The 518,531-nt window shown below is 46.1% G+C and overlaps 10 protein-coding genes and 1 long non-coding RNA gene across 21 annotated transcripts; 4 read left to right on the forward strand and 7 right to left on the reverse strand.

The window, feature by feature from the left end:
* Window positions 1-55,469: 55,469 nt before the first annotated feature.
* Window positions 55,470-83,262, reverse strand: UACA (uveal autoantigen with coiled-coil domains and ankyrin repeats). Of its 2 annotated transcripts, none has more exons than XM_063142705.1 (19): window positions 82,850-83,262; window positions 79,441-79,574; window positions 77,195-77,283; window positions 76,636-76,700; window positions 75,917-75,974; window positions 74,609-74,679; window positions 74,405-74,511; window positions 73,443-73,624; window positions 72,898-72,938; window positions 71,327-71,416; window positions 70,488-70,595; window positions 69,557-69,589; window positions 68,830-68,928; window positions 68,413-68,449; window positions 64,982-65,034; window positions 61,492-64,224; window positions 59,207-59,299; window positions 58,764-58,829; window positions 55,470-58,458 (listed from the first exon to the last, which is right to left on the reverse strand). In XM_063142705.1, the coding sequence occupies exons 1-19, from the start codon at window positions 82,883-82,885 to the stop codon at window positions 58,387-58,389; spliced, it is 4,167 nt and encodes a 1,388-aa protein (XP_062998775.1). In that variant the 5' UTR covers window positions 82,886-83,262; the 3' UTR covers window positions 55,470-58,386. The 2 variants fall into 2 exon arrangements, with proteins under 2 accessions (XP_062998775.1, XP_062998774.1); XM_063142704.1 differs by having other exon boundaries at window positions 59,207-59,359.
* Window positions 83,263-117,097: 33,835 nt separating this feature from the next.
* MORF4L1 (mortality factor 4 like 1) lies at window positions 117,098-134,316 on the reverse strand. 4 transcript variants are annotated; one of them, XM_063142492.1, is made up of 14 exons: window positions 134,211-134,316; window positions 133,095-133,141; window positions 132,507-132,574; window positions 131,155-131,241; window positions 127,753-127,833; window positions 126,583-126,645; window positions 125,544-125,569; window positions 123,887-123,975; window positions 122,749-122,850; window positions 121,672-121,760; window positions 119,811-119,983; window positions 118,780-118,864; window positions 117,820-117,900; window positions 117,098-117,635 (listed from the first exon to the last, which is right to left on the reverse strand). In XM_063142492.1, exons 1-14 carry the CDS (start codon window positions 134,248-134,250, stop codon window positions 117,626-117,628), a joined length of 1,041 nt encoding a protein of 346 aa, XP_062998562.1. In that variant the 5' UTR covers window positions 134,251-134,316; the 3' UTR covers window positions 117,098-117,625. The 4 variants fall into 4 exon arrangements, with proteins under 4 accessions (XP_062998562.1, XP_062998563.1, XP_062998565.1 ...); XM_063142493.1 differs by having other exon boundaries at window positions 117,098-117,900; XM_063142495.1 differs by lacking the exon at window positions 133,095-133,141 and having other exon boundaries at window positions 134,211-134,272.
* Window positions 134,317-141,680: 7,364 nt separating this feature from the next.
* Window positions 141,681-199,079, forward strand: ADAMTS7 (ADAM metallopeptidase with thrombospondin type 1 motif 7). The gene is made up of 24 exons (XM_063142763.1): window positions 141,681-141,756; window positions 144,824-145,188; window positions 147,095-147,296; window positions 150,988-151,175; window positions 151,460-151,543; window positions 152,586-152,710; window positions 153,067-153,216; window positions 153,923-154,066; window positions 156,823-156,967; window positions 157,710-157,802; window positions 160,131-160,276; window positions 161,103-161,272; window positions 161,850-161,983; window positions 164,186-164,306; window positions 164,833-165,077; window positions 170,531-170,672; window positions 178,459-178,585; window positions 179,124-179,337; window positions 180,135-181,823; window positions 182,251-182,403; window positions 183,425-183,598; window positions 185,009-185,155; window positions 186,634-186,793; window positions 198,715-199,079. The coding sequence occupies exons 1-24, from the start codon at window positions 141,681-141,683 to the stop codon at window positions 198,876-198,878; spliced, it is 5,358 nt and encodes a 1,785-aa protein (XP_062998833.1). The 3' UTR covers window positions 198,879-199,079.
* Window positions 199,080-205,606: 6,527 nt separating this feature from the next.
* On the reverse strand, window positions 205,607-209,513 carry CIAO2A (cytosolic iron-sulfur assembly component 2A). Its single transcript, XM_063142418.1, has 5 exons — window positions 209,268-209,513; window positions 208,919-209,083; window positions 207,473-207,522; window positions 206,939-206,984; window positions 205,607-206,080 (listed from the first exon to the last, which is right to left on the reverse strand). Exons 1-5 carry the CDS (start codon window positions 209,416-209,418, stop codon window positions 205,983-205,985), a joined length of 510 nt encoding a protein of 169 aa, XP_062998488.1. The 5' UTR covers window positions 209,419-209,513; the 3' UTR covers window positions 205,607-205,982.
* A 1,553-nt stretch (window positions 209,514-211,066) lies between these two features.
* Window positions 211,067-252,552, forward strand: SPG11 (SPG11 vesicle trafficking associated, spatacsin). Its single transcript, XM_063142744.1, has 37 exons — window positions 211,067-211,155; window positions 215,840-215,977; window positions 217,487-217,908; window positions 218,112-218,257; window positions 218,693-218,825; window positions 219,156-219,311; window positions 220,539-220,717; window positions 222,173-222,349; window positions 223,311-223,382; window positions 223,741-223,868; window positions 224,254-224,417; window positions 225,245-225,443; window positions 225,566-225,769; window positions 226,290-226,396; window positions 227,284-227,429; window positions 230,148-230,300; window positions 231,371-231,437; window positions 232,598-232,763; window positions 233,863-234,068; window positions 234,888-234,996; window positions 236,835-236,994; window positions 237,563-237,826; window positions 238,007-238,207; window positions 238,640-238,747; window positions 240,216-240,378; window positions 241,266-241,480; window positions 241,705-242,473; window positions 242,949-243,091; window positions 243,268-243,466; window positions 244,084-244,221; window positions 244,785-244,918; window positions 245,550-245,657; window positions 246,122-246,290; window positions 249,856-249,944; window positions 251,267-251,422; window positions 251,732-251,883; window positions 252,127-252,552. The coding sequence occupies exons 2-37, from the start codon at window positions 215,943-215,945 to the stop codon at window positions 252,305-252,307; spliced, it is 6,318 nt and encodes a 2,105-aa protein (XP_062998814.1). The 5' UTR covers window positions 211,067-211,155; window positions 215,840-215,942; the 3' UTR covers window positions 252,308-252,552.
* Window positions 252,553-254,800: 2,248 nt separating this feature from the next.
* On the reverse strand, window positions 254,801-269,349 carry EIF3J (eukaryotic translation initiation factor 3 subunit J). Its single transcript, XM_063142257.1, has 8 exons — window positions 269,296-269,349; window positions 269,089-269,198; window positions 265,998-266,055; window positions 265,708-265,799; window positions 265,061-265,175; window positions 264,672-264,830; window positions 256,928-257,001; window positions 254,801-255,780 (listed from the first exon to the last, which is right to left on the reverse strand). Exons 1-8 carry the CDS (start codon window positions 269,318-269,320, stop codon window positions 255,649-255,651), a joined length of 765 nt encoding a protein of 254 aa, XP_062998327.1. The 5' UTR covers window positions 269,321-269,349; the 3' UTR covers window positions 254,801-255,648.
* Window positions 269,350-273,544: 4,195 nt separating this feature from the next.
* Window positions 273,545-330,013, reverse strand: CTDSPL2 (CTD small phosphatase like 2). The gene is made up of 13 exons (XM_063142760.1): window positions 329,852-330,013; window positions 304,768-304,976; window positions 301,625-301,763; window positions 297,482-297,631; window positions 297,057-297,266; window positions 295,436-295,514; window positions 286,818-286,929; window positions 286,579-286,665; window positions 281,408-281,470; window positions 281,233-281,312; window positions 279,453-279,579; window positions 278,421-278,516; window positions 273,545-276,665 (listed from the first exon to the last, which is right to left on the reverse strand). Exons 2-13 carry the CDS (start codon window positions 304,951-304,953, stop codon window positions 276,600-276,602), a joined length of 1,395 nt encoding a protein of 464 aa, XP_062998830.1. The 5' UTR covers window positions 304,954-304,976; window positions 329,852-330,013; the 3' UTR covers window positions 273,545-276,599.
* Window positions 330,014-330,568: 555 nt separating this feature from the next.
* LOC134409822 (uncharacterized) lies at window positions 330,569-335,240 on the forward strand. The gene is made up of 3 exons (XR_010026216.1): window positions 330,569-330,669; window positions 331,604-331,639; window positions 333,997-335,240. It is a non-coding gene; the product is annotated as an uncharacterized LOC134409822 (long non-coding RNA).
* A 3,906-nt stretch (window positions 335,241-339,146) lies between these two features.
* GOLM2 (golgi membrane protein 2) lies at window positions 339,147-363,975 on the reverse strand. Of its 6 annotated transcripts, XR_010026213.1 has the most exons (12): window positions 363,875-363,972; window positions 361,226-361,596; window positions 360,114-360,168; window positions 356,802-356,904; window positions 354,672-354,762; window positions 353,516-353,663; window positions 353,211-353,291; window positions 352,460-352,555; window positions 350,477-350,644; window positions 346,995-347,162; window positions 344,459-344,668; window positions 339,147-339,597 (listed from the first exon to the last, which is right to left on the reverse strand). XR_010026213.1 is itself a non-coding variant. In XM_063142710.1 (11 exons), exons 2-11 carry the CDS (start codon window positions 361,550-361,552, stop codon window positions 344,598-344,600), a joined length of 1,227 nt encoding a protein of 408 aa, XP_062998780.1. In that variant the 5' UTR covers window positions 361,553-361,596; window positions 363,875-363,974; the 3' UTR covers window positions 342,967-344,597. The 6 variants fall into 6 exon arrangements, 5 of the variants coding, with proteins under 5 accessions (XP_062998780.1, XP_062998778.1, XP_062998781.1 ...); XM_063142710.1 differs by lacking the exon at window positions 339,147-339,597 and having other exon boundaries at window positions 342,967-344,668; window positions 347,076-347,162; window positions 363,875-363,974; XM_063142708.1 differs by lacking the exon at window positions 339,147-339,597 and having other exon boundaries at window positions 342,967-344,668.
* Window positions 363,976-375,686: 11,711 nt separating this feature from the next.
* Window positions 375,687-496,085, forward strand: FRMD5 (FERM domain containing 5). 2 transcript variants are annotated; one of them, XM_063142758.1, is made up of 14 exons: window positions 375,687-375,788; window positions 455,319-455,423; window positions 458,350-458,392; window positions 459,079-459,157; window positions 464,001-464,098; window positions 464,626-464,749; window positions 470,035-470,122; window positions 473,671-473,759; window positions 481,481-481,544; window positions 482,842-482,933; window positions 485,432-485,506; window positions 486,091-486,159; window positions 486,381-486,487; window positions 494,239-496,085. In XM_063142758.1, exons 1-14 carry the CDS (start codon window positions 375,687-375,689, stop codon window positions 494,823-494,825), a joined length of 1,722 nt encoding a protein of 573 aa, XP_062998828.1. In that variant the 3' UTR covers window positions 494,826-496,085. The 2 variants fall into 2 exon arrangements, with proteins under 2 accessions (XP_062998828.1, XP_062998829.1); XM_063142759.1 differs by lacking the exon at window positions 486,091-486,159.
* A 1,776-nt stretch (window positions 496,086-497,861) lies between these two features.
* Window positions 497,862-513,994, reverse strand: WDR76 (WD repeat domain 76). The gene is made up of 13 exons (XM_063142286.1): window positions 513,928-513,994; window positions 512,257-512,628; window positions 512,060-512,155; window positions 510,841-510,896; window positions 509,288-509,414; window positions 508,351-508,452; window positions 508,200-508,243; window positions 507,948-508,101; window positions 503,934-504,089; window positions 502,926-503,140; window positions 500,069-500,221; window positions 499,523-499,576; window positions 497,862-498,633 (listed from the first exon to the last, which is right to left on the reverse strand). Exons 1-13 carry the CDS (start codon window positions 513,988-513,990, stop codon window positions 498,378-498,380), a joined length of 1,848 nt encoding a protein of 615 aa, XP_062998356.1. The 5' UTR covers window positions 513,991-513,994; the 3' UTR covers window positions 497,862-498,377.
* Between the last annotated feature and the right edge of the window lie 4,537 nt (window positions 513,995-518,531).

Here is a 518,531-nt window from a genome sequence, read left to right on the forward strand (position 1 = left end):
TTACCTGCTACTTGCTTCTTCTCTTGCTGCTTGCTTCTTCTTTTTCTTCTTCTTTTTCTTCTTCTTCTTTTTTTTTTGTCTTCTTCCTCCACCTCCTCCTCCTCCTCCTCCTCCTCCGGGTCTGCCCCAGTGCTGCCAGCGCAAAATGAGAGGCAATGGATGAGAGGCAATGGGCGGGGCTCTGTTTTTCCAGCTCTGTGGGGTACATCAGCTATGGCTGCTCCTGGAATAGGATAGCTTGGCCATGGGGTGTACAGGCATCAGTAAACATGAGACTGGATTACCGTGATGCACTCTGTAACACTGGTCCAGAAGTGCAGAATGCAGCTGCCCGGCTGCTGTCTGGTGCCACTCCGTATCAGCATGTTGTATCTCTGCTGAAGGTTCTGTGCTGACTGACTGCCAGGCCAGGTTTTAGGTTCTGGTACTAGTCTATAAAGTCCTGAACAACTCAGGTCCAGGATATTGGATGACGTGTCTTCTCCATCTTCATCCCCCCTCCTGATCACTGAGGTCTTCTGAAGAGACACTCCTGGTGGTAACGCATGGGATGGAGATCCACTCAGAAACCACCGTGAGTAGGGCTCTACTGTGTTGGCTCCCACCCTATGGAGTGCCCGTCCAATTAAAATGAGGCATACATCGGTGTGACTTTCATTTTGTCATTTGCTGAAAACTTTTCTTTTCAGACAAGCATTTCCTGATTAATGAATAAATTCCTGCCACTGTTATTGATATTCCTGTTTTTATTGTACTTTTCTTTGGGGGGGGGTATTTTCTAGTTTCATTTGTTGTACACTGCACAGGTGTCTTTTGATGTAGAGCACTTCATAAATTCTATAACAAACAACAAATAAATAAATAAATAAATAATAAAAAATACCTGGCCTGGGTCGCTATGGTGAAACATAGTCTCAAGATGCCTTTTATTTAGGTCACAAGTGTCTGAGAAAGTGCAAACTCTCTTTAGAGGAGGAGTAACTCCTCCTGCTGCTACTCCTCCTCCTGCTCCTTGAGTTTATCAGGGATTAGATGGAGGTTTGCTGGATTTGAGCAGGTGGGGGGGAAGGAGCCCTCCCCATTCAGGACATCTGCAGGGTTCTATATAACCAGTTCTGGGGTAATAACAACAACAACAACAACAACAACAACAATAATAATAATAATAGAGGAATCTGAGGCAATCAAGCTTACGAAGGTGAATTAATGTACCGGGGCTTTTGTACTTCAATCCAGCAATGAAAATCCTTTCTAAAAGTCTCATTTCCTTCGTTGTTATTCATGATTACAAAATAATAAGATTGCAGGAGAGAGAGAAAAATCCAATAGGCTGGATGTCAATATTGGGCAGCCGCGGCTCAGCAGGAGATTTAATTGCAAACGATGCACCGGTTAAATAGACTGCACTCTCATCTTGGCTTTTCTTAAATTTTAATTAGGATAAAATTTACTAATCTTTCAGGCATACAAAGGAAGGTTTGCCAAGAGAGGCCCACAATTGATCTGAGCAAGATGGCTTTCCTTAAAGAGCCTCTGGCTAAATGCGAAACCAAGACCAGCCCTCACCACCTTCTGCTGATCGCTCTTCTCCTCCTCCTCCTCCTCCTCCTCCTCCTCCTCCTTCTCCTCCTCCTCCTCCTCCTCCCCCCTTCCCTTTTTGGCACATTAAAAGTCCAGATGTTTTTTGTCGGAGAGCAAATTGACATGTTAATATTACATTGTGCAAACAGCAAGGGCAGGTCTGAGTAAACAGGCGAGGACACGTCCTTGGGTTTTATAGGTCACCATAACATTTATGGAATTTAGCAAATTTGCACCTCTCCTTAAGAGTTATGAGGAATTCCAAGAGGAGGTCTGAGTGACGGAATAGACCCCGAGGTCTGTACAAGCCTGAGCAGGAGGTTATGTCCCATCTCACTTCACCTTCCAGCCAGAATGCAAAAAGGGGAGGGGAGGCATACGCTGAGGCCAGGTGAAGACCAAAGGTATTGTTACACGCATGCAGCCCATTTCTGAGCAGTGAAAACTTTCAAAGATTCCGGTGTGTCTCCAGGATTCATAAGAACATGAGAAGAGCCCTGATGCTGGATCAGACCAAGGGTCCATCTAGTCCAGCACTCTGTTCATACAGTGGCCAACCAGCTGTTGGCTGCGAACCCACAAACAGGACATGGTGCAACAGCACCCTCCCACCCATGTTCCCCAGGAACTGGTGTATATAGGCTTACTGTCATTTACTTAAAAGGAAATCATCAGAAATTTATGGCATTTCAATGATATAAGGCTTATTTAAACCCTAACCAGATGAGGGTGGAAACTGCATTTCCCTACCATCGCTTTTCTGTCCCACAATAGAGAGAATCGCTCCCTCTTTTTTCACACGGGGAAGAAAGAGGAAACAGAAATTACCACGTGGCCCATTCAGAGGCTGTTCTTATTGTGCTGCTTTTCTTGCACACAGCAGGAAATGGCGGCAAGTTTCACTTCAATAAAAAACAACAGATTTTCCCAGTCGTATTTTGTTGTGGAAAATAGAGCAAAAGGCGCACCAGACGCATGGGAGGTGGACGGCGGCATCCTGAGATTCTTGTGATACAGAGCGGGATACAAATGCCTTAATAAATAAAAGGACCCGCAAACAGCTGTAAGTGGCCAGTAACGAGCGTGCTAAAACCCGCTTTTCTGATGAAGCTCATATGCAGGCTGCACTGGTGGCTGGTGCCCATGGGGGGTGGGGGTGGGGACAGTGAGTCAGTCACCAGAAGCATAGCGGAGGGGGTCACCAGGGGCGGAGCCAATGGCATCCAGTTTGCTGCCCATCATCTTTTTTCCCCATCAGACAATCATTATTATCATCGCTGTCATTATCTCACCATCATCCTACTCAGAGAACATCATCGCCCCGTTATCATACCACAGGAATGGGAAACTAGGGGCACGTGGGTGATACGATCATGACTGCCAAGCAGAAGAACCACAAAATGGGGAGGGAGGGAGGGGGTGGAACTGAGTCCAAGCACTGGAAAGAGGTTTTTGAAAAATAGGGAAACAACATCATCCAAACCAGCCCCTAACCACACACATTCTCAACCCCCGGCAGCCCAAGCCGCCGCCAGCAGGGTTTTTTTTTAAAAAGGGGGGAATTCCATGTGCAGCCCAAACCACAGATTACACACACACACACACACACACACACACACACACACATTAAAAAGGGGGGGGGATAACCTTGCTCAAGAAATCATGCCAGGGCTGGTTTTTTTAAAAAAGCAACCAAAACAGAAACAGAAGGAGATTAAAATAGCCTGGGGGGAAAGTCACCCAAACAAGAAGGAGCAAGCATCCTGGCCTTTAGGTCTGGATTGATGCAATGTGCTGGAGTGCCTGGGCCTACTGGCTCCTGCTTCTCGCTGTGCCCGCACACACACACTCTTAACATGCACAGAGAATTCATTTTTAAAACACGCACTCACGGACACTGTGTTTCCTGGACTGGAAAAAGGCAGACTTCGTTTTGCTCCTGACGGGGCGGTGCTGCCGCTGCCGCCACTGCCCTGGATCCCGTCTTCCCACAAAACGTGGCTGTATGTTCTCGATGGAAAGGAAATGGCCACCAATTTCCTGCTCCACTGAATGTGGCCACAAAGAAATATTTTTAAAATAATGGGATTGGCTGTGGGCAACCCTCTCTCAAATATTGTGATTGGTTGGAGGCATCATCTTCCTTGCCAATTTTTGGTCCTCTTCTCAGCCAGGACCTAATTTCTTGGATTGGGGGCGGGGGGGGGGGCGGGGAGAGGTGGAAACCATGTACAGCATCCAGGCAGATCGGCACAGGCAACTACCCTCACCTGCTCCATCTCCACCAGCTGCCCTGTAAAGGAGAAGAACGGAAGTAGTGCAAGGCAAGGTCCCTCTCTTTCTGGAGAGCTGTGCCCATTTGGGGAGAGACTGGAATCCCTGTTCTGGCCAGTCCAGCGCAGGAGACGTGCAGCAAAAGCTGGGTTCTTATCTCCATTCTGCAGAGTCTAGAGCTGGGTGTCTGATGTCAGTAGGGAACTGCAGGGCTGCGCCCACCCTGCCCTCCACTGTGGCCTGCCCTTCTGAGGCGAAGATGAAGGTTCGCTGCATTGGGGTTCCCACAAATTCCTTTCCCCACCATATCATCAGAATGTTGCGGTTTACTGTCCAGTCTTTGAGCTCCGCCACACCAGCGATTTATCGCACTCTCGCCATGCCTGGCATGGGTTTTTGCAGCGCAGGACTCCTCACATGATGTCGTCCTTGTCCTGCACTCATCTCCCCTCTTCCCTTCCCTTTTCTGCCTTATTTTGGAGTGGGGAAAGTCCGAGTTTTCCCCCTCCTTGAGCAATAAAGCTGCTCCTCTGTCCCGTGTATTGTTGTCCTTGCGCTATATCGGACCATCCTGTTTCTTGTTGGTGGCGTGTGTGTCGGAGGGCGGTCCCGCTGACAAAAGAGGAGGGCGGGGCAATTCTCCACGCAGCTGTTCAACCATGAAGGGGGAGGGAGAGAGGGTTCCCAAACACCCAATGGAGAAGGCGAGCAAGGCCACTGCTGCCCATGCCGGACACGGTCCCACTCAACGCCATGATTTTTACTCCTGAGTAGGCATGGCTAGGTTTCCTGACCAGAACAATGTCGGCTTGCCGTTGCCATGCTAACTTCTCCAAAAACGAATTGTAATACTTTCTTTTCACTTATATTGTTTAATCTGATCTTAGGGGAAAATATAGTTTTACCGTAATTGTGCAGTTTCAGGCTGCCATACTATTGTATTTGCACAGAAATAAAAAATTATATACAGATATAGATATATAGATATTTAACTGCAGGTGGTTGGAGAATGTAAGGGGCAGGACATGAGATTTCACAAGCACAGTAGCGATACAGGTAAAAGATACATGAGTTGAAATAGCGCAACAACGCACAGACGTGAAAGTGCCCAGAGGGGGAAACACGGACTCAAAGCGGGGGGGGGGGGAAGTAGGTGTGATGGAGCTCATTGAGAGCTGTTGCTTCAGGGCACCACGCTGATAGCTCAACTTTCTGAAAACTGAGACTCCAAGAGCTTTATCACACCGGCATTATACTGTGCAATCACTGCGAATTGCATGCAAGTGACTCAGAAGTTTTCTACCTTATAATCTGCTTTGATTGTGAAGTACTCCCTTGCATCCTGCTTTAATTGTGCAATAAAGCAAAAAGATTTGCCGAATTTAGCCCCTACTTTAGAGCGTATCTTCCGAGCCGCCGCTGGGACGCAGGAGCAGGATTTTAAACAAATGCTTACATCTGCATAAGCTTTAAAGATAAAGACACCAAAAGTGGCACAGTAATAGATATCAGGGAGAGCTTTAAGCATACTAAATTTGAATTGAATTGGGTCATCCGTTGATTTTTTATGATTTTTTACATTTCCTCCCTTAAACTCACTTCCTGGTATGCAAAGGATCGCTGTCGCCCGGTAGCAAAAACATCAACAACCGCGAAAGCTTAGCGCTACGGGGAGAATCCCAGGGAAGCAGGTACATGGGATGAAGCTCCAAGAGTTGGGAGGGAACTTTTGAGGTCATCTTGACAAACCCATCACGATATCAACCAGTGTGACTTTCTGCAGAAGGTCATGTTATTTCTTATCAGAACGCATTTCCTAGTCTCTGGAAAACTGAAAAGCCTGAACTGGAGAGCTCTGTGAATCAGCTGCCTTTGCCTCTCAGTGCAGTGGGTGCACTGTGGCGGCGGTGGTGGCTGCATTTCACCAGCAACGAAGCGTGCATTAATGTTACAAGCTCTCCCAGCAATTTACATGCAGAAATCATGTCCAAGTCCAGGGCACGTGACCGAAGTCAAACATGGCCTCCTGCTGCTGTCTTTGCTGGCAGGGTTCGTCACGTCAGTCTCATTAATGCAGGTGAACACCTGGGGGGCTCCCAGGCTTGTGGCATCGCTTGGCGAAAGGTCACCCAGTGGCGGCTCAGGGGGTGCAGGATGATCCCCCGATGTAAGGCAGGCCAAGGAGTGCAGAAGGAGCCCAGGGGATAAGGCTGAGCACGGCCCTCCTTTCCTGCTGGGCCAGGTAACCCCTCCCCTCTCCTACCCCCCATTAAGGGTTGCCCACCCTTGAAATGGAAGATCCTGGGCTGTGAATCCAGGGCGGAGCTGGGGAAAGGGGCAGAGAGCCTGGGAGTGCTTCGTGGGCCTGGGCTGTGGAACAGTACGAACGCTGCCTGCTGAAGAAGTTGCTGCCCAGGCCATTTCCCCCCTGGTCAGACCCCCACTCTGCTCACACACCCGTTGCGCCTCTTAATTCCGTTTCAGTCCCCTTTGAGGCTCCTCTCTGGTGGCAAATGAGGATAAGGATTTATCCTGGTTGTGCTTTTTATACTGTATTTTGTATTTGTGCTTTTAACCTGTTGGTTGTTTTATTATGGTTTTAATTTTTGTGAACCGCCCAGAGAGCTTCGGCTATTGGGCGGTATAAAAATGTAATAAATAAATAAATAAATAAATAAATAAATAAGACAAAGGGGGATAGTTAGGTCTGTACATTAGTCAAACAGATCTGGGGCAGGGGGAACTCTCTGGCAAATTCTGCTCTTTATGGCCCACATGGGGGAAATCACACATCTCTTCTCCCCCTGAAAGGTAAAGCGCATGAAGGGCTTTTCTTCCTCCAGCTCAGCTCAGCCTCTTGCTCCGCACCGAAGCCCAACAGGGGCTCTCCGGGCCAACCAGCTCCCCAACAGCCTGGCCGGGGTGGGGGGTGGAGGGTGGAGGGGTGGAGGGGGTTGTTGAACTTGGACGGAGGAAGGGCCTGTGACCGCCCCGAGAGCTTTGGTTATTCGGCGGTATGGAAATGAAATAAATAAATAAAAAATCCCCCTCAGCCATAAAGTGTGCATACTCAGCCAACCCTTCCTTCTTCACAGGGTTGTTGCGTGCGGCCCTGAGCTCCTTTGAGGAAAAGGAGGGAAAGAAAAAATGGGCCTAACTAAATTGGGGGACCTGCTGTGGCATTTTAGAAAAACGTTGCCGTTCATGCAAATTATGGATTTGATCGCACATGTGCACGCACCCCTCGTCCTGCCATCCCTGGTCCCCAGCTAATCGGTGACCTCTGAGTTCCATCCACAAGCCGAGATCCCAATTAGTGCAGCCGTTTCTGAGGTATGGACACCTGTCTGCAAGGAGGGGGCCGAGACCAATTTGACTATGCAAATAGCATCCTCCGCAGCCCCGAGGGGTGGGGGTTCTCTGCGCTCGATGTAAATAGGAGCCCCGGCTCGTTGCCAGTGATATAATTATTTTCTAGCTGATTTGAGCAGCTGAATAAATTTAGCATTACCATAAAAAATGAACAGCTATTTTAAAATTGGATGGTGGCTCGTAAAGTAGAAATGAGGCGCCAAGGAGACGGGGCATAATTAAGGCCTTGCAGATGGGAAGGCTGAGGCCGAGGTGCTGGGGGGGGGCACTTGCACGGGTATGTGGAAGGGGGGGGAAGGAAAGGGACAAAGGGCAGCAGGGCTACAGTGGGCTGCTGAGCCACGCTTGCCTGTGCCAGTGGGTCTAACGCCTCTCTGTCTCTGACTAGTTTGGGGGGGGGCGTGTATCTCAATGGTAGAAAGGCAGAAGGGCCACGTTCCGTCCCCATCGGCATGGCAGGAAAGGCTGCTGCCTGAAGCCCTGGAGAGCCATGGCTACCAGTCGGCAGCGTCGACACTGCTGGGCTGGATGGACCCAGGGCCGGACTCAGTAGGAGGCAGCTCCCGATGTCCAGGCAGTAGGGAGGCCACTTGTGAACTTCCCAAAGAGGGCACGGAATTGCATAAAGTTGCATATGCTAAAATGTGTCGGTAATGAATGTAATTGCAATTGAAGTCCTGAACCTCTGACCAGGTGCCTCGTGCGCCTCGTTCGGTCTGCTGTCCAGGTGCTGTTGGGTTGGCAACCTCAAGGCCCTCCAGCGTTAGGCTTATACCAGGCTTGGTCTGGGCAGCCCTTCAATCAGGGGACACTTTCAGATCACAGTCCTCTGGCAGCCCGTGAAATAGAGGGCTGCCCTGCATAAAAGAAGGCACGCGGCCACCCAAGCAATTAATCTGCAGCATCATGCGACTGAAAGTTGCTAAAAGAGCAACCGCCGGCTCTTGATGCCTCTATGTGCACGTGGGAGAAGACACTGCGTACGATCACCTCTTGCCTTGAACCTCCGGGAAAGGGGGCCGTTTGCAGTTCCTTCCCCCGCCTGAGAGTGATTCAAGATGGTGTGCCAGGAAAGCCCCCAGGCGCACCCTGCTTGCGCAAACAAGGCTTGTGGGTTCGAGGCAGCCATTGTGACAGCACAGAGAGGGCTCCGTGTACGCAATATTCCTCTACAGCCGCAGTCCTGGCTGCGGGGTCATATTATCAGCCTCGTGCTGGTGAGAGGAGTCCTACTGGGTGTCGTTGCGGGAGGGTAGAGAGGAAATCTTCCTCTTCCTCCTCCTCTTCCTTTGTGGACGATGTCGCCTTCTGGGTGTTTCCAGAGCAGAATAATTATTCACTCTGAAGGACAGGGAAGCTTTAAAAATACCATAGCCCTAAAGTAACACTGATCAAATCACACAACTTCAGGTTCCATTTGTAAGCTTTGTTCTAAGCAGAAATAGCTTCCTTGCAGGGCTGAGGCGGCGGTGGCGGGGGGGGGGGGGCATGGAGTCTCTGCTGCAGAGGGATTGCACAAGGAGAGAGGCCTCTTGGTTCCTGACTGCAAGTAGCAGCTCTGCCCAAACACTCCCATGAAAAGTGTTGCCACAATCCAGGTAGATGGGGGCAGAAGCTTCCCCCACAAAACCGGCACTGGTTCCAACCATGAGACCGGCTGGGACCTCCTGACCCATCACTTCAGTCCCTCCCCCCCAGTCCCCCCCCCCCTTTCAGAGTGTACCCACAGTGGTCATACGTCATCCCTGATGATGCACTGATACTGATGAGGTGATGAGGTGACATATCTTGATGAGGGCAGACATGTTACTTAAAAAGTACTCAATGTGGAGAGAGGTAATTAACCACAACCAGAACCCTACAACAGGATCTCTTGGTGAAACAAAGGGGGTCAGACCTCTGATACTCGTGGGCCAAGCTGAAAATTGGAGCCCGTCCCAGTCACCAGGTCCATGAGGGAAGAGGACAGGAAATTGCCATAGGCAGCCATTGCTGGTCACAGTCTCACCTGAGACTCTCTGGACTGGGCACGTTGTTCTTTCTCCAAAGCCGTTTCATTAAGGAGCCCCTCGGAATACATTTAAGGTCGCTGGAGGTTTCCTCCTTAACTAAACTGGAAGTTGGATCAACCGGCAAAGATATTGGACTAGACGGCCCAGGGGCGGGTTTCAGGGGGCCCTGGACAAGGAGTCCTGTGGGCGCACCACAAAGCCTGACTCTGGTGGGCCCGCCAGCAAGCTGATGGGGAGGTGAGCTGGGCAGCAACAGGCATAAGTGGAGGTGGGGACTGTCTTCACGGGGCGGAGTTGGTGCTGCCTCCCTCCTCAACCCCCGCTTTCCCTCCCCCGGGGCGGTGTCAGGTAATTCCAATGATGCCGAGGAGAGAGTGCGGGCTTTCTGGGCTGCCATCTGGGTCCTGGAGCTGCCCCACCCTCTTCCTGGTAGAAGCTGACCAATCACTGCTTGCCTTCCACCAGGCTCCGCCCCCCAGTTGGCCCTGAATTGGCCGCGGAGCGACATTACATGGCAGAAGCACCGTTTTGACGTGGCTCCCTTTGAAAAAGTTGGGGTAAATCCCTGACTTTTTCAAATCAGAGCATCGCAGGGACGCCCCGTGGTGGCTCCGGAGCTGCGTTTGCATCGTCAAACTGAAGGGGTGCAGATCCACAGCCACCACAGGGATTTCCTTGCACGTAGACAGCCCAGGGAGAGGCCGATGCAGTTGCCTGGTGCTTCTCCCAGCGCCAGGCCCTGAAGCAAGAAAAACGCCAGGCCCAGACTAGCCAGCCGGGCCCACCAGGGCGGTGCGCAGCAAGGAGGCTGTGCCGGCACAGTGTTCCTCTTCTTTTAATGGCTGGGCAATGAAAGGAGAACCTCTGACCTCAAACGTGCCAGTTGCCCACGGACTGGGGGGTGGGGGTGGGAGGCCAGGAAGGTCCCCAGTTCAGTCCTCTGCAGCCTCTCCAGGTAAGGCTGTAAGAATTCCTGCTCCGCTTCCGCTGTTCCTCTGGCTCCGCACAGACGTCCTGCCTGAGGCGGATCCTCGTGATTTGCATCTTGCCATCTGAGCCGCTTTTTAAAATTTCAGTTCATCTGGCTTCAGTTTAAAAAACAACACTGCATAATTTGGATGCTTAAGTCTAACTGCAGGCTATTTCCTTTAATTGATTTCTATTGTTTCATTCTATTCCTCAAAGATTTGTCAACATTAATTTTTATATGCCAAACACTTTGCAAACACCGGCCAACTTTTTAAAATTAATGAGTTGAGATGGAGATTGAATGCCTCTCCTCTCTCCGCCACAGCAGGGAACTGACAATGCCAGGATAATAAAAAATATGCTATCAGCATAACATTTGCAAAAGTGGAGTTATTAAAAAAGAAGAGCCCTTGCTGGCTGGCAGGGAGACGGGTGCTCGGGTGCTTGAGGGTGCGTTTCCCGGTGTTCGAGGAGAAGCGGCCTTGCTCTTGTGCCGTGGGGCAGGCAGCGCTTCCCACAAGCAGAAGGCGTCATCCTTTCATCTCGAGCCGGAGATGTCTTTGGTTGACCTGAACTTTTTGGAACCGTGTCAGCAGCAACTCATACATTCCTCATAAATTCCAGTCTGTGGAATTTGTTTTTAAAATACCACAGGCTCCTAATGGTCCCCCTTCCTTTAAGCCCCCGCTCAACGTGTCGGCCAGTGATAAAGCTACCAGGGCTCAAAGGGGCTGAGTGGATGCCAAGTCCGCCGTGAGGGCTCCGTCGCAAAGAGCGAGGGAGCGGAGCGAGGGTTTACGAGAGCCCCTCTGGAAATGTACCATTTCAGATGGGCTGCATTATACTGCAATTATAGGTTAAGTAACTCACTGGCGTGACGCCTGATGTAGGAAAACACACTGTGACAATCAGATAATACTGGGATTAAGCGAAGCAACAGCAACAGCTACTGAAAGGGGAAATCTTTGCAAGCAAGAGCGCCTGCCCAGCGAGCGTGACCTCATCCCAGCTGCATTGTCTAGGCAGGATGTCTGGCAGAGCAAAGGCCAAGAGGCACGAAGTGGAGGCCTCTGGCACAGCGGAGGAGAGAGCCTGAAACCACATGTGTGGGAACAGGAGACAAGCCCATTCAGATCAGACAAAAGATCCATCCAGACCTGTAACCTGTTTCCAACTGAGGGCAGCTCACTCACAAGCAGTGGATAAAAATGTGGGTCATCATCTGTTGTTCATCCCTACCGTGTGGTATTTGGAAATCCATTGCCTCTGAACATAGGGGCTGTCTATACGCTCTGGAAGCCCCGGGTTGGCTCAGAATCTGCGCTGCATCAGTTGTATGATGCAGCCACCGATTCGGAGCCACCCTGGGGGCAAAGAGCTGGAGATGCACAGCGGAAAAGTGGGGAACTTACCCGGACTTTTCCTGCCCGAGCGAGGTCAGCACGTCTCTTCCGCCACCTGTCCTTGCTCTGGTGCGGCTTCGGCGGCGTTCCCAAGCAGAAGGTAACCTTCCATTGGCCGCCGGAAGCTGGGAGAGGGGCTGGGCCCGTCGAGTCTAATGGCTGCCTGGGATTATTTGCTGCCACCCTGCACCAGTGGCGCCAACTCGGCGGTGTGAAGACAAGCCTCATGGATGCTCCATTTTGGTCTGATGGCTTTTGGTGTACTCCTTACCTGTTATCCTGCAACCAACAGGACATCACCCAGAATAATAATAATAATAATAATAATAATAATAATAATAATAATAATAATAATAATAATAACAATAATAATAATAATAATTTTATTTGTTACCCACCTCTCCCTCTGGATCGAGGTGGGGTACAACACAAATGCAAACACCATAAAATACATATAATTGGTTAAAACATATAAAACTAATACATTATTAAAAGCAGCACTTTATTAAAAGGCATCTTAAAAAGTGGGGCCATCTCAGAGGTGGTGCCCACTTTCTCTCCTGTGTGTGATTCAAGAGGCAGAAATTGTGGCAAGTTTCAGATGGCTTTTGAAAACGTACCTGCTTGCAACAGGCTTTCTGTGGTGACGCTGCCCCATTTTACTATTGTTTTGCCGTAACATTTTTTAATTATTTCTTATTTTTAGATTTTTTAAAAAATATTGTGTTACATATGCATTTTAGTTTAAACTGCTTAGATATTATTATATTGAGTAATAGTGTATAAGTATTGTAAATAAATATCCTTCGCAGTTTTCTCAAATCCCATTTAAAAAATCACCCGCCGCGGCTGTTGGCCCTCAACCGCACCTCTCGTAATGGTGAATGCCAAAAGTTAAATGTTACGTGGACTGAAAAAGGGTTTGTTTTTTTATTCCATCCTGTGCCAACCAGCTTCTCTGGGTGACCTCGTATTCCAGGAATTAAGGAATTCCATTATTCAGGTTGCACTTTCTTTCATCATGCCTCAGTCATCAAACGAGAGCCGTTATGGTTTTATATTGTACTTCATACTTTCTGTTTTGTGATCTGCCCAGATGCCAACCTGTCCAGCTGATTGTGCTGACAACAGACTGCAAGTGGAAGCCGTGAGAGGTAACAGTGCTGCTGGGTTGCAGCGGCCGCTGGCAGGGAAGAAGGCAGAAGAGAGGAGGGAGCCTGAGGAAAACGGCACCTTGGAAGACCCAGCTGGCCTGACACCCGGTGAATTCTTGGCCTTTAGTGAAAGGATGTCCAGGTCAGGCCAGTTCTGTGATCTGAGATGATGGCTTTCAAAGAAGTCTAGGAAACCCTGGAGAGCCTCAGAAGTCTATGGTTCATTCCTCAATGTCGCTCTGATTACTGGTGGACAAATGCCCCAGGAAGCCCGCTGGCCACTCACGGCCAATCTTCTTCCCTGACCCTGTTCACCTGGGGTGCATCTTAGTGTCCATTCTCATGGCATATTGGCAATAGTGAGGGCCTAAGGAGCCCAGGCACGGGCAGCTGAGTAAGTTCCCCCTGGAACAGTCCCCAGAAACTTCTACACTGCACAGGGTCCATGACGGGTTCTCTGAAGGCAGAACATGGCAAAACCCAGTTCAGCTCTGTGCTGGTCCCTCCTGCCATCAACTGGCTTCTCTCCCCAAATCCTGTTCAAGTGAGCTGGAACCTCTGGCTGCGACAACACTTCAGCATTGCCCTGGTTGACCAAGTGGGAACCAATCCTTAAAGGCTGGTGGTCAGATGGGCCATCATCATTCTGAAAGCAGAAGGTCCATAAAAGCAAACCAGTTTGCATTTAAAAAACAATCCACCTTTTAAAAATTGAACTCATCCTCTTTGCATCAACCTGGTTTCTGGTTTTCAGTCATAAAGATACAATAAAAAGGTTGGGTTCACACAACATGACAACCCACAGTCAAGGTTGAGTATGGACTGAGTGTGGTTTGTTATTGAACCATAGGTTGTCATGTTGTATGAACCCAGTTGCACTAACAAACCATGGCTTGTTTACCACAAAAAACCCACAAAGAGAACCCATAGTTTGTAAACTGTTAACAAGCCATGATTTGTAAGCGTGGCTGGCTTCACACAGCACAACAACCCACAGACCAATAACAAACCATGATTCAATAACAACCAACACTCAACCCATATTCAACCTTGAATATGGTTTGCCATGTTGTGTGAATCCAGTCATTGATTCCTGTGCAGATGGCACCCTCCCCTCACAACCCCAAGTACCTTCAGGCCTCAACTATATTTGGAATAGAGACGTTTGCCGTTGCACAGTCCTTAAGAACTGCTAGTTCTTGGTGATATAATTCACTTTAATCTTTAAGCATTTGACAGTATTTGCTTGAAAGAAGGAGCAACAAGTACATAATTATTGCACTAATTAAGCTGCCAAAACAGAATCCTGCCGCATGGAGCACCTTTGAAACAGCGAGCCCTCGATTCATTAGCATCTGCTGTAAGCTTATTAATCACCTAACAGGCAATTAGCAAGCTGTTACTGTTTGAGACTGGTATGTAAATAAATTCTTGGGTTAATTTCTTCCTCTGATAATAAAGAAAACATTATGAAAATTAGCTAAGCGACAACGTAAATGATCTTGACTGTTAATTATATGATGCTGTTACATGTACAGCAACCACACATTAAGATAGGCAATGGATTCATCTCTCAGTGCACCATTTTGAACATGAAATTGTTGACACAGGTAATGTGAAGCCTTTGCACACCAGAGCTGCAGATGTTTGCTTTCAGCTCGCCAAAGTCAAGCAGGGAATGAAAAATCAAATGTGAATGGATTCAGACAATACCATTTCCCCTCAGTGACAAGCTAAGCTTTAGCAGTTGATCATAACCTGATCAACAGTGCATAGAACATGCAAATATCAACGAACATTATAGGAAAAGGTCTTTCATCTAAGAGCGTCTCTACATGAGTCATTTATTGCAAGCTCATGACTGGTCACTCACGGAAGTTTGTGATTCCTTTGCACAATGTCATCAAGCTCCGGGATGTCTCCCACAGTTTCCCCCCTTTATCCCACTTTCAAAAAGATCTGAGTTAAGCTGTAATATCAGCAGTGTGAAATGCCACTAGATGGCGGGGTTTCATTGAGCATTGCTGAGAAGGGGAGTTTGCAATTCCAAATTATGTGTGCACCATCTAAAGGAGCCCATTGTAAACTTGGAAAGACTCTGGAAGAAGAGAGTCTGGTTAGGATGCGTTGTGTGTGTGTGCTTCATGTAGAGAAGCTTTGAATCTGTCCTGAATCTATCCTGTGATTAAAGCAGGGCTGTGTGGGTCCACATCAATTTCACAGAAGTGTAGAAAAGCCATGGAACATGGCCTTGGTAGCAGAATTGGATTTAAATGAATCTGTTTTTGTTTTTAGGCAACTTTCTAGGTCTTATGGCTGCAAAGATCAGCTGGAAAGTGTGTGAAGGATGAAGCCCGGTGAAATGTCAGACACCAGAGGGTGGGGCAGGGTGGCTGAACCAGATCTCCTGAAGTCAAGAGATGGGGCTTCCCCCAGTCCAGGCCACCCTCCATGACACACAGGCCCAGAAAAAACTGTGCAACTGAAGAGAAATGGGGCAACTTATTTTAACTTGTATAATTTATGCACAACACAGAAACTGAATTCAGCTTTTCTTGTCATTGAAGTTGGGCCACCTGGAAGGCACAGAGAGCAATGGGGGGGGGCGCTTGGGGGCTGACTGGAAACCACCCTGAACTCTGGTGGGAAGGTAGCAGACAGAGAGACAGACAAGGAAAGGAAAGGAACCTCTCGTGCAAGCACTTGAGTCATTGCCGACTCCTAGAGGGACGCCTGCTTTCGCTGACCTTTTCTTGGCAGACTTTGTAGTGGGGTGGTTTGCCATTGCCTTCCCCAGTCACAGTTCCCTTTCCCCCAGCTAGCTGGGTACTCATTTTACTGACCTCGGAAGAATGGAAGGCTGCGGCGACCTGAGCCGGCTGCCTGAGAACCAGCTTCCGCTGGGATCGAACTACACTTCCCAATGTCCCCTGGGGAGAGTGAATGACTATTAAAGGCCTTTATGCCTGAAGTGTAGATTTGCCTTTGTGAATGGCAATATCCCGACCTTGCGGGGCCAAAGAAGCTTTGCTGAGCCACCTCCCTACATCCACTGCCAACCCAACTAAGCATCTTTTGCACTACGTCTGTGCTTGCCAATCCTGGGCACCAGCATCACTGGTGCCAAAGCAGCCCAGCCCACAGGCTCTGACGTGGAGTGGAATCATGCCAGAAGTGTTCTCTAGTGTGCAGAAAGAGCATTGCACTGAAGTGTGCACTTGTCAGAGCGAAGGACTGCCTGCCAGCATGAACACTTGAAGAATCTTATTAATTACAATGCGTTTATCACCATCTCTGTGCCCCCTAATTATGAGCACTGAAGGCATATGCAATATTTCAACATGGAAGCCACCCAAGAAAAGATGAAGACCGAAGATGGGTGAATTCACTTCCAAGAAGACATAAAAGAAACCCATGCAGGAGCAAAAGGTCACCACCCATGTGGCTAGCCGAGTAAGAAATGCAAGATCTTACAAAAGGGGGAAGGGGGTGTGTGACCCTTCTTGACTATAAAGCTGAACAGGATCTAAGAAGGAGGGCTTCTTTTGATGAAGGGTTTGCCCCGGGGTGGATTCGGAGTTGCGGCAGGTCATCTACATGATGCAGCTGCCATTGCAAAGCCATCCAGGGGCAAACCCCAGAAATGCTGGGCACTTACCCTGACTTTTTTGGCTGCGGTGGCGTGTCACAGACGATAGCACCCCCCTGATTGGTCATCATCAGCTAGACAGGGAAGGGGGTGGACCTCTAGGAGCTCAGGAGAATCATGGAATCATAGAATAGCAGAGTTGGAAGGGACCTTCAAGGCCATCGAGTCCAACCCCCTGCTCAATGCAGGAGAGCCCCCCCCCCCCGCGTCCCTATAAACAAAAGAAATTAAAATGGAGGGGAGGAGAGGAATGGGGCCCATTCCTCCCCCGACCCCATTTTTTGTTTTGTTTTATCTGTATCTGCACAGCTTTGCAGATACAGATAAAAAGATAATCATAAAAAAGTGGGGGAAAGGAACAGGCAGCCAGAGAGAGGTCAGAGGGAGGAGAGGTGTTTGGGGTGCCCTGCGTCCCTCTCGTCATCCCCCTCTGTCTGCCTTGTTCCTCCCCCATCCCCCCCCCCCCGGTGCTCAGTGCAGCGGCAGCCACTCCGCACTTGCGTTCCTTCTCATGCAGATGCTGGGAAGGAGCACAAATGCGGAAGCTGGAGGACTCACTGCGCCAATGCGACACTGTCAAGACAGGAACACTGTCAAGACAAGTTACCCTCTTTTAGGCAGGATCTACACCAGCGTTTCAAAACAGTTTATAATGGTATTGACAACTGTTGGCCCATGACACACTCCATAAACAGTTTTCAAACCATTTTCAAAACATTTTATCCTGCTTGGCGTAGATCCAGCCAGAGTTCAGTTGTGGTGCACCGACTGCATCCCTCAAATCCCAAGTTCCAGATGCCTGTGTGTGTTTGTGTTTGTGTGTGTGTGTGTGTGTGTGTGTGTGTGTGTGTGTGTGTGAGGTCCCAACATTCCTTGACGTTCTGTAATCATTAGGACCACCCCTAACCATAGAATAATAGAATGGCAGAGTTGGAAGGGGCCTACAAGACCATCGAGTCCAACCCCCTGTTCAATGCAGGAATCCGCCCTAAAGCATCCCTGACAGATGCTTGTCCAGCTGCCTCTTGAAGGCCTCTAATGTGGGAGAGGCCAGAACCTCACCAGGCAACTGATTCCATTGTCGTACTGCTCTAACATTCAGGAAGTTTTTCCTGATGTCCAGCCAGAATCTGGCTTCCTTTAACTTGAGCCCGTTATTCCGTGTCCTGCACTCTGGGAGGATCAAGAAGAGATTTTTGTGAACCGCCCAGAGAGCTTCGGCTATTGGGCAGTATAGAAATGTAATTAATTAATAAGGCAAAATGTGCGGCTCAATCAGCCACTTGATTTGCCTCAGTCAGAAAGCTTTCAGACGTGGTTTTGATAGCCATTGTCTCAGAAATTCAGACCTTAGGGAAGCCTTAATGTAGAGTGTTGTCATGAGAACACCTTTTGGCCCAGTTCATATGTTATGGCTATCCATGTTTAAAGCAAATGAGTGGGAGCAAGTGAGCGTCCTGGCATCTGATCACTACCACTGAGCTGTTTCTCATGATGTCCAACACGTCGTCCAACAAGACATCCATCATGGCGTCCCCAGATTGTTGATCATGACGTCCAAACCCAGAATTGGAGGTTGTAGGAGAAAGAACAGTCCAGACTTGCAACCTATGGTTTGTTCTTGGATTACAAGTACTTTTCAACAACCTCAATTCTGGGTTTTGATTTCACGATAAACAACCTAGGAGGACAGAATGTCCCTGGGCCATTTAACTCAGCGGGAGCTGGTGGGCAGGAACTGGAACGATTGCTCGTTCTGGCTTTATTACCAACAAACCGGAGTTAACACACCATGAGTTATTTATGATATGTGAATCCAATCACTGGGTAAGAAGCTGCCTCCAAAATATATATTTGAAGTTTAGTTTTCACAAAGAAAACTTTTTAGCTTTTAATGTTTTTAATGTTCTTGTTTTTAGTGTTATAGGGGTTTGTCCACCACCTTGATGGTTTTTAGCCGATAAGGTGATATATAAATGTTAAGAATAAATAAAAGGTAAAATCAACTACTTAAGATGTAACTAAAGGAAAGGAGGTAACTACTAGAAAATTTCATTCACCTTTTTTTACAAGACCAGCATGGACATTGACTTGGATTTCTGGCAGGAGAGTTCAAAGGGGAAAATAAAGAATGGGTGAAAATTGTTCCAATATGTACGCAGGAACAGCAAGAGCTGGGAAACTGAACCTTTGACCCAATACAGGTTTTGCATCCAATGAAGCTATTTTTATAGTCAAGTGAGCTTTGTAGCCAAACTACAGCACAGACATATTCATATTTCCGTCACGTAATCTCAAGGGATACTCTCTGTGTTTTTCAAAATCACAACACAGATATAAACAAGAGGAAAGTTTCTTGAATCAGAGCCAATAGTTTCCCATTCAGAAATTTAACATTTCTGTGCACATAAGAGACTGATATGTGGCACCTAGACCACATAATTTCTGAGAGATGTGGGTCAGACCTCTGGTGGGAACAGCCCCCACCCCACCCCCACCGCCCAAATAGGTTTGAACATATGGGATCCTATTTCTCTAGACATCCTATTCACAGAATTTTTCTTACAACTCCCAAACTTTTTGAATAAATGAACTTGAAGGCTAAACTAGCTGTTTTTCGGGAGTGAGAAACATATGCAGGGCCAGCCCCATAAGGTGGTGAGGTCAGGGACTGGCTAGGACTCCCCCAGGCCCAGAAAGGGCCAGCCGCTGCTTCAGCAGCACCACCACCATTCTCACCCAAGAAGGTCAGAGGCAGCAGGAGATAAACTCTTGGCGTGCATCTCCACTCCTCTGCCTTTTTCAGGTTAAAGTGGGTCACCGAGGGAGGTTGCCCTCCGACCCACCAAATCCTGAACATCTGCTTGGTTCAAATTGGAACCGATCACCCAAATGAGAGGCTCTCCAACAGGATTTCAACCTGCAGTTAAGTGGCGCCCACCCACTCATGGCCGCGGTGGTGAGTCTCATTGTGGCGGGGAATCTCGCCTGCTGTCTGCTGACCAACGTTTTGATGAAAGAGCAGACATTCCCGCAAATGCAAATCTCTTGTGGTTACTCCATCCGCATCCCAGAAAAGCCTTGGTTCCCACCAGCAATTTCATGGCTTGGATACTCCTTTCCTCCAGCACACCCGACGTTTGCAAAAAGAGAAGCTCCCAAACAGATGTCCCTCAGCTCTCTTGCGAAGGGGGGAACTGAAGTGGCTATTTCCCTTCCTGGCGTTTCTTGCTCCCCAGGGCTGGCTTTGGTTATTTGCCTGCATTACTTTTCCCAGTCTTACGCAAGATAAGGCCGCCTTCTCCCCTTCAGCCTGCAGTAGAAATAGAGACCATATTCAGCACTTCACAGCCTGATATGGTTGTTCTCAAACCCTTCGGTCTGTCCATGCCCGTAACAGAGAACACTGTTTACGTGTTTGAATTATGAGAATATAAATTCAAATATTTACAAGTAGAATTGTTAGGAGAATTTGGGGGACCCTCCTCCTCATGTTGACAACACATCAGACAACACGCTAAGCCACAGTGGTTAATCATTTTAAGCTAAACATTATGGCTTAGTGTGTCGTGTGAACCATTGCTAATCATGGTGGCTACATAACCACAGTTTAAACATGCTCACTAGCCATTTGCTACAAAAGGGTTAGCAGCCTCACTATGGCTTAGCGTGTTGTCTGAACAGGCCTGTTTATTCCAGTTCCACACAAGGAGGAGAAGCCAGCTGTTCCTTTCTCCTGTTCCCCTCCCTTCATGTGCATGCACACACACATAGCCATGGCAGAGAAATCCCCAATGAATGAATCCACCCCATAGCTTCTGCAGTGGACTAGCTTTTACAAGAGTCACATGGATTCTGTGGACTTGCAGACTTTCTTTCTTTCTTTCTTTCTGGAAGTTTACACAAATTTAGCTGAAGAAAAATATACGCCAGCTGAAAATGTGCATTCCCCCCTCCCATTGACTAAAGCATGAAAATGCGTGTTTGGGGGGGGGGGATTTGTGCATTTCTGCAAGTGCAAATTTGTCTAAATTCAGGAAATTGGAAAAAAAATCCAGTTCTACCAATGATTGGATGATGAAACTAAAGCCACCTGCTAATGCACGAAATGCAGACAGAATGGATTTTACCAAATCTGTACATCCCGACGCACACATAACCAACATCACACATGCCCAAGGACCTTCCGCCCTGGAAGGCCTTTGCTTGCTTGTGAGGTACTCACTTCCCCTAGTTTGCTTTGGCTACTGAATGACTGCCAAGGCAACTCAACGTGCCATTTGTCAGGACTAGCAGTCTAGAGGCAAAGTAAGCACGGAGCAGGCCAACAGCTGAGCCAGTAGGCAGAACTGGAGATGGTCAGTCTTGGCCATAGGCATGCACAGCACATTTCATTAAGGCGTGCGCCCAGGGGTTTTTAATTTTAAGGTGAGCATTTATTGAATGTTCAATCATAAAGGACATTATTTTTATTCATTCATTTATCAAACACTGTAGACACGGATGCCCTTCTCTGCGTTTGGCTTGCCTGACAGGGCCGTTGCAGGTGAGGGGGGAGAATGAGGAGACACTCCTCAAGTCTCAATATTGGTGGGGCTTTGTGGTGACACTGGCTGGAGGAGGGGCTTACGAGGTGATATAGAATCATAGAATCATAGAATAGCAGAGTTGGAAGGGGCCCACAAGGCCATCGAGTCCAACCCCCTGCTCAATGCAGGAATCCACCCTAAAGCATCCACGACAGATGGTTGTCCAGCTGCCTCTTGAAGGCCTCTAGTGTGGGAGAGCCCACAACCTCCCTAAGTAACTGATTCCATTGTCGCACTGCTCTAACAGTCAGGAAGTTTTTCCTGATGTCCAGCTGGAATCCGGCTTCCTTTAACTTGAGCCCGTTATTCTGTGTCGGAATAACGTTATTAGCCTTCAGGGGTCCCTCCTTCCTCCTGGTCTCTTTGAAGCACAGCTTCTAGCTGAGAGGCTCCCAGCACAGCGATTCCTTTTCACTCCGGCTGCCAGGAGCAATGGTGCTCTCTTGCAGGCAGCGGGTTTTTGGAATGGCAGTGGAGCAGCCAGAGGGCAGCCAGAGGACTGTTCCTGCTGCATCTGGATTCCCCCTCTGGATCCCTACTCAATGCCCCCCTCAGTTTGGTGCTGATTACTTGAGACATTAGGTTGTGCCTGGGCACACTTGGCACACCCCTTGCACATGCCTATTGGACTTGATTCAATCAACAAATTGTCCACTCTGAGCGTCCCGGCCAGAGTTGGAAGCTTTAGAGGAGCAATGGAATCCCACTGACCTTTCATATCATCTGGCCCTCACTGAATATGTCCCATCAGTGCAGCCTTCTGGTCAGCCATTTTGGTGACACTTGTTTGATGTCCCCGCCCCCGGGGCAACTTTTGGGGCAGCTGCCACAGGACACAGTGAATAAGGTGCCTGGACCCCTACTGCCAGAGTTCCTGATGCAAGACCCCAGAGTCTCACACAGCTAAAGGATCAGACCACCATGGAGCACACCTGAGCAACACCATTCTGTCAACAGACGTCTGGCCCAAATTTCCCTCCTAAAGAAATCAGTGCCAGGGACCATCCACTTGCCACCTTTCAGGAGAGTTACATGGAAGCCCACAGCTGCTGTTGCTGCTGCTGCTGCTGCTGCTGCTGCTACTCAGTTGCCTCCTTCTCAGTAGCATAATGGATGCTGTTGCCATTGATTGCCTGTTAAAGACTTCACTGATGAGCCCCAAGGGAGTTTAGCCAAGCAAAATTGGATGCCTTGTTTTAAAAGCAGATTTGTTAACGACCTATTGACCAGGAGCAGAAGTAGCCCTCCATGGCCCCAGGGGCTGCAGCTGAGCAAAGGTCATCTCTGTTTCTCCAAATGAAGCTGTCTTGTGAAATGACCAGGAAATATAGGCAGAGCAAAAAGGGTTCCTGGTGTGAAAAGAACCTCTATTGATCATGGGCCGGGTGGCTGAGATGATTAAAACTGACCTTGTCCATAAACTCTTCTGCACATGCAAAGGTCATACCAAAGCAAAGAGCTCCCTGATGACAGGAGAGGCTTAGAGTGCAGCCAGAACAAGAGTGTAAATCTATCAATTAAACAATTTACACCAAAGATGCTGTGTTGGGACTTTTTTCTCCCTGTTTTCTTCCTCCCTGTTTTTACAAGAAGGAAACAGAGCTGTATTTCCCCCTAGCTGCAAACTGGGAGGCCACAACGAACAGAGCTAAGGAAAACTGTGGAGATATAGGGGCTGGTGCGCACACATGCCAGGGCGATCGAAGGCTGCTTTTGAAAGTTCTGAATTTGTTGATAGGAGAATGGAATCTGTTGGCACATGCGAGGCTTATGCTGATTTCAAAGATTCTTGCTTCCCTTTTGGGAAGAAGAGGGCTGGCAGTCAAGATCTGCAGACCACTGCCGGTTTCACTCGAACGGGCGCATCAGCTGCTCAGACCACGGAGGCGTCTTCCTCCACCCGGTGGCAGCAGCCTGCCAGTGCGGCTGTCCTGGAAGAAGGGAACAAGAGCGCCGCTTCCCAGGCTGACACGGAGGAGCCCCATAGGGAGGAGGAGCCCCATAGGGAGGAGGAGCCCCAGATCCCCATAGGGAGGGCCTCCAAAACACTGGGGGGGGGGGCGAGGCGGGGGACAGCCAGGCTACAGTGGAGATGAAACCCAGATGGTTTCTGATGTGACTGAAACGGAAATGTGCACGTTGCAAACGGCCCTCCTCAGGGCTTCGCTCAGGGCGCAGCACCCACAAAAGTGTTGAGAAAGCTGCTGGCACAGATGGATGAGCCAAGTTCATTTCACAATCAAACTATGGCATTCACTACCACAAAAATGGCAATTCTTCAGATGGTTTGTGGGTTAAAAAAAAACGATTAGAAAAATCGTGGAGAATATGGGGCTCCCAAGAACTATAAGATACGATAACTGAATGGAACCTCCATGTTCTCATGCTAAGTTGACTCTGTTGGAAAACTCCGATTTACAATTGGTAAGAAAAGATTTTTGTGCTGAACCTGGACAGGTAAACTGATTTTTACCTTGGATCAACTAATGGATGCTGTTGGTGGGTTTTTGTTATTTTTGATTTTGTGGGTCAAATAGCTGGTGGGCCCCTGTGTGAACAGAGGGCTGGACTAGATGGACCCTTGGTCGGATCCAGCATCAGGGCCCTTCTTTATGTTCTTATGTTCTTAAATGTGATTTGCTTGATTGGCTGCATGCCAACGTTTGCGAGTGTGGCATTTGTTAGAATCTAGATTTGGTGCTGCTGATTTTACAGCTTTAGAGTCTACTAGTGGAAGCACTTATTGAGGATGATCAGTTATATCGACCCACAATCCATGTTTATAAATACTTATTATTGGTGAATAAATGGGCTATATGGAGTCTTAAGCAGGAATGTAATAGGGAACTGGGTTATCCCATTTTGCCTAATCAATGGATTGCTGCTTTAGGATGCAAGGGGAGACATTAGAGGTGTACATCTCCCATAATACTTGAACCTGGGGCTCTCCCATGAAGCTGATTGTTGAAGATTCAGGACAGATAAAAGGAAGGACTTCTTCACACAGGGCATAGTTAAACTATGGAATTTGCTACCGCAAGATGTAGTGAAGGGCAACAATTTGGATGGCTTTAAAAGGGAGTTCCTGGAGGAGTAGGCTATCAATGGCTACTAGCCTTGATGGCTATGTGCTACCTCCAGTAACAGAGGCAGTAAGTCTGTATATACCAGTTGCTGGGGAACATGGGCAGGAGGGTGCTGTTGCATGCATGTCCTGCTTGTGGGTTCCTGGTCGACAGCTGGTTGGCCACTGTGTGAACAGAATGCTGGGCTAGATGGTCCGATCCAGCATCAGGGCACTTCTTACGTTCTTATGGCTCTTCTCAGGATCTGTGTATGACACGACCAAGGATCTCAGATTATGTCTTCTTCAGCAAAATGTTTGTCCCATGTCTATTGGGTGCCACATTGTCTCTTTAATAAAGGTTTGTCTAAGTGAGCTAATTGCTGGAAGTGTAACACAACTGATATTTCATTTAACTATATGTTTTGTCAATGCCCAATAGTTGCCTCTGTTTGAGAGGAGGTTATTATATGGAAAAACTTTGTTTTAGAGCAACTCTTTAATATTTACTAATGTATACGTCATTTTAAATTATTTACCTGCTTCCTGCAGGTCAGTGCAAATGGATTCTCTGTCCCATCTTGAGAGCTGAAAGACCGACAGGAAGGATAAATGCTCCCTCCTATAATGCAATGGATTGAAGATCTTATAATATGTTCAACGCTTGAATGGGTGGTGTACAAGCACCACTGTGAATGGATACTTATTTGATATTTAGTCTCCTTTTGTTGACGTTCATGTATAATTCTTTGAAAGTTGTATTCAGGTTTATCTATCTATCTACATACACATTTCATATGCATGTATTGAAATTGATATATTCAAATATGTAGCTACAATTTTTGTTCTCCTTTTCCCTTTTCTGTGTGCTTTTGCTACCATTTTCAACTAACCACAGTTGCTTATGTCATTCAAATGAAGAGCTGTGGTTAATGTTAACTATAGTTTAGTGAAATAAGCCAGATATACCACGGGTTGTAGTTGGCTTGTTTCCCTAAAATTCTAGTTTATCTGGGTATACCCAGATAAACCACAGTTTATCTGGGTATGGACATAACAAGTAACCACAGTTAGTTGAAAATGGAAGTAAAACTTTCTAATCTTCTCCTCACGCTCAGGCTAGAGGAGAGGAGAGGAGGGGGAACATAGGAGCCCTGTGGCCAAACCATAGTTTAGTGTTACAGGAGAACCAGGCCAATGAGTTGCTGTTCATAAAATTGTACATTATCATGCACTTCCTTTACCAAGGTCCCTTTGCTGACATTTTGGTAAGTACACATTTATGTTAACTGAGTTTTTTGTAAAAGGCATGATGACCTATCAAGCAAATCCTCTTTAATCAGGTGACAGCCTTAATTTTGGGAACTGGCAACGTGGCCGCATGCAACTAAGGCACCACAACCCATCAAAGTACTGGAAGGGATTCTCGGCTGAGTACAGCAAATGTACCAGGCCATCCCTGTACGTGCAAGCATGTAGACGCAGAGGTACACGAGCTGGCTTCCATTTCCTTATAAATAATTAACATAGCTAAGATTAAAATATTTGGAGCAACCCTTCCATTTATTCAGAACAACCCGCTTTTGCCTGAGGTGCAAATTGGGGTTTTCAAGCCTGCCTCATCTTGACCAGAAACGTTACAAAGAGCCTGCATTCTTTATCCCCTGTAATAACCTTCAACTAACCTTTAAGCAGGAGTGAATAATTTAAATCTTATTTTCATATCAATGGCAGAGTCAAGCCAAGCAATTATCTTTTATCCGTACATTCTGTAATAAGAGCAAAGGCATAATAAAGTTTTCCCAAGTGGGCAGAACACGTAGGGGTGGGTTAGAGAGAGAGAGGAGGAGGAGGAGGAGGAAGGAGGGAAGGAGGGAGGGAGGGGTAACGAAAGGCATTAGTGCAACCATGAATTATTCAACAATGAGCTGGAGAGCTGTCATTTCTTAAAAAGCACCATAGATTTCAATGCTCTGGAGCAGAGAGACACACATGCATCGGCTGTTTGCTCACATGCTTTCCCAGGAAGAGGCTAAAGATAAACATGACAAATTGACAGGCTGCGTGTTCAATGAGGGTGCAAGAGCAGCAGGTGCCCTTCGCTCGCTGCAGACGTGGCGCATGCTGGATGCATGGCTCTGTGGCATGGGATGCGATGGTGGTCGGACAGGAACCCCTGCATTTGTACCACAGTGAGCTAGAGGTCTGAACGGAAAGGAGGCTGCCCCAAAATAAAAGAGATGTGTGCTCAGGGAAGAACCTAAACTGGAAAAAGATGAGAGATGTGGAAGGCAGAGAACAGGAAGGGAAGCTGAGCCGTTCTATTCCCCACTGTGCCCATTAAAATTCTGCCAAGCAACATCTTTTCCCAGAATCCCACTGGATTATCCATGATCATTTTTATTAATTCATAAAACGATACATCCGTGATTGAGGCGGGTGATTACAGGAGCAGACAAACACCCAAGGCTGGAGAAAAATTGCACATCTTGTAGCAAGAGTCAAAACGCAGAGACAAAGCATGAAATATTCATCCTTCCTAGCCTTGAGCAGTGGGGGCACGGAGCAAGGCTGCAAGATCAAAGTAACACTCTTGCAAGATCTTACGAAGCGGAGCATATCGAGAACAGAGAAGAGAGAGAGGATTTGCTCACCTGGACATCATGCCTGTGAAGAAGGGGGCAAGAAGGACGTGACTAGCGGGGCTGCACCCACATCCAGGCGGCACATTCCCCAAATCAAGGCCCCTGAGAGATTCTACTCAGTTGGCCACACAAGAACAGAAGGTTATGCTCCAAGCATTTATACTGCGCTTGGCCGATCCAGACGCTTCACAATGTTGTACTGAGGAGGGCATTGAAGCATGCACAGACCTCCGTAGCTCACTAGGCCCAGGACCAGTCATCTGGGGTGCAAATGGAGCCCTGCAAGGCTGAAGGCTGCCAAAGCATTGCTTCGCATCGCCTAAGGTTAGTGGACAAACTGTGTTGTGCCCATCTGACCTTTGACCAGTGGTAAAGGAAGCCTATTCCCAGAATTCCCTGCTCCAGTACTTCCTTGGCCGAAAGCTGGGACAAGCACCGCTCCTGAGTGTTGTTGCTTCACACAACATCATTAACAAATCTACATTACAGGGTTGTTAAGCGGATGCATTTAGTGATGAAGCAGACCTTCTTATCTGGGGCTGCTAAGAGGAAGGAAAAGAAGAGGAAGGAAAATATGCATGACTCTGTTATACCCATGTTCGGTTGCATCCCAATATTGTTTGCATCAGGCGAGTGTCTACTGCAGGACAAGGACAGCTTAACTGCCTTGTTCATTTGATTGGTTGATTGATTGATTGATTGATACCCTGCCTTTCCACCAAGAAAATAGCCCTCAAGGTGGTCTTGTTATGCTCTCTGAGGAAAGTAAAATTGTTAGGCAAATCTCTATTGCAATTTGACAGATAAGTTTGCCAAAATGAAAGCAAGGAAGAAGCAGTAGGGCATGTGGTGTCTCCCCAAACCCAGGCAGTGTGGGACGATGCTCACTATTTAGATCCTTTCTCATCTGGTTTCTGGCCTGGTGTGGGGCTGGGAATAGCCTTGGTCACCCTGATGGCTGATTTACATTAGGGAATGGATACGGGAGCAGGTGGGGAGTGCAACCCTGTTGCTTCTTCTGGACTGCTCAGAGGCTCTTAGTACCATCGGCCATGGGCTCCTTCTGGACCATCTATTTGTATTGGGCTTGGGAGGTAGAGTGTTGCACTAGTTTCAGTGCTTCCTGGAGGATCCGTCTCAGAAGGTGGTGCTGTGGGACCTTTGCTCCACCCCATGGCCATTGCCTTATGGAGTCTTAAAAGGAACTATCATGCTTTCAGTGCTTTTTACAGAAAACCACTGACAAAAGTTATCTGGAGGTTTGACCTAAGGTGTCATCAATATGTGGATGACACTCCGCTATTCCTTTCATTTTCATATTTTCATCCCAGGGAGGCTGTGGAACTCTTGACTGTCTGGAGGCAGTTTGGGGATGGATAATAATGATGTCGCTGAAATTTCATTCAAACAAAATGGAGGTTATGGGGGTAGGAAGCTCACGACTCAAAATGGAGGTTTGGATGCAACTGGTCCTAGACTGGGTTGTACTCCCCCCTGAAGGACCAAGTACACAATTTGGAAGTTCTCTCGGCCTTGGCACTAACTGGGGAAGCTCAGGTCGTGGTGGGGGTGGTGGCCAGGAATGCATTCTACCAGCTTAGGTTGGTGTGCCTCCCCTGAAACCTTTCTGCTCTAAATTTTAATAATCTCAAATGATGTATATAGATATTATGATGATATGTAACTTCCTGAGATTATAAGATATCCCTTTTGCTTTCCATTAAAGTGGGTTTGCCTATCTAGTGAATCAGCATTCATGATTATTAATGAATCTATCATAATTAAATATAGTATACTAACTATATAATACATGTATTAGGTTAGTATGTGATACCGTTATCTACTGACACCATTTGGGCCATGCAGGACAAGGCCCCCCAAGACCATGTTTTGCCCTGGGGTCAGGTGACTGCTCTGCATCCACAGCATTCCTGATTCAGGTCTTGAAGTCCTTGAGCGTTATGGACTGGGCCTGTACTTCATTTCCACAGCAAAGGATCCTGGGATGCACTTATTGGAATGTTATGGTTATGTGCTATCTCCAGTATTTGAGGCAGTAAGCCTGTGTGCACCAGTTGCTGGGGAACATGGGTGGGAGAGTGCAGTTGCACCATGTCCTGCTTGTTGGTCCCTGGCCTACAGCTGGTTGGCCACTGTGTGAACAGGGTGCTGGACTAGGCGGACCCTGGGTCTGATCCAGCATCAGGGCTCTTCTCTGCAGCCATTTCAGTTGGCTATGAAGTTAAATGACCACGGAAGTAGCCCTGCCAACTTCACAGAGCCTGTTCCATGGCTTGCAGCCGCTGGGTAGATCTCCTGAAGGGGAGGCCCACGCGGACATGACACCCTTTCTCCACACCACCTGCTTTAGGAACAAGCTGGTTTGTATTGCTGTTTCCTTTTGGCATGAACATCTCCATTCACTGCACACACAGAGCTCCATCACACCAGCGATTTATCGCACACTCACCATGACTGGTATGTGGATTTGCAGTGCGGTACTCACATGACGTCATCCCTGTCCTGCACTTGATTTTTCCTTTGTTGGGGGCGTGTGCTAATGGAGTCTTGCTGGCAAAAGAGAAGGGCGGGGTGGTTCTCCTCCTTCAGCATGTAGTCATAGGGACTTGTTAGTTGGTTGAATGCACTTTTTAGTGCTCCACACACACCCATTGCACACAGAAACCTTTTATTATTATTATTATTATTTATTTATATAGCACCATCGATGTACATGGTGCTGTACAGATAACACAGTAAATAGCAAGACCCTGCCGCATAGGCTTACAATCTAATAAAGTTGTAGTAAACAATAAGGAGGGAAAGAGAATGCAAACAGGCACAGGGAAGTGTAAACAGGCACCGGGAAGGGTGAAGCTAACAGTATAGAGTCAGAACAAACTCAAAGTTTAAAAGCTATAGGGAAAAGAAAAGTTTTTAGCTGTGTTTTAAAAGCTGTGATTGAGTTGGTAGTTCTCAGGTGTTCTGGAAGAGCATTCCAGGCATGAGGGGCAGCAGAGGAAAATGGGCGAAGCCGAGCAAGGGAAGTAGAGACCCTTGGGCAGGCAAGAAGCATGGCATCAGAGGAGCGAAGAGCACGAGCGGGGCAATAGTGTGAGATGAGAGAGGAGAGATAGGCAGGAGCTAGACCGTGAAAAGCTTTGAAGGTCAACAGGAGAAGTTTATATTGGATTCTGGAGTGAATTGGGAGCCAATGAAGAGATTTCAGAAGCGGAGTGACATGGTCAGAGCGGCGGGCCAGGAAGATGATCTTAGCGGCAGAGTGGTGGACAGAGACCAGTGGACTGATGTGAGATGAGGGGAGGCCAGAGAGGAGGAGGTTGCAGTAGTCCAACCGAGAGATAACCAGTGCGTGAACGAGAGTCTTGGCAGAAGAGACAGACAAAAATGATCGAATCCTGGCAATATTATACAGGAAGAAACGACAAGATTTAGCTACTGCCTCGATATGAGGAATAAAGGAGAGCGAGGAATCAAATATAAAGCCAAGGCTACGTGTTTCCTTGACCGGAGTAAACCTTAAATAACAAACCTTAGTTAACAAAGCCAGAGCGGGGGACCGGGGGGGGGGGGGAGAACCCACACCTATCAGAGTACCACAACCAATGACCTGGAGAAGGGGCAGGGTGGAGTGGAAGAGCAAACAAGCGAAAACCCACATGGAAGGGACTGTGTGTGATGGAGCCCTTGACCTGCTTATGAAACTGTGGTAAAAAACTTGGCAGTAAACCGGGGGGGGGGGGGGGGAAGGTGAGATAGAACCCACAGAGGCTGAGGCAACCCCCCCCCAAAAAAGTAAAGCTTCCCCCCCCCTTTCTTATTCTAAATGTTGATCCAGACCCCACTCTTTGGGCACCTTCGTATTTCTGATGACACATTTGTTAAATGAATGTCTCTTTGGTGAGAGAAAGGCTGCAATTCATGGATCAATGATTACTTATCAGCTAGATAGATTGATAGACGCAACGGATTGGATACATGGAGAAGTGGGTGGATGGGTGAGCGGAAGAGATAACTATGCTGGCTGAATCACGTTTTGGGGATGCTGGCTTTGCACCAGCTGATCTGTGCATGATCAGTACTAGAATCTCTCAAATAAAAGGCATTTGAGGGTCACACATGACCCTCCTGTCCCAGTTTACCCTCTGCTTCCGTGTGCTGTGGGAATGGTACCATCGCAGCAGGGAGGGGTTGTCCAATTTCCAGTAGAAATCCCATTTTGTCTGAACCTCCATCTTCATCTTCTTTCAATGGGAAATGCAAAACTGGATGAAATGTTGCCATATCCTTCCAATTTACTAGGTTCTAATAACCAGTCAGTTGGTTTTCAGAAGCTAACAAGCCACCATGAAAAACACACACCAAGCTCTTGAATCAACTTCAGCAGAATGAGTGACTCCCGCTAAATGCCTTCATCTTCTCTTTCCACTTAAACCAGTGATTAAAAAGATTAAGCAAATAATTAGACAAATGAAGATTAATGAAACAAGGAAAGTAATCACATCTTTATGGTGGAAACAGATGATTCCAAGCAAAATGGGAACAAATTGTGTAAGACTAATAGGGTGTGCGTTGCATTTCTCTAAACAGCATTGGTTAATGTTCCCTTTTGGGGTTATCAAAATATTTTCTTAAACTAAGATCGGAGAGCCAAATCTAAACCACTACAAGTGCATATTCCTGCAGGTGTTCCACTGTTCCTATACCTAGCCAAATTCCTTTTGTGAAAAATAGTATATGTGCATATTGGTCCTAGAAATCCCCACTAGATTGTGTATTTTCATACTTTTCAGTTAGTCGAAAGCGATAAAAAAAATTGACACCCTCGACATATTAAAGCCAACTGGTCGACATTGCAAAAGTGAGATTTCAGCTTGCTTCATGGATATTTACTATATTACAGATTTAAAGTAGTTTCACAGTCATTGCTAGAGCTGTGCAATTGTCTCAGATGAGGCACAACTCTGAGGCAAATATCCCTGCTTTGGCGATCATAGAATCATAGAACAGTAGAGTTGGAAGGAGCCTATAAGGCCATCGAGCCCAACCTCCTGCTCAATGTAGGAGCTGACTAGTAATCCAAGACAAACCATTACCAAGGCAGACCATGCTGAAGCAGGTGTGTCCTCTCGAACAATGGGCTTGCAAAATGCCCAGTCTTAATGATCAGGCAGGTTCCTATGTGTGCAGGAGGTCCATGAAATAACCTGGTCTCAAACCATTTCAAATTTTAGAGGTCAAAACCAGCACTTTAAATTGAGCATAGAAACAAACAGACAGCCTATAGAACTGGTATAATGCTGGAATGTGTTTGGAGTCAGACTATAGTACCTCCAAGGGTTCCTTACCATTCAGTGCCGCTGAGAGACTGAAGATTTCTCCAAAAGCAGTCTTTTGGACAAGTTACCCCAAAGGTTATCTTGAATTGGTAACCTTTGTTATACAAGACCTGAGGGGGTGGGTGGAAATGAATCTGGGGGAAGGGCGTATCTAAGACAAAAGGAGAGATTGAAGATCTACTGGACAGCTGAGAGGAAGCAGGGTTTTGCTTTGAGTTATGTTGTTATAGGCCTTCATTCCCTGAGCAGGGTGTAAATAAACCTTTTTATAAAAGAAACACCAAAAGTCTCCAGTGCCTCCTTCCGGGAAACTGAAGTCTGAGTAAGTGCTGAGGCCCCTTATCATCATTACATATTGATGCAATGTGTTCTGAACACCTGACCTACACAAGCATTTTTGTGTTTCCCAATGAGGCTTTCCTTATGCCACAGCCCTGCCTGGTTCTAGAAATGTATGGGGACGCAGAAATCATTGTCTTCCACTCATAACCTTCCTATGTTTTGCCACCACTAATTCCATTTTTTTTCTTACCATGGACAATCTGTTGAGGAATCCTTGTACAAGGCCTTTGCATTAATAATGCTAGGACTTCCTGCCTGGAAACACTTTTTGCTGCAGTGAGTTGCTGACCGAGGGGAAAGTCGTCTATTTTCTGCGGAAGGAAGACGGCCCTAGAGATGACTGTGTCAAGTGAGCCCTACTTGTTGTACTCCAAGCTTCTGAGGAAGGCAGAGCCGGCAGATTACACACCGCAAAACCCAGAAGCTGGGATTGTTCTTGACTTGCACCTCACAGTGACTTTTTATTATTCAAAGTAAGCACTTCTGCATCCTTCACCCAAAGAAATTTGGATTTATATTCACGAGGATGTGTAGGAGAACATGGCAGCTGGTCCATGACATGAATCCAAAATCTTCTAGCTAAGAATAAAGTATTGTGTATGCATGGCCAAATGCTGGCTATTTTCTTCTTCTTCTTGCCTTTTTATTTTAGAGTTGTTTTTTCCCCTTGGAGCTCATTATGATATTGTGGATATTTTGCACTAAAAGGCATTTCCTTGAATGCTTTTGCCCTTTTTACTAATGTGGGCTAAGATGAGGTGAGGCTGATTAGCACGAAGGCAACAGCTAGTGGTGACGCTTCCAGTACATGTGACTGTTCTGATCCAACACGGCAGTTTTTATGTTCTAACAAGAGTATGCTTCTATGAGTCCAAATGCATGCGCATAGTCATGTGCACTGACACACCTCCGTGGGCTCAGCCTTGCTCAGGAGTTCTTCCAAGTGGATCAGAGCCTTGGTCATATGGAACCTGTAGAAGAACAGCTAGTTAGTCATGTCTAACAGCTGCCATTTCAACCCCCGGCCCCAACCCCACCCCCGGCCCCGCCGTCCACATTAGACCCATCCAATGTCAGCAGGATGCCCTGTAATGACAGCAGTTCAATGACCATGGATGCCCGCTATTTCTAAACCTAGGAATGGCCGTGTTAATAAGCCACTGACATGGTGGGCACCCTCGTATGGGGCAGCGTTACTTTCCAACCACGGGCTACGGACTGGTTTGCTATCCCCATAGCAGCAGCGAGTCAGAGGCTCTCACACCGCTCCTTGCCATGAGCCTGAAAATACATCCTGCATTAATTAATAAATAAAGCCACATCCGTGCCCTCAATTACCAGCGGAAGATATTTGCTAACCCAAAGCAATGACAGCAACGATTACTTATTAATAAAGCTGCAGCTACATCTAATTACATCCCCTTGGATCCTGCCTGCAATAAACCTGCGATTGCCTTGCAAAGTGGAGGAACCCGCCTGACCCGTCCCTCCCGCTTAACTCATTCATCAGTTCTCAATCTATTTTCAGCCCGCCCAGCCCCCGGCCCAAGTGCTGCTCACGATAGGGGTCAGGGGTCACCACGTGCCCTCCGTGGCTGGAAGCTATCTTTGGAAGTCTCATTAGCCTGTTAACCATACATTTATCTGACAAGATAAAAGAGCCTCGCTGACCAATGCTATCATTAAAGATTAATAGAAAGCATTATAAAAAACCCCACCCCACCACCTCACAGCTGAATCCAGCATTAATGTTCCAGGCCTGCGATAACCCTGACAGGATTGTTAATCAGGGAGCCCGGGAGATACTGAGGCCTTTGCTCAGGATTCTGTGGCTGCTGCAACTTCCTTTTATTCTCCTTTTCACAGCAAGCCTTTGGGGGCTTCCTCACACCACGGGAGCCGTGGGTCAAAAAGGCGGCCAGCTAATTGGTCCTGCAGTGTTTGAATAGTAACAAGTCAGACCAATTATAAATTGGCTGGGAGACGGAGGGGGTGCCGGGGCATGAGCCGGGGACCGTGCGGGGCGTTGTGACGGGCTGCAGCTGTTTACCAGCGCAGCTCCCCTGTCTGCACTGGCCTATTAATAAATTGTACAGATCAATGCCCATATTAATTTTAATTGAGGGCTACAAGAATCACCAGGGCTCCAGTGAGAGTTTCCCCTCATTTTGGATTCCATTTAAGTTTTTACATGAAAGACTCTGCAGCAACACCTACCCAGAGAGAAACCAACTTCCTTCACTTCTTTTTAGAAAGAGAAAAACACACATAGAGTTATTCTTTTTCTTCTGCTTTCTCTCCCCCCATGCCAACGTCTGTTTGATCACAAATCAATGACCTTTTCACAACTTTCGTTAGAGTGTGTAGGCTCCGCTCAAATTTTCCCACTCGAGGCAAAGAAACCCAATAGGTTTGCAAACGTGCCCTCTGTGGTAAATGTAATAGAAATTGGTGCTACTGGCCTAGACGGAGGCCGGGACGGAGCCGGGCTTCTTCTGGAGGGGCAATTTTGAGTCTTGGTCCTCTTTGACCAAGGGAATTATCCCAGGGAAGGGCAGGCTGAATCAGTCAAGGCTGCATCATATGAACAAAGGCCATATGAGCATTTATTTATTTGGGATATAAGCGGTATATAGATATAATGACAAACATTTGAAAATGTCTCAGTTCTGAAGTTTCCTCTGCAGTTCCATTTGCACTTCTCTCCCTTGAATCTTTCAGGCCTCATTGGGCAGCCAGATTTTGTAGCTCCTGGCTCCTAGAGACAAAACAGACATTATCCAGCAGCTAAGGACATAGCTAGACAGAGATAGCCTAGCTACAGTTATCCGTGCTCAAATAACCTCTCGTTTGGATTACTGCAATGCGTTATACGTGGGGCTGCCTTTGAAAACGGTCCAGAAACTTCAGCTGGTACAAAACAGGGCAGCATGGTAACTAACAGGGACTGGCCGACGAGACCAAATTACACCAGTCCTTTTACAACTTCATTGGCTGCCAGTCCAGGTCCGGGCCCAATTCAAAGTGCTGGTATTGACATTCAAAGCCCTAAACGGTTTGGGGCCAGGTTATTTGAAGGAACGCCTCCTCCCATATGTTCCTGCCCGGACCTTAAGATCATCTACAGGGGTCCTTCTCCGTGAGCCCCTGCCAAAGGAAGTGAGGCAGGTGGCTACTAGGAGGAGGGCCTTCTCCGCTGTGGCACCCCAGCTGTGGAATAGGCTCCCTAAGGAGGTCCGCCTGGCACCTACACTGTACACTCCTTTCATCGCCAGCTGAAGACCTTTTTATTCACTCAGTATTTTAACGCTTAATTTTAACTTAAATTTAAATTTTATTCTTCTAATTCTGTATTTTAATCTTACATCAATTTCTGCTGCGTGGTTTTATCCTGGTTGTGCTTTTTATACTATATTTTGTATTTTGTGTTTTTAGATTGTTGGTTGTTTTATTATGGTTTTAATTTTTGTGAACCACCCAGAGAGCTTCGGCTATTGGGTGGTATAAAAATGTAATAAATAAACAAACAAACAGGGCGATATCCAGGGGATCACCCCAGGATCACATAACGCGTTCACATAACGCACGGGGGATCCCGGGAGCAGGGAGGGATGATCCCTCCCTTGGCCTATGATATCGCCCTACACTTCTGTTGCAGTTTTTCCGTGGTCTCAGGATGATCCCAAGACCGCAGAACGTGTGGCTGGGCATCGTGGTTTGTCCCAGCTCCTCACAAGTAACCATCAAGGGTGGAGGAGGGGTAGCTGGGAATATATATTTTTTTTAAAAAAAGCACTCACGGTTTGCGCACGAGTACTCTTGCACTCCTTCTCCTTTAAAAAAACAAAACAAAATGGCGGGTGTGACGATTTCTTCCGCCTGAGACGTCGTGTACCACGTGTAGGCTGAGGGGGGATCTCGCGATCATAAAATCACAAGGTCATCCCCTTGTACCCCCCCCCTCATCTAGTCATGGCCTAAGTCTTCTGTTCATTTTTACTCAAGGGGACCAATCCAGATCTTTTTTTAAAAAAACCTTCTTCTCCCACCCACCCTGCCATGCAAGAGGCCCAGCCCTAGAGGAAAAATGAGAAGAAGACATAGCTGCTCAGAATGGATTTAAAGTGCTTTGGTCATGAGAAGTCTTGACGGAGGAGGCAGTCGAAGGTGCCGCCACAACCGGGAACGGTGGTGACGTCAGTCCTCTTCGCCGCCCTTCTGTTGCAGTTGTGGCCTGACCTGGCCCACAGTGGCCACGGGGAAATGGCCTCCATGCCCTGGAAGTGCGTTATCATCAGCTCCAGGCCTGAGCTGGTGTCCAAGAGGGTTGGGGCTGCTCCTCACTGGGGCAGATGGTATCAACCACTCCAGGCAAGGCTTGTTAGGGTGTCGCCGTCATCCAAACCCAGTCATGGAATTTTACAATCAGTCGAACATCATCCTGATCCCGTGTTTTCCCACCACTTGCTCCATCTTTTTTCTTAAGGAGGGAAAGAGAGAATGGCTGCAGAATGTCTTTTGTATAGTGGCACCTCCAGCTGGAAGCACCCCTATAGTTAAGCTTGGACTTATTTGGGATCAAAGGAGGTCTGGGGGAAATGTACATCTCAATGGAAGATCAGCAATACACTGGTGCGCACGAGAGGAAAGGTGTAAAGATGAATGAAGCATAAAAGTGCAAAGGTGTATGTTGATCAGGCTTTCACACGCTATGGAAATGAGGGTGGATAATTCGAGGGTAAACCAGGGCAAATGTGCAGGTGTGATGGAGCTCCATGCTTTAAATCAGGGTTTTATCTTGGTGACTAATCTATCCTGAAGATAGGTGGCAGATCTCCTCCTCCAGGATTCACAGGAGGCTGTTTTCTACCTAAGAGACTGTATACGGAACCTTTGTATGCTTGGGATCACACACACACACACACACACACACACACACACACACACACACACACACACACTTTAACAGCTGAAATGTTGGCAGACAAGTTCCTTTCTGTTATTCTAGTTTCTATGCACCACAACACGGGGTCATCTGTACTTGTTTTGAAAAGAAAGACATTGTTGGTGACTGTCAGGGTGCCGCAGCCATAGGAAGAAGGACAAGCAGGAGAAGGAGCAGATGAAACAGGAAGTCAGGGAAGGTGACTACACTAACAGGTAGGGAGGGAACACAGAGAACAAGGTAGGCATTGTGCACACAGAGCAGACCTCCTGCTGCTTGCTCATGAGGATTCCGGTTCCTGGGAGATGCTTCTTTCGATTGAGAAGGGAAACCATCCCTTTGAGACCCATCTCATCTCCAAGTCTGCTTGTCCAAGGGGAAATTTGCAAAGATTTAACACACCAGGAGCTCAACTGGTTTTAGGAGTGCAGGTGACAGCCAGAGATGTGATGTCAACAGGTACAGTGGCTGCATGAGGCAAATTAGAGAGGGGAGAGGGGGGAAATGAGGTGAGGGGGGCAACCAATGAGCATCAAAGAGCAGCCTGCCAGTGGTTGCTCAGCCCAGGGGACCTGGTTAGACCTGGCAGCCTCTGGCCATCGTCTGATGCTCAGGTGTGCCTTCCTGCCTGTGTAGCTCAGTAGCGTATGCACATCGAAGCCCAGCCTGACACCGCCCAGGTACAGGACCAGCTGTAGAAGATGTCCCAGCTGCCACCTCCACTGTCTCTATCTCCCTCACCACCGCAAGAGTGAATATAGCTACATTTTTGGGAAAGAGCTCCATCACACCAGCGTTTTATCACACTCTCATCATGCCTGGTTTGTGGTTTTGCAATGTGGTACTGACATGATGCCATCACTGTCCTGCACTCATCTCGCCTCTTCCCCTCCCTTTTCTGACTTATTTTGGAGCAGGGAAAGTCCAGTTTATTTCCTCCATGTGGGATTAAAGCGCCCTCCCACCCACCCCCTGTGTATTGCCGTCCTTGCCCTTTTTTCCTTTTGTTGGGCGAGTGTGCTTTGAACGTGTGCTTCCTGATGAAATAGGAGGGCGGGGCGGTTCTCCTCCTCCAGCACACTCCGTGTTGAACAAACTGAGCTGGCCAAATGGGCTTTTGCTGCTCCAGCCCCACCCTCCTTGGCTGCAGAAACTGCGCCCCGCCGATTAAACGTTGAATCAGTAAAATGCCAGGCAACAAAGCCAGAGCAGGGGGGAGGGGAGAGGCTCCCACGTCCATCACCTAACAAGAACCAATGAAGTGGAGGGGGAAGGAGGGGTGGGGCGGGCACAATAACAGGAGAGCAAACAAGGGCAAAAAGGGTCCCCGGGATAGCGATGATCGTGAAAGGGACCAGCACTTGCGGCGCCAAAGAAATGGAGGTAGAAATTGCAGGTGCAGACGGGTGGGGTGGGGGAGCAGGTGTGATGGAGCTCAACGCCTGAAGAAACCAAGGCAGCTGTATACATTCACTGACGATCCAACGTCCAGCCGCCTTGGTTTCAGCTCTTAATGTTCTTGCCCCCTTCTGTTAGCCCTCGCTTGAGGCATCATGACATCCACCCTCAGCCTTGACTCTGCAATTTTGCAGCCCCGGGTGGGTGTGGGGAGGCCGCTCTTTCTTGGCACCCTTCCCTCAGTCTTGCACGCCTGAGTCGCCATCGTCCCGGTCCTTGAGGCCAGGCCACCCCATACCGGCCCAAGTGGGCCGCCTACCCCCTGCTCCTCCCCCTCTGGATCCCATCGTAAGCCCAGCGCCCTTTTCCATGCCACGTTGGTTGCCGCCCTCCTTCGTCACCTGCCGCGCAGGGGTCAAGCTGCTGTGGGACCAGAGCAATCTTGCTTGGGAAGGACACGGAGCCGACCATGTGGCTGTCAGTGAAAGAGAAGGCAGCCACGTATCAAGATGGCAGAAGCACGTTGGGTGGACCACCAGTGGGAGAAAAGATTTTCATTGGTTTAGCTTGTTGTCATGGAAGGGAGAGAACAAAGCAGGGCAATTAGCCCAAAGGAGGCAGCGCTTAATGACGCTGGCTGTTGAACAGCATCAGCTTGAGCAGAAGTTAATTGCTTCCCTAAAACTGAAAAATATCAAACCACATAAATAAAATGGTTTCAATAATTCATAACAGAACATGCACTTGGAGGAATAAGAGCAGGAGAATTAATTTAATTTCCCAGACTAAATTGGCCAAGTGCTGTTGATTTATTCAAGGATCAAAAGAGAAGAAAAGGCCTGGAAATGAAGGCAGCTTTTTTTTAAGAAGCAAAAATTTGACATGGAGCTTCATTTTCATATGAATTATAGCCATATCCACGTAACGGTAACAATCACACCCTCCTCTTGCTTAAAAGGGCATTTCTGTGAAAAGACGGCTACATACAAGCTGTACAGACGAGGCTTAGCCCTGCCTTTTCCCTTCTACTGTGAAGTGATGAAATTCTCTGTGGCTTAAAAAAACCTGATATACCGAGCAACTGCATGCTGAAGATCTGCCAGCCAGGCACCTTTAGGGTGCGGCAGAGGTGTCATTCCGCCCGTGGAAAGAGAACTAGGCCATAGCAACAGCAGTTGCTATGCAAATGGTACATGCCGTGGGTAGGATGTGGGTGTGGCTAAGTCACTTTATTTATTTATTTATTTATTTATTTATTTATTTATAATATTTCTTGGCCGCCTTTCAGGGCAGAAGCCCTCAACAACAAAAACCCAACAATAAAACTAGCAGCAGCAGCAACGGCAACAATGACAATCATATCAATACAAGGCCAAAGTAAAATAATAGGTTTTCAAAGCATTCTTAATAGCCTGCAAGGATGGAGCATGGGGGACCATATGACCGGATTTGTCCGGGTTTTTGATGGCAAATCCAGGAGGGGGAGGGGGAGGGGAAATCCGGATTTTCCCCCCAAAGAGCAGCTCTAATGGGAATTAACAAAAATGCTTATAACTCCGTCATTTTTTAAGATAAAGACATGAAACTTGGCACAATGGTAGCTCTTAGGAAGGGCTTTAGTCATACCAAATTTGAAAGAGATCCGTTCATCCATTGATTTTTTAGGATTTTTTTTTTAAATTGAGGTTTTTTTAAAAAAAAAAAATTAAATCATCATTTTTAAAGATAAAGAGGCTTTAGGTCACCCCGGGGCTGCCATGTGCAACAAAGCCTGGTGCTCACCTTCTTCCTCTTTCAAAGTTTCACTGTTATTCATCACCATGCGGCTGAAGCAAAGATTTGCAGACACTGCCTAAAAACAGCATTTCTCAGACAGACAGGGCTTTCAGTGCTATTAACGCATCCATATTTAAAGCCACCATTTCTGCCACCCACACCTTAAAAAAATTTTTTTTAAATTAAATTTGTATCACAACTTCCCTCCAAAGAACTGAAGCTGGTATACATTACACACAGAGAGACACACTATCCTCTCAACACCGCTGTGAGGTAGGTTAGGCCAGGGGAGAGTGACGGTCATCCAAGGTCGTCTGGTGCATTTGCTGGCTAAAGAAGGACTTGAACTTAGTCCTAGCCTGTTAGGGATCTGGGAGGGGGAGTGATTTTTCTTACTGGGGGACCCCAAAATAAGCACTATGGATAGGTTACCCACCAGTCATGGTGAGTCTGTCCATCTGGGGAGTTGTTCTCGGGCTGTCTGGAAAAACAACCAAAAAGACCATTTAGATTTTCTTGTTCAAAGCCCAGAACTTAACAAAAACCTTACAAGAATCCTAAGAAGATGAGCAGTCGTCTTCTAACCATGCTGTCCTTCACGTGGGGAAGAGTTTTACTGAGAATTCCCTTTCAAAACAATGCAGCTAAATATCCAAGTAGACAAATGGAGTTTACTTGGGAAAAGGGAAAAACCAAGGAGAACAAGTGAAGGCAACCATCACCCCACCCACCCCCACCCCCACCCCCACCCCCCACAGGGCTCTCCTGCACCACGCAGGATATTCCACTATGGAAGTGGAATGAAAGCAGTATCTAAAAGGCAGGAGCCACACTTCTGCTTCATAGCGGTATTGAAGTGCACTGACAGCCCCTTGACACATATGCCGCTTTCATTCCGCTTTCATAGTTTTACATCCTGCTTGGTGTAGATGTGTCAATGGGCAGTTGTGTGGCTCCTGCCTTTTATATACTGCTTTCATACCGCTTTCATAGTGCAATATCCTTCTTGGTGTAGATGAGCCCTCAGAGTTCCAAATACAATCAATAAAAATCTGACTTAGCTACTAGTTACATGTGACCGACTACTACATCTAGAATTGTGGGTTTCAGTGCAGATGCAAGTGCATGGTGGTGGGTCCAGGCTGGGGTGGGGTGGCGGGCAGCTCAGCCTCCTGTTCAGGTGTTGTTAGGAAGATGCCAGGAAGCGAACAAACTCTGACTTTTCTGGAAATCTGTCCTCTTATTTATTTATCATTTTTAGGGTTGTGAATGTAACACAACAAACATTTGTGATCTTTCCAACACCATTTTGACCTCAACTCTCAGACAGTCCTTGGGAGGGCTTCTGAGTCTGAAGGAAAATTTGCTACTAGCATTTTGAGCATCAGTTGGCCCAGTAAAAGTGCCTTCTTGTGATCTGCAGTAATTCTAAAAACTCTGATCTTGCAGGAATATCCGTCCACAAAACCATCGCCTATTGGCCTGAGTTGGGCTTAATGATTAAGGGTTCTCTTAAGTGAGTGGTTCTTGGGTCCAGAACTTGGATAATTAACTTGTCCTGGATAGGGTTGCACTCTCCCTACAGGGACGCTACAAACATAGGACTCTTTGAGCTCCATCACACCTGCACGTTTGCCCTGGTTTACCCTCGGATTATCCGCCCTTGTTTCCATAGTGTGTGAAAGCCTGATTAACTTACAGCTTTGCAGTTTTACGTTTCATTCATCTTCACACCTCTCCTCTCGTGCACACCAGCATATCGCTGATCTTCTGTTGAGATACACATCCCGCCCCCCGCCCCCAGATCTCCTTTGTACCTCCCCCTACGGTTCATTGGTTAGTGGTAGTTGGACACCACGCCCACCCGCCCTACGTGGTTATTCCCTGTTGCCTAGGCTACGCCCGGTCCCCTCACCCTGCCTGGAGGTTTAGGAGCATGAACATACTAAAGTCAGAGGCAGGTTTACCTTTGAGTAAACACCATTGAACAGAGAGAGACTTACTTCTGAGTAAACAGAAGTAAGACCTCAGAAGTAAGCATGGGGTTGCAGAGCACTTCTTTCCAGTTTGCTGTTTTAAGACTTAAAAAAGAAAGCTTCTGAGTGACCACACTATTAAAAGTCGGTTCTATATGTGTTTACTCAGAAGTAAGTCTCTCTCTATTCAATGAGGTTTACTCAAAGGTAAACATGCATTAGTATGAGTGGGATGGAAATGCAGTTGAAATCAATGGGATTTACTTTTGAGTAAGGGAACCAGCAGATCTGTAGTTTATGAACTTGAAGATGCACAGTTTCACATGATCAAAGGAATGGAAGATTGATCCTTTGCATTAGTGAACTACCAGGAAAAGGGTTTAAGGTGGGACTTTAAAAAATCATAAAAAAATCAAGGGATAATTTTAAGAGCTATCACTGTGCCAATTTTGATCTCTTTATCTTTAAAAATGAGGGTGCTGCTGGCAAGGAGGGCGCATTTTCCACATTTCTTTTAAGGTGAAAATGCCCGCTGGAGAAAAGGCATGCCCCTCTCCGCCCCTTGAAAACACACCCACAGAACATCAGGTTGAAAACAATATATGAAAATACACATTGAGGGTAGTGTGTTGTCCTTTTGATTCACCAGAAGAACCAGACTTTCCCCACACCAAAAAACAGCACTAGGAGGGGGGGAGCGAGGTAAGGGCAGGACATGGACAAGGTCATCTGAGTCCTTTGCACACAACTCACATTGACAGCAGGATATAACGCTGGTGTGATGGTGCCCTTTGCGTTGAAAGTTCTGCATTGGTTGCCGATCAGCTACGGAGCTGTGTTCAAGGGGTTACTGCTGGTTTATCAAGCCCTAAACAGCTCAGGGCCTGGTTATCTGAGAGGCTGCCTTCTCCTGTATAGGCCGGCCCCCGTCTCTCCCTCCGGAGGGGAGGCCTTGCCTGCCAAACTGCAGCCTTGTGATGTTCCCTTGGTCATGTTGCAGGAGAGAGACTTCTCCATCATGACATGTGCCATGCGGAATCATCTCCCCGTTGAGTTCAGGTGGGTTCCAAGTGTGGAGCGTTTCTGCAGACAACTTAAGACACCTCTGTATGCCCGGGCCTTTTCCTTGCTGCTAGCATTGTGAGGTACCCTCGGTTTTGTAAATGAGATATTTTATTATTTTATTTATTAGTTTTGTCGTCTTTTATTGTGGGCTGAACACTTGAGGGCCCTGCCCACTTTTAGTGGCTGGCACAGATGGGGGATGTGTTTGCTGTGAAGAGAAGCTGGAGGACACAAGGGAAACAATGAGGGGCTGGAAGGGGGGTGTTTTTGCAGGGGGGGGGCAGGTTAGTCGTTTTTGGCTTTTGCGTTTTGTTTTTGCTTCAAACGTTTTGGATTTCCGAGGGCTCAAATGGAGCAGCAGTGCAGCTTCAATGCTGAAGTGGAGCCCAGCAGGGGTTCAAAGGCTGATCTGGAAGTTGTCAGGACAGAGGAAGATTCTGACTAAGGACTTTACAGGGGAAGAGGCAGCATGGAGCAGGTTTCTGGGGAGGGTTAGGGCTACCAAGTCTACGTAATAAACAGGACCCTTCCCAATGAGAATTTAAGTCCTCTGTTGTAGCTGCATTTTTCAGGAAATGACTCCTTCAGCATCCAATAAATCAAGAGCATAACCGGACCATTTGTGATCCAGCCATGAGGCCTGGGTTATGGGTCCTTGAAAGCTGTTAGTCCTGGTATTTAGGGATATACTGAAACTGCAGAGCATAATAAATTAATAGGAAGCATCATGAACTAAATTAATCTACTTGAATGTCTAAGGGCTTTTCTAAATGAAGCATTTATCCTTGTTACTCCCTAGTCATGGTTGTTTATAGGTTCGTTAGACTATATTGTGACCCTCCAGTTTCACTTCTGTGTCTAACCAGCACTTTCAGGGTGCTTTTTGAGCTTTTGTACACGAGGCTGTTAATCCGCTGTATCTGTTTTTGATTCTGTTGCAGAACTGAGATCCGAGCACTACACAAGGAGCATTTCCTTTCCTACTTTTCCACTACATAGCCTCTAGGTGGCACTGTGGTAGAACAGAATAGCACAAGTACACAAGAGGAAATTGTGCTTTCTTTCGATTTCACAATTAAATGCCACATTTCCCCTCCTCTAAAAAAACTCTCCAAAAGTGTTTGTTAGACATGGAGGTGAAACTGGAGGGCCACAATATTGTCTAAAGAAGTTGTAAATAACTGTAAGTAGGGAACAATGAGTGCACAATAAAGACCTCTTGTCAAAAAGCCCCGAACATTAATCACCTAAAAGCATCCTATACCTTCCACCCCACAGCCAACAAACAGCAGTAGTGCTGCTTAAAAGTTGTGATAAGAAAAATGTGGAACTGAATGTTTAGAACGTGCTGATTTTCACCAAATAAAAGAAAAATCACTCTTGGGAAATTAGTTTCTCCCTCCTCCAAAACATCCTGCCAGCTTTCTATTTAGGCTTGGTGTAACCAACCCACCACAGCAGTCAGTGGCAAACGGATGACCAAACACCAAGAAATCTTAGCTTTGAAAAACGGTCCAAGTGGCTGGAAGGGAAACCCTCTTTCACTTCCTCAGAAACCACCAGAGGCCTTTGGAGCCTGGGACGAGCCTAGATTTTTCTTGGGCTCTGCTCCGCCCCACGTTCTTTCCCCAAGCTGCATCTTGGACCAAAGGAGACCCAATTAAGCGGCACCAGATGCATCGGGCAGCCTCAGTCCAAGACTTGCTGCAGGCTGGCTACTGACCAGGCATCCCTGCACCACGACTGTCCGGGCAGGTCTGAGAATCGACCCAGAGGCCCATCATCCCAGGCCTCCTCACAGAACAGCAACTTAGCACTAGCGGTGGGTGAGAGGGAGCTGTGATCGTGAAATCAATGCTTAGGTTTGAAAGTGTCCTGTGTAGAGCTGGCCTGAGGGCTTGCAGGGCCATTTAGCAACTTGTTACAAGTGCACCAAACACAGCCTCTGGCTGCAGTTCAGAGCTGCAATCCCAGCACCAGCAGCACAGAGCCTGGGCGGCGTGTGTGTGTGTGTTGTGAACGGCTCCTTTTAGCAGCATTCCCTGGCTGCTCCCCTCCCTAAGCTGCTCCCACTAGTTTACTCCTTAATTTCCATGTGGTTCAGGGTTGTTGCAGTAATTAGATGAGGGTGTCTCTCAGCAAGTGCAGAGTGCTTGCCCCTCAATGGTTGAGTAGCAGCAGCCAGCCCACACAGTTCTAAGGTAGGGTGACCATATGGAAAGGAGGGCAGGGCTCCTGTTGCGACAAAGAGGGGATTTCACCAGGTGCTGCGTGCATACAAATGACACCTGCTGAAATTGCCTTTTCAATACCACCGTTAAAGATATCGGAGCCTGGTCCTCCTTTCCGTGTGAAGTTCAGGGGACAACGTTTCTTGGGTGGAGGCGGTGAGGTTTCTGAATCCCATCTCCTCACATGAAGAATCCAACATTCTACCACGTTTTCTGGGCTTGGCCCTTTGGCAAGTAGGCCTCCATGCACGGGCCGAACGCTTTCCCCTTACCACCAAATAGCCACAAGCAGTTGCCATCTGCCTGAGATGCCCCATTTCCTTAAAAAGGCAAGTAGCTAACCACAGAAGCGCTCTACCACCCCACCCACCCCCGTCCTGCTCACTGCTCCAAGCAACTGGAGGCTGGCAGAGGAGTCGCCCTCTTGGCCGCACCGCCTCCTAGGAGCGGTGGAGGGTTTCACATGGAGACAAACTTCTCCAAAGCTGCAATTTAAGTTGACAGCTTACATAGTATCCAAGTTACAGGCAAGCTTTGGCGGACTTCCCAGACTACAGAACCCACCCAATTCGTTGCCCAAAAAACGGTGGCGGGAAGGAAAGAAGAAGCAGGGAGGGGAGGGAAACCCACTGGAACATATATTTTCATTTTGTAGGGTAGGCTGGACCTTTGCATGTGCTTTCCTTTTTAGGAGGGGCGGTGGTGAAATCTACCCTGCTATTTAGGGTGTGTGCTGTGCCGGCAGTGATGGTAACCGAGCCAAGCACACCACTCTCAAATCGCAGGGGGAGGCCCAGCGGCCAGGAAAACGCCACGGAGGCCTGAGAAGCAGGGCTGCGTTGGCTCATCAGGAATGCAGGGAGGAGGTTTGCCAAGCAGCGGGTGAAACTCCCAGCGGGGCTCGGAAGCACTGACGGGCAAAGTACCCAGCGGCTCATCCAGCACAACCCGCTTCACACCTCCTGTCAAGACCATGAGGAGACTGGCAAGGCGGCACGGCGCCCGGGCGCGTCCAGAGGGCAACTGCATCATCACATGCTCCAAGCTGCAAAGCAAAAGCGCCTGTGGCGGCAATGCCAAACGCGGCCCCAGAGCACGGTAACTTTACTCTGCTTTGGATCCATTTCAATCTGGATTCCGTCCTCTGCATTCCACCGAAACAGCCCTTACTAAGATCACCAATGATCTCCTTACTGCCAAGTCTAAAGGCCATTATTCCGTTCTTATTCTCCTTGATCTAACTGCAGCCTTTGACACGGTTGATCATGATCTTCTCCTAGATTCCCTTCATGACCTTGGATTTTGTGGCTCTGTCTATAACTGGTTTGCCTCCTATCTAGCGGGTCGCTCTTTCAGCGTGTTGACTAATGGCAGCTCGTCTTCCTCCTTTCCCCTTTCAGTAGGGGTTCCGCAAGGCTCGGTGCTTGGCCCGTTGTTGTTTTCCTTATACATGTTGCCCTTGGGCAAGCTTATTCAATCTCATGGTCTCCAATATCATCTGTACGCCGATGATACACAACTATATCTGTCATCTCCGGAACTTTCTCCTGATGTTCACGATCGTATCTCGGCATGTCTTTCAGATATCTCAGCTTGGCTGCTTCATCGTCGCTTGAAGCTTAACATGGCAAAGACTGAATTGCTTGTTTTTCCTCCTAAACCTTCTCCTCATCTCTCATTCTCTCTTACTGTCAATGATGTTACGCTTACTCCGGTCAAGGAAGCTCGTAGCCTTGGCTTTATCTTCGACTCCTCGCTCTCCTTTATTCCTCATATTGAGGCAGTAGCTAAATCTTGTCGATTTTTCCTGTATAATATTGCCAGGATTCGATCATTTTTGTCTGTCTCTTCTGCCAAGACGCTTGTTCATGCACTGGTTATTTCACGGTTGGACTACTGCAACCTTCTTCTCTCTGGCCTTCCTTCTTCTCACATCAGCCCGTTGGTTTCTGTTCACCACTCTGCCGCAAAGATCATCTTCTTAGCACGCCGCTCCGACCATGTTACTCCGCTTCTGAAATCTCTTCATTGGCTTCCAATTCACTTCAGAATCCAATATAAACTTCTCCTGTTAACCTTCAAAGCTTTTCACGGTCTAGCTCCTTCCTATCTCTCCTCTCTCATCTCACACTATTGCCCCGCTCGTGCTCTTCGCTCCTCTGATGCCATGTTTCTCGCCTGCCCAAGGGCCTCTACTTCCCTTGCTCGGCTTCGTCCATTTTCGTCTGCTGCCCCTTATGCCTGGAACGCTCTTCCAGAACATTTGAGAACTACAAGTTCAACCACAGCTTTTAAAGCTCAACTAAAAACTTTTCTTTTTCCTAAAGCTTTTAAAACTTGATGTTGTGCAGACTTCTACTGTTACTTTCTACTGTTAGTTTTTCCCTACCCTGTGCCTGCTTACCCTTCCCTGTACCTGTTGGCATTCTCTTCCCCTCCTTATTGTTTTACTATGATTTTATTAGATTGTAAGCCTATGCGGCAGGGTCTTGCTATTTACTGTTTTACTCTGTACAGCACCATGTACATTGATGGTGCTATATAAATAAATAATAATAATAATAATAATAATATGAAATGGTGGCACCTGTTCCAATAGTTTGTGTAAGCAATTGGACATTGACCAACATTTTTTTTTTTAAAAAAAGTTTTTTGTATTTTTCAGGTCTGTAATGTTAGAGCAGAAGGCTTCAAACAGCAGATGGCCACCAGCGAAACCCTGAGAGTCACCTCCCCAAAGCCAGCCTTTTAAACTCAACGGAAGAGGGTGCAAAGGGATGCCCCATGATGAAAGCCCTGGGTGTGACTGGAGGGGCTGCTTCCCGCTGCCGGTCTTCAACAGCAGCTCCTGCAGGCAATTCCCAGAGTTTGGCTGTGGTGTGTTTTCCTTCAAGCTCATAGATCCAGCATGCTCAGTCAGCTGTTTTTGCCACCAGCCTGCCTGCCTGCCTGCTGCAGAGGGAAGCCGCTGCATCCACTGCCCTACAGCATTTGGCTGGGATGCGCCCTTGGGAAGGGAAGGCAGCCCCCTTAGCCAGGCACTGGAGGAGGGGGCCGCGGCCTTGGTGGAGAAGGGGCAGGGGTCATTAGGTGAGAAAAAGAAGTTACACCTCTGCAACTTGGCTCCCTGCTGGAAGAGAGGGGGGAGGGCTGCTTCTACACAGGTTTCAATGTGCGATTCATAACATCTCACAGGAGCTCCAAACATCTTCATCATCCACTTGCAATCCTCACGTTTCCCCTCTCCGTGCTAGCAACTGGCTGCTTTTCTTGGGACATGTTCAGAGCCATCTCGGCTTGCTCCTGGCAGGCTAGCCACGGGTACCCTCCTTTCCTTCAACTTTGGGATTTTCTGCATCTGCAGTTGCTTCTGCTACTTCTGCTAGGTACCAGCCAACGGCCCTGTTCAGAAGCCACCTTAAACCACGGTGGTTAAGGCTTTGTTACCAAAAAAAAAAAAAAAAGCCTTAACCACTGCGGTTTAAGGTGTCTTCTGAACCGGGCCCTTAGCAGCTCAGAGAAGTCACTGTGGCCCTGCAGATATTGTTGACCAATCCAAACTTCTTGCCAGTTTCAGCTAGTGGAAGTTTCTGCAAGAACAGCATTTCCTACAGAGCTCTGAGTAGGACTTCTTTGCCTTGAACTCAGCCAGCTCAGCAGGAACCCAGGACTGGGGTAGAGACCAGCTCCGGTGTCACATGCGCTTTCGCCAGTGCAGACGTTCCTACTGTTAACAAGTTGCCGTGGGCAGGCCAAGGGGGTGGCGGCTGGGGTGGCCGTCCCGCTTCCCTGCTGAAAATAGATGGTCTCTCCCTGGCAGAGTCTCCTGCAAATACGGAAGCTAAATTGCTCCAAATTTGAGCCCAGGAGTCCCACTCCTGAGCCACTGCCTACTTCTCCCCTTCCTCTTCCACTGAAGATGGGTTTAATTGGGTAGCTGCACACAAGCTTTCAAGGCTTTCTGTTCCCAGAATGGTGAGAGTTGTCCCCTGCCCCTTCCAAGACAGACAGACACACACGCACGGAAGCAGGCAGTTCTTGCATGCCCGGGTGTGATCACAGGCGTGCATGAGGAATACGCACAGTGTCCCAGCTCCTGCCCTTCTGGTTTTGAGTTTCCTCTTCTGAGAGTTCAGCTCGTCTGACTTCAGGGGTTGTTTTTATTTCATTCTCCTCCCGAGTGCCTGGCCTCAGCCCCATCACCTGGGCCTGGACTGGATCTTGCCAGCTGGCCCCACTTACACAGCTCTGGTGTGAGGGACTCCATCCGCGCTCACCCTGAAAGCATGCCTCAGAGCAGCGCAGCTGTGGCACAGCAGTGCATTGGGAGCACTGGGGCTGCCTGCTTAGCGCAGGAGGAAGAAGCTCCACCAGGCACAGGGCCCTTTGGCAGGCAACGGGCCTCATTCCTGTGCGAACATGACAAGGCGAGGACGGAGGCGAACGCCTCACCCACCGCTATCTGCAGCCATCTCTGGGAAGGTGCACGCACGCCGCTCCCCCGCCTCCGGAGCATGATTAAATCTTCCATGTGGGTGGCGGGCGGCTCATGAGCTCAGCAGCCCAGGGCTGCAGGGACCAGCCTTGCGGGAGGGGTGGGAACCCACCAAGTCAGCAGCAGAGAAGAGCAGCCAAAGGAAAGGAAGAAAGGAGGAGGAGGAGGAGGAGGAGGCGTGACAGGAACACACACAGGGGTTAGCCAGTTGCCTGAATCATTGGAGGCAGCAGCTAGCCAGGACTGCAGCACCCTGGGCTGGGCCCGAACACACCTCCCTTGCTGCGTGCGGCTGCTGAGCAAGGCTGGGAGGAGCCCTCACTGGGAGGAGCAATGTCCGTGCTAGAGAAGTGCTTTGGCACCTCTCAAGAAAGGCAAAGAGCACGTGTAGCCCAAGTGGGCAGGTGCTGTGCCCTGGTGACAAACACCTGGTCCCCTCTTTGTTTTGTGAACCACCCAGAGAGCTTCAGCTACTGGCTGGTTTCAAAATGCAATCCATCCTTCAATCAATCAATATATTTGTTTTAAGAAGCTTTCTCTGCGGAGCTAAGCAGAATCACAGAATTCAAATGAAAACCGGCGCGAAGGATGGAGGCAGCCAATAGGTGGGAAACCAGCCAATCATGTTGTCCTACTCTCAAAGCTCCGCCAACCTGTCAAAATGCAGTTTAACTTCCCCAATGACACATAACCATAATGCAGAGCAAACCTGGACATGAGCAAAAGTTGCGGTAAATCGCTGATGCCAATATGCACATTATAGCAGTTAAAATGCGATGTTACTGTGAATGGATGGCTGACTCGTGTGTCCTAAAATGAGAATATGTGCAACTACATTGAGGTAAACAAGCCGTATAGACAGGCCCCATCCCTTGATTTTTTAGGATTTTTTTCAATTTCCCCCTTTAAACCCTTTTCCCGGTAGTCCGCAAGTGCGAAGGATGCTAAACTATGTCTTTCCAAGTTTATAAAATAGAGATCTGCTGGTTCCCTTACTCAAGAGTAAATCCCATTGATTTCAACTGCATTTACATCCAATTCATACTAAAATCCCATGCACGCTTACCTTTGAGAAAACCCCATTTTAGTCCGTCTATCTCTGTTCTATGGGGTTTACTCAAAGGTAAGCATGCATGGGATTTTAGTATGAATTGGATGTAAATGCAGTTGAAATCAATGGGATTTACACAACACTGCCCAGTTCACGCTCCGAAGCCTCCAGGCAGGGTGAGGGGAACGGGCATAGCCTAGGCAACAGGGAATAAACATGAAAGTACGTAGGAAAGAGACAGAGTTTTCCCGAGGTGAGTTCAGTAACAAGAGAAGCTACTTCTTAGGAAAAAGCCATGCAAGACCAGGAGCGCCCCATGTCGATTACTAGGGAGGGTGAGGTGTCCAACTACCACCAACCAATGAACTGTGGGGGAGGCACAAAGGAGATCTCAGAGTGCACCTCAAGGGAACAACAGCAATACCCTGGTGCTCAGGAGAGGAGAGGTGTAAAGACGAATAAAACGTAAAAGTGCAAAGGTGTAAGTGCTCAGGCTTTCATACCCTATGGAAATGAAGGTGGATAATTTGAGGGCAAACCAGGGCAAACGTGCAGGTGTGATGGAGCTCAGAGTCATGCAGGCCTAAGCTTGATCTCAGAAATGCCAGCCAACCATCTCCACCTGTGCTGCAGCCGGCCCAAGAATAGCAGCGGCGGTAGCAGCAACTGACCAGATGTACAGACACAAGAGCAGTATGACAATGGAACCAGTTCCCTAGGGAGGTGGTGGGCTCTCCCACACTAGAGGCATTGAAGAGGCAGCTGGACAACCATCTGTCAAGTATGCTGTGGGGTGGATTCCTGCACTGAGCGGGGGGATGGACTCGATGGCCTTAGAGGCCCCTTCCAACTCTACTATTCTGTGAAAGCACAAGAGAGGGAGGGGACACCCGCAACATAGTTGTGGCAATGGGGAGTGCGCGCAGCAAAAACTGCAGCCTGGTGCTTCTTTTCCAGTTGCTTGACAAGTGCACACTTTTAAAGGAGGACAAATGTTCAATGAGTTTTGCCCAGAACTCCCCCCACCAAGTATCACCCCAAAGGTGCCAGCGATGTCCGTTTGGTTTGCAGAGAAACAAGCCAAGCCAAAGACCAGGGAAAGGCCTCTACCACTTCTAAGGCTCCTTCATCTTGCCCCACCCCCACCCCCCCGGCCCTCTGTCCAAATGGCTGTGCCTTGACTATCTGACAGAAGAAGAAATCCCACCAAAGCTCAGCAAGGCATGCTGTGGAGGCAGAGGAGGAGGAGAGGCTCTGAGTGCAGGGCGCTCCTAATGAGCATCCCTGAGTCTCTGCACAAGTTTTTGCAGAGTTGCCGATGTTTTGAAATGAGGAGAAAAGAGGCAAGAAGCTGTCTTTGGGGAGTGGGGAGCTCTTGCTCCAAGCAAGGTGCACATTTCGTGCGCCTTCTAAAGCTGAGTAAGCCTTGTTTATTCCAATTGAAGTTGACACCAAAGGGCCTCCAGGCCCATGCAGGCCCTTCCGTCTCCAGCTCCGATTAACAGCCTCTCTTTCATTTCTAACGGTCCGCTCTGGGATTCACTCAAACAGCAGTAATGGCTGAGAACGCTCCTTTGCCCACGCCGTCTGCACCACCAGAGTGAGCAGAAACAGCATCTTGCACCACGTCAAGTCTCCACTACCACGTTAGGGCAAGAGAGCTGGCTCAGACAAGACACTATTTTTTGGTGGTGGCTGTTTTGCATGCGTGTTTTTTTAGGGGTGTGCTCCGCTCTGTTTCGGATCCTCGAATCTGAAGTGGAATGGGCCGATCCGGACCTCCTAAACCCAGTTCCAGAGCAGACTGGGGGAGGTCTGGATCGACCCAAAGCAGTTTGGAATGGTCCAAATCGATTTGGACCATTCTGAAGTGTTGGAGCCAGGTAAGTGGGGAGGGGGAGGGGGCTTACCTGGCTCCCCCATCTGCCGCCGCCGCAGTCTGTGCCATGACAGCGGTGGAGCCAGGTAAGTGGGATGGGGGGCTTACCTGGCTCCGTCGTCCACCTCCACTGTGGTCCATGCGGCGGCTTCGACTGCATTGGCAGCAGTCGAAGCCGCCGCACGGATCGTGGCGGTGGCAGACGATGGAGCCAGGTAAATGGGGGAGGGGGGCTTACCTGGTTTCGCAGCGGGCAGCGGACAGCAGAGCCAGGTAAAGGGGGAGGGGACTTATTCAGATGCCATTTCCCCCCCTTCCCCACTTACCTGCCTCCGCTGGCCGCTGCAGAGGCAGGTAAGTGGGAAAGGGGGGGAAATGGCATCCGAATATCGCTCCGGACCTTCGGATCTCGCTCCGGATCTGGATCTGGAGTGGGTCGAGGGGGTCCAGATCAGGATCCAAAGCAGGTCGGGGGGGGCATGCACAGCCCTAATGTTTTTTCCTGGCCTTGGCCTCTGAATACCACCTAGCAAGAAAGAACTCAACTCTTTTCAAAAGCAAACTGTAGCTATCTTTCATTCTCAACTTTCTGTATGCCATTAGCGAAAAGATAAACACTGAGTTAGGGTGAAGGGGATGAATCAATTTTGAAAATCCAGACAACACGGTAAACGGAGCAAAACAGAAGAATCAAAATGCAACGGTCCAAACTGTAGGGAAGAGATGTGGCATCTCTGTTAGAGGAAATGAAGTCATTCAAAATTCCTAGTGGTACCTCAGACGAGCATTTTACCACACACTCACTAACGCCCACTTACGGACAATGACGTCCGCCTCCTGCTCCTTCCGTTTGTTTTTCCGTAGCAAAACAGAACCCTTTTAATATGACTTTTATAAAACAACAAAATATGCCGTGAGCTTGTGCGGTGTGCAGGAAAAGCAGCGCGATAAAAACAGCCTCTGAATGGACCACGTGATCTCTGTTTTCTTCCTCTTTCCCCGCCAGGAAGAACGAGGAAGTTCAGAGACGCAACATGACTGGAAGGCAACGCGGTCTCCCCCCAGGTGATGACGCTCCTGAATGTGCACGGGCACTGCTGTCTTCAAATTGGTGCAGCTGGACTTGGCCCAAGGAAGTCCAGGTTCATAGCAGGAGCTTTCACACACATTTTTGTTTAACAGTCAGCACTTCTTTTTGACCAAGCAAGCCAAGGCCCCCAGTGCAGAGCCTGAATTACTCAACGAGTCCACAGTGAAACTCCCATGATTCCTTTGCTCCTCCTTTGTATATCACAGATTATGTACAAAGCAAGAACCCTGAGTAAAGTATCTGTATTAATCATTGAGTAAGGGGAGCAGGGATATTGCATTATTAGAACCAGTCAATACTCAACACAAATGTGCAAGTTTTTGAATTCTCCAGAACTCTTCATATGGCTAGGTGGTACAAAAAGCAGGGAGGGGCTGGGAGAGGAGAAACAGAAAAGACAAAACTTAGGCCCTCCTCCGCATGGGGATATAGAGATCCAATGAGTGAGTCCCTCTTAGGCAAGGGTACATAACCTCAGGGCCAGGAACCAAATCCGACCATCTGGGGCCAGGGCAGATGGCCACAACCATGCCCTTTCATCTCCCCATCACTGATCACTCCGTGGTTTCCCAGCTTTTGTAGAAAGAAAATGTTTCAAGTGCTGTTAACCAGACAAGGGCAGAAACTGCCAGCAGGGGCCTGGTATTTGCCTACCAGGCCTGGCCGAGCCAGAGGCCTCATCCTGTCTTTGCACACCATTCCTTCTACATCTGAGCACAGGTGGTGCGGTATGGCTCACTTCGGCAGGCCCCAGCCTCAGGCCAGAAGTCTCCCAGTTCAAGCCCCAAAGGAAGTCCACTGTAAGGAGACTTTCGCCTGCTCTCTAAGCAGCCGCCACGGGAGACTGGGTTGAAACACTCCTGCTGAGAAGACACCCAGCAAAGGCATCTGCTTTCCCAGGTTCCATCTTTTGCAGATCTGACTTAGTTGGATTATTCTATTATTTGAATTATTTTTATGTTGCTTTTATAGATTTGGTGTTATTGGCTTATTCTTATGTATTGATGATTATTGTATGGTGTTCTAAATATTTTATTGGAAGCCCGCCCCCAAAGGGGCAGCAGGATATTTTATTGATCTTCATTCCACCCCGCCCCGCCCCAACCAGCACACAGTCTCCGTGGAGCATGAGAAACACTCAGCAGCAACACAGGAGATAAACATTTATTGATATGTAGTGTGGGAGGAAGCATCGAAGTACACAAAATGTCTCCCAGAGAAAAGGAAGTTACAATACTTTCAGCATTAGTATATCAAAACCAGTCGGTTACTAAGAGCACTTGGTGAATTGGTTTCCCACAAGGGGCAGATACAGATGGGACGCATTCGCGGAAGCCCACCCAGCTTCCCACCTCCACTCTGCCAATTAATGTGCAGGCACTTCTCAGGGGGTGGGTGGGGGTGGCACAGTATCCTTTGGGCTCTAAGTGGAGACCACTGGTTCCACTGCAGTGAGGACAGAGTCCCCCACCGGACACCACAATTACAGTCCAATTAATGTTGTTAGAGGCAAAAGCTGCACCCACTTGTCATTTGCAAATCTGGAAGTTAACACATTTGTGCTCAGTGCTGTAGCGGAGCCAGGGCTTGCAGGGGACGCAGCGCCTGCATTTCGGCTTTAGCAGGGATGCTGACACCATCTTCCACCCCCTTCGGAATCCCCCGTGTCCCTCTGAGCTTAGCAGCAACCCTCACAGTAGCTGGGAGGAAATGGATTTTCCCAGCAACAGGATATTGTTCCCAGCCGTAATTCAAAGGGTTTTGTGGTGGGCTAGGTCTGGAATGAGCAATTATGACCGGAGCTGAAAACTGCTAGAACTGGTTTGTTGATATGGATCAACACAGCTGTCTGCAATCTGGACTCTCCTTGGGTGGGGTGGAGGGCAGTATAGGGACGGTCACGACAGGTGCCTGCCCTTCAGCGTTTACCACTGCACTGCCGCTTGCGCTTAATTTACTTTCCTTCACATCCTGCTCACGATGTACCAAAGAGCAGGTATAGCAAGCTCTGCCTCCACAGGACACAGGTGTCAAATAAGAATGGGCCCACGGCTGTAACCACGGTGAATAAGGCTTTTTGGTTTAGGTGTCTTCTGAACACAGCCCAGCTTTCTGGCTTAACCACCGTGGTTAATGCCATGGTTTGAGGTGTCTTCTGAATGGGGCCAATGGATCAGGCTGGCATCTACGCATGCCCATTTTGGTATCAACATGTCAAAGGGACACAAGTGCCAGAATTGCCTCAGCGCTTAGCTGATGGATTATTCACAGACCAAACTCAACGCCATACACTAAAATGGGCAGACTGGCATTCTTAATATTCCCATTTAAGAATTTGTGTTGCCTTTTTTTTCCAGAAACCCAGGATTCCATGGTTTTGCACTTTGGGATTATTGCACTTTCACTTTTAAAATTCCCAGCAATGATCTATCAAGTCTTGCAGTGCTTATTCATACAAACACACGCACTAAGCATGGTTAATTGTCTCATTCTACCTCTCTCCCTGCATAAATAAAAGCTATTGTAGCGGATTATAGTACATCATTTACAAAATATAGTATTTAAAACTGAATAAAGAATTTTAAGAAGCTGCTGTTAGTCAAGTTAATTAAATCTAGCACATATGAAGGTTTATCAAGTGATATTTGAACTAATTGGGCCCATTTTTGGCATAGAAAAGAACATCTATGGGCCCAACTTCTACCCCCACTCGGCCCCACACAGCAGCAGTAGCAGCATCCTATCCAGGCCCATCAAAACGAACAGGCTTTTCACAAGTTAAATTGCAAAGAGATTTGTGCCTTAGGAAAAATGGCTGGGTGGTAGAGGCAGCCCCTCCGAGACAGGGGTGATGCCTATCAGTTAGCTGCAAGTCCAAAATGGAGGAGTGGTCAACAGTTTCAGAGAAACCACCACATAAGTCAGGTTCACGTGCTCCGGCATTGTCAAGCTGTAGCCACCAGCAGTCACCTTTCAGGAGATGCTGCCTCTTCCCTTGGCACAAGACTCGAGAAGGTCAGTCATTTTTCAAGGTCAGTAATTTGTAAGAGCAATGGTTTCTTCCATCCCACCGTCCAGCCTTCAACACATGGCTGGACCAAATGCACTATAAGAGGAGCACATGATATCATGACTTCCCAGGGCCTGTAAAAACCCCACTGTGTCAAAGGCATGTGTGCTATTTTCTTTGCGTCTGCAAATATTTTCTTTAGGTTTCCTTCTTTTCTGACACTGTTTCAACTACTGTGTTTTTTTTTAAGTTCAGTAAAAGTTGTTTCCTTCTTTTAATAAAACAAAAAAGAATTCTCTAAAATAAATGTTAGGCTGCTGCATTTCAAGACAAGGTAACAACGTTTCACTCACATCTATCCCAGTCCTGCTGTTTGTGAAACTACAAGTAAATCAGTAACAAAGAATTTGTGAAAAAATATCTCTTGTAAAAAACAAATTACTGTCTGATGGATTTTTCTCTCAGGAAAATAGCAATAAAAAGAAGGCACTACTCCTTAAAACGACTTTAAAAATGCAACTTGGCCAGCCAAGCTGCAATACACAGTTTTCCGCTGGCAGCCTTCCTAAGAAGTTGGTTGCCAGACAGTCAATCGGATGCAACCCTCAAAAATGCCACCATTAAAAAATCCATTTGGAAAAAGCAAGGGCAGAATACTTTGGCCACACTGACTTTGGATCAGTGCACATGCATATTTTCTATTGAGATGGATCTAGGTTGTCTTGAGCAGAGCAGAAGAAAAAAGACATTATCTTCCGTTTTAACGTTGTCAATCCGACATCCAGAACTTTGCTCTTGTCATCATTTTGACTACCAATAAATAAGAACCACAGACTTTTACCTTTCAAACCAGAAGTCTTGTAGACAAACAATAGCCCTTTTGCTTTGCTAAAAATAGGTCTGTGTAAATACAGTTTCTCCACATTCTGGACAGAAGCAGGAAGGGAGGAGTGTTTTCACAACGGCAGCCACAAAATCTAACATGTAAGAAGCCCTGAAAGGGTTAGTACACACTACTGCAGTCTCAGGACTCTGACAACAACAGCATTAAGCCCACTAGCACACGAGCCCCTGCCGCATCCGGATGATCTGGAGCAAGGCAGCTTGAACGTCTTCATCCATATGACCCTACGAAAGGAAGAGGAGATCTTCAAAATACCGCGCTACCAGCAACTTTAACAACTGACACCCCCCACCCCAATCCATTCTTGTTCAGAGGTAATACTGTCCCAAAACCTCACGGGATAGGACTGATTTTAAAAAGAGGAAGCGAGCTCACTCCAACAGTATTACATTGTTCAAAATAGTAACAGCTATTACAACGAAACGAGCTGTGCAGGCAAACGGAGAAGCCGCTTCTTTGAAAGTTGGTCGGGAGGAATACAGGAGTACGACTCAACAAGACAAGACCCACAGACAGCAGCAAGACCTACCTGAACAGCACTAAGAAGGTGCGTCCGATATATTGAGATGACCTCCTGGTGCTGCCTCTCAGCATCCTAGGACGAAGGAGCACTCTGGTCATTTCCCACAGTTAAATTTTCATCAGAGTTCAGTCTGCTTTATAAATGATGAGGAGGGACATGATGTTACACAGGGGGCTGATGCCCTATTCCTGGGCCAATGGGAATCCCTACAATTCCTAAGATGTCAGACTTTGCAACCACAAGGACTAGAAACTTCATCTTGAAAATGAAAGCAGAGCTTCATAGGAGCTGAATGCTGTTTCACATTCAGGGCCCTTTCTGCAGTTGCACAGAGCTGCAGCTCATACATGGCCCCCGGACAGTGCTATTTCCCCACCACTTCCAGGTACAGGGTCCCCAATTAATCACAAGCATCAGCTATTATCATATTGTTTCAGTTCACAACTTACAGCCAGCTGCTGCTGCAGGGTCTTCACCTGGTTCTGGAGCATTTCCATCTGCTGAATCTGCCTCTTTGCAGGAAGGCCACTGTTGTATGTAAGCTGAGAGAGACCGTTAAGGGCCTGTTTTAGCCGCTCCACATCATTAAGTAGCTCAGTTATCTTCAAGAAAGACATTGCCGGAGTTCAAAACATATGCCTTCCTCACTGATTCCTCAGCATTACCTATTGAGTTTGCTTTTTGGGAACTTGTTGCCATCAGAGTGGGAAATGGTCTAATGCTTTGCTTCCCACGTTCCTCTGCCCCAACGGCCTGTAGCACATATTATTTATTTATTTGTTTGTTTGTTTGTTTGTTTGTTTGTTTATTTATGCATGCATGCTACAGTGAGAATGCAACCCAAGCTCTGGAATTTTGATACCCTCCGCTGGGTGCTGCAGGCTATTTTTAGCTGGGGTGGTGAGGAGGATCACAATATGCTATGCCAGAAGTCTTCAAACATCAAGTTATCAGTATGCAGGAGAACAAGAATTTCCTCCATGCCAAAAAGAAACATAAGAGCTACCCCCATTAATATTGAAATCATGTTAAGGTCTAGTAAGTACCAAAAAAAAAGTACACTGCCACTTATTAAACACAGCGTGTTAATTCATTTGCCCCTGTACAGTGAAAATGGACTTTTGAAGAGCTTCAACATATCATTAGGACATAAGAAATGCCCTGATGCTGGATCAGACCGAGGGTCCATCTAGTCCAGCACTCAGTTCGCACAGTGGCCAACCAGCCATCGGCCAGGAATGAACAAGCAGGACATGGTGCAACAGCACCCTCCCGCCCATCTTCCCCAGCAACTGGTACACACAGGCTTACTGCCTCGAATACTGGAGATAGCACACAACCATCTGGGCTAGTAGCCATGGATAGCCTTCGCCTCCAGGAATACATCCAACCCCCTTTTGAAGCCATCCAGATTGGTGGCCATCACTACATCTTGTGGTAGTGAGTTCCGTAATGTAACTATGCACTGTGTGAAGAAGGACTTCCTTTTATTTGTCCTGGATCTCCCACCAATCAGTTTCATGGGATGACCCCGGGTTCTAGTATTTTAAGAGAGAGAGAGAGATGTCTCCCTATCCACATTCTCCACACCAGGCATAAGTTTGTCCACCTCTATCATGTCTCCCCTTAACCTCCTTTTTTCCAGACTAAACAATCCAGTTGATGTAACCTTCCCTCGTAGGGGAGATGCTCCAGCCCTTGGCTCGTCTGAGTTGCCCTTTTTTGCACTTTTTCCAGCTCTGTAATATCCTTTTTTAGGTGTGGTGACCAGAACTGTACACAGTATTCTAAGTCTGGTCGCACCATAGATTTGCACAAGGGCAGTACGATACTGGCCGTTTTATTCTCAATTCCTTTTCTTATAATGCCTAACATGGAGTCTGCCTTCTTTACAGCGGCCGCACACTGGGTGGACATTTTCATGGAGCTGCCCACCACAATCCCAAGATCTCCTTCTTGTTCGGTCACTGCCAGCTCAGATCCCATTAGGTTATACTTGAAGTTGAGGGGTTTTGCCCCAATGTGCATCACCTTACACTTGCTTACATTGAACCGCATCTGCCATTTGGACGCCCACTCTCCCAGCTTGGAGAGATCCCTTTGGAGCTCTTCACAATCCCTTTGTGTTTTAACAACCTTAAATAATTTGGTGTCGTCAGCAAACTTGGCCACTTCACTGCTCACTCCAATACTGATCCCTGTGGGACCCCGCTATTTACTTCCTTCCATTGGGAGAAGTGACCATTTATTCCTACTCTCTGCTTTCTGTTCTTTAACCCGTTACTGATCCATAAGAGGACCCCTCCTCTTATTCCACATCTACTAAGTTTATTCAGGAGTCTTTGGTGGGGGACTTTATCAAAAGCCTTTTGGAAAACCAAGTAAACAACGTCCTGGAAACCACAATTACTGCTCATTTTACATGCCAGATATGTGGGCATTCTTACATGTGAGAAAGGCCAATCTGATCCATTCCAAAGCTATTTAAAGGAGTATGACTCACCCCTTCAGGCAACCAAGTTGTATTTATTTCCAAGTCAACTTGTGTAGGATCAAGTGCTTGTCTGGATCCATTGTAGCATCTCTTCTAGGCTTTCTGCCCTCCAACCCATTTCACAGGGCGGCTCAAGGATCCCTCCTTCCCCAGGCTGATGCCCTCATTTAGCCAAGGACCCTCAAAGGTGTTGCTGCCTCATATTCAGCCAGCACAGTTCTCCCCTTTTATCGAGCTCACCTTGTTATCTTTCGCTTCCACCTGCTTTGCAGACTCCTGGATTCTTTTCTGCAGCTCCACAATCGTGCTCAGAGACTTGTCGCATCTCTCTTTCTGGTCCTTGATCTCCTGCTCAATGCTGAAGCTCCTTGGCTGGAGCAGCTCCTTCTCGTCTTTTGTAGGCAGCTCCTCCATTTTCACCTGCAAAGCCTCTTCGCGCATTGCCTCAAGCTTCTTATTCAATTCAGCCAGTTTCTCAGCCATGCTAATAACTTGGCCTTCTAGCTTGAGTTTCACCATCTTGTGCTCAGACATCTCAACCACTTCTCTACTTTCCAGTTCCCTTAAAGCTTGTCTTGTGCTCTGGATTTCGGACTGCAGGTTGGAGATTTCCTCACATTTTGTTTGACTTTCTCCCTCCTTCCTGCTCAAGGCAGATTTCACGGCTGCCGTTTCTCTTTCCAACCCTTCTTTGATTCGAGTGTGCTCTGCCAAAGACACAGAGGTGGCTTGGAGATGAGCTAACTCCTGCTGCAGTTCTTGCACTTTCTGGAGCTCTTGCTGACAACATGCCGTCTTGTTGTTCAGTTCTCCTTTCAGCTCCTCAATGGTGCGGCCGAATCGCTCCTTTAAGGCTTCTACCTGCTCCACCGGGACATACTGGCCCAGGAGGCGGCTCTGCACATGGAGTGCCTCGGACTGCTGCCTGGCACTCTCTTCCTGAAGCCTCTCCTTTTCACACTTTATCTCTGCAAACTTCTGCTGCAGCTCCCTCAGCTGCTTGTTCAGGTCATCTGTCTTCTTCACAAACATCCTCTCCATTTCATGTGACTTCTCTGCAAGGATGTAATTCTGCTGCAAATCAGTTTGGTTCGCCAGGATCCTAGCTCTCAACTTCTCGTTTTCCCGACTCCATGCCTTGCTTTCTTCCTCTTTTTCTTTGTGCTGCTCCCCCTGTCTCAGCAGCTGGCTCTTCAGCTCTTTCACAGTGGCCTCGAAATTACGCTCCTTCTCTTCAAAATGGGCAAGGGGGGCGTATTTTGACTTGATGCACTCCTGGATCATGTCAAGCTCCTTTTTCTGGGCTTCGATCTCAGCGTGCAGCTGGGCAACCTCATCTTGCTTGCTCTGATATTTTGCCAGCACCTCAGAGTTGCTTTCCTGGAGCTCACGAATGCTTTGATTCAGAGCTGCAACCTTATTGTCATGATCTTGTGTGCTCATATATTCCGCTTGTATTTGGCTCTGGAGGACTCGCAGCTTCCTTTTTAATACCCCATTCTCTTCATTTACTTTGACAAATTCCTGTTTGACACCTTCCATTTTCCCCTTCAAATCTGACAGCTCCTGGCCTGTTCTTTCCAACATGCTGTTCAACACAGTCTTGGTTTCCTCGTGAGCTTCAACTGGCACATACTGCTCTTTCATGACATCGTGAAGAGCTGCATTTTTGGATGCAAGTTCAAATGATTTGGCTTGCTCCTCCTTATATTTTTGGCCAAGCTCAGCCAGCTGTCTTGTCAGGTCAGCCACAGTGGTTTTTAATGCCCCTATTTCCTTCTTGTGCGTTTCTGGAGGGACATAAGCAGCTTGAAGCTGACCAACGGTATCTCTTAGGCAGACTTTCTCTGCCAGCAGCTTCTCTGCTTCTGCTTTGCACCTGTGATACTTTTCAGTGGCTTCCGTGAGCTTTCTATTCAGCTCCCTGACCGTGACGTCGCTCGCTTTCTTCATGTCTTCACTGACTTTAAAAGGCACATACTGGCTTTTCACCTCGCTCTTGAGCGCGTCCATTTGCTGCTTTAGCAGGCTGCTGTCCGCTTTAGCCCTTTCTACCTCCTTCTGCAAGGTCTGGTTCTTCTGCTTCAGTTCTGAGTGGGCTCTCTCGAGCTCTTTGGTTCTTTGCTCATACCTGCTTTTCACATGCCGATGTTCCTCTGGCCTCACATACTGGGCAAACTGAGCTCTCTGGTTCTCGAGTTCTGTTCTTAGCAACTGAGCCTCTGTGCACAATTTCTCATGCTTCCTCTCCATTTCTGCTAACTTCCGGGCCTTCTCATCAACTTCACTGGACAGCGAACTCTTCATCTTTTCAAACTTGTCAGCAAGCTTCGCTGTGGTTTCCTTCAGCTGGCCTTCTGCCTCCGAGGCCCTCCTCTCCCTTTTCTCACGTTCCATCTTCAACATCCCAAGTTCCTTCTGCAGCTTTTTGTTTTCCTCCACCAGCCTCGCTTCATCATTCCGGAACTCTTCCACTAGCATCTCATTCTGCTTCAGCTGGTTCCTCAACTTGCCCACTTCGGCAGAGGCACCCTCGTATTTGGTTTTCATGTCTTTCAACTGATCCTTCAGCTCCTCAGTCATCTTACTGCTGCCTACAACGGCTTCACTTGTCAGGTGATCCTTCAAGGCGAGGAAGTGCGTCTGCATCTGCTTCACCTTGCCTTCGGAGTCAAACATCCTCTTCTGTACGTCTTTTAAAGCATCTTCCAATTGCTTGATCTGCTGATCGGACTCCTGCTTAGTTCTCTCGCACTCGGACACCAGCGCTTTGCATTCAGCCGCTTTGTGGGACAGCTCCAGCTGAAGCTTGCTGATGTCCCCTCTTGCTGTCTCGTAGCAGCTCCTCATGTTGCTCAACTCACACTTAAGAGCTTCAGTCTCAGAGGCAGAAGACTGACTGGGACCCAAGAGCTCCAAAGGTCTCACCATGGATCGGCTCTGGAGGTTAGCTGGCACTGAGGCAGCGATGTGCTTTAAACAACAAACATATGAACTCATTAACTTTCAGAAAGTGGAAAAAAGTGCCTTTAAAGGCTCTTTATGTAAAAGGTAACAGCCTCCGTATCGCTCAGTGGTAGCGCACTGGCTTTACATGCGCACGGTTCCAGGTTCAGTCCCCATCATTCCCAGTTAAAAGGCGAGCACAACTCAGGTAGCAGCGCCGGGAAAGATGCCTGCCTTGGGGAACCACTGCTGATCGTTCTAAAGGGCAGGGGGCAGACGGACGACGGACCTCGCCAGGGAGTTCCCGAAGAGGCCTCTCCTCCACTAGCACTTTGAAAATGTAACGCACACCCGGTTAATTGGAATAGCTAAGCTGAATAACTGAGACCAGAAGTTCAATTTATTTTGCTAACTTGGATAATGCAATAACCCTGGTCATTTACACTCATTCCTGTGCACTTAAGTTTAATTTCTGATTATTGGAAGAGACTGCAGTTCATTCCATTAGCTCTACTGGATCCCAGGCCCAGGCCCACTCCCCCAATTTCTGCATGGTACGTTGATGATATTACAGAGAAGCCTGCATGGGAATTTTGAGATACAGAGAAACAGGGAGCCTGACATAGCATCATGGAGCCTCAAGAGGGCACTAAAAGACCAAAATCAGTGATATATTAACATGCTAAACATCACCCCCAAAATGTGCATATATTGCACCAGTAACAATGCTGTGGATGCCCAAATGGTATTTACAAACGCAAGAGTGAGCCAAAAACAGGATTACCTGTGGTTCTGCAGAGTACACTGAATCCTGCTTAAGCGGCACATCTTCATTCCCTTCAGAAATACAAACACATGCACTGTCTAATTTGATAAAGTAAAATAAAGATGTTTATGCAATATATATCCAGAGAAGTAACCAGGTAAGTTTGTTGCAACAAAAAAAAAGAGTCTTGTGGCACCTTAAAGACTAACCAATTTATTGTGACATAAACTTCCATAGAATAGAATCCATTTCATCAGGTGCATGACGTGTTATGCTGAGCTGACCTGTATATATACACAAGACTTTGAAGGCGGAAGAGGAGGGTTGGAGGGACTGAAATGCAAACAGACTGTGACAATTACGTTAAAGTCTAAATGCATATAAAATTCCCACAGTGAGCGCTCACAAAGTAGTGCTGATAACACAAACACCCTGGCATTGGTAAGGTAATTTAAAACTGCGGTGGGACAAAAACCTAACCTGTTGATTCAAGCCACAGGTGACAAAACTGAACTTCTTGAGCAAATACAATTCAGTGGTTTCACACTGGAGTCTCCCTTGGAAGTTCCTCAATTAAGGAACGGCTACTTTAAGGTAGTAGTAGAGTGTCCTGGAAGGTTAAAATCATCTCCCTCTGGTTTCTGACGTAAGAAAAAACAATATTAAAGTCTGTGTCCATTGATTCTCTTGTGTAGACACTAGCCTATTTCTCCCATGGAGAAACCAGATGCATCTTCAAAACAATGGCACTGCTATGGGTACTTGCATCATGCAACATTGTGCCAATATTTTCATGATTGACTTAGAATAATGCTTTCTCAGCCCCTGTCCCTAAAACCTCTCTCCTCTCCCTGAACAATGACATCTTTGTCATCTAGATCCACAGACAGGAGGCACTTGAAATGTTCCACTGGTACTTTCACAACAGTCAAACTGAGCCTAGACCAGTCCTTGTAGCAGGTTCACTTCTTGCAAACTATGTAACAGACATGCAAGCACCACATTATAACAGAACCCTGCTGATCGACACATATCAACATGGTTCTGGAATACACCACAAGATTCACTGTATACAGTCAAGCCTTATGATACAATCACATGTGTTCTAATTCACCCACCCAATGAAATGAAGAAGAAGAACAAGGCCAGACTGGTATCCAAGAATAACCTACTACAGGACAGACACAAAAGAGAAAGTGACAGAATAAAACTTATTGCTCTTGGCTAAAACCACTCCAATGTATCATCCATAATTTACAGCACATCCTAGACAATGACGCTTTCCTCTCACCGGTGGTGGGCCTGTACTTGCTTAAAGATAGCCAAAAAAACCCACCTCAATGAGCAGGAGGCCACATAACAGAGACATATACACAGGGACTAAATCCTGCAGCAACCCAGATGCCAACACTGCCGTCCTATTTACTCAGGCATCCGTATTACAGGACCTAATAGTGTCACAAGCACAATTTCAATGGTCTGTCACCTGCTCAACTTCCAAAGAGATACATGCTTTCATCTGTCAGCAATGCCCTTCTGCATTCTACACAGGACAAACTGGCCAGCCTCTACAAAAAAAGGAAAGGAAAGGAACCTCTCGTGCAAGCACTTGAGTCATTGCTGACACCTAGAGGGACGCCTGCTTTCGCTGACCTTTTCTTGGCAGACTTTGTAGTGGGGTGGTTTGCCATTGCCTTCCCCAGTCGCGGTTACCTTTCCCCCAGCTAGCTGGGAACTCATTTTACCAACCTCGGAAGGACGGAAGGCTGAGTCGACCTGAGCCGGCTGCCTGAGAACCAGCTTCCACAGGGATCGAACTCAGGCCATGGGGAGAGTTTCAGCTGCAGTAACTGCCGCTTACCACTCTGCGCCTACAAAAAAGCTGGATGCAAATCTCACCTCGCCACATCCTACAACGAGGCCAACTTACAATAACACTTCATGCAATGGAATCATAGAATAGCAGAGTTGGAAGAGGCCTACAAGGCCATCGAGTCCAACCCCCTGCTCAATGCAGGAATCCACCCTAAAGCATCCCTGACAGATGCTTGTCCAGCTGCCTCTTGAAAGCCTCTAGTGTGGGAGAGCCCACAACCTCCCTAGGTAACTGGTTCCATTGTTGCACTGCTCTAACAGTCAGGAAGTTTTTCCTGATGTCCAGATGGAATCTGGCTTCCTTTAACTTGAGCCCGTATTCCGTGTCCTGCACTCTGGGAGGATCGAGAAGAGATCCTGGCCCTCCTCTGTGTGACAACCTTTGAAGTATTTGAAGAGTGCTCTCATGTCTCCCCTCAACCTTCTCTTCTCCAGGCTAAACATGCCCAGTTCTTTCAGTCTCTCTTCATAGGGCTTTGTTTCCAGACCCCTGATCATCCTGGTTGCCCTCGTCTGAACACGCTCCAGCTTGTCTGCATCCTTCTTGAAGTGTGGTGCCCAGGACTGGATGCAATACTCAAGATGAGGCCTAACCAGGGCTGAATAGAGAGGAACCAGGACCTCACGTGATTTGGAAGCGATACTTCTATTAATGCAGCCCAAAATAGCATTGGCCTTTCTTGCAGCCATATCGCACTGTTGGTTCATATTCAGCTTGTGATTTACAACAATTCCAAGTCTATAAAAGCTGATGTTATAATAAATTCGTTAGTTTTAAAAAAGGACATTGTTTATTGTGAAAGATTAAAAATAAAATAATTAAATAAAATAAAGGTGCCACAAGACTTTGCTTAAGTAAAACATGCTGCTTTTTTAAAAGGAGGAGGAATTCAGACTGTACTATTACAAGCTGAGAGACAGCTGCAGCAAGACCCTGTAACCATTAGCTGAGCAGCAGGGAGGCCCACAGACTTTATGAACAGCATCCCTGCTTCAGATGAGCATGTTGGGGCATTTAGGGCAATGTGCACCGCGTGCTATTATTGGGAAGGAAATGGAGAGGCAAGGGGACTTTGGGGACTGGAGGACCACAGGTCAGCAGCCCTGGAAGAGGGAAGGAGGGCTGAATATTAAATGCTAATTTAAGCTAGCCAACCAAAATTTAAACCCCTAGTTTGTTGGAACACAGAGCATAAGATCACTATAGAGCATGAGCAGACATATCCAGCTGTATCACCTGATCCTCTCACATTCACTTGTATTGGTTGCTGAGTGTGAGAACACATACCCCATACTCATGCTATGATCATCCCATTGTTTATGAAGGTGAACCCAAATCTCCCATATCCAATCAAACTCTCTCTTCATTCGACTAGACTGCCTACAGAAAAGGACTGTAAATTATTTGGGGCGGGGGGGAAGGTTGTTAGGGACTAATTTCCCTCTCTGAGTGGATACACAAGGAATGTAATTGTAAGCGAAGCTACAATTCGCAAACAATGACAAAAGTGTGCATTGAGGATAACTTCATTGCATGACTCTCCTTCTAGGTATCAAGAAACAGTGATACTCACTGTTACCAAAACTGCTTCCAGATCCTCCATGGTCACCCTGAAATAAATAAAAAAAAAACATGAGTTCAGACAGATAAGATAATTGGGTAACTGTTCACAAATGCAGAGGTTTTTATAATGAAAGTTGCTACTTCAGAATCTGTTCACCGTCACTGTAGATAAAATACATGAAGAATGTTTCCTTCATTTCAAGGGCTGTAACCAGAGGGCTCGATCCATGGAGAGTGCCTCTTGCATAAGTCCTGTTTAAATGTGTAAGAGTGTTATTGCTTTCAACAGGACTTATGCAAGAGGCACTCTCCGTGGATCGAGCCCTCTGGTTACAGCCTTTCACCCAGCTGCAAGCCTCCCCATTCCCATTAACTCTGGGTAGGGCAGTGAGTAGTGGATACACCTCCTAGAATCAAAAGGACATACCTCATAGAATCTCAGCTTCAATTTCAGAGCTTCAACCATTCGCAAACTTTCTTCCTGCTGCTTTTCCTTTGCCATCAGAAGTCTCCTGAGATCATCCTTCTGAAAGTGAGAAGGAGAACATCATTGTGGGACATACTTGGTGAAATGTAAGCACCAAGGAATATTAACATGGAAATCCTATAGGACAGAAGCCAGGGACATGCCAGAGATGGCTTTGTCACTTTCCAGGGCAAACTACCTGCACAGATTTGATACACGCTGGGCCCAAATAAAAGCAGTCCCCAGAAAGGACCCAGCCTGCCACGTAGGGTTGGATTTTACTGCAGTGCTATTTGTCTCTTACTCTGACTTTATTTAAAATAAATTTTATTCGCAATTATAACAACAATGGAAACAAATAACAAAAAGAACACAACAAGAAAGTGTATCCATTTACAATAACTATTCACAACAACATTAATAAAAGAGGGGGGAAGATTCAACACTTGTTTTAAATATGCTAATATAAGCAGTCCATATATCTAAATAAGCATCCAGATGAAATTAGCGATTGTAGGATATATGTTCAAATGCAGCAAGAGCAGTAAGGTCTTATTCTGACTTTGCATGACTTTGCGTAAGTCAGAATAAGTTGTATGAAGCAGTTTCTTAGGAGGTAAAAGAATTTCTCCTTTAGGTTCAGATTTCTAACATAGGTTAGAATGGTAAGAACACACATTCCCTTTACCTCACTTTCAAGATCATCAGCAACCATTTGCTCCTGCAAGACAAGAACAGAAACACAGACATAAATCGTATTTACCTGATATATTTTGTACAGAATTCATGTGTATCAATGTCACTGCTAGAATTCATTTGGCAAAGGTTCTTAATGCTTCTTCTCGTTTCCACCTTCCACTCACACTGAAAAGCTACAAACCGTGATAGAGAGCGTCCTATCAATGTGTCATTTCTCTCCTTTATAAAGTCTTACGCTCATACAATTGGCAGGAGAGTAGAAGGATGGGTGAAGAATCCAGGCAACCATCTTGACCCACCCAGAAATACAGACCCACGTTCGGACTTCTACACTCTGAATTCCACAGTGTTCAAAAGTACAGAACTTTCCTTTAAAATATAAACCCAAATTGCATTTGACACTTTTTAAAAACTGCCTAAAATTGGCAGACTATTGCTGGGGCGTAGAGTTGGTCTTACTTTCACTTTAAATTTAAGTGATGCTAGATGAGAACAGAAAAAGGCACATCAAAAAAGGCAAGTTACTTGTGGCCTGAGACCCCAAAAAAGCCTTGGTGGCTGGGGATTCTTGGGCCAGAGGGTATTCCAGATTAGAAGGAATTTGATTGTATTTCTTCTAACGGAAGTTAACTTTCAGGTGGCTCAGAAATGGAAGAACAGCTCCCAAACTTTTCTCAGTCAAGGGGTCAGTATGCTAAAGTATGGGAGGTCCTTCCCATGGATAAATTCATCTCAAGGCAACATCTAACTGTTGGTATATTAACAATTTTCTGGAAAAGCCACTTTCCTTCCTAACGAAAGCTGACCCTACAGACTGGATCTATATTGGTTGCTGGGAATGCAAATACAAAGCAAATACAAAGCCCAGCGGTAGCACCGAGACTTCTAAACCATAGTAATTAGAACCTGCATTTTGTTACCTCGTTCAGCTGTAGCTGCAGTCCACTTATTCTGTCTAATAGGATTCGGTGTTCCTGCTGGATCTCCCTCAATCTGCCTTTTAAGTCTTCATTCTCCCTTCCTAATTCCTTTTTAAAAAAGAGAAGAAAAAGAGGAGAAGCATCTTAAAATCTAGATCACTTATTGCAGGCACTGAAGTAATTTAGAGATGTACCAAATCCAAATAAATCTTAATGCCCAGCACTCGTGGGCACCCTTCCAAAGAATGGCGCATGGCCCAGCAGTCGCTGCCTTTCCTTGTCTGCACACTGAGAGGCTATCAGCACTTATCTCAAGCCTGTCAGCAGCTGAAGCAACAGCTCTTATTGATGCTTAAATCCAAGCCTTTTCCCCACGCGTAGAGCTGTAAAAGCAAGAGGCTCTTCGTTGGCACCAGGCGATGTGCAGCCTGCCTTGGATATGCCAAGCACAAAACTGCGCAACCCCAATGCCACAGCCAACGCTGGTAAGGCAGGGAAGAGACCGCATTTCTCATACCCAGACTAAAGGGAAATGCTATCAAGATGGTCTCAGCATAGCCAATTACTGGCTGCCTTTCTATATCTTTTATTATTATTATTATTTTTACTTAAGAGACAAATCTAAACAACTAAAGCCTCTGAGCTAAAGGTACATGTAACGTCAGAGATGGGAAGGTTTACCTGTTTAGCTTTTGTACCACAGATACCTACGGGCCTTTGAAAAGATGTTTGTGAGGAAAGCTAGAATCTTCCAGAAATTCAACACTCCTTTCAGAGTGAAGCGTTCTAAAACCTGCTTAGTGGAGAACAACGCGCACAAAGCCTGAGACCCTTTTCACCTGTACATTCCATTGCTCCTTCTGATATGGCTTAAAGTTTGCTTCCTCCACGGCATTTAGTTGACTCCATTTTGGCAGCATGCTGGCCACCTGTTTCACAACATTAAAATACAGAACTGTCAAAGTAAGTTCACCCCAGCAAGCAACGATACTAGTAGCATTGATCATCCCATCAGAAAGTCAGGTTGCTTATCTGTAACTGAAGTTCTTCGAGTGGTTCATCTGTGCATTCACACCAATGGGCTCTGCGCCTGTGCGAAGCCTTGTTCGGGAAACTTCTATACCCTAGAGTTTGGGCGGGAACCCCTCCCCTTCCTGCATCCAATGTATGGGTTCCCGCCTAAGCCTCTCAATTTCTAGGAGACCGACATCGTGGCCTACCCAGTACCGAGAGATACATGGTACCGAAAATGGTGCCAACGTAAACATTAGAACATTACACATATAAGACACCATAGTAGGGATGGAGGGTGGGTGGGTCATGTGAATTTTAAGATGTTTTTAGAATGTTTTAGGATGTTTTTAACAATGTATATTATGGTTTAATTCAGTTTTATGTATTTTATCGCTTATTGTTGTTCAAAATGGAGAGGCGAGTAAGGAATTATTATTATTGTTGTTGTTGTTGTTATTATTAATGCACAGATGACCACTCGAAGAACTTCAGTTACAGGTAAGCAACCTGACTTTCTTCTTCATGGTCTCTGTGCATCACACTGATGGGCGATTAACTAGCTGACATACCTTGTCCCAAAGTAACGAGCTTAAACGATCTTCCCGGTGCTTTCTAGTTTGTCTCGTGAAAGACATGCAGTGATGGCAAGTTTCAACTATATGTCCTTCACCCAGGCATAAAACACACAGTGAGTGCCCGTCAGAGGGAGGGAACTTACTCCCACAATGGACACATTTACACAATGGTGCCTTAATGGCCATGCGCTAAGGCACAGCGATCAAAGATCGCAAAATAATAAGATATCCGAGAAAATAAAACTCAAAACCAACAGGAGAAATACAAGGAGATAGAAGAATTGATAGAATAAAACCTTAAATAATTAATTATTATTATTTTAAGACTCTAAGCACTGTAAACGAAGAGAGAAGTCACCAAGTTGAAGCTACCACAATGGCGGTCAACGAAGGACTGGGAGGTTTAGGCGGGAACCCGTACATTAGATGCAGGAAGGGGAGGGGCTTCCGCCAAAACTCTAGGCTATAGAAGTTTCCCGATCGAGGCTCCGGGCAGGCGCAGAGCCCATCAGTGTAATGCACAGAGACTACGAAGAAGAAACAGTAGCATTGCAAGAGATCCTCAATTAATCAGATTCATCTCAGGCAGCTGCAAGATCATGGAATCAAGCAGCAGCTCTTGCATTCCAGAACAGCCCAGGAGATGGTGAAGCTGACAGCAGATGCTGGCCAAGAGGGCTGGTTCTGCTCATTCAAGGAAGACCACCTTTCCTAGAGGGCAGAACCTCCCCTGCACATACCAACTGGGCAGGACCCATTTGGTGAGGAACTAGCAACCCTTCCCCAAGACTTAAATTTGACATTACAAATTTGACTCTTACCTTTAGTGCAGGCTGCCCTTTCTTCATAACTTCATAACTTGCTAAAGAAAAACAAAAAACAAGACACTTTTCCCACTGTTTAAGCATTCCATTCAAGTTAATGCAGAGTATTAGGCAAAATGTAAGATATTCTCATAAGCTGAGAAGACATTTACCAATCTTCATTGCTATGTATTAGCACTTTACATCCAATAATAAAATCAAGTAAGCCTGAGATTTTAAAAGGATTCCAGCAGGGAAGAGACCCTGAAGGAAAACCATCAACAAATCCCATAAACAAACCTCTGGCAATTTAAGAAAAGAAAAGAAAAAAGTAGCAGGAGCTCCTAGAGGGAAGGAGTTTCAATTTCTGATATCAAGGCAAGTTCCTCAATTGTGGGCAGTGAGCGAGTACTAGTCACTGCAATGGGAGATCCAAGAAGGAAGCCTCCACAAATAAACTCAAGAAGTTGGCAATCCCATGCCAAATACCAGAAGTCAGAAATACCCTTCCTCCTACTCTTATTAACTGCACCCTCAACAAATATAAGGAAAAGTTGGCGCACCTTTGTTGGACTCCTCAATGGCAGCCTTGATCAGAGACAAGATTTCAACACTGTCACCAATCCGCGCATAGTAAGAGCAGTCATGGCCAAGGGCATCAACCAAAGTTACATCTGCACCGTTTCTGAGCAAAACCTCTACAGCATCCTTGCAGCCATATTCACAGCCTAGCATCAGAGCAGTCCTGAATACGAAAGAAGAAACCGTAGGTGTGCATCAGGAATCTGAGGAGATGGCACATGTGAAACACAGATAAATACATGTGGAATCTCAGGAGATGGAACAAGCACTAACTATGGTGTGTTTGTTTTTCCATTCACTTGATTGGAGGAGGCAAGAAGTGGGGGCAAGGAGAACTCCCGATAGGCAAACCACTTCAATAGAAAAGTTAACATGACCCCAAAGAGTAGGAAAAGTCTGGAAGACCTTTCACCAGAGAGCTTTCCATCAACACGACTTCCTCACTTGCACAGGGGCCACGTAGCTGTGCCTCATCATCCTACAAGGAGGATTTACAAGCAATCTCTCACATCTTCAGACTTAAGATATTCTTACTATCTACTCATTGTAACAAGTTGCCTGTTGATGGAGACAGTGGTTCGGTGTCTTGGCTAGTTAATCAACTGTGGTTTGAACAAACCAACATTTGCTGAGTTTAGGCGCAACAACAAAACTGGGTTCTGCCTAACCAGGAGCAGGAGCTTTCAATCTCCCTTCATGAGCAAAGGGGGAGGAGTACGCAATCCCAAGGTTTGTGCTAGCTTGTGGATGTAGCAAGCAAACCATGACTCATTGTTAGATAGGTACTCTACAAAGTACTGAGCACAATGATGGGACTATATAAACAATAAATTGTTTTTTTAAAAATAGGTTTGCTTCTAACAGCTTCACTGTCTGAAAGGCTGGGGGTCTTCTCTGAGGAGCATACAGATACATCATCTGCCCATGTACATGAATGCCTTACCGGTTCTGTTTATCTCTCGCATTGACATCAGCACCCCTATCCAGCAGAAGCTGGCATATGGTTGGACGGCACATCTGAGTGGCCAGCACCAGTGGCGTCCTTCCATCCTAGAGGGAAGGAAAGGAAAACATTAAGGAAAGGGTACAAGGAACTTGACTTGACTATTCCAGGAGAAGATTCTGAAGGGGTCTGTGCAAGACTTACTGCATCTTTGGCATTCACCAAGGCTCCATGGTCACACAGCAATTGTATACTGGAGGAGCAATCTGACATCGCTTTGTGAAACAGAAGAACACCACATCATTAGTGAAGAAAGGGACACCAGCTGCTCTACTTTATACTGAGGTGGGTTTACCCTCCGTTGCTGCAAGGACACACACAGCCCAGTTTTTGTACCTTGTATATGCCCGAGCAATATGCCTGTTTCTAAGAATAAAGCAGCACAGGAGGTTGGTCCCATGAGAAGGAGGAAAGAATTGCCCAATATTCATTATCACCATTATTACTTATTACATTTCTATACCACCCCATAGCCGAAGCTCTCTGGGCGGTTGACAGTGTATCCCTTCTTTCAGGAGCGTGATTTCAAAACAAAACTACAGGATTGGATATATCTAGTGGGTGCAAATCGGGACAGGAGAATTATCCAGTCCTCAGGTTTCAGCTGATGGTATTGTGGCTTCAAAAAATGTGCCAGAAGCCCATCTCCCTTACCTTCATATCATGACATTTTATTTTTTGAGGCAAGCCTTTATTGAACTACGCTTTCAGACAATGGCCACTGCCTATTTAGATGGAAGGTGTGCCAAGCTGCCAATCACACAGTGTCTATGTATTTGAGGAATCTAACAAATATATTACATGTTGTTTTGTGAGTTGTATTCATCTCCAAGGAAGAAATTTATTGCTTCACTGGTACAACTTTATCTGATGTCTGGTAAAGTTTATTCAAGAAAATATTAGTTCTGTTATCTGAAAATGACCCCTATGTTATTAAACAGGTGGCCCTGTTTGTGACAGCAGCTAAGAAAATTAGAGTAAAGTTTTTAAATTCCATTTCTGTCAACTGTAAAGATGATGACCTACCTATTTTAACTTTTTGTAATAACCTATGGTTTACACAAATAAACATGACTTGACTATTAGGTTATTTGTAGGTTGTCAGACCAAAAGCCTCTAACCTGCTTCAATAAGGTATAGAAGCCATTAGTTTCAAGATATAAGAGTAGTATTTCTAACAAATGCTCAACCAGGACACAGCACTTTAAAAGAACTGAAACACAAACTAGCTGCTGTGCCAAATCTTCCATTCTGTGGTAGTCATCTGGGGCACAGAGGTAGTGCGAAAGAAAGGGAACCAACCCTCTTCCAGTTCCCCAAAGCTTCCCTAGCTGGTGTACTGGAAGAACCGCCCAGTCAGCTGTGGCAATGGAGCGGCTATACAAGGCCGGCTGAACACTGTCTTTCCCACGGCACTAAGGACAAATGCTGCAAAAGAGGAGTGTCCCTTACCTGCATCATGGAGTGCAGTACGACCTTGCAGATCCACATTTTCTGTAGGGCAGTTGTACTGTCAGAACAACCAGACACATTTCATCATCCCTGGTCCAACATTTAATGATTCCAACATTTAGCGTTAGGTTTCTAACACTTTTTAAATAAGACTCAATTCCAATATGTTAGTGATGTTCAGCTATGCAAATCAAAGAACCAGAACCTTATATGGCAACTGTGCTGCACTCTGACGTTGTACCTAACCTAATAATTCTAAAGGAAAAGTGCAGGAAGCCGCTTTATACAGTAGCAGACCATTGGTCCATCCAGCTCAATATAGTCTCTACTGACTGGCAACGGTTTGAAACAGGTGTCTACCAGGAGATGCTGGAGATTGAATCTGGAACTTTTTGGATGCAAAGCATGTCCTCTACCACTGAGCTACTTGGTCCTTCCCCATAAGCACTGGATTAATGCTTCACACAACCACAGGCACTACCTGTTTATATCTGCTCTATTAAACAAAGTTTCTCAGCCTTTGGCCTGTTCCTTTGAATTTTTTGAACTAACATTTTGAAGATAAGATTGTCTGATTCAAAACTTTAACGAATTTGACAGCTTCCTCAAATATATAGCTAATCAACTCTGCCAGTTCTTTCCCCACATGAAGAAAAAAACTTTCCTATGCATGCTTTTATCTTTTACATGCATAACTTCATTTGTCAAGCATTTAATACCTGCAGCAGTTTTTGCAGACAAAGCGCATGACCATATTTCGCAGCTAGGTGGAGAGCATTCCTTCCTAGAGAGGTGACAAAGAAACACTGAATGGAGTCATTGAAGACATGCTATCACATTCATTCTATATCAATATTTATAGTCATATTTTTATCGATATCTCATACAGTTACAATATGAATTGAGCATTGTCCACAAATGGTGTTAAAAGTAATTACTATATTTTAACCAGGTTCTACATCTTAATCCATACAGGATGGGAAGAAAGTTGATTCTTTTAAATCAATCTACCCTGAACTGTGAATCATTTCAAATCCTTCCATAACTGCTTGTTTCTCTATGGCTTTCAATTTGCTGCCAAAACCACACCACAACACCAAGGAATCTGATACTATTACAGGGACCGGAACACAGACACTAAAAAACCTCTTTGGTGCAAAAACACACAGAATTTTTGAAAAATACATAAAAACATCTGTCCTGCATTTTTGATAATCTCACTTTAAGGACAACCTTCCCACAAACGCAATCCTTTATATTTTAAACAAGGAACCATACCTGCTGCATCAGTAGCCAAAATGTCAACACCGTGTACAAGAATGACATTCAAACACTCAAGATTCCCTTTTGAGGCTATAACGTGAAATCTAAACAAAAAAATAAAATAAGTGAAATGACTGAGTCTTGGTCACACATGCAGTACAATGCTATGCATATGAAATGGAACTTACCCCCAGTGTAAGTGTGCATAGGATTTTAGCTAAGACCATTCAACAGGGGAATGTGAAAAGTGGTAAACTTTGGCAAAATAATATCAGGGTTCAAAAGAAAAAGGTTTAACAGGCTGTTCGACTATAGATTTCCATCTTCCAATCCACTGCTAAAGCAAATTTAAACTTTTCAGGGTTGTTGCAAATCCTTACAAGAATTCTGCAAAGCCCTTCAAAACAACCCTGTAAATTAGCCTATTGTTATCTCCATATTACAAGGAAAGGTAGAGAAATTGGCTTGCCGCCATGATGAGAAGCAACATCTTCAGGTTTTGGTTCCAGATAATGAGAATAGGTTCCTGAAAACTTTTTACAAATCATTTTAGCCTGCCTGCCTCCAAGTGTTGCTAAATACAAATAGACTCAACCCAGCCAGTCAGTCAGTCATCTCAAACCTTTCAATACAAATCTCGCAGAATAACCCTAGCATTTAAAGATATCACTGCTTACAATTTAAGTCTGAAAACAACTCTATGGAGTAACTTGAGACTGCTATTCAAAATGTCTTAGGTTTTGGTATGTAGAAGGTTCTGAAGTTACCACAAATATCTACCCTTTTATCCTGTATGAGTGCAGAAGTTCAGAGTAGAACAAAAAGAAATTTGTAAGAGGAACAGGCACACACAAGTAATATGAGCCACATGGGAACAACATGAGCCTTTTCTTCTCGTATACAGTTGGACTCGATGGCCTTATAGGCCCCTTCCAACTCTACTATTCTATGATTCTAAATCAATGAAACAACCCCCTCTCCCAGCCCCACCCCACCCACCCCTATAATCCATAGGGTGTCACTGTTGTTGTTGTTGTAGAAAGCTGGCAACGGTCACACTAATTCCTTGCTTTTGGATCAGCTAGATATTACTATGCAAACAAAAGATGTGATCTGCTCATGTCAACTCCACCCTACCACACAAGCTTAAGTCTACGAGCACAAAGCCTCTCTCAATATCCAACTTGTATGTTTTCCTGCAAGGACCATCTTCAGTAATTGCATGTGCTATATGTCTGGCAAGAGTGGACCTCACCTTGAAATCTCTTTTAAACACCAGGGTGTCATTTTTTTTGTCATGGTGCTTAGATGGACAGTGATAGGAAGCCTTGCATATAATGGCTTCAGATTTGGTGCAAATCTCAGGACATACATTCATACTTTCTTCTCTTGAATTTAGGAGAATTGTTAAATTATTCTCTCTGCTATTAGCCTTCTGTGGGTTACAGATAAGTGAATGCATTTCTCTCTGTGTCTGTTTCCAAAGTAAAGCAATACTGATCCTTTTTTCAGAACAATTTATACTATGCCTTTTCTTCAGCTTTTTTAATCCTTTGTATGAGAGCTGGAAGCCGTGAAAGAGAAAGGAAGCCCCTAGTCAAATTTCCCCCCAGCCTTTATTGACAGGATGGCCTGAGGTGCCATTATTCTCATCCCCGCAGTGCAGGTGAGTTCAGGGCTGGGAAACTGAGGCTAAATACCAGTGACATACCTTATGGGGGTGTCTTATAATTCTTAGCTGATGCATTACGGCATGTGCATTAAATGCTAAGTATTCTTCCATGGCTTAAATAGGTATTACAACACATACACTAGGTTACGTCTAATTAATTTTGTCAGCACATGCCATAAATATACTGGTCTATAAAAAGTCCTCTACCCAAGACTTTTCTATAGGTAGATGTTTTGCAAAGATCAATAAACTTGGTTATCCCAAAACACTCTATACGTGTACAAATGTGAAATGCTCTTACCCAGAATAGAATCCTCAGAACTCTCCATTTATTTGAAACATGTGTATGGCGCATTTCCAAGGCTCAAGGAGGCTTACAAGAAATAAACTGCAATGCTTAACACTTCATAAGATCCAACATAAATAACACCATCTGTCTGAAAAACTGAGACTAAGAGTGCAGACAAAAAAGATGCACTTCACAGGCAAGGCGGGGGTGGGGTGCGGGGCGAGAACCACAAGCTTGCGGGGGGGGGGAGTCATTCTGCAGGCCCAGAGCAGTTGATGTCAAGACCCTACTTCTACTTACGCAGATCTCCCTTCCACGTCTAGTTTGGTGGGGTTCAGTCCCTTTTTGGCAAGGACAGATGAGATCTTCTCCACATCACCCCTTTCAGCTGCTTTCATCAACCGATCATCGTATTTGTTCCAGTCTGCAGTCAACTGTGTGAAGATTACAGGACAAATGTGTTTAATGCATAGTGGTAGAAATCAATCAGAAATATTAAGAAAGCATTTATTTCCCACATCATGGTCACAACTCTGATAAAATTGGGGGAGTGGAAAAAAGTATTATTCATCTGCCATGTTGTTGGAAGGACAATAATAGGCTGGATCAGCCTTCCCCAACCTGGTGCAGAGAGGAGATCCCGCTGCACACACACCCCCAAATCTGTTCTGGAGGGTTCCCCAATCCTCCAGAGCAGACTTTGAAGATGTGAAAGGGGGGAGGGAATCACCTCCTCCGGGTTCAGTTGACAGCTGTTCCATCAGAGGAATTACTTCATTGGATTTCACCCCTGGTGCCCTCCAGATGTGGTGGAATGCAACTCCCATAGCTACACTGGCTTGGGAAGGCTGTGCTAGATGGACAAACAGCCTGATCTTGTATAAGGCAGCAGCTTCCCAACTTCCTATGACCATTCTAGTATTCTTTCCTGTAGAATTCAGCATCTACTCTCAAGATGAAGGTATCTTTTCGGTTTTCTGAGTATCCTGGTCTGGATTAACTGGTTGTTGCATTCATTTTGGATTTGCAGACAGGCCACATTCGTTCTTTCTTAGAACCCGCCTCAGCATTTCTTGTTTTTAGGAATGAAAAACTATTGCAAGCATGACTGGGATTTCAAGCAGTCTTTCCTCAAGATTCAAAAACATTCTCTCCCTCCTCCTCAGCCCCCACACACCCAGCTCTCCTTTCTATGACTTTAAAAGACTTGCAGCTTTTTAAACGAAAGGCTTTTCAAAGGATAATGGCCGCAGCACAGGAATTTGTTGTTTTTGAGATCCTTCCACTGTCCAGACTAGTTCCTGTGTAATTTTCTCAACATGGAGATTAATGTGTGCCTGAAGATCGGTCTATTTCCATGTATGAATGGTGGCATAAATGGCTTTGTGCTGAAAATGTACAGAAACAAAAGCTAACACACAACAACATCTTGACAGATATTCTTGGAACGCAAAAAAGAAAGGATTGATCTATGGTGCCAGTCATACAATATGAGGCGCCTGCTTCTTCTGGTAGATGGGTTCGGACAACATGCTGCAGCTCGTTGTGGATTATTTAGCCTGTGATGAGGCGGGCACCATATTAAATATGCAACCCCCACTCAGGGGTTGTTATGTTGTGTGAACCCGGTGAGTGTAAGTTGTACAGGGATTAAACAACCATTGCATAAACATAAAACAGACCATGGGTTATGCAAGGGTTATTTAACCCTCACTTAAGCTATGCTTACTGGGTTTGTATGACATGTCAACCCCCAAGCAAAGCTTGCATATTCAGAATGATAGCTGCATGGACCCCCACCAAATCATGGGGTTCCCCCCCGCCTCCCACTATACAGCAAGCAAATACATACAAAGCACACTACCACAATTTAGATATGTACTTCGCTGAATGGTAGGAAACCCCAGTGAAGAAAAAGTGGTTGCTATGTCTGGAGCAAATGCTAAATTAGTACATGAAGAACATTTTAGCAACTCTTCTTCTTGATGTGCTTGTTTACTACGTGGAGGGAGCTTTCAAACATGCACCGCCTCCTACAGTTCATCCTCATTCTGCTGCGTATAGAGACCAAGCTATAGTTTCCTCTGATTCCCTTGCAAGTGAGCATTTACTTCCAGTGTGAAAGGAAAGAATTACAAGATACATTTAAATCGCCACCTAACTGCAACCCGATTTAAAATGTGCACGCGCACACATTCCTATTTTATCAATAGCTTCAGAAAGGTATGCTGGGGAACATGGTGGCCCACCAGTCTTTCAGTATGACCAAACGCACCTTCACATTCAGAATTCAGACCACAGTAGGAAAATTTCATCACTCAGAGTCAGTACGCAAAACTTGCTCAAAAGGTGAGAGATGTCATATTTGAATATGCTTCACATCATTCTGGCATCTACAGGATTGTGATGGTATGAAATGACCCTGCTTTCATCTCTCAGCCCTGTTAGTCTTAAGCAATTGTTTCCAGCTCTCTTGTAGTAGCGGACATAGATTGGATATTGAACCCATTTTGGAACCATTAGCATTGAAACACCCAACCTTCTCAGGGACAAACCAGACACTGCAAGAGGAACACAAGCATGTGGCTGGGAACTCTTGTGGTTCCCTTATAACAATGCTAACAGCGTTGCTGGGACCCTATGTGAAGAGGAATTGGCAGCAGAAGGGCTACACTTAATCCTTCCCCAACCTGCAGATTCCCTCCTGCAAAATCAATTCCCAACAGAACCGGGCGTCCTGGAGGAGAAACAGCATCCTGGAGGACACTTGCAGGGGGGAAAGGCAGGCAGAGGAGAAACTAAATGTGCCGTCTTTCACACCTACTAGTTTCACCACAAAAATGGGGAACACACTCCTGCATTTCCTGTTACCTCAGGGTGGAGACCAGGTACCTGCAGCAGAAATAAAATTAACTTTGGGTGTAAAACAGTTTAAACAATCCTTTCAAGGTGGTGGAATTGTAACAAGACAGGGACATTTAAGAAGGAAGAAAGCAACTGGAGATACTAGTTCAGCCTCTTCCATTTCCATGTTCCTCCATTTTTACATGGCTGCCAAATGGTGAGCATTTCTATTTAGAATGAAAAGTGCGAAGTGCTGCTAGAGAATACAGAAGCAACACATCCTTTTTCCTGAAAAGACCCTCTATATTGCTGAAATTGAAATCAATGTTTTGACCTCCTCTTCTCTAAATGTCTTTGACATTTTGAACCCTCAGGAAATGAATATTGCCTTTAGATGACAATATAACAGCTTATAAATACCCCAAGGTATCAAATAAAAAAATAATGGTTTTGTCAAATGTTCCCATTTAACATCTATTTTACAGTTACACATTGCAATAAAATCTCCATTCTAAATTAAGTCCTGGAAGGCTGCAAACAGTGGATTTGCCACAGTTAAAACGTTCAAATTACAATGAAAATGCTTTCAAACATTAAAAGCTCAGTAAATTCTTTGGAATAGAAATCCACAAGCTTCAAAATTTTCTGCAACAAGTGTCCATCTTGTCCTTTCAACCACTATTTACTAGGCAAAATAGCTGTAAACGAACATAAGTTCTCAAAAAGTTATTAGTGAAAGCAACAGAATGTTGCAATTCATGCTGCATCAAGAAGGGCAGCGCAACTGGGCAAACGCTTGAAGTTACTCTGCCAACAGCTTGCCTGGGTTTGCTACTACATGCAGTATGTCGTACACGAAACCTACTGTGTTTTTTAGAGCACAGGAAAACCAGCAACTCATCCTAGACTTCCTGAGTCCTTGCTGCCAAGAACAAACAATGCACCCGACATTCAGCTACAAGGAGAGCAACAGCCAGCCAGAGTCCAAGGAGGCCGCCCTTGGTAACCTCTTATTTTGCTGCCCTCCTGCATTCATCTTGGCCATCCGTCTCTTAGCTTGGATCCCCAGTCATGTTTTCTCCATCTTCAGGGTCTTCCTCAGACTTCATAATCCTTGAAGACTGAACAGCTTCCAGAGACAGCCTCTGCCAAGCACGACTGTCACTTCCAGTGTGCCAACTGCTTCAGCTGCCCCTGCCTGGCATTCAAGAAGGAAACCCTACATCAACATGGCTTTGTTTTTGCTGCTTCTGTGCTGTGGCACCAACTACTCTCTCAGCGACTCAGACACAGTAAATATTGCCCAGCTCCAAAATATCTCGTAAACAATATGCAGACAGTCTCACACCAGTCCAGAGCTATTTTTTGATTTGCCCGGTACTTGATAGCTGAGCGATCGTAAGAAATAGCTAATAATACATTTGGTGCATACTCAACCGGTGAGTAATACGTTAACGGTTGCTGACGGCCAGCGAGGCAAGAATGCACATGCTGATCCTGCCACAAGCGGGCGACATGCTCCGACACAGAGGCTATCAGTGGCCTCCAAGGCATAAATATGCTGGGTCTAATTAGCTTTGAACTGACACTTTCCAAGGTGTGCTTCTAAGCACTGTGAAACAGGGCATTCGAAATACTGCCATTGTAGCCAGTATGCGGGACCCAACAGCTTACAGCTGGTGATGGTGATGGCTTTGTAATCATATGACTGCATCAAGCAAAGTTTCAACTACATAGCAAGAGGAATGTAAGAGTCTATTTTGACAAAAGCATCTCCAATGTTAATTTAGAGGACACGCGTGCCTTTGATTTTTTAAAAATAAAAATAAATCTCCTTTTACAAGCACAAACTCCATCCTGAAAGCAAGAAGGTTTCAACTTACATTTGCTGCCAGGCTGTCTCCTAGCAGGCTAGTTGAGAAGCCCCATGGAAGCTTGTCAAAACGTTAAATAGATAACATAATGATTAACAGTGCTATAGATGTGGGGTCCCTTCTCTTATCTTCAGTTTAAACATGGCATACTCTTAAAATGCCATCTTTAGCACATTCGGATGACACTGAATTTGACTCTTCCAGACCAAATGATCCAAATGCAGCCCACAAAATATTTCAGGAGCCTCTAGACCATTAAGACATCAGACACAGAGACTGAAAATACAATTTGCTAAGATAACCCTTCTTGTAAAGTTCCAAATAGGCCCTCTGAAGAGGTAGGAGAGTGGTCTCTCAGAGGTTATTTGTTCATTTAAGAGGCTAATTCCAGCTCCTACACACACGCACACACACCTCAAAAAGTGACCCTTGTTGAGTAACACTAAATATTTAAAAATAGAAGAACCCCCTTGCTCACCCCCAGCCACAAAATGCTTGCCTAAATAAGGGCTTGCACTGCTCCCATTCTGGCACTGTTGAGAGTTCAGAAGCTGGGAAGAGCCACTGATAAGGCGTTTTTGGTTGGCCTCACCACTTGGCTCAGAGGAATCACTCCACAGAGATTGCAGAGATAGTCAGGAGTGAGCTGGTCACAGATGGGTACCTCTCAAGCTTGCTACATCAGGCTTGTGCAGGCTAAGCTAACATTTGCTTTGACCTGGGTATTTGCTAGTGTCTGAATATTTGCATGATGTTCTCCTGAATGGGCAAGTATACTTTACTGAACTGCTAGCCTTGGATCTGTCAGTGCAAGTCTCTGCTGATCCATAAGCCCATTGGGTGATCTTGGCCAACTTGCTCTCCCAGCCACTGTTCCATACTTGTAAAACTGGAGTTGTGTGACACCCTTCACAGCATGGATTAAAGGATGAAGGAGGTGAGCACTGTAGGTCACTTTCCCACAATAAATCAAGCTTAGTGCATCCACTTCTCACAGCTCTCAAAAGCATCAGTTGCATTTCTTCTTGTGCTTCAAAGACATATCCCTGTACTAATATTAGGGTGACATTTCTCTTAGAAGCATACATTCCAGAAAGCCATTTGCAGCCCAACAGATTTCCCACAAGAAAACAACATTCCAATAAAAAAAGAAAAAGAAAAGAATTGAGATTAGGAGAATTTTATATGAAGTGGACCAGAATGACACCACCATAACTCAAGACTACTTCTCTTAAAGAAATACATTTTGAACTCCAAGAATACCCAAAATGAATTTGTTTGCCTGCGCTGCTGTAATATACCTTAATTCCTTCTGACTGGAGCATGGGTAAGTTGAATTTCCCATCCAACTTCAATGTGCTGGGAAGGAAAATCCACTCACCAGCAATTACTGGGTCGTACAGTCACCTGAAAACAAGTACTTACATACTCTACTGAAAGGTTTGAATGAGAGGCGAATTTCTGGATGTTTTTTTCTCTCTTAAATGTGGAATACAGCAGGCATGATAAAGAAGATATATTATAAGTAGAGTCGAGAGGAATGTACAATGCAGAACAAATTTATCCAGGAATGGGCAGTGATATGTATTGGAACAATAAATATGATGTTGAACTTTACACACTTCACCAGTTTGGTAATTTATGGACAATTAGACGCAGTCATTCTATATGCTTTTTAATGATGGTTTTCCTGTTCATACAACCGCTTTGATCATAAAGGTATATTTGATGAAATATATTTAGATTTCCTCCTAGGGTGAAGTTATTCAAAGTTTGTTTTCTATCTTTCTTTGATAATGATCTTTGTGTGATGCTTTTAATATGGTTCTCAAAATATTCATGTGTTTATTTTTCAATATGCTATGTAATTTACTATATTAATGTCTCTCTCTCTCTCTCTCTTCTTACTGATGCTTCAGTGATGTCTTACAAAGTTGAAAATCATTAGATTTAAAAAGGAAAGGAAAGATCTGTGGGAATGGCTGTGACTTTTTAAGCTCTTTCCGTGACCCTGTTCAGACAACAGGCTAAGCCATGGTGGTTAAGCATTTTGAACTAAACCATTATGGCTTAGCATGTCCTGTAGCCCTGTGATGCGAACAATTCCTAAACATGGTGGCTACATAACCACAGTTTTAACATGCTCATTAACCATTTGCAAAAGGTTTGGCGGCCCAACCCTTTTTAGCATGTTATCTGACAGGCCAAGCATCATCCAATCTTGCAGTAAGTCACCAGCTAATTGCCCCCAGAAACAAACTTTCAAATTGTATGCTCTTAGGGCATGGAGCCAAACAATAATAGCAGATATACAATGTTGTTGTTGTTGTGAACCACCCAAAGAGCTTTAGCTATTGGGCAATAAAGAAATGTAATAAATAAATAAATCGTGATTTATTTTATTTTTATACCATCTGCCCGGGATCAACCAAGGTCTTTTACAAAGAGTTCAAAATATAGACCAGGTTCAGGTGACACAATAACCCACAATGAGTTAAATAAGTCACAATAACTTATATAACCCTTCATGAGTTATCATGTCGTCTGAAGGGAATTTTTTAATTCACAGTGTTTTATTCGCTTAAAATAACTCACTCTCATAACCAACAATCTGTAGTCATTTAACCCATTGTGGTTATCGTGTCGTCTGTCAGGTACCATGAGTTATTTGGGTCGACTATGAAGTTGCACAGCAAGAGCGGTTCAGATCACTGCTGCTCTGCTCCTCACAGGCGTTCCCTGTGCAATAGAAACTGCTTACACGAGCTATTTCAGCAGTGTCTGTGGGGGGAAATGTGCAATTGGGAACACTTAAAAACCTGTATGCCAGCAATGGCTTTGGGGAGAAATGCACAATTGAGGGTTTTCAGGGTACCTCCCTGCGGGAGGCATCTGTGTGTGACAGATCTTGTCTAGTTCCCACTGGTTATGCGTGAAGCCTGAATTAAGCCCCTGTACTTTATCCCACATATAGATGTAAAATTTCTGGAAATTTCGAAGCCATGGAAAAAAACAGTTTTTTCCCCATTTTCTTTTCGGGGGGGAACAGAAATTTTCAGAAAGATTGAAAAAATGCAGTATTAGCACTTTTTATCGATTGAAAGTCACTTTGTTACTTTAGGAACATAAAATGTAATTATACACAAGTTGGTTTGGCATAAATTATCACATTTGGTATATTAAAAGTACAGTGTATTCAAGCAATTATTACAAATTAAATTTATTTTTTTTAACAAATGCAGCTACAAGCTTCTGAAACTGTAAGGTACCTCTTTGTTTTTGCCAGTTTATGAGGAGCAGGCAATTTTTTAAAAAAAAAAACAAAACAAACCAGAAGAAACCATCAACATTAGTAACAAAGAAAATTATTTATGTCTCCGCTATTCCCCCACAGCTTCAAGCAGACATAAAGCACCCATTGCCATAAAACGAACTGAGAAAAAAAGGGGGGGGCAAGATTCAATGAATATGCATGCAATTTAATCAGACTCATTTCTAAGCTACAGCCATCACTATCAGTTTCAGTCTCTGCTTCAGTGGCAGTGCTGCCCCCTAGAGGCAGAAATGCATCTTGCTCTTGCATTTGAGAGTTGTAGTCTGTTTGCAACCTAGGACTTACTTGTCCTTGGTGCACAGACATTGTAATAATCTGATACTGCACAGTTTTTAGAAATCATTTGGAGAAGTAAATATCTGAACACCTTGTCTTAAACATTTTATTCATCATGCTAAAATAAAACATCCCATAATCTGTTTTTTCTTCATTTTTTTTCAATTTTTCGGGAAAAAAACAAAAGAGGCTTCAGAAAAAAACGGGTGGGGGGAAACATTTTTTCCCCAATTTTTTCCTTGTTTTTTCTGGGCCTTCACATCTTTAGATAAAATTGTGCAAAAGGCAGGATACAAATAAATATAATAATAATAATAATAATAATAATAATAATACCAATCATTAAAACAATAAAAAGAATAAAGTATCATTAAAATATAAAAGGGGGCTGACAACGCTAGCAGTCAGAGATACACCTGGTCGTTCAAACAAGTCGTTCTTCAATTGATGGCAGAAGCATTCCACACTGGAAGCCCACCTAAACGCAATGGAGCGATCATTCCGCATAGTGGGTGCCACAATTGAGAAGGCCCTCCACCATGCCATAGTCAAATGAATCTCAGTACGGTCAGCAAGCCCTCCCTCTTGGACTGTAGAAACTAGGGCACCTTATACAAGAGAAGGTTGTCTTTCAGATAACCTGGTACTGAGCGGTTTAGGCCTTATAAAAGAACAATATCACCTTGAACATGACTCGGTAGCTAAATAGCAGCCAGAGCAGAGCTTTCAGCACGGGAGTCATATGTGCACAGGAAGAAGCTCCACTGAGCAATCTAGCTGCCACATCCTGCATGAACTGCAGCTCCTGAACCAATCTCAAGGGCAGCCCCACATAAACCACATCATAATAGTACAATCTTGAGGTTGCCACTGCATGGATTTCTGTGTTCAGCCTATCCCTGCCCAGGAATGGTCATAGCTGTGGTACCAACCTAAGCTGATAATGGGCGCTTGTTGCAGCCAAGACCACTTAGGCCTACACTAACAAAGGTGAATTCAAGAGCATCCCCATAATACATACCTGTCCCTATAGAGGGAGTGGACCTCACCCGGGACAACTAAATTACCCAATTAGCAGACTCAAGAGACCCACAGAGTCTCCATCTTACTAGGATACAATTTAATTTGGTTGGCCCTCATTCAGCCCACCTCTGCATCCATGCATTGGTCCAGGTTGTGCTCGGCCACACCTAACTCAGATGTAACAGAGAAATAGAGATCATCCACATATTGATAACATGCCCCAAATCCTATCATGACCTCACTCAATGGCTTCATATAGGTGTTAAAAAGCATTGGTGACAGGACTGTGCCCTGTGGCACTCCACACCCCCATTGCCAGGGGGTCAAGACAAAAATCCCCAATGCCACTCTCTGGAACTGACCCCACAGGCAGGAAAAGAACTACTGCAATACAGTGCCCCCTAATCTAAGCCCAAGAGAATACCATATCTGATGTCAAAATAGAGATCAAATACAAGCTACAGGGTCACACTACCCTGTCTGTCTCCTGATATAGGTCATCCATGAGGGTGACCAAGGCCTATTCTATCCCAAAACCAGACCTGAACCCAGACTGAAATGGGTTTGGATACTCCGTATCCTCCAAGAGCCTCTGCAGCTGTGTTGATACCCAAAGGGGGTATTCATAACTGGGCAATAGTTATCACAGACCTCTGGGTCTAGAGAGGGCTTTTTCAAGAGTGGTCACACAGTCACCTCTTGAGAGACGGCTGGCACCATTCCCTCAAGTAAAGAATTCACCCTTCCCTGGACCCATCCCATCAAGCCACCCAGCTAGACGTAATAAGCCACGATGGGCAAGGCCAGCCACACTGCTGCAAGTGTCCGGTCCACATCATCAGGATTCATCCCACAAAAATGGGTAAGCTGGTGCACTAGACACTTTAACAGGCCTGTCTCAACATCGGCACTCAGATCATTATGAAGAGAAGCTATTTTGTTTTTAAGGTACCTAGCAAATTTGTCACAGCAAGCCTCTGTAAGTGTCAACATACCACTTGAAAAAGTTCTGCTGGGTGGATACAATGGAGTCAGCAATGTACGCCTTCTCTGCTAACTTCACTGCCACCCAGTAAGCAGGATTATGTGCTCTCATGTGCTTGGTCATCCTCGCGGCACGTCCTATGTTGTTGTTGTTATTTCTTACCTGCCTCTCCCTTTCATCTGGCCTGTCTCATCACCCAAAGCTCTGCAGAAAACATGGAGCCATTCATACTCCACATATCAGAGAAGGCGTTCAGGAGCAATCATGTCAATGGCCCCACCATCCCATAGCAAGAGTAGGACATCAACAGGATCGTCAGTTCTAGCTACCAGAAACTTCCCCAGCTACCCAGGGTCAATGTTGCCAGCTAGGATCAAGTACGTCTAATTGCCTGTGAACATACTGAACACCAGTTGTCAGCACATATCAATCATGATTTACTGGTAACTACTGGAGATCAGAAATTTCGCACCTAGCATGCAGCTTGTTTTAATCTAGATTGTCCCTAGACCATGTCCTTCCATCATATAAGTCTGTGAGAAATGCTTAACTATAGGGAACCCCAACTCTCTAAGTAGTTGACCAGTTCCGGGCCGATTCAAAGTGCTGGTATTAACATTTAAAGCCCTAAACGGCTTGGGGCCAGGTTATCTGAAGGAACGCTTCCTCCCATATGTACCTGCCCGGACCCTAAGGTCATCCTCAGGGGTCCTTCTCCGCGAGCCCCTACCAAAGGAAGTGAGGCAGGTGGCTACCAGGAGGAGGGCCTTCTCTGCTGTGGCACCCCGGCTGTGGAATGAGCTCCCTAAGGAGGTTCGCTTGGCACCTACATTGTATGCTTTTAGACGCCAGGTGAAGACTTTTTTATTCTCCCAGCATTTTAACAGTCTATAAATAAATTTTAACTTGGTGTTTTAAATTTGTAATTTTGTATTGCTGCTGTTTTTATCTGGTTGAGCTTTTATATTGTATTTTATATTATGGTTTTATACTGTTGTTTTATACTTTGAATGTTTTTAATTTTTGTGAACCGCCCAGACAGCTCCGGCTATTGGGTGGTATAGAAATGTAATAAATAAATAAATAACCCCAAACCCTCTTCCATCACTACAGGTTTTTGAGTTCAAAGAAACAAAAGCCAAATATTTTGTCTGAAAACAACACAGCGAAGACTTCTAGCAAGAGTATATGTTATATATGAGTATATGATCAAAGTATATGTTATAGATAAATCTGACAAGACCCCAGGTTGTAATGTAAATAAGGACTTCAATCAACAAAAGACAAAATTAGAGGACGTTTCATCCCAGCTAGAATATAGCCTGAGTTGGGTATTTCCTACATAGTTAAGGCACTCGCCTTGTTCAGGCATTCAAGAAAACGTATTACAGCTGCCTCCTATGTCTCTGGGCAGGGCGCCCCCCACCACGCTCATTTCAGACCTTACCATGTTAAACCGGCAAGGACTAAAAGGGGGTCCCTGCATTCCAGCAAACGTGAGTAGAACTCTCTTTTAGACCTTGCTTTGCTAGTTCAACATTGCAATGTAGGAGGCAAGGCCAGTGGTTTTGCAACAGAACCCATTTGAAGCCTTCACATGTTCAAACAAAAGCCTGACCATCGGTAAACTGCGCATTCAAGATCTTTAACAGAGGACGTGACCGCTACAGCCTGAAAAATGTCAAAGAGAGAGTTCACTAGGCTTGTTCAAAAGACCTATCAGTACAATCTGTTCATGGTTATTCAGAAGTAAGTTCTACTGTGTTACACAGGGCTTATTCCTAGGTAGGTATGCATAGGTTTGCAGCATAAGACCACCTCACTGCTGTTAATGGGACTTTAATTTCTCTTCTAAGAGAAAGCGAGTTATACATCGTTTTCATGTACAAAATTCTAAATGTATGGAAAACCATGAAAACTGGGTGCCACTACATATACAATAAGCAATTCAGAACTACAAAGTTCATAATTCTTTTGAAAAGAACTATCCAGAAAATAAGAGCTGAAAGTTATCTTCCAAACATCACACCTGCTCTAAAGATGCACACATCACATTCACATTGTGGTTTATTAAGCCAGAATTCCTGGCTTATCATAATGTGATAATATGGACAAAACATCTAAAGTCAATCTTGGTGTTTAAAGAATCCGCTGTTCTTAATTTAAGTTTTTTTTAAATTAGATTTTATTTTATTGACAGAACTTACTTCAGTCAGCCAAAACTAGGCTGACATCAGTTTCCCAGAGGACCTTTTCTTCTGTCGCCCCCAGATTGTGGAATGGCCTGCCGGAGGAGATTCGTAAAATTAACTCTCTCTGTGATTTTAAGGCAGCTTTGAAGACTAGCCTTTTCCGGCAGGCCTACCCAGATCAATGTAAAATCAAGAATTTTTAAGATGTGTTGATTTTTGTACTAAACTTGTTCCCCGCCTCGATCCAAAGGGAGAGGCAGGTAATAAATAAATAAATAAATAAATATTATTATTATTATTTCAACTTACAGCACCTAAGAGTGAAGGTCGAAGGTGGTATTTGGGTTTACAAATCTTAATTTTAAATTTTGATTTCATCATCATTTCTACTGCTGTTTTTGGCCTTGTTTATTGTGCCACACAGTTTTAAATATTTTGAACATTGCTTTCGGAAGGTTTACCCTAAAACATGGCTTATAAATCCTTTAAAGAATTAATTGTATGTATTGTATCCAAGAACATGGATTACTCTTGCTGAATAAGATGAGACAGGATGTTCTTAAATTACCAAAGACAGCGGAAAGGGCATACAGCTGCCACACAACTCAGAGAACGAGAAGCACTGGATGTTACCAGCAATAAACACTATTAATAGGTTAGCCTTCTAAAAGGTTTGGAGCTTTCCAGTGGCTCGATTATCCCAGCAGCAAGTACCAAGGTGAGCACTAGATTTAATTCTGCAGAATTTAAGATTGGCCAAGTTATATTATACTAGAGTTGACCATAAGCTAACAATTTTCAGCATCTGCTCTCAGCCTGAGGGGGTGGGGAAACAATACTTATCTTACAATATTTATTCATTTCAGGAGAGAGCAACTAGAAGATGCTCTCTCCTGAAATGCCAAATGTGAGAAGGCAGTTACTACTCAATGTTAAACCATTAAAAAAAAGAACGACTATAGAAAAATCACCTCTCTCCCTCTAGGCTTCTTCAACCCTGCACACCTAATCAAGTGCAAAATTCTGTCTTGCAACTACTACCAGTTAAAGCAATAGGGCCCTTCCCTTTCAGTGAAGAACCAACATGGCAAGAGCAAACAATAATACTGACCCTGTTCAGACAACAGTGGTTAAGCATTCTTAGCTAAATATTATGGTTCAGCGTGTTGTATGAACCATTCGTAACCATAGCGGCTACATAACCACGGTCTAAAATCACTCACTAACCATTTGCTGCAAAAAGGGTTAGTGGCCTAACCATGGCTTAGTGTGTTGTCTGAACAGGCCCACTAAATGAAAAGTCAATCCAGTAGCAGGAACTACTTTTGCATAGCTCTGGTCCAGAGGGCTGGATGAGATGCAGAGAGAGAGAGAAAAGATGTCATTCTTTATTTGGATGATAGTCAACTTAATTTCTCCTTTTCATTGGATGCAGATTAGGCAGTGACTAATCCTGAACATGCTCTTAGACTCAATAGTGGGCTGGAAGAGGGCCAATAAACTGAAACTCAATCTAGACAAGATGGAGGTTTTGTTAGTCTACCCAGTTAAGTGACATTCAACCTGGAAGGCGCAGGCTTATAGTTTGGGGAATGCCCACTGATCCAGCTCTGTCATTTGAGCCCCAACTTGCCGCAGTGGCATGATGTGCCTTTTATCAGCATCAGCTAATATACTAGCTAGCACACTACTGGGACACAGATAGCCTGACTACAGTTATCCATGTTGGTAATCTCCCACCTGGATTACTGCAATGTGTTGCATGTGGGGCTACTTTTGAAGATGGTCTGGAAACTTCAGTTTAATTAGTGGCATACACCATTTCAAAAAAGTTTCTCATTGTCAGAAAACAGAAACTAGCTACACTGAAAAATGTCAGTGTTCATTTCAAGATCAGGAATTCACTGAAATTCCATAGAACAATTCCATACACTTTCAAGTGCATAATTCCCGATGATTTTGGTAGTAAGAGACTTGAACATTTGTAGTAAATGCCAACAAGCAACAGTACCCATTTATACACTTCCCAACTTGTCCCATGCAGAGTGCTTATCAATGGTATCTTCTCAAACCGGGGGGAGCTAACAAGCGGGGTACCACAGGGCTCAGTCCTGGGCCCCGTGTTCTTCAACATTTTTATTAATGACTTGGATGAAGAGGTGCAGGGAATGCTTATCAAATTTTCAGATGACACAAAATTGGGTGGGATAGCTAATACCCTGGGAGACAGAAACAAACTTCAAAGTGATCTTGATAGGCTGGAGTGCTGGGCTGAAAGCAACAGAATGAAATTTAATAGGCATAAATGCCAAGTTCTACAGCTAGGAAAAAGAAACCATTTGCACAGTTACAAGATGGGGGATACTTGGCACAGCAATACTACAAGCGAGAAGGATCTTGGAATTGTTGCAGTTCACAAGCCGAATATGAGCCAACAGTGTGATGTGGCTGGAAAAAAAGCAAATGCTATTTTGGGCTGCATTAATAGAAGTATAACTTCCAAATCACACAAGGTACTGGTTTCCCTCTATTCGGCCCTGGTTAGGCCCCATCTAGAGTATTGTGTCCAGTTCTGGGCACCGCATTTCAAGAAGGATCCAAACAAGCTGGAGGGAGTTCAGAGGAGGGCAACCAGGATGATCAGGGGTTTGGAAACAAAGCCCTACGAGGGGAGACTGAAAGAACTGGGCATATTTAGCCTTGAGAGGAGAAGACTGAGGGGAAACATAATAGCACTCTTCAAGTTTTTGAAAGATATCACACAGAGGAGGGCCAGGATCTCTTCTCAATCATCCAGAATGCAGGACATAGAATAATGGGCTCAAGTTACAGGAAGCCAGATGATTTTCCTGATGGACGTCAGGAAAAACTTCCTGACTGTAAGAGCAGTACAACAATGGAATCAATTGCCTAGGTTGGTCGTGGGCTCTCCCACACTAGAGCCCTTCAAGAGGCAGCTGGACAGCCATCTTTCAGGGATGCTTTAAGGGAAACTGCTTTTTGAATGACATTGAGCAGGGGGGTTGGACTAGATGGCCTTATAGGACCCTTCCAACTCTACTATTCTGTGATTCTATGGCTCGGTTGTAGAGTTCTTCGTGTCTCAAGAGTATGTTGGAATTGCACATTGCTGCACCATGTTTTTCTGCTAACTATTCATTTCAGTCATTTAAAGTCACATTTTCTGCCAATGCAGCATTCAATGATTACGCTAATGAATCATCCACGTCCTTTTTTCCAGCAATTTTTGTCCCAGGTGGCCCATATGAAATGAGTGGTATGTGTTTACATCCTTTTGCTTTCTTTTTTGCTGGCCCAGACTTGTAGTATTACAAGTATTAGGGCAATGTTACAGTTCTCTTGCCAGCCCACACATGCACAGGTTTCCAACTACATAACAACAACCCTTTCTTTATAAGAAGACATCTGCCTGATTGAGCAGATCAGTAGATGGCATCCCACCTTTACCACACTTTGGAAGCCAGGCAGAAACATATCAGCCCTCAAACCAAAAATAAACAGACTATCAGTCTTGATTTCCAGGGAAACAACCTACCACTGGTAACCTTGTTAAAGGGGGACACACACGTGAATTTTCTCCCAGGATTACATATCTGATTCTCTCATTTGTGCAGATACTGTTTCAATCAATCTTTATTTGCAGTCAACAGACCATTATTATAGCATGTAGACGTTAATAAAAAAACATGATGGTAAAAAGAAAGGATACAAAATCTGTAAAAATGCTAATCAGTAGATTTAAAGAAATGATCAAACATCCATGAGTAGTCTAATGAGAATAGCCAGATTCAGAAATTTGGCTGCTTGTTTATGGAAACCTATATACCAGACACTGATCACAAAAATAGAAAACCTTTTCGGGACAACTGCTCTGATGAAACCAGCAGGATCCAGCCACAGATTTATCCTTTCATAACACAGCCATGAGTCCATCAATTCTAACTTCTATTGCAGGGGTGGGCAATTTCACTCCCACTGCTACCAATTTTGCAGAACAAAGAGAGGTGAATTTTACTTTAAAATATTTATTTATTTATTTATTACATTTATATACCGCCCCATAGCCGAAGCTCTCTGGGCGGTTTACAAAAGTTAAAAACAATAAACATTAAAAATATACAAAATTTTAAACCATCAAAAACATAAAAACAACAGTATCCATTTAAAAACAACAGTTCTGGGGTTCATTAAAAAACAAACTTAGCGTTGTTAAATGCTGTTAAAATAAGGCACATGCAGAGTGCGCACCTTGTTTTAAAATCCCCTTTTTGCAACTGCACCACTAAATTTCAGCAGCAAAGTGCGGATCTTTTTGCTGCTGCGCCAAATTCAGTGGTGGAAGCCACAAAAAAGGTCAGAGGGGACACATCTTGGAGTAGGCTTGGAGATCCTTGGCCCAGGACTATTGGAACCCCTAGATCCCTCATAAGCCAGCCCCACTGGAAGGTGAACATACACATCTGGGAAACTGCTTTTTGATTGACATTTAGCCTACATTCACTCTAAACCATGATTTGGCAAAAGCAGGACAGCATTCCAGGTAGATTAAAACATCACAACAGAAGAGTGACCTGCCCTGTTGTGTGTGGGAGAGAAAGAACTCACAGCAGTCAGAGCCCTTCGGCCAGCCACAGCCTCTCAATGAGCTGGCCGCTTTCTCTGTTTATTGTCCGGCTCATAAAGCGTATTTTGCCAGTATCATAGCTTTAACATGGGGGAGGGGGGAATATGAATAAGGGCAATTATTCCTTACAAAAACTTTCTAAGCCAATAAGAACTGATGTCTTGTAGACGGAATAAATTCCAAGGAAACAACTGGGAACAATGACAAGAGTTTCACACACTCCTACTCTACCCACAGGAAAAGGGAGTTGGATGTTTATACAATTTTGTGCATTTGAAGTTATGTTTTCACAGAAAAAGGCTCCCCACCGCACCTCCATCCCACACACACACAGGGAGGAACAAGAAAAATGAGATCCAGCTGATATTTATATGTCATCACTAGTGTTTGTATGAGCATTCCCTCTCCGTTTATAAATTATAATGCAAAATGAAAACATCACTTCTAGAGGAAAACTAACAGAGCTTAGTAACCTATCCAACTTATAAGCCCCTTAAGAATGAGTTAACATGTATTACATTCAAGTGCAGAATCACAGCCCTACGGCTACAGCTATGTGGTATGTATATGAAGCTGCCTTATACGGAGGAAGAACTTTGGTCCATCTAATCCACTACTGTCATTCTTTGACTGCACAGCTCTCAAACAGATGTTGGTCTCTCCCAGGCTTGCTATCAAAGACCACTTTTAACCTGGGACCTTCCGCATGCAAAACAGATGCTCCACCACTGACAAGCCCCCTCCCACTGTGGTATAGCTTGACATTGTACAATGGAGCTGTGGAACAGCAGGTTTGAGATTAGTCCTCCACCCTGTAATTAATACAGACAAGTCTTAACTCATTTACCCACTAAAAGCATTTCATTCAAGGTACAGATTTTTTTCTGCCCAAATAGTTGCATAAGCATCCACTCCCTGCAGAAAAAAAACAGCAGACCAGTAAAGCATGCTTCTCAAAATGTCTAAAAATTCATAGAACAGCAGACATTTGAATGCATTTCAACAATATAAAACCTATAATCCGAAGCATTCCGAAAAACATGGCCCAGCAATGTGCAATTCCAACATACTCAAGACTTGGTCTCAAGACACCAAGAACTCTACAACCTAGCCATAGAATCACAGAATAGTAGAGTTGGAAGGGTCCTATAAGGCTATCCAGTCCAACCCCCTGCTCAATGCAGGAATTTACCTTAAAGCATCCCTGAAAGTTGGCTGTCCAGCTGCCTCTTGAAGGGCTCTAGTGTGGGAGAGCCCATGCCCTCCCTAAGTAATTGATTCCATTGTTGTACTGCTCTTACAGTCAGGAAGTTTTTCCTGATGTCCATCTGGAATCTGGCTTCTGTAACTCGAGCTCATTATTCTGTGTCCTGCACTCTGGGATGATTGAAAAGAGATCTTGGCCCTCCTCTGTGTGATATCTTTCAAGAACTTGAAGAGTGCTATCAGGTCTCCCTTCAGTCTTCTCTTCTCAAGATGAAACATACCCAGTTTCAGTCTCTCCTCATAGGGCTTTGTTTCCAGACTCCTGATCATCCATAACCATTTCACTTTTCTGAAGCCTCCTCAGTTCTTTCAAGCACACTAAAGACCCAACGTTTTTAGCCCTTCAGTTTTCAAAATTGTGTTGGTGCATTTTTAGATCTTTGCATTGCTGCTGGTTTTTCTCTTGATTACTACTTTGGTTTTATTCTGTTGTAATCTTATGTTTTTTATATTATGTTTTACAATGTTATTTATTTTATGTTTTAAACCTTTGTCTTTTAAATTATTCAGAGAGCTTTGGCTAATGGGCAGTGTAGATATGCCAGACTTTTCACTGGCGCCCCGAAGACATCACTTTTTAAAAAATATGCAATTAACAGCAACTCGTGTTCTATGTAAAATCAAAAGTAGCTGTAGTTGGGGTATGGCAGAATCACCACATTAGACAATATAGGTAAAATGTAGAATACATAGTTCAATGGATGCTTAGAAGGGAGAATAAAAGAATCAATATAACAATGCAAATGCTAGTGCAAGTCCCTTCTTGGAAGACATCTAATGCTAGCAGAGATAATGCAAGCATCTGTATGTATGGATTTTTAAAACTATTCCTAGCTCATCAAAAAGGCTTATATCACAGCAACAGAAATGGTTTTGCCAAGGCATTGATTTAATAAAAATTATCATATGTAACAGAAAATGCAAGAACAGCTAGGGATACCTGATAACTTCACATTTCTGGTACTCAAAGTTAGCAATTCTCTCAGCAAGAACACCTTAATTATTCCTGTTTCCAAGATCATAGGAACCCATTTATGTTGTACACCCATCTGCTAATCAAGTGCAGAACATGCTGGAGATGAAGATGCAACCCAAGAAAATTGTGCTGTTAGTATCATGTGTTTAGTGTCAACTTTGCTTTCAAGAAAAGGACCCCGTCATTCAGTCATGTTAAGGGTCAGCCATCTGCACTGGACTATTTGCTGAATGCAAGGTTACAACAAAGCAAAAAAGACATCCATTTATTGTGCTGAGAACCACGTGCCCTAATTCAACCTCAAAGGCCAAAGTGCACTGAAGAAAGAGCCACATTTTAACAGAACTATGATCAACATTATTGTAAACATTTTTATTTATACTCTGCTTCATTTTATTGCTCAGAGCAGCTTACAGCAATTAACATTTATATAGGAAGAGGGGAGAAATCAGAGTACACGTACAACATTCTAGTCAAAGTACTTGCTTGTTATTAATGAGAAGTTATGGGAGCACAAACATGAATTCACACCATCTGGAATGCCAGCAAATGTGAAGACAGCTCTTAAATGGGAAAGAACCTAGATAAAATAAAGTGAAAGAACCTAAGTAAAAGAGGAATCTTTGTTTCAAAAGGTTTGAGTAGTAACAGCTCTAGACTGTTCTTGCATTTCTTACAATTAGAGAGTGTTATGGCCAAATACACAGGGCCTCAGCTTGCCTCAGCTTTTCTAAATAGTAACACAAGCTGGCTGTCAGCATATTCTAGGTCTGATAAAAGTAAGGCAGTGCTGACAACATGCAATAGCAAAAGTCTGATGAATGAGATGGAAAGTTAACTAGCAAGGGTTCCTTCTCTTTTGCTGCTGCTCACAACCTCATATAAAAATACCTTCAAAATTCATTTTCTCCACAAGATAGAATTTTACAGGGCAAAATCCAGCTGTGGCTGGAAATCTGTTTGGTAAGAAAGGTCCTCGCTTTTGGACCAAAGTCCAGCAACTGCCAGAAAGCCTAACTTTATGGGGAAGCCAGATATTTCTGATTGTGATGAAGTCACATTTCTCTTAACGGTTGGCAGAAACTCCAGGAGGATACCATCCTCCTCTGAACATGGTCTAAGAAGATACTTTCTACGCTCCCAATTTCTCTCCTCATTCCACATCATTTGTCTTGTCTTGAATGCATGCAGATTTCCAGTGTCATCTCAAAGGCAGAAGCTCTGAATTCTGCCCGCTTAAATCAGAATTAATCATTAACCCTCACCAAAGCAAGTTTCAACCATATCTATTTTATATGCAAATTATCATCTCCCCCACCCACCCACCCTCCTATAGGGGATCCTCCTTTGGTTTACAACATCTACATGGGTGTTGTAAACCAACCTGACCTCCTTGTTCAAAGGTAGACTGAAAGATATAGTTGTTTGAGCCATGAGATTATGAAATAAGCAAACTGCTTTACTAGTGCAATGAGAGCAGACAATTCTTACAAGTTTCCTCATCATTTCACCTCTCACTAGAGACACTTTATCATGGATTTCCCCCACCCTCCCTTGATGGCCACAACCACAGCATAATCTCCCCATCCTCAAAACATGTAGTCATGAAATAATTATTTCACAAACCTCTCAAAAATTCCTTCCCTTAATATTCCTCTTTTGTTTTTGTGTTTCAATGAAAATAGATTTTATTTGAAACAAATACTGAGACATCGGCTTATTTCATGGTACAGATTGAACTTTTTAAAATAAGCTTGAGAAGGGTTCAGGCAGGTCTTAGTACATGCCCTGCAAAATCTAAGAAACCTGTTGAAAGCATACAGACACACACACACATTAATGACTCAAGAACCAAACTAACATATTCAGTCTATGAAAGTAAACTCACGCTGTCACAAACTCAAGACACAGTTGCATTAAACTTGTGTTAGGTTTTTTTAAAGCAACACATCAGCCAGCAGGAACAGGGCATCTTCTAAAGACGCATTTGCTGACTCAGAATGGAATCAAAAGAACATAAGAGTTTGAGGAAGAAACACTGCTGTGGTCAATTCTAACATAATTATTCAGCTTTGAAAAAGCCACATCATTCACTTCAACAAGTTGTCAAAAATACATTCATCATCTTCCCCTGAAGGGCTTGGTTGAGGAAGCTGTAAGCTACATACCATGTGACTTTATTAAATTATTTTGATTTGACTATAATGCAGAAATAATTCATGGACATTCTGTCTTTGCCTTGATACAGGGGTTGATATGCTTTGCATCTCAATTTTAATTGTGTGCATGGTTGAATGAAAAAATAAATTCTACTTTTTGGACCTAGAGGGTAATATATTCAGCTCTTTTAATGCTTTCATAAGCCATAAGGTCCAGGAGATAGGTTGAATGCCTATTCTGGATAGCGTTGCAGTCCTTTTGAAGTAACAGGTACATAGTCTGGAGGTGCTCCCAGAACCATCTTCGTCACTTGAGGCCCAAGTGACCTTAGTGGCTAGGAGTGCCTTTTATCAGCTTTGGCTGGTACACCAGCTACAGAGGTAACTTGGTTACTGTGGTCCAAGCATTGGTAACTGTGGCGTTACACTTAGGAGGGGGGAGGAGGATATATAAGGGAATGACTGAGGTGATAAGGTGTTGTGTTTTTTAAAGTACTTGGGTCAGGGGGAGAATTAGAGGATCAGGGTAAAGAGGTTTGTCTTTTGAGTGTAGTGTGCAGATAGTCAGTTGGTGTATATTAAACAATCCTGATAATAAAGGAAGTTCAAGAGTGAAGGTGTGGGAGAAAGGAAAGCGTGTATGAGAAGAGAGAAAGGATTGGATGAGAGGTTTTAACAAGGGTCTGAAAAGTTTTATTATGAAACAAAGTTTGTGAACATTGAAATAAATTTTTATTCAGTTTGTTTTACTACCACAAAAATCCCACGTGTTTCCTTGGCATTTATCATCTGCAGTTATATACATATAACACCCGTTCTGACATTAATTCACCATCAGCACATACCCGATTTCTTCAATTCTAAGACACACTTTTTTTACCATATAAACATCTCTAAAAATGGGGTGCGTCTTAGAATCGCGGATGTGTCTTAGGTGTTTTTTTTTCTGTTGGTGGTACTGAAATTAGTGTGCGTCTTGCAATCGATGGTGTCTTACAATCGAAGAAATACGGTATTAACCCCTTTTTCCACATTGTTCGTGGAAAGGTGGTGTTTGTCCCTCACCTCAGGTTCATAAAGTAGTGGAGCTTAGCTTGAGCAGGGAGTGTCCGCTGACAGGTTTGTTGTAAAGAGCCTGTGTCATAGCAGTAACCACAAGATTTGATGCATAGAATCATAGAGTAGTAGAGTTGGAAGGGTCCTATAAGGCCATCAAGTCTAACCCCCCTGCTCAATGTAGGAATCCACTTTAAAGCATACCTGACAGATGGCTGTCCAGCTGCCTCTTGAATGCTTCTAGTGTGGGAGAGAGCCCACTACTTCTATGAACTCCATGAAGCTCATAGCTTCAGTGCACTCTATAAAGGGCGGGTCAAGAAGCTATAGCTGGTGCAGAACGCAATCACATATTTGTTGACTTGAAGGAACTGCACCGGCTGCTTATTTGCTACATGGACAAATTTAAGGCTTTGTTGCTAAACAACTTGGAACCAGAGTTCTTGAGAGACTGCTTGACCCCTATATTTTTGACTGGTCACTGGTCACACAAGCCATCTACAGAAGTGCCACATGCGCCTGAGGTTTGCCTTGCGACCACTTTTAGTGAAGTAGCACCAGTTTTATGAATCACTCACCATGGATATATGATGTGCCCAACGATAATGGGTTTTCAGCGTACATTTTAAAAACAATATTCATGCAAGCCTTCCCAGAGTTATGATTATATGCATCATTTACTGCTTTGGAATCTGTCTAGCTATGTAGCTGCATATAAATGCTGTACATAAATAAAAAAATATTAATCACTGTATTGGACTAACTTTATAGTTTACTATTTTATTGGGTTTGAACTGATGTTTACTTTATAAGCCACTTAGGTATTTTGGAATGTTAAGCCATTTATCAACATTGCAAATATAATAATTATTTGACTTTTACCTCACCCTTCCTCTCAAAAGGGTAACTAGCAGCGTACATTAACAAAAAATACAACCACAGCCGCAAGCTAATCAACAATGCTAGGGAAAGGAGCACCGAAAAGATTGGGGTGCATCCCCAAGTTATGGAACCTGGGAGAATAATTAGAGACTGCCTGGATGGGGCTCTCAGGCAATCCAAGCAAAATACCTTCATTTCAGACCCCAACTCAAGCATGCCCTTGTAGCAGAGGTCTTCTCCTAACTGCTAGGAAGTCACTGAAGTATCTCGCTTCTGGTAACAGAGTGCACACTTTCAACCAAGTTGTCCAATATCCCAATGCCCTGTCACAGCGATGACATAGTCACAGAATAGTAGAGTTGGAAGGGGCCTATAAGGCCATCGAGTCCAACTCCCTGCTCAATGCAGGAATCCACGGGCACAGCAGAACAGGCCCTGGCCTCATCCTGCTCCATCTCCCTCTGCGGTTAATGAGCCATAGTACCCATGTCAGTAGGTCCAGGCCTGTGGACCCATCCTGCTGTTTTTAGGGAACCCCAAGTACCCCCACTGCCAGACCCTCCAAGATGGCAAAGAGGCCTTGGTCATCTTAGGGCTGCCACCCTCAGCAAGTGTGAGTTCACGGGACGGATTCCCGAGCACGCCCGTTTTGGGCCGGGATGCGAGAACCGCTTCAGAACATTCTCAATGTTCTTCCCACACGCCGCCGCGGAGCCCCTTTCAGATCATCGCCGCCGCAAGAGAAGGACGGCGCCGTTCACGTTCTCTCCGACGAAGGAGCGAGCCCCGCGCGCCAGCCTCGGCCCACGGAGCTCCTCCCCACCCACGCACCGCAGGGCTGCTCCTGTTTTCGCGGGGCTGCCGGTGCCGAGGGGAGCTCAGCGCCTGGGCCGCGGCAGGGGCCCCCGGGGACGCGGGGTCCGGGCGTGTGCGTGCGTGCGTGTGTCTGGCTAGCAAGGGCTGGGAACCGGAGTGGAGGGAGGGGCAGGGGCCGCCGCAGTGACCGCCACCGCCGCCGCCCCCCCCCCCCACGCGGGACTCCGCTCCCCCCGTCAACGCCCCCCTCCCCTCCCCTCCCCGCGCGACACACCGGGCGGCCCCTCCCCCACTCCGTTTCCCTCAGGACGTGGCTGCGGCCCCTCCCCCTCACTCACCCCGCCGAGGCTGCCCCCGCCGCCGCCGCCGCCCCCCGCAGACACTTCGTGCTTCCTCAGGCGGGACTTGAGGCTCTTCATGCTGCCCTCCGGCTCCCCGACCGCACGAAGCGAAACTCGGAGCCGGCCCGTCCTTCGGTCCTTCGGTAGTCCGCCAGCCTGCCTGCCTGCTTGCCTGCCCTGCCCACCCAGCGACCAGAGACGCTCAGCCTCACCCGCCCCGCCGCGCCGCCTCCTGGCCAATCGGAAGCGCCCGAGTCCTCGCTGCAACCAGTAGAAACGGAGCTCCTCGCGGAGGGGGGAGGGACTTCCTCCTCCGCCTACTTTGGTTCTCCTTTGGAGCCCTTACCTGGGCGGCCGAGGCCGGGGCGGCCGAGCCACGCCCACTGGGCGGGCCAGGGGCGTGGCGAGTGGCTGCTGGGGCTTTAAAAGCGCGAGCCGGGCGCCGCGGCGAGTGTTCTGACTGAGGCGGCGCGCTGTGCAGACCCTCGCCGGCTCTGGGCGGCCAGGCAAGCAGGCAGCCGCCTCCCCTCAAGACCACGAGGGAAGCGCTTGCTGGGAGCCCGGCACGACTGCCTCTGGGCACCCCTCATGCGCCTGCCCCGCCAGGAGGGTTGCACTGAGGTAGACCAGCATCGCTGGGCAAGCCAGGCCTCCCGGTATGCCTGGCAGCTGCTCTTACCCGGATTGTAACCCTCTGTTCAGCCCTGGCGCTACCCATCCAAAGGCCTTGTGCCTCTGGTTTGCCTTTATTCCTTAATATGCCTTCCAGGAGACAGGAGGAGTGGCGGGAAGACACAGGAGAGTAACAAGGGGAAGGTGATGCCGTTGCCTGCCCTTCCCCACCTCCCACCATCCCTAGTAAAACTCTGTGAATGAGGCAACGTGTTGCACAATAAAAGCCTCCCCTGGAAGCCCCCCAGCAGCAGAGTCAGCGCAACAATAGCTGCAGAAGCGAAAGCAGAAAGACCGACAGGCACACCCACCCACGCACCCGCCGCATTCCTGGACACTTCACCGCCATCGGCCTACACGCCTGCCTCAGCCACGCGTGGAAGGCACCTATGGGGCAAAGCGCCATCCAAATGACCGCATGACCCCAGTCCCCACACAGAAGGCAAGCGAAAAGGCTCCCCTCTCTGCACCTAGTCCTGCACAAATCATTATGGCACTGTGGCTGAGAAACCATTGGAGCACCCGTACGCTTCCCAGGAGAAGGATCTGGGCCTGCTGCTGTGGGAAGAGTGCCTCCATCATATGTGAGAAAGCAGCCTTTCTCCATCAAAATCCATCATATGTGAGAAAGCAGCCTTTTGCAGGGGGCACACGTGAACACAGAACAATGGAAGCTAGAAGGGCAGCCTCAAAGCACGCAATGCCACAAGCTGCCTCGTAGCTCCTGGGGAAGGGCCATATGGCAAGGAACAGCGCCTGGGGATACAGGTCTCGCCTTGGAGAGGCCCATGGTTGCTTTGACCCTGTGGGAGGCTGGGCTTTGGAGGCCCTGACACAAACAATGACATGAGGTGGGGGAAAGAGCAGGGCTAGAGCCCAGCCATTGCACCAGACAACAACACCCTAATAGCAGATGCCAACAGCAATTAGAGGGACAGTAGTCAGCTGGAAAGTTAGAACAAGGGAGGGGCTGTGGCTCAACGGCAGAGCACCTGCTTGGCACGCAGAATGGCCAAGGTTCAATGCCTGGCATCTTCGGGCAGGGCTAGGAAAGAATCCTGCCTGCAGCCCTGGAGAGCCACTGCCACTCAGTCTCAATAATACTGGCATAAGTGGACCAAGGGCCTGACTCAGAGACATCAGGGACTGCCTTACACAAAGAGCCAACCGCGGGCATTTAGATGCAGAGGAGTGGGTGTCATTTGTTATCTGTTTAGGTGAATCAAAGTCAGGAATTAGTTGGTCACCCTTTGACTGCTTTCCTTTTGATAGATACTCATTAAACACAGTTCCATGGAAAGTTCTTGATACACAGATTTCATGAATAACAGCAGATTACACTATAATTCAAAGTCAGGAGTGTATTTATGTCCCCAAACACTCTCAACCCAAGTGGTTTGCCATCAAGCAAGTTGACTCTGAAGAAGGGTGCTGTGGTTATCTTGCTAAGGAACCTGGATGTGACTCGGGGTCTTATCGATGGCACAAGGTTCATCGTGCTTGTCCAGCATAAGAACGGCCTTCCTCAGGCTAAGGGCATGCAAGATCAGCTCTGCACCTTCCAACTCACCTCTCCCCTTCCAATTGAAGCATCACCAAGAACATTGGATTTAAGAAAGTTTTAAAAGATGTAACTTTTTCAATGTTTCAATAAATGCAGTTAGTTAAATTTGATTTTTCTCCATAAACTGTGTTTGTGGGTACAATCCTTGTATGGTTTATTCCATCTGTCCATGGTTCTCCAGGGTCTTTTCTGACCCTTCCAGTAGAGTAAAGCCAAGGACCTTCTGTCGGCAGAACAATCCTCTGAGCTATGGCTCCTCCTGGGCATGCAATAATTTCTGCTGAATTTCTCATTTTATGTGCTTTGATGCTTGCTTTTCACATCCAGAAAACCCTCACATTTTCCAAACTGCAGTAAAATTCTAGCTCCATCATGTGGGGGTTGCTTCCAGAAGAAAGGCCTGCTTAAAGGTACTGCAGAAAGAAGGTGCTCGTTTGACCGTCGGGCCCCTTCGCCCTGGGCTGCCTTCCCCAGACGCTGCCGCAACAGGGGGACACCGGCTGACAAAGGGGAGATCATCATCAGCATGTACCAATTCAGCACCACGCATGGAGCTGGAATCTAAAACATAAAGCCATTGCCAAGATGTAACAAGGGCCTGGGAGCAGCTCATTGGGCCTTGTCTGTCAAATTTACGCCTTAGATGCCTTGCCACTATCCGGTTATATTGTCACAATCCTCTGTACATAAGTTGGCAGATTCTCATGTGGCATGTGATGGCAAGAGCAGACGCAAGAGACAAGAGAAGGATCTGTGATGAGACCTTTTTGCTAGCAGCCGAACCATCAATGCAGCCCCCTGGTGTCATGTCACCTCTCAGTTACTGCCGCCCAACAGCTTCCAGAGTTCTTGGTGAGCCATGAGTAACTCCAGGCTGCTTGCAGTTCTGGGCCTCCCACTAGGCATTGTTCAAGACCGAGGGCCACTTCATTCCAGCATTTCCTGCGGGCTAAATAAACTGAGATAAAAAGGAACAGCCGGGCAAAGGCTGCAAACCATTCATTTGCACAAGAAATAGGCTGGAGCTAGCAAGGGAGGCGCCTAGACGAGGCACATAATGCATCATTAGCCTGGCCAGATAAACCAGTGGAGCCGGAGCAAAGAAAGCTCCCAAAATAGTTTAGCTTGCTGAGCAGGAGGAAAACAACTTCCCAGTCCCTTAAGAAGGAGGTGTGCTCCTGCTCTGGCTTTTACAGCAGACAATATTAGGATTAGTACCAAGATGTGGTTCCTCATCTACACAGGTGAGAACAGCTGCAGTTGTTGAGTACAAGATGTGGTGGGCGTGGCTTCATGCGCTCTCTGCAAGTTTCTGAATAGGGACGGATTAAGGAGCAGGCGACCCAGATGGCCGCCCAGGCTGCTACGTTCAGAGGTGTCTCTAATGAGCTATCTACTCGACAGCCGGAAGAAAAGTGGCAAGAGCAGTTCATCTTCACTTCCAAAGCAGGCAACGCTGACCTGTGCGATCAGCGTTGTGCTGATGTTTGCGGCTTTCTTAATTCAAGACTTGCAAAAGCAAACAAACCACGGACAATGAACGCTAACTGGCTCAACACACGTCACAGAGGGCGACTCGTGTCCTCTTGCTCGTTAAGCAGCAATCAAGAGCTGAAGCTTTATTCAAGACCCCCAACGGAGCGGAGGCAATCTGAAAATAATGTCTCTAATTTTATACCTGCCCTGATGCCTCCATGATAGGAATTCAGGCCATGCCTGTGGGAGACCTAAAATTATAGCAGGTTATAGACGTGATATTTATCATTTTAAAAGTAGCACCACACTGATGGCTGATATGCCCTGCGCCTCCCCCATGGGCTATTTGTAGTTTGGGGAACTGGGGTGGGGGTGGGGATCAGGAACATACCAGACAGCTCGCCAGTCTCCTGACTTGTTTGTTTTTCCTCGTCCAATATGCGCTTCCCTTACCAAGCGAATACAAATAAGGCAGTGCACCACGCACTGCACCCTAACCTGCTGGGTGACACACAGCCGCAACAATCCTTGGCATGCTCCTTTGGGGTCAAAATCTCCACATTGCCTGAAGTCTGCCTTTAAACTGGATGGAAACCCAGCGTGTGTCTCCGCTTAAGTTAGAAACTCAGTGGTATTTGGAAGAAAAGATTCCAAAGTCTAGAGGAAATGCTCTTACAGTGGACATTGAGAAGTCCCAGCTATGTTCTCCCTTCCCTCCTCCCAGAAGAATTAGGAGCAAATTGTCCCCTGATGAGCAATAGGAAGTTAGAAAGCTAAGGTTGAGTTACAGATGCCGATCCACCTTTTCAGGCACACTTCAGCCTCTGAACCATCCTCATGTTCAAATGTCAGTCCCAACCTGGAGTTAGCTGAAATGAAGTAACCAATTCCCTAGCAAAATGCATGGGTGCACACTGGTGTTCGGAAGAGGAACCATAGAGGAATGTTTTGGTCTTCATGGACTTCAGGGTCACACATCTTAAAGCCAAAGGATTTTAAAGAACAATTGGAATGAGAAACGTCAGAGCTGGAACCCAGCTAGATCACAGACACAGCTCATCCAAAAAATAAATAAACCTATACCTACATTACATGAGGTGTGGAGTTACATTCATAGATAAAGATTATACTTATTTTTCTTCTCCCAATGATAGTTTTTCCAAGAATTGACCTGTTTTTAATTTCCCCTAGGGTGCAATCCTATTGCAATGATTGTAAGCCTCCGAACTCAGAGGCTGACAGTCATCCCATGCAGGGTGGGAGAAATCGCAGGAGCCCTCTTTGCTCCCTTGCCCTCCCACCCAGCACTGTCACTAGATGGGGGAGGGAAGAAAGCTTGAGAGGCCTCAAGATAGCTTGCATCCTGTCCTCTCCCCTCCCCACCCACTGAAATGTCCCCTTTCCCCCCTTTCTGAGGTTGTGTGTGCCCAGCCTCGGAGAGGCAGCTGGTGTGTGTTTTTCCATGCTAGCTGGGAAGGGTTTTGTGGGAGCTCCAGTTCCCAGCTCCAAGGTCGGAGCGCTGTCTCCAGCCTTGGATCTTTGAATCTGTCGAGGGGCAGTAGGACTGTTCCCTAAAACAAGCAAAGCAAAAAATAAACACAGTCCCTATATCAGCCCTTTCCCACCAAGCTACCAGGTAGCAGGTGGTACTGTCGCTTCTTCCTGTGACCCTGCTGCTGCTCTTCTTGCTTGCTCTCCATACCCATTCTTGCTGCCTTTCCCCCCACCCAACACAAAATGTGCCCTGGTGGAGGGGAGACACCACTGGCACTGCAGCAGGTTGCAAACAGTTCTCCTGAGGAGCTGTTGGGTGCCCACGTGCCTCCTCCTCCTGGCCCTGGGCTGAGGGATGCCTTCGGCAGGGAAAGGATGCCGTCTGCTCCTGGGAGCCCCCTTGTGCCTTGTGCTCTCATGGTCCATCACGTACCTTCTGGGGGGATTCCACACGTCGTGCTGAGGGTGCTTCCATGAGCCCCCAGTGCGCCCCCAAAGCGATCGTGTAGCTTGCCTGTTCAAAGAGACAAGGAAGAGGCGTCCTTGCCGCCGCCGCCACCCACCTACCTCCTCGCCGGCCGGGTCGGAGAGCTCGGCTGAAGCCGAGCTCTCCGACCCGGCCGGCGAGGAGGTAGGTGGGTGGCAGCAGCAAGGACGCCTCTTTCTTGTCTCTTCCAGGCAAGCTACACGATCGCTTTGGGGGCACACTGGGGGCACATGGAAGCGCCCTCAGTACGTCATGTGGAATCCCCCCTGCTGTCACTGTGGATTAGTACCTTTCCTACATGACTAATGGGGGTTGCACAATGTCAAGGTGCTTTGGGAGTGTGCCTTAGGTGGCTTCACTCATTTTTTGTTTCTACTGTCCTGCTATTGACTTGGCTTATTTTTGGGTTATGCACAGCACTGGCCCCTGGTGGTTCCCAATGCAACATTTTGGCTTGAGCAACATGCCCAATTTAGTAATACAAAACTAAGCACAAATATTTTCTAAAATTCAAATTGTTTGTAATGTTTAAATTTTTATAAGACTCTTTTCAAAGTGCTAGATGTTCAACACTATTGAGAAAACCAAAGGCAAATAAGGTAAAGATTCAAATTTTAGTATTAAACAACACCCCCCCCCCCCACACACACACCTTCAAAACCCTTAAATTCAACTTACTTCGTAGTTAGGAATGCATAAGAATTTTGTTTGGCAAGTACATTTGAGTTCAGAGAATATTTTTCCAGTTGTTTCAGCTCTAGCCAAACCATTACTGTCTTTAAAAATATTGCAACCCTCTTGGTGCTCCCATGCTTAAACCTGAGCAATGCCCGTAGAGAAAGCTCAGATTTAAGGTGGCTTCATCCGGCAACAGACTGCTACTTCTAGTATGCACTGGGAAGTTTGTGATGTCCCAGATGTCCTTCAACCATGGTAGCATACCCCAAATATTACACCATGAGACACGTTAGAAACTGTATGCAGATTTTTTCTTTTCTTTTTTTTTAAAAGCACTTTTATTCATGAATTGTATCAAAGCACAGAAAGACAAATAAACTCCTTGTCATTTCAGTTTACTTTCACAGTTATAGTATAAATGGAAAGTAGTTCAAAAAATAAAATTGTGTTAGTGCATTCTGTTAGATCTTTGAACTGCTGCTGGGTTTTCTTTTGGTTCTTTCTTTGTTTTTATTTTGTTTTTAAAATATGGCTTTTATACTTTTTACTATGCTATTGCATTTTATGGTTTTAAGTTTGATTTGTGAACCACCCAGAGGGCTTTGGCTAGTGGACAGTATACAAATATAATAAACATAAACAAATCAACATGACAGCAAAGAGAAATTTGTGATCTTTTGAGTGGAAAAGAAAAGGCTAAGCTAAGGCCCAAGGGAACCAGTTGCAGTTCTCCGAGAACACACACACTAGGCCACTAAAGCCCTTTGCTTATCAACAAAGGCAATAAATGGATACCAAGTTACATTAAAAAATGTCTTCTTTCGCAAACTCTTTAGCCAACTGGCTTTGTAATATTAAAGTATTCACAGGACTGTATTGTACCAGTCATTGGCCGTGCATTTTAATACACTTTTCTAGTGCAACAGTACCTCTAGTACTCTGGCGATTATAAGCAGATGAGAGTCTCAAGCCTTTGTGCAACAAGTCTTCCTTAAAGTTATTCTAAATGTTTCAGAAACCTCAGCCATGACAATTGCAAATCTTGCCACTACCTGCACATCCACTACATGTGCTAAAAGGTTCCCTGTTCCAAACAACCCCTCCAGCACTGCAAACTGGGAGGTTTTGTGTATGTGACTGAACTTAATCAGGCTTATATGACATCTATGTGATATTTTCATAGCACTTCCCCAAGAAATGGATTTGAATGGCCGTTTCTGCCACATTACGTCCCACACCTGCAGAGGACCACTCTATCTCAAATCAGACCTTCACTAGATCTCCCCAATTTCAGGAGTCGTGGGTTATAGTCCCCAGAAGTTTTTCTTCTTCTTTGTACCCTGCAACATGATGGCCTCAAAGCTGGTAAGGGGCTCGGTTGCTTGCTCTTTTAACTATCAGGGTATTTATAAATGAATCACATCATGGATCTGAAACCAGTTTATGTGTAGGTTTTTAAATGGTTCCTGAAATTATCTTGACAGTGGATTCCCCACAATATAAAAAGCTAACCTAAAATAATCTCCCAAGCCAGCAGGCAGCAGATGCAGCACAAAAGGAAAGAGAGGGGAGGGCCCTGGCACTCGCTTCCTGTCCACCCTTGGTATCATTGCCCTCAGGAAATGATGACGTGCTGCAGAGGTCACTTCTGACACTCTGGTACTGACGGGAGAAACAGCCAGAGCCCAATATCCAGATCAGAAACGTATTCCCAGTTCCCGTGTGTATCCAGTGCTTGTCTTCACAATTCCTAGCCATAAACACCCATGGTTTAAACTGAAATGCATGCAATAAGCTCTTACACTGGGGGTGAGGAACCTATCGACCTAACAACGCTAGGTTTTTTGCTTTGGTGAATGCAGTAATTCATTAGTTCTTGCCATTTGATAAAAATAATGGAATGGAGAAATATCGGAACGGTTTGAAAATAAAATTTCAATTCTGAGAGCCAGAGTGGTGTAGTGGTAAAAGCGTTAGAGCTCCATCACCCCTGAACATTTACCCTTGTATTATCCCCTCCGTTTATTTAGCGTTTGAAAGCCTTACATTTCATTCATCTTCACACCTCACCTCGGAATCGCTGTTTCCCCCCACCCTGCAGATCTCATTGGTACCTCCCCTTACAATTTATTGGTTGTTCGCAGGGACACCTCGCCCTGGCATGCCTCCTCCCTTTCATCAACAACGCCACCCGCCCTCAGAACATCAGATTGTGTACGATGGGATAAAAATACATGTAGAGGGTCGAGCACATTGCTGGAAAAAACGTTCCTTCCCCGCACTTGGAAACCTTGCAAAGTTGGGGGGGAGAGCTGAGCTCAGGGCAGGACATGGACAGCGTCATCTGAGTTCTTTGTATGTAACGCACCATGACAGCAGGCTATAACGCTGGTGTGATGGAGCTCTTAGACTGGGACTAGATCCAGGTTCTAGTCCCCACTCAGTCATGAAACTCACTGGGTTGTTGTGAGGATAAAATGGAAGACCATGTAAGCCACCCTGGGTTCCTTGCAAAAGGAAAAAGGGTGGGATATAAATGTAATAAAAACATTAAAATCTGCTATCCTCCCCAAATATAAGAACATTTTGCTCATTGCTTGAGACCATGTTGAGAGGTTTTTTTTAAGTGATTCAAAGTTGAGCTTTTGCAGGAAAAGTTGTTTTTTTAAAAAAGAATTTGCACCCCTAGATATTTAATATAAATTGCCAACTAATTTTCCTATAATTATACTGGTGCTTATATATTTGGCACATGTCAAATAGAAGCAAAGGAAGTCTGATTTGTTGTAATTTATACCAAGACCTACTGCTTTCCCACAGCTCTATATTAATTACATTAGTATAGGGATCACCTTTTGGAGCCTGGATATGAAGAGGGCTATGTCATCTGAAAACTTGCTGATTAAATGGTTTTTCCTGTTGATGTTAACTCCATTAATGTCAGCAGTATTTTTAATTGTGTTCACTAGTGGCTCTAAAGGGAGCACAAACGCAAGTGAATGCCAGGGACGGACTGCTTCATCCCCCCCCGCCCCCGCCCCACGTAACAAAGACCTCGGCGTCTGTAGTTCTATTCAATTTTCTGCTAGTTCTGCATTTCATGCAAGTGGAATAGCTCAAGTACATCTTGGTGCATATAAACAAGATGGCTTAGCTTACTCTTGCCTCGGCCTCCTGTTGTTATGGGCCCTCATCCATATCTCTCCAGGTTGGATAATAAAACATAGCAAAATACAGAAGAGAAGGGCTTGGAAGTTAAGTTGAGACTCATTCTTAATACTTTGTTTAGGTGTGTGTGTGTGTGTGTTTAATTAAAGAACCAGGTGAAATGAAGTTAATTAAACAGAAAAAAAACTTGGTTTGGGCTTTCCCTGTGTTGAACAGATGCAAAATGAGAAATGCCACAAGATGCAAGAGATTTAAAATGCAAGTTGGGCTTTTGCAGGGAATCAGTCTTCAGCATATCTTGAACAGGAAAGGGAGGAGGTAAACATTGTGCCCAAGCTTCCCTTGATCAAGCCTGCAAAAAAGAGTTCCAACGCTTTTCTGGGTATTTGTTGTCTCACTAAGTGTGTCTCTAGGTGTGTGTACGTTGTAGAATTCGGGTGTGAATGAAACACACTTCAAACCCATTGCAAAGAAACTCTAAGTGTAGGAGTTAGCATAAGAACACCAGTTTCCCACTGGATTTTGCCCTTTAGTCTTCACAACAACTGGGGGAAAGTCCCTTTGTATCCCATTCCTCCCCTAAACAAGCTTGGTGCAGAGAGCACATGCCTGGGTTTCCCCCCATTTTATCAAATCAACCCTGTGAGGTAGGTTAGGCTGAGAGTGAGTGAGCGGGTGGCAGGGGAAAATCAACACAGAGGAACAGCACTGGGCACCTTCTCCTCCCACTTCCCTCCTGATTAAAATATCAGCTGAGGCACCAAGACACAGCAAGTAAAAGACAAAGGCTCACCCAGAAAGAGGCCATCTTTGCACTTTGGTGAATGTGGAGGAGGAGAGGGGGCCCGAGGTGCAGCCTTTGGGTGGCCAAGGCTGTGCCTTCCGTCCTCTGTGGCTTGGTCCCTTGGGTCATCAGCTTTGATCATTAGCCGATGGAACCAGGGTGATAGGTGGCCAAACTGCTGGTTCTTCTGTATGAAGACTGGGCAGATATTGAAGCTCCGACAAAATAGCAAGCCAACCCTGACATGCGCACACACACCACCAGTGAACAGGGAAGTGGGAGAGAAGAAGGCTGACCCATTTGATTTATTGTGATGGAGAACAGAATAGAAATGGACTGGGGAGAAAAGAGTTGCTATGGAGGGCAGGAAGCTCCAAGTCTGTCTGTAGGGAAAAGGAAGGAAACAGCTGAACAATGGAGCAGCCCTGAAAAAACACAACAGTTCCCAACTCGCTTACTCTCACTGTCGCAGAGAAGCAGCTAATCAGGAAGCAACAGACTGGGACACATCCCGGCGATGAAGTTTGGATCTGCCAGCGGGGGATGCAGGAGGTGGTGCACCTGATTCAGGCAATCTTTTACATCCTCCAGTTGCCAACAACCCTCCCTAGGCAAGGTGCTTGAGTGGTCACCAGTCAACTGCAGGAACTCTTGGATGAAACTGAATATGAACAAGCTGAATATGAGCCAACACTGTAATGTGGCTGTAAAAAAAGCAAATGCCATTTTGGGCTGCATTAATAGAAGTACAGCTTCCAAATCACGTGAGGTATTGCTTCCTCTCTATTCAGCCCTGGTTAGGCCTCATCTTGAGTATTGCATCCAGTTCTGGGCTCCACAATTCAAGAAGGATGCAGATAGGCTGGAGCGTGTTCAGAGGAGGGCAACAAGGACGATCAGGGGTCTGGAAACAAAGCCCTGTGAGGAAAGACTGAAAGAACTGGGCATGTTTAGCCTTGAGAAGAGAAGTCTGAGGGGAGACATGATAGCACTCTTCAAATACTTGAAAGGTTGTCACACAGAGGAGGGCCAGGATCTCTTCTTGATCCTCCCAGAGTGCAGGACACGGAATAACGGGCTCAAGTGACAGGAAGCCAGATTCAGACTGGACACCAGGAAAAGCTTCCTGACTGTTATCACAGTACAACAATGGAACCAATTCCCTAGGGAGGTCATGGGCTCTCCCACACTAGAAGAGTTGAATCATAGAATAGCAGAGTTGGAAGGGGCCTACAAGGCCATTGCGTCCAACCCCCTGCTCAATGCAGGAATCCACCCTAAAGCATCCCTGACAGATGCTTGTCCAGCTGCCTCTTGAAAGCCTCTAGTGTGGGAGAGCCCACAACCTCACCAGGCAACTGATTCCATTGTCATACTGCTCTAACAGTCAGGAAGTTTTTCCTGATGTCCAGCTGGAATCTGGCTTCCTTTAACTTGAGCCCGTTATTCCGTGTCCTGCACTCTGGGAGGATCGAGAAGAGATCCTGGCCCTCCTCTGTGTGACAACCTTTTAAGTATTTGAAGAGTGCTATCATGTCTCCCCTCAATGTTCTCTTCTCCAGGCTAAACATGCCCAGTTCTTTCAGTGTCTCTTCATAGGGCTTTGTTTCCAGACCCCTGATCATCCTGGTTGCCCATCAGGTGTGCTTTAAGGTAGATTCCTGCATTGAGCAGGGGGTTGGACTCGATGGCCTTAGAGGCCCCTTCCAACTCTACTATTCTATGACCTTCTAGAACCACCTCGAATCAGGCTGCAGGCCTGGCTTTGGAATGGAAACTGCCTTGATTGCCATGTGAGCAGGGGCATTGTGAGGACTGGTGCCAAATCTATTTTTGTTCCAGGGCCCCAAGTGCCCATTGGTGTCAATGGAAGGTTTAGGGATTGTTCGCACTCATTTTATTTGCTAATTTTACTTTGGTTTTATGCTGCTGCTGATTTTATGATTTTTGGTTTAATAATAACACCAACATTTCTTACCTGCCTCTCCATTTTGATTGAGGCGGGGAATAACAGTAAATATAAATTACATAAAACTGAATTAAGAACGTAATATACATTGTTAAAACATCCTAAAATTCCACTGGATAAGCCTGCTGGAAGAGATGAGTCTTGATAGCTTTCTTGAAAGCTAAGAGACTGTCAAGTTGACGAGTGTCTTCCACCAAGCCATTCCACACTTTATATTTGTTTTGTACATTTTTTATGGTTTCAATTTTTTTACTGTAAATGTTCCATACAAGCTTGGTTATGTTATTGGGTGGTAGATAATGTAAATAAATACATTCAACGAAGCACATCACTGGTAGCCTTGAGCAAAACCATGCCTGGCTGAATTTTCTTTTATTGAGACATTGCAACTGGCTCTGAATCCTCAGAAGGCTGGACAGGCCCACCCGAGGAAAAGGATTTTATACCAGCACTAAATCCTCCCGCAACCCTGAACTTTCTTTCCAAGCTCCAATTCCATTTGGTCTATTGCAGAGTGAACCTGGGGGTCTGGCATCTGAGAAACAGCAACAACTTTCAGACAGATCCAGGCGGCAAGCTGCAGCTATTTCAAGATGTGACGTATACTAACGAGTAGTGTTATTTTTGTTCTACTTTTACTCAGCAACCCATGATTGGCTTCTTCATAGGTTGCTTAGCATGGTGTGTGAACCCAGGTTGCTGGCTTGTTTAGGGGCTAAACAATCCAGCTATTAACCCAACAACAAACCATAGCATAAGTGGCAGCTGCCCAGCAGGCATCCCGTCTGCTCTGTTTAAATGATGGGTTGTTGTGACATGCGAACCAGCCCATTCCTCCCACTCATCACCCAGCTCCCTCCCCATGTCAGCATCCTCTTTTCCGTTTGTATGCAACTCTCGTGCATTATATGCATGGCAGAGATAATCGCCATCACCACCACCTTTTTACATTTTAAGATGAAGACTATTTTTCAGGCAGCAACACAGACGCAGACCTTAACAGCTGAAATAGAAAAGTTTATTTGGGGACCTGTAAACATCCCCTCCAAAGAACGAAGTTTCAGAAAACCTGTGAGAAACAATGGTCAATTTGTCCTATGTTAGAAGGTGCCATCAAACCAACAGAACAACTCCACAATTCTTCAACTATGCAGGCAAAGAACACGGACTGAGACACACGGACACACTTTACCCTCCCAACACCAAGAAATCATATGGACGCTCCCCCACCAACCCAAAGTTGCAAGTGAACATCTGTGTTTGGTCCTCCCTCCCTCTGTTGGCAGCAAGAGTTTGTTTTGGAGGAGAGGCATGACGACACTTGACCCGGCCCCCTTCAGCCAGGTATCACTTGGATTCAAGAGAAACGGACCTAGAAGCATGCAGGAGCTCAGGCTATGAAGTGTCGGTTACATTTCCAGCAACATTCCAACACCAATGGATTCAACGAAGCACTTCAGAAGACTCTCCTCTTTGAGAGATCTGTTTCAGAACTGAAGAAAAACCCTTGGGACTTGGGTGGTGTCAGTTCCATCTGAAGACACAAACACTATTCACTCAACACTCACGTCAGCTGTGCAGAGAGGAACATGTGCGAGAAAAGGATCGTGGACAAACGTGGAACTGGGCGGGACAGCTGCAGAGACCCAAGGCTGCCTTCCAGTAATGTACACACTCACATACCACCCCACACACCCCACTGTTAGCGAGAAGCTTACACAGCTTTCCGGTGATATTCTGGAGGTGCAACCTCATAATCGCTTGCACTGAACAACGCAGAAGAGTTCTTTGCTAGATACCTGCGAAGAAAGGAAAGTCAGAGAGGTGAATGCTGCCTGGTCCCAGAGGCAGGCTTAGTGTCCAATCTCCGAGGACAGTCACCCAGACTACCCTGATACTCATACAGTACAGACTCACACAATACGGTCTTGCTGTCAGCTCAGCTTCCCAAAGGAGTTGGAAACAGGCACCCAGCCAGCTCTCAGGATTGCATGCTGCCTTTCAGCCCCATAACCCCACCTCCCCCACCGCTCTGAAAAACTGGGACAGAAAGCCAAGGCATTGCTGAGATGCTCAAAGAGGTGGGGGTGGGGAAGGGCAGTTCGTCTGCTCAGGTGTGCAGGCAGGCAGCAGCCGCACCTCTGTCTCTGCTAGGGTCCCACTTCAGGCCTGTTCACATAGAAAGTCAGCATGTCAAGAAAGAAAGGTGCTAACGTAGCCTTCTTCTCAGCATGCTAAGCTTTCTATATGCAAGATTTCTTCCCTCCCCTTACAGGAGTATTCAAACATTTTCTCCTCCCCCATCTGAAGTGACAAGAATTATGATATTTGGGTAGCCTGGCCTTCAGCAACGGAACCCCAGGGAAGGAATTGATCTCCACTAGGAAGGCCACCACTAGAAAATCTGTGGGACTAAAAGGCCACTGATGAGGCCTCCTAGTCCAATCCCCACCTCTCGCAAGTCCAGGCCGCCCATTGCCAGCACGTGCCGTGCCTCGGTTCGCGTGCACACCGTGCCGAGAGAGCCTAGCATCAGGCCAGAGCCTGGGGTGGGGGGTGGGCTGCTCTGCCAGCCCTCACGCAAGGACTCTGCGCAAAGCACACAGCACACACATTCTCCCATCTATATAACACACCTCTCAACTTGGCAGAAGTCAAAGATGATCTGCTATACATACTTTAGGAAGTCGTGCAAGTAGTTCAACAGCAAGGCCAAACTCTTCTCATCAAGAGGCGTGTAAGCAAGCATTGCTCCAATCCGGACTGTTTGAACAGTATTTTTTTTAAAAAAAAAAAAGAGAGAGAGAAGACATTAAGGAAAGCATTCCATGATTTCCAGTTAAGTTTTAAAGGCATCCTAGGATGTTGGTCATGATCTGAACCCCGTGGGTCCCCCAGATGCCCCTCCCCGGCCTCATCCCCTGGAGGAGGCTCAACATCCTTAACCTAAAGACAGACGCTGCTGATCCCCCGCAGTGCTGTTGCTTCAGAAAGGGAGGCTGACGGGCTCTCCTGGGTTCGAGCCAAGAAGCAGGCGTTTCCAAGGAGGCCCATGTAGAGCTCAGGGGAACAGAAGGGCGGGTGGCAGGTGCTCTTGATCTCTGAGAGAGCAGGCCCTGCTTCGCCCCACTGAGTCATTAGGTTGGGGACCTCGTTGAGTTGGAGAAGGGGAGCCTCCCCCACCCACCCCTGCCAAAGGGCCGCATGCCAGTGGGGGGTGGCGGGCACCCTACACCTAACTCCATCCATTATCCATGCTTTCCTTTATTACCCACACTAATATCCCTCTGTCACACACATACACACACACACCCCATCCACCCCACACTCATTCTCACATTTCCATTCTCTCCTGTTTCCCTCCCCAGCTGCAATCTCCTACTCATCCCCCCTCCCTCCCTCTCACCCAACAAGGAGGCTTTGGAAAGTGTTCCCCTGGTCACCAAAGGGGCCTTTGCCCCACTAAGCTTAAGCTGCTGCGTGGGGAGGCAATTGGGGGTGGGGGTGGGTCAGTGTGTGGGATTAGCCCTCCCCTCCCCAGCTGCAACCCCCCTCCCCCCAAGCCTGGCAACTAAATTTAGGGCTGGGGGGAGGAGAGGCCCCACTGGTGCACACCGGCATTCCCAAACTCAAATGGGTGTGTTGGCAAAGGAAGGCGCTCTTTGTGAAAAGCGTTGTGTCGCCTTTTGCCCCCCTGCTACGTCCATACCGAATAACCGTAGGAGGTGGGGAGCGCCGTACACCTGAGACATTGGCGCATCAGGATGATCCGCTAGGATTTCTGCGTACTGCGGCCTCTCGAATTTATACAGCAGCTGAGTGCCCAGCATTACATTGAAGTACTCTTTGATGCCTGCCACAACTTCGTTAACAGCATATTCCCTGGTTCAGAGCAGAACAAAGAGGAAGGAACATTGTAAAAAGCAGCTGAAGTGCTGCACTGGAAAAGGGAGGGAGCCCAGCCCAGCCCGCCTCCCCAGCCTCTGGAAATTACACAGACACAGACGTACACCTCCCACTGACCTCATGCTGGCTGTGCACACAGTGTCTCTGCTCTGCTCCCAGGCTGGCCATTGCCAGTGGGCGCTTCCAGAGAGGGCCTCCGCTTTACCTGGCTGTCGCAGCACCGCTGCAAGCTACCAAAGGGCATCTATTGGCCTTCTAGCAGGGCATGGAAGTTGGCCATTTTGTTTTTGGCTAGTAGGTTAATTGATTTTTATGGGTAGTGGAAGTGTCTAGGAAAGACAGAGGTAGATCACATCTCTAGGGATTCCATCAGTTTGGAGTGTGCAGAAAAGATACGTCATATGGCTTCCCCTGACTTTTCTCCAACTTCACTACTCTTAAATACTCCAGTTGGTAAGTAGTACAAAAACAGCAAAACTCCTCCACGCTTTAATTAGGGAGGAAAAAGCTGATTGAATGGCTAATATAGAGACCTGGCTAGACAAATATGGTGGACCACAGAATCCTAGTAGAGTTGGAAGATGCCTAGGCCATTGAGTCCAACTCCCTGCTCAATGCAGGAATCCACCTTAAAGCATCCCTGAGAGATGGCTGTCCAGCTGCCTCTTGAAGGCCTCTAGTGTGGGAGAGCCCACAACCTCCCTAGGTAACTGATTCCACCGTCGCACTGCTCTAACAGTCAGGAAGTTTTTCCTGATGTCCAGCTGGAATCTGGCTTCCTGTAACTTGAGCCCGTTATTCCGTGTCTTGCACTCTGGGAGGATCGAGAAGAGATCCTGGCCCTCCTCTGGGTGACCACCTTTGAAGTATTTGAAGAGTGCTATCATGTCTCCCCTCAATCTTCTCTTCTCCAGACTAAACTTGCCCAGTTCTTTCAGTCTCCCTTCATAGGGCTTTGTTTCCAAACCCCTGATCATCCTCATTATCTTCCTCTGAACACGCTCCAGATTGTCTGATCAGTTATGGCTCAATTTGTTCCCACTGGATATTGTGCTCAGCAGCATCCTTCGTGTGGAAACAATATCACTGCAGCCTTTGTGAAGATTTGTTCTGGCACACTTACCCAGCAGACTGTGTCTAGCACTTCGTGTCTGGGTCTGGCCTTAGGATTCTACAGGAGTACAAGCCAGCCCACGTCAAGAGGGAAGCGGACTGTTACAACAGCCCTGGCAACTCACAAATCCAACTGGATTCCAGAACGCTCCATGAGATTATGGTGTTGCCTCTGTAGAACCCTCACAGATAAATGGAGTTGGTCATTAGCTGCTGAGTGAACTGACTGGCACTCTGTTCCCTGTTTTCATGCATGGTTTACCCAGCATCAAGTGGGAGGAGACTGAAGAGGGTTGGAGAATGGCAAAACGCTCATACAGAGTCTGATGAGGTTTATCTACAGGCGTATCAGGAGGAAGTGAAGATTATATATGTTTTCAGCTGCCCTGAATATCTGTTGGAAAAGCAGCATATACACGCCTTGCATAAATAAGCCCCAGTCCCATCATCTCAAATCACTGAAACTTGCATTCAGTTTGTTCCCACTGGCAGAAGACAAGCAACCCACTCTTCATGGCCCAAACGTCTGAATTCCTCCTCCTCCTCCTCACTTGTTATCAGTGTTTCCTCGTGATTTCTTGTAGCTTGCGTAGTCCTCCAAAATGGAGTCAACATTCTTCTTGGCAGGAAGATAGAAAAGCTACAAAGAAAGCCAGAAACATCAGCGCCAACACAGAGGCTGGGAAAAATGCAGCTCCAGCAGCCAAGGCGGATGGGATCTCCTCTTTTGTATTGGGACCCTCTTGCCTTTGATACCACACAACAGGAAGACTGGAATTACCAGGCTACAAGGGAAATCACCATGACCACATTTAGAAGCTCTGCGCTGTATGAACCACTAGGGGCAGAGGGTTAGAAAGGATGGATCCGCTGGCTTCCTGTAACTTGAGCCCGTTATTCCGTGTCTTGCACTCTGGGAGGATCGAGAAGAGATCCTGGCCCTCCTCTGTGTGACAACCTTTTAAGTATTTGAAGAGTGCTATCATGTCTCCCCTCAATCTTCTCTTCTCCAGACTAAACTTGCCCAGTTCTTTCAGTCTCCCTTCATAGGGCTTTGTTTCCAAACCCCTGATCATCCTCATTATCTTCCTCTGAACACGCTCCAGATTGTCTGATCAGTTATGGCTCAATCCTATGGGATCTGCCTTGGATACTCATAAGCCTGCGAGTATCTAGTACACCGAGGGAAGCACTGCAGAGGTGATCTTCACCTCCAGCTCTAGCTGAGGTGTCATGGAGGGGGAGGGAAGGGGGCTGGAGAGGCCCCAGGATACAGTGTAAGCCAGCCTCTCCAGTCACCTCCCCGGCCGCTCCCTTTGCCTCCTCTTCAATGTTGCTTCCGCAATCTCGGAGAGGCAGCCGACTAGTTTCTCTTTGTGCCAGTTGCGAGGGGGAGGGAGCTCAGATTCCTGGCTCCGAGGTCAGAGGGATGTCCCTGAACTCGGATCCAAAAATCTGAGATATGGCTCCCCAAACACTGTCTCAGGGCCCTAGGATTGCTCCCTTAATAAGACTAAGGCTCAAAACTTATTGTACTAGCAAAAATAAAATATATAGATACAGAAGTACAAATATTTCAAACATTACAAAATAATACAGATGAATTAGTAGCACAATTTCAAAGTTACCTGCTTTTGCCGGGTGATCAAGTCCCAGTCATCCACAAGCCAGGGTTTCAGCTCTTCTGGTATTTTTACCTTTACTTCAACCCTGTTCATAAATGTTTCTTCCTGAAGAATAAAAAAAATGCAAGTCCTATATTAGGATACTGGAGTTGAACAGAGTGCACTCTTGTGTAGAGAGCTCAAAAATAAGGCACACATGAAGCAGAAAACAGGTTCTGCACAAAATTCTAAGGTACACCTGTTGGGAAGATCCAAGGAGGAGGCAGTAAGCCTATATACACCACTTGCTGGGGAACATGGGTGGGAGGGTGCAACGTCACAAACCTTTTACACTCGACCTGTCGCATAAACTCTTCTCAGGCCAAGCACCACCATTTGAAAACCTGAGGGAGGGTTAAATAAAACCTTTCCCCTAGCTATGAGGGAAACAGGTTTAATATAGGATCTCTCTGAATATACTGTGGGTATCATCTGGTGTGGGTGTTTAATAACTGAAAGGCAAGTAAATAATGCCAAGCTAACATGTGGTATTTGGTAGCTAACAAAATAATAATAGGTTTATTGTTATTCGAAAGCTTTATATCAAAATATAATACTTTCAATCCTGCTTAATCAAAACTCTCCACACACCAACCACCTCACTCCACACCAATCCTAAGTCCCTAGAATCCAAACTCTTCTTACTCTACACATAAACAACTCTCTCTCCTCACACGCACACCAAACTCAACTCAACTCCCAACTCAACTACTTCCCAAACTCCCAAGAATCTCCTTATATACTCCTTCCCCCCAACTATTACATCATAAACCACACCCACTCAGTTCTAACATTCCATGCTTACCAGACATACTAATTCAGACATATCCAATATACTCAATTGTGGGGTAACACCACAGAGGCGTGCTGTTGCACCCATGTCCTGTTTGTGGGTTCCTGGTCAAGAGCTGGTTGGCCACCATGAGAACAGAGTGCTGGACCAGATGGACTCTTGGTCTGATCCAGCATCTGGGCTCTTCTGATGTTCTTAAGGATCTCAGAAGGACACTGGGAATCCTGTTTTTGCATATAATAACTGTGTACCAATAGCAATCTAACAAGGTAAACTACATCTAGAGTTTTTGAGAGCCCAAATACTTACACTTTCAACAGTAGGGTCTACTCGAGCCCTTTTCTTCCTGGGAGGCTGAGGGTTTTCATTGGTGCTGCTGCCTTCTCCAATTCCAGGAGCTAAATGTACATGCAAGAGAAATCACTGCTGTAGTTTTTAGTTGAGCATTCTACATAGATGGCACTTCCCTGTCACACAACACAACACAACACTCACTCTTACTTAAGAGGTCTATGGGGCATAGCCAAAAGTCAGAACCACACACACTGCCCTGCCATCATACAACCCCCTTTATTTTTGGGTATGTATGTGAGCAATGTTTGGATCCATTAATTGGATTTAACACTCTTTGGTCAGCTAAAAGTTGCACCCAATTAACTGGGCAACACATTCTTTAAAAAAAAAAAAACGGTTAATTCTTTCAATGTAAGTATTTCCAAGAACTGTCAAGAGAGACATCCCCCAACCACCTCCTCACTGCCACATACACCCACATATAGAGCAACACCTCTGTTAAGATTACACTTGTGCTAACACATTTAAGTATAGCTTTTTCTTTAAAACTATTGTTTTAGCTAGGGCAAACCACATTTAGTAGTCTACCTATGCAGATTTAATCTGTTAACTGATTAAATCTCAGCTAAGACTTCTAGGTCTGTCATCTCATTAGAGTAGTTTTAATCACTGAAAGAGATATTAAGAGATACCATTATCAGATTCTTCCAAGCTCCAGCAGGGTGTGCAGAGGAGGAGGAGGAGGGAGCAGCGCCCCTCTTGCTTAACGCACTATGGATTACAGCAGTCTCCCGATACTTAATTGTTAAGAGCTTATGTAATATGAAGAGCTTCAAATGAATTACTCATCCAAAAAACAAAGCAGCACATAAAAATTGGCTTCAGAATCATTATTAATTGCAACCAGCTACTGAATGATTTGCTGACTGCCTTCTATATACTAGTAGCAGGCAGCAAAGGCAGAAAATTGATAGGAATGAGTTTCTCAATATGGTACAAGAAGTTCTTGCCACAGAGAAGGACACGTTGAATAGTTCACTAATACTATTGTACATTTTATCTATACTTGTAGTACATATTTAATACGCTCCGCTCACTCCGCTTTTACCAAGCCAACGAGATCAATCCTCACTCGGATTTCCACAGGACGTTCTAAAGATCCAATAATTGCTGGATGTGAAAATCTCCAGGTTCTGTTTAAAATGCTTTTGTTTGAGATTGGGGTGGGCAACTTGTGTTGCTCCAGATGTTTTGGCCTACATCTCCCATCACCCTTAGCCAGCATAGCCAAGAGTGAGAGACCATGGGAGTCGTAGGCCAAAACATCTGGAAGGACACATGCTGCCCACCCATTTTAGGTCAAGGCATTTAACTGCATCAAATCACTTGTGAAAAGTGTTATGAAAGTTAAGAAACTTAGACCACAACGTTGTAATCCACTATTCTTCTTCACAAGTGCCTAGCATATTCAGGGATATTCCCAATGCAGTTAGTCTAAACACTCCATTTGAACCTAAATTCTAATTGCTTTAATTTGGGAGCTGCTATACTGGGAAACTTGGTAAACCACATGTATCTTTTCCCAAATGCTTCTTCCTAACCATGGAATGTTGGTTAAAACGTTCAAAACCTAAAACACATGAGAGACACAGACAAAAAGAGAAGTTCTTACTTTTCTGTTTGTTCTTTTTGGTCTTCCTGCCAAGGGAAAAGATACATATTATTGCCGATGCAAGGCAGTTTCTGCACTTGTACTTGTAAATTCCTGTTTTCCATGTCTTCCAGGCACAAACACTTGATCTGTAGGCATGTGACTAAGCCACTGCAGCGCAAAGTGCAAGACCTCACCAGTTTCTAAGCAGCTCAGGCCCAATATTTAAGGGAATGTCATTCAAGTGGGATAAAGCTTGATACACAAGTAATACTGAAGAAGCTGAACTCTGCATTTGCTGGAAGAAAATAAGATCTAAATGTCTTTAATTCTCTGCAGAGGTTGTACTCTTTCCCCATTAACTGCCACACCTGCAGCTGCAGAAACACAGCAGATATGGAAGTTACCAGCAACCTCATAAACCGTACGCAGAAGCAGCCTCTTTCCCCAATAATGGAAGCATGGCAGGCCAGCCTGCCGGTTGTCAAAAAGGGATGAGACACAATTCCAGCCAAGGTGAGAAGAACTTGAAGCATTCTTGGATACATGTTGGGCAAGCCACAACATTTAATCAGAATTTGTCCGAGCTTTCTTCTACGTGGCCTTGAAGATCAGGGGCTGAACTTGCCAATGTATGCCTGCTGAAGAAATGGCTTGCTACTTCCCACGACTTCAAAATGTTATATCCCCCACACCCCACCTCACACCAAACCCCATTTCCCAGCCTGCTGCAAGGCAACTTGATAATCCATATTCCCGTTCACAGATCAAGAGCTACTGGAGGAAGCATGACAGTTTAGAGAGGGGCAATCCTTGAATTACCTGGAATAAAAAACTTATCATCATGAAGAATACTTTAGAGGCAGTCTGATATGTTAAGCATCACAGAGGTGTGCTTATTCTACCAGCTAACTTCAGGGGTGATTTGCCATTAACCCTTTAGAAATACATCATATTGTAGAGAGAAAGAAACTTAAAGAGACTATGGAAAATTTGCACAAGCAAGGAAATCTGGATGTCAGGATGAAGATCCTGGTGTGACAATCCATCCTTAACTCACCGCGTCGATATTGTAGGGGTCTCCAAACTGCAAACTGTATGCGCTCCATCTCGTCTGAAAAATCTAGGCACAATGGGGTTGAGTTAAGGAGAGTGTCAGACCAAAACAAGGAACCTTTAAGAAAACGCAATTCAGCTTGAAAAACGGACACAAGCTTAGAGGAAGTTATAGTCCCATTCAACAAATCCCTGGAAGGTGGGTATCCTCTCTGGACTGGTATCTCTTCACACCCATGCTTTAATGTTATTTTGGTCAAAGAAGAGGCCCAGAGGACAGATCTGGACTCTGAATTAGTGTATTCTATCCATTCACCATGGAAGCAACCCCAAGTTGATTCCAAGCCAAAACAGATCAATGGTGTTCTTTTATCAGAAGCCAGTCAGAGCAGCAGCCCCCAAGAGGAAGCTATTCCAACAGACAGCTCGTTTCCTTTAAAGTAAACAAGAGCTGCACAACTTGCCACCTGCTCATTTAACAATGCTCTGCAGTAAGGAAGGAGCGTTGAGCTCCAAAACCTTCAGTTTTCTAGAAGTAACTGCTGTCTAATAGGGGATTTTGACCCTAAAATCCCACCTCTTAAAAAGCTGCATTTCAACTGGAGCTCTGTCTAAAACTAAGTCAATCCAGTACATCTAGTTTGAAAAAGAGTCCAGAATCTGTCTCTCTGTCCTTGGCTAACTTGGAGAACAGAATCTGTAAGGCCACTTGCAACTACAGAAGAGATCACAATGACGGCAGCCCTGCATAGCTCAAATCCCATGGAAATGGAAGGGAATCAAAGCAGCCAACCTTCCAATTTGTATTTCAGCCCAATAATCTAAGCTTCGTGATAAGATTAATATGGTTTGTGGTGTTGATGTGAAAACTTTCTACTTAAGGCCTATGTGTCATTATTCAGACCTCCACAAACTTATCTCTACAGAACTGCAATAGTGAACAGACTTTGTTTTTATTTATTTAGACTTGTGTTTTTAATGTGCCCGTCAGCATTCTGTTTATCGTTCTTTAAATGGCAAGGCTTTCAGAAGAGACAGAGGGGAAGTATGCTTTCCAGAGCAACATTTCATGTGCATAATCAGCGCCATTTTAAACTTTGGAGATATGCATGCTAGGATCTTCAAGGGCAAAGGTTTTGGAGGAAAGCCTTTTTAAAAAAAAAAGGTTTCTCACACTTCAACATTTTTCTGCTGGAGACCGGACGTCTTCTTGCCTGGAGCAGCGCCTCTCATCTTTCCTTCTGCATACTGTTCCCTTTAAAAAGAAAGTCAGCAAAAAGGTTCTAATATCTACACTCCTATAATCCTTCACCACTACACCCAGGAACCCTGGGAAGCAGTGAAGATACTCTAACAAACGGCACTCCTAAAACTATGGTTGCCCTACTTCATTTAGAGGACCCATTAGAGCTAAACGTTTATTATTTATAGCCTGCCTTGTGGAATACAAATCTACACACCCACTTTCTAAAATCCACCTTCATCAGGACTAACCAAAATGCCACAGCTTCCAAGTTCTCTAGAGCTCTTTCTGATTAATGCAATGGAGTAGGCTCCGAGGTAGCCTTCACTGCCTCACAGTCTCCTCAACGCCTTTCCACAGGAGAGTTGAGGCTAGACAGACATGCGGCAGGCCACCTTCTTCACCTCCCTCCCTTGCTCTCCTGGGATCTGCTAGCCTCTTCTACCCAGCCCCAAAGAGGCTGAGGCAAGGCTACAGTATAGCACAGCTTCAGTTTCTAGTATTAAAGACGGGTAAGCCAAGATTCTCTGTGGATGAACAGAAGGCACCACTAAAGAACTTTGCTGCTCTTCATTGCTAATGCAAACAGTTAAATTTAGTATTTAGTATTTATTGCATTCCTATACTGCCCAATAGCCGAAGCTCTACAGGTGGTTCACAAAAAATTAAAACCCTCAAGTAATACTGCAAATACCAGTAAGGATCGAACAGAGAATGTGCCATCTTGATTTTTCCTCTTGCCCTCACTAACTCCACACTACAAAAGTTTTAGTTTTATTATTTCTATGTGCTTATTTTCACCCACATGGAATATGAAATAGGAGTCATAATATTGTCGCAGACATCCCAATACACTGTACTGAAAATACACAGAGGGTATTTCACAGGATTTCAATATTTAGATAAATATACTGGAGCTCCAAACGGCTCTCAAGCTTTAGCCAAAGCATTTGTATACGTTTCTAAGCAGTGTATAAATCAACACGGTTTATAAATACTGGTAAATACATAAATAAAATAATACCGAGAAAACTTTTTTTCAGTTCAAGTTTTCCCCATCAACAGAAAACCAAGGCATGGGCAGTTTGCAAAAACACTGGAAGAAGGTTCTGGCAAGGCAGAAAGGAGTCCATACTGAAAAAAAGCAAGGGCCATGGCCAGACCTGGCGATTATCCCTGTGCATCCACATGACGCACAGGGGATCCCTGGGGCCAGGATCCCTCCCTTTCCCCAGGATAGCTGGGACGGCTTTAATCCCCGCTTTTCCTGCGGTCTCGGGATTGTCCCGAGAACGTGGGATGTGTGGGCATGGTTTGTTCCCAGCAACTCATGAGTAAATGTGAGGAGCCGGGAACCAGGCATGGGGCACAGAGCTCTGTGCCCATCGGGGGGGGGGGGGGGGCGCAAGGTGTGTTTTTTAAATTACCTTTTCGAAGGAATGCTCCTGCGCTCGTCTTGAATTTTTTAAAAACAAAAACAAAATGGCGGCTGTAACGTCCTCCCGAGACATCACACATCACGTGTAGACTGAGGGGGAGGATCTTGCGATCATCATATTGCAAGGTCTTCCCCCTCCACCCCCTGGTGTAGACATGCCCAAGGAAAGCAGGGACAGGAAGGAACAAGCACATCCTTCAAAACAGTTTATTTAGAACCCAGTTCCCAACATCCAGTCAAATTCTAGCATGACCCAAAAAAGAATCCTGGATGGGATGTACAGGTAGACCTCAGCTTGGCTTTGAATGGCTACAATCACCAGGGATAGAATGGGAAGCATTATCCCCTTACTTACTTTCTGCCATATAAGGGGATAGTTACCATTTGCTCCTAGGGAGAAGTAAAGCTCTGCACTGGAAGAGCGCTGTGTCAATCAAGGAAGACACCTCCCTATCCCGCCCCCAAACGTTACATGGCCCAGGCCCTCACCAAGAGGAATCCATCACCGCTACGCCCATGACACCCAAGTCTCTCTTCTCCTTTCCTTGAAACTGTCCTAGTTCGAAATCATTGTCTGAGGCTGGTAGTGGACTGGATGAGGACAAACAAATTAAAGCTTAATCCGGACAGGACAGAAGTGTTCCTGGTCAATTGACAGGCAGATCAGGGAATACGGACTCAACCTGCGCTGGATGGAACTCCGCTCAGGTTCTCAGACTGGGTTCCAAGAGGATTCAGCCCTGAATCTGGATGCCCAGGGTTCAGGAGGGGCCAGGAGTGTGTTAGCATACCTGAGGCCAGTGCACCAACTGTGGCCATTTCTGGAGGGGATCTGATCTGTTCACAGTAACAAATGGCTTAGTTACATCCCGTTTGTACTATTTTAATGTGCTGTACATGGGGCTGCCTTTGAAATGTGCTTAGAAACAGTTGGTCCAAAATGCTGCAGCCATAGTCTGGACCGGGCCCAGTTACAAGGAGCGCTCCGCTCCATTTCTGGACACAATTCAAAGTTCTGGTTATGACTGATAAAGCCCTAAGCAACCTGGGATCACACTAATTACAAGACTGCATTCTTCCAGAAGAGCCTTCATGGGTTTAATATCTTGGGGGGGGGGGGGAGAGGAGAGGCCCTTTTTTCTGGCAGCACATCTGGTAGAAGCATGAAAGAAGGCCTTCTTGGTGGCTGCTCCCAGCCTCTGGAACTCCCTGCCAAGGGAGGCTAGGTCGGCTCCCCTTCTACTGTCCTTCGCCAAGCAGGCAAATGTTTTTATTCAGGCAGGCCTTTGCCACGTAAAGTGGTCTGTTGCTGAAGGTGGTTCTCTTAGGCTCTGTGCTGTCCTTTTTGTTTTACTAATGATTTTTTTATGTTATGTTTTATGTTATGCTTTAATTAACCTTGTTTTGAATCTGTATTTTATTCTTATTCACCTTGAGTTCCATTATCTGAGAGACAGCCAAGTTTAATAAATAAATCCTGCAAAAGGGGGGGGGCGTTTAATTTATTTATTTTATTTTTATTTATTACATTTCTATACCGCCCAATAGCCGGAGCTCTCTGGGCGGTTCACAAGGTGTCGTTTTTGAGGAAACAAGGCTCAAAAGATGTTTTTGAAGAAACAAGGCTCAACCTGTGAAAATGGGGCAGGGAGGCGGAAAGAAAAGAGAGGCACTGCCCTTGCCTAAAAACAAACATTTCCTTCAAGCCTCCGTGGTCCCTGACACCAGACAGGAAGTCCTGCCATAACTTTATAGCTCTACCAGCCTCCTGCCTGTATTCTCATCCTCCTTCACTGGAATACAGAGACACCCCAAAATGCTGCATGCAACATTTACACCACCAGCAGCCGAACTTCTAGTCTCTTCATTAATCACTCCACAATCAGAATACTTACTGATTGGCCTTTTGAAGTTCTTTCTGTTTCTGCAGATTGGTGTCGACGTATTTGAGGACCCTGCTTTCTGGAACCCATTCATCCCAGCTGGAAGAAAGGAGAACAGCTTTCAAAGCCTACATAACTGGGCATGGCCTCTTTGTTAAGTCAGTGGCTTCATAAAAAGCCAGTGGTCTTTGCTTTTGTGACTTACAGTCCTGCATGTCACAAAAACTAACATCCCAAATGGGGATTTAACCTCCACCTCCCAGGATCCCCAAAATGGGTATAGGGAAAGAATTCTGCAATGCCACCCCATCTCCCAGCCAAATAAAGACCGCAAAGATTTTCACGGCCTGGAAAAAGTGACAGCAGATTATCCAGAAAAACAGAAGACACAGCGGACACCCAGTAGCTGGAAGAACAGAGCTCTCATCTTCCTTCCATCTAAGGCCATAGCTAGACGGGCGATATCCCAGGGTGATCCCCAGGATCCTCCCTGTGTGTCCACATGACACACAGGGGATCCCAGCAGCAGGGAGGGATGATCCCTTCCCGTCCCTGAGATCTCACCCTACCCTTTGAGCCCACGTTTTCTGCGGTCTCGGACTGATCCTGAGACTGCGGAACGTGTGTGCGGGCATCACGGTTTGTCCTGACTCCTTGCAGTTACTCATAAGGAGCTGGGATCCATAGGGGGTGGGATGGGGGGAGCGGTTAAAAACCTACCTTTGAGCGCTCATGTGCATCTTCTGTTTGTTTTAAAAAACCAAAATGGCGGGTGTGGCGTCCTCTCCCTCCGAGGTCATCTCATGCCGTGTGTTAAACAGAGGGGGAGAGCTTGCGATAAAAATATCGCGAGTCCTCACCCCTCCGTCGAGCTAGACCCAGTAAGTCTAGCTGAGGCCTAAGACCTCAATTTTTTCACCTTAAGAGCCTGTCAGAATTTTGGCTTGACAGGTGACAGCAAAATTGCCAAAAAGGATAGAAGCGAGCATGAAAAGAACACTGGAGGAGGCTACATTCAGGATCAGCAGTAGCTGGGGCAGGTGATCCATGCCGTCATAATCCTGACAGCCAACGAAGGATATTTTCAGTGTCCGCTGTCTGTTTTCTTGAAAGCTGTCATAGCGGTAGTAATTAGTCTAATGCCTCTGTGATTGTGTGCATGTAACTGAATGCAATTACGGGATCCTTTTTACTGGAAGTGCCAAAAAGGCATGCAAATATGGTTGCATGTTGCAAGTCATGCATGCTGCACACACTGTATACCACCAGTTTTGTACTTAATCTTGTATATTAGATTATATCTCCAGAGATGTGAAGGACTTGTTTAAACCCTTTAGAGGGAGGTGGGAAATAAAAATACTCACTTTTTATTCCAACCACTGTAATGTATGAAGTATTTCACTTGTTTGTCCTTTATGGCAACCTTTACACACTAGAATAAAGAAGGAGATTCATTCAGTAACCACCCAAGTATACAAGCCATCTAATGCCACTTTGGACTGGATTAATAGTTAGGCAGCCTACAGGGCGTTGCCGCAGCCAAATAAGGTCCCTTGCACTCTGGGAGTTTCCCATCCTGCTCCTCTGGCATCCCTTGCAATGGGAACTTGGCGACTGCCCAAAGGGCACCACGTCCCCAATTACTTCCAACACTGGCTGCCTCGCTATCGTGAGGAATACAAGACCATCAATATTGCAGAAGACTCCAAAAGGAAGGCAGGATGGGGCAGACCAGAGAAAGGGAACATGGGTGCTTGTGGCTGCTGTGTTTGCACAGGCTTGCTTCTGTGCGAGAATGCTGGCAGAGGAAAGCATGGTATGTGAATCAGACACATGAGTTGGAGCCCCAGAACAGGTTTTAGCATCGCACGGGTTCCCCCCACCCCCCCTTAATCCAGCACTGCCATTGGTGGGTTAATGTCGTCTGCCAAAGCAAACTACAGCCAACATACCTTTGCTTCATAAAGAAGAGGTCCATGGAAACACAGCACCCGTTCACCTGTGAGAAAATGTCCATTTAGTAGAAAAAGCATGCCTATACGCGCGTATACACACACATACACTGTATCTTTTTATAAAACTTAAAGGAAGAGGTAAGGACCTGTAAATTTATCTGTTTATTCAAACTCTTAGGAAGAAGTTGGCCACATTATACACTCTGGAACCACTGTTTGCTCAAACCGAACCCAGCGCCTGGCTTCTCATCCTCTGCCCCAAATCACACCCATGTCCAACAACCGCTGGTGACTGTGCAAGGAGCCTGGTGGGCGGAAGGGCAGCGAGAGAGCGCGGTGCGGCCTGTTTTGCGATGCTGTTGCTGTTGTTGTTGTTGTGTTACAGCGGCATGGCGAGGCTGTCATCTGTGCTGGTGAAGCCCCGTCCACTTCTCCTCGGGAGCACAGGCCCGCGAGGGCCCGGGCATGCCCGCCTTCCGAGGCCGGAGCGCCCCAGTCGCCAGCCTTCGCGAGCTCGGGCATCGCTCCTCGGCGGCGTCAGGCTCCTTCGCGCGCGCAGCCACGGGCCCGATCCGGCCGCGCGCAGAGAGGCTGCGGCCGGCGGGCGGGCGGGGGTGCGGGCCGCGGGCAAGGCGCTGGCTGCCGGGGCCCAGGGAGGGGCCGCGGCCTTCAGGCCCTGCTGGGGCCCCTGGCCGGCCGCAGCCGCCCCGCCAGGCGCGACTTCCTCTCCCGCCGCCCCACAGGCCCGGCCCGGGCTACGGCACGTGCCAAGCGGCGGGACCGGGCGGCCCCGGGAGACGGCAGCCCTCAGCCCGAGGGCATCGGGCGGGGGCGTCAGGAGAGGCCGGGGCAGCCAGGGGGCCGGCGAGGGCCGCCCCTGCCCGCCCGCCCGCCTGCCTGCCTACCCCCGGCTCCGCCACTCGCGCGCCCGAGGCGAGGAGGCCCGGCGCCCCTCCGCTCCCCCTCCGCCGCCGCCGCCGCCGCCTTCCTGAGGACGGGGCAGGGCGCGTCTCCCTGAGGGGAAACGGGCTCCTGGGCATGTGCCGACGGCCGGAGGGGCCCCCGCCCCTGGAGGCGCCCTCCCGCTCTCGCCCGCGCGGCCCTCCTGCTCACCCTCTTGGAATTTGGGCTTGGGGTCTTGCTTGGGCGCCATTTATAAGCGACTCTGCCTCCCCCTCCCCGCGGGGGCCGCTCAGCTGCGTCGCCGCATTATGGCACCGGGAGGCCGCGCGGCGCAGGCGCCGAGGCCCCCCGCCGCGCCCTTCCCTCCGCGGGGCATGCCGGGCCTTGTAGTCCTGGGCGCTCCCGGGGTGCTCCCGCCGCCCTTCGCGCCAGCCCGTGGAAGGCGCCCTGCCGCGCGCCCGGCGTGGGCCTCGGACCCGCGGCCCTGGGCTCCAGAGCCGCGCGGCTCCGCTCGTCCCCAGCGCCAGGCCTCCGGGCGCCCCGGGGCAGGACGAGCCCCGCGGGGACGTCCCTCCTGGGCGAGCCCCGGGCAGAGTCCGCGGGGCCCCCGCCTGAGCCAGCCCTGGCAGCCCTCCCTCCTGCGGGCCTTCCCCTTAGGAGGAGGCGCCGCCGCCGCCAAGGCCTCCACGTCCCTACCCCAGGGGCGGAAGGCAGCCTTCGGGCGCGGGCTGGCCGGGGCCCTGCCGTGGGGGCCGTGGATGTGGCAGGGAGAGGGGGCCACGCAGTCAGAGAACGAAACGCGGGGACTGGCCTATCCGGTATACAGCGGGGTGTGGGTCTGGAAACTGGCCTAGCTGATATATGTAGGGTGACCCTATGAAAAGGAGGACAGGGCTCCTGTATTTTTAACAGTTGTATTGAAAAGAGAATTTCAACAGGTGTCATTTGTATATATGGAGAACCTGGTGAAATTCCCTCTTCATCACAACAGTTAAAGCTGCAGGTGCCCTGCCCTCTTTTAAATCTGGTCATTCTAGTATAGTTCCTGCATTTTAACTGTTGTGATAAACAGGGAATTTCACCAGGTTCTCCTTATATACAAATGACACCTGCTGAAATTCCCTTTTCTATGCAACTGTTAAAGATACAGGAGCCCTGTCCTCCTTTTCATAGGGTCACCCTAGATATATGCGGAAAAACAAAAGTGAAAACTGGGATACCCCAAAATGCTGTCTTTTACTAGTTTACTGATGTTTACTGCTCTGGAATCTCTTTCAGACATGGAGCGGTATACCCATTTTGTAAAGTAAAGAGAGCAGAAAACCCAAGTAAATACTTAGGAACAACTCTTGAAAGGAAACATCTCTCCAGTTGGTTCACTTAAAAGTAAGTCCCTCTTCCTTGGGTTCAACAGCACAACGGGTCAATTTGGCATGAATCAGGGCAGAATACAGAGCGAAGCAACCTCCTAACGGAGGAGTGACAACGTTCTCTATATACGCACCGCCATCAGGCCCATTCATTCGTTCATATACTACCATTCAATCACATTATCAGAGTAGTTTAAATGTGAAATAAAAATATGTAATACAATAAAATAATAAAACAGTAAAAGGAAAGAAGAAAGAAAGCTAAAATACAAAAATGCAGCAATAATGAACCAATTAAAATTCCAAGAATAAAAGCCTCAGTAAATAAAAAGACCACAAGGTGGAGGCCAAGTGGACCTCTCTGGAGAGGGCATGGGGGAAGAGGGGGGGGGGAGCCCTCTCCTCCCCACTTCGCTTCAGATGACGGGAGCACCCAGAGAACGCCCCACCCCCGTGCTTAAACTGTACAACCTTTTTCGGTCTAAACATGCATAGGATTGCATCCTAAGGGCTTTCAAGGTCAAGAACAGCCTGCAAACCAACTGGGAAGGAACCAAGTCTACCGATGTAGCACGGATGTAATACGTTTGTACCTGCCAGTCTCAGGAGTCCAGCAGCCACATTCTGCACTAACTGCAGTTCCTGAACTGTCTTCAGAAGGCAGCCCTCACCCCTCAACAGAGTTACAGTAACCTTTTCACGGCACAGTCCTATGCCTAGCCTGGGAATAATTTCCACTGTGTTCAATGGGACCTACTCCCAGGTAGGAAGGCAACCTGAGAAGCACGGGGGATGAATGTTCATTTGGGGGGGGGGGTGTCATCTTCACTGCATCCTGAGCCAGTTTTGAATGTTTTCCTCAGCTGGAAAAACTAGATATGCATATAATCTCTGCAAAAATATCTATAGTTGACATCAGAATTGATACAGCACAGTGAAGATTGCAAAGCCAATCACTTGTTCAGCTCTGCTCCTGCATATGGGACCCTTTTAAAATATAGTTCATCAACTAATACAAGGATTGAATGCAAAGTTAAAGTCTATAGTTGAGACGGGAGAGAAGGCCCATCCCCATCAGGAAGCCCCGGAATGTGATGGCCGGCCCTCTCTGAAGTCCTCCTCTCCTGGGGATGCTGCGCTTGCCTGGCCCCCTCCAGCCAGCTGGACACTGGCAGTTGATGAACTCGGCTGTTGCTGGGAAGGGTGGGGGGAGGGGAGCGAGCGTCAGGTGCTGCTGACCCCTGAGAAGATGGCAGTGGGCACCAGGTGGCCCAGCATAGCAAGCAAGGCAACAGGCCTTGCCCGGGGGCTACGCAACGGAGGGCAATTCCCTGGGCAGCGAGGGCGAAGGGCCTTTCGAGCGCTGCACCCAGGAGCATCCACGTGGGCCTGGCATCCCCGAGGGGGCAGATGGACTCGAGCCGTCCACAGGACCCACTGCCCTGCCATGGACACGTGGGCAGCAGCCGTGGATGCTGCCCCAGGCGCACCGGTGTTGTCCTGTGCAGGTGCTGAAACGCTGCCCGCCCCCCTTCGAAGTGTTGGGCAGCTCCTGCGCGGGCATTCAAGGCGACCCAAGAGGTGTCCTCCCGCCCGCCGGGGGGGCAGAGGCGGGGTGCAAGTACTGGGGGTTTATCTACACTTCTGCTTTTAAAGCGCTTTGAAAACGTTTTGAAACCTGTCTATGTGTCCTGGGCCCCAACAGTTGTCAAAACTGTTATAAAGCGCTTTAAAGCAGTAGTGTAGATCCCCCCCTGGTGTGTGTGTGTGTGGGGGGGGGGGGTCTATCGTTTCCTGGCGCGCGAAAGTGAACGCAGGCAGATGGAACTCGGGGAGGCGCGGAAGGGCCGCCTCGACTGCCCGGGAGGAAAGCGGCGAAGAGGCATCTGGCCCAGCTCAGCCCCGCGCCTCAGACGCGCCGCCCCGGAGCCCCGGCTCGGCTGATCCCCTCGAGTAGCGCCGCCCGCTGGCGCCCAGGGTCGGCGAGCACGAACAGGTACCGCACGGAGCTGTCCATGGTGCTGCCTCGGAGGATGCGGCCGGCGGGGCGGGGCGGGGCGGGGCGAGGCGCATCCTACCCCAGGGACGCCGAGACCAGCAGGGAACGGCGCGGCTGGCTGGCTGGCTGGCTGGCTGGCTGGCCGGCCGTCCGCCCGCGTCCTTGGCTTCCTCCCAGTCCCGGGCAGCAGCGCGCCGAGAGCCATGCGACCGCCAGGTGGAGACAAACCGCCCGGGAAGGCACCTGCGGCAGCAACTCGTCCAGCCCACCTTGGTGCGCCTATTTCCCTCTTTCTATTCGCGTTAGTAGGAGCAGAGGGTGCAGCCCCTCCCTTCTCCACCAGATGGCAGCCTCGTACCGAGATGGGGGTTAACCCCGGTTCCCGAGCAAGGGAAACCCTCTAAGAACGTCAGAACAGCCGTCCCAGGTCAGAACCAAGGGGAGATCCATAGGTAGCCCATGAAGGTGTCTTGCGTAAATGTACACATGAAAGGCTGGATAGAACACAAGCACACAAACCAATGGCAGCCACATGGCAGCCAGCCCCAACTCTTCTTTCGGATGTCTTGCCTACATGCTGTCTCCTCTTATCATAGAATCATAGAATAGCAGAGCTGGAAGGGGCCTACAAGGCCATCGAGTCCAACCCCCTGCTCAATGCAGGAATCCACCCTAAAGCATCCCTGACAGATGGTTGTCCAGCTGCCTCTTGAATGACTCTAGTGTGGGAGAGCCCACAACCTCCCTAGGTAACTGATTCCACCGTCGCACTGCTCTAACAGTCAGGAAGTTTTTCCTGATGTCCAGCTGGAATCTGGCTTCCTTTAACTTGAGCCTGTTATTCCGTCTCCTGCACTCTGGGAGGATCGAGAAGAGATCCTGGCCCTCCTCTGTGTGACAACCTTTGAAGTATTTGAAGAGTGCTATCATGTCTCCCCTCCATCTTCTCTTCTCCGGGCTAAACATGCCCAGTTCTTTCAGTCTCTCTTCATAGGGCTTTGTTTCTAGACCTCTGATCATCCTGGTTGCCCTCTTCTGAACACGCTCCAGCTTGTCTGCGTCCTTCTTGAATTGCGTCCTTTTCTCCCTGAGGTCCCAGCACTCCCAGTGGACTTTTCCTCCATTGCTCTTTCCCAGCACTCCCCCCGCCCCTCCTCCATCCCAGTCTGTCACGGGAGGAGGCCACCTCAGCTGCAGCTGCCCAACCATAGGTTCCACCACCCTCTGCCATCATGGCTCCAGGCTGGGTCATTTGTGGGTTAGGCTTTCTTTATTAATGATTGCAATTGTGGCCCCGTATTAACAATGAGCCAGACCAATTCAATTCTGCCATTACAACCAGAAATGGCGGGGGTTGAGGTTCTATGGCTTATACTCAGAAAAAGCCCAAGAAGGTTTATCTGGAACTTGGCAGTATTTGAGGATGGGCATTGCTGACTTTGAAGGAGAAACTATAAGAAATGGTTCATTTACAGGAGTTTGATGAATGACCAGTCGTTCGACAGCTATTTCTGTTTTCTTTCCATAAACTTTGCTGGAGATAAACTTTAATGAAATGGTTCCTCCCTTTATACAGCATCTTTTGGGAAATAGTTTGATGTGTCAGGTTAGGGTGCAGCTTATACTTGAAGTTGGGATTTATTTATTTATTTGCCCCAACGTGCATCACTTTACCCTTGCTTACATTGAACTGCATCTGCCGTTTGGATGCCCTCTCTCCCAGCTTGGAGAGATCCCTTTGGAGCTTCTCACAATCACATTTTGTTTTAACCACTCTAAATAGTTTGGTGTCATCAACAAACTTGGCTGCATGCCCTTCTAAAGGGTGAAGGTCAAAACAGACGTTAAAGATGTATCTAGTAGCTACTAGCTACGGATTTTTTTTTCATTGTTGCTCTAGAGAAAAGCAGAGCCACCTGTAAAGGAAACCACACTCAGCCAAACCGGCTGCCCACTGGATTTTGCACAGATCTTGGAATAAAGCACACAGCTCTCAAATTGAAAGGGTTAGGCCCAATCCTTTATTGAAATTGGAAGGGTAAGAGGCAAGCATCACATCAGATTAGCTACTAAAATTGATACAGAAATAACACCCTGAACCCCAATACCAGCAATACTAATACATTGTTACAGAATATACTTCCCCAGCCAGGTGTCCTTCAGCTCAGGTGCCAGGCCCCACGTTTGGTAGACTTTTTATGGTCACTCAACTATTCTACTCCCCCCTCCCTCCGGATGGGCCATTTTTTCCCTTCACAGATGCAAATTGCCCCAAGGCCACTTCTCTCGCCTTGACGGAGCCAGGAGATGGCCTCACGCCCACGGCCCGGTGGAGAGATAAGCGGTACTTCTGCAATTCTATAACAAGCAATAGACAATGAATAAAGATTCTTAAAAACAGCAATTCTTTGTAAACATAACCCCTTCCTTACACCACCTATCCAGATTAGAATCCTAACAATGTAGGTAGGCTCAGATGCTTCATAAGGCAATACAAGACCAGGACAACATGGGGCACCTTTGCTGGTCCCAGACACTCCATCCTCCTTGTGTGGATTTGGGCCTGAAAGACCTAGGAGGAATGTGGATACATGGAGGGTAAGTTCTAAGCAAGTGTAATTCATGACATCACACAATGTCTGACCACGGGGCAGGGCAGTTAAGGCATCAGACTCAGTTTCCAGTTTCCTGGATTCCTCTGCACAGAGAAGTTTCTAGGGAAGTCATCCAATCAATGGTTTTCCCTATGGCTGCAGCAGGGTGGCTGCTGCCTCACCTCCTCTGGTCCCTGACCAAAAATGAAGCATCCTTCTTCTGCTCACACTTTTATGAATGGTGAGTTCCCCCCTGAAGCAACGTGAAGCCCCCAAACAGCACATTGCTGCTTCTATGAATGAGGAACGCAGGCAAGTTAAGCAATGAGAAAGAAAGCCCTGAAACAGCGCAGCAAAATGAGCAGAACAGCAGCAGCGAATGATTGGACATGCGGGGCCATTGAGAATAACAGGCTGGTTTCCCTCCACACACAGCCCCCACCCCTGATATGCAAGGGAATAGTCAATTCTGCAAACTGCCGCCCACACATGCTATTTCAACAAATTAAATTTAAAATTAAGTTCCTTATCTTTTAGCTTCACCAGTTTGCTTTGTGTGAATTGGTTGTTGGTATTGATTACTGTCAAAATAAGATTATTAATTCTTTAGGACAGGAACCTATGAGAAGGAGTATTGCTTATTGAATAGAGCACATGAAGTTGATACAGAAGAACCTTTCATTTAAACGGATCTCAGGTAAGAAGGCTGAGGGCGGCGAGACCTGAGACTGCCAGTCTGACTGAGGGCTACGGAAGCAAGCGTTGGTTACTCTGAATTCCTTTCAGTGGGAACACCCCCCTCCCATGTGGTCATGTGGGGTTGGCCTACATCTGGTTGGCTTGGCTCACTTGGAAGTTGCTCTACCAGGCCCGCAACTGCTACTGAAATGTAGCTTCTGTGGCCATTCTGTAGCTTTACTAAATTAACTTCATCCAGTCATTTGTCATTGGTGAATTGGGTTCACTTGGAAGTTGCCATTCCGGGCTGTTTTTCTGGAATTCGGACTTTTGCCCGGTTGGGTATAAGAACATGGTTTCTGTGGACGTTTTCTGGCGTATTGCATCCCTGCTGTTCAGTTCTGTGTGGCTGGTGAGTTTGGTGGATTCGGCTCCTTCCGCAGAGGCGGGTCTGGGCTGTTCAGTTCTGTTCCGGATATGTTTGGGGCATGATGGGGTTGATAATAAGGTAATATTGCCGTGGTTTCCGTCCAGAGATATTGTTCCCAGGTGCCTCTAGCGCGCGCCACTATTCTCGCCGCCGCCTTTTTGGCCACGGGGCCATCCCAGCCCCTCCCGCTCCGGGTTTTAGACCGCCCGCCTTTGCCCGCCACGCGCTGGCGGCCGAGGCAGCGTCTGCCGGGCTTCTCCAGCAGGGGGCGCTCCGGCTGGGCTGGGCTGGCCGAGGGCGCAGCAGCTCGTCCCGGTGGCCCCGCCCGCCAGCCCGCCCGCCTGCCCGCCTGCCTCCCTCCGTCCCTCCCTGGGCGGGCCAGGCAGCCTCCCGCGAGGGCAGCGGCGCGGCTGGCTGGCTGGCTGGCTGGCTGTGGGCACGGAGGCGGAGCCGGGCGCGAGCCGCCGGCATGGAGGACCAGGTGGCCGCCGTCGCCGCTGCCCAGAGCCGGGCTGCCGCGCGGCGGGCGGCGGCGGAAACAGCAGCCCCCCCGGCGCCGGCCGTGCGCCCCCCGCGCGCGCCCTGAGGACGCCCCTCCTGCAGCCCGGGATGGCCCTGCTGCCGCTGCTGCTCCTGGCGGCCGCGGCCGCCCTCCTCGCCCGCGGGGGCTGCGCGGAGCCCCGAGGTGGGTCATGCGGGGCGGGGGGGGGGGGACGCGGCGGGCGGGCGGGCTCTGGGCTTGCGCCTGCGCCCGGACTGGCTCCCGAGGGCTTCGCAGCGCCAGCTGTGATCGAATGTGGCAAACTTGGAGGCGAGGGTGCGCCGAGCATGCACAGAGGCCCCTCGCTCCACCCCAGCGGGGCAGGGCACGGGGGCTCCCCTTGTAAAGAGGCTGGGGAGAGACGCGCAGGGCGAGGGGGCGCCCAGCTCCCAAGGGTTGTTTCTGAAACTCTGCTGGGTTCGGAAGTTTGGGGCTGTGACGGAGACAAAGGGACCGCTCTTTCCTGGAAGCCCTCCGTCCCTCCGTCCGTCTCTCCCTGGGCCTCCCTGGGCCCGGAGGGTCTGGTTGGGCAGCAGCTCCGTTGGAAACACCTGTGGCCAGATCATAGCCCTTCCTGCTTGGTGGGGGTGGGGGTCTGTCTGTCCCCCCTTCCTCTCATCCCACGTGCTGCTTGTCCTCTTCTATGCGGTAAGATTGCTTTGGGGCGCGCAGGGGATGAATGCAGGAAGAAACATACCCCTTTCTGAAGTCCAGACTTGCAGCACAGCAATGAGGGACTCCCGAAGGGCTGCTCCCCCCGCCCCCCATGCAACTGCCCCCAAAGCCCCTCAGTTTGCACCTCAATGGGCTGATACAATTCAAAGACTTGGCAAAACCTCCTCTTGGCCGCTGGGCGGGGTGGCGACGGGGACCGCCCGGGTCTCCCTCTGCCCTCCCAGGGTCCACCACTCTGAGGTTGAAAGCTCAGGGCACAGGGTCAAGTTTGGCTCATAAAAGGGTGCAGCGGGCGGCAGCAGCGGTGGTGGTGGAGGCTTGGTGGATGGGGTGGGCCCTTCAGGTTCCTCTAGCCAGGTGAGCGCCCTTCCCAGGCTGGGGCTGCATCTGTGGGCTAGGAAGAGGCTGGACCTGCCAGTCCTCCCAAAAACAGTTTGCACCGTGGTTGACATGCTGATACCAAAGGCACCTCCTTGAGCTTGTCGAGAGGAAGGAAGAGCAAAATCTAAACCTTAAGAACTCTAGTCTTTGAGGAGTTCCATCTGAAAATCTGCAGAGGCCACCAGTGAGGGAGGAAGCAGCAGCCAGGCCCCTCTCCACCATGCCTGGGTCCAGCTCCAGCTGAGAGCCCCCTCCCTCCTGCTACCAACTGTCTCTGCAGAGGCCATCAGTGAGGGAGGAAGCAGCAGCCAGGCACTTCTCCACCGTGCCTGGGTCCAGCTCCAGCTGAGAGCCCCCTCCCTCCTGCTACCAACTGTAACTGCAGAGGCCACCAGAGAGGGAGGAAGCAGCAGCCAGGCACCTCTCCACCATGCCTGGGTCCAGCTCCAGCTGAGAGCCCCCTCCCTCCTGCTACCAACTGTCTCTGCAGAGGCCATCAGTGAGGGAGGAAGCAGCAGCCAGGCACTTCTCCACCATGCCTGGGTCCAGCTCCAGCTGAGAGCCCCCTCCCTCCTGCTACCAACTGTCTCTGCAGAGGCCATCAGTGAGGGAGGAAGCAGCAGCCAGGCACTTCTCCACCATGCCTGGGTCCAGCTCCAGCTGAGAGCCTCCTCCCTCCTGCTACCAACTGTCTCTGCAGAGGCCACCAGTGAGGGAGGAAGCAGCAGCCAGGCACTTCTCCACCGTGCCTGGGTCCAGCTCCAGCTGAGAGCCCCCTCCCTCCTGCTACCAACTGTCTCTGCAGAGGCCACCAGTGAGGGAGGAAGCAGCAGCCAGGCACTTCTCCACCGTGCCTGGGTCCAGCTCCAGCTGAGAGCCCCCTCCCTCCTGCTGCCAACTGTCACTGCAGAGGCCACCAGTGAGGGAGGAAGCAGCAGCCAGGCCCCTCTCCACCGTGCCTGGGTCCAGCTCCAGCTGAGAGCCCCCTCCCTCCTGCTACCAACTGTCTCTGCAGAGGCCACCAGTGAGGGAGGAAGCAGCAGCCAGGCCCCTCTCCACCGTGCCTGGGTCCAGCTACAGCTGAGAGCCCCCTCCCTCCTGCTGCCAACTGTCACTGCAGAGGCCACCAGTGAGGGAGGAAGCAGCAGCCAGGCCCCTCTCCACCATGCCTGGGTCCAGCTCCAGCTGAGAGCCCCCTCCCTCCTGCTACCAACTGTCTCTGCAGAGGCCATCAGTGAGGGAGGAAGCAGCAGCCAGGCACCTCTCCACCGTGCCTGGGTCCAGCTCCAGCTGAGAGCCCCCTCCCTCCTGCTACCAACTGTCTCTGCAGAGGCCACCAGTGAGGGAGGAAGCAGCAGCCAGGCACCTCTCCACCGTGCCTGGGTCCAGCTCCAGCTGAGAGCCCCCTCTCTCCTGCTGTCACCTGTAACTGCTGAACTTTCCAACTAAGATTGTAGTGCCTGAGTTTGCTTTCCTTTTCCCCCTCCTCCTCCTCCCTCCCAATCCCCTTTCCTTTTGTGTCATGTCTTTTAGATTGTAAGCCTGTGGGCAGGGACTGTCAAGAAATACTTTTGTAAGCCGCCATGAGAGCCTTTTTTGGCTGAATGGCGGCATAAAAATCCTTAAATAAATAATAAAAAAAAAATAAAAAATGAGAGGGAGAGCAGGACCACACCCACCAGCCCAGCTGAAATAATTAATTTTCCTCCTCCACCCCGTTCCTTTTTCCTTGTGTGATATGTCTTTTTGGGTTGTGAACCTATGAGCAGAGACTGTCTTATTTTAATTGGGAATATATAAGCCACTCTGGGAGACTTTTCGGCTGAGGAGCGGCATAAAAATACTTCAAATAAAAATAAATAAAAAGATCAGAGCCCAGTAGCTGTCCCAGATGTTTGGTGATTTGGGGGCACAGGGAGGGATGTTGTCCTGACCTCAGTCTTCCGTCTTCACCTGAATTGCCCACCCTGTGCGCCAGATAACATTTATGATTCTAGGCCTGGAGATGTTTGTGCATTTGTCTCCTTGAGAAGTCGGGAGCAAATTGGGCACTTTTTATCTTAAAATACCAGCCACGTTTCCAGGGCCCTTCCTGGCTCTGGAGGGGCCGGGCGCTTTCTCTCGGCGTCTGATCCGTTCAACTTCTTTCCTGTAGACACAGGATCGGTTCCCATGCAAGACCCTGGCTATGACATTGTTCACCCAGTCAAGGTGGATGAGAGAGGCGCCTTCCTCTCCTACAACCTGTCCCACCGTTTGCTCTCCAAAAGGGCCCTTTTCGCCCAGAAGCGCTCACGTGCTTTCTACAGTCTCCGCCACAGAGGGCAGCAGCTGAGATTCAACCTGAGCCTGAACAGCCACCTCCTGGCTCCTGGTTTCGTTAGCGAGAGGCGCTATGGAGGAGGCCTCGCTCACGCCAAGATCCGGGCTTACAGCCAGAACTCATGTCACATGATTGGGTCAGTTCAGAACCAGGAGCAAGAAAGTGGATTGGCTGCTCTTAGCACATGTGATGGGCTGGTAAGTGTCTGTGGTTCCGCTGTCTCTGGCTTGGAGGCAAGCATGGTCCCTGGCCTTCATCCATTGCAGACCTGGAACCTTCCCCAGGGTCACGGTCAAGTGCCATTGACTGGCCTTCACTCAACATTCCTCCACTGTTATGTTTTTGCTCAACATCTGGTGCAGTGGTGATTCTGTAATTATATGTCTCTTGTACTTTTCAGGCTTAATTTTTAATAAACACATGTTTCGTTTTTAGAGATTGTGCTTAAAAAATAAACAAGAATATACTGCCCTGGAATTTTTGCAGAGGATTTAATATGAAACACACACACATGTGAATCCATTACCAGAGATGCTGGAGTACGCATTGTGCTCTCACCCTGCTTATTTCCTGAGGGAGGAAAAGAACCAGGGGGCCGCTCAGGTCTGATCAGAAGAGATTTCTTATAGTCGGCTGAGATCAATGAGAGTCAACAGACTTGTGGAAGTGCAGATTGTGGAGGAAAAAATCCTGCCTGCACAGCAGGGTGTGGATCCAAACCCAGTTTGCTGGTTCAGCAGATTTTTCAGTCCCCAGTCTGAGTACTACAGGGTGGGCAGTGGGGTGGAGGGGGACCAGAGTTCCATGTGGTTGCCAACTTTTTAACAACTCTGTTCTTGTTAGAGATGTAAAATTTCTGGAAATTTTGAAGCCATGGGAAAAAATGTTTTTTCCCCGTTTTTCTGGGGAAAAAACGGAAATTTTCGGAAAAATTGAAATAATGCAATATTAGCACTTTTTCCAGATTGAAAGTCACTTTGTTACTTTAGGAACATAAAATGTAATTACGTCCAAGTTGGTTTGGCATAAAATGATTACATTTGGTATATTAAAAGTAGTGTATTCAAACAATTATTACAAATTGAATTTACTTTTTTTTACTTTTTTTTGGTAACAAATGGAGCTACAAGCTCCTCAACTGTTAGGAACACCTGAACTGTAAGGAACCTCTTTGGTTCTGCCAGTTTATGAGGAGCAGGCAAAAAACAATTTTAAAAAACAACAACTGAAGAAACCACCAACATTAGTAACAAAGAAAATTATTTATGTCTCCGCTAGTTCTTCAGTGTCAAGACATAAAGCCCCCATTCCCATAAAAAGAACTGAGAAAAATGGGGGGGGGGACCAAGATTCAATGAATATGCATGAAATTTAATCAGACTAATTTTCTGACCTATAGCTATCAGTATTAAGTTTCAGTCTCTGCTTCAGTGGCAGTGCTGCCCCCTAGAGGCAGAAATGCATCTTTCTCTTGCATGTGAGAGTTGTAGTCTTAGTTTGCAACTAGGACTTGCTTGTCCTTGGTGCACAGACATTGTAATAATCTGATACTGTACAGTTTTTATAAATCATTTGGAGAAGTAAATATCTGAACACCTTGCCTTAAACATTGTATTCATCATGCTAAAATAAAACATCCCATTATCTGTTTTTTCTTCAATTTTTTTTCAAATTTTTGGGAAAAAACCAAAAGAGGCTTCAGAAAAAAACGGGAAAAATGGGGTTTTCTCAATTTCGGGGTTTTTTTCCGGGTCTTCACATCTCTACAGCAGCCTGACTCAGTAAAGTAAATCTCCTCCTGGCGCTGGTGGGGCAAACTTCACCTGCTAAATTTCTGCATTTGGGGCTGCTGTTACAGGCACAGGAGTAATGTTTACTTTTTAAAAAGTTGTCCAGACTGGTTTGGAATGAGATAAAGGGGTGGCCATTCTTCTGTGCTCTGTATGAGGGATGTAGCTTAGCCAGGGTGTTTCAGTCTTTTTGTTCTTTAACGTCTTCTGATTTGGACCAAATTGTTTGAAATCTATCATTGTATTACAATTTTTGCAAACTCTTAACCTGTGCAGATTGATGTATCTCGCTGATTGCTTTTTGCCCTCTCAGAAAGGGGTCTTCCGGCTGGCCAACGAAGACTTCTTTATTGAGCCGCTGGCTCCAAGCAACCTGGGCGGGGAGAAGAAAGCCCACTCCCACAGGGTCTACAGGCGCCACGTTCCAGAGTACGAGGCCGAAGAGTTTATTTCAGTAGTGAGCACAATGCAAGACAGGAAACAGGTGGCCATTGGCAAGATGTGTGGTGTCCAAGGTAACTTTTCCCTAGTTTTCAAATAACTTGCAGGCTGATGAGCTGTTATGCTGGAAAGCCTCGTGACTGATGAGCTTACGTTTGCCTCCCGGCGATTTAAAGCCACCACGTCTTGCCCTGCCCTCAACGCACAGAGTGAGGAACTCTTGACACCAGTAGTGTATCCCCCATGTATCCCCTCGTAAGCCACCTGGCATGATGTTCATTCAGCGGAAGGAAGTAATGTGCATGTTTTTAAAATGCAAGTAGCGGCTGGGGTAGGGGGAGCGTCGAGGCTGTGGGGCGAAGGGAGGATCACACTCTGGCATAGATAGGGGGAGCATCGGGGCCGTTTGCAGTCGTAGAAAAATCCAAAGGGAGGAAGGGCCGAATAGAGAGGAACCAGGACCTCACGTGATTTGTAAGCTATACTTCTATTAATGCAGCCCAAAATAGCATTGGCCTTTCTTGCAGCCATATCACACTGTTGGCTCACATTCAGCTTGCGATCTATAACAATTCCAAGATCCTTCTCGTTTGTAGTATTGCTGAGCCAAGTATCCCCCATCTTGTAACTGTGCCTTTGGTTTCTATTTCCTAAATGTAGAACTTGGCATCTATCCCTATTAAATTTCATCCTGTTGTTTTCAGCCCAGCACTCCAGCCTATCAAGATCACTTTGAAGTTTGTTTCTGTCTTCCAGGGTGTTAGCTATCCCACCCAATTTTGTGTCATCTGCAAATTTAATAAGTGTTCCCTGTACCTCCTCGTCCAAATCATTAATAAAAATGTTGAAGAGCACTGGGCCCAGGACTGAGCCCTGCGGTACCCCACTCGTTGCCTCTCCCCAGTTTGAGAAGGTTCCATTGATAAGTACTCTTTGAGTCCGATTCTGTAGCCAACTGTGAATCCACCTAATAGTTGTTCCATCTAGCCCACTTTTAGCTAGTTTGTTGATCAGAATGTCATGTGGTAATTTGTCAAAAGCTTTGCTGAAGTCAAGATATATGACATCCACAGCATTCCCACGGTCCACAAGGGAGGTTACCTTATCAAAAAATGAGATCAAATTTGTCTGACAGGACTTGTTCTTGACAAATCCATGTTGGCTTCTAGTGATCACCGCATTGATTTCAAGGTGTTTACAGACTGACTTCTTTATAATATGCTCTAAAATTTTCCCAGGGATGGATGTCAGACTGACTGGTCTGTAGTTCCCAGGTTCCTCCTTTTTGCCCTTTTTGAAGATAGGGACAACGTTAGCCCTCCTCCAGTCGTCCAGCACCTCACCCATCTTCCATGATTTTGCAAAGATAATAGACAAAGGTTCTGAGAGTTCTTCCGCTAGCTCCTTTATTACTCTAGGATGCAGTTCATCGGGCCCTGGAGATTTGAACTCATTCAAGGAAATTAGGTGTTCTTTGACCATTTGTTTATCAATCTCAAACTGTAATCCTGCCCCCTCAACTTCTGCTTCACTTTTTCCAGGGGGGTCATAGACCCGCTTTTGGGAGAAGACTGAGGCAAAGTAGGAATTGAGCACTTCAGCCTTTGCTTTGTCATCTGTTATCAATTTGCCATCCTCATTAAGCAGTTGAACCACCATTTCTTTCCTCTGTCTTTTACTACTCACATATCTGAAGAAAGCCTTTTTATTGCTTTTAGCATCCCTCGCTAATCTCAGCTCATTCTGAGCTTTAGCCTTCCTGACGCCATTTCGGCACTTCTGCGCCACTTGTCTGTACTCTTCTTTTGTAGCCTGGCCTTCCTTCCACTTCCTATATGTATCCCTTTTTGTTTTCAGGTCATCTCTAAGCTTTTTGTGGAGCCACATTGGTTTCCTCTGTTGTCTTCTATCTTTTCTCCTTGTTGGAATTGTTTGTAACTGTGCCTTTAAAATTTCCTTTTTTAAATACTCCCACCCATCCTGCACTCCTTTTCTCATTAGGCTCACTTGCCACGGGACCTTATTTATCATAGTTCTGAGTTTATTAAAATCAGCTTTCCTAAAATCTAGAGTACGTGTATGCCTACACTCAACTTTTGTCTCCTTCATAATCAAGAATTCAAGTATGACGTGGTCACTTTCCCCCAGAGTTCCCGTAACTGTCACTTTATCCACTAAGTCATCCCTATTGGTCAATATCAAGTCAAGGATTGCCGATCCTCTAGTTCCTTCCTCCACTTTCTGTAGGAGAAAGCTATCACCCACGCATGACAGGAATTTCTTGGAAGGGCTGCTTTTGGCAGTATTGGTCTCCCAACAGATATCAGGGTAATAGAAGTCCCCCATCACTACTACATCACACTTCCTTGAAACACTGGCAATTTGTTTCTCAAAAGTTTCGTCCTTGTCTTCTCCTTGATTGGGTGGTCGGTAGTAGACTCTGATTATCATGTCCTTGCCCCATTTATTTTAATCCAGATGCTCTCGATGGGGCTCCCAGTCTGATCTTCCTGTCTTTCTGTGCAGGGATAGGTATTTTTAACATATAGTGCAACTCCACCTCCCTCTTTGTTATCCTCCTGGTGCAGTGGAAAAGCTTTCTGGTTCTGACAGGCATTTGATCTCTTGACTTGCTATTTCTTAAAATCTGCTAAATTTGTACCCTTCTTGTATTTTATTTGAATTTGTACGTCTGCTGTTTTATTATTTTATTGCTGTTGTAAAATATTGTTTTGTATTATTCTTTTGTTTTGTAAGCCGCTTCAAGCATTTTTTAATGGAAAGGGTAGGTAGAAATAGAACTAGTTTTTAGGCCGTATACTTTGGGACCAGAGGGTAAAGGTCTTCTCTTCTGGAGTGGAAGGAAAAATTGCAACGCCTCCGTTGCTTGTGATGAACGCCTGAACATTTGGACCCAAATCAGAGCAGCATTTTCTGAATTTTTGAAGGGGCGTTGTTTCTTCTAAAGTTCTTTTTTCAGCTTATAATTGACTGTGGCTGTGGTTCAAAGGCTGTAAGAGAGAGGAGCCTGTGTACAAAATGGTCACAGCCATGGCATTCCCCACCCACCCACCCGTAGGGCAATTGCTTCTTCACGCCCTCCGGGTCCCAGTCATCTTCGTCTATGTTGTCTGGAGCGAACTGGGTGATGCCTCAGGTGGATTTTGATTGAATGTGAGCCTCTCACCCCGCCAGGCAGTGTTTGAAGCATAGAAATGACTTCCGGTCATGACGCTAACTCGAAATGGTTGCTGTTCCCTCATTGAAATCTACTTCCTCTCAAAGCCAGCGTAGCTTTTGGGAGAAAAGTGGCCCCTTGTAAAACGAGGTTTGGGCAGCTTTTTATCTGCACGCTGGGCTCTCACAGATCCAGTGGTGGCGGCAGCGGTAGTGGCAGTGGTGAGGTGTTTCCGGGTGGGATTCCCCTCCTGTAGTCTGTTTCCATACACGCGAGTCCATGCAAGGTGTAGGTAGCGTCTCTCCCCCTGGACCAAAGGGGAGCAGCTTCCAAATTCCAGCCCTGCAAGGGACGCTCACCACCACCTGCCAGGAGGGGTGGGGTGGGGGTGGCCTGGTCCTTGGATGCCGAGGTCAGGGGGAGAGAGGAGGGCCCCTGGTCCTGCAGTAGCGGGGGAAGAGGGCGTCCCAGGTCCCTGCCTAAGGCACATGCATGCTTGAGGGCTGCCCCTGGCTGCCCAGCACTGCCGCGTGGCTCCTGACATCGTACGGCCTTTCTCCTCCTCCTGCCTCCTCTCAAATGCCAAGAGAGCCTTGAGGACTCTGAGAAGCGCAGAGAAAAGTGGGAGGAGAAGCGGCGGCGGCGGCGGCGGATCAAGCAGCGCTCCGTCAGCAAGGAGAAATGGGTGGAGACTCTGGTGGTGGCTGACACCAAGATGGTGGCGTACCATGGCAGCGCTCACGTGGAGAAATACGTCCTGACTGTCATGAACATGGTGAGTGCCGGTTGGGGGTGGGTGGGGGGCGGAGGTGGGTGCTGCTGTGCTTGTCAGGGCTGGCGAAGGCTCCTTCCGACATGAAGCGCCAAAGGACAGGCTGGATTTTCCAGAACTGCTGAGGATCCGTTATCTGGTGTTGAGGAGCCAACAGCAAGAAACGTTGGATGGCCTTGGTCCTGTGAAGTGTGTGCTGTGGGGTTTACTTGCAGGACCAGGGGAGAGGGGGGTCCCTTTCTCATTAGCGTGATTCCTCTGCTGGTTCTGTTTATTCCATGATGCAGGTGGCCGGTTTATTCCATGACGCCAGCATTGGGAACCCTATCCACGTTTCTATTGTGCGTCTTATCTTTCTGGAAGATGAGGAGGTAAAGCGAGCGAGCGAGAGAAGTTTCCCAGGCCCCTTCCTGTCCATGCCAGCAGTGTGCAGGACACAGAGGTGCCATGATCTCTGTGGGGAGAACTCACTCTGTACATTCCGTTGGTTCTAAGCATTCAGATTTTTCTGTGTTCCACATGTATGTTCACCTTGTAGCAATTCCCCCGGTTTGTTAGGTTTTCTCCACTGACACAGTGGCTGTCTGCAAAAGCAAGTACCAATGCTGGAAAGCTCATCCCAGTGGGGGGTTTATTCTCCTTGTACAAGACTCTTTTGCATGCTGATACATTTTTTTTTCCTATACTGAAATTGTGATACTGACTTTATGGAATATTGTATGATATATATATTTTATCATACTCTTGCACACTGTGCTGGTACCTGCAAGGATCATGGAGAATCTTTTGAATGGATGGTGGTGACGATCATGATGACAAAGACTTTAATTTGTGTGTATGTGTGAGCAAGTTCCTCTGCAACTCTGGCAACAAGGGTGTCTTGGGGGAGGCCTCGGGTGCTGATGTGATGCATAGAGTTCTTGCGGAGGGGGGTCTTCAGTTGCAGGGCTGCCCCAACTGCACAAGCAACCCGAGAAGTTATGTGGCTTGACAGTAGACACCTCCATGACCCTTGGAGAGGATGCAGGGTTGCTTGCAGAATCTGAGCAAATGTTTAAAAAAACTGCCCAGTATCTGGCAATTTTAAGAACATGATAAATCTGAATCAGACCAAGGGTCCCTCTCGTCCAGCATTCTGTTCCCATGGTGGCCAACCAGCCGCTGATCAGGAACGCACAAGCAGGACAGGAGTGCAACCCGTCTTCCACCCATGATCCCTAGCAACTGGCAGGCTTTCCTCAGGCCGCTGGGTCGGCCACTGTGTGGTCAGAATGCTGGACTAGATGGACTCTTGGTCTGCTCCAGATCTAGGGCTCTCTTACTTTAATGGGAATGCAAAAAGGTCTCTTGCTAGAGTGCTAAGCAGAAATACATGTCTGGTAACTGAGTGGATCCTGACCTCCATTCCTGTAGGAAGATCTGAAAATTACCCACCATGCAGACAACACCTTGAGAAGTTTCTGCAAGTGGCAGAAAGCCATCAACGTCAAGGGGGACGCTCACCCGCTGCACCACGATGTTGCAATCCTGCTCACAAGGTATCTCTGCTCAGCCTTGGCGTTTGTGCCGGCAACTAAAGCCTCCCTGGAAGTGAGAAGCTCCTCAGACTCCATCTGGGAGTGGCGGTTGTGCCCATGCACCAGATTTGGCAGGGGTTCAGCTGCCCTGACTGCCTTCGGGGGCCCCCTGGGGTGACTTGGCTGGAGCGCTCTGGCCTTCTCTCGGGCTCCAGGGAGAAGTCCTGGGCTGGTTCCCCTTTGCAGCTGTGTCCTCGCCCTTTCCCAGGGCTCCTCAGCTGCCCTCTTGTGTTGCTTTAAGCCCCCGCCTGCAGCCCGCCAGGCCCGGTAACCACTTCTTCGTTTGTTATGTGTGTGTTTTCCTCCGCCCGGGAAAGGAAGGACCTCTGCACTGCCATGAACCGTCCGTGTGAGACGCTGGGCCTGTCTCATGTCTCGGGCATGTGCCAGCCGCACAGGAGCTGTAACATCAACGAGGACACCGGGCTACCCCTGGCTTTCACTGTGGCCCACGAACTTGGACACAGGTACGGTAGGAATGGACACCTCTCTCTTGGCCTTAGCCTCAGAAAGATACAGGCCCGGCGGAGGGCTTTCAGTTTGAGGACTCAGTGGGGCTGCAGCTGGCGTCTGCCTGCTTCCGTGAAGGGCTGCTCCCCAAACACTCCCAGGCTCAGCTGTTCCACTTTCCTCCTCTGTCCCAAACAAAGGCACAACAGTGGCTGAGTTCGGACGACACGCTAGTCAACCGGGGGGGGGGGGGGGGGGCAATTTAATAGGCGCAAAATGGGAAACAACCATTGATTAGCGTGCGCCCGAACTCAGCCTCAGTGTCAAACCTCCTTCCGCCTGCAGGGCACATTCAATTTCAGAGGAGCTCTCTGGGGGACATTGCGGTGGTGGGCGGGGCCAAGGCAAAGGGGCGGGGCCTCAGACACCCAGAATCCCGGCCCGTTCCATCCCCAGGCTCTTCCTGCTGGCAGCTAAGCCTTAGGAGCTACATTTCAACCATTCAGAATGGGAGAAAGCTGCACAATGGTCAGCTGTGGAGGGAAGGTGGGGGGCTGGACTTGGCCCTGAGGCCCAACCCTCCGCCCCCCTGTCTCAAGGGCTTGGGGAGGGTGTGTGAATGGGGCTTCTGCCCAGGCGCATGGCGTGCTTGTTTGAAGCTCTGCGGCAGCTGTGTCCAGGTGTGCGACTCACCTCCCCTTTCGGGGGGCTGTGCTCTTGCAGTTTTGGGATTCAGCATGACGGAAGCGGCAATGACTGTGAGCCAGTTGGGAAAAGACCTTTCATCATGTCTCCACAGCTCCTGTACGACACGTCGCCACTCACCTGGTCCCACTGCAGCCGGGAGTACATCACCCGCTTCCTCGAGTAAGTCCCCGGGGCTTCTCTGAGCCGCTGTGGCCGCAGCCGGGCCCCTCCCTCCCTCCCTCCCTCCCTCGCTCGCTCGCTCGCTCTGTGGGGAGTGGGGGCGGGAAGTGCGTGTTGCGGCCCGAGAGCTCTTTGCAGCTTCCCGGATGGATTCTGACGCTGCCTCTGTCCAGCTAGAGCTACGCTCTGTTGCTGTTTACGTTTTATTTCCCCCACTTCTAGGGTTTTAACTCTCTATCAGTGGATGTTGTTTATTTTTGAATTATTACTCATTTTGGACGACTGAAGAAAAGCTGGGGAACGTTTTCAAATAAATATTTTCCATTTAACTTTATTTAGATATTTTCCATTTAACTTTATTTAGATATCAACAGAATTGATTTTAGGCAGTTTATAATAATTAGAAATACACCAACATCAAAAAAACAACAACGCAGAACATTAGAAAAAGCAAGAGTTACAAATAAAATAACTGTATTTAATGTTTATCCAGTGTATAAGGCTCTGGAGAAATAAGGGGATGAGTTCTTCTCTGCTGACCAATAGGAGCTGAGAAGAGAAGTTTGGGTGGTCAGGATGCGACCATTGCAACTTAACTGGGTATTATCCAGCTATCTTACTGTTTTTCATGAATTCCGCTCTGGATGCACTCAGACAGCTACAAAGCTTTTGTTAATTTGTTAACAAACAAATTTCTCCTTTTTAATTTGTTTATGGGTGCGGAAGGTTTAAACCTCCCCTACCTGCTCTTGGTGGTCCCAGCCTGAATGCCCCCCCCCCCGGTGCATTTCCTTGCAAGTAAAAAAGAAAGAGAAGCAAAGCAGCACACGACCTATTTGCAACGGGTTGCACCTCTTTGCCTGCAGTCGGCCAGCAGGGATCGTGGCCGTCTCTCCCTGCTCAGGAGGAGCTGTGGGGGTGGTGAAGGGTTACGCAGCCTCACAAACTAGTCGGGAGGAAGGGCTGGGCTGAGAGGTGAGGCTTTCCCCATGACTGAGAGGGAAAGGGTTAAGCCTTGGTAAACATGCAGCTTTGCTCTGCACGGGCCATTGGGACTGGAGGAGTTGGCTCATTGCTGCCAGGCGCCTTCCCGCCCCCAGCCCAGTCCCAGTGGGGGCCTTGCCAGGACAATAGCGATGGCCCAGCTTGGAAAAACTGAGCCACCTTCTTTCTGGCATCTGTTTATTTTTAGCCCCATCTCACTGCCAACTCCGCTGCCTCCCACTTTGGCACTTCAGGGTCTCTTCTCTCCGCTCTGCTTGCCTGTGCCCCTTTCCCTTTGGCTCTTCCAGAGAGGTGAGGAAAGAACTGAAAGAACAGTTCCAAGGGCTGCCAGTGGAGTTTGCAGCGGAGCAAGGGACTGGCACCTTAGCACCCATCTCAGGCCTGTGATTCAAACATTCTGGGTCAGCTGCTCCACTCCATCGCATTCTGTCCTTGCATTACATGCAGGATCGGTGCTGCAGGTGCCGTCTGCACGCTCCCCTCCGCCATGGGGAAGAGGGAGAAGCCTTCCACCTCCACTTCTCTAGGGAGCCCACCTGGGGATCTGCCAAGAAAATGAGTTGCAGCTCTATCTAAGCTTCAGGGGCTGGTTGCAGAGGCGAAGAGCTGCTGGGGCTTAAGCCAGTCTGGAAGCCGTGCCCTTGAACCTGGAACCTGGCTTTTCACTGATGAGGAAAGGACACTCTACGCATGCCCAGAGGCACTTCCCTGCTCTTTCTCATTGCTGCAAGTGTCTTTGTGCAAACGCCCCTATTCATTTTGCCAAATTAAAGTCTGTGTAAAGAAGGCAGGAGGCGGGAAGGGGGCGTGGCCCAGCTGTGCTGACTGCGGAAGACAAATCAGCAGCAAGGAACCCCTTGAGCACTTCTTGACACAGTGCAGAGTTAAACGATGGGATTCACTGTTTGTTTATTTCTTTTAAACAACAGCCGAGTCACTGGGATCTCCTCTTTGGGCTTGGCTTCTGTCTCCTTTGCAGTGTTTAAAGTTCCCAGGTTTTTTCAGGGTTTGTAAACAGGCGATTCACCATTGTTCCTTTCCAGCTCCCTGCTGGCTGCTGGAAGTCTTTGACTTCCACTTCTCCTGGCTGCTTTCAAAGGCGGGGGCGGGGGCGGGAGGGGGGCTGCAGCTCAGCAGCTGCATTGCCTGCAGGAGGTCCCGGGCGGGATCCCCGGCATGACCGAGCGGCGTCAGGGCGGAAGAGCTGCTCCCGCGGCAGAGCAGGCAGGGCTGGGCCGGCCGGTCAGCGGCCTGCCTTAACGTCCGGCATCTGCCTCCGTGCGCCTGACCATCTGGCTCTTGGGGGCCGCTGCTGTGGCTGCGGTGCGTTTCCTCTTCCACTCAGCAGCTGGTCTTTGGTCAGGGCGGCTGCAAATGTTTTGATGATAAGCTCCCGGAATAAGCACACTCGGCTCCTGTCTTAGTCACATTTTCACACACCAGTTGAATGAGCCAGATGGCGCGCAGGAAAGGCTTGCAACGTCCTCCGTTGGCCTTCAGGGGAGGGGGAGGGGGGTTTCCTGAGTGCTCAGGCTTCTCCCCCTCCCCCCGCCTTGGGCCCTCAGCAGAGAAAGAACCCGCTGCTCTTCCCTCCGCCCCGAAGCTCTCTTGGGGCCACTGCAGATGGCCCAGATGCCTCCCGGCATCCCGGAGAAGCCAACCCCGCTTGTTGCGTGAGGGTGCTGTGCCCGGCATGGCCCCTTGCCCGCACGGCTGGCTCCATCTCGCACTGGGCGCTTTTCTCTTTGCAGCCGAGGCTGGGGGCTTTGCCTGGACGACCCGCCAGCCAAAGGTGTGATCGACTTCCCGTCCGTGCCACCAGGAGTCCTCTACGACGTCAGCCACCAGTGCCGGCTCCAGTATGGCGCCTACTCCACCTACTGTGAGGATATGGACGTAAGGACGGGCGGCCTGTCTGGTTCCGGGCAGGAGCAGCGCAGAATCATGCCCTAGATGGGCAGCGGGGGTGGGGTGGGGGGGAAGAGGCCAGCTCAGGCCAGCAACGGGCAAGTGGGGGGAGAGGGCTGGGCTGGGAGCCAGTGCCAAGGCTCTAGGGGAGGGGCGCAGCGCAGGTTCATTTAATGCGTCTTTTCTTTTACAATTAGAGCTGTGGGAGTTGAGGGATGAATTCTTTTCTTCCCGTTCCCAGTCCTGGTGAAAATTGCGTCCCCTTGAAGCTGCTAGTTCTCCTGGGAGGAAAGTTGCCATTGGCACGGGATAGTGGGTGGGTGCAACCATGAGAAAGCAATTTTAATCAGGACCACGGGAGGGGGAAGGGTTTTAACAGTCAACCTCCCCCCACTTTATTTTTGAAGTACGCTGCATTTAGTTTGGCCCTGATCCACCCAATCATGGGGTTACTTACGCAGCCCCCAAGCTGTGATTGTGTTCGCTGACATTCATTCGTTTCCAGAATTTATATTTTGCTCCTTTGCCAATAACGCTCTTGTAGCAGGTTACAAGAAAAATAATTGAAAACATCCATGTAATAAAACAACACAGTTAAAACCACTAAATAAAATTTACAGTTGCAAAGCAGCAGGAGACTACTATCGCCAAGAGCAGCAGACAAAGACATCGCTCCCACCGGGTTTAAGCCCGTCCTCTGCAAGCGCGCCTCTTTCCTTCTCCCCTACAGAGCGTCTGCAACACCCTCTGGTGCTCCGTGGGGAACACGTGTCACTCCAAGCTGGATGCAGCTGTCGATGGCACCAAGTGTGACGAGAACAAGGTGACGGCTTGCGTTCAGCCGCGGTGCCGTTGCGACGGCCGTGGGCCGTGCTGGGCAGACCTCGAGGGCTGCTTCGTGAGGCGTAAGCGCTGTGCCTGAAAACATACTGTTCAGAGCTGCCTTCAGAACACCCTTCCGCTGGGCCATGGGCAGTCCGGCGTCCTTCCAAGCTCTGCCGTGCAAGCAGGATGGATGCATTTGGAATCCAAATTCTATAGCGAGAGAAATTGTGCTCATAAGTTCCAATTTGTGTACTATGCCGTGACAAGTTTGCAAGGTACTTTGAAGATAAAGTCGTGCGCATCTGTCACAAGTTAGACTCTACAGTTAATGCAGTTCCATTAGAGGAGGTGTCCAGAGCATCATCTGGTCCAGTGTTATTGGGTGATTTTCAGTTGCTGAGGCCTGGAGATGTGGACAAGTTGGTTTGCCAACTCCAGGCAGCCCACCTGTAAGCTTGGCTCTTGCCCTTCTTGGCTTATAAAAAGCGACTGTCCAGGGAGGCTGGGTAAAAGAGGTGATAATTACACCACTGCTGATGAAAACCAAGACTGGACCCGGAAAACATAAACACCTGTAGGCTGGTGACTAACCTTTAGTTACTGGGCAACGCATTCAAGTGGATGGCTGCCAGTCGACTCCAGTCACTCTTGGATGTAGCTGATTTTCTAGATCTGTTTCAATTGGACTTCAGACCTGGGTTTGCAATGGGAGCTGCACTGATTGCCCTATCTGCTGAAAGCAGGATGATGGGGAGTCCGACCCTGAGATCCTCGTTGGATGTCTCAGTGGCTTTTGTTATCACCAGCCATAAGATCCTTCTGGATAGGCTGACCAGTCTGGGTGGTGGAGTTACGGTGGTTCTGCTCCTACCTGGATGGCTGATGAGAGGTGGCTCAAGTGTGCTCTGCCCTTGGTGGTTTTGTCTCTGTTTTGACCCCCGTGCTGTTGAACATCTACCTGACCTTCTGGGAGAGGTCATTTGGAGCTGCTGAATAGCACCTGGCTCTACCCGCCCATTTTATTAGATCAGGTGAGGTAGTGGGTGGTCTGAATCAGCCCCATGGCACAATAAAGGCCTGGCGGTAGAAGTGGCTTTGGTGGCTTGGAGTAACTTTTATCAGCTCAGGCTCACGTGCCAGCTGTGGCACCCTCTGGCCATGGAGAAGGCCTGGCTGCTGTCCTGCATTGCCCTGCTCACCTCCTGGTTGGACTACTGCAGTGCACTGAAAACAGTCCAGAAACTTCCCTTGTTCCAAACTGGGACTGAGCGATCTGATCTCGCTATGCCATCTGCACTGGCCTCCAGTGTGGTTCTGGGCCCAGTTCAAAGGGCTTGTTTTAACCTTTAAAGCCCTAAAGCTTTCTGGGCAGAGCGATCCCCAGCAGCGCCCTGGGCAGGGAGGGAGAGAGGGAGAGGGAGGGGGAGGCTGGGCTCCCTGCCAGGAGGCAGAGCCTGAATGCCAGCCGCTGGCAGGAGCCTCTGCCCAGGTGCAGCTGCCTTGCCCTTGAAGTCGTTCCCCGAAGCCCTTCCCTGGGCCCCCGTGACATGAGGCGAGGCAGGTGATGCGTAGAGCGGGCACCTTTCCCGTGCATTGCCGCCTTTTCAGTGCCAGGCGACGGCTTTGCTCTTTCCCCAAGACTTTCAATCGTAACACCTTTTACTGCTTTTAACATTCCTGGCACTAAGTGCTTGTTTCTCCTGTTGCTTTTTGCTTTGGCTTTATGCTGTTGTTGGCTAGTCTTCATGTTTGCATTCGGCTTTGTTACGGTTTTAAACGCTTACTGGAAACCACCCAGATGGGTGCATATAAATATTATAAATCAATGCATTACGAGTGAATTGTGACAGCCATTTCTCATTTTAAAGCAGAGAAGATGGCAGGTGGCTATATTTAGTCCATCGAAGAGAAGGAACCCCCTTAGGGTCAGTTGAAACGTGTAAGGAAGTGAGCAAGCTATTGCGTCCATGCCCAGCGCTCTCCCTCAGTGGGATGTTAAGCAAAGGGGGCGGATGGGGGAACAGGTGAGGCCCGAATACAGAGTGGCTGCGTGGCGGAGGTGAGGGCGGCTGCTTTGCTGGCAGAGGGTTCCAGGCTCTGGCACCTCCCAGGTGGTGCTGGGAAAGGCTCCCGCCCGAGCCCCTGGCTTCAGTGTGCTGCCAGCCCGTGTGCCGACCCCTCGCCGCTCCCGTAGCCGTTTTGCAGCCCTGTCCGTCCCCTTTGTTGTGCCTAGAGGTCAGCTGGGGCTGGGCGAGGCTGCTTGGTGTCGAGCCGCGGTTCCTCAGCCTGCCCCGGCTGAAGCGCTGCCTCCTTCTTCGCTCCCCAGTGGTGCTTCAATGGAGCGTGCGTGCCCGAGGGATACCGGCCAGAGGCCGTCGATGGCGGCTGGGCCGCCTGGAGCTCCTGGGCGGCTTGCTCTCGGACCTGCGGCGCTGGAGTGCAGAATGCGGAGCGGCAGTGCGACAGCCCCTCGTAAGTGACTGGCCGTGGTGCTTGCCGGGGCCGGGAGCTGCCTTATCGCTCGAGCTCCTGCCTCTGCAGGGTTGGGGGTTGGCTGCGTCCAAGACGCTGAGCAGGAAACCGGGCCGGGCCCTTCCCTGGCGTGGCCTGGGCTGCTGTGTAGCTCCCTTTCATTGCGGGAGGGCTTGTGGGGTTCAGAGGTGGCTCCCCAGGTGGAACGCAGGTGCACCTTTCCTGGCTGACGGCTGCTGCTGCTTCTACCCTCCTCAACCTAGTTAGCGTCAAGAGCTAACATCCCCAGGTTGGGATTAAGAGGGTCCATCTACAAACCAATGGCCATGGCATAGGAGGCTACACAGAAGCCAGAAGCCCAAAAGGGAAATTGCAGCGCCAGGCAGGCAGGGAGATCAGGGAGGCAAGGGAGGTCAACCTGGATCATGGCAGGCTTGCTCTTGGCACGTATGAAGCTAAGGGCCCACGAGCAGCAAAAGCCCTTCGGCACGCTACGGGTTCTTTTGCGTCCCCCACCTGCGGCGGGGAGCAGCCACCTGAGGACTCCTCTCTTCTGCTGCCTAGACCAGGCCTGACCGGGGCCACGTGGCGTCTGGATGCATCATTTCCACTCCCTTCCTCTCCATTGGGGCTAAACTAGATGTGTCGTGTGTTCAACTCCAGATGCCAGCCTCAGCGGGCTGTGCGAACGTTGGAGGGGTGCTTAGCTGTGGGGGCTGGCGAGCGTAGGGTTCTCTCTCTCTCTCTCTCTCTCTCTCTCTTCAAGCAGAAGGTTTTATTCCACCCTTAATGTGCCTGTGGGTTTATTTTTCCTTTCCAACCTCAGGCCAAAGTATGGCGGGAAATTTTGCCTGGGGGAACGGAAACGCTTCCGGGTCTGCAGCAGACAGCCCTGCCCCACGGACAAGCCATCTTTCCGGCACGTTCAGTGCAGCCACTTTGATGCCAGGCCCTACAAAGGGAAGCTTTATAAATGGAGCCCGGTCCCTAATAATAGTAAGTCTCTCTGCCTGGAGTCAGACAATCAAAAGAGATTTATTGCATTTATAATACTGTCCCTGCAGTTACATATTTCATCCCTGCTGCTGGTCAGCTGTCCCTTGGCCACATGCAGCTTGGGTGGCTTGAGTCATCTAGAACCCTTCGTTCTAGACCATGGCAGCTCCCTGCCCAGAGCATGGTATGCTCTGGATTGTGTAGGTTGACTTGGGGTGGTGGGTGAGTGGAAGGCACTCTGTGATTTGTCTGTGATATTCCAGCTTTCATCAGAGGTGTCCAGCGTTGATGCTTTCAGATTTTCTTTGGAGGGGATCCCTGCTTTGATTTGGGGGTGATTGATCACCACAATTGGGTCAGGAAGGCATTTTTCAGGACGTGGGTCAGATTGCCTTACGAACCTGGTGGGGATGGGGGGTTGGGTAGTTGCAGGAATATCCTGCAGGCCTCACTCCGGGAGCGCTGCAGCCTCGCAGCATCTCAAGCCGTGACAGGGGCCTTGGATGGGGGAGCTGCGACCTCAGCCGGATGCCAGTGACCCAGCAAGCCTCTTGCGTGCGCTCTCTGGCCTCTGCAGGCAACCCGTGCGAGCTGCACTGTCGCCCGGAGAACGAGTACTTTGCCGAAAAGCTCCGTGACGCTGCTGTCGATGGGACCCCGTGTTTCGAAGGAAACTCCAGGCGGGACGTGTGCATCAACGGAATCTGCAAGGTGGGTTTCTGGGGAGCGTGATGGGAGGGGGGAACATCTAAATACTGCTCAGCAGGGCTGGGAAAACCACGTGGGCTTCGGGTGGACGGAAGTTGCAGGAAGCCTTAGATGTGATGTGAGAAGTTGGCTGTTGTGGCGGCCTGTTCTGCGAGAGCCGTTCTGCGTAGCTGTGTCCACACATGCAGCGACAGAACGGGCAGCGCTGCTTCCGACGGCAGGGAGGTCTCCTTGTAAGGGAATATTCAGAAATGGGAGCTCTCCCCTGTCTGATAGAGTAGATTCCACTCGATGTGTTCTGGTGTACAGCACACACACACACACACACACACACACACACACACACACACACATCCAGTATACAAACTGAGGCGGTACCTTGATGCTGTGGGGGGAAGGAGAGTATATTTTTGGATGGTTTTGCCACAGCCGTTTGCTGGCCTTCTCTCCACCCCACTCCCCCAGCACTGCTGATAGAGACCACTTTTTTCTTGCAGAAGTGTAGCCCCCCCCCCCCGAAAGCCAGCATAGAACGATGCGGTCCTTGGGGCCAAAAACATTGTATGCCCCTCTATAGGCCATTAACTACTTCCCAACATAATCCCTTCTTTGTCTACTCAGGAGTCAGACCAATTTGTTTATTTATTGCATTTATATCCCACCTTTTACTCCAAGGAGCCCAAGGGAGATTACATTATCATAATCCTCTCCATTTCCCCTCGCTATAAGCCTCTGAGACAGGTTAGTCTGAGCATCCCATGAGCAAATGCTATTTTGGGATGCATTAATAGAAGTATTGCTTCCAAATCGCGTGAAGTACTAGTTCCTCTCTATTCAGCCCTGGTTAGCCTCATCTTGAGTATTGTGTCCAATTCTGGGCACCTCACTTCAATAAGGATGCAGACAAGCTGGAGCGTGTTCAGAGGAGGGCAACCAGGATGATCAGGGGTCTGGAAACAAAGCCCTATGAGGAGAGACTGGAAGAACTGGGCATGTTTAGCCTGGAGAAGAGGTCTGAGGGGAGACCTGATAGCACTCTTCAAAAACTTGAAAGGTTGTCACACAGAGGAGGGCCAGGATCTCTTCTCAATCCTCCCAGAGTGCAGGACACGGAATAACGGGCTCAAGTTACAGGAAGCCAGATTCCAGCTGGACATCAGGAAAAACTTCCTGACTGTAAGAGTGGAATGGAATCAGTTACAATGGAATCAGTTACCTAGGGAGGTTGTGGGCTCTCCCACACTAGAGGCCTTCAAGAGGCAGCTAGACAACCATCTGTCAGGTATGCTTTAAGGTGGATTCCTGCAATGAGCAGGGGGTTGGACTTGATGGCCCTTCCAACTCTACTATTCTATGATGTGGAGACTAGAACCCGGGTCTCCCTAGTCCCAGTCCAACCCTCTAAGCCAGGGTGGGAAGCTTGTGCTGACCAGATGTTTTGGACTACAACTCCCATGATCCTTCATCATTGGCTCTGCTGGCTAGGGCTGATGCGATTTGTAGATCAAAATATCTGGAGGGCCACAAGTTGCCCACCCCTGCTTTACCCCCACGGGCCAGGCAAGTATGCATAACATTGCAGTTTTACAATGTCTACTCAGAAATAAGTCCTGTTTAGTTCAATGGGACTTACTCCCAGGTAAGTGTGTGAAGGATTGCAGCCTTAGAGTGCAAGTTTAGCCAAGAAAAGCCCTACAACTCCCACCATTCCTCAGGCAGTATAGCTGGCTGGGGAAGGCTGGGAGTAGTGGTACAACTTGTTGCTCTCTAAACACCTGTAGGGGTTTTTAGTTCCTTGATTTGGGAGGCCCTTTTCCGCCCAGCGCTTGCTTGGTCTGTTTCCTGCCCTCCTCGAGGAGCGTTGCTTGGGTTGCGTCCGCTGGCACGGCCCGCTGCCTGCAGATGACGTGTCGGGTCTGTGGCAAAGGTAAGCACGAATGTGATGAGCAGCCTCACGTGGTTTTGAGCTGCGTTTGCTCCGAATGAAGGAGGTGAATTTGGAAAAGGGCAGATAACATTTGCTGAAATAGCATTAGCAGGCAAGGAATCCAGCCTGACGCTGAGGAAGAAGCGGAGTGCCGTGGGTTGCCTTGAAGTGTTGGTTCATCCTTTGTTCTGAAGGGAGCAAGGTTGTGGATCGACCCTCGAAGAAAGAAAGGGCCACGTGGAATAACCGGAGCTCTCGGGGCCTCCCCTCTCTTTCAGAACGTCGGCTGTGACTATGAAATCAACTCCTATGCTGTCGAGGACCGGTGCGGTGTGTGCCGTGGGGATGGATCAACCTGCCAGACAGTGAAGAAGACCTTTGAGGAGAGGGAGGGCCTGGGTGAGGTGGTTTGCCAGGTTTATTTCTGAGTCGGGGGCCTTTGCACCACGCGTCTCCCTCCTGAGCCACTTTGAGAAATGCCAAATTTGGGAGTTAAATGTGCCATGCCAAGAATAGAAATAGGAAAATGTGGATTGTCTGGAGGAATGGTGGTCGTTGCTTTGAAAAGGAATAGGTTTCAGCAGGAAGCTAGACCTCATGAAAGTTGCTCTATCCTGGTTTACACTGAATATTTTTTTCACTTAACGTGAAATGCAAATATTTGGCTTTTCCTTTGGCAAATTTCTTGATCTGTTCGCATGCTGCTTACAAATCACACCCACCCACCTTTTTCCCTCCACCAAAAAACCGAGTCATGCCAGGCTGTCCCAGTGGCCTTTTTCTTCGTAATGGGCAGCACAGGCATTCTGGGAAAGAGGGCCTTATTCTGGCAATATTCAGAAACAGAGGGCTTGATCCCACTCTGTGGAAAAGAGAACTTCGTCCTCTTACTTGCAACTGACAAGCAGTTCAATCCACTGAATAGGTTATGTTGACGTCGGGCTGATCCCAGCCGGAGCGCGAGAGATTCAGATTGAGGAGATGGCCGAGGCAGAGAACTTCCTGGCCTTGAGGAGTGAAGATCCAGAGAAATACTTCCTGAACGGCGGCTGGACCATCCAGTGGAATGGCGATTACAAGGTGGCCGGGACAACCTTCACCTACGAGAGGACAGGAAACTGGGAGAACCTTACCTCTCCGGGGCCCACAGAGGAGCCTGTGTGGATTCAGGTACTCGAAGGAGGGTTGGCCGTGCTTTGCTTGACAGTGGACAGTGGACAGAGCGCTGGAGTCCTGGGTGCAGGCCAAAGCGTGCGTCTGTGTTAGTTCCCTAGTTGTGAAATGGGCATCTGAGTGACCTGCCACGTGCAGGAAGGTCGAACTCAATTGAGGAACTTAGTGCTTATCGTTCTTTGCATTTATATCTTGCCTTTCTTCTTTGCCGGAACTCAGGGTGGCGTGCTCAGCGGGGGAGGGGTGGTCAAGCCCTTTGGGCCAAAGCTGCTAGGGTGGCGGGGGAGGCGCTCCGCAGGAGCCTCTTGAAGTGCCCCAGGTTGCACTCAGAGCTGGCTTGAGGCTGGACCTGCGCTGCCAGCCGGCTTGTGGTTTTCCTTCCTGAGGTTTTCCCTGGATGTGACCAGGATCCCAGGTTGCCACCATTTCCCCTGACCGAGGCCTTTTGAGAGCTGCACAGGAGACTGAACTCCGGCAAGGGCAAATCCCCTCATCGCTGCCCTTCTTGCAACTTCTCTCTCCAGCTGTAGCTGCCAGGCAAGACTGTGGCGACTCGACAAGGCCGCGAGCCCTGTTGCCGGGCCTTCCTGAATCAACCCTGGCCAGCTTCTCTTTGCCCCAAATGCTAACAGGGTGCTGGGCTGGCAGTTTGGCTTCTTTGGGGCTGACATTGACCTCCCCCAAAGCCCCATGGTTGGTACTGGAGCCGCCCTGAACTTGTCCCCCACCTGGCTTCCCCCGCCCCGCCCCCCCTTAGTCTCTTCGCACACCACCTTACCGCATAAAATCTGTAGAAAGGGAGCTGTAGAAAGGGAAACTTCCCAGCAAGACAACTCTTCCCCCCATGCTGAGGGCCGCGTGGGGGAACTCCGGGGTCAGCGTCCTCCCGGCCACACCTCCGCATCAAGGATGGAGTGAGGGCAGACGGCGGAAGGGCCGTGTTCGCCCTGCTCCATCCTGAAAGGCTAGGGTTAGCCCCCAACTTTTAAAATGCGGGGCTCCTCTGGAAAGCCCCACTATGGCTTTGAGGTGGCTGCTGCACCGTATAATCGATGCAGCACCACCACAGCACCACCTTGGACCTTCCAGAGTGTATAGACAGTCTCTTGCTTTGGCTTCTCCCTGGAGTCGTCCTCTCCGCCTGAGCCACGGGATGGTCAGCTTCCGTGGACACCCCTTTGCCTCTTGTATCTGCAGCGGTGGCGGCTTTGGTTCAGCAGAGTCCCACGCAGCCTGTCTCCCTCTCCAGGGTGGGGATGCAGAGTGAAGCCCCTGGAAGCAGCTGCTCTGGAATGCCTTCTCTGGCTTGTGGGGGTGGGATCGGCTTCGTCCTGCCCAGCTGAAGTGGATCTACTTTGCAGCATTCCTCAAAGAACTGGCTCCAGAGAGGCACCCTTGTTTCCGGAGGGGCCTTTCTGGGCTCTTGCTCTGAGAAGGGATTTGGGAGGGGGAAGAAGGAGCCCTCCTGAAGGATGTCCGGCGTGCAGGCCCCTCTGCTGGGATCTCTGCAGCATGCAAACCAGGACGTTTGCGGAGATGGCCTGACCCGAGCAGCTGGCTTTTTCCAATCTGGGCTTGCATTTTGCAGAAGGGCTTCCTTGGAACGTCATACTGTGCCCCTGCTCTTCCATCTGAGCGTTGGCAGGGGTCGTCTCCAGGGAAGCTTCCAGCGAAGTGAAGACGACCTCACTGCTTGACGAGGGTGTGAACTCGGGCTGCACACAGGTGCTAGTTCTACGGGGACTGAAAAACGGACAGCTGTCTCAAAGCATTCTTGTACCTGAAATGACGGTACCTGGAATTGCGATTCTGCCATTTTACTTGGGAGAAAGGCAGGGTACAAATCAAGTCACAAAAATAAATTAACCGTTGGCCTTCTTCAAAGTGGTGCAATTTGATCTGAGGAAATCTCATTTGCTGCCGTGCCTTGGCCATGTTCTGAGGCAGGATGCAACTCTGTGTGTGTGCGTGTGCGTGTGTGTGTGTGGCTGTTCTGTCGCAAGCAAGCAGGGATCCGCAGGGCCAGACGCGGTTGACGTGGCTGGCAGTCAGATTCCCGACGATGAAGGGAGGCCCTGGAATATGTGTCGCTCCCCATTGTGACAGGCTTCTCAGACTGAAGAGCTGACTTGGATAGGAGGGATTGATAAGGCCTGCTGTGTCCCTCTTGGCCCGTGAGGTCAGCTGACTGTATTCAGTCCAGAACTGCAGCCTAAAGCCTCCCCTGCCGGGCTTGCCCTGGGGCCGGAGGACGCAAGCGGTGAGGCGCCCTGGCTGGAGGCCCGGCCCCTGCCAGCCCCTTGCCTTCCTGGAGGCTGCTGCTAAGCCAGGCGTCTCCGTTTGGCAAAGCTCTTACAGTAAAATGAAATGCAATAGACCGATGTTCAGGAAAGGCCAATGCAAGCCCTCGGTGCCAGTGGGGCCTTTCGTCTGAAGGCAGAAGCATTCCTGGGAGAGCCCCTTGGAGCTAATGGATGCCAGGGTTCCTTATTCTGACAGGGAGGTGTTTGTGCTTCCCGCCCTTTTCCCTTCCAGCCCAGGAATGCTTTCCCAAATGGCCGGGGAGGCCTCCGCACCGTCTTCCAGCTGCTTGTGAGTTCTGCAACAAAGGGACTTGCTTTCAGAGACCCACCAGGCAGGCGAGCTTGCCTCTTCCCACACTGTTCCGCCCGCACACCACCCAGCAGCCTTCCCTCCCTCCCTCCCTCATTGAGACAGTCTTGATGTGTGCTGGGGGTGGGGGGCTTTCAGGACAGGCCTGCTTGCTCTATCTTTGCAGCAGCAGCAGGCTGCGCGTTTCCTGTCCTGCCAGAAAATCAAGCTCCCTCTTTCCCCATCGTTTCAATATCAAAGTGTCAGTGAGCGCTCTGAAGCAAATCAGAGTACAGATAGCGCAGTCGCTCACGCACTCACGCACAGTCTGCAACCAAATTCAGAGCTCACCCCCTTCTCCCCCTCAGGAAAACAGCAGGTCTGTCCATTCTGGCATTTGGTCACTCTCTGCGTTTCCCAAACAGCAACCCAAGGGTGGTACGCGGGTGCCAGGTTGTGGAACTTGGGCGCCCTCCTTCTTTCAGATCTGGGAGGCCCCTCCGGTACTCCCCACTTTCCACCAGATTCTGCTGAAGTTGCTGCTAGCGGCTGGAGTGTCGAAGTAGGGATGGGTGAAAAATTCATTTCAGTTCATTTCTGGCCAGAATTTATCCAATTCGCACCTCCCGTAAAACACGGACCAAAACACACTCTGTGTTCTGATGGCCGTATGTTTTTGAAGCTTGCAATGCAATTCACGCAACAAAAGGTGTGCTTGAAAAACATGCACATTTGAGAAATGCACATGAAAAAAGGTGCACCTATGAGAAATGAGCACAACCACGATGTGCACAAGTAATCTGTACATTTGGGGAAGTGTGCACGGATCCTCTCCCAAAGCTTGCAATCCAGTATGGACATGAGTCAAAATGAGCTTTGAGAAATATGTTTACATTTTCCTGATGCGCACATCGCTACATCAAAAACAGGATGGTTTTACCCAGACACACAACTAATTCATATCCCAAAACAGCTGCTTGTTGACTTGCAACTTTGCACGCGCTCTTGTGGGTTAGAAATGGGACTTTGAATGCCCACCCTGCTGCTGCTTCTGTCGCTGTTTCTGTTGCATTGCAAAAGGAGAGGTTTTGACAAGCAGATGAGTAGCTGAGTGTTAATACCTTTGTTTAGTTAGAAAGAAACATTAGAGAGAGTGTCAAGTTGCTTTCTCCTACTTTTAAAAGATTATCATTTTTCTGTGTCTGTGTCTTGGAACGATTTACACCAGATAATCTCTTGGCAAGCTCCCTGGGATTTGTAACTTAATTGAAAAACCTCTTTTTAAAAAAGTTTGGGATATTCATCAAGAAGGCTTTGGAGCAATGCTCTCTCCTTCATTTCACGAACAACAAGACTTTGGCAATAACGAAAGCTTGTTAAAACTACAAGACTTTTCAAGAGCTGTGCTCCAGTTGACTGATATTTGAGCCGATCTGGAGCAAGTCTGCATTACAGCATCAGCTGTCTACTGTACATTGTAATCATTTTGAAAATATAGTCTGGGACTGTTTAACTGCCATGGCTGCTCCCCACATACAGCCAAGGACTGTGAAGATGCTGAGAAATCCTTTGGCCCCCAAGAGTCACGTGAGCCAAGCAGCTATGAAACTGGTCTAGACTGTAGTGTGTAGACATATCTTCAGTAGCAGAACTTTTCCAGGATTCCCTCATCTGCACACACTGTTTGCCAGCACTGTCAGGTCTGTTTCATCAAATGCCATGAATCTGCTCCTCAACTACAGGCAGGTTCCAGGGCTCAGCTAATTCCCTGCACTGTGTCATAGTCAAATTGGTGCAATGTGACCCTCATTGCTGCATGGAGAGGGCCAGTGCACTGTGGCGTTACACCCCGCAAGTCAGTTCCCTAATGTATGTCTATAATTTGTAAGTCTATTGTGTTTAGAATGTTGACCTGAGTGGGGGGAGATTGAATATCTTAGGAGGGGGGAGGAGGAGGATATAAGGGGATGACTGAGGTGGTAAGGGTGGTGGTGGTGGTGGTTTTTAAAGTACTTTGGTTGGTGGGAGAATTAGAGGCTCAGGGTAAAGAGGGTTGTCTTTTGACTGTAGTGTGCAGATAGTCAGTTGGTGTATATTAAACAATCCTGATAATAAAGAAAGTTCAAGAGTGAAGGTGTGGGAGAAAGGAAAGCGTGTATGAGAAGAGAGAAAGGATTGGATGAGAGGTTTTAACAAGGGTCTGAAAAGTTTTATTATGAAACAAAGTTTGTGAACATTGAAATAAATTTTTATTCAGTTTGTTTTACTACCACAAAAATCCCATGTGTCTCCTTGGCATTTATCGTCTGCAGTTATATACATATAACACCCGTTCTGACATTAATTCACCATCAGCACATATAATTCACAGCGCATTATTTTATTCCTGAAATCATTCCTGTTTAACCCCTTTCTCCACATAGTTGGTAGAAAGGGGGTGTTTGTCCCTCACCTCAGGCTCATAAAGTGGTGGTGCTTAGCTTGCGCAGGGAGTGTCCGTGGACAGGCCTGTGGCCAAGAGCCTGTGTCGTGGCACAGGCACCCCCACTTTTCAGGTTCAGTGGATTTTTTGCTTCCTTTCAATAGATGCAGTGAACCGATTCTTCCTTTCGTTCTTCCTTTTTCTATAATATTCTTACAAGCTTGTGAAACCAGACAAGCAGTTACTTTCCAGACTTGCAGTCCACGTGCAGTTGGTGTCCAAGGATCTCTCCTTTTAGCAGCGCTTCTCTTGGTAGGAGATCATGTTTCCCCAGGTTTCAAACCACATCTGGTTAAACACTTTTCATATAGCGTGGCTGAGTTATATAATAAACTTTCTTCCTCTCAGTTATATAATAAATTTTCTTTCCCCTCAGCTCTTATTCCAGGAGAGGAATCCAGGAATCCGCTATCAATACACCATTCAAAGGGAATCCGATAATGAAAATGAGATCACTCCAGCCGAGTTCTTCTGGCAATACGGGTCCTGGACAAAATGCACAGTCACCTGTGGGACAGGTAACGATGCCTGCCTTCCTATTTGCGTGGGCCATTCCCTTTTCTCAGTTGTTGTGTTAGGAGAAGCAGGAATTGATCAAGAAGAGCAAACATTTTGATTGCGAAACTCCAGGCAGAAGGAGTGAGAGAAGGCCTGCTCCATTAGAATAATCGCCCATCAGGGCCGGCCTCTTAAGAGCCTGGGTGGAAGAGTCCCCAGTTCAGATCTCAGCTGAGTCATGAACTCACGGAGTGGCCTTCCAGGGAGCGTGTGTGTGAAGTCGGAAGAAGCACTACTGAATGCAGACCGTTTGCAAGTGTCACAAACCCAGCAGCAAATCCAGGTGGGGCCTCCCTCTCTCCTCTGCCCTGCGATTAAATGATGCTAATTATGGTAATAAATGAAGATTTGCTATCCCTTGATGATGGCCACAGTGCGCTACTAGATGTGTGGGGTGCAGGCATGGGCATTCTCCCTCTCTAGGCAGTGGCAAGAGCCTTTCCTTTGGGCTGGCTTCAGCGAGAGCTATTGCTGCTTGCCTGAAATGACTTGCGGTGCCAGCCAACTGGGTGCCGCCCAGTTCTACCCTGCACCTCGAAAGCAGGCAGGCAGCGGCGGTGGCTTTATCGGGCTGTGGATGCGGGTGATGCTAATCACATTTGGACTTTGAAGCATTTGCCAGTTTGAATGTTGCGGCCCTGCTGGCTGCCTTTGGATCCTGGCAGTGCGCCTGCCTCCAGGACGCTGATGCTTTGCAGTGCCGTGTATGCGCACGCATGTGTACACATGTACGTTGGTTTGCATGGCCATGTGCAGTCGCCTTTCTTGCTGCCCAGCTGGTCAATGTCGCTTTGAAACCATTCTTTGACGTGCAAAGGTTACTTGCGTTGTCTCGCCCTGGGAAAACTGCGGTAACTGCTAGATGTAATCTCTCAGAGATCAGGGAAAGTTTCTTATTCTGGAGCTGAGTTTATTTAAGAAAGAGATGAGGGACAAATGCACCCATCAAGTCCCTCTTTAGCCTGCTCTCTCCCCTCCCCCCGCTCCCCGCCCTGTTCCAAACTTTCAGCTGGGAAAAGGTAGATTCTCCTCTCCTTGTTGGAATGGGGGAGGGTGCGCAGTAGCATGTATTGCAGGCTGAGTAATCCCGATGGAGGGTGGCCCCAAGGGTGCTTCACGAGGATGCATTTCTCGTGCCATCACCCTGCCTTGCTCATGGAATTTTTCAGGGGTCCAGGTTTTTATTTTTTATTTTTTTATATTTATTACATTTTTATACCGCCCATTAGCCAAAGCTCTCTGGGTGGTTCACAAAAAAATGATGTCTTCTGCTCTTAACCCTCCCGGGTTTTCCCTCTGCTTCTTCCTTCCTTTTTCTTACCACTGAAAATCCATTAAGGAAGAAAAGACGGAAGCACTTCTAACTGGTAGTGCCTGGAGCCGGCCGTCTAGAAGGTGTCATGCTGCCATTCTGTGAATGAGGCAGGGTGACTGCATGCTAGAAGCACCCCGCCCCAAATAGGGTTTTTTGGTGTAGCGCACGGCTCTTCTTGTGTTCTCAAATCCACGTCTTTGTTTCCATCCCGAGAAATGGCAAATGGATCATGCTTCGCGTTCTGCAGGCACATTCTGCTTCCACGGATCCCTGCGAGGACCCAAGCATGAATCCAGCAGTTTGAAGGGAGACGTTACATTGAGCCTGAATAAACTGCAAATGCCGTGATCTTCCCAAGTCACTTCTCGCTGCTGTGCTTCAATGTTGCCTTCCTGCACAGAAAGCCTTCCTTGGGGAGATGTTTTCCCTCCCGCTGCCCTACAGCGGAGACATTCCGCTCTGTTCCGTTGCCGTTTACAGCTCCTCGGAGCCCAGGAGCCTGAGCTGCAGAGGCAGCAAGTGGATGTTTTGGAGGGTCGACGTTTAGTGGCCTGCTATGTGGGCACTCTCGTTTTAACTGCTGGCTATCCCCACTGCCCAGATGTCACTGTGCTTCTCTCTCCTTTCTTTTCTTCTTCCTGTTATTTTTTTATCCCAAGAGAAATGCCCCTTTTTCCTGAAACCTGGTTTTCCCTCCAGCACTCCGCCACAGTATCCCCACTCCAGGTTTCAAAAGGAGTCATCAAGCACCTTTGACGTGACCAAGAGAGCTCCAGATGGGTTCTGCTGTTGCCCTCAAATTGTACTTGGCCCCAATTTGACTGATTCCCACAGCTGGGATGGGGAGGAGGTTTTCCTCTGGGTCTGATCAGCTGCTATTTGGCCTTTCTGTGAAGCATCCAGCTTGGCTCGCTCACACGATTCACCTGAACCTGTCGCTCAGGCATCCACTTTTGCAATACACCAGCCTCTCACTTTGAACGTGGTGTGGCGTGGGTGGTGTGGATGGACCTGGGGTGGGAGCACGATTTCCCCCCTGCCCTCCAAGGAGCTCTCACAAGCACGTGAGATACCGGCAAGGTAGAAAGGGCCGTCCCTGGGCCCTGAAAGAGAACTGTCCAAAAGCAGCCGGGCCCTGACGGGTGTCCCCTACAGCATCACGGCCGGGCTGCTGGCGTTGAGAGCAGCCACTCAGACCCTTTGTGGCTTCCAGGTGTTCTGAATGGTTTTCTACGGCCTTTGAGAGGGCGTTTTCCCGCATGTGCTGGGTCTGGGAAAGCAGCAGGGACAGCAATGGCCTGGATGAGCAGAAAGTGTCGCCGTCCACTCCATGGCTGTGCCGTCGCTGGCCGAGGAAGGGAGCTCTGTGATGATTTCTTTGTTCACTGGGTTGGGAGAGAACGTTTGCCGGCCAGCAGCATTTTGGTTCCTTGCCAGAGAGGACAGCTGCCAGAAGTATATTTGATCCTGGCTCGGAGCCTGCCTGGTGGGAGTTGTCCAACATACATGCTGGCAGCTGCAGGACTCCCAGGAGACGGTGCGCATTGCCCCTTAGCGGCCCAGCCGCCGGCCACCAAGGGCCTTGCCTGGCTCTAAGGCCAGTGTGTGGAAGGAATGGGGAGGCAGCCGTCCTTTGCCAGGTCAGGCTCTAGAGCAAAGTGTTTAATGCTTCTTGGGGGGTTAGGAATGGCCCCGGGGCGGGCGGGTCTCTATTCAGTGACACAAGGCACCGCAGGAGCCAGGGGCAGGATGGCTGGTTGGCGGAACGTGGGCAGGGCATTGGCAGGCTCCCAAGGAGGGCCGGAGAGCCACACTCAGCTGCTGCTGACTGCTGGGCCATGGCGGACGGTCAGCAGCTCAATGCGTAACATCCCCACCTTCATTGGGTGCCACCTGCAGGGATCTTCACGGCACCTCTGAACGTGGCATGTTTTACCTTACCCTGAGTTGGCAGGAACCCACGAAAGTGTGCAGGCAGGCGCGACCCCCCTTTGCAGACTCCCTTGAGAATCAGCCCCACTGAGTTTAGCGGGACTTGTGTGCGATAAACCGGCATACAGATCAGACTAAATGTCCTGTATGGGAAGGCTGCTTTGGTCCCCCCAGAGGAAGGTTGGAAGGCGCTGCTCCCCTGCTAGGCACAGCAGCAGGAGGGGGTTGTTGGCTTTTCCAGCATGGGGAGGGTTACTGCTTTCATCCGTGTCAGCCTTTATATCCCATTTTCCTATACGGAGAGCAGTTAAGTAAGGCTGGCACCAGAACACAAGCTGGAAGACTTGCAGTGTGGCTCTGAGATGAAATAATCTTAACCACTTGCAAGGAGGAGAATCCCGGAACATTGTGAGTGAAGGGCGGGGGGCGGGGGGGGGGGCAGCTGCTGACAAACTGGAGTGACATCTGGTTGGAGGAAGACCAGCTGGGCTTGTGCTGCTGGGTCTCCAGAGAGGCCCCAGGTGGGCGGGCAGGACTTTTGCTTCCCCCTCATGCCCGGCCGCCCTTCTGCAGTTCCCATTTGGAATCCTTGCCTACAACTTGTCAGTTTTCGTTCCAGAACTGTGTGCCAGAACTGTCCGAAAGCTGCAGGTGATGCCAACTGTTTTATTCCAGGGAAGAATGCCAGAGAACAGGCGGAAGCCACCTCCACCTCCAGTGTTAGTTCCTCTGTTTCAGCACACACATACACACATACTGGGTCCCAGAATACCCTCCTCCCCCCACCCCAATGTTTGAAAAGGATCCATGCCAGAGAGAGGCCAAATGTTTCCTCTGCCAGGTCCAGTTCTCAGCCCGGTTCAAGGAGCTCCAATCCGTCGGCCGGCCGGCCAACTGGCCAGCCCTTGATTACCTGCTTCTGCTTCTTTTCCTACTAACGCTTCACATTACCTTGAACTTTGAAACAATAGTAGTTTTAAAAAGAGAAGCCCCCCCCACATGGGCTTGTGTGTCCCCCCCCATCCCCGTCCCCCCACTTGTTGCATCAGAGGAGCGAGCAGGCCCAGGAGCAGGCCCAGGAGCAGGCCCAGGAGGGCTGCGTTTCCCTTTCTTGCAATCTGGGTCTTGGCTTCAGGCCAGGAAAGGCTCGGAGTAAATGGTGTCAGACAAAACTGGTGAACGTCCAAAATAACCCAATGTGAAAAGAAACAAAGTCTCAAGATGTTGGGGAGGGTGGGGGTGGGGGTGGGGGTTGGTTCTATTCCTAGCAACAGCCCAAAACTAAAAATCTTTTTTAAACAACTAGAGACTCTTTTTTCGTCAGAGTAAACAAGGAAAATGACTTCCAGTTCACTGCCACCTCTCCCAGCTGCTGCTTTTAGCCTTTGCAGCCGTTCCGTGTTTTGATGCTGCTGCTGCTAATGTGAGGCAGCCGAGGCGGCTCCTCTGCGGCATTGTCCGAGGCATCGCTGGCCAACCGGCCCAAGAAGGAAGCAGGTCATCGGTTGCTGATCCTCCTTCCCCCCAGAAGCTTCCGCTCTAAAGCTCTCAAGGTTAGCAGGCGGTTAATCGTCCCGTTGTGTCCAAACAATAGTGCTAAAATAGCTTCAGAGGCCTGAAGACACCCATCCTGCCATCTGAGCAGGGCTGGGGCGGGCGCCTCTCTCCCTCCTGAAGCACAGAGGACGGACGGACGGACCCGCGTGGCGTCCCACACCCTGAGGCTGGAAGGAAGGAAGGAATCACAAAGCAAGAGCTTTGGACAACTCGGTCTCAACCCCCGCTCGAATGCACGTGGGCCATCCCGCTTCAGAGGTCCACGCGCATTGGGGATCTCCCCCACATGTGGCTGCCTTGTTCACTCCCAGTGGGGGCACAGATTTGGGGTTGCAAAGCGACGTGCAGGTGCTGGATCTGCTTCCTCTCTTGAAAAGAATCAAGAAGCGATTGTGGGCGGGGTGGTGGAGTCCGTGCACAAGTGGAGGTGCTAGATTTGGGCAAGAGCATCACTCAGTGTCCCAGAGCCGCTGCCTAAAAATCCCAAACCCAGAGAGGGCACCATTTTCCCACTGTCTCCCCACAGACTCTCCCACCCACCCCCACCCCACTAGAGACACAGAGGAGGGGCGCTGCCCTGCAGTGCCGGTGCAGCAGTGGCTGGAGGCTGCCCAAGCAGCGCCCTCGCCTGTCCCCCGCCGTTCTTGGCCAGGCTCAAGCCACTCCAGGTCCCTGTCCAGAAGACGTTGGTGCCACCCCTGCCACCCCATGAAGCTGGGAACAGGGGAGGGCTCCCAGGCGGTTTTAATGGACATAGGAAAGCAGGGGGTTTAGCCCTGCTCCTCGGGAGGACAGCTGCCGCCGCCTCTACCCCCTCCCGACTTGGATGTCTTCTGTTGAAATTTCCTGACAGGTGATCGGGGTGGGGGGGGCATCCCTGCCCAGGGATGCCAGTCAGTTGTCTTCCCTGTTCGCTTTCTGAAGGCGGCTCAAGGCTATTTTATTGCAGAGGAACCTCTCTGGGCGGATTGGGGTTTTTGCTAGACGTTACATGGTCATTCTTTGGCCTTGTTTTCTGATGCGGTTTTAATCGGGTTTTCTGTTTTTATAGTTCTTCTTTATTATGGTCTTATTGTTGATTTTTGTATTGCAAACAGACCAGGGAACCTGTGCAGTGTAGTGTCCAGAGGATCAGGTTATGACTGAGTTCAGTTCCCCCACTCAGCCATGAAGTTAATTAGTTGACTTGGAGCCACTCAACGACTAGCAGCTTAACCTACCTGCCAGGGTTGTTGTGAAGGTAAAACGTGCAGGGGACTGTGTTCAACCCGCGGACCTCTGCAGAGGAAGAGCAGGCTGGAAACGTAATGTACTGTTGGAATGGTGGATACTGCAGATCAATCCACTTGAGTTAGGAAGTTGGTTGGGTGGCTGTTCTCCTTCTCCCTCCCTCTTCTTCCACCCCATTCCAACCGCTTCACGCAGCCCTTTTGCTCCTGGCTGGCCTAGGAAACAGGCACGGCGCTGCCCCCTGCCCCGTGGGGCTGCCCATGTGGGCCTTTCCGCTGCTCTGAGCGCTCCCTGCTGTTGGCGCTCCTGAGGGGCTCGCCGTGTTTTGGAGCGTTGACTTGCCATCGGCTGCCAGGGGATCTGCTTCCAGGATCCTTTCCCTGCCCAGAGAGGGTCTCGTGCACAGACTGGGAGAGCAGCCCTCGGACTGGCTGAGTTGCTCCAGGCACAGTGGGGCTCATGCCGGGGGTGGGTCGGTGGGTGGGGAAAACGGCGGCCTGGCCCAGCCCAAAACTCGCTCCCTGGCAGTCCTGTTAATGCTCACCCAGCCTTGGGAGTCGGCGTCACAAATAAAGCACAGAAACAGATGAATAACTTGCTGCTTTTATTTTTCCAAACTTTTAAATCCAGGATTGCAACAGGGTTTGGGCCTGCAGTTGGGATGTCCTTAATTCTTTCATGGCTGGGGGAGCTCAGGGGTTAAGGGAACAAGGTGGCCCCGTCAGCCTCCGAAACGCAGCAACGAGGCCCTGGGGGGTTTCGAGGGCTCTAGCCGAGGGGATGGAATTTCCTCCTCCCACACAGCAGAAGTATGATGACGCACTGCAGCAGCAGCCCAGCTCCTTGAGACAATCTGAAACCGGCGCTGGGTGCGGGAGCTGCTTCACCAAGGGGAGAGGGCAGCAGACAAAGAGGTCTCTTGTTGGCTGTGTGGCGATCCGTGCGCTCTGTGCGCGTCTTGGCCTGCTGCAGTTTCAACCTGATGTGCGCTGACCCCAACAGGGCCCCCAATGGCTGCCTTCGGTGGTTGCTTAATTACAACATTCCAGGCCCCTCTTTCTCCTGCTGCCCCCTCTCCTGAACCGACTGGGCTGGGGGGGAGGGGGGCAGGCTGCTCCGAACAGCTGTTCGCGGGTGCAGTGCCCAGTCCTTCAGGAGGCGATGCTTTGGAAGGTGAAGTCTTCTGCAGGCCTTGATCTCTAGATTGCTCCGAACGGAGCCTTGCATGGGGCAGTCGGCTGTACCAACAGCCTGTTGGAGGGAGGGGTGAGTGCTAAGTCCTAGCAAGGGGTGGGGCCATAGCTCCGTGGTGGAGCACTCGCTTGCATGCAGCTTCACTCCACAGCATTCCCTGCTGGAGCTCAGAAAACTCCTGCGAGCCGTTGCCAGATGCAGGTGGACCCATAGCCTGAATGACTAACAGGCAGTTTCCCACGTTCCTTTGCTCCTTCTGGGTACCCAGGGTGTGTGTCCCACGTGGCCTTAGTCACCAGCTGCCACCACTCATGCATGAAGATACGTGGGTTTTCAAAGACAAGGAGCCCCTGTTGTCTCAGTGTATAAGGAGTTGGGCCCCCGTTGTTACTCCCGCTGTTACTCCCAACCACACAAGACCCATGTGCCACCTGCACCCTTGCTTCTTGGCAGCCCAGCGCGTGGCTGTGCCCATGGAGGGAGGGTGGTTGATGGTCCGCCCCGGCTTCTGTCCTCAGGGGTTCAGAGGCAGAGCGTGCGCTGCGTCGAGAAGGTGGCTGGCGCTGTGGAGGAGCTGTACTGCGAGGCGCTCAGCCGGCCTGACGACAAGCAGAGGAGCTGCAGCGAGGAGCCGTGTCCAGCCAGGTCAGCCCCTGACTCTCTGGGTGTTTGCTGTTGCCTGCCACCAGGCTGCCACGGGGGAGGCTGCCTTAGGAAAGGGCCCGCCCTGCTCACCAGGAGGAGAGCCAGCAGGGGCTCTTCGCGCGAGAAGCTTGGCAGGGGTTGTGGGGTCTCTGCTTCCTCGGAAGCCCTGCACGCAGCAGGCCCAGGCGCCATCTCCAGGGACATGAAGTGGGAGGGCAGGGGTCTAACTCGTGGGCCTTGGAGCAGTGCCATGGGCATTACAGGGGGGGCAGGACCTCAACCCTGGGGCCAAACCTGGTCCTCCACGTGGGGGGTGATGGCCACACCCCTTCCCGAGCCCCCTCCCCTTTCCCCAACCACTAACTGTTTGCCCTCAGCCCTGACCACCACGGCCTCCGAAATCTTCTCCAGAATGGAATTTGGCCCTTGGACTCCAAGGCCTCCCTCCCTCCCTCCCTCCCGCAAAGGGCCCTTTTGTGGCGTTCCGAGTGCCAAATCCCCGGCCCTTTGACCCTTTCCCTCCTGCTGTGCCCTTCAGGTGGTGGACTGGCGAGTGGCAGGCGTGCACGGCCACTTGTGGCGACACGGGGCTGATGAAGAGACCCGTCCTCTGCATTCAGAGCGTGGCCCTGGACGAGCAGCAGGCCCTGCCGCCCAGCCGGTGCCACCATCTCCCCAAGCTGGACGCCACCGCCCCCTGCAACCGAGAGCACCTCTGCCCGGCTCGGTGGGCCACGGGCAACTGGTCTGAGGTGAGAGAACCCACGGGTCAAAGTCCTGAGCACCTCCGGGCTTTAGGAGGCAAGAGGTCACCGCAGGTGGGGGCCCGGTAGTTTTCTGCTGCATAAACAGCAGCTGGCCTCCAGGCGTTGCGTTAGCCGTGGATGCTGGCGGGTGCTTCCAAATGGGAATGTCGTGGCGAACGAGGCCCACTGAAGGCCCAGGCGGGGGCGGAGGGGGAGCCGGAGGCGGAGGGGGGCTGCCCTGCATCTCTTGCCCTTGGGCCCCCCGGGGCCACAGCATTATCGCTGGACGCCTGCAGTCAGCCAAAACACACTGTTCACGTGACAGGCAGGGCTCTGCGTTCTCGGGTGGAACGAAGGCAGTGGAACTCTTGCCGCTGTGTGGGTTGCTTTGACACCAGATAAAGGTCAGAGAATCTCTCCTCTGCCGTCCCTCAGCAAATGTGCTTCTTGTGCGTGGTTTCTTCCAGTTAGCACATCCACACCATTCTCCTCCCTCAGCTAGGAATTTCTCTCCGCTAAAGGCATGGCTCAGTGGAAACGGCCAGCTAACTCCGTGTTTGCCCCTGCTCCCTCCCCCTCCCGCCCTCGTCCCCGTCTCTCTCAATTTGTCAGGCAGGCCAAGAATGATGTGAAACGTGAGAGTGATGGTGAGGGGTTAGAGCTGGGCTGGGCTGGGGGAGGGGGAGGGCCAAACAGCCTTGAACGGTGGTCTTCCCTGGTCTTCCCTTCGCCTGGACACACACAGCCATTCGGGGCTGTCTACCGACCTCCCGCTCACTCAGTCTTCTGCCTTGTCTTTCCAGTGTTCGGTGACGTGTGGGAGTGGGACGCAACAGCGCCCGGTTTACTGCCCCAATGATACCAAAGCCAGCTGTGATCCGGGGCAAAGGCCCGTGTCTGAAACGGCCTGTACGTTGCCGCCCTGCTGGAATAGGGCAGAGGCCGCCGTCCCTGACTGGTCTGGCAGCGGTTCTTCCAGCCGTGAGCTGTTTAATGAAATCAATTTCATTCCAGGCCATCACATCCCCAAGTTTAGTCCTTCCGTGCCCAAATCCAAAGACCTCAATGACATAACAGAGGAAGATTTTTCACCCGGTAACAACGAAAAGGGAAATGTGTTTGTGGATGACTTTTACTACGATTATAATTTCATCAACTTCCATGAAGATCTGTCATATGACCCAGTCGACAGGGGGGGAGAGGATTTGAAGCCAGATGTTGGGGTGACAACTGCGGACAACATGAAGAAGGATTCTGAAGGAACGCATCCCAGTTTTCTCCCAGCTATAAACCTAGAGGACAGAATGAAAAAAGAAAGCACAAAATCTCCAGCTAGTGGGCACAATAATGACGAGGAAACTAATAAGGGTCAAGAGAGTAACACTGTGGTTGATTTGTATGATTCTGGTGATACCACAGTTGCCATCCCAACCACCTCCACCATTGCAGTCAAAGAGAAGAACATCCCGCCATCACCTCTGGAAGATCATCTGTCCACCACCACAGCAGCAGCAACAGGCTCTTCTCCAGCTAGCAGCAGTCATCTTGCTAATACTCGAGAAAACCCTTTTACAAACAGACCTTTGGAGGAGAACATGGCGGTCACAACTCATTCCTCCAACTTTCCTTACTCACCCATTCTAACTCCAACGACACCTTCTCACCAGGACAGCCACGGTCAGGGAAGCAAGTCTGGTGCTCCTAGCAGGAGGATGCAAGACCCCCAAAGTTCAACCTTTCCTGATCACGGTGTTCACAAAGGCAATGGCTTGTGGGACATGGCAGAGGAAGGCAATGGGGAGCCCAGGCACGCAGGCCGGGCCTTTCCTAACGGTGAAGGTGACCCAGGGATTGCTCACAGAATTAAAGACATCCAGTTGAACACAGTCACAACAGCAGCTGCTAGAACAACCAGGCCAGCTGGCCCCCTTGCCCATCGGTCAACTCATTCTACTGGAGCCACTCCTGATCTTTCCACACAAAATGGCAGGGGCCCAGATTACACTGTGAGTTCACCCAATGTGGAAACTGACAAGAGTCATGCAGAAGATGCGCATAACCACCGGCACAGTCCCCGCAAGGGTGCCCTTCCACCGGTGGTCTCCTCCCCCTCCTCTGCCTATGACTTATCCTCCCTTGCATCTCACACTCCAGACCCGTGGGGGCTGCAGTTGTCCGTTGAGCCAACCTGGTTCGAGCAGGGCCCGGCCTTCCCCAACACTTCCCCTTCGATGCCGGCTGTACCAAGAGCTAGTGAGGGGATCACAAAGCTTGTCTCTTCCACTGGGGACCAAGGACCTTTCAGGGGCAGAAAAGAGAGCTTGCCCGGTGGAGTTCGCTGGACATTTGGCAATCGCAACGGAGGCCTCGGGCCCAGCCTCATAACTGCAAAGCACCAGGAAGTGGAGAAGAGCAAGGCGCCCTCCGTGATGCCTTCCGTGCTGCTGGCCGCTGTTGTCAATGCCAGCTGGGAAACTGGAAACTGGAGTGAGGCAAGTTCCGCGGGGAGCCAGGGCTGCCCCGACTGCAGTTCTCTGTCTGGCAGGCCTGCTACTGTGCAGCAGCAGAGCGGTGCTTTTACCCCTCAGGACGTGGGGCTCCTCCTGGTCTTGGCTCATCTGGAGCTCTTGGCTCTACGAGCACCTTAAGGGTCCAGAGGAGGTGGATTAATTTAGGGGGTGCAGATGTCTAATGGATCTGGTCTTGTCTCTGGGGGCTGGACCTGGTGTCCTTTGAGCCCCTGGCTGGCAGGGATTCTGAGAGGCAGTGTGAGAAGGCTGAGGAGCTTCAAGGGGTGGCAGGTGGGGGCAGAAGGCGGAGGCATCAGCTGGGGCCTTACATGCTTCCCACCGGGGCAGAGCTGGGCTCCACTCATGGAACTGAGCAGGGCGGGGGGTTCATGGTTCCTTTTTGTTCTAGTGCTCCACCACCTGTGGCCTTGGTGCCCTTTGGAGGACAGTGCGCTGCAGCACGGGAATGGCGGAAGACTGTAGCCCTGCCAGGAAGCCTGTTCCTGCTCGAAGGTGTTACCTGAGGCCATGCTCCACCTGGCACGTTGGAAACTGGAGTAAGGTAGGCCAACCTAAACCAAGTTGAAGCCCTTCGTGGAGGAGGCCTTTGGGCCTCATCTCTCCCAATGATTTCCTTCCCCTTCTCACGTTCCCATGCCAAGTTAGCCTGGCAGCCCATCTAGGTTTCCCCCCAGGGTTGAAGAGTAGCCAGAGCTTTCATTGCCCTCATATCTGATGAAACCTCCCCCCTTGCATTTCAAAAGCAGAAGTTGTGTTTCTTGGCTGCCTGGTTGAGGAGGAGATCGCTTTGAAAACTTACCATCCAAGGTTTGGGGCAGGTTCTGCTGATCAACCCCTGCAGTCTTCTTATGCAGAAAGCTGCACGGCTTGTTGGCGTTCCTTCCTGCCATTCAGTCACATCTTTCCACCCCCTCTCAGCCAATGCAGTCCTCGCCTCATGTCGGTTTCCGAACAGACATTTTGCACACAAAGGTCCCTGATTCATTCCCTGGCATTGGTAAGGGAGCAGCACTGGAAAAGTCATCCATGCCCTTGGAGATTGGTTTCCGGTCAGGACCAGCGCTGTACCAGGCTGGATGGCCTCTTTTGACGTGTGGGGCAAGGCAGCTGCTTCCACTGAAATTTGGACTACTGAGTCCAGGTCTGTGCACCACATTTTAAGGACGACATTGACACACTGGAGCATGTCCAGAGGAGGATGTCCAGGGTGGTGGTGGGTCTGGAAGGAGGAACTTCCTAATGATATGAGCTGCTTGACAGTGGAGCAGGCTGCCTCAGGAAGCGGTGGGCTCTCCTTGGCTGGAGCTGTTTAAGCAGAAGCTTAAGGATGCGGTAGCTGCATCCTCCCCTGAGCAGGGAGTTAGATGCCCTCCAGGGTCCTTCCCCACACTCTGATAGTGTCAGGGTCCCAAAATGTAGTGGAATTAACACCGCCAAGTCAGGTAGCAGCAGTAACAAAATGGCTCCTGTTGAAAGTGGCCAGGCTGCTTCCTAATCTCCATCCAACTGACAGAGCTGATCGCCCGGCTGTCACTTTGCTGCTTGCATTTTTTGTTACCCAGTGCTCCAAGACCTGTGGAGGCGGAGTGAAGTTCCGGGACCTGCACTGCATTGACACGCGGGACCAGCGTCCCCTTCGCCCCTTTCACTGCCAGGCTGTCCTGTACAAGCCACCGACGCAGATGCCGTGCCAAACCAAGTTGTGCCTCAGCTGGTACACATCTGCCTGGAGAGAGGTGAGCAGTTGGCCATGAGCCCCACCCAGAGCCCCCTAGTGCTGGGGTGGGGGTGGGGGAGGGGTCTGCCCTACTCGTCAGTCTTTCCCCACATCCCTGGGGGCGGGGGGGGGAATCACTTTTCTTGCTAGTTCTAACCCAAGCATGGGCAGGTTGCACCATGTGGCCTGGAGTTCTGCTTTCTGCAGCTTTCATTCACTTTTACTGTCATACTGAATGAAAAGCAACTCTGTACCTATTCCATACTGTACTGTTTACAGTGTTCTAAAATAGACCTTTAAAAGGGCCCTTTAATCTGGGCGTCCTGTGCCTAGTTTGCAGTCAAAACGGTGAATTAAGAAACCCTTGACAAGTCTTGTTCAACCTGAGCAGCTAAGGTCTGCTTGCAAGATCTTAGCGCTCCGTTATTTAGCAGCGAAGGTTACATAAAATTCTGCAACAGATCTGAGCTGTCGTATGGAGTTCTAGCCCTTCTCCAGTTTGCTGAGTCTGTCCCTGGGGACTGATGGGCCGGATGAGTTCCTGATTTCCCCCAGGGAGTTTCCCATTGGCTTGACTGGCACCCAGGCAGTTCAGTCCGGGGAATACAAGGATAACCTGAGCAGTGGACACGGAATGCAGGCCTGCTGGTGCTCTGCCATGGGGGTGTTTTATTTATTTTATTTCATTTATGAATAATTACAGTTCTGTGCCACCCATTAACCATAGGTCTCTTGGTGGTTTACAAAATAGTAAAATATAATATAGACCCCTAAATTTAAAACAGAATGAAATCAAAGTAATATGCAAGTTAAAAGCCAGCAACAGTGTGAAGTTCGTAACGAAGCATTGTGGACAACAGCTGCTGCCTGTTCTCTTTCTGTTTGGCTCTGATATTAGTAGCATTTAAGCACCAAGTTAAAATGCTTAATCTCCCGTGCATTTGATACAGGAGGATGCCATTTTACACTGGATTGTATGATGTTGTGGATTGAAAACTGATTCCAGAAATACCCAGCTCAGCTCACTGGCAGATGTGCCTTAATGGCCAAAAAACCTAGCCAGAGCACCACCAACCACATCAAGAGATGCAGGAGGGGAGGGGGGGGAAGCGGCCTGAAAATTGGGTTGTTTTTCCCACCCAAAGTGGGGAACTAGTAGGTTTGCAGATGTTACAGTCTGTGTGGCTAGTTTCTGGATTTGAGTGCAGAGATGTCCCAGGCAGAAGGCCGCTGCGCCCAACACGAATTGCTGGCTGCTGCAGCACTGACATGCCCAGCGTGAAGCCCACAGAGAACCGCTATGTAGTGACTCCACTGTAGGTTTGGCTGCTAGGCTCAGAGCTAGCACATGCCGCGCCTCAAGGGGGTTGGGATGGCTTCCTTCCAGATGATTCTGAGCTGCTTTAATGGCCTGCCTCTTCCTGGTTAGTGCTCTGAGCTGTGTGGAGGAGGAGAACAAGAGCGTCTGGTTACCTGCCCAGAATTTGGAAGATGCGATGAAGCCGTACAACCGAACAACATGAGGTCTTGCAACATCCACCCCTGCACCAAGTGGACAGTGGGGTCCTGGGGGCAGGTAAGCAAACCTGTTGGAGGCTGTGTCTTCACAGGTGATTTGCTGCAGAGTGGGAGCGTTTTGAGGTTGTCTGGGGCACATGGCATCGTGGACCATCCACGGTCATGCCAGAGCTCACCTTGGGAAGACCCACAGTTTTGCAGAGTACTTTTACTACATCTTTTCTTTACCTCGACTCCCATGCGGTTCAGCAGCTGTGTGTCGTATTCCTCCGCCTTACAGTCGGCATGATAAGCATTCCCTGGGGGTGTCCTTCACCTGGCCATGACCTTGGTGAGCTAGGTCAAGGGCTGATTCCCAGCTGTTTTTGGCCACCATTTTGCAGTGGGGTATGGCACTGTCAGAGCTATCTCTACCTCCCCGCCCCCTTGCCTGTTTTCTCACCACTGTCGCTTTGCCATTCATTACGTTGTTATCTACCTCTGTCTTCTACTCTTCCGATGACTGTTGTTGTTTCTAATGGCTTTGTGGCCACATTGTAAAGTGGTGATGATACTCCTCCAGTTTACTGGATCTCAGCTCAGCATTTCTAAACAACCGCTGAGGGCCACTGCTTCGATTTAGTGTTAAATCGCCATTGCGCACCATAGGAATCACGCTAGTTTGCAGTTCTCCCCTCAGACGTAGCCCCTCCCAGTATCGGAGCAGATTTCCCCAAAGAGCAATTTTGTTACATGATTACATCATCATTGCATCGTTACATCATTACTGTGCAACATAGGAATAGCGCAAAAATGCTGCATTGGGTTTAACGCGACGTCAAATACTGCTGCTGCTGGTTTGACTCGATCATTCAGGATCTCGCATTTCCCTTTTCCACCAAAGGATGTGAAGAAGATATATTGATGTGTGGATCTATCACCATATAGATAGTTCACTGTCTAGATATATCAATTTACAGATATATCGACATCTTGCTAATTACAGGGAAGGGTTCTTGGGATATCTTCAACTGTCGTTTAGAGGGGAAATGGGCTAGCAGAGTTCTTGGTGGGGATCTGGCTGCTCCAGTTTCCAGACAGACAGGCTTTCTGAGAACGCCTCATTCCTCTCACCACGCTTTCCGTTTCCGCAGAGCAGGGAACACAGTGGGGTGAGAGAACAAGGATCCCCGGATGATGTTCATGTAGGCAAACAGGACTCTGCCCAAGCCGACACTGCTGGAAAGAAAGCGGAGTAGAGTGCAGTGTGACTGCTGTCACCACCTGGCTTGGGAGGCAGAGCCCGCTTTTTTAGCTCCTTGGGACCCTGTTGGATCAGAGCCGAAATCAGAATAAAGCAGAGAAAAGGTGGAAGCGATTCTCATTACGTTGCTGTGAAGACAGCTCCTTGGTCTCCTGGTGGGAATTAATCCGGATTAGAGTTCCATCCTGGGATTGCCTTGATCGTTTGCCTTCAGAACTAAGGCTACAATTCCTTGATGCAGAACAGGGCAGGCTGTGACTTGGTAGTCTGAGATTTTCCTTCGTTTTTTGCAGTGCACGGCCACATGTGGTGGAGGCATCCAGAGGAGGCTAGTGAAGTGCATGAACACCAAGACTGGAGAGGCAGAAGAAGACAGCGGCCTGTGTGGCCATGAACAATGGCCAGAGCATATCCAGAAATGCAACCTCCAAGTCTGCAGCTACAATGAGTCAAGTAAGTGGGGCGGGTGTGTGTGTGTGTGTCATGGTGCATGGCTTGCTTTCCTGACGGCTCTGCCCAATAAGCACCTGGGGTGGTGGTGTGTGCCTCATTGGCTCTTGTGGCCTGCTCCATGTCCTAATGGTGAAGGGCCACCCTACCATTCAAAGAAGCCAAAGAGTCGCTTGGAATGGTGGCAGTTTGGGAGAGGCCAATGAGGCGTGCTTTCACTAAAGACCCCTTTTGCTGGATTCCTGTGCTTTTCATGATGTGAGTGCAGCTCCTGCAGAGGCCAAGGTGAAGCCTGCAGGCAGACGGTGTGGTCTTCTGCAAAGGTCCGCATTGCATGGCGTTTTCAAAGTCTGAACCAAATTTCCTGGTAGGCTTGTTTGTGGGAGGCAGAGTGGGAAGCTGTATGGGCTGCACTCCAACCCCGGGTTGGTCACAAGCAGGGGAGACTGGCTGTGAGTTCAGCTGTAAGAGCAGGTCAAAAGGCAGATCAGGGAATAGGGATTCAACCTGGGCTGAATGGGGCTACACCCCCCTTGAAGACTCAGGCTCTCAGTTTGGGTGTTCTCCTGAATTCAGCCCTGAACCTGGATTTCCAAGTCTCGGTGGTGGCCAGGGGTGTGTTTGCACAGCTAAGGTTAGTGCACCAATTCCTCCTATCCCTAGAGATGCCTGATCTATCCACTGTATGACATGCTTTAATTACATCCTGTTTAGACTATTGTAACATACTCTACATGGGGCTGCCTTTGAAGACTGTTCAGAAACTTCAGCTGGTCCAGAATACTGTGGACAGACTGTGAGTGGTGGTCAGTTACAGGGACCACAAACTCCTTTGTTGCAACAACTTCATTGGCCATAGGCCCAGAAAGATACCATGGTTGATGATATGGAAAGCCACCAACTTGTCCAGCAGAACTAACAGGGACAGACTCCCCCTGCCCAGTTCCCAGGAAAGATCATCCAGCAAAGCAGCCAAAACAGTCTCTGTCCCATAGCTAGGCCTGGAGCCAGATTTAAGTGGATCGTTCATCTCTCATTTGTTGAAAGTATATCTGTGTCAAAAGAGGGGTGGAAGGCTACATGTGTCAGTACCAGCCCCTTAACATACACACTTCTATGGAAAGAGAACAGCACAAGGTCAGTCACCTCCCAGTAAGACCTCTTGATGAAACTACATCCTCTCTAGGCGCTCCAGCTACACCTGTATGGTTCCGGTCCAGATGTTCCAACTATGCAAAGGCTACAGCTAATGTTGTGGAGGGCTCAATCCAGGCTGTGCTTTACGCTGACCTGAATGCTGAGTTCTGCACAGGGGATGGAACATCGGAAGCTGCACGATACCGAGTCGGCCCCTTGGTATTGCCGACACTGACTGGCAACAACGGATCTCCAGGGTTTCAAGCTGGAGTTTTTCCTGCCATACCTGGAGATGCCGCAGATTGAACCTGAGACCTCCTGTACGCAAAGCTATGGCCCTTCCCCAGTTAAGGAAAATGCATGTCTTCCGTTCAGGGCAACATGTGTTACTCATGGTAATAAAGAAGTGTTCTCTTTGTTTAAACACAGAGATAAAGTGGGCATTCATATCCTAGTGCTGATGAATGTACAATAGCCTTAATATCTAAGGCCATCATTTTCCCCATGTAAACATTGGATGAGCTGTTCTGGAGGGTGGCAGAATGCTAAACGCTCCGGGTCTAAAAATGGCCTACATTATTGGTCTATGGCCGGAAACGCCAATGGGAAACAAAACATTTCCTGCTGAAGCCTGAAGCCAAAAACAAGGCACACACACACACACCACCGCCCCGCAACGGCTTGCTTTGGAGATGAAGCCACATCACTGCCCAAACAGCAGGCCCAGCAAAGCGGCATCAAGCTCCCTTTCCCTTGCATGGGGCCCAGGCAGCCGGCTGGGGGCGGGGTGTGTGTGTGTGTCTGGCCTCGTGGGGGCCTGGAAAGTCTGTCTGCAAAACAGCCTCCCAGGGTAGAAACACAACCACAAATGTTGGTTCTTGGCAGTTCTTTCAAAAGTATATGGTAGCCACAAAACTTGTCTATGACCCCAAAAGCAGCCTAAAGTTTAAACGTTGTTTCTTTGTTTTATGCTTTAAAAACCAAACAAACCTGAAAGCAACTGAGCCTCTCTGCCTTAACACACTGGCTTTTAATGAAAGAAAACCACATTTCCCTAAAGTCAGTTCTCATGACTGTTCCAGATCTCGCTGCACATGAATTTACCCTTCTTTGGATGGCATGTTTAGGGACGCTCATCATTGCCATACTTAATGTAGTGTTTAAATGTGGGTTAAAAAGCCCACAGTTGTCTATTTCATTTCTGCAACGGCTTCATCTTTTATCCCCTTCTCCTGCCTTTTCGCCACCCTCTTTTTCAGGCTGCAATTCTATTCACATTTACCTCAAAGTAAGTCCTATTGTTCTCATTGGGGCTTCCTTCTGAGTAGACATACATAGGATTGTGCTGCAACTCTGATTTTAAGGTAGCAGAAGATACACACAGACACAACCCATATCTAGGAAAATAACAGCTTGCTGGCTACTGCATCATATTTACTTGAAATGTGGTGGTGGGGCTGGACACCCTAAAATAAGCAGGGGCGTTGTTTTAGGACTCCTGCGCTGTTGCAAACCTGCAGCTGGATGCAGAAAGACGTTGAAGAATCCTCTTCAGCTAGGAAAGGCCTGGGGGGGGGGGGGCTCAGCAATTCTCCCCCATCCTTTCCTTTCCTTTCCAATACCAGTCCTTCTGGTATGTGGTAGAGGAAGCAGCTCCAGCAGGATGGAGGAGAGAAGTCACACGGCATCACTCTCTCGCGCTCTCTTTTAGGTTTTCTCCTGCTGGTGTGGCCGCTGCTGCTCCTGCCTTGTGCTCCAACTATCCAGCTCCATGTGTGGCTGGGGCACAAGGCAAGAGCTGCTGGGCAGGCAAGAGCAAAGGGGCAGCAAGGGAGAGAATGGCTGGTTGAGTGAACGAGCGAGCGGGCTGGTGTCAGCGGCTCCAGCCCCTTCCTGCAAATAGAATTACTGGCCTTCTTGACAGCGGCTAGGTGGGAAGACAGTATAGGGATGTGTCCTGAGAGTTGCTGCAGGGCCTGAAGGGGTGTGGCTTGATTGCTTTCAGCAGCTGAGTGGGTGGGGAGTCTCAGTCTGATTCCTGACTCCAAGCTGAGCAGAAGCAGGGAAGAGGTGCTGCCCCAGCTGGACTAGAAGCTATAAAAGGAAGGCAGCTCCCACAGAGAGAGAGCGATCAGAGTGAGTGAACAGGGAGGGCAAACTGGAGTTTGTCAGGGGGAGGTCCCTAACAATTTTTTCATCCCGTAAGACATACTCATATAGTAAGGGACTTTGTTGTGTACCTCCAGAGAGGACAGGACAAAGCATAGGCAATTCCCATACAATCAGAAAGGAAGTAACAAAACGGAAATAGACAATATGGACGGAAAGGAGTCCCTAATGGTGGTGACCTGCAAAGTGTGTGCAATGTTTGTGTTCCTGCCTAAGAACAACATGGCGTACACCTGCAACAAGTGCAAGCTGGTGGCACTTTTGGAAGAAAAAGTGAGAGGACTTGAGCGGCAAGTGTCCACCCTCCAAGGAATAAGAGAAGGCGAAGAGTTCTTAGACAGAACGGTGGAACTGCAACAGCAACAAGAAGAGCAACAGCAAGCAGAAGTGGAGAATGCTGAGGTGAGGAAAGCCAATGAAGAGGAAACACCCTGGAAAGGGGTAACAGGAGCAAAAGAACTAGAAGACATTCTGTACCAGTGGAACCATTAGAGTTATGTAACCACTTTTAGCTACTGGAAGATGAGACTTGAGGACAGCCTGCAGAGGAAGAATTATAGAGGACACTATGCAACAGTGAACAGAAGGTCAATTGACTAAGAAGAAGAGAAGAGCAGTCATTGTGGGAGTCTCCCTGCTGCATGGGATTGAAACCCAAGTATGTCGTGAAGACCCATGGACTCACCAGGTGTGCTGTCTCCCTGGAGCACAGATTAGAGATGTGACTGAAGGGTTGCCAAAGCTCATAAAGCCCACGGGCACATACCCTTTTCTTCTCATCCATGTGAGAACAAATGATGTCGCCAAGCGGAACTACAAAGAAATCACAACAAATTTTGAAGCTCTGGGAAGGAAATTCAAGAACTTTGGGGCCCAGATAGTTTTCTCATCCATCCTCCCAGTTCTTGGAAGATGATTAGAAAGGGAAAGAAGAATTCTCTGGGTGAATGACTGGCTACGAAGGTGGTGCCGACATGAGAGTTTTGGATTCTGGGACTACGGGCTATGCTACTTGGAACATGGACTGCTGGCAAGGGCTGAGTTGCACCTCACAAGAGCTGGAAAGAATGTGTTAGGCCACAGCATGAAGAACTTGATCAGGAGGGCTTTAAACTGAATCTTACGGGTGCGAGAGATGTAAACTTCAAGGCAACAATGGATGAAGGCCCATGCACCACAGTACAGAGAACAGCTCCAATAGTGCCCCAAAATAGTGTCTACAACAATGTAGGAACAAAGCCACACGGTCTTCAATGTCTATATACTAATGCCCAGAGTATGGGAAACAGCTTAATAAGGATGGCAAATTGATAACAGATGACAAAGAAAAGGCTGAAGTCAGCAGTTATTAAGCAGTTTTTAAACATAGATGGCAGTGCCTGCACTGGGAGGGCATTTGGGTCAGAACTGTTGAACTTTGGGAGGCAGGTGTGAACTCCCCCCTCTGCTTTGGTTTCCTACTGAAAATCTCCCCCACCCCCCTTTCCAGGCTAGTGTTTCCCCCGACAGATATTGTACGTCTCGCACCACCCACCATCTCTTTCTCGGTTGCCCATGGAGCAGTGCAGTTTTAACTGGGGAAAATGGTGCAGAGGGTGGAGGCATGAAACCCTCTGCTCAGTGTCAGAGTCGCAATCCAATTTGTGTGTATGTGTGGGGGGCGGGGGGGGTGGGGCACAGCTTCAATATTTTATTTTTTAAAGAAAAACGTGGGAGATATGAATTGCAGATAGCCCGTGTCATATGTTGTCTGGCCCAGAGTGAGGCTTGGAAAAGTCCTCACCTTGAAAGAGTTTTGAATTATTTCAGGTTTTGAGAAATCCAGGAAGATTTCTGTCTTCAGCTAACCCTGCATCCTTGTGTTTCATGTTAGATTTAGCTTTGTCTTTGGAGGTGAAGCTTCTTTCCTCACGTTAGAAAAGAGGAAAGTATCTGTTTTTCTACACAAAAGATTAGCCTATTAATATACCCATTTCTTATTAGGGCCAGAAAGCTAATAAAAATGTAGTAACAGAGAATGTCAGGAGGGAATAGCAGGGGCAGGGAGAGGGGGGCTGTTCTAAGCGGCTGCAGCCGGCCGGCTTCCTCCAGCTCGAGGCCTCAAGAAAAGCCGAACTTTCTTGAGAGCAGTGAGAAATGAATTGGAATGCCATGAAACCAGTTTGTTCAAAGCACCAAAGCAGAACACTTTTATTTGCTCCCAAAACTCTCCCTGCTTTGCTCATCAGTGGTGCTCTCATTTTCTTAAGAACTTCCATCAGTGGAGTGTGTGTGAGTGCGCACACATGGGTGTTGTGTTTTTTTTAAAAAAAAGTAATGGGAAGAATCACCTCTCAAGGGAGGCCATGGATGACCGTACCACTTCTGAGCCCATCTCGGAATGAGCCTTAACATTAACTCTTACTGTACTGGAGGTCCACCAGTTAACAAAGAACCCCTGGTGCATTATACCTCTGGCAGGACGAGAGGCAGGAGCAAATGTAGAGGCAGATGCTACGTAATAGCCAAAGTGTAACATAAAAGCCATTCAAATATCACAGCCTTTGCAGCCCAGAGGGCATTTTTGGGTATTGTGTGAAGCATGCAGCCCTCACACACACACTAAAAAGTGTAGAACCTCTAGTAAGAAGGAGCTATAACTGTCCCTGTAACTGATCTGAAGATTGAACGAATCTCTTAGTGGGGTGTGTGTGTGTGTGTGTGTGTGTGTGTGTGTGTGTGTGTGTTCCTCTGAGAAAGACTCCCGGCTGCTGAGGTTGGCGGAGACTGGCCCGCCCTACAGAGCCCTAAATAGCACTGTGAAAGAGCCCCCTTGAAGGCCAGAGATAAGGAGCGCGGCTTGGTCTGAGGCACAAAAGCCTGTTGGGAATATTCCCGGCGGCATTCCTCTTCTCCCACTTCCTCTTTTGTGGCTTCTTTCATGGCATGATCAATGCGGGAGTTGATAACAGTCTGGGCACAAGGCAAGGGGGTGGGAACAGCAGCTCTCTCCCCCCACTCCTTCCCTCCACGAGCTCCTGGCTGGTTCTGCGGCTCCATTTCCGGGCTGCAGTAATCAAGAGCCAGTTCCAAGGTACAGTTCTTCCTCCCTGGAGGAATCCTCTTGGAAACATTTGAACGTAATGCAAAATCCACGTGGAGGGGTGGGTGGGTGGAAGTGCAGATGTCTTTGTGTTAATGCAAAGGCACGAATCCCCCCGCCCCCCAGCCTTGGCCCTCTCCTTCCGTTGACGCGCAGCTTCTGGAGACCAGGCGTGGGCTGTTCCTCTGGTGCTTTAGGGAGCGGGAGTCCGGTGGGGGCTTGCTGGGACCTGTGATGCCCACTGTGGGCTGGAAGAGGCTCCTGGCCATTGATGTTTGGCTCCTCTGCCCCTGCTGCCGTCACACTCCTTCGTCTCTACAGGCCCCAGGAAGAAGGGGCTGGCAGGAAGCAGCCCACGGTTCAAAAGTCTCTGGAGTTTGCCAAGACTCACTCCGTTGGAAGGGCCGTTGAGGCCATGCATCCAGCCCCCCTGCACGGTGCAGGAGTCCAGTTGAAAGCCCCCCTGGCAGGAGTCCCCTGGCAGGAGTCCCCCTGGCAGGAGTTTCAACAGGAGTCCAGTTGAAAGCCCCCCTGGCAGATGGCTGCCCAGTCTTTGCTCAAATACCTCCAGGGAAGAGGAAGAGGGGGCCCCTCCCCTCCAAGGCCGTTGGTCCCATTGTCTGACGGCTGTGACTGCTTCTCTTCTCAAGGCTAAACAGACCCAGTTCCTTCCATCTTTCCTCATAGGATGTAGCTTCTAGTCCTCTGATCATCTTTGCTGCCTTTCTCTGAACTCATTCCAATCTTTCGGAATCCTTCTTCAAGTGTGGTACCTGCTATTTGAGTTGAGGTCTGAGCACAGCAGAGTAGAGTGGAACTATTATTTCTCATGGTTTTGAAATTGTACTTCCATTGATGCAACCTAAAATTGCCTTTGCCTTTTTTGCAGCCAGGTATCCCCTGTCTTATACCTGCGCATTTAATTTTTCTTTCCTAAATGAAGCCTTTGCTCTTGTCTATGTTAAATTTGATTCTGTTGTTTTCTGCCCAGTCTTCTAACCCTTCAAGATCAGTTTGAATGTTGTTTCTGTCTTCTGTGGTATTGGCTATCTCACCCAATTTTGCGTCATGTGCAAATTTGATGAGCATTCCCCCCACCAAGACAATGACAAAAATGCTGAGCAGTACAGGGCTCAAGACTGTGCTCTGTGGCTCTCCGCACAGTATCTCCCTCGAGTTGGGTGAGGAGCCATTGGCGAGCCCTCTTGGAGTTCGGTTCTCCAGCCAGCTGCAGATGCCCGTAGTAGTAGTGTCATGCAGCCCACACTTAACTTCCAGAAGTGATGCAGGGACTGGAGGGCCCCCTCTGCTCTTGTAAACCATCCCTCTCTGTGGGAAAGGTTGATTAGATTCCATTCTGAAGCTCCACAGCAGGTGACAGACACGAATTGCAAACTGTTAAAACAAAGCACAAAGTCTTCCACTGCTTCCAGAAGGAGCTCAGGGCTGAAACACGTTCTTCTCTCCCGCTGACCAGCACTTGAATGTTTGAACCGACTCAGTGGAAATGCGACATGATGTGAGGTGATACGGAAGGTCTGTGTGTGGAGTTGGGCCATCCACACACATGCCAGCCACCACTTGATTCTGAAGTCAACCAGGGACAAACCTGGACTTGTGGACTGAACCTCTGCCTGGGTGGGGCTCCGACAAAAGGGCATTCTGGGATGGATGGGAAGCCAGCCCAAGTGCCTCTGGGTGGTCCAGCCCCGTATGCCCCTCGCCTGGCCTAGGAATGATAAACTCCGTTGCCGCTCTTTCATAATCACAGAGGTCAAAGGGCCAGAGCTAGGAGGTTGGTATTGAAAAGAATGAATCCTGGGATTTTCAGCGTACTGAACTCTGCACAGAAGTTAAAAACCACATATTCTGGCCTGCTACAGAAATGTCACCAACCTTGGCAATGCACAGGAGGGCCTGTGAGGAGCAGCCCCATGTGCAAACCAGCCCTTGGGGGACGGGCGGTTGTCGGCTGTTCCCTTCAGGAAATCTTCGCTTTCTGTCTGGTTTGCAATCCCAGCTTACCTGCTTCTGCTGAGTCTGGGCTGGGATGGCTACTGCTGGCTTGTTTGTTTCAAGCTAGAAAACAAACCTTTGTGCATTTGTTTTTCAAGGTTGACCCACAGGCTGTTTTGTGTTTTGTGTAAGCAGCTGCTGCTGCTGCTATATAGCCATAAGCATTTACTTGAATACTGGAGAAAAATAAACTTCCTGATGTGTTTTTTGCAACAACAAGGATAAGTTTAGCCCAGGATGGAGTTGTCAAGCCAAAGGTTTAGAGGTCCTAACCTCTGGCCTGTGGGAGATTTCTTGATGCTAATCTTAATGGAATGGAAAATCACCCCACTGTATGTACTCTTTCTCAGTGGCAAAATAAACCTTTCTGGGAAGCCATTACACTGAGTGTATCAGTCACATACAGAAGGTCACTGGTGCAGAAGGCAGAAAGAAGGAATGGGCCAGTGCAGCCTTCCACAACATGGTGCTCTCCAGATGTGTTGGACTACAATTTCCAGCACCCCCAGCCAGCATGGGGAATGCTGGGAGTTGTAGTCCAAAATATTTGGAGGATGCTAGGTTGGAGAAGCCTGATTTGATTTTTGATTTTTCTTGACCCCTTCCTACGTGCAGAGAACATAAGAAGAGGCCTGGTGGATCAGACCATCTAGTCCAGTGGCCAACCGGCAGCCCACAAGAAACCCACAGGCAGGGCATGTGTGCAACAGTACCATCCCACCCATGTTCCCCATCAACCTAGGCATACTGCCACTGATACTAGGGTTGGCACGTAGCCATCAGGACTAATAGCCAGAGAGAGTGGGGATGAGTTGCAACTGTCCAGGGAGTGCGTTCCAGAGTTTGGGAGCAACCCAGGAGAAAGCCCCTTCCCACATGCCTGAGAAGTGGGCCTCTGTAAGCGAGGGTGTCGTCAAAGAGACACCTGATCTTAGTAACTGAGCAGGTCTGCACCAAGATAGCCAGGCCCTCGGCCATTTAGGGTGTCAAAAGTTAAACCGACACCTTGAATGGAGCCTGGAACACAATTGGTACCCAGTGCAGAACTTTCAGTATTGGGTTGATATGATCCTAATACCATGCACCAGTGAGTTGGCTAGTTGCTTCATTTTGCACCAGTTGAAGTTTCCAGTCACTCTTCAAGGGTAGCCCCCCCTCCCCCATAGAGTGCATTGCAGTAACCTAGTCATGATGTAACCAAGACATGGGTAACGGTTGCCAGATCAACAGTATTGGTGTTGCTCCTTCCATTTTGATGCAGAGCCATTAATGAGTTGGGTACGGTGGTTCAACTAGCTGTGGATTCAGCTAACAGTACAAATGGTGGAGAAATCTGCTCATGCATTTTAACAAGAACAAATCCAATTCACTTTTCCCAAGCTAATGCACAAACTAGAATGCAATTATCCTTTGTTTTTCATTTCTCCAAATTTTGCAATGCAGTTCTCTGATTAAAATATGAATACAAATCTGTATGTTAGGGGAAATAGTATACGACAATGGGTAAAGTGCTTGCAAAAAATGTATACAGATTTTAGTGCGGACTTTAAAATAAACATTCACATACTGATGCAGAAATGGGAAGGGACAATCGTGTGCTTGGAACAAATGAGGCTGTTCTAGAAAGCGCACCAGACAGGCGGATCTGTCCCTCCCTAAGAGTATTTTTGTCCAGCCTGAGACGATGATTTCTCCTGGGTGGTCTAAGGATGCTAGAGTGCAGATATGTGAGGAATGGGAAGTTGTTGTGGTAGACCAGCATGTGGTGAGATTGCGAGATATTTCTAAGCTCCACGCCTCCACGGTCGGTCGCTGAGAGAGCAGCTTCTAATGAGCTCATGGTAGAAACGGAGCTCCTTGCCAAAGCATCCAGACTGTGTTTGCTCCCATGTGGAGGCTCTGCCTCCTGACTCCTGTTTTGCATCACTGTGCCTTTCCCAAGCAGGGCCCGAGAAAGCGGGAGGTTAATCCCGGGTCATTCCTCTTGGCACGTAAATGATTAGTGAACCCCAGAGTGGGCTGGGGGATGGGCTCGCCTGCTTTAGGGCCTGAGGTAATGGCCTGAAACACTCCTGTGCTTCAGGGGGCTTATGACCTTGTCAACTGGTGGTCTGGTTATATTTCCATTGCAGCCCCTTCACTTTGGAGGCCGGAGGTGGGGGGAGGGTCTTCGCAAAGTCAGAAGTGAAAGAGTTGCTCGAGCATGAAGGGCGACCCTTCTGTGGTTCCTTGGTCAAGAGGCTTGCTCAGTTTTCCCAAGCCACCGTGGCTGTTGGTTTGAAAGTTAATGTGGTGTTAGGAGTCCCAAGACCTCCTCTGTTGGGTGTAGAGAGTTACTTGGCCCTTCACGTAGAAAACAAAAACTGGACCAAGATTGTTTCCCAGGCTTTAGTGGTGGAGTGCCCAGTGGAGTCGATTTGGAGCTAGATCCAAATCCTTGCTGAAGGTCTCTTATTCCCATCTATAAAATTGAATCATTGTGACCCCCAAGTTAATCTGAGAGTGTGCCAGATAATGTCGGTACACTAAATGTATTTATTTATTTTATTTATTTATTTATTTATTTATTAAATTGCTGTCCCACCTTTCCACTCCGAAATAGTGCAAGGAAGCTAACAATAAAATACAAATTCATAATTAAAACATAAAAGCAAATAAATTTGAAACAAATAAATAATAAATAAATAAAACAGTACCCACCAGTTAAAACTAGTCAGCTAAAAATTCAAATGCCTGTCTGAATAAAAATGCCTTTGCCTGCTGGCGGACAGACAACAGCAATGGAGTTAGCTGGGTCGCCCTTGGCAGGGAGTCCAGAGACTGGGAGAAGCCACTGGGAAGCCCCTTCTCTCGCTCGCTCCCATTCCATCGACATGCATCCCAAAGACTGGTGGGTCAGAGAGAAGGGTCCCTCTCCAAGGACGAGTCCTGGCAATATCCGTGCAGTGGCACAGCATCTGTTTCACATCGGAAGAGGCAGGGGGCCAATTATTTGGAGCCATTTTTATTGGTTTTTCACCTGGGTGTGCAGGGTAGAAGAGAACAGAGGCGGGAGCAGGCTGTCCTTGTAGGATGGGGGGCAGTCTTGAAGACTCTGCCTTGACATGGGAGGGGGTCAAAGGAAATGCAGGCCAGTCCCAGTTTGCAGAGGGGCATTTTTGTGTGCCACCGGGTTCCCCAGCAGCAGCAGCAGCTGGACCATCATCTCTGGTCCATCTCTAGGAACATATGAGACCAGTTCTGCATGACACAAGGCTTGCAGGTTAATCCATACATGTGCCCTACTGGGGGAATTCCTATATCCATTGTTTGCAGCCTTGTAGGAACATCTGTGGCCCCCAAGAGTGGGCGTGGTGATGGGAATGTGCCGACAGCATGACCCTCCTCTGGACTGGGCCAGCAGAGGGGTTCAGAGAGGCATGTGGTGGTGCAGGGGAGGGAGAGGGGACTCTAGGGTGCAGAACGAGAAGAGAGAAGAAGCAGTTTCGAAGCGGCCGACAGCCATGTGTCCTTTCCCCAGGTTTCCTCTGTGAGCGTGACCGGCTCTCCTTCGGCTTCTGCCAGACGCTGAGGCTGCTGGGAAGATGCACTCTCCCCACAGTCAGCATCCAATGCTGCCGGACCTGCCACCAACATGGCCACAGCCACCGAGACCGTGGGAACGAGCGCGCCTCCCGGAAGTAAAAGCTGGTGTTCACAAGGACCCTTTGGGGAGGAAGAGCAGGAGGCCTCAAGGGGAATGTCTGCCTTGGCCAACCCAGGGCTCTCAGGTGAGACTCAGCCGTGGTGCCTGCACGATCGCTGCAGTCTACTTCCGTCTGGTGCTCTTCAAGACGCAGAAGTTTTACATTCACGCTGTTGAGCTATGTCTCCAAACTACACTCAAGGCTGCCGAAGGGCAGCCAGCAGCCCTCTACGGTGCCAGTTGCTCTACGCAAGGTCACCAAACTTATCCTACCAATAAACATTGGAGGGGGAAAGCTGTGTGACCACAGGAAAGCAGTAATTCTAAGTTTAAAGTCTCTGGTGCTATCATGTGGCTATCATTCCGGGTTCGCTGGGTGTTGGCGGGCCAGCACAAAACTCTTGACTAAGTGATTTTTTTTTAATTTACAAAAAACCAATTATTTTTATATTATAAAAATGAACATCAAGCATTCCAAAATGGTGCCGTTTGATCATTGGGTTGCATGATGATGATGATGATTTTCCTCCTTGTCGATGTGAGGAGTTCAAAGCAACTGAAATTAAATACCCCTCATTACAAGTTTCCTGAATTGGTTGCTAACTATAGTTCCTAGTGGACCAAAGCTGATTTTGACCAGAATTGGACTCCGTCTGTAACGCTTTACACATGAGCTCCTCTGATTTGTCTGTGATTTCTTTCTCGGGTTATACAGGTTGACGTCTATTAGGGCTTTTCAGTTGACAGCCATTATTGTTAAACTGAAAATGCCCAAGACAATCAGAATCAGCTTCTGTATTTAGTTGTGACCCAGGAACTGCTTCATATTGGGGCTGCATTTCCAGCATTTTTCGTTCATATCAATTTCCACATTGGCAAGAACACACGTGATGTAATAAAATGGTTCTTTGCTTTCTGACCTACATTGATAGTGGAGGAACGGCTCAAAGGTGCAAAGGTGATCTTAGGACTTTGCACTGCTTTTAGGTCTAACTTTTGTGTAATTAAACTTTATTACTAAATTTATTATTCGGGTTATGAACGGAACAGCTGAGTCTTAAAAGACGGAGGCCACAATCCTGTTGTAGAACTCAGTTAAATTTTACCGATCGTATTGCTTCGTGACTCCTCTGTCTCAAAGTTACATTTCTCCCAAATCATGTTAAATTCCTTTTACTGTACAGTGGGTAAAAGTACTGTTAAGCCAAGAGCAAGTAACACATTGGCCAAATGCCAACGCCGGATTAAGGTTGTCTCTGGCCAGGGCAGTATTGAAGTCAAGCGCGCATGCAACATTTACACATGCGCACCCTTCAGCCCTTATTTGCCAACCCTGAAATCCCCCCAGCAATTCATCTCAGATACAAGGGAATTGAAATAACACTTTTTCCAAGGAGATACAACAGAAAGATATCATGTAATTTTGTTTTATTTAACGGCTGTAGCTCTCAAGTGTGTTAAATTAAATTGCTATAACAAAGTAAGAGCTGTGGGCTTTCTTGTTGCCGTTCTCGTTCTGCTTTTACATATCTGTGGTTGGCTTATCTCAGCACAGCTACAATCCACAGAAAATGTGCGTAAGTGGGAGCCCAGCTGCCCCTGGCATTGCTACATCGCCTCTGAGCTCCATCTTCCTCCCCTGCATAGTTCAGCTGTTTCATGCAAGGCTTTCACAGCAGATCACTCTATGACCTGCCAAAAATGCCTCTCCAAGGCAGGCTTGCCTCTGCTTTGGATATTATCCAACTTTGCCTCTTGTGTGGATGTGATATTTACTCTGCACATGATCCCACCCCCATCCTGTCCTCTGAGTTTGAGCCGGAATCTGTTTGGAGCTGGAAGCCTCCTACCACTACTAGCACCACAACCAGCAAGAACGTGGAGAGTGGCACTTCCAGGGATTGACCCACAATGGTGGAGTTCCAGTCATGGAGTGAGTCCCCAAGGGCTGAGAATGAAGTCTTTGGAGACGTTTCTGAGCTGTCTGCTTGCTTCGGGGGGTGGGGTGGGCCACGGAATGAGTCCACCTCTTCAGTTAGTGCTGGGACCTGTGTATGTGTCATCCCGTGAGGGCTGCCTCCAGTGAGATGGCTCATAATTGGAATGGAAATATTCAAAGAACTGGGTATGTTAGCCTTGAGAAGAGAAAGATGAGGAGGGTTAGATAGCACTTTTCAAGTACCTAAAGCATTGTCACACAAAGGAGGCCAAAACATAGAATCATAGAATAGCAGAGTTGGAAGGGGCCTGCAAGGCCATTGAGTCCAACCCCCTGCTCAATGCAGGAATCTACCCTAAAGCATCCCTGACAGATGGTTGTCCAGCTGCCTCTTGAAGGCCTCTAGGGTGGGAGAGGCCACAACCTCACCAGGCAACTGATTCCATTGCCATACTGCTCTAACAGTCAGGAAGTTTTTCCTGATGTCCAGCCGGAATCTGGCTTCCTTTAACTTGAGCCCGTTATTCCGTGTCCTGCACTCTGGGAGGATTGAGAAGAGATCCTGGCCCTCCTCTGTGTGACAACCTTTCAAGTATTTGAAGAGTGCTCTCATGTCTCCCCTCCATCTTCTCTTCTCCAGGCTAAACATGCCCAGTTCTTTCAGTCTCTCTTCATAGGGCTTTGTTTCTAGACCCCTGATCATCCTGGTTGCCCTCTTCTGAACACGCTCCAGCTTCTCTGTCATCCAAGTGCGGATTTTGGCTGAATAACAAGGAAATTTCTTTAATGGTTAGAGCTGTCAGAGAATGGAACCAACTGTCTTGGGAGGCAATGGGCTCCCTATCACTGGAGTAGTCAAGCAGAGACTGGACAACCATCTGGCAGGGATGCTCTGAGAGGGATTCCTGCACTGGCGCTGAGGAGTGGGTCGAACGCCCTGGCCTAGAAAGCCCCTTCCAATTCTATGATGCTGCATTGCACTCGGCAGCCTGGGGAATGAACTAGGGCGTGGCAGTGTTGGGCCTCAGTGGAGGGCCCCCAGTGGAGGGCCCTCACCCCCACCCCCACCCCAGCCCTCCCTATGTATTCTATTTTTAATTTGACCAATAACAGATGTTCTTTGGGCAGATTACAAACAGAATAAAATACAATGCAGAAAACAAAGGGTGTAGGAATCAATCTTTTTTTAAAAAAACTACAACTAAAATCTAGCCATAAAATCTAAAAACTAAACTCTAAAATGGCTGTGAGAAAAGAAATCTTTGCCTAGTGCCCAAAAGATAACAATGTCGTTCCCAGGCGAACCCATTCCCTAAATCGGAAGGCCTCTGCCTCACTTGTAGCCTCCCGTCCTGCTTCCTTTGTCAGGGGCATTTTTAGAGTTGCCTCCGAAGATGACCGAAGGGTCTGAGTAGGTACATATGGGAGAACACTTTGCTTTAGAAATGGGGGTGCGGGGTGCAGCTGGTGTTCAAGCTATGCAATCTGTCTGCATTTAGTTCTGAGTATCAGCTGAATTTTATATTTTTTAAAAATGGTGTATCAAGCATTTGTTTCTTTATCTTAGCAACCATCGAGAGAGTCCTAGATACAACCTGAAACCATCACAGTACTTGATAGGGGCTGATTTTGACTGGCTTCTCCACAGGACCGTTTCTGCTCAGGAGAGGTGCTGCCTCTCCATGTAAAGAAAAGAAATGGAAAGACCCAGGATAAAACCAGCCAGTGTAGAGGCCCCTCCCTGAAAGAGGGAGCAGAAACAGCAGAACAGTTCTGGGAAGAAATGGTCATGTCAAGAAGCCCTAAAGAAGCACTGAATTCCACACTAAGTTGTTACTGGAGTTCCTGAAACTTCACCTTTAGTGAGGAGGTGGGAATTCTCTCACAAATCACCTAATACGATGATTCGCATAATAAAACTTTTATGTTTGGTGCCACCACTCAGGCTTAAGATTGCAAACCACTGCATCCAATATCACTATGCAATACCCTGAATGTCCCCATGCAGTAGACTCACCACTTCCATCCTATCTAGTCCAGCTGTAGTTGATAGGAGAGAGAACAGTGGTGCTTAAAGACATCCTGACAACTGAAGTAATACGTCCATTGTGCTAAAAGCGGATTGGGAGGGCTCTTCCCCCAGCCGTTGCCTTCATCCTCCATTGTGAACCTTAAAAGTTGTGTTTGTTTTTCAAATGCCCCCTTTTAAGGAATCGATATCAGCCACCCCCTCTTACCTATCCCAGTTAAAACTCCCATGAAAAGGCTGCCAATCCCAGATGAAACTTGTGACCCTCTGAAACCCAGAGCTACACTGGAGGAGAATGTCAAGAGCCGCCTAACCAGCTGGGGGGCATCTGAAACGCAGAGAAAGAATTGCCATCTGGGATGGCAGCAGCATGCACGTGGGACCGTTAGCATCTGCCCAATTGTGGCCATCGCAACGCAGCAGTTGGGAGTCATTCTGCAAAGAATCTTGAGCGCCATCTGGTGGCAGGGCTGAATCAATAGAATGACAGACCAGCAGCCAAAGGTTTGGTTTTACAATCCCAAAGTCACCTCGCTTCCTCACCTCCAACCAGCAGCATCCTGGGAAATATTTATTTACAACATTTTGAAGTTCATGAGATCCATCATGACAGTCCCCATAGCTGCCCACCCAAGGAGCGTGAGTCGAAAATTGCAGGCCACTGCATGGATCCATATCAGTAAACTGTTTCTAGCATTGCTGCTGGGAAAATCCATCCATTCATTCCATCCACCAAAACCTCTCTGACTGGTGCCACCTGTCGCGTTCGTGCCTGTTCCCTCTGGCATTCACACATGCTGGCAAGCTGACATGGAACACTCACATCAGTGAGACTTCTTTTATTGAGGAAATCACATGGTAGGCAAGCTTAATGGTTACAGTCTCCAAAACACACTTAAAGCTGAATGATAGTTAGAAAGCTTTAGGCTCCTTCTCTGAAACAATCCTTAAGGCAAACATTTGGAGGGTGTGTGTGAACGAGGTACACCAGTAACTGCTCTGAGCTTCTCCAGACGCTGCATACGCTGGCACCTCAAGGGAACATGGCCAATCTCCTAAAACAAAGTCCCAGGAAAGGTTGCTCTGAGCCACCAGCGCCAGGCAGAGAGATCCGTCATGCACTTGTCAGTCTCAGCCTGCCACTACTGAGCTGACCCTGGTTACCATGACTTCAGGAAAGGTTAAGGAGAACTTCTGACAGATGAGCTTGCAGAGACATCTGGCATTGTCAAACCATTTCCTAATAAATTTACCCACTAGGTACAAGGCCGGCCTTGTACCTCTACCTGACACCACCACCGAGGCTTAAGATGGACAACCACTGAATTTGTGTTCAGCCCCTATGCAGTAGACTCAGCAGTTCCTGTCTGTCTAGTCCAGATGTAATAGAAAGGAGAGAGAACAGTGGTGCTTAAATACATCTTGGCAACTGAAGTAGCACCTTGAGGGAAGGCGCTTGACAAGTGGGAAACAACAGCTGTGCATTCACTGTGCGAAGAGCTGATTAGGAGGGCTCTTAGGCTGGCCTCTCTCCCTCCAGATGTTGCATTTACCCATTTGCATGAGCCCCCCCTCCCACTCCTCCAGCTACTCTAAAAACTTCCAGACTGTTAGAGCAGTGTGACAATGGAATCAGTTACCTAGGGAGGTTGTGGCCTCTCCCACACTAGAGGCCTTCAAGAGGCAGCTGGACAACCACCTGTCAGGGATGCTTTAGGGTGGATTCCTGCATTGAGCAGGGGGTTGGACTCGATGGCCTTGTAGGACCCTTCCAACTCTGTTATTCCATAATTCTATGATTCTATACTGTGAGGATGACAGCTAAGCGCAGAAGGAAGTGGGTGGGCAGGGCAGGAGATGTTGCTAATCGAAAGCCACCCCCCCACCCACCCCAGTGCTAATTCTGTCCTCCATCCTATTTAACTCCTTGGCTTGTGATCCTCTGGGGGACAGAAGGCTGAGCGTTTGGAGAAACTGCTATAAACCACTCTGAGCCCAAAGAGCAGAGTGGCCGTGTCAATCTACTCCGCCATGCTCGCCCCGAGGAGGAGGAGGAGGAGGAGGAGGAGGCCGCCGCCTCAAGACCCCGCGGGCCCGGGATCCTCCTCCTCCTCCGCCGTCTTGGGGCGCAGTGCCGCCCCGGAAGCTAGGGCCGCTGCTCGCTCGCGACTACATCTCCCAGCATGCCTGGCGGGAAGAAGGCGGTGGCGGGAAGTGTAGTTCTGCCGTAGGCCGCCGGGGGCCCGGGATCCTCCGCCGCCGTCACAGGGCTCGCCTGAGGACCGGGCGCTGGAGGTGTTGCTGTTTCATTCTTTTACTCTGTACAGCACCATGTACATTGATGGTGCTATATAAATAATAATAATAATAATAATAATAATAATAATAATAAGAAGAAGAAGAAGAAGAAGAAGAAGAAGAAGAAGAAGCAGCAGCAGCAGCAGCAGCAGCAGCAGCAGCAGCAGCAGCAGCAGCGTCTCTATTTTCGTTTCATTTCATTCTCACCTCCCAGTACAGAATGCATGTAAACCTGCCCATTTGAGGTTAACGCTTCCTGTGTTTCCTGCATCGAACTCGCATGGCCACCCCTCTGGATATTCAAACAGAATACAATCATTAGAGGTTGCAGCTGAAACACCGTATTTGCCCCTCGTTTTCAGAAGTGCCAGCTTCAGTGAATTATTCCTTATCGACTTTGGTTTATCTTTGTTTCTTTTAACCTATACGGAAGTTTTAATGATAATTAAGGACAACTCCAGTTTCAAGAACTCTGTATTTTATTCATCTTCCACACAGAAACTATTCAAATACACTCTACCACTTCAAAGTGGGAAAAATAATTCAAAATCAGATTTTTAAAATTACAATACATATTCATGGGAGGGCAACAGACTGGTTCAGAATTATTTTATAAAATCAATTTTCAATGAAGATTACTTTTCACATTCCTTTACCGGTTGATCTATACATTGTTCACTCCCTCTGTACTTAAATGCATTTTTATAAAATGTTTATTTAAAAATACGCAGGCGATACAAAGGTCCTTCCAGTATTAAATCCAAGGCCTCCATATTTTTACAAAGACTTTAATACAAATGTGCCAGATAAGTCCCGGGTCAATGGCTGTCACGGCAGCTAGTCTGGTTCCAGAACACACTGTTCCACAATCTCCCGCAAGTTAGGATTCTCCATGGCAGCTGCTACTCTCTCTTTGTCATTGATTTGCTTGTTAACTGTAACACAGTGGGGAAACAACCAAGAAGCCTTTTACTAATGGCCCATAGTAATGCATCAGAATATCCCAAAACACACTTAAGCTTGGGGGTGGGGTTTTTTAGCTGTGGCACAAGCCCGATTGAGATGAAAAATGATTACGTGTTCCACTGTGGTTAGCTTATATGCAGCACCACTTCCTATTTGATATTAGATGTCAGATCTTCACAGCCAGCCTGTCATACAGACTATTTAAATCAGGCTTAACTGGAAAACTGCCTTCCAAGTTTGGCTTGGAGGCTCCTGATTTTCAGGACATTCCCCAGCTGCATCAACATAGCCCCTTAAACCATAAAAACATGGCCAATTCTGAATTGTGGCTATGATTTTTACCTATGTTCCTTTCAGGTCCTTTGAACTTACACTAAATTTTGTTTTGTTTCTGTAAACAAGATCTTCAAATATTCTCCTCCAACATATACTTTCAAGACCATTTGGGCTTTTAAAAAATGTGTTTCCAGCGGTCTGAGATTAGAGATTATTTTGTTCAAGAGTGCTTTTAAAACTTGCATGTATCTAAATGTTGCCTTTTCAACACAAAAATGGAGAAGTAAATCTATTTACACATGACAGGCGACGAGTAATTTGTTTGTAGGCTAGTAGCTGTTGTGGACGTATCTGCTGCCTGATTTAATTTCACGGACCCCTCAGGGTGCCACAAATGACGAAGGACAGATATATACGAGCAGGTGGGCTCCTAAAGATTGAAACAGCTCAGCTTTGTCCCTAGCGTTGCCCAGTCCAGTGAAAATCAACCTGCTGCATTAATTGCACAAGAGGCTACTTTATTCTCAAACACGATCTCAAGACATACTTACTGTCCTCCTCAGTGGAATGCGCGCCCTCCGATATGTAGATTTCCAGCTAGATGAGACAGAAAATATTTGCTTAGAGATATTTTGTCCCTGCAGCACAGAAATGTATCTGTACAGCATACACACTCACTGCTGTTTAGACACCTGACTCCATTAGTTAAGTCTCAGAAGTGCTCACAATGTGAAGGATCTCCCCATTTCACCCTTCTCTAGAAGAAACCCACACACAATACCTAGGATAAGGAAGATGGCCCCTGCGATCTGGCCAACTCAAGGAGTGCAAATAAAAACGGCCTCCAACAGTGCCAATCTGGGTTCGACCTCTTTCAAGATCTCATTTTGTATGAACAGCAGCACATACCAACATCCGCTTACGTCCTCATCCTCCAACGCCCCTGCTCTTGTTTTTTTAAGATGACTTTGGGGAGAGGTGGAATGTGGTTTTGTGACTTGTGAAAGCGCTCTTAAGCATAGGGTTCCAAAGTTCAAGATACAGTGCATTTTTAGACATAAAGACAAAGCGCATGAAGGACGTACCTTGTGCTTAAAAGGTAAACATCTCTGAAGTTTGATCCTCAAACACAGCCCTAGATTTTTAGGAAAAATATCTCAGTTTTCTTTCCCCACACAACCCCTCGACTACCGTTCTTCCAAAACAGATGACAAGTGGTCAGGCAGCAAAATGCCTTGCCCAACCATTTGTGCCTCAGTTTCGTAAACACACGAGGAAGGACTGACTTTGGTTCTCGAAGTATTTCACTGCTGGCTTCTACCACCCCACCACCCCGGTTCCGTTTTCTTTATGCAAAGCAATTTGTCGTTTCTGAATTACGCAAAAGGCTCAGAAAGGAAGCGAGCTTTCAATAACCGTTTCCAAGAATGGCTAGAGAGCCTCCTGGCAAAAGCGGCCACCATCCTCCCTCGCCCTTCACAGGGCCCTCTGCCCTCCGTCGCCAGCTGTCACATACACATATGGGTTACAGAGCAGTGACCGGAACTGATACATATGCACAAATGTCATGGCAAAGAAGTGAAGGGAAACTGCACACAATTCAAGGCAGTGCAGCCGCAGAGGAGGAAACGGTGCACATCGCATTGCACAACAGTAACTCAGAGAGGAAAATTGTGCAAATCTTGTGGCAGGCAGGCAAAACAGAGTCCAAAAGTTACACAAATTCTAGGGCAGAGCAGGAAGACAGGCAAGAATTGTGCAAATTTCCCAGTAGCAGTCATTCACACTTGTGCAGACACACACACCCCAAAAAACCCCCACAAGGTGCGATGGCGCCTGGGCCGCTCTCTGGTGCCTTTTCTTCGCTGCTTTTAGGAGCACGGGGCGGAGGGCACGGAGAAGGGGTGAGGGAGGATGGCGGTGGCACTAGTGAGGCTGTGAGGAGAGGCAGGGGTCTTCACCACTCTTGCCACCTGGCTCCGCCACCGTTCTGACGATGCACCACGAAGCTCCCCTGCTAGGTTTGGACTTCCGGATAAGCCACCTGGAGGGAGTTCTCAGGGGGGCTCGCTCCCTCGCGAAGGAGAAGCCCTCCTGTCCTGCAGCAACCATGCCAGATGCGCACGGAATGACAACCCGCCACGGCTGCCAGGGTGGGTTTGTCCTGCCCTGCAAACCAGGCCTGTGTCTAATGGACCCCCCCCCCCCCGGTCCTCCAGCTTCTCTTCCAGGCTGTGCCACTCTCTACGGCCCCACCCAAGGGGGTCCCGGGGGGAGGCAGCGCAGCCTTGGAACCCTTCTCCATCGGAAGGGCTGTAGGATTTCACCGGCCAAAGCCAACGGGTGATGAGAAGCGGGGGGTGCCCTGCAGCCCCCACCCCACCCCCAGGCAGAAATGCTCCCCCCCTCTCCCCCCAGCGACCCCCCCACCCCGCGTGTTGCTATTCATTCCCCCTGACTAGGGAGACGATCCTGGGCCCCGAGAGCGACGTGGAGACCCCCCCCCCGACCCCTCGCCCCCAGCTCATTACCGATGAGCGTGGCCAAAGAGCAGTGGGGCACCGTGGGCGTGAACCGGAGGGTCACCAGCCACTCGTCCTGGCCCGTTTCCTGCACCTCCACGCAGCTCTCCGTGACCACGTCCAGCTCCTCCAGCGTGTTGGGCTTCTCCGGGTCGCGGATCGTCCGGATGAGATCTAGGCACAAGCGAGCCCAGCACGCGCGTCCACTCCGGCAGCCAGGGGCGAGCGGGGCCCCCACCACCACCACGGGGCCGCTTCCCTCGCCGCGGACCCGGCGCCTGCCGCCCTCCCGCCCTCTCCCTCTCCCTCCGCCGGCCCCGCCGCGAAGGCCCGCTCCGCCCGCCCGCCCGCCACTGACCGTACACCTCCAGCGCCCGGTCCTGCGCCATGGCGGCGGCGGCGGCGCCCGCGTCCTCACGGCCCGGGCCGCCTCCGCTGCTGCTGCTGCTGCTGCCGCCTCCGCCTCCGGCGCGAGTGAGCGCCCGCCACAGCAGCCCCAGCGACAGCATCGCCCCGCCGCCGAGGCGCCTCCATCGGCCGCGCCGCTCCTCAGGCGAGCTCCGCGGCGGCAGTGGATCCCGGGCCCGCGGCGGCCTTCGGCAGAACTACACTTCCCGCCGCCGCTGCCGCCGCCTTCTTCCGGCCAGGCACGCTGGGAGCTGTAGTCGCGAGCGAGCAGCGGCCCTCGCTTCCGGGTCGGCGCTGCGGATCCCGGGCCCGCCGGGTCTTGAGGCGGCGGCGGCGGCGGCGGCCTCGTCCTCCTCCTCGGGGCGAGCATGGCGGCGCTCCTGCGGGTGCTCCTGTCGCCGCTCCACGGCCCGCAGCCCGGCACCCTCCGGGCCAAGCTGGGCGAGTGCGGCGGGGGCCCAGCAGCTTTGGGGGTCGCCGCGGGGGCGGAGCTGCGCCTGACGGGGCTGGCCTCGGCCGGGCTTCCCAGAGGGCAGGGCGGGCCCAGCGGCATCCCGCTGCCGGGCGCCTGGCAAGAGTAAGTCAGCCTCGGGCGCGTCGGTGCGCAACACGCGTCGGCGGTCGCTCGTCTGAACCCGCCACGGGCACTCGCAGAGGGAGGAGCCGTTCGGACAACCCCCCCCCTCGCTCCCTCGCTCGAAGGGGCGCCGTCCGGCCCTTGTGCCAGTGGCCCCGGTGGCGAGTGAGCCGCTGGCATTTGCTTGTTGCTTTAGAGAAATGCGGAGCGAGGTGTTTCGGACAACGTCCGAACCATGAACCGGATTTGGGCATTGGCTTCCCAGGCTTCTCGGCTCATGGCTTGCGTGTGAGTTGCCCCGTTCAAGCTCTCCCTTCCTCGGGCCTTGTGGCCGTTGAGGCGGGCAGGCGGGCGGGCAGGCGGAGAGCCCCCTCACTCATCGTTTGGCTGCCCTCGTTTTCATTGGGCTCGATCCAGGTTTTGTCATGTTTAGAGTAGACCCATGAATTGAACGGGATGGGTAAATCTCTTATGCTTTTGGAACGGTAGCCAAGCATATTCCTTCTCAGTACATTTAAGCAATCTCAGTGTACTACTTAGAGTGATGTTTTATTCACTTTTGTAAATAATTCCCTTAATAAAGAACTTGGTTTTGTTAATTTTGTGAGGCTGCCTGTAGTAGCGTAGTCAATTCCATGGCTTTGCCAGAGGAACTGGGCTACTGAGTTTCTGTGCCGCAGTTAAAGGTTTTATAGGTGAGGTGGCATTCCTTCACTATGGTGTGTCATCTAGAATTTTGTTACAGGGGATTCCATAAACCCACGCGTCAACTTGATGGAAAGTAACATAGTGCGATAATCTGCGTGGGTTTTGTTCACCACATGGGCCGAAACACAAAACTTCCCCACCTGTGTTCCCTTTTAGGTGTATTTTACTCTTGTAAGCTGCCTTATGAAAGCAGTGTTTCCCTGAAAGGCAATCTAAAATCCTTTTGAATAATCGTGACTGATGTATGTCCGGTTGTTTTTAATGGGTCTGCTTTACGTATGACTTAAGTATGGATCCAACCTGTTGTCTTTAAAAGCCACAGTATGTTTAGAGAACAGTTGGTGATAAGGATTGCATTGTTGTCATAGCTTCACATGGGAGAGCGTGGATGATGAGGATCCGACGGTGGAGAGTCTCAAACTACTTGCTCTCAGCAAGACCCACGGCCTTTTCATATATGAAGTCATTCTAGAGCTTGGAAAATGCAACGTGACGCTCTTACAGACCTGCAGTGAAGATAGACTGAAGAAACTAATTTTATCTAAAAATATTAGTGAGTATCCTTCTGCGGTGATTGGTAGAATAAATGTTTTACAGGTACTGCTTGTGTGTAGTCTTCTTTGTATGTAGTAATTTTTTTACTCTATCCTGGGGGACAGGATGAATTGTAACTAAGTGTAAGCAAGTATTATTCTAAAATGCTGGTGGGACTCTTTCAAACATTGAATGCGGTCAGATAGGACTGGCCCTGGCTTATGCCACTTGTAGGATAGGCGGTTAATTAGGACTGTGTCCTTGTCCCGCCCCCTTCTTTCTCTGCATACTTTGTTGCTCCATTTGAAAATATGCTAAGATTCCTTTTGTCCTAATTATGCAGGTTTATCTTCAGTCTCCTCTTTGAGGGTGCTGTCATTTAGAAATGGCAGGGCTTTGTTGTTGCTCAACGATTTTATTGTTGTGCACCTTACTTTTCCTGGAGGAGAACTGGAGGCAGAATTGCTGGAGGACTGCTTTCTTCTTGACCTGTCGCTGCAGGATTTGGAAAGGATAGTAGATGTTACCTTTTGTAGAGGCATTCTCTTCCTGTTAAGCGAGTCTGGATGGATATGTATCCTTTATGTCATGAGTTGGGAACGGGGCCTATGCATATGACCCAGCAATTTCTCCTACAGAGCCCCACCACATTCCATTGACTTGCTGCTATTTACTGTGCCCCAGAGCAGTGGGGCCCACTTGATGCCCTGCTGCTCCTGCAAGAAGTCCTGCATTTACCACAGTGTTCCTGGAAAAGCAGCTCTGCTCAGTGGCTCTGCCCATCTCCCCTTTCTGCTGTGCAGTGCTACATTCGGATGCTTTTTAAAAGTCAAGTGGGGGAGAGGAGATTGAAGACAGGAGGGAGGTTTGCTTTTCGTACAGATGCAAATTCCTTTTCTGGTGGTGGTGGTGGTGGGTTACTGTGCATTGGCATCTGCTGGTCTGAAAGCGGCAAAGGGCTTTTGCTTGTGTTGGAGGAGAGATGGGTGGAGGGCCTGGTTCAGTTTCAGAGAAGCTGATTCCTTGCAAGGTCCTTCTTGTTGCTGTTGCTTCTCTTCCTATGGAGAAAGAACTCCAAACAGAAGCCTGCTACCAACAAATTCCCTTCCATATGTCAAAATCCAGCAGACAGCACCCATTCCATTGTCTAGATTTTCCCCTTTCCCCCCTCCTGTCCCATTTGCTTCTGCCTCTTCTTGGGTGTGATATGAAACTGAGCAACTCCCCCTCCCATAATTTAATTCACTTTTTAAGAATGTCTTTTTTTAAAATGCTGCTGTAGTATTTCACAAACATTTCCCCTCTCTTTCACACTCTCACTCAGCTAAAGCGTCTCTTTCTCATCTTCATATTCTTTAAATATTTTGACAAGGGAGGTGGGCGTTGTTAATGCCAAGAAGTAAATCATGTTTATTCGAGAAAGCACCCAGTGAAACCACAGAAACGTGGAAAACCAAATGCCAGTCTGAATAAAATGGATGTCCCAGCAGTGAGCAGAGCCTCATATGTAAACAAAGCATCTTCCATCCCAGGTAGCTCTTTAGGAGCAGCTGTGGAAACTAAGTGTACCTTTTCATCCAGCTGCTCCTATCTAACGAATAGGTTCTTAAGCAGATAACTGGAAGTATGTGAAGGACAGGGAAGAATGTGGGTGGTCTAAATAGTGAGGCAGGAGATTGTGCATGCAGGTGTTAGTGTGGGGGAGAGAATCCAGAGGAACAGGCATCCAATAGAAGCAATCTGTCTCCAAAGAGCATGGGAAGACAAGTCGAATTTGGAGTGTTGTAAAAAGTACTTTTAAAGGCTGTGAACCTAAGCGTACTTCCTTAAGTGTAAATTCTATTGAAATCCTGTCTTGCTTCCAAGTAAATATGCTTAAGTTGGGTACCATCAGTATGCTGATGATACTCAGCTCTACTTCTCCTTGTTGTTGGAGTCAGCTGGGGCTGTGAAGGTGTTGGACCAGTGCCTGGAGGCTGTAATGGGCTGGATGAGGGCCAATAAACTGAAGCTGAATCCTGATAAGACTGAAGCTCTGTGGTTTGGTGGTTCCCGAGTCTGGGAATTGGGTAAGCGACCTGTTCTGGATGAGGTGGCATTCCCTCTGAAGGAACAGGTACATAGCTTGGGAGTACTCCTAGATCCATCATTGTCACTAGAGGCCCAGGTGGACTCTGTGGTACAGAGTACTTGGGGACAGCTTCGGCTGATCCGCCAGCTAAGGCCTTTCCTGGACAGGGACAACCTAGCCACAGTAGTGCATGCACTGGTAACTTCCCGCTTAGACTACTGCAATGCACTCTACGTGGGGCTGCCCTTGAAGACGACTCGGAAGTTGCAGCTAGTGCAAAATGCAGCAGCTAGACTGCTGGCAGGTACATCTTGCAGAGACCACATAACACTGGTTTTAAAGGAATTGCACTGGCTGCCTATATGCTTCCTGTCGGAATTCAAGGTATTGGTAATGACATTTAAAGCCCTAAACGGGTTGGGACCTCGATATTTGAGGGAGCGCCTCTCCTTATGTATGCCTGCCGAGACTTGAGATCTGTTGGAGAAGCCCTTCTCCGCATCCCACCAACACAACAGATATGCTATGATGGGACAAGGGAGAGGGCTTTCTCTGTTGTGGCACCCCGACTACGGAATCCCCTCCCCTTGGAGGCTCAATTGAAGTCAACACTGACGCCAAGTAAAAGCATGGCTTTTAACAAAGCCTTTAATGGTCAAATTCACTAAGATGGCACATTGGCAGGATCTACACTACTGCTTTAAAAGGCTTTATAACAGTTTTGACAACTGTTGGGGCCCAGGACACATGCCATATACAGTTGTCAAAACTCTTATAAAGCCTTTTAAAGCAGTAGTGTAGATCCGGCCATTGTTTTAATTGTTTTTACTGCTTTTAAATTATATATTGTTTTAACTTGGTTCATGTTTTAATTTGTTTTTAGCTGTGTATATTTATTGTTTTATACTGTATGCTTTTATCTGTATGCCGCCCTGAGATCTTAATGATATAGGGCGGGATACAAATGTTTTAAATAAATAAAGTTACAACCCTCACCACACTTGGCCATTTAGCATAGTATAAAGCTTGCTTCTAAGCAAACATGCATAGGATTGTGCTGTTAGGATGGCATGTTTTTCCTTGTTGTGTGTGCCTATTATGTAGCTGGGCCAGTTTACTTTCTTTGACATTGCTGCAAAGATATTTTTGATGCTACAGATGGTGCATATCTGGCCCATGTTAATGTCTCCCTCTATCAAGCAGAGGGGCAGGAAGAGAAGAACCTGGACATCCTGTCTCCCATGACACTGTTAAATGTTTCACATGATCTCAGTGTTGCTGTGATTGCCAACAGCTCCAATTGTGTTGCAGCTATTGATCTCCATGTATACTTCAAGTAGGTTGATTGAAATGTTTGAAAACAGGGGCAGGGAAACTTTGGTCCATCTGAGAAACTCTGGAGGCCTGGATTAGAACCCAGGGGCTCAGGTTCTGCACTTCTGGTTTAGGGCTTTAAAGGTTACAATCAATACCTTGAATTGAGCTAGGAAAGCAATTGGCAACCAGTGCAGGCCTTTCAGGACAGGTGCAATATGGTCCCAATACCAACTTTTGGACGCTCTTCAAGGGTAGCCCCACATAGAACCCATTTCAAAAATGCAGTGTAACCAAGACATGGATAACTTGCTGAGCCAGACAAACCTGGGAGAGATCACAGCTGGTATAGCAAGCGTAATTGTGCAAACATACTCCTGGCCACCGCTGCTTCCTGCAGATCCAGGGACGGCTTAAGATCAAGGAGCACTCGCAAACTACCATCTTCCTCTAGGGGAATCCCAACCCCTTCCAGAATAGGTTCAGTCCTAATTCTCAAGCCAGGCTTTCTCCTAATCGTCAACACTTCCCTCTTCTCTGGATTTAACTTCAACTTGAGTTATGCCATAGTCTGAATGCTATTTATTTTTCATACTATGGGCGCAAGGGCTGATAAAGTAGATCCAGCCAAGCTCACACACATCCTGGTCATAGTCACATTGGACTACTGCAATGCACTCTATATAGGGCTCCCCATGAAAAGTGTTCAAAATTGTGGTTGGTGTGAAATGCAGAGGGCTAGAATGGTATCTGGGGCTCACCTTACAGATGTAAAATTCTTATTTTTGTTCAATCTGCACTGGACACTAGTTTGTTCCTAGACTCAATTGAAGATGATGGTTCTCACTTATGAAAGCTATAAACAATTTGGTGGCAGGATGTTTGAAGGACTGACTCCTCCCACATGTACCTAACTTCTCACGGCATTCATCATCTGAGGCCTTCCTCCATGTCCCGTTGCTTTCAGAGGTATGATTGGCAGGGATGTGGGGCAAGGTCTTTTTGGTTGTGGTACGTAGGGTATGCTGCTCCCTCTCTAGAGATGTTTGGTTGGTTCCATCTCTTGTAGGCTTAGGGAAATTGTAAAATTTCTATTTTGCCAGCCATTTGTGGTTTGAATCTCTTTCTGCTGATTGAGTTATTTTTAATGAGTGTTTAATGTTCTCTGAGTTCTTTTCATTATATTTTATTATGTATTTATATTTGAATATTTTTATGGATGTAATTCACCTATGGCAACCTTTGAGGATTGAAAGGTGGGATAGAAATCTTATTTATAAATAAATAAATAAATAAATAAATATCACTTTGCCTACAGAGACTATCCTGACCACTTACTTTGCAAGAGGAACTTTGACAACCTTCCCATAGAACAATTGGAGGGGACAGATGAAGATGAACTCAAAAATTCAGATTACAGTATGAAATTTATGCAACATGCATTTCGGACAGAAAGGTACGTTTACAGATCTGCTGTTGTGCCTTGTCAGTGACAATGGAGGAGCTGGATGTGTTTGTTCAAGCCTGCTTGTAGATGGGGGATATTTTATCTGATTTGACCCAAGCTGTTACTTGTAATGTTGCAGGTAAAATAGCTTTAGAAGATTGGGGTGAAAGAGTATAAATGTCTGCGTGTGCTTAGCTTCCCAACGTAAGGACAGGATGACAGAGGCATAGATTCTGTGACTTAGCTTTATTCAAAGGTGAATCAGGTGACCCAGATCACTCTTCAGAACTCACGGCACTTAATCTTAGAAGTTACAAATCAGTTAAATTGAGAGCTAACAGCCCATGGCTTAAATTAAGGAGACAGCTAGAAGGAAGTCCATAGTCAGAGACTGAGTTCATGGCAAACATAAATCCATGGTCTGAGGAAACCAGAGTATATTTCACAACAGGTTTTAACAGTGCAGGGTTATGCAGATGAAGTTCTGGAATGGAGAACAAGTCCTGGGGAGAGTGTGGCTGAGTTCGGACAACACGCTAATCAATAGTTGGCTTCCATTTTGTTCTTATTACCACCCCCACCCCACCCCGTTGATTAGTGTGTTGTCTGAACTCAGCCTGTGTTTTGTTAGTCCAGGCAGAAGGCATAACAGGCAGCAAGAGACAGAGCAACTGGGTAGCCAGACAAGAGTTCCAAAGTCCTTGCATAGCATTAGTTGCCAGTTCAGAGTTTTCTGATTACAAGATTCTCTGGAAGCACGAACAGACCAGGCAGAAAAGGGAAACCATCTTTGATGAAGGAGGAGAATTCTAGGCAATGAAAGACATTGGGACCAGCAAGCCTCTCTCAGGTGTAGATCAGCTTATAAGTAGGTGTGTGGCTGCTAAGCTCATTAGTAATTACTGTGTTCTGACAACTGCATCAGACTCATAGACAGTACGTTAAAGCTGGGTGTCTCTTCTATGCCCACTTGGGTTGGTGCTGCCAGCTGAAATACACCCCAAAACAACTCGCCTCCTCTTGTGCTCAGTTCCCATGAAAGATTTCCTAGGTCATAATGCAGAAATAAGCTCAAGGCCAAAAATGCAGGTGTCCGAAAAGGTGTACTGACTCTTTTGGATTTTATCCCTCTTTTCGCCTGTAAATAGCTGAGAAGTTCAGCAGTGATACATGCTCCTGGCAGCCACCGTACTGAATTCTACAGTATGCTTCTTAAAATCGGAATCCAACTTGATTCAGAGGCAACAAGGCCCACTAGCCAGGGCAAAATCCTAACAATAAGTTTAGATTCGTGGCCTCTTTTCTTAACAGAGACACAAGTGTGTCTAGATACTTTCATTGAGGAAACTCCCAGGACTATTTTGATAACACGTTACTATTGATACTAGTTCAGTATGTGTATCTTTGTGTTAATGAATCCCTCTTAGGTCAAGTAATGCAATTTTTTACCTTTCATTTTGAGAGACAATCACAGCCTTGTTTATTGAAATGTTGGCATGGTTTTTCTCCTTTTCCCAGATCCTGGAAGGCACATTTGTCTTCTTTGTATGATACAACAAAAAGCAGTTTGGTAGCTGATATTTTTTCGCCGTGGTACCAGTGTCTTCTGCACCTAAAACACCATGAAGCTTCTGAGATCTCACTTCTTCAAGGTCCTCCGTATGTCCTTTCAAACTCAAGAGGGAACAATCATAAAAGCATGACTATAAGAGACAGACAATGGAAGAACATACATTTAGGAGACCAAAAAGATTGTGTCAGGCTTGAGTGTAAATCTGTGACAGCCTTTAGTGCATTATTCACCATCTCAAGTGAGAGTGAAGGACTGACCCTTGTTCTGTGGGATCTGGAGACTCAAGTCATCATGCGCTCTTGTGTGGGCAAGAACTCATTTTTTGTGGAATGTAGCAGAGAGGAGCAATTATGTCTCATCTTTTCAGGTGAGCATCTTTGCTTGTCATTAAAAAACACAGTCTGCCTTCTAGAAACCTTGCAAGGCTGAAGAATGCATTGTCTAGAAGTATTAGCATCAGTGAAAATGATTCAAGAAAGTTGTATCCAGCTTCATAAAGCACTATGTATGTTGACAATGTACGATGTGATATGATATATGAATAACCTCTTTCTTTCTGGTAACCCTTAGAGCCTGGTCTCTCCTTGTTTCTGTTTGGCATGACTCAACAGGAATTCTTGAATCGACTTATAATCCACGGAAGTGCTGGCTCCGTAGATTCCCTTTGCCGGCTCAATGAATGGGGAAGGTGCTCTATTCCTGTACATGCCTTGGAGGTAAAGAAACAAATCTGGGCTTTGAGATTCAGTGCATCCCACACCTCTGGAATTGGTAGTGGTGGGACCTTTAATTTACTAGAGACTCTTTCTTGACTGCCTGAAATGTTTCACTAGAGCTTACCTAACCTGCAGAGAATTGGCTGTCTTATGCCAGGTTCTAGAACTAGGGGCTGTTTATTTGCGTTCTTAAGTGGCTGCTGTTTTTTGCAGCATGTTCTTCTTGTCTCATTGTTTAACTGCCCCTAGAGATTGGTGGGTAGTTTCTATCCAATAGGAAATAACTTTTTCAGCCCTGCCTTCCTGGTTCTAAACACCGGCCCTAGCTGATCTAGAAATGCATTTCCATTCACAGAAAGAACAGAAGTTCACCAAGTGCAAACTTTATTTCTATTTGAAGGTGCATTTTTAACAGTAACTTTGTTTTTTATTTAGGCTGGTTTAGAAAACCGTCAGTTAGACACTGTGGATTTTTTTTTAAAGAACAAGGAGAATCTCTTCAGTGACTTCTCAACTTGCTCCTTGGAAGATAATTCTGCAAGAGAAATGTCCAATTTTTACTTGAAGAGTAAGTAAAACTATGTGAATCTTCATATGTACATTGCTCTATCAGACTTTTGCAAAACATAGCGAATGTGGAAGAAGTGTGATGTGGGTGTAATTCGCTTGGAGTTAACGCTGCCCAAACCACATTGTCCAAGAGCACAGAGACTGTTCCAGTGTAGTGTACTGAGGACAGAAACAAAAATATGCACTGTGTTTTCAAAGCACATAATGGGGTAAATTATATAAACTTGACACCTTATTGAAGATGGAGGCAATTTTTGTTTGTGTTCTGAAAATCTATTTTTTAAAGGAGTTTCCCCGTTTTTCTCTGCTTTTACATTTTCTCTTACAGGTGTGGAAGAGTTGAGGCCAGCCTTGGATTTGCTTTGCACGGCAATCCGAGAAAATGATTTGGAAGCACAGAGCAAGCATTTCTCTGAGCAGCTGTTGAACCTCACTTTGTCTTTCCTTAACAAACAGCTCCGTGATATTTTTATCCATCGAGAAGGTAGAGTTGGTTGTGTGTTTATTTCCTGAGTTAGCGTGCTCTATACGCGTCTTGTAATGAACAATGAAACCGTCCTGGTTTTTTAATTGATCTTTCATTTGCAAGCTGTGTGCTCCTTCATAGATTTAGGAGCGCGGTACTTTAAATGATCAGCGTGCAAGGCTCACCCCAACAAACAGCGTGATGCTAAAATCCTATGCAGACTTACTTGGAAGTAAGCCCTCTTGGATTCCATGCGATATGCTTTTGAGTAAACATGTAGGATCACATTCACTGTATGGGCTGTAAAGCTGTGATTCTCAAAACAGTTAAGCCAGTATTTCTGGTCTTCAGCCAACTGAATCACTTCATCATCAGGGGCAACTGCACCACTACTGAGGCATGATGATGATAATGGTTCTGCCTTTCTCCCAGTACTGGGACTTAAGGCAGTTTACAAGATTAAAACACGTACAATTAAAACATATAATTTTACAAAAGTTAAAATAGAATTAAAACCTGCAGTAAAATTAAAAACATGTTAAATTTTTAACAGATTAAAAAGAGAGGGGGGAATCCAATACATTAACAACTAACTAGAGTAGTTCCAAAAGCCTGCCGAAACAAAAAAGTGTTTTCCTGCCTCTGAAAGCGTAGCACAGAGGGAGCCAGCCTGGCCTCCCAGGGAAGGGAGTTCCAGAGCCTTGGAGCAGCCACCAAGAAGGCCCTCTCCCGCTTACCCATCAGGCGTGCCTGGGATGTTGGTGGGACTGAGAGAAAGGCCTCCCCAGAAGATCTTCAAGCACGGGCGGGCTCATATGGGAGAATGTGGTCTTTCAGATAACCTGGACCCTAGTCGTATAGTCCTGTCGAGGCTATGGGCTTTTGCACTTCCTATTGTATTGTGCTTCATTATTGGTCACCTTTCTCCAGGGGGCTCAGAATGGCATAAATGATTTCCCTCTCCCCATTTTATCTTCACAGTCTTGTGAGGTAGGCTAGGTTGAGCGATGGTGATTGCCTACGATTTTATGGGGATCTGAACCCTAGTCTCCACGGTCCAACTCTGCTCCTATGGCACACTGACTGCTCCCATTGCTGGTTGCAATGTCCTGTTAGTGGAAACAAAACGGAGGGGTGTCTTTGGACCTATTAATATGGGCAGAGCTGCTCTTAGTCTTGCCAGTCACACAAGGAGATGCTTTCAGCCATCTTTTCAGTTAAATGTCTTCCTGATATTGTTCACAGAACTGGATGAAAATTTGGACACATGTGTTGAGATTTTAACCAGCTACATCACTAAACTTAGGACATTTATGATAAAGTTCCCTTGCAAGCGTTCCAGTGTCGTAAGCGTACCTTGTGATCTCGAAGAAGACGTGCCCCAAATTGAACAAAGTCAGATGTGGGAAACGTTCGATATAGAGGTAACCAGACCATCAGTTTCAACTCCTGAGATTGTAGTTGAGCAAATAGCATCAACTTCTAAACAATGTCATTATACAATCACATACATGCGCCTTGAACTGGATCTACATTTAGGACACAATCCAGCCAAAGATAAGCATTTGTAAGTCCCATTGATTTCAGTATCTAAGCGCATACCTTAACTCTCCCATTTAAATCAACAGTGGACAGCAGAATGAAGTATCAACTTGCAACAGCTGTCAAAAAATAAAATTCCATGTTAGGGACTGCAATAAACTGATAGTATTGTAATGCCCATATGCAAATTTATGATGTGGACACATTTGGAACACTGTGTACAGTTTTGGTTTCCCCATCTCATAAAAGGATATTACAGTGCTGGAAAAGGTGAAGAAGGGGGCCGCCAGAATGATTGGTTGGAACACCTTCTTTACATGGAGAGGAAGTGGACAGAGAATTTTTCCTCTTGTCTCATAAAACTAGAAATTGGGATCATCCAGTTAAAACTGATGGGCAAGAAATTCAGGGCAGGCAAAAGAAAGCACTTCTTCCCGTAATGTCACTGCCACAGAATGCATTGATAGCCACTACCTTTAAAAGGGGGATTGTACACATTTAGGTAGAATAGGTATTTCCATGGCTCTTAAAGCAGAACCCTATGGACTGTGTCTTTGCCACTTGGAACCCCGAAATGTCCTGGTTTCCTTTGCCCTGCTGGGCTGAAGCCAGCAGGGTGGGAGGCGCAGTGAAGGCGATCTCTGCCTCCCCACCCTCCCATCTCCTGCAATTTCGCTAGACAGATTAAGAAGGCCGTCAAGCAAAGGCACTTTGGAAGAGGAAGAAAGGCCTTACAGCTTGGCATCTCCGGTCTCCTCCACTCCCTGCCCACCAGAACGCTCCCTTTCCTCTTTGTTCAAGATTGCCTTTCTGATCTTGGAGAAGCAGTAGGTGTGGTTATTTCCACGCCAGCTGCAAGGAGGAGGGGTTCTGGGGTTAGAGTGCTGCTTCTCCGCTCGATTTCCTGAGCCATCCTATGGTCTCTGGGATGCTCGCCAGAGGACTGTCGGATTGCTCTCTTAATTACGATGGCTGTATGAACCCTCCAAGTTCAGGGTCGGTATGCTGCTGAATGAATACTTGTTTCTGGGGAGAGGGTACTCACAGTGTGTGTTGGGGTGGGGGGTGATGCTTTCCTGCCTGGCTTGAGGGCTTCCCAGAGGCATCTGCTGGTCATTCAGTGTAAGGCGCAGGACACTGGACTAGATGGTTCTTTGAGGTCTGGTCCAGCACAATGCTTAGTTTTGACTGGATTGTGCCCTTGCTCTTTCAACAAGCGCCCTCTTTCCTCCACTGTTCCCACCCTGGCTTTCCCGACCCTCTGGGAAAGGTATTCAATCCACAGGGCATCAACAAAAGCTGCTACTTGAACTGCAAACCCATTGTTGCCCTTTCAGCAAACTATCGCCGAAGCCATTTTAAGCAACAAGCTGCCCGAGGCTCAGACCTTTTTCTGGCTGACTCGCAATCCTGTCCACAACCTCAAGGAGCTGAACCGGATAGGACAGGATCTGGTTTACAAAAGCCTTCTGAAGAATGACATCAAAGAAGCCTCCAAACTCCTAAGAAACATGGTGAGTAATGCAAACCAGAAGTGCAGCTCAGTCTGAATTTGTTGTTTCGGTCTGTTTATATATATGCTAAGTGGGAGATAGGTTTTGTTTCTTTGTATGCTTAACAAGTATATTTATTTGTTAAATAAATAAAGCACATTTATTTATTTGAGAAATCTTTACCCTGCCTTCCCCCTCCAAAAAAGGGGTCGCTCAAAGCAGCTTTCAGAACATAAAAACTGTACCTACGGAGGGGCTTTGGCATTACAGTCTCCCCACACCAATAGCCTGTTCAGGCAGGAAAACTGTGGGGCAGCTGCAGAGGGGGTCATACATCAACAGAATCCCTTTCCTGCTTGCACACCAAACATCAATCATCACTGGGTCTGCTTTAGAAAATTAACAACATAGAACAGACTGATTAGCAATTTCATTTTTCGTTTCTCTGTGTTCTGTTCAGAGAGATATTTCAGAGTGTGATCCAACAAATGTCAGCTTTTTAAAGTCCATTTGGGAACCCCCCTACTAAAACCTCTCCAGTCCTCTGGAAGCTATAGCCAAGTCCTGAAATCCTTTGCAGATATAATACGTTGGTGTTTGTAGGTAGAGCTATGGCAGAAAGCCTTCCTTTATACAGTAGAATCATAGAATAGTAAGAGTTGGAAGGGGCCTGTAAGGCCATCGAGTCCAATGCAGGAATCCACCCTAAAGCATCCCTGACAGATGCTTGTCCAGCTGCCTCTTGAAGGCCTCTAGTGTGGGAGAGCCCACAACCTCCCTAGGTAACTGGTTCCATTGTCGTACTGCTCTAACAGTCAGGAAGTTTTTCCTGATGTCCAGCCGGAATCTGGCTTCCTGTAACTTGAGCCCGTTATTCCGTGTCCTGCACTCTGGGAGGATCGAGAAGAGATCCTGGCCCTCCTCTGTGTGACAATCTTTTAAGTATTTGAAGAGTGCTAGAACTTCTTTTTGCCTTTGAAAGGGCTTCAATGTGATGGAGCAACTGCACAGAATATGTTTCTACATAACCGATCGGCATATCCGCGATTTCTTGGTGAGTAGTTCTTGTGATTGTTGGCTTTACAAGCCCTGCCTATGCATGCAAGGTGCGTTTCTTGGTGCCTTTTGCTGACACTACTTGCCATACCCAAGTTGTGTTTGTTTTCGCCCAAGTCCCAGAAATGACTGGGCGTTTGAGTAGTCTGTTTGGCATTAGTAGCTGAAGCAGAAATCCCATTGCAATAATACCATTGACTGCTGTTAGATATGGGATCCAGACTGGATGGATTGTTCCATCTTACTTTCAGTCCTTTGCCTTCATTCCTGATCATATTTGGGATTTGGTAACAAACTTCTCTGCATCTCCAATGGCTTGATAAGACACAATTTAAAGTTTTGATTTGATTCTGAAGGTGAACATGCTGCAAGCCGAAAACTACTTTTCTGAAACTGAGAAGGAAATTATAGACTTTGTGCATCAGGTGGAAAATGTTTATTCAGGAGCCTTCCAGGAGAATGGAAAAAATACAGCCCAGTCCAGGTAATACATCTTCAGCCACATTAAAAACAAAATGAAGAGTGATGGGCTGAGAACAGCTATGTGAAGTTTTGAGCACTCAGCCTTGCAATGAATCAAGTGTGGGTCCTTATTTTCTCTTGGCTTTCTCCAGCTGCAAGCTTTCATTCTGTGGAAGAGGTAAGATAATTTTCTGACCTATTGGTTATTGGCTATTCCAGCCTGACTGCAATTTTCTGCTCTTCATTGATTTTGAATGATCTGTCATGTGTTCCTGTGCGAGAGAGATTCTTGAACTTGGAAATGGTGTCCTATTAGGAATAGGCTGAGGAACGTGAAAATCTCACTCATTTGGGAAGAGTAAATAAGTGAAGTGGGCTTCATGGAGATATTCTGATCTCATTTTCAGCTCTTGGAGAAAAGAACAAGACCTTTCTACCCACATTGCTGCCTTGGATGCATTTCTGAATTGCAGAGAAGACAGCGTTCATAACCAGGAACACAGAGTTATGATAAACTGGGCTCAGTGGTGGGATCAGTTTACCCAAGAGATGATTCTGCTCCCTGAAGGTAGTAAGTATTTGATAGTCTGGTGTAAGCATGCTGTTGCCATGTTTTTTCTGTCTTTTGGGACTGCCCACAAGCCATGAGGCCTGGGCTAAAGGGGAAGAGTTTGCTTTTGCACTGTTTTAAAAGAGATCAGTTTTGGATAAGGAAAACAAAGTCTCCCACATGCTTGAGAAGAGAAACTTCCTTGTTACTTTCCCAGTAGGTGCTGACTTTTTATGAATCTTAGGAAACATACCTTGCCCTTCCAATGCATTTGCATCACTCAGAGTGGCTTGCAACAATTAAAACATCACAGGCATATAAAAATACGGCATCATGATAATCGAAACAGCAGATAAAAACATTCTAAAAATAAGGGTCTGCCACATAAAAATAACCTGCTCAGCCTGCATGCCAGAGCAGGAATATCTTAACCAGTCATCACCAGCCAATATGAGTGCGAGGCAAACCCATCTAAGAAGGCCCTTCTCTCCTCCTGACTAGTCATACCTCAGTCTTGGAAAGGACACAGAGAAGAGCTTCTCCAATAGAGCTTAGGGCATGAAATAATGTATGAAAATATATAGAAATAAAGCATTCCAGACTTAGGAAAGTATAGATTTCGATTCTGCTGTCCATATATCTAAGTGGTTTCCAAGAAAATTTAAAAAAACAATAAAATACATATATGGATTAAAATGTATAATAATTGCTAAAACAGTAATATAAAACTTTAGCAAAAGCATTAAAACCACTAGCACACATAATTACAGACACATATATACACATAATTACAAGTGTCTGCGCACTTTTTTGAAATGATTAAATGTATTAAATTGTTTAAAATGCAGACTTCAAGTCATGTAATTCAGAGGTTCTTTGGATGCATCTGTCATCTTGGCACGACTGGATGAATATCAGTTCATGGATGACGGAATCTCAGCCTCAGGATAGCAGCACAAACTGGCCGCAACTTGCTATAGGGGCCATTGATCAGAAATCATTGTGTAGCTGTTTCATGCGCAATGAAATACTGGACCACCTGGCTAGGTATGTGATGTGTCTATGCTGATGTGTTCCTAATACCTTTTATTAGTAGAAGTCTCTTTAGTAATGTAGAAAAGATACACTGCCTGCTTTGCATACAACTGTTGCTTTGTTTTTCTTGGCAGGAATGGGACTTTTGTACCAACAGAACTAGAAGACTTTGAATGCCTTCTCGAAAGATTGGCCCTCGTTGGAGGAGTGATGCAGAATCCACACCCTGTTCCAGAACGTATGCCTGCTGGCGGCTCAGATTTCCATGTCTGCTTTATCCTTTACTGTTTGGAACGTGGGCTTGATCATCTTCTCTACATCTATCTAGATTACTACAGGTAGGAAAACATGTCCAGAAGTTGTTTCTGTGCGGATGTGTAGAAGATAAAAATAGCAGCAACCCAGTGAAGTGAGATCCATGAAGAGTAATCCCAATGTCTGTCCTGCCAGTTTCTCTTCAGCAACTTGCACACTGGACTTAAAACTGTTGGAGTGGCTTTAAAAAAGCATTTCCAGACATAGTCCTTTTAACTGGACTTGGCATACTTTTTGCTTTCAGCCTTCTGCTCTGTATCCCCCACCCCTCCATAAAAGCAGTCTGTTCCCTAGGGAGAAACTGGCTTTAGTGTGGCCTCTGCAATTGGAGCCTTATCTAAGTCCATGACCTGAAGGAGAAGAGACAAGAGAGAAAACTGACCCAGTGCGATTCATGGAGACAGGTTGCGTAAGAACATACCAGCAGCCCCTCTCTCTCTCTCTCTCCTAGCACAGCACTCTGCAGGAATTTTTTTGGAAGGGGAGAGCATTTGTTTTTCCTTCATATTGTATGACGTTGATATGTTGCTCTTGATTTTTCAGTTTATTTTCTTCAAACTGCCCCATTTTGGATGATAAAGCATTGCATGAAGCTCACCCTTGGTTTGAATTTTTAGTGCAATGCCGAAGCATTGCCAGCAAACCTGGAGGTAGGAACCTTTGTGCATCTCTTCTGGACAAATGTTTTGTGCAATTCTGCTAAAAGCAGAACTGATGGTGTTTCTGGATGCGCAAGTGGTGGTTGTTGCAGAAGCATCTTTTACTAGCTTTGCCTAGTGCGGTGGCTTTTTGGAATCCCTGCCTGAGAAACGGGGGCCTAGCCACTGCCATTCAAGGTGAGATTTCTGCAACGTATTTTACATGGGGCTGCCTTTGGAAAATATTTGGATGCTACAATTGGTCCAGAATGTAATGGGAGATAATATTTGGATTTTTTAAAATGATTCCACTAACTCCCAGTTGGCTTCTGACTCCACTTGTTATGCTGGTTTTGACCTTAAATGCTCAGGGGCCAAGATATGCTTACCCAGGTCATTCCCAGATGCTGTGCTCTGGGTGTCCACACCAGTATGATGGATCAGAAGAAGACTCATCACAGGGTCTTCTCATCAGTGGTGCCCCGTGCATTTTTGTGAACCGCCCAGAGAGCTTTGGCTATTGGGTGGTATAAAAATGTAATAAATAAATAAATAAATAAATAAATAATGCATGGGGCTCCTTCCCTGGCAGGTCTGAATGGCTCCTCCTCTCCTTCTGTAAAGACTTTAGAGAAGACTTTCGGGAGAGGGAAGGTTGTTTGTTCCCATTGGATGGATGGATGGATGGATGGATGGAATGTATGTATGTATGTATTATATTGCAAGTTAGTATTGTGGATATTGTTTTTTAAAGATGATTATTTCAAAACTACTTTTGCTTCTTTGTGGTTGGCCTCTTCAGGTTTTGCTGTTTTATTGTGATTAAGTTATATTGGTTTGTATGTGGACTTCTCTTATTGATAATACTGCCTTTGTTTCCTCTCCTCCCCATCCCCCAGATGCAAAAATGATTTTTCAGGCTAGTTTAGCAAATGCCCAGATCCTGATTCCCAGCAACCAGGCCAGTGTGAGCACTATGCTTCTGGAGGGACGAACACTTCTTGCACTTGCCACTACGATGTACACTTCTGGAGGCATTGACCAGGTAACCCGTAAGCTGTTGGTGAAAAGTGTTCAGTTCCTTTTTAAAATGGCAGAAAATATAAAAAAGATAAGAACATAAGAGCACAGAAGCTGGACTCTCAAGTCCAGTCTGCCCTGTATCCCATAATGGATCTGTGAGCGGAGGTGATAAATACCTCTGTGTTGTCATGGACAAATCATTTTCTGGTTAGGGTTAGTATCACGGCCACTATCCAACCCTGCAGGGGTGGCGGACCTATTAAGATAGTCTATGGCTGGTATCATTGACGATCCTGTTGAAGCTCTGGTCAGTAGATGGAATCAAGACCTAACTAGGGCTATCGACATGATCGCTCCCAAACATCCCCTCCAACCCACTTCTAACCGGGCACCTTGGTATACAGAAGGTCTGAGGGAGTTGAAGCAGGAAGGACGACGACTGGAGCGACATTGGTGGAAAACTCAACTCATATCCGACAAGACATGACATAGAGAACATCTTGGTTCCTATGTGGTGGCAATACGTGCAGCAAAGTATGCTTTCTTCTCTGCACGCATCCAGCAGAACTGTTCAAGGTGGTGAGACGTCTAACTCAGACACCCCTCCCGAACCCAATTTTAGAGCCTTCGGTAGTTCGCTGTGATGTCTTTAACGATAATTTGACAGATAAAATCTCTCGGATAAGAACCAACTTAGATGCTGTCATTATAGCAAAAGCTGACAATGTAGTATCAAGCAACTCCGCAAGTAAGGTTACACTAGATCAGTTTCAGTTGTGAGTACCGAGGAGGTGGACAAGCTGCTTGGACGAGTAAGGAGGACGACTTGCCCTCTCGATCCCTGTCCCTCATGGTGGTCGTCCGGGGAGAAGATGCAGTTAGACAACAACTACAGCATATTATTAATGCATCTCTCAGAGAGGGGAGTTTTCCATCATGCTTAAAAGAGGCGGTAGTACGGAAAAGCCCTCACTGGACCTTAATAATCACAGACCAGTATAAAATCTTCCATTTTGGGGCAAAGTGATTGAGAGGGCCGTTGCCTTCCAACTCCAAGCAATCTTGGATGACAGATTATCTAGACCCATTTCAAACTGGCTTCAGAGCAGGATATGGAGTTGAGACCGCTATGGTCACTTTAGCGGATGATCTACACCTGAGTATTGACGGGTAGTGTGTCACTGCTGGTACTTTTGGACCTCTCAGCGGCTTTCGATACCATCGACCATGGTATCCTTCTGGATCACCTGAGGGGATTGGAAATCGGGGGCACTGTGCTTCGGTGGTTCCGGTCCTACCTCTCTGGCAGGTTCCAGATGGTGATGCTTGGGGATAGCTGCTCCTCAAAGAAGGAGCTGCTGTGTGGTGTACCACAAGGTGCCATCCTTTCCCCAATGCTATTTAATATTTACATGAAACCACTGGGAGAGATCATCCAGAGGCATGGGGTGGGGTGCTATCAGTATGCTGATGACACACAAATATATTTCTCTATGCCTTCAACAACAGCGACAGCTAAAGATAGTGTGTCTCCTCTGAATGAATGCTTAGAGGCAGTAATGCACTGGATGAGGAGAAACAAACTGAAGGTGAATCCAGACAAGATGGAGGTGCTTGCTGTCAATGGCCATAATCTGGGTTTGGAGGTGTGTCAACCAGTTCTGGATGGGGTTACACTCCCCCTAAAAGGTTGCGTTCACAGCTTGGGGGTGCTTCTGGATCCGTCACTCCAAATGACAGCCCAGATAGATGCGACGGCCAGGAGTGCCTACTATCAGCTTCGGCTGATACATCCAGCTGCGCCCCTTCCTAGAGTCGGAAGACCTAAAGACGGCTGTGCATGTGCTAGTAACTTTGAGGCTTGACTTCTGCAATGCGCTCTACATAGGGCTACCTTTGTGCCTAGTCTAGAAACTTCAACTAGTTCAAAATATGGCAGCCAGGGTAGTCACTGGTACACCTAGGGGTGACCACATTACACCAGTTTTAAAATCTCTTCACTGGCTGCCAATTAGTTTCTGGGCAAAGAATAAAGTGTTGGTTATCACCTTTAAAGCCCTTCATGATTTGGTCCAGGCTACCTGCGGGATCGCCTTCTCCCATACAGTCCGCCCCACACACTCAGGTCCTCTGGGAAGAATCTACTTCAGTCAACAAAAACAAGGCTGACAACTATTACCCAGAGGACCTTTTCTTCTGCCGCTCCCAGATTATGGAATGACCTGCCAGGAGAGAATCTTCAATTTAACAGTCTTCCGGATTTTAAGAAAGCTATAAAGACTGATCTCTTCTGGCAGGTCTACCCACTTGAATTTTAAGATGCCTTTAAATAACGTGCTGCTTTTAATAATGTATTAGTTTAAAATGTTTTAATCAATTATATGTATTTTATGGCGTTTGCATTGTGTTGTACCCTGCCTCGATCCGGAGGGAGAGGTGGGTAACAAATTATTATTATTATTATTATTATTATTATTATTATTATTATTATTATTATTATTATTATTTGGCCAGTCAGATGCTCTGTCTAGGAAGCCCACCACCAGATCCAACAGGCAGTAGCCCTCTCCTGCTGTTGTAAGATGTCATCCATTTAACTGCCTCAGAAAGTTTAGAACATGTTCTCATCTCCTAAGATGCCCCCGATATCAACACGATGGCTTGCCCCAGCTATCAGCAATCCCATGTGGTTTGTATTCCCATTTCCCTGCAAGGTCATCTAGCTGCTTCTTCATTTTAGGTTCTTCAGGATGGAGATGAAGGTGAGAAAGTGGACACCCAGCTCTTCAGGATGGCGCTTGCTCCTTATCCCAAGCTCAAAGCAGCCCTCTTCCCCCAGTACACCTCTCACGGAATCTTACCTTCAGACATCTCTCTGTACCACCTTGTTCAGGTATAAATGCCACCAGAACAAAAAAGACCTGGGTACTGTAATACCTTAGTCTAGTAAAGATTGCCACTGCTGTGCCAGAGCTCACATGGGACACATAGATGTGATTCCCACTCCTGTAAAGTGTTGAGGTGGCTTTTACAAGGTAAAACCTACCTTCTGGATGCTCTGCAAGCAACATTAATTTTGGATCGAAAAGGTCCCATTCCAGAGAGCATCTCCTTGACCACATAGCCACAGCAGATCAAAAAAGGAGAGAAAAAAGATTCATGAGGGAATATGAATCTTTTTTACGGTTCGTGAGAGGTAAACTATGGATCCGTTTGTCCCCCTCTAATGGGCTCTGCAACAACCCTCTATTTAGGGCATTTAATTACAACGCCTGGTTTGTTGACATGTTTTATGGCGTTGAGGAGGTGGGACCGAGTCCTGGGGAGGCTCACCTGACCACTCTTCCCGTCCTCGCACGCACCCCCCCCATCTCTGACTCTTCCCCCCCCTTACACCGTCTTAGTTTCCACGGCAGAGCACTGACAGTGTAACAACATCACTGTGCCAGCATTCCTTGGAGTTATGCTGGTGTATTGGATTTAGTGACAGGGTTACTCTTGTGACTCAGTCCTATCGTTGTGTTTGCCAACTGGATCCTCCTTCAGTTGGCATAACGTCAGGAGAGGACTGAGTCACAAGAGTAACCTTGATTTGCGTGGAAGAGGGCTTTCTACAAAAGACCTGGATGGAACTGGCGAATTGTACTGGATTCCTAATAGTGAAAGACTGCCTTATTTATGGCCATTTATTGTGTCTTCTTTGTTATTGTTTATATTATCCCTTTCTGTGGATATTTTTCTCCTCTTAGGCTGGCTGCTTGAGCTGCAGTCTCCTCTGTGACAGATGTGCATCTCAGACCAGCTGAGAATTGTATGTGGAGGATGTTTGATCCCCAATAGTTGGGCCATTGTGTGTCTGCTACTGCACCCCATAGGCAAGAAATGCCAAGAACTATGTGCTTGCTCATTCTTGGTTTGCTTTCAAATGTCTCTGAAATTAATGTTGTGTTCTGCTTTTTTTAGTCCCTAGTTCCATTTGATCCCACTAAATTGTTTGGCTGGCAGTCAGCAAATACTCTTGCCATTCCTGGTAAGTAGCTTTTCACGTAAAATGCATGTAGGTGGAACCTTCTTGTGTCTTATGCTGCTTAAAGGAGTGGTGGAACGTGTGACCCTCCAGATGTTGCTTGACTGCAAGTCCCATCAGCCCGAGCCAGCATAACCAACGGTGAGGGATATTGAGCGCTGCAGTGTAACAACATATGGAGGGCCACATGTTCCCCACCCTGTACTACTACAATATAGTAATTCTTCCGAAGATTGAGGTGCTAAAGCGGCTGAGAGATATGGCTCCAGGCAAAATCTCCCTTGGCCTCACTGTGCTAGTGGGTCTTTTAAAGTAGGCGTGGGGACCTGCCAGCCCACAGGCCAGATTTTCAGTGGACAGGGAAGGGAAGAGAGAGGGGGAAAGGGTGGGGGTCTTTGGCTGCTGTGCCCGCCCTTGGCATGTAGCCCCTGGGAGATTTACTGTGATGGAATGTGGTCCTCAACATGATAAAGGTTCCCCAGCCCTGTTTGAAATGGTAAAGCCAAGGAGTGTATCAGTAGAGGTGGAATTTGCTTTTAAAAACCAGGCGTGATTCTCCTTTGTTAGAAACAGGGTCCCTGAAATGGAGACGCCAAGTTTATTTATTTATTTATTTCATTTCATTTCATTTCATTTCTATACCACCCAATAGCCAAAGCTCTCTGGATGGTTCACAGAAATTAAAACCATGAAAAGCATAATAAAACGACCAACGGTCTAAAAACACAATTACAAAATACAATATAAAAAGTTTTGACCTTTTCTATGGGTTTACGGTTCAGTTGGCATGCCGCCCCTGTGCTGCAGCAGGCAGGCAGGCTTCCTCTGGCATTTTCAGTTGCCTCCTTGATTCAGCAACTGAGGGGCAAAAATCCCCACTAGAAACGTTTCCAGTGCATCGACTCCACTGAAATGAACGGGGCTTGCGCAGAAGCACAGAGGCGCTTTGCGTGCTTCTCTGGTCCAGTAGACGTGTGGGTCGCGACGTCAGAAGCCGCGGGAACACAGCCACAGCTGCTTAACTCTTCATTCCCCACAGTACTGTTGCATGCGCTTTGCCACGATTTCAGCTCCTGATTTTTCTTTATCTGCACATCATCCAATGCAAGTCGGATGATGTGTCTTAGCCCACTTGCAATCCTGCTCTTCTCCACCCTGTCCAGAGCTTTGCAGTGACCTGCCTCACTTCTCGTGCCCCGTGCTCATCAACAAAAACGCTGTAATCGAACGCCTGGATTTCTGCTACTATTTGCGTCATGAACGCCCCTCGTTTGCTTTTGGGACGTTTTTAGAACAGCAGCTGGCGAAGAGCAAAACCCCGAAGCAGCTGTGAGTATCTAAAAGAAGCAGGCATTTGGGAAGAACAAATGTGTTTGTTGTGTCACCCTAAGGGACCATTTACTGTTTTAAATATTTGTAAGATACTTTGCAAGGGATTATCCTAAATGGCAGGTTATAAATATAAAATAAATAATACTTTCCAATACCAAAAAGCAAAGACCAAGGTAAAGACAGATTTGTGTTGTAATGAGATTCAGTGATATTTTCTGGCTTCCACTAAAAACACACACCTCTTCTTAGAAATTAATAGGGGAGGGAGGACACAGTCCTTTAGCCCCTCGCTAAGACTCAGCGGGTGGGGGGGGGGTATCATAGCATGTTTCACTTTCCTGGATCCAAGGCCAGGGACGGCACTCTGACCCAGGAGTCCAAGCGCACACACGCACACTCACAGTCAGCTGCAAACGTGAGTCTGGAGAGGAGAGAAAGGGTCTGGTTCCGTGGGAGGGGAGGGGTCCAGGGGAACTGGTTTATGAAGAATCCTCCTGTTGCCCCAGACTCCTTCCCTCTCCGCAGAGCCCCCAGCTAGACTGATACAATCAACCATCCAGTGGAAATGCAGGGCGAGAGGAACATGGAGGTGACGATGGCCTCCGTGCTCCTCCCACCCTGCGTAGGATATCCGTTAGCCTCCAGGTTCGGACATGTCTGATGGGCATTCTCATAGGATTGCGCCTTAGGGTGCAGTCCTTTGCATGTTGGTACAGAATAAAGTCCTATCCCAACCAGCCATGCTGAGGAACTTTTTCCTATCTAAACATGCATAGAATTGCACCCTTAAACTGTTTGTTTTAGTATAAAACACAACTGAAGCTTAGAACTTCTAACACCTTACCAGAAATAATAAGAACAAGTAATTCTACTCTTGCTGCCTCTGGAAGGAAGATGACTCTTCCTACAAATCGTAACTCTTCATTTTTGACAAGGTTGTTGCGTGCACTTGACCAAAATTTGGGGCCCAGATTTGTCTTAATCTGTATATAGTTCCACTGATTTTTATTTCACTTGTGCACCATTGGGTACTAGCACTCCAATCTCTCCCTGGAGTTTCAGATCCATTATGCCAATTGCTGCCTTTTCTTTCCAGGATTCAGCAAGTAGGCAACGACGCCTATTCTTTGGCTCTCTCTTCCTTTTACGTGCCTTCCATTGCTGCAGCCTGTGTCTGCTTTTTGGAATTCCTGGGCCTGGATAGCCTCAAACTCCGGGTGGATATTAAAGCTGCAAATATAATTTTGAGCTTCATGTCTAGGAGAGAAGAGCCTCAATATAACTCTATCAGGCAGTCTTTGGGTAATGCTTCTTTTTTACTTTTTTTTCAGTATTTGAACCTTGCTTCATTTTGGGGAAGTGCACCTAATATTTTATGGGCGTGTTGGTGCATAAGAACAGAAAATTCTATACCCTTCTGTTACTGCACCTGGAACCTCTCTAAAAAGTCCACATCCCTGGTAAAGACAGAATTGATGCAACACGGCCCTCAGCGCTAAGCTTGCAGCACCACTGTGCCTGGAAGGCCAGGCTGAGGCACCATTTTCCCTCTCTGAAAGTGGATGGAGTGATTCTTCCGTTTATTTGCTGTGGGAGTAAAAAGTCCTCCTTGGCAAGGGCTGGCGGAGGGGCAAAGTGCAACCCCCACCAAGGATCCTTGAGGCAACAGGGGCAGCAGGGTGTGTGTGTGTATGTATATGTGTGTAAGGGGGGGGGGGTTTCTGCTGCCTGTAGAAGCTGATGGAGTGAAAAACAGCTGGAAAAACACAGGGCCCTTGGCGGTGGGTTGGCTTCACAGGGGATCTTTTTCTCATTCCATGCAAATGAATAGAGAAATTGCTCCTTTCGGTTGCATGGGGAAAGAGGGACCAGAGAGCGAGAGAGCACGCGGGGTGGGGGGGGCAGGCTGGGGGAGAAAAAGGGTCCAGAGAAAGAAATGGGGAAGAAAGAAAGAGGAGCCAGAGATAGAAAGGACAAAGAGAAGCCAGAGAGACAAAAGGCAGATAAAACGGGATGTGGGCTGTAAACTAATAGATAACTATTGAAAGAAAAGTGTTTTAATTATGCTGCATCAATGTGAAGGTACAATCTCAGCAAAATGTTTTGATGTTCTGTTTTCAGTGGAAAAGCTAACAGAACTGGCTGATGGAGGAAAAACAGCACCAGAAGAGCTCCTTGTCTGCTTAGAGGAAGCGGTTTGGGATAAAATTGAGAATCAAAAGATAAAGAAGTGAGTCAACAATTTGAGCTCACCCTGGCTGGTCAGGAGAAAGTTAAAATCTTAGAGTGGGAGAGCATGTGGTGTGTTGGATCGAATGCTGTTCAGCTGTGATGGGTGTGAGGCAGCGAAGGCCAAAAGCCCTTGGTTACAACAGCAGCAACAACAACAATAATAATAATTTTATTTGTTACCCACCCCCTCTGGATCGAGGTGGGGTACAACACAAATGCAAACACCATAAAATACATGTAACTAATTAAAACATTTAAAACTAATACATTATTAAAAGCAGCACATAATTAAAAAGGCATCTTGAAATTGACCTCCATACCGCTCCTGGGAGGACTGACACTGGTTCAGTTCAGAAGACATGTTTCTCAACGGCGGTTTTAGAATTCGACAGTGGCGTTTTTACACCACCATTTAGAAAAATGTTGTCTGGCGGGAAAGCTCCACTCCCCGGTGGAGGGATTTTTTGGACACAACAGTGGAGTTAGAATATGTTGTGGGGGGAGAACCTCCTAAAAGCTCAACCGTTGAGTGGAGTTTTCACATTGCATTGACTAACGTGTTGTCTGAACTGAGCCACTGACCCTGTTCAAACGACGCGCTGAGCCGCGGTGGTTAAGCATTTTGAGCTAAATATTACAGTGTAGCGTGCCTTGGGAACCATTCCTAACCATGGTGGCTATATAACCATAGTTTAAACATGCTCACTAGCCATTTGCTGCAAAAAAGGGTTAGTGGCCTAACCATGGCTGAGTGTGTTGTCTGAACAGGCCCATAGCAGGAATCAAGGAACACGATGTTTCTCCCTCAGACTATTAGCACCCATGGTGACATGGGCTGTACACTAGTCTTTGTCAGATTTTGAATCATCCCATATCTTTTTATAAAACGTTTAAATACTTTTTGCCAAATGTTTCTTGTTCATTCATATATTGATGGGAGTTTATGTTTTCTCCAATATCGCACAACAATGAACCATGCACAACTCACAGTTCACAACACAACAACTCTCTTTGTGAGTTGTTTGTGGTTTACAAACTGCTTTGTTAGTGCATCTGGGTTCACACAACTCAACAACCCATGGTTCAGTGACAACCCAAACTCGACCTTGAGTATGGGTCGTCGTGTCTGAACTCAGCAAATCTCCATGTGTTGATGCTGTCCCCTTCACCTTCTCCAAAGGTTATATGATGTGTTTCATTTTGGGAAGGGGAATGGCGGCTAAACAGGATTTTTGAGTGTTCATAATGAATGCTTTAAATGTCCTTTGAGGCTTTTTCAGCGATTAGAACATTTGAAACCCTCGTTTATGTTCCAGGTTACCCTGTAAATCAGACCTTGCTGTTCCCATCCACATGGAGGAGTGCGTTCTCTGTAGTTCATGGAGAATTCAAGTGGGGGAGGACTCTTACCAAAAGGGGGAAGCACTCGCCCCTGACATGCTGGTGAGGGGAATTGTTGGGCCCCCCTGATCATCTGTCCCCCCCCCCCCACACACACAAATGGTCATCAGTTTAATCAGAGCGAATGACATTCCAGGAACCCGATCAAAGCGAGGAAAAGAAATTATTGTTTTCTTCACTTGCTCTTCTATTTTTATTTTATTATTTTTTTGTATTTGAACTCTCAGTCCAGGCGACAGTTTGACACATGATCCCCTCCTGCAATCCCTTTTCCAGCATGGCTTCCTGTTCACTTGAGCCAGAGAGAAGGGAAGGGGCTCTCATCAGCGCAGGGAGGGAGGGGCAGTGGCCTGGCACATGGTTTTCTGGACTGCTGCTTTTGAGTGCCTAAATGGATAGATGTGCAGATAGCATTTATGTCCCCTTTTCTTGCAGGACCTCCGGCGATGCAAGAAAGCAATGGTCCCTGGTCGTGCAGTTTTGCAGGCTCCACGACATCAAGCTGAGTACGTCGTACCTGAAAGTGTGCGCGAGATCCAGTGAATGGCTGCAGTTTATTACTGTATCCCAAATGTACAACTTCCCGCCAGCTGAGGTAAGGCGCCTTCAGTGGAGGTGTTCAAGCAGAAGCTGGACAGCCGTTGGTTTCAGGGATGCTGCAGCTTCCCCCACTGCATTGCAAAGCCTGCATTGAACGGGGTGGGTGGGGGTTGGGCTGCTAGGTGATCCCCAAGGACCCTCCTGACGCTTTGATTGGATGCTGTCAGCCCATGAGCTTTAAAAAAACATTTTGATTTTAAAGAGAATATCAATTTGCCTGAGTTTTGACAGTCTTGTGTGTGTGAGAGAGAGAGAGAGACAGAGAGAGAGAGAGAGAGAGAGAGAGAGTTCCACAGAACTGTGGGGGCAGGGAGAGATGTGCTTCCTCTCTTCCTCAGTCGCATGCTATAGCCCATGCTATGCCTTACAGGGACCAGCAGTTTTTCCATCATCATGGCTCCAGCTGCCTGTACGTGCCCTAGGCTTTTGAAAAGCCGTACTTATTTCCTGCATCTGTGTTTCGTATGCATATATCTTGCTTTTAAACTGTTGCTTGATAGGTCTTTTGAGCCATTTGCTCACTTTCTGGGCCTAAACACACGTTCATTCGTTCTCTTTCCTAGGTCATCCCCATCTTCCAGGAATTCTCCCCTCCCCTGCAGGATCACTTGAGGCTGGCCTTTGAGAGATTGCAGTCCTCGGGCACTTGGCTGGAAGGCCAGGTGGGCTACGCCTGTCTCCTGAGGCATGAGCGAAAGCCCAGCACGAATGACCTGTTCCACCTCCTGCTTCTGTGCCAGGAGCAGCTGCATCCCTGGCGTTTCCTCCTGGCTGAAGCGGTGAAGCACCGCGTTCCCGTCCTAAGCGTGCTCGCTGCCTGCTTCCAGGTATGAATGATCTTAAGGCGCTGCAGGTGCAGTGTGCCTGGGCCACTTGATGCGGCTTCTCATTCCTTTCAGTGGGCAGTTCCAAAGTGCTTGCCCGTATGTTAATAAACATGGATGCTCTTTTTCTCCTTTCATTGAAAGAAACTGTTCTCCTCACCCCTTTCCCCACCCCTTTGGCAGGATGCCAGCATTGTCCATTGCCTCTGTGTTTGGATAATGACGTCCTTGGATAGCTCCACCACTGACGAGGTGACGAACCGCATGGAAGGCTCAGTGGAAGCCCATGAGTGGGATCTTCTGGACTTGGCCACTCTCTGGCAGGTGCTTTTAAGGAGACAGAAAATCCAGACACTTCTTCATGGTTTTCAGTTCTTTCTGAAGGTAACCACATAAGTGTTGCTAGCTGGTGTTTTGTGGTGCCCTGGGCTGTGTGTGCCAGCTTTTCCAATCCACAAGTTCCATATGTTTCAGCGCACCTGACTGACATCTCTCTCTGCTTGTACTTCAGCGCATTTTCTAAAAGTGCCTCTGAAGTTAAATGGAGAGTTTCATGGAAGGGTGTGGGGAGGATTTCTTCAAACCTGAAAGGCTGCACATGGAGCAGCCCTGCTCCTTTTAAGGGAAGGAAACGGCCCCTGTGCTGTTCCCTGCTGTGTTTGGGGTTATACTTTTGGAGACTCAAGAGCTGGACTGTGCAGTGAGAGGGGTGTGTGTGTGTTTGAGATTAATGGTGCATGTTTGTTTTACAAATTGTGCAACCTACTTTGGATAGAATATTTTACATCCATGTGTATGTATGTTTACTGTATGAAGGATTCCCCTCTGCTGCTGCTGCTGGAGGTGTACGAATTGTGCATGGACTACAAAAGCTACCACGAAGCCCAAGCCAGGCTCCTTGCATTCCAAGCCAGCATTTCAGAAGTAAGCAGAAGCTTAATTCACTTGATGAAGCTTTCAAGAATACCCAAGTCGTTAACAACGGAGGCAGATTCTGGTGTCTCTACTTTGTATGTTGTTGTGAAGGCTGCAGGTGTTTGATGGGCTGAGTGCCAGGCTGCTTCTCTCTTAAATTCTACCAGCGCTCTAAGACAATTTGGCTTCTGTGGTGAGAGGATCCTCGAAACTACAGATGGTGGCTTTTTAAGTAATTATTGGTCGCATTGATACCCCGCTGTCGGTGCCCCTCCCGATCCCACCCATGAGGCAGGTTAGGCTGAGAGTCCGCGCCAGGCCCAGCGCCACCCTGTAAGCTTCATGGCCAAATGCGGACGTGAACCTGATTCTCCCTAGTCCCAGTCTAACACTGTAACCACTACACTATGCTGCCTCTCAGTGGGAGAAGAGACACCCCAGAGTGAACCTCACCCATTTCCCCTTTCTTCTTCAATGAATGAAAGCCTGTAGGAGAAACCAAGCGATCTGGCACATGGGAGAATATTCCTTGAGTGATCAAACTATGAGTCCATTTTATAAAAGGTTTATTAAGGTTTAAAATGAGGAAGTGGGAGAAAGAAGAAAGCATATATAAAAGTTTGTTTGAAGAAATGTGTGGTAAATGATTTATGGTTAAGATTTTTGTGTTTGATTCAGATACATTTGTTAATGTTAGATAATTGGTTTGATTTTATCATATTTATTTTTTGCAACAGGCCCATTCCTCTTCTTAGCCTCTTAGGCCTTTCGTTACTCTAATCCAGCCCTGTCTGGGATGGGGGCGGGGGGGAGAATCAACTAGTTAGGCGAAGCTGCTGCTGCTGCTGAGTAGCATGTTTGTCCTGTGCTTAGGGAGAGGAATGAGGTAGGCAGGACAAGAGGCGTGCATTGGCGCAATCTTTGTTCCTGACAGATACATCCACCAGGAGGAGGTCCTTCATACATTACATGAGGTAAAACATGGACCACGATCCTATTCTTTGGGATCCAGTGGAGGGATTCCTAAAGGGAGAGGCATTGACCCTGTTTCGCCGGCATGCTAAACCACGGTGGTTAAGCATTTTGAGGTAAACATTATGGCTTAGCATGTTGTGTGAACCATTCCTAACCGTGGTGGCTATGTAACCACAGATTCAACACACACTCACCACTTGCTGCAAGAGGGTCGACGGCCTAACCGTGGCTTCGCATGTCCTCTGAACAGGCCCGAAGTCTACTGAGCCTGTTTCCTTAGTTGTGTTCTTTTGATCGTGAGTTTAATTTTAGCAGATGAAGAACAGTTAACACCCACACACCACACCTTTCCTGGTGTGTACAACTCCTCATTTCCTAAACCTCTGTTGCTGAGGGTGGCTGTTCGTACACGTTGCCTAAATATGTACCTGGCCTGAAGTCTGGGTGGTGGGGAGGAGAGTTCTGCAGCCCGCCTTGCTTACTTCAGATGGTCTTTCCACAGCTTCCAGCCACACGTGATGTGCCGCCTCCCATCCTCCCCAGGCCCTGGGTGGAGTCACAGGCTTCATTTCTCCTTGAAGTGATGCTGCAGCAATGCAGGACCCAGTACGAGTTAGGAAAACTCCTTCAGCTTTTTGCAGATACCAACGTTGCTCTTCCTCACGGCAAGGACCATTTTGTGTGTGTGTTTCCTGTGGGTGTGTGTTGCCCACGTAGCCTAGTCGCTGGATTTACATTTGTGGATTTTAACTGGAGCTTAACTTCAGCCAGGGTGTCGTTTTCAGTGCTTGGCCTCAGGCGGCCCTTAAAGGCAAGCTAGGGTTAAAGAAGTCTTTAGCTGCCAAATTGGGTCTCCTTTTAAGTGTAATAGAACTTAATAATAATAATAATAATAATAGACTGTGGCACAGAAATGGGATAGGAAACCAACAGAAGTTTGGTAGAGCAGTAAGTCGTTTGCAAGTGCGTTGAAAGGCCCGTGCCTTTCGATAGAAGGCCAAGCCTTCTACCTCTCCAGTCCCTGTCCTCTGTATTCATCACTTGGGGAAGGGGAGGGACTGGGGCCACCAGTTGCTGATCAGCCTGACGTGGTTTGTTTGTTTGTTTAAAACATTTGGTCTAGACTGATTCCAAGATGGTTTACAAATTTTTAGAAATTAGGAATGCATTAAAACAGCGAAGTGCTTAAATAAACTGGCACATTAAAAGGAGCACACTTGGGCAAGTTAGCTCTTGGGTACGTGAAGTGGTTTGCACCTGGCATCTGTAAAGGAAAGCAGCGTGGATGCCAGTGGTACATGGCTTGGGCACAGCCACTGAAGTGGCCGTCTCTGTCCTCGCTGCCCAATGTGCTTCTGGCCAGGGTGGCGCTCAGTGGAGGAGGAGGAGGAGGAGGAGGAGGGGCCTGGGTGGCAGGTCGATGCGGCTGACCTCTGAGTCCCCGTTTGCTCCTTCCCCAAGGCTCTCGCCTCTGAAGGGCTGATGGTGCCACGTCTTCAGCAGCGGCCCTGTCGTTTTTCATTACTGTTTTTTGTGCTCCTTTTGTACATAGGGCCAGATTTGAAGAAGCTAAGTGCCCTCAGCTCTGTCTTGAAGGATTCTTCTGTCTTAATTGATCGTGCCATTTTAAGCAGTTACACTGTTGAGAATTTCCAGAATGAGTGCAGAAGAATTCTGGAACAGCTGCAGGAGAGACGCGCTTTTTCCGTGGCACGGGAAGTGGCAGAACTTGCAGAGTTGCCTGTGGACAACGTTGTTATCCAAGAGGTGCGCTGTAGTCCGTGTGGGTCTGCGCTGCACTTTCTGTTTTATGCTTTGGTTGCTCATTTTCCATCTCTAACCAAAGTAGAATTGGAAAGTGGCATAGAGACGTTACCTGCTTTATGCAGACAGACACTTAACTTGTGTCCTCAGTTTCCATGTCGTTAAGATTTCCTTTGGTTCTCGTTGTTGAGAAGGGATTGAGAAATGTTTTAACCGGTCTTTTGCAGGTGCTCCAAAATATACACCTCTTGAAACAGATTGGCCATTGGTATCAAAAGCGGACGAGGATCGAGTTCTGGAAAAAGTGTCACGAAAGCTACGTGAGAAATGCCATCTCACACCCAGCAGCCTCTGCTTTCTTCTTGGCTCAGGCGGACGTTTTGTCCTCTGAGTCCTTGGGCGATGAGAGAGCATCGAGGGTCCTTGAGAGGCAACTTTTGCTTACCTTGGCTGGCCACTGGCTAGCTAAAAGTGACCCAATTCCACTTGATGAGCTTGAGCATATTGAAAGAGAAATTTGGCTTTGCCGCATCACACAACAGACTCTGAGCCAGGGCACGGGGCAGGTCAAGCAGAGATTCTCTCACCAGATTTCCATGAGTGGTGAACTGTCCTTTGACTCCCTAGCCAAGGAGTTCTCCTTTTCTAAGCTAGCTGCTTTAAATGTGCCCAAGTACTTGCAGCTTGAGAGTTTGCCTTCCCAAGATGCACTGCACGCCATGCTTTCTGAGGCCGAATTTGAATCGCTGAGTTTGCTAATCGGGCACCTTCTGGATGAGGGCAGTGTGCACGAGGCCAGCCGCGTTTGCCGGTATTTTAACTTCTACAGTAGAGACGTCTCCTTGGTCTTGCACTGCAGAGCGCTGGCTTCTGGAGAAACCCCTCAAAGCTGGTTTCACCCAGATATCCAAGCTGTCCTTGCAGCGCAAGAAAAAGAGGAAAGCAAGGGCAAGAGAAATGGAGCAGAGGGCTCTCAGAAGAAACGACTGCAGAGCGGTAAGTAGCTGTAGCCCAGGGATGTCGGAGTCCCACCAGGGGTCCCTCTCGGAGTTCTGCACACCCCTCCTTCGCAACGTATTCCTTTCTGCCAGCCATTGTGTGGGGGAGGATCAGTGTTGTTCTATCACAGAGCAGTTGGGTGTGATGGGTTGTTGCCACCGGCCATTCTTAGAAATGTTTCCCTCATAGAACTCCAGTTCAGAGTTTGTAATTCAGACTTTTCAGAATTGGTGTGATCTTTGTTTCTTCAGGAATGGCTAGAGAGAAATGGGCGGGGTGGGGGGCACTTGACAATTGAAGATCTCTGAGCATTTTAGATCCTCCCTTGCTTTGAAGCTCATTAGCATTGTCCAACCTTCAGTTGGTTCTTTCTGTAAATTGTGACCTGCAATTCCTGCAGGATTTGTCTTGATTCATCAGTCTGCTGGACGTGGTTGTTCCTTGCTTCCTGAAGTCTTGCATTTATTTTCAGCCTCCAGCCTAGAGTGGCGGTCTTTGGTGGAGGCGATGTGCCCACCCCAGGAGGTTGTAGGTAGCCTGCAGGCTCTCATTGCAGAGTGTGTACATGGGCGGAACTACTGCAGGCAGGTCCTCTGCCTGTATGAACTGTCCAAGGTATGTCTGGACACATGTTTGGAGCCGCCTGGGCCGGGCGCTCCAGAAAGCACAGGAATTTCCCCAAGCATCTTGCCTGTCTGTTTGGCATGGGGTCAGGGTGGGGTGTGGGTTCTCCCAGGCGGCAGGGGCTTCAGCATTGGCCTCCCCCCGTCCTTCTCTGTGGTGCTCTGCAGGAGCTGGGCTGTTCCTTCGGCGAGATCTCCACCCATGATTCTGAGAAGCTGCTTCGGGTGATCCTGTCCTCCCAGCAGCCAGACAGGTGCAAGAAGGCCCAGGCCTTCCTCACCACCCAGGGGCTGGAGCCAGAGATGGTGGCGGAGCTCGTGGCTGAGGAAGTCACACGAGAACTGCTGGCGCCTTTGCAAGGAAAAGGTGTGTATGGGGGAGGGGGGCTCCAGTTCACAGGCACATAGAATAGCAGAGTTGGAAGGGGCCTGTAAGGCCATCAAGTCCAACCCCCTGCTCAATGCAGGAGCCCACCTTAGAGCATCCCTGGCAGAGGGTTCTCACTGCTGTTGGTCTGTTTGCTCCGTTCCAGGCAGTTGATCGCCAAACTCTGGGAGTTTGGCTGACATTGTGCCTCTTGATACCAACCAAAACGTTGTAGTGGCCCTTTTTTCGATGCTGCGTTACGTTGTCAGCTCACGTTCAGGCTGCCATCCACTGTGACTGCCTGCACCCCATCCCACCCTCTTTACATCATCACCACCACCACCATCATCTAATTATTTATTACTGGATATCTTTCTCAGACCTAAAGCACCTTACAACAAGAATGAAAATACTTTTAAAAATTAAAGTAATAAGTCACTGCTTCTGCCATGGCCGTGGCATTTAAATGGCTTTCTTGGACCAAGGGTAGAGCTCGTGCAACTTATGGGGGAAGAACTCTTAAACTTGCGAGAGGAGAGGCTGCCTTCGTGGCCCAGGTGCTCAGCAGAGGAATGTGCTGTGGCCGCTATGTCATTCTGGGCCTGCTGTCTGTACAGGGAAAAAGCAAGTCTTAAATCCAGCAGAGGAGAGCGAGGCGTTCCTGCAGTTGGCCAAACTGTGCCAGGACCCCACCCTGGTTGGCGTGAAGCTATTGGATAAAATTTCATCTGTCCCTCACGGGGAGCTTGCCTGCAGTAAGTGTTTATCTCTGAACGTCCAGTAATGTCACGCTTCTGAGGACTTGGGTCTTGTGACTAAGACGGCTACCCCAAACATGCGCACTTGGCCACAGATCTCGTCGCAGTCCCTGGGACGTCATGTCCGAGTACACATAGATACGACTGTGCTGTAGGAGCGACCTCGTGTCCTGTCCTTTTGCTCTCTTGGCATGGTGGACATCTGGGAAATGCGATGCCAGCAGCTGCATTCGTGGAGGCCTCGGTTCACATGCTGCTGCAGTTCCCCATGCTGCACATGTGTCTAGGGAGCAGTGCAGGTTTACCCCTTGAGCCCTTTGAGAATGTGCGAACATTCCCAGAAGGGGAAAGCGGTGGTCTCCATCTCTGACCTTCATGACTCAAGCCTGGGAACTGGGTCTCTGGGTCTCCCACAGCTGAGAGGTTGGTTGCTGGGGGTCCCATTCAGCAGGCAGTAACAAGGCAGGGACTTAAATCCCGCTCTTTGGCTTTGGGGCCACATGAGCTTTGTTTTAAGCGAAATGCTTACTGATGGGAGTCCCCATTCCTCCCTCCCTTAGCTACAGAGCTCCTGATCCTCGCCCATAATTGCTTCAGCCTCACGTGTCATATGGAAGGGATTATTCGCGTTCTCCAAGCTGCCCGAACGCTCACGGACGAACACTTAGCACCCAGCGAAGAATACGGCCTTGTGGTATGTAGAGACGGCGGCAGCGGCGGCGGCAGCCCCAAAAGGCCCCCGTGGAGGATGTTGAGTGGCTGCGGTGCCCCTTCCTCCCCCTGGTCTTTGGGGTTTCAGAGCGGCAGGCTGTTGTGGCTCCCACTGATTCCTGGAGCTCCGCTGTCTCCCTCACTGAGCAGGGAAGGCCGTGGCAAGGCAGACGCTCGCCTGCCCGCGCCTGTGCAGGGTGGCCTGTGCTCCGACACAGGTCTTGTTCTGCTGTGCTGCACGTTGACTTACGCCAGCAAGCGTCCTGCAGTGTCTCTGGTGAGAAGCAGCGCCAGGAGTCGGGCCTTGTGTGTGGAAGCGAGTGGCTCTCCACTGGTCTGGTGAGGGAGCAGCCATTGCTTCCTCCTGGCCTTGCGTTCGTTTCTTCCGTTGCTCGGTCTCCAAGCTGGGGAGTTCTTGCCTTCAGCTGGGAGGTGTCCATAGTGTCTGGAACCCCACTGAAATGGGGGAAGTTGCTGGTCAGTGGCATTCCACAGGCAGGGACTCTGTCCCAAGTGGAAGAGTGGGGCTGTCATGACACAGCACTGCTCCAACGGCAACGTGTGGGGTGACGTTTTGTGGGTCCTGAAGCTCAAGCTCTTTTCTCTCCCCAAAGGTTCGACTTCTCACCGGCGTCGGCAGGTACAACGAGATGACCTACATCTTTGACTTGCTGCACGAGAAGCACCACTTTGAGGTGCTAATGAGAAAGAAGTTGGACCCGGTGGGTACAAACAACAGAACCCACCTTTCCCAGTCCAAGAGTTCCAAATTGTAGAACCTCCAGTGCCTTTGTTCTGCTTGTTTCCCTCTTCCAAAATAACCGCCCCAGTCCCGGCATTCCCACGACATATTGCCCCGTCACTTGCCCATGCCCTCACCCTCTGGCCCTGCAGGTGTATTTGGCCTACAGCTCCCCTCCCTCCGCCTTAGCCAGCAGAGCCGGTGATGAGGGGCGGCAGGACTTGGAGACCTGCATATCTGCTGGAGGACCACAAGTTGCCCCACCCCTGCCTCAAGGGCCGGTTTTTCTTGCCACCTTTACGCTCCTTCACAAGCGGCTGTGAGGCCTGGCGTTGCTGTTGGAGGGCTCTGCTCAGCGCCAGAGCTCACGTGCCCTGAGGATTGGCGCTGGCCAGGCCCCAAGCCACGCGCTGCCCTCACTCTGCGCTCCTCCCTCTTTGGCAGAGCGGGACCCTCAAGACGGCCCTGCTGGACTACATCAAGCGCTGCCGCCCAGGAGACAGCGAGAAGCACAACATGATCGCCCTCTGCTTCAGCATGTGCCGGGAGATTGGGGAGAACCACGAGGCGGCAGCCAAGGTCCAGCTGAAGCTCATTGAATCCCAGCCTTGGGGTAAATTGCCGCTCGTCCCGGGGAGCCCCGGGCGGGAGCCACCCGGACCTGGAAACGGCGGGATGTCTGAGGTGTTCGATCTCAGGTGGAGGAGGAGGACGTGCCGCGGGGGTGGGTTTGAGGGGGCGGGGGCGGGGGAGCGACTCCCCCCGTTCCCCACGGAGGCCGGACTTGCAAAGGCTTCAAGCTTCCCCTGTGGGTAGCAGCCCTTCTCAGCTTCCATCCTGCCTCCCCCGAGGAAAGCAAAACTGCCCGTCTCCCTCCCGCTCTTCCTTCAGCTAGTCTGGTTTGGAGAAGTTTTGGGTTGTGCTGGTGCCTGATGCCAGCAACAAGGGCAGAGCAGATCCAAGGACTGCTCTCAGCCTGCCAGAGCATCCCCTGGCAGCGGCCCTCCTGCCTCCCGCAACCAGCGGTGCTCCGGGCTTGGTTGCCCCAAAGAACCACAGGGAGCTCCTCCACCCCCAAAGCCCCTCCCGGCACGCTGCTCATTCCTCGGCCCTGGCCCTGAGCCCTGTGCTGTAAGGAGCCTTCTGTGAGTGCTCCGTCCAGGAGACTCATGTCCGTTGTTACCACTACACAAGAACTGATCTGCAGGGGAACTCTCTGGGGATCCGGGCAGAGGAGTGGAAGTTCGCCATTCCATTTTCCTGTGAAACCTGGGTGTCATGTGCTGCTGAATGAGGAGCAGGAACCACCACAGTTCCCTTGAGTGAAACTTGGGTCTGGGGAGGGCCTTTTCGGTAGCCACTCCCAGGTCGTGGGGCTTTGCTCCCCCTCCACTCATTCATCTTTGGCTCGGGACTCTGCCCCAGGAGAAGATGTTGCTCTGACCGCTCTATGCAGAGCTCCTGCATGGAGTAGACAAAACAGCTTTAAACACCACCATGAGGGAACTCCAGTGGTGGAAAACTCCCCAGAAAATAAGGGGAATTTGTCTAGAGATGCCAGAAGAAATCTGAAAGGCTTGGATGTGGACTTGGCTGCCAAAAGTGACAGAAGATCTGCGAGAGGGTGAGACAACGGCGTTTTCCAACATTCTCTGACAGCTGTTTTTTGAGCATGGATGCCAGGCACTAAGAGCGGACAATTCTCATTGCTAAATTAGGTTGGACTATAGCTTGCAACTGTCTTTTGGGTTTCTTCTTATCAGAAGTATGAATTTGGAACCTATTAATCGACTAGATCTTTTGGAGCTACAATTAGGGGTGAAATAAGCAGGGGATCTCAGACAGAGCTAAAGGATGGATAAAAGTTTTTTCTGTTACGCATAACTGGAGAGAAGAGGATTCTTTAAACGAGACAGCTGCTTCCTTTCTTCTTCTTCTTTCTCCACTTGTAAAATCATCTCCTGCTGCAAACTGGAGTGTCTGTATGTTTCTTCCCCCACCCCCCTCTTGTGTTCTCCATTTCTTTCTAACTCCCTGCTGGGCTGAGTTAAAGGGCTTTGAGCCGGATGGAATGTTTGGAATGTACACAAAGAGAACTAGGAGCAGAACTGGGCCTCTGGAGACACCTGCTGGCAGGCACTGGGAGTAGAAGGTCTATTGATTTAGGAGTCAAAAAACCCCAATAGAATATAAGAAAGATACAGGAAAGATGGCTCCGTCTGACCAATCACAGAAAATCATTGATCTCCTGAGACGGGAGCCAAGATGGAACAGCATATGAAGAAGCAACTTAAAGAAACTAAGGAGGAGATCAGGGAAACGAAAGAGGAATTGATGCAAGAGATCAAGAAGATGGACAATGTTTTGAAACAAGTGATGGGGGAGATCCAGGCAGTTGCAGATTGAGCGATTATATTGGAGAACAAAGCAGAAGTTATGAATGGAGAATTGGAGAAAGAACAAGACCTCCTGGCACTTAGGGAATTAAAAGACAAAGAATATTGTTTACATTTAAGATCGGTCCCTGAATCTATCCCGAATCCTGAAAGTGATCTTAAAAATGAAGTGATTAAGAGCTTGTCAACATTTATGGATATTGAGGAGGATAATATGGAAGTGGAAGTAGACCGTGTTTACAGAATAAACTCATACGCACAAAGAGGAGGGGTTCCAAGAGACATTATTGTTTACTTTGTAAGAAAAAATAAGGAATCAGATACTCCAGAAGCATTACCGGAGTAAAATGAAGATGGAGGGCAAAGAAATAATTGTACTGAAGGAGATACCGGTGAGAATTTTATGCAGGAGGAAAGACTGTGCATTTCTGATGACTATATTGAAACAGAAAAAGGTCAGTTTCTGTTGGGAGGTCCCAGAAGGGGGCTTTACTTTTGAGGATTGCAGATACAAGCTGAACTCTGTACAGAAGGCAGGACACTTTATAGAAACTCACCAAAAAGAATGGGAGGAGCCACAATCAAAATTGGAAGAGGACTTAAGCATCATATATGTCAATGGTTTTCTTAAATTCAAATTATGGAAAAGTTTAAAATGAACAAAAAATGGTGAGTTTGAGCAATCAAAATCAGAATTTGAAGTGGCATTATGTACAAATGATGAACATGTTATCTCAAAGATATATAAACTTTTATTAAAATATGAGACGGAGGATGAGCAGGTAAGACTGCATGATAAAATGGGCTCAAAACTTTGGATATAATGTCTTAATGGAACAGTGGGAGTATATGTGGGGGAAGGGCTGGAAATTTACATTATGTTCAAGACTTAAAGAGAATGTCTACAAGATGGTGTAATAAATGGCACAAGTCACCTGCAAAGTTGAGTAAAATGTACAAGGGAGCTTCAGGCAAATGTTGGAAATGTGAAGAAGGAACTTTTTATCATCTCTGGTGGACTTGTGAAAAAGCAAAGGCTTTCTGTACACAAGTACATTCAATTCAAAAAATATTAAAGACTTATATACAAATAAAACCAGAAGCCTTTCTACTGGGACTAATAGATAATCAACTGAAAGAGAACGGGGGAATTTTATTTTTATATATGACAACGGCAGCGAGACTATTATATGCACAGAAGTGGGAAAATGAAGCAACACCAACCACGAATGGATGGTTATTGAAGATATTGGAGTTGGCAGAGATGGCAAAACACTCAGCGATAATGAGAGAGAAATCAAGAGCCACATTTGTATCGGGATGGAAACCTCTGAGAGAATTTTTGCAAGGAACAGAGAGAAATGATGTGTTTGTCTGTGGATTCAGTGTATGAGATATAGTTAAGTTAGAAGAAAGAAAAGAATTTGATTGTGTTAAATGTAAATACATGATGTGTAGAGAGCCGGAAATACACCTTAACCTTTGTGTTCTTCTTCCTTTTCTTTTCTTCTTCTTCTTGTCTTTGCTTTTCTTTTTTCTCTCTCTCTTCTCCCCCCACCCCCAGATGTCTGTATTTTATGTAATGTTTTATGTGATGTATGCTTGTGAAACAATAAAAAAAACACTGCAAAAAAACAACCATCTTTGGCCCACTTGTTGCTTCCTCTTTCCCCCACCTCTGGATTTGGCTGTTTCTTTTATATCCTTTGGTCCCCCTGACACAGAGCAGGCGGCATTGCTGCCCACCGTGGTCATACAATCGCCCTGCTCTCTCTTTTCCAGAGGAGTGCCTTCAGAACGTGCCACACCTGAAGAAGCTCCTGATGAAAGCCCTGACCCTCTTTATCGACGCTGCTGAGAGCTATTCCAAGGTAAAATGGAACACTGAATGGGGCTGGATGAAGGTTTAAAATAGGGATGGGAGCCTGTAGCCCTCAGCTCCCATCAGCCCCAGCCAGCATGGTAACAGATGCTGGGAGTGGTAGTCCAAAAGGTTTAAATTCAAAGGTGAGCTGTGAAGTGTTTGCTCCATGTGTTCTGTGGTGTGATAGTTCTTGCATCAGATACGTGAAAAGGGGCGTGTTCTGTTACTAAGGAGCTCCGCCTTGCTGCCACTTTAAGTATATGCTTAGCACTTAGACTCTAGAAAATCCAGTGTGCCTGAGTAGGTGCATCAAGCAAAGGCGTGGAGACCTGGAGCATAAACACGGACTCTTGTGGCTGCCTTTCTACCCACACAGGATGTGAAGAGGTGCGAGAACCTCTGGGCATACGCTCATGCTTTACGCTCTGCCTAGTCCTTTTGCACACAGCCACCCTGGGCTCACCCATTTGAATTGGCCCATCGGAGCCAAGCAATGGTAAACCACTATGCCAGAGAACTATTCCTATCGGTAAAGCATTAGCATTAGTGAAGGTCAGTGACCCTCCATCCAGGATTTGCAGAAGAACTCCCGTTGTGTCTGAAGGGGAGAACTAGCTCAGGCCCTCGTTGTTACTTTCAGCTTTGCACGCTGCACCTTTTGCGGTGGGGAAAAACCCTCCCATTTGCAGCTCCAAATCACAGTCTGCTCTGTCCATGCAAATCCAAACCTGGTGTCCGGTATGTATCCAGTTGCCCTGTTGCAGCCTTCCCAACCTGGTGCTGTCCAGATGGTTTGGACTACAGCTCCCACTGACCATTTCTGACCATTGCCCATGCTGGCTGGGGCTGGTGACAGTTAGTCCAAAGATCTGGAGCGCAACAGGTTGGGAATAATAATAATTTTATTTCTTACCTGCCTCTCCGTTTGGATCAAGGCGGGAAACAACAGTAAGTATAAAATACTGATTGAAAACAGTATACACTGTTAAAACATCCTAAAATTCCACTGGATATGCCTGAGATCAGTCTTTATAGCTTTCTAAAATGCTAAAAGACTGTTAAGTTGACGAATCTCCTCCGGCAGGCCATTCCACAGTCTGGGAGAAGCAGAAGAGGTCCTCTGGGTAATACATGTCAGCCTAATTTTGGCTCGCTGATGGAAATTCTTCCCCGAGAACCTGAGTGTGCGGGGTGGATTGTGCAGGAGAAGGTGACCCCGCAGGTAGCCTGGACCCAAACCAGGGCTGTCCTGTTGCAGTTAGGTGCAGTGACTGCAGCTGCTTCCTCCTTGCTTACCTGACTCCTTTCTCTTCATCCTTCCTCTTTTAGGACTTCTGTGTGCGTCAGTCCTTGCGCTGCAATAGGCTGACAAAGCTCATTACACTGCAGCTCCACTTCCTGAACACCAACCACAAAACCAAGCTGATCAACCTGAGCAAGAAGAGCCTGCTGGAATGTGTCATGTCCCTGCCCAGGTTCTACCAGGTGACGAAGAGGACAGGAGGGTTTCACCATCGGGAACAGCTTACAGCTATTGTTGGATCTTGAGTATTTTTCCTTGCAAGAGCTTGATTGGAGCTCGGTCCTGCTGTGGGCCCAGATACTTTCCCTGTTCTTTCTGAGAGCCAGGCTACTTTTCATGCCGTGAATGTGACATGCAGTCAGGATCTTAGTAAGATGGACAGAGAGCCTTAGAGGCAGAGTCCTTTTGTTGGCAGGGGGCAGCGTGCAGCTCCTAGCATGCTCCTGCTCCAACTGGAATCTCTTCCCTCTCCACTCCCAATCTCTCTCTAGGCTGCAGTGGTGGCTGAGGCCTATGACTTCGTTCCAGACTGGGCTGAAGTCCTGTATCAGCAAGTGATTGTAAAGGGGGACTTCAGCTACCTGGAGGAGTACAAGCAGCGTGGCCTGCTCAAGGCGAGCACATTTGAGGAAATTGCCCAGAAGTAAGTCCTCTGCAACCAAGTGAACCATTTGAAGCCCAGTCCTCCAGTGGGGAGACTTCTCCCAAATCAGGTTTTCTGCATCATTGGGATACTGGCTTCATGTCTTCAAGTTCTTTAGAGTACGTACTGAAAGGGGGTAGATCTCATTCTTTCGGCACTAGGTTGAACTAATGGAGAGGCTGGCCGTATGATGAAAGCAGAGGGGGTGAGGACATCTGTTAACAGTATGACCATCTCTTTCAGGTTCAAGCAGCGTGCAGGCAATGAACCGGCTCTAAAAAACCTGAAGAAGCTGTTGACCTATTGCGATGATATCTATGTGTATTACAAGCTAGCTTATGACAACCAGTTCTACGACGTAGTGAACATGCTTCTGAAGGATGCCCAAACAGGTTGTTGTTTGAATGACCTGCTGGCAAACTAGACTCTGCCTCACTGGAAGAAGAGCTGGAGCCATCACTGATGTTATGGTGAACTTAAAACAGACCAGAAGACAGCTTGTGCATAAGCAGTTAGATTTTCAGTATCGGAAACATTCAAGACACTAAACGTTTCTATCAGCCACACTAAACAGTGAGGCGGATCATTAACCTTAGGGTTGGTTTCAAATTAATATTGACTTCTGATGTCGGAATTGAATAAAACTGGCATTTGTATGTAAGAACTTCACATTGACTTACTCTCTGGCGATCCTTCTGCTGAAACCAGACGTTACTTAGAATCACACATTGCAAAATACCACAACTGGTCTTGAAGCTTTGTATCTGAGCTTCCAGGTTACAAAATGGTGGGATGTGCTTCAGTAACCTTTTTCTCCTTGTAGTGAGCCTGAAGGTATTAGAGGACCATTTGCTGTACAAACAACTTTTGTTCAAATCTAATCTTGAACAAAGGATTGAAGTATCACTTTTACAATACCTGATATCCTGGCCATGTTTTCAAAACAATTTCAAATAACAACTAACACTTCAGGCACAAGTTAAGAGCTGCTGAAGTCAGCCAGCATAATCTCCCCTCTCCTGTTACCCTCATTTCTCCCATTGTTCATGAGCAACTGCTACATTTCCATGAAAATTGGATGAGCCTAGATTTGGAAAGTTCCTAGTCAATGCCTGCCTTGTATTGCTGGTGAGTGTTATTGCCTCGGAGTGCTCATATGTAAACCTGGCATGTATTCCACCTACATCTAGTTCATGCACTAATCTCAGACAAAAACATCAGCTTGTGAGGCCTGCAGAAAAGTATATGAAGTGTCTATTATTTGCTATACACCCATCATTTTTTAGTGAGAATAGTTAACCGGGTCAAGGAAAGTACCTACTTGCCTTATGGAAAAGGTCCATGGAGGGACCTAGAGATGAATAAACTGAACTGAACCACCTCCTACAGGAGCCTCTTTCTCAGGAAGATCCTAAATTAAGCACTGTTCAAACAGCCAATGCTCTAATTGCCTCTGCTGCTAATTGCTTTCCCATGGGTGAAGAATTCTTAGGGGAAAACTGAAGTTTCCCTTAAGAAACTTCCCAAATCACATGAGGTACTGGTTCCTCTCTATTGGGCCCTGGTTAGGCCTCATCTAGAGTATTGCGTCCAGTTCTGGGCTCCACAATTCAAGAAGGATGCAGACAAACTCGAGCGTGTTCAGAGGAGGGCAACCAGGTTGATCAGGGGTCTGGGAACAAAGCCCTAGGAAGAGAGACTGAAAGAACTGGGCCTGTTTAGCCTGGAGAAGAGAAGATTGAGGGGAGACATGATAGCACTCTTCAAATACTTCAAAGGTTGTCACACAGAGTGCAGGACACGGAATAACGGGCTCAAGTTAAAGGAAGCCAGATTCCAGCTGGATATCAGGAAAAACTTCCTGACTGTTAGAGCAGTATGACAATGCAATCAGTTACCTAGGGAGGTTGTGGGTTCTCCCACACTAGAGGCATTCAAGAGGTAGCTTTATGGGGCTTAGTACTCTGGAAAGGGGTCACTACACATGGCAGTGAGGCTGACTAGTATACATATCTCTTCTGCCCTAGGATTTTGATCTGGGGTGAACAACTGGGGCCATGCATTCCCTTCTGGTGAGCATTCTGAATGCTATAATTTGGAATGAATACTTTAAGATTGGCCTAAGTAGTTTAGCCACTTGCCTCTTCCCAATACTGAATAAGAATCAAAGGACAGTTCTTTTTTGGACCTTACAAACTGGGTGTTTGTAAGTTGTTTAGGCAAACCAGAAGCGGCTCAGGCACAGCACATTGTCCCAATAAGTAGTGGGTTAATTAATGTGTGATGTGTGATCTAGATCCCTCTGAAAGAAGCAAGCATGTAATGCCTACTAGCCATTTGGGAGCTCAACCTCGCTAGACTCTGTCTCCCATTTTAGACCCCAGGATGGGCTCTTGCTCCCTTGTCACAACAGCAGCCCTTGTGGCTGGATGCGAATCTTGTTGGATGACTCAATTCCTGATCCCTATTATTGAGGAGGTTTTCAATCTCTTCCTGCCGCATAAAAGAATCTTCCCCACATCAGCTGCAAGGGTCAAACTCTAATCAGAATTTTGTTTTGTTGGCTTTTTAAAAAAATAAACCTTAACTGCGTGACCCAGGAGGGACAAGAGCCTCGGTTTCCATACAGAAGGCAGAAACTGAATCTAAAAGCTATGCTGAAGCATAACTAAGTTCCTCTGGGTATGTGAAGAGTAAAAGCAGAAGTTAGAGTGAAAGAGAACATTTAAGACTTGGAAATAATTTCAAGTCCCTACCTCACAGCAGAATGTTTGAAGCCCTGCAAGATTGGAAGGCGAGTCTGGAAGAGGATGCTTGGAAAACCAAGATGGGAGACAGAGAGAGAAAGGCCAAGGAAGCCCTACCTGCTTTCCAGCCAGTTTTGGTCCGTGGTAGAAGCACAGACAGACCAAAGATCTCAGTCCTCACAATAGTGATTTTATTAAATTAGTTGCTTTTATAAAACATTTGCAGATGTCATAATTGTTAACATAACAATTTGCCCAACTGTCGTTAACTGTTGCAGTTTGCTAAGCAGGATTCCTGTAAATGAAACAAAACAAAAAACAGCAAAGTCTCGTGAGAGCTGGGCTACAGCCACCAAAACCTGGTGACAAAGAATTCCCCCCAAGAGTCAGAAAAGTGTAAACTAAACGGCTCAGACTTGACTTACAAGTGTCTTCCAATGCAACAGAACCACCCCCCACATTCTGACCCAAAGAAGTGATTTCTTTACCACGTTCAAGGTCTGAAGTCAGGGGAATTTCACAGATGCATTCCAAGTGCAGAACCCTCCCCTCAGGCCATTTGCCAACCTATTGAAAAACCTCGAGCTCTAATTTAATAGATAAAGCCATTTTAATACTAAATGCACACCATGCCCTTGCTGCAAACTGCTTTTGTTGTTTGGGTAGAGTCTGTGGAAAAGGTACAGTTAAGGCTGTTATTACTGAACTGTGTTGGTAATAATACAATTTTGGCCTTGTTGAAATTAATTTCCAATTGAGTGCTGCTTCTGCTGCTATGAAGTCACAATTATCAAAGTTCCATTATTTCCTATTATTGAATAAAGAATTGAGCCTCATCGTTTTATTTCCTTGGCATCAAGATGGGCGCTTCAGCAGCTGAATGTCGACAAGGTAACCAACAGCACAAAGATGCTGCACTTTTTGATTGTAGCATTTGGCAGAATTTAAAGGAAAGAAGTTGTGCTACACATTCAAGGGATTATGGGCAACAGAAAGACAACAGAAGGGAGGAGAAATGTCACATGAAGTCTTCGAAATCTTGCACGTAGCCACCATCATAGCCGCCATAATCTGCCAAGTCGTCTTTCATGGTCGCTTTTAAACCTCCACCAGGCACCACCCCTTTTTTCTTCTTTTTGGCTTTATTTTGCTGGAGGAAAGACAGAAGCAGCCTGGGTTCAGGAAGGGAGCCAGGAACCCAGCCCCCACTCCCCACACCTTGGTTAAGGCAGTGAAAAGTGGACATATGTTGGCTTGTAAACCGAGTTGAACAGCCACCGCCCAAAATTCTTTCCAAAGAGATACAAAGAGCAACTATGAAAGTTGATGGATACTACACTCTTAAGAGAAATTAATCAGAGGGGAGACAGGAGAGCACTCTTCAAACACTTCAAAGGTTGTCCCACAGAGGAGGGCCAGGATCTCTTCTCGATCCTCCCAGAGTGCAAGACATGGAATAACGGGCTCAAGTTAAAGGAAGCCAGGTTCCGGCTGGGCATCAGGAAAAACTTCGACTGTTAGAGCAGTACGACAATGGAATCAGTTACCTAGGGAGGTTGTGGGCTCTCCCACACTCTTGGCCTTCAAGAGGCAGCTGGACAAGCATCTGTCAGGGATGCTTTAGGGTGGATTCCTGCATTGAGCAGGGGGTTGGACTCGATGGCCTTGTAGGCCCCTTCCAACTCTGCTATTCTATGATTCTATGAATAAGAAACTAGCCTGTTGCTTTTATATTGTGAAATGTCCTCAGCCCAGGGACCAAATCCAGCCCTCCTCTGGCCCCAGCCCCATTTCCCACAATTGCCACGAGTGTGGGGCTGTTCCCCAGCTTTTCTGCAGTTTCCTTCTATTCTGAAAGGCTTCGTTACCGGCAGTAAAAGCTCAAAGCAGAAATAGCCAGGGATTTTGACCCCGCCCACCACAGGACTGCAGCCCTCAAGGACTACTCCCGAATGGAATTCAGCCCTCAGGCTGAAGTCAGAGGTCCTGAAGCGCTGCTCTGAGGAAACCAGGTCCTCATTTTCAAGGAGTGTCACACTGCCGCTGGAAACCCAGGCTGGATTAGCGGAGGTGTTGCCTAAGGTACACAGTAACAAAACAGAGCAAGGAAGCCGGCACCAAATTCCTATCACCACCAACGCTCTCCTTTACATTAGACCTACCGGGGTCACCAGAATGTCCTTGGTGGACAGAATGTAACCAAGGTCACTGTGGCAACAGCAACAGAAGCCCAGAATAATCCAGAAGACCACCACCCACCCAAATGGATTGAAAGAGAAGACATGCCCAAGACCTACCTTCTCTTGTTTTTGCTTCTCGCTGCATAGCACTGTCAAGGAATTTGTGATCTTTTTCAAGTCATCAACTTCCACTAAATTGGGAATAAAAGCATAGGTTGTCATTTACAGGCTTTCCAATAATCACTTCCCCAGCAGCTCTTGAAATGCTCAAATGAATGAATTATTGGAAACCAGTTTGAATAAATACAGGTTTTCTGTGTGCACAAGAGGGTGCTGGGGAATCAGAGTCTACCTCGGAAGCACTTTAGATTAGATTTAGGGACAATGCCTATGAGGGGGGAAAATGGAAGCCAACAAAAGAAACCAACATGGCTACACAAAAGCTGGGAGTGTGTGCATCCAAAGGGCAAATGCGATTCAATGTAATGCACTTTGTGACAACATCCCCCCCTCCCCAAATTTCACGTATAACCTGATGGGATGTGAGCTGGCGGGGACCAGCCAAGAAATAAATCTTGGGGTTGTGGAAGACAGCTCAACAAAAGTGTCAACCTAGTGTGCAGCTTCTGCAAAAAAGATAAACTCCATGTTAGGCCTAATTAGAAAAGGAATTGAGAATAAAACTGCCAATATCATACTGCCTTTATGTTTTATAAGGAAGGAAACACCTTTTATAAGGTGTTTTAAGGAAGTGTGATGTAGTATTAATGGGGGACTTCAATTATCCCGATTATGTTGGGAGACAAATACTGCCAAAAGCAGCCCTTCCAAGAAATTCCTGACATGTGTGGCTGATAACTTTCTCCTACAGAAAGTGGAAGAAGGTACTAGAGGATTGGCTATCCTTGACTTGATACTGATCAATAGGGATGTCTTAGTGGATAAAGAGACAGAAACTCTGGGGGAAAGTGACCATGTCATAATTGAGTTCTTGATTTTACAGGAAGCAAAAGCTGAGTGTAGCCATACACGTACTCTGGATTTTAGGAAAGCTGATTTTAATAAACTCAGAACTATGACAAGTAAGGTCCCATGGCAAATGGCCCTAATGAGAAAAGGAGGCCAAGATGGGTGGGAATTTTTTTAAAAGGACATTTTAAAGGCACAATTACAAACAATTCCAACAAGGAAACAAAATAGAAGACAACAGAAGAAACCAATGTGGCTCCACAAAAAGCTTAGAGATGACCTGAAAACAAAAAAGGATACATATAGGAAGTGGAAGGAAGGCCAGGCTACAAAAGAAGAGTAAAGACAGGTAGCACAGAAGTGCCAAAATGGCATCAGGAAGGCTAAAGCTGAGAACGAGCTGAGAACTAGGGAGGAATGCTAAAAGCAATAAAAGGGCTTTCTTCAGATATGTGAATAGTAAACAACAGAGGAAAGAAATGGTGGTTCAACTGCTTAATGAGGATGGCAAATTGATAACAGATGACAAAGAAAAGGCCAAAGTGCTCAATCCCTACTTTAGCTCAGTCTTCTCCCAAAAGCGGGTCTATGACCCCACTGGAAAAAGTGAACTACAAGCTGAAGGGGCAGGATTGTAGTTTGAGACTGTTCAACAAATAGTCAAGGAGCACTTAATTTCTTTGAATGAGTTCAAATCTCAAGGGCCCGATGAACTGCATCATAGAGTAATGAAGGAGCTAGCAGACGAACTCTCAGAACCACTGTCTATAATCTTTGCGAAATCATGGAAGACAGGTGAGGTGCCGGACGACTGGAGGAGGGTTAACATCCCTATCTTCAAAAAGGGCAAAAAGGAGGAACCTGGGAACTACAGACCAGTCAGTCTGACATCCATCCCTGGGAAAATTCTGGAGCAGATTATAAAGAAGTCAATCTGTAAACACCTTGAAATCAATGCAGTGATTACTAGAAGCCAGCATGGATTTGTTAAGAACAAATCCTGTCAGACTAATCTGATCTCATTTTTTGATCGGGTAACCTCCCTTGTGGACTGTGGGAATGCTGTGGACATAATATACCTTGACTTCAGCAAAGCTGTTCACAAAGTGTGCCATGATAATCTAATGAACAAATTAGTTAAAAGTGGGACAGATGGAACAACTATTAGGTGGATCCACAGTCGGCTACAGAATTGGACTCAAAGAGTACTAATCAACAGTACCTTCTCAAACTGCGGGAAGGTAACAAGTGGCGTACCGCAGGGCTCAGTCCTGGGCCCAGTGCTCTACAACATTTTTATTAATGATTTGGATGAGGAGGTGCAGAGAATGCTTATCAAATTTGCAGAAGATACCAAATTGAGTGGGATAGCTAATACCCTGGAAGACAGAAACAAACTTCAAAGTGATCATGATAGGCTGGAGTGCTGGGCTGAAAACAACAGAATGAAATTTAATAAGGATAAACGCCAAGTTCTACATCTAGGAAATAGAAACCAAATGTACAATTACAAGATGGGGGATACTTGGCTCAGCAATACTACAAATGAGAAAGATTTTGGAACTGATGTAGATAACAAGCTGAATATGAGCCAACAGTGTGATGTGGCTGCAAAAAAAGCAAATGCTATTTTGGGCTGCATTAATAGAAGCATAACTTCCAAATCATGAGAAGTACTGGTTCCCCTCTATTCGGCATTAGTTAGGCCGCAACTTCAGTATTATGTCCAGTTCTGGGCACCACACTTCAAAGAGGATGCAGACAGGCTGGAGCATGTTCAGAGGAGGGCAACAAGGATGGTCAGGGGTCTGGAAACAAAGCCCTATGAAGAGAGACTGAAAGAACTGGGCATGTTTAGCCTGGAGAAAAGAAGACTGAGGGAAGACATGATAGCACTCTTCAAATACTTGAAAGGTTGTCACATGGGGGGGGGGGCAGGATCTCTTCTCCATCATCCTAGAGTTGCAGGACACGGAATCATGGACTCAAGTACAGGAAGCCAGATTCTAGCCAGACATCAGGAAAAACTTCCTGACTGTAAGAGCAGTACAACAATGGAAACAATTACCTAGGGAGGTCGAGGGCTCTCCTGCACTAGAGGCCTTTGAGAGCCATCTGTCAGGAATGTTTTAAGGTGGATTCCTGCATTGAGCAGGGGGTTGGACTCGATGACCTTATTGGCCCCTTCCAGCTCTACTATTCTATGATTCTATGGCCCTTTCTACACCTAAGGATTATCCCAGGAAAACGGAGGGATCTTCCCTGCCTGCTCCCTGGGTCCCTGTTTGTCATTTGATTGCTCTGGGATGATCCTGGGATAAATGGCTGGTGTAGACATGCTCTATGAAACCTATGGTGCGACCACACTTGGAATACTGTGTTCAGCTCTGGTCCCCATACTTAAAAACACATATTGTAGACCTGGGAAAAGTGCAAATAGGGGCAACTAAAAAGATCCAGGAGCTGGAGCATTTCTCCAATGAGGGAAGGTTACAACAGCTGGGATTGTTTAGCTTGGGAAAAAAGAGGCTAAGGGGAGACATAATAAAGGTAAATGTCCACCCAGTGTGCGGCCGCTGTAAAGAAGGCAAACTCCATGTTAGGCATTATAAAAAAAGGAATTGAGAATAAAACGGCCAGTATCCTACTGCCCTTATGGTGCGACCAGACTTAGAATACTGTGTACAGTTCTGGTCACCACACCTAAAAAAGGATATTACAGAGCTGGAAAAAGTGCAGAAAAGGGCAACTAAAATTATTAAAGGGCTGGAGCATCTCCCCTAGGAGGGAAAGTTACATCAACGGGGATTGTTTAGCTTGGAAAAAAAGGAGGCTAAGGGGAGACATGATAGAGGTGTACAACATTATGCATGGTATGAAGAATGTGGACAGGTAGACATTTTTCTCCTTCTCTAAAAATACTAGAACCCGGGGTCATCCCATGAAACTGGTGGGAGATCCAGGACAAATAAAAGTACTTCTTCACACAATGCATAGTTAAATTATGGAACTCTCTACCACAAGATGTAGTGATGGCCACCAACCTGGATTGCTTTAAAAGGGGGTTGGGTAAATTCCTGGAGGCAAAGGCTATCCATGGCTACTAGCCCTGATGGTTGTGTGCTATCTCCAGTATTCGAAGCAATAAGCCTGTGTGCACCAGTTGCTGGGGAACATGGGTGGGAGGGTGCTGTTGCACCATGTCCTGCCTGTTGGTCCCTGACTGATGGCTGGTTGGCCCCTGTGCGAACAGAGTGCTGGACTAGATGGACCCTCGGTCTGATCCAGCATCAGGGCTCTTCTTACGTTCTAATATAGCAGTCATTTAATGTCATTCTAAATTATTCAGACCATAATTACAAATTTAAAAATTGAGTTTACTTTTACAAGATTTAAAATATAATGATAACTATATGAGCAAACTAAATTTTACATAAATTCACTTTAAGAGCAAAAGGCTGCTTGATGTTCCTAAAGCAGTCCTCCCCAACCTGGGTGCCTCTGGAAGTGCTGGACTACATTCTCAGCAGTCTTGATCATTGGCCGTGCTGCCTGAGGCTGATGGGAGCTGAAGTCCAAATTACATAGAGGGCACCAGGTTGGGGAAGGCTGTCTTAAAGCAAACAAGAGACTTTAGTTCTATAAAGTGAGCTAAAAAATAAATATTGCTTATCTTTCCATTTTTCTAACATTTCCGTTCCTTTCTGGAACCCCCCTGGACAAAACAAGGTCTGCGGGCTCAAAATTTCTGGAAATTTTACATCTCGCGGGAGCAATATGATAGCACAAGTACGTAAATAGTCGTGACACAGAAGAGGACGGCAACCTGTTCTCTGTCATCCAAGACTGTAGGGCACAAAATAACAGTCTTAAGTTACAAGAAGGCAGGTTTCAGTTGAACATTAGGAAAATCTCCCTAACGGTCAGAAGAGTTAGACAATGCATGCATCTGCCGAGGGAGAGGATGGGCTCTCCGTCGTTGGAGGCATCTAAGCAGGGACCGGACAGCTAGCTGTCAGGATACTTTAAACTGGATTCCTGCACTGAGCAAGGAGTTAGTCCCTTGCAACTCTATCTATAATTCTATGATACTATTAAATTCAGGGAAAGCTCCTGGTCCTAATGAATTTCCTGTTGATAGATATAAAAAAATACGGAGTGTTAGGTCCTGTTTTATTTGAGGTTTCTAGTGGGTTTTTTTTCCCCAAATAAGTGTTCAACTTTTTTTAAGGAGGCTTACACAGCTGTTCTGTAAGTTGAGTAAAATTCTGGTTTTATGGTCCAGCTACAGACCTATTTCTTTTATAAACATGGATGCTAAGATACTGACAGCTACATTAATAGTCTTTAATATTATAGACTTTGTATTAGCTCTATCTATAAATAAGCAAGAATCAGCTAGTAGTATGTTGTATGTAGCTCCTTGCTCACATGTGTTTACTAATAGAATGTCGCCTCCTTTAATTAACTTGTATCAAAGTAATCATCAAGGGTGCCCCTTATCCCCTTCTTAAACTAGTATTAGAGATGCTTGTGCTTTTAGAAACTCTGAAAATATCCAACGTATTATAGCATATGCTTTTATATATGGTAGATGTTTTTATGTTTTCATATATAGACAATGCTAGATTTTATTGATAAGCCATAAATTTGTATTCCGTATTTCTTTAACACAACAGTTTGGCATGTTATGCAGTTGTTCTAGCAGATTCGATAGCATCACTGACCTAAGGTTTTTTAAATGGTCCAGATGTTTTTGTTTATCTTGAGTACTTCCTAGGAAGCTTTCCAAATTTAAATTTTTAACCATATTTTGGTACAAATAGTGTGATTAATTTAATTTTGAGGTTGATTTATGTTATAGGAGATCTTGCTATTCTTATACCTTCCATTTACTTCAAGCAAGTTTATAAATTATTCAGCAATTTTCTTTGGCAAGGACACCCGCCTAGAATTTCATTGCATAAATTACAATGACTAGGGTGGCCATATGGAAAGGAGGACAGGGCTCCTGTATCTTTAACAGTCGTACTGAAATTCCCTCTTTATCACAACAGTGCAGGAGCCCTGCCCTCTTTTGTATCTGGTCAATCTAGCATAGCTCCTGCAGCTTTAACTGTTTTGATGAAGAGGGAATTTCACCAGGTGCTACATGCATAAAAATGACCCCTGCTGAAATGTCCTTTTCTAGTCAACTGTTAAAGATATAGGAACCCTGTCCTCCTTTCCATATGGTCACCTTAACAATGACCTGCGTTTAATTTTCCATATTTTCAAACTTATCGTTTTAGCTCCTATTTGGAGCTTGAATAAAGAGCCCCAATACTGTTTGTCTTTGGACACAATTTGAAGTTGTTACTTGACTCCACTGGCAGTTTTTTGGGCTCTTAATTTTTCCATATCTGTGGCATTATGAGTGCTTAACACCGCAAGATAATATGGAGAGTATTGGGGTGTAGGCTTTAGGTGGTAGTCCTTATACTCCAATAAAGATTATGTGGTGGAAGGACCCTAGTTTAAAAATAACTTGTAGATCCTTTTGTGGTAAATTTGGCCTCCTGTAGAATTACTACTTTGGATCAACTTATTTCTTCTGATACTGCTTTTAAAGCCTTTGAGGTACTGATGGCTGAGTATGCATTACCTCCGAATTCTATGGTCTCTAGGCAGCATCTGTGGGGCCATAGTATATTTTAGATTCCTGGATCCGAGGCTGGAGTCATCGCTCAGACCCAGGAGTCTGAGCTCCCCGCCACCTCCCCCTCAGCCAGTAGAGAGAGAACCATGCCGGCTGCCTCTACGAGGTCTCAAAGGCAACCGCAGAGGAAGGTGAGGGGGGTGTTCCCATGAGAAGGTAGGGGGTTGGGGAGGTCAGCTTACAAGGAATCCTCCAGCCTCTTTCCCTCCCACTCCGTGATACATCAGCTAGATGGGCAAAAAGCCCGTCTGTATGAACCGCAGAGCCTGAGGGAGGCGTGCCTTCTGCTCTATGTTGGATGGCCAAAGGACAGCACTCTTAAATATTTAATCATCTCAGCTAACTTCTGGTCTGATGAGTTTGCAGCTTCTGAAACTGCACCTGTTACTGGATTTTGTTTTTTCATTGGGTACACCTGAACCGTAACTTATCTTTATTAGAAACTTAAAGGTACGGATAATATTGGTATCAATTACCTTTGAGGTCTTTATAATAAATCCTATTTTCAAATCAATAGTGGGGTTTGAAAATAGTAAACTATCATTTTTTTTATCTAAAGATGAGGCTAGTACAACAGAAGCCTTTGTTTCAAATCTATTGGACACCTCAGATAATGTATAGTAAGAGCTGGTTACAGGGCCCCAGTTGCTGAAGACGTAATTTGTGTTACTCATATAGTCTGGGTGTGTCCTACTGGTGCTTCATTTCAGTTTAAAATTCACAGGAAAGCTAATATGACTGCAGGTAAATCATTGTTAAAAGATGTGTGTGCTGTCCTAGTCTATACCCCTATAGTGTATGGATGTTTTCCTTACAGCACAAGTTATGGGGGCTCTTTGAGCATGGAGTAACCGAGACAATTATGCAATACTGAAAGGGAAAATCTACTTTTGAACTAGGAAGATTAGGCAGGTATGTATTTAGAGATCTTTGAATATTGGAAAATGTATTGGAAATTATCTCTATAAACAATTAAGTAAAGATGAATAAGAAGAGAAAGAGCTGGCTAAAATGGAAAAGTCCAAAAGCCTGCAGTTTATGGCATTCTTAAAATGGAGTGCTGCAGGGGGTATTACACAGGAGGGCTTTACTTAGACCTGACTGCTTGTCCAACCCAGTCGGTCAGCCCAGCTTCCATCACTGGACTACTGTTTTATCCTGCCCAACAATGGTGTTCCATTATGATGTACTTACATGAAATACATACATCTCGAACTAACGTTTCCAAAAAACCAGCGTAATATAGAGATTTCTCGTACTGTGTTATTTTCTCTTTTAACAATTTCCCAAATTCCGTAAAGTCATCTTTTGAGGATGGATTCATGGCATCTATTCCAAATGTGTTATTTACACCTGTAGAAGGAAGGGCAAACAGTAACAGCAGCTAGTTGGCTACAGAGTACGCTTGCTTACATTTATGTGGCCCACTGAAGTGATGCGATGCTTGAAGTGATGTGGCCAACCATCTTTTTTAAGCTTCTACTTTGAAATGCATCTTGATCCTGCAAGATGTGGCATTCTGCACCTATATGCTTACACTTAGTCATGTCACCATGCTTAGATTCTAGTCCCTTCACACTTACCAAAGGTTTCTTTTGCCAACTCAAGGTCTGCCTCTTCTTGCAATTTCTGCAGCCGTAATTTGTCTGCTAACTGTTCTTCTGGTGTAAGTTCGTTAGATTCTTCAGATTCCTCTAACTTAAATGAGGAAATAAAACAAGGTTCAGTGACATGCAGCAACTCTTAAACTGGAGCTCATTGCTAACCTAAGAGGGAAGCCAGCATGGCTATCAGAAGTTTCAAGTGCATGCGGATGGGCAGAAAATTAGATATTTTTCATTCTTTACTCCAATGGTTTTAACATCAACCATGTCTTCCAAAAGACTTTCCTCCAATGAGACATGCAGAAGCTCTATAAATAAGACTCAGATGCAACTCCTGCTTTATTTCACTGTATATAGTGAGTCACGTACGATATGAACTCCAGAAGCAAAATCAAGGGCCTCCCCTGGAGGGGTGATGCTCACTTGAGAAGCTGGAGGGTGCCTCAACCAAGAGTCTATACATAAGCAGAAGAGGGTGAATTGGGGCAGCTATGCAGGTGGCAAACAATTCAATTCACCAACAACTGAAGAACTCCCATTTGACTAGATCAAGGCATAAGGTGCCTGGTTTCCTCAGGTGCATGATGCAGAAGCAGCTCACCTATCTCCACTCAGAAAAGCCTTACCCTTTTTTTAATCTCCTCTTGCTTTTTCTTCTGCAGTTTTTCCCTCTCTTTTATCTTTTCTGCTATTTTCTTCTTTTCTGAAACTTTGGTTTCTGTGAACAGTGCATAATATTATTTTTAATTTTTAAATGCTGTGGACTTCAGAATATGAGCCACTAGTAAGTAATACACAGGCATCCAAGCCCAAGAGGTCTAAGGCACCGCCCCAGGGAAACGCACATCAGGGTACCCAAGCCCCAAGCAGCATTCTCCTGCTCTTCAAAAGGGGGAGGGTCTCCCATACTTCTCACCTGGCTTTACCTCTGTCTCCTTTTCCTCCTCTTCCTCCTCCTCATCATCCCAGTTATCCTAGCAAAAAGAGGGGGGAAAGCAAGCAGCACCAGTTATCCGCATGAGAGCATGATGCAGGCAGTTCAATGGGAGAGCAATGGCCTGACCTCACACTCAGTCTTTAGAACTTAAGTGAATTGTTGTAAGACCACACTTACCACTGAATCAGCCAGGTACATCACACCTGCGTCAGACCACTGAGGCACTTTGAAGTTGGCAGAGTTGTGGCCTGCAGCTCATGATAAGCCTTGGTACTTTTACCCCAAGAGTTATTGGTCCTGAGAGAGGGATTCTGAACAAAGGCCAAATTCAGTCAATGGCTTAGTTCTCTTTATGCTGTGCTCAGGATCAACTCAATGGAATGTCTTCCAAGGACAACAAGAGAGTGTGAAATAAAATATGAGAAACACTCCCACCTTGTAACAGCTAAAGAATTCACACCCTGTTGGGACAATGGCCCAGGAAAGCCATCAACATGAATGTTAAAGCCATGGGCTACTCAGCTATTCAAGCAGAAGCCAGCTGTTTCTAAAGATGCTGCTTCCTTAACAACTACAGCTGCTGCAAGACAACATCTCTTTAACACACAGAAGCCAGTTCAGGCACAGACTCTATAAAACACAAGTCTTCCTTGCCTTGAAAAATTGCAACTAAGAGACTTAATTGCTAACTCCAAACAGCACACTTTAATTACTAGCGTAAGTAAAACCACCAAGAGGTGAGGAACAACAGCACCTTGCTCACCCGTGAAAGGTGCTGGGGATGCACCTGCTGGTGGAATTCCTAACGCAATTGCCTTGGTTCAGCCACCTCTTTCCTACCATCCCCCATAGCACTACGAGGTTGCCGCCCTCATCCACCACGATTATCCAGGTGTTGCCGAAAAGAAAATAAGAGCCAGCCTTTGTAGATTTCCCACCCTAGACGTTCTTATTTGCTGCAGACAACCAAAGAAGCGGTTATTTATAAACCTGGTGTTTAAAGGAAGCATCATGGAGCCTGCCCAGCAGCAGTCCATTTCCAGTTATGAGAAAGCTCTTCTAATAATCAAACACCATTCATTAACAGAAGGTGCTTCTCTCTGTATCCTTATAAAACTCTCTCGCTTGGTAGGAACTTGCATATGTTTTACAAAGCACATAACTTACAAAGGATACTCCAAATGTCAAAAAAAAATTAGGATATAAGCCAAAGAAACTGAACATTGCTGTTTTTTACCCACAGTGCTTCTTTATAGGGTGCTTCGGCCACTGGGCAGTATAGCAATGTAATTAAATAAAGAAACAAATAACACAAACCAGGCAGCCCCTCATTTCTCACATCAGTAGAACAGTTTTTGAACAGAATGGGCAACCTGTGGCCTCCAGATCCTGGGCTACAACTCCCATCATCCCTGATGGCTGGCCATGCCAGGTGGGAGCTGGAGTCCAACACAAGTGGGCCATCCTTGTTCAACCATCTCCAACTTGGTGCCTACCAGATGAGTTGGATTGCATCTCCCATAATCCCCAGCCAGCACAAGCATTGGAGAGGGCTGTTCTAGAACACTGTGGAACCCCCTAACCCTACCCTAGGTATGGATGGCTCAGTCCGCCTGATGCTCTCTTTTTCTCTAGTGTCTCAGCAGCAGCTACAGCTTCTATCTTGGTTGACAAACTGCAATGCCCAGGACTGATAAGGGCACGGCTGAGCACAGGCACAAACTAAAGCCCAACCCCAAGTCCATTTGCTTTCTTGACACAATTGTACTCACACACAAAAACAGGCATAGTTTAGTAGCTGGCAGCTACTCAAAACTCTAAGAATATGACAATTATGGAAAGAAAGAAATCATCTCATCTCAAAGCAACCTGACAAGCACCAAATATAAGGCCAGGAGTAACAGCAACCAGAGCAGAAAGGGCTAAATCTTAAACTTGCACACACCTTTCATCAAATATACTTTTGGAAAAGTCTACTCTGACAATGACAGAAATGGACAATTTTACTTTTGAGTGGGGAAAGACCTTTCATATCTTCTCTTTGCTGAAGGATACCAAACCTTGAAGGCGTATCTCTAAAGTTACCCTGAACTTAAAAATGTATTTCCATTCCAAATCCATTTTTATGCCCGAAATTTCTCCAAGTCGGCTTCACTACTTCACGTGACTTTTGCCTAGGCTACCTGGGGTTTGGGGGCAGTTGTTTTTCCCCTAATCATGGTCTTGCGCTGTTTCCAAAACATCTAGTAACTGGATACTACTCAGTCAGCTGCAGAATTCCTCCTGCGGTTGTGCCCAAGAGAGGCAGCCACATCCTTATCCAAGAAACAGCAGAAGGAAGGAAGGAAGGACGGAGAACATCATAGAATCATAGAGTTGGAAGGGGCCTGTAAGGCCATCGAGTCCAACCCCCTGCTCAATGCCGGGAGAAGTAACGGGGGCTGAGCGCAACAGGTCTGCGGCTGTTGGGGGGCCTGGATGCCTCACAGAGGCCGCACCCGGCCGGGGATGCCCGAAGGGAAAGGGGGCAGAAGCCCCTTGGCCCCCGGTTCTGCCCCAGGCGCCCTCCCTGGCCAAGGGGCTTCCTCGGGGAGCGCGCTGGGGCAAACGCACCCTGGCCCCGGAGGCCAGCTGGCGCTCCTCTCCGGCTCGCTCTGCCGCCCCGGCTCCAGCGGGGAGGGGGCGCCTGGCAGAGGAGGACGAGGCCCAAGGCCACGCCAGGGGAGAAGCCAGCCAGCGAGCGAGCGGAGCAGCTGTTGCGCGCCGGGGAGAGGGCCGCCCGCAAGGCAGGAGCGGCCTGGCCGCGTCACGGAGGCGGTGACGCGCGCCCCGGCCCACGCGGCCCGACACCCGAGGCAGGCGCAGGCGGCGCTCCGGCGGGAGCCCGGGCAGGGGGCAGCCTCGCCCGGCTCGGCGCCGCCGGCAGACTCCTCGGCGTGAGGGACGAGGCCTGGGCCGCCTTCCCTCCCTCCCTCCCTCCGCCCGCCTCGGAGCGGGGCGCGGCGGCGGCGACGCGCTCGCGGGGCAGCCCTGTCAGGGGCGAGGGGCGGGCGTGGCCCTGGTTGCCCACCTTGACGTCGTCCTCCTCGTCCTCGCCAGCCCAGCGGTCCGCGGCCACCACGGCAGGCGTGGGCAGGAGGCGCCCGGCCACAGGATCCGCCGCCTCGAAGGTGTCCACATCTGCGGAGACAGAGAAAGAGGATCAGCAGCCGGGGCGGGGAGGGAGGGAGACAGGGGGGGAGGGAGGCAGGGGCGCGGCGCGCCCGGCCGGACCTACCCCAGGAATCCGCCTCGGCCGCCATCTTGCCCGCCCGTCACTCGCTCAGGCCAGGCGGAGGATGGCGGGAGGCGGGCCGGCGCCACGCGGGGCATGCCGGGGCGGGGAGGCGGGGCTGCTTCCCGCGACACGCCCTGCTGCGGGCGGAAGTCGGGGACCTACACGAGAGGCGCTCAAGGGGCCCCACTTCCGGCTCCCTTCCGCCCACTCGCGCGGTGTGCTGGGCGCCATGGAGAGGGCCAGGGCGAGGGCGGCCGGAAAAGGTTCCCGCGGAGCCCGGCTCCCCTTGTTCGGGCAGAGGCCGCCCGACGGCAGCCAGGCCCCGCAGCGCCCTTTCCAGGCCGTGCGAGGAGTGACGTCCCCCTTCTGCGTCTCCAGGGCCGCGGCGGGCCAGAGGCCGAGGGGCGGCAGCAACAGCAGCAGCCACTTCCGTGAGGGCTTCAGGCGCCGGCGGTGCTGAAGGGAAACCGGCCAGGCGAGCTACGTGCGCTTCCCGGGGCCGCCAACCAGCCCGCGGGGGGGCGGGGAGGAGGAGCCTATCTTAATAGGTCTGCCACCCCTGCAGGGGCCGAAGGTAGCCATGATACTAACCCTGATCAGAAAATGGTCTGTCCATGACAATGCAGAGGCATTTATCACCTCCGCTGACAGATCTGTCTGTTCAGAACTGAAAACAGCATCAAGGGTGTGACCTGCTGAATGTGTGGGTCCAGAGACCAATTGGGATAGGCCCATATTTGTCATGGATGCCATGAACTCCCAAGCTACACCTGACAAACCGGTCCTGAATGGGATGTTGAAGTCGCCCAGGACCAAAAACCTGGGCAACTCCAACACCAACTCCGACACCAGTTCCGTGAGCTCGGCCAGAGAGACTGATATGCATTCTTGAGCTGTTTTAAAGCCTGAAGCAAAGACCAGAACTCCCAGATCCTCCCAGAGTGCAGGACACGGAATAATGAGCTCAAGTTAAAGGAAGCCAGATTCCAGCTGGACATCAGGAAAAACTTTCTGTTAGAGCAGTACGACAATGGAATCAGCTACCTAGGGAGGTTGTGGGCTCTCCCACACTAGAGGCATTCAAGAGGCAGCTGGACAACCATCTGTCAGGGATGCTTTAGGGTGGATTCCTGCATTGAGCAGGGGGTTGGACTCAATGGCCTTGCAGGCCCCTTCCAACTCTGCTATTCTATGATTTGAAAAGTGAATTGGTGACAGATACAGTTGGTAAAAGACCAGTATAATGTGATCTGATCAAAAGCCTTATGTCAGAACCCTAGAGAGGTTAAACATATTCTGTGTTAGCAATTGTTCCAGTTAATGGAATGGTATTTATACTTGGTTTTAAATAATCTGGAGTAATGCATGTTTCCTCAAAGAATGATATACGATCTATTAATAAACTCCATTCTATTGAGATCACACCCAGCATCAGTGGGACCAAAGAGCAAAGTTGCATGAAAAATGTGAGTGGATTGGCAGTGCAATCACATTAAGTTCATTCACACTTCATATTTATTTAGGTATTCTTGAGTGAACACAGTAGCTCGAAGGATCATTGGGCTGAGCGACAATATTTGTGCCTTATGAAGAGACTTTTGTTCAGGAGTTGTCCTAAATGTGGCCAAGGTATGGCAGCCCAACCCCTCCTCAGGATCAGCCAGAACCGCTCTGCCCTAGTTGGAATTGCTCTACCTGTCTTGACAGTTCAAGCAAACCCAATGTTCAGTAAACAGTCCAGTGTGGCTTTGGAGGGCGGCAGAAGAGGAGGGTGGGAAGAGAGGAAAAGTGATGCCTTTGAGCAATGTTTGTGCTGGTCAAATGACGAAGTGGAGCAGAACGCCAACTAGACTTATCCTTGTCGAGTAAATGTAGGGAAGACACTTCTTGCCTAGTGAGGATTATGAATATGCAAGCAACACAGCAAGAGCAGGTGGGGAGGGCAGAGGGGACCCAGGCAGAGAAAGATGAGGCCTATCATTTTGCAAGCTGCTCCACCAGCCAGAAGCAGATCAATGAATGTGCCTTCTCTTAGCTTCTCCAGCTGCCAAAGGAAGCTGCCTTGTATCAGGCACGTTTCCAGCAGTTAATGCCATACGCTATAGACCCTGTTCATACGACATGCTAAGCTATGGTGGATAAGCATTTTGAGCTAAACATTATTGCTTAGCATGCCATGGGATTCATTTCTCACCATCGTGGCTACATATCATGGTCTAAACCTGCTCACTAACCAATCTCTGCATTGCTGCTTGGTTTTATTCTGGTTATACTTTTATATTGTGGTTTTAAGCATCTATATTTTATGAAGTATCTTATGGTTTAAATTTTTCTGAACCATCCAGAGCGCTTTGGCTATTGTGAGGTATAGAAATGAAATAAAAACTATAGGATATGCCATCCTGCAAATTGGAGAAGGATAAAAGTGTCAACTCTCAGCACTTTTTAAGTTGCTGTACCTGTGATTGGTTTGAATTCTGCACAATTGTAGACCTCTAACTAGATCATTGATGTGATGTTTCAAATTATTACCTCAACAGGTGTCATTTTTATAAACTGCAGAAATTTGAGGCTTTTAATGGTGGAACTTTTTTGGGGGGGGGGGTGACTCACCTTAACTAAATGCAAATATTACAAGACACAATTCAGTCCCCAGTAACCTCAAGGAAATAGAACCCATGAGTAAGTGTTGGAAACCTGGAGACCTCATTGCACACTACTGTAGCTTGAACACACATTTAGTAACCAATGTGTGAGGTCACATAAGTGTTTACCTATTCATCAAAGGCACAAGTTCAATCCAATTACAAACTCATTTTAAGGAAATAAACACTATAACTCCAAACATAACCACCTCAAAGGTTAAGCTGAATGATGTAAAATGTTTCAGGTTTAAATAGCTGTCCCCCCAAAAAAAGTACCAGGGGGTGGGGGAATCAAAGTAGCATAGCTTGCCAAATAAATGTATGCAGAACCATGGAAGACACTGAAGTTTTTGTGAACCGCCCAGAGAGCTTCGGTTATTGGGCGGTATAGAAATGTAATAAATAAATAAATAAATAAATGAAGAACAGAGATTTAAAGGGGAGAATTGAAATGGAGTGCTCAATACAGAAACGAAGCAAAGAAGAAAATGGAGGCCTGGGCCTACCTGCTTGGATCAAGCCATTGAGGACAATGGCTGGAAGCATTCGTTACATACTATGTGGCCAACCACAGGGGAAAAATGAAAATAAAAAGGCTTATGGTTGCATGCTGGCTAAGCCCGTACACATTAGAGCTCAATTTTAACTGCTTATGAACTACCTAGATATTGACCATGCCAAATTAGACAAAATCTAATAGGACTAAAAGTGTAGAGGATCAGAAACCATATACTCAGGTTCATAAGGAGAGAGAAAAAACGCCCTGAGAATCAAATGTAGCCCAGTAAATGGAAACTTGCAGCTTTAAGCCATGGCTTTCCTTTACATTTGGAAGCTCAAACCATTACTTGGTGTGACGTCTGAATGGAACTACTAGGCTGGATCCAGGGTTTCATTCTTTCGGTGGTACATCCCGTGGGCAGAGTTCCTCTCAGAATGCTCCTGCCAGCAAGAGGAGGGGGTGAAATTTTCACAGATTTCCTCCTGTAGCTCCCAATGGTGTCTCCCCCACTGTCCTAAAGGGTCTCTCAGCCACCCAGAGCAGAGTTTTGAGGGGTTTAGGCAGCTGCAAAGAGAGGAGGGAACCATCAAGGATTCCATCCTCTTCCATTCCATAGTGGAAATGCTTCCCCTGATTACATGCCTCCTGTGGCCGGAAGAAATTATTTTGTTTGCAGGAGAACATTGCTGGATCCAAGCTTCCTCTGGAATTGTTGCTTTTAAACCAAAACCTTGGATAGGATGTCCTTGTGTTCCTAACATTCCCACAGAGAGATTTCTATGGCAAGGAGGAACAATCAGCAACTTTTTACTTTTAAACTAGGTTGTGGAAAACCTGCACAACTCTGAACATTTTATGACACAAGTAAGAATTCAGCTGGGTTAAACATTGGAATAAAAGTTTCATGATTCTTCACAGAATATTGATTTGTCCTACGTCATAGATAACACTTCACTAAAAAGGAATACTTCTTACCCTCTTGTTTAGAACCCAAGAGAAATACCCAACCATGCCCATCAGGTTGCATTGTATGACATTTACAAGCATCATACAAGCATTTTTACATGGGACAATGGAAGTTAAAAATCAGACTTGCACCAAATTACAAAATGATACTTTAATATGTATTTACAGAGCAGCCTGCAACGGTTGATTCGGTTGTCCTATATAGGACTGTTAATTTCCCTACATTTCTAATAATCCACATTGTTAAAGCTCACATTTTTTCTTCTTCTCTCTTTTCAGTGATTAGAAATCACAGAACAGGTAGGTTTGTAATATGCAATGTGTCAGTTTAACTAAAACCATCTGGTTTGTAATAATTTTTTTTAATGAAAATGCACAAATGCTTTAAAAACATACTTTAAAAGGATGCTGTACAGTTTTTCTTCAAGCCATAGAGAAATGTCCATCCATTATTTTATTCAGCGCGGGGTTTACTATATTGAATTTACTTATTTGTGAACTGCAGAAAATAATCTCTTAATACAGCATAGCAAACTCTTATGGTAATGTAGAATCACGCTCACACTTCCTCTCTCTCTCTCTCTGCACACACATTTCACTAAGGCAAGTACCTTTTGCATTTCAAAAGGATTCCCACCTTAGCTCCCATTATTATGCTTCTCTTTTCCAACTTCCAGCTGATATTTTCCAAGCTGAAGAAACTCAGCCAGGGGGAGGTGTACCTGCACAGTCTTTTGTACTGGTTTTTCTACTCCAGTTTGCTCAAAAAAAGAGTGAGCGGGGTGCCCCCTCCTGGAGACCACTGAAAAAGAGAGCCATGGGCTGGCTATCCTCATCATTAGGAACAGTAAGGAGATATTCTTGACTGATCATTAGTTTATCTGTTATTTTTTAAAGTAAAGGATAAATCTAAAACTAGTCAAGAATATTTCCTTACTGCTCCTAATATAGCTCTTTTTCAAAGGTTTATGAGGAAAATTTAAACATGTTTTTAAAACCAAATGTATCTATATACCTATTAGCAAAACAGGGAGGGAGTGGTTACAGGGATCACTGCTGTGCAAACACACACACACACACACAGACACACACAAACACACACACTATATATATATGTGTGTGTGTGTATGTGTAACTATGTACATTTTATTTCAATAAAGACGTTAAGACAAACAGCGTTAAGATGTCGAGATGCCCTAAAGATAAATACATTTCAAAGATTCTCATTAAAATGAATCTGTAGCATTTTCCTGCAAGCAAAATACCTTTCTTTAAGTACAAAGAAGTCAGCATTCTGGATAACAAATGCTTTTCATGGTTGGTTGGTTGGTTTTGCAGAAAATCCACCATAATTTTGTTTTAAATGAATAATGTTTTCCATAAAGCAGGCTTGCTCTACATGCTAACTTTTTTTTAACAGTTCAGTGACACAATGTGCTAGCTACATATACAACAGATAATATAGTAAGAAAACACTCAACCTGATGAAAAGTTAAAATCTTCATTAATACATTGGAAAAAGTTGACATAACTCATGCCTTTGAAAATCAAAAAATACAAAAATTAAATGTTTTCCTAAAAAGATTTTCCTTATTTTAAGGACTCATTTGAAAATGAAGCTGCGTGTAATTTGTACAATAAATTTGTACAAGTAAACAGGTAATATACATAAAAAATTAATTGACATACTTCTCAATTATCAGTTGTCCACCTTTAATTTCCAATACTGTACTTTCTTTAACAAGCATACAAAATATCAAACTTCTCTTTAGAAAAAGTGCCATTCTGCAACATCCTTTACACAAAAACAGCCCGAGCCTGTGGCACGTTAATGCAGTTTAGAGGCAAAGCTTACTAACTTTTACAAATTTTTCCCTTCCATAAAAATCCTCCTAAAAAGGAGATTACACTCCATTAAAAAAATATCAGCCTCTTGTACAAGCTGCATTAGAACCAAGGCTTGAAAACCATTTCCATATAGCATAGAAAACCACTATGATAGCATATCAGCTGCACTGGTGGCAAAGGAGTGTACTGGACCACAGGGTTATGCATAGTTACTGTAGTGGCACCACCACTGCTACACAAGTTTAGAATTGATTGTAAGAAACTGCATAGCAGTGGGACCCACTCATGCAAGACAGTTTCAAATACTCAACTGCTCTCCACAATACTTCATTCTTGGAGGACACTGAAGGCAGCAGTAACTGAATTGCAATAGACCAAGCAAGCTCTCCTCAAGGATTCATGCACAGTTGACTCCGAGGTATTGATCCTTGTCCATGAGCCATGTGTACCACCGTAAGAGATAGTCTGTCCAGAGTACATGCCATCACAATGGTTTAAATATTCTGAATATTAGTAATTCTTATATTTCTTCTTATCTAGCCAGTCTCTTGATTTTTTTGAAAAGATTTCCACTACAGTAGAATATTACAGAAACAAAATATATATATATATATAAACGTAGATTTCTAAATGAAACTTACATGGAATAAAACTAGATAATATTTTTAAACAAATATACAGTATGCAGGCAGACAAAGCAGGAAAATGGCCATTCAATTGTATAATAAAAAACTAATAAAACTTGGCTATTCCCAGAAAACTATGAAGCCGCTTCAACTAAAAGGAATGCATAATGAAATTCTAAAATCTAATACAGGTCAAAAATGTAAAAAGGTTATAAACCTTAACAGGAAAATAATTAAAAAAAAAACACATTTACTGGCCATTCCTGTTGAAATGAGAATCTTAAAAGTAACACGAAGTGGCTACAAACCCACTTAGAGAGCACCAAACAGAGAGAAAATAAGAGTCCATTTTCAATCTCTGTTATTTCATAAAATCCTGTGTTTTTATAGATCAAACTGCTGGTGGCAGAAACAGAATTCTTTATAAACGGCAGATGTCCTGTACATAAAAAAAATTATTGGAGTTGCACTAGTTCTAAAGACGCTTCTGTTCTAGCCTACCTACTGTATTGTACTGTATGTATTCCATTTGGCGATATAGAAAGTTCTTCTGTAACCCTTGATTACTGTTGGGCATCAGAGATAAGAAAAGTGAGACAGGGTACAAAAATGCAAAAATTTCAACAGTAATGGCAATGTTTTTGTTTTAGTCCAAAAAGAAAAAAAAGGGGGGCCTGCATTTCCTTCCCCTTCAGAGGTCTGGCAAAGGTTTGGTGTTTAATCAGGGGGCAGTAAGTCGTGCAAGCGAAATCTGTCTCTGATGTGAGGTCGAACATCTTCATTCTAGAGAGGAGGAAACAAAGCAAAAACAACAACTTCTATCTATTACGTGTTATAAGCAACTCTATTTGCAATTAATTTTATTATGACAACCTGTAAAGTAACTTTGCTCTCTAGTGCAGAGGAAGAAAAAAGTGGGAGCCAACAAATAGGGACTGCCCATGCTAGGCCTGGAACCAAAATTAGAAATTCTATGTTTCTGGCCTACCCACAGCTTTTAAGATTCCGTGGATCATACTTTTACTCAATGGCCATGAATTAGCCAGAATTGCAAAGAATCCTGTCTTACCGCTCATGAGCAAATGTGCTAGTGCATGCTGCCCATCAGTCCCACTTAAGTCTTCCTGCCAGATGGAGTGGCTTCATTAACCAGGAACTCAACAGGAGGAAAATGTTTAATGCTATGTCCAAACCAAAACTCCTAGACTGGGTTCAGATGACACAATAACCCGCAATGGGTTAAATAACCCATCGTGGATTATTTAACCCATTGTGAGTTATTGCATCATCTGTTGGAATTTTTTAACCCATGATGGGTTATTTTCCAGAAATAGCCCATTCTGATAACCCACGCTCTCCATTAGGGGTTATTTAACCCACTGTGGGTTATTGTGTTGTTTGTGGGTTAATTTGCTCACCTACAAACTCAAGCAGCAAGACAGGATCATATGGCTGCTGCCACTCTAAATCCTTGTCAGTTTGCAGGATTGGGACTATACTTCACAGGCAATCTCCCTTAGCCAGGATGCAACTGATTCACCAAGGGAGGAAAAATCCCAGGTACACCAAATAGATGGTGGCACAAATAAAGCTTTGGAAAATAAACAAAAACTGCCAAAACCACACATTTCCCCCATAACCTAAAGTGTACAATCATGCATGTGTGAATTCATGCAAATTTGAAATTGTGCACGAATTTGCACAAATTCATACCTGCACCATTTTGTATTTTTGGCGATTTTCTTTATTTTTGCTATTTTCCAAAGTTTTCTTTGTGTCACCCCCTTTTTGATGTACATTGGATTTTCCTGCCCCTGGGTGTAATTGCACGGTGTTTTGATGTTGGATCGAGGAGAGGCTATGTGTGAAGTTTCGTCCCAATCTTGCAAAGCCCCAGTATTTTTGCTCCTCAAGCGGGAGGACTGCAGCAGGACAGTCCATCATGGGCTATCATGTCTTCGTCCGAACATGGCTCTAGTTTGTTGCTCCAAGTTGGCATGCAATTCCTGGTTGTGGGGAAGTGTCAAGCCATGGATTCACATTCAGACACAACACTAAGCATTTTCCTCCTGGTGACTAACTGGTTACTGAAGTCACTTTCGTTGATGAGAGGAGTCAAGCAAGAGTGACTGAGCAGTGTGCACTAGCACACTTGTTCATGTATGCTAACAGCTACAATTCCATGGAATTCTGGTTTATTGTTTTGTGCAAATATGGCCTATGTTATGCCTAACGATTTCTATGCAGAATTTTCATGCACACAGATGATTTCTTGTATGCACTAAACATCTTCTGTATAGAATCCAATGACTGATTGGGATTTTGTTCATATGTATTGTTGGACAGTTCATAGAAACTGCAATGATATATAAGGGAGAGAGAAGAGTCTAATGGTTCCAAGCCACTAAGAAAGTGTTTTTAGGTCAACATCAATATCCTGAATTTTCCCAGAAAGCCACAGAGGGCCAGTATAGATGTAATCCTGTTATGATTTAAGAGGAAAATGTATATCAAAAGATCAATCACTGAAATACATACCAGTTCTACAAGTTTCTCCAGAAAAGGAATCAATTTTAGGAGTTCATTGTCATTTTTATCCATGAACCAGCTCTCTATAGGAATTCCATTTGAAAGCTAAAAATTAAGAAAAAAAAATCAAGGGAAAGTTAAAAGTTGTGCAAGAAGTTCTGGAAAGAGATCAGCAGGGTAATTATACCTTGCAATCTTACTATGAATTTCCTTTTCAGCAAATCCTCCATGAACCCAACTGCTCTTTAAAGTGTGAAAAGCAGTGGGCCGGGGATGAAAACTGATGAGAGTAGTTAGAAACCTCAGTGCATATGTTGCCTCACTACAGATTACAGCCATAATAAATTTAACACAAGTTCTATCTATCCCAATGGATCACATTAACACTTGTCTATAAAAAGCATTATATACTTCTCCATAACAAAATATCAAATATGCAAAAATGTAGCAGTGGTATTTCATTTTAGAGATTTTGTTTTTTTGCTTGTTGCCTTATTCACAGTGGCTGCTAAAAAAAATTAGAGAGTGAAGGTCCTAAAAACTGTTGCTGTAGATTGTGCACACGATGAATTGATTTCAGTGCCTCATTCAATCATTTTCTTTCTGTTGCAAAATTGCATGGACCTTGTGGTTATATGCAATAAACTGAACTGATTGACTAGATTTTTTGCTTGGTGCTCAGACTACTTGTCCTTCAATCCTGACTTGGATGTAGGTGTGTGTGTGTGTGTGCAGAACTAATAAAGGTTGAAGACAATTTCACAAACACAGTGATGTCATGGTTCTGATTCAATCACATAATTTTACTCAAATATATTTGTTAGTAGTTATCTTTAAATATCCTAGTAACAAAGTGGCCTCCACAGTGCAAATAATTGTATGTGTTTTATGGTGAATATCACAAAATATAAGGTATTGTTTCCCCCTATTCATAGACTTGTGTTTTACTTGTTAAAACTACAGATGATATTGTGTCAACACATTTTTTAAAATTCTTGTTTAATTCGAGAATTGAAAATTAACTCCAGAAAACACACTCACCTGATAGGCAAAGGCTTGTGGTGAATTGTCAATAATGATAGTTTTTGAGAGATCTCTACCAAGGATATTTAAATCCTTTATATAGTTTCCTTGTACACAAACACAATGCTCACGGAAAAGTCGATGCCTGCAGTTAGTTAAAATTGATACATTTAGGTTAAATATAGAGAAAGGCGTATTAAAATGTTGCTTTTAATTTCCCCCCCTCTATTTTGATCAGTTTGGTTTTAATAATAATCTTTTTATTAAAGGGCAATCTTTGTATTTTGTTTTTGTGCAACCACAATCAATATCTGAAACTTAGCAAAGGGATTTTTGTTTGTTGAAAACCAGTATTTAAATACTCTGCAGCGCAAGATTAACAGCATTCAATAAATTCAGTTAATTTTTATTTACCCAAGAAACATGTGTCAGATGCACCATCTGGACTTCATAACAGAAATCATTTAAAAAACAAACATCATACAGAAAACCAAAGATTGGCTAGTACAATAAACTTTGGATGGATTGAACTCAAAAAGAAGAACCTATTTGACCAGGAGATGCAGCATTGTGCTATTACTATGGAAGAAAAATAATAAGGAACGGCAAAGGTTGTGGTTGTTGTTTTACAAAAGATCCTGTCACTGAAAGTTAATCAAGTCTCAACTGTGAGCTTTCGAAGCTCAATATCAACCACCTGTCACCCCACCCTTGTGTTTTTTTTTTTACACAACTGACATTCAACATGCCATGGAGACCACTAAACATGGCCATTCATCACTGAGCTGTTTTGGGGATTTGTTTGCTTGATGCTCCTTTCTAGGTTTTTGTTTTCTAATGCTTTACACTTCCGCATACCTTGGGGCTCATGCTAGCATGCTGATGCCACTTTCTATGAAATATGCTAAGCTGTTAGGGACTCCAGCAGCCAATTCACCCTCCCACAGTATTCTGTTTTCTTTTTCCAACTAACACCTAAGGAGTTTCCCAACAGAGTGGAAACTGCTACCTTATTTGTAGGTATCCCCATTTTGCTTCCCAGCTGACAGGTACTAGGACGATCTGAGTGCACTATATATTTATTCATTCATACACATATATACACATACACACACACACACACACTCTGTATGGAGTGAGACAATTGGTTCATCTAGCCCAGGATTGCCAAAACTGACTGGCAGCAGCTCTCCCAGGGTTTCAGCCAGCAGCTTTTCCACCCCTACCTGGAGATGCTGGGAACTGGGACCTTCTGCTTCCAGAGCAGGTGCTCTGTCACCGCTGAGCGATGGCCCTTCCCCAATCCCCACTGTTCTCCCTGACCCCTAAGCACTGTGCAGGGGAATTCACACTGCTATCTCCAATCACAGGTAACTCATCCAATCCTAGATAACCGGCCACCTCTACTCGATTTTGGTTGCCTGCTGCTGACCAAATTGCTTATAGCATTTTGGAGGAGAGCCTGGCTGGCAGATCGGAATTGTGAACAGAAACATTCTTGCTGGGGGTTTAGGATGAGCATATACTGCAATGTTTTGTTGCAGATGTCATAGTTGTACTGTTGGTGAAAATATGTGATTTGATTAAACATTCATACACACGTGTAACATTTTAAAGGTTTCAAGAGAGATTTTTAAGCAAGTCTGTTGTCAGGTTTTTAGCTCCATTACATGTTGGCAATTGAACATTTGTGTTTTCAGAGTGCTATAATAATGAAATGGAATTGTTTTACATTATAATTATAGTGTAATTCTGATTAAACAAAAAATAACACCTGCTGCTCTATGGTCAAGCTTACCTGACTAGTTGCTTTTTAGGGTCTAGGATGTTCAGCAGCTTGTCTGCATACACCTTCTTAGAAGCAGTAAAAAGAATGATCTACAAATGAAAGAGGAGACTATTATTAACTGCTCTACTACTGAAGTTTGAAGTTCTGGAAGGAACACACACAAGCTCTAGGCAAGTCACATTACCTCGTAGATTTGGGACATACGTTCCAAGAATTCTCTGAAGAATGGTCTTAATCGCACATAAACCTAGAATGAGAGGAAAAGATTATTTAAATACACAATATATAAAGATGTTTTGCTGCAAATGACACAGACTTCTGAAACTATATGTGGGAGACATTGTTCAATAAATCAGTTATTTACACAGCAGTATGAATTTATAATATAGCATTTCTGATATTTAGTAATGCATGAACAAGAAATGGCAATGGAGGACATTGGTAAAATTCTAGTTACTATATGCTTGTATAACTGGAAATATAAAAAAGAACCCCCAGCAATAATTTGTAGCATGATTTTTTGTGGTGGATACAATGTCAATTGTACCAGACAATTATCCAAAAAATTAGCTTTTGTTACACAAAGCTCACGGTTCCAAGCAATTTTATTTTATATAGTCAGCTTCTATTCATAGTTGAACTTTATATCTTCCATCAGAAAGTCATCAGTTTTATCCTTGTAGAATATCTCTGTAGCAGGACAGATCAGAAGGCAAGCATAAGCCCTCCTCAGCTACGCAGACTCAGGCTCTGTCCTCCTTCTCAAACCCACCCTTGAAAAAGAGTGTTTCAGAGCAAGGCACAAATGTCCACTGTTTTGGTGGGATGCTGGCTACTTTTGGCCAGTATACTTTGAAAAGTCACAGGTGTTGTAAGAAGGAAGGATGGAAATCTAATGAACAATTAGGAAATAGGCATTCCTTCCCCAAGACCCTTGCAAGTTCCGTTTCAAGTCAGATGTACTCAAGTAGGTACTGAATAATGGCTGCCACCTAAGGGAATAAACAATGCATTATTTGGCTGCAAAGTATGACAGTCAAGCTCCCCGTCCAGTCATTTCTTTCACGTAATCTACAAGAAAGTTTTGTTATGCTTGCTGTCACTATGATGTGTGGCAAATTATCAATACAGAGTAAAAGTCCCTTAATTTTTTTAAGATTAAAAAAATCTTAACTCTAGACAGACAGCTGTTATTTCATTAGGATACTTATGTCTACAGCGCTTCCAAACCAAAAGTAATGTTTAGTTAAACTTTACTGTAAGTGATAAAATATAAACGATTTTAGCTTAGTTTATTCTACACCCCCTGATAACAGAGCAAAGGCAAGAACGCCAGGCTTCCACCGTCCTCCTTGCTGTATGAAGATGTCTACAGTATTGTTCAGTTACCAATGTATAATTACCATGATTTGCCTTCACCGTCACGCCGAGAGGCAAATCAGACAGAACACACGTGACAAGAAGTATCTACTGCGCTTTGTGACAGAATTTAAACCCAACATACTGCTGCCTAGACTCAGTACACCCAACACTGGCCCTAGCAGTTAGCACAAAGAGATGGTAAAAGGTAAGAATGGGAACTTACACTGCCCCAATAATACTTACCAGAATATAGTAACCACCTGAACCTTTCCTTCTGGATATGCTTGGCTACCGTAGCGGAATGCATCAATACCACCACATTTAATCATCATTGTTATTATCTGTAACAAGTTAGTTCTAAAAGCATGATGCAACAAATGAGATGGCCTCTAGGCTGCATAAACTCTTGCTGCAATAAATGTATTAACCTTCAAGGTGTCATAGCCTCTTGTTTGTTTTACTGCAAGAGACTAACATAGCTACACTTTTGAAATTTGATTCAATGGTGTTTTAGAGACTAACAAAAATATGAAGACGACACTACAGGTATTAATTTAATGGGAGTACAAGGTACTACATAAAAAAATACACTCATGCTTCCTAGCCCTTTCATAGAATCATAGGATAGCAGAGTTGGAAGGGGCCTACAAGGCCATCGAGTCCAACCCCCTGCTCAATGCAGGAATCCACCCTAAAGCATCCCTGACAGATGCTTGTCCAGCTGCCTCTTGAATACCTCTAGTGTGGGAGAGCCCACCACCTCCCTAGGTAGCTGATTCCACCGTCGCACTGCTCTAACAGTCAGGAAGTTTTTCCTGATGTCCAGCCGGAATCTGGCTTCCTTTAACTTGAGCCCGTTATTCCGTGTCCTGCTCTCTGGGAGGATCGAGAAGAGATCCTGGCCCTCCTCTGTGTGACAACCTTTTAAGTATTTGAAGAGTGCTATCATGTCTCCCCTCAATCTTCTCTTCTCCAGGCTAAACATGCTCAGTTCTTTCAGTCTCTCTTCATAGGGCTTTGTTTCTAGACCTCTGATCATTTTCTTTACATTTACTTCTCTATTATCAGAAGAAGTACAAGGGAAGTTTAAATGATATCCTGGGGGAACATGGGATGTGTATGTTGAAGAATGAAAATTCAAAAAGATGACATACCACTCCAGGGCAGAAGTGAGCTTCTTGTTTCTGTCTATAAACCACAGGTGGTCAACATACGGACTACGAACTGCATTCTTCCCACCCTACCACTCCCAGTGTGGTTCCCACTGCCTCCAGTTTTAAATGCTTTCATAAACAACATAAAGGTGCTTTGTAGTGCTAACATGGGCAAGTTTAGCTTGCAAATGCTTTTTTTTTAAAAAAAAAATCCCTCCCAGTTCAACCTAACAGGGTTGGGGGTGCCAAGGGGGGCAAAAATGGCCTCCAGACTGCCCACGGTTGCTTACCTCTGTTCTAGACTTAGATGACTGTGACTCTGTTGAGATGACACGCTAAACCATTTTGAGCTCAGCATTATGGCTTAGTACAGTATGTCGTGTGAATCATTCCTAATCATGGTGGCTACATAACCACAGTTTAAACACTCTCACTAACCCTTTGCTGCAAAAAGGGTTAGCGGCCTAACCATGGCTAAGTAAGTTGACTGAACAGGCCCAAAGACTCCTATTCCAAACATATATACTTGGAAATCAGATTCACAGGTAACAATAAATCTACTTCCAAGTGAAAGTTTGGCTTGAAATCCAATGGATTAGGACTGATTCTGGAACTTTCACAGCTGCAGTTCTTACTATATTCAGCAGTATATAAATTATTATTATTACTATTATTATATTTATTTGTATCCCGCCTTTTGCCCAATGCTGGGCCTCAAGGCGGCCTTACAAAGTTTAAAATATTCATTGGGGGGGGGGAGGGAAACAAAACCATAAACAATTAAAAAACACACAACAAAATTATAAGACATTAACATAGATGGAGGGCTGGATTATTCTCCAAAGGCCTGCTTGAACAAAACAGTTTTAGCCTGCTTCCGAAAGCCCATCAAGGAGGGAGCCAGCCTAGCTTCCCGGGAAGAGAGTTCCAGAGCACCGGAGCAGCCACCAAGAAGGCCCTCTCCCATGTTCCCACCAAGCGTGCCTGTGAAGAAGGTGGGACTGAGAGAACGGCTTCTCCAGAAGATCTCAAAACACGGGCAGGCTCATAAGGAAGAATACGTTCTTCCAAATAACCTGGACCCGAACCATATAGAGCTTTATAGGTCATAACCAGCACTTTGAATTGTGCCCGGAAACAGACTGGAAGCCAGTGGAGCTGTTTTAACAGGGGAGTTCTCTGCTCCCTGTAACCAGCCCCGGTCAACAAATAAATTAATTAAATAAACCTGTTTATTCTGGGAAAGCAATTAATGAGAATAAGAAGTAAATGTTGAGGATTAGAGGTCACTAACACTCCCTAAACTTGCAAAAGTTAAATTGTATGGTGCCTTGCTCTGTATTTAACAGCCACCATGAAAACAAATAGCTGCCAAGAAATCAAGAACATATTCCAGGCAAGATTTGGGGTCTGTCAAATGCAAACTCTAACATTTAATCTTCAAGAGAATTAAACGTGTCTTAGCGCATTGTATCACTTGAGATATACACAAAAGTATTTGTGTATATCTGTTTGCACTCTCTTTCCCTCCTTATTGTTTACTACAACTTTATTAGATTGTAAGCCTATGTGGCAGGGTCTTGCTATTTACTGTGTATAATCTGTACAGCGCCATGTACATCGATGGTGCTATATAAATAAATAATAATAATAAAAAAATATTCTTTTAAAAAAGCAATATTTATATAAAAGAAACCTCATAAAACAGAGTTTGCTGCTTAGCTATTCTCAGTAAGATGTACCACTGACAAAAAAGTCAGAACACATTCCAGTTGTTAAAAAAACAACCACCAAAAAACCCACCACCAGCATCATCCATTTTTCAGCCGTTTATTTTACTATCCAAAACAGTTAACTGAATCTTCCTATTTCATGTGGTCCAAAAGGAATCTGAACACTGCCATCACCAAATAAGACAGAAGAAACCAAAGTTTGTTTGTTTTTGGAAGATCCCATTTTAAGGTTCAGAATTTTGAAGGAGCCTAAATAAAACAAAATACAAAGTACAAGTTTTAAAATTAGGGTAAAATACCTGGACAAGTGTCCATTTAAGGTGCCTGATGTCATTCTCCAAAGATACTACAGAGGGGTCCAATATCGTGCGAACTACATGGAGGGAAGCTGTTGCTACTCCCAGGTACATCACACAATAGGGACCTGAGAACAACAGCTGGGGTCAGTGCAGCATCTTTGGCAGTTGCTAGAACACACCTCCTCCTCCTCCTTCCCCTGTTCTTCACCGGAGAATTGTTGGATGCACAGTAGATGGAAGCTAAGAATATGTTGTGAAGTACAACCAACAGCTAGAAATCTGCCAGTCTCCATCAACAAAAGCAACTCTTTTTGCAAAAGAAGCACCTAACTAGGAAAGAAGAGGTGGATTTGCTCCTGAAACCAAGTTATCCCCAGGCTCTGAATTTACTTTTCCCCTTCAGAATGGAGTGTTTAACTAGCATGGATTGGTTTTCTCATGCAAGGATGTCTGTAGAAAATTCTTCTCTTGTAAAATAAGCATTTAAAATTCCAGTGGTTTTTTCCTTTATCTGCTGGCAAGAAGAAAACTGCTAGGCAAAAATACAGCTAAGAGGAATCCTTCAACCATTAGGAAATGGTTGAGATCTTTACAACTGAGTAATTTTACAAGTCTTTTGCATCTAATTTTGTAGTGTGCTGTAATACATTTACTATCTGACAACTTGCCTGACTAAATTTCATAGTATGTAACCAATACCACTTAATTGTTTTAGGCGGGCAAGAAGATACCAAGTGCATGATAAGTGTTCACCCGCTTAATTCATACGACCAGGTTTATACTTCACCGGAACATGGTTTTGATTACCTGGTAAATAACATCTTGGAAAAGGACTGGAAACGTGAGTGCAGCATCTTCCAGTTCGTTTAGACTACAGTGGACTAGTGTTTCATCCTACAAAGAATTAAGAAAATGAGAAAACTTAGCAGAGAGTTGGCAAAAATGCGTTCCCTGAAATAAAGTCCTCCCGACTGCAATTTGTAAAGCATGTGAATTCCACAATAGTAGAATATTCACTCAGTAGTGCGTGCTAATATGTTCCTTACCAAGTCTAGAACTAATGAGAATTCTGGTGTGCTTCTTGTTTTCAGTGGAAGAGCAGGCTTCCGATTAAGCTGTTCTTCTGTTAGTGGTGGAACATGTTTGATGAAGTAGTACCTAGAAGAAAGACAAGCCAAGGTACTCTGTGATAAAAACAACACTGCTTTTACAGGGCAACTGTTGGGACAGTGAAAAAGTTCAAGATGAATCTTAAGAGCTTGGACGGCCATTGTCATGCTAATATAATGCACAGTCTTGTGAAAAGGTGTCTTACACAACAACACCTACACTCAATGCAGGATAAAAATAAACACACAATTTAGAAAGCATCTTCTCGAAGCCCTAGAAAGTTTCCGGTTTGATTCAGAGGAGTGTGTGTGTGTGTGCGTGAGAAAGAGAGGGAAAGCACGAGGAGGTGTTGAGCGAGCAACCTTTCTATTTGCTCAAGCTTTTAAAGTACTTTTATTTGCTGCTTTCACCTTTTGTGTTTTTTGTGCACAAATAGGACACAAAAATTGTTGTAGTGTGCCGTGCTCCTGTTCAGAGATCCAGGCAGCTAACCTGGCCCTATTCCCGTACATTTTATTCTGTTTTCCTCCCCTGCCAGTCTTTCATCTCCACACCCCAAAAGATACTCCGCAACAAGTGGCCACTGAGCATGCTCAATTCTCATTGGGTTGTTTGGTGTGTGTTTTTTGCCCCTCTTAGGAATTCCCCCCCACCCTTGCTGAAGATCTCTATACACCCAGGCGACACTCATGATCTTTAGAGGACGCCCTGTTTGTCATTCTGACATGAGGGGGTTGGACTCGATAGCCTTATAGGCCCCTTCCAACTCCACTATTCTATGATTCTATGAAGAGAATGTCGTCATGAAGAACCTTTACAGCAGGCCTTCTCTGTAGCGGCCCCCACCCTCTGGAAAACCCTCCCTTGTGCAGATTGAGAGGCAGAAATGTAATATCTTTTAAACTCCTCCTAAAAATATATCTTTTTAAACAAGCCTTCCCTGGACTGTAACTTATTCTGTTTTTTGTGATTTTTAACGTTTTAAATTGGACTGCCATATTATGGTTTTTGTTGTAAACTGCCCAGAGCGCCTAGGCTGTTCGGCAGTATATGTAATAAATAAACAAATATGCAATAAATAAATAAATGTATATATAACACTAAGACAATGTGTGGCTGTGATGTTCAGCTGCCTATTATACATTAAATGTAAATGTCTGACAAGTTGTTGTTTATATTATGCATAAAGTTCCAGGAAGTAAGTAGGCCTCAATATACTTACAATTCGTATTCACAGGTTGGGTTCGTAAGGGGTGTGTGAATGCCTGAGTGCTAATCGGATAGTAGCGGGGAAGTGCTTGGACTGGCTGTGTGAGAGGAGGAGAAGCTGTAGAAATGTAGCTCTCTCTCTATATATAGTCTGGGTTGACAGAAAGACAGTTGTGCTTGGGTATGGGTTAGGATCCTGTGAAGTGAAGGGTAGAAGTGGGGTAGAGAGAGTGAAGGAGTAATTAAGGAATGTGTATATGATTCTGTGAGGAGTATAGTGATATATGAGAGAAGTGGATAATTTAATAAGACTAAAGATAGTTGAGTATATAGACAGTAGTATTAAATAGTGGAAATGCAGGTCGAGTGGTCATCTATGCATTCACACATATGGGCTCTGCGCCCGCGCTGAGACCTGAATCGGAACCTCCAATAGCTTAGTATAACGTTTTAGGCGGGAACCACCCCGACGCCACTGCGCACGTGCACGTGGTTCCCGCCCAAAGGCCAGTTTACAGGAGTCCGACATTGTGACCCCCTAAACATAACCTAATAATATATTTAAAAGTGCCTGAAACATCAGAGAATACCCTGAGAACAGAGTGCAAGAAAGAAAAACATAATAAACACACCACCAAGAGGGGATGACGGGTGGGTTGTGTGAATGCATAGATGACCACTAGAAGAACTACAGTTACAGGTAAGCAACCTGCATTTCTTCTTCGTGGTCTCTGTGCATCACACATATGGGCGATTAGCAAGCTGACCTACCTTGGAGGTGGGTTGGTGTGTCATCTGAATACTTCAGAAAGAACTGCTCTACCGAAGGAACAGTCCTGTCTTGCTCGAACATCAAGGTTGTAATGTCTTATGAACGTGGATGGAGCAGACCACGTTGCTGCTTTACATACGTCATGTAACGGCACTGCTCTACGAAAAGCTACAGATGTAGCCATTGCTCTTGTAGAATGGGCCGAGAGAGTTTCAGAGAGACACAGCCCACCTAAAGTGTATGCCAGTTCAATAGTCTGGGTTATCCAGCGTGACAAGCGCTGACATGACACAGGGAGACCCTTCCTTGGCTCACCATAACACACAAACAGTTGTTTTGTTTGTCTAAAAGTTTCTGTTCTGGATTTGTAAAAAGCCAATGGTCTTCTAACATCCAGCATGTGTAAAGTGGACTCCAGTGGAGTTGATTAGGGGGAAAAGCTGGTAACACAATATCTTGCGAGTTATGAAAGGTGGATACAACCTTAGGAAGGAAAGCTAAATCAGTTCTAAGTACCACCTTTTCCTTATGGAAGTTAAGATAAGGTGGGTCCACCCTTAAGGCTGTGAGTTCACTCGCACGTCGAGCTGATGTTATAGTGACTAAAAATGTGACTTTAAATGATAGTAGCCTGAGGTCAATTGTGGCCAATGGTTTGAAAGGTTTCCCTGTAAGTGCCTTTAGAACCACAGATAGGCTCCAAGTAGGGACTATGTGTCTTGTTGATGGTAAGATATTCTTTAAACCCTTTAAAAATGTTCTCATTACAGGGTGGGAGAACACTGAGAACCCGTCGACACTGTGATGGAAAGAAGAGATGGCTGCGAGATGAACTCTGATTGATGACAGTTTTAAGTCCTTTCAGTATAGAACAAGTAAGTATTGAAGTATATCGTCGATGTTGCACGAATCGGGCTGAAAGCTCTTTTGATGTGCATAATGAGTAAATCTCTTCCATTTATACATCTGCGATCTCCTAGTAGAGGGTTTTCGAGAGGCTAGTAAGATCTTATCTACTGTGATGCCCTGCAATTGTGAAGGGGAATTATCCTCCATGCTGTCAACTTCAGGGTTTGTATGTCTGGATGTCTAAGTCTGCCATTGCTCCGTGTCAGGAGCTTCGGTGTCGGTCTGAGTTTGATGTAGTCCCGGTTCGATAGTCGAAGTGCATGGGCGAACCAAGGCTGTCTGGGCCACCTGGGAGCTATCAAAATGCAATCTGATCAATCCATCTGGATCTTTGATAGTACCCGTGTCAGCATTGGAAACGGCGGGAACATATAAAGTAGTGCCCCTTTCCACGTCCTTGCAAAAGCATCTCCGAGAGAGTTGGCACCCAGACCCGCTCTGCTGCAGAAACTGGGGCAGGCCGAATTGTCCTTCGTTGTGAAGAGATCGATCGTGGGGAGACCCCAGAACTGAGACAGGTCGTCCCTGGTTTCTTTGTCCAACTCCCGCTCGTGTGAGGTGCTGAACAATCTGCTCAGAGAGTCTGCGACCGTGTTGTCTAGTCCTGCAACGTGTATGGCTGTCAGGAATATACTTCTCCTTATGCACCAATTCCAGATTCGCATGGCTGAACGGTTCAATGGATGGGATCTGGTGCCGCCTTGTCGGTTTATGTAACACACTACCGTAGTATTGTCGGTAGCGATTAAGACAGTGCAGTTCGTTATTATTGTTGTGAAGGCTTTCAGTGCTTTCTCTACAGCCAGCAATTCTAAGTGGTTTATATGCTCCTTGCTTATCGATCCGGGCCATCGACCTTGTATGCGGAGAGAATCGCAGTGGGCTCCCCATCCTAGGAGGGAGGCATCTGTAGTAATTGTTTTGGACGGCGTTGGTATCTGGAAAGGTACCCCTTCAAGGATGTTCTTGTTCGATATCCACCAGAGGAGGGACGACCGTACCGAGTGTGGTAGTGTTAATCGAGTTCGATGCGCATCGGTACGGAGATCGAAACTCTTCAGAAACCAGTTCTGGGGGATTCTCATCCGGAGGCATGCGAACCTTATTACCGCTGTGGTGGCAGACATCAGACCTAACAGTCTCTGCACAGTCCATGCCATAACTTGTGGTCGGTGTAGAACATCTGTCACGAAGTGGCATAGTACCGTAGCTCTCAATAATGGGAGATACGCTCGACTGTCTTTCGACGAGAGGGTGACTCCTATGAAGTCTATCTTCCTCTTTGGAGTTAAAGTGGATTTTTCGTAATTGACCCACAGTCCCAGGCTGTTGAGGACGTCCAACGTTGTGGCTATATTTGCTTCTAGTGTGGTTTTGTCGTCCGAAACTAGAAGCCAGTCGTCGATATAAGGGTAGACGGTAATGTTGAGTTGGCGGAGATGTGCGCAGACCACTGCCATGCACTTTGTGAAGACCCTCGGAGCAGTGGCTAACCCGAAGGGTAGAATCATGAATTGGAAATGTTGGTCTCTGAGGGAGAAACGGAGAAAAGGCTGGCTTGATGGTCTGATAGGGATGTGAAAATAGGCGTCCTTTAGGTCTATAACAGTGAACCAAATGTCTTTGTGAAGTAGCTGTAGGACAAATGTAACCGTGGTCATACAGAATTTTGGGGGGGTGATGTAATTGTTGATGTTTCTTAAGTCCAATATTGGTCGAAGCCCTCCATCTCTTTTTGGGACAGTAAAGTATCGGGAATAGAACCCGTGATTTGCTTGATGGGATTGCACACGACAAATCACTCCCTTTTCCAAGAGGGTGTTGATTTCCTGGATGAGGATAGGCGTTGGCGATGTTTTCTGTATTCCCGAAAAGGGAGGGAGGGTGTTGAACTCGATATTGTATCCTGTGCGAATGATAGTGAGGACCCAAAAGTCTGTAGTTATTCGCTCCCATTCCGAAAGGAATGGAAGCAGTCTGTTTCCTGAGATCAGGTGATGGTGCAAAGGGCAGTCAAAGTCGCTGCTTTTTCCCAAAGTCCTGTTGACGCTTGGGCTGGTATCTTTGGGGATAAGCACGCTTTCTTTGCAATTGCTGTTGTTGTTGCTGTTGACGTTGTGGTCTGTCATATTGAGGACGTTGTTGATACATGAATGGTTGTTTATTCCATCTACGGGGTCTGTATTGGATGGCTGGTGTCGAGATGCCCATCTTCTTTGCGGTCGTATGAGCCTTGTGTATTGAGTCCATGGCCTCGTCGGTTTTAGAGTTAAACAAACCCTCGCCGTCGAAGGGGAGATTCTCTATGCGGGTCTTGGTTTCTTGGTTTAATCCAGTGGATCTCAGCCACGCATGCCTGCGGAGGGCAATGGAGCCCATCATGGCTTTGGAATCGCAATCGACTTGATGTCGGGCTGTGCTGAGCTGTTGTTGGGCTATTGCTGATGTTTCGGACTGGAACACTCTGGCCAGTTCTCTTTTATCGTCTGGCAAGTAATCGCAGAGCGATCCTACTTTCTCCCATAGAAATAACTGATACCTGGCCATAGTGGCCTGGTAAGTAGCTGCGCGTAGTCCCAATGATGTGGATGCGTATATTTTTCGAACTAGAATATCTAATTTTCTTCCTTCCTTATCCACAGGCTCAGAATGGACCTTTTGTGACCTGCTTTGTGCTGACTCAAGTATTATAGAGTTTGGTTTTGGATGCTGGAACAAGAAGCCCGCATCCTTTTCTTGTATGCAGTACATGGTTTCAAGACGTCTCGAAGTAGGAGCGGTCGACGATGGAGTTTTCCATGAAAGCTGTGCTGTCTGAAGCAAGGTTGGTGGAAAGGGAATTGCGACGGAAGCATTAGCCGCGGTATGTAGTACGTCATAAATTGGATCAACAAGTTTCTCGGTCTGCTGTTGCGTTTCCAGGCCGAGTGATTGAGCCATCCTAAGGATGTGTTCAGAAAATCTTCCCATATCTCCTGAAGGTGATGGTGGGTCTTGGGAAGCAACTGCATCCTCTGGGGATGGTATCGAAGGTGTTATCAACACCAAGGACGTGGAGTCTGAATGATCATTGTCATCGGGGGATGACGGCAGTACAAGTTGTAATGACTGGTCTGTTGGTTGAATTGCTGGTATCGGTTCAGTGCTCGGTACCGAGGCTGACAGCTCTTGGCGTCTTTCCAGTTCTGGTAATTGTTGATTGGGTAATGATCTTGCCACTGGCGGAGGGTATACAAAATATTCCTCCGGCTGTGGGCGATAATGGTGGCCGTATTCGTCCGAAGGGTAGTACGGGTACGGACGATAATAATCCCAATCAGGATACTCGTAGTGTCTCCGAAGAGAAGCCGAGTATTCAGATCTTCTGCCCCACTCCGAACGCGGTGAATGAGAGCGTTCTCTATATGTAGGTGGTCGAGGAGACCGAAAAGTAGCAGGCGAGGGAGGCGGTATCGATCCCCTTGGGGATTCGATTGGGCCTTGTCGTACAGATGGAGGTCCTTGTTGAGATGAACGTGGCGGTGTGGAGTCCCGTATTTCACCCTCCGAAATAGACTCTATAGGTCTCGCTGCCGAAGTTGGGCGAGATCTGCTTTGGTTTGGTACTGAAGTGTCCGATACCGAGGGTATCGGTACCGACGCTGGCTTCGGTCTAGTTGGTACAGGTATTATTTTCGATGTCGAGTGAGTCGTCTTCGATGTCGAGGATTTCGGTACCGCCGCAGTCACTACACGTCTTATTTTCGATGTTGAGTGAGATGTCTTCGATATCGAGGGTTTCGGTACCAACGCAGTCGGTAGCGAGGGACGTTTTGTTGAAGGAGACTTAGAAGCGTCCTTTTTCTTCTTCTTTTTGGCGTGAGTTTCAGAGGACTTAGGTGTCTTGGCCTTCTTTGATATTTTCTTGGCCACTGAAACTGCCAAAGATCGACCTGGCGTTAGGGGTATCTCTGCCCTATTTTGGCCATAGTGGTCTCAGAGATAACAAAGGATTGTATGTCAAAGCTCTGTTCATCAGCCATTTTATGGCTATGTATCTTCGGATTTTCTGTCGGTTTTGGTCGAGATGCTTCAGCGGCCTTGAGAGCTTTTTCCCATAAAATTGCTCTTAGTCGGTCTGCTCTATTTTTCTGGGTTTGTTTGGTGAACGACATGCAGTGAGGGCAAGATTGAACAATATGGCCCTCTCCTAAACACAGAACGCAGAGCAAATGTCCATCTGTTGGTGGTAATTTGCTGCGGCAGCTGACGCACTTTCTGAAAGGCGCCTTAACGGCCATACGCTCTAGGCCGCGAGCAACCGAAATCACTGAGGTAAAACACTAACTATATATAAAAAAAAATTTAAAAAAAATTTAGGTTGAAGAAAAAAGAAGATGGTGAAGAGACGAAAGGTAAGAAAAAACGGGAAGAAAGAAGGTAAGCTATATAATATTTTTACAAAAACGCTAAGGAGGTTCCAATTCAGGTCTCAACGTGGGCGCAGAGCCCATATGTGTGATGCATAGAGACCACGAAGAAGAACCTTGTAAGTAAGAACTGATAGAAGCCAATACTCTTAGAACCTTGTAACCATATGCATTTCAACTGAGGAAACCAATAAGCTTATGTACACACATTTACTTATGTTAATACATTCTAATTACTTTTCAACAACTGGTGTTGTCTGTGGAGGAGTGATGGAGGAGAGAACAGTTAATGGTGGCAGCGGAATGGGAAACTGAGGGCTAGGTTGCTGGGTTGTGGAGCTCTGGGACCTAAAGAATAACGGCGAGACAGGAGCAGCAGTAGGCCAAAACCCTTATACGTCATCAGCACAGGAAGGATTGAATGGTCTTGGGTGCTAGTGGCGTGGATAGTCCTGTCAGGTAGCTTGTGGGCATCTCAGGTGAAGCCAAGACGTCACAGGTGTGCAGGACATCTCAGTGGCACATAGCAATGTGTGGCACACTGGAAGTTCCGAGCTAAGCACTTTGTGTTGCTAAGCAACAGGATATATAAACTCAGCTGGGAGCAGGGGGGAGCGGCTGACTCACTGGCACTCATGGAGACCTCGGGTAAGTCCCACGGGTCAACAGGCAGGTGATGGGGGGGGGGGGAGCGGCTGGGAGGTGGGGAGCCCAATGGACTCCCGGTTGGCCTCGCGCCTGGCTTTTCCAGGCGCCTGCAGAAAAGCATGCTGAGTAATAAAGCACTAGCTTTTTAATATATTTCTGCAAAGCCTGGAGTTTCTTTGAACATGCTGCTACCTCCCACTCTTGTTTCTCAGTGGCCCCATTTGGGCTACAATTGAGTCAGCATTCACCAGCTCAGTCCGCTATTAGAGGAAGTGATGCATATATATTCCTATAGCTTCTAAACACTGCAAACCACCCCATAATAAATTTTAATGAAGGGTGGGTACAAAAAGGTTTCTAATAAATAAATGCAATTAATTTAATTGTACTGCTATGGTTCCTCAACTGTGGCCTGAAAACTGTGTAGGATTATGCCTAAAATAAATGTACGTAAGTACTATAGCCTTAAACACTAGCTCATCACTACAAAGTTAACACACAGGGAAGGATGTTTTCTTTTCTTTCTTCCTTCCTTCCTTCCTTCCTTCCTTCCTTCCTTTCTTAAATGTAGTAACTGAAATTACAGACTTCAAATATGAACACATACGGATCAAAGACTTCCCAGTCTTCTTCATAGGTGGCTTCTGCATGAGCTGATGAGTAACCGCTGTCTGGAGATACTGGTGCTAATAAAACACAAAAGTTTCTCATTATTTCATTTGATGGAGGAATTTCCCTGTTAACAGCAGTGGAGATTATTTATTTATTAAATATCTCTATCCAGCCTTTTCACCTTAAGGGTTTTAGGGTCCTTGTTCTGCATATAGTTTTTTCACCCCAGAATAATTTTTTTTATCAATGCTTTTAAGGCTTATAATTTGTCCCCCCCAAATACACAAGTAATAAACAAACAAAAAAGGTAGATATATTTGCAAATGCAACCTTTCAAGTGTCAGCTATCATTTTATAGAGGAAAGTTACTGACATCACTAGCCAAACTTATGACAGAACAATACCCGACTAAAATTATCACTTTTTTGTCTACGCTCATATTAGCCAAAGAGAGAACCTTCCTTTGGTAAGAGATCTTACCATATTAATCATGGAAAGCCAGCTACACAGACTGAATGGCCCCACTGGTCCCTCTCACCTGGGTGGAGAAGACTGAAGTAGCACCCTGCGCCCCTGAACTGTGAGGTTCAGAGGAGCAAAGGAGCACAAGACTTTCTCCAATGCTAGTAGAGATGTAAAATTTCCGGAAATTTTGAAGCCATGGAAAAAACCCAGTTTTTTCCTGGGGGGTTTCAGGGAAAAACTGGAATTTTTTGTAAAAATTGAAATAATACAATATTAGTACTTTTTACAGATTGAAAGTCACTTTGTTATTTTAGGAACATAAAATGTAATTATGTCCAAGTTGGTTTTGCATAAAATTATTACATTTTGTATATTAAAAGTACAGTGTATTCAAACAATTATTACAAATTTAATATACTATTTTACTTTTTTGGTTAACAAATGGAGCTACAAGTTCCCGAACTGTTAGGAACACCTGAACTGTAAGGAACCTCTTTGGTTTTGCCAGTTTATGAGGAGCAGGCAAAAAAAAAAATCAATAAAAAACAACAGCAACAGAAGAAACCACCAACATTAGTAACAAAGAAAATTATTTATGTTTCCTCTAGTCCTCCAGTGTCAAGACATAAAGCACGCATTCCCATAAAAAAAACTGAGAAAAAAGGGGAAACCCAAGATTCAATGAATATGCATGAGATTTAATCAGACTCATTTTCTGACCTATAGCTATCACTATTAGTTTCAGTCTCTGCTTCAATGGCAGTGCCCCCTAGTGGCAGAAATGCATCTTGCTCTTGCATTTGAGAGTTGTAGTCTCAGTTTGCAACCTAGGACTTGCTTGTCCTTGGTGCACAGACATTGTAATAATCTGATACTGTACAGTTTTTAGAAATCATTTGGAGAAGTAAATATCTGAACACCTTGTCTTAAACATTTTATTCATCATGCTAAAATAAAACATCCCATAATCTGTTTTTTCTTCATTTTTTTCAATTTTTCCAATTTTGGGGGGGGAAAACAAAAGAGGCTTCGGAAAAAAATGGTGGGGGGGGGAAATCCCCCCCCGAATTTTTCCGATTTTTTTCCAGGCCTCCACATCTCTAACTATGTGTACTTACCTCAAGGAAAACCAAAACATGCCCAGCCCTTACCAGTGAGAGGAGGCAGATCACGATCAGTTACATCTTCTACTTCCTCTAAGCCGTTGATCGATCTGATTTGCACTGCTTGGCTAGTGTAGGTCGCTCCATTAGCTGAGGTTGCAGTGCTGGTGATAATTTCATCCACCTGTTCCATATCAAGCTGTTTCACTATTTCTTCAGCTTCAACAGCTTGCCCTGGAGAGTCCGAGCCAGCTGTCCCTGAAATTATGTTTCAGTTCTTAGGTTGCTATTGCACTTAGAGGATTAGCAAGCATGCCTTTATTTATAAATTTAAGTTTTTTTAAAAAAAATCAAAACACATCCCTATTTGTTACCTCTTTCCCAGCATCCAGACACACAACAAATCTTTCATAGCAGCCATTTTTATTTTTTGATGTACACAGTATGTAAATGCAGCATTGCATAATACTTGCCATTTTTATTTGCTGGTGAGAAAAAATTGAAGACAGGAGAAAATATGGTCCCCAGTAATGTAGTTCGTGGGGGGCTGCCGGTGGTGAGATTATCTTCCAATTTTCCATTTTGCCTAACATGCTGGTTTGTCATTTCATAATTTCCAGCTTCTAGAACACAGACACAAAACATTTGCACTAAGAAATTTCTACAATCACATTTGTTCCTATTATTTTAATACATAAATTGAAATGACTAGATTACAAATGCCTTCAAACCAATTTCAGTCCTAAATATTTATTTTATTTTTATTTATCTAAAGTTCTGTGTTGGCTCGCTTTAAAGGTAAAACCCTCTCAACCATATTGATGGCTGATGGCAGTAGAGACAAATACATGTGTCCTCACACTATGGCCTGGCTTGCATATAATGCTAAAATATGGTTTAGTATTACACATATGAATCTTGGGCTCTTGTGCACTCCCCTCTCCAGTGCAGCTGTAATTAGACTGGAATTTTTTGCTTCCATTTTAAAGAAACTATAATTCAATATTTTATCCAAATCTTAAACTGTGGATAATCTTAACAATGGTTTAAGGAAACAAGCCAAAGTCATAAATCATGAAGATCTAGGACAAATAAAAGGAAGTATTTCTTCACACAGCACAGAGTTAAATTATGTAACTCACTACCACAAGATGTAGTAATGGCCACCAATTTGGATGGCCTTAAAAGGGGGTTGGATAAATTTCTGGAGGTGAAGGCTATCAATGGCTACTATCCCTGACGGTTGTGTGCTATCTTCAGTATTCGAGGCTGTGTGCACCAGTTGCTGGGGAACATGGGTGGGAGGTTGCTGTTGCACCACGTCCTGCATGTTGGTCCCTGGCCGGTTGGCCATTCTGTAAACAGAGTGCTGGACTAGATGGACCCTTGGTCTGATCCAGCATCAGGGCACTTCTTAGGTTCTTATGGATTGAAGTTTGCTTGCTTTAATAAACCATAGTTAAGACTAACCACAGTTTGTCTGGGTTTGGACATAATTCTTATCTGTGGTCCATGGGGCACCCCCAAAAAACTGAGGCTCATTCACACAACAATAAACTGTACTTTAACTTAATATCCAAACACACCTTTCTACGAGTAGCAGGAAAACTATTTCGTCCCTTACAAGTGTCACAAGGCAATACTCTAAATCTACACATGCTTTGTTCAAGAAATGTTTATTTCAAGCATTAAAAACTCTTAATACTAGAAGAACTTTATGGGTTTAACAGTAAAAACAAAAAGCAGCATTACAACTCCCTAGTGCTAATTTTTCAAGACACCCATTAAAGAGACAGACACATGGTCACAACATTTTTTAAAATATACAGTAGAAGGGGAATTAAATTCTGTCAGGTATGCTTTAGGGTGGATTCCTGCATTGAGCAGGGGGTTGGACTCGATGGCCTCATAGGCCCCTTCCAACTCTACTATTCTATGATTCTAAGATCTCCATATGTGCCCGGGTGCCCACCAGGCTCCCTACCGCTCCTGATTTTTATTTCCATAAGAATTTTTAAATTAATTATTTTTAATGGAGTCAATGACATGCTGCAAAGCGCCCCATCCTCTTTAGCCCCACCTTTATTTGGGTTAGAAAGAATGGTTTTTATTTGTTTCTTTCGTTTATATTTTGCTTCTTCTCCAAGGAGCCCAAGGTACTGTACACGACCTTCCTCCTCTCCGTTTTAATCTCACTACAACCCTGTGAAGTAGATTAGGCTGAGAGTTAGCGACTGTGAGACCGTAGGCCAATTACTGACTCACCTAACCTACCTCATAGAGTTGTTGGGAAGATAAAATGGGGAGGAGGACCATGTTCACCAATTTGGGCTGCTTGGAGAAAAGGCAGGATATACAAGTAACAAACGAATACACAAAGTCACCCAGTGAGTTTCATGGCTGAGTGAAAGTTGAACCCAGGTTTCCCCAGTCCTAGTCCAACGCTTTTAACCACTACTCCACACTAGTTCTCTTGTTCTGGCAGTCAATCCTTACCTCTGCCTCGTGCTTAGGTTCTTGGACAGGTTACTTTTCTTTTAGTCTCACCAGTTTGCCTTGTGGGAAATGAAATAGCAGCCATTTTATGAAAGGGCAAGCCCCAACCCCATGACACCCGTTCTGTGAGAGCACCCTCGACACATTTAATGTCCCTGCCAACCCTGGCTTATCCTATTAATACTGTATGGGACGTAATGTGGCTATTGAACTGAAAGTCATATGAGTGGTCAATTCCATTTCCAACATATGATTAGTTGGCATAGTCAATTCTAGAGGATGGAGTATTGACGCAGACATGAGATGGCAGTTTCAAAAGACAGATCAGCGGTAAGACCGCTCTTTTACCTTGGGGCAAGACAACTGAGCGAGATTTTACTTTCTCATCTACAAAATAGGTATAATGATCTACCTCAGATGTTTAACATAAGCAGCAAGAAAAAACAGCACAAAGCAATTTACACAATAAAGGAACAACTGAACAGGATAACAATAGTACAGAAACAAACGTGCACTCCTAGCACTGCAGGTTCAATTCTTCTATTCGTAGAATAGTAGAGCTGGAAGGGGCCTATCAGACCATTGAGTCCAACCCCCTGTTCAATGCAGAACTCCACCTTAAAGCATCCCTGACAGATGGCTGTCCAGCTGCATCTTGAAGGCCCCTAGTGTGGGAGAGCCCACGACCTCCCTAAGTAACTGGTTCCGTTGTTGTACTGCTCTAACAGTGGGGAAGTGGGATAACCGAGAAGAGATCCCGGCCCTCCTCTGTGTGACAATCTTTCAAGTATTTGAAAAGTCCTATCATGTCTTGCCTTTTCTCCAGGCTAAACATGTCCAGTTCTTTCAGTCTCTCCTCATAGGGCTTTGTTTCCAGACCTCTGATTATCCTCGTTGCCCTCCTCTGAACCCCCTCCAGCTTGTCTGCATCCTTCTTGAAGTGTGGTGCACAGAACTGGACACAAGATGAGGCCTAACCAGTGCCGAAGAGAAGGGAACCAGTACCTTGTGCAATTTGGAAGCTATTAATGCATCCCAAAATAGCAGGAGAACCAATACCTCACACAATTTGGAAGCTATACTTCTATTAATGCAGCCCAAAGTAGTATTTGTTTTTGCAGCCACATCACACTGTTGGCTCATATTCAGCTTGTGATCTACAACAATTCAAAGATCCTTCTCATTTGTAGTATTGCTGAGCCTAGTACCCCCATCTTGTAGCTGTTTCTTTTTCCTAGATGTAGAACTCAGCATTTATCCCTATTAAATTTCATTCTGTTGTTTTCAGCCCAGAACTCCAGCCTATCAAGATCACTTTGAAGTTTGCTTAAAACTATTGGGTGTAGTAGAGAATCCATCACAATTCAGACTGATATGAGCATCAAGATCAATGTCTTGATCAGTGCGCCAGACAAGCTATCACCTGACACATGCTTGGGTTGCATTTATGTTGAGTTATTGCAATGTGCTTCAAGTTGGGCTGTCATTTTGAAGAATGCTGGGTCGTTATAATTGGTTCAATAAACCATATTTATCATACTCAAGATGAGGCCTAAGCAGTGCTGAATAGAGGTGAACCAGTACCTCGCGCAATTTGGAAGCTGTTAATGCATCCCAAAATAGCATTTGCTTTTTTTGCAGCCACATCCACTGTTGGCTCATATTCAGCTTGTGATCTACAACAATTCCAAGACCCTTCTCGCTTGTAGTATTGCTGAGCCTAATATCCCCCATTTTGTAGTTGTTTCTTTTTCCTAGATGTAGAACTTGGCATTAATCCATATTAAATTTCATTCTGCTGTTTTCAGCCCAGCGCTCCAACCTAGCAAGATCACTTTGAACTTTGTTTCTATCTTCCAGGGTATTAGCTATCCCACCCAATTTTTTGTCAACTGCAAATTTGATAAGCATTCCCTGCACCTCCTCGTCCAAATCATTAATATAAATGTTGTAGAGCACTGGGCCCAGGACTGAGACCTGCGGTACCCTGCTCATTACCTCCCCAGAGTTTGAGAAGGTACCAAGGTTCTATGAAACCAATGACAAAAGTCTTAATTACTTCAAGGATGCAGAAAGACCAAAGGCCTTATATGAGTCACTGGACTGGAACATTTACAAACCTCCATTCACTTGACTTTTCCGTCTAACTCTGGAGAGTGGTTTATTAGGCTTGTCTCCTGTTCGAGGAGTAGATGTAATCAAGTTGTCATCTATATCATGTTCAATTCTACTTTTCTTTGCAGGATGTTCCCTTTCATCCTTAAAAAAAAGCATAAAAATTATAATTTGAAATGTTTTTAGGTTACTAACAAATGTATAATGTCAATTTTTCCTGATCCTCACTGGTGGTGCAACTGCATCCAATTAATTTTTTATTTTCACGTTTCTCATTTCATAAGGTTATTTTTTTGTGGGGGAGAAATTTGTCATAAGAAGCTGAAATAAAGGGGTCCCTCATGTTAAAGAAGTAGAAAACAGCATTGGGTTGGGTGGACAGTTCTGGAATTTTTGTGTACCCACAGACTCAAGATAAAGTCCTGTACATCTGAATGAAAGAGTGATTCACTGTCATCAATCTGAATGATGGAAATCTCGCAGTTAAGTTTCCATTCTGATCAGTGACAAGAGGATACGTTGGTTGGTTCACATAATCGCTGTGGCTTAAGCTACGGCACATACCAGCCACTATTTGCCTAATTACTCACCCAGTAATAACCCAGACCATGGGCCTCATTACTATTAAACAAGTTCAGATGACACAACAAGCTACAACTGGGCAGGTAATTAGGCAAATGGTGCTGGCACGCACTGCAGTTTAAATAAGCCATTGTGGCCTGTTTAAGCCACGGTGACTGTGCAAACTAGGCCTGACTCACTTTTCTGGTACCGATATACAGAATCAGATTATGGGCTTCAATAGTATTACAGTGGTTTCACTTCACCTGATTATAAGCAGTATCTCAAGCAGAAATCAATGAATCAAGTTCATTCTCCTCAGAACAAACATAAATCTAACAGCAGCAACAATATATGAGCTGATTAAATACAGTTTATTCATATTTAAGATAGGGAAGTAGTAAACCGATCTATTATGCGTTTGCCCTTGATTCTATCACCTTCTAGCCCTGGAGAGATCCTATCAGATAAGCCATATATTACATATTGACTACCCATGTGTTTTAACAAAATCTTTCAATTTACTACAGGCACTGATTAACAAGGCCAATCTTTGAATAACATGTTACTTAAGGGAGCTGATCTTATGTGGCAAATTATGGGTTAATTAACTCACTAATTACCACAGCCTTTGGAACATTCAACCCCCGATCAGATTGAAACGCACTATGGCAAATTGTGGGTTAATTAACCTAGGATTTGCCACCATTGTGTATGAACTGGGTCAATGTTTATATCAGGGTTGGGAATGTGGCCTTCCAGATCTCAGACTACAAGTCTCATCAGCTCTAGCCAGAATTGCAAATGGTGAGTGATGATGAGAGTAGCAGTCCAACAATATTTGGAAGGCTACACATTCCCCATCCTTGGTTTATATGCTGCTTTCCTGCTTAGAAAGGCCACCAAAGTAGCTTACAAATGTATACATTGACATTATTTAAAGGTATTTAAGTGCCTTCTTTCCAATCAAGAAAGACTCCCAACTTGTCTAGCTAATCTGATAACCAGACAATCATGTATATTTAGAACATAAATATAAGCAAAACTGACTCCATAGACTTTTAAGACACTGTGCTTCCTCAGTAGAATATATTGAAAGAAAACCATGTAAACTTTATATCTCTGCTCCAACACCATTCTACACAGAACCAACCTGAACAAGGCATAGCCTCTCAAAAAACGTGTGCCTTTTGTACTTTCTAGTGGCTGCATTCAGGCAGACTTCCTAATGCCACATGGTTTGTTTGGCATTTACAAAAGAACAGGACTTGGGCTTGCATGCTCTTTCCTCTCATTTTATTTCTTAATTATATTTATATTTATACCTCACTTCTCCAGCAAAAAAAAAAAAGTGCTTTAGGCACTCCCTAAAAGATTAGAAACTTTTGAACCCAGTTTGCAACGAAGCATAATTTGGCAGTTTGTTTTGCAATTGCGTGCAAACTAGGATTAAACTCACTAGAAACTGATGCCTATTCATTCTTGTAAAACCAAAAGCTGTGTCTGAATGCAGCCAGTGTTTTATTATTTGTTTCCCTAAATATGGAAACGGAAATAGAACATCCTGAGGTTTGGGCTAAGATGTCATCATGATCCAACCAACATGCAGATCTATCTCTTGTTTCCATCAACTAATCCAGGAAGGTGGTGGAAGCCCTTGCGCCTGGAAGGCAATTCTGATGTGAACAAACAAGGTGAAATTAAATCCAGATAATGCGGTTGGGAGTGCTGCCAAAGTGGAAGGAAGTACACAACCTGTTTTGGGTGAGATTGTACTCCCCCTGAAGAATCGAGTACGCAGCTTGGGGGGTTCTCCTGGGCACAGTACTATTTATGGATGTACAGGTGCTGCTTTTGGCAACAAGTGCCTCTTACCAGTTTAGAATGATTTGCCAGCTGTGACCCTATCTAGAGAAAGGGGATTTAGCCCCAATCACACAATCACGAATTACACCAGACTAGAATACTGTAATGTTCTCTATAAGGGGCTGCCTTCAAAGACAGTTTGGATGCAATGTTTGGACAGTTTGGACAGTTTGGATGCAATGCTGCCAGCAGGCTACTAATAGAAGGTGGACAGTCAAGATACATTGTACCATTCCTACACCCAGTACATTGGCTACCAATTTATTTCTGGGCTCAATTTAAAGTGCTGGTATTGACCTTTAAAGCCCTAAATGAGCATTATTTGAAAGACCACATGCACTTGTAGAAGCCTACCTGAGCCCTAAAATAGGTAGGAGACCAGGTTTGTAGATACCAGGGACAGGGCCTTTTCAGTTGTGGCCCCATGCCTTTGGAAATCCCTTCATAGGGAACTCCACCAAGCCTCTTCTCTTACTGTCTTCTGACAGTCCTTTTAAGTTTTATTTTGTAACACTGTTTCTACATGGTTTTTTGCTCGACTGAATATGTTTACAACTGAAATGTTTTTAAGCTTTTTAATTACGATATATTGTAGTTTTAATGTTTATTTTTGTAAACCATTTTGGGAAGATTTTCATATAAAAGGGAGATAAATATCACAAAATCATAAATAAAAGACTAATGAATCCTGTCAAAAAATAAGCAGCCGATGAGCACTTACCTTTGGGGTACTTCCCTTAATGAACTTTTTTATTGAAGACAATAAGCCAGTTTCATTTTTCTGAGGTTTTCCTCCACCAACAGGTAAGCTCTCTTCCACCTCTGAATATTTTCTCTTTACCCTCAATGCACGCTGTGTGTGATTTTGATTTGATTGCTGAGAAGCTTTCCGCGTTCTCAGCCTCATTTTTGTTAGTATCACATGTAAAACTATAAGAGAACAAGAACAGAAAAAGCAGCTAAGTCTCAAAAGTATTAGGTCAAAAGTTATTTAGTATAATTCAAATTGGGGTTTTTTTTTAAAAAAAATTAATGTGCATTTTATTTATTTATTAAAAAAACACCCTACAGAATTGGATTCTAGTTTCCCCAGCAGCTGAGGTTGGCATCTAAGAATTTGAAAAATCATGGCATCACTAGGGATGTAAAAATTTCTGGGAATTTTGAATCCATGGGGAAAAAAACGTTTCCCCACCCCCCCAGGTTTTTTCAGGAAAAAACAAAAAAAATCAGAAAAATTGAAATAATGCAATATTAGCATGTTTTAAAGATTGAAAGTCTCTTTGTTACTTTAGGAACATAAAATGTAATTATGTCCAAGTTGGTTTGGCATAAAATTATTACATTTCGTATATTAAAAGTACAGTGTATTCAAACAATTATTACAAATTGAATTTACTTTTTTACTTTTTTTTGGTAACAAATGGAGCTACAAGCTCCTGAACTGTTAGGAACCTCTTTGATTTTGCCAGTTTATTTGGAGCAGGCAAAAAACAATAAAAAAACAACAACAACAGAGGAAACCATCAATACTAGTAACAAAGAAAATTATTTATGTCTCCATTAGTCCTCCACAGTGTCAAGCAGACGTAAAGCACCCATTGCCATAAAAAGAACTGAGAAAAAGGGTGGGGACCAAGATTCAATGAATATGCATGAAATTTAATCAGACTCATTTTCACTACAGTCTCAGTCTATGCTTCAATGGCAGTGCCCCCTAGAGGCAGAAATGCATCTTGCTAGTTGTAGTCTCAACTTGCAACCTAGGCCTTGCTTGTTCTCAGTACACAGAAATTGTAATAATCTGATACTGTACATAATTTTAGAAATCATTTGGAGAAGTAAATATCTGAACACCTTGTCTTAAACATTTTATTCATTATGCTAAAATAAAACATCCCATAATCCATTTTTCTACATTTTTTTTCAATTTTTTTGGAAACCCCCCCCCAAAGGTTTTGGGGGAAAACAGGAAAAAACATTTTTTTCTGAATTTTTTGTTTTTTCCGGGCCTTCACATCTCTAGGAATCACTGGATAGAAAGTAACTATTTGACTCTCCAACTCTCCAAAGAAGACGATAAAATGTGAGAATTTGAATTAGGCAGACATCTTATAATTCAGGTGAGCCACATTTATAAAGGGGATAGCAGAAAATGCTCAGGATATGCAGCAGTCTTATCCCAAACCCAAGTATGCATTTCAGTGAGACTACATAGATGCTTTTCTGGAACAGGACCTATAGCAGGAAAGCGGGAGCTATGGGAGAAATCTAAAAGGTATACTTTATGACCCTACTCAAGTAGAAGCAAAACTTGCTTCCACCTGGATTCCTTGTCTGGGCAAAGGGCAACTTCAGTACCCATCCCAATTGTGTCCCAGAGACCAGCATCTAATGGTTGTACAGAACTTCACAATGATCTATGGGAGAAATAAAAGCATCATAGCCCCAAAGGAATGACAAGTTGGCTACTGAGGTAACAAGACTTCTCCTTCCTTTTGTCCAGTGTTGGAGGTACTGAAGAGGTAACTCCATCCATGAAAGTAGAAGAATTGCTTCTATCATCTTTTGGTCTCACTGGCTCTTTTCCATTAGATGTTCAGCATGATCAAGAGATGGAAACAGGGAAATGGAAAATAACATATTGTAATAACTGCAAACGAGAAACTATTTAAGGCTGACAAGTTACACACATTTACATGCATTAGTACATGAATTGGTAAGCTTGCTCCATACAAAGACTACAAGGAACAGAGCTATTCGAGCAACACCAATTTATTAATTTGCTGCATTTGCTATATGTAAAAATAAATGTAAAAAAGCCATGCATACACATGTGTCCTAATCACATTCTAATTGGACACATATGTCTTGGGTGGGCAAATAAAAGATTTTAATCTCTACATCCATATTCACAAAAGGATAATTCAGTGACTGGCACCTGAACACACCCCACATCCATTTCTAGCTCTCATACATACTTCGTGCATGGCCAAGGGGCAAGTCACAACCTGTAAGATCCTCAGGTTACCATCTGGGGAAAAATTATGTTTGTATGGCATACAAGAAGGAAGGGATAGGAAATGAACTTCCACTAATGTTTGTAAGCCTCTACGAAACTGGAATTGATGAGGCAGATAAAATATGCAAACCCCCCCAAGAGCTCTGTGTACAGGTGTCTCACAGGCAAGGTTAATAAAAACCACTACAATGTTACCTCATGGAAACACACTTTATTTAGAATAAAAATTATCAAGTTTATTTTAAATTTTACATTAACAAAATACAGGATTACCCTGTGAAAGGATTTTCTGGGACAATGGAAACAATTCTTAATTAGGTAAAGCTTCAATGAAATGGCTAAGAACTACCAGCTGTAAACTAACAAAAAAGATATGAAATCTTAACTGGGCAAAATGCAACATGAATTTATGGCTTTGTCCGTGATTTTCAGTTGCCATTTGAAGTAGCATACAGATTAATACTGAGGCAACTGTTTAATTTTGATGGATTTCAATTTAAAGGCAGCATATATTACGGCAGGTCTATTGACAAATTATAAAACATGCCTCAGGATTATTATTATTATTATTATTATTATTATTTGTTAGAATATGAACAGAGCATAATCTAAATAAAGTTATATGTAAAATCAGAATAGTAGAGTTGGAAGGGGCCTATAAGGCCATCGAGTCCAACCCCCTGCTCAACAGCACCATGTACATTGATGGTGCTATATAAATAAATAAATAATAATAATGCAGGAATCTACCTTAAAGCATCCCTGACAGATGGCTCTCCAGCTGCCTTTTGAAGGCCTCTAGTGTGGGAGAGCCCACAACCTCCCTAGGTAACTGGTCCCATTGTCATACTGGTCTAACAGTTAGGAAATTTTTCCAGATGTCAAGAAGGAATCTGACTTCCGGTAACTTGAGCCCATTAGTCCGTGTCCTGCACTCCGGGATAACGAGAAGAGATCCTGTCCCTCATCTGTGTGACAATCTTTAAAGTATTTGAAAAGTCCTATCATGTCTCTCCTCAATCTTCTCTTCTCCAGGTTGTTTTATTATGCTTTTCATGGTTTTAATTTTTGTGAACCGCCCAGAGAGCTTCGGCTATTGGGTGGTATAAAAATGTAATAAATAAATAAATAAACATGCCCAGTTCTTTCAGTCTATCCTCAAAGGGCTTTATTTCCAGACCCCTGACCATCCTCACTGCCCTCCTCTGAACATGCTCCAGCTTGTCTGCATCCTTCTTGAAGTGTCTCGAAGGGAGTAAATGTTTAACAATTCCATTGAAATTCCAAGTCCTTAACTTTGGCTGGATTATACTTTTTCTTGGGAAAACTTGGGCAGAGAAGCATTACTAGTACCCTGTCCAAAAGGTGTGAAGGGGAATGATGCACCTATCTACAGAGAAGAATAGAAGATTGACTCTGCATATGCATTTGCTACCTATGTTTCTGAATGGGAGATTAGCAGGGCAAGAGCCATTCTCTAGGGAAGCATTCATTCAACAGAATTGAATGCTAGTGCCAGAGGGTCCTTCTCAGTTATAAATATCCTTAAAAGTCTTAGCAACAGTTACCTACAATCTTCTTGATGACAGGCCTTTGCTTTCCCAATACTTGACATAGGTAGAACACAGTGCTATTTCCACTTGTATTATACACAAATAAAACATGGACTGTGGGAAAGCTGCGGACACAGAATCATAGAATAGCAGAGTTGGAAGGGGCCTACAAGGCCATCGAGTCCAACCCCCTGCTCAGTGCAGGAATCCACACTAAAGCATCCCTGACAGAGGGTTGTCCAGCTGCCTCTTGAAGGCCTCTAGGGTGGGAGAGCCCACAACCTCCCTAGGTCACTGGTTCCATTCTCATACTGCTCTAACAGTCAGGAAGTTTTTCCTGATGTCCAGCTGGAATCTGGCTTCCTTTAACTTGAGCCCGTTCTTCCATATCCTGCACTCTGGGAGGATCGAGAAGAGATCCTGGCCCTCCTTTGTGTGACAACCTTTTAAGTCAATAAAGGTTAATAATATATCTTGACCAGCAAAGCTTTTGATAAAGTGCCCCATGACATTCTGATTACTAAACTAGCTAAAACGACTATAAGGTGGATCCACAGTTGGCTACAGAATCAGACTCAAAGAGGGCTTATCAATGGTACCTTCCTAAACTTGGGGGGAGGTAACAAGCGGGGCACCGCAGGGCTCAGTCCTGGGCCCAGTGCTCATCAATATTTGTATTAATGATTTGGATGAGGAGGTGCAGGGAATGCTTATCAAATTTGCAGATGACACAAAATTGGGTCAAAACAGCATTTGCTTTTTTTTGCAGCCACATCACACTGTTGGCTTATATTCAGCTTGTGATCTACAACAATTCCAAGATCCTTCTTGCTTGTAGTATTGCTGAGCCTAGTATCTCCCATTTTGTAGTTGTTTCTTTTTCCTAGATGTAGAACTTGGCATTTATCCCTATTAAATTTCATTCTGTTGATTTCAGTCCAGCACTCCAATCTATCAAGATCACTTTGAGCTTTGTTTCTGTCTTCCAGGGTATTAGCTATCCCACCCAATTTTGTGTTGTCCGCAAATCTGATTAGCATTCTCTGAACCTCCTCATCCAAGTCACTAATAAAAATGTTGAAGAGCACTGGGCCCAGGACTGAGCTCTGCAGTACACTGCTTGTTACCTCCCCTGAGTTTGAGAAGGTAGCATTGATAGCCAGATTCTGTAGCCAACTGTGCAATCACCTAATAGTAGTTCCATCTAGCCCACACTTTTAGCAAGTTTGTTAATCAGAATGTCATGGGTCACTTTGTCAAAAGCTTTGTTGAAGTCAAGATATAATATTTCCACAGCATTCCCACTGTCCACAACGGAAGAGAAGTTATCTGTGGCTGCTATGCAACTGTGACATAAAAAGCATGTTGACCATAACAAACAAACAAAAAATCACAGTCGATGGCCCTTATAGGCCCCTTCCAACTGTACTATTCTATGATTAGGGCAGTATCTTTATTAGCCAACCAAAATGTCACTGAATAATGTGCAGGCTTTTTGAGTTCTCCAGAACTCTTCATCAAGTTAGAAAGTAAACACAGCAAGGAGAAGGGGAAAGCTGGCTGGTGTTGATGCCATGGATTCAACACTTAGTCCCAGTCTTAAGATGGGATGTGGGAAGAGATAGTGTACATTCCAATTAGGCTCTATACCTAGGTGCTGTGATGGCTTCAGGTAGTCACTAGGAGGAAGAAATAAACAATGATTGACATAAAATCCAGCTGCTACCTGGATCTGTGAAACATACAGGTTGCTTGGTGCATGGTAAACAAAAGGAGAGAAAAATTATACAGTCTTTATATTAAAACTGGAGATAATTTTAGGCAAAAATGCCAACAGAACCAAAATTAATCAGCTTTATCTAGGAGAGGGCTTTTTCAGTAGTGGTGTTTTAAGCAGCTTGTTATGTGCAGTGTGGCCTTCCCCCTCCTGCCCCGAAGCTCCCTGGCTAGATAGGCAAACTTGCCCATCTAGCCCAAAAATGCAAGGCAGCCAGAGCATTTAGGCGAGAATCGCTTCCATGCTCCGGAAATGACCGTGATATAAAGAGTTTGAACAGTTTTCAGAAGAATATCCTTTTTAGAAGACAACAGAATAAATTAATCAGTCTCAACGTATCATGAATACCTTTGCTGACACCTTCTTCCATAACATTCAGAGAAAAGCTTCTCCTATATCAACAAATATGTTTGCTGTAAATGCCTTTTTGCAGACAGTGAGGCCAATCAATCAATGAAAGTCCGGAAGTCATCTTGTAATTGGCAGCTGTTGCTGCCTGTCAGTCTAGGAATCTGTATTTCAGCCCATCAGGCACAGATTTGTGAAGACTGGGATTGGAGACATGAGGCAATGATTTTGTGAATATGACAAATTATACAAATCCAATTCCAGTTGTTATTGGCATAGTTCCTTTACTCCACAATATAATTCAAGGAAACTATGCCAAATTGTCTGAAATTTGCCCTTTTTATATTTAATATGGAATGTCTTTTCATGGGCTGACAGTGCTAGGAGATCCTGGATCCAAGTATCCATTCTCGGGGTAGTCTTGGATTACTCTTGCATTCTGTTTTAAACTTTTAAAGGTTTTATATTATGTTTTATCATGTTGTATTTTAGGGTTTTGATTTTTGTGAACCACCCAGAGAGATTTGGCTATATAATAAAATTAAAACTCTCACCTTTCTACTTTTCTTTCTTTTTTCCTTTGTCTATCTCTTTACCTTCCCCCTTCTTTGTGTCTCTCCCCTTTCCCATAAAAAAATCCAACTGTACACTAAGTTAAAATACATCTTGTAAAACTACAAAACCTGGAGTTGGGAGGGAAGTAGGCTGTTAGGGGTGAGAAGAAAAAGTGGAAAATTTGTAGCTAAAAGTTTTGTTTAAAAAAATATTTCTGAAAAATCAGAAACAAACTATTAATACTGGGGTAAAACTAATTCCAAAAACATGGCAACATTATGAATTCTAGCAAATTGTAGAGATACATCAGAAACAGGGTGTATTAGTAATAGTGTTAATTTTTCATATAAATTGCCAGCATTTAGCAAATATAGCCCCAATTGTAACTCCACTGGACCTAATTATCATGATTATCTAAAAAATCTTGGTAAGTTTTCAGTTTAAGGTATAGTAATATCCACATCTCTACTTCACAACATGAAAACTTCACAACATGAAAATTCAGTACCAATTGTTTATGCCAATTTGTATTTAATGGATCCATCTGAAAAAGTTGATTCCAGTTAATCAATTTAATTGGAAGATTCAGCAACCAATGACAGTGGGATTTTAAATGGTGAGATTGGAATTGAATCATACTTCAAAAGATCAGTTTGGCTCTTGCTTTTATCTATAATAGAGAATGTAAGAATATGAAGTATGGTACTTTCTTCTAGCAGCAAACAGAAATCTTTAAATTAATTTCTAATTTATTTGTATTTCCTTCAATATCCTCCAATGGCATTTACAAGGAGTATTTGTAATATCAAAATTTGAAGAGATTTAGGGAGCGATCCAATGCATGTTTAGACAGAAAAAAGTCCTACAACTCCCAGCATTCTCCTAGCCTGCCATGCTAGGACTGCGCTCTTAATAAACCTAGTGACATCAAGATAATTAGACAAAAAAAACAAAACATGTTTAGTCAATTAATTAGCATGATTCCATAGAAGGGAAAATATTATGAAATCAAATAGGCTGAGATGAGTATTATAGTATTCATCCTCTCATATGCTGAATCTTACCAGATCCCCACCCTCTTTCTTTTTAAAGATGCTGCACTTTTAAAGATGCTAACAAAACTACCCTAAATTACAATGCAATTCTATCCATGTCTACTCAGAAGCTAGATTTGTTAAAATCAACAGAACCTACTCCCAGATAATTGTGTTGAAGCTGGGCAGAGCAATCCTACACTGACTTGCTGAAGTCCCACTGAACTCAATGGGGCTTACTTCTGAATTCAAGTATTGAATTGTTAGTGGCTTATCCATTTCAGCAGAACCTGTGCAGTTCCTGTCGCGATTCTGGAATGAAACAGCTGTTCCTAGAGACATTAAGCTCTCTGGATTTATAATCTACAGCACTGGACATGCAGAAGCCTATTTTTGGAAGTCACTTTCCTCTTGTTACAAAGCTGATGTAGCATAGTCAGATTGCTAAAAGCTTCCTGATTGTACCCTTAAAGACTTTTTGTGTAAAGTCATGAACCCAAATAATAATTTTAGTGGATTTTTTTAAATTTCTCACCTCAGGCATATTTGTAATTTTATATAAAGCAAAATGCTGGTAAATAATTACAAGTTCTAAAAAAACATTTAATTGGCTTGATCTTTTGTGGTTTCTGGGCATTTATACAAACAGATTTATTCTTCCACATGCTTTGTCATTACGTAATTATTTTTACTCACTATGTCTTGGTAATTACCAGCATTTTAATTGGCACTCTACAACACATGTGAGAAGGCCCCTACCTGAAGCATTTCAAAAATAAGTAAACAAAATCAAGCAACCCAACTAGTTTTTAGGGTTGTGTAAATTCTTTTAAGATAGGTTTATACGTCACCTCACCTTTCTAGAAGACTGCATATTAAATCTGCTGTTTTTGCAAATAAATCAAACCTTTCAGTTAGCTATATCTGTGAATCTGCACTACCAGTACGTAAACTATTGGCATGGACAAGACCGTCTCTCAAAAAGCCTGACAAAAGAACAACCCTACTACTAAGATGGGTACGAAGACAATCATGGACCCAGAAAATGGCTCATAGTTATGCTAAACAAGTGGGTTCTGCAATACAATGTTGCAGTGTATCCCCACCTCCTCCCACTAACATAGGGGTCTCCAACATGGTACCTATGGGCACTAATATGCCCATGGACACCTCTGTTGGTACCTGCCTGGCACCCTGCCCCTCCTAATTTTTCAGATCTATTTTTTTTAAAACTGGAAGGCTGGCATGCTGCAAAGTGAAGCGCTGGCCTCTGGCACCCTGTGCTACACTGTGCTGGGTGCGCTTCTGTTTGACCAGTATTGGAGCACAAAACTGTAGGTTCAAAAGAGTGGTTTGTCTTCTGGAACTCAACACCCCACCTCTACCTTGTCTTTAGATTCTTGGGCAAGTTATTTTTCTTTTAGTCTTAGCAGTTTGCCTTCTGGGAAATGGGTGTTTTGTGACTGGTGATACTCATCATGGCAGCCATTTTATGAATGGGCAAGCTCCACGCCCACGGCAACCATTTTGTGAGAACACCCATGAGACTTTCAAAATTACAAATGTGCCCACTGGCCCATAAAGGATGGAGACCCCTGACCTAAGATGAGTGCTCCTGTTCAGTGCTTCAGCCAGCATGGAACAGGAAAGCAGATAAAGTATACTTTTCTACCCTTCCTCCCCAGAGGCTTTCTCTTGCCCTGCCCCAACCTTAAATCCTGCCCCGAAGTAGGGATTTCCAAGTTTACTGTAAATTTAAGCAGGTTTATTCAGCCTTGAAAAATAAGCCCCCAAATGGTACTAGCCTACATAAAAAATGTACTAGTCTTCTGGGGACTGGGGCAGACAAACGATGGAGTGCTGTGTCCTTCTTGCACCAGCCTCCTGCATTTTTATGCTGGGCTCAGAGGAGGGGCAGAACACTCCTCCACTAGCCCTCTCACTTGCTTGCACAGAATTCCATGTATGGAATTCGTTGCCATACAGTATTATTACTAGGCTAGTGCTTAAATAAAAGACTAGTTTACTTCCCCTCCCCATTTTGCTTTTTGTGTGTGGAAGGTGTTTTCAACGAAAATCCTAACATTCCATGTTTAACGCCAGGTGAACACCTTTTTATTTCCCCAGTATTACACTTTACCATTCTAGTCTTTTAACTTTGCTGTTTTAAATCTGTAATTTAAATCTCTGCATTGTTGCTCAGTTTTATTCTGGTTGTACTTTTATATTGTGTTTCAAGTTTTATATTTTAAGTTATACTTTATGGTTTTAATGTTTGTGAGCTGTCCAGAGAGCTTCAGCTATTGGGCGGTATAGAAATGTAATAAATAATTAACTAGTTCAAAACCACAAACTTAGAATCATAGAATAGAAGAGTTGGAAGGGGCCTACAAGGCCGAGTCCAACCCCCTGCTCAATGCAGGAATCCACCCTAAAGCATCCCTGACAGATCGTTGTCCAGCTACCTCTTGAATGCCTCTAGTGTGGGAGAGCCCACAACCTCCCTAGGTAACTGATTCCATTGTCGTACTGCTCTAACAGTCAGGAAGTTTTTCCTGATGTCCAGCTGGAATCTGGCTTCCTTTAACTTGAGTTCATTATTCCGTGTCCTGCACTCTGGGAGGATTGAGAAGAGATCCTGGCCCTCCTCTGTGTGACAACCTTTTAAGTATTTGAAGAGTGCTATCATGTCTCCCCTCAATCTTCTCTTCTCCAGGCTAAACAGGCCCAGTTCTTTCAGTCTCTCTTCATAGGGCTTTGTTTCCAGACCCCTGATCATTCTGGTTGCCCTCCTCTGAACACGCTCCAGCTTGTCTGCATCCTTCTTGAATTGTGGAGCCCAGAACTGGACGCAATACTCTAGATGAGGCCTAACCAGGGCCAAATGGAGAGGAACCAGTACCTCATGTGATTTGGAAGCTATACTTCTATTAATGCAGCCCAAAATAGCATTTGCCTTTCTTGCAGCCATATCGCACTGTTGGCTCATATTCAGCTTGCGATCTACAACAATTCCAAGATCCTTCTCGCTTGTAGTATTGCTGAGCCAAGTATCCCACCTCTTGTAACTGTGCATTTGGTTTCTGTTTCCTAAATGTAGAACTTGGCATTTATCCCTATTAAATTTCATTCTGTTTTCAGCCCAGCACTCCAGCCTATCAAGATCACTTTGAAGTTTGTTTCTGTCTTCCAGGGTATTCGCTATCCCACCCAATTTGGTGTCATCTGCAAATTTGATCAGCGTTCCCTGCACCTCCTCATCCAAATCATTAATAAAAATGTTGAAGAGCACTGGACCCAGGACTGAGCCCTGTGGTACCCCACTCGTTGCCTCTCCCCAGTTTGAGAAGGTTCCATTGATAAGTATTCTTTGAGTCCGATTCTGTAGCCAACTGTGAATCCACCTGACTTAACCGATTAGAGTCAGAATTGTTTGCCCGACTTCTGGTTTCTTTAGTATCTGCCCTACCGGCTCCATGCCAACAGCATTCTGTCAGTTCAATGTCTCTAATGTTTATACTTCTGCATACTAGGCGAGTCCCCCAAGTATGTCAAAATTACTTGTTTTGGGATGGCCCCATTTTGCTTACAAACTGATAGTCAAACTTGAGTTCGCTGTTAAGATCAGGGGTTGGCAAATCATCCTCATCATTGACTACGCTGGGAGTTGTAAGCCAAAACATCTGGAGGGCCACAAGTTGCCCATCCCTGTATTAGATGGAACAACTGCGATTTGCAGCAAAGTGTTGCAGTGTGGAGTTCTCCTGTTTAGGATTTCAGCTAGTCATGCCCTGTTCTTCCAGGATGCTCCATTCCATCACGCACCCCTTTGATATTTCTTCCAACAGAGCCTCCACATTCTGTGGCCACTGAGCATGCTCAGTCTTTATTGGTCCCTCTTAGGTTTTTCCCCCCTAAAGATTTTATTAAAATATTTCTAACCTATCCAATGTCAATTGGTTTCAGGGTGGAGTACAATAACAAAAACATTCAACATAAAATCAATCCATTATAATCACCAAAATCCCAAGCAAACAAACCAACTATCAAGCAAGCGCCAATAAGACACAAAAGTCTTGGCTAAATAGATTGGTCCTGGTGCCAAGAGAGAGGTTTCAGCCAGTCAGGCCTCCCATGGGGAAGGCATTTCCTAACCAAGGCAGCACAGTCAAGAAGGCTCTCCTCACATCTCCACATAACGGACAGGTCCCAACAGTGGGACACAGTGGGAAGCCCCCTTGACATATCTCAATACTTGGGTAGGTGTATTCAGTGAGAGCCGCTCCCTCAAACATGGCGGTCCCAAGCCATTTAGTGTTTTAAACATCATCACTAACACCTTGAACTCAGATTGGAAGCATACTGGTAGCCTGTGCAATTCTTTTAAAACCAGTTTTATTGGGTTTTGACATGATGCTCCTGACAGCAACCTAGCTATCACATTCTGCACTAGCTAGTTTCCATGTTGTCCTCAAAGGCAACCCTGCATAGAGTGTATTGCAGCAATCTAATCAGGAAGTTACCAGTGCATGAACTACTGTTGCCCTAACTAGGAATTATCATAGCTGGTGGGGCAAACAAAGCTTGCTCACAAGTTGACCACACATGCAATATTCTATGTGAATAGATGCCAGATGTTGCAGTCTCTGGAGCAATAATGCTGTTCCAGACTTCTGAAACTATTGACTATGGCTTCAACAGCAGCAAAGAGGCCTAGAAAGCCCCTTGGACTTTATTTAAGTCTATGTTTGAAAAATAATTCTAGTCTATAATGATTGGCCAAATCATTAGAAAATCTTTTTCTTCATCCAAGGTGATGAAAAACTTAAAATCTACCCAGTCCACCAAAGTCTCATCCTATAAATGACCCTTTAAATTTTATTATTATTATTATTATTATTATTATTATTATTATTATTATTATTATTATTTCAATTTATACCCCACCTATCTACAAAACACCCTAGGCAGCCAACAGCTAGCTTAAATATCCTCATTATTAACAAAGACACCCTTATTTTCAGAGGAAAAAATTGTCTGAAAATTTCCTTATGCCCAGAGTTCCCACTACTGGAGGCAGGCATTTGATCTTCCCATTCAGAAGAGGTAGAACACTAAATGAAGAAAAAACAAGGAGTCTTGTCCCAACTTAAAGACTAACGGATTTATTATAAAATACCTTTCATGGTCTAGAGCCCATTTTGTCAGATACATACATGCAATGTTGTTCTCAACAGGAAGATTATGCAGAGAGACAGAGAAAGGTAAATACCTAGCAAACTTAACTGAGTTCTTCAGGTGACAAATGAACTGCATCCTAGTGTACTAAAAAACTTGCTGATGTACTTTCGGAACATCTATTATTGCCAAATCTTGGAGAACTGATGAATGCCACAGTACAGGAGAAAATGTCCCAATCTTCAAAAAGGGAGAAAAGGATGTTCCCTTTGGTACCAAGGAAAATAACAGAAGAAATTATAAAGTAGTCAGGTTGAAAGCATCTTGGTAAAAATGCACAGGTCAGAAGTCAATATGGGTTTGTGAAGAATAAATTCTGCCAGACTAGTCTTGCTGCTTTCTTTTTTTACTTGGTTAGGAGCTATGTGGATTGTGGGAATGCTGTGGACATCATTTATCTTGATTTCAGAAAAGCATTTGACCAAGTTCCTTATAATATTTTTGTTAGCATACTGCTGAAATCTAGCAAATTGACCTAGATGATAATACCACTAAGTGGATTCACAGCTTGTTGGAAAACCATACTCAGGATATTCATGAGTGGTTCCCCATCAAATTGGAGGGGCATTTTGAGTGGGATGCTCGGTCCTGGGCCTGATATTCTTCAATATTTTTATCAATCACTTTAGATCAGTTTTCTCCAACAGCTTCAAATATGGCTAAGGAGGTGGCTGGAAGTGTGCTACAGAGGGATATGATGACTGCAGAGATTTTGTATGACTTCTTTACTGTGGAAGATTCAGGACGAATATCCATGTCTGAACTGGAACTTTCAGAAAAGGAAGAAATGAGGCAAATAGTGGTGACAAGAGTTGATGTTCTAGGGCAGGGGAGAGCAACCTCCAGCTCATGGACCTAATCCAGCTCGCAGAGGGCTGGACATCCTCTGCAGGCCCCTTCCTCTGCACAATGCTCATCCTCCCAATGGGAAGTTAAGCAGAGCAAAGGTGAGCAGCCAATCACAAAGATAACACAGGGGTTCTTCTGCACTTGGCGAGGTCCTACATGATCCCGTCATTCCCTCCTTGCACCTCAGGTGGAACACAACTAGCACCAAATCATTTTAACTACAAACAACTCATAGTTTTCAACCCAACAACAACCCATAGTGCTGCTGGATTCAGATAACCCAACAAACCACATTTCAACAACACATGGTTCAACAGCAAGGTTGAGTGTGTGAGTTAACATGTTGTGTGAACCCAGTCACTAATGGGACCTGAGCTGGCAGTGACTGACTTTAGGGAATCTTAGGATTGTGTTGAAAATTACCGAGTTCGTGGCAGTTGTGAAAAAGAATTGTTTCTTTCCAGTGGGTTGTTCTAGGGCTATCTTGAGAGCTGTTTAATCCTCAAATAACCCACAATACCCAGGTTTGCATAACATATGTACCCCCACTGTGGCTTACATGTTCATAGCAGCGGTCAGCATGCATCTTGAGCCCTGTGGGTGAATTAACCCAAAGAGGTTTATCGTGATATGTAAACTGGCCCTTTGCCTCAGATTCTCACATGTTTAAATGGGATTAATTACCTGCCTCATACATCTCACTGAAACAATTATTGGACAGCATTTTCCATACTATGAAATGATACTTGGAAATGAACAATGAAATCAATAATGGAGGAATCTGCGTCTTTAAATGAAAGACCACATACAATATATCAGCTAGGAGAAATCTCTACAGACGTTATGGTAGCCCAGAAACTCCCATCTTCCATAAACAATATGTTTTTAAGCTACATCTTTTTTTCCTCAATCACAGACTGATCAGAAAAGAACACAAAAGGAGAATGGAAACGGTAGGGATCTGTTGAGAATTTACTTATTATTTAATTGGCTTAAATGCAATGTTGCATAAGAGGACTTCCCCATCTGCTCCTGTCCCCTGCAGCCCCCACTCACTGGAGCAGATTTAGGGGGCACATGGGGGGGCTGCAGCGGGGGAAGGAAATCCCTTCTGCCAGCAGTTTCTGCTCTGCTGGTGGAAGGACTCTGTTGGATTCAAGCCAGTGCAACTTTCCTGCATTACATCCTTCAAGGTTAAGGTCATGGTTAAACCTCATACATCGTAGTTCTAACCATGAGAAAAACATTGATTTTTAAAATATGTCAACATTGCAATTAGCATTCCGCATGGCATCTACCCATAACAAAAGCATAATATATGAACAAGCCCTAAGGCCCAGAGAGGTGAAACTACTTGCCCAAGGTCACACAGTATGTCAATAATAATTTCACTCTGCTCTTCCAGTCCTTGGTCCTACAGTCTACAGCATCTTGAAATTTGTCCCTAATTATATCATTTTTTAGAAAATTAAGTAAACCATCCACCCACTCCAAATAATCCTAAATATATTTACTTGGAAGCAGGTCCCATTGATTCCATTGGAACTCATTTCCAAATAAGTGTGCTGAATATTGCCACAAAGAGAGATTGCATTAAAAGGCAAGTCACTGATGTACTATTTATATACGGTACATTATCGAAAGTACATTAAACTGAAATAAATAAGAATTACTTCCAAGTAAATGTTCTTGTGATCTATCAGAGTTCAGCTCTCCCTAACTAATAGGTGTGCACATGCTGCGCATGGATACCATCCCTGGATTGGAGATGGTATATGTATGCTGTCTCCCTTGCACACAGCCGCAAAACAAATGTGACACAAGCCGGCGACACAGAGCATGTCCCTCCATGGCCACTGCAGCCCAAACCGGAGGCAATGGAGGGACACGCTCTGCATCGCCGGCTCCTGTCCCATTTGTTTGACACCAAGGCCAGAGAGAGCTGTCACCAGGCGGAGGGATACCATGGCATCCCTCTGCCTGGGGTCCTCTCCCAATTGTTCCAGGGCTGAGCGCAGGGAGACAGCAGTTCTCCCTGCACTCAGCCTTGAAACAAATGGGAATGGAACCAGAGATGCGGAGAAATCACTCTGCATCGCCAGCTCCATTCCCATTTCTTTCACGGCAGCAGACAGTTGACAGGTCCTCTCTGGCTGCCGCCTCGAAAGAAATGGGAATGGAGCCGGTAACGCAGAGAAATCACTTGTTGCAGTGGTGCTCTATGGCTGCCACAGACGAAGCCAGGGGACAGAAGGTTGGAATGGGTATGCTGAGGGTATGTATTCCACCCATAGAGGAATGGGTGCTGCAGGCACTCCTGCAGCAAGAAGGAGGTGAAGGAGCTTCTCTCACCCCTCTGCCCCTCCCCACGGAATGGTGGTGTCCCAATCAGGTAAGGGGGAAGCAATGCCACCGTTCAGTGGGGAGGGCGGAGGGGAGCAATAGCCAACCCTGCCCTTATAGCCTACTCAACAGAGGATTTATTTGCTTGTTGACAAAGTGTGACATTCAAATAGTCATCTGTGGAGTGGTCTATGAAGGCAGGGTTGGCTAACGTGTCGTCCAAACATGCTCTCTTTCTCAAGACCTTGCCTCTCTCTCAGTGCAAAGTTAGAGAAAGTCCATGAATAGAGAATTTTAGGAGATGGAGTAGATCTGAACAAGGAGGGGCAGCCTGGATTTAAATGCAAGAGATAGGGGAGGGTAATAGAAAGTGAAACCAAAAGTGCACAGAAAGTCCTGACTCCTGAGGAAATCTCTGCTGCATGTATCCTTCACTGTAGAAGGGAAATACCTTGTATGGCAGCAGCAGGCCAAAAAAGATGACCCATTTGGGAATATATATTTTATGTACCTACTGTGGTTGGAATTGCCTAAATTTTATTTTTTAAAGAACTTTACATTCATCTAAAAACTGAAATAGTTAACCATTCAAAAATCTATGTGCGTGTTTTGTTAATATTGTTGTTTGTAGAAGAAAACTAACCAGAAGAATAAACAATCTTATTAGTACAATTTAAAAGCTTGTTTGGTGGCAAAATGACCAGATTATCATCCCTTTTAATGAAAATTAATCTGAAAAAAATCAGAATAATTACTTAGTGTTTCTTATGAAACCTATACCTCTGTATATATATTAAGGCTATATTAAACAAGAATGTACTTCTACTAAAAATGATGATAAAATAGAATTGTCTTCACTAGTGATTTAAATAATTAAAATTGAGTCCTTCTGAGATGTGATTTAAATCATGATTGTTACATGAAAAATCCTCAGGCTCGTGTCTGGCACAACCACAAGATTGGAAGCTTTTGCTTCCTTTTTCAATTTAACTACAGTTTAGCATTACATCCAAACCATAAATTGAGGTTAATCTTAACTACGGTGTATTGAAACAACTCAGCTTCATAAACCAGTTTGAAGTTGGCTTACTTCAATAAATCATACTTAAAACTAACCACAGTTTCTGTGTTTGGACATAACGCCAAACTGCAGTTAGTTAAAAATGTCAGCAAAACCTACTGATCTTCTCACAGCTGCACCAGAGGAGAGTGGGGAGCACATGAACCCAAGGCACACTCATTTAGCATTACATCGGGGAAAGGCCAAGAATCCTCACCATTTCTCCCAAGAACCTCTGCTGCAGCATACAAAACAATATAATCTTTGTATTTTAACAGTGTAATTGTTGGTTTTTATTTGCCTTTTATTATGCAAGCAGCTTTGAAGACCTCCAGAGAGAAAAGAGGTCTATAAATAAAATCATTAACAAGGCATGGCTCTCCCACTAGGAAATAAGAATTTATCCCAATTCACATCTAAAGGTGAAACTTGAATTAAATGCAACTATATTATTTTCCCATTTAAATCTGCAAGTGCATTTATATTAACAGTTCATAGAATCATAGAATAGTAGAGTTGGAAGGGGCCTATAAGGCCATTGAGTCCAACCCCCTGCTCAATGCAGGAATCCACCTTATTATTATTATTATTTATTTATATAGCACCATCAATGTACATGGTGCTGTACAGAGTAAAACAGTAAACAGCAAGACCCTGCCGCATAGGCTTACATTCTAATAAAATCATAGTAAAGCAATAAGGAGGGGAAGAGAATGCAAACAGGCACTGGGTAGGGTAAACAGGCACAGGGTAGGGTAAAACTAACAGTATAGAGTCCAAACAACATCAGGTTTTAAAAGCTTTAGGAAAAACGCATCCCCGACAGATGATTGTCCAGCTGCCTCTTGAATTCCTCTAGTGTGGGAGACAACCTCCCTAGGTAACTAGTTCCATTGTTGTACTGCTCTAACAGTCAGAAAGTTTTTCCTGATATCAAGACGGAATCTGGCTTCCTTTAACTTGAGCCAATTAGTCCATGTCCTGCACTCCGGGATGACCGAGAAAAGATCCTGGCCCTCCTCTGTGTGACAATCTTTCAAGTATTTGAAAAGTCCTATCATGTCTCCCCTCAATCTTCTCTTCTCTAGGCTAAACATACCCGGTTCTTTCAGTCTCTCCTCATAGGGCTTTGTTTCCAGACCCCTGATCATCCTGGTTGCCCTCCTCTGAAAACGCTCCATCTTGTCTGCATCCTTCTTGAAGTGTGGTGCCCAGAACTGGACACAATAAAGATGAGGCCTAACCAGTGCCGAATAGAGAGGAACCAGTACCTTGCGCAATTTGGAAGCTATACCTCTATTAATGCATCCCAAAATAGCAGGGGAACAAATCTCGTGCAATTTGGAAGCTATACCTCTATTAATGCAGCCCAAAATAGCATTTGCTTTTTTTGCAGCTAAATCACACTGTTGGCTCATATCCAGCTTGTGATCTACAACAATTCAAAGATCCTTCTCACTTGTAGTATTGCTGAGCCTAGTATTCCCCATCTTGTAGCTGTTTCTTTCTCCTAGATGTAGAACTTTGCATTTATCCCTATTAAATTTCATTCTGTTGTTTTCAGCCCAGCACTCCAGCCTATCAAGATCACTTTGAAGTTTACTTAAAACTATTGGGTGTAGTAGAGAATCCATCATAATTCAGACTGATATGAGCATCAAGATCAATGTCTTGATCAGTGCGCCAGACAAGCTGTCACCTGACACATGCTTGGGTTGCATCTAGGTTGAGCTATTGCAATGTGCTTCATGTTGGGCTGTCATTTTGAAGAATGCTGGGTCGTTACAGTTGGTTCAATAAACCATATTTAAAACTAACCACAGTGTATCTGTGTTTGGACAAAATGCCAAACTGCAGTTAGTTAAAAATGGAAGCAAAAGCTTCTGATCTTCTCATGCCTAGTTAAGAGATGCTCAAAAGTTCAAAATCTGTAACTAATTATTAGCAGAGCCATATTTTATATCATTTTATTTTTAGTTTATATTAAACAAAGACCGAAGGGCCAGTAACGTTGGCTTCACCCACTGAGGCACTCCCACTCAAATTGGGACACAGGCAACAAGCTCTTGCACTATGAGATAGGGAGATATGGCAAATGCTTCCTTAACCCCTTCCCTGCCATATTAACTGCAACGGAAGCTCTATCAACATTTTCTTTTTACACACTTGGCTTTCTTTTGCCTGTATTCTGGTTCATACAGCGGAGTGGGAAACTGAGGTACATAAAGAGTAGAGAGTACTTTGGATTGGGGCTATGCTGGGTCCCAGCTAGGAACCCGCTAGGAAGCAGGACCCAATTGTTTACCCCTAGACAAGAAGAGAATAATTAGAGTCAGTGAATAGCAAGATGATCACATGGTTGGAGAGAAAGGAAGAAATTAAAGCGGCCAGTTACAAAGCCATAGATCTTGAAGAACGACATCTCTCACATACAGGTCAGATTTAACAAGAGTAATTTGAAACGCATTTCCTCATTTTCAGAGCTTGTCTACCTTCGTCCAACATGAAGTTAGTTCACTTTTCAGATTACAGCCTCCAGAAATGTTATTCTCCTTTGCTGTGACTTAGAATGCTGTTCAATAATGATGGCAATGCAGAGATTCACAACTGGGGAAAGGATTTTTATTTATTTCCCTTCCTATATAAAAACAGAATGTTCACTCAGCCCCTACCCTACTTAAGAGAAGTCACTCACAAAAGTAGGTGGTTGCATTGTTTTATGTCCTCCAGAATATATCTGGAAATCTCCTAGATGCCTGGTTACCTAGATGTTGAAGCAATTCATATTGATACCGCAAACTCTGATGCCCTCTTCTGAAAAAAATATTCAGGTTCTGAGTACTTTGAGATATCTTCTCTAGGCCTAGACCAGGAACTCCAAAATTATGCTGTTTGGATACATGAAAAATATAGTGATGTGAAACTGCTGAATATGACAATACAAAGATGAGGCCAGGAATGTTTGTTTATGCATACTCAGCAGCAAATTGATATAGTTTACCAATTAATACTTTATGTACATTTATTATTATTAATTACATTTATATACCACCCCATAGCTGAAGCTCTATGGATGGTTTTGCAAAGATTAAAACACGGAACATTAAAAACAAATGTACAAAATGTAAAAGCATAAAAAGCATAAAAAGAGATGACATACAATATCCATCTATTCTGGGTCAGTTCATTCTTTAAACATAAATAAAGTCTCTATTTTAGACACCCAGTATGTTCCATGTGCAGGTACACGTTCACTATTCTAAAGCATCTCACAAGCACATATTTCAGTCAGGGTTCTATATCTACCTTCCAACACAGAAATCGGTTGCCTTAATGTCATAAAGAAAACAACAATGACTCTAACAGCAATCCAAAGTCACTGGGCGCATTTGGACAACACCTTAGTTAACCGACAGTGAACTTTTTAGGGGTATTCCCCACACGACATATTTTTAATTGACCATTGTGTCCGTTAGAGTCAGAGTCGTTAGTCAATGCTGCATTTGATTGATACCCCCACCCTCTCTCCCCACCTCACTCCTCCCATTGGTATCCCATCAGCCACTGCTGCACAAAATCTATCCTGGCAGCCACCGCGCTTCAGAGACATCACCACCCCTCTGTGATTGGATCATTTTTGGCTGTCACATTACTGTCCTCCTCCATTCTCCATCAGGGTTGGCATGGAAGGGAAGGGCATCTGACAGTTGTGCAGTATTTCGTGGGCAGGGTAAGGGCATGGCGGGGTTCTGTTCTCAATCTGTTGCTAAGTAGATTTTGAAAGTGAGTTGTGACAGCTGTACTGGAGTGGCAGCCACCGTTTTGGTCGCTCTTGCTAAGGGACTCTGTAGTCAGCAAAAATAACCAACTGTGCACTCTGAAATAGCCAACGGTGCCCGCCACACAACACGATAACTAACGGTTGAGCAAAAGTCTCGCCAGACATCACAATAGTCAATGGCTGACTATTTAATTTAAAGGCATTTGCAAGGAGGATCTGGTATAGGGATTTTTTCACATACAAAATTGGAATTGGAGAGAGGGAAGCCAATCCTGGTTTTAAAATTCAGTTTTTCAAAACCAACAAAACAGAAATATTTTTTCAGGCTTCAACAGGAACAGGAAAATGCTATCTCTCTCTCAAACTTAGATGTGGTAGATACAAATTATTTATTTATTTATTTATTATTTATTACATTGCTATACAACCCAACAGCAAAAACTCTCAAAGTAGTTCACAAAAATTAAAACCTTAAAATACAATGTAATAAATCACAATATAAAACCTTTACAATAATAATAATAATACATTTATATCTTTTCCACCTGTTTAAAACAGAATATAACCAAAGTAAAAACAAAAGTGGAAGCCAGCAGCAGAATAAAAATCTGAAGAAAACACCACTTTAAATACAAAACTGAAAGACTAAAAAGCCTAGGAAAATTAAAAAAGCCTTCAACTAGCACTGAAAAGACCAAAATGCATGTGCCAGGCAAGCCTCTCTGGAAAGGGCATTCCACAATCGGGGTGCCACCACTGAAAAAAAAAGCCCTCTTCTGAGTAGTTACCCACCTCACTTCATTTTATCTGTCCACCGCCCTGGGATCTTAGTGATATAGGGCGAGATATAAATATTTTAAATAAATAAAATAAATAAATAAATTTGATGGGAGCACCTGGAGTAGGGCTTCTGGAGATCTTTGGGTCCAGGCAAGTATGTATGGAGGAGATATTGAACACTGTTTGTAGCAGAAGATCTATTAACAGTCAAGCCTCATCATTTTCCCCAAATGGAATCATCTAGGAAGATATAGGGACTGAAGTCCCTGACTGCTGCAGACTCAGGCTGGCAATGAGATGGCATATTAAGACCATCTGGGTGAATGGAAATGGCAAAAGAGGGTTACCTGCATGATGCATATTTAACAAATCAAATAGTTTGACTCTCAAGACTGCTTCTGCCTGCTCCAAAGCTCAGAGATATGAGACTCCCAGTTCTCTGGCATGTACAGAGGACATGGTGGGAAGATTCGCTAGTAACTACAAATTATGGTTGGCTATTAAGCCAAGTCAAAATATGTAAATCCGTGATGACTACAATTATAAACCCATTCCTTAAGGCCAAAGTAGCAGCTCAGGAGAGGATATATAATACACATATTTCTCTGAAGCAACCCTGGGTTTGAATGACATGCTGCAGCTAATTGTGGGTTATTTAACCCACGACGCGCTGTGATGCCCACAGCTATCAGGTTGCATATGCAACCCCAACTCAGGAGTTGTAGTGTTGTGCGAACCCAGCGAATGTGAGTTATGCGAGGGTTGTTTAACCCTCGCATAACCCACACTCACGCTCACCAGGTACACATGACCCATGCTCCTCAAGGTGTACATTCAAAATGGAGCCCATACTCAACCTGTAGATGCTGCAGCTTCACCGTGGGTTGAATAACACACAGTGATCTGTCGTGTCAAGCGAACAGCCCCAAAATGTGTTTTATATTTAAGTAATGCTCACTTAAAGATCAGAAAGGTGAAAGTTAAGGGTGTTCATTCTTCTGTCACGCATGTACAACATTCATTAAGGTATCACTGTGACTTTATAATTTCATTCTTACATGTGGAGAAAAGATTCAATGACTATCATACTTCATAGGTCTATCATGAAGTTCAACTAGTAACTTACTTGTATGTGCCTTTTTATCTTTCCTTTCTTAAGTAATTAACCCAAGTAATTGTGATATATTAAAATGGACTGGTGCTGGTCAAATAATTTAAAAACTGTTCCCAGTATAAGAAAACAGTAATTAGCATAAATAAATGGATTTGAAACTTTCTCAGGAAATACAGCATTTAAACAAAGCATTCAATTGTTACTGTATTGACATATTAACACAAGATGCCATTTCTCTCACTTCCTTTTAGTGACTAGAACCTAGTCCCTCCTCAAAACCCACCTTTTCCTTAAAGACATTGCTTAAGCCCCCTATTTCCCATATTCCTTCCCTAGTTTTCTTCTGACTCCACTTCTCTCCCATTTCCCCTGTGTTAAGTGTTAAATTGTAAGGTTCTCAGGGCATCAGAGGAGGGCAACGAGGATGATCAGGGGTCTGGAAACAAAGCAGCATGAGGAGAGACTGAAAGAACTGGGCATGTTTAGCCTGGAGAAGAGAAGATTGAGGGGAGACATGAGAGCACTCTTCAAATACTTAAAAGGTTGTCACGCAGAGGAGGGCCAGGATCTCTTCTCGATCCTCCCAGAGTGCAGGACACGGAATAATGAGCTCAAGTTAAAGGAAGCCAGATTCCAGCTGGACATCAGGAAAAACTTCCTGACTGCTAGAGCAGTACAACAATGGAACCAGTTACCGACGAAGGTTGTGGTCTCTCCCACACTAGTGGCATTCAAGAGGCAGCTGGACAACCATCTGTCAGGCATGCTCTAAGGTGGATTCCTGCATTGAGCAGGGGGTTGGACTCGATGGCCTTATAGGCCACTTCCAACTCTACTATTCTATGATTCTATGATATCCTCTTATGCTCTGTAAAACATGCTACACATTCTGATGTAGGTATATAAACAAATCAATAGAAATATAATAAATAAGATGTGAATTTATAAACAAAGTCAATAGCTGTAAATTCCCACATTTGACGAAAACCTAGCACTTAATCTAGAATTCAGCAGACATACAAAAAGCACCGTGTTTTACTACTATTTGTATCACACAAGCCTTAAGCAGGTAAAGCACTGTTGGTGCCTAGCAGGTCAACCCCCTTCCCTCAGTCTCAATAAATACATTAAGCTGGTGAGCTCAGCACTGGGCAGTCCTAATATACAGTAATGGGAATGAGACTAGGAGTACAACTAGATCTTAAGAGAGCCCTAAGCTTCCCAGGCCCAAATAAATTCCAATCAATTTATTTAAATGTCACTTCAGATCCTAACTGGGAAAAGCTGAATTCAAATCCCCTACTCAGTGACACAACTCCTTGGGTGACCTTGGGCCAGTCACTCTGCCTCAGCCTAAACTACTTCACAGGGTTGTTGAGAGGATAAAAGGGGTCAGATAGAGTATGTTATCCCAAGCTCTTCTGGGGGAAAAGGCAGGATAAAAATGCATGCAAATAAAGAAATCCTCCACATTATGCATTAACTCTGCAGCCCACAGTGCACTTTCCAACAGGGCACAGCCCCATGGCCGACAACCTTTTTAGATTCTCTCACTTCCCTGCATACTAGTACTTTGACACCTTGAAAAGGTGAACAGGGCTTTGCAGATACTTTAAATGCCTAAATACCAGTCCCAAACCCCAAGCTGCCTGTACCGGCTAGCTCGTGAGAAGTTCCTGCGAAGTGTAACGGGAGAGCTCCCCCGGTGTTGTCATCAGGGCTGAGATCCAGTGACACAATACAGCCCTTCCTAAGACTGCACTTGCACGCAGAGGCCAATGCCCAAGAAAAGGGCTGGGGTCAAGCCTGCCGCCTACAAACCATGCCCCGAGGCCCAGCTGCGATCATTTCGTGGGGGCACTCTGCACATGCTCAGGAACACTCTCCCCGGGCCCAGCCACGAGCGGGAGGTGCAGGGGCTGGACTCGTAGCGCCCGCGCCAATCGCACTCGCCAGCGAGGGAGCGACGCGGCCGCCAGGCTCAGGTGCTGCTGCGACGCCCGAAGCGAGCCCGACTCACGATGTACACACGAGCGGGGGGGGGGGAGTGGGAGCAGGCAGGAGAGGCGCCCACTCGCCGCCCGCAGCAGCTCCGCCCCACGCCCGCGATTTCGGAGCCGCTCCCGCGCCAGGCCAGGCCAGGGGCGGGGGGCGAAGGGCCCCTCCCCCAGGCGTAGGCCCGACGAGGGGTCGAGGGAGGGCGGAGGGGGAGGCCGAGCCCCGGAAGCCCCTCCCTCACGGCTGAGGGAGGGACGGAGGGACGGAGGGGGCTAAGCGGGGACGGGGCTGGCCTCGCTCGCCCTCGCCGCTGCCAGGTCTCCTCACAACCCGGGAGGGGGGCCGTCGGTTACCTGTGAGACGCTGAGAGGGAGGTGGAGGTGAGGAGGACGCCCCTCCGCTCTTCCGCCCGTCAAGCCGTCGCTCGGTGTTCCGCTCCCCGGCGGCAGAGCCGGGCCGAGCCCGGTAGGCCCCTCCCGCGCTGGTCACACGAAGCACTGCCGCTGCCGGGGGCTCCGTAGCCGCTCAGCAGCCCCGGCAGCGGCCAGTCGCCATTTCCCGCCTACCGACCTGCTGCACCGCACGGAAGGACCCGGATGATGACGGGAGGGGGAGGGGGGAAGGAGCGAGCCTGGCTGCCTGGGCCGCCGCTCACTCTGCGCACGCGCGCGGCAGAAGGGGGCGGGGCTCGCCTGAGGAGAGTCGGCTTCCTTCGGGCGGGCGGCGAGAACGGCTTCGAGCCGAGCTCGCAGCGACGGCTGGGCGGGAGAGCGCGGGGAAGCGCCGTCGCCCGACCGACCGCAGCAGGGTCTCTCCCCCACCGGAGAGGCTCCCTGGACAGTCGTGGAGGCGCTCTGCGCATGCTCGGGTGAACTCGCCCCCTTCCTTCCACAGGCGCGCGCCTGGACCGAGGAGGAGGCGAAGGCGGCTGCCGCAGGGCTCGGGTCAGGCCGGCCCCGCGAGCCCAAGCCAGAGGCGGGGAAGGAGTTGCGGCGCGGCCGGGGTTGCTCCTTCTTGTGGGACTTCGGCTCTTTCCGCGCTCCTGCCAGTGGAGCTTTACCCCCATTTGGAAAGCAAACAGCCCCGCCGTGCCCGGGAGCCTCCCCGCCCCGCGCGGCCTCGTGCGTCTCGGGACAGCGAAGACTCGGCCGTTTCAGAGCTCTTGGGCAAGGTAAAGGCTGAGGGGGAAGCGGGCAGGGCCGCCACGTCCCCTCCCCGGCGCGGGGGCCTGCCGGCGGGCACTGCCCATTGGTAAGCCCCTCTGGGAGCCTTTGGGGCTGAGAAGTGGCGTAAAAGTACTTCAGGTAAAGTCAATCTAAACGTCCGAGAGCCCTGCGACTTCTCAAAGGCTAACTTGTGTATTGCTTGGCATGCGCTTCTGTTGGCGAAGTTACGTGGTCCCGCTCCCAAAGAGGGGACACGCATGCACGCACACACACGCGCGGCTGCGAGTGCGAGTCAAGCAGGCAAATGGTGCTCCTTGGTTGCGTCGCGCGCGCCTTCGTGCCCACTGCCGCTTCAAGGCACATGGCCAGGTCAAGCCGGCTGAAAGGGAAGCGCCAGGGCGGGAGGATGAATGGCCGTCTCCGTTGCTGTACAGGCAATATACCAGCACTTCGCAATGGACGACATGCCCTGCCTACAGCCCTGACCCTTCCAACTTGGATGCAAACCCTATTGCGCTCCGTACGACTTCGCCTCTGAATATCTGCAGACTTCGCCCTGCAGATTGCCTTAAGCGTGGCTTTTCTAGGGAAAGGCGGCTGGACCAGAAGTGATGCCGGGGCGACTCGCGTTCCTCCTCTCCAGCTGTGCTGCTTCTAATGCGCTGCCATCTACTGGAATGAGATAGCTTTGTATAGGGCTAAATAAAAGCACTAGCCTCACACTGGCCTTTCACAGGTGTGTGTGTGTCTCCCCTCAGTTAGAATTAACTAAAATAGTACACTCCTTTAAAAACAAGACTTTATGTGCTTCAAATTATAAGGAACAAAAATCACTATAGCGGGGAGTATGTACTGTATGTAGTGCAAAGGAGGTCACACATGGCATCCTGCTTCATGATTAGGTCTGAGCTGGGTCTTTTGTTATTTCTCATTTGATAGGTGTGTCTGTTCAACAAGAAGCTATCTATATTCAAGGTACTACAAGCAGGGGAGAGAAGAAAAACCCTCTTTCAGGACAAGTCACTGTGGTAGTTGCTAAAAGACCTTTCAGAAAAATGCCAGCCTGGTGCCCAGAATGTCATCACTGTGCAACTTCAAAATACGTTAAAGGAAAATTATATACACCCAAAAATATAACAATTTTATTATAAATACTAATCTCATTCAAAAGTAAAATGATTGATTAGCAATCAAAATTCTCATCAATATGTCACATACCTACGCTGTACATACCTACGCTGTACACATTCACAATAATAATTTCCAAATCCAAGACTGTACATATGCACAACAGCAATATTACAAATGCATTTTGACCAATGTGGTCCTCTTCAGTGGCAGAAAATATAAAAAAAATCATTATACCCTTACTAAAACAATATTAACATACTTGAATTCTTACATGGAACTTGAAAAGCAAAACACACACGCTTAGACATGCCTAAACAGTCAAATAAATATAGACTTATAAAATAATCAATTTATCAGTAGTTGTTATATGTACAGAAACTGAGATCCACACCATGCAACAGGAAACATAAATAAAACAACCTTGTGTTAATTTTTTAATAATCTCCCAGGTATATCAACATATGACTAAACCATGAGGTAAAAATTATGAAGAACTCAGAGTAGTTAAGGATAGAATTGTTCACTGGTGATTGCTGTACAACATTTAATGACTTATTTCAAAGTTTTGACTGATTTTATTCCCAAAGTATTGTGTAAATTGCTCAATAAGAGATTCTATTGGTAATGGGCATCCATCCAATAAAAGGATTTGGCTCAATTAATAAAGACCAATAGGTTCCAGGAAATAACTCTTTGCTCCATTTTGTAGTGCCACCCATCACACCGTGACAGAAGGCAGCTTGCTTAGCGCAATCATTGCTGCAGGGCCTAGTCTACTCTCTCCCCACAGACAACTTAGCTGTTTTATTATGATCCAATATCTGTCCTGGTGGCATAGGAAGAGACCACACCTTTACAGTGGAGGCTTTCAAAGTATACTCGAGGAAGTGGCAGATGTGAGCAGATTGCACAGGGCAGGGTGGAGCTTGCCTGACACTGTGGCTGTAGGCTACTCCTTGCTACACTACTCTGGCTCTGCATTCCGATCATTCAGATAAAAGCTACTGGTGAAAGAAAACTGGTTATGCTTATAGAGCAGGAGGATACGAAGCCATCATGTTGGGATCTGCCTTGTGGTTTTGCAAGCATGAGACAAGAAAGCCACCCAAGAAGCTGAGCTACTTCCCCAACATCTCACAAGCCTTATCATGCCTTGGTCTAACTGTAAAAATAGTAGCAGCAGAATGTGCTCATTAGGAGTATAGTAGCCTTGGCACATGCATTTTGACCTAGGGCTCAATAACATATAGTTTTCTGAGCAACTTGTTGCCATGCATTCGCATTCACACAGACATGCAGCTTGTGTGTACACACATCCACATTAATTACAAATGAAAAAATTAGCTTCATTAATATATGCACCCCCTAAGCACGTGGGTCTAACTTAGGAGATAGGAAAAGATGAAGATTGGGGAAATTAGCAAATAAGGAGCAAGGAATCTGAAGGCTATACAACCAAGGAAGATTGAAGGTGGATTCCTGCATTGAGCAGGGGGTTGGACTTGATGGCCTTGTAGGACCCTTCCAACTCTGCTATTCTATGAACACTGGAGAATGTGATGGGCAGCAAAGGCAGAAATGGATAGATTTAGGGGGAAAGGAAAAGAAAGCATAAGCAATTAGAATTCCCAACTTCAGTGGAAGATGAATCCCTTAAAAACTTCACTTCCTAATTATCTGGCTGCCAAAAATTAGAAAAGTGCTGTGGACACAGATTACCCTTGGGTTTCATAGAATCATAGAATAGTTAAGAGTTGGAAGGGGCCAATAAGGCCATCGACTCCAACCCCCTTGGGGGAGTTCTTTGTGTCATGACCAGCAGTGACATGGACTTGGAGGCTCAAGAAGTCTCCTAAGTTAGACCCACGTGCTTAGGGAGTGCATATATTAATGGAACGCCTGGAACGCTCTTCCAGAACATTTGAGAACTACAAGTTCAATCGCAGCTTTTAAAGCTCAGCTAAAAACTTTTCTTTTTCCTAAAGCTTTTAAAACTTGATTTCGTTCTGACTTTTATACTGCCTGTTTGGTGCATTCTCTCCCCCTCCTTATTGTTTTATTATGACTTTATTAGAATGTAAGCCTATGCGGCAGAGTCTTGCTATTTATTGTTTTACTCTGTACAGCACCATGTACATCGATGGTGCTATATAAATAATAATATAACAATGAAGCTAATTTTCTCATTTGTAATTAACCAGCAGAGAGAATTCAAAGCCTGAGCACCACTGAAGAACCAACCCTCCCCACTCCCCTCAGCCTGAACCAACAAAGCCCCTGAGCCTGCTCTAGCACCGCTTTCTCCACATTCCATGGAGCTGGACTGCTGACGCTGGCATCATGCCAAGTTTGAGCTCTTGAAGACACAGGAGTGCTACGCTCCAGGTCAGAGGCCTGTCCCTTTGAGGCAAGAATGGACAATATGTTGCCTGCAGGCCTCTTGTGACCTACTTCCCTTTGAGGGCACAGTGGCAAAACAATTAGTGGTTTGTTGCTGGGTTTAAAGCCAACTTTGGCCTTTTTAGGCCACCATCACTGAAATTCAGTGGCAAACCAATTGTTTTGCCACCAAAATTCAGTGGTTCTGTCTTAAAAGGGCTCAACCCAGACTCAGCATTAGGGCAAACTAAGGGGGAAGTCCAAAAGTGGCTCAGTAAAAAGGCACAGGGGAGGAGCACATGTATCAGTCCAGTAAGTGGTTTCCAGAAGAGAGAGTATATTTTAAAGACATTCCCTCTATACCCATGGCAATCTCCCCTGAGGGTCCAGGCTCCCCCAGGTCTCTTGATAAGCGTGCTTTCATGGTGTCATCTGTCCCTGGGAGCCCTAGCTCCACGGATGAGGAAAATTCTTCCAGTGGGGCCATGACTGGCACACAGTGGCTGGGGTATGGCCTACAGAGGGTTGAAATTGCCCCCTGAAGCCCCTGTTGCCCACCTGTTTTAAGGATTCCATTTTGTAGGAAGGAGTGGGGTCTGGGAAAAGGCCAGCAGACTGACAAGTAAAAGGCTTTAGTTTGGCCTCAAATGTTGTCAGAGCAAATTGCTCACTATGAGCTTTTCTAGGTGCTGCAACATCTAGCCTGCCTTGCTGCTTTGCAAGGGAGGTACTGCAACTCAGCAGTGTAGCACCTACTTTGCATGCAGAAGATCCCTGGTTTGATACCTAGCACTTCCAGAAAGGGTTGGAAAAACTCAGGCCTGAAACCCTGGATGGACTCATGGCCTGATTCAGTTCCTATGTTCCTACTGTCTTGCACTGAGCCCTGTGGGCTCCTACTAAGACCAGATCTCAACACTCACCTTTTAAGTCCAAATTCAAAGATGCAGCAATAACCTTATGCCACCCAGACCTTGCTGACAATGGCTTGCACCACAGTCATCCAAAAGAAAGGTGTCTGGTAAATAATGCGGGGAGATTGAAGGAAGATTGATGATTAGGAACTCCAAAGCTATTCCATTTAGGTTAAAGACAGATTTAGATGGATAGCTTTGCCCACAAGACTTCTGTTTTATTCATTGTCCAACTTGCGTATCCATACATGCAGATCTGAAATACCATGGTCTGAATAATCCTGCCTTTCTCTTCCAATGTTGTATCTTTACTTTTAAGGGTTTTCCCCAGATCTCTCATAGCCACTGTTCCCAAACCTAACCTTCTGATTTCTTGGCTATTGTCTCCATTTTGTTTAATAACTATACCAAGATATTGATAATCCTAGACTAGTTTGATATCATTTTCAACTTTTAAAATTTAAAAAACACTTGTCATTACTTTAGTGTTCTTGATATTCAATTGAAGTACTGCTTTTTGTGCTTTCTTCCTTGATTCCTCAGCATGTTTCAAATTGTTGCTAGTTTCTGCTAATAATATGGTGTCGTCAGCGTATCTTAAATTGTTAATGTTTCTCCTTCCAATGTTAACCCTTCCTTCATCTTGATCTAAACCCACTTTCTGTATATGTTCTACATATAGATAAAACAAAAACAGTGATAATATACAAACCTCTCACACACACTTGCCAATGTGAAACCATTTGGTTTCTCCATATTCTGTCCTTCCCATGGCCTCTTGCCCAGAGTATAAATTATACATCAGTACAATCAGATGTGGCACCCCCATTTCTTTTAAATATTCCATAGCTTTTCATGAATTACACAAAGTGATCTTGATAGGCAGGAGTCCAGGACTGAAAACAACAGAATGAAATTTAATAGGGATAAATGCCAAGTTCTACACCTAGGAAAAAGAAACCAAAGGAACAGTTACAAGATGGGGGATATACAAGCGGGAAGGATATTGGGACTGTTGTAGATCACAAGCCGAATATGAGCTAACAGTGCGATATGGCTGCAAAAAAAGCAAATGCTATTTTGGGCTGTATTAATAGAAGTATAGCTTCCAAAAAGTGTGAGGTACTGGTTCCCCTCTATTCAGCACTGGTTAGGTATCATCTTGAGTACTGTGTCCAGTTCTGGGCACCACACTTCAAGAAGTGTGCAGATAAGCTGGAGGGGGTTCAGAGGAGGGCAACCAGGATGATGAGGGGTCTGAAAACAAAGCCCTATGAGGAGAGACTGAAAGAACTGGGCATGTTTAGCCTGGAGAAGAGAAGATTGAGGGGAGACATGAGAGCACTCTTCAAATACTTAAAAGGTTGTCACACAGAGGAGGGTCAGGATCTCTTCTCGATCCTCCCAGAGTGCAGGACACGGAATAATGAACTCGAAGGAAGCCAGATTCCAGCTGGACATCAGAAAAAACATGTTGACTGTTAGAGCAGTACGACAGTGGAACCAATCAGTTTGGGAGGTAGTAGGCTTCCCACATGCAGTTGGACAGCAACCCTGACGGATGTGTGCTATCTCCAGTATTTGAGGCAGTAAGCCTGTGTGCACCAGTTGCTCGGGAACATGGGTGGGAGGGTTCTGTTGTACCATGTCCTGCTTTGTTGGTCCCAGGCCGACGGCTGATTGGCCACTGTGTGAACAGAGTGCTGGACCAGACGGACCCTTGGTCTGATCCAGCATGGCACTTCTTCACCTATCAGGAATGCTTTAATGTGGATTCCTGCATTGAGCAGGGGGTTGGACTCAATGGCCTTATATGCCCCTTCCAACTCTACTACTCTATGATTTTATGACACTAACATAAGGGACGTTCAAGCAGAAACAAGGAACAGCTGTCTGAACTCCAGGACAATTGTTTGGTTCAAAACAGCAGGAACAAAGAACTTGATGGTTCAGAAGCTAAGCCCAGGATGGGTCAAAACAAAAGGAGTATTTTAGTTCTGGCAACTGTGTAGAAGGCTCAGGGAGGTTCCTTGCCCTTTGAGTTTTCATCTAGCTTAGTGGGAGGTACTGCCCCCTTGGGGGCGGTGGGATTGCATAGAGGGGGTTAAGAGGCAATGGGGCAGCAGGGGGGCACTCGAGGTGGTCTTTTCTGAGAAGCGCCTCTCCAGAAGGTCTTAAAACCCAGGGACATTTTTATGGGAGAAGGTAGTTTTGAAATGTTTCAAAAGCACCAAAACACTAATGAAGAGATATACCCTGCTTAGTGTGCCCTGCCACACTGGCTGCAAAACAGAGGCGTTTGCTCTCTTTTCCCTCCCTCGGCAAGCCTGCAGCGGGTGCTTCCCATTTAAAGGGGCTGCGTGTAGCAGTGCCCCTTTTTCATTATCAGCTCATCTCAGCTCCTCTGCCCGGCTGCCCCCACTGCTGCTCAGCCCGGGCGTCCAGACCAGCAGGATCCATTGCTTTGCTCAGTAATGACCTCAAAGAAATCAGGTATGACATTGCTTATTGGTCTGAACTATTTGCAAAGTTCAATGCAATGAATTTGCAGTTGCAAGGAAATGAAACCAGTCTTATTAGGGCCAAATCTGTCGTATCTGCGTTTATTGCAAAGTTAACTCTATTCAAGTGCAATATAGGCCGTCGCAAGCTATACCAATTTCCGAGCTTGTCTGAGCTAGAACAGAAAGGCGGGATACAAGATGATGATCTGCAAGTTTATTGTGACCATTTGAATATGCTGCATTAAGATATGTCTGAGTGATTCAAGGATCTTCTTATGATGGAAATTCCAGACTGGGTGATAAATCCATTTTCGGATATTGAGGAAGTTGGAGTAGTGGAGGAAGAACGAATTGAGCTACAAAATGACCAAAGTTTAAGAAATCGTACCAGGAGTTTTGGTTACAGAAGGAAATTTCTGATCGCTATCCTGCACTAAGGAGAGTGGTTCAGAAGCTCCTAATTGCATTTCCAACATCATATTTGGTGGAAAGTGGTTTTAGTGTGGTCTGCCTACTTCTCTCCAAGCAAAGAAATTGACTCCAGATTACTAAACGTGGTGATTTAAGACTCATGTTAAGTGACTTTAAACTAGACATTGGGAAACTGGTATCGCTTCATCAAGCCCATCCATCACATTAAGAATGTACAGAATAGTGAGGTACTCTTCCCTAGTTACTAAATGTGATATCTAATGTTCTTGCTAAATGACTATCAAACTTTGAAAAGATGATATCACTGGATCAAGTTCATCAATTATGTTTAATTGAATAAACTAAAAAATGTAATTGGATTTTGAATAAATATTCATTTTTTACTGTTTTGAATTTTATTGTTATTATCTTCCTTAGTGGGTCATTGAAAACCACTATTCTGAATAATGATTTTTATAGGGGTAGGGTAGGGGGCACTGGGCATGAGTTTGTTTGGGAACCACTGATCTAGCTTGTTACGTAGAGTAGAATAGCACAATATTTAAAACAAAAGGTATCAACAAAGATACTCAGGTAATGCTTGAAAGAGGGAGATTTCAGGATAGGGTTTCCCCCCAACCAGAGCTTTTGATTGGCCAATTCATGAATTAGTCAGGTGGGTAGTGGCCTGGCCATCAGATAGGCACTTGCGTGCTATCCCTGGGTGCAGGGAATAACCTCCGTTAATTTAATCAAGGAGGATGCAAGCATCCTTTGCTGCTGAGGGTGATCCAGAGCCTCACCAGTGTTCTTTGAAGCTCCTAGACTATGCTTTCCAGAATAAAATGAATTATTGAGCTAAGGTGTCATGGTAATGTCAATTAAATCCACAGTACACAATGCACGCGTCAGGGAGCTGGCTCCAGTTCCACCGTAACACACTGGAACCAATATTTATCTGGTAAATTGAGAAGCTGTTGTTCAGCACAAGGCTCCCAGGGTAGTGGTGTGTACTTAATACATTTTTTAAAAACGCAAACCTAAAATCACTAAGTGGTAAAAGCAATGCACCATAACAAGTTGATAAAAACACAAACTATTCTAGTGAATATACTGGTAAGACTGAGCAAATAAAAGTCCAAATGGTGCCAACCATACCCCGCTTTATTTATTTATTACATTTACTGTATATACCGCCCCATAGCTGAAGCTCTCTGGGCGGTTTACAAACACTGAAGCAAACACAAAGAAACAATACAACGAAAAGTAACACAAACTTCTTGCTTTTTAAAAACAAGTCAGTATTTTGTGTGCCCCCACCCTTAGAATGCAAAACTGCAGCACTTCATTTTGGGAGACAGTTGTGTAATTTTTTCAAGTAGTCCTGTGGTAAATTCTTCCAAGCTTCTTGCAGGATTTGCCATAACTCTTCTTTTGACGTTGGCTGCTTTTCTTTTCCCTGTTCAAGTGACCCCATACAGCTTCAATTATGTTGAGGTTGGGGCTCTGAGGTGGCCAGTCTAATACTGTGAGTGTTCCATCTTCAGACTTCTGCTCTAAGATGATCTTAATCGTGTTTGGGGTTGTTATCGTGCTGAAAGATAAAAGTTTTTTCCAATCAGTCGTTTTCCTGAAGGTACAGCATGATGAGTCAAGAGTTGTTTATATTTCTCAGCATTCATAATTCCATCGATTTTGACCAGGGCCAGATCTACACCTTGTGTCAAATCATTACAATCCCATCATGGTAGTGTTATATCCCTCTTGTGCATTTTTATCTCGTAGGACACACAATGACATTTGTTGCAGTATTTTGGATAATGTGGAATAAAAAGCAGGAAATCACACTATGAAAGCAGCATATAGAATGTGTACTATGTTCCAACAGTTATCAGTGCACTTCAATACTGCTATAAAGCAGTAGTGTAGATCTCATTCAGATCTCCTACACCGTTGGGTGAAATGCACCGCCAGACCATGACAGAGATGCTACTGTGTTTCACAGAAGGCTGCAGAGAGGCATCAACGTACTTCTCACCAACTCTTCTTCTGACATATTGGTGTCTTTGTGAACCAAAGATTTCAAATTTGGACTCACCACTCCATAAGACTTTCTGCCACAGGTTGTTGCTCCATGTTTTATGGTCTTTTGCATACTGCAATCTCTTCTGCTTGTTGCCTTTCCACAAGAATGGTTTCTTAGCTGTAACACACCCTATAAGACCACTTCTTGTAAGATTTCTTCTCATGGTCTAAGCATGTACTTTGGTGCCACATGACTCTGCCAGATGTTGAACAAGCACTTCACTGGATTTCCTTCTTTCCCTCAAGTACTGTTCATCAGATGCAGACAGCTTTTGGGGTCTTCCACTGTGTTTTCTGTCTTCAACTTGACCAGTTTCTTCAAATTTCTTTATGACAGCTTGAACACCACATCTTGATAATCCGGTTAGGCAAGCTGTTGCTCGCTGAGAATTGCCTTGTTGATACACAATGATGATTTTATGTCTGTCAAATTGTTAGCTTAGCCATTTCCAAACCTCTTCTCAAAGTACCCCAGTCATTCTATTATACTGTATTTGTTAAATTTCACCACCAGAACACCTGGTTCAGCTAATCAATGCCTCATTAAGTTGAATCAGATGTGCTGCTGTGGAATTTAACAAATACAGTACATGGAATGAAACTGTACATGGAATGTCTGGGGCGCTCGAGGAGGGGTTTTGGAAACAAACCTGTGTTCTTCTAGCCATCTCAGAAGGTATCAATAACTTTTTGGTAAACACAAGGAATTCTTGTTACTTTTTCATTGTATTAATGTTTATTTGCATTTATTGTAATGTTATATCATGTTTTTCTGAGCAAATAAACATTTAATGCTCAAATAAGTAACTTTAAACATAGTTTTCTTGGGTGGCCTAAGACTTTTGCACAGTATTTTATACCCATAGAAGTCCATATGGCATAACTTTTAGACCACTGAAAATTCCTCATTTTATAATTCCAGCACCTATAGGTTTCAAATTAAGATGCACCTCTAAAAGCAAGTGTCGCGTGCACACACACTCTGGTAGAAAATTAAATACAGGCATTTTAGTTTATCACCTGAAAAAAATTCTACCAAGCTAACTACCAGCACTTTGTTTCTTGAGAGTTCCAGGCTTTTGGTTTCTGTTTTTCTTACTAAACTCACATGTGTAAACATACAGGCTATACAGGACTGCCGTTCGGTGCTTATCTAGTGGTGGAATTTGGCCAAGGAAGGCAGAGGATTTAGTTAAGACAAAATAAAAAGGATATTTTAAAGACATTCCCTCTATAAGTAAAAAAAAGAAAGCGTGCAAAATATATATAGTAACAAATAGATGCAAGGCCTGCTTATAAGAATGAAACAGTTGTAAATTAACATGGTTTAGACATCATATTTGCACCATTATTCAGGAAACATATATTTTCATCATTATTCAGGAAACATGAAAATAATTAAATCAACCTTCCCCTCCCCAATTTAAATCAGTTCATTTTGACGCTAGTCACTTCTCTGTGTTAAATCCATTGTGAGCCATCGTAGCAAATAAAAATACAAAATTTCAGTGTTAGGATTGCTGTGTTCCTGCCCCTTAACTTGAGTACCAAGAAAGCATATGCAGCAGATGTCATGAATCTATGGATCTGCAGAAGCGGCCTTTTTGAGGACACCGTTACGCACAGAGGCCTGTTTGTCACGCACGCATGGAAAGGCTTTCTCCTGTGTTGCCCCCAAACTGTGGAATATATTCCCTTTAGAAAGAGTGTAAAGACATGCCTTTTCAGTTTCAAAATGTGTAGCTTTTAGTGTTTTAGTTTTATTGTTTTAAATTGCCTTGATGACTTTTTAGCAGATAAGGTGGTATATAAAGGTTAATAAATAATAAGTTTCCATTAGATTTGTTCCCCAAATTCCTGCTTGTTGCTTACCCTGTTCTTATATTGTATTTCATTGTCTTGTATTTCATGATTTTAATTGTTGTGAACCACCTAGAGTGCTTCAGCAAGTGGATGGTATAAAAATGTAAGTGAATAAAACTACTTAAGAAAACCTAGTTCCATTTCCTAGAACAATATGGGATTCTCTATTTCTGCCCCTGCAACCTTTCATAGTGTCATATCCCTATAGGAAAACAGGTTTAGACAGTATGTCTACCATAACATCTGAAAAATACGCCATGGATTTTTGCCACATTCACAGAGCAAGAATCTCCCACCAACTGTGGTTTCTAGTAGTGCACAATGCAGCTTTTCTGCACCCAAGAAATTTTTGTATAAAAATTCCTTAAGAAGCAGTATGGTGAGATATATTGTACTAAAACAATTCTTAGAATGAACTTTCTTTAAACATCAGACCATTAAATAAATGGTCCAACTACTATGGTTCCCTAAGTTTCAATCCCTGCTCATGTATGATTTGTGAGGGCCCCAAAGCCTGCTTCCCAGCCTAAGTCCCCCTGTCTTCGAAAGAAAAATATACCATACAGTCCCAAGAATGAGGCATTCTCATCTAACACACTTTGACCCTTCTACATTGCAAAAAAAAAAAAAACACCGACACTTTGTGATGCTGACCAGGTTTCAGAGACTTCATTCTTTTTTTTACTAGACCCCTAAGTTCCAGGAACTGGCGCCTAGTACAAAAGAACCAAAGTATTCTGAGCCCAGGAATTTGTTTTGAATGCCAGAACTGAATAGCGCTCAGTCCTTCCACGCCTGGATACCCCAGGCATTCTTCATTTCAGCAGCATAGTTTAGAACACGCGGAAATAAATTTGCTGATACTATTGTTAAATAATTGTCAATTATCCCTAGTGAACTACTACAAATCACCCAGAAAGCCACCAGTAGATCCAGATCTGCCTTCTGTCCACCCTTATCCTACATTATCCACCCTAACCTCACTAACTGGTTGCTTGAAGAAGTACACAGACACTAAAACTGTATTAAGTTTTATTAGAACCTACTAGATGTTGGATTTCAACAGCAGAATTTTAATAAAATTACATCTAAATTGGGGCCCACATACATTTTGGTCAATTCACAAAGTACAACACTGAAGACTGATGGTGATGGGGCTGGGCTGGGAAACTACCTCTAAACAGGTTCAGCCTTGAATCTGAGTGTGAAACAAGTTTTACAACTTGGAAACCAAACTGCAGGAAGAATGGTCACTCCTTGAAGACTCCAAGTTTTGTCACGTGACTGCTTGAGAAGTGTCCTTAAAAGGTTCCCAAACATAAATTTCCATTTCTGTGGCCAGAAAAAACCACTTTTCAAATGGAGATCTTAAACAAACAGCTATCTCCTTTTTATTCAATGCAAATCATCCATTAAATTACCACAAATGTACTTACCAAAGTGAACTTTAACCTGAGTACAGAAATAGTGAAGTACAATCAACCCTGTCATATAGGACTTATAAACTTTATTCACAGTAGCCCTTGTCGATAACTAATTAGGGTTAATAATTTGTCACTGCCAGAGTATAAATGGGCACAACCATTTCTGTGAACTTTAAAAACTGCTTAACACAAAAAACAAAGACATCTTGCACTTACACTCTCACTCACACATAACCACAAGAACATAGAACATACGCAAGGTTTTGAGCAATCCATACTGCAGCACTGAAGCTGAAATGAAACTGAGCATCATCCGATACTCAAACACATCAGGATTTCAGACAGGAATGAATTTAGAAACTGTCAAGATTGTACTTTTAGCCACTTTCCAACAGATTCATCTATTATTGCATATGATCAAAACCACTGCTGTAAAAACATAGTCAAATAAAATATAGCTCTTATGTGCTGGAAATACTGGCTGTGTTTTTTGCGGATTTAAACTATGGCAAATATCCTATGAAATGAGACAATACTGTTGTGAGATTTCCACTATGGATAACTTTAGTCACTCTCCTAGGCTTAACTATATTGTCTCATATAGGATTAATGTACTATGTTTCACTGTCACATAAACCTTCCCTAGTTATATTAAGGAAAGTTCCTTCATAAACACATTTTCAGTCAACTTTCTCAAAATGAAATATTACCTGTAAAATACAAGTCAGAATAGCACAATAAAAGAATTTGCTTGCATGGAGTAAATTCATGGCTGTTATCAAACAGTGTCCCATCCATATACTTATTTCTGAAATGGAGTAATTAATATATGTAAGATACAAACTGTATAAGTTCTTCTATTTCCAAAGTGGCTTCATTTCAGGAACATGTTAACCTGAATTATTTTACAATGTTAGTTATTAATTCAAAGGTAAAGAAGAGTCTTACAGCCCAATCTAATATAGAGTTAAGTGTACCTAACTCTACAAAGGTTCACGCTGTTAATCATCTTGTAGAAGAATTAACCATCTCAGTATTATTATTTTTTGCAAATCATCGGAACCAACTATATACATATTTTACCTTTTCCTTCCACCGTTTAATGTTAAATAGTTGTATTCTATGCAGTCTGCAGTCAGCCTTTTCAGTGCCTTTTACTGTAAATACTGAAAAATTGCTTCAGGTTTTTTTCTTGTTGCAGGATCTCTCGGTGATTTAGAATTTAAAGTACATCATTGAAGCGTGCTTTTCCATAGTCTGCAAGATCCATTTGAAGCTCTCTTTCCTCATCATCTGTAATCAAAGAGACATGCCAAAATGAAGGTTTCGTAAGTGAGTATCCCAGAAACCCACACCACCATGCATTAAGAGCACTCTATTCAGTGTCCTTTCATAAAAATTGAGAATATGGGGTGGGTGGGCGGTAATGAAGAATACATATTCAGAATTTTTGCTGTGAGAATTTTTTTTTACTCAACACCCTTGTTTCAGAGGTCTGAATCTCAGCAAGCTTTTTTCTTAGAAACAATGCTCCTCCTTTAGTGTTTAATAATGTTTCCCTTCTCATCTATATATGATTTTATACAGAATACAAGTTCAGAATGTTCCATTGTAAATTTAGAAGACCTTCTGAACCAACATAAGGTTTTATTCTCCCTTTGGCCTTGTGAGAATGAGCAACAGTTCTTTAGATATACTGATTCTGCATTACTGGGCTCCATATCAGTGGAGGAATGCTGTTTGCAGGCACAACATGTATAAAATGGTCTGCATGGTCATCAGTTACACACAAAGTACCCACTGTTTTGAAGAGCAGCACTCAAGTTTAATTTAAACTTCAGTATCACCCAAAAGTCATAACACATTAGGAGATTCTGATAGGAATATATTTAGAGACTACCAGATTTTATGTTGAAGAGCGGCAGTGAAAATACAATTAGGTTTTACTCTTCTGTGAATTGGAGAATGTGATTTAGCATAATAGAACATTGTTCTGTCACTGGGTGTGTGTTGCACCTACCATCTGCCTTAAAAGGAAAAAAAATGTGTTTCCCTGTAACCTGAAAGTTGCTGGCAGCCCTCAATTCCAAAACTATCAGCAAATTCCTCTGATATGCAACATTCTTGCTTCCAGATCAGAAACTTAACAGAATTTCAAATTACTCAGAAGACCAGAACACCAAAGTCAAGAATGAGGCTTTGAAAAATAATGAAATGTTACCCTGGGAAGATGCAATACAAATGTCTATTTCACAGCAATTTCACAACGTATTTCTAGAAATTGTTTGCTTATAAATGGGAGTTAGGAAAAGAATCCACACTCTTGAAATGAATGGGAGTCACACAAGAATATTGATTTGCTCCAGAAAAGATGGGATAAAGAGAAAAGGAAAACTGGATATTAGTTTTGGTTCTGAGAGTATTTGAAAAGACAGTACTGGAGAAGTTATTTTTCGCTGATGTGTAGTTTTTCTCTGCAAAATTATTTTGTTGCAAAAGTTTAAAGTTGCAGTTTTGGATCTGGAAACAACACAACACACCCAGAAGACAAGTAAGGAAAGCTGATGCACTAACATGCATGCAAAGTGGAAGATGGAAGCATGCACGTGGTCAATGTGGTTGTTGGAAGCAACACGCCTGTACAAGGTAGGTCTACTGCATATTAGTAAAGCATAAAAAAATAGGAATTACAAAGTGTAAAGCACTCTAGACTGTTGTGTAAGAGAAAGGCCTGCAGTTAATCTCTACTCAACCAGTAGTTATATGTTTCACTACCAAAACCACATCCATCCATAATGTAGTAGTAGTAGTAGTAGTAGTAGTAGTAGTATCCTGCCTTTTGCCCAATATTGGGCCTCAAGGCAGCCCTACAAAATTTAAAACATATACATTTTAAACTTAGGAAAAGAAATGTACAAAAATAAAAATAATTTTAAAAATTACAATATTAAAACATAAACAATTTTACAAGTCCTTAACATAGATGGAGGACCAGATTATTCTCCAAAGGCCTGCTGGAACAAACAAGTTTTTGCCTGCTTCCAAAAGCCCATCAAGGAGGGAGCCAGCCTAGCTTCCCCGGGACGAGAGTTCCAAAGCATTGGAGCAGCCACCGAGAAGGCCCTCTCCCATGCTCCCACCAAGCGCACCTTTGAAGATGGTGGGACTGAAAGAAGGGCTTCCCCAGAAGATCTCAAAGCATGGGCAGGCTCATAAGGGAGAATATGGTGTTTCAGATAACCTGGATCCCAGCCATATAAGGCTTTATAGGTCATAATCACACAGGGGTGTGTAACATCTATTATGAATTCCAAAGAAGCCACCATGTTAGTCCTCAGCAGCAAAAAAAAAAGGGAAAGTACTACAGCTATGCAAGAGCCAACTTCATCATAGTACCCTTCCCCTCCTCTGTTATGAATTCAAGATTAATGGGAAGTCAAAGACATTTTCAGTGAGTTTACTTCAAGTTCTTAAACTATTCCAGAAGCTAAGATGCTACAAAAATAGGTACAGTCAAAATTCAGCTGCCCATTCACAGCAAGACCTTTCCAAACAAGTTTCATGCAGTTCTCAAGTGAGGGAATTGTGTGAAAGGGATGGAGACAAGGCCCAAGCTCACCTTGGACGTCTTCTTCACCACCATCACCATCCTCTTCCTCATTGTAGGCCAGCTCAGCCTGTTTGTCTGCCTCATACTCACCCACGTTCCCATCATCCCCATTATAATCCGCCAGTTTAGAGCCATGCTGCGGATCAACAGGGGATTCATTCTCATCAAAAAACCGGTCTGTAAGTAGGTAAAGGATTTATAGTAAGAAGTAAGGAAAGGGGATTGGAGAAGAAGAGAGAAATGGGAATGAAAGGAGGAAGGAATCTAAACTCAGAGAAAGCTTTAGTCTCAAATAATCCTAGCAGCTTTATAAACTGTGAAAAATGAATCAAGGCCTGGTTTAGGCAATTCTATCTGCCAGAAATGTTAGAAAGATAAGTTTTGTAACCTTTGGTTATACCTTCTAGCCCTTTAAGAGAAGACACCCGAAAAAATTCAAACATAAGTCAGAAATAAATTCCCACACATTCTACAAATGCCATTATTCATGATTTTTTTCATTTTAGCTTCACTTTTGGACTTGATCTAAAGACCCCAAACGATTTCCTTGAAATGAGGCAAGTGTCTAATTTGGAGTGGTTGAACACCTTATTTTCCCAAAATATTTTGATTGTTTTGGCGATACTCCAGACTTTAATACATCTTAAATCCCTTAAATTTTAGAAAATTTTACACTTCAAAATACAAAAGAAGAAACTGATATATAACAAACTATATATATACAAACACACGGGCAAAGACTAGGATCCAGTCATCCTAGTAGCAGATGAAGAGTCAGTTTGGAGCAAAGATCTGAGCCCAATGTAATGTAATTTGCAAAAAGAGGCTGATGATATTTCTAGAAGAAGGAAATTTGTAAAGGCTTCAATATTATCCCAAGAACAGCCTTTATAACTGAAAACTTGAACTAAGCAGATTGGATTCTCATCTCTCTCATACATATATCTACTGCAGTCCATAAGTTGCAAAGCAAGTTCATCAATAAAATCTTCAATATGAAATGAAAGTGGTAAATAAAAGATTTCCATTATTATTTCTGCCACTTCTCCCCTGCCTTTCACACCTCAACTGCTTTGTAAACTTGAAGAGTTACAGTTAATAATTGCAGCGAGAAATTCCAAGCTTATAAAAGGAAAATAACGTACAACTGTTTCGCAAATACCTGCCCAACATAGCAGAACTGGAAAATTATGACTCGGAAAATTATGACTTCATGGCTAATCCATAAAGCCCTAAGAAAGTATTTTGAGAGTTCTCTACAAGTTTTAAAAGGCTCTACTTCTTGATAGAAGTCAGAATCTGCTTATTTATTTATTTATATTAAATTTATATACCGCACCATAGCCGAAGCTCTCTGGGCAGTTTACGTGGACATTAAAAAGTATACAAAATTTAAAACCATCAAAAAACAAACAAACTTAGCTTATGTTGTTACATGCTGTTAAACGCCTGGGAGAAGAGAAAAGTCTTGACCTGGTGCCGAAAAGATAACAATGTTGGCGCCAGGCGAGCCTCATCGGGGAGATCAGTCCATAATTGGGGGGCCACCACTGAGAAGGCCCTCTCCCTTGTTGCCATCCTCCGAGCTTCCCTCGGAGTAGGCACTCGGAGGAGGACCTTAGATGTTGAGCGCAGTGTACGGGTAGGTTCATGTCAAGAGAGGCATTCCATGAGGTATTGTGGTCCCAAACCGTGTAAGGCTTTATAGGTTAAAACCAGCACCTTGAATTGGCCTCGGAAACGTATAGACAGCCAATGCAAGTGGGCTAGAATCTGTGTTATATGTTTGAACCTTCTGGTTCCAGTTATCAATCTGGCCGCTGCATTTTGCACAAGCTACAGCTTCTGAACCGTCTTCAAAGGCTGCCCCACGTAGAGGGCATTGCAGTAAACTAATTTGGAGGTTACCAGAGCATGGACGACTGAAGCTAGGTTATCCCTGTCCAGATAGGGGCGTAGCTGGGCCACCAAACGGAGTGGTTTTGATCATATGCAATAATAGATGAATCTATTGGAAAGTTCACAGAAATGGTTGTGCCCATTTATACTCTGGCAGTGACAAATTATTAACCCTAATTAGTTATTGACAAGGGCTACTGTGAATAAAGTTTATAAGTCCTATATGACAGGGTTGATTGTACTTCACTATTTCTGTACTCAGATTAAAGTTCACTTTGGTAAGTACATTTGTGGTAATTTAATGGATGATTTGCACTGAATAAAAAGGAGATAGCTGTTTGTTTAAGATCTCCACTTGAAAAGTGGTTTTTTAAATTAATTGCTACTTTTAGATGTTTAGATATTGTTTTTAAATAATACTTTTAAATGTACATTTCTATAATTATTTTGGTTTAACAGCACTGTATTCTTATGCTGTTGTGAGCTACTCTGACTGTTCTACAAGCAAACAGGATATTATTAATAATTATAATAATTCCTGCTGCAAGCAATGCGAAGCCCACAGAACTAATTTATGCTAATTGATCAGCTATATTGAAATATCCAAGATTTCCTCCATCTCAGAAAGCCCCAACTTTGTACCACACAAGGGCACGATCTGTGGGGATCTTTGGTTACTCCTGGTTAGGGAGGTGCGAAGCAGCAAAACCCAAACTTGGAATCCTCCGAATTCCATCTTGAGCCTTGTTCCAACAAGCATCCATAACAGCTTGTGAACTGTTTTTTTCTTCTCACATGAAAATCTGTATTTTCGTACGTATTTTTTGCCAAATGCAGGCATCAATTCTGCACATCTTTGAAATGAATGTGTACACCATTCATTTGTGACCATTTTCCAAATGTGCAGACTTTTCATGCTTATTTTCCAAATGTACACATGCTGCCAATGGAGTGTGTGTGTGTGCGCGCGCGCATGCACATGCATGTTTTCAGTCCAGATGTGAACTAGGTAAACCCTGATGAAAAACAAACTGTAATGAAATTTTCATGTATCCCAACCCCTTGGACACCTATGCAGTGTCCACTCATGGTTGCCTAGTTTGAATCACAGTGGCCTATATTTGCACCTAACATGTCCAGAACCCTTCCATCAGAAAACAGACAGAAAGCAGGACTTTGTGCCTTTTGAGGCAGATTTATGCTGCAGCAATTAGTAACTAAAAGATTGGACCCAGATTTAGTCATACTTATAGTAGACCCATGGAAATCAATGGGATTCAAGTTAGCCATGAGTAATTTAAATCCCACTGGTTTCAGTAGATCTACTCTAAAAATAACTAAACCTGGATCCATCCCAAGATCTCTAGAATTAAAGTAATCTGAATGGCAACTTCTCTAGAAAATTCATCCAACAGTTTTGCCAACACTTCGGTTTTACTGTGTTCCAATTAATCTGATTTTTATTTATTTATTTTTATTTCATTTTTATACCACCCAATAGCCAAAGCTCTCTGGGTGGTTCACAAAAATTAAAACAGTTTAAAACATTAGTTGCTGATGCAGTTTAATCAGCAACTAATGGCCTGACTTACTTTGCTTCAATCTCTGGAAGTCGCTGGCTCTGTCCTTTGAAGCTTGTTTTACAACTTCCTTTCCATTTTTCTGATTATCGAAGACATGAACAGGAATTAAGGGTTGAAGAGGGTTTGATGGTATCTGATTCATCACATCAGCATTTCCATCATGGTTAATATTTATACCTATAACATACAGAAACAATTAAAAACACTTTGGTTGTTTGCACTATTCAGGCACAAAGTAAAGAATGTGAAGGGCAGACTGTCTAGATGCTGACACTGGCCCAGGAACTCTAATACATCTTTATTAAAAAAAATTATTTATTTATTTTATTACATTTTATACCACCCAATAGCCGAAGCTCTCTGGGCAGTTCACAACATTATTAAAGCTTTTTATTCTATCAATGCTAGTTTGCAATCCCCTCTCAATCACCTGTGTTATCATTTCTCAATTAAAGGTACAAGAGTCAAGTTGGAGAATTTATTTATTTATTTATTACATTTCTATACCGCCCAATAGCCAGAGCTCTCTGGGCGGTTTACAAAAATTAAAACCATAATATAAAATACAATATAAAAGCTCAACCAGATAAAAACAGCAGCAATGCAAAATTACAAATTTAAAACCATGTTATTTAAAATTTATAGATTGTTAAAATGTTGGGAGAATAAAAAGGTCTCCTAAAAGCATATAATGTAGGTGCCAAGCGAACCTCCTTAGGGAGCTCATTCCACAGCCGGGGTGCCACAGCAGAGAAGGCCCTCCTCCTGGTAGCCACCTGCCTCACTTCCTTTGGCAGGGGCTCACGGAGAAGGACCCCTGAAGATGACCTTAGGGTCTGGGCAGGTACATATGGGAGGAGGCGTTCCTTCAGATAACCTGGCCCCAAGCCGTTTAGGGCTTTAAATGTTAATACCAGCACTTTGAATCGGGCCCGGACCTGGACTGGCAGCCAATGAAGCTGGAAAAGGACTGGCGTAATGTGGTCTTGTCGGAGAAGATAGAAGTATAGGGAATGGAGGCCCTAGATCAGTTGTTATTTCAGCCAGGCTTCTCCAAAAAGCTTATAGGAATTCTGCAGATATCCTTGAAAGCATCAGGGATTCCTTGTGCTTGGGTGCTTTCTTGCCAAGCCTAGTGGTTACCTGTCATTACTCAAACCACTGTGTCCAGTTCTTCAGTGTAATGCATCATGTAGGAACAGAGAAGGGAAACAAACTGGATTAACTTCAGTCTGATTCACCTCATTAGGTGTTGCTTTCCATTTCTGCTCTGACATAATGCAAACAGTGACAATAAGGTTCTTTTTTCTCTCCCGTCCTGCCCTTTGCAAAATAAGTATCCCAAATCCTTCATAACATCCGCTTTCCCATATCTATGCTGAACATGGAAAGGAGAAGAGAGGCTGGTGATTTTCAGCAATGCAGATGCTCTATAGGAATATATGTGCAGAGCATTCAGTAATGTTATTCTCAACTGAGCCTCCAACTGCCTCAGATGCCATCACCCTTCCCCCTCACCCCAAGGTAGCACAGGGGGGAAAACACTTTTTGCCTTGGTAGGGAAGAAACTTGCTCTTTGGGCCAACAGCACCAGCCACTTCCTAGTCTACTGACTGTACTTAATATGGGGGTGGGGGGGGAGAGGGGATGCAGCTGCTTGTAAGCAGATGCATCTTTTGCCACCCTCACTCTTTAACCCAAGGGCAGGAAAGGAAAGGGTTAGGGTGATGTCGGAGCACCTGGTGGTGATGCCACGCCTGAGCATCATAAGCTGGCAGGGCAGGAATCAGGGAGCTTCCTCCCACCAGAAGGACTAAGGAGAGGAGGGTTTTAATCTGAGCTTCAATGAGTCTGAGGAATAACCTGCTTTAGGATGCCCTTTTCGTAGGGGATGATTTATTTATTTATTTATTTATTTATTGCATTTCTATACCGCCCAATAGCCAAAGCTCTTATTTTGAATACACACACACCAGTTCAGGGACTTCTTACCTTGAGCGAGGTTTGGAGCCTGGGGCTTTTCTGTAGGAAGATTTCCATTGAGTTGATACTGATTTTGTAAAGCTGAATCAAGTGGCTTCTTCAAAGCTAAATAAAGCAAATTCACACTATGACTCACTCATTTGCTAATACCAGTCAAACAGGCTGCAAGGCAATTATTTAGCACCCAGCTCAAAGAGACAGAGAACTAGGGTCTTCTGTATATAGTCAGGAAACAAACTGAATAAATAATAAGAGTTCTTCTAAAGGCATATTCCTTATGACTAAATCATGATTAATACAAATGCAGGCACCCTTCAGAGCTTCACTACAAGCCCGCATAAAACAAAGAGGATTTCCAGCTGGAGCCAGAAAGTTTTGCCAATACAGCATTTGCTAGAATTCACATGCTGTGAAGAGTTAAGTGTAATTCCACAGGCTGGTAGAAAGCACATTTTCCTGTTAATACTTTTTATTCTAAAGAGCATTCAGACAGTTTATACTGAGAAGAAAGATGAACAAGGAATTCAGAAATTGTGGTGCTGCGCATGTCTTTTATTGCGCATATGAGACCCATGCTGGCCCGTCCTATTCATTTCTAAACATCCTGACCCACCCATGTTCAGCAACCAAGTATAACAAGCTGCCACAGCCTTGCCCATGGAGTAAGTTAGAGGAGTAACCCATCCTAGAATATGCTTCTAGAAAATTAGTTAGTAGATCTTAGATGCTTTAGAAATAATAAATATATAGTGTTGCTAACCAGTAAGTGTATCTTCGGCTTTAGCAGGGTCATTTTCTTCTATCCCAGGCATGCCTGCATCATCTCCTGGTTTAATATTCTCTGTCAAAATAACATGACATTTCTCCTTACTGCACCTTCCATTCAAGTTCTAAGTGAGTTCAGAATTGCTACAGGAACAGCACTAGTGGCAGTGGATCAAAGTTGCTTAACACAAGACAAATCTCTTCACCTCACTCTGTTAGCCCGCTGTACTATATTCTCCCAAGACATTAATAGGGACAGTGATTTTACCCCATGTCTTACCACAGCTGCACTAGACAGACCTTTGCCATCTGAGATATTGTTGATTGAAGGTGCTTCATTCTTAATTGCATTCCTCTCATCCAGTTCCTGAGTTGTCCTCAATATTGCTGGATCTTTGCTCAGACCATCCTCAACGTCTTTACTGGATGGGATGTTATATGCAGTCTGCTGTGAAAGCATTAAAAACTAACCTTAGAAAGGAGCATGTCTTAGAATCAGACATGGACCAAGCTTTTTACTCTTCTCAGGATTTGTAGTCCTGTTGTCAACGGCCTGGGTCAGACAACATGCTAAACCATGCTGCTTAACCACAAAATGGGTAATGGAATGCATTAAGGTCAATGCATTCCCTTAACCATTTTGTGGCTAAGCAGCATAGTTTAGCGTGTTGTCTGAACCAGGCCAATGAAACATGACTGAAAAATAGATGAAGCTGCTTCCCTTTTACCTTCATCTAATCTGAGTTTTTGCAGACAGAATATCCTTCTCTCATATCTTGCAGTCTACATAGTCCAACATCATGTTTATGGAAGCTGGGGTTACTCCATCATGGCAATGATGGAGAGCTTCGGCTATTGGGCGGTATAAAAATGTAATAAATAAATAAATAAATGAATGAATGAATGAATGAATGAATGGGGGAAAGAGGCAAGCTCTGTCCTGGCCGAAGGCATGAACAACTGGGAGGGAGGAGCCAAAAGCATCAGCTCCTGAAGGGACCATCAGCGGCCTGGGAGGACTGTTGGGGCAGCCCCACCTTCTTTGAGGCTACTTCAGACCTGCAGGCCCCAAGAGAAGACAGAAGAGAAGCTCAGGCCAGGGAGCTTTGGCCCTCAGTGCCTGAAGGGATCAGCAAACAGCCTGAGAGGATTATATTCTGGTATTTGTGGGGTAACATTTGTTTGTTTCAGTATTTAAAAGTTGTAAACTGACTTAGCAAAAGGGTAAAACTTACTTAAATAAATAAATAAAATTGCCAGTGCTAGAATCACAGTCCCTGGTCACATGACCCTTGCCTTGTCCTGGGCAGCGATTGGGGGGGGATTTAACCCACTGTGGATGCCTCCTCCCACCAAACAAGTAAGGGTTCACAAATGGGAAATGATATGTCAAACAAGTTTCAACACCCAGTACATTTGTTTACTTCAACTCAATTTTTGATGACTATTTATCTACCTTTCGGTCTTGTATGACCTGGTCCTCTAACTTCTTCATATCTTCTTCATGTTGCATTCTCAATTCCTTGATCTGCTGTCCACACTGAAAACTGGTAGAACAAAGGGTTTAGAACTTGTCCAATACTGACATGTTTTTATGCCCCCACTGAAGTATTATCATCATCATCATCATCATCATTATTATTATTATTATTATTATTATTATTATTATTATTATTATTATTATTATTTTGCCCCATAGCTGACGCTTTCTGGGCGGTTTACAAAGATTAAAAACATTGAACATTTAAAAACTAATATACAAAAATTAAAAGCATAAAAAGAGACTACATACCAACTACCCAGGGATCAGTTAAAAAACTTAACATATGCTGTTAAATGCCTGGCCTCTCCACTGACCCTCCTTCTGAAGGCTGGCAGGTCTGGACCAGCCGCTAACTCCGCCCCCTCTGAGACGCGATCTATTTCTTAAAGAACCATTGTTTGATTCTGCAGCCTCTGGCTCCTCTGCTACATCAGCAGTGCGGACAGCATCAGGGGGATGCCCCGAGACAAAGGACCTGACAAAGCCATGTCCTCTGGCCTGAAGGGCCCTGGAGTAGCTTCTGATGGATGTTTGGATGAAGCCTCCTCCCCTATGAGTGCTCCTCTGAGCCAGAGGGGAGACTGAGGACAGAGAACCTGACAGATTCCTAGCAAAATGAGTAGCCTTAGGACAGGGACATTTGTTTGAATGATTGCTATTGGTAGAATGGAAGTAGCAGCACATGAAAAGATCCCATTATAAATCTCTGCACAAAAGAGTGGACCCTCTTCCCAGCGCAGGCAAGCCCTACGGCCCTTCATCCTCGACCATTATTGCCAATCTGAGATTGGGTTCTGCCAATCGCAAACGGCACCCCGAGAATCACAACTGTTAAACAAGGTATGAGATCACAGCAGGGGATGTGAGGCAGCTGGACTTGGCCTGCACCAGGAACAGTGGATGCTCTGCCCCACATTAGTGAATCCCACCAGCCTGCATCTCCACTGTTATCTCCAACCTGGATCAGTGATTATCTCTCAACTATTAGATTGAGGGTAACAGTGAGGGATGCCGTCCGAGAAGTGGGCCTTGGAAACTAAGGCCTGCCCCATGGAGGTTCCCAAAGAGGCTCCGCAGGCTGTACTGGGGTGTGCCGTGGTTCTGCACCAGTGGAGGCTGGTAGCCCTGGGTTTGGTGAGGCTGTGAATCTATTCCAGGTTTCAACCAGAACTCTAAAGGAGCTATCCAAGGTGATGAATCAGAACCACCACCACCCTCAAACTGGCTCAGTACCTTGGATAGCTCCTTTAGGGTTCTGGCTGGTTTTGACTGAAACCTGGAATGGATTTACAGCCCCACCAAAATAGAAGCCACCAGCCTCCACTGCGCTGAACCCCCTGCCTTATGATCACAGGAACATGTGCTGCACACCTTATGGGTTACCTCTTCCTATACAGCATGCTTTTTTCTTAAGCCTTGTTTGGGTCAGGAGATATAATACGGACATAGCTGTACCTTCATTCCCCATGACACAGACAACATTGCGCCACTTCATGTCACCTGATGGTTCTGTTTTGATAATGGATACACTCTAAGTATATTTGGGTTTTCCCCAGGACCTCCTCTGGAGAGCTTGATGAATTATCAGTAAAATGGTCTTATTTAATCAATTATATGTAAGTACCACTGGGAGCCTTCTTGGCTCATGTGTGGCAGAAAAATATTTCAAATAAATAAACAAACAACCAGGTAGCATAGATGCTTTACTACTATCCCGTTACATCAGGCTCTGGAAACTACAAAAGGGAAAACAGATTGCCAGTTACAAACTGGGAAGGCTCTAAGTGCTTGTTAAGATTTGGAAGGATTCCAGACACCACCTCTTTTGCTTCTATTAGCAAAGGCAGCCCCAAGAAACCAAAAACAACAAAAAAGAGGGCCCATTCTCCTCTCCTTCAGTGAGGAAAAAACTTCACTGGCCCATCCAACAAACAGTATTGTCCGAAAACATGCTTTTCTTCTTACCTCCTTTCTGTACTGGCAGAAAAAAACATGGATGTATAACTAAATAGCATTAGTTCAGAGTTATGTTATTACACTCACCTTTCATACTCTAACCTTTTAAGAAGTTGTGTATTATTTTTCTTGTATTCATGAAGTTGATCTTCTTGACGTATGAATTCTTGACGTAACTCTGCAAGTTGTTCTATGCCAAATTGTAAAAGCGACAGTTGTTAAAAGAAAAAGAATTCCTTCATAGTGTGACTTTTTCCAAAGCTGGAAAGTTTAACCACTGCTAAAAACTTTCAGTACAAAAATTAAATCCCTCAATATAAGCAAATGTCTTAGCAAACTGAAATGAAACCTAAAATATAACTGTTTGGGACCTTTACTCCACAGCTATCCTGACTACATGATAAAAATCTTTTACGCAGGGGAATATTACTTCTGTATTATGAGTCTCACTAGTACAATCTAGGAGATCATGGCTTTATTCGAATGACATTATATGTCCATTTTATCTCATGTTTTAGTAAAGCACATTTACACAGCTGATCATTATATGCATTATAGTGAAGTTATATTAACATAAAAAAATAAACTTGTTTTGCTTTTTTCCTCTTCTCACCCAAACCATTTTGTCTCAAATATTTTAGATTGTAAGCCTGTGGGCAAGAGGCATTATTATTAATCTTTGTAAGCGGCTCTGGGATCCTTATTCTGGCTGAAGAGTGGGGTAATCATCGAATCATAGAATAGCAGAGTTGGAAGGGGCCTACAAGGCCATCGAGTCCAACCCCCTGCTCAATGCAGGAATCCACCCTAAAGCATCCCTGACAGATGGTTCTCCAGCTGCCTCTTGAAGGCCTCTAGTGTGGGAGAGCCCACAACCTCCCTAGGTAACTGGTTCCATTGTCGTACTGCTCTAACAGTCAGGAAGTTTTTCCTGATGTCCAGCTGGAATCTGACTTCCTTTAACTTGAGCCCGTTATTCCGTGTCCTGCACTCTGGGAGGATACAGAAGAGATCCTGGCCCTCCTCTGTGTGACAACCTTTGAAGTATTTGAAGAGTGCTATCATGTCTCCCCCTCAATCTTCTCTTCTCCAGGCTAAACATGCCCAGTTCTTTCAGTCTCTCTTCATAGGGCTTTGTTTCCAGACCCCTGATCAGCCTGGTTGCCCTCCTCTGAACATGCTCCAGCTTGTCTGCATCCTTCTTGAATTGTGGAGCCCAGAACTGGACGCAATACTCTAGATGAGGCCTAACCAGGGCCGAATAGAGAGCAACCAGTACCTCACGTGATTTGGAAGCTATACTTCTATTAATGCAGCCCAAAATAGCATTGGCCTTTCTTGCAGCCATATCGCACTGTTGGCTCATATTCAGCTTGCGATCTACAACAATTCCAAGAACCTTCTCGTTTGTAGTATTGCTGAGCCAAGTATCCCCCATCTTGTAACTGTGCATTTGGTTTCTATTTCCTAAATGTAGAACTTGGCATTTATCCCTATTAAATTTCATCCTGTTGTTTTCAGCCCAGCACTCCAGACTATCAAGATCACTTTGAAGTTTGTTTCTGTCTTCCAGGGTATTAGCTATCCCACCCAATTTGGTGTCATCTGCAAATTTGATAAGCGTTCCCTGCACCTCCTCATCCAAATCATTAATAAAAATGTTGTAGAGCACTGGGCCCAGAACTGAGCCCTGCGGTACCCCATTTGTTACCTCTCCCCAGTTTGAGAAGGTTCCATTGATAAGCACTCTTTGAGTCCGATTCTGTAGCCAACTGTGAATCCACCTAATAGTTGTTCCATCTAGCCCACTTTTAGCTAGTTTGTTAATCAGAATGTCATGTGGTACTTTGTCAAAAGCTTTGCTGAAGTCAAGATATATGACGTCCACAGCATTCCCACAGTCCACAAGGGAAGTTACCCTATCAAAAAATGAGATCAAATTAGTCTGACAGGACTTGTTCCAGACAAATCCATGTTGGCTTCTAGTGATCACCGCATTGATTTCAAGGTGTTTACAGATTGACTTCTTTATAATGTGTTCCAGAATTTTCCAAGGGATGGATGTCAGACTGACTGGTCTGTAGTTCCCAGGTTCCTCCTTTTTGCCCTTTTTGAAGATAGGGACAACGTTAGCCCTCCTCCAGTCGTCCGGCACCTCACCCGTCTTCCATGATTTTGCAAAGATAATAGACAGCGGTTCTGAGAGTTCTTCCGCTAGCTCCTTCTCTACTCTAGGATGCAGTTTATTGGGCCCTGGAGATTTGAACTTATTCAAGGAAATTAAGTGTTCCTTGACCATTTGTTTATCAATCTCAAACTGCAATCCTGCCCCCTCAACTTGTGCTTCACTTTTTCCAGGAGGGTCATAGACCCGCTTTTGGGAGAAGACTGAGCCAAAGTAGGAATTGAGCACTTCAACCTTTTCTTTGTCCTCTGTTATCAATTTGCCATCCTCATTAAGCAGTTGAACCACCATTTCTTTCCTCTGTCTTTTACTATTCACATATCTGAAGAAAGCCCTTTTATTACTTTAGCTTCCCTCGCTAATCTCACCTCATTCTCAGCTTTAGCCTTCCAGACGCCATTTCGGCACTTCTGTGCCACCTGTCTGTACTCTTCTTTTGTAGCCTGGCCTTCCTTCCACATCCTATATGTATCCTTTTTTGTTTTCAGGTCATCTCTAATATGAGCCATGCTGGATCAGACCCAAAGTCTACCACTGTTGTTTCCCACAGTGGCCTATGGGTCGCCCATAAGCAGAACATGAGGGCAAGAGCATTGCATCCTCCCACTCGGCATATTTTCCAGCTCTACCATATTCTTTCTGATGACGAGAGCTGTGGACAGTACTCCAAGTGTGGTCACACCATACATTTTTCTAAGAATGTTATGATATCGGCAGTTTTATTTTCCCTTCCTTTCCTAACGATCCCCAGAATGGAATTTGCCTTTTTCAGAGCTGGACACAGAATCAACATTGGCTCACAAAAAAATACGCCACAGCTAAGTAGTTGGGGCCTAAGATGTCACATCACTTTATTTTATTCATTATTTTTATATTGTGGCTGTCCTCCAACAGTTCTAAGATACAGTGTACATGTCCAGACACTGGCCTTCAGGACATCAACCCTGTGAGGCAGATTAGACTGAAAGACTGGCCCAAAGTCACCTTTCAAGCTGTAGCTGTGTATATTTACTGTTTTTATACTGTATGCTTTTCATCTGTATGCCGCCCTGAGATCTTATTGATATAGGGCAGGATATAAATATTTTAAATAAATAATAATAATAGTTCATGACAAGGCCATGAGTTACTGCTTCTTTATCAGATGTTCTTTCTTTCCACAGCCCTTAGTAACATGCAAAATTTATTGCATTCAACCTATCAAAATTACTTACCCTTTAAGCGATGTATGTCTGCCATTTGGTATGATATGTTGCTCTGAAGTTTTATCTGAAAACGAGAAATCGTTTTTTAATATTCTGCAGATTAGCAGTCCTATGAGATTTAAAGCTTTCATCACCAAAATGATCCTGGGCACCTAGACTTTGCTGAAACTCTGTTCTTATCAGGTAGCTAAAAGTGTGAACTAAGGCTTACAAAAATCAATTTTGAATTTCATTCAATACACTGTACACAATACATTTACAGTTCTTCTGGACAAAAAGGAGGAATAAGAACCACTTTTGCCTTAAGCCTTAGCTAGACCTAAGGTTTATCCCGGGATCGTCCCAGGGTCATCCCTGTGCAACTAAATGACACACAGGGGATCCCAGGAGCAGGCAGGGACGACCCCAGGACGATCCCGGGATAAACCTTAGGTCTAGCTAAGGCCTTAGAATACATTTCCAGAGGGGAGATCTGAGGAGATGTGTTATTTTCATCCCACTCCAGCCTCCTCTCAAAATCACAGCCAAGCACACAGGGTTGCCTTCCAACAAAAATAAAAATCCCACACCAGCCGTTTCCTAGAAAGCAGAACAAATCAGTTACTGTGCTATCACTATATGACTTAATATACCACACGTTAACAAGAACAAGATGAATTTTGACACCATTGGCATCAGGGTTAGATACTAATCTCCACTCAGAACTGTCAGCTTTTTAGAAGAAACTACTCAAAATATGCATGTTTGGAATTTGGTCTTGATATAGTAGACCGTTGCAGAACAAATACATTCATTTAAGGAGAATGCTGGCAACAGGACCATGTAAGGCCTTAGCTAGACCTAAGGTTTATCCCAGGATTGTCCCGGGGTCGTCCCTGCCTGCTCCCGGGATATCCTGTGTGTCATTTACATGAACCCGGGATAAACCTTAGGTCTAGCTAAGGCCTAAGTGTTCTGGCACATCAGGGGAATAAGATAGTATCTCTGACTGGGTTTGGTTGACACAATAGTCAGTGGTTGATTATATAGTCCCCCATTGCTTAAATAGTCAACCATTGACTGTAGTGTCCTCGGTTGAGCCTTTTCCACACTACAGTTGGTTATTTCCCTGAACACCTCACCTTGCTCTCCTCACACTTCCTGATCTGGCCATCCTTTGCTTGTAGCTGGCTGTTTAAGTGGCTGTGGTCTGCTTCTTTTTGCTTCAAGTCCTTCTTGGCTGATTCCACTTGGAGCAAGAGCTCAGAGTTCCTCTTCTCCAAGCGTCCCCGGGCAACATCACTGCGCTTGGCCTGGCCTTGCAACTCAGCCACCTCCTCCTGCAGGACAGTCTGACGGGATGAGCTGCTCCAGTAATTAAAGGCAAGAATGGCAATAACTAGCAGCAATGCCACAAAGAGAAATGAAGGGAGACGGCCACCCCTCCGGTTGGCCCCAAACCCCACCATGGGGGATGCACGGGAGGGGGCGTTGCTTCAGCTTCTCACTGCGCCTGACAGGAAGGACAGTGCAGGAAAATTAGTATGTGCTTAGAATGAGAAGAGAAATAATGAAGATGTAGTGATGGCCACCAATTTGGATGGCTTTCAAAGGGGGTTGAATAAATTCCTGGAGAAGGCTGTCCATGGCTACTAGCCCTGACAATTATGTGCTACCTCCAGTATCCGAGGCAGTAAGCCTGTGTACACCGGTTGCTGGGGAACATGGGTGGGAGGGTGCTGTTGCACCATGTCCTGCTTGTTAGTCCCTGGTTGACAGCTGGTTGGCCACTGTGTGAACAGAGTGCTGGACTAGATGGATCCTTGGTCTGGTCCAGCAGGGCTCTTCTTATGTTCTTATGAATGCTGGGGAATATTAGAGGCTTACTTGCCTGTTCTCATTGAAGAGAAGCATCAGGATGTACTTAATTCGCATCAAAGCTATATGCATACAAGTAAATTTTGTACTACCATGGAGCATAATAGGAAAGTGGGGAGAGCCAACGAACACTTGATACTTGCACTCACATTTGAGATGTGAGGGGAGAAGGATGGGAAGGCAGCAACCTTTTATTTTCTAAATGATTTTGAAATCTGGCATTTTTGGCTAGGGTAGCCTACTTATGGCCTCGAACTTGTAGCCCTACCCACAGGCTACCTAGCTTTCTGTTTGTTCTTATATAAGCCACTCTGAGAGCCTTTTCAGCTAAAAAGGATTTCTACCTTAAAGGTGTCCTAATAATAATGAATAAGCAGGGTACATGTTTAAATTAAAAAATTGACGGAACGCCTTTCTTGACATGAACCTACCCGAACACTACATTCAACATCTAAGGTCCTCCTCCGGGTGCCTACTCTGAAAGAAGCTCGGAGGGTGGCAACAAGAGAGAGGGCCTTCTCTGTGGTGGCCCCCCAACTGTGGAACAATCTCCCTGACAGAACCTGCCTGGCGCCGACATTGTCATCTTTTCAGCACCAGGTCAAGACTTTTCTCTTCTCCCAGGCATTTAGCAATATGTAATGAGACTGGGTCTGGTTTTTTGGCTCATCGTTTCTGAAGTTGATATAGTGGTTTTAAATTATGTGAATTTGGCATGTCTTCTGGAATTTAAGAAAGCCATAAAGACTGATCTCTTCCAGCAGGCTTACCCAGTTGAATTTTAAGATTTGATGTGATGTGATTTATTATATTTATATACTGCCGCATAGGCAAAGCTCTCTGGGCGGATTACAAAAGTTAAAGAGTGAACATTAAAAAGTATACAAAATTTAAATCCATCAAAAACATAAACAGTATAAAAACAACGGTATCCATTTAAAAATAACAGTTCCGGGGTCCGTTAAAAAACAAAAAAACAAACTTGTTAAATGCTGTTTAATGCCTGGGAAGAGAAAAGTCTTTCCCTGGCACCGAAAAGATAACAATGTTGGCGTCAGGTGAGCCTCATCAGGGAGATCATTCCATAATTGGGGGGCCACCACTGAAAAGGCCCTCAGCCATGTTGCCATCCTCCGAGCTTCCCTCGGAGTAGGCACTCGGAGGAGGACCTTAGATGTTGAGCGCAGTGTACGGGTAGGTTCATGTTGGGAGAGGCATTCCATCAGGTATTGTGGTCCCAAGCCGTGTAATAACGTGCTGCTTTTAAGAATGTATTAGTTTTATATGTTTTAATTAATTATATGTACTTTATGGTGTTTGCATACTGTTTATCTTATGTGAACCCCCCAGAGAATTTTGGATATGGGGCGGTATATAGAGGCAATTAAATTAATTAATTAATCGGCAGGCGAGAAGAGCATGAAAGGGACTCTTCGGTTGAGTTCGGACGACACACTAATCAACGCTTGTTTCCCATTCTGTTCCTCGTACCTTCCCCCACCGCCGCCGGCCCCCGGTTGATGAGCGTGTCCTCCGAACTCAGCCTCCGAGGAACGAGGAACGGCCAGCGGTGCAGTGCTGGGCTGTGCTAGCGAAGCACGGGAAGGCTGCGGCGGGCACGCCGGAAGCCTCCGCATCGCCTCGCGGCCCGGCGGCGGCAGGAGGGAGGAAGGAAGAGGGCTGAGGCAGGAAGGCGGCGTTGGCGTTGGGGAGCGGAGGAGTCGTGCAGGATCTGCCCCCGAACTGCCGCCTCTTCGCCGCAAACTGGGCCTGGCCGCGGACCCCACCCATTGGCCTGGAGGAGATCGGCCCGGTGCCCACGGAAGGGCAAAGCGGACGCCGCCCGCCCCCACCCCCACCCCGCCGCCCCTCAGGAACAGTTCCCAGCTCTCCGCCCAGGCCCGCGCACTCACCCGCGGCCTCAGGGACCGAGGAGGGCCTGGAGGCCGAGCAGGGGTTCCGCCAGGTCACGTCCCCGCCACAGCGAGGCGCTGAGGCAGGCCTGGCCGCGAGCTCGAGCGCTCGCCCGGCCGCTTGCCTGCCTGCCTGCCTGCCTCCCCGGGCCCGGCTTCCCTCGCTCGCCGGCCGGCCCGTCCTCCCGTCCGTCCGTCGGCCGCGACTTCCGCGTTCGCGTGCCCGTCCCCGCAGGGCCGCCTCTCGCGAGGGCGGAGTCGCGCGGCCCGCTTTGAGGCCCGGCCCGGCCGCTTCCGGTATCGCGAGACGTCAGCCTGGTCGGGGCGGCTTCCCCAGGGCTGAGGGGGCGGCGGCGGCGGCGGCGGCGGCGCTTGCCAAGCCGCCCGGCCTGCGGTTTGCGCGAGATGAAGGCCCAGCCCAGGCGGGCGAGGGCGCACGCACGCACGCACGCACGCCGTGCTCTCCGCGGAGGGCCCCGCCGCCACGCCGGTCTGCGCCGAGGGAAGGAGGTCTGTCAGGGAAGGAGGGCGGCGGCGGCGGCGGCGGCCCCTGTGCGAACCTGCGTCGCGGCTGAACGGCGCCGTTCCGGAAGGACGAGAGGGGGCCTCTGCCCACCCGTGTGGAGCCGCCGCCGCCGCCGCGGATGATTCCGCTGCAAACGCTGCGGGTCAGCTGCGCGTTGGGTTGAGATAAACAAAGCCAGCGGGCAGCGCCGGCCCTGCCCACAGGCAGAGTAGAGCGGCTGCCTCAGGCGGCGTTGGCGGAGGGCGGGCAGCCTGCGGGCCGCTTCTCTCTGGAGGAGGATCGCGCGGCCTGCGCCGCGCAAACAGCGCTGCTGGCGCCCCTGAACTAGATGCGGGGCAGGAGGAGGGCGCCTTGCCGTCGCCAGGGCGGGTGAAAGGCCCAAGCGCCAGGCCGCGCCTCCTCCTTTGCCTCACGAAGCAAAGCGCCCGGGCGGCAGCGACGCGCGAACACTCGCCCAGGAGCACGAGGGGCTGCAGGGGGACTTGGCTGATTCCGTCTTCCTGCGCAGAACAGAAACCTCTGCTGAGGTGAAGTCAAACACTGGTTGAGGAAAGGAAGGGATTAGAAAGGGCCAAGGAGTGCAATACAAACCTTATTTTACTGATTATCTTCTCCATTGGAGCCACAGCTATGGCTGCAACAATATGAGAGATGTCCCAAAATAGAGGGACGAGAGAAGCAGAAACCACTTGCTTCGTGAGCTGCCACCCTCCCACTGTGTTCCAGAAGATGGTGGACCCTTCTGTCCGACCGACCGTCCCCCTTCCCAGCTGCCACCATGGGAAAACTATACTGGGAAAGAGAGAGCCTGCTTTAAGAACGCAGCATGAAAACTCAGAGGCTTTACCTATTAAAATAATTGTACGCAAACGGAATTGACAGGTTTGTCTGAAAAGTGGTATTTAAATAAGTAAATATTAATCCCTTTCCCACAGTCAAGAGATGTTAGCAACTTTCCATTGTCAGTTCTTGAATGAGGATTGCTGGCAATTGGAATCATAGAATAGTAGAGTTGGAAGGGGCCTCTAAGGCCATTGAGTCCAACGCCCTGCTCAGTGCAGGAATCCACCCTAATGCATACCTGACAGATGCTTGTCCAGTTGCCTCTTGAAGGCCTCTAGTGTGGGAGAGCCCACAACCTCACCAGGCAACTGATTCCATTGTCGCACTGCTCTAACAGTCAGGAAGTTTTTTCTGATGTCCAGAGGGAATCTGGCTTCCTGTAACTTGAGCCCGTTATTCTGTGTCCTGCACCCTGGGAGGATCGAGAAGAGATCCTGGCCCTCCTCTGTGTGACAACCTTTGAAGTATTTGAAGAGTGCTCTCATGTCTCCCTTCAATCTTCTCTTCTCCAGGCTAAACATGCCCAGTTCTTTCAGTCTCTCTTCATAGGGCTTTGTTTCCAGACCCCTGATCATCCTGGTTGCCCTCCTCTGAACATGCTCCAGCTTGTCTGCATCCTTCTTGAATTGTGGAGCCCAGAACTGGACGCAATACTCTAGATGAGGCCTAACCAGGGCCAAATAGAGAGCAACCAGTACCTCACGTGATTTGGAAGCTATACTTCTATTAATGCAGCCCAAAATAGCATTGGCCTTTCTTGCAGCCATATCGCACTGTTGGCTCATATTCAGCTTGCGATCTACAACAATTCCAAGAACCTTCTCGTTTGTAGTATTGCTGAGCCAAGTATCCCCCATCTTGTAACTGTGCATTTGGTTTCTATTTCCTAAATGTAGAACTTAGCATTTATCCCTATTAAATTTCATCCTGTTGTTTTCAGCCTAGCACTCCAGCCTATCAAGATCACTTTGAAGTTTGTTTCTGTCTTCCAGGGTATTAGCTATCCCACCCAATTTGGTGTCATCTGCAAATTTGAAAAGCGTTCCCTGCACTACTGTCAACAAACACCGGTTTAGCACCAAAACAGCTTCTGTGGAATTGGGTGGAAAGGAGAAGTAGAGTTAGAAGTAGCGTATTTTAATCTCACATTACTGTGACTGCACTTTATTCCCCCCTTTTTTTATTTATGCATACACTTAAAGATATATATCCTTTGCTCTGGGTTTGCATCTGCCTTCCTCACAATCTCTACCATTGCGAGCCATGGTCATATTAGCTGAGACAACTTGACATCCTTGAACAATGCAGATTCAGGTGTTTTTGAAAGGTTTATTATTATTCTGCTGGTCAGCAAGATTAAGTAGTTCAACTATTGTTCTGTCACTTCTCTCTGAATTGTGCCTGACACACTTGAATATTTGCGTTGCTCCACACGGATGGTAAGATGGTAGAAATAAATCAACCTAATTTTCAGGACACTTCCTGACTTTGGCATTTGTAGTGTGAATAAATCCATCACCTTTAATAATTGCATATTATTTGTTTTGGGCAGGTCTTAGCTGTGATTCTAAATAATCTGTTGAGTCGGGCTTCTACCAAATTGGAATTTATCTAGTATCATTACATGAAATTTCCAAAAGCAACAAAAATGCTTGTCTTGCTCCATTTCCTAAGCTTCCCTGTAACTCACGGCATTGTGCTGTTCCCTTATTAATTGAGAAGTTAAGTGGTTGTTTTTTCCAAATGTAGGGGGAAATGACGCTAACAAGAGCAAATTAATCTTCTGTATTCCAAGTACAGGGTGGAGGGGCACAGCAGAACAAAACAAGGAAAAATCTCTAAAACCAGTGTGTGGCTCTATTTATTTATTACATTTTTATACCACCCAATTGCTGAAGTTGCAGGGGTCTTTCCTGCTTCAAAGTAGAGCCTCACAGCAGACCAGGGTAAACTAAAAGACTTGCATGAGGAGCAGAGAATTACAGTAATGACAGAAAGCCCTCTTTCAGGATCTTTGAGTTATCTTCTCTATGAGGTTAGTGGGATGAAACAACTTCGCCCCAGTAACGAAGCATCAAGGTAAAAAGTGAAGCATGCACAAAAGTGAAGGACCTGTGTAAGGGGGGGGGGGGTAACTGCTACTTGTTTATTTATTTCACTTGGGCAATCATGTCAACTCATAAATCAGCTGAAGCCAAAAGAAGGATACAGCAAAGAGAGCTTAATCTCAGGCTGGAAATCCTGCTGATATTAAGAGTTCTTGCAGCCTGTTAATCTCAGTTTTCTGTCACCTTCTTGCAAGTTGACACAGACCATGTTACAATGAAACTTTAATGCAGTAGATCAGGGGCTTGTCTAGACAGGCGCTCCCCCGCCCCCCCCCCCCCCGGTGGTAGCTTTGGAGTGGCGGCAGGTGTTCTACCTGGTGCAGCCACCACTCCAAAGTGATCCAGGGGCAAAGCCCCAAAGCTCTGCTCTAAAAAAGTTGGGCACTTAACCTGACTTTTTTTAGCTTGGAGCCAGGCTCCCTGCCTGTGCGGAGTCTTGTTAAGAAAAAAAATATGAGGGGGGTATTCTGCCAGGGAGGGAGCACCCCATTCCTCCCCCTTGTTTTCCCCAATTTAGCTGTAAACGTGATCCTTTGCATTTACAGCTTTAAAAAACAAACAAGTCAGTCCATTTTTTTTTAAATGAAACAAAAACCTAACCTTAGAAGAGGGGGCGCGGATGCTCCCATGTGCCCTGGAACTGCTGCCTGTGTGCTTGGGTGGGCAGGTGCAGCAGCAGCACCTGGAAAGCCCGCAACTGCACTCCTTCCAATGTAGACGGAAGGAGCGTCAATGCAGTGGCCGCTGCCTCGCACCACCCCACACTGCATTCCTGACGTCAAGACAAGGGCGAGGTTATACAGATCAAGCTTTCCAGAGTTTTTAGGGCAGCACTAAAATTGTTATAGCCCCAATAAAACAGGTAGCATTAGGCAAAAGGCTATTGGTACATTGCTTTGTTCAAGAGAAAGTTCCAAGGCTAAAATCCACACAGTGTCAGAGGTCAAGTGTAACAGTTCTCAGTTGGGATCTCTATAGTACAGAGTGCAAGGCTGACAAAATTCTTCATTAGTCCAGGCAAGAAAGCATTTCTGGGCAATCAAAGACTAAGGTACATGATTCAAGGCAAATGAGTTCAAAAATAGTCCAGGCCGTTCAAGTCAGACAGGAGTTCATGAAAAGTAGCCTGCAAGGGAAGTGTTGCTAAAAAAAACCCCAAAAACTTGTGACTATCCTGACATTGAAATCTAGCCCATAAATGACCACTAAATCTGAGGGAGAGTCTTGGTTGATGTCTTTTCGGTTGATGTCTCCACCTGGGTGTCTCCCCTGAAAACCCCTCCCCTTGTAGAGTCCTTGTCATGCTTGGTTCCCACAGAAGATTTCTCAGCTTGTAAATCAGAGGTTTGATTCAGGCTGTGTTTTGCAACTGTGGCTGATAGTATCACCCTCCTTCGGCCTGCAATCAGATGGGGAGCCAGGTAGGGTGACCATATGAAAAGGAGGACAGGGCTCCTGTATCTTTAACAGTTGTATTGAAAAGGAAATTTCAGCAGGTGTCATTTGTATATATGGGAAACCTGGTGAAATTTCCTCTTCCCCACTCTCAAGGTTGACAGATTTTACAGCAATAACCAGATTGCCTTTATGTACTTGAGGGTAAAGAGTAACAAAAGGAAATTCCTCAAATAGTGACAGTGAGCTGGTAATACCAGCAACCAATGTCTCATACCCTCAGGTGAGCGGGCAGTGCTCAGGGATGCTGCACTAACACACACACACACACACACACACACACACACACACACACACACACACACACACACATTATTCCCTGTTGCCTAAAAATGCCACAGAATTTGTGAATTGGGACTAAGAGGTGTTTGAATGACCACCAAAAATATATCTTAAAAAGTCTTTTCCTGATTTAGGGAAGCTTGCTAGGCCCTAACCCTTTTGAACCTCACTGACATAAGCCTAACTTAAAGCAACAATAGTTCTGGTGACAAACACTCACATGTTCAAAATATCTGCCCTCCTTTACCCCCTTGGACTACCTGAGGTATCAGGTGTACTCCTCCATCTCAAAAATGGTTTGGCCTCCTGTGCCCCACACTTTAAGAAGGATGTAGATGCAATGGAACAAGTTCAGAGGAAGGCAAACAGATGGCCAGAAGTAGGAAAAACAAAGGAGGAGGTTTGAAGAAACGGGTTTGCCTGAAGTGGGACCTGGTGGCACTATGAGAAATACCCAAAGGGATGTCATATAGAATAGGACAAAGACTTGCACTCTACTACCACAGAGGGCAGGACTAGACTTAATGGGCAGAAGCTACAAGATGGTAGATCTTGTCTGAACATCAGGAGAAACTTCTTGATGGTAAGAGCAGTAGGGCAGGTGTGGTCACACAGCACTTATCAGATCTACTATGTGTTTTTTGTGGGTCATTTCTGTTTTACTAGAACACCAAGATCCACCAAGCAGAATCTGGTGCAATAGACCATCAAGCTGCCTCTGAGTACATTCTCAGCCTAGGAATTTGTTTTCAGTACTAGAACTTAACAGCACTCACAGTCCTTTCACAAATTATTTGATTTTGTTCTTAAATCTTAGTTCTTTCACGATCATGTTTTGAGGAAGGGTTGCTTGCCCTTGGAAGTACATTCCTTTTCCATGAGCAAATGAGGAAAGAGGATGCTCTTTTACTGCCAGGAGGAATTTTAATTCTTGCTTATTTTGTAATGAACATATGTGCACACTCTCAGTGCATGAGACTAGAATCAAATTCTGGTAGTATTTCAGTCTTCTCAAATGGTCCACACCAAATTCTTTATAACCATGTTTGTATTAGGAAAGTGCCACATATGGAATAGAAAAGCAGATATCTTAGTACTGGTTTTTTGAATGGCATCGATATAAACAGTGTTGAAACTTCCCAGATTGTGTCTAAGAAAAATGTGCTTTTCATGTAATAGCAAATAGGCTGCTCCTCAGAGTGTTTTACTTACAAAAAAAAAGTGAGAATGAGAGTAAGACCAGTAGGGACACTACAGTGTTTATTTAGCTGGCTATCCAAAAGAACCACCAATATTCCTCTTTCCAAATCATACTTAAAATTCACCAGCTTTATTATAAAGTCTGTAAGTGAGTTTGGTGTTGCTCAGGATATGTTAAATCCCAAGGGCAAAATCAAAGTTGTCCAAAAATGTCTCTTCAGAGAATCTGAATGCTAAAAAGAAAGTTTCCCTCAGTCTTTTGGATAGGAACCTTACAGCATTAAGGGGTTCAGTGTTCCAGTGAGGGTGCAATGTTAGGCTCCAATAAACATGTCCCCAATGATTAGTCATCTGCATTTTAACGAATGAGTTGATTACAAAAACTTTGTGTGTCATCGGAAGTTGCAGAAGAGCACCTGCTTTCCAACTGCCTGTCTGGTGAATCTGATAAAACAGTACAACAGATTCTATGAAGTAAAAACATGGTGTGGTCTGTACACGTGGGCAATGCTGTGCGTGATCTGGAAGGGCAGCCACCCCAATTGATTCTTCAAAATCAGACACTGGAAGAATTGAGCAGAGTTCAAAGCAAGGAATGCCATGAGTAGTTTAGATTAAATCCAAATTAAATCCAGTGCTTGTCAAATGCTGTGCTATTACCACACAGTGGATAAAAGAGATGGCTTTCCTCATCTTTATTAACAGCCTCCAGCTATTGCTGGATGTGCTTACTCTACCACAGGGTGACTCTCCTGCCCCAAATATATATATATATATATTAGGCTTCTGAAACCTCCAGCTCTGCAGCCTCTTACAGAAAAGTGAGTGTACTACAAATACCAAAAAAGCAGAGTCTTTTCTACAAGATGTGGATAATTGGACTTGTTCAAGGACCAAAATGAATGTTCTTGGCACTGGGCAGCAGGGAGGCATGGCTAGCCACAAATCAAATGGGTTGCTTAACCTGGGAGTTCTCGACTATGCCAAAATAAAAAGGGTGCAAATGCTAGCCCCAATGAAAAGAAAGCTGAAATTAACAAAGTAAGCTGTGAAATGCAAGGAAAGAGAGAAACCCAGGGCCCTATTTTAACACCAGGAAGGCACTGAAAAGCAGTGTTGCTGAGAATGATGAGGCAGAGCCCAAAATGGCAGAGGTGGGAAACTCTAGAGGGGAAAGTATCCCAAGAGTGGCAGCCCCAGGCAGGGCAAGGAAGGGAAGGGAAGCCCCCTGCTGCAACTCAAAAGAGAACTCCACGGAATGGGCTGCAGTATTGAGACCATGAGAGGCTGTGCTGACAGAAATCTCTGATACAATTACTGATATATCTAAAACAAGTCACACACATACACACCTCTTAGGCCTTAGCTAGACCTAAGGATTATCCCAGGCAAATGGAGGGGTCGTCCCTGCCTGCTCCCGGGATCCCCTGTGTGTCATTTGGATGTACAGGGATGATCCCAGGACAATCCCGGGATATAGGCCAAGTCTAGCCATGGCCTTAGTCCTCACTAAAACAATCCAAAATATCCAGATGAAGTTAAAGGAATTTGAAAACAGAAACAAATGCTCCAACCTGCACATGATAAGAACAGGGCCGTAGAAAGAATTTAGATTTTTTTCCAACATGGCTGCCCAACTATCCCTATTTCAGCTGAGGATTTCAAAAGAGCCCACAGCTCTCACAGAATCACGAATACAGGAAGCTGCCTTATACGGAGTCAGAACACTGATCCATCTAGCCCAGTATTGTTGGCACGGACTGGCAGCAGTTATCCAGGGTTTCAGGCAGGAGTTTTTCCCAGTAGTACCTGGAGATGCTGCTGGGGATCGAACATGTGCTCCTATCGCACTGAAGCTCTATCACAAGTCCTCAGAAACTGTTAAACCCAGAGATACAACTGTCAGATCTCCTCAATTTAATCTAATGGCATTTGGAACATTTAGAAAACATTAACCACTAACGTACAAAAAGCACACCGGAGCCAGTATTTCAGGCCCCTTGCCGGAAACACTGCAGTGCAGAAAACCTATTGCCCCCTCACAAGGAACTGGAAAGATTTTCAAATTGGCTATTATTGGGGATACTGCTTTAAGCTAATTATAATTCATAAGGGTGTGCAATGGCCAATCATGACTAGAAAAGAAACAAGGAATCTCTTTGAGCATTTACTATTTGATTTAGTATTTGAACCTCCAGCTGAAGCACAACAAGTGTTAGATTGATCGGACCACTTTTATCTTTAAAAAAAAAAAACATTTTTAGATTTGCAATCAGATTGTAACCTAGCTAGACCTCACTCCAAGGCTGCAGTAATAATGACAATCAAAAATGTGATTCATTAATGCAAGCATCTCACTACAGGCTAGCATTATATTTGACTGTTAAATAAATCTGGCATGATGGGAGGTGGGCGTACCCACCCTTTTTTTGTCATATAGCTCAGCATGTTCTCCTAAGCCAAATGACTCAGTTGAGTCTAGTTAAGAGTTTCTTATTCCATGGAGAGAGCAGGGTTACCAGGATTAAATGATGTTATTAGTGTTTCCTTTGTAATTCTACTTATATGCTGTTTGTGTGATTGTAGCTTTACATAGATAAACCACAAAGTATATTGAAAGGACTTGTTTGGGGAAATGGATACGAAAACCAGTTATATCAACCATACCTTGGCTTTCAAGGTGACTTCCCCTCCCCACCAAAAAATTGAATGTAAAAGGGTTGGATAGTCCAATGAAATGCAGATGAGTAAATTAAAGAAAACAGAGCATCACATTTTAACAAGAAATACACCCCACAGACATCAAGAAGCACAATTGGTTTGGAGGTCATTACTGAGCAGGTGCCACAAACCTTAGAAAAAACTATGTGTTTATACAGTCAAGCAATTCCATTTCCTCCCACGGAAATGGAATGTCTTGGTCCCAGAAAGGGGATCTAGTAGTGAGTGGAGGTTTTAAATTGATTTATAACCTAAATTTAAACAAGATTCCTAGTTGTCCTATAAAATAAACTCTGGCCATAGCTAGACCTAAGGTTTATCCCTAGATCGTCCAGGGGTCAAACCTGTTCATCTAGGTGACACACAGGGGATCCAGTGCTCAGGTGGGGGCGAACCCTGGATGATCCCAGGATAAACCTTAGGTCTAGCTGTGGCCTCAGTCTTTTTAAAAGTTGAATTACTGGAAAAGAACAGTTTGATAGATGCTTGGCATATTTTACCCACACTATGCATAGCAGTTTGTTAGGCACAAAAGCTTGAGCTGGCCACACATACTGTAGTCACACGGTCTTCTGCCACAGACATATTGATTCCCTGAGCAGGGCAGCGCTACCCTGCTCTGACAGGGCCTCCAGCCCTTCCTGTGAGCTTCCTGAGGGCAAAGCTCCTTTGGAAAGCCTGCAGGGCCGAAGGCCTTGGAGCGCTGGGCACGTGGGCCTGCTGCCCCTTGTCTCTCAAGCCAGGTGTGTGGCTCCAGCAGGCAATAAAGCCTGCCCGCTGCAAAGCGCTGCGCTTGCACTCCTGTGTGGTTTGTGCCCTTTTGGGTGTGCACGTGATTGCTCTAAACAAGCAAGATCATGTTTTGTGTATGATGGATGGATGTTAAATGCATGTGTGAGGTTCTCGATCATTCATACAGAAGGCCCAGTATCCAGGGACAGAAGCACCACAAGGAGGTGCTTGCCAAGGCTTTTCTTCAGGTGGACTCTAGTCCTGCTTCGTTCCATGCTGGAGTGGAGTGGCTCCGATTGCCCACCTTATGGCAAACGCAGGGCAGGCGCTGCTCAGGACAAAATACGGGTTCCATGGGTGCTGATGGGGCTGGAGAAAGCTGACTACACCGCCACTGCTGACCTTGGCAATCAAAGGGCTCCCTTACGCTGGGGATGTTGGCATTTTGGGGATCTATTTCCCAGCCCAGGCCGGCCAGATCACCGCCCTGCCAGAGGCAGGAGCTGGGAGCAGCTGGCAGCCGGCCCGGCTCTGCCCCTGGATTGGAGAGGGCCTGATGGTGCCCGGGCAACCTTCCTGCTTCAGCCGCTTTTATTTCTTCTTACCTTCTGTAGCCTCGTGGAAGCTGCATGATTACAGATGCTCATTGTATTAGCTTTACTTTTACAATATATTATCTTTTCCTACAAGAAAATGGAAGTTATTCCCAAGTAAATAAGTTTAGCCTCAGGGCACCAGAAGCAAGTTTAAACTGAGAAATGGCATGTGCTCAGAGGGCTTTTGTTTTTTTAATCAGGGTGGGTAAACAGCGTGGGCTGTTGTTGTTGCTCCCCTCAACACAGCATCCCCCAACCTGGTGCCCCCCCCCAGATGTGTTGGCATGGCTACTCCCACCGCTCCCCAGCCAATGATACTGGCAGCTCCAGAAAATGGAAAATGCGGGAGGGGGGGGTTGCAGTCCAACACATCTGGAGCCTCCGCCCCCGCCCCCGCGCTTGGGGAAGGTTGCTCTGACATATCAGGGATGTGGAATCAGTGGCGGGTTGGGGAGCGGCCTGCCTGCGGGCGGTGGGCTCCACAGCGGGAGGGATGGCTGCCGGCGGCCGCCGAGCACGCGCCCCCAGAGAGCCAAGAAGCCTGGGCTCCGGCCCTGGGAGCTGCACCGCGGGCCCGGAGCGCCCTCCCTGTGAGGACCCACCTGGGCCCCTTTGCGGCAGGGCCTGCGTCGAAAGGCCGCCCCAGCCCTCTCCCGCGGGGGAGGCCGGCCCTGGGCGCTTCTTCCGGAGGCTGCCCCTCCCGGCCCTGGCCATCTCCCGGCCCGCAGTTCCCTCGGGGGTGGCGGGGAGGGAAGCCGCTGGGCCCCGGCTGCACGGGGGCTCTCGCAGGCCCGCTGCTGCTGCTGCTGCTGCTGCAAGAACTGCGGCGGAGGGAGGGAGGGAGGGAGGGAGGGAGGAAGGGCCGCTGGTCACCTGCCGCCGCCGCCGCCGCCGCCGCCGCCTCAGTGCCCCGGCGGGTGCGAGCAGCCTCGCGCCTCCCTCCGCTCCGCTCCGCTCCGCTCCCCTCCCCTCCCCTCCCTCCGTCCGCCTAAGCGAGGCGCATTGGTTTGCGCCGGAGCCCGTCAGAAGCGACGCCGGGCCCGGATTGGCCTCGGCCGCGACGGCAGAAGCGGCGGGCCTGGCTCGCCGCGGCGCAGCCCCCCAGCCCCTCCCGGCGCCGAAGACCGCCGCACGCCACCGCGCCCGCCCGCCTCGCGCCTCGCGCCGCCTCCTCCTCCTCCTCGTCCTCGTCCGCCGCCTCCTCGGAGCTGGGCTTTGTGCGAACGGGTCGCGGCGGCGGCGGCGGCGGCGGCGGCCACCATGTGAAGCAGGGGCTGCGGGAGCTCTGGATCCGCCGCCGCCTCCTCCTCCTCCTCGTCCTCCTCCTCCTCGTCCGGCGCCGGGCGAAGATGCTCAGCCGGCTGATGAGCGGCAGCAGCAGGAGCCTGGAGCGCGACTACAGCTGCACGGTGCGCCTCCTGGACGACAGCGAGTACTCCTGCACCATCCAGGTGGGCGGCTGCCGGCCTGCGCCGGGGGACGGGGGCGCGGCGCGGCGCGGCGCGGGAGGCAGGCAGGCAGGCAGGCGGGGACGGAGGGGGCGCGCGGGCGGGCGGGCCGGCCAGACCCCCCCCCTTGCTCCGGGGCAGCGGCGCGGCGCGGCGCGGCGGCCCGCGAGGAACTGCCCGAGAAGTGGCGGGGCGGCCGCCGGGCGTTCTCGGGCCCCGGCGACTGGGGCGGGCGCCGACGGGTCTCGGGCGCGGCGGCGGCGGCGGCGGCGCCTACAGGAACTTGCGTGCTGGAGCCGGGCCGGGCCGGGCTTGGCTTGTGCCCGTGCCGCCCTCGTGGCCGTCCGTTGCGGCGGGGGGCCAGCGGGAGCCGCTCCGGGGCGCCCGAAGCGCCCCCGGCGTCGCCCGCCTTGCCCCGGCATGTCCCGATGGGCATCGCTAAGTTTGCCGGCGGCGGGACCTGTGGCGCGTGGGGCCCCCCGCCCGCCCGCGCGCGCCTCGTGGCGGGAGGGGTGCTGCGGTAGCAGCGCGGCGGGCGAGCGAGGTCAGGGCTGCTGCTCGGCGCTGCCATCTCCCGGTGCGGCTCCCCGCGCCGCTGCCGGGTGAGGGGAGGCCGGCCCCGCGGGCGCGGAGGTCCGCAGCCCGACCCATCTTGCAGACTGGGGCGTGGGGGTCCTGGGGCTCGCCCTCCCGCGGACTGCCCGTGGTCTATCCGGCGGCGGCGGCACAGGCACAGGACCGCGCGAGGCTCCGAGCTGTCGCCTCCTTCCCCGAGCGCCAGGCCGGCGAGCAAGCGGGGCAGACCTTCTTCGGCGCGTCTTCGCGTTCGTGTCTTCTAAGATGGGGGTTTGTGCTGCGATCTGTCACCTTGCAGAACAGGACCTCTGGGGAGGTTCAGCAGGGCCGGATGGACGGTGCTGGGCAGGCATGCCTCAGCGGGCCCCTTGCGAAGATCGTGAGATCTCCGCAGCTCCATCGCCTCGCCTCCCCCTCACAGTCGTGCACTCAGCCTAAAGTTCAAACCATCTCCGCTCTCCAGTCCGGTCTCCTAAGCAGCGTCTGTCAGCCTGAAGCTGAAGGGGTCCCTGGTGGCCAGGAGGGTCCCAGTGCAGAACGCAAAGGCCAGCTGGAGCGGAAGGCTGGAGCCCCACCGAGACCCACTTTAGTTTTCAGGCAGAGGTTGGTGCAGCTAGAGAATTTTGCCAGATTCTGCCCCAGATCCTTGAGGACTAGAAGAGTTTTCAATTTTAACTTAAGTCTGTTTTTGTGTTAAGATTCTGTTTTTATGTTTGTACAGTATTTTCTTTCTTTCTTTCTTTATTAATTGAATTGTGAAGCTGCTTTCCAGAAATTATTGTCTTCCAAAGTGGCTCAGGACATGATCAAAGAGAGAGGGAGGGGGAGGCTCTGCTGTCAGGCTTCCAAACTAAAATAAGAAGACCTGCAAAGGGAAGAGAAGGGGGAAGGAGCCGGAGGGAGGTCAGCGCTTCAAGGCCAGGACGGAGGTGGGGAGCTGCTCTCCACCCGCATTTCAAGGCATTTCAGCCCCAGCAGGTTTTCTTTTGCCAGTGGTCCTACTTGAACAGCCACCAGCGGCTCTTGCTCCTGGGGCTGGGGGGGTCCGGGGGGGGAGCGTATTCCTTCCCCGTCCTTCTGCAGTCCCAGCAGGGCGACTGTTGGCTGGAACCAAGTCTTTCAGGCGGTGGGGGGGACGCAAACTCCGTGCAAGCGCTCCGTCTCTCTGCCCCTGGCTTGATGCTCTCCCTGGGAAGCAGGGGGTGCAGCCTTCCAGGTCCTGCCACAGGCAAATGGGGAAACAGAGCCCTGGGCAGAAGATGGGAGGCAGAGGGCTTGTTGAAGCAGCTGCTCAGGTAGTCCCTCAAAGTAGCCTAACACTTTCCTTCAAAGAACAAAACGCCCTGTTCAAGGTCAATGGATGAATGACACACATGCAATGGACTGGTTCTAACATTCTGCTTTGTTGTTGTCTGTCGCACCTCTGGGTGTTTTTTTAAACTATTAGCTGATGTCTCTTTTCCTCTGCATGGTGCATTCATTTTTCTTAGGTGACATCTTTCTTTCTACATATATTTTCTTTTGTACAGAATATGTGCTTGTGCAGTTTTAAAAAAGGTGAAGTAAGATTTCACGAGAAAACCCAAGTGGGCTCAAGACGGCTTCATCTTAGGACCCTTCTCAATGTGTGTCTTGCCATACCAGTGGCAGCTGCTGCAATGCATGAGCAGTGGCAAACGTTGGTCAGGCTTGGTGCTAAACACGAAACCCACATCTCATCCCAGTCTTTGGCAGTGAAACCCTTTGCATGCTGGCTTGGAAGTCAGTCCGACTGCGTTCATCTGGGGCTTACTCCTAAATCAGCATGCATAGGATGGCTGCCTCATGCCCCGCTGTTTGTATCTGTGTTGGGACTGCCAAGCATTGCAAAAGAGCCAGGCCTGTGTGTATATCCTGCAATTGCATGAAGAAGCCTACTATAAATGGTGTAAACGTGACAAGCAGATACTTGTTTCAGCTGTTTGCTGCAGACATTTTCTCTAATATTTGTTCTATAGATCTCTCTGACACAGCACTTTTCTGATGATAAACTGATTCATTCTAATGAATTCCAATTGATGTTGTGTGAACTTAATTTGGGATAGATTGTTTGTCATATAAATGATGTGGCCAAGAATGCAGTCAGAGCAGCGAAGTGTGGTCACACACGGGAGGATGTTCCAGTTTGGGCTGATGTTAGGAGGACATAGTTTAAGCCAGGAGCAGGCAACATGGTTCGCCCCAGACATCTGGCAACATACCCCCCCCCAAAAAAAACATAACACATTTTCTTAGTATATTGGGGCTGAGAGCCCATGTCTGCCTTTTACTCAGCCTTTGGGGTAGGTGACTTGTCCTTTGCCATACCTCCCATGGCAGACATTTTGTGGCAGTGCTCAGGAAACGTTCTCAAATTGCCAAATGTGCCCAAATGGCCCAAAAAAGTTTCTTACCCCTGATTTAAGTAAACCTGACAATGTATGAAGATGTCTGCCTACAAATCTGTTGCCTCTGGAGCATGGTCAGAGGCTGTTTGAGTTTGGGGACGTCACATAGCAAGTTGCATGTTTGAAGGGTAAAAAAAACCCATGGAAGTTCCTGCTGCTGCCTGGATGCCTGCTGTGTGTGTATGTATCCAGAGGGTGACTTGGCTCCTATTTAATTTCATCTGGCCACTGGGCCTTTATATTCCACCCCTTCCCAGAAGGGCTCCTGAGCTGCTTGGCTCTGACCACCTGCCAGCAACAATGCCCAACATCCCCCATCCAGCTGGCTTTGCTAAGGGAAGGGTGACAGAGGTGAGCAGCCAGCTGGGTGCTGCTGCTTGGAGGCCCACTGCAATTCCTGGAGCAGCTGTGCATGTTTTCAGCTGGCTCCCTCCCTCCCTCTCCAGTGGCACTAAGCATGGTTTCTCAGCACAAGTGGGTCCCATCCTGAGCTTCAGGAGGTGACTACATTCCAAAACTGTCTTCCTAGGCATTACAATACGGTTATTTCTTCACAGTATTTATAATGCAATTAAGAACATATACTTAATTAACTGACTAAATTAATTAGATAGCCATTGTATGTGGCCCCTGGTTGATTTCCCCCCATCCATGCAACCAATAGTCTTCGATAAGGGCCCCCCTCACCCCCTGAGCTAATGGGAGAGAGATTGTGAGCTCTCTTGTTTCCATGCATTGTTTAAGCAAAAGCATTTATAGCCTGTGCGAAATGGAAAGCTACATAATGGGAAAGTGTAATATTTCACAATTGAGAGAAATTGCTGCCTGCAAGGTGTACAGGCTCACAAAAAGGGAGCAAATTCTGAAGGTTGTTTCTTTAGAAAATGCAGACACAACTCCTTTCTTACTTGGGTTGAGGGATTTTGTTTCATGAGTAATTTTTAATGTATGCACCATGTTGTCTTTTAAAGATATAACTTTAAACTACATGAATGGATGCATTTTCTGTACCGGATTTTGTACATTGTCTTAATTAACTGAGTAACAGGACTTTTAAGTCTAAAGATTTATTTATTTATTTATTTATTTATTACATTTCTATACCGCCCAATAGCCGGAGCTCTCTGGGCGGTTCACAAAGATTAATTTTAACATGGGTCACCATTTAGTGTTAGAGGTTAGATGTGGCCCTCTGATGATCCAAGGTGGTTGTTGTGATTGTTAATGTTAATGATTGAGTCCATGAGGGGCAGATTGTGGAGAGGCAGCAGAGCCCATCCATAGTGGTTGGCTTTGTGGAAGGTTTCCAGTTCATCAGAAAGGGTGGATTGGTTGACAAATAAGGGCTGATGTGAACCCACCAGTATCTTGGGGGCATCTGGAGCAGGGAAGGTGTTTAGAATAGATCTTGGGGCGCCTCCAAATTGCTCCTGGCCAGTGGTGGAAAATGAAACAAGAATCAGTCTTAAGGCTAGGAGCTCCTTGCAGTGCCACCAGTGGCTGATGGCTCCTAAGGGAATGCTTCAGTTCTCACCACGTCCCTCTCCAATCACACCTTCCCTTAACTCCCCTCAAAGGCAGGGAGTGTATGAGAGGGGGAATGCAGAGCCCAGCATCCCAGCATAATGCAGAGCCCAGTGTAATGGGCATTGCAGCAAATATGAGGCAAAGACTGTGGTGGGTAAATAGATCTTGTACTCATCTTGTGCCCTTGTTAGTCAGGGCAGTGGCATCCATGTTTCACAAAGCAAATGTCTTAGGCTGAGTGAGACTCAAGGCTGCAAAGAGAATGCAAGGCAGAGGAGGGGGCTGAGCCCTACGCAGCAAACCTGAGGGCTACAGTGCCATGATGCCTCAGGCTGTCCTGAATGGCTGCTCGCCTCCCTGTGCCCTAGAGTTCCCCTGCTTGCGAGCAAGAAACTCAGGCAGCCTGAGTTGTGCATAGGTGCACATACTACTTTTTCACACTGTGTATAATTAAGATATGGAATTCACTGCACAAGATTTGCCGGCTTTCAGAAAGCTTATGCTGATTGATTAAAGATCTATTATTATTATTATTATTATTATTATTATTATCATCATCATCATTTCTATACTGTCCCATAGCTGAAGCTCTCTGGGCGGTTTACAAAAGATTAAAACATTAAACATTAAGAATCGATATACAAAATTTAAAAACATAAAAACAGACAGCATACAAAGACAACATCCATTTAAAAACAACTTTGAGCTCTCAGCTAGACCTAAGCTTGGGAGAAGAGAAAAGTCTTGAGCTGGCGGGGGGGGGGGGGGGGATAACAATGCTGGCGCCAGGCGGGCCGCGTTGGGGAGATTGTTCCATAAAGGCAGGATGTTCCGTGGCCGTTGGCCACGAAAGCCATGACAGCGTATTGGGGATAAGTGATGTGGAGTTCGGTGTGCTCCAACCCACAGAGCTTCAAGTGCTGTACAGGGCCTGGCAGAATTTGGCAGAATTGTTAGCAACATCCACTCCTAAGAAATCATTTCATATATGAATTAATCTGGGGTTGCAGTTGTGTTTAATAAGTAGTGTTTGATTCTTCCTAGTGATGCTGCCAAAGTCCATAATTTGCAGGCTCCCATATACCCTCCTTCAATGAGCTCTGTTTTTGGCAGCAGTGAGTAATGGAGTCCTCCAGGGCTAGTGAGTTATAGTGCATAGAGTGGCTGGCTGGAGCACAGGCTGTGCTCCTGACAGGTTGGGCACATGTGTTCTTTTGCAGGGCATTATGGGATGTCATCTGTTTCATAATTGATGCCAGACTTTCAGAGATCTTGCAACTGGCCTTCTGCTTCCTGCATAAAGCACCCAGCCTGAAGGCAGCCTTGGTGAATTCACTTGGGGTTGCTCATAATGAGGAGGATATGAAGGGCTCTGTGTGTGCTGGTGTGCTTTTGTCCAACAGGGTGGTATGTTGGTTTTTATGTGAAATTATCTCATGCTCCTCCCCATAAACAGAAAGAAGAGCTAATTTGGGTCTGGGGAGTCAACTCAGCTGTTTCTCCATGCGAATCCAAAAAGTGGCAGCAATGCTGCAGCCCCAGCACCCCGGCAGAGAGAAACCTCTGTCTTCACATCTGTGCCAGCACAGAGGGGGAAATGTGTTCTTCTGTGAACAGTAGCGGAGCTGGAGTGGAGTAACTTGCCAATGATGTACGAGTTTCAAAGTAGATTCCCCCACTCTGCTGAGATAGACCTGAGGGGCTGTGTATGTGGCATCATTTCTTTAGAAGCTTCCTGTCCTGGCTTTCAGTCAAAAGATCCCGAAGCTGGCTTACAATAGGTTACAACACACATAAACCCAGCAGCCCTTCATCCTCTGACTTTCGTATGCTACCTCATACCACAAGTTCTCTGAGTGGTATATAATCAATAAGTCCAAAACAACTTAGATACAAAATAGAACAAAAGACATAAAATCAAAAGCAGTACAAAAAAAATACAGCATGAAAGAAAACTTACCGCAACCCCAAAATTTAAAATGGGGAGTGAGTTATTTAAAAGGCCTGGGTGAATTCCGAGGTCAACTATCAGAGATGTCTGATCAAAAGCCTTTAGATTTGGGTGTCAGAGTGATACTTTCAAAATTTCTCAACCGTCTATTTACTTTTTTGGCAACATGGCGACATGAAATGGCTTTGAGGTCACCGAAGACTGAGGAGACTATCCAAAATAAAAGGGTGAGAAGCCAAGGAGAATCCGCTAGGGTGAGAGCCACTCTTGGAAACTTGCATGCCAAATTTGCTGTTTGTATGGGATGCATGTGTGCCAGATAGATTTCTTTGTATCTTGCAGGATCTCCTGACCTGGTAGTGAAAGATGAAGTACCTGGTATCCTCAAGAATACCTTAGATGCATTTCGTATGCATCTTGGAGTTTTATATTCAGATGTGTGTGTGTTTAATGAAATACGCTAAAAACCTGGATGATCAGCCTGTACCATGATACTTGCCAACTCAGGCGCCTCAGACTACCTAGATCAGAGGTCCCTAATGTGGCAGCCTTGGGGACGTCCCCAAAAGCCCTCTACTCCTTGTCCCTTTCAAAAACTATTTTTAATAAAAAAAAACTTGAGAAATATTAGGGTGCCAGATTGTCCTTTCTGTTCCTGAACCTGTCACTGATCAGTTGTTCATTGGGCAGGAAGCGAAGGAAAGCGTCGCTTCCTGGCCCTCCCAATCTTCTTCCACTGACAGATACCTTTCCATTTTGCTCTAAGAACGTTAGAAGAGCCCTGAGACTGGAATCAGAACTTGGGTCCATCTACTCCAGCATTCTGTCCCCACAGTGGCCGACCAGCTGTCAACAAGGAACCAAGAAGCAGGACACAGGTGCAACAGCACCCTCCCGCCCATGTTCTCCAGCAACTGGTGCACACAGGCTTCCTGCCTCTGGTACTGGAGGTGGCACAGAGCCATCAGGGCTAGTAGCCATGGATAGCCTTCTTCTCCAGGAATTTACCCACCCCTTTTAAATCCATCCAAATTGGTGGCCATCACTATCTCTTGGGGCAATGAATCCCGTAGCTTAATGATGTGGCGTCTCTCTCCTCCTTCCCAGCCCCTAGCCTTGCCATTCCTCCCCCACTCTTCGCTTCACTGTTTCTCCCTGCTCCAGCCTCCCTCTTTCCCTCCCCTCTTCGCTCTTTCTCTCCTTTCCCTGCCCCTGGCCGCCTTCTTCTTTCTCTCCCGCTCACCCCTTGATTTAACTGCTCCTCTCCTCTGCCAGCCTCTCGCCTCGCCATTTCCGACCTCGCTGCCTTTGCTCTTCCTAGCCACTGGCTTCCCTCTCTCCCCTGCCTGGCCTTGCCATCTCCCCCCTGGCCTCGCTCTGATGCCTTTCTCTCGCCAGGCCTTCCTCCTCCTGGCCTCTAGCCTTGCTCTTCTTCTCCCCCTTCTCAGCCCCCTGACTTGCTCTTCCTGCACAGACACGGCACCTTCTTGAGTGCACCAAAGGAGGAGGTAGGAGCGCCAGGTGAGAAACGGAGTGACTGAGTGTTTCTTTCCTTTTGCGGCAGGGGCATTTTCCTTTCCACTGGGGCTGGGAAAAGGCGTGTGTGTGTGTGTGTGTGTGTGTGTGTATTGATATATATTTGTATATATATATATATAGAGAGAGAGAGAGAGAGAGAGAGAGAGAGAGAGCAGAACAATACTGTGTAGGCCTACTCAGACGTAATTCCCACTGTGTTCCATGCAATCATACAGAGGATTGCAACCTTAAACGGGTATTTTGTTGTGCTGCTGTAGGATTAAATGTGGATTCAGACCCTTTCTCTGCTTGTACTCAGTTTCTTGGGTGAATTATTTGTCTTTTGACTAGCCATGCTCCCAAGGCAGACCATTTTGTGACTAGCTGTATCCTCCATGGGAGCCATTTTGTGGTGTTGCCCGCAGCACTTTCTCCAATGATCAAATGTGTGCATGAATGCGAAAAAGGCTGGGGACCCTTGCCCTAGGGAGAGGCAGGGAGGACAATCTCTCTCCTCACCTTTCTATATGAGCCCATCCTGGCTCTGAGTTGCCTTTTGCTCCTCTCAGCTCACAGAACATATAGGTTTACGGGGGATGGGGAGGGGGGGTACCGGCAGCCTGGTCAGTGAACTGTTGCTCAGTGTGGCTGACAGACCCCAGGATGTTGCCCAAGCCCTTCCCACTCCAGAACAAGCTTCAGATTTATGGGCATGTATTGACATCCTCACATAGGACTATATGCACACGAACATGTAAAACCAGAATGAAAGCATGTGCAAATGTGGGTGAGTGAGTGTGCATTAGAGTGGTGTACATACATGTGTCATAGTGCATTGGTGAGCCCTTTCTTAGGTGCAAGAGGCTGCACCTGTCTTAGGTGCAAGAGGCTGCCAGAGGAGATTCGTAAAATTAACTCTCTCTCTGATTTTAAGACGGCTTTGAAAACTAGCCTTTTCTGGCAGGCCTACCCAGACCCAGATGAATGTGGAATCAAGTATTTTTAAGATGTGTTGATTCTTGTACTAATGTTGTTCCCCGCCTCGATCCAAATAGAGAGGCGGGTAAGAAATAAAATTATTATTATTATTATTATTATTATTATTATTATTATTATTGCTCCATGATTCTATTTTAGCCTTATATAGGCCATTTCTGCAGGAAACCTAGATCTAAGATGCAGCATAGATATGGTGTGACCTCATTAAGAGGCAAGTCTGTCCCCTTTGCTTCAGTCGCTCAGTGTCTCCTTAGAATAGGAAACTAAATTATAGCCAGAAGGTTTCTGCAATAGCCGTGCTTGCAGGTCTGAAACAGTTGAAGAACTGCAGTAGCCTCCCTCGCTCCAAGTGACAGCTGGCTGCTGCACCAGGCCAGGCGAGCAGCAACTGCGTGGGGTTTCACCACCGTGGAAGAGGCATTGGGTTTTGTGTGTGAACTGTTGAGTTGGACCAGGCAGAATTGTTCTTTGCTGTCTTCCTGGGCCAAAAGGAGATTGGTTGCAAAACACACCAAACAGGTGTAGATTGGTTCTGGAGTTGGGGGGTTGTTGGAAGGTTTTGGAAATACATGCTCCATTCCTAATGATGGAGCTATTTCAGTGCTCAAAATAAATAATGCATATTGATGAGCTGGTTACAATTATAATTTTTTGCAGAAAAGTTGCCTGATTGAAATTTTGGCCAGGCCAGTTCTAAGTGACTGAAGGACTATAGCCCAAAAATGAGAGATAAGGATTTATGTCTGAGATGGAAGGTCTGAACACTATCATCCCCAGCACTGAGATGTTGACAATCATGACCTTCATGCTCACAAAAATGTGTACAAATATGAGGATTAGGAACTTAGTTTTGTTTCACAATTGAATGCTTGCTTATTAATTGAATTAATTAGGAATCTTAGTTTCCTTTCCACATTATGCATGTGGACAATTCTGTCAGCAAGCACTTTAATATGGCTGGCTAAATTAACATGATTTATTTTATCTATGGGTTGGGTTGGTGTTTCTTTTAGCTGCCATTAAAGGTGGCTTTGCATTTTGCCCTAGTTGAAACCTTCTCAAAGTGAGGCGTGCCAGAAGTGAGTTTGGCTCTCTCTCCCCTTCTTCTGCCACCTTCTGCATGCCAGGTTCGCTGGCCACTCAGCCCAGCAGGTCAGTCATTCCGTGGTGCTTGTTCCACATTCTCAGAAACATGCTTGTCGTATACAATTGGAGCTCTTGCGTGGCAGCATTCTGCACATTTGCTGCCTGTGCAGCAACTCGACTTGTGGCCTTGTATCGATGCAGTGAGGGCCTTTATTCCAGCTCTGTCTCTTGCACAGAAGACTGTACATGCAAGAAACCTTTTCTACTTGTGTCAATAGTTCTGTCTCCCTTGGTATTGAGAGTGTCATGGATGTTTGTGTGCAACTTGCATCGAGTTGGCACCTGCTTATTCAAAGCAGCATCTTTGCTTCTACAGTGCTCAGCCAGCATGATAGGCTCTGATGAGTGTCAAAGGTCCTAGAAGCTTTGTGATTGTGGCGTTTTTTAAAATTCTTGTGACTGCGGTAGTGTTAGCAATATTTCAACATATAGCTCACTATTCTTCAAAGGATTCCAGAGACGTCTGTAAAGAAGTGCTTTTCTCATACCCCAGAGAGGCCACTTGGGTCCAGGGCCTCGTGGCACCACGGATGAGAAGGGCAGAATCCCAGGAATTTGCCTCTCTCCACTATGATCACTTCCTTTTCTAAAGAGGTCACATTTTGGGAGGCGGCCATGGAGCATCAGGGCAGTGTTGCTGCAGGAAGGACTGGCATCCGGGCATGCCTTGGCCATGCATATTTTTTGGCTGAGATCTTTCTTCAGCAGGGAGGATGGAGCCGTATTCCGCTCTAGGAGATAATGGCTTGTCAGTCAAATTATGAAGTTTAAAGAGTGACATAAAAACATTATTACAAGCTAGCTGATGTCCCAAGTGAAACTATCACACTAATTACCAGGATGCTTTGACAAATGCCACTTTAAATTATGCTACTGAGGCCAGTCTCAAGGTGCGCCACCCACATCTCAAGGGGCTTTTTGCCAGCTGGTCACTGAAGGCAAAGACTGGGAAATTGGGACATGCACGTACGCAGGCTTGCTCTCAAAGCTCAGCTTCAAGAAACAATTCTTTAAAACTGGCAATACAGGGTGGGGGCAGTGGGCTCTTTCCCTCTCAAACTCTGATTGGCTGGGAATGGGCTTATGGCCACTATTTCCACTAGGCTGTGCTCAGCCCTTTGATCCGAGGATGTGGAGGAATTGTATTGGCTACTGCTCATGTCACCGGCCCGGCCCGGCCTGGCCCTCCCTCAAACTCTCTCTCCTTGTTCCTTGCTCCACTGATTTCTTCTGCATGCCTGGACTGGTTTCCTGGGATTCTAGACGTTGGCCCTAGAAGAGGTGCGCCTTCAGCCTGGGCAATGCAGCAGTGTTACTGCCTGCAGAGCAGTGTGCTCTCGGGCCTCCTTCATCAAGGCCTGTAGCATCCTGGCAGGGGAGTTGAGTGGTATTTGCTGAACAGAAATAGCATTTTCAGAGTTTCTTCTTTTTCTCAGTTGGGGAGGAAAGAGCCCTCCCATTATGCCCCTGTGTTTTTGGTCACATGTAACAGGCTCAGACTCTCTCAAAGTTGGACTTGATGGCCTTATGGGCCCCTCCCAACTCTACTATTTTATGATTCTCTGGGAATGCTATGCTAGGAAGAAGCCATTTTTGTTCTTGGAGAGAGTAATTCTGCTTTCCACCCCCTGCCCTGACAATCGTTTGTTGAGTATGTACAGTTTGCATTGCAAAGTCAAGCTTAGCACATGTTTTTATGTTTTGAATCTGGTAGGAAATTTTATCTGTGCAGAAAGGGCAGATGGGATGACGACACTTTGTGCGTCTTGGAGATCAATTCTTTTCTTGGCTAGAGTTGAGTATTTGGGCTGGCACCCCTGATGTGCATCTAGGCTTGTAAATGCCAGTTTGTGTATTTCAAGATAAAGATGGCCAGCTCTCTTATAGGGAGCAAGCCAGACCACTGGGCCATCCCTCTTGGGATACTTGGCAGCAGCCCAGTCAGCTTTCTGACCCCACAAAGACGGTTCTCCCTAGGGGAGTCTACACTAACCGTTTACAACCGTTTACAGGGTTGTATCATAGTCGTCACTAATGGGCCACATGACGTTCACCTGTTCCCGCGGTGATCTTGGCTCCACCTCTCACTTTTACCAGAATATCCCTGACTGCTTTTGTCACCGTTTTTCCGGCTCTCTTGCGTCCATTGCAAGGAACATTTGCGGTGTGCCCACCCTTTGCAAGGTCGTTGCTTTGCTGTGTGTTCCGGACTCAGCAAACAGCCAATTAGCTGTGAGGGGCGTGTGCATAGGTATCAATGTGTTTTACCGCTGAGTTTTGTTTTTTGTTTTAAAAAACATAACTCTGTGCAGGAGTGCATATTTGACATAGTTCATATCCTCCCCATGTGTTGCTGCGTGTCTGCGCTCCTGTGTATCCCTCACGAGTAATTAAAAAAACCACCTGTACCCCTTAGCCATCTGCCTAGCCCCGCCCACTTCTGCTGATACACATGTGGGACCGCCGTAACGGGACACACATGCTCTTGCAACAGCCCTCCTCTAATTGCAGTACAGATCAGTGCTATGTGCCCCACGAGGGGCAATCGGGGAAGTGGGGAATCTTCGGGAGTGTGCCTCTTCCGTTGTGAAAGGGTGCAGGTGTAGATCAGCCCCTGCGGCCCCGTGTGAACATGTTGTGCCAGGCTGCTTGTTCCTCCTCCCTTTGTTCATGGATGTGATGTAACATCGGACTGGATCTACGAAACCGTGTCCAAGGCTTCACTGCCACAAGCACAATGTAATACAGTTTCACAACTGTTCCTGCCACGTTTTAGGTTTGCAGTGTAAAAAAAGGGTGCTGGGATTCAGACGCACAGGAGGCAGGGGCTCTTTCTGTACCGCTTAATGGCAGAGAAGGGATTTTGGCAGACTCAGCATGTCCTATGAGGTTGAGAAAAGCAACACCTGCTGAAATTCCTCCTGATACACTACTATTACGGATAAAGGAGCTCGGGGTTCTCCTTTGCATTTCCCAAAAGAAAAAGCAAATGGCGGGTGGTGGTGTGGCCCCTCTTGGGGGAAAGCAGGAGCCTATTATTATTATTATTATTATTATTATTATTATTATTATTATTATTATTATTTATTTATTTATATAGCACCATCAATGTACATGGTGCTGTACAGATAACACAGTAAATTGTGTTTACTGTGTTGTTGTAAAAACAATTGTTGTTTTTAAATGGATACTGTTGTTTTTATACTGTTTTTATGTGTGTGTGTGTGTGTGTGTGTTTTTAAATTGTATACTTTTAATGTTTACTATTTTTAAATGTTGTAAACCGCCCAGAGAGCTTCGGCTGTGGGGCGGTATATAAATGTAATTAAATAAATAAATAAATAAATAAAATAAATAGCAGGACCCTGCCGCGTAGGCTTACAATCTAATAAGGACCTTTTTACAATCAGGACCTTTTATGGGTCCTGATTGATCAGCTGGAATACAAACCTTGTAAGTTTTTAGCTTTTGAAGTTGAAACCACGGGCCCAGGGAAAGGAACTGCCTTGAGTGCCACATTGGGGTGAAAAGGAGGGATATAAAACAGACAAGCAAACAAATCACTCTGGGAGTGGGTCAGGGGTGGGTGTGCTTCCCCCCCCTCCCAACTCTTGTGGGCTGTGAGCTCAAATGTTTTAAGCACTGATTTCTGTATAGCCTGTGGGCAGGATTGGTAAGACAACTTCAGCAAAAAATGTTTAGAATTTTCAATGGGATATTTTGGAAAAGAAAAATCCTGTAATTTATGTCCTTCTGGATCCATATATGTCATTGATAATGCAATGCCACTTTTGGGGGATTTAAATATATCCATTTAGGTCAACATAGAGTACGTCAGGATCGCTAAGTGCCACCCTGCTGGAAGCTGCAATCCAGAGATGGGCTTTGGATGAATTCCTTTATTTGCATCTGCCACAGGCCTCCGCGTTCTAAATGAAACATACAAAAGAATAAAAGCAAGATTGTACAAGTTGCATTCTAAAAAATTACATTAAATACAAATTCCAGAATTAATACAAGTCTTTACACATAAAATAAGAATAAGTAAATAAAACAAATAAACTTCTGTTCAGTCAAAGGAGCTGTGAGAAATTAAGACTCTGATAAAATGGTAGATCTTATTTTAATAGCACCTGCTAAAATTTTTGCAGTAGTGGAGTGATGACCTCTTTCATCAAGTCTCTGTAAAAAGTACAAAATAATAATACATGAGCCACTGTTTCGATACTGCCATCTCCACATGGGCAGATGCGGTTTTCCAATGGGATTCTTTTAAATTGGCCCTCAAGTACAGCTGATAGCAGTATATTCAGTCTTGCATAAGTGAAAGCTTGTCTGTATGTTAAAACAGTAAAGTTTTGCAAATAAGATGCCAATGTGTCAAAGCAAGATGGAAACTAGACATACCATGGAAAAAAATTTCTTATAGTGGCCAGATTGTTCTGTTGTTCAATATCATATAGGCGTTGTCTAATTACATCTTTTGCTTTGCTCAACCCCAGAGTTAATAAATGTTGTGGTGATAAACCAGAGGAGTAAAGTTTCAAAGTGGTGGTCTTCATCCAAACGCTCTCATGAGGATCCTCCAGAACCAAGGGGAGTAAACCAGTAGGAGTTAAGCTCAGCTGAAGCCAATAATTAAGCGTCCTGCACCAGGCCTAGGTCCAGAATAAGCATCCACCCAAATCTGAGCCCCATATAATAACTGTGCTAAAGGTTTGACTTTAAAAACTTCAAGTGCTGAGGGTATATGGTTGCCACCTTTCATGTGAACGAAGCGTAACAGAATTTTAGCACTCTGAGATGCTTTTTCTGATGGGCTGACTATGACCCTGTTGATTGAAAGACTACACCAAGGTATTTGAAGACTTTCACTTGTTCGATCAGCTGTTTATCCATATGCCATCTATGGGCCCTGTTTTGTTTTTTGTTTTTTTGAGAACACTATAACTTTAGATTTGTTATAATTCACAACTAGGTGTTCTTTTTGGCAATATTCAGAAAATACCCTCATTACTCTTTTTAAGCCCACTTTTGTTTGAGAAAGAAGTACCGTATCATCTGCGTACAATAAGATGGAAATAGCTTTTGTAGCCAATTTAGGGGCGTGAAACGCTGGGGATGTTAAGTTCTTGACAATATTGTTTATGTACAAATTAAACAATACAGGGGCCAAAATGCAGCCTTGCTTAACTCCCTTTGTGGCTAGCACAGACCCCGTAAGCTGTCCATCTGTAGAGCATCGCACCTTCAACGAGGTGTTACTATATAAACATTTAATCAATAAAAGAAGTCTTTTGTCTATAGCTGAGGAATTTAATTTGTCCCAAAGTCTTGTGCGTGAGATTGAGTCAAATGCAGCTTTCAGTTAAAGTTGCATATAGCACGCCACCTGGTTTCTTAGCATATTTATCAATTAAATGGGCTAGTACAAGGCAATGGTCTGTGGCGGATCTACCTTCTCTGAACCCTGCTTGCTCATCAGCCAAAATAGCTTTCTCAGTTGTCCAATCAATTAGCTTGTTGTAAAGATGTTTTGCATATAGTTTGCTAATTATACATAACGAACTAATTGGATGATAATAAGGCCTTTTTTGAATATAGGGACCACTATCACTGTGCCCCAAATTTCGGGCAGTAGCCCTGTTGAATCAATAAATGAAAATACTACTGCCAGAAGGGAAGCCCACAAGTCAGTGTTAGATTCAGAAATTCTGGGGGTAAAAAATCTATGCCTGGTGCTTTGTTACTTTTCAGCTGAAGAATAAGATTCTTAGTTAAAGATACTGGTGGCCATTCTGGTAATTTTTCTAAAGTTTCCATTATTTGATTGACATCATCATCATGGTCAGAATATAGTGAATGATAATATTGCATCCATTCGTTAGGTCCAATGGTGCACACTGGAGCTGTGCAAGTATTATCTAGTAGACCTGATACTGTGCGCCAGAAGAGGCACGTATCCCTATCATGGGAGGCCTTTATTAGAATTTGCCAGGCGTGTTTTTCAGCTTGCTGTTTTCCCCCCCTTATCAGAAGTTTATGCTTTTGCCTAAGGGAAATATACTCATTGGTCAAAAGGCCTGAATTAGAGTTCCTGTATTTGTGGTAAACTCTCTTCATCTGACTTTTGGCCTGTGTGCACTCTCTGTTGAACCAGCTAGAAGATGTTAAGGTTCTTCTTGAGCCACTGTTCCTAATCTTAGTTCTCAGTTGGTCTTGCAACATATCAATCAGAATTTTAAATAGATTCATGGTTTCAGTAGCAGAGATGGCTGAAAGAATAGCAGCACGACTAGCCATTGGATCCTCCATACGAAGGAGGTTAGTCAAAGCTAAATTGAGTACTGGTGTCCACTTAATTGTCTTGCTAGCAGTTACACCTAGCTTTTCATTAGAGATGGATTGAGTTTTCGGGCAGGAGTTGTTATATGCTAGGCATGCTAGTGTCATGGTTAGGGGTAGGTAATCACTTTCTATATTGAAGCCTACCTCAAAGTCAGCAAAATACTTGTATGCGAACCGTGAGGTTGCTCTATAGTCAATCACACTATCTCCATGTTTAGTAAAATGGGTGTATTCCCCCGGTCGATCTCCATCTATCATACCATTTAATATTAGCAAATCCATCCTCCTTACAAATTGGGCTAAACAAGGGCTTTGGATAGGGGCAGCTGCTGCTGCTGCTGCTGCTGCTGCGTCTGCTTGTGCCCAGCACTGTTTTTTATGGTATGTATTTTATGGTGTTTTGCATTTGTGTTGTATGCCGCCTCGATCCAGAGGGAGAGGCAGGTAACAAATAAATACTACATCATCATCATCATCATCATCATTGCTGTGGCATTGTTAAATGCCGTTCAGTGCCTGTTAAGCATCATCAGGTGCACTTGTGAGATAGTCAACGATGCTGTGTGGCCTTTCTGTGCTACGCTTATTCTTCTGATTCTTCACACCTGCAATTTCCTTGCACTCTGATCTTTGATAACTCCCCCTACCACCAACCAAGTGAAGCAAAGTTTCAGTAGCACCTTTTCCAAAACCTCCATCATCGTCGTCGTCGTCATCATCTCCTTTGTAGCTGCTGCTGACTTCTGTGGATGACGCTTCCATGGTCTAGAAGTCAGAAAAGAGAAATTCTCATCAGGACATGAATGGCTTTTTGCCTTGAGAGTTGGCCAGGAAGTTGGCAAAGCAATGAAGACTTGAGGACAGGGTGCAGAGCAGGGCGCCAAGATCAGCTCAGAATGAGACGTAGTGATGAATTCTGACTTTGTGCTCAGATCTAGCAGATATAACCCTCTTTCCATTCCTGCCCTGAGTGTGTGTGAAAAGAGTTCATTAAGCCCAAGTTGTTAGAGCATTGCAGAAGGTTGAATAGAGGCAGCCATAGGATTCCAGCTTTCCTGGCAAAGATGTTTGTGCAGCTTCCGCACTGTTGAACTCGGAATCGATGCTTCCTTCTAGATTCAGCAGGTGCCTTTTTGTACCTATAAATAAACTGCAAATAAGTACATTCAAAATCTATTCCTACAGACAGGGATTTCAGCCATGTTTGTTTTACTGCTTGCCATTTTCAGAGACATTCTATAAGCATCTCATTCTAGATTGGCAGAATGCTTTTGTGCAAGCATTCTCCAAGAACAGAGCTATGTGGCTGTTGTGCAGAAATGAAAAGGAGCACTTCTTAAAGCCATGGATTTTAAAAGGAAGATACACTTTATTTGTGTGTGCACAATCTGAAGAGTAGGCTTTGATATCATGTAACAAAATTACCTGAAGAATTACCCAAGAATTTTCTCACAGTATAACGATTCAATAGTGGGGGGAAACATTGCATCATTGCTGAATTTTGCATCAGGTCCTTGATTGCTAAATGCATTTTTGTTCTTGATTTTTATTTTTGTTCTGATTTCTGTTATGTTTGTTTAAATAGAGTGCAACCCACCAGCACCTCTGGGATTGGGTAGGCTATGTAATCAACTTAGAAAGCTACGGTGTGGAATGTAGAACTGTCCGTGGCTTTTTGTTTGCTGGCGTTCTGAGACTATAAAATGATTTCAGTTCTAACGCCATCAGGAATATTTGGGTCACTCCTGATCATAAAATAATAGCTTCTCTTGCAAAGCTTGACACTTCAATTTTTGTTTTTGTTTCTCTTCTTCCTGTGATTTTGTCAACCTCTTCACTAGTCCAAATATCCCACCCCCCTCTTTCTTCTTGGATGGCCTCTAAAGTTTTAGATTGCGTTGTGGAGGCACTGACATTCACTTGGAAATGGAGAAAGAGGTGAGTGGGCATGGTGGCTCTGGACTCTTTCCAGTTTCCTGAGACCTCCCGTGAACTTTTGGAAACCTGGCTTGACCCATGAAGCCAGCGGTGGACATCTTGTGGCCCTCCATATGTTTTGGACTAGAGTTCCCATCAGCCATAGCCAGCATAGCCACAAGTCACATAGTCCTGCTTCATGCAGGGCCAGCAGCCGTCCATTCCTGGTGGTGGTGGAATCTTAAGAAGGTGCGAACTAAAGGGAAAATTAATTACTCAGGTGTCATTACAAACCAAATGGTGCAAGTGTTGATCCATAAACCTCTGGAAGAGCATGTTAGACCAGAGCGTGAATTCTATTTAAACTGGAGAAACAGGATGGGCTTCATGTTTTAGCAGAGTGGGTGAATAGGAGGAATAAAGTTGATCTTTTAGACCATTCTGGGAAATATATAAATCCTCATTGAAAGGAATGTCGGTGTGTTGACCTCACTAGACAATCTTTAATTGTTTCCCTTTTCTCTTTATTCTTGTGGGTCTTTTGCGAAACAAGTGCCCCCCACGTGGCCCACAATTGCTATGGGAACCCAGGAAGAATGCCGCATTTCCTAGCCAATGTCCTCTGGAGCCAAAGGCCCCCTTCTCTTCAGGAGAGGATGAGCTGGAGGTTTCTGGTCACTTTCAGCCAAGCCTGAGGTGACGTAACAGCCAAGCCTACTTTGTTTTGTTCAAGGCAATAGACAGCTATCAGGGCTCTGGGAGACCCTCTGAATTCCCCCCACCCCCACCCCCACCTCTGCAAATGCCAAATAGGGCTCCTCTGATCATTTTCCAGGTTGTGAAATGCAGATTCTGACAGCTACTAATGAAGCAGGAGACGGGTGCCTGGACAGGGCGAGAGGGGCCCTGGTGAAGGGCAGGCGGAGGGAGGCCTGCCTTGCATTCCAAACAGTGGCAGGCAGCTGACCTAGAAGAAAAGAAAGGGAAGAAGGGACGGCTCTTGTTGGAGAGGCTTAGGGCCTATGTCGAGTGAAATGCAAATTGCTGTGCTGTGCTGCTGGGAGCAGAGTGGGTTGGCTTCTGCACTGCCTCCTTGCATGCCGATGTCTCTGCACACCTGTCCATCTGCACATTTTCCTGTCCCCCCCAGGCAAGTGGAACTGCCTGGTGCTGCTGTTGAGTAGGGCATTGGCAGGTAGCCCCAAGGGGCTTTCATGGGCAAAGTGTTGGCCTGAACACGTCCCCCCAGGGGCCTTGAAGGCCCAGGGCAGTAAGGGAACATTGGATCAGGAAGTCATTTTATTCTTTCAGGCTGCACAGCTTTGTAAGGGGGGGGGGGGCGTGTGGTGTGTCCAGGGTGGCTTGAAGGTCGTTTTCCTCCTGAAAATTAAATGTCAGCTTTATGAACTGCCTCAAGTGGCAGCCCCTCCCCACGGCTTGGAGAGATGAAAAGGCAGGAGAGGAAGAAGAACTCAGCAGATGGCATTGTCTTTATGCTGACCCTGTATGCCAAAGGGACCCTTGACTTCAGAGAAAGATGGAGGAGCAGGGCTCGCATGTCTAGGTTGAGGGCCTGGAGGACATCACCAAGCAGTTAGGGCTTGTCTAAATCAGCTATTTATAGCACACTCACGGAAGTTTCCGGGTGGATTACATGACACTGTAAACAAATAGGACAACTCCTGTGGTTCCTTACCCCCTTATTCTGCTTTATTTATTTATTTATTTATTTATTGCATTTCTACATTGCCCAAAGCTCTCTGAGCGGTTCACAAAAGTTTTTTTAAAAAACAGAGCTAAACTGGAATAAACCCCCAGTGATGCAAAATCGGCAGTGTGTAAAGCTGACATTGCACAATAAACTTGCCAAGGAAGGACTTTCCTTGCTTTCAGAGGGAGAAGAGGGTAAAATGCCTCCCTGCAACAAAGGGAGGCAGATCTGGCTTATTCCCAAGTAAGGGAGACCCTTCATTATGCTAGATTAGAGTTGTGCTTGTGATTCTTTTTTTAAATTTGTTTCTTCCTTCTGTTAGTTTGTGCTAGTAGTTCCCCATGTGTCTACTCAAGAAGTAAGTCCCATTATGTTCAATGGGGCTTACTCCCAAGTAAGTGTGCCAAGGGTTGCAGAGCAACAGCACACAACACCCTGCCCTGTGCACATATGCAGGGATCAAAACCTGTCTGCTGTTTAAAGGAGCCCTGGGAAGCTGAACTCCCTCTTCTACATGGGTTCTCCCTGCCCCCCCCCAGCTGCCTGCCCCCCTACCACCACCAGTGTGTTAAGCATTATGCAATATTAGTGCAACATCCTCATTCTGGTTCCTTTCCTTTCTCCTCTTCATTCTGTACCCAGCTCAAGAATAGGCCCCCATGTTCCATCCAAAGCCTTTGCCATCTTAATCTATCACCCAATCTGTATGGAAATTTAAGTAATTTAAGTGGATTAATTTTTAAATGTTCTGCAGAACCAAGGCCTGCAAAATGGAAATATCTGAGTGGCTCATCTGATCAAGGAGAAAGTGAAACCTCTTGGCTTTGAGCGGTCAAATAAGTTAGAATTCTCACTAGAAATCTCACAATATTGAGGCGCCAGAAAATGTGCTTATTGGGACTGGAGGCAGAGCAGGAATAGGGTGCTTTTCACGTGTTGACTTTTCTCAACACAGAAGAGGATTTATGTGTGTGTGTGTGTGTTAGACTGTAAACTTCTACTGCCACCGGCCATTACATCCAAACAAGCATCCTCAAGCCTTCCCCAGTGAATTCAGTTGTCATAACGTCCTCTTGCATTTCCAGACTGCTTTAGATCGAAGCACCTTTATGCAATTCCAGAAGTAAAGCCTGTGACAGACGGAAGACTTGGGCCACATCTAGACCAAGCAGGATATTGCACTATGAAAGTGGTATATAGGGGCATAGCTAGATGGGGCGATCTCCCGGGGATCGCCCCGGGATCGTCCTTGTGTGTTCACATGACGCAAAGGGCAAACTGGGAGCAGGGAGGGGTGATCCCTGGCTTGTCCCGGGATCTCGCCCTGCCCTTTAGTCGCATTTTTCTGAGGTCTCGGGATGATCCCAAGACCGCGGAACATGTGGCCGGGGGTCGCGGGTGGCCCCGACTCCTCAGGAGCTCTGTGCCCATCAGGGGTGGGGTGAGTGGGGAAATTCACGGTTTGCACATGAGCGCTTGGGCACTCCTCCTTTAAAAACAAAAACAAAATGGCTGGCGTGACGTCCTCTTCTTCCTAGGACGTCGCGTGCCGCGTGTAGACAGAGGGGGAGATCTCACAATAACCATATCGTGAGATCCTTCCCCCTCTGTCGCTCTAGGCCCGATAGGTCTAGTCATGGCCTAAGAGGCAGGAGCCACACCAAGCAGGATATAGCACTATGAAAGTGGTATGAAAGCAGTATATGGCATGTGTCCATGGGCCCCAACAGTTGTCCATGCGCTTCAATGCCGCCATAAAGCAGTAGTGTGTCTCCAGCCTCTTATATACTGTTTTCATCCTGCTTTCATAGTGCTATATCCTGCTTGGTGTCGATCTGGCCTTGATGTCCACTTTTAAATTCTAGGGAACCTCGCTTGAGTGAAAGGCGTGAGAGAGGTAGTCGTTGTTGATGGAAATTTCCTTATCAGCAAAGGTGCTTAGAGGGAGAGTCACATTTATGCCTCTTGCACGCAGTGAACTAAAGGGAGTACAGAATTTATAGAAACAATTCTATTACATGTTGGGAGTTTATCACATATGTGAGCACAATTGTAATGCATTACCTAAACGTTGAACCTAATTAGGTGTGCTTTAATGGAACAGCTTTGGACAATGCTTCGAATGGAGAAACCTTGGGTTTTCCCAGAGGGCAAAGAAATGTCACACAGAAGTACTTTGCATTGTTACCTTTCAAGGATGGCAGAGAAGAGAGCAGTACCGTTTCTCTGGCTTCCCCTGCCCTCCCTGCCCCCAGGGTCCTTCAGTCATATGCATCTAGAACTATAATATGAGCTATTAACCTCTGAAAGATGGTGGTGAGTAATGCAGAGTGTCTTTCTTGGGCTTCCCACTCTTTGCACCTGAGGGTAGGTTTATACTCTGAGCTGCAGAGGAGAAACTTTGTTCCAGGTGCAGAAAGTTTTTTTTTAAAAAAAACATTCAAAGACAAGTGCAGAGTTGAACATTTTTGAGATTCTGATAGATGTGCACTGAAAATTGAGGGGTTGCCCTCCTACACAGCTATACCCCTGGAGGGTCCTCATGACAAGATCCCAGTTCCTCTCCAGGGAGGATGTGGCCCATTCCCTCTGCAGTGGAGAGCATGCCTGACATTGGATCCCTTAAGCCCACTTTGACAAACCTCTTCTGGCTTGTTTATGGCCTCTTCTGCCAGCAGTGCGTGCCCACCCCCTGAGTAGGCCTCCCTGATCTTCTTCCTGCTTTCATAGTTCTGAGTTGGGTGACAGGACTGTGGGGTTGTGACATCTTCCCTTTGGATGCTGTCAGTTGCCAAGGTGTGTAGTGTGCCCCACTGGGATACTGTAGCTGTGGGGATAGTACAATAAGCTCCCTTGGCTTCTCCCAGCTTTCTTCCCTTTTGGTTTTCCTGGGGAAAGCAGCTGCTTGCATGTGCCAGCTGTACTGTTTTGCTGGCATTTCTGCTTCTTGTGTTCCTGGTTTTACCCAAAGGCGCAGGGATCCTCATCCCCTTTTTGTCAGTGAGCACATTTCAGATTTTGAGAGATTGTTGTTGGTGCAGTCACAACATGGTTGCCACGGGGTGGGGGTGGGGGCTTGCCCATTCATAAAATGGCTGCCATAATGGGCAGGGCTGGTCACAAAAGTCTCTTTCCCATAAAGCAAGAATCTAAGTAACAGACAGAGGTGGGGGCTGAGGTCCAAAACACGAAGTCACTTTGTGAACTCAAATGAAGGTGTTGCTGGAGGGCAGCCTTTGACTTCTCAGTGAATGCCACTTTCTCCGTTGTTGTATGAAAAAGATCTTCAGAAAGTAAAAATCAGGAGGGTCTGGGAGTCTAACGTGTGCCAAGAGAGGTGTCCATGGGCCCACTGTCGACCAGGGATGCCACATTGGAGACCCCTATTTTCATGCTTTTCTCAGAACTTTGCACCTTTTCAGCTACTCTTATTTTGGGGTGGAAGGAGGTATAATATAGACATTTGAGAACCACCAACAAACTGTACTGTGAAAGGCTGACTCAATTATCTAATCAGGCAAATGGCTTTGACACAATTGAGAAAATGTCCTTGAGCTTTTTATAAAGGTCAGGAGTGTGGAGTCTCTAATCAGTGCATACTGCGTCATGCACAGTGGAAGGGGGCTCTCCGTCTTTTCCTGCTTGGAGATTTTAGAATTGTCCACTGGAGAAAATGATCCTATAAAAAGAGTCCTTTTATATCTTTGTGAAGAGCCAGGGCTGGGGGAAAATGATTTTTAGAAAGCCTTAAATGCTCTGTCTGGGAAGATTTATATCGTGAGGGTAAAAGGGTTTTTTTGATGCCTGTAGAAATAACAAAGGGATAAATTGTGTTTTGGAGGAGAAGAAAAGAAAATTCTCCGCACAGTGCAAATTTTCTATAATTGAAAACAAAATGAAACTGCAGATTAGCAATTTATGACTAGTAGTATGAGCTCTGCTTCTGATTTTACAGCTTGTATTGCTTGCGATTGGTTATATTCTGTGCACACGGTAAATCCATGCTGGAGTAGAATAGTTACATGCAGGAGGGCAACGGCTCCTCTCTGGGCTGCAGCTGCTACAGACCTTACTGTGTCCCACTGGGTGGAAGCCCTGATGGGGATTGCGGGGGGGGGGGGAGGGGAGGCTTCGCGGCAGCACTGCAGAGCAGACCGTCCCTTTGCCGGGCCGCCCGGGCCCAGGAGGCTGCAGTCAGGCTGCAGCCCAGGTGCCGCTAGGGAGGGGGGAGGGGAGTGTCGGCAGCTGTCAGCCCTTTCAAGATCCCTTTGACTTGTGCCTGTGATTAAGAGATATTTATTTATTTATTTATTGCATTTTCTTCTTAGTAAAGGAGCATGCACACAGAACACTACTTTATTTCTAAGCTTACTGATCCATGCTTTTCCTTCCATTCCTTCTCTCCTGTCCCTCTCTCCCTCTGCCCTGTCCACTTTTTGCCTCTCCACCCTCTCTACTGGGGCCTCTAGGGACAAATCTTTTCACAACTCAAAATAAGGAAGTGCCTATCACTATTAAGATACAACACATCTATTTCCTTCAAATCATGTATACAAATAACAATAGCTTATAGTAAAGAGAGTTGCGAGAGGTTTATGGTCAGACCTTAGGATAAATTTTCTGCCCCATAGGTAGGTCCTAAAGTGTCTCACGGCCCAGAAGCCAAAGCCCCTTTTTCTACAACTGAGTAACATTTTCCTGAATCAGTCAGAGCTTGGGAGGCAAATGGACTTCTCACCTGTTTTTTAGCAGAGTCAAAACAGTACCTAGCCCATACTCACCAGCATCTGTAGTGACGATTATTTGCTTCTCAGAGACAAAAGGATGTATTGGGCTAGTGGAAATGAACATTTAATTTCCATGAAACGTCTTTTGCATACTGTATCCCATTCACATTTTACATCTTTGCTTAGGAGTTGGCAAAGAGGAGGAAAAAGGGCTTTGCAAACTTTGAATAGTACTCACAAAGTCATAGAATGATAGAATAGCAGAGTTGGAAGGGGCCTACAAGGCCATCGAGTCCAACCCCCTGCTCAATGCAGGAATCCACCCTAAAGGATTGGAGTTTGTCTTCGCCCTCCAGTTCTGGAGCTTCACAAATGGTGTTTACTAAGCCTGATTTAGTCGACATTCCTCGCTGTGGGATGGTGTGCACTAGGCAAATCACTGGAGCCGTTTTAAATTGACATTCTCAATCCTCCCAGAGTGCAGGACACGGAATAATGGGTTCAAGTTAAAGGAAGCCAGATTCCAGCTGGACATCAGGAAAAACTTCCTAACTGTTAGAGCAGTATGACAATGGAATCAGTTACCTAGGGAGGTTGTGGGCTCTCCCACACTAGAGGCCTCCAAGAGGCAGCTGGACAACCATCTGTCAGGGATGCTTTAGGGTGGATTCCTGCATTGAGCAGGGGGTTGGACTCGATGGCCTTTTAGGCCCCTTCCAACTCTGCTATTCTATGATTCTATGATTTCCCTTGCTGATATCCTATGTGGGTGGCAGTTTGTCCAGGATCTTACCATACATCAAAATGTCCTCTTGGAAGTATGTAACACCTCTGGTTTCTCGAAATATCTGCATCATCTTTTGAAACACCTACGCTGCAGAAGCCAAACCAAATGACATACATTTAAATTGGAATAAGCTTTCAGGAGTAATAAAGCCGGTGTACTTGTGAGATTCTTCCACTTGGAGGATCTAGTGATAGGCTGATGATAAATTAGGAGTGGAAAAAAACATTTGCTTCCTTAAGAGTTAACACTCAGGTTACCTGAAGGACTGCCGTCTTCAGAGGCGCATTTGGGGACTTTCTCAGTGTCCCCTCCCTGGCTGTGGAACACCCTGTCAAGGGAGGCTCCCTCCCTCTCTGCTGCCCTTCACCGGCAGATAAAGGCCACTTTATTCACGTCCGTCGGCCTTTGGCCTGTAAGTGGGTCTGGTGTGTAAGCTGGATGCTGTTTGTTGTGTTTTTATTGTGTTTTAATCTATTTGCTTATTGTTGTTTCTATTGAGTTTTATTAGTGATTGTAAGCTGAGATGAGTGCCATTTTTGGTAGAAAAGGGAGTAAAAAACAAACAAGCATTTCATTGATTTCAGGCCTATTACAGTCCACCACCATGTTTGAATTTATGTGTCTCAGGTCTGTGCACATGTGGATGATGCCATGAGCCTTTCTCATTATGCATCTGGTCAGAGGGCAGGGCTCCTGCTGCTTTAATTGTGGTGATGAAGAGGGAGTTTCACCAGGTGCGGCATGCATACAAATAGCACCTGCTGACATTCTTTTTTCTATGCAACTGTTAAAGGTACAGGAGCCCCCAGTCCTCCTTTTCATGGGGGCCACCCCAGGTAATGTTTAGGGTTGAAGGGCTCTGTGCTCTTAGGCTGTAATATCAACTAAAGATCTCTTTGATGGTTCCATCCCACGGTGGAGACCCTGCTGTGGTGTAGTGGCAAAAGTGTCGGACTGGGAGTCAGGAGATCCGTGTTCGAGTCCCCACTCAGCCATGGAATCCCACTGGGTGACTTTGGGCCAGTCACAGACTCTCAGCCCAACCTACCTCACAGGGTTGTTGTTGTGAGGATAAAATGTAGAGGAGGAGGATCATATACGCCACCTTGGGTTCCTTGGAGGAAAAAAGGCGGGATATAAATGCAATAAATACTACTATTACTACTACTACTACTACTACTAATAATAATAATAATAATACTTGCCATTTCCTCCATGTATTGCAAACCTTTGTGTTTCAAATGTGGTGTCAAATAGCCATCATTACTGATGAGAGGCACTCATCTCACCTCTTCCCCTCCCACTCTTATTTTGGAGTGGGGAAAGTCTGTTCCCCCCCCTCCCTGCGCAATAAAGCCCCTCCTCCCTCCTGTGTGCTGCTGCCCTTGCAGCAGTAAATGGGACCATCCCGTTTTTCTCTTGGGACGTGTGTGTTGAAGGGCGGTCTCGCTGATGAAAGAGGAGGGCAGGGTGGTTCTCCGCTCAGTTGGAGGGAGAGAGGGGCGAAGCTGCTGCCACCCATGCCCGGGAATCGGTCCCATTCAACGCTATGGTTCTTACTCCTGAGTAGGCATGGTGAGGCTAAATGAAAACTAACTTTCCAAAGAATCTGTAGAAAGACAAAGGTGGGGCTGAGCTCCAAAACAACAAAGCAGCTCTTTTGATCCTAAATAAAGATGATGCTGGAGGGCAGGCTTTCGCTTTGCAGGGGGCTCTCTATACATGACGAAAGCCCTTGGGTGGGTGCGCGGTGGCACGGGGCGATTATAGGACACAGAAGCCACCCCGCAGGCATCCTGGGGCTTTTCCACAGAGCTCCGAAACAAAATAGTTGGGTTTTTTTTGTCCGGAGTGTGGCGAAGACGGTGCATTGCCATCTGTTGCTGCTGCTCCGGGGTCACATCAGAGGCATGGCCAGGCGGATGGCGATCCCTGATTGGTCACTGTTTGCCCGGGCCAGAATGCCCCTGCACTGCCTCTGTGGGGAGAAGAGTCTCCCTGCTGTCGGGTGCGAGGGCGGCAGCGTGTGGCTGCTGTGGGCTGCCTAGGCTGGCGCTTGGTCTCTGTGGGCTCCTGACAGAGAGCTTTGTCAGGGGCTCACTAGTTGGTGAGGTAGCGAAGAGCATATGGGCACACCCGGCAACCCCTTCGTTCTTCTGCCATTGCCAAATCAGGCTAGGAGCAAGAGCTGGGCAGCGGCGGAGCGTTCAAGGGCGCCGTGCTAGCAACCCGATTTTGCCTGGCTCCTCCTGCCTGCTGGAAGATGGCCGGGATGCCTGGGTCTCTCTTTGGCTCTCCCCATTTGCCTCCGCATCTCCCCACCACTTTACTTGGAATTGTGCAGGGAATTCCCACATTTAATTTATTTTCAGCACAGAATTTGGGATTCTTTTGGTGTCTGATTATAGAGCTGTTCTGCTTCTCATCGCAATATGTAGAAAGCAGGTGGGAAGCCTTTTCTGATTTTTCCATTCAGACAGAGGGGATGGAGCTTTCTGAGCATAATTATGTCGGTCTGGGTGGCCTGTGCCCAAAATGACAAAATGCTATTCCTTGTCCACTCCGGGCCTGGATCCACTTAAAGTTCAGTCCCTCCCCCCCTCCCCCATGTGCTGCTGGCACAAGCATTTCTGTGCCAGCAAAGCAGCTGGCCTGGAACACAAAGCCCAAGCCTGCCAGGAGACATGGAGCCACTTGGTCAGCCCTCTGCTTAAATGTTTAACAAGACCCTTAAATATTGCATGGCGAGTTGGAGGCTCCAGATGTGCCCTCTTTTAAGATGGAAAAGGACAGCTTCATTCCCTGGGCTGCGGTGGAAGGGGTCACCGGGCTCCTGCGGGCCGCCTTTCTGGGCCTTTGGCTAGAAGAGAGGAGGAAGAGGCAGGGCCTTTGCATGCCTTGCTAGATCCCTGAGCCCAGAGAGTGCGACACCCTGCCCAGTGGCAGGAGCACCTGGTGAGGGACTGACTGGTGGCTGGGAAAGGGAAGTTTGCCTGGAGCGGAGGGGTGGGCTCTTGCCTCCATCCGCCAGCATCTGCTGGAGCTGGACGTTTTGACCCATCATTGTTCCTGTCCTGATGCAGAGGCGCAGCAGAAGAGCCAGCGTAGGAGGAGGCTGCACGGGCGCCTCTGCAAGAGTCACAGCTGTGAGCTTCCTTCAGTGGCTCATGCATAAACCGCAGCAAGGGGCACGTGAGCTGCTCTGAGGGCAGGTTATGCACCTTCTCGCACTCTGTTGGCAACCCCCTTTTTGGGCAAAGGAGGTATGGAGTGTTCAGTTTAAACTCCGCAAAGGCCTTCCTCCACCCAGCCAAAGTCGGGAGGCAGCAGCCTGCCTGTTCCTCCCGTGAGGATCTGGGGGCCCTTTCTTGATGCGTCCCCGTCCTGCGTGTATGTAGGTCCTGCCAGTCTGGACGTGTGAGTCCAACCATCTCATGAGTTCCCAGGAATCAGGACTCTGTCTGTTCTGATCATTCTGCCAGGAGGGGGGTTGTTTTCTACCTCTGCCAAAATGCCAAATGGGAAAAGGGAGAAACAGTCCTTCCAGAGCCTGCAAGGTCACCTCATCTCATTAAAATATGATTCTAACCACAAAAAACTCAGGGGCTATTTGTCTATTCTTAGCTCCCCTCCTCCCCCTGGAACCAGATTTTAAATCTTGAGGCAAAGTAGTAGTTACTGTTTAGAACAGCCTTCCTCAACCTGGGGCGCTCCAGATGTGTTGGACTGCATCTCCCAGAATGCCCCAGCCAGAGCTGGCTGGGGCATTCTGGGAGTTGTAGTCCAACACAACTGGAGCGCCCCAGGTTGAGGAAGGCTGGTTTAGAAGTTAGCCAAACGCCGTTTCCCTTCAAGAACTAAGCCACCCCCACGCCCCCAGCCAAGCCTGTGGTCAGGGCCTGAGGCCACCCTGAGTGGTGGGGGAGGCTGGATGGCAGTGCCAACGTTGGCTGGGCCCATTGCGAGAAGGATGGGAGGCACGTTCTCCTCTCAAAGTTGCAGCTGATTCTGAAACAAACCGAGAGAGAACTGAAAAAAATGCAGCAACCCTCCTGGGAGGACGTTGGGAAGATGCAGTTTCAACAAGCCAGCAACAGGGCTGTGGGAAACACCCTGGCGCATGAGAGAGTAGAGGAGGCCAGAAGCATTGCGGAGGGCAGGCAAACCGTGGGCAGCAAGGCAACAGGAAGACTGGCCGTCTGTGGGCAGGGCCTCCCATCATTGGGATGACAGCCAGCGTGGGGTAGAAGTTCTGGAGACCTTTGTTCAGCCATGTAGCTCAATGGATGGCCGTAGGTCAGCCACTATCTAATCCACAGGATTGTTGTGAGGATAAAGTGGGGTGGGGAGCAGTGAGGGGGCTGCCATCCCGAGCTTTTTGGAGAAAGGGTGGGATATAAACTCAATATGGTCCTGCAGTGATCCTGTGTAAACCACAGTGTTGTTACGCCTGTTGACCTGACAGGCTGCTAAACTGAAAGGGAAGTTTGCAAAGTAACAAAGTTATAAGCCCCCTTAGTCCTAATCGGAAGCGATGGGGATGTAGCTTCTCATTTCATCTAATGGACATCACCAAGACAAGTGGCTGACCATGAAAGCACACATGGCTCCCCTCACTCCACCCACCCAAACAGAAAACTGCCTGGAAGGGCCATGACAAATAGTGCAAGGAAAAGGCCGTCAAGTTCCAATTAATGGCTTGGAAAAACAAGCAAGGCCTCAAGAAAACCACGTGTGTGCTTCTGTTTTCTGGGCTGTGTGTAGCTTCCTGGGAAAGCATGATAGGCCAGCGAAAAACAAAAACAAGCGCTCCCCCCCCCCTGCCAGTCCCATGTGGATATGGCCGTGGGCACACGTGGCTCCCTGGAGCTTGATGCTGTGAGCCGACTAAATTATTTATGCTTCCAGTTACCTGGGAAGCATCATCTAGGGGGTGGGTTTTGTTCCACCGTGGCTGTGGGTTCCCCCCCCAAAAAAAGTTTGACAAATTCAGGTGGTGAGGAAGAGGAGGAGGAAGATGATGTAAGAGGCCTGAAGCAGGTACTGTCAGAGGGACAGAGGGAGACTAGAGAAATCGTTCCTGTCTGACCAAGGAAAGTGCTTTTTTTAGCCTTTTCTGGCCTGAGATTTTGGGAAACGTCATTCATGCATTTGTGAGCCTACCCAGTGGAGACTTTGACAGGTCTTCTAAATTCTGAGACACAAAACCATCAGTTTGGCAGATTTTAAGAGGCTAAACTACATGATACATTAAATATGTAGCATGCAGCTTAGCCTCTCTTTCTTTTTCCTTGCAGGTGTGCGTGTGCACAAGCCTCCACTCTGGTACCAGTGGAAGGCCTGTCATCATTCCCCCCCCCCCCCACTTTTCTTTTTTAGCTCTCAATGTGTTTGGGATTTAGGAAAACAAGTGACTGCTGCACACAGCGGTCCCAATCTGGATCAGGAGTCCACATGCTTACTTACAAGTAAAAGAGAGAGAGAGAGAGGCTAACCTGCATGCTATATATTGAATGTATCAAGCAGTTTAGCCCTAGGTCTCTGCAAGATTGATCCATGTGTAAATTTTGGCTATTGGCAAAGAAGGTTGTTAACAAAATGTGCTTTCCACAGGGTGCTTTAGATTTGTCTTGAGTGTCTCCTGGGTGAACCTGATTTGATACATTCCAGTCTGGTTTCCTGCCTTGTTTTTAGGCACTGAAGGAGTTTTGATTGCCCTGATGAATGACTTGCATCACAGCATGGCCAAGCGGAATGCTACCTTGTTGATTTCATAGAATCATAGAATCATAGAAGAGTTGGAAGGGGCTTCTAAGGCCATCGAGTCCAACCCCCTGCTCAATGCAGGAATCCACCTTAAAGCATCCCTGACAGATGGTTGTCCAGCTGCCTCTTGAAGGCCTCTAGTGTGGGAGAGCCCACAACCTCCTAGACCTCTTAGCCCAGGGGTCCCCAACGCAATGCCCAACATGGTGCCTGTGGGCATCCAAATTCCACCACCACCACCATTTTAAAAAACAAAACATATATGGATTGGTATGTAGTACATACAGTTTACTAACAATTATACACGAGCTGCAACAAAAGGGGAGCAACTATCTAGATAAGTATCCATATATGCCACCCTTTCAAATTTGAAAATATTGTAGGTCCTCAATCCATTGCATTATAGGAGGTAAGTGTTCGTCCTTCCAATGTTGTCCTATCAGTCTTTCAAATGTCAAAAGAGAGCAGAGAACCCATTTGCACTAACCATTTGTTAATTTCCATGAAGCAGGTAAATAATTTAAAAGAGCATGTACATCAGTGAATACAAAAAACTTCTGTGTAATAACCTCCCTGCAAAAAGAAGCATGTACTGGACATTGCCAAAACATTAAAAGAAACGTTAGGTGTTTTACGCTGCCAGCAATTAGCTGAAATAGACAATCTCTTATTAACAAGACATTGTAGTGTGGTGAGCTGTCCTCAGTCTAGGTCCGTTTTTAATAAACAAAGGCATGAAACAACAATGCCTCTAGCATGTTTTGTAAATGTCTCAATGGTTTGAAAAACCTTAAATTGTATATTCGTTTATAACTTGTGTATAATGGCTAACTGCTTGTAACACAATAAACTGACTCTGACTCTCTCTATTCATTTATTATGCTTTTTATATTGTATTTTGTATTTGTGTTTTTTAAGTTGTTGGTTGTTTTTACGATCTTCATGGTTTTAATTTTTGTGAACCGCTCAGAGAGCTTCGGCTATTGGGTGGTGTAAAAATTTAATAAATAAATAAAGGAAGCAAACTTTTTTTGCTGAATAAGATCCATAGACTCAACATGTAGGCCTATGAGCAGAGCAGAGGGCGGAGAGAATTACTTCTTTCTCTTACATGCACCCTTCACCATCTCCACTTATTCAAGCAAGAAATTTAGAAATATTGTTCTTAAATGTGCCAGGAAGGGGGGTGGGTGGGGAGGAGGCTTTGTGCTGAAACAAAAATGTGACAAATGAAAGTGTGAGAATTCACTTCCGCCTGAAGATGTCTGCCACTTCTGCTGCAGACGTCTCTGCTGAGTGACGATCCAGGCTTGGCTGGTCTTGTGGAGCAAGCCTTGTGCAGAGGCCAGGGGCTGGTGAACAAAACCATCTAATGTGTGAGGCACAAAGGCCTATTCACCCTCAGGTCCATGCGACGGCTTACGCCAGGCTTGCATTCCCACCCCACCCCCTCCACACTACTCCACTGTGCTGGCAGCCACGCAAGGAGAACCTCTCCCCACCTCCCAAGGACACTGGAAGCCCCCAAAGACATTCCATTGCCAATTTCATGCCAGTTAGTCATTGTGGGAGGGACGGGGGGTGGACTTAAATATTTAAGCTGTTTTATAGCTCGCTCTTCCCCACTTCTTAGACATAGATCAGCTGGTGACTTTTTGCAACTCTTTTGCTTTGCCTCTGGTGTCAGAGGAATAACCAACTTTGCCATTGATAGAAGTGTGCCACGTTCTCCCACTAGGTAGCCAAGTCTGATGTTGGTGTTCTCTTGCACAGCCCATGTGCTTGGAAGTGCAATAGAGCATCTACATGCAGAATAAGACTAATTAGCACAGACTTGTATTGATTTATAGAATGTATTGATCACATTCCTGTGCAAAGCATTGTGCGATAATAACATATGGAGCATTCAAAGCGGAACAAAACTGGCCTCAGCACTAGGCAAATTTTGCTTCTTGTAGTCCCCTCAGAATCACGTCTCAGATCCTATTCTCACTTGTTTCACTAATAGCGCTCCTCTTCATTTTAGCAGGGATGCACAACGTTCTTGGCGGCCCAAGGGCTGCATGTGAAGCTGGCAGGGGACACGCCCATGCACCCCACCCCCCACAGATGCACCTCAACAATCCTGATGCAGGTTGCTTTTCACCTGCTGTATGAGGATTTCTGGGAGAAGGATAATTTGGCACTGGTGGGGGTCAGGGCACGGGGGGGGCACAGGTAAGGTTCACCCTCAGTGTAGCTTGTAGCCTAGAGCTTGTTTCATAGTGAATTGTGCGGAGATCAGAGGGGTCCATTGCTCTGGATTTGCAAATGGTTTTGCTCTCCCAGTTAGGCTGTTCCAAAGTTCTTGGCAACAGTTCCAGTTAAACACAGGCCTGAAACTGCTGCAGAGCAGGGCCTCTTGTTAGAGGAATTTGAATAAGGGTCTCGTTCTTCTGTTTCACTGTTTTTACCTGATCAAATTTTCAGAATAGCTTGGTGCACAGTGGTATGGAGCTCAGGCATCCAGCTATTTTTTGCTGCTTTGCTGCTGTAGACACCAATTCAGGAGTTCCTGGCTCTCTGCCTTCAACCTGGGTAGCAGCAAAAGCTTTCTGAATGGGACTGTTTCTTTTTCCAGGAGAAGCAGAGCCTAGGAGAGACAGTTAATTGCTTGGGCAATCTGCTTTCTCCTGCCAAGTCAGCTTCAGGGGAGATACGATTCCTTCTTTGAAAACAAACTCCCCCTCCCCAGTCTATGAAATAATAACATCGTAGATTTGGAAGGTACCTTGGAGGTCATCTAGTCCACCCTTTGCTCAGTGAAGGAAACTCACAGCATCCCTGAAGGATAGCTGTCCAGCCTCTGCTTAAACTCTTTCAGTGATGGAGAGTCCACCAACTCCCAAGGCTGTCTGTGCCACTGATGCTCAGCTCATCCCATTAGGATGTTTCTCCTGGTGTCCATCCTAAATCTGCTTCCTTACAACTTCCAACCACTGATTCAAGTCCTTCCCTCTGGAGCAACGGAGAAGAAGTCCGCTCCATCTTCTGCAGGGCACCCATTCCAGTATTTGGAGACCACTATCAGCTGCACAGTTAAAGGTGCAGGAGCTATACTAGAGTGACTAGATTTAAAAGAGAGCAGGGCACCTGCAGCTTTAACTGTTGTGATGAAGAGGGAATTTCACCAGGATCCCCATATATGCAAATGACACCTGCTGAAATTCCCCTTTCAATACAGCTGTTAAAGATACAGGAGTCCTGCCCTCCTTTTCATATGGTCACCCTATTTTAACCAAGTCTCCAAAGACACATTGGGTTCTAGGTCTGACATGGAAAACACGCAAAGTTTCCCAGGTGGCTTCAATAGCTATTCCTAGTTGAAAACAGAAGGGTGGGGATATTCTTCAAGAGCCATTTCAGATGTAAAGAGAGTAACCTGGGTTTGGGAAATCTAATCAGGGCAATGCTGCTATCAAAGCTATTCAAAATTATGACCTTTCCAAAAAGTGGGGAAATTCCCAGTCTTGCCCCTGAACCAATGACTTAATCATACCTGGGCTGGAATTAAATTAGTGCTTAGCCATCCCTGGGCCCCAGTTTATGTACAATTTTGATTGGATTGGTACTGTCAAATTTGACCTTCCATACTTTTGAGCTGTCAGTTTCCCCCCCTTTTGCATAGCTGTGCTCAGGCAGGGTTTCTTAAAGTGACCACATCCATGGTTGCCAAGCTGAGGGAGACTGCAGGTCCTGTCAATTACTGACCAGCCTGCTAACAGGAACGTTTATCATTGTCTTCATGTGCTCAAGGCCTGATGATAGCAGTTGATCAGAGAGAGAGAGAGAGAGATGGTGCTTTTTATGTTTAGGGTTGAAAGCTGCACTCTCTTCTGCAGGGTTTATGAGTTGCTGCATCTATCGTGTAGATCACAAGCTGAATATGAGCCAACAGTGCAATATGGCTGCAAGAAAGGCAAATGCTATTTTGGGCTGCATTAATAAAAGTATAGCTTCCAAATCACGTGAGGTACTGGTTCCTCTCTATTCGGCCCTGGTTAGGCCTCATCTAGAGTATTGCGTCCAGTTCTGGGCTCCACAATTCAAGAAGGACGCAGACAAGCTGGAGCGTGTTCAGAGGAGGGCAACCAGGATGATCAGGGGTCTGGAAACAAAGCCCTATGAAGAGAGACTGAAAAAACTGGGCATGTTTAGCCTGGAGAAGAGAAGATTAGGGGAGACATGATAGCACTCTTCAAATACTTAAAAGGTTGTCACATGGAGGAGTGCCAGGATCTCTTCTCGATCCTCCCAGAATAACGGGCTCAAGTTAAAGGAAGCCAGATTCCAGCTGGACATCAGGAAAAACTTCCTGACTGTTAGAGCAGTACGACAATGGAATCAGTTACCTAGGGAGGTTGTGGGCTCTCCCACACTAGAGGCATTTAAGAGGCAGCTGGACAGCCACCTGTCAGGGGTGCTTTAGGGTGGAATCCTGCATTGAGCAGGGGGTTGGACTTGATGGCCTTGTAGGCCCCTGCCAACTCTGCTATTCTATGATCATACACCATTACCCCTAGTAGGGATTTTGTTACGACAAAAGCGTTAGATGTTTGGGCAGAGAAGGAAACAGCACAAAATAGACCATAAACGTGTTGTTCTTAAATGCCTTGGTTATCAATAGTTAATCAGGCTGGTGTGTGTCTGGAAGAGCACGGTATGAGGAAGTCATTGGCAAGCCGAAGCACTTAGCTTCTAGTTCCGTTTCTTAGCATCCATCCTCTGTGGAACTGTATTTTAGGGTTTCCTAGAGAGCGCATTACAGAGACAATAAAGATTCATGACAACTTGAATGCATCAGCTATTAACACCCAGTCCCTGGAGATTTCTTGAATTAAAATGAGGGCCCAAATAGTAACATCGGTGCTTTTTAAATTTCTATCTGAACTTGAATTACCTTGTGTTTCCATGGCTACAGGGCCCATTGAGAAGATGTTGTTGGACTCCAACCATTAGGGTGGTGTTCAATTCATGTCTAGGTTAGGCATGCATCATGAATGCCATGTTGGCACGTTAGACCTGCAGATATGGAGGCCCCTTCCCAGGGTGATTATAGGTTTACGCCCCGTGGTAATGGTTTGCTGCTTCTTTAGGTCATGTTGCTCTCAGGGGGCTGATCCTTCATCTTTCTATGGCCAGCTGGCAAAAGAATATGGCAGGCAAACCTAGAGCACTTTTGAAGAGCAGCAAGAATGCTTTAAACTCTCCAGCAATGATGATATGGCTTCCTCGGGGTTGTTGAGAGTTATTAGAACATCATCAGCAAATAAGTTGATCAGGTGTGATCTGCCCTGTATGGAAATACCTTTAAGCCTACCATTTGCCCTTAGATCATTTGCCAGCACTTCAACGACCAAATTAAACAATAAAGGAGAGAGGGGACATCTTTGCCTTGTGCCTCTGGTCAGGGAGAACTGAGCAGAATCTATGCCATTTGCTCTCACCACTGCATGGGATTCTGAATAGATTTATGCAATATAATTCATAAAGTTCTTCCCAAAGTTCATTTGTTACAAGATTTGTTTTAGAAAGGCCCATTCCACACTATCGAAGGCCTTAAAAGCATCTAAGGAGAGAATGGCTGCTGGGCTTTTACAGGCATTGCAAAAGTGAATTATATTCAGTGCACATTGAATTGTGTTACGTAGATACCTTTTTGGTATAAAACCAGATTGGTCTGCATCAATGTAGTTGTAAATGAATGTATTAAGTCTGTTTACCAATATGGAAGAGAAAAGTTTGGCATCCTGATTTAATAGGGAGATGGGTCGATATGATCCCATTATTTCAGGATTTTTACCAGGCTTGGGGATCACCACAATCCTTGCCCATCTCCAGGAGTTGGGGATTAGACCCCCCCTCCAGGATGCTGTTATAGAGACATTTTAGGTGGGGTGTCAGGAGCTCACTAAAGGTTTTATAGAACTCCCCCTAAATCCATCCATACCTGGTGATTTCCCATTTTTCCAGCTTAGGGTGATTTTGATTTCCTCCTCTCTCTAATTCCCTTTTCTATGCAACTCTTAAAGATACAGGAGCCCTGTCCTCCTTCCTGCAAAGGGGAAGAGTTCATTAATGTATTCCTATAAATTCATAAAAAATCAACGGATGACCCAATTTGAAACAAATTTAGTATGCTGAAAGCCATCCTTAAGACTTACCACTGTGCCAATTTGGATGTCTTTATCTTAAAAAATGTACGCAAATGTAAGCATTTGTTTAATTTCCATCTAAGAAATCATAAAAAATCAATGGATTATCCAATCGGATTCAAATTCGCCATGCGGAAAGCCCACCTTAAGACCTATCAGTAAGCAAATTTTTAATTCTTTATCTTTAAAAATGAGGGTACTACTGGCAAGGAGGGTGCATTTCCAACATTTCTTTTAAGGTAAAAATGCCTACTCAGGAGGAAGCAGCAGGAGGAAAGGATTTGCCATTTAAAAACACCCGCTGGAGAAAAAGCACACCCCTCTCTTTCATCAGCAATACCGCCCCTTGAACACTTTAGTCAGCCAAACAGCCCCTTTAAAACACGCCCACAGAACATCAGATGGATCAAAGTACACATTGAAGTCTGAGCAGTGTGCTTTTGCATTATGGAAGAACTGGTCTTTCTGTGAACCAAAATACTTTGCTAAGAGAGGGGAAAGAACCACAATCACAGCAGGACATCGCTGGCATCATCGGAGTCATTTGCATGCAATTCGCCCTGACAGCAGACTATCACAATGACAACATCAGAGTACTTTGCACGCAATTCGCCGCGACAGCAGACTATAAGGCTGGTGTGATGGAGCTCATAGTGAAGGCCGCCCATTTTGATGGCTTTAAAAGGGGGTTAGATAAATTCCTGGAGGAGAGGTCTATGAATGTCTACTAGTCCTGATGGCTAAGTGCAACCTCCAGTATCAGAGGCAGTAAGCCTGGAGACACTAGTTGCTGGGAAATAGAGGTGGGAGGATGCTATTGCACCATGTCCTGCTTGTGGGTCACTGGTCGGCAGCTGGTTGGCCACTGTGTCCAGAGGGCTGGACTACATGGACCCGTGGTCTGATCCAGCAGGGCTCTTCTTATGTTCTTTTGATCTTAAGGGGATATACCTAACAATTCCTAATTACATCAACTTTACTAAGCCGCATGTGAAATAGCCTGGACCAGATTCTGATTCAGTGAATTTAAGCTGCAAAGAAGGAAATGGCCCTAGAGCTATTCAGAGCTGAGAGGAGGTGTGTTCTTAACGATTTGACTTAAGGCTCCTTCCCCTCTTGTCTTCGTTGCTTGGTTAATTTTTCTCTTTGAGCTCGTGCTCCCTGTGTACAAAAGCACCTGGGTAAAAATAAGGCGACACGTTTCTCCAAAGCAAGCTATGTGTTTGTTTCTTTCTTTCATTCATTAATTCCTTCATTCTCAGCTTCTGTTTTCAGGCAAAGGCACAAAAATGGCTGCTGTCATCTTTATTGAATAAGACTCTGTGTAAACTCCAGCTGCTCAGTGTAGTAGCAGCAGACGGGAATATTTCCCTGTGGCCAAATTTGCCTTCCATGGAGAAGTCTCTGTGTGTCTCCATCTTGCTAAAGTGATTGCTCACACTGTAACAGACGTGGTATCGGCGCAAAGCTATGGTTGATGGTGTACCATGCTTCATGGGAAAGAGGCACGTGTGAGGAGGTGCTCCTCTGCTCTAACATTGTTTGGGTGCCGGTTTGATCATAGGGTGAAAAAGGCAGCAGCTGCTGCAGCTTTTCTGAATTGCTTTCTGCAGGTACCTGGAGCAACTGCCCAGGTACCTGTAGAAAGCAAAGGTGAGCCTTATGGCAGCTGCTCAAGCCTATGTGTGCTCTCAGCCTGTGTGATGAAAGCATGATCCAATCACATTTGGTACTGAGTGCAGAGCCTCACCCAACTTCTGAGCTGTAATGGATGAACAACACCATGAAATCGCCAGGCTCCCTTGAGCTTCTGAATGGCTTTGCTGAGCAGAAGTTGGGGACTGCTGTTTGAGAAGCATAAATTCAAACCCCAGTTAGGTATGTGGAATTATATGTGTGGCTCTCTGGATCCTGGTCTTAATTTTCAAATTTCTTCGTACAGGTCACTTTACAAACCTGCTGTTTTAGCTAGGAACAAGGAACCCTGTGACCATGTGACACCCTAAAGAATAACGCGTTTATTTTGGCTGGAGCTTTCATCAGTTATAGCCTCTGGTGTCTTGGGAGCGTTTGGGGATGTTTTCAAGGCCTTGTCTCTGTTTAAGCTCCCATGTGCCTGTCACAGCAGCTGGTTGTGATGCCCCTCTTGCTATAATCTGCTCTTTGTGATGAAGTGGAGACCAGCTGCATAAGTAATGAATGGGCAGAACTCAGCTCAGACACTGAGACGCGTGAATGGAAAGAGAAGGATGGTGGAAGAATCGGAGGCCTCTGTGAGCTGGCAGTCAAATGGCTCAGGCTGCAGGTGAGCAGGAAAGCCCTGGCATCATGTGGGGAGATGGCTTGCCCAGTGGAGAAGCCTGTCTACGTGTAGGCGAACTCTGATAGCTGCATCTCCCAAACAGACTGGATGGTGGCGGCAGCATGGGATGCTGACTGCTGGCTGCCAGCCCAAAAAGAATAGCCATTTTGGACCTCAGAGTGTGAATGCCCAGCCGAATCAGGTCCATGCTCTGTTATTACAGAACCATCATACCTGAAGGTCATGTAGCCCAATTTCTGCAATGGCAAGCTCTCCTGCCCCACAAAGATCATGGCATCATCTCAGTTCTGTCATGTGGTACAGACAGAGAATGAGAGGGAACGAGAGAGGAAGGATGTTTCTGACAAGGATAAACGCCTCTTTGCACTTGAAATGATTGCACCTGTTAAGAAATACTATTGTGTCTCCTTATTAAGGTAGAGCTTTTTGTGCAAAGCACACCAGTTCTTGCTTGTGTCTTTGAAGTGTGTGTGTGTGAGAGAGAGAGAGAGGGAGAGGGAGAGGGAGAGGGAGAGAGATAGAGATTATTAGTTCATCATATAAATCTTGGATTGACCAATAAGACAGAATCACTTTATTTTTATTCCCTGGTTTTGCTGCAAACGTGATGATGTTTTTCAAAGCACACAAAGCTACATAAAATGCCAAGTCTGAATCCTTGTGAGGATTGAGGTTACCTTGTTACCCACATTATGATTTCTTTCTTTCTTTTTCTTGATTCTTACAAGCAATAGAGCGGGGGGTTGTGCAGTGTTCAAGGACATGCAGTGTTCAAAATAAAGATGGGGGACCTGTGAAGGGATTGTGGGACGTGCGTCTGAATGTGCACGTTGAATGGTGTTCACCAGCCCCAGCGTTTCCATTTGCACAGCTGAACATTCAGTCTTGGCTCTGGCTCTCCGTGGGGGACCTGGCTTTGTTCTCAGAGTGCTGTTACCTTTGCTGGATCTGTCTCTAATCGGAGTAATTGATTTTAAGTTCTTACTGCATTTCCTTTGACGCAGCAGCAGCAGCTGCCTCAGTGTGGCTTCAGCTGCAGTGTGGCTCATAAATGCTTTGCACAGCAAACATGCCTTCATGCACACCAAAGTTCTTTTTATTCATTTGAGTTGCTCAAGGTGGAAATTTAAATGAGAAGAGAACACAAGGTGAGCTGTTCAGAACAAATCAATAGGCAAATATATCAACGTAATTGAAACTGTGAGAAAAGAACCATGAAGCTGGAGATGTAGCTGAGCAAATGCTCCAGAGACAGCCAAACCCAGAGATAATTCCTGCATTTCCAAATAGCCTTCTGAGGTTCTCTTAGAATTAATCCCATTGTAATGGAGTTGGTTGAGCTAAATGCAACTTTTAATGCGAGATTGTGTAAGACGTTAATTGTGGGTTTATTTACTTTTAACATTTCTATACTGCCCAATAGCTGAAGTACTGTCAGTGCTTAGAAGGGTTGGGGACATGGGCAGTTTAATAGTCTTTGGGGTGATATGTGATAGTTCTCAAGCATCAAGTGTGGTAGAAGCACCCTCAAGAAGTGAAGTAGATGGCAGGAGCCGGTGGCGTGAAGCTGGCTGCAAGATGTCTCTCACTCACCAGCTTTCTGCGAGATGAACTGCTTTTATGTCCCCGTCGTGCCACGGAGCTCTGACAATTGTACAATGTTTACATGGTTGACCATGTGAGAAGGCCTTAAAGGCAGCCTAAAAATAATTTTAAATAAACAATAAATAAATAGTTCCCAGTTATGTTAGCAGAGAGAAAGAGAATGAATGCCCTATCCGAATGATTTCAGTTTATTTCTACTCTTTGGAAATCAATAGGTTTGCTGTTAATAGTTTAATGTCCATGTATTAATCCAGTAAAACTATTATTTGAACTTCACAATAATTACAAAAGAAATTCTTTTTTGAGAGAGAATTGACAAGAATAAGAGCGACATACTAAAAGTTGCAATATCCAGTTCAATGCAAATTGAGCTTTTTCATCCCCAGTTGTTCTTGGAAATGACTGAAATATAACAGTCACTGTAATATCTCTGGTTCTGTGAGTCCCATAAAAAGGGTTTTCAGACATTCAAACATTTAATTATTGACTAAGGTCATTTGTTTCTTTTTATTGTCAACACAACCATTGTGAAAAACAAACAAAAAACCTCTACTCTTTCAAAAGCTAATCTTGTAAATTTACTTGGCTATATAATTTATTTATTTATTTTATTTATTTATTACATTTCTATACCGCCCAATAGCCGGAGCTCTCTGGGCGGTTTACTAAAATTAAAAACATTCAAAGTATAAAACAACAGTATAAAACCATAATATAAAATACAATATAAAAAATACATGTACATTGATGGTGCTATATAAATAAATAATAATAATAATAATATAAAAGCTCAACCAGATAAAAACAGCAGCAATGCAAAATTACAAATTTAAAACACCAAGTTAAAATTTATTTATAGAGTGTTAAAATGCTGGGAGAATAAAAAGGTCTTCACCTGGCATTGAAACCTATTAATATTAACAGCCATTGTCATGATAGATAAATAAATGAATAAACAGTAATTGTCTTGATCTTCTGGCATGCTTGTGCCCAGCCCAATGCTTTGTTTGAGTGTAAGCCACTGTCACGCATGTCACCAGGTCAAAAATAGCTAATGCGGGTTGAAGTGAATAAAGAACAGGGGGTGAACACCCCATGATAAACTTTGGCCCACCAAAGTCAAATGTGGTTCTTTGAGGCTCCTACGGGAATCTGGTAGCAAGATCAAGGCAGGGAGGCAGATCAAGGTAGGAAGAAAGTAGAATTTTGGATAGCTCCAAATGGGTCCAGCTAGCTCCTAGAACAGTAGGAGAATGTTGCCTTAGCAGGGAGCTAAAGCCAAGTGAAGGTTAAGACCTGTAGTGTGGTCATCCTTGCCCTTCCTGGAGAAGCTGACTGGATTGTTAATGGACCCTTACCTGACTTTGTAGCCTGAGACTTTTGCGAGGCTGGGGGGATGAAGGTTCTGAGCCAGGTCCGATAGTAGGGCTGTGTCCTCTGGCTGGGAGGGCCCTTAATAAGGGACTGACTGTCTAATCCCTGAGGAAATAGCCTGTGCCTCATCAGATTTCTGCTGCACATTGGAAGGTCTGGGTGTGGGTGGGTCATGATGCACTGGAACAGATGAAATTCTATGCCATCTCATAGAGGACACTCTCCTGGAGGTGTGGGTGCACATCCCCAATTCCTTATACATTCCTAGATACACTTGCTATTATTGGCACTGAGGTGCTATCCTTGACAATGTCCTGAGCTGTCAGTGGGTCTGAGTATGCTCCCCCACTTCTCAGTGCCTGGGAAGAGGCCTCAACATCAACTTGAATATCCCACAGGAAGGTGGCATACAGTGCCCAACATGGGTGCACCATCAGTTTGGTAATAAAGCTTGTCTAAAAAGTAACTGTTTGCACTGAGCTGGACAGAACAACTTTTAGTAGGTTGTTTCTTATTGTAGTCTGTTTCCAAAAATACCAACGGCCATGTTAGTGTTTCCAAAAATACCAACATCCATGTTAGTGTAATACGTTTATTAGACCAACCAAATGGTCATGAAAACATGCAAGCTTTCAAGATCTTTTCATGAGGCAAGTTGCTATACAAAAGCAGAGAGGGTGTGGGTGTGGGTGGGAATGGATTTGAAGTTTTGGTGTCTGCATGATTACAACCTTCAGGTGGAATTGGGGACAGCAAATAAGGCTCTAGTAGGTGAGGTCATGGTTTCATGTTTCACCTGGAGCTGCGTCCCTCAAGCTGCTGGAGACCAAGAAAGGCAGATCAATTTGATCCTGATTTTTGAAAATATAAAATCCAGCTATTGCTCAGAAATGAGGGGGGGGACACACACAGGCTGCTGCTTCAGTTGTCTCTCATACAGCATAGAACATGGTTATCCAATCCCAGCTGAACATTTTCTAGAGGGTCAAATTGCACCACAGCACTGTTGCTTCGGGTGCCTGGGGTCTCATGTTTAAAACTCTCTAAAAGTTACCAGCATCCCGTGAGCCTCTTGCAGTTCCATAATCACAATAAACTCTCCTGCAACAGGCTTTTCTTTTATGTGCTGGTAACGCTAATTATAAATGTTAGTGGGTCATGGAGTAATGCTTTTTGCAGTTTGGAAAATCCATGTTCGGATGGATAAGACAGCAGAAGGATGGGGCTTCCTCTGTGCTGAGGACAGGTGAGAATTAACTGGATAGGCAAAGGAGCCATATCTCAGCAAGTGCTTGGCATTCCTTTCTGAAGAGGCAGTTTGTACAGGTTCAAAGCCTTGCTGTGCAAGGAAAGGGGTTGGTAGAAAGAAGAGGATGTTTGCCAAGCAGGCTTAACCCTGATTCTGCTTTAGCAAACCTGGAATAACAAGACCAGGTTGATGGCATAGAGGAAGATTGGTTTGGGCAGGTTCCACAATGGAAATCCATCAGTGCTTCAGCCTCAGCAATTTTTTATATCTTTCAAAGGGCAACATCTGGTTCTAGTGTCTGCTTCATGGAGATGATTTCTGAGCTGGTCCTGACAGCTGAGAACATCATAAAGTTAAAAATAGACGATGCACGCACGCGCTGCATAGTTCCTTCCCCAGGCACGCATGGCTGGCCTATGGTGGGCCCCTCCCTCTCGCTTCGGACCGTGTGTTCATCAGCACTGGAACAGTTCCTTTCATTTTAGTCTACTTAGTTTTTCTTAAACTTTTTCACATTTTTAAATCCCATGAACAAAAATAATTGTGAAAATCTAACTACAAAGAGGCAGAACTGTTGATAGAAAAGAGAATATATGAAGAATTAAAATGATAAACGTACATATTTTGTATCCAGTATGGAATATAACAAATTATTATTATTATTTATTTATATAGCACCATCAATGTACATGGATGTACAAAGGATACAGAACCACCATTGATCTTATTAAAGGAAGAAATAAAAGCTAAGCATTGATTTCCCCAATCTAGCTTTTAGGGAAACCTCCTAGTTTGGTTTAATACTGACCTGGTGTTAACATAAGAAGAAGCTTTTATCATGATCCATCTTGAGTCTCCCAAGAAGTACAGAGATATGAGAGTCAGGGGAACCAATTGGTCTAGGGGGGTTGTTTTCTGGAGATAACCACAGGCATGTTGCTCTTCTGACTGAGTATAGAGATGGCTACATAACCTTGGATGTGGACCAGAGTTTATTCATGGTCATTTCAATGATTTGAAACAAAGTGACATGTTTGAGCATGTTGCCACAGCAGTGTAAAAATACTGAATTTCTTGTACCGAAGCATGCAGGAACCTATCGTGGCCTGCTGCAACCCTCTCTGTTGCCAATGGATTGGATTTCCATATTGTCATGAACAGTAAGTAATAAACTTTACCTCCCTTTTCCTCCTGTTCTCAAAGGAAGTGTGAGTTAGATCATCAGGTGAGTTAGATGAGTTTCATGATTAAGTAATATTAAAGACAGCTAGGATCATACTGGGTAGCAGGTAGACAGATTCATCTTGGAAACAGCATTATTTTATTATTCTTATTTAAAATATATCTTGGCTGTCTTTCAGGGCAGAAGCTCTTCTAAGGCATCGTACAACAACAAAACGCATAATAAAAACCAATACAATCATGAAAAGCAATAAAAAAACACATCTCAAAAGGGAAAAAAACAATAATACAGCAGCAACAGTCATCATAATTGGGGTAAGGCCAAAGTAAAGTAGAATGTTTTCAGGGCCTTCTTGAAAGCCTGCAATGATAGGGATTGGCAGGGCTCTGATGGCAACTTATTCCAGAAGTGTGGGGCCACTATGGAAAAGGCCTCTCTCATGCAGTTGCTCACCTAACTTCTCTCACAGTGAGCAGATGGGAAAGGCCCCCATCACTGGTCGTTGATGCAGGCCTACTGATATGGGTGAAGGTGTCCTTCAAGTAACTTGGTCCCAAATCATTTGAGGCATAAAAGGTCAAAAACAGTACTTTAAAGTGGGCTCAGAAACATACTGGTAACCAGGGCAGCTTTATATGATCAAACTGCCTCGCCACCTCTCGGGCACCTGCATTCTGCACCAGCTGAAGTTTCTGAACCATCTTCAAAGGCAGCCCCACGTACAACACATTGCAGTAGACCATCTTGGACATCACTAGTGCATGAATAACTGGGATGAGGTCCGTCCTCTCTGCTTCCTCCTCACAGTCATGGAAGGCTCTGCGATGGCATGTTCACTTGCTCATATATTCAGTTGTCCTGGGCTGAAGGCCTTTCTTGTCTTTGCTTGTTCCCTGGACCCCTTCTTTGCAGGAGCTGCCTCTCCCCTGTGGAGATTGAGTGATGCTTCTTGTAGGGTGGCCATATTTTGGAAACCAAAAAGGAGGACAACATGGTCGCCCCCAAGGGGGCGTGTCTAGCACTAAGGGGGCGTGCCCACCCGAACATAGCCTTGGTCAGATATCTGATTTTACAGCACACATTTAAGACAAATCTGTTCTACATAACGTCTTAATGTTAAAATCACTGAAATAAAGAACAAGTGAGAGATTCAATGTATCTGAAATTAACTTCACTCACTCCTACTTTTGTAGGTTTTGCTGTACTTTGAAGCTTTTGCTATACTCTGTGTGTTACATTCTCCTCTTCCCTCAAATATCTTTTCTGACTGTATCTTCACTCATTGCAAGCTGCTGTTGTTGTTAACAGGGTTTGCTACTGGCCCCAGATCTGTTTCAAATTTGGTATGGCTAAAGCTCTACCTAAAAGCTATCATGGTACAAAGTTTCATCTCTTTAACTTTAAAAATGACGATTTAAAAAATAATAATTTTAAAACCTAAATTTTAAAAAAATTCCTAAAAAATAATTGATCAACGGATCTGTTTCAAATTTGGTATGACTAAAGCCCTTCCTAAGAGCTACCATTGTGCCAAGTTTCATGTCTGTATCTTAAAAAATGACGGAGTTATAAGCATTTTTGTTAATTCCCATTAGAGCTGCTCTTTGGAAAAAAAATCCGGATTTCCCCTCCCCTCCCGGATTTGCCATCAAAAACCCGGGCAAATCCGGTCATATGGTCACCCTACTTCTTGGGAGCCCTTCTAAGACATCCAGTGCCACCATGTTTTGTGGCAGCTATTGACATATCTACCTATCTATCTATCTATCTAAAGCTGTATGTTTTACCCATTGATTCATTCCTGAGAAAAAGCTGTAGTTTTCATCTTTGCACCTCAGTCCCGGTTTGTCAGGTGATTGAGTTGAGTTGATGTTGAGTTGATTTCCCTCAGCGTGGAGCATTCGGAGCTGCCGTTGAAGCGCACAAGCCCGGTTACTTCAGCCAGCCGGGCATCTCCCCTTCAGATTTTCTTAGCTGTGGATATAAATCGGCTCGCCAGCCAGCCGTGTGCACAAAGCACTTTAAAAGAAACTGGCCATTTGTCACAGCTCTTTCAGGGTTTGATTTCTGAGGAGAGATGCATTGCCTAGTTTTCCTTTTCAAATAAGGGGCCTCCACTGAGATTGAATCAACTTCACTCTCAGTAGCTTCAAAGCTCCGTTCTCCTTGGCAAAAATATGGCAAATCCACCCAACATGTACAACAGATTTTGCCTCATAAGAATCCCAAAACATCAGAGATAGACACTTGAGGTTTTCTTTATTCCAGGCGCTCGCTCAAACTGAAGTGAACACCAACGCAGTCACTCTGCAACCCCCCTAACTCTTCCTCTTCCTCCCCTTCCTTTTCATCTCCCAGCATGTGAGTCACCCACCCCATCCCTGCTCGCATTGGCCCCATCTTGCCTCTGTACTGTTCCAACCCTTGTATGAAACTCTTGCAAGGTCACCTTATGTGACAACAGACATTAGTGCTGAAGGAAAAGGTACACGCAACGAACCTGAAACTCAGCCAAGGCATCTCCCAGGGGCTGTATGGGAAAGGCTGCAGGGATTCTTTGTGCCCAAATTGTATGGACAGTGCATACGGTAGCAACGATGGATTGGGGAGCTGCAAGAGCAAAACAACACTGTGCACCGGGAGGTGATAAGGCAGCGCTAAGAAAAGCACTGCACCAGTTGAATTTCTGCCTCCCGTGTGGACATGCAGGCTGCCGAGCCTCTTTATTGGGTCAGGGGTGTGTGTGACAGACATATGTGATGGTGAGATCCTGTTTCCCTTCACAGATGGAGTGCATGCAAAGAAAAGCTCACACCTAGATGCTTTAGCTTTTCTAGCCATTCCGAAATATGACATGGAACTACTAAAAAATCTCTCTCTCTTTCTCTGTCGAAAAGCTGATCTGTCACGGCCCCTTGTCAAGCGGTAGGGAGGATGTTTTGGGGTGGCTTGTGGCTGGCAGCACCTTGTTCCTGAAGGGATTTTGTGTGTCTTTTGTTCTGCCTGGCCTGGAGAGAATGATGGACGTGTCCTGTAATCCTGATCACATTAAGATGACTTTCTGTGATTGTGTGGAAATGCAAGCAGGGTCCCAAAGTCCTTCAGCGCCAGTGCAGCTCCCTCGGGCTCTGCCGTTGCAGCCCCATCAAACAAGGCCCTGAACCACATCGTCATTCCCTGGCAGAATGTCATCTCTGAGCTTCATGGGAAGCTGAATCTGGGGCAGAAGTGGGCAGGTGAATGGCTGTTCCAGGGGGGCTGGGACCCTGTGAAAACTTCATAGGATGCTGTAGGCCCGAGGCCTTGCTTGCTATTAGCAGGTAGGCTGCATTGCTGCCCCAAGGGAGCTCTAATGTAGTCCATCCAGGAGGCAGGATGACTCCCCCCCACACACTTCAGGCCATGGCTCCAGCAGGGCACCGGATCACGTGCCTCTACCTGCCGCCAGGAGTGCTGCGTGCCCCACAGAGGGAGACGTGGGTGCAGGCAGTCACCCGAGAGAGCCGTGCTGGCCCCTCCTGTGGCAAACCCCACGGCAAGAGAGACCACTGGCACAGCTCTCTGGCGCAGTGGGCTGAGACCTTGAGTGAGGCATCAGCTTGCTCTGACCTCCTGAGAGCTGCACCGATTGTTCTTCTGCTGTGGAAGCAGGAGAGTGGCTGGAACGGCTCTCCACAGCACTGCGCACCTGGGGCCTGGCTCTCTGAGGACTCCTCCGAGAGGTAGGCCTTGGGCAGGCTGCCCCGGGGGGGTGGGGCTCTCTGGGAAGCCCCGGGAGCAGGAGAAAAGAAGCTTTAAAAAAAAGCTAGACGAATTCCTGGAGGAGAAAGCTACCAATGGCTACTAGTGCGGATGGCAATGTGCAACCTCCAGTATCAGAGGCCGTAAGCCTTTGTACACCATTTACTGGGGAACATGGGTGGGAGGGTGCTGCTGCACCTGGGTCCTGCTTGTGGGTCCCTGGTCAACAGCTAGGGGGGTGGGGGCACTGTGTGAACAGAGTGCTGGACTAGATGGACTCTTGGTTGGATCCAGCAGGGCTCTCCTTTTGTTCTCACAGATGTGCGAATGGCCAGTTTTATTGTAGGAGGATTCTCCTTCCCTCCGCTTCTCTCCCCAAACTCTTCTCTCACAGCCAGGCTATCTTGGGGCCTTGGGGCAAGCCTGAGGAGAAGAGCATTTGGAAAGGGGAAGACTCGAGGGGAGGCAAGCCACGTGCAAGGCAGGGGCCTCGGACTCCTGCTCAGCTGCTTGTCCCTTTTGCTGTTAAAGCAGGTCATCCCTCTTCGCTTTCGACATGAGTGGGGCAAGTCTATGTTTAAGCTCACAGACTTATCAACATCACATGTTGTTTGGCCCTGAGCAGCAGATCAAACCAGTTTGCAATGGCCAACGACTTTTGAACTAATCTGTGTTGATGGAGTGGAGTTTTTTCATCAGTTTTTCATTTCTACCCAGAGGTGAAATAAGCAGGGTACAGCTAGCTCAGTAATACAGGAATAATTTTGAAGAAATGGCTCTCAGAAGATAAATACTGTCTCTCTGGGAAGGAAACTGGGGGAGCCAGCCTTTACAATCCTTAACAACCAGCTTTTGACTGCCAGATGTATTTTGGATTTAAGTAAAACTATGTCCTGCTATATTCTGTTTGTCACCCTGTAACAAAAATGTGTAATAATTATGCATCAGTAAGGGACAGAATGTGGAGAGATGTAAGGAAATAGAAGCTTTGTCCTAGTAGCTTCCTAAAGCGCTGAATCAGCAAAATAAGCAGCTAAGTTGAAAAGCACAATCTCTAAATCTGTTTTTAATTTATGCAAGGCAATTACTAATTCAGGCTGGTAAGTGGCATGATCTTGTATGAGTCCAGTGACTGTGGGACTGTACAGGATTCCATCAAAAGCTCAAGATGTTTCTGAAACTGTGAGATCGAAGGCTCAGTACCCAGGTTGGCCCCATGGAATGAGAAAAACAGGGTAAGTGGGGAGAAGTTCTGTATTGCTGTTAACTTTCATCCAGCATTTTAGTATCAGCCGCCCAGTCACTGCTCTGCTTCTTGTTCAGAATCATCAACTATGGGTGCTCCAAGCTCCTTTGTTGAACACAAATTGCCTGAGCTTTCCCATCCCTGGTTGTGCCACTCACCTTCTTGTGAAAGCAGCCTGTTTCCCCGTGTGTGTTTACACTTCTCTACGAGTGTGGCTGTCTCACTACGGTGATAGAAGACAGCACGTTTAGAGGGCTATAAAGCAAAACTGAGATCTTCCTTTCTTCCGCGATGGTGCTGGCCAATTAATAGCATCAGTGATGTCAAGCCAGATTCACTTACTAGAACAGATCTTTACTCTTTGTTGGAAAATGCTCATTAAAAATCCATGAAGGATGCTTGCTTTTGCTAGTAGAACAGCGTGGCAACACGAGGCATGCAGCTTCCGCTCTGTGATCCTCCTTCCTTTCATGTGCTTGTCATTCTGGCATCCTGGCAAAAAGATTTGCCTCCATTTAAAGTATGGGGGGGGGGGGGAGAAAACAAAGACACCTGTTCAAAATCTATTTGTATGTTCGTCTAGAAATGTTACTGAGGTTTTACATGATGGAAATAGGAAACAGCTGCCACAAACTAATGGTGTTCTTTGCTAGAAGGATCACCTGGCAAAAAACAGGCTCTTAAGAGAGCACTTGGCGTGCATTGCAAATGTTGAAAGCCTAAAGGGACAATTAGTAGGTCTGCCTTTTAAAGCTTGGTTTTTATGAATAGTTTTAAATAGGCTCCATCCCACCAGCGATTTATCTCACACTCACCAAGCTTGGTATGCTTCGGTTTTGCAGCATACCAATGCAAAGGATCAATTTTCCTTTCCTTTGAAGATGCCTGCATCTCCAAGTTCATAAAATAGAGATCTGCTGGTTCCCTTACCCAAGAGTAAATCCCATTGATTTCAACTGCATTTACAACCAAGTCATACTAAAATCAGGTGCTTGCTTACCTTTGAGTAAACCCCATTGAACTAGACCTAAAGTTTATCCCGGGATCAACCTGGGGTCATCCCTGTTCATGTAAATGACACACAGGGGATCCCGGGAGCAGGCAGGGATGACCCCGGGATGATCCTGGGATAAACCTTAGGTCTAGCTAAGGCCAGAGAGAGACTTACTAAAATGGGGTTTACTCAAAGGTAAGCATGCATGGGATTTTAGTATGACTTGGATATAAATGCAGTTGGAATCAGAGGGATTTACTCTCGAGTAAGGGAACAGCAGATATCTATTTTATAAACTTGGAGATGCACATCTTCGCATGATCAAAGGAAAGGATCATAGAACGCCCAGAGAGCTTTGGCTATGGGGCGGTATATAAATGAAATAAATAAATAAAATCGATCCTTCGCACTGGTGGACTTTCAGGAAAAGGGTTTAAGGGGAAAAATTAAAAAATTCCAAAAAAATCAAGGGATGAACCAATCTGATTCAAATTTGGCATAGCTAAAACCCTCCTTAAGAGCTATCACCAATCTTTATCTTTAAAAATTCTGCAGATGTAAGCATTTTGGTTACCTTGGAGCAAAGGAGGGGACCTGACCACCTTTACAAAAGAAATTAGTCAAAATGATTGTTCATCTGCCCATCCTTGAAATGAGCAAAACAAACCTTTGCTCCTCCTCCCCTGTAAACCTTTCACAAGAGGTGGGATGAGAGATTTCACCGGCATAGTAGTGCTCCAGGTGAAAAGATAGATGAGCTGAAAAAGTGCAACAACACGCCGATGTGAAAGTGCCCAGTGCTTGACTTGCTAAGGAAACGGAGGGGGAAACAGCGAATGAAAACTGGATTAAAAAAAGTAGGTGTGATGGAGCTCATAGATGGCTGATGTGTGGTAGAGGGTGAGAGTTCAACCAATCTGATTTTGATAAATGGTAGAAAGGGAACTTAAATGGAGAAGAGATTCAAAACAGCTGGACCAGTGGCACAAGTGTTAAGTCTCAACCCCATGCTGAAAATAATGAAAAATGGTGAAAGTATGTAGGGATTTATACTATCTATTCAGTCGTAAACGCTGCTAAGGATGCTCCTCTTGGGAAATCTTAAAAATGTTGAGATACTATCAGAAAAACAAGGACAAAATGAGAGAGGCTTGAATGTTCTTATTAAGTGGATTAAAAGTAACAAGAATGACAAAGAGTATGAGCATACCTAGACCTCTCCGCATTCCGGGAGGGAGGGAGGGAGGGAGGGAGGGGGGAGGATCTCACGGTATTCTGCTTGCGATATCCTCCCACTCAGTCCGCACGACGGGAGGAAGACAACGTCGCACCCGCCATAGCTGGAGCGCTCCTGTGCTCCTGTGAAAAAGTAAGTAAGTGAAAAAGAAGAGCCCTGAGCCCGCTCCCCTCCCCACCCCCGACGGGCATGGAGCGCTTGAAGAGCTCTGTGCCCTGTGCCTGGTTCCCGGCTCCTCGCGTTTACTCACGAGGAGCCTGGATGGCTGAAAACACCTTCTGCGGTCTCAGGATGATCCCGACTGCGGGAAAAGTCGGGATTAAAGCCATCCCAGTTATCCCGGGGAAATGGAGGGATCATCCCTCCCTGCCTCCCGGATCCCCTGTGCGCCACGTGGATGCACATGGCTGATCCACGGGATAAGGCATGGTGTAGATATGCCCCATGTCTATGGCCTGAACGGTATCTTCAGATGACAACCGCCCAGAGAGCTTCGGCTATTGGCCGGTATAAAAATGTAATAAATAAATAAAAACACATTCAGGAAGTGAATAATTAAAGGGTCAGAATCAAAATTGCTGGTAACAACACCAGGAAATGGGTTGCAAAAAGACTGATTTCAGTAACAGAAGCGGTTGGGGAAGTGTGAACCACTTTAAACCGCTCCCTTTGTGGATTGAACTCTGCAGTCCTTGGCATCATATAGGAACATCGGAAGCTGCCGTATACTGAGTCAGACCATTGGTCTATCTAGCCCAGTATTGTCCACGCTGACTGGCTGCAAAGGCTCGCCAGGGTTTCAGGCGGAATTCCTTTCCTTGTCCTACCTGGAGAAGCCTGGGACCAAACCAGGGAAAGCAGGTGCTCTATCACCGTGAGCTCTCGGGCCTACACCTGGATGGGATTCAACGAGACTTGCTGCTGAATGAACATACTTACATTGCAGCCTCATAGCAAGATCCTGCGCCAGTAATGTGCTCCCAAGGGGAACATGCTCACCGGGCGGGGGGGGGGGAGGGGGCGATGGCACACTTGCCATGGTAAGGATGGCAGGCGGATTTGCCGCGTGGAGCCATCATGCTAATTCTTCCAGCTGATTGCAAAGAGCGATGCCTCTAGCTCATTAGTGCTTCTTAGTGGGAAAAGTAATTTGCATAGTAATTTATTGTAAGCTGTCTGGATTGTTAGTTTGAAGGGTATAAATCATAATAAATAATAAATAAAATACATTTCCAGCATGTGAGGAAGTGTAAATTTCGTAAAAGCCTATTCTAAAATCTCAACCGCGTTTTGAGCCCTGGGTTGCAGGAGACGGCCAGAACCCAGTGCGGAGGCGGATGGGCCCCTTTGGGTTGGTGTGTGCTGGAGGCAGCATGAGTGGAAGCTTCTATGTGGGGTTGGCATCCTCCCCTCCTCCCCCTCTAGCCACCCACTTCATTTCTATCCAAAGGACAATGGGAAAAGGAAAACTACATCAAATGCATAGGATTGGGCCAAAAGGCTTGTTGTAGGGTAGCCAAGTCAGTGGAGTGGACCGGGGTGGCCAGTTTAAGCCTGCAGTCCTATGCTCACAGTGCTGTAGGACTTACTTCTGGGTAAAGATGCAGAGTTTCAGGCTGCAACTCCCCACCTCATCCCACCCGAGTAACTAAGGCTGCAGTCTGCCAAACTACCTGGCAGCAAATTTCATCGAACTCGAGGGTGCTTACTTCTCAGTGTTAGCTTCGGAGCTGCACAGCTCCAGAGTTGTGAGTTGCATGAATTGGATTCTCTGATGTAGTGTTAAGGCTGGTGCAATACATTTTGGAGTGGGGTTTATTTGTGCCGGTGGGGTGTTCTCATGGGGGCCAGAATCGTGTTACTCCCCATTCCCATTCATTAAACTATAGGGAAACATGGAGACGTTCCTCTCTCTGGATGAATTTGGTTCTACCCCAGCTCCCACCCCCACCTGGAAGTATGTCATTTCTGGCACTGAAAAGCTGGGTTTTAGAGATGTCTGGCTCTGCCATGCAACAATGATGGGGCAGAGCCAATTTCAGGCATGCTGCGGAGAATAACAGCAATGCAACGCTCCTTCCATGCTCGTGAAGATGAGGCCAGAGTTCTCTTCTGCACGGTAGCCCAGTTTTTCTGGTAGTTTTGCAAAATGGGCTGAGCAGCCTCTGTTCAAACAGGCTTCAAGACTTGCCTCCTGCACCTGCTTTCTAACACTCCGGCTGCATTAGGGTAGTAGCGCTGCATTGACTCTTCCCAAGACAAGGAGCCTTCTGTGATCTGGGGAATCAACATGCTTGTGGCACTTTGCAAACCTTTGCTGGGGTTGGCAAGGAGAAAGGGGACCGAACTGCAGAAGAGCAGGAGCCAGACGACGGAAGAGCGTGGCGATGAAGCGGTGGCTCCTTGGACATGGTGCCAGGACACATCAGCGGCTGGCCGCTCTGAAATGGCTAGGAGGGCTCAGAGAAAACAAGCTTCTGATGCTGTGGAAGATGGCGGAGCAGGAGCCCTTGAGCAGACATTGGTGTGACATTTTTGATCCCATTACAGCAAATTATGTCGCTTTTTCCCAGGCAAATAAAATTGAGTCAGACACCTACCTTGAGAGCACAGAGCAGAGCAGAATCTTCCTAATGCCTAGATCATAACTAAGGAGATAAAAATAGGTCTCTTTGAGCTGGCCAATCTGGCATCTCTCTGGGAAAGAGAGGAGAAGATGGTTGAGGCAATTCTGGGCGTGCTGGAGCTGACTTATTGGATGAGACACTCTCCTTGGGGCCTAAACTTTGTTTTGGATGAACTTTAAATCTGCTAAAGGAATTAATGCAGACCTAATTTCTGAAAGGGTTTTTTAAAAGAGCAAAATAGGTTGCTGGTATTTTCAAAACGAATTCCGGCTCTGCCCTCCCTTGCTGCCCTTGCTACTTGGATCTTCTTTCCAGAACATGGAGGCGGTGCTGCTGCTCCCACCCACCTCTTCCTGTTGTCTTCCACTTCATCCCATCCCCAGATTTGGATTGCAGCGTCCTTGAAGTGGAGACCCACGCCTTGCTTTTAAAGTACCGTATACCATGGCACTATAAATCAGCAGCGGTAGGTGAAGAACTCTGTCCAATGTTTTTATTTAAACCCTGTAACAATTTAGGTGGCAGAGAAAGGGCAGCATTTCCCAAACCTGATAAAATCCCCCAACACACACACACACACACACACACACACACACACACACACACACATGCTTGGGGCTTACAAATCACAGCTTTTTCAGTCTGGCTTCTAATCCCTTGAATTGCCAGTTTTTAAGGACATTGAAAAGGGCAGGTGAGAGGGATTGACTTAAGCTGGCCGTGACAATTAGGCTGTGAAAGGTACAGCGGCTACTTATGCATTTCCAAAAATGAGGAAAAGCATAATCAGAAAATAGGACCAAAGAGGACACAAATTTTCCTAAAATTTGTATATGCAAATTTAGAAATAATTACAATACTTTAAATTGAAATACAAAACATTTCACCGTAGTGGAGAAGACAGTGACAGGGTGACTTGTGTGTCTCCTCAGTCTGCTGTCTGGGTGCTACTCAGTGACGTGGTTCGCAGGGTGGTTAATGAGCCGTGGTGGCTTGATCACCACCCTGCATATGATTATCAAGGCAGGCTGGATTTACATAATTATCCTCGGTGCGGCTTGTCGTGACATCCGGACCCAGCGAGGGTGGTTGGTGGGAGTGCTTAACAAACCACCCAGAACCCACGGCCTGTTCTAGGGCAGCTGGGAGGTTTTTGTTTTACTTTATTTTAATGGCTTTGTTTATTTTTGTCTTATACAAGTGCACACTTGCAACAACAGAAAAATGCTAAAAAAACCTGAACCCATTTTCACCATACGCACAACGCTCATCCTCCTGCAATAATTACAGCTGCCCGCTCCAATAGTTCCACCCCGTTCAACCGCAGCTGTCGGAGTTTGAGATCAAGGGAAGCCCCAAAGGGGGAGAGGAAATTGTGAGACATAATACAATGAGAGGATGAAACCGACAAGTGGAATTTCAAGACATACAGAGGAGATATTGTTCTGCTGATGAGACAAAAGAAAATAAATACTGGACAGGCAAATGTCTGCACTTATAAACAGAAAAACAAACAACAACAACAACCCAATCCATTTGCATCCTTCCAAAGCACTATTTTTTTAAAAGGTTGCAAATGTTTTAAGCACACTCTGACGTGTCGTTTCTGTATCAGTAGAGGGGCAGACAAGCACAGACAAGGGCGGCGGGTGATGGCAGCAGCAACGCGGCAACGCGCAGCCATGTTACTTTCTGCTTTTGCCTGGTGGCTCTGCGGCACCTTGGGACAAGCCACTCACAAGCCTGCTGGGTTCGGACATCACAACAAGCCACCCTTTCACAAACAAGGCTGACAACACAAGCTGTCATGGCGTGCGAACCAGGTTATCTTTAAAGTGCCTTGGACACGGCAGTCCTTCAAATAGCAGACTGTGGCCGGATCTACACCAAGCAGGATATGACACTTTGAAAACGCTTTGAAAACTGTCTATGGAGTATGTCCTGGCCTCAACAGTTGTCACTGCTGTTATAAACTGTTCCAAAGCAGTGGTGTAGATCCTGCCTGTCCCGTGTGATCTTGGACACGTGGTGATGGCAAAGCATGGGAGGCAGCTCCTGCGAAGAAAGCTGCGGTGCTGTTGATGTTTTTACGACGCATCGCCTTGGGTGCTTCAAAGTGAAGAAGGTGGCTCACAAATACAGTAAACAAATTGTGGTAGCATGAACTTTAAACCCGGGATCTGTTTGTTGGTGGCTGGCGTGTATTTTTGGGTGGTGTTGAGATACCATTACCTTTAATATTGCCAATGCTTTAATAAGTGTACTTGGAGAAAGCATTCATTAAATACTAATGGATATTGGCAGAGGATTCAGATTTCTGAAGAGTTGCTTCAGTGAATAGCCTGCCTGGACCAAAATGTACTTGATGGCATAAATCTACCCAGGTGAGCCAGTTGCAAGGTGGTGAAAGAGGAGGTGCCTGCCGGCTCTCCATTGTGGGCCCCAGTGAAGCAAGGAGGGCATCCCTCCTGCCCTCACCATATTTCTCTCTACAAATAAGTCTATGACTCAGAGCCTCTATCAATAGCCACTAATGAGGGTAAAGCTCTTACCAAGCTCTGCTCCAGGGAAGGCTGTTCTCCACCCCACTTGTCTCTGTGCCACTAGAAATAAAATGTCTGCAGACTTTCCATACATGACTGCACATTTGTTTTCTAAAAGTGGGAGGGTTGCCACACCACCTTGACTCTAGACGTCCATCACGAAAGAGGTGTAGTAGAGGCATTCGAAGCCAGGGGGGAAATGCCCCTGCTTCCGCTCCTGTATTGTCTCTTTGGTTCCCATCCCTAGGGCTCCATTCCACCTGAATTCTGGCTTCACTAGGAAAATTTGTGAAATGAATTCCAGAATTCAAGCAGGCAGAACTTGTTGCCGCTTCCCATTCCTTCACTTGATAGGCAGTCTCCCCGCCCCCGCCCCCATATTGTGTTACTGATTCACACGTGTGCACGTGGACACGTGAAAAAAAGCCACCCTGATCACGATGCGTGAATGCCTCAAGGTTCTCTTTGGTTGTGCTTGATCAAGGAGCAGGTCGATGCCTGAACGTCGGTAAAACACGACACAAGAGAATCTTGATACAACTTTATATACAAACTAAACACTCTGTGTTTGCTTTCTTCCAGTTTTATAATCAGTAAAGAGTTTAAAATAGAATCAAACCAAAATCCAATACAGCAACATAACAAAATCAGAAGAAAAAAACCTAACCTAACTGCTTATTAGCGTAAGCAATTTTTTAAAAAATAAAATATAATTATTAATTTAAAAATATATACTGGATCATAACTTAAATCCAAAAAATTATAGTCATTAATGTAACATTACAAATTAACTTGCAGTTTCTATCATTGTTCCAAAGAGCCCTTTATTGGTTTAGATCCCTCTCAAAACCCCTTATGGCAACTTACTTTATATATGCAAATCCCATATCATATATTAGAGCGTGTCCAGAGGAGGCTGACCAGATTAGTAGACGTTTCGGAAACCAGGGACTGGGCAGAATGGTGGCAAGTGCTGAATATGTTTATCCTGGAGAAGAGAGGACGAGTGGGAGTCATGGTCACGGTATCCAAGTATCTGAAAGACCGGCGTGCAGAAGGTGGAGCAGAGTTGTTCTCTGTTGCTCCACAGGGCAGGACTGAAATGAATGGTTGGAAGTCGCAGGGAAGCAGATCTGGGTGAAATAGGAGGAGCAATATCTGAACTGTAGAAGCAGATTGCCTGGGGAGAGGTGGGGGCTCCTCTTCAGGGGAAGTGTTTAAGCAGATGCTAGACAGACAGCCGTCAACCAGGGATGCTGTAGCGGTATGACTGTAAAATTCTGTTATTCTATTCCCTTTCCAGCCCCCCATGGTTGGCAATTGCTGTTTCTTCCTGTATTGGTCTACTAGCAAGAAGGTTGACTGTCACTTCAGAGTCCACCAAATGTATTTTCAGACTAGCTTTATCATATATTCAGTACAATGCTGTGAAAAGTGGATGCTTTTTGTAGGCTTTGTCTATTTTGACACGTGCATAGGTTAAACTCTGCACAAAAAGAATCTTGATGCCACCATGCGTACAATCACGTCAATGTTTCCTGCACACATTATTTCATCAAGATGTGCACATTGGTAAAGGGGGTGGGGAGAGAAAATAATTATCTGAAGTAACTGAAAGTTATACCAAAGTGCTCTAAACAAATTTGGAAACAAAAGCAGACCCTTGTTCTGAATGCATCAGTTCCACCCCACAAATGAGATCAGGTAATTCAGAACTCCAGAATTTGGAACAGCATAATTTTGGAAATATTCCCTAATTCAATATATCTATTGTGTATTTTTGCAGTTTTATGATGCCACCCCCCTCCCCCTTTATACTGAGGTGAGGCTGGAAATCAATCCCTGCTCATGGCTTTGTCAGGGCCGGGCTGCAGGCAGTGGCCTGAAGAAATTCTGGAGAAATATGTATTAATCTGGTGTCTTGATTTTGTCAGGTCCCAGTCAAAATAGATTCTTTTGGATTACCAAGCTGATAAACGCCACTTGTGCAAAAGGATGGCAGTTTATTGATAAAAAATGGATGCAGGAAGGAAAATAAACAGTGGAAGCTCACATTTCTCATCAGCCAATGAAGCTGTCATGTCTATCTGGGCCCCCAAAATAGACAGGAAGTCATTCCAAGGGCCACAAGTTTCTCCAGGTTGGTAGTGCGCATATTCACCCTTGGAGCAATAACAAAGAACAAAGCCTGACAAGAAAGGGGTGAAAAGAAGGGAGAAATGATTCTCAGGATGCTGAACTTTTTACTGTAGATTGTGAAGCCCGATGCATTTCGGCCTGTACCTTTTCAAGGCCTTCTTCAGGAAGCTGTAAACATTTAAAATAATACTTTAAAATATGGTAGGAAAAACGTGTAAAAATATATTCTTATTGTAAAATTAAATTGACATATTGCCACAGGGGCCTATGTACATATATAAATTGTTTAAAGCATTCTTCAAATTTATGATAAGAGGACAAAGTGCTCTGTATATGATATTTTGTTACATTCATACAAAACATTTCTTATCAAAAGAATATATATCATATCTTGTAGGAAGATGTCTGCAAAGATCTTCTTATCAACAGAATGTCTTTCTCTGATTGTTAATAGCGACTGAAAAGATGGGTCTTCGAAGCCAACCCTTGTACACTTTTTTTCCCCTATTGTCAGATGTTGACTTTTGGGGCAAATGCCAACGTCATTGTTGCTGTATTGGAAAATTATCTACAGTAATTTGCTGAAACATAGTAATGGAAGCAGTTCCAAATCTTCATTTAATCCTTTAGGTTTTAAAGTTTTTAATTTGAGAATCCATTCAATCTCCCTCCTTAGTAATTCTTTTTTGTTGTTTGTATTAAGTTTATCCAGTGCCCAAAATTTTAGGTCTGTGTGGGAATGTTGTTGTTCTGCAAAGTGATGGGTTAATGGTGCACCTGGTCTATGATTTTTTTTTTATGTTGCTGAGGTGCTCCCCTAGGCGGTTTTTTTTAGGGGTCTGATGGTTTTGCCTACATAGATTTTTGGGCATTTACACTGGATGGCATAGTTGACAAAGGAACTCCTACAGGTGGTAAAAGGTTTTAGAGAATATTTTTGTTGGTCAGAGGGGTTTTCAAATTCTGTGATTTTGGTAGTATACTTGCAATAGCAGCAATGTCCAGAAGGATGATGGCCTTTTGGCAAGTGGGAGTCAAACAAATTGTTGGGTGAGCTTCTGTAATTTTCTTTGAATTTGCTCCTGATCAGTAGATGTCTTTTGTTCCTGCTTCTTTTAAAGGAGACCATTGGTTGGTTCTGGCACCCAGGAATGTGTTGTACTATGTGCCAATGTCTCCTTATGCTTCTTTGTAGTTGGTTAGTTATCTTAACATATGTTAAGTTACAGTTAATTCCTGTTGGAGGTGTGGTGTCCTTTTTTATCAGAAGTTCTGTCTGTGTTTTTGTCTCAGCTTTCCTAAAGCCGTTAATGATTACAGCACTTGCGTATCCTCTTTCTCTTAACTGCAGTGCCAGTGTCTATGATTCTTGTTTGAAATCTGATGACTTGGAACAGTTTTGTTTTAATCTTAAGAACTGTCCATATGGAAGGTTATTCCTAAGAGAATGGGGCTGGGAATTGTCATAACAAAGGTATCTTGGAACATTCGTAGGTTTGCTATAATTTGAGGTGATAAGATGTTTGCCCTCTTTTTTATCTTAAGGTCCATAAAATGAATTTCCAGAGTGTTACATTGGATGTCGAATTGGATATCTTCATTCCTGGAATTTATGTGCATTATGAATTGTTGTAATTCTTCCCCATTACCCCATCAGATGGAAAAAAAATCATCACTGTGCCTTAGCCATGCTAAAATATGTCTATTTTATTGCCCCTCTAATGTGAAAAGTTCTTTTTCGTATTTTGCCATATATAGATCAGCCACCCCACAGCCACTCCCTTGGTTTGCCAGTAAAATTTGTTGTTGAATTGAAAATAATTCTGACCCAGGGCTATCTCAGCCAGGGAGAGAAGAATGTGGGTGAGTGTGGGGTGTGTGTGTTTTTCTGTTCTTAGATCTAGTGTGTGTGGTATGACTGATAAGGCTTCTTCCTGGGGTATGTTTGTATATAGAGATCTTACATCCCTTGCCATTAGATTGTCACCCTCCTCTGTACTGGTGGTTCTTATTTTGTTTATAAAATCAGAGGAATCACGTACATAAGATGGTATAATAGGTATGAACGGTTTTAAAAAGTTATCTACATACTGTGAAACTGGTTCAAGCACAGAGCTGCAACCTGATGCTATGGGTCTACCTGAAGGAGGAGAAACTCCCTTATGAATTTTTGGCAAGGTATAGAAGACTGGAATTCTAGGTTTTTCATTATACAAAAAAATATTCATTTTCTGTTATATATCCTAGGCTGACCCCCTCATACAGAATGTTTTTAATTTCTTTTGCAATAACAGTAGTGGGATCACTATTGCATACCCGATATGACTCACAACCTCCCTTTCTGTCCTTGAAGTCATCCTGAAGGAGCACAGGTGATCATTGTTGCATTTTGTGGGAGGTTAATGGGAAACCAAAAAGAGTGGATCTCTGCGGTTTTTCTCACTGTTTGTGCCTAAAGGATTCCAGCCCACTTGTGTCGGCCCCACCTGTGCACATTCCAAGTCTTGCGGAAAAGCCTTTTGGTGGGGTGGCAGATTTGCTGCTGTTCATGCGAAACCATGAATGTAATTGGCCTGTTAGCTCACTGAGTTATTCAACTCATGCTCTGTCATTGTGGTTTTCACCACCAACCACTGAAGCATTTCTGCAAATGTAACGGAAGATGATTATGCTGCTGTTTTAAAAGCCCGACAGTCTTTACTTCCCTGCAGAGTCACTTGTGAAGCCAACTGAACTTTCTGCTGAATCAAGGCTGGCAGACCCCCTTATCTTCCTCTAAATTGTTCCTCTCTGGTACCTTTTTGGGTTTAGAATGTAGCAAAGTTGCGGTCTGTTGCAGTCTTTGCTCTAACACTGATCAAGGCCTGCTCATGGCCTGAGTAGAGCCTACCAAGCATAAGGAACTGGATTGTTCTGGAGATAGACAGTGATGCAGTGAATGGTCTTTAATAGTATGAGCCTAGGCTGGATACTTTGCTACACACCTCTAAAAAAGCGTTGCTGAATTTATCCCATAAGCCTTCCCCAGTCGGGTGCCTCCAGATGTTTTGGGGCTCAACTCCCATCATCCCCAGCCATGACGACCAATGGACAATGATTATGGGAGCTGTAGTCCAATGCATGCAGTTCACCAGGTTGGGGGAGGCAGTGTTGTATGGCTAGAACTCCTGTGGTCCATCCCCCACCCCGCAGAACTGCTCACTGCAAAGACTTCCCTTCAAAATATTTTATCTGTGGTAGCCGTTGCTTCCTTCACAGTGGCGTGGTTCAGACAAGACACTAAACAAAATGGTTAACCCCCCAGAGCGCTTTGGCTATGGGGCGGTATATACATTTAATAAACAAATAAATAACAGAATGCACTGACCTTAATGCATTCCATTAAACATTTTGTGGTTAAGCAGCATGGTTTAGCGTGTTGTCTGAACCAGGCCACTCATAATGGCAGGCACGGACAGCCATTTTGTTGCCGGAGGCAAAGAGGTGGCGTCTTGCTAGCTGCCCCCCCCCCCCATCACCACCACCTGCTCCCTCCTGGGGCAGAGAAGGTTTCCAGGACTTTATTTATTTATGAGTATTTATGAATGGCTTACAACTACAGATTTCAAAGCATTGTACATAAATCATAAAATACAAAAGCATACCACCAATTGAGTTGGGTTCTGGTTCTGCCAGGTCCAAGTCATCAGTCATGTTCTTTTGGCTATCAAGATGACTAAGTGGCTTGGCAGAACCAGAACCCAACTCAATTGGTGGTATGCTTTTGTATTTTATGATTTAACCCAACTCAACCCAAATGCATAAAATGTACCGTATCCATAAGCATAACATAGACTAAGTGGCATAGGGAAGGCTTGCCTGAGCAGGTAGGTGTTCAATGTGCACCTAAGCAGAAGCATTGCTGTGCATGTCTGGTCTCGGGGGGGGGGGAAGTCTTCCGCAGAGTGGACACCACCACCATGCTAAATGCCCTGTTCCAACCCACCAGAGAGTGCACCTCAGGAGAACATGGCATGAATGGGAGGAGCTCTCCAAATGACCTTAAGAATCCTGGAAGAAGGTAAGTCTGGGATCGCCCCCCCTCCCTCTACACCCGTATGGTGTAGAAAGGGCCTAAGTGAGGGACATGATCATATGCTTAGAAAAATATCCATGGTGTGGAGAAGATGGATAGAAGTCGTCCTCCCTGTCCCACAGTTCAGGATTATCCAGTTGAACTAAGTGGTGGCATATGCAGGACAGGCAAAAGGAAGTCCTTCTGCTCACCAGCCAGTGGCCACAATTGATGAATGGGATTTGCTTCCACAGGATGTGCTGATGGTAACATCTGGGTTAGATAACTTTAAATGGGAGTTAGAAGGAGAGAGTACTATTAATAGCTATTAGTTATGACAAGCAGGACCTGCAACAAAATGTTGCTGTGTGGTATAGTTCAGGGCTTCAGCCAGCTAGCCAGCCCTTCTGCTAGGATACTCCATTCCATCCCCTCTTCCCCCTCACTTTTCCTTACACATACACACACACACCCCGTAACAGCCTTTGGATACCCTTTAGTTGTATATTTCAGGAAATATTAAGATTACGTTCTCTGAATCTTCTTCCTGCTGTTTAAAAATAGCTCTTATTTAAACAGATCTGTTTTCTAAACATGAAATCAGATTTGGAGAGAGAAAGAGAGAAGTTAAATATTCACTTCAGGGATTTCTCTGGAAGATCAACAATTCTGATGGGAAATTTGCTCCCTGTATGAGCTTTGATTTCCACAAAAAGATAGTTGACTTTGACTAAATCCCCGAGTGGGACACTTATTGAAATAAGTTGAACAAGTGAGACATCATTTCACCTTTCAGGAAAAAAATGAACATAAGTGTTAAGTTTGCACAGATATATTTATTTACATAATGCTCAATACCCGAAGCTTTCTAGACAGTTCACAACAATGATCTTTGTTATGTCGCGTGAGTTCCCCATGTAGAAGACTCTTCCCCTCTGCTATGTGTTGCTTGAAAGTCGCGCTTTTCTGGAGTGTGCATTAGTTCTTTGTGGATACAGAGCTTTACCCTCCTTATTTCATTTTATTTCTCTCTCCCTGCCCCCATCCCCCCACTCTGAATTTACCCAGGAACCACTGTTTGTTTGCTTCCTGCAAGCCCTGTCCGTGCCCGGCTTCTGCTTCTTGTGAATATGTCAAGCCACATAACTGTTCTGAAATCAGATTTTCTCAAGGAAGTTCATTCTGCCTGGATAGCTGTCATCCAAAAGGTCAAGAGTGTGTAATATGAGTGTATTTTTGTCTACTGGGAATTTTCAGGTCAGGCAAAGCAAAACTTGTGTGCACACGCAAACCCTGTGATCCAAAGCATTAGAGATGAAGTGCAGGCAGACCTAATGTCTGAGGTCCCGTATTAGATGGTGGGGCTGAGACAGGAGCTGTTGCAATAGACAGGTATCTGCTAAGAGGAGGAAGAGGAGGTAGATGGAAGGTGGATCCAGTCTATGTCAGAGAGTATGCTGGGACAGACGGACGACTGGCCTGATTCATTCCTGGGTTCAAGTTCTGCCTTTCCTTAGGTTGCTCTTTTTCATTGGATTGAAATGCACATCCACCAGCAGAGGGTGCCACACTCCTTGCTAATTATCTGTAGTCTGATTATACACAAAAAGCAACTTCAGGAAGCATCACCAGGTTCCACAAACATGGTAGAACATTAAGAGAAAATGGCTATGTGTGAATGGGATATGTATGGTCAAAGAAAAGCCTGGGAAATGGAGCACTTGTTCCCAATGTGGGTTGCCAATGCAGAAGACTAGTGCTGATGTAAAGCTAGGGTGACCCTATGAAAAGGAGGACAGGGATCCTGTATCTTTAACAGCTGCCCTCTGACTGGGGTTATAAGCATTTTTGTTAATGCCCATTAAAGTAGAGCTGCCCTTTGACTGGGGAAGATGGGAAAAATCTGGATTTTTCTTCAAATTTCATAATTTCCCCCCTTCCTGGGTTTGTTACCCAAAAAATCCTAACAAATCTGGGTTTTTCCTGTCATATGGTCACCCTACAAAAGGTGAAGAGCAGCTTCAAAGTCTGGCCACAGTGTGGAGCTGCCTGTGAGACCAGAAGCCGAGAGAAGTAGGAAGAGGGCTTCTGAGGACTCGTGAGAGAGAACGCGGTGGCTTCCTGAAAATAATGAGACTGCAAAGGAATGAGGAATGTTAGTTTTCCAGTCCTAGTCAAGTTCCTGAAGTCCTCCAGGGCCAGCTTTTTAAAAGGAGTCACCTTCATAGTGTAGTTGCAGCTCATTCCTCTGGAGTCACTCAAGAGTTGTTTAAATCTCTGCTGCAAAGTACTCAGAGTGTAGCTCGGAGTTGCAATTATTTGCAAGGGGAAGCAAGACTGAAAAGCCGGATGTATCTGTGTGTCCCTTGAAAGGCTCCAAGGTTCCTCAGTGGCTCGAAAGGATTTTCACTTACAAAAATCATTCAAAAGCCCATAGCCTTTGGGCAAAGCCTCTGTAGTTAAATGAAGTATAGTTTGCTCATGACATCAAAGTTAAAACACACACAGGATTCCTCCTTGTCAGCTGCAGGATCAGCAATTAAAATGACTTCTTTGACTTTGGAAAAGCAGGATCCATGGCTGCGGAAGGGGCCATTCCAAACTTGTATGGCTGGGATCATGAGGCTATCGGAGCAGGTCAGCCAGGCAGCGGGAAGGAGGAGCCACACCTACAGGTGGCAAGAGCGCAGGGGCGGAGTGTCAGTGTGGATGGGTCCTTGCCAAGGTTTTGTTATCTGCCTTATCTGAGGCAAACTGAGGTTGGAGTGAAAGGAGAATTTGCTGTTGTGCTCACATGCTTCCTTCTGAGCCTGTACTTGGAGCAGCACTGCTTGAGAAAGGGAAAGTGCAGGTCACTAATTTTGTCCATCGAGATGGCCTCATCTGCAAGGGAAAGCAGCTGCTTCTGGCCTCCTCTGTTGACTAGGAGAGGGCCCCAAATAGCCCCACCCAGCGTGGCCCTGCTGTGTAACCTATAATGGGTTGCAGCGAAATGCTAGAAGCTCAATTGAATCTAAAATAACAAGTTACAAATAGGGTTTGTATTGCAGGTGAGGAGCCGATCCCATCACTTCTCACGCCTGGTGGGGGAAGATAGGCCTTCGCTGCTGCTTCTCCAGTTCCAAGAACAAACCTTTAAAAATGTGAAAGCATGTTAATTGAGGCAGGATGCATGTGGAAAGAATGCAGATGAGCAAAATCCTCACAGAAGCAGTTTTGGGAGATTATGCAGGGAAATAGAGCCATGCTAATTAGAGCTTATTGTTCTTCCCACTTGGGAGAGCAAGCAGAAAGCCTGGCTCCACTGATCACTGCAGCAAATGTGCTTTATTAGGAGAGTCATTAGTTTATGAGGCAGAACAGCAATGAGCAGACACTCAGGCGAGGTGTGGCCGTGGCAGGACGGTGGTCAGGCAACAAACCCCTGGTGTGCCTTTGTGACATGAGAATTGTGGTGCTGTCTTTGAAAGGCAGCTTGAAACGGTGGGGGCAAACGACAGATGCAATGGGTACTGATTAACTTTTTCACTTGAACGACTTCATGTATTATTTTTTGCCCACAGTCAAGAAATAGGCCTGTTACGCTAACTGTAAATGCTTTCAGCTGAAGCTCAGTGGCTAGCCTTTTCCTTACTGAAATGATGTATTTCTTCCTCTCAGTGGGATTTCTGCCTCATTCTGGAGGGTGAATGTAAGCCACTGTGCCTTTTGGAAGGCATCTCCTGTGCCTCGCTCTCTTCCTCCCTTGCTTTTCACACAGCACGTGCAAAGCGGCTCAGTGTCCCTCCTCTTGAGACGATGGCTTTATCATGGCTGCTCCCTGCGGGATGTAGCAGAACTTGCCTGCAGGAGGGAAACCACACTTAACACAAGGATGAAGTTGTTGTTGTTGTTGTTGTTGTTGTGTTTTTTTAAACAACTAGAACTCCCTTTATACTGGAGGATGGATCTCCTACCAGTAAATGGAATATATGTATGTGCGCAAACAAAAATAAAGATGTAATTCTCAAGTGTCATGAGGCGTGGTGAGGTGTGCAATGGGTCTTGTGTTTTCTGAGTATTGTAAGCTGCCATGTTTACAAGCCAATAAAGAGGTTTGCCATGCAATCCACAAAGTTTCATTCAGCAAATAGACATCTCTTCACTTCTGAAGGCAGTGTGAATGCTAGGAGCCATCCTCTAAGCTTAATTAGCCTAACAAAGCAAGGCAGCGGCTTATCAACTAAATGGACAGTTTTCTGCAGTGCTTCACAGGCTTTAACTGAATCCCTCCCTCAGGGCAGGTCTTCAAGTTGTAACCTCTGGTAAGTGGCTAACCGAGCAGACCACCTCCTGCCTCCCACTTCCTCTCAACACCCGCTTGATCCTGCTGCAGACTCTGGGATCTCCCCCTCTGACAAAGACTGAGGCCTTAGCTAGATGAGGGGTTATCCCGGGCTGATACCCGGGATCGCCCCTGTGCGTCCAGTTGACGCACAGGGGATCCCGGGCTCAGGCAGGGATGAACCCTCCCTTGCCCCGGGATAACGGGCACCACTTGTAGCCCAATATTTTTCACGGTCTTGGGCTGAGCCCGAGACCGCAAGTGTGTGGCCCATTCCGTGGCTTCTCCTGGCTTCGGCAGTTACTCGCAAGGAGCCGGGAACGAGTGCTGCGCCCATTGGGGCAGGGTGAGGAGATTGGGGGCAGGGTGGGGAGAGCGGCCAAATACATATTTTAAAAAAACCTTCACCCTTACCGCTCCAGAGTTCGTGCACAGCGGCCCCTTTAAACCAAAAAGGAAATGTCAGGCGCGACGGAGCTTTCCTTCCTCTTGTTGCGCCTGACGTGTGAATTAGAGCGACAGCCCGTGATACTTGCATCGTGGGCTTGCCCCTCCTTATGCCTGGATTTTGAGGCAGGTCTAGCAAAGGCCTGAGTTCCCACAGGTGGGGAGGGTGATCTCTGAGCTTGGGCTTCCTGTTTGATAAGCTCCTGGGAAAATTCCTCTTTGACTCCTGGAGAATCTTGGAGAATTTCCTCCCCCATTTCCTGTCTTGGCTGGTTGTCTTCTTCAGCCTCTGAGTTCAATTCGAAATACACACCAGGGAGACCAGGCTTGATCCTGACATCGCCTTGTTCTATCTCCGGTTGAGTCATATTGGCAATTCTGGGGAACTGATCATAATAACCCAAGGAGATGAATGCATTGGGGTTCCATTTAGGGCTTGTGCTCGTTGCATGTGGCTTATGTTAAGACTCAGGCCATGCAGACATTTCTTCTGTGCTCTGCCACCAAGCTCCATCCAAAAATGGGGAACTTAAAAGGTGAAGAATTGGTGAGGTACAAATGAGGACGTCCCCAATTTTAATCTTGCCTCTGCCATGGATATCTAAAATATGGGGATAATGTAATACTGACCTAATATGAAAGTGCTATGTAGCAAAGATACTAGATACATACGTTTTCCAGAATATAATGGACCAGCATCCTGGGGTGCATGAGATGTTGCATGTGCATGACTATTCAGGATAACATGTGATTCCTTGTAATGACCCTACTGTATCAGTCTTCAATTCAGAGTGACCATGTGAAGCCACCCAGGGGTGAGCCAGATACTAACAGAATGATCCAGTTAGGAGTACATGGAAGGAAGGCCTATAATGCACACTTGAGTTCCTCAACTAGCTGTTTCTCCTTGTATGTTGGAATCGCACTTCGTTTACTCAGTAGTGGCAGTGTGCTCAAATCAGCTGCCATGTCCTATTCTAAGGCCAAGGCCTTGGCTCCCCCCGCCCCCCCCCCCCCCCATGATATTATGGAAAGAGAACATTTAACACATGAGATCTGGCTCTTGGAAGGTGGAAGGTGTTTGGTCGGCCCCAGAATTTAATTAACCTGGTTAGCCAATACAGCACCGTCCCTTTTCTAGAGAATGAATTTAAAAAGAGAAAGCAAAGCGAGCTCTTGATTCAGGGATGTCACTGGGGAGCCAGATTTCCTTTCCTGTGCTATTAGGCTCCTGCATGTATTAATAACTCAATTTCCTGTAATAATGGGATCACCATGACCTGTCGTCAGCAAGTGAGCTGAAGATCTAAATGAGAATTTGGATTTTCTCTTAGCTTCCACTACTTCAGCATTTCATGACACTTTGAAATAGGAGACACAGCAGCATGGGGTACGCCAAGTTCCAGCACAGCGCTGCTGCCGCCTTAGCCAGGAAATGAGCCCTAGACAATACGATGGTGGGGCGTTGGGTGCCGCTCTCCCCCCACCATGACAGCAGCTCCGCTTTGCTGACACAGTCCCCGTAGATTTGTTTGTTCATCAGGAGGCCAGCTGGAGCTGGAGCTGCATTTGCTGACCTCGTCTGTCTCTGTGTGCATGTCTGGGGTGGGGTGGGATCTTGAAGAATTCCTCCGTGTTCACTTCATTATGAAGATTTGAATGGTGTTAAGTGGTTTGTTCTGACACAAGCATGTCTCATACTTATCCTTAATTTTGATGCATTGAGGAATGTTTTGATGTGGGGAGTAGAAAACAGATGGCCTCATTATGGGAATCTAGTTAGTGAGGAATGGGTGCAAATAGCCGTGACTTCTGATTTCTAGTTTGTTTTATTTTGTATGAGACATTGTAGCTTGTGATGGGTTCAGAATGGTGGGGCTTTTCCCCCCTCCCAAAGGACAGCATGCAGCAAGGACTTACTCGACAGTGGAAGAGATTTGGGCTGGGTCTTTGTGAAACACCCATGTTAGGTTAGATGCTCCCCTCTGCTCCTCTCCGACATGACTTGCTTCATTTGGGGCTAAGAAGGCGTCACAGTTGCCCATGATCTATATGTGAACCTATAACATGAGTTAGAAGATCAGGAATGTGGTATGCAAGGAATGGGCTGTGGTGGCGGTCAGCCTGGACTGGGCTTCACATACAGGTCTTTGTCCAGATGCGGGCATCCCATGTTAGCGAGGACAGAAGGGTGCAAGAACACAACAAGTATTCGGGATATGATGACATTTGCCCAAATGAGTAGGAGAAAAGTTAGAAATGGAAATCTGTACTGCTGATGGAGCTTCCACAGAGGGTGTGACAGATGGAGGCAGATGAAAGAGACTCTTGGAAAGCAGGGCATGCATACAATTTTAAAGCGATAAAGACTCTAATTCAGAGCTTAAAGAACCAAGAGGCACTTGAAGCTCATTTCTCTTAAGTAAGTTCTCTTCCAAAGGATTTATATAAACGTATGGAAAAAAGACCCCCATAATGAGCCTTGAAGGGAGAGATTAAAATGTCATTTAACAGGAGAGGATTACAGAGGAAAAGATATTAGCCTCAAAGTGTGTATGCCTGAAATATAGCAGGATCACATTTAAAGTTGTGTTTAAAGATTCAAGGAACTTAGTGCTTCTTTCCGCTCTCCTTTCCTTGAATATCTGATTGGGAGTAGATAGTATAATAAAGACAACTAGCTTACTAAGTTGCTATACACACATGGCAGTAAGATGCCACAAAGTAAATGGGCATATTCTGCATTTGCCTTCTGTATATTTAAGAACTATTAATGTTAATCCTTCCCTTTGGTTTTCCTTCCTCAACACTTCTCACAGCCATTCCTTGTTATGCTTTATAAGTAATTGCTTTTGTAGCTTTTAAAGATTTGCTTATAAATATGGGGAAGAGATTAATTCTGTAGATAGGACAAGACAAAGACAAACATGCATGGTTGACATTAAGTATAAACCAAAGCATTTCCAGACTTTGCTGAAGTCACAGGTGCTCTGAGAGGTCATGAAATTATTTAAAGGGCCAAGAGTTGAAGTCCTTTCCTGGCTGAAGGAAGCAAGGGCATAGCGTTGCACACCAGTGGGGCTGATGGTCTTCTAGACCCTTCTACTCGGTGTGTCTGTCATCCATCCAAGAACACTTCCACAGGACTCCTCCCTTGCACAGGAAAGCTCTGCAGATTCTCTTTGGGGGTCTAAACGTTAATCAACAACCTCACTTGAACAAAGTTCTTGTCAAGGAGATTGAGCAAGGACTTTCAAGATTAGGCATCGCTCCCATCCTCACGTTGTTTGTTTGTAGTTCTGGCAAGGTTGCTTCTTTTGTCCCATAATATGCAGCCTGCTGGGAATCACTCTGCTCATGGTTTTCTCTTTGGTTATCTAATGTCACGCATTATGGTGCAAGGCAATGTTTCAGACTGCTGTGACCGAAGAAACCCCTTTTTCCCAGCATGAAATGGAAAGCCCGAGACAAATCCCAGTGCCTGCTTTGCCTGCAGGAAACTCTAGAGAAGCTGTTCCATAGACATCATAATGATGGCATTGTATCCGGGAGGAAATAATGCAAATCATGGCACACTTCTAGAATGTTAACACTGTTCTTGGTGATGCCTCCAGAAACAGCACAGCTTCATTTGGGATTTTTTTCTTCTTTTTAAGCTGTATGCACTGCTGGTGTTAAACACCCCCCTCTCTCACACACACACATTGAAAAAGGGTGCGGCTATTTACGTATTACTAAATAAAAAAGAGGACAAAGAAGACACAGAGTTGCATAATATTAACATACGACAATCTGTGCAAATTTAGAAAACATAAGAAATGCTGTGCCGGAACAGACCAAGGGTCCATCTAGTCCAGCACTCTGTTCACACAGTGGCCAACCAGCTGTCGACCAGGGACCAACAAGCAGGACATGAGTGCAGCAGCACCCTCCCCAGCAAGTGGTGTGTACAGGTTTACTTCTTCTGATGCTGAAGGTAGCATGTTGCCATCAGGACTAGTAGCCGCTGACAGCCTTCTCCTCCAGGAATTTATCCAACCCTCTTTCAAAATCATCCAAATTGGTGATCAGTAACTTAAATCTCCCCCTTGTGGGGGAGGCAGTGACCAGAAGACCTGTGTGCCTCCCCAGTCTGCTAGCCAGGGGCTGCTCGCTGTTGATGGGCAGCCCCAAGGTCCCCTGCTTTCCCTTCACCTGCTTCCCTTATGAACTGGACTTGGGCTGAACAGAGAATGCTTTCAAACAGAGGATTGTTCTCTGACAGCCCTTCAAATAGAGGATTAACCTGTGGCTACCCTACTTGGAAATCATTGATTTGAAGCTGATGGTGCTACATGGGTGCACAAGACCCGCTGTTTCAGGTCTTGCCATAATCCAGTTGCAAAAAGCCTCACTGTTGTCACAAGGAATGCCTCTCGAAAGACAGGGTCTTGCTATTTACTGTTTTACTCTGTACAGCACCATGTACACTGATGGTGCTATATAAATAAATAATAATAATAATAATAATAGCAGCAAGAGGAACAGGCCCGCTCACTTACGAAGCCATAGGCTGATTTTTGAAGCTGTGTCAGCTAGACACAGGGATGGGCTGGGATTGTTAAGGAACAAGGCAGGGTATGGGTGGACTTCCCTTTCCACATTATTGCCATAGAGAATCTGCTTCTTTGGGGCCAGTTGTTCGCAGAATGGACTTCATGCAGCGGAACCCCTCCCTGATTCACATTCAGGCAGTGTGTTTGCACATAGCAAGTGCTGGCATTTCTTCTGGAGACATGTTTATTATACAGTGTGCCATCAAGGGTGGCTCCCGTGGTGTTCCCAAATGGTGGGAGATGTGACATAGGTAGGGTCCTTCTCTGTGAGCCCCTGCTGAAAAAAGTGAGGCGGGTGGCTACCAGGAGGACGGCCTTTTCTGCTGTGGCACCCTGTCTGTGGAATGAGCTCCTTAGAGAGGTCTGCCTGGCACCTACGTTGTACCCCTTTCAGCGCCAGGTGAAGAACTTTTTACTTTCTCGGTATTTTAACATCCTAGTCTTTTAGCTTTGCTATTTTAAATCTCTGCATTGCTGCTAGGTTTTATTCTAGTTGCATCTTTATATTGTGGTTTTAAGTTTCCACATTTCATATTTTATGCTGCACCTTGTGGTTTTAATTTTTGTGAATGACCCAGAGAGCTTTTACTAAGATGTTTTTAGAATGTTTTTTAGGATGTTTTTAACAATGTATATTATGTTTTAATTCAGTTTTATGTGTTTTATCATTTATTGTTGTTCCCCGCCTAGATAAAAATGGAGAGGCGGGTAAGAAATAAATTATTATTATTATTATTATTATTATTATTATTATTATTATTACTATTGGGCAGTTTAGAAATAAATAAACAAGGTAAAACGGCTTGCTTCTATTGCACCATAATAAAATGGTATAGGAATGTGTAAGCCTTTAAGTATTTCAGACTACAAAAGAAAAGACACCACCCCAAATATTATGTAGAGTAAGCTTAGTTACAAGAGATTGCAAATGAACTGCTGCACAATACTTTAAACATACAGCATACTGGGCCATTTGCAGAAGGGTCTCAAATGGCTGAAAACACAGCTGCATTTTGCCCCATCCATCAGCATTGCAAACGAGCCTTTGGGGAAGGATTGCAAGGCTGGGAAGAGCTCCGTGGCCGGGAGCCAGTCGTCCTGGGCCTGCAGTGTGCCGATGCGCCTGCGCAAGGCTCCTGGGCATCAGGTGCAGCAAAGGGGGCCACGCCATTGTCCCGAGCCTCATCTGCAGGTGTCCTCAAGCGGCAGCCGCAGCAGGAGCAGCGCTCGGCCTGATGGCTGCTGACTGACAATTGATGCGGAAAAGCCTGGTTAGGGGTTATTGAGGGAAAGACTGAGCCTGTTTTCTGAGGGGCTTTTAAAACAAGAGACTGATAGTGAAGCAAACTCGGGTGTGGGTGTGGAAATGGTCTAAGACCCAAGTGAAGAGAACAAATATTTAAGACAGATGCAAATCTCATTTTGTAAGACAAAAAAAAAAGTCCTTGTAATTTGGTGGTCTGGAAGGGACAGCTCCTTCTTCAAGTTTGGATTTTTATAGATAGTGCAGATAATTCCCTTAAGGACATATTCTTAATGATTAATTAAGAATAAATGTGTTTAATTCAACTTCAGGAGATCAAAGAGGAAATAATTCTCTGTGAAATAGCATTTGCTTTTCTACACTCTGGGTTTCAGGATATTGTTTGACTTGTCTTCTGTGATACTTTCTGTCTTGAAGTTGCAAACGAAAACATTTTGCAGGCATCCAGGTGTACTTGAGACATCTTTGTCCTGCAAATCCCTTTAAGAAACAGATTGTGGCAGGTTGGAGGAGAGAAGAAAGATGGGCTGCTGCTGCCCATTTCAAGTGGAAATCTTCCAGCTCCAGTGGCTTTCTGGGATATTAATAGTAGCATTTTTTGTCAGTACGAAGCTGGTGCAATGATATCAGTTAAATCCATCCTTCAACACACACAAAGAGAGACTGAGAGAGACAGAGAGAGAGAGAGAGAGACAGACAGAGTGTTCTGCATCAAAAGCAGCACAGAGGAAGCTGCATTAATTCCAGCATCACTTTGGATCGATTTTTCCAAAAATATATATGCTTCATTTATGGCTAATTTCTGCTTCCCAGGGTCTTGGTCTCTGCATGTAGAATTATTGGGAAATCATGGGTGTTTCCTGCGCCAAAAGATAAATGTCTTGTCAGAGTTGGATTCAATGGTGCATGTAAATTGGGTCCTTTTTAACCTCAGAACCTGTGCCAAATGGATCTGGAACACCCCAGTGGGTAACCAGCGCTAATCCAAACAGACAAACATTTAATCCCAACTGACAAGCATCACCACAGACATGATTGTAAATAAGCATCTATTTATTGTAGAAAATTGCACAATTAAACAAAATAAATTGTGCAGTTTTCTACAATAAATAGATTCTTATTTACAATCATGTCTGTGGTGATGCTTGTCAGTTGGGACCCATTTGGCGTAGGTTCTGAAGTTAAAAAGGACCAAATTTACAGTGCAACTCAAGCTGGACGTGGGGGCCGAAGTCCAGGGCCTGTCATGGCAGTGGGAGCTGGAATCCTGGCTGAGCTGGCTGTTTTTTAATGGAAGCTCCATTTTGCTTCCAAATGCAGTGACATTTAGCATAGTGCAGCACCAGCAGCAGACCCTGGAAAATGAGTTGCGGCTAAGGCCGTGGAAGTGCCTCTGTCACGTGGCCCATCTCCTTGTCCAGGGGCTGTTTGATCCCTTAGAGCACATTTGACACGCACACCCCAATTCCCCAGAATGGCCTTCCAAAAGGAGCCCTGTCAGTTGCAGCAGCAGCAGCAGCAGCAGCTAATCCCAACGGGGTGGCTGTGGAAGCAGGATGAGCCCCCAGTTCCTGCGTCATTTCACCGGGCGAAGCAGAGCCCCCTCACCTTCGCAGCCAGGAAGGCATGGGGCACCCGGCGGGGTGGGGCCCAGTTCAGGCCGCACATGCACATGCACGAGGGAATTCTGGCTGGGGGATCAGGCTAGAGGCCAAAATCAAAAGAAGCAGAACAAAGTGGCTTAATCGATTCATTAATACAATTATCAGTTCATTAACTGCAGAGTCCAGCTCTGATTTTCATCTGGGCTCGGCCCTGGAAAAGGTGGTTGGGTGCTTTCACCGTGGAAAGCAATTAAAGCATGGAATATGCTTTGCAACAAGGATTTTATTTGGGGTTATTTGTTGATGAGAAACTGTTGTTGTTGAATGTCCATAAATCCCCTGTGAATCGACTGCCATTTTAATTAAGCTGTGAATTACTGATTTGATTAAAAAGAAGAAGACAGTAAACGGTGAAGGCTATACTCCCTATTGAATGCCTGTTTGACACAGAATGGAGGAACCGAAGATGGACCCAGAGCTAAAATTCCCCACAACAATTGGCAGCAAAGCTAGATATTAAGGCCAAGAACCCATTCAGGGATTGTAGGCTTTCTCTTCCTCTACTGCAGGGTCTGTGCAAGGAATGCCCGCCCCGACAATTCTGAAAGCTCAGGACTGTGTTTAAAGCCCCCGACTTCAACCCTTCCATGCACCACAGTGTCCCCCTCTTAATGGGCAGCTTTGTGCATTTCTGTACAGTTAAGTGCTGCACTTAGCTGCCGCCGCCGCCGCCGCCACTTTCTGACAACCCTGCTTCTCCCCTAGCTGATCTTGCGCCTTTTTATTTTTCCTCCCTCTGGCAAACAGTGAATATTACTAACAGGGCTTGAAATTAAACTCCCATCTTTTTCTCTGCTCTGCTGCACTCTGCCTCGATGGGAGGTGTCTGTGGGTGAGGGAGAGAATGGAGAGAGAATGGAACAAGCCATGAAGATGAGCAACAGCAGGGCAGGCACAGCTGGGACCCCAAAGGGGCCAGGAGGTGGCGGCATCGCTCTCCTTCCTGTCTCAGCCAGATGGGGTTGCACTTCCCCCTGAAGGAGCAGGTTTGTAGCTTGGGGGTCCTCCTAGAACCATCTCTGTCCCTTGAGGCTCAGGTGGCCTCGGTGGCACAGAGTGCTTTCTACCAACTTCGGTTGGTGGCCCAGCTATGCCCCTATCTGGACAGGGATAACCTGGCTTCAGTTGTCCATGCTCTGGTAACCTCCAAGTTAGATTACTGCAATGCCCTCTACGTGGGGCAGCCTTTCAAGACAGTTCAGAAGCTGCAGCATGTGCAAAATGCAGTGGCCAGATTGATAACTGGAACCAGAAGGTCCGAACATATAAGACCGATTCTGGCCCGCTTGCAGATATTTCTGAGCCCAATTCAAGGTGCTGGTTTTAACTTATAAAGCCTTCCAAGGTTTGGGACCACAATACCTGACGGAACGCCTCTCCTGACATGAACCTACCCATACACTGCGCTCAACATCTAAGGTCCTCCTCCGAGTGCCTACTCTGAGGGAAGCTCAGAAGATTGGCAACAAGGGAGAGGGCCTTTTCAGTGATGGCCCCCCGTCTGTGGAATGATCTTCCTGACGAGGCTTCCCTGGCGCCAACATTGTTATCTTTTCGGTGTCAGGTTAAGACTTTTCTCCCAGGCAGTTAACAACATATGCTGAGTTGTTTGTTTTTTAATTTGATTTGATTTATTACATTTGATTTATTACATTTATATAATGCCCCATAGCTGAAGCTCTCTGGTTTACAAAAGTTAAAAACAGTGAACATTAAAAAGTATACAAAATTTTAAACCATCAAAAACATAAACAGTATAAAAACAACGGTATCCATTTAAATTGCCCCCAGAATAGTTGTTTTAAAAGGATATTGTTTTTATGCTCTTGATGGTTTTAAATTTTGTGCACTACTTTTTAACATTCACTGTTTTTAACTTCTGTAAACCGCCCAGAGAGCTTTGGCTATGGGGCAGTATATAAACATAATAAAATAAATAAATAAATAAATAAATAAATAAATAATTCTTCAGCAGAAGAAAACCATCTTGCTAATCTAGACTGAAGCAAAGGTTAACCAGTGCTGGAGGGGTCAGGCTGTGCCCCCAAGTGTCCTCTCTTCCATGGTGTCTCCCTTAATGGGAGGCAAATAATGTGACTTCTCGGTCAACATATGACTACCACTTTCCACATTCCTGGTGGAGTTTTCCCCTCGGAATTCTAGCGAAGGGTGTGCTCCACTCCGTTTCGGATCCCCGAATCCGAAGCGGAGTGGGCCGATCTGGACCTCTGAACCCTGGTCCCGGAGTGGAGCGGGGAAGGTGTGGATCGGTTTGGAACAGTCCGAAGTGATTCGGACCATTCTGAAACTCCGGACTCAGCTAAGTGGGGGAGGGGAGCTTACCTGGCTCCCACTTCTGTCACTGCTGGCGGCAGAGCCAGGTAAGGGGGTAGGGGGCTTACCTGGCTTCATCGTGGTCCGGGCGGCAGCTTCAACTGAGGCCCAGGCCTCAGGCCAGAAGCATGCCACGGCCTGTTTCTGGCTTGAGGCCTGGGCCTCAGTTGAAGCTGCCGCCCGGACCGCAACAGAGGCAGGTAAGTGGGGGGAGGGGGCTTACCTGGCAACGGTGGCACTGCTGCCGCAGTCCATGCAGCGAAGGCAGCGGAGCCAATTAAGGGGCGAGGGAGGCTTACCTGGTGCTGCCGCCCCCCGTCACCACTGCGGTCCATGCAGTGGAGGACGGCGGAGCCAGGTAAGGGGGAGGAGGGCTTATTCAGCCCCCATTTTGTCCCCCCTTCCCCACTAACCTGCCTCCACCGTCTGCCGCAGAGGCAAGTAAGTGGGGAAGAGGGGGCAAAATGGGGTCCGAATCTCGATCCGGAGCTGATCGGGGGAGGTTCGGATCGACTCGAACCGGTTCAGGGTGGTGGTGCACAGCCCTAGTTCTTGCCCTCCATGTGGGTCCATGCACCGGCCCCGAAGCAGCCCCCACCCCCCCAGAGGGCACCGTCCTGGTCTTGGCTGTGGCTGTTGGGTGTCCTTTGGAGGGTTTGTGCCTCCAGGTGCTGCTGCGGCTGCCCTCTCTGTGCTACTGATGTTGGGACTGCCTTGCTGGAGCTGTCCGCTAGCTGAGGATGCTGCTGCTTGGCTCCCGCCTGCCCTTGCTTGGAGTCAGGCGGCTGCTTCTCTCATGTCCTCTAGAGGGCCTCCTGCTCTCCCCCTTTCTTTGGCAGGGTGTCCTCTAAATGCCTCACTCCGAGGATTCACGTCCGCGCACTCCTTCCCACCTAGCGTGGGAAATACCTGTTTGGGCCGGCCACAAGAGGCACGGGTGTATGGTCTCCTGGTTGTTTGCCCATCCCCTGATTAATGCAATTTCATTGTTTTGCAGAGAGATGCCAAAGGTCAGTACCTGTTTGATCTCCTTTGCCATCACTTAAACCTCCTGGAGAAAGACTACTTTGGGATCCGCTTTGTAGACCCAGACAAGCAAAGGGTGAGTCCCAGCGAAAGATCTTCTGCAGACGCTCCCAACAGGCGAGGCCTGGTCAATCTCCAAAGCCAGACTGGCAGCTGGCGCTTCAGTACTTTGCATGCCTCCTTGCTTGGCAGAAGGGATATGTTATCCAGAAATGCAGGCCATAGGCAGATCTGCTTGCTTGCAAAATGCATTTAGGGTGCTGGACTTGGACTGTCTGCTCTCACCCACAGGGCTTTTAGGTGGTCTCCTGTTCTGTTGAGAGTCACTTCAGAGAGTCACTTCTACAACCCCAACTGGGTTCCTAACCACAGTGGTCAGGGTTATTAGCAGGCCATGCGCTGAAGCAATGGCAGGCAAACATGGCACGGATCCCTTCCATGCCTACTCCTAAAGGCGAACATACACCTAGCCCATCACTCCACTTATTCTTTCAATGAAAACTTATCATGGGAGGTTTCAAGTGTGGTGTGAGAGGATGCTTACCCCTTCCCCATGGGTCATTGCCCCATCTAACCTGCCCACCAGATGCTGTTACACCCACAGCAGAAAAAGAAATGGGTCTCTTTTCCTTCAGCAGGTGGATGGGGCCAATTTTGAGCAGAAAAATGGCACATATGGAAAGAAATTTATTTATTTAAAGCATTTTTATCTTGCTCTCCAGCCCAAAAAGGCTCCTGGAGTGCAATCTAAAAGATAGAGCACCAAGGGTGGGGTGGGGGGGAATAGAGAAGAAGAAGAAGAAGAAGAAGAAGAAGAAGAAGAAGAAGAAGAAGAAGAAGAAGAAGAAGAAGAAGAAGAAGAAGAAGAAGAAGAAGAAGAAGAAGAAGAAGAAGAAGACTCCAGCAATAATACAAACGAGAACGATCTTGGAATTGTTGTAGATCACAAGCTGAATATGAGCCAACAGTGCGATATGGCTGCAAGAAAGGCCAATGCTATTTTGGGCTGCATTAATAGAAGTATAGCTTCCAAATCACATGAGGTACTGGTTCCTCTCTATTTGGCCCTGGTTAGGCCTCATCTAGAGTATTGCGTCCAGTTCTGGGCTCCCCAATTCAAGAAGGATGCAGACAAGCTGGAGGGGGTTCAGAGGAGGGCAACCAGGATGATCAGGGGTCTGGAAACAAAGCCCTATAGGGAGAGACTGAAAGAACTGGGCATGTTTAGCCTGGGGAAGAGAAGATTGAGGGGAGACATGATAGCACTCTTCAAATACTTAAAAGGTTGTCACACAGAGGAGGGCCAGGATCTCTTCTCGATCCTCCCAGAGTGCAGGACACGGAATAATGGGCTCAAGTTAAAGGAAACCAGATTCCAGCTGGACATCAGGAAAAACTGTACGACAATGGAATCAGTTACCTAGGGAGGTTGTGGCCTCTCCCACACTAGAGGCCTTCAAGAGGCAGCTGGACAACCATCTGTCAGGGATGCTTCAGGGTGGATTCCTGCATTGAGCAGGGGGTTGGACTTGATGGCCTTGTAGGCCCCTTCCAACTCTGCTATTCTATGATTCTATGATGATGATGATGATGATGATGATGAAGAAGAAGAAGAAGAAGAAGAAGAAGAAGAAAAAGAAGAAGAAGAAGAAGAAGAAGAAGAAGAAGAAGAAGAAGAAGAAGAAGAAGAAGAAGAAGAAGACAAGCAAACGCAGGGACCAGTTCTTCACGCTCCCAAGTTCCCATAACAACCAGCTTGAATGGAAACCGTTCCAGGGGGAGGGGAGTCTGGCCAAGCTGGTTCCTCAGCAGAGCCATGACCAGATTCTGGTGCTGCAGCCCCAGGCCCATCATTTCCGGGGGATGGGGACTAGTTAGCCCAGATTCACCTAGAAAAGAGCAAGTCTCTAGCTCTTGTTGAACCTGAGACCTGAGACAGAATGTTCAGGCAGAACTCTGTCCAATCATTTTTTGAGGCAGAGGCAGCGGCAGCGGCCACCTTTCAAGGTGTTTAGCCCGCAAGGGGAGTCACAGCTGGCCATGGGGACGTGAGGAGTCTGCAGAAGAGGCTTCCTGGTTCATCTTGAACCCTTGGGTGGGCGGCTATTGGTCAACCCTTGTAGAATAGTGATTAGTGCCTGCAGAAAACAGTGGAGAAGTCCAGAATTTTGTGTCACTGTGACAGTAGCATATCCAACCCAAAAAAATAACTAGCAGGAACAACAGGAGTTCATGCTCTTTCTAGCTCAGGTCTTACCTTGTTCCATGCAAAATCACTGGTTGTCTTTTTTAATGCACTTTGAAATCCCCTTGCCAGGGATTATCGCTCCCGTTGTACGCAGTGTGTGTGTGTGCTGGTGTGGGGGCAGCACTGTGGCTGCACATGGGGCACTGAAGTCATCCATCGTTGCTATGCTCAGATTGCGGGGAGGGGGAGTAGCACAAGACCCTGCTTTGCAGCGCTGCCAGGTGCCGTCCATCTCACCTGCTGTTAATATCATAATGTACGGCCATTCATGTAGTAAAAACAAGTTTTGGTTTTGATGTGGTTCAAACAATAGCTTCCTCTGACTGTGTGGTGGGTTCAGCATTGGGGACAGAGTGGGAGGGGGGCACTCCTACCTGCCAACCCCGATCACAGCCTTGATCTAGCCCTGACCATCTTTCAGTCTGCTGCAGCCGGGCTGCATGGTTGCTGCTGGGTGACCGATGAGGGAAGGAGAAGTCTGATGGAGCTGGTGTCCAGCAGACCCGGTGGGCCGGCCCTCCAGAGCGGCCCCTCTCCTCTTCTGCCATCCTTCCAGTCAAATTTGCAGTCTCCCATGGCTGCTTTTCATTGAGAAACAAACACTGTCAGGGTTGCTGTGAGATGCTTGCAGAGATCCACCACTGTCCCCTCTGTTTTATGGCCAGTTCAGTTGTGTGAATTAGGCCATAGCGATCCCCTGGGGGATTTTGTTTTGCTTTCTTCCTTTTGAAAGCCTCTTTCTTCTTTCTTTCAGCACTGGTTGGAATTCACAAAGTCTGTTGTAAAGCAAATACGATGTAAGTATTGTATTATTAAGAATGCTGGGACAGTCTGACTTTCTGGAATTGAACCATGCCCTGATTTAGTGCAATAAGCAGGAGGAATGTGGTTCAGGTGTTCTGGATTCTGGGTCCCTTTGCTGACCCTGAATCTGCACTTCTCTGGACAGATCCTTGAACTTGCATATCTGGAATCCAAACGTCCTGGTATTCTCTGAGCATCTCCGTGTTTTAAAAGTTACTGAGCTTGCTTTTAAGTTACAGAATTTGGTTCTGCTGAGTAGTTAGTGGCAGGATTCTTCCCTCGTATCAGAGAAACAAGAGTGCTTTTCAAAAGCGTCATTACAATTAACTTGAAACAAAGCTGTCCCTTCCTGAGGACATCATCTAACTGGACAGAAGGTGAGCTCTTCCCACGGCAAGTATGGCCCGTGCTGTCTATATGGACAGAGACCAGCCCAGTACCAATAGCTTCGGCTCTGAGTTGAGCAATTCTGTTTCCTTAGTAGCTGTCCAAGAGCTTGAACTAATCTTTGCTTTTCACTTCCTTGCACTAGGACAAAGTCTAACTTTGCCAAATGGGATTTAGGCTGTGTTTGGGGGACAGAGATAGAATGGATACGCCCGCCTTGTCCCTGGATCTTACTTGAACCTGGCTGCTGTTGATTCCTCAACCGATCTGACTCTGTCCTTCTCTTCTGCAGCGCAGCCTCCGTTCACCATGTGCTTCAGGGTGAAATTCTACCCCACTGACCCTGCTGCTCTGAAAGAGGAAATCACCAGGTAAGGCTGGGCCCACCGCCTTCACTCTTGAGCCGTCCACAGAAGGGGACTTACCTTGATTGGGGGCTTGGGGGATCCGTGGACATTTTGTGAAAAGTTTGCTTTGCCCATCACTGCTATCCCAGAGTCTTCTGCTTCATGTGAGAGAATAACAGAGCAATGCACGTGCCAGAGAATCAATTTTCAAAACATGGAAAGAAACACGCACACCGTTGTGTGAGGCTTTGTATTCCAGCATCACTTCTTAAGGGGCTTTGATAGCAGCACGTCTGAACTCTTTGACTTCATTCTCTTCTCTTGGACCTCACAGTCTGTTAGCAGAACTGAGCTGCCTGCATTTAAAGCTCTTTTCCACATGACCCTTTCGCTTCTCTCATTTAATGGTGTCAGAACAGTTTCATGTGCCTCAAAGATTTCTCATAGCTCTTCTAGCTGAAATTCACTAGCTTGTATCTGTGATCCATAGGAGCAGTTATGCACAATTCCACAGGTGTAGTTTATTTATTTATTTATTTATAGTATTTTTATCCCGCCCTTTAGCCAAAAAGGCTCTCAAGGTGGCTTACAAAAATATTTCTTAAGATAGTCCCTGCCTACAGGCTTACAATCTAGTTTTCCCCACCATTGTGAAGCTGCAATGGGGAGGAATGCTGTTTCCATTGCGTATCTGTGTACTGTTCTGCCTGCACTGTGATGAAGGCTTAGCATTGTTTAGATGCTGGTGAGGCCTTTCCAGCAAGGACAGGTTTCAGGAACCTGAACAGATCAGCACCACTGGAAGCTCCAAGTGGAAGCCAGCTCCAAGTGGAGCATCATACAGGCTTGTCTGTATGATGCTCCAACAAGGAGCACACAAAGATTGAGGCTTAAATAAGAGTGTTGTAGAATTTAGGATAGTTTGCCCTACCTCCCTGCTGACTGAGGCTTGCTCTCAAAGGAGCCTGTCCTGTTTTAGCAATCTCAGGCTGCAATGACATTGGAGTAGCTGTGGCATGCTAATGTCCTCATGGCCCGAGTCCTCCGAGTCTGAGGATGGTAATGCAACCTCCTCTGGATGAAAGGGAGTTGTTCTTGGAGGTCTGTCTAGAGAAATGGGTCCTGGGTAGATGGATGCTTTGTGATGCCCTTCCATGGTCAAGTCCTCTTCAATTAACTCTGAAGCCTTTTTGCCTGAGAGGTCCTCTGAGGAAGTTTGGAGTCTTGGTCCAGGACAATCTGCCCGCCACAGAGCTGTTAATGTTGAGGATGATTCTTGGTATATTTTTGAGTCTTGAGGTCATCTTATTTAATTTTGTGTCAAATAAATATTCTTGTATCTCAGAATATAAGATGCAAACATTGCTGGAGGGTAGAAACATTGCCGGGCTATCCTGTTGAAACCCTGGTTGATCTGTGAAATGCAGAAATGTTGACCAAATTGCTCCTGAGCACCCTCTCCTGAGTAGAGTTTGTACTGCTCAATGGTATACCCCGGAATTGAGAGTGATGAAACAAAATATGAGGCAACTTGAGTAGAGATAGAGAAGAAGTCCTAGTGGATGCAATCAAACATTTATGTGTAAGGTACATTCAGGGTCAGTGAGGGTGGCAAAAAACCCAACATCATGCTGTGTCTATTGGATCCTCTCTCTGTATGATGACCTATGTCAGGAGATCACAGGGGGAGTCTGACCTTGTTGACTCTCCTTGATCTCTTGGCGGCATTCAATACCATCGACCATGGTATACTTCTGGGACAACTGAGTTAGGAGTGGGAGGTGCTCCTATTTGGAGGGTCGGGTCCAAAAGGTGGTGCTTGGGGAACATTGCTCTGCCCTGTGGATTCTCCAGTATGGGGTTTCACAGGATTCAGTATTGTCCTCCATGCTGTTCAATGTCTACATGAAACTATTGAGTGCAGTCATCCAAAGTTTTGGAGTGCAATGTCATCAGCTCTACTTCTCCTTTTCATCTTCATCAGGTGAGGCTGTAGATGTTCTATATTGTTGCCTGGCTGCGACAATGGCCTGGATGAGGGCTAATAAAATGAAGCTCAATCCAAACAAGACTGAGATGCTGTTAGTGGGTGGCTCCTCTAACTGGATGGAGGGTGCTCAACCTGTTCTGGATGGGGTTGCACTCCCCCTGAAGGAGCAGGTTCATAGCTTGGGAGTTCTTCTGGAACCACCTTTGTAGGGTGAAGATTTGAAAAGGAGGACAGGATTCCTGTATCAGTTAAATAGAAAAGGGAATTTCTCTACTTTTTGGTCACTCTAGCACAAAAGAAGGCAGGGCTCCTGCAGCTTTAATTGTTGTGATGAAGAGGGGATTTCACCAGGTGATGCATGCATACCAATGACACCTGCTGAAATTCCTGTTTCTATACAACTGTTAAATATACAGAAGCCCTGTCCTCCTTTCCATATGGTCACTCTACGATCTTTGTCACTTGAAGTCAAGTGGCCTCAGTGGTATGGGTGCTTTCCAGCAACTTTGGCTAGTGGCCCAGCCACTATCTATCTGAACAAGGATAACCTGCCTTCAGTTGATCAGATTCTATGATCAGATAGGGAGCACTATGGAAATCTTGTAATTAAATAAATAAATAAATAAATATGCTCTGGTAACTTTCAAGTTACATTACAACAATGTGCTCTATGAGTGGCTGAACATGGTTCAGAAGCTGCAGCTTGTGCAAAATGTGGTGGCAAGATTGATAATGAAGATCAAGGTCCAAACTTATAAGATTAACTCTGGCTCATTTGCATTGGCTGACTCTATTTATTTGTTTATAACGTTTGTATCCCGCCCTATATCATTAGGATCAAGACCTACATTCCAACCAAGATGACACTTGGTATCTTTACAGCAGAGATGGAGAATCTTCATCCTGTGGGCCAAATTTGGCCCATCAGGCCTTCCCATCAGGCCCACAAAGGCCTCTAGTGAGGCCCTCCCCATTCCTTAAGCCCCTCCCCCTCCCCCTCAGAGTGAGGAGCAAGGAGAGGGGCAGAAGAGCAACCCTGACTCAAGGAGTGTTCAGTTGTCTTCACTTGCACCTCTCCTTTCTTCTGTTGGAGAAGATGAGGACTAGGCAAGGTCAGCTCCTGACTATGGCCCCACCTCATGGAGCTTCTCTTCTGGGCTTTGCCTAACCCTCATGACAGGTGAAGTGGGGAAGGGGGCGAAGCATCTCCTGTCTGAGGCACCAGCTCAAGGAGTGCTCCTCAAGCCAGCAGCTCTGTTGGGAGCTGGATCAGGTGCTCTCCACCTGATCAGCACAGGACAGCTGAGGACTAGAGGAGCCCTGATTTTCATCCCTGGTGTGGTGCACTGGGCAGGGAGGTTAAATCTCACCAAAGTGGTCAGCAAAGTTAGTGAGTCCAGCTCTTTCCCACCTTGAAGAAAGCAGCTGCTGAGGAGTTCTGTTCAGTTCACAGCTTTTATTTATTTATTTATTTATTTATTTATTATTACATTACATTTTTACATTACATATTATTACATTACATTTTCCATGTGAGCCACTGGCTTGGGTGCAATTTGGTTGGTAGCAGCTGGGTTTTGGTACTCCCCTGAAGGCATGCAGAGCCCTGTTCTTCTCAGGATCTCAGGCTGACGTGTGCTCCTTAGAGCCACCTTATTTGATTTGCAAATTTTATGTTAAAGACTTGTTTCAGCAACTGCTGTGTTGCACATCCATCAGGCCTGAATTTAAATATGAAAAGGCCAATAACAGCTGTGCCTGTCATTAAGCTGGCCTATGATACGCTAATCTGGAATGCTCAGAGGGCCACCCTCCCTCTCGACAGCCATCAAAGATTATGCCAGGCGAATTGAAATCCCATCCAGACGTTGGCTCAGGGAGGCAAGGGGCCCCGGCCACTTAAGGTCACCGAGACGCATCTTTGCCATCTTGGAATTCTGGGGGGAGACTGAGCTGCTGAGGCGCTGGAGCCAGGCAGCCTTGCTGAGTTGGCCTCCAGGTAATGCGGCTGATGTGTCGCCTGCCCCGTTGCCCCCTCCTTGCCACTTGGCATATCTCCCTCGTGCAGGTGAGGAGGAATTGGATTATTTTTTCCATCCTTGAAACCCAGCAATTTCTTTTTCTTAAAGGCTGCAGATTTTAAAATGGGGGCAAATCTAATTTTAGCTCCCATATTTATAAGTTAATTTACGTCATGCCTCAACTCTTCTCAGCTGGAAAGTCAGAACGTGGAACAAATTAGGAAGTAGGAACCAACAGCCTGACTATTGCTGAGGAGTTTTCTTTCAGTTAAATGTTATGCCATTTCTCAATGGAATCAAAAGAAGCTCCCATAGTGCACGACTGAGGACAGAGCAATGATAAAGCTCCACGGTTTAAGCTGCAATTTAATTCATTCATTAAGGACACAACCCTATGCATGCTTAGAGAAAGAAAAAGTCCCACGACTCCCAATATCCCTCTATCCAGCCATGGTGGCTAGGGCATGCTGGGAATTGTAGGACTTCAGGCTGCCTAAACATACCTAGGATTGCATCCTAAGTAAGAACAGTGCTCTTCAGCTCCACTTCTGAAAAGCTCAGAAGGAAGAAGCTCCATGGAAAAATGGGTCTGAAAGGCGCTTCTGCGGCCTTGGCTATGGTACCTTGAGCAGTTGGGTTAGGCATTGAATTGCAAGAGAGTAGAACGCGAAGACCATCTCCATCAAACCCTGCATGCAAATAGTAGCTGCACAACGGCTGGTATCTGCAAATGGAGCACCTGGGAAAGTTTTTGCCATGGAGCATGTGCTCCTTGTTGAAGCTTCACGTGGAAGTTATTTTGGCCTGAATGGAATGAAAGGCACTAATTCCCTGTTCGCTATGATTCTCTCGTCAGGTATCTCGTCTTCTTGCAGATCAAAAGAGATCTCTATCATGGCCGCCTCCTGTGCAAGACGTCAGATGCTGCTCTGTTAGCTGCCTATATCCTTCAAGGTAATGCTTCTTGACAAGATAAATTTGCTTTTCATGGTAAGTACTGATTACATAATTTCGCTTGCAGCAAAACCCTGCAGCAGGCACAGAAGAAATGTCAACCTGATGCGTCTTGGGCCCTGGCATTCCGAGCAGGAATTAGAACTGGCTGTGTGGACACGGCCTTTCTGCCACTTGGTCATACTGCAGCTGTAACGGAGGCCAAATAAATGGTCTTTTGGTTACCAACATAAACTGGTTGCTGCCCTTCATCATTTCGCAGTTGTTAATCTGCAGGACCAGAATGGAAAGGCTTGAGTTGAGTCCCGGGATCATGAGCAGCATAACTAGGGAAGTCTCTGCCCTGGGGCGGTGCTGCCAGTCAGGCTATTTAGTAATAGCTGGATAGATGGGCCACAGGTTTGACTTGCCCTGTATACCAAAGAAAGTCCTTGTGTGCACGTTACAACCTGTCAAATCATTGTTGCTGATCTCTCTCTCTGTGTCTCTCCCTCTCCCTCCCCCTCCCCCACCTTTCCTTCCTTCAGCTGAGATTGGTGACTACGACCCTGGAAAGCACCCTGAGGGTTATAGCTCCAAATTCCAGTTTTTCCCAAAGCATTCAGAAAAGCTGGAAAGGAAAATTGCAGAGATCCACAAGATTGAGCTCAGGTGACTCCCTCCTTTGTGCTCAGACTCGCCCTTGGATGGAGGGGCTTTGATAGCGAGCCACACCATGGAAATTCATGGCAAAATAAACTCAGCCTGCTGGGGAAAAGACCCAAAACAGAGTCCAGCTGCAAAGTCTCCTTAATCCAGATCAGTGAACCAGCTGCTTGCTGGGATTTGAAAGGGAGAAATCATGAGCTTGGAATAATTAAAAAAGGGTCAGGGTTTTTTTTAGGTATCAGTCCAGCGTCCTTTGGAGGATGTGGACCCCTTCTCCTTAACCTGGAGTCCCTCATAAACTGGATAAGAGTCTAGGTACTCCAGCTTTACCACTGGAACTAAATTCACCATAAGGCATGCTATGAATCAGCTGTCTGACACTATCTGCTGGGTAATTGAGCAGCAAGGTCTCATATATATCATGAAGAGTAATGGTTTTAGTTGAGAGATATAACTGGGATCCTGACTATGACTGCCGGCATCCAGTTTTTAACGCACCAACTCCTCAAAGGGTGATCTGTCACGCCGTGCCCCCTGTGTCATCTCAACTTCACCTGAGACACCCACAAGCTACCTGACAGGACTGCCTACGCCACTAGCACCCAGGACCACTTCAGTCCCCCCTGTGCTCATGACGTGTGTGAGGCTTGGGCCTACTGCTGTTGCTCCTGTCTCGCCGTTATTCTTCAGGCCCCACAGCTCCACAGCCCAGCAACCTAGCCCTCGGGTTCCCATTCTGATGCCACTATTTGTTGTTTACTCCTCAGACACCTCCACAGACCACACCAGTTGTTTGTAAATATAATTGGAATTTATTAACTCAAGTAAATGGGTGGTCAAGCTTAATGGTTTCCTCAGTTCAAATGCATATGGTTACAAGGTTCAACACATATTGGTTTCAGTCACTTCTTTATTACTAGGTTCCACTATATAGTCCTAAGACCCTCTACTTCTCTCTACCTCACAGAATTCTAACCTACACACTGTATCTCTCTCTCTTCACAGACCATCTCATAACTCTCACACTCTACAGCTGTGTTTCCCAATTAGCTAAGTACTGCGGACCCCTTGTTTTTCAAATGCCAAGCCATGGACCCCCTACTTTTGAAAAAATTGTTATCTCTATGGTAGTTACCTGTGCAAAGCAATTTTTTTTAGAAAATAAGGGGTAGCCCCTAATAAGCAAAGGATTTTAGGTATACTAAAAATCAGACCATCAAATTTGTGATATTTGTGATATTATCATGCAAAAATGACGATGATTTAGTTAGGAATATAAAGACAAATTTAATTTTACTAATGTCTAGTTTACAATTGAATGAATTATGACATATCTAGCAGCTACTCAACCTAAATGTGATGGGAGAAATCATGCCTCTTTCTGTCCTGAACAATCCCTTCCACATCCGGTTCAATATTTCCTACTTTTAATCTCAAACCTGGATCAACATCGAGCCGATTTCTAAGCTTGTTCTTCACATAACAAAATGTCAAAAATGTTTGTTCACAAAGATATGTGGAACAAAAGGGAACTAGATGTTTCAAAGCTTTTTTACCCACGTAACTTCTTATAATCAGGAAAAACCTTCACCCAGAATTGGTCCAGTCTATATTCTTTGAAAAATGATTTCAATGAACCATCACAAGTGCATCTTGCTCTTCCTCAGATAGAGTCGTTAGTTGTACATCACCACATTCAAAAGGATTCCTTATCCATGAGTTTTCAGGATTAGGTGCAGGGAAGTAATCTCTGAAGCTAGTTTCAGGTGCTCAGTGATGTTATATTTTACTTCTGGTAGGAATTCATTGTCAGTGGACTCCAGAAGGGAATGGTGAATATGTGAATGGTGCCATGGACTCCCTGGGTGGGTTACGTGGACCACCAATTGGGAACCACTGCTCTAAAAACTCATACCACTCCCCTCCTCTTACTCACTTAACTATATATAGATACATTTCTCCAGCTCCTCCTACTCTTACTCAGCCAATCTGCACTCCCCTTCAACCACCCAATCAACATGCAGGCATTCAACCCCCCTCTACTAATTGTACGTACCTTGAGGCCTACTGATTTCCTGAACCTTATACATATAAACAATACTTTGTATATATATTTACATTTGCATCATATAAGGAAGCTGAACATCACATGATCATATTCTTAATTTATCTGAAAGGGCAAGGCATTAATGTGCATAGAATCACAGAATAGTAGAGTTGGAAGGGGCCTATCAGGCCATCGAGTCCAACCTCCTTCTCAATGCAGGAATCCACCTTAAAGCATCCCTGACAGATGGTTGTCCAGCTGCCTCTTGAAGGCCTCTAGTGTAGGAGAGCCAACAATCTCCCTTGGCAACTGGTTCCATTGCTCTAATAGTCAGGAAGATTTTCCTGATGTCAAGATGGAATCTGACTTCCTGTAACCTGAGCCCATTAGTCCGTGTTCTGCACTCCAGGATGATCGAGAAGAGATCCTGGCTGTCCTCTGTGTGACAACCTTTCAAATATTTGAAGAGTGCTATCATATCTCCCCTCACCTTTCTCTTCTTAAGGCTAAACATGTCCAGTTCTTTCAGTCTCTCCTCATAGGGCTTTGTTTCCAGACCTCTGATCATCCTGGTCGTCCTCCTCTGAACAAGCTCCAGCTTGTCTGCATCCTTCTTGAAATGTGTTGCCCAGAACTGGACACAATACTCAAGATGAGGCCTAACCAGTGCCGAATGATTTGGAAGCTATATTTCTATTAATGCAGCCCAAAATAGCATTTGCTTTTTTTTACAGCCACATCACACTGTTGGCTCATATTCAGCTTGTGATCTACAACAGTTCCAAGATCGCTTGAAGTATTGCTGAGCCAAGTATCCCCCATCTTGCAACTGTATGTTTGGTTTCTTTTTCCTAGTTGTAGAACTTGGCATTTATCCCTATGAAATTTCATTCAGCCCAGCACGCCAGCCTATCAAGATCACTTTGAAGTTTGTTTCTGTCTTCCAGGGTATTGGCTATCCCACCCAATTTTGTGTCATCTGCAAATCTGATAAGCGTTCCCTGCACCTGCTCATCCAAATCATTAATAAAAATGTTGAAGAGCACTGGGCCCAGGACTGAGCCCTGTGGTACCCCACTTGTTACCCCCCACCAGTTTGAGAAGGTACCGTTGATAAGCACTCTTTGAGTCCGATTCTGTAGCCAACTGTGTATCCACCTAATAGTTGTTCCATCTAGCCCACTTTTATCTAGTTTGTTAATCAGAATATCATGGGGCTTTGCTGAAGTCAAGATATATTATGTCCACAGCATTCCCACAGTCCACAAGGGAGGTTACCCAATTAAAAAATGAGATCAAATTAGTCTGACAGGATTTGTTCTTGACAAATCCATGTTGGCTTCTAGTAATCACTTCATTGTTTTCAAGATGTTTACAGATTGACTTCTTTATAATGTGCTCCAAAATTTTCCCCGGGATTGATGTCAGACTGACTGGTCTGTAGTTCCCAGGTTCCTCCTTTTGGGTACATGATAGCACTCTTCAAATACTTGAAAAGTTGTCACACAGAGGTGGGCCAGGATCTCTTCTCCATCATCCCAGAGTGTAGGACACAGAATCATGGGTTCAAGTTACAGGAAGCCAGATTCATCCTTGTTGCCCTCCTCTGAACACACTCCAGCTTGTCTGCGTCCTTCTTGAAGTGTGGTGCCCAGAACTGGATGCAATACTCAAGTGAGACCTAACCAGTGCTGAATAGAGGGGAACCAGTACCTCGCGTGATTTGGAAGCCAGATTCCAGCTGGTCATCAGGAAAAACTTCCTGACTGTTAGAGCAGTAGGACAATGGAACCAATGACCTGGGGAGGTTGTGGGCTCTCCCACACTAGTGGCCTTCAAGAGGCAGCTGAACAACCATCTGTCAAGGATTTTACCCTACCCTGTGCCTGTTTGGTGCATTCTCTTCCCCTCCTTATTGTTTTATTATGATTTTATTAGAATGTAAGCCTATGCGGCAGGGTCTTGCTATTTACTGTTTTACTCTGTACAGCACCATGTACATTGATGGTGCTATATAAATAAATAAATAAATAAATAAATAAATAAATAAATAATAATCAAGGCTGCTTTAGGGTGAATTCCTGCATTGAGCAGTGAGTTGGACTCGATGGCCTCAGAGGCCCCTTCCAACTCTACTATCCTATGATTTGAAGATGGGTTCTTAAATGGTTGAACATACAGTGACATTCAGTGTGACAATGGATAGATCAGAGCAGGAAGCTTGTTTAAATTTGATAAGAGTCTTCCTCTGTGAGACTCTTATCAAATGGTGAAGCTGGGAGGACCAGGTGACCATCTTGAAGCTCTGTGGCTCATCCTTGCAAACAGCACACTCCCTCCAATAGGTCCCTCCATCTTGTCCGCGTCTGCTGGGAAAGCCTCACTCTGCATTCTGCAGCCCTAATGCAGCGAGATCGGAACAAGTGCTGGGCCTCTGGCTTTATGGCACTTCTAAGCTAACAATTTTATTTGAAATGGCTTTTGCTGGTTGATTCTAATGGTGCTAGTATGTTTTAAAAACCATTTTGTATGATGGTATTAGAAGATTGAACATCATATGGTTGGAAAGACATCTAAGAAGTTTCATAAATACATTTTAATAACCCTTCAGGCTCTTCAGGCCATTAATTAATTAATTAATTATAATATTTCTAAACTGCTCTTCAACCTTTCAGCTACCAGAGCACTGTACAAAAGCATGAGTAAATCAGCCATACAAAATTAAAATAAACAATAATGGCCAAAATTAGTCATACAAAACACGATACATAATGAAAGAATATGTTCACCATAATGCCACAAGTGAAGAAAAGCAGCTAAACCCAGCAAACTAATGGGAAAGTCTGACAGTGCCATCAGAGAGTTGTAACTCTCTTACGCACTACTTCAGAATTGCAGGGTGACCAGGGGCGATGTGCTGGGTACACACTGCTCCCCAAAGAAAGCCGAAGGACAGCGGTAAACCATGGGCAGAAATCCAGAGGAGGAGCCACACTGTGGCCCAGGACTGCTTAGAGCTACACCACATTATTTTTTCTTTATGCATACTTCCTATAACAGCCACATGACAGGCAGAAATTCAACAGGCACGGTACATCTGTGGCGGGAACAAGTGGAGATGGTTTTGTAAGCTCTTGGTCTATATTGCTTCCTCTTAGAAATTAGTACCCCTGAACTGTTAATGAGAATTGGGAATGTGTTGATTCCAACCGATATTTTTCTCCATTTTTTTCTCTTCCAGTGGTCAGACACCAGCTACTTCAGAATTAAACTTTTTAAGGAAAGCTCAGACCTTGGAGACGTATGGGGTTGACCCACATCCATGCAAGGTACACAGCAGTGCTCCCCACTGAATCTCTTTCTTAGGTCTTTAAGTCTTCAGTCAATTTCTTTTTCATTTTTAGTATAGCCATTAATAAGACACAATCAATTTCATGTGGAGCTGGGTTGGGGTTTTTTTGGAGAGAACCATGCTTTGCAAGCCAGTCGTAGAAATAGGTTGTTCTAGCACTTGGCAGTTGGGAGTGCAGTCCAGTAGCAAAGCAAAGCAATCACAACATGTTGGCTCTGCCCATCTTTCTCTGAGTGGGGTGGTGCTACTCCCGTGGTGGGCATGGAACTCTTTAATGCAGCTGGGATGAGTTGAACAAAACTAGGTTCAATGCCTGTTTCTCAGACCTTCTGTGGGTGTGGCTGGCTGTTTCTCCGGGTGGCATACTGTAGACTGCTCTCAGCTAAGCAGAGGCTTTCCATCACATGAGAGATGCAGCCTTGGGAATCTCTGTAGGGCAGCCTGTGACATCCTCCATGCAGTTACAATCCCAGGACCAGTGGGCTCATGGGTCCATGCGTTATTCATTTGAATGTTTGTTTTACGGCCTCATTAACTGAAGCAACAAGAGAAGCATTGAGCTGAAGGTGACGCTGCTGGGCCTCTTACGCTATGGCCCAGGCTGGCCTCCTCTTGCTTCCAGAAGCAGTACTGGCAATTCTAAGGGATCGGGGAGGGTGTGTGTCCTGTCCCACTTTTGAAATGGCGAAGGAGACTCACACACGCGCACACGCACACTTTGCATCCAGTTCTGGGTGGATTTGAGCCGGGCAGTTACAGGCCAGCTGGCTCATCTCCCACCAGGCTGTCAGATCATCCACAAAGCGCAGCCAAAATGATGAAGAAATTTCACCAGGTTCTCCATATATACAAATGAGATCTGCTGAAATTCCCTTTTCTATGCAACTGTTAAAGATACAGGAGCCCTGTCCTCCTTTTCATAGGGTCACCCTAGATAAAGACAAAACAATGAACCAGGCAATTTCAACACCAACCAAGATAAATGTACCTTCAGAGATGACCAAATAAAAAGTGCAAGGCAGGCGATGCCAGATGCCTCCCTTCAGGCAGGGAACTTCACAACACAGGCCCAGCCCAGAGAAGTCACTCTCCATGTTTCTGTCAAATGTGCACCTTGCCAAGTGATCTGAGAAGACAGGAAGGTTTAAGGTATTCTTGTCCCAAGCTCTTTTATGACTTCCCAGCACTTTGGAGTAAACGCAGAAATGGATTGGTAGCCAGTGCAGCCAGAGCAATAGAGAAATCATCTGCTCCAAAGCACAAGCCCTGGTCAAATCTTTGCAGCAGCTTCTTGAATCACTTCTAGCCAATTCCCAAGGCCTTTTCAAGGACAGACCCATCTAGAGTGTGTTACAGTAGTCTAAATGAGAGGAAACCAAGGCCCGTGTCATCTTCCTTCTCTGGAAATGGATGCCGTTGGCACGCCAGTTTAAGCCCAGCAAAGGCATACCTGGCTATAGCCATCAGCTGCACATCCAGCAGCAAAGCTGAGCCAAGGAGTACGGTTCACCTGCAAGGAGTTCAACCCCTCTGACACAGGCCCCACCCCTGTCGGCAGTCTTACTGACCAGAACCCTGTTCTGTCTAGATGAAGCTTCCATGTGTTTGCCCACATCCACTCCTTCACGGATTCCAAGCAGCAGTTCCGGGCCTCCACAATCTCCCTGGAATCCAATGGAAAGAAGCTTGGCAGCATCTGCATGTTGAAGGCCCAGAAGCTCAGATCCCACGATAACCTTCTCCAGTGGTTCCATGTAGAGCAGTGGTTCCCAGCCTTGGTTCCCTGTTTGTTGTGGGACTACAGCTTTCATCACCCTTGAGCATTGGCTGTGCTGGCTGAGGATGATGGGTGTTGGGTCCCCAGAAGCTGGACTACATGGGTGGGTGGGTGGGTGGGAAATCACTGTATCGGATGTTAAACAGCAGAGGGGAGGGGTGGGCAACTGATGGCCCCCACTGCACCACTGGTAAGGGGGAAATAGGGACAGGGGTAGCAGCACAACGGGGTGACTGCCGATGCACTGGCACGAAGCGCACTGTCGGAGGGCAGGGGGTATACGACGAGGCCCGTTGGGCTGGCAGCCAGCTGGGACGTTCCGTTGAACAAATCCCGGGGCGGCCAAGGCCCTGCGGCTCCCTGCCATACTTCCCTTGGCAGCCGCAGGTACCACCCGCTCTCCGGTGTGCCTGGGAGGAGGCTCCTGCCTGCCTTCCCTCATGGGACGTCCTCACCTAGACTGGAAACTGGGACCTCCTCCCTGCGGGACCGGAGCTGTTGCCCAGGACTACTAGAGCTCGTGCAACCCATGTGGTCCTGGCGTCTAGGAGAGGCTGTGTTGGCTGGCACTTGTCTAGGGCCCCAAGGCGGCTCCGCTAAGCGTGTGTGCAGGATGCTGCTCTGTGTGTGTGTGTAATGTACGCTTGAGGCCCGGCAGCACGCTCTCGTTTGCCTAGGGCAGGGGCTGGCTGTCTTCCCCTGCTGAGGCCCAGTTGCCCACCGCCTGTTTCCCGTTGGACGTGGCACCTGGGAGAGGCCCTTGTGGCCCATCCTGGCTCTTGCCTTTTCCTGCTTGCACTAGATGTGTGTAGAAGAGGACTGAAACCCCAAAATACAAATAAAACAAATCCAGTCATAAAAACACAATGGGAGTTATCCAGATTAAGTCATGTTCAGAGTAGACCCATTGGAATCAATGGGACTTAATTGATTTCAGTGGGTCCACTCTAAACACGTTCAAGCCTGGATCCAACCCAGTCACTGAAAGGCAACAAGATCTTAAAAGCCAGATAGGAACAATAAACAAGACTAAAATGATGGTTTACTAGATTCAATTAGGGAAGCCACTAATTTCAGCCTCAGCACAAAGGCTTTCTTTACAGGAGTGCCAAGGATTATTGAGGTAATATTTCTGAAGGGATTTGCACACTCTGAAGCGTAATTTGTATGTCCATGGGAAATGTGATGTACTAAGTATTACATAGCCATCAATGTTACCTGGTCTTGTCTTTACGGATAGGATGGCGTATAGCTGTTTTGAATATATAATGGCGGGCTGTTCAACTGTTCAAAAAGTATGCCACCTTGCATACCTGTATGCAGAGCACAGGCCTTGTACGCAGAACATCCCAAGCTCAAGGACCAGGTAGCGGCTGAGGGGAAAAGGCCTCTTTCTGTGTGAGAGCCACGGCCGAGCAGACAAGCCAAGCTGACCTGGCACAAGGGGGGCAGCTCCTACGAAGGCACCATTGGACAAATCCATCTCTGAAATAAGGACCCACCTACAAGCAGAGAGGGCATTCAATGTCCAGAGCTGCTTTTTGATGAGGAGGAGGTTAGGGACTCACCCCATGCTTCATGTAGAGAAGACATATCTGCTTTTGCATCCCATTCAGATCTCTGATAACAAAGGACATCGCTAAAACTAAGGCTGAAGTCCAGCTGTTTAGCCTCTAGTGAAATATAGAGAATTGAGGTTGTCTTGTAAACGTTGCTCCATTTGATGAGAAGCTTTACCTGTGTTGCAGGATGTGTCTGGAAATGCGGCCTTTCTGGCGTTCACTCCCTTTGGCTTTGTTGTCCTGCAGGGAAACAAGCGAGTCCACTTCATTAAATGGTGAGTTCTCTGCGGAACAATTCGGTGCTTCTGCAGTTGCATATTGTGGGGACTTTCCCAAACATGGTTATGTCGATGTATTGCCCCTAACGCCCCCTCTGGTGCAGGATGGAGATCCACAGACCTCCATTGCTTGGCTTGGTAGCTCTGCCTCCCTCTGCTCTGCCCCATTGGTGGTCGCTGACTCCAGGCCTTCACAACAGACTGATGAGCTTGGACTGGCTTTCCTTCTGTCCTGGGGCGGGGCGGTGGAGGAGGAGCAGCGTTTACGTTCCTGCATCCCCCTCTCATCGGGTTCAGACTTGATCATTTCTCTCTCAGCCCGCAATCAGATTCCACAGCCTTTCTTCACTCGCCTCTCCCTGGAGTAAGCAGGACTTTCTGAGCTAGCTGGAACTGCACTCTCCTTTCATCTCATTGTTCACCAAAACAAGCACCATTCCTGGGACTGCAACAGGGGACTTTAAACTGTGAGTTAGGAGAGGATCCGGTGTCCCCAAAGCACGTGTTGGAGGAGCAGACATCAGTTTGGGGTCTGCATGGAGCGCATGGTCTTTGGAAAGGTGCACAAATACTTAGCAAGGCAATATGCTGCTCTTTGCTGGACTTCCAGTTGTGCTGGTGCTAAATAATGCACCACACTTGGAAGGCAGGAAGCTGCCATTGCAGGGGGGTGGGAGGGGGGGTGGGTTCTGGCATACATGGGTGCCTTAAATGCATGGGTAGCTGGAGCCTTCAATTTAGTTTAGTTTATTTTGAGGTTGATCCTAACCTGCTCCCATAGCTCCTGTTGTTTGTAGTAAATATTTTAAGAACCCTGATTCGTTTGGGAAGCTCCTTGCCTTCCTGTTCCACAGCTGTTCTGTCCTTTTGCACTTATATAACATCATACATACGTTGCTCTCTCTGAACACGTCGGTAGTCAAGAGCAAATGGGCAAACTAATTTGGATACGAGATTACATGGCAGTCCAGCTTTTGCTGTGAGACCTGAGATGTAAAGAACTTTATTAAATTCACAAATTTATTTCATTCATGGCACAGTAGATCTAGTGTATTTTCAGGGTTTGACTTTGCGAAACTTAGGAATGGAGAAAACCAGGCTGCACATCTGTAAGTGGTGTTTGAGCGGGCAGGTTGTGCAGCCACATCTCTGGGTTCTGCATCTGCAGGGCGAATCCTCAGGGAACCGCCTAGCGCTCTAGAACAGGGAGTTGGCGCTCCCAGCCCCTCCCCTGCGCAGAGGAGAACCTCCGTGCACTTCAAGGGGCAGGGTGAGCACAGCTCACTCTGTTTCTTTGCAAGGCATCTGCCTGAAAGGGAGAAGCAGCTGTAGCACGGAAGGAGGGTGGTTGTTTGTGTGCAGATGAACACATGACGCGCTTTAGCTTTAGGTAAACCAACGGTTTTAATTATTTTGTGAACTTTGTCCGGTCTCACATTTAGGTGACTCATAAGCTGACATACCTGGAGGACTTTATTAAGTGTCCTCAGGCAAAGAGGCTGTGGAGGACTACCATCCTAAAGGCTGCACTTCATCTTGAGGGATATGCCCTGGTAACTTCCATACTTGATTACTGAAATGCATTATGTCAGGAACTGCCGTTGAACCCTGTACAGAAACTTCAGTTATTTTAAAATGCAGCCACTAGGCTGCTAAGCGGCCGTAGGGGACACATCATGACACCTCTAAAACAGCTTCCGGTCCATTTGCATTGGAGGCTGCTACCATGGTTTTTGTTGGTGTTTTATTTCATTGATTTATTCTATTGCTAAATTGCCTTTTAATTTTTTGTATTTGTATTGAAGGTGCAGGAAATAAATGCTTAAATAAAACAAAAGTAGATCATGTGGTAGCTTTATCCAAGTGTGAAATCAAGAGCTCTCTGAAAAATGCAGATGCATGTCTCTGTGAGTCATGCCCGTCATTAGGCTCTGCATAAGAAACGGAGGACAGTGCAGCCATGTCCGGGGAGACGGCCAAGGCCCTAAAACATCTGGAATATGATGGGCCCATTCCCTGCTGCCCTTAGGGTACAGCACTTCTTTGTTGAAATAAAAATCAGAGACCACATTTGGGAAAAGGCAAGCTCTGGCTGCAACAAGGAAAGGAAGATGGTGACAAAAGGCCCAACAAGTGTAATTACAACGAAAAGAAGCCATTTTGAAAGAGCCGAGATGCAAATCACACGAGGTCAGAGGCTCAAATGTTTTCCTCGTAACATGTGACAACATCAAAGAGAGGCTTCCCACTGGAGGTGGCTGCATCACAGCTGGCTTGGCCACCAGAGCCCTCTGAGGATGCAGTGGGTCGGCCAAGGGGTGTTGTGTGCAAGGCCCTGGGAATGAGAGGACGTGGCGTGACTCTGTCCACTCTTCCAATGAAAGCATCTGCTCAAGAGTAGGGGTCTTGCTTTCCTGTCCTTGCACTTCATGGGAAGACATATGATGGGGTAACCTCATAGGTGAAGAACATGGGCTACAGATTGTGGGTTCATGGCCACTTAATTGGAGCAGTTCAAGGGGTCTGCATTGAAGTTGCTGAGGCCGCCTAACTTGAATGGCCAAGAGTGTAGGCGTCGGTGCCAAAGGCCCATTGTGGACCCTGAAAGTGTTTGAGGTGCTTTGCTTATTGGTATGCTATGTGGCCGGTAGCATGGTAGTTTATTAAAATGTGGTAGTTATGTAGACCTTGGTGATATGGATCACTTTGCCATGGACAAGAAGAAGGAAGCATCTGGAGCAGATTTATGCCTGGTCTTGAGAATGTACACAGGGAGACATTTTTCTCCCTCTCCCATAATACTAGAACCCAGTGGGGTCATCACTCCATGGAGCTGATTGATGGGAGATTCAGGACAAATAAAAGGAAGGACTTCTTCACACAGTGCATAGGCTCTGGGCCTGGATGGTCAAATCTGGTTTGGTTTCTCCCCCATTAGATTTTTTAAAATCTCAAGTTCTTTTTGTCATGAATATGGAGAACCTTACAAATTTTGGTATTTATTTTTTTATCAGAACAGAGCTGAAACAAAATCCTCACCTAGTTCTGATGATCTTGCCACCAGCAAAATGGGAGGGATTAGAATAAATCTTGTTTGTCAGTCCCTATGTGGATGAAAGACCATGGAAAGCTGACAACCCCAACAAAGGGTATATGAAAATGATTTCTTGAATGGCTGCTGAGCTGAAAGAGAGAGCAAAGAAAGCCAAGGTTGATACCAGGGAGAAGGTGGAAGACTGAGTTGTCCACAGCCTGACTCACAGAGATCAAGCGGCAGGTTTAGCTTTCTTAACCTTTCCTAAGGTGTATGAATAATGGGGGTGGGAAACACACCTCCCTAATCAAATGAAACATGGGATCATTCGGTTTAGGAGACTGCTGTGGTATCTGCAGGCCTCGAAGCTAAGCCATGCTCCAAACATGACTAGTTTTCGCTAGGTTAACATCCCCAGCCATACAAGCAAGAGGCAAAGGCAGAGCGTTCTGATCTGGATTTCAAATCCGGACTGAAGATGAATGGTCGGCCCTCTCCACTGGGTTAGAAAGTAGGAGTTTGTTCTGAGGCTCCAGAGTTGACTGAGATAGTACAGCAACCAAGACTCGATGGAGCAGTTGTGAAAGTGGACATTACTGATGGGAGTGCAGCAGCAGCTGCAAAGTCTGAGGGTGGTACTGATACGTCAGTAGCAATTAGTTGCAATGCAATCGCTGACGTCACAGCCAATACTGGTATTGGTAGCACCATACCGGAAGCTGGATTTGCCATAGTTTCAAGCCCTGAGAAGACTGACTAACTTGCGTCTCAAGATTTGATTGTCAGGAAGCAATTGTTGCTGCTGACTGGCATCAGCCATGTTTGTAAGAGCTTCCAGGAGAAGGACCAAGCTGAGCATGATATAGCCCCCATCTATACGACAGCGGGATTGCTCCTCATTAAATATGAACCCGAATTTTCACTGATTTGAAACAAAGTAAAGAGCATTGCACTGCAGCAGCAACAGCGATTTATTTCTTGAATTTTTTTTATAGTGCAGATATAAATGCTACGGAGTAGAGATGATGGAAGTGACACATTTTATATGTGGAGCTCCGCAGATTCATATAACAAACAAACCGGGAGCAGGAGGGTGGGAGGAACAAGGCAGCAGAATCAGAGACGTCAAAACTAAAAACGGCGCAAAGGAACGAGGCAGCTGATAGGTGGGAAATCGGGAAATTGGCCAATCATGTTGTCTTACCCTCAAAGCTCTGCCCACAGGTCAAAATTTATTTATTTATTTATTAAATGTATATACCGCCCCATAGTCGAAGCTCTCTGGGCGGTTTACAAAAGTTAAATGCGATTTAACTCCCCCAAAGTCACATAACCATAACATGGTGTGAACTTGGATGTGTCGTAGTAAAAGTCGTAGTAAAATCAAAAAGTCGTAGTAAATCACAAATGCGAATGTGCGCATTATCGCATAAAAAACCCAGCGCTACAGCGAATGGACAGCTGCGTCATGTGTCCTGAAATGCAAATATATGCATATAAATCAGGGTAAACAAGCCATATAGAGAAGCCCCTGATTGGCAGTCAGAACTGTCATGTGGAGGGCATGGCTCCTTCAAGAAGGTGGGGGATCTTAGCAAGGAGACTGGGAAATGTAGCAAGAGAAGGAATATCTGTCTCAGTCAGGTTCATGTGGATTATTATAGTCCCAGTACTGGACACTGTGGTGCCATCTGGGACTGGAGGGGTGTTGGGACTAGTTGTGAAGAGTTAGGAATGGCATTCTTCCCAGAAGAGACAGGTGTTGAACCTTACTTCAAAAGTGGCGATGGGATTGCATCTGAGGACAGCAAGGCAGCTTAGGGCTGCAGGACAGGCTGCACAGCGTTGTCCTCTAACACTTCACTGCTGCCCCATGGCACCTGCCAGCTGCCTCATTCTGCCTAATGGTGGGGCCAGCTCTGCTGGCAATCAGCTGTGACGATGGGAGTTAACAGAAGAGGTGGAAACATTCCTTAGTGCTTGAAGACTGGGACTCCATGGGCTGAGATTCCAATGTCACTACCCAAAGCAAAGCCAAGAATCTATAAGAACTATAATGGGATGCTTGCTTTGTAAATTTGTGGCACAAGCACATACCTGATGCTCAATTCCCAAATAGATCATGTGGGGGAAACAGTAGTTACTCAATAATAAAATACATTGGGCAAACTTAAACCACTGAAAAGAAAATGAAATCTCTGTAGCTAACAAGAGATGAGCAGTGAGGAGAAGAAAAATCCCGTCTCAAGCGGTTCTCAGAGCTGCTGCTGTCATGACAGTTAGAAGGGAGCTGAGCAGGAAGGTGCTTCCCTTGTCTGCCAAACCAGGCCGAGGCTTTCTCGAGGGAAGCCTCTGGCCTGGCTAGAGCTCTAGAAGGCTCTTGGAGAATGGTTTGCACAGGTGCAGAGCCTGTAGGTGGGGTTGTACAGGAACGATGAGGAAGCTGACATTCATTTCAACTCTGGTCTAAGCAAGACCTTTATTTTATCTTATTTATTACGTTTCTATACCGCCCAATAGCTGAAGACATGGCACCACTCAAACAATGGATGGTGTGGCTTTTTTTAGATAAATAGCCACACCAGGATGTCTATGGTCTGGATCAGGAGCTGGAGGGGTTGGGGAGCTGGAACCCTTCCTTTCCCCTGTCCTGTAGTCCAGCTCAGACCCCCAAGCCAGCTGCTTGCATGGGGAGGAAAGCTTCCATTGGCAGGTGTGCCCCCAATCTGAATTGGGTAAGTGAAACAGCCCCTACTTTCCCTGCCAGGGTCCTAATCCAGTTCATTCCCACACCTATTTACTCTGAAAAGCATACAATGGCTAATTCTGTGAATCCAATCACATTGGCGGCCCTCTGATAGTGAATCAACAAACCACATTTTATTTTGGCTACATCTATAGTATGCTGATATGGGTGCAGCGAGAGGGTGCTGGTGGCCAGGCACTTCCTTCCAGGAAAAGAATTAGGCAAGCAGTTGGCTTGCAACATTTGGGGCACATCTCTATTAAACCTGATTTTATTAACATCCACATGGCATTACTGCTTTGAGAGCCATTAGGGGCATTTCAGGTTGACAGCGTTAGATCTTAGTTAAAAATGTTTTGAAAGAGTAGCTCAGATATGACCAAATCCAAGGCTGATTGCTCTTTATGCCCCAATCATTATCCTTCCCAACAATGCGCCCTTTGTTGTAAAGATCCATTTTTGTTGTTGGATGGAAGTGTTGTGGCAGAAGGTAGTCAGAGCCAAAGGAATGTGCTCCCGGCTTACTTAAAGCACATCATGATTACCTAAGACTTTGGATGTGATAAGCCCATACTCAAGTCTGTCTTTGCCAAAGCAAAAGTTATTTGCTCATCAGAGACAAATTTCTGGCCTTACAAAGGGCAAAAGAGGCCAGCATTAAGAACCGGACACAGTGTACTTAATGAAAGAAGCCTACCAGGCCGTCCCAATATTAACCAATTCACTTGACGTCCCCAGCGTTGTCCTCTGAGTGCTTCACGGAGTGCCACACAATATTAGCAGAATATACAGAGTGCTTCCCAATATTCTACTTTTGTCCATGCAATTCTTAAGGTAGCTTTTCCCCTGGGCCCCATATCCCTGTTACCATACACAAATGGCTAACAGGTGATAGATACAGTGTTCTCGTTTTCACCATCTTCCTATGAGAAAGCATTTAATCAACCCAATAGGAAGGCATGGTCCATAATGGTTAACGCATAATACGAATAGCACATCTAAGAGAGGATTCTCTCAGGTGGAATTCACTCCCCCCACTGCCAGTGCAGAAAAGAACCCCCTCCTTTCCCCAAATGCCATCAGGGGCTTCTTTCTCCCGTCTTCAGTTGTATTTCATCAAGCATGGCGGCCTCCCTCTCCTTGGGGCATAAGCAGAGCTGTGATCTGGTCCATGCAATGTACAGTGAGTGTCACCTCTCTTGCTTTGTATTGTATCCCGTTGTTGATGTACCCCAGTATCCTGTTTGCCTTTTTTACTGCAGCCATGCACTGGGCTGGTGGCTTCAAGGATTTTTCTACAGTAACCCCTAAACCCCTTTCCTGGTCAGTACGCTGCATGACTGTTCCATGTAATCTGTACTCTCAATATTTGGTCTGTTGCCCCCAAACGTATTCTTTTGTACATTTGTCTGCATTGAACTGCATTGTCCGTGTTATTGGCACAGTCACCTAAAAGACCCTCCCCAGGCCCCGCTCCAGACGTGGTCGCATTGTTACTCATTCTTCGCTGTACCTCCGGTTTAGGCTCATCAGCTAAGTGTGGTTCTCTTACATTCGATATGCTCATCCAGATATGCACCTGTGTTATGAACAAAGTTTCCAAGGTGGCTCCTGGACGTCCCCTCCCCCACTAAGGCTCACTCTGTGCTGAGATTCCTCTCCCACCTCTGCCACGATTCTTGAGCCAGGAGTCCTCTTTGCTCACCCTGTGACACTTTGGATGAACTGCAAATGTTGGACTTGAAGTTCCTGCAACTGCTGTCCTTAAAACATTTTGTTTCTTAACTTTGCGTGTCATGCAAACAATTTGGTTTAAATTTCTGCATCTTGCCAGAACCTATTCCACGCTGTGCGTGGGCTCTGCATTCATAATGCTGTATAGTGCAAGATGTGTTTTGCTTCCTTTATGAAAGTGGGGTTTTTTTTTTGTGCTTGTAGGAATGAAGTGACAAAAATGAAATTTGAAGGCAAGACGTTCTATTTATATGTAAGTCAGAAAGAGGTGAGTGCCTTCTGCCAAACTGTGCAGGTACCATTTTGCTTCTGTTCCAAAACAGTCATGTTTAGTAGCAGTGAGGGATGTTGGAGAAATCCATGATGGACTCAAATGAGTTCAGATTTTTATGAAGCTGTTGTGGATCCTGTAGTGAGCAGGCAGCTCTTTACTTTTGGGGGCGATTTGGGCAAATTTGCCTATGCACTAATGCACATTCATGCTAATTCTCACTTGTGGTAATGTGCATTAGTGAGTATGTGCATCAGCATAAGTGCAAAGTAGCACTACTGTGCATTGGCGCAAGTCAAACAATATTCTTGCGTATCCCTTAGAAAAATCCAATGGCAATAATAATAATAATAATAATAATAATAATAATAATAATAATAATAATAATAATAATTTTGTTACCTACCTCTCCCTCTGGATTGAGGCAGGGTACAACACAAATGCAAACACCATAGAATACATATAATTGATTAAAACGTATAAAACTAATACATTATTGAAAGCAGCACATTATTAAAAGGTGGATGAAGGAACAGAAGACCCTGACAGTCAACATAACACAGACAGAAAACGTTTAACAAACTCTGTAAAACCCCGCAGCGGTGCTGCAACATGGCTCCGTTTCTGGCCGTGGCCTATCTGAAAGCATCAGACACGCCACGTGGCTTTGGGCGTATTTAGTTTAAATCTTTATGAGCTAATAAAGGCAATAAAGATATTGCCCAATGTTTTTTTAGGAACCAGCATGACCTACTTTGTTTTATTAATTTCTAGTTGTCCATTCCAGTACAAAGCTATGTAGACAGAAACAACACAAGGCATTCAGTCCACACAGAAATAGACAAATGCTCTCTTAGACATAACAGATTACGTTAGAGATGGGCTAAGTGTTGGGTGCATTTTGAACCATAGTGTTGCTGAGTTGAATTGGACGTTATTTCTAGTAGCGGAGACAAAGCAGGCAGCAAGAAGTCTCAAAAAGAGCATTACAATCCCACCTTCTTCTTATGCTAGCACAGATAAAATCACACCCATTTTATCTATGCAGTGACATTATTTCTGGTATGTTGTTGCCATCTATGCTGGGCAGTGCCAGGTTTTGTCTAGTATATAATGCTGCTTGTAGAGCTGTTTGGATTAAAAAAAAAAACCCTTTTGGCATGGAAATTGCTTTGCAGTCCTTATTTTATTTATATGGCATTAAAGACATTTGCCTTTAAGTCAGCGTGGCAAGCATGCGGCGTGTGACTCAAATGTGTGAATTAACCTTAGGATTTTTCTGGGCTTTTGACAGGAAAAGAAAATTTTTCTGACATACTTTGCTCCAACTCCTGAAGCTTGCAAGCATCTCTGGAAATGCGGGATTGAAAACCAAGCCTTTTATAAGTAAGCATTTTCCCCAGGGTTTATTTTGACTTTAGACAGGGATGGTCACTCACAGCAGCCAGTAAAAAAGAAGCCAGGGCAAAGTCAGGAAAGCTTGCTTAGGGTTTGGATGGCTTCCTCCTTCCCCTAAAAATCCCAGGGAGGTTATTGGCCGGAAGGGAGGCCAGCTCTGCATTTCACCTCTGCCTGTGCCATCCCATTTTAGCTGCAGTCTGGCTCTAGGGCTAAGTGGAGGCTGAGTAGGCTTTTATAAGCATTGCTTGGCCCCTGCTAAGCCTCTGGTCAGCAACCATAGGGCCAGTTGGACAAGTAAAGAATGGGCGGCCAGTGCACAAACTGGGCAGCCTGTAAATTTGCTGCCTCAAATGCCATCCTATCTACACTAGTGGGCTGCTAGACAATATATTCAGTTTAGTTTTGTTTGGACATCCTACAATCAGGCAGCCTCATTATATTAACAGGAAATGAAGCTGCCGTATTGTTTCCACAAATCTTTTGTTTCTTTTCTAGAAGAATACTAGCAATGATAAATAGTCTTTCATTTATGCATCCCTTGAAGCAGATGGCTGCAATCAGGACAGTTTTGTTTTGGTCTTGATCCCCTACATAGAAACCGTGGGGGGGGGGGGGGCTGCTGCTGGGTGTTGTGCCAGCCGCCCACAGGCACCTTTTTTGCATGGTGTCCATGGGTGTCCAGCTTGCTGTGGCTTGTCATTCCGTACAAACCCAGGCAGCAGGGAGTTGAGGGTTAGATAACCCTCAAAGAATGCATGGCTTGTTTTAGGGTAATTTGAGGTTTGTGTAACCCTCAAACAACCCCTGCCTCCTGGGTTCACATGACACGACAAGCCATGGCCCACAGCCACCATGCAAAAATGCTGCCTGTGAGTGCCTGGCACAATGCAACAGCCCCCGCAGGTAAATTGACCCATAGTGGGCTGTCATGTCATGTGAACTAGGTCAATGCCTTCCAAAAGTGTAGTTTTTAAGGATTCTAGACTGAACCTGTAGCTACATAAGCAAAAAAGCAAGCAGAGTCCTGGTTATTAGGCCTCTCACTTCCCCAGTAAAGTAGCCCATCTAGTTCTGGGTTCCCTGCTTGACTCCAGCAGTGGGGTTCCAAGATAGCATTGACCCTGTCTGCCCTCTGCCTGCATCCTGGTGGCCTGAATTCAAACTTCTTGAGTGTTTCTCCGTCCAGAAGAACCTTATTTCATCTTGTGAAGTCAAGCCCTTTCATTTGCTTTACTATTCATCAGTAGGTGTCTCTCTCTCTCTGCTTTGGAGTTAAAAGCCAGCCCATCATTTGTCCCATTGAGTTGAAATCCATGCAGCATGGCAAAGGATGTAGCTGCCCAGCCTTCCCCCTGGTACATGTAACTTCAGTAACATGCACCAGATATGCATAGCGTGTTACCCGTAACTTTTTACACAGTAGGTCACCTTTGCCTTTAACTCTGCACCGTTTGCAGACTTTGAATGCAAGGAAGGAAAGTGGGAGCAGCTCCTGCAGAAACAATCAAGACGTTTGAAACTATCCTTCTTCGTCATTGGCAACACAAAGCAAGCGGACTGTGGGGGCTTATCAATCCCTAGGCAGGTTGAGAACTGGGAAGGGTTACAACAGCAGCCTTCGCATAATTTGTAATGTGTTTTGCTAGCTCAATGCTTTCAAAACCCAAGTGACACTCAGGGCTGGGAGGAGGCAACCCTGGATACCTTTCCTGGAGCCCACCAGGTGTTGCAGCCCTCCCACTACTATTAACTACTACTACTACTACTTCCTCTTCCTCCTCAATAACAATTTTTCTTACTGGCAGCTGGGACCGCTGCAAAGCACGCGAGGGCCTCCATCCACCTTCCTTTCCCACGATGCCTCTGGGCCAGACATGGGGCTCAGGGGTGTCGGGAGGCGGTGAAGGCGGCTGAGGCCAACACTTTCCTCTGCAGCACAGCCAGCCTCTAGGGAAAAGGGGTGGGGTGGGGTGGGGGTGGAAAAAGGGACTCCTTCTGTCTGGTAAGTGGGGGGGGGGGGCTAAGGAGGGCATCAGTAAGCCAGCTTGCAGGAGGGGGGGAAGGGGCTCAAGGAAACCTGCAGGGGCTGGGGGGAGTCATGTGCTTGTATATGTGACGGACAGGGGCTGAAAAAGAATGAGTGTGGTGTTTCTTGTGCTTGCAAATGAGGAACATAAATAAGAGGCATGCATGTTTGCATGTATGGCGCTTGTGTATGTGTGAATAGATGGAGGCAGGCTGGCTGGTGTGTGTGTGTGTGTGTGTGTGTGTGTGTGTGTGTGTGTGTGCAGGCACATGTCTTTCCCCAAGTTAGCTGTCCTTTGTGACAAGCCACACCTCCCATGGCAGCCATTTTGTCGTTGTTGCAGGTGGCGGTTCCTCCAACGCCCAAATGCCCCCACAGCCCCCCCAAAGGTTGCCCACCCCTGGTCTGGGCTGTGACTAAATAAAGTCCTTTTGCCAAAATCTGCTTCTTGTTTCAGATTGGAAAAGTCAAGCCAAGTTCGTACAGTATCCAGCAGCAATTTATTTTTCAAAGGGAGTCGGTTCCGATACAGGTAAATAATGACCGTAAGTAGCAGTTCCTGGATCTATTCTTGACACACCCTCTGGATGGCTTCAAGGATAAGGCTGTGTTAAGTTTAGTTGTGATCAACTTGAGCTAAAGATTAAGGGAGATCTCACTACAAGCCTGTTTGTTTATTAGAGATTATTCTATTATCATGTTTCTAGTGGACTGTTACGCAGCTTGTCAGAATATTGTTAGGCCAAATGCTGCATTCTCACTCTACTGGAAAGCCAACAAGGGGTTTCTTATAGGATCTCCTGTGTGAGAAAGTAATGAAGCCAAGTTTATGCATCAAAATGGAACTGGGAAGGGAAATAGAACATATTCTTTCCAAACATTGTGCGATCACCTACGCAACAGATGTACTGGACTGCTAAGGAAAAAGGAACAACAACCCTGGCTCTTTTTTTTAAAGTGATTGTGCCTGCCTGCCAGGGAGGAGGATGGTTGTGGCCCAAGCAAGGGCAGGTCATAAGGGCACGTAATAGCTGGATCCATCTACATGCTAGCGGTAAGGAAGGGAGAAGTTGCTTTCTGTTCTTGTCACCGTTTCTGTTCTTCAATCACTTTCAGTGGCCGAGTTGCAAAGGAAGTGATGGAATCTAGTGCCAAGATCAAGAGGGAGCCTCCAGAAATACACAGGTAAGGCTCAGTATGTAGCCTCAGCAACAAGCAACAGGCTCACCTGTGAGAAGCAAGCTTTGATATGGAGCTAGTAGTTGCAAAATTCACCAGAGGCCCATTTTCCATTGCTAGATGGACTGCAAAGGTCCACCTTCTGGGTTTGGTTAGCGATCTAAGGAGAAGGCTTGCTTGCGACTTTTGTATTTCCATCGCCGTTTTTGTGTGCTTCCTTTCTGTAGGGCAGGACTTGTACCTAGCCGCAGCTGTCCTTCTATTACTCACGGGCCACGGCTAAGCAGTGTCCCCAGGACCCGAAGGAGAGCTGTGCACATCTCTATCATGGAAGGTGAGATTTTGGCACTACTGTGGCTCTGTGCATGTTCAGTGCTGCTTTCAGATATTCACTTTTTCGCCCACACCTAAATACACAATTTCTACAGTGTCCTTCCCCCAAATGCTACAATAAAACATGGGGTAGGGTTAACCATGGGCTGCAAGCGCAATATAAATATTTAATCCTCTCTCTTAGGTGAATGTGAATCTATTTTGTGGAACTGGGTACCGAAAACCCCAGATTATTTTAAAGATTTTATAAATACAAATACATATAAAATTCAGGAATGGCAGAATGTGTTGCATCACCCTCTTGTGACTGAATTGGGAGGGAGTCGTCCCAAGTTATTTTTAGGGAAAGCAATGACAGAAGGCTGTTTCATAGAGTTCTTGACTTACTCTAATTTTATGTGACCGACTGGCCAATTCCTACAAAGTTATCGTGTTGGTCTAGAATCCAATACACTTCCTAAACATTCTGCCACCTGTGTTTTAGTCAGCAGAATCTTTCCTGAGATTGAACCTCTTAAATGCAGTTTCTCACATCAGTGTAGGTTTTTTTTTCTCTTCAGACATGGCACACCAGCTAAAGCCAATCTTTTAGAAGTAATGATGTGTAAAACATAAACACTTGCAATCTTCTTCCATGGCAAGTACTCACAGGGCCTGAAGGGGTGTGGCCTGGTTGCTATTAGCAGCTGAGTGGGCAGGGAATGTCATTCTGATTCCTGACTCCAAGCTGAGCAGAAGCAGAGAAGAGCTGGACTAGGAGCTGCAAAAGGAAGCCAGCCCCCAGAGAGCGAATGATCAGGGCGAGCAAAGAGGAGATTGACAGGGGGAGTTCAGCAGGGGAGGTCAAGGGGGAGGTCCCTAACAAAAAAGAATTGTTCTCGTAAGACATACTCATCTAGTAGGGGACCTTGTTTTGCACCTTCAGAGATTTGCCAAAGTGACTGTCACTAAAAATGCCACCTTAAACGAAAGGAAGCAGAGATCCGCAGGCGCAAGGGGCTCAAGTGGTTTCTTGGTAAGAGTGTGGAGCGCCCCAGACAAGCTCCAGGCAGGGACTGGGGTTCTCACAGGAGGGCCCAAATCTCTAAGGCCTCTCCAAAAATGCTTAACTAGAGGATGTGAGAAAACTGAAGAATTGTCCATCTTTATGTGAAAGCCTGAAATAGCAGCCAAGTGCGCTCAAATAGAGGAGTATTTTAAATCCTTTTTGTGAAGTTCTAACAAAAACTGAAGGATGTGGGAAATCGAACAATTAACTGGGTCAAGGTTATTTCTGATAGCAAACGCTGAGAAGCTTGCCTATTTCCTATCATAAGATTGATGCGCTGCAAGTTTGCTCGCTGCTTCAAGGATTGACAGCATCAAGACAGGTAAACTAATAAAGTCTGATGTCATACTAGCCATGCCATGAGGTGCAAGGTGAGTAGCTCGGCGTGCCGTACTTGATCTCTGCTGTGGAAGAGGAGAAGGATCAGGGCCAGTAGAAGGCAAGCGTATTCCCCTCTGAGACTATCTGATGCAGCAAGTGAGGGAGCCTGGGCTGGCACAGCCACCGTGGTGCTATGAGAATGCAATCCATCTGGTCCCTCTTGACCTTTGCTGTCATCCGTGTGAGGAGCAGGAAGGGAGGGAACAGATAAAAAAGGTACCTCTGCCCAAACTTGAGCAGATGCATCCCTGTGAGATGCAGCTCCTCTGCTCACTTTGCTGCTAAACTCCCTGCACGCTGCATTCTTCTCCATTGTGAACAAGTCCATATAGGGGTGGCCCCATTGGCGAAAAAGGCTGTCTCGAATGGTTGAGTTCAGCTCCCATTCGTGGGAAGCCTGATATAAGCAACTGAGACTATCTGCCACGACACTGTCTGTGCCTGCAGTCCAGTAGGCGATATGAATAGTTAGGAGGACAAGTGGCATCAAATATGTTCCACCCTGCATTTATTATTGTTCAAATAAAATACCACCACTGTGTTGTCTGATGCTATCTGTATTTGTTCATGTCGAAGAACGGCATCAAAGGCCCTGAGTGCCTTCCCCATGGCAAGAGGTTCCAGGTATTTGGCGTGCTTGAGGTCTTCTGCTCTCGACCTTAGACCCTGGATTTGGAGACCTTTGCAGTGGGCACCCCATCCTGCAAGAGATGCGTCAGCAGTAATTGTCACAGTCAGGCTCTTGAAAGGGCATCCCTTTGAGGAGGTTGCTCATCACCATCCACCACTCCAGCAAGATCACTACGAACTATGACATTCTCTGTGCATTCTGTTGGGGAGTAAAGGTTCTGAGAAAACAATTTTGCAGCACTCCCATCTTGAGTCAAGCTAAAAGAAATACAGCCATAGTTGCCATCATCAGTCCCAGCAGTTTTTGTATGATACATATGCCTGCACTTCGACTTGACTTTGAGCACTTCTGGCTAACCATACCAGTATCTCTGTCCAAACTTTTGGGAGGTATGCGCGTCCCCTGGTCGAATCTATGGAGGCTCCTATGAACTGAACGACTTGGGTCAATACCAAGACCGATTTCTGAGGATTGACGCACAAACCTAGGATTTCCAGCAGATTCAGTGTGTGATGAGCAGCAGTCTGTAATACTTGTTTATTTATTAAAACATTTGTATCCCACCCTATATCATTTGGATCTCAGGTAAAATTAGTTCAAACTATGTGCAGATTTTAGGCAAATTTAGCCCTCAAAAGCTTTGATAAAAAGCCATGTTTTAACTTGGTGCTGAAATGAGGCCAATGTCAGCACCAGTCAGGCCTCCAAGGGGAGGGCATTTCACAACCGGGGTGCCACAACAGAGAAAGCCCTCTCCCATGTCCCACCGTAATGTATGTTGATGGGATGCAAAGGAGGGCTCCTCCAACAGATCTCAAATCTTGGGCAGGCCCAAGTATTGAGGTCCCAAGCCATTTAGGGATTTAAATGTCTTTGCCAACATCTTGAATTCCAACCGTAAGCTTATAGGTACCCAGTGCAATTCCTTTAAGACTGGTGTAATATGGTATTTCCGTGACGTTCCGGACAGCAGTCTAACTGCTGCATTTTGCACTATTTGCAACTTCTGAGTCTTCAAGGGCAGACTCATGTAGAGTGCACTGCAGAAGTCTAATCAGGAAATTAACAGCACATGCACTACTGTGGCCAGGTTGTCCCTGTCCAGGAAACGCCATAACTGGCAGATCAGCCGAAGCTGGTCCCAAGTACCACGGAGTCCACCTGGGCCTCCAGTGACAAGGATGGGTCTAGGAGTCCTCCCAAGCTACACACCTGCTCCTTCAGAGGGAGTGCAACCGCATCCAGGACAGGTAGCTTACCCAGTTCCTGGACTCGGGAACCACCAGTCCACAGTGATTCCGTCTTATCAGGATTTAGCTTCAGTTTATTGGCCCTCATCCAGCCCATTACAGCCTCCAGGCACTGGTCCAGCACTAGTTCCCATTTTGTCGGAGTCATGGCCAGCCAATTGTCTATATACAAGTATATCTGAATGCCCTGCAGTCTGAGATGGGGCTGTGGCAAGGCTGAAAGACAGAACTTTGAATTGATAAGGATGATCACTGATAGCGAAACTCAGCTCTGACTGAACCGTTTATCGTGACGTGGAAGTATGTGTCCTTTGGGTCAACAGCTGTGAACCAATCTCCTTTCTTCAAGAAGTGCAGAATAGACATTGACGAAGTCATCTGAAATTTTCTTGGGAGAAATGAAGGTGTTGACGTCCTGGAGATCCAAAATTGGGCGCAGCCCTTCATCTCTTTTCAGGACTGTGAAATACTGGAAGTAGAAACCTTTGTGCATTTTGTGAAGAGGTACAGGTTGGGTCACCCATTTCTCCAGCAGCGTATCAACTACTGAGAATAATTATTAGAATAAGTGTCTTATTCTATTCTGTACAATGGCCAGCACTCAGGAATCTGAGGTTGTGGAGTTCCAGGCTGGGAGAAAGGTAGACAGTCACCAGCCAAAAAGCAAGAAGCAATGGAGAGGACAGAATGGTAGAAAGAGAGAGTCAAAACCATTATTTCTTCAGCGGGTCAATCTTCCTGCAGGAAGACTGAAACCTAGAGGCTTTCTCCACCTGGCGTTTTGACTACGATGTGAATTGCTGTCGATTGCTGGTTGGGATCGATACAGCTGGACTGGTGTTTGTCAATACCAACGGTGATGCTTAAGAGGTTGCTGAAGCTGGGATAACCCCATCTTAGGAGTCATGGTCCTGGCTTCTGGATAGTATCTATTACTTCATCAGTTTTAGAATTAAGCAGCCCATCTCCATCAAAGTGAAGATCTTCTATTCAAGCGTAGGCTTCTTGCATAAGTCGTGCCAATCTCAACCAGGCATGCTTCCGTAGAGTTATGGCTGCCACCATGGTCTTGACATTGCAGTCTGATTTTGCTGCCTGGTGAATTTTGTTGCTTCAGGCTAGAAAAACCTTCCAAGCTCCCACTGTTCATTGAGAAGGTAGTCACAGAAGGAGCCAATCTTCTCCCACAAAAAGAGCTGGTAATGCCTATGGTAGCTTGGTAGTTCATGACTCTCAGTCCTAAGGAAGCGGAAGAATAGATTTGTCAGCCCATTAGATCCAATCGCTTAACGGCCTTGCCTACTGGAGAAGAATGGATTCTGTGTGATTTGCCCTGTGATGACTCCACTATGACAGAGTTCCATGAGAGGTGTGTGAATAGAACCCCCACATTCTTTTGCTATATTCTGTACGTTTTCCAATTTTTTTGATGTTAGCAGCACAGAGGATGGTGCCTTTCAAGATTGCTGCACCATCTGGAGCAAGGTCAGAAGAAATGGAATTGTGACCCGAGCAGTCGCTTCTGTGTGAACTACATCTAAGACCAGATTCTTAACTCTTTCCATTGGCTATTGTGTCTCAAGTCTGAGGGAGTGAGCCATCCTTGAGACTTGTTCTGAGAAGTGTCCCAGGTCCTCAGAAGGTGAAGCTGGCTACTGTGAACCCACCACCCCATCTGAGGAAGAGATCAAAGGTGCAACAGAAGAATGTGCTGAGTCTCAGCGTGGGAGCAGGTGAGGAAGCCTTCCAAGGTCAGTCTCGACTGTTGAGGTGATGGGATGGAAGGTCTCAACACCGATGACTGAGACGGGGGTGGGGAGGAGGTTCTCTCTGTATTGGAGGTGAAGACGATGGCATGTAATGCTCTGGGAGAGTTGGGTGAGATAAAGATGCCAAAGGCAGGGATTTACGATGGCGGTGTTGAATATTAGGGTAGTCCTAGTCTGCATATTCCCTTTGGTAATGATAATTTCAATTGTCCCACTCATGATAATGCTTTGGAGGAAAAGAACACGTGGATCCTCTGTCCCAATCAGAATGTGGAGCACTTGGTCTGTTCCTGTAGAATCAGGATAGGTAACCAATCATAGGCTCTTCCTGTCCAGAGCAATGTGACAATACTGACTGTGGAAAGTGCCTTCAGCTGGTATGTCTTTGAAGCGGCATCACCTGCTCATGGTCTCTAGATGGAGTGGAGTCCCTGATCTCTCCCTCCAACACTGAGACAATTGCTATCAACGTTGATATCGGTACCGAAGGTTCAGTTCTCATCTGGATCTGTGAATTTAAAAGTGGCGGGAGTGTAGGCACTTGCCTTGGGACTTTTATTGGGGAGGTACGTCTTTATTAGGCTCCTTTCTCTTCTGAGTTTCTGAAGACTTCGGGATTCTAGTCCTTTTGGACAGTTTCTTGGCTAAGATAGCTGTCAAGGACTGTCCAGGAGTTGGAGGGTCAGAGCGGCCCATGGCTAGAGATGGAGCTGATACAGATGGCGAACTCGGCGGCTGCCTTTTTCTTCAGTCGACGAGGACTGTTTTTTTGGTTTGGGCAAGGACGATGTCATCTGAGATTTAGATCTGTCACCTTCTGCATCTTCTCCCACAACACTGCCCTTAGTCTGTCAGCTCGGTATTTGCGGGTGTTTCACACAGGACATACAATGGTGGCAAGTTTCAACAATATGTCCTTTGCCCAAGCAGAACACACAGGGAGTTTCTGTCAGTGAGAGGGAGTTGCTCCCACAGCGCATACACTTTCGGAATAGAGCCGTAACAGCCATATGACCGCAAACAAATAGCGATCCAAGATCGCAGGAAAACCAACACAATTAAAGAAAAACAAATTAAAACAAAGAAATGCAAAGAATGAATAAAATAAGGATAATCTCCTCAGCAATACCTCAAAAAGCAAGAAGTCCCTTCGTATGAAGCTGCCACAATGGCGATTGACGAAGAACTGAGAGAATAGGAGGGACCTGACTGGAGTATGCGCAGTGGGAAGACGAGGGAGGGTTCCCGCCAAACCTTCCTCATGAATCGAGACTCCGTGCAGGTGCAGAGTCCATGTGCGATATACAGAGACCGCAAAGAACTAGATAAATCCACATCTTTGACTCAAAATAAGATTTAAGGCCATTACAAGTTCACTCATGAAAGGCTATTCACCTTGAAGCACAGAAATTGTATGTTAACTTGGTAACTTCTGTGCCAAATAAGCAAAGGGTGTTGTAGTTCCTTCAGCCCAATAGTGAAATTCTTTTTCAGAGAAGCTCTCAGGGCTGCCTTTCAGGAGGGTGCAGGACTGAGGCAAAATGGGTGGGCCTCAAGCACCAGGGTATTTCAGTTTAAAGCTCTGCTCCCAGTAACTAAGACTTAGGAGAGACATTTCTACCTTTTAGACTGTGGGGAAACCACCAAACCTAGGACACTGCCCGGGAAAGGGACTGTGGCCCATTGGGCAACCCTAGAGAGCTGGTCTTGGTGCACAAGGCCTTGAGACTCTGCACCCCTAACGTTAGCTGTAGAGATGCTGCACAATGTAGCCGGGGCCAGTTATACCGTCATCAAATCATGAAGTTGGAAGCTGGGGGTGGGGGGGGAGGGGGAGACCTGTAGGCTGTTTCTCCTAATGTTCAACCCAAATCTTCCCTCCTATAATTTCAGCTCAGTAGATCCAGTGCTCCCCTCTTGGCCAACAAGGACAAGCATTTGCCTTCTCCTACATGGCTGCACCTCAATGGCGTTATTGTTCCCCTCCATTTTCTCTTCTCCAGGCTAAACCCACCCAGTTCTTCCACGTTTCCTCACAGGGCTGCTTTTCTGTACCCATAACCAGCTTCAATATATCTACCTCCTTCCTTAAAAATTTGGTGCTGTGCTGGATAGTTTATTTATATGCAGCTTTTCCAGAGTAAACCTGTGGCCCAAACAGCTCATAACGTATAATATTGATACTAAACATCTTACAATATGTTACTAGCTATCCTGGCATGGGCATCTTTGATTTGCAGACACTTTTAACTGCTGTGCGTTGGTTTTTTTATTTGGTTTTTAGGTACTGCTGCCCATTAATCCCCCTCCCTCAACAGTATTTATTAGAAAGGCATATATATATATATATATATATATATATATATATATATATATATAATTAAATAATAAGTGAAGTTTTTGATGAGCAAAAAGGTTGCATAACCATCTCAATGCAAAGCTTAAATTGCTATAACTCCATTCCTTCCCAGATTTTTCCGAAGTTTGCCTTGGTTATACCCCTCACTCAATAGATTCTCCACGCTCAATTTGTATTGACAGAATTGCCTTGATCTTGTGACAAATAGAATTTTCAAACCATGGAAGTGCTGAAAGAGAAACTTCTGCACCTCCACTCTGGGGCAGCGCGTCCATGCCTGTATTCCATACAGGCCCTCCTTTCTGTTTCTGCAGGCCTCGAGTCTCTGCGGGACAGCGCCCACTCGACCCCCGTGCGATCAGCCTCCCACGGTGACGCCTTCTTGCCCCATTCGCGGGCCAGCAGGGCCGAGAGCAGCGAGCGCGTGGCGATCATCTCGGACGAGATCTACAGCCCTTCCGACAGCGTGCTCCCCACGCCGGTAGCAGAGCAGAGTCTTGAGCTGATGCTGCTTTCCAGGCAGATCAACGGCGCCCCTTGCAGCATAGAGGAAGAAAAGGAGTCTGAAGCCAACACACCCACGGTGGCCGAGGCAGAGGAGCTGGGAGGGGAACTCCGGGCCTTGTGTCAGGGTGTGGGCAGCCGTGGCGGAGCACAAGCAGAACAGGTGAATAAGTTTGTCTTAAGTGTCCTCCGTTTGCTCCTTGTGACAGTCGGACTCCTCTTTGTTTTGCTCCTTCTCCTGATCATCCTTACCGAGTCTGACCTTGACATTGCCTTTTTCCGTGATATTCGTCAGACCCCTGAGTTTGAACAATTCCATTATCAATACTTTTGTCCCCTCAGGCGATGGTTTGCCTGCAAAATCCGCTCCGTGCTCAGCCTGCTCATTGACACCTGAAGGCAGGACTCCTCCTAGTAACTAGCCAGGTGGAACGCAGAAGATCCCAGCTACCCGTTCCCAGAAAATGGGACGCATCGTGGCACCATCGGCACATAAAATAAGTCCTCCTTTCATGAAACAAAGTATACTGCGGCCTAGGAGAGTTGTTTCCAAGCAGAAGAAAGGGATACTCATGCCAGATTCAGACAAATACACATTTCTTTACAGGTCCTTGTCCTGGAGAATTCTTCGACAGGCCCGCTTTCCAATTTTTAAATTATTCTGCTCTCTTCAAGTTTTGTTTTAGCTGTCATAGAGGTGTTCATTTCAAAAACTTCAAGTAAAGAGAGTTTATTTTATTACTACTATTATTGCATTAAATGCCAGCCTCCAGCTGGGACACTAGTTCAAGAAGACAGCTATTACTTTATGCAGGAGCTTTTGTAATGGTGCTACTGAGTTGTAATTTTAATATTATAGTACTATTATTTTATTAAAACTGCCACTGTGCACAGCACTACCAGCTTAAATGTAGTCATTTGAAAAAAAAGTGTGATCTTGCGATCTTACCAATAAACTTCTGGCCGAATTTGGAGCACTGGGAGTGGGACGTAAGATTCCGAGACCACATGATCATCCCGCATTTTAAATTCTTTTCAAGCAATAGGGAGGCATGAGACAAGGAGGTCAGCAGTTGAGGTGTAAAACTATTTCTCCCCCTTAGCATGGAAAGGTGTGACTTTGAGAACCTTCTTTTTGTGAATTTAGGATCCCAGAGTTACAAAACTTTAGAAAAGTTAAGACCCCAAATAAAGCAAGAGTTAGTATACAGGGAGAGTAAATATATGTATTTGATTATATTTGGCCAAGTCTTACTATATAGGTAGTAGTTATCATCTGGATTTCTTCAAAAGACATTTTGCCTCAGAAAGCTGTACTTGTTTTTGTACTGCAAAAGAACTTGTTTTGACCTATATTTTAAAAACAAAATGCTATTTTGTTAATGAGCAAACCAAGTCTTTTTTACTTTATGAATTGGGAAAATATGACGTGGTATAGTGGTGGGGTAAACAAAAGATTATGAATATGTTTTTTTAAGAATGGAATTTGAACAGCATAATTGCCCATTCATAGTTTCTGGAGGAAGGAAAAAAGTGTTATCTTGGGCCATTTAAAATGATAAAGAGAATAGAAATTACTTAAGTGGATGTAACAATGAAATGAAAACAAGTAAAACAATCTGACCAACACTGTCTCCAAATTGAAGGGAATTCAGAATTTTTTCCTATTTTGTCTTGTGATGTGGATACTATTATCTAAGAGCCTGCCAAATAGCAGTTCATTTGTAAAGGGAGCAATAAAAAGTGAGTACACTTTTCTACATGGGCAGAACAAGAGAATGGAAATCAGACTGGCAAGTGTTTTATTTCATCTCAGGGAGAGATTTCAAGTCATCTGGGAATCTAATCAGAAATATTTCAAGAGGCTGGTTTCATTATCTTTTCTCTGACCATGTTAATTTCAGCATGCACACATGCCCGTCAAGTTCATGCAGAAGTGAAAGCACTGCCAGAACTTGTGTGAAGGACGGTGTGTGGATGTGGGGCCTCAAGCACTGATTTCCTTTCCAAGTTCAGTTACACTCTGCCCACAACTAGTCATTCATCATTTGGAAAAAGAGCACAATAACAATATTAGCAATACAGTTAAGTATTGGCAAAAGATTACTGGACTCAGACTGGGTGTGTACATTGTACATTAGAAAGGAATCTCTGATATTTCAACATATCATAGAAATGCTACAGGTATTTTATCTTAATATCGACCATCAACTGCAACTGCCAGATAGCAAATCGTAAGAGCTGAAAGAGGTTTTGGCTTTCACCTGTAACTTTTACAGGTACATTGAATTTTTGAATGCCTGCCAGAAGATTAAAGGACAGATTTTACAAGGATACTGTTTTATGCAACAAAACAACAAAATTAACTTCTAGTGTAGTGTTCCTACCTCAGTCTGTAGTAAATGATGCTTCTATGCAGTGAGTGAAAAGTCTTAATTTAATATTTTCCATCCCAGATAAAACATGCAGTACTTCATGTTTTAATTGTTGATGTTGTTCATCATGCCTCAAACCTGTCCCATTATATTTGTAACTATTTTGTACAATAAACACCTTCATTCTCAAAATGGGCAACATATGAATACTGATGGTGGCAACTCATTTTTAGACAGCTGTTTACTTTCTAAAACCTTGGCCACAATCTGGAGGGAAGCGGTCTTGTGCATTCCCATTCATTCCAATGGAGCTTGCACAGGAAAAATTCCTGGTGAGTTGTGCCCAATTTTTGCCAAATGTTTTATCCTGAGAACTTTCCAGCTGGCAACTGAAAGTAGTTTTCCTGTTTTGCCCCATGTTATGTTTCATGTTTCACTAAATTGTTCCAGGTCTCATTAGTAAAAACTGTGGTGATTTCCATAGGCTACTGTATTAGAGGAAACAAACTCTTAATAAGGATTAGCGTACTGCATCTTTAAGCAGTAGAAGGTAAATTACCTGAAAATGTGAATTTTAGTTTTCATAATATAGATGTTAATCTTCCATGTGCCAAATGCTGTACGTTACATTTTTCCTTCAAAACAATGTACCTTTTTTACATATTCAACCTGTAGTTAGTGTAAAATCATTGGTGCCATATAAAAGTATTTTTAAATTTAAATAAATATTTACTTATGATGAAAAATATTTTTTGTTGAGTAAATTGATGGGGTGGTTTAATCACGTGCCATGGTGACATTTTTAAATGCATAAGAGACTGTTACGGTGGGAAATTTCTTTCAAAGTCTTCACCCTTTTGTTTTCAGAAACTGAATCAGAGCCAACTATTTTTTAAATATATATATATATTAATGTCATGTCATACGATTCTAAGCGGATTCTTGTTATACCATTACATGAGGCGGCATAGCTGTCAAAGCTTTTATTAATGGTTGCTTTAAAGATGCTTAGAGAGCATGATGGGTATATGCCCAACAGTGATTTGCAGTAGCCATTTTCCTGATTTAAGGTGCAATCTGAAATTCCAGTGCAACACATATCATTGCATTTCCCATCTTGCCAGTCATAAACTTTATTAACACGCTCCTTATTTTACATCCACTAATTTGAACATGTCGTTATCTTCTATACGTTCTTGCAGCACACCAGCACTTAAGTTCTCATCTCAAAATACTGCTATTAACAACTAACTTCTGAATAAAATATTTTATCGTTCATGGTCCCTTTTATTTCTAAGACACTTAATAAATTGAAGCCATTTAACAGTGACAGTTGTTTAAAACTTTGTAAAACGTTGCTGTATTGGAATGCCAAGCCTAGCTTTATTTATCCCCATTACTCGCAACCCACATCATTTTCAGAACTGTAATCAGGGTTTTTTTCTGAAAAAAAGGTCTTTGTGCTGTGACAAAATATACATTACAACAAAACTAAAATGCAAATCACCCTCTTTGTGCTTAGTCAACATTCTTTTATACCAGCAAGAACAAGTAAAAAAAGAGGGAGATCTTTTTCATTCTTTGAAAACATGAAGGCGGCCACTGGAATTGCCACCAGCTAAAATGTACCTGCTAGGGTGGCAAGCACTGACTGAGCAAACCGAGGCAAGATGGTCTTCGCTGGAGAAGGAATGCACCAGTTCTCCCATAGCATGAAAGGCCTGGATTTGCCTGGGTCGAGACATACTTCCCACCACAAAGCAGTCATCTCTTTTGGGATCCCATATAGCTCTGAACCTTGTTAGCCACCGTCCCGTGTTGCTGTTATGCCTACTCAGAATCAGAAAAGAGAAAGATAGTAGGGGTTGTCTACAGAACCAGGCAATCTTATTTATTTATTTATTACATTTATATACCGCCCCATAGCTGAAGCTCTCTGGGCGGTTTACAAAGGTTAAAAACAGTGAACATTAAAAACAAATATACAAAAATTTAAAACCATCAAAAGCATAAAAACAACAATATCCATTTAAAACAACTATTCTGATTTAAAAGAAAACAAACAGCCAAATCTTTGGCTACAGCTCTCTGGTATGAAACAATTCTGTTGAGCTGTGATAATGAATGCAAAGAAAATAAACATTAGGTATAGTGTGGACCCATTTATTTCTAAATAAATCAAAGCATCAGAAGTCAAACTAAGTGACCTCTGAAATTATAAAAAAATCAGAATTAAATACAGGGAGCAGCACATTCAGTGCAGTATGTTGAACTTCTATATGCCTAATCTCTCGCAGAGAGGAAAACAACTGGTTTCTTAATTTTTACTCACATGCACACTACAAGGAAAGCTATTCCTCTACAGTCAAGTGCTATGTGCTGTTTACAGCAAACGGATGTCTTTTCTGAGAATCCCTTCCATCAAACCTAAACCTTAGCATCACAGAGTAAACCTTCTTATTTTATTATTTTTATTTATTATTGCATTTATATCCCACCATTTTTCCTCCAAGGAACCTCCTCCTCCTCCTCCTCCTCCTCTCCATTTTATCCTCACAACAACAACCCTGTGAGGTGGGTTGGGCTGAGAGTGTGTGACTGGTCCAAAGTCACCCAGTGGGTTTCCATGGCGGAGTGGGGACTAGAACACGGATCTCCCGACTCCCAGTCCAACACTTTAGCCACTACACCAAACTGGCTCTCACTTGTCTTAACTCACCTGATAGTGGTGAGAATAGGTGCTAAAGATGTTAAACAATTGGTTCCAAAGACCCTGTAAAAGAAGTAGAAAGTGGTTAAAATGACCAAAAAACTAGATTTGGCCTAACAATTAAAAGTGTGGCCAGTTATTACTGATTCATATTCAGAATACAATCAGGTGTTAAGGAAATACAATTAAGGCTTTGGGCGATAAGTCTGGAATTGCTGTGGACTCATTCTGAGCCCACAGCAATAGCTGAGATACAAGGCTTTCAAAAAGGAGCACAGGGCTGGCTGGCAGACAGGACATTTAGGAAGAACAGATCCCAGCTACCACCTCCAAGGCACATGCAAGTGTAAATCAGCAGTTTCTGCACACACACCACTCTTGCATCACACAATGACTCTCTGCTGATCATGTGAACTGGCTCTACAGAAAGATACTACGTGGCAATAGAAAAACACTGCGTGTGGTTTAAGTTCTGTGATCACACCAGATCTTAGAATGCATACATTCCACATAAGTGGAAAATATAAACCTAGCTTCTTTCCCACTCTTACGTACCTCAATGTATCATCAGCACAAGTTGTCACCACTCTGTTGCCAGTAAGGGGTGAAAAATAAGCCGAAGCAACACTCTTCGTGTGCCCTGTGAGAGAGACTACAGGCCTGCCTCCACTTTTCTTCAGGTGCCGAACATCATAAATACCAACATCCCTGCAACATAAATTGGAACCCTGAATTTCCCATGAGCAACTCCTGTTCTTCAGCGATCAGGAGGATCACCTAGAGAGGGCATCTCCTCCTATGGGACCCTGGGAGCACGGCTAATCAGTTAAACATCCTGCCTCCTCTAGTGGAGAGACAGCCTACAGTTGCGGGCAGCGAGGCGGGACAGAATTTCCTAGTGCTTTATTTTGCTGCAGAAGTTTTTTCCATTTTATAAGTTCATTATTAGCAATTAATGGATTGTGTAGCCTGAATGACAGAGCTTTGCTTTGGATCAGGTCTTGAGCAGCAGTCACGTTTCTTGGGAAACCAAGGTGGGGAGAAATCAGCACCATGGAAAGCTCCCAATAGTGCTGAAGCTCCAAGCCAGACAGGATTGTAGGTTATTTTAACAAGGAGCAGAGAAAGACTGGGGTTTAAACAAGAGTTTGGCTGCCCTTAGCCTAATTGGTCCTGCCTCCATACGGACTGAGGTTTGGGCTCTTAAAGGGGTCTGGCTTGCTTTAGCAATCGGAGGCTGTGATGAAATGGGAGAGGCTGTAGCGTGTTAGTTTTATCATGGCTTGGTCTCAGAAGGCTGTAATGCAACCTCTTCTGGGCACAGAGGAGCTTGCCCCTGTCACCGTCCCCCCACCCCTGGAATTGGATTCTAGGGAGGTAGAAGCCTCATGATGAGTCCTCTCCTTCAACCCTGGAGGCTCTTCTTAAGAACATAAGCAGTGCCCTGATGCTGGATCAGACCGAGGGTCCATCTAGTCCAGCACTCTGTTCACACAGGGGCCAACCGGCTGTCGGCCAAGGACCAACGAAGCAACAGCACCCTCCCACCCATATTCCCCAGTAAGCATATAGGCTTACTTCCTTGGATACTGGAGGTAGCACATAGCCATCAGGGTTAGTAGCCCTTGATAGCCTTCTCCTCCAGGAATTTATCCACCCCCCTTTTAAAGCCATCCAAATTGGTGGCCATTACTACAACTTGTGGTAGCGAATTCCATAGTTTAACTATGCACTGTGTGAAGAAGTACTTCCTTTTATTTGCTCTGAATCTCCCCCCAAATCAGCTTCATGGTATGACCCCTACGTTCTAGTGTTATGGGAGACGGAGAAAAATGTCTCCCTATCCACACTATGCATAATTTTGTACACCTCTATCATGTCTCTCCTTAGCCTCCTTTTTTCCAAGCTAAACAATCCCAGCTGACATCACCTTCCCTCCTAGGGAGATGCTCCAGCCCCTTAATCGTTTTAGTTGCCCTTTTCTACAATTTCCCCAGCTCTATAATATCATTCTTTAGGTGTGGTGACCAGAACGGTACACAGTATTCCAAGTGTGGTCGCACCATAGATGTGTATAAAATCAGTATGATATTGGCAGTTTTATTCTCAATTCTTTTTCTAACATGGAGTTTGCCATTTTTACAGTGGCCACACACTGGGTTGACATTTTCATTGAGCTGTCTTGTTTGGTCACCGCCAGTTCAGATCCCATCAGGTTATCCTTGAAATTGGGGTGTTTTTTGGCCCCAACGTGCTTCACCTTACACTTATATTCAATAACTACCCAGAAAGCTTCGGCTATGGGGCGGTATATAAATGTAATAAATAAATAATAAATAAAAATAAAATAAAGAGGACAAGGGTCAAGGATCCTCTTAAGACAAGGGCCCTGGGTCCTTGTCCATGACAAATACTGGGAAGGTGCAAAAGCCTATGGCCACTGATGCTTATATATACTGACATGCATTATATGGGAACCTAACGGGATGAACCTGAAATCCTAACACAAGAAGGTAAGTATAATCTAACAGAAATTACTGAGACTCATGACTAGAGTAGTGCAACTCAAAAGTAATCACTACCATGCTACAATTTGTCAACCAAAACTTATGAATTCTGAGATGGCAAATAGATTTGTAAAAGGAAAGGGACAAAAACTAGAATTCCTCACAAAGAGGAACAGAGGCTGTACCCCAGATTCTTTCTGCCTCCAGCTCTTCCTGTTTGGTTCTGGCTTCTAGGATGATTCAGAGGTTTCAGGTCAAACATAAACAGGAACCTAAAATGTTTTATGTATAACTTGGTTTGTTTATAAAGTCATCATGCTTGGTATATTAAATTTAAAAATTTATTTTATTCAGACTGTAATGGCAAGTTTACTGCACTTACTCTTATACGTTTTTAATTTTAATGATAATTTTATGAGAAAACCAAGTATACATAATTCATCTTATACTCCTAAAGTAACAAAGTGACTTTAAATCTGTAAAGAATGCTAAAAAGCAAGCATTGCACATTTTTCACTGGGGGGATTTAAGTAGAGGCTAGATGAGGGTCTCTCAGGAATCCTTGGACTAGACCAGCCCTTCCTCAGCCTGGTGCCCTTCAGATGTTTACTTATCCACATACGGTCAAATTACTGTAACGTGCTTCTACCTGAGGCTTCCTTAGAAAATGCTCCAGAAACTTCAACTGTGCAAAACTTCAAGTAATCACCGGGATGTTTGTTGGGGGTTCTCTATTTCTAAAATTTAGAAAACATCTTAAAAACATGGACTTCAGTGGCTCTTCACTGAATTCTGGCCCACACAGGAGACCTTTATGTCTGTACTTACCACGGCGTCTCTCCAATTCCTGAGCTTTCTATTCTTAATGCACTGCAACAAGCACTTGCCTCATAGATGGCACCTACCTTGCTCCAGCAGTAATGAAATAATTTCTGCTGACTGGATGAACATGGACAGTCCTCGTCTTTGAATTAAGATCTGCAGAAAGCTCAGAGGAATTTCCTGGTGTTCTTTGGTCCACTACAGCCACCTCTCCATCCCACATTCCCACTATCAGCGTGGAGGCATCATCTGCCAGGAAGTCAAATGAGGAGAGACTGTACTGCTCATTTCTGTATACCTGAGAATGAGAAATAGGTCTAATTTAGGCAACCCCTAATATATACTGCTTAGCTTAAATTTGTTTTAAATTACTGCTTTTATGCTGATACTTGGGAATAGCTGGAGATTACCCTACATTGTACCATGCTCTGGCTACCACACTGTTTGTAATACATAGCAAAGAGGACTGAGGGAAGCGAACTGCTTGATAGACAGGTACGTTTCCCAAATGCATAGGGCTTTCTTTCTTTCTTTCCAAAGACGTACTTTTGCATCCCTAACTGAGAAGCAGGTGAAACTCAGTTCCAAGCAAGATTAAGGACACAGGAATTCACTCTGACTGACTCTCTGGGGCCTGCCCTGCCACCTGGCCTTTCCTTTTTTTAACTGGAGGGGCTGGCAATAGAACCCAAGGTCTGCATGCAAAGCACGTGGTGCTCCAACATGATGCTCAGTCTCTCCTGGGACAGAAGTGGGCATTCAATAAAGAGAGGGAGGGAGGGAGGGAGGGAGAGCTGCTCCTTCCCCCTCTCTCCTCTAACATGGAACAGCAGCTTGAACAAGACAGAAGTGGGTGGAACAATCCATAGCAAATTCTGCCTTGCATGATGAATCCACACCGCAGTCCTCCTCCTAATAAAAGGGAATATTACATTCCAGATTCCATGGTGTCTCTGCCAAAAATATGTCAATCACCTAAATTGACTCCTATGTGAGTAAAGCACCCAACACTTCCTCCTGTTCTTTCACTAAAAAAATGAAGTTTTACTATTTAGCAGAGCATGTAATGGCCACAATCTATCAATATTCACCTCATCAAAGACTGCTCTGGTTACATCCCCACATCGTAACGTGCCATCATGGCTCAGGGACAGAAGATGAGCAGGATTGAATGAAGAAAAATTCATACAGCTAACTGGCTGGGTGTGAAGTGTGAAGACATGTATTCCATCTTCCAGCTTGCAGTCCTAAAAAGTATAAACAGGTACACACAACAAATGCATTGCTACTTCTCTTTTCAAAATGCAAATACAACTTAGTGGGGTTCTCTTCTGCTCAGCAGGCAGGAGACCAGGAAGTGAAAGGTTCAGTCCTCGCCAGTCATAAATAAGGCTGGGGCAGAAACGTTGGTGCTCATCAACAGAGGAGACCCATCTCAGTTTCAGGTTGAGAAAGCAAAACTACCGGAAAACATCAACATGCCCCATGAGGGTGAACAATAAGAAAGAGGGGGCAAATACAAAAATACAATTCAAATTTATTATTAATACCCTCTTTTCCGTTTAAAACAGAGCAGGGTTACCTTATTTCTTTGAGGTGGGACCCCTCACTGAACCTCCAGTCTGCAGGGGGTCAGGGCACAGCCCAACATCATCTGGTCCCTGGCTGAAGCTATGCAGCACGCAAGCTTTCCCTGGCCATAGGCTTTTACCCTTTCCTGTGGCAACGTGACTCCTCTACTTGACCCAGCCCTGCTCTGACAAGAGCGAGAGAAGGATCCTGCTGTCTTCTGAACACGCGTTGAGAGGGAGGCTGTGCCTGATCTCCTTCCTCAGAGAATTTGCTGATCCATTTGCAGATCTTGGGTGTAACGAAAGCTCCTCTATGGTGGTGATGGTGGAGGCCGGCTGACCTCTGGGTCTTCTAAACCTAACCCTGGTGCTGCTGCCTCGGATGGTTTCCATGCCCCAGGCAGCGTTGGAAGCCACTTCTTCGCCAGAACCACCTTGCTTCCATGGTGAACACTGGTGCTATGGACGCAGGAGCTGGACTCTTCTGAGTCCACCAGCTCTGAGGGGGAGATTGTTCCAGTATAGGAGCATGTAGTCCTCAGAGAGATAGGAACAGAAAATTGCTTAGAAGAAACTATTAAGAACCATGTGCAGATTCCATTAGGAATATCTGTGAATCATCAGAAGGATCAGCAGATTACTCCCGTAATGAAAAATAGGGCTGTGCTCCGCTTCTCCTCGGACCGGAGAAGCAGGAGCGGATCGGGGTGCTTCGCCTCCCCATAAGGCAGAGGCGAAGAGGATCAGGGGAGCAGCAGAGCGTCGCAGATCGAGGTGAAGGCGGATCCTTCGCCTCAATCCGGAGCTCCACAAAAAAGGTAAGGGGAGTTTCCTTGGCCCTGCCGCCACCGCCTGTGCGGCGACGGCGGCAGAGCCAGGTAAGGGGCAAGGGGGTCTTACCTGCATCCGTCTGCGGCCCTGCGGCTGCAGATGGACGCAGGTAAGGGGGAGGAGGGGTTTACCTGGCCCTGCCACCGCCACCTGTGTGGCTACGGCGGCAGAGCCAGGTAAGGGGGCAAGGGGGGTCTTACCTGCATCTGTTGCGGCCCGTCGCCGGCTTCACTAGAGCCCGTGGCTCAACCCGGAAGTGTAGGCTGGAAGCGGGGCCTACAGTTCCTGGTTGAGCCGCAAACTCTAGTGAAGCTGGCGACGGGCTGGGACGGAAGCAGGCAAGGGGGAGGAGGGCCTTACCTGGCGCCGCCCCCCACCGCTGCAGAGCTCCGATTTGGAGCTGGAGCTCCGCATCGGACCCTAGGTGGATCAAGTTGGGGCGGAGCGGATCGGGGGGTCCGTGCACATCCCTAATGAAAACACTTTTTTATCCCACTCAACCACCAAGATTCCTAGGGCAGCTTACAAAAGAATCTCTTTCCAAGTGGACTTATAAATACAATGATTCTCCTTCTGGAAACAAGAACACTGCACACTTCTGATCTGCTCCAGGATGAACTCAAGGGCCACCATTCAGTCAAATGCAGCTTAGTTGAGTCTGGATGTAGTGAGGGATCCTAAAATATAAAGTCATGAAGAATGGCAAACTAGGTCCAAGCATTCAGACCATGAGAACTGAAACCTCACCACCATGTCCAATAAGGGGCTACCAAAATTACATCTCTCCAAGTGTGAGAAGCCCCAGTGACAAAGCATCAGAAAACAAGTGAGTTAAGCTACTTTGCGAGGGAAAGGTAAGTGAAATTACAAAATCATATATTAAAGTACTTCAGGTAATCATTTATAATTAATAAATAGCATCTGAAGCCAAAGCAAGGCCAAAGCAAAGGGAGCTAAACCCCGGAGGGATCAACCCCTTACAAACTTAACAATAGAGAGCTAAATATCAGGGGGGAATCCAGCAAGAACTTGCAGGTCTTGCAGCTTTGCCCTAACAAAGACCCTGGAGTGGCTAAAAAGAACCTCAACAGCATATTTTAAGCTAATCCCAATTTTGAAAAAGGGGAATAAAAGAAATTCATAATTCTACTGACAAGCACCTCTGTACAGGACTAACGAGTGGAAGAGTCTGCTTATAAGCAGGGAAAAGTGCAGGCTTAGCTTCAGTGTGGGCTCATTTTAAGCTCAGGCTTTAGGCCTTAAAGAGTAGCTCATTAAATAAAGCAAGTTTACAAGTTCAGCTTATCATTTAGTTTTTAAAACACACACAGAAAAAGGATCGAGTCCTTGCAAGCCACATCCTTCCCAAAACACCTACCCTTTGTCTGCTGTCCCCTCCAGCAACCCACTGAATAGGGTACCAAAGGAGGACAAAGAGATTGTAGAGAAGCTGAATGAATTCTTCTCCTTGGTCTTCATTTCAGAAGATACAGGACAGATACCTACGCCTGAACTGATATTTTCAGTAAGGGAGTCTGATGAACTGAGGCAAATGGTGGGGACAAAAGATGGAAGTTCTCAACCCACCAGAGGACTGGAAGATGGCCAATGTAACCAGTTTTTAAAAAGGGGTCAGTAGGGAGGGATCTGGGAAATTACAGGCTGCCTTAGCTTAACATCTGTTCCTGGTGAATTGGTTAAAAGCATTATTAAAGAAAAATAATAATAAGCGTATAGAAAGATAATCCCTGCTGGAAAAGAATCAACGCAGCTTCCTCAAAGGAAGTCATATCTTACTAAACTTTTAGATTTCTTTGAGAGTGTCAATAAACATGTACACTGCTGCTAAGATGAGGAACCTTTACCTAATTTATCTAAACTTTACAGAAAATTATGTTCTGCCAATGTGCACATTCCAGGAGTTCCTTAGACCAAAGGTTTGAAGCCCTGGAAGACGGAAATGCAATCATGACATCTTAATGGCTTAAACCGAGTTTTATCCACATCTTGGCACCAGTGTAGCTACAGGACCATCCACTATGGGAAACCTTGAACGCCTCAGAGTCATGAGGCAATTCTTCTTTCTAGAGGAGCTAAAAGGCTCTGCTGCCTTTGACCTTAGAAACCCTTCCTTGGTCTCTCAAGGCTTGGGAGAGGCAGGCAGCTTCCCGATCAGAACAAATGGCTTCTCTTGTTCCTCTGGCTTCTCAGAGAAATAAGGTGGTAAAGGGCTCAGTTAGGGGGGAATTCCCTTGTCTCTGCCCAGGCAATCCACTGCCCCTTCTGCCTTTTTGGACGGGGAACATTGCAGCCACAGCATCCATGGTCCGCTCTGAAACTCCTCAGCCTTTTTCTTTTCTTTTCAATAAACTTTCTAAAGTTAAAGCAATCAGAAATACGGTGGTGCTCCGGTGACACCCTGTCTCTTGGAGCCTGGCAGGATGGGAAATCTCTCCGATGTACATCATCCCTGCCTATTGGAGTGAGTGGGAGGACCAATCCATTCAAGGATATCCTCCACTCTGGCAACGAAACATTCCGGTCTTCTTAATGGCTATACTTCTACACACTTTTCCAGAGCAATTACCTGGTTTTTTGAATTTTAAACGTTCCCATTTTCCTGCCTAAGATCAATGGTTTACAGAAGATACCCGTAACACTAAAAAAATATTACCCAAAGACAACAGAACATGAGCTGCTTACCAAATCCCAGAGGCCAATCTGCCCCCACTTGTCTCCAGCCGCCACCAAAGTCCTGCTTTCGGATGGATGGATAGCCACAGAGTAAATCCGGTTTTTGACAACTTTTGCCACAGAGTCTTCTCTGAGGATCATTCCACACAGTCTTGCTTTGTAACTAGGCCAAAACAATTAGTATGTTAGCATCTATCCAAAAAAAGAAAAGAACAAAAAAGCAAATTTTAAAAAGCAAGATGAAACCAATTTCTAAATTACCTTTCCAAGTTACATGTAGTCTTCTCAATCTTCTTAGGCTTCACCTGCATTTCCAGTTGGAAAACAAAAAGAATTTACCATACAGATACTGAATTAAATAAATTAAATGTTCAGAATCTCTATAGGTCAAATTAATAAGCTCTTCTGATACCTGACTTATTTTTGCCCACATATTCAGAAAGCCTTCCGTTAGCTCAGTTCCCTGATCTTGATCTGCAGGTATCATCTGGAGAGGCCCAGGTGGCAAACGGGGCTTTAGAGAGGAAATGGCATAGAACTTAGTGTCTTGCTTTACATCTTGCCCTTTTAATACACCCCCCACAGAAAAGTAGCAGATAGAGCCACTTAACTTTTCCATATCCCAGTTCTATCATTATTATTATTATTTATTTATATAGCACCATCAATGTACATGGTGCTGTACAGAGTAAAACAGTAAATAGCAAGACTCTGCCGCATAGGCTTACAATCTAATAAAATCCTAGTAAAACAATAAGGAGGGGAAGAGAATGCAAACAGGTACAGGGTAGGGTAAGTAGGCACAGGGTAGGGTAAAACTAACAGTATAAAGTCTGCACAACATCAAGTTTTAAAAGCTTTAGGAAAAAGAAAAGTTTTTAGTTGAGCTTTAAAAGCTGCGATTGAACTTGTAGTTCTCAAATGTTCTGGAAGAGTGTTCCAGGCGTAAGGGGCAGCAGAAGAAAATGGACGGAGCCGAGCAAGGGAAGTAGAGGCCCTTGGGCAGGCGAGAAACATGACATCAGAGGAGCGAAGAGCACGAGCGGGGCAATAGTGTGAGATGAGAGAGGAGAAATAGGAAGGAGCTAGACCATGAAAAGCTTTGAAGGTTTATCACTATCGCTTTATTCATGCAGCCCAAATCACTTGTGAAAAGCCAGGTTCTTAAGACTTGATTGATGCAAACACATGTTTGATCAACGAAGAGCCAAATAACATCAGAGGGAATGGAAAAGCTTCACCAGCAGCCCCAAGCCAAATGCTCTAGCAATGTCTAAGAATTTCAAAAAGCAGAACACAGCAAGAGCATTTTAAGTTGCTAATTCTTCCCTCCATGTTTGTCCTCTTACATGCTCTTCAACTGAAAGTTCTGGCTGTGCTTGTGTTTCTGGCAAGGGAATGCCCAGTGGATCTACTCTCTGCAAGCGCATGGATCTTCGACAAGTTGTCTCAGTTTCTGCCTTTGAAGGTTTAACTCTACAGAAACAACACAATGTCACCTCTAAGACCTTTCAATGTTTCAAATATTTCACATCCATCACACTTTAACTTTAGCAATACCTTACTTCTTCCTTTATCTATTAGATTAGCCTGCATTTCTTGGGATAGTTTTTCATTTCACTCTACCATATTTTCTATCATTCCTTCTTCCCTCAGCCACCACGCCAGCTGCTAGATCTCACCACCTGGAAATTCCTCTGGATAAGAAGAGCTGGGCCGGACCTCCAGCATCCTATTCCCACAGTGATTAATCAGATGCCTACGGGAAATGCACAAGCAGGACTTGAGTGCAATAGCACCCTCACACTCATGTTCCCCCGCAATGGTATTGCAAGGTATCCTGCATCAGATTAGTGTAGCCATCGTGTGTCTTATCCCTTACATACTACATTTAATGCATATCCTGCCATTTGGTTTGCAACAAAACTCCCAGAACAGCTTACAAATAAAATAGTAAAAAGCAACAAAACTTTCATCATTCCAAGACAGATTTAACTTTCAGTATTCCAAGGCAATAGCTGCAGATTAATATGCAGCTGTTGCATCTTCCCACTCCATTCCTTCAAGGGTCCCTTCTCTCACCTGCTGCAAACAAAACTAAGCTCCCCCCATAGCTTAGGCCTTATTAGCACCCTCTCATCCCTCTTTTGAGCCTAGGGGGGAAATTCTGCTCCCCCAACTAAACCGAAGTTTTAAAAAGGAATGATTTCTAGTAAAAGTTCAGCATATGCTACTCACTCCAGAAAGTCAGTCTCCCATTGTGCCTTAACTTACCCATGGATGCTGTCACAGGTGTCTATGGGCACCACTTTTGGATGCTTGCCATATTGTGCAAATCCAAGCAGCAGGGGTACTTGGAGGATTAGACAGCCCTCAAATAACTCATGGCTTCTTTTAAGGTCATTTGAGGGTTAACCCTCATGTGAATCCAGTATTAACCCTCATGTGAATCCAGTTAACCCTCATGTGAACCCAGGTAGCAGGGTTACTTGAGGATTGTTTAACCCTCAAACAAGCCGATGCCTTGGTTCACACAACATGAACAGCCTGTAGTAGTTGGAGTGAACCCTTTTCTGCCTGTTCTCCTACAACTATTGAAAATGACAAACTCTTCAGGTTGTTGCTGTCAATCATTCCCAACAATTCATGACATTATAAACACAAGTATTTTACTAAGACATTAGTGAACAAATACTGCCACAGTGTTTTTTTTAATTAGAAAGTTCCAATTATAATACAGTAGGTAAGGAAAATGTAGTGACATAAAAATGCCCAATGACAGACTTGCAGGGGTTCAGGTTTTCTAATTGGTTAAATAGATTCCGATATCTTTACAACTTAAAACAGGAAAGAGAAAAGTAGTCAAAATCTTGAGCCGTATTTAAAATGTGTGTTGCCTTACTTTTTTCTTTCACAAGGCTGCCCTTTGATTGTCATTTTACGAAGTCTTGCAGCTGACTTAAAAGAGATAGAAAGAACAAAAAAATTAGCTGCATAGTGTACACAATTTATCTAGTTCATACGTCCACATTAATTTTCTTGCTTCACAGATTTAGCAAACGTAAGTCAGGCCCTAAAAGTCAAACTACGGTCTACTACTGCACCTCACAATAGTATGTGGTTATTCTGTTACTACGTAATAAATTATCCTAAATATCACTATAATTTTATAAAGTTTTAATTTAAGCAAAACAAAAGAGCCCTATGCAGGACTATAGGAATGAAACAGATTTATAAACTGGGAAACAGGCAAGGAGGTTCATAAACTTGGAACATAAGAAGCTGCCTTATACTGGGTCAGACCATCAGTCCATTTAGCACACCTTGCCGATACTGGCTGAAAGAGATTCTCCGGGGTTCCAGGCAGGGTTTGCTTTCCTCACTGGGCCAGGATCGAAGCTGGGACCCTTCTGTGTGATCGTTTTACTTTTGAGATTAGTAATTATTAGAGTATAAAGGGACCAATTTAAACCAGTGAATACAAATATTATTTAAGCGACTGAAATTGCCCCCCCTCCCAAATAACATGTTGCAGCTCGGTCCATATCCTTGTGACTGGTTGCTTTTGTTTAGCTGTGGCCACTATTTTTATCCCTTCCTATTTGGTTATGTGCTTGAAACCTGTTTTAATGTCTTTTATTGTTACTTTCATTACATTTTATTGGGTGCCTTACTGTAGAAAAGTGGCGCATTCATTTAACTAAAATAAAAATATTATTGTGGAACTCTCCTTTGAAGGAGGCTCAACCCTACATTAACATCTTTTTAGGTACTAAGCAAAGAACTTTTTACTTTCCCAATTTTTAACCTCTTAAGTATTATTTTTGATGTGACTGTACTTAGTGCTACTTTTACTATTGTCAACTGCTGTTCTTTTATTAGCATTTTATTATCAAGTGTAAATCACCTGGAAATGTTTAATGGAAAGGTGATAAATATTTTTAAAAAAATATTAAATGAAATATCCTTGGCATTACAAGAAAAATCCCTGCTGTTGTATTACATCTTGGCTTTGGAATCATTGCTGAAGATAGATTCCTTAATTAAAATTGATCTCTTAAAAATATGGCAGTGACCATTAAGCATTGTTATTCTAATCCTTAAAAGAAATCCCAACAAACCTCAAATAATTTTAGAGAAGCAAAGAAATTTGCATTTTCTGTTATGTTCTTCAGTCTCTTTTTTTCATAAGCTGATAGCTGTGTTGATTCATCATCCTGCAACCAATAAAAGCAAATATTTTGCAGGAATGAAAGTTTTAATCCATATCTTCCAAGCAATACTCAGCAAGCTATTATGAGAAATAAGAGACACTTACATCCTTTTTAACACTCTCAGGATCTACATCATTCTCCAAATCACTATTGATGGCTCCTAGAACTGAAGGATGTAGGTCAGATTTTGTGTTGAAGAGTACCTCAGCATGACTGGGAGAAGCCTTAGACATTACCGCCCTGGTTTGCAGGCCTGAAGAATTGTTACAGGCTTTCTTGAATTTTGGTTCTTTATTTAAAGATTCTTCAGCGCTAGAAAATTGCTCTAACAAGCGTTTCTGAGGCCTACGCCTGTTGTGTTCTTCTGAGATGACCGACACAGGTGTGAGAAGAATTCTCACTTGTTTTACCAAAGTCTTGCTTTTGAAAGAACATTCTGGAAGACATGTGTTCAAATTTTCTTTGGGTGTTCTCTCCTACATATATATAAGAAAAGCACAAGTATTTAGCACTTTACACTAATTTGTTGGTGCAACATGTTTCCAAATAAGTGATATTGGTAGTTATGTTGGGGGGGACCCATTAGGAGCAGCATTTTAACTAATATCTCTTGTTTTAGAGCAGCGGTTCTCAACCTGTGGGTCTAAGACCATCGGAAAACACATATTTCAATTTGTAACAATGAAAATACATCCTGCATATCAGATATTTACATTACGATTCATAACAGTAGCAAAATTACAGTTATGAAGTAGCAACAAAAATAATTTTATGGTTGGGGGTCACCACAACATGAGGAACTGTATTAAAGGGTCGCGGCATTAGGAAGGTTGAGAACCACTGCTTTAGAGGATTAGTTCCTACTCTAGATCATCCCAGCCCTATTGAAGAGAATGGATGCTCTGCATTCCAAAGCACCACACAAAAGCTTTAGTGTCCCCTGTCTTTTAAAGGTTGATCTGGCAATCACAGCCCCTGTTTTTTAACTTTTGTAAACCGCCCAGAGAGCTTCGGCTATGGGGCAGTATATAATAAATTCAATAAATAAATAAAAATAAATAAGCTATAGCTAAAAGGTACAATCCTAAACACATTTGCTAAGGAAAAAGCCCCACTAAAGGTATGTCCCCATTTCGGGACTGGTGTCCAAAGACCCTGTACTTTGCCACTAGGAGGAACCGGGTTCGCCACGACCCCCCGAATTCCCAGGGCGCAGCGCCTGCAGCAGGCACCTCGGCCTGCCTCACCACGCGCAAGTGCGGCGGCGGCGCCTCCTGCGGCCTCGGGCTCATCCAGCTCAGCTCAGCGCTGCGCTCCTGCGGCGGCCAAGCCGCTGCCCGCTCACCCTACTCCGAAGGCGCCCTCCGCGCCCCCTGCGCCGCGTGGCCGGCTTCGCTCGCTTGGGGGCTTCAGCCGGAGCCCCGGCCAGAGGCACGGGTGCGCAACGCCGCGAAGGGTGGAGAGCCAGGGGTGGCCCTGGGCTGCGTGCGGGAGTCAGGCCACCCCTGAGGGCCCAAGCCTCCCCTCCGGGCCTGGGCGCAGGGGCCACCGCGGCGCCTCGGAGAGAGCCAGCCAGCCAGCCAGCCAGCGAGCGCACGCGCCGCGCCACCGCAGGGGAGGCTTTCTACAGAGGCCGCCCTTGCCCCGTGGTGGGGAAGCCCGACGAGGGCCGCCCCGGGTGTGGGCTCGCGCGCACTCGGCGGCAGAGAAGCGCCCATTCCCAGGGGTTGCCCGCAGAGGCTCCCGCCCCAGGGAATACGCCCGGCAGCCCTGACCTGCGCCTGCCGCCTGCGCGCCGCCTCCTCTTCCTCCTCCTCGGCCTTGGGCGCCGGAGCCATCCGCTCAGCCTCCATTGCGCCCGTCTTTCCCGCGCGCGGCAGCGGCCCCGGCCCGCCCCCAGCAGCAAGGAAAAGGCGGGGCGCTGCCCTGGCCGTCGCCTTCCTCTTGGCTTCCCGCGGAGAGCTCAGCGCGTGGCCTCTGCGCACTTGGGTTTCTCCTGGGCTGCCCTTGTGCGAGTCCAAAGCCGCTTGCAATGAAATAAGGTTCCGAAGACAATTATCATTATAGGGTGACCATAGGAAAAGGAGGGCAGGGCTCCTGTATCTTTAACAGTTGAATACAAAAGTTAAAGCTGCAGGAGTCCTGCCCTCTTTTGTATCTGGTCACTCTAGGGTAGCTCCTGCAGCTTTAACTGTTGTGATGAAGTGGGGATTTCACCAGGTCCTGCATGTATACAAATAACATTCCCTTTTCTGTGCAGACGTTAAAGATACAGGAGCCCTGTCTTCCAAATAATCCAGCCCCAACAGTGTGATGAAAAAGGACAATGCCCTGCAACAAAAAGCACTCAGTCAGCTGCCTGCCTCCATGGCACTGTGGAAATACAGCAGAGGCAGGGCCAGGCCAAGACTTTTTGCTGCCTGAGACAAAGGACAAGGTAAAGCCCTCACCCCACTCCACTGACAGGCAATCGGACCACACTTCAAGGACGCAGACAAGCTGGAGCATGTTCAGAGGAGGGCAACCAGGATGATCAGGGGTCTGGAAACAAAGCCCTGTGAGGAGAGACTGAAAGAACCGGGTATGTTTAGCCTAGAGAAGAGAAGATGGAGGGGAGCCATGATAGCACTCTTCAAATATTTCAAGGGCTGTCACACAGAGGAGGGCCAGGATCTCTTCTCGATCATCTCAGAGTGCAGGACACAGAATAACGGTCTCAAGTTACAGGAAGTCAGATTCCAGCTGCACATCAGGAAAAACTTCCTGACTGTTAGAGCAGTACGACAACAGAGCCAGTTACCTAGGGAGGTTGTGGACTCTTCCACACTAGAGGCATTCAAGAGGCAGCTGGACAACCATCTGTCAAGTATGTTGTGGGGTGGATCCCTGCATTGAGCAGGGGGTTGGACTCGATGGCCTTGTAGGTCCCTTCCAACTCTACTATTCTATGATTCTATGTCCTCCACTGCACCTGAAGGCAATGTGCCAGCTTAGGGGGTGCAGGGAAGACCTCCTGGCGCACTCACCTCACCCTGCCTAATGATAGGGCCAGCCCTGACCCCCATGCCCACCCATTCAAGCTGTTCCAGTCCTGCTTCAGAATCTAAGCTGAAATTCAGCAAAGGCATAGAAGATTCTGAGGAGAAATCACGGCTCCCAGGCTCCTTGGGAAAAGAAGTCTGTGTAGCAGCTCAACCACGGAGGGATTGGCAACACAAGTACCAAGATGTTCTAGGCAGGATTCCTCAGGACTGAGCTCTCTATCCAGGAACTGAAGGCCAACCACAATATCAGGTTGTGAGTTTCCATCTCCTTTTCTGATTGCAGCTTTCAGGAGTGCAGAAAAACAGGCTGTGGCTGTAAATGGCAACAAAGGTAGCCCTGCGTGGAGCTAAGGGAGGGCTTTGCTCAATTTAATCTGCAAAAACAAGATGGCGCCCCTCTCATTCTATGGACAAAAGCCAACTGGACTGAGTTTAATCTTTCTTCAACACTGGTGATGGGACAGCATCCTTGTTTATTTATTGCATTTCCATACTGCCCAATAGCCGAAGCTCTCCTTCACTGCATCTGATGGCAGCAAGCTAGCTTAGAAGTATCCTGTATCCACTTAGAGGTTTCCATTCTTACAGGCAGCCTAGAAGTAATTTGAGAGAGAGAGAGAGAGGGCACACAAGGCAGGCCAGGTTGTACACAACTCTTTCCTCAACACTTTGCTTCCTTCCAGCATCTGCTGCCTGCGGCAACTGTCTCTCTGCCTAATTGATAGGCCAGCCCTGGATAATGTGATTCCATTCAGTATTGTTTCAGGTTTCACTCTCTGGTCAAGGGAAGGGTATTAGATTATTACTAAACTTAAATGATATTTTTAACAAAAAATAACAATTTTAATGGTGCTTAAAAGTGAGGGTTTATAGTACTTCAAATCAGCTAGCAACAGGCCTGCAGTCTCTTCAAAAGAAATCTCCCAACCCAACCTGTCACCAGCATGCTTTGAACTTTCTACAGATTAACGTTTAAGTGAATTCTGTTTGCTTGGCACTTCAGGTAACATGTGTATCTTAATGTACTCACTGAGAGAAGACTTGTGTTTTCATTACTTGCACAAATATAGCATCAGTGTTTACAGAACACCTGACATATTTGCCAGCTGTAAGCATAACCTGAAGATAATTTGAGCCGGTTCATCTGGTCAGCTAGTCTAAGAAGCTTGCACAATATGGGAGCTCTCCTGGACAGCCCAGTAGCCAGTACTTTAACAAACATTGTTTCTGCCGTCTCAGTCAATATTCCTTGAATAGGGTTCATTGAGCCACTGCTAGTTTGCCATAGTTGGGTCATTTGCATTTGGCTTGGCAGGTCACAAGCTCTGCAAGAACACTGTGGACAAAGGACAAGGTGCATGTGTTGCAAACTGGCCAGAGGAGGTGCCAAGATTAGATGCCCAAATTTTGGACTGGCTCAGGTACCTTTCGGTATACCTCCCCCACCACCTGACTCCATCTCATCAGAAGGATCAGAGATCAACAATTCACCTTGATGGCACCAAAGTGGCTGAGATTAATGAAGTATGCAGACCTCACAAATCTATCCACAGAAGAGACACTGTCATTAGACCCAGGGATGATCTCAACTAGGGTCCTATTCCTCATCAGAACCTAGGCTTCCTGAAGCTGCCTGGAAGTTGAGCAGGGTGTCTGAGCCTACTTGGACGTTGATCACCATGTTTCTGTGTACAATACAGTATATAGTTGTAGCCAGCTTGGGAAATGGTTGGCCTACCCAGGGACACACTGCTTTGAAATATCATCCACTTGAACAAAAATGGAAATTCTGTAGCCATGTGTTGAATTTGTTCTCAACTGAAGGAGACCAGCTTGGTCTATTCTTCAAGCCAGCTTTACATGGGGGTGGGGGTAGTCCCTCCATCTGATGCAAGGGTGGGGAACCTGTGGCCTTTCATATGTGGTTGGACTCCAACTCCTATCAGCCCCAGACACTGCAATGATGGAATTTTAAGTCCAAGAACATCTGGAGGCCCATTGCTCTAGCCTTCCCAGCTTAGATCTGGATCAGCAATAGCCCCCATACATGATGTGCAGAAAATATTGAAGTTTGTATCTGCCTCAGGCCCATGAGACTACACATTTAACTTGGATCTGCATGCTCATTCCATTACATGAATTTTGTAGCTGCCATTTCCCATGTTTGCTGATACACAAATGGAGATATGCACTAACCATAGAATCAAGTGTTAGAAGGGACTTTGTAAATTATGTAGTCCAACACATATTTATTTATTACATTTATATCCCACCTTTTTTCCTCCAAGGAACCCTAGGTGGCATACATAATCTTCCTCCTCTGCTCCATTTTATCCTCACAACAACCCTGTGAGGTAGGTTGGGCTGAAAGTGTGTGACTGGCCCAAAGTCACCCAGTGAGCTTCCATGGCCGAGTGGCGACTAGAACCCAGATCTCCCGACTCCCAGTCCACCACTTTGGCCACTGCACCACACTGGCTCTACAGCAGCTACAGCATCCCAGATATGGCCATCTATCCTCTACTTGCATACCACCATAGAAGGAGAACCCATCACCTCCTAAAACAATATATTCTACTAGGGCTGTGCAGCCAGCCCCTGATCTGTCTCGTAGGCCAGTTCGGAGCACCCAAAGCAGACTCAGTTCACCCCGGGGGTGCTTTGGGGGTTGCCCGACCCACCTCGGTGCAGAAGCCGAGGTGCAATTCGGGCTCTCTGAGGCAACTTGGACTTTTCTGGGTGCTGGCTGTGCAGCTGGCACCCAATAAAGTCTCCCCTTCCCCACTTACTTGGTGCCTCCGCCGTCCACCACCACCGGACGAAGGACAGTGGTGGACGGCGGAGGCACCAGGTAAGCCCCCCTCCCCCCCTTACCTGGTGCCTCCGCTGTCCGGCAGCAGAGCAGGTAGCCCCCCCCCCTTAACTGCCTCCGCCGCCGGATACAAGGGCGGCAGCAGACGGAGGTAAGCTCCCCCTACCCCCTTACCTGTTTCCGCCACCACCCTTGTGTCCAGCGGCTTCCCATGCAACAAGGATGATCAGGGGTCTGGATACAAAGCCCCACGAGGAGAGACCGAAAGAACTGGGTATGTTTAGCCTGGAGAAGACTGAGGGAAGACATGATGGCACTCTGCAAGTACTTGAAAGGTTGTCACACAGAGGAGGGCCAGGATCTCTTCTCGATCATCCCAGTGCAGGACATGGAAAAATGGGCTCGTTATAGGAAGCCAGATTCCGGCTATACGACAATGGAACCAATTCCCTAGGGAGGCCGTGGGCTCTCCCACACTGGAGGCATTCAAGATGCAACTGGACATCCAACTCTACTATTCTAT

The sequence above is a fragment of the Elgaria multicarinata genome, chromosome 16 (genome assembly GCF_023053635.1).
Source record: "Elgaria multicarinata webbii isolate HBS135686 ecotype San Diego chromosome 16, rElgMul1.1.pri, whole genome shotgun sequence".
Classification (NCBI taxonomy): domain Eukaryota; kingdom Metazoa; phylum Chordata; class Lepidosauria; order Squamata; family Anguidae; genus Elgaria; species Elgaria multicarinata.

Coding starts and splice junctions, on each gene's coding strand:
- UACA (XM_063142704.1), bottom strand. CDS start 82,885: ATGAGTTGCTGGTTTTCCTGTGCTCTAAAAAACACA. Junction 65,035..68,412: donor TGGAAGCAGTTTTGGTAACA/GTGAGTATCACT, acceptor GTATTTCTGAAG/GGAATGAAGATGTGCCGCTT. Junction 64,225..64,981: donor TGTACTCTGCAGAACCACAG/GTAATCCTGTTT, acceptor TGTTGTTTAAAG/CACATCGCTGCCTCAGTGCC.
- MORF4L1 (XM_063142492.1), bottom strand. CDS start 134,250: ATGGCGCCCAAGCAAGACCCCAAGCCCAAATTCCAAGAGG. Junction 132,575..133,094: donor CTCTTCTTTATGAAGCAAAG/GTATGTTGGCTG, acceptor TCTTTATTCTAG/TGTGTAAAGGTTGCCATAAA. Junction 122,851..123,886: donor TAGACCCTACTGTTGAAAGT/GTAAGTATTTGG, acceptor TTTATTCTTCAG/GAAGAAACATTTATGAACAG.
- ADAMTS7 (XM_063142763.1), top strand. CDS start 141,681: ATGGCCCTGCTGCCGCTGCTGCTCCTGGCGGCCGCGGCCGCCCTCCTC. Junction 165,078..170,530: donor AGGAGCCTGTGTGGATTCAG/GTACTCGAAGGA, acceptor CTTTCCCCTCAG/CTCTTATTCCAGGAGAGGAA. Junction 178,586..179,123: donor GAGGAGCCGTGTCCAGCCAG/GTCAGCCCCTGA, acceptor TGTGCCCTTCAG/GTGGTGGACTGGCGAGTGGC.
- CIAO2A (XM_063142418.1), bottom strand. CDS start 209,418: ATGCTGTCGCTGGGGCTGCTGTGGCGGGCGCTCACTCGCGCCGGAGGC. Junction 206,985..207,472: donor GTTTACCTTTTAAGCACAAG/GTACGTCCTTCA, acceptor TGTCTCATCTAG/CTGGAAATCTACATATCGGA. Junction 206,081..206,938: donor GCATTCCACTGAGGAGGACA/GTAAGTATGTCT, acceptor ACTGTGTTACAG/TTAACAAGCAAATCAATGAC.
- SPG11 (XM_063142744.1), top strand. CDS start 215,943: ATGAAATTTATGCAACATGCATTTCGGACAGAAAG. Junction 225,770..226,289: donor ATCTATCTAGATTACTACAG/GTAGGAAAACAT, acceptor TTGATTTTTCAG/TTTATTTTCTTCAAACTGCC. Junction 238,748..240,215: donor TCCAAGCCAGCATTTCAGAA/GTAAGCAGAAGC, acceptor GTCTTTCCACAG/CTTCCAGCCACACGTGATGT.
- EIF3J (XM_063142257.1), bottom strand. CDS start 269,320: ATGGCGGCCGAGGCGGATTCCTGGG. Junction 266,056..269,088: donor ACGAGGAGGACGACGTCAAG/GTGGGCAACCAG, acceptor TCTTTTTGCTAG/GATAACTGGGATGATGAGGA. Junction 265,176..265,707: donor AAGAGGAGATTAAAAAAAGG/GTAAGGCTTTTC, acceptor TCCTCATTTAAG/TTAGAGGAATCTGAAGAATC.
- CTDSPL2 (XM_063142760.1), bottom strand. CDS start 304,953: ATGAGGCTGAGAACGCGGAAAGCTTCTCAGCAATCAAATCAAAATCAC. Junction 286,930..295,435: donor GACTGGGAAGTCTTTGATCC/GTATGTGTTCAT, acceptor TCTTTCTTCTAG/GTACTACTTCATCAAACATG. Junction 279,580..281,232: donor CCTAAAAAGCAACTAGTCAG/GTAAGCTTGACC, acceptor AACTAACTGCAG/GCATCGACTTTTCCGTGAGC.
- GOLM2 (XM_063142707.1), bottom strand. CDS start 361,552: ATGGTGGGGTTTGGGGCCAACCGGAGGGGTGGCCGTCTCCCTTCATTT. Junction 360,169..361,225: donor GGAAGTGTGAGGAGAGCAAG/GTGAGGTGTTCA, acceptor TCTCGTTTTCAG/ATAAAACTTCAGAGCAACAT. Junction 350,645..352,459: donor GGCTCCAAACCTCGCTCAAG/GTAAGAAGTCCC, acceptor TGTATGTTATAG/GTATAAATATTAACCATGAT.
- FRMD5 (XM_063142758.1), top strand. CDS start 375,687: ATGCTCAGCCGGCTGATGAGCGGCAGCAGCAGGAGCCTGGAGCGCGAC. Junction 458,393..459,078: donor TGTTGTAAAGCAAATACGAT/GTAAGTATTGTA, acceptor TCTCTTCTGCAG/CGCAGCCTCCGTTCACCATG. Junction 486,488..494,238: donor GCACATCTCTATCATGGAAG/GTGAGATTTTGG, acceptor CTGTTTCTGCAG/GCCTCGAGTCTCTGCGGGAC.
- WDR76 (XM_063142286.1), bottom strand. CDS start 513,990: ATGGCTCCGGCGCCCAAGGCCGAGGAGGAGGAAGAGGAGGCGGCGCGC. Junction 512,629..513,927: donor CGCGCAGGCGGCAGGCGCAG/GTCAGGGCTGCC, acceptor ATATATATGTAG/GAGAGAACACCCAAAGAAAA. Junction 508,453..509,287: donor AACTTTCAGTTGAAGAGCAT/GTAAGAGGACAA, acceptor TCCTCTCTAAAG/CCCCGTTTGCCACCTGGGCC.